General features: G+C 38.8%; 1 protein-coding gene and 1 long non-coding RNA gene across 19 annotated transcripts; one reads left to right on the forward strand and one right to left on the reverse strand.

The window, feature by feature from the left end:
- Window positions 1–1042: 1042 nt before the first annotated feature.
- On the reverse strand, window positions 1043–269507 carry PAM (peptidylglycine alpha-amidating monooxygenase). 17 transcript variants are annotated; one of them, XM_054715025.1, is made up of 27 exons: window positions 269484–269507; window positions 223572–223665; window positions 145393–145866; window positions 144313–144433; window positions 114886–114943; window positions 102717–102804; window positions 92389–92474; window positions 90975–91058; window positions 67084–67132; window positions 65570–65637; window positions 63978–64058; window positions 63617–63693; window positions 63167–63270; window positions 56522–56706; window positions 55423–55488; window positions 42994–43317; window positions 34385–34514; window positions 25069–25185; window positions 22632–22704; window positions 21529–21739; window positions 20914–21114; window positions 18798–18913; window positions 11971–12070; window positions 9902–9955; window positions 5406–5609; window positions 2506–2559; window positions 1043–1845 (listed from the first exon to the last, which is right to left on the reverse strand). In XM_054715025.1, exons 3-27 carry the CDS (start codon window positions 145479–145481, stop codon window positions 1664–1666), a joined length of 2922 nt encoding a protein of 973 aa, XP_054571000.1. In that variant the 5' UTR covers window positions 145482–145866; window positions 223572–223665; window positions 269484–269507; the 3' UTR covers window positions 1043–1663. The 17 variants fall into 17 exon arrangements, with proteins under 17 accessions (XP_054571000.1, XP_054571002.1, XP_054570999.1 ...); XM_054715027.1 differs by lacking the exon at window positions 269484–269507 and adding an exon at window positions 269124–269298 and having other exon boundaries at window positions 223597–223665; XM_054715024.1 differs by lacking the exon at window positions 269484–269507 and adding an exon at window positions 269124–269298.
- Window positions 269508–337220: 67713 nt separating this feature from the next.
- LOC129148711 (uncharacterized) lies at window positions 337221–384074 on the forward strand. 2 transcript variants are annotated; one of them, XR_008555672.1, is made up of 4 exons: window positions 337221–337286; window positions 338302–338364; window positions 346997–347166; window positions 383752–384074. It is a non-coding gene; the product is annotated as an uncharacterized LOC129148711 (long non-coding RNA). The 2 variants fall into 2 exon arrangements; XR_008555671.1 differs by lacking the exons at window positions 346997–347166; window positions 383752–384074 and adding an exon at window positions 352857–352919.
- The last annotated feature ends 93775 nt before the right edge of the window (window positions 384075–477849 follow it).

Below are 477849 nucleotides of genomic sequence, written 5' to 3' on the forward strand. Positions count from 1 at the left end.
AGTTTCTACTTGGGGAAGGCACCCAAGTTACATTTTAATAAGGGGAAGTAAACATATAGTAAGTGATAATTTCAATCAGATCCTCTTTGGTGTCAATTATGAAGGAAAATAAATCTATGTTAAGTTAGATTTTCTATAGAATATAGGTGAAAGTTATATATTTTACAAAGTAGCATGAATTGTCTTCATGATTAGTCCAGTCCAGCAATTTTCAACCAGTGTTCCTCACGTGTGCTGCAAGAATTTTTAAAACATGCAATAACTGACTCCTGCCTCAGGGCCATGGACCTCTTTCTCCCTCAGATTGTCAAATAAAAAACTGGTAATAGCCAACACAATAGCTGTCTGGCGTGAATGAATAAAAATTAAACCTACCAGCTTGTCAGATGGGCAAAACATATATTTTTGGTATGCCGCATAATTTTAGTAATTAGCATATGTGTGCCATGATATGAAAAAGGTTGAAAATCACTGGTCTAGTCAATTAAATCACTAATATCCCAACTACTATAATGCCTGAATTAATAAGTTCTAGAGTCTGATTATCCTGAAAAGAACCATCATCAGCTTCTTACTAAATTGCATTGTTGGAACATGAAAAACATGTTTTTAAAATTAATTTGTAGTCACTTTAACAAAGGAATATTACTACGAATACATGGGAATTTGAGTAAATTTTTTTTTGAACGAAAACTATTAGTAACCTACACTGGGATTCACGTGCCTTTGTAATTTGAGATGCGGTTTTCCTCTTAGCTCTGATCACCTTTTATTAAAGTATTTACTTTCTGATTGATAGACAGGCAAAAGCTCTCTTTGGATTTTAAAAGAGAGTCTGGTTTTACACATGTATGTAAACTGTTAGGCTGGCTTTTAGTTTATATTGGATACATAACAAAATACCTTTTTAATTTTAATACAACATTTCTTTGGCCTGAAGACATTGAAAAGGTTTCACGATATCTGTGGTTTGTGTAATTTACACAAAAGTTGTATATAAAACTCTGAAATATGCAAACATTGCAAAATACACTCTGACAGCTAATGCTCTGAAAACACTTTATTACACAAGTTACATTCAGATTCTGAAAATAGTGTTCTAACAGTGGAACCATCTAAAAATAAGACATCCCAAAAACACACCAACTGAAGAAGAAAATTTAAAAAACGAATTTAAATAGAGACTTTTTTTCTTTCCCTTGTTGCAATATAATGCTAGTGATTTTAAAAAAATAGGAGATTTAGCAGCTTTGTCATCAGGCTGAGAATGCTGAACAGGAAAGGCACCAAAGAAAGACAGTGGCAATGGAAGCGCTATTGGGAAAATACTGTGTTCAAGCAGAGTGGGCTTATTTACACCTACAGAAAAGTCTCAGAAATGTAAATGAGCAAGCCTTCCATCACAAATTAGTAGTGTGATGGAAGAAGAGGACAGTTTCTCTATTCTATGTCCATATATAAAGACCATGGCACTGTTATGTACTCTTAGGAAACTCCTCAACTAGAAACAGAGGCCAACTAAACCCAAATGAAGTAAATAAAATGTGTACAGTCCCGCACAGACTTGTACAGTTTACAATTAAACACACAAAACTCTAACGTGCTAAAGGGAAAAGAATTGGCATTCTTGGTACATCTCCTCAGCCGGACCAAAGCCGGGCGCTCAGGAGGAGGGCGGTGCGGGCGGGGGCAGCGGTGCCGAATACTCCTCTTCCGATTCACTCCCGTCGTCGTCATCTTTCTCTTGGTCACTGCCCTCGGTGCTCAGGCGGTCAAACCCTTTTCGACTGTAGCCTTTACGGCTCGCAAAGAAATTTCCAAGGTTTAAGCCTCCACTTCCCTTCCCTGAAGAAAGCAAATAACATAGAATTGAGATGAAGGTCACACAAATGACTCACAGTTTCTCTGCATAGTCTTACATGGTACAGTTGGAAGTTGGGGATGGGCACGGGTAGATATTAGCAAAAGAGAAACAAAAAAAGATGGACATACAGAGACACTTATCCTACAAAGTCAGATGGGTACTACACACGGTTATTGAAATACAGAAGGCACAAACAAAGCTCCCGGGGACTATGTGTTTCTGCAGGATTGTTTCAGATTCACTTTTCACCTCCCGCACCTTCCAGGCTCTGGGGAACTGGCATCCCACAAGCAGCTCTCCATTTCAGTGAGTTTATGAAAAGGTCATCTTCAGATGACAGGCACTGACGTGCCCACAGGAGTGACAGAAAATTTACTGAAGACAAAGTCAGATAAAAGGCAAGGGAGGAGAATTAGATAATACAGAATGGCAACGTGGAAAAAGAGACGGGAAATTCACCGCCATAGCCACACACTTCGGTTTATAGTTTGCATTCTGCGTTCAATGCTGGGGGATGCTATGCTGCACACAGGGGTTTCATTTCCAGAGAGGAAATACGAATTATCTCCTTGCTCTTTAAGAGACACGAGCTTGCTGACTTTGAACCAAATGTGAAGGATTTTAAAAGGTCACGGGCATACCTCTAAGTTTTCCCAGCACTCTTCCTGAACTTGACTCGAGTTTATGTTCAGAATCTGCTAGAAAAAGATGGCACATTTCAAAAGGAGCCCCAATCACCCTCCTCAATCCATGGGCTCAACTTTCAGTATAAATTCAGGAATTCATAAATAATTAACAAGGACTGGCTCTGGCCTGCATGCAATTCCAAAGGGGAAAAGGTAATATAGTATCGTGATGCACACAGGGCCACAGCTGGGTTCGATGCCTGCCTGCTCTCTCACACGCTGTGCAATCTCAATAAATTACTTCTCTGAGCTTCAGTTTTCTCCTCTGAGGAAAGAGGGGTCAATGACACTCTCTACCTACCTGTAAAGATTAGAGGCACACTGCACGTAATGTACTTAGAACAGTGCCTGGTAAGTATACAATAAGTGCTCAATAAATATTACTTTCCATGGGGACAAAATTAAATTACGAATTTTGTAAAAATCGGTAAGTTTTCATTATTACAATTTAGAAATATTTGTCTTAGGCTTTAGTCTTTTTTTGAAGAACAGTACATGCCCTGCTTGAGAAAGTTTGGGGCCCATGTACATCATTCCCCCATTATACGACCGAAGTGAAAGCAAAGGACCGGGAACCCTGAGCATTTTCAATCAGATGAGGTGACCCAAGTGTTCCCCATGGGGCTGCCCATCTCCATGAAAGATCAACTTCCTTTCTTTCTGGGGAGGCAGAACGCCAGCTGGACTTCATTTTTCTGTTTCTGTGTACCTCCCTGCACTCTACCTTGGCTTCCACCTCCGTAAGAGCTGTGCCAGGGAAGCAAGGCTTGCGGCTCTCCTATGAAATCTCTAGCCAGGGATGGAGGCAGCATTATGAAGAAAGCTAGCAGGCAGATAACAGAGGAGAGGTAGCATAGTGGGTGGGGAGGGGAATAGGGAAGAATGGAAGAAGAATCTAGTAGGACTGTTAGAAAGCCAACACATTGGACTGTAAGTTCTACAAGGGCGCAGGACAGCCCTGAGCTGGTTTTCCACCCCCTGAGCCTACTACAGTGTCTGATATGGAGCCAATACGCAATCAGGGTATGCTGAATAAACGGGGGGTCCTTTATGAGGGTTTCTAAAACCCTCACAGAGTGGTAAGATCTATCAAGAACAAATGTTGAGAAAATGTGAAGTTGATTTCCTTTTAGAACTAAATGTGCAATTAAAACTGCAATTTTTACTAAAGAAAATGTGATTGCACAATAGTAATTTCCTATGGTTCAACCTGGGTCTCTGCCTTCCCAACATGCATGTGTGGACTCAGCATTCTGTGACCGTGCCACGGCAGGGGAGGCCAGACTTTCTTGATTCTCCGGTATTCCTTCATCCAGTATTGTTTGCTTACCGATAGTACTGCTACCTGCCCAGTCCCCACATGCACCCGATACTCCTGCTAATTACCACTGCACTTAACACCCTTGCTAATCAATTTCATGTGTCATCTTTTTTTTTTTTTAATGTCATCTCTCTTTTGTGTGTCATCTATTCTGTAAGCTCCATTTATTTCTCCAATAATTATTTGTTGAAGCCCTAGTGCCAGGAACTGTTATTTGTCCTGGGGATACACCGATAAACAAGACAACTTAGCCAGATTCTTGTTCGTTTGAAGCTTCCACCTAACTCCATGAAGACGATGACTAAGTTTCTTTATCTTTGCCCCTGCTGACCGAGTTCCCTACCCATAAGAGGGGCTCAACAGAAGTGTGTTTTGGGAAGAGTTAACTGTTTTTGTGCAGGGCTTTACCGATTGCCTGTGAAGAGTAAAAGAAAGTCCGAGAAAGACTCCCTTTCACCACCTATTAAATTGAATCCTCTGGGTTTTGTTTCTGTGTCAGGGCTTTGCTGTGGGCACTGAGTTCCTGCCATGGCCGCTCTGGCCTGAAATAGAGTCAGATGCTGTCTCTTGATCAAATGCTGCCTCCCCCCCGAATCCATGGACTCCTTTCCAGACGGAGCTGTAGATTCTTACCTTAGGCCAGGGGACCCAGCCAAGGGACTCCTTCTGAGATGTGAGAATCACAGGCCGAATTGTTTGTTTGTTTGTTTGGATGTCCTAAAAGGAACTCAGCTCCTGGGTTCTGTACTATGATAATAATTCGATAAAATGCTGACTCCAGTTTTGGAACCTGCCTTGTATGGTCAGGAAAGGTGGACTGATGGCCTATTTTATGACTATTTAAAAACTACCAGATGGTTTGTTATAGAAACAGTTGGTTTCCTGAGACAGCTGAGGTTTAAGACAAGTATCTTTTTTGACTTCTTATGACTTTTTTTACTTTGTTATTCCTTAATTAAAAGCACTTACTAGGTACCAGGTACTGAGATAAATGCTTTCTGTACATTATTTCATTTATTCCTCACACAACCTGATTGAGTCTTTTATTCCAACTTTACAAATGAGGAAACTGTGGCCGAGAGAGATGAAGTAACTTGCCCAAGGTCAAGGAGCTAAGAGCAAGAGCCAGGACCAGCAGGTGGGGAGAAATACAACTCCCAAATAACAGCCCCACTATTTTGAGAACTGAGCCTGTTTCTAACAGCAGGGGTCTCCTCTGTCTGGACCCTGCAGCTAATGTACCCTGACTGCACTTGCTATACAGTATACATCAATTGGGCTTAAGCCAGTTGCTAAAAAGCAATATTAAAGGTTATATTTTAATCTAACCACCCAAATATCCAAATTTCTGAGGCTCCAGATACATTTTCTACTGTGATACTAACTATAGACAATATTTGGAACATAGACAGTAATGTCAAAAAAGGCAGAGAACACTTAAAAAAAAAAACACTGAAAAAAATCACAATGGAACTTTAAGGCCAAACACTCTTTCAAAAGTAGGCTCCAAGTTCAAGGGGCTCAGTTTACTTGCCTCCAAAGGCCCTTGATTTTTTCCACCGAATAAACATGGCAATGGCCAGCAGGACAACCACCGGAATAACCAGAAGGGTTGTAATGAGAACAACAGGCACTCCGGAGTCTGGCTCTTTGATCAGTTTCTGTTTCTCTTGTATCTTCTGCAATTCTGAGGAGGCGGGTTTGTTCTCCATTTTGGTGTCAACAACTGCCTCGGATTCTTCAGGGAGAGAAGAGTTCACAATATTCAACTGACCCAAAGATTCCAAAACCCTCCCACCACGCTTACCCAGGCAAATCAACAACGGCTCACAAAGAACTTGCTGAGTGCAGTGCACGTGGGTTCATGCTTCATTGTCTGAATCTATGAAGCTGGCAGCGCGTATTGTGATGGGCAATACCCACTGAATGGCTTTTCACCTTTAAATTGTTTTTTTGTTGTTCTATGTTTTATTTCCTCTTAGCTGGAATTCCACACCAAAAAATAGCCCCCTTTTGCATCTTTTCAAAGATAAAATGAACAGGCAGCATGGTGTAAGGGATGGAACTGGTGTGCAGGCTGGAGTCAAGAGGATCTGGCCTCTGACCCCTGGTGCCTGTGCAACTGGCTGTGAAACTTTGGGCAAGTTACTTAAGTGATCTGGGCCTTAGCAACCTCATCTGACACTGTGATGTAATATACCTTCTTTATAAAGCCGCTGGGTACAAATGTTACCATAAAGAAGTTGTTTAATAAGATTTTGTGTCCTTATATCTTTACGAATCTCTTTCATGTTCAATGAATTATTTGTACATTGTATGCACACATTTATCCTAGGATTAAAACATGGGAAGAGGAAGTGTGTCCTTTTCGGGGTCTTTTTTTACAGTTCCCAGCAAACTGTAAGTGCACACATATGCACTGTATATCCTTTTGAGGTTGATGAAAAGAACATACAATGATTTTGTGATATTGGCAGGTTTTAGGCAGATATCAGACCTAAAGTACTATTTGGGAAAATGACACAATGACACTATGTAAGCTGATGCAGGGATCTTAATAACAAGTGATTTAAAAGTGACTTGAGCCTTGAGACACTCTTGCCCTCAGATGTGTGTTGGTATAAAAACCCTACTGTGCCAAGTCTAGAAGATATAACCATGTTTGCCAAAACGCCCACAGTTTCCGGAACGTCAATTTCTTGTGATGCCCTTCTAACCTATGATACAGAATGAATCATATGGCCTTATGGACATTTTGATAAAATGGCAGGGATAGGTGGTTTAACATTGTCAGGAAAACCTTTGGTGAATGTTTAATATAGGTAGACACAGCTTAGTAGATACCTGGACACTTTTCCAAGGAAGCATTTCTCAAATTACTTAAGACACTGTAAACACAATTTTTGATATACACGAATGGCAGGTCCCAGCCTTTTGCTTAAATGTTCTGAGCCAGCCTCCTTCATGTCTCATTGATACCTATTGAGCACTTAAAGAGGTATCAGGCATTGTTCTCATTTAATCATCACACCAAGCCCATGAGTAGGCACTATTATTATCACTGTCTTACAGATGGCCTGTCATAGTCCTCACTTCCTTCCCTGCACTACGGTTAAGAGGAGACAATTATTTCTCTTCTTTTGTCAAATGAAGTGGCTCTCGAAACTTCAGTGGAGAGAAGGGATTGGTTCATAAATCTAGATGGTTCAAATTTAACCTTTCTAAGTCTCAGTTTCCATGAGGAATATAAATGTAACTTGTACTCTTCCTAACCACTGTTTTGTTTTCGTATTACTGTAGAAGAGGTATACAAGTTGTTCAATATTCAAGCTTATTCTATATTGAAGCAGGAAAATACATAAAACACAACAGGATTTTAAAAAATATATATAGGCCAAAGTTACAGGTTGGCAATCAAGAATTGGTTGCCTTGGAATAAAGGTTTATTTCTTTTTGAAGGTGACTGCAAACAGAGACATTACTTAGCAATTTCTACCTGCCATTAAGTATGGTGAGGCTATATCAACTATATCTAGGTTCTTTCATAAGGCAGGACTAGGGCTGGGCTACGCTATGGATAAAGTAAGTGACAGCCTAAAATAATCAGTTTAGCACTCAGAACATGTGCTGAGAATGAGGCAATAAACTTGCTAAAATATAAGATACATTCATTGCACTTCTGAAATTCCTCACCCCCGTTGGGGCACTGAGTGTCATCATCTTTTACTGTGCAGGGGAGCAGGGATAAAGGCTGTGCTTTTGGTGGGATACTGGCATATCTCTTTTATCCCTGGTAACTTTATTTGAAAAGTTAAATTCCTTTCCTGAGTTCCTTATCACCACAAATTCTTTTATCCCCACAACTCCCTGAGAACACAACACTGGTTCTGAAACTCTGCCCTGTGAACATTCACCGTTGGGATGAGTGTCATCCAAGGTGACTCGAATTTGGAAATTTACAATTAACATGTATGAACAAGTCTATTAAGTTTGGGATGGTGTTTCTCCCTCTCTTTTGTAAGGAGTGGTTTAAGTTTAGCTTCCTGATTTTGGTAAAAGACAAACTCTGGAGATCCAGCATGATTTATATTCCTTTTTGAAATAAGAAAGTAATCTTAAAAAAAAAAAAGGTTTAATGAGTGTCATATGGGTTCAAAAAAGAAAAGAACAACTTCATTTGAGTTTGGACATTCCTAACTATTAAAATGGGACCGTCATGACACAAAACTTCAATAAAATTTACTATTGGAACTGCTGCATTCTGCCACGGACCGGGAGGGTTTCCAAGCAGATGACTCAGTAGGCGGACTGAGGAGAGGCAAAACGAACTACAGGGAGGAGCTCAGTTCACCCCTCACTGGTCAGTGTGGTTGGGCTGTTCTCAACAGGCCAACCAGTACAACCTAGAGTTTGTGTGTGTGTGTGTGTGTGTGTGTGTGTGTGTGTGTGTGTGTGTGTCCTATTTAAACAGAGATGGTTTGAGGCCACTTTGAAATACCAGAGGATTCAGAGTAATCTACAGCCCTCTCCAACCTATAGTTCTTGGAATAATTTACGGTGAGTCAATTGGTAGTATTCATCTCTCCTCAGTGGTACAGGACTAGTGGGTAAGAGCCCAGGCTTTGGTGCCAAACAGACTGGTCAAATCCTAGCTTTGCCACTTACTATCATAGTAGTAATTCTTATCTTCACGTCTTTATATATAAAATGGAGATATTGCAATGATCACATTGTTGGTGTAAGGATTAAACTTGATAATTCTGTATAGCCCATTGTTTGTGCTCCATAAATGATAGCTATTAATAATAATATTATTCCCAGCATATCTTTATTCCAGAGCAAACAGAACTTATCAATAATTCTATATATAATGATAAAAATATAGGGGCCTGGGAACTTTGTCATCATATGACTATGGTATGAATGCCACTCAGTAGTGTCACATAGGTAGAATCACTACAAATGCCAAACAATTGCTACTTATTTATTTTATAATATTATCTTACCCCTTTCAACCTTGAGCCGGCTATATTTTCTTATCTGCCTACATAAACTCCCTAAACTCCCTCTTGGTTCTTGCTTCTTTTCATCTCTTTCCACCTGCTTTCATGAGAAAGGAAAACAAGTAAACCTAGGGTTAAGTCTGAATATCTAGGTGAGTCATTTGTAAAGCAACCAATAATGGAATCACTTTGCTACTTAAACATTAGAAGCATCTCTAGTGAGTTCTTAACTAGACACAATGATGTTCAAACCCTATAGATAGCAGACAATGTACAAATATAAACTGGTTCTAGGCAAGAGAGAAAATAACTTGACAGAGATTCCATATGAACCAAGTGGTTGCTTACCAGCAGCTTAATCTTATCTACCCATTCTTGATAATATATACCAATGTTATGCTTATCTGTATATATGTATATGTATGCACACACACACACACACACACACACACACACACACACTCCTTATAGGGTGTAGTCTCTTAAAGTCAGGCACAGTTTCATTTCCCTAAGACCTATTACAGTGATTTACACATAGATGGCTTTCAGTAAATGCTGGGGGGCTAAATTTTACTTAGAAACTTGGGGAGCAGCTCATCTTCTCAGGCTCTTACAATATTAACTCACCAAAGGTATTTTCCACTCCTTTAGATTAGAGCCTCTTAGGAAAAGGCCTTTCCAGTACTTTGAAAAGTATTTTTCTGCTTGTCTGAGGTTAACATACTTACAAGTTACTAATTTATTTTTTCCCTCCCTGAATGTTTCTGGCCCATTTTTAAAAATAGATTTCTTAATCACTTTTCATCACCTGAAATTAGTGAATTTGAACTTATTATTACTACTCCATTTATTAGAAAAAGCGATGATGCTAATGTATAGGTTTAAAGGTTCAGGATACAGCAGAAATGATTGATAATTTAACAGATTCTATTTTTAGCTTGATACTATTTTAAGGGCAATTAAGAGCCATAAAATAATTCAGCACAAACAGCCTTGGGATTCACAGTCAGAGAGGAACCTGACCAACCTTTGGTTTCCTGGACCTCAATGCCAGCCTTCTTAACGGACCGATGTTCCATTTCTGTAACACAGCAAAGAGACAGAGCATCATAACCCCCAAAAGGACAATGGAAAACTTAATTTTGATATTAATTTTGCTCAGTAGAAAATATTTCCTTAATTCATCAAATTCATTCTCATATTAGAAAAGAGTTTAATACCAATCACTAATTAGGTGCCAGGTCTGGGAATCCTGGATAAAATCTCCTAGGGGAAGTTGAAATATTTCTAAGGTCTTCATATTTAAAATGAGATTTTCCTTTTTGATTTCTGACATAGCAAGTCGTTCTGTTTTCATGTGACATCTCGGAGATAGCTAGTCCTGCCATGTCCATCAGTCTTCCAGCTGACATATATGGATGTGACTAGTTAAACCCTAGCATGCAGATACAAAGACACTTGTTTGGTCCCGGATGACAGTCTGATGGTCCCAAAGGTACTACTTTCCCGGTTTGTTATTTGGTTACATTCTGGACTATGCAGAGAACTTTTCTGTTTCGAAGCTGAAAGCTATACTGCAGTGCTTCTCAGACAGGAAATACATCAAAACCCCCGGGGAAGCCTTTCTAAAATGCACGCATTATCATTCCTCTTCTTTCTGTTGATCTCAAGTGGGGTGCGGCCATGTGTATTTTGAAAAACCCTCCCCCAGTGACTCAGATATACATCTCTGTTGAGTACTAACCATGAGGATGGTATGAAGAGCCTAAACTGGAATCTTAATGAGTTCAAGTAGCATATTCCTACCTGCCAAATGAAGATATTGGCTAGGTTTCTGAAAGTCTGTTCCACTTTGAAAGGTATTCATTTATTTCTTTATTCTGAAAAAACCTGGGCTCAGACATGCACTTGGGAATTATCCATCTCTCTTTGCTCTCCTGTCTGCCCACACCTTCTGGTTCCTCTTGAGAAGGCAGGTGGTGGGAGCCGCACTTGCAAGGGGGATGGGAAGCTGCTGCTGGAGGGGAGCAGTTCTGGGCACCGCGGTGCACTCAGCCCTAACTGGGGCGTTATTACAAAACCAGCACAGGTTACTCAAAGGATAATTCTGAAGACAGCAGTTATCAAATCTACGTGGGGTCCAAGACCTGTATGCTACCTAATTTCTTAGTTATCGCTTGTTTTTCCCCTTCTTATAATTTGCATTTTTCCCTGTTTTAGTTAGCATTTCCTATCTCCATCAAGTCCATGTTTCCTTATTATTTCTCTATCGAAAGCTGCCTGTTGCAGCTCTGATACCACAGATTTATCATTCTCAGTTCTTCTCCCTAATTCTACCTTCTCCTACTGTTTAGACCCTACCATATTTTAAAAGGATTTCTGGACACTGAGGTTTGTGGCTTACTAAGCATCTCGCGCTCTTTAATTTAGAAAGCTTACGTTTTTTTTAGTCTGATATCAGAGGCTAGGTTAGTATACTTTCTACTTAGAAATAACGTCCAAATTGCAATCAGAACCCCCCGTCCCAATACTCCCTTCTTGATCCTGATAAGAGAAACTCTTCTGTCCCATACATACTTTTGAGCTACATGAAAACATAGCAGTGCAGAATTTTGAGTAAGCTGAAGCCTAAAGGAAAAATGCAGAGCGCCTCCTATTTGGAATGATGTGTGTCTGACACTGATGCTGGCGTTCCTAGATGCTCGGCAGCCGCGGAGAGCTGAAGAGTCACTTGGGGAGTGATGCCTGTGTGGAAACTAGTCAGCCCATCTGCCTTGCCAAAGCCATCTCCCTCCCTCTGGAGAGGAGTTGGAATTAACATTGGCTTTCAGTGTAGCAGACATTACTTCAGGCATCAAGAATTTCCTGTGGAATATCTGTGGAAACAGGGGGATAACTGCCAGCAAAAAAAAAAGTCTCTTTCCACTTAAGAAATTTAATTTAATTCCTGAAATGAATACCAAACAACTACCACCTACACCTTGATTTCCCGCTCCTATCAATAAAAAGAGAAAGAAATGCATTTTTTTTTCACATGTTTTTTTAAGCAATAAAACTGAGGGGAACATATGCACCATAATATTGCTAAAACCATACTTTCAGTGGTGATGAACTTCCACACGGTGTTGGTGTGAGCGTCTCCAACGTACACAGTCCCGTCTTCAGCGGCAGCAATATCATGAGGCATGTCAAAGTGCTGCCCAAACAAGAAGCACACATTAGGGTGGCAAGCCCGTACTCGGATTCTCCATAAACAGGCAAAAAAACCACAAAACCACCCAACAAAACAATGAGCATATTACTCAAACCAAAAAACAAAACAAAACAAAAACAAAAAAACCACAAGCAAAAACAAAACCAATAATTCCCATCAAAGCAACTCTAGGCCAAAGAGAGTCCCTCATTCATTCTCTGGGCCCTGACTCTGCCAGGCACACCCCTGTACGTTAGGAAACACTAAGAGACCCTTACCACTGACTTTCAAGTCTTTAAAAGAGTTAACATTTACAAGCAGAATTTCTTTTTACAGTGTTGATTACTTGGTGTTGCAATATCTACCCATTTATTTATATTTATTTTAATAACTATCAAATTTGCCTGTTTAAATCTATACAAGTCAAAAAGACCAGGTATTAAATTTTGGCTATTATCCTGATCAAATTATCATGTGCTACCTTAAAAACTACTTATACATCACTGTTTAGAGAAGTCATTTCAAAGATTCAGTACATTCAGATTCTTTCTTTTTAAATATGTTCTTACTGATTTTTTTATTTTTATTTTTTATTTTATTGATTTTTTACAGAGAGGAAAGGAGAGGGACAGAGAGCCAGAAACATCGATGAGAGAGAAACATCGACCAGCTGCCTCTTGCACACCCCCTACCGGGGATGTGCCCGCAACCAATGTACATGCCCTTGACCGGAATCGAACCTGGGACCCTTCAGTCCGCAAACCGACGCTCTATCCACTGAGCCAAACTGGTTTCGGCCTTACTGATTTTTTGAGAGAGAGAGAGAGAGAGAAAGAGAGAGAGAGAGAGAGAGATATCAGTTGCCTCCTGTAAGCCTCCTACTGGGGATTGAGCCCGAAGCCCGGGCATTTGCCCAGACCAGGAATTGAACCAGTGACCTTTTGGTGTATGGGACAATGCTCAACCAACTGAGCCACACCAGCCAGGGTGAGATCTAAAATGTGTACCAGGAGAGAGGCAACAGTGTAGGGTTTTATACTCTGAAGCCCAGTGTTTACAATATCTTTAGTCAACAAAGGAGTGTGGAGTGTTACCTCCAGTACCTTCTCAGCTTTGGTATCTACTTAGCTACTCGGTGTTTCACTATGTCTTTCTTCATGACATATTTCCATTTCAATCATCACGATCTCAGTCCGAGGACACAGGAGACAGGGGAGCACTTTGTAGAAACCACACTTTCAGTTGGACCCAGGGTCACCACCCAGTTCCTAGAAGAGCAGCCTTAAAACATGCGCGGCAGCCATTTCCCTCTGCCTGCTGAGGCCTGCGAAGGTTCCATGTGGCTGCCAGTTGGCAGGACGTGGAGGATGCTTTCGCCTTTGGGGCCAGCCAGGCCTGCCTGAGGGCACAGCTCTCAAATATAGGGCCTGTGAGTATGAACAGGAGCATTATCCCGCCGGTGGGCTTATCAATCAGCATCTGCCCACTTTAGTTTGCTGAGTACAATGGCACTAATGAGGCAAATTGCAGTGCTCAGTTCACTTTAGGACAGAATACACGCTTTGGAGATACTATTGTGCTTTAAAATTCAGCAACAATTTGTCACAATGAAAAGAAAAATGAGACGGCAGTGCCAAGGAGGCTCAATCCTTCATACTACCAAATGAGCTGTGACAAATGTGCATGAGGACAGAGAGCCAGAAATCAAAACGCTGCCTTGCTGAAGCCTCGCAAGCCTGTCATTAAATGTTCATCTTTATTTTGGGTTCAGCTAATGGGTGGCAACCGACTTGCAAATTATAGGCAGTTCCTCTTCTATACCAAAATATGGTCTTAAAAAAATGGCTGTGCAAAACATATGGTTGTAAAGTGCTCCATATTTTCTGGTAGAAACTATTATAATGGGGGGGGGAGCGATAAGGGTGAGAGGGGATATGTGAGCTGTTCATCACTGAATCACACATTATGTCATCAGTTCAAGGCAACAATAACGGTAAGCCTCTATCTGGTTCTCACACTGACACAGGGAGCCAAGAGTTCTGTTAGAAATATTTTGGGGCCACAGGAGGAGTTCAGGGGAGGCGTAGGGGGCGGGGCCTCGGGATCTATATTACTACTGCAATCAGAAGCACTGAGGTGCTTTTTTTTAAAATATATTTTATTGATTTTTTACAGAGAGGAAGAGAGAGGGATAGAGAGTTAGAAACATCGATCAGAGAGAAACATCGATCAGCTGCATCTTGCACACCCCCTACTGGGGATGTGCCCGCAACCAAGGTACATGCCCTTGACCGGAATCGAACCTGGGACCCTTGAGTCAGCAGGCCGATGTGCTATCCACTGAGCCAAACCGGTTTCGGCTGAGGTGCTTTTTAATGAACTAGTCTATTGTTCTGCATTATTTGAAAGAGAAAATTATGTTGTGAGCTTTCAGACTTCAGAGTTTAAGAGATTCAAAGGTCTTCTGACTTAGGCTTTGTAAACTCTTCTTTTGAGGTTCTCCGCCCCAGAGAAATAAAATAGGAGAAGAGAATGACAGCATCCTCCTGGGCCACCCGGTGACAAAGCCCAGGACAACCTGCGCCCTCAACATCTGTTATTCTGCCTTAAATACTCATAAGGACTTTGTGTTCTCTATAACATAACTTGTTTGCTATAACACAAATAATATTGAAACTTACTTAATGTTAAGTAAAACAATTCTCTAAGAAGTTGCACCAAGTTCATGTTGAGGTTGAAAACATCCCTTGGCAGGCCAATGTGTGCCTCAGAGGAGTAAGAGGTGAATCACAGTCCCAAAGACCTGGGTTTGAGGTTCAGGTATGCTTCTGACTATGTAGCTTTGGATAAGTAATTTAACCTATGGGATCCTTTTAGCTCAATTATTATTAAATATTAAAATTTTAATCTCTATCATTTAGCTCAGAGAAATAACACAAATCTGGGTCTACTGGAGTTTTTTGTCATTATTATTGGTGTTTTGCATGGAGGGGTGGGGATCACTTCCCTCCTTTTCCACATGGGCTGCCTTTCATAAGAGAGAAGGAAAAAAAAAAGTAAGAAAGACAGCCTGAAGAGTGTGTGTGAAAGCAGACAATAAGGACCATAAGTCTTTCCTCTGATTATTGTGTGTGTGTGTGTGTGTGTGTGTGTGTGTGTGTGTGTGTGTAGAATTTGGGGGACAACTATGTGCCTTGCCCTTATAGCTTTTTGACACCATTTGACAGAACCATCTTATATATTGTCCTCTGTCTCAGCTTCCCTGCATAGACATAAAGATGAAGATCAAACGCTGGAGACAAAAACTTCTCTGGAGAATGTAACAGTAGAAGAGGGAGAATCGAAACACACGAGGAGACAAGTAATGGATGGGCACAAACAGAGGCGCACACACATTACGTAAAACTTGACTTCTGACTTGAAGGAAGAATATCTTCTTATATAGGAATCAATACACCTCATTATTTCCTTCACCCACACTTAATCTTTGTGATGACAACTTAATTAGGTGACAATTCAGAGAGGTTCATGAACTGATTTTTCAGTTTACTGAGTCAACACAGAACCAATTCTATATTCTGGTGTAATATCAAGTCTTGTTTATTGAAAGAAAAAGCAAATTTCACCTTGGAGTTAGACTCTCTTTTCAGGTTTGCTGTGCTGATCCATATACAGTGACTCATTCATCACCAAATGTCTGATGAATGCTGGTGTTTGGGCACAATGCTTTCTGAAATTTTAATTCAGGGCTGTTCACATTTTTGTGAGAGTAAGGTTCATTTAGAATCTAATTTCTTGCTTAGCATTTAGTTTTGATTTCAGGATGCATATTTGAATTAAAAGTTAATAGCTGGTCAATACAGAAAAATCAAGGCAAAATATTGCAAAATGAAGACCTAAAAGAAAGTTAATGTTCTCACTCTATTAGTAGGTAAGAGAAATTTAGCTCAAAGTGGCAAAACGATGAAGATGGGATAACCAATAAGGATCTGAAACACCAATGAAATAAAATATGTTATCAATGTAATTAATTTCCTTCTGAAGAGCTATTATGATTTGATATTTGATTACTTATTGCTTTTCAGGTGAAATACGTCCATGAAAACTTTTATTTATTACATATGAACCAGAGGCCCGGTGCACGAAATTCGTGCACGGAGGGGGATTCTCCCTCAGCCCAGCCTGTACCCTCTCCAATCTGGGACCCCTCAAGGGATGTCCGACTGCCCGTTTAGGCCCGATCCAAGGGCCTAAACGGGCAGTCGGACATCCCTCTCACAATCCAGGACTGCTGGCTCCCAACTGCTTGCTTGCCTGCCTGCCTTCCTGATTGCCCCTAACCGCTTCTGCCTGCCAGCCTGTTCACCCCCTAACCACTCTGCTGCCAGCCTGTTTGCCCCCAACTTCCCTCCTCTGCCGGCCTGGTTACCCCTAACTGCCCTATCCTGCAGGGTTGATCACCTCCAACTGCCCTCCCTTGCAGGCCGGGTGCCTCCCAACTGCCCTCTCCTGCTGGCCATCTTGTGGTGGCCATCTTGTGTCCACATGGGGGCAGGATCTTTGACCACATGGGGCAGCTATATTGTTTGCTGCAGTGATGATCAATCTGCATAGTACTCTTTTATTAGATAGGATAGAGGTCTGGTACAGGGGTGGGGGCCAGCTGGTTTGCCCTGAAGGGTGTCCCTGATCAGGGTGGGGTTCCCTTGGGGCGTGGGGCAGCCTGAGCGAGGGGCCTGTGGTGGTTTGCAGGCGGGCCACGCCCCCTGGCGATGCAAGCAGAGGCTCTGGTATCTGGAATTTATTTTCCTTCTACAATTGAAACTTTGTAGCCTGGAGCAGAGCCAAGCCTGGGGTTCCCTCCGAGGCCCGCAGCCATTTGTGTTGGGGTTATAATTGAAACTTTGTGGCCTTAAGCGGGTGGGCCCGGCTAGGGTGTGCGGAAAGCTTTGCTTCCCCTGTTGCCGGCGGCAACCCTGGCCTGCTCTCTCAAGCTCCATTCTGCCGCCATTTGTTTGAATTTGTTTACCTTCTATAATTGAAACTTTGTAGCTTGAGTGGAGGCTTAAGCCTGCAACGGCTGGCAGAAAGCTTGGCTTCCTCTGTTACCTAGGAAACCTTGCTCTCTGTGGCTGTAGCCATCTTGGTTTGGGTTAATTTGCATACACGCTCTGATTGGATGGTGGGCGTGGCTTGTGGGCGTGTCGGTGGTATGGTCAATTTGCATATTTGTCTATTATTAGATTAGATATGAACCAGAGGCCCGGTGCCTGAAATTTGTGCATGGGTATGGTTCTTAGGCCTGGCCGGCAATCAGGGCTGATTTGTTGGGCTACTGGCAGGGCGATCAGGGTCACCCCCCTCCCCCCCATGGCACTGCCTTGACTGTTCTGGGGCCTGTGGGCTGGGGCAGCTCCTACATTGAGCGTCTGCCCCCTAGTGGTCAGTGTGACCAGTCGTTCCACCGGTCATTCCACCAATCGATCGATTTGCACATTAGGCTTTTATTATATAGGATAGAAACCCACACAGGGAACTTGTACTGGAACCTTTAGTTCAGATCCAGTTTGCTTCCAATCAGATTCTGTAGCTCTTGTTAAAACTCCATTTGAGTGAGAGGGCATGTCCTATTTTGTTTATCATCATATCCTTAGTGTATAGGATAATGCCTAACACAGATTAGGCACTGAATAAATATCTCGAGAATGAATTCTGATAAACCCCAGACTAGCTGTCAGTATTCTAACAGGCACATTTCTAAAATATCGAGGCATTTTAAAGTATTTTTTTAATCTAGCAAAGTTGATATCTTAAAGAATACTATAAGCATTATGAGTATAGAGATGCAATTTGCCAGGTGGCTTAGGATACCTGTATTTTGATCCAAATAAGCCCAATAAATCTTTACATGTTTTAAAAAATAAATCTATATATGTTTTAAAAGTTCAGCCAGCAGCATTTTAGCAGGCTGGATTTTCTAAAACTGAGGTACCAGCAGTATATTCGGGCAGTGTGTGTGAACATTCTGATCATTCTGGTCATATGCAGAGAAAGTAAACTGAGAAAGCAGTGGGCACACTGGGCCACAGTTCCCGTGTTTGTAAAAGACACTGTTAGAGTAAATAGTGGTAAGCCCTTTGTGAAGCCAAAACTAGCCTTTCGTCTCTTACGTAGGCCAAGTCTTTAGGACTTGAATGAATTCCAGGAACTGCTATTTTCAAGTCTTGTTGCTCAGTGTAGTCATAGTATTAAAAAAGCAAACAAGGTTTCTGTTGAATCTAAGAGAACTATTAAAGTACAGTTTAACATACTGTGATATCTTCTCTACTAGGATGAAACCAGAAAAGCCTAATTTTTTTGGTATTCTAACTACAGTAAATTTAAACCTGCCACTGTATGCAGAGTCTATTAACAACCTTAGTTCTGCATTCAGTGTTAATTTGCAGCTGAAGAAATTGATCAGAATACAGGACATTTATTCTAAATAAAACATTGTATTGGAACGTGTCCAACCTACCTAAGAAAGTGATTACATCTCCTTCAAGTTTTTCACCTTTTGCACTCGGATGTCGAGTGTGACTCGACACAGTTAGCATTAGAATAAAGGAATCGAGAAAAAAGCAAGCGAGTACAAAGGGTTAAGAGATTATTCAAGTATAAATTGAATGCTAGGGTTTGCATTTTAATACTCTCACATAAAAATTAATTTTCTCTCATTATATGTGAATACCTTGCGCACTGGCTTGAAGATGTCTATAATTTCCCCACTGGAAAAGTTCATCACAAATCCTTGTACTGGTTCTTGATCCCCAAAGTGAGGCTTCCCATTCACCACAAAGAGCAAACCTGTGACAAGATATTCCATTAACTATTCTTTACAATATGGATAAGACTGGCCTTCAAAGACATGTATGTACATTTACACAAACAATAAATATTGGGTCAATCTGGTCCCTACAACTGGCAACCAAAGTAGAAAATAAAACACTTAGCAAATGTCTTCTTCTGAGTAATAATAAGATCAGGTTATGAGAATAAGCTCCTTGTAATAGGAAAATCAGAAAAAGCTAGGCCTGTTCTACTTAGGAAGTCAGTGGAAATCAGGAATACATACATAATATATATAGATATAGATATAAATGTAGATATTGATATAGAGATAGATGTAGATGTAAATATAGATATATGACATAAAAATATAGGTATAGACACATAGAGATATCACAGGCATCCTAAATAGGTATTGGGAAGAGTCAGGTTATTTAAGCAAATCATTTTAGAGTATCAGATCTTTAAAAAATTATATAATATCTGCTATAGTTAAGAGAAGAATTAGAGGAAAATATGCTAAGGACATAAGTTATAGTATAGGGAGAAGAATGGTTTGAAAATGTGAGATGCATATTTCAGATTACCAAAGATATATATTTTTCATAATTTAAAAAATTAAACCATTTTATTTTTATTAATTCAATGAATACTCTCTTTAGGAAAATTTTATTTCTTAGTATAGTAGTGTTTATCCAAAATAATAGAAATTATGATGTCTTGGTTAAGTAAGTACTTCAGATGATGAAAATTACATTTTCAAAGAATTAAAATATACACAACACTAAACCACTATTGAAGATATTTTTATCTTCCTTTAAGGATTTCAGAATAGGGTTCTTTAGCATATCACAGTAAAAAAATCAACATTGTGAAAATCAAATACTATTGTGCAATATTGTAAAGAGAATTCCAATTGTAATACATGTCATCTTTGGTTTAAATTCTGTTTTTAATCAGATTTCCTCTCATCTTCTCTCCTGATGCTTTTTCTCTTCACATTTGATTTGTTTTTATTCACTAGGAACTTGATCACCCTCTTTATTAGGTCAATGGTCTTGCCAAATTTATTCTTTAACCATGAGGTAAAAATAAAAATGAGACTATCTCTTGTAAGGATATTAATGATATTAATATCACTTTTTATTATTTATTATTTATTCTGTGGGGAAGCCAAACTAGCTCCTTACCCAGCCACCTGCATCCCTTTATTTCATGTCCTAAATAAACTGGAGGCTGCTTGGGGAGATAGTAGCCATAAGCAACTTTAAAGGCATAAAAATATAAATATTATAGTAATAGCTATAAATAGCAATGCTACTTTAATATAGATATATTTAATAAAACTTATGGCAAAATTATATGCACATTTTAGAAATTAAATATCCTTTCAAAATGTTCAGTAAGTATTCATTATTTAAAGAAATATTATGCTAAGTTATCTTGTAGTATGAATCAAGTGGATCTTATTTTATGAGTGTAGATAATTTTTTCTGGTTTTCCTCAAGTCAAGAAAATCTGTTTTGCAAATGAGAAAAAATTTCCAAATTTTACTGGTCATTCCTCCTGGCATTTAGACATAAGCCTCACTTTACATATTTATCTTTATTAAAAAAATTGGTCACCCCTTTTAAAAGTATGTCAGAGGTATTTTGAATACTGATTTTATCAGGCATATATCATCTGTTGATGATGTGAGAATCCATAATATTAATTATTTACTAACTAGAGCAGATGATCATAATCAAGGAAAAATAAAAATCAATATTTGGGAAAACATTTTTAACCCATTACAAACAGTAAAATCTTTGAGTTCTTCATTATTTTCATATAAAACTCCAGTTGAAACTGATTTACAATGAACTAACAGTTTAAAAATTATTTTAAGATCTAATATATAAGGTATCTTCAATCCTTTAAGAAAAAAATTATAAAAAGAGCATGTGAAGCTAAGACAAATACTTTTTAAGAATGGAGTGTAGTATGACAAAACACAAAAATAAATTAAGGTAAAATACCTGGTATATATGAAATTGCAAATACATTTCTTCCAAATGATGCATGCTTAATCTCTCGCACAAATTCTTTGGTGTCAGTTTTAAAACACTGGATCCGACCATTTTCCCTGTCTGCCACACATAATTGACCCAAATGAGGCACAAGGGCCAAGCTGTGAGGAACGGTAAACTGGCCTGGTGCGGGATTGCTCCCTGAAGATTCTACAAAACACAGAGAAACCTCAGGTATATAATTTGTAATAGCACCAAAAGTCTGACTCTACAGTTTTGTTTTCCAGATTCATGACAGTAAACCATTAAATATCTGGAACCAGGGGGAAATAGGGTAAAGCAGTTTATACATTTATTCCATTAATATCTCTTACCCACAAACACATTAGATATTTACTCTCTATTTGGATAAAATCTGGGAGTAGAAGTATTCTTTTTCCTCTTATAAGGTGTGTAGGGGTGTGTGTGTGTGTGTTCGCACGTGCGCACACGCCAGGTAGATGCATATAGAGGCCCTGTTTCTCTACTACAGGGGACAATGGCATCCTAAAGGACGTGAGGGGTACCAAGCTCCTGTTCCTAGTGATACTGGCTAGGAATTACAATTAGAGTCTTAGTGGGTACCTTCTCCCCACTGTGTGATGAACGTCCCACTTGGAGAAAACTGCACAATCCGACTGTTGCAGTAACCGTCTGACACATAGATGGCTCCGGTGTCCGGATCCACGGCCACATCGGTGGGTTGACAGAAGTGATTCTGGTCACTGCCTGGTTGCATGCTCCTTCCCAGGATTAGCAGGGGGCCTGCCTTGCTGTTTGGATCCAGTTTGAACACCTTTTTCAAAAGGAACAAAAGCCTCACTGCATGGTTATCACTGACACACACCCACGTGGCTAAGAACACTTGCACAGGCAATTAGAGTGTAAGCTCCCAGAGACTTACTTAAAACAAGATACTTTTTAAGAACTGGAGATCATCTGGTCCGATTCCTTCATTAGATAAGGGAGGACGATAGAGATTAATTGGTTTGCTCAAGGTCAGCCAGGTAATTATTAGTGAATGAAGACTAGTACAAGGATGTCCTGTTCCATCCACACCTATTCCATGCACTCATCTTTCCTTAGCTAACAATGCTCTCCAGACAATACATGAGCAATAAACGTTTACCGAGATAATGTTTGAAGACCCTGGTAGCTATGTCTTCTGAGTTCTAGCATTTCCACCTCTGCCCCCCTAGTTTCTCTAGTTCTTTGCTGCCTACTCTAAAAACAGGTATCAAATGTGAATTCTGCTTCTAAGGGAAAAACTTATGACTATTCTGTGATTGAAATATAACTTCTTTTAAAAAGGACAGAATTTTAATGTTTAATACATAAACATGAATGTACCATAGACCTAGTCTTCAATTTAGTGAAGATGAGGAAAAGAAAATAGAAAGCACAAGGAATGAAATAGAACTAAAACCTGAGGACAGAGAAAAGCAAAGAAAATATGGAAGCAAAAAAGGAGGCTGGCACTAAGGTTCCTGCCAATTCAAAGGAGAGAGGTGACTTGATCATTTACGAGTAGCTTTTCCTCGCACTAACTTCTAAGAGAAATATTTGAGATGGGGCTGCTCCTTATAAACTAACTGGGTCACAGGAATGATGCAGGTAAGGCAGAGCGTTTTGAAAGCAATACTTCATGATCTTCTATTTGAATAACTGCCAAATGGAAGATAAATTACCTGATGCAGAGCCACATCAGTGACCCAGTAATTTCCATCTTTATCCACACTCAAGCCATGTGGCAAGTAAAACCTGCAAAATAAGAATAACTGTCTTAAATATATATTAATTTCCAAAGCATGTGTACAATGAATGTTTTGGTAATTAACCAATAAAGACAATATAAATTAATAAATTGATAAATGTATACCAGCATTACAATAGAAAAGACCAAAATGAATTGTTATATGAAAATACTTGTTATAAAAAGAGATATCCTTATGACAAATCTTAAGCAATAATCATTTAAAATTTTATATAAAATTACAAATATTTATTGTAAAGCATGGTATGTTCAATTTAAAAACAATTTCTCATGATCTCACTCATTTGTGGAATATAATGAACAACATAAACTGATGAACAAAAACAGATCCAGAAACAGAGAAGCATCGATCAGACCATCAAACCTTAGAGGGAAGGTAGGGGAGGGTGGGGAGAGATCAACCAAAGGACTTGTATGCATGCATATAAGCAAAACCAAGGGACACAGACATCAGGGGGGTGAGGGCATGAGTGTGGTGGGGAGTGGGGGGGAGAAATGGAGGGATAAGGACACATATGTAATGCCTTAATCAATAAAGAAAAAAAATTTAAAAAACAAGTTCTAAGATCATACATATTAACCTCTTAGAAATGTGCATAAACAAATTTGTCTAGAGAAATAGAAATTGATTTATATAGTTTGAATCATTTAAATACACTGCAAGATAATATAATTCTATAGGAATATAGGACATCAATATATGACTCAAAAGCTTTAAGAGTGCCTACTAAAGACAGTAAGACCCAAAGAAAACAACTTCCAGCAGACTTGGGCTGTGCCCATCCAAGCAAAGTCAAGTGGTGTGCCGGATAACCATTTAAGAAGGTGAATCTATTTAACAATCAATTGGGATGATCTGGGTAAGCGAATTATAAACTAATGTAGGTCAAAACTCACAGGCTGAAGGAACTTGGACAGAATTAACAAACACATGGACAATATCTTACTATGGTGTGGTCCAAAGACATCGGACAATCTCCAAGCTATGTTCGTCGGCGTCTGGCCTTAGCATCATTGCTGGCACTACACATTTTTTTTTTTCACGAGCCAAGGCTGAGATATTAATTCACTGAACTAGATCTCTGTTTTGGTGACTGAATGTAAGAGTTATGATATGATTTTTACATAACACGCCACTATTAGCCAACTCCATTTAGCAGCCATTGCTCTGCCCTCCTCTTTAATTCCTTTCTGGAATGAGAATGCTCCTGGTTAATGGGCGGGGCATCAAGGAGACAGGTTCAGACGCACTGAGTGGTGGAGCTGGTATTAGAATTCGTTCCCTGACTCACAATCTTAGAATCCTATAAAAATCTAATTATTGCCATCTCCATAAGCAGCTGCATTCAAAAGAGGGAGCTCCCTGCCTTTCAAAGAAGCTGGCTCTCCCTGTGCCCAAGCAGATGGAGAGGGAACAGTTCCTGAAGATGCCAGGTTCAAATGGTTGAGGACACTCTGTAAGCAGGTGACCTTTCTTTCCATGACCATAAAGTGTCAGCCAACTTTTTTTTTTTTTGGCTGCCAAATCCCATCCAGGAATAAGATCAAATAATGAGTGGCTTTCAATGCCAAATTACCTATGCATACTGAGGAAAGATAAAAAGGACATTTGTTCAGTCTTCACTTTGAGATGGAAAGACAAATGCCTTCTTTCTTAACAGTATTTACTTGATGAGTTTGGTTATATAACTTTTCTGCTGAATAATTTTTTAAAAAATCTTCAGATGTAGCTGAGCACAACTCCATTAGCTATGTGTATCCATGGCTCTCCCAAGCCTGACTACCAATTAGAATCACCTGGGGAATTTTACAAGTATTTTGATGTCCAGGCCTCATCCCAGACTATAGGTGAATCTAATTTTTTTAAGTTTCCGGGTGATTTTAATATTCAGTCAGGGTTTAGAATATGCTACTTAGAAATTGAAAGATGAGATGGCCCAATTAGTCACCTGCTTTTTTGTTGTTAATCCTCATCCGAGGATATTTTTCCCCATTGATTTTTAGAGAGAGTGGAAGGTAAGGGGAGAGACACACAGAGAGAAACATCGATGTGAGAGAAGCACATCGATTGGTGCCTCCCACAGGCTCCCCAAATGGGGCCAGAGATCAAGCCTGCAACCGAGGTATGTGAGTGTCCTTCACCGGAATCGAACCCACAACCCTTCAGTCTGAGGGCTGACACTCTAACCACTGAGCAAAACTGGGTAGGACAGCCTCCTGCTTTCTTGAGCTATGCTTTCTCACCACCGCTATACAACATACTCTTCCCAAGACCAGACCCAGTGATGCACTTTGTACCCAGTACCCTATGCAGTACATGCCTTAGTAACAACATAAACACTTCAACTCACAGATTTTTCCCACTGGATTGGAGAACTGCAGCAGTATTTGGATCGATGACAAGAATAGTGTCTTCTTCAATTGGCCCAAGTCCTCTTTGCTGGTAAACAAACTTGCTGTCAAACGAGCTTTAAAAAAGATTAGAATAATAAATAAATAAACCAAGTCAAAGAACTTGAGAATGCAGACTATTTACTTGAGATTCTAAATACAGAGTAAAAAGAAGAGCTCAGATGTATCTGACTTCACTCTGTCCTGGACGGTTCAGCACCCTGGATTATACACACAGCAGCAGCCTGCAGAACTGTGCCACTCAGAATGGCCACGGAGCAGCATGGGAGCTACTGGAGATGCAAAGTCTCAGGTCCCAGTGAATCTGAATGTGCAGCTTCACACCATCCCCACATGACTCATAGGCACGAGAGTTTGAGGAACACTACCTGTAACTCTTAAAGTAACTAATATTTTTTAAAAGGTCCTCAAAATATTTTAATAGTTACTTTATTTCAAATTACAAAAGAAAGCATAACTTACTTTAATTTTCTCTGTGATGATAAAGGAAGTATAAATGATAGCAGGAAGGGTAGTGATAAAAAATGGGTTGCTATTGTACTAGCCATAGATACAACATACAAATCATATGAAAAAAATCTGAATGACATCAAATATTTATGGAGACATATTGGTACTTTGGAAAACCAACAACTAGACTGCTCAAATCTGCATGCAGTACAGCTGTTGATCAGTTGGTTGGTATTTTTATGGAACTTATGTAGAGTCCCAGTAGAACAAAAATTTCAAAATATAATCTGTTGCCATTAAGAATATACATCACACAATTAGGTGAGCATCTTGACTATTATAGTCTTTTGGGTATATTTTTCCTGAAAGATAACAATAAGTCCCTGAGGTAGTTCTTATTAATGACCCATTCAATTGAGTACAAAATATTGATTCAGCTTTGTCAACCTAAAACTGAAGTAATACTGGTTACATATGTCATTATGTGTAGTTAAAACCACACAACAATATGCAGAAAAAATATACATAGGTTTATGAAGTGGAAGTGACATCACCAACAGAGCAGATTTTATAAGATATTCATGGGATCATTATTAAATTGAAACGTGACATTTTATTCGTAGTGCACAAGGTGTTATTAAATCAGGAAAGTCTGGTAAAGGGCAAACATGAACTCTCTCTCTTTTACTACTGTGAGATACCAAAGAGTTTACGCTATATCTGAAAGTATTTTCAATATGAATTTTTATACTACAGACATCATAACTAATTTTCTAGAGAACAAAGGTACCAGGTTCAGTTATCAATGATGTTTTCTTCCCAACCTGACCATGAGATTGGATATCAGTTCAGCATAGTTGAGACTCGCAGTATGCTGTAAGTTTCACATTCGTGTGTAATAGGACGAAGTCTCTTCATTTATTGTCTCTTATAGTGTAAGTCTTATGTTCTTCATTATTTAGAAATATTCCAGTGCTTTGCAATGGCACAGTGGCAATCTAACTTATGTGAGAATTATGCTTTCCCTGACTATAAGAAAAGTCTGGTTTCCCTTTTTCTTAAATTGAAATTTTTAGATAATTGTAGACTCACATGCAGTTGTAAGAAATAATACAGAGTGATTCCTTGTACATTTTACCCAGTTTTCCCAAGCGTAGCATTTTGTACAACTATAGTACAATATCATAACCACGATACTGATACTGATAAAATCCACTGGTTATATTTAGATTTCCCTCTTATATTCCCTAATTGTTTTTTATTCTTGCAGTTTATTTGCTTGGGCATGGACTATACTAGTATATTACTAGTCCCCACATAGGAGTTAGTAATATGGAAAGTTGCCATATCTTCATAAATCTTACCAAGTGCTATCACTGAACATGTAGACAGTGATCTGACCCACTGCTGGCTGGTAGTAATAGTGCAGTCCAACTGTATATCCCGATAAACCGGGAGCGGATCAAACCTCAGCATACCTAATGTCACCTCTTATTTGTAAAATGAAAAACTGAACAAGAAGCCTAATATTTTTACTTGCTCGTGATTTCCTCAAGAAATGGGCTGCAATAATTCTGGAAGATAACTGCCCCCTTGGTTTGTCCTGTCATTCACTTAAATATTCACCATCAGTCCTAAATCTCTGGTCCTAGGGTCCTACTATTTTAGGAAATGACATTCGTACAACTTATAGATCGGGAGAAAGTACAAAGGAGACCCCCTCCCCCAGGAATAGATACTGAACTCTAACTTAAAATTATTTTTATAGTTCCAGCTTATTTCTCCAGCACTCAAATATTTCAAAATGTAAACTTTAACTCACTGGAAGCCATGTCTCTCAGAGTCAAGAACATGAAATGTTGAACTTGTCAGTCAGATGGAATGAAACTGTTGTAGCTGATATATAGGTAGGGGAAAAAACATCCTTTATCAATGGCACTGTTCTGTACTGCCCACAAATGTAGGAAAAAAATGTATCAAGTCATTGATGCTTTGCTGTCATAAACACAATTTGTGTGTGGGCATCTCTACTCATAATCTAGAAATGTCAAATTTCTAGTGGTGGTAATATATAGTAGCTAACTCATATGAGGATCATTCCCTTTCATTTCATTATTCACTTGTTAGTGGTGGTATAGTAAATTGTGAAATAGCAAATGAAGGAACCAAGAAAAAAATAAGTAACAAAACTAAATAAGCTACCGAATAAATAAATCAGGTATTTTAAATAAAAAATTGGATACACAGAAAATATCAGATCTCAGTTTATCAAAGTATCTTTCTCAGTAGCATATCACAATGTAACAACAATTTAGTTTGTGTGCTTTTTTAAGACTCTTGGTTATCATAAATTACCCTCCTGTCATTAGTGTGTACAGAGGGCATTTTATGTGATGCTTTAGACTAGCCACTTTTCCTACAGTATATAGCCTTATGATTATTATTCACGGTATTACTATCATTCTGCTATATCCATTAAAGGATCTCAGTGATTAGACAAGTTCTTGAATTTACTGTTTAGAGAATCTGTTCATTTAAAGACCACCTCTCAAAACAGAGAAAAAAATACAAAGTAAATATGACAAAACAAAAAACAAAGATGACATCCTACTTATATTAGCATCATTTAAATATATCAATTTACTTCAGAAACGTAAAAAGCAAATAATAAAATTCTAGAATTCTTAGGATGATTACAGCTTTAAAGAAATTAACCACAATATCTCTCTCTCTCTCTCTCTCACTCTCTCTCTCTCACACACACACACACACAATCTGCCCAATAAACTAGTTTATAAACTCTGTTGTAATTCACAGAAAGGTAACCTTTGAATAGCTCACAAATGGATGTCAAACTACAAGAGCTGGCTACAGGGTTGCTATAGCAAAGTGCTTATTTGGTGTTCTAAAGCAGCTAGCCCGGGTTATATGTTGCAGAGAAGTCTTTATTTCAACCACATTTAACTTTTTACAGGATATAATAATACCCTGCACATTTCACCGTGCCTGGAGCGCTGCTGATCTTTGTTTGCTTCTTAAGAAAAAGCACTCAGCTGAAAAGACTGAACTGTGGCCTGTGGGCCGGAATTCATCAGTTCTTTATTTTTAGCAGTTTGAATCCACCACTAATGATTTTGCACATTAGCAGCTAATCAAACAGTTTAGATAAGGCCGGGAAGAAATGCTCTGCTGTGGTCATACAGAGAAAGAACTAGAGTAAGGAGAAAATAAACTTCTGTGCCATCAATCCAAATTAAGGGAAACAAAATAAATAATAGCAACTGAAGAGAGAAATAAAATATAATGTTGTAATTATATAAATTAAGAAGCTGGGGAAAGAGCCATAGGTTTTCAAGTGAGAATTTAAATGGAAATGTATCCTCAATGTTAGGAAAGCAAAGACATACCATACAAAGGCTAGAGGTTTTAAATGGAGTAAATTTAATACTATGTTAAAAACACTTACTTCTGAATATATACACATGGCAAAAACCCCCTGTGAGGAGAGAATGTGGGCAGAGAAAGAAACCAGCGTGAGTATTCGGTGCCCTGATGGAGCTAGCAGGAGAGATGTCACAGGCAGGAATGAAAAAAAAAACAAAGGACGAGGTATCAGGGCACTGGGCTCTGGTCCGTTAGGGTGGGCACTTGGGGATGAGTCACTTAGCACTGGTTTTTGTTACTCAACGGAGTAAGGCGCTTATTAAAGGCCTTATTTTTTGGACTAGGGAACTTGAGAGTTAGCGAGTTCAAATGTCTTGATGCAGGTCTCAAGGCTAGGAAATGATAACCAAGATTCAAACCCAGGTCTCCTGTCTTTAAAGAAGAAAAAAAGTGGTCTTCTCTTACTGGGAATGTACTCTATTAAATTTAATGTAAATGTGGGAGACACGGAAGAAGTTACCTAACCAAGAAGAATGAGAGGAATGGGTGTAAAACTGGAAGCAAGTAGCTAGAGGACAATGGGAAATGGCAATCTGCCAGAGAAGGGTGGGAAATGGAAACGTTGTTGTAGATTCCTTACAATTTTCTCTCAGATAGTAAGGTACTAAGGTACCGCTCAGTCACTTTGAGTTCTGTTTTCCAGGCACAATTAATTCTTAAGGTATGAAAGAATTTGCAGATGTAGATGCAGAACCTCAAGCTGGTATCTTAAATGAGTCACCAGAAAACTAGTGAGGCAAATCTTGAACTGAGTTTCCTGCCAGTTAGGAAGCAGATAGATTTCTGAAATAACTGATCTTGTCAAAATTCTATAAAGCATTGATGAAGAGAAGGACTGAGAGCTATCTGGGGGGGCAAGTGGAAGAAGATTCCCAGAAGACTACATCTCTAAGAACATTTGTTTAACCAACCATTCGACTATTCAGATTTTATAAACAACATTTATGAAGATATGACAGGCATGCTCATCCAACAGATCTAATACAAACAAGGCTGGGAGGGATAGCTCACTCTCTGGTTAATTAAGAATAAAATGATATCTGAAAACTGAAACAGTGCTAAATCTACTAAGGTGAAATGTAACTGGAATAAAGTCTTGCATTTAAAAAACACTCTATGAGTATAAATTTCCAGTAAAAACTCGAGCACAGTTTATAAAACATATTTGGAGATCTTAGCATATTATGAGTCCAACACAAGGCAACAAGGTGGTGATATTCTTGCTGAAGAAAAGTCAATACAATCGTTTATACTAATAGATACCCAGAATACACGTCAAGGAAAGTAACTGTATTGCTGAGCAGATACGACGTGAGGTGTTGTGGCCACTTCTCAACCAAACCCTTTAAGAGGCTGGGAAACCAGAGCACTTTCAGATGAAAGTATCATGTCAGCATCAAGACTGGGTGAGGGCCTGCGGGTATTTAGTCTGCAGAAGATAAGGCTGTCTTCAAATAGGCAAATAACTGCCCTGGGTAAATGGGAGGAAATTCATTCTGCATCAGGCTGTCATGAGATGGAGTTAGGGACTCAGATTTGAGATTAACATAATGAAGACCTTTATGACATCTGGATGAGTCCCATAATTGAAGAGTAAGTCTCATCTCTAGGGAATTTCTTGGCACTGAAGTAATTCTAGCACTGGCTGACTGTAGATGATTTTGTAAAGAGATGTCTGCATTAGGCAGGGAGGAGCTGGAGATGAACTATTCATGGTATTACTACAATTCTGGTGGATATGTGCCATTCTGGGTGCCCAATGTCTACTGCACTATTTTGTGCTAATGAAACCTCATTTTTCCTTTAGTTGACCCAATATTTTGAACTTCTCTCTCAGCCCATTATTTTTCGATGATGTCAACTCTACTCTCACATTCCAGGAATAGAACAACAACAACAAAAAAAACACACCTGAAGCTAAGCCAAAGAGTGGATTTCATTCCTCTGCTCACAAAGACTGGTTCAGGGATGGGGGGGACATGGCCTCAGTCAGACTGAAGAATGCTAAAAGACTCAATTTAAGAATTTTTCTATTGAGTTATCAGGGACATAGACTTCACTGTAACTAGTATGATAATGGATTCTCAGGGCCTAAGAAAAGAGCCAATTAGGAGAAAGTGTGTTAAAAAACGGATCCCATTGATACTGTGTGGGCCATCATACCCTTGAAGTTTTCATTTATGCAAACTAATAAATTTCTTCTTTTCCTAAGCTACTGTGTGTTGGGTGTTCTCACTTAATGGTAAAAGAAAGACTCGCAAGTGATACAACTCCCGAGATCTCTTTCAACTCCATGTGAATAAATGAAGGAAGCAAATTTTAATAAATAAAGGAAGCAAATTTTAATACCTAAAAATTAGGGGTAAAACACATGGTTAGGTTTAGTTGGTATGTGATGTGAGTCCCGCACAGTAGAACTTTGACCATAGCTGGATAAATAAAAGAAAGGCCAAGAAGTGAGTCTTTGACAGTGGGGGTGATTTTAAGACAGAAACCCAGGAACAGCTGTTACTGAGCCAGGAGCTACCCAGCTCCTACTGGGAAGCATTTAAACATTAAAGAGCTCTAGCTGCCATGCTGCCCTAACACCAGGGCAGACAAGAGGCTCTTTAAAATTTCATTACACCCTGCTGGTAATAGGTATTTCCTATTTTAGCTGGAAGAAGCTTCTTAAAGTAGCCATATTGAAGTAAGAGACAGAGAGGAAGGAAAACAGAAATCAAATTGAGAAAGGGAGTGACAAACATCTTTCAGGATGTTAACTGGCTTATTATTATTATTACTAGATGCCCAGTGCACAAAATTCATGCACTGGTAGGGTCCGTAGCGGCTGGCAGTGGCTACCGGGTACTCCTTCCCTTCCCCTGGCCGGTCCCACCCCTGGTCAAACTCCCGGGAGAACTCCCGCTTGAAGGGATAATTTGCATACTACGCTTTTATTATATAGGATTTTGGTTGCTATGTTTATTCAGCATGGTTAAGTAGAAGAGTAAGAGCTGATCAGGGATATTGGGTAAGAATGAAGAGTAATAGTACAGACAGATGGTGTGATGATGTCAAAGGAGCTTTGGGTAACAAGTATAATTAGAGATTATTATTAAGTCCAAGCATTGTCTGATACTTAAAGAATAACCTTCTAAAAACTGGGGGACAGAGAGTGTATAGAGTACTTAGCTTTGGTTGAAAGCAAGCCTTGGCCTTATGGAACCTACAATTTTGTGAACATGAGCAATGTCAGGATAGGAAAGACTCCAAGAAAAATTAATGTAGGATTTATCACTACTCTATCCAAGCAGTGGTAGCAATAAGAATGCAATTTCCACACCATCTTAAATTTCCATTGTCTCTCACCAGCCCATCATAAATTCTACAGGAAAGTGCTTTTTTCTTTGTACAGTTCTTGGATACTTAACAAGGGAGAAGAAAAACTATGTACTCCATTTTATTTTATATAATGTGACTTGTGTATGCAGGATGGGTGATCATGTGTAACTGTTCAAAGAACAGAGCTCACAAATCCTAATCTATTTTTCTAAAAAAAGAACGTAACAATGAACAGAGCAATCCACTTCTAATTCCCCTCATGAATGATAAAGCAGACAGTTGCTGAAAGCAGAGAGCTGAGAGCTGGAAGAGCATTTCCTCACAAGCACGGCTGCAAAGGGTGCTAGAGGCCAACTGGCAATACAGGAGAGGCGGAAGGAACGAGGGAGAACAAGGATTCTCACACCTGAAAGGTAGAGATGAAGAAGAAAGGAGAAACAGAGATGCAATGAATTGAACCAGCACATTTGCTCTGAAGAAGTCTAGCGTTTTAAACACCACCACTTTGTTGGTGCCATGTATGAGGGTAAAGACACCAGGGCTTAGGCAATGACACTGGAATTGCTTTACACGTGACACTGGGTATCCAGATGAAAGCTAGATGCCAGGAAAAAGCAGTTTTTCAGTTAGAACCATATGTCACAGAAAATGTTCTTACGTGGTTCTTGTTTCAGAGTCTAGTGTCATCTCCTGCCCAGAGCTGCCTTTTACTGACTCCCTTTTTGTAATAAGCTAGTCCAGCCTCTGCTGTTTACTTGGAATAAATATAACATTAAAATGGAAAACTGGGCTTTGTCCTACTCAACTTTAGCCAGCTGAGACAGCATCAATGGGAGGAAATGATGCCGTAATTTTCTTCTCTGACAAAATGAGGCTAGAAATCCATGCAGAAAACTTGGCAATATTCATTAAAATGAAGAATATGCTACAATGAATAGTAATAGTTTGCCTTTAAAAGCACATGTTAAAATACCATTAGATGTTCAATACTGACTAAGACGATGTACGAGAGATGCATGAATAGGAATATTGAGTTCGATTGTTTCCTTTGAACTCTGAAGTGATCTCTTTCTCCAATCCCATTTTCAAGTGTGACAACTGGAAAGGACAATTAAACAGGAACAAAGCGACCAATCTACTCTGAAATGCTGATTGCATTCCACCTTCAACTGCACAAAGAAAGCTATCGACATGTGTCTGTGACACAGCAGGTTTAGCATGAGGGTAATCAACATCTCTGAAAACGAGGGAAAAGAACCATCGAAGTACTCATGTGGATCCTCAATGTTCCGGACCCTACAGATGTATTCTTGAAAGGAGAAGACTGATCCACTTAATTGATAAGATATCTTAAAATGTACCTTCTGATGTAAATGTGTGATAAAACAAATTAATAAATGGATATTCATTACTCAGGAAATTTAAAATAACCAGCTAAATTTTGGAGCAATCTTTTAAAAAAATTATGTAAATGTGTTTATAACCCTGTAACAGGCAGCATCTCAAAATGGGTACTGATTATTTCTACGCCGGTGGTGGCCAAACTGCTCCAGCCACAGTCCCTAGAGGCTGCTTGCTATCACTGCGGAGGAGCAGTCCGAGGGAATGGGCAAGTCCAGTGGCCTTAGAACAGGCTGCACCCAGTATCAGGAAATAACAAAGTGCTGTATTATAGTCAAAGAGTAACTTTTCACACACTTCCTTTGAAGTCTTAGAATTCCTCAGCCTATTTCTTAACTGCTTTCAGGATTATTCTCCTTAGAAATGTGAAGGTAAGCTTAAAGGGAGCAAAACATGGTAGATAGGCAGAATCACATTGTTATTGCCTTCTTTTTATAAACTAGTTGAAAAAACCACTACTTTGTTTTAAAATGCACTGGTACTTGTCATACAATAAAAGAACAAATATATTTTGCTCACACAAATCAAGTTCAAAAAGAACCTTGAACGTTCTCTCAGCACTATTCTTAGTGTAATGACAAGTGATGCATGCTCTTTTTATTTTATTTTACTCTTTGAAGGAAAAATATTACTTACTTTCCATCCCAGACATGGTCACCTCTGTGGAAAATCACCAGGTTATTCTTAGGGTCCACTGCCACCCCCGAAACCTGGCCTGGTAACAAGTATACTCCAGGCCAATCCAGTGCCTCTTCTACATGGAAGTCTACAAAACAAATCCGTACATTTAGTGTAAACAAGAAAGCTAGTACAGCCTCATGAAGATTCACATTGGTTATAAGAAACTCATGCAGTAACATCACTCGGTGCAAAGAAAAAAATAAATCAAGCCGTGCTCTACAGGATATACCACATGCACATGCCAGGTAGCCTCTGGAGCTATGAATCAGGTAAGCGACTGTGAACTGCTCGGGAATTACATGGTCTCTTTTCCTGTTGATACGAGGCCTATAAAACCTGCTTACCCTTAAATCAGTAAGAACAAATATGAGACCGCCTTCTTCTTAATAAGATTCTTATTTTAATTAGTATCTTTGGAAAATGTGGCCACATGGATGGCATCATTTTAATATAAAGCTTTTAAATGTTGTAAATAAATGCCAAACATGGCCAATTAAGCATCCCTTTCTCTCTCTCAACTCTTGTGTACATTCTGATGTTCAATATACACCAGACCCTACAATAAGCTATCCCTGTACAAGGAACTATATAAGATGCCAATTTCATTTTTTCCTAATTTCAGTGTTCCTATGAAAAATGGGAGTGGGGAGACATCCTCTTTCACTGCTTATATTTCACTGCTTCCTAACCTAAGAAAAAGGAAAAATCACAGAAACTCTGTGACTGAATGACTTCCAAGCCATTCTTTATTTCTGACCAGAATACATTTATAGAGAATAGCTTGGTTCATTTGTGGTAATCCCTTTACAGACATTCGAGTAAAGAGGTATGATGTGTGGAGTAGCTACGCTAAGGATATATAGTTACGAAGGTGCTATGAAATCTGTTGTATCAGTGTCAATATTTCTTCCCCTCCAAAATGCTTCAACAGAGATGCTGAGAGGTAGAAAAGAAGCAATTCCAGTCTCATTTATCCTGCCCACCCTCTGGAGGACGTAGCAACACTGCAAAATCTCAAAGAAGCATTAAAGACGAGGAAGAAAGGGAGGCACAGGGCTTCCATAACTAGCTTCTGGGAACTTGAGAGGACGCCAGTGTGAGAACAAACACTTTAAAATAATTCTCTTGACTATAAAAAATAGTACTTTTTCACTTAAAATATTTTACCTTTGCACACTTACCATTTTTCTTTCAAAAAAATTAACAACGCATAGCACAATCAATAGGATGTTAAAGCAGTTCTGCCTACAAGCTTTGTTGAAGCATCTTTAACAAACATCCCCTTAGTGTGCCGTGTAGGTGAGGCATTATGCTAGATTCCGGGAACACACACACACAAACAAACCCCACCAGAAATAAAACATCGTTTTTGGCCTTGAGGAACGACAAAATTAGAAACAAAAGAAAGCAAACATGTATGGCACAACATAGGGCAGGGAATGTGGGAGAGAGAGGGTCTATAAACCTTCCTGAGGCAGGTCAGGGAGAGGGGAGGGTTAAGGTCAGGCCTGAGAGGTTTCCCAGAAGAAGAAACATTTGTGCTTGCACTTAAAGGTAAGTGGGAGGTTCACTGAGTATAGAAGTGGGGGGAGATCATTTAGATCGGAAAGATCAAAAGAGAGGATGCTTATAACTGCAGAATGTGTTTCAAGTTCTTTATGTAACAGGGAAAGAATGCTTGTGTACCTCAGGTGGGAATCCGGAAGTAGGAGGCAGATGAACAGACCCAGAGATCTAGGTTAGACTGGAAAATGTGTTGTAGACAACATGAAGGAATATGGATTTAAAAATGAATGCATCTGTAGTTCTGAGCTGTGGTGTCTTGCTCTATACTATGATTAATTTTGAGGCATGCTGCAAGTACCTTACCAGTAGCAGTAAAGCACAGAGTTTGGGAATAATTTGCTTTTGAAATATGTTAGCGCACACGAGAATGTCATTCTCACTCACGTGTGCTTTGATATGCCCTCTTGAGTTGGGGAGAAGGGGGGCAGAGTTACAGCTGGCATTTCTAAATTTGTAAACAGTTCTGGGCACAGCAGTGGATGTGAAAGGGGCTGCTCAGATGAATAGCATTCATCATTTATCACGCTTGTCATAATAGGAAGAAAGGACACAAATTGCTGCTACAGGCGGTTGGGAGCCGCTGAAGGTTTTTAAGCATGGAGTGACATGATTAAAACCGTGTTTATGAAAGTAAACTATGGAAATAGGGCATAAGCATAATAATTAGAGATGTCTAGATGGATCAACAGATGGATAAATCATTCCCCAAAGAAAATGTTTTAAATTATTTTAAAGGTGCTTGAATTTCAGGTTGTACTTCATTCATTCTCATCTCAGTTACAGCGTGTCTGTTTGGGGGTCATGATTCTGTACTCATTCGCCATCTCCTGAGGATACTGGATAGGCTCCAAGAAAACCTCGAACCTCACGACAATATACATGTTTAGTTGCTTTAGTCAGATTTTTGAAGCCCAGAGTACGACAAAACTAGATGGAATTTCTCGAGGGCAGGGATCATGTCTTATTCACTGTTTATTCACCAAGGCTTGCATGGGGCCTAGCCTACCACAATGGCCTAATAAGTGCACGAACCTGAATGCGATGCTGGTCTTTCTTGCTTATTATGTTTTCAACTAGCGTTTAAGCAGCCTTATAATTAACTTGTACTACCCTTTTTTTACCCCTGGCACTACGCTAGAGACATTGTGAAGCGACTCAGTAATAAAGGCTAATTGGTGAATTATTTTCATTAAATACAATAAATAGATATTATGGTTCCTGGAACCTTCCTAGTCAGTGGTTCACCAGCTGGTACTGGAAGCGAGGTGCTCATGAAGGTGCAGAGATACTAATTCTGATAGAAAATACGCAATGTCCAAATTAGTACATGGTTCTGGGATCAAATGTAATTTTTTTTTTATTGTTGTTATCCTTCACCTGAGGATTTTTTCCACTGATTTTTTAGAGAGAGGAAGGGAGGGAAGGATAGAGAAAGAGAGAGATGTGAGTGAGACACATTGATTGACTGCCTCCTGCACATGTCCTAATGGGGGCAGGTAATTGCCCTTGACCAGGAATTGAACCTGAGACCCTTCAGTGTCCAAGCCAATGTTTGGCCACTGAGCCATACTGGCCAGGGCTCAAATATGATTTTAATAAAATATTGGAAGTGTTGTGTAAAGAACTTTAACCTAGCTATGAATGATCCCAATAATCACTGACCTTAGATTGATAAGTGCTTGAAAGTCTACAAAAATCATTGACTAATGGGTTGCTAACAAACTATTTTGTCACATATAAGAATCTTTTTTGGTTGGAAATTTTCAAGAAGGAAATTTCAAGTAGAAAACTCAGTGTAAATATGTACACATTTATTTAAAAATATATGCTTTTGGTGAATTTTCAAAACCTAAGTTGCCATCTGAGGAAATATGTAAGAGGTCTAACACCGAGCAAATTGGCTCCTTTAGTACTGAGTCACTGCGAAGGAGAACTGTTTTGTACATGGCAAGAATGTTTGTAGAAATTATATTAAATTTCATTAAAAATATAATTGTACATTTATTAAGATTACCTACTCAAGACCTCAAAATATTCAGGATCTAGGTCTCTGAGTTAACTAGAAATTCTATAATAAAGGAAAACTGTTCTCATCTGTGAACATTAGCTCAGTTAATTGATGTTTTTGCTTCCAGTGTCACCATCTTTTAAATTATTAGGTAGTTAAAGGCTATTTGCTTCAAAATTAAATGATCAAGAATCAAGGCAATAATTTACGACCAGTGGTATGTGTATATGGAATTAATACAGATGTTTTCCCAATCCCAGCCCACCTCTACATGAGAATCATAGAAGGCCAGAACATACTGGCTCATCCCAGATAATTTTCTTATTTCTTAGAAAAGAAACCGTGGGCTTGAGCCAGACTTCAGGCATCAATGTTAAGGATGGTTATTTTCTATTAATAATAATGATTTCTCTAATGAAGAAAAATCTCAAATCCTTATTAAAGAAACTGTATGATAAAATATATTTGGGTTCTAACTTAAACTTAACATTAACAATCACAGAGAAGTTAAAATTTTGAATTCAGACTCCTCTTAGCTTTTATTTAAGAAGTGATTCAGTACATGATTAATTAATTCTGTAGACTTACAGTTTTAATTTGAAAATTAAATACACATTTCTTACACATGACCTTGGGAAGCTATTCCCAACTCCAAGAGTCTGCTGCTCTAAATTCGGATGTCAAAGAATAGGATCATTTCAGAAGAACCCTTGCGTTTATTATAAATAAAGGTAAATGTGCAGCCTCATATTCCACCATGAATTTAGAAAAAAGTTACTACTTTCAGAAAAAAATTAAACATTACTATTAAAATTGTATTAATAAATCACTAAAAGGATTAATGAATTACACCTTTCCAAGAAAAGATTAATGTTAATGATCAATGTTGCTTTCATATGAAATTATTAATGAGCATTTAAAAGGTCATTCATTTATCTGTTACATAAGGACTAAAGGAATTAGATAACGTTCAGAAAAAAATATAATTTCCAACCCAGAACTATGACCTAACCTGAGCATAACTAGGCTCTTCATATTTAATCTTATGGAAAGGATCCTGATGAAATTATTGGAAGACCACAATAAGAACAAAGGGAAGTGGTTGTATTTTCTACACTTGCAAATTCTCCTCTAGTGAGGAGAAGATACATTATTTTGGTCAGGGATTGTTATTCATCCGAGGTGCAGGAATAACTATAATTAACTAAAAGCATAGGGAAAATATTTACCTATGTCAAAAAGAAAACAAGAACTAATTATAATGTTTCATTTAATGGGAGTGAAGTGAGGAAGAGAGTTAAGACATAAGGGTTCAAAGCATTAGCAGAATTTATTTTCTTTTTAAATAAGAAAATTAGATCAGCATTTTGCAAATGAGATCATCTTGGTCAATTTGTTTGGATAGTGATTGAGAAAGCATGACCAAAGGTAATATACAACTACAGTTATTATGATCATAGATGAGATAATGGGATGATTGGAAAAAGGCAGTCATCTTCTTATCTATCTATCCATTATTATCTTTATTTTATTGTGAGGAGAATAACAAAATTATTAAAAAACAAGACTTGGAGCAAGTCTGCCTGACTTTAAATCTTGGTTCCTTGATCTATCTCCTTTCAATGCCTCAGTTTCTTTCTCTCTACATGAATTTATAAATACCATTCTTGTTATGAGGATGAAATGAGTTAATGCATCTAAAACACTTAGCTTGGCTCAGAGTAAGGGCTATGTATGTGCTTGTGTTTATTATTCTCTTCCCTTCCAGCGATTAAAAAATCAGCCAAATGAATGCCTCATTTTACTCTAGAAATACTTCAGATTTGAACCTAGAGGTAAGCATAAGGCTGAAATATGTTAAAAAGTTGGACTCTTGAGTTAAGTAAAACTTGTCCGCAGAAATTAAATTCAATCTAAGTGTATCATAGAATACTTAAAGACTCTGAGTTCCCTTATCTGATGGAAAGCATCACACAAATACAGATTATTTTTAGATGCATCCAGTGGTGTGTAATACATGCTGAATCAGGCTTCCATGTGCTAGCAAATAGTAGTGCAATCAAATTTGCCAGAGAGAATAGCTACTGTGGTTTTTAATGCATTGTTCAATGAATCTAGATTCCAGAAGGCAACTAGAATAAAGACAGCTAACATTTTGTTTCTATTCTATTAATGCTGTCTCAATATAGATATCAAACTAATGATGGAAATCAAAATAATGTTAGGCGTAAAAAGGAGTGCATTTGCTTCTCACTTTACCAAGTTGAATATTTTCACACTGTGCATCAAATATCACAGGCAAATATCAAGGCAGATCAATATAAGTAATCAGAGATTTGAAGAGCCATAAACCCCATTATGATAGAAATCTGTCAAATCATAATTTATCAAATTAGAGTGCCAGACTTTGCAGCTTTCCTACACATTGCAAGAAAATTCTCTCAAAAGATGCTGCTTAAGTTAAAGTAATTACTATTTAGTTCTACTGCATTGGTGTTTAAATTTTTGAAATTTTCATCCAACATGACATTAATGGTAGCAATAATAATCATAATTGTTGTTAACGTATTACAACAATTATTAAATGTTTTCTATGTGCCAGAAACTGTTCAAAGCACTTTCCATGTATTATTTCCTAGGGACCACAGATAAATGGTGTTGCCAGGATTCAAAGCCAGGCTGTCAGCCTCGAGTCTGAAGTGTTCTATGTATATCATACTACCTCCATGGAGTGGTTTTCAATTTTTTGTTTAGACAAATGGAGAGCTACTTGGGCGTGAGGGTGGGAGGAAGCTGTAGTGTGTGCTCCTGTGCATATGTGGCGGGAAGGCTGCAGCTACTTCCTGCTTGAGGCATCCTCTATCCAACAACAGTTGGAAAGCCTATCTGGGCTAGCTGAGCCTGTCAGGAGATTTCTAATACTGCTTCACAACTGTTGGGAGGAGAGTTTTCAGAATAGACTCTGAACCACCAAAGGTCATGAAGACAAGACTTTTAAAAAGAGGGGTTTTGTGATGGCTGCGTTCTTAGAGACACATTGGAGGCACTTAACCATCTTGTTCCTTGGAACGCCAAGGACTTTCTCAGCTCTGCAAAGCTGGAAGATGTCAGTCTACCTTGCTTTTCATGAATCGTGGTGCTCACTGACACTCAACCCATAATGAGGTGGAAAGCTCAACTTTAAAGGCATTTGCCAGGGTCTGGAACCAAGTGAAATTCACACCAACTGGAAGGTCCACAAAATGGTGCTGCCTTTGAAACATTCAGGTAGTTCTGAGCCTAGCATATTGCATTTCCAAAATCTGGGAGGGTCAATGAATCTGAAGTGCTGCTTCTGAAAATGCCCTGGTATTGGGCTGTGCTAGCACCCCAAACTGGGGATATGAGTGGTAGTCTCAGCTTCTGAGTATGAAGAGATTTGGAAAGTAAATGTATTTTGGGGATTTTAAGCACTTTTTTCTTAGGAAAACAGAGAAGGTTTCAGGAATGTAATGTCTTAAGTCAAACTATGGTTTTTTCATTGACACTTACAATGCCTATAAGTGATGATGATGTTTTTTCAAAATGAAGAGTAACAAGCAAACACAAGTCCTGGAATAAAACAGGCTGGACTCTAATGTTTAATACTTAAATAGAACTGTATTCTAACCCGAGGCCCTTTTGCCTTTTATTTTTATGTTGTTTGGACTACAACTTATTGTCCTTAATACAGAGGTTCAGACAGATACCCCAGTCTATTCATGAAATGGAGAGGGACATACACTGCCGATTTCTAGGTATCATACTCAGGAGATGCAATTCACGGTTCTTTGGTAGGATTTGAGAATCTAGGTTTTTCAGAAGCATCCTAGATTCTGATGCAAGGGAGTGTAGGGACCACCTCTTGAGAAACACAGTTTTATTCAATAAATTTAGAATCCGTTAGAGCAGAGCTAATGTTTAAATAGGAAGAGGTAAAACATCTGGGTTCCAGTTAACATCTCATAGACACCATTAGGCCAGTCCCAAGGGACAATGCTCGAAACTTCTGTGTCAGAAAAAACACACAAACCCGCATGCTAATTTTTTTCAATTATAAATACAAATCAGCTGGGTGTTGAATAATTTATGACTTCCTGCAAAGCTGTATTGAAAACATCAAGCTGGCAGCCAGCGCCATTCCAGCCCACGCACAGGAAGATGCCATGCACGGCCATCGGTTACTTTTTGGAGATGATCTCCACATGCTGTATTATCTGGCTTTCCACATTAGCAAGTAACACGAAACACAATCAATATCACAGAGGCCACAACACAATTAAAGACAAAGAAGAGGCATCCATCGCTTGCTGGTACAGAAACCTGAAGGGAATAAGCTATTGTCCTCTAATTATGGCAGCCAATCATGGTTAGAAATAAAGATAAATCTGATAGTTACTCCCTGAATGGAGGTCCTTTCAGAAATAACTACTTGACTTACCAATTAAGGTAGTAATTAATGATGGAACTTAAGGACTCAACGTCATAAGCATAGTTACAATGTACAAATCAATTGGATGAGAAGTAAACGATTCCTTTGAGAGGAAGGTAAATACCTTAATAGAAGGTAGTGTGTTATAAGTATTTCATACACTGGAGTTTACGTACCATGTTTTTGAATTTTCAGTTTCTTTCCATGGAACAAAATGGAGAATGTTGATATAATTAAGAATTTGTTACCATGAATTTTATATGCTACCATCCCCAACACGATCCAAGTATTTCTGGTCCTGGTAATTCTGGCTCACCAGTTGAATGGAAACTGAATTTACGTAGTATTGGACCAAAACACAAAGAAATACCCCTCAAACCAATGTGATATCCGATAACCCAAATCTGATTAACACTTTTTCTAATAATAAGTCCTTTTTATTGATGAATTTTTTCACCATTAATTGTTATTCCCTTCAGATTTTGCTACTGTGCATTGCAGCATTTCACATTTTATTCTTCGAAAAAGCCCTAAACGCACCTCCTGTGTGTTCTGATTCCCAGGTGCCTTCACCAGGTAGGGGCTGCAGTACTGAGGAAACTCTGCTCTCTGCTGGCCTCAGAGTAGATTCTAGTCTGTGAAACTTGTGAATTCTGTCTCTGACAAGAATAGCATTGCCCCTCTCCTCATGCTCTGCACTCTCTCTTGCATCAGATCGACCAAGGTCCTTCTTTTGGACTACATTTGCAATCTCTGCTACCAGGTCTGACTCTGATTCTGCCTTTTCTGTAGGATTGTATTTATGCACATGAACAACATCTTCCCTTTCTCCTAGCAGCTTGGAAAGCAGTGAATAGAAATCACCTGTGAAAAAAAGAGAAGAGATAAGGGGTGGAGGGTTGATAAAATTCCAAAGTTTACAAAATTTTGTGTCTTAAAAATAAGTGAAAGAGAAGGTTGCTCTCAAACTTTCAAGCATGGAGGGGAAAAAAAAAAGATGATCTTCCAGAAAATGAAAAAATAATATGCTTCACATTTCATTTTATACACCACCTATTTCTTTCTGTTATCTCAGGAGCCAACCATACTGGAAAATCTCTATTAGCATTTTAGTAGAAACAAAATAATGCATATATGATTGTATAGTGCTTGCATTTTTCAATAAATGGTTTTCACAGTATAGTTGGATTGATTTGGAAGTTAAGAGTCCACCAGATTTCTAAAAGAAAATATTATCAACAGCTATATCAGAAAACAGTTATCTTTACCTACAAAGCCTTTGAGGTTGTCTTTAAAATCCTATTAAAGTATAATCCACAAGAAATTAAATGTATATTTTTGAACAGTTGCTATAAAACACAAAAAATCTAACAGATATGAATCAGCTTGGCAATTGGAAAACCCGTTATATTGTGCTACTATAAGTAACTCTATTATTGACTTTAAACAATAAGCGAACAAATTCCAGAAAAATAATTTTGTGAGAAAAGAATACTTTTTAAATCAGTTTCAAAAAAAAAGAGAGAAGATGTTAACAAACTAATATAATTGGAATGATTCCACACTAAAATGTATTCCATGTCTTCCAATGCTAAAAAGTAAACTTGGATAGGATAATCTACTTCCATAAAAATAAATTATTTATAAAAGATTATGACAGATATAAAACATGCCATGGAGAGTTCAGGAGTATTTTAATCCTCATCATTTACATGTATGGCTTCAAATCCATTTACAACAGCTGTGTGAATGGGAAACATATGTATGTTCTCAATAGAAACACAAATCTGGTTTCCTAAGCCAAACCCAAAGGTAACCTATAGCTCCTCCTTTTCCTTACTCTAAGTACTGCTAATAAAATTACTAATACGATGGAGTCCTATTGCTTATTTTAATTACATTTCCAACAACATCAGGTAACATTTGTAAAATCTTTCTTATGGTCATTAGGAAATGAAAATGATGACTGATTTAGCCATGGTATATTTCACTAAAGAATATGTTATTAAGAAACTGGTATAAGGAGGATATGAAATCTTTCCAAAATGATGCTAAGAGACCCTGTCATGTTTACAAATATTCTTGGGTTAATGATTCCAAGTAGGTTTTCAATTCTTGCCCATGAAAGCAGCTTATCCCAGGTGAAATCTTCAATCAGAAAATAATTAGCAGTTAATAGGGCCAATCTCAGTAGAATGAACAAAGCAAATTACAACTCAACCAAATCTGTTAGGCCACAGTGGCATTCTGCCTCATAAAAGAGAAATTAATCCATCACTACTAAATTCTCCTGCCCCAAACACTACAGATGAAGAGTTCAACATGCTGTTATACAGTGAAACATTTTACATAGAAAATAAAATACAAGATTATTTCAGGGACAGAGAAACAATATAATTTTAAAACTTGAATCAATGCCATTAGGCTAATATTGATGGAGGGACACAGACTCAGAACTATGCATACATTCAGATTTGTCAGTAAAAACCTAAAATCTGTGGTAATATACCAAATACAGAGCACTCAGTTCCTCTGAAATTATCACTTACAATGATCACTGGGTTAGGACAACAAACATTTAACAATGTAACAGGCTTGGTGGCAGACAGTCTTGTGAGAACAGAGCTTCAGAGAGGCATCTCGATAAACAGCTGCTGCATGGGACAGAGACCACTAGATGGCTATCTCTTACATTCTTATACACAAACCAGAAAGGGTTTTCCCCTCTTCTGGTGTACAATATATATAAAATCTTGTCATTTAACCATTTTTATTAGTCATATCATGATCCCGATTTAGGGAATATACCTAACCTTGAGTGTAACGGATGGAGTAGAATATAAACGAAGGAAGCTTTGTGGTCTCTACCATAATCTCATCTCTCAATATTCCTTTCTTTCTTTCCATACACAAAGGACTTTCAGTTCCATCAACTCTCATATGGTGCTTCTTCTTCCTGGGACATTCTTTTTCTAGTAACCAACTCTCTGCTCAACCTTCAGCTATTATGTAGGCATCACTTATACCCAGGAAACCTTCCTTGACAATCAAATAAGGGGTCTCTATCATGTGCACCTACAGCACTCTGGTTTTCCCCTGTATTGTTATTGCCCAATATCTGGTCTATATTTCACACCTGTGTTTGAATCCAACTTTGATGCTTAGTAGCTATTCTGTGCCTTTAAGCAAGTTATTTAACCTTACAAAGATAATGACAACTATCTTTAACCCTTTGCACTTGGATGTCGAGTGTGACTCGACATGGTTAGCAGTAGAAAAAAGGAATCAAAAAAAGCAAGCGAGTGCAAAGGGTTAAGAATTGTTTTTTAGATTTATAAAAGATCGTTAATGTAATATGCCCAGCCCAATGTATATCATAAAACAGATACTACTAAATTATCCTACCTAATAAAAGAGTAATATGCAAATTGACCATACATCTGCTACAAAGATGGCGGCCGCCATAGCACCAGGGTGGGACGCTAGTGTCCCACTCACAGACCGCAGAGGGAGGAAGGGCTGCCCGTGCCCCTGGCCCAGCAGACAGAAGCCCAGCTGACAGAAAGCGGGCGGTGGGCCGGGGATGAGCTCTGAGCCGCCGCAGCATGACTTGGGACACGCCAAGTGCACAGACGCTGGGCCGGGGAGTGATGCTGTGCAGCTTGGGACATGCCTCCGGACAAGCAGACAGAAGCCCAGCTGACAGAAAGCGGGGCCGCAGTGCGGCTTGGGGCATGCCCCCAGCCCAGTGGACAGAAGCCCTGCGGACACAATGCAGGGGGTCCTCTGTGCATGAGCTGCAGAGGAAACACCTTTTCTGAAGGCTCATTGGCTAACCTCCCTGTAAGCTGCCTCTCACAGTGTTCTTGGTAACTTGAGTAATAAGAATCCAAGAAGGCGTTCTAAGGTTTTTCCACCACACTCCTGGAGGAAAAACTAAGGTGTGCTGCTGGAGGGCTAAGAAATGTCATAACCTGCCCTAGCCAGTTTGGCTCAGTGAATAGAGCCTTGGTCTGCCCACCACAGGGTCCAGGTTCGATTCTGATCAAGGGCATGTACCTAGGTTGCAGGCTCCTCCCTGGTCAGGGCCCAGGTCAGGGCTCATGCAGGAGGCAACCAATCGAAGTGTCCCTCTCACATTGATGTTTCTCTCTGTCTTTCCCGCTCTCTTCCAAGCTCTGTAAAAATCAATGGAAACATATCCTCAGGTGAGGATAAAAAAGAAAGAAAGAAAAGAAATGTCATATCCTATGAAAGACACATCTTGAAAGTGCCTAAAGAAAGCTGTCATTTTTTTCATGGTGAAGGGACTGGAGTTCGTGTTGATGAAAACACCTTGGCGGCTGTGACAGTGGCAGCAGCAGCAGGGTGATGGGGCTGGCACTTTTCCCTGATCAGCCCAGTCACCTCCCGCAGAGGAAGGCCAGACTGCGGCTTAGGCCCGCTCCCCATCAGTAGGACATCTCCTGAGGGCTCCCAGTCTGTCAGAGGGGACGGGCTTGGCTGAAGGACCTTCCCCCAACCCAAGTGCATGAATTTCGTGCACCGGGCCTCTAGTCCTACCTAATAAAAGAGTAATATGCAAATCGACCATACCTTCGCTACACCCACAAGCCACGCCCACTAGCCAATCAGAGCGAGTATGCAAATAAACCCAACCAAGATGGCTACAGCCACAGAGAGCAAGGTTTCCCAGGCAAAGGAGGAAGTCAAGCTTTCCGCCTGCCCTTGCTGGCCTAAGCCTCCACTCAAGCTACAAAGTTTCAATTATAGAAGGTAAACAAATCCAAACAGAAATGGCGGCAGCCACAGAGCTGGAGAGAGCAGGCCAGGGTTGCCCCCGGCAATGGAGGAAGCCAAGCTTTCCACCTGCCCTGGCCGGCCTAGGCCTCCACTCCAGGCTACAAAGATTCAATTATAGAAGGTGAATTAACCCCAACAGAAATGGCTGCCGGCCACGGAGCGATCAGGAGGCTTGGTTCTGCTCCAGGCTACAAAGTTTTAATTGTAGAAGGTAAATAAATTCCAGATACCAGGGCCTCTGCTTGGGTCGCCAGGGGGCGTGGCTGGCCTGCAAACCACCACAGGCCCCTTGCTCAGGCCTCCCCATGCCCCAAGGGAACCCCCATCCTGATCCGGATGGGCAAACCAGCTGGCCCCCACCCGTGCACCAGGCCTCTAATCCTATCTAATAAAAGAGTAATATGCAGATTGACCATCACTCCAACACACAATTTGGCTGCCCCCATGCGGTCAAAGATCCTGCCCCCATATGGACACAAGATGGCCACCACAAGATGGCCAGCAGGGGAGGGCAGTTGGAGGCGATCAACCCTGCAGGGGAGGGCAGTTAGGGTTGACAAGGCCAGCAGAGGAGGGAAGTTGGGGGCAAACAGGCTGGCAGGGGAGCAGTTAGGCATCAATCAGGCTGGCAGTGGAATGGTTAGGGGGTGATCAGGCTGGCAGGCAGAAGCGGTTAGGGGCAATCAGGAAGGCAGGCAGGCGAGCATTTGGGAGCCAGCAGTCCTGGATTGTGAGAGGGATGTCCAGGTAGGATCGGGCCTAAACGGGCAGTCGGACATCCCTTGAGGGGTCCTAGATTGGAGAGGGTGTAGGCTGGGCTGAGGGACACCCCCCCTCTGTGTATGAATTTCATGCACCGGGCCTCTAGTAGCTATTATAATTACCAGTGAAAGATATAAACTATAGTTGCAACAGGCATCTGCTTCAATCTATTACTTATCTAAAATTAAGTAATTTGACTGAGTGGGTTTGGTATTTGGAAAACACGATTGTGGTAGTCAGGAAAAGGAATGCAGCATAGTTAGTCACAAGAGAATCTAAAACACTACCAGTTCAACTCCAAGTTTGTAAGTTGTCTGCTTGCAATACTATGTCATGCCTCAAAAGGCATTTTTTTCTGTTTAGTAAAGATCATACCCTATTCCCCACCATTAGCATGGAAATTCCTCTGGTTTACTTTTAGGAATATGGTGAGATCAAACTAAAAACTAAAAACACTGAAAAAATTGGCCCATGAGTTTGTTTTGTTTTAAATAAATGCTTTGAGATTATTGGATGAAAAAAATATGTATCACCACTTTTAGACAGCATAAAATCTTAACTGTGACAGGCATTTTTATTTTTAAAATGACCAAGAACCTCTTGGTAATCTTTCAGAATATAAACTCCCATTTTCCCACATATATCACCAGTATTTCATTACCTAAAACAAGCAGCCCTTGTTACGGCTAATTGTTCTGTGACTTCTCTGGGACAAGGAAAGTAAGTGCATGCTCATCAGCAGTTTAACCACTGACAAGTATGCCAACTAGCCAAACTGAGAGGGAAATGAGGAATGAAAAAATAAAAGCACTTCTTTTTAGATTTGAATGTTTTGCTTTTTGACCCAGTCATGGCTGGTTAAGGTCTATTTGGGTTATTGATGTTTACTTATTACTAATCCACAACATTTATCCTGCTAGCCTTAGAGAAATAAAACGCATGACCACGGTGACCCGCTTAGGGATCAAAAATAAAGTGAACATATTTTCCTCTTACAGGACTCATCTGATTGAAAAACTATAAAAAATGACATTTTATAAAAAAAAAAGAAAAAGAAAAAAGAAAATGAGACATATTTTCTAAAAGGAGAAATTAGAAGATAATGGCTTTTGCAACTACCCCTCACACAGATCTGTATCGGAAAGCCCAACCACGTGATAAATGATCATTCACATCTGCCTATTCTGTTATTAGGAAACTTAGCTTCCCAGAGCCTTGGGGGGTATTTAGAATGGTGTTTGATAGATGAGTTCAATAAATAAAGACTTTGAGCTGCTCATAAATCATAGCAAACTGATAAATTTTTAGTGAATGGCAATACAAACGAGAATTGTATCTTCCTTAAAACATCAAAGTGGTATTGGGAGTGCTCAAAATTAGCTAAGAAGATGCTGCTAAAGTCATTTGTACTTTATTAAGAAAAGAAGGGAGTATCCTATTTTGAAAAGAGTAAAGAAATATAAATTTTAGCTACTAAGCCTAGCCTTTGTTTCACTGTTCTCATAGTTTACCAACTATTACTTTAATAAGCTTTTACAGTAAACTATTGTCATTTTAACTTGCAGCCTTGTTCCCTTAATTTGATAAAACATGCCAATGATAAATTCATTTTTGTGAGCATAAAATCACTGTGAAATTACTCTGTTTCACAGAAGGGGTCTGAAGACCTTTAACTATCTGGGATCATGAAGTGTTTTCCCTCTACAAATTGTATTTTGTCATAGTATCCCTGCCTTGGGAATATAGTAGCTCACGATGACCTTTGAGTAGAAAGATTGATTATATGTGGGCACAAAGACTACAATGAGAAGAGTTTGGAGCAAAGTGAATAAAACATGTTAAAGGCCCTTTCTGCAGAAAAAGAAATGCTGTCCAGAGTGTAATGTACATTTACAAGGACACACTGGTTTTATAGAATTTGACTTTCAATTTTGCCTTGAGTTTTTTCCAATATATTGAATCTTCCCAACACAACTGACATAAATTTCAATCCTACAGCTATACTCTGAATTTTAAAGGAGAGGAACACTCAAATCCAGAACTCTTAAATGTAGCTGGCTAGCCTTTTAGTTTCAGCCCATATTCCTTGCCTAAACAATGTTGATACAAAGCTCATATATAAGGAACCATAATGGGAAAAAAAAACATAAAGGGAATGTACAAAGCATGCTTTAGTTTTCTGAAAGTGTTAGCCATTAACACATAAGTAAGGGACAAGTGTGTGAGTGTCTGCTCTGGAAAACTTCAACACTGTCATCTTATTCTGTACAGTCTCCTAGGATTCATTTCCTGCACCCAGAATCACTGTCTAATTGGGTTTTATTGTTTAGCTTATTGTACTTATTACATACATAAATAATTCTTCAATTACAATGCTTTAAAAGATGAGGACATTTCAGTTTGTTTTGAATATTTATTAGTGTTGTTTTGCCGGCAGGCAGGCAGGCAGGCATAATCAAGTCATTCACAGAAAAGCTCACCTATAGGCAAATAGGCTATTTTCAAAACAGTTCAGGCAGGGATATTATACAGCCATTAAAAAGTGTGCTTGCCAACCTGCTGAATGGGAGAAGATATTTGCTCTTGACACACAGAAAAGGAGTTAATATCCAAAATTTATAAAGAACTCATATGATTCAACACCAAGAAACAAACAATCTAATTAAAAAATGGGCAGAGGACCTGAATTGACACAAAGAGGACATACAGATGGCAGCAGACACATGAAAAGATGCTCAATGTCACTAATAAGGGAAATGCAAATTAGAACCCCAATGAGATATCAACACACACCAGTCCAAATGCCAGCAAGTGTTGGTAAGGATGTGGAGAAAGGGAACCTTCATGAACTGTTGGTGGGAATACAGATTGGTGCAGCCACTATAGGAAAATAGTATGCAGGGTCCTCAAAAAAAATAAATGAAATGCCTTATGACTCACCAATTCTACTTCTGAGTATATATCTAAAGAAACCCAAAACACTAATTCAAAAAACTATATGCATCCCAATGTTCATTGCAGTGTTTTTTATAATAGCCAAGATATGGAAGCAACCAAGTGTCCATCAATAGACGAGTGAATGAAAAACTGGTGGTATATATATATATACAATGGAATATTACTTGAACATAAAAAAGAATGAAATCTTACCATTTGCAACAGCATGGATGGATGTAGAGGATATTGTGCTAAGTGAAATAAGTCAGTTAGAGAAAGACAATTATCATATGATTTCACTTACATGTGGAATCTAAAGAACAATATAAACAAACAAACAAAACAGAAACAGACTCATACATACAGAGAACAGACCGATGGTTGCTAGAGGGGAGAGCTGGGGAAATGGATAAAAAGGTGAAGGGATTAAGAAGTAAAAATTGGTAGTTATAGAATAGTCATGAGGATATAAAGTACAGCATAGGAAATATAGACAATAATATTGTAATAACTATGCATGGTGCCAGGTGGTTACTGGAAATATCATGGGGAACATTTATAAAGTATATGATTGTCTAACTAATATGCTGTACACTTGAAGCTAACACAAAATAATATTGAAGGTAAACTGTAATTGAAAAATAAAATTAATAAAAATTAATTTAAAAAATTGTGTTTGCCAATAATTTTTACAGTAGGAGAAATATTCAAGAAATAATACTGTTAAAAAGAAGATAAAACTATGCATATATTTAAATACTGTTAAATAATGTGCATATATGGATAATACATATTTTACACACAGATATACATATATATCCTTATTTCTAGGAATTATGTATGATTTTTATTTGCTTCTTCATACTTTCTTATAATTTCTGCATCTTCTATAATGAATATTATTTCTAAAATCAGTCAAGCAGTATTTTTAAAAGACTTAATTAAAGCCTTATTAAAATGTTTTCCATGTTGCATGATCCAGACATCCTGACAGGTAGAGCTGTATCATATAATAAGGTCATCCAGTGTCTTCACGATTACATCTTTTGAGACAGAGTCTGAGATACAATTGCCTTACCCCAATTTTGGTCTAGAAGGCGCAAGTAAGACAAGGATGCTGCAGAAAGCTAATGTGTTGTGAGCAAGCACAGGCTGAGCTACATAGATTTGCACAACTCAGATATTTCTTTCAAACTCTAATTTGCAATCAGGATTAATATTCTGGCAAAAAAATTAATAGCTAGCAATTTTAGTGATAAGAATTTCAAAGAAAATAAAATACTTAGATTGCTCCTGGGGAAACAGAGTATTAGATCAACCTGTGTTATTTAAATAGATCGCTGGTTTACTTTGAATTTTTTTCCCTCCTTGTTAGAGGTACCTAAAAGTTCCTGCCAATTTGAGGCACAGTTACATTTCTTGTTTTCAGCTTATGAAATATGAGTATTTCTCTTTTTTACTACCTTAATAAAGGTTGTGCCTTCTTTCCAACATAATGCTTATTATATACCTTCACTTTTATTCCTTCTATCTGCTTTCCAATGTTTTAAAATACAAAGCAAAAAAAAAAAATACTGTTTGTCTTATTCATGTAGAACTATATCTAATATTAAGGCACTGATTGATGGGTACAGTGCCTGCCTTGGAGTGTATGTCCTCTGATGTCTCAGATCTTTTCCTTCCTGCACCTCAACTGTTCTTTTTTCCAATGAGGGTTTGACACCTTCTGTGTAACCAACATAGATGCTGTTGTTTAGCTTGTGGCTAAGACAACTGAAATAACTCAGGGCTTTTATTTATTGGGGATTTTAAAATATTTAAATAATCAATACAACTTGGAAGAGTACTTAGAACATACATTATTTTGGCCTGAACACCAAAAAAAGGCAAAGGGTTAAGTTGAGGGCTTACTTTAAAAATCTGCATACATGGCAAAATTTATATGAATAATTAGAACCCTTCTATTAGCTATTCGGTCAATTTAACTCCTGAGGAAATGAATGCAAATAGACATTTGTGCAAACAAACATCACCGGGAAGCACTGGATACTCTCTTGGTAATAAGTAGATTTGCCCTGTGTATTGCAAGGAGATAGATTGATCTCATTAGACTATGGACTATGGTGTATAAATACATATCTGGTATATTTCTATACTTCTCTTTCAATTCTAGACCAGTGGTCCCTAAAGACCAGTAGAATAATACACAGGCTACATGGGTCACTGAAATGACTTTTGGTGAGATATTTGTTTTCACAAAATCTAGGAGGTGATATTCTGATGGACCCACTAATTTCAATATATGAATACCACAGCCTATTTTCTTCAGTATGAAAATTGAGTCAGAATAATGTTTTCTTACTTCCAAAGTAAAATCACTTCATAGAATTTTTATTCATAAATAGAAACAGTTACCACAGGAAAATAATTTCTTATGTGTTCATGTAATTCTTTTCTGGAACCAAGAAGACTTTGGGTATATTTAAACTTCTTAATACTATATATGTGCTATCAAACACAAAGGGGTAAATAAATGAATGGCAAAGTATAAAAATGTTTTAAAGGATTTGGTTTGCAGGCATATGATACTCCCTAAATCCTATTATTTAGAAATAACAGGTTAAATCTAAAAATTAATGTTCCTCTAGCAGATCTCTGTGTTTCTAATCTTTCAGAGGTTTCAATGTTCCCTTTGATCAACTCAACTAACTTCAGAAAGAAAACATAGTCTAGCCTCAATGTCCATAGGAATTTACCATTTTATAGGATGTATCTTCTAAATGGTAGCCTCATTACAAACTGTACTACATATGTTGGTATTTGGAAATGTAATCTAAGATGACTTCAATTATTTCAAAAGCATACATTTCAAACATGTGCAGTGTCAAAATAATTCCTTTTAAGTCTGATTAAACTTCAGTACAAATATAGTTAATACTGTTAATTCTACTTTATTTGGGCTGCAATTACTGATTTCCTTACAAATATACACACAGAGTTGATAAATTTAGCTATTTAAAATTATATTCAATAGTTTAGTATAATCCTATATAATAAAAGGCTAAAATGCAAATTGACCAAACAGCGGAACAAACGGTTGCTATGAGGCGCACTGACCACCAGGGGGCAGACACTCAATGCAGGAGCTGCCCCCTGATAGTCAGTGCACTCCCACAGGGGGAGCACCGCTCAGCCAGAAGCCAAGGAATGGGCCTAAGCCATCAATTGAACATCCCCCGAGGACCCCAGGACTGTGAGAGGGCACAGGCTGGGCTGAGGACCTACCCCCCCAAGTGCACGAATTTTGTGCACTGGGCCTCTAGTTTAGTATAAACTACTATAAAATCATCTATTTTTTTTATTCGACATAAAAGTAGAAACAATTTTGAGATAGTTAAGATTTGGAAACAGAGGTAAGTTGTATTTTTTAAGGCCACTTGTTAGAATGGGATGTTATTGAATATACTCCACATAATTTAAAATCTTTTATATTTATAGTTTACCCTATACCCCTTTCAAAGTGTTTTTTTTTTTTTTCATTTCAAAAGTCTGGATTCTTTAATTTTGCAAATACTACTAGTGCAAGAGTGATAGTTTTTATTTAATAGAATACATTTTGAAAAATTCCAATAGTGGTTTACAAAATCCAAAGAGTCAGAGATTTCTAAATGTTGATAATAGAAAAATCCTATCTATTTCCTGTACACTTTATGTTGCCATTGGAAGTGTTTGCATTAACACTAAACTAATGTTTTAAAATACATAATATCTAGGCCCCAAACAACTTGATAACATTCTTCAACACCTACCAGAAAGTACTAACTTCCAAACAACTGGCAATAAACCAAGATTCCGGAGAGCAATTTCTCAGTGCCAGCATATGCAGTATTTAACATACAAGTATCAAATATTCCACTTCAAATAAGTAGAACCCAGGAAGAATGATGCCTTAACTCATCAGAGGGCAACTTAACACAAAACTACAAATGCATAAAACAAGAATCCTTCCTACCTTACTGAAGGCAGAGAAGAAAGACTTAAGAGAGTCAAGAGGTGGGTTTAATTCTTAATTTCTTTTTTCTTGAACCTCAAATATAGTTAATGAACACATCATACTAAATATATAGGAATTTAAATGGTAAAAGTTATTAGATTTCAAAAGCAGACCTCTAATTGTTTCTAATGATTATATTTGCATCATATATAAAAGTTACAATATTAAATAAATGAAAACAAAGACAGAAAAATCTAATGGGACTAAATTACACTAATGAATTTTACTTGCAATGCATCCAGTAAGTGCAACAATTGACCATTTTCTCATAAATTACGCATTACATGAAAACAGCAATATACAATGTTGGAGGCTGATAAAGACGTAAAATACTTCAATAACTTTAGAATGTGGTTGCCTATTTGGATAATGAACATTTTTATAGGTTTAGCTACAGAAATAAGCGTACATACCCTGTTCTAACACTTCTTCTTGTTTTGGCTGCTGAAGTAAAGAAGTCTTATCTTTGTTCTCTGTTTCTGTAAAGGATCAAAGAAACTGAGCATAAATCTGTAGTATATATTACATGCTCTAAGTAGTTTATTGGAAATATGCCACCAACATAAAAATATTATTCAGGGTCTTGTGTTTCATTAAAGCAACAGTATTATGAATTTACATGTAGAAGTACTCTAATTCACCCAGAAAAACTAAGGTAACCACCAGTAACTTAATAACTGGGTCTACTACCCTTTCAGTCATATATAAATGATACAAAATTTTATACATGCAATAATAAAACTGCCCATATTTATTTTTTAACGAAATTTTGTAATATTTTAAGATTTTAAGGCACATTCTTTAAATATATCAGGATCTTAATAAATGACCTGATTGCTATGTTAACTTCTTTCATAAATTTCCACCAGAAATTATAAGTTTCTCTGGTATTTTAAGAACAAACTTGCAAAACTCAGTAAAGTCTCAGCATACTGCATTTAATAAAACAGGGTATAGGTTTTGAAATTTTAATCTAAAAAATGACCATCAATATGACTGTTTTGCAATAATTCTGAGAATGAGACCAAAAAGGCCAAGACTAGTAATGCTTCATAAATCAAGAATTGTTCTGTGCTTGACAAGGCCCATTAAACAGATGATTGAGGGTATGACTGGAAACGATAACCATTTTCATTGGCAAACTCTAGCACTCTTTAGAACATGGTATATAAATTCATAAATTGCGTAAGTCATTACTGGCGATGGGTGGAATGAAGTGGGGAAACTAGAAAGTACAATTTAAGTAAAGAAAAATCTAAAACAATGGAATCAATCCCCAAACTAATATCTTGCATCACTAGTTGAGATTTTTCACTTTAACTGTTTTGATTGGGGCATGTCAGGAGGGAAGGAAGGATTTAGAAGAAGGAAAAGAGGGAGTCAGATTATGGGAATACATGTGATTGTTTGAGAGAGAAGAATGATTTTAAAAATTAATCATCTAGTCAAATGAAACGCATAAGGCAATAGAAAATACAAAACCATATGTTACTTTAAATGAACCAATTTTACCTTTGTGATGTCCATGCATCATAACCATATCAGACTTCACAGGAATTGGAATATTGGCCTCTGGTGGTATGTTTCTGAACATATCCGGAGCTACATTCTGTGTACAGGTCATGAAGGAAACTGCATGCTTGGCTTCCATGTAATACATAATGTATAAGTTGCACATTTCATCATTAGATGTGCCACTGCGGGCAGAAAAAACAGACACAACAAATCAGCCAGTCACATAAAACACCTTCTAATGCAAGAAAAATGCAACCAGTAAATCTGCCAGAAATGGATTCAAAGGTGAAAATATTGTGCATTTATTTTATGGCTTTCATTAAAAGCCATCCCAGTTTTCAGCACCAAAAGCACATTGTCAAAGGCAGAGTTCCACTTAACAACCGAGTACCCATTTGCAGTCACTCCATGGATATCACCAAATACCGCACATGGAAATAGCACTGGAGAAGCAGTGAGATAACTGTCTTTCCTCTTCTAAAGCCTTTTATTCTTTAGTCTTTCTTCCATTTGCTAAAATTCGGATTGGGCAAAGTACTTCGCTCATGGAAAAATCTTAATTATTTACTACGTAACAGTAAAATCCAGAACACTTAAATGTCGTATATTATTTACAAGTCTTTAAAAATGACTTTTTCCATTTAACCCTGAGAGTCCGGGAAGTTGTTTTTTTGTTTTGTTTTATTTTTTTTTAAATTTCTTTATTGATTAAGGTATCACATATTTGTCCTCATCCCCCCATTCCCATCCCAAACCCCTCCCCACACATGCCCCCACCCTCCTGTTGTCCTTAACCGCTGGTTAGGCTCATATGCTTGCACACAAGTCCTTTGGTTGATCTCTCCCCTTTACCTTCACCCTCCCTACCCCTCCCTCTGAGGCCCGACAGTCTGATCCATGCCTCCTTGTTTCTGGGTCTGTTCTTGTTCATCAGTCTATGTTGTTCATTATTTCCCCTAGATGAGTGAGATCATGTGCTATTAGAAATACACTTATAAGAACCGCAAATGAGACAAGCAATAATGGTTATGGTGACAGGCAAATGAATCAGTCTGTAGTGAGTTTCTTTCTGAGCCAACAGTTCTTTTGAGACCCAATTTCAATGTCCAACAGTTCCTTATGTGTACATGTCAGCACTGACATTACAGTTGTGGATGGTGGACAAATGGTGCTGCAGGTTGCCCAGGACCAAACCAGAGAGAGTCGGGAAGTTGTTTTTGCTTACTGCGTCCTTCTCCCTTGTGGTCAGGTAAATCATGAATCATGTGTTGATACTAAGACATCATAATTGTGTCCCTGATATCTGACGTGGCACCTTGGCGTCGACAGCAGAGAAAAATGGGGCCTCGGATGATAGAAAAGGAAATCAGCCCTAATATCTTCGAAGGGCTCGGACCTGAATGGGATCTGCTATGCAACTGAGTGACTCGCTGTTACAAACAGATGTTGCAACAGGGAGATGGGCATTTCCAAGAAACAGTTCCCAGCAATATAAATAATGCCTAGTGGTTTAGAAAACATGTATTTTTTCTTCCTAGGTTCACATGGGTTACTATGTATTTCTTTCTCTTCACTATTATTAGGAAGGAATTATTTACACCTCCACAAAACTTGTATATACCAAGGCAGGTTGGGCACAGGAATAGTCCATGAACTCTGACAACGTTTAGCAAGCCTATGCTAATAAACGAGTTACACGGTGGACTGTTCGCAGGACAGAAATGCGTCACTGTTGATTTTTCCAGCCATGTCATGCAGCACTCACTTCCTCTCCATAGCAACAGTAATGTCATCAGCAAGGGGAAGAAAAAAAAAATCTTTTCCAAACAGGGATGTGGTTTCTCTCAGCTCTGAAAATTGAGAACCCCTGAAAGGCCACAGGCATGAGCCCCTGCCCTTGGGAAGCTCTGTTGATGCTTCAAAAATAATTTGGCTTTTCACTCTCTGAATCTGATACCTGTAAATGTACTTGTCCCTCCTGTGGAATGTAAGCAAATGTTGAAGTGCAACCCCAAACAAACACCTGTTCCCCACACATATCTTCAGGTGTCAAAACACCATTCCTAAGAGTTACATTTTAACAGCCTTGGAGGTGGTTAGAAAATTGTGTGCTCTACAAGGAATAGCTGGTGCTAAAGTAATAAATCAGAGCCTCCCACCATAATGCCCTCCCTCCCCTGCTCAAAATGAGGAAAAATGTTCAGATCAAGAGAGAGAAATGATGGAAAAGAATTTTAAATTGTGGTTCCTGCTTAGAAAACCTTGAGTTATCTAGCAGACAAGGAAAGCAAAATAATCATATAAGCTTCTCCAATTAATGAGAGAAAAAAAATTAATAACTATATAATAATAAATAAACTTGCAGCTGATCTATGGACAGATCCATCCATATTTTTTCTGCTTGGGAATACCATGCCCATGTTTGCTCTAAACATGTGATTTAGTGATACAGCCTTATCTACTCATCAATGTAGTTCATTTAAGGTACTGATTTCTATTCAAAATAGAGTTGACCAAATAATTTAAGAATCTTTGCTATTACAAAGAAAATTTCATTAAAGAGCTGAAAAGAAAGTAATATTTTATTCCTTTCCATCTGTAATTAAACTTTTAGTCAAGCTAACTTTGAGCTCTTATCTGAAACGATTATATCCTAAACATGTGTGGATTCCAATCATTTTTAATGCTAGAGTTTGCCTATTTTATTTCACATTCATCATTCTTTCACTCAAAAAAAGACAGCAACCCCCAAACCTGACTTTAGCCAGAGAAATTGCTTTCAGTATTCCTACAGGAGAATTCTGACACCCCAGCCCTTATTTTCCATAGAGAACAATTCTGTAATTCAACTCTGTGAATCTGAATAACTATTAACATGAGAAAATATGGAGGGAGACTGTGTTCACACATCTGCCCTGACTCCACTGAATGGCCTTTTAAATATTCCCTAACGCTAGTGTGATTCTCTAAATGATGATTGCGGGCATCACTTATATTCCAAAATTACAGTGTGGATTCCTTTCACCTTCTTGCATAATAAAGGGCTTTGGGGATAACTACTTCTTTATGCCAGCTAGTTTAAATCTGACAAAGGGTGGCGAGCCTGGACATGGCCTTCAATAAATATTTGTTAAATGAAGAAAGAATGAATAATCTATCTTAATAAATGTTTACAAATTACTATGGCATAAACTGTTAGCCCTGATATATACTATACTGCCAAGTCAGGTCAATTTTGCAAACTCAACTGATCTATGGCATTTAAAAAAATATTTCTATTATCTATCTATCTATCTATCTATCTATCTATCATCTAGCTACCATCTATCTAGTATCTAATTGACTGATCCATCCATCCAGGTACATGAGAGTTTCTATAAAAAGTAATTATTTCATATTATAATGATATATAATAGATATTTAAGTACAAAGTATTCTGAAATGCACCATTTAAAAACTCCTAGATAGTACTGTACATATACCTTGACTATGTCTCAGACAGTGACACTCCTCTTTGATGATTTACCCATTCCTAGCCCCTGTCCCTTACTAGTATACTCAACAGATGTGAGGCTTAAAAATAATCAATGATGGGTACTACTAATTTGGGAAAGAAACTGGAACATTTTAAAGAAGTTATTTTACAAAACTTTTGTTTCCTAAGATGTTTCATGGTGGCTTTAAACTTATACATTAAGGAGTTATTGATCATATAACTATCTTTGCATATAATGCATTTTTAATGACTAAAGTGTTGTGCTTGGTATCTGTGCATATTCACTAGACATTCTTATATATACATGAAATGACTAGTTCCACATGAATAATATGATTAACAAAACTGACCAATTCTTAAGAATTAATTTTAAATTTTAGCATATAAACTTTTAGGCAAATTAGCTCACTTAGCTTAATTGGCTGACAAATTCTTTTTTTTGCTTGTTTAAACTTGACTAAACATTCAAAATAAATTTAGGGGTTAGGTTAAATATAAAATATGTAATGCACTCAGGTGTAGAATATTGTTTCCTCATAGGTTAATTAATACTATGCTGTCAGTTTATACATTGGTACAATTTTGTCTAGGAGATACTATTCATATTTACTAATTTAAAAGAAATATAATATACCTGGATTAAAAATGTTACCATTAAGTATATTTATTGATCTGTCTTGTCTTAAACCCACCTATTTTTAAATGGTTTTATTTTGAGATAAATTCCAGGAATGGAAAATCAGTCCTTATTTTTTAAAGTGTTTTTTTTTTTTTTTTTTGTTTTTTTTTTTTTAGTTAACTATGATTGTTCTAACTAAGCAACATTTTCTCCAATCCTAAAATGTCCAGTTGAGATTAGCTTGGACTGGGTGGAAGAATCACTCAACTGTAAATCTTCCTAGTAGGCCACTGATGATACAATTTTCCTTTAAAACCTAGTTTCCAGATGGCTGCAGCATAAGGGTAAACACCTGAAGTTGATACTTCGCCCAGTGCATGGAGGGGGTATCTACTGACCCCAGACTACCTTTGGATACGTGGCGTTTGTGCTACTAGTAAGTTGGCTTCATGTTCAGGACTCTAACACATGGGTTGGGGGTAGAAGGGAAGGGAAAAGGGGGAGAGGAGAATTACAGAGTATCATTTAATTTAATAGACATCATAAAATACTAGTTTTCTTTTTTTACTGGTTACATTCTCACTGTGATTCCATAGTAGCCTATGGTAGTGGTATCCATTACTTTACACAACAGAACACTGCTGCTATTACCTTTCTAACACTAAAAAGCATAGTAAGTGCTATAGGAACGTTAGGCATTATTATGAGAATTTTATTCATATGTACATTTATTCAAACTTGTCTTACTAGTTTATTAGTATCATTCCACTGGAAGAAAATTGCTTCTTTAATATAAATTAAATATTCAGATTATGGACTTGCTCAATAACTTAATTTCCTGTAATTTCTTTGTTCCATTTATCTTACAAAATGGCATTTCCTTTGGCCCACATGATATTTACAAGAAGACAGATTAGCATAGTCATTTTAGGATATTATTTTAAAGCAAAATGCACATTATAAAAAAGACAGAATTATTCTTAACTCATGGAACTGCGAGAGGCCTGCAGAGATCACTTCGTTCTCTCATCGTGGTATACAAGGCATTAGCATTAATTTCTGTGGTTAATACTGCCTCACCGAGGATACTCAATGAGTAGAATCTGACCAAAATTACAAGATCCCCCACCCCACCACCAAATTATAAACGGACGCCCAAGCAAGACATTCTACTAACTCCACACTTAAACTTGCAGACTAACACATAGAATGTGTTGAATGGGTTATTTTTACTACTTGGTGTACCTATTACAAAGGTTGATAAAATAACCAGTGGCATTTAAGTAAAGCTCCTGGGCTCTACAGTAACATAAATCAGAGAACAACTGATCACTATCTTCTGAATTATATTACTTCACATATTTAAAGGCTGTTAAGAGGTGAATTGTCAGACTCCTTACATCTAATTATGTCTGTTTTGTCAACTCTTTTCTTACCATTACCATTCCATGTAATTCAATCATGTTATTGCTTTCCTCAAGTCTCCCAAATTTATCAAATTTATCCAAAAGTAGAGGTGTTGGAAGCTCCTTGTTTAATATATAAATTAATAATTTAAAAATTTACTTTTAGCCCTAAAATTGGTGCTTAGTGATATATAAAAACTCTTTTAGAGTAACTAAAAAAAAATGCTACTCCACCATCTCAGGTGTCTTTTTCTTTTACGTGTATCGGTACTTTTTTCTTTTCCCCTGACAACTGACACCTAGTACTGTCATAGAGAATCATCTTCAGTGCATCTCATGCTTGTTTTCAGATGTCTACTTTCTCTAAGTTCTCACTGATCCAAAGATAAATGCTTTAATTCCTGCTTCCAGGTGGCATCAATAAATATTTTATAACTTAGTTTAACATGGAAGGGTGGCTCCTTGTTTTTCTTTTCTAACAAAAAATATGAAAAGGGCCTTTAACCTTCATTTTTAATTTTGGCAAAAATTTTTGAAAGAGTTCACAGTGCCTTGAAATTTTAGTTAGTGTTATAAAATATACTTATTTCAAGGAGGCTCAGTATTTTGAAAATTATTTGATAGTCTGACATTCTCTTTTGCAAAGTGCTGAGTATTATTATTCTCATTTGGTATAATAAACTGCAAACATTAAATATATGGAAGTTTTGACAGGAAGAAAAAAATCATGGTTGTGAGTAATTGGTATGCACTAACCAAGTGCGGAAACCATATATTTGCCTAAGTTTGAACAGGGCAAAATGACACTTGAGGGGGCAAAAATTCATAATCATTATATTTTTCTTTAAGATGAGTAATATAAACTCGGTGGTAACCGTACTAATGTAGAGGCTTGATATTGAAGGTCTTGAATAAGCAGGAAGAAATGAAGCATAAAAAAACAACAACCATGTTCTAGAGTTTATCCAAATCAATCAGTTCTAGAATGATACAATGCTATAGTTTGTTGTAGTTGTTCATTATAAAAAATAACGCAATTCATTCACAAAGGTAACTGTCACCTATAATCATGCCTTGTCCCAATAAAAGCTTTTTAAACAGTGAAATCTGCAGAATCATACCCAATGTGTGTGGCTTCTGTCCTTCCTTCACCAGTGAATACACATCTTGCTGCTAATATGTCACCGAAACTTACATCTACTGGGTGCTCCACGGGGTAGAAAGCCTGCCAAGAATCAAACATGAAGATTCATTAAAATTACCAATAAAGTCCAGAAACACTTGCTTTAATAACATGAAACTTGGAGCATCCTGGGTAGAAAGTATGAAGAGACACACCTTCACCCCACCTCCACGCCCCCCACCAGCACCACCATGCTGAGAAATATTAAGAGAACTGATAAGAACACCACCAAGTTCAAAGTTGTATAAAACTAAGTTATACACAATAAAGGTAGATTTAGAGATGTTTAGAGTCTAGAGAAATTCACAAGGGTCCTATGAGAGCTTTTAAAATTGCTATCTGCTGCTTACTATTTTTTGTCTTCAAAATTAAACCAGATTCTACACACCTGTGGCAGTTGGGGGCTCTGGCGTCCAACCAGCGCCCACTGTCCATTTCTTACTCTGTATCCACTTACTACCTTACCTGAAATGAACACAAATTATAATTATATAATAGAATAAGGTATTAGAAAAATAAAATCATCATTTGCTTTCTTAACTCAAAATAAAATCTAGATATTTTCAGAACTCCAAATGCAAGGTGTTTTAATGAAAACTGAATGATGAAAAGTCATACAGAATTTCAAAATATTGAGCAAAATCACTTTCACTGAAACAGATTTAATGTCAATTTGCATTTTATATTTTTAGTATTAGCAAGCACAATGGTAAATATTTATAATTTAACAGGTAGTTTAATGTTCTTACCTAAATGATGAGTGTGAACTCTATAGGCAAAGACATGCATTGGATAATTATTATAATGACATGAAATGTCAGAATTCACCACTGTTAGAAATAAAAACAAAGAAAAAAGTCACCATTCAACTCTAAAAGTATGTACAAGATATTCACAAGCTGCTAGGCATGGGGCTTTTCTTATGAAGTAAACACACTCGCATATACAGCAGACACTAAGCACTCATTATGTAACAGCCACTTTACTAAGATGAGTTCAAATCCCTTTGTCTTCACATTTTATAACATTCATAAACAAAATGACTAGGGCCAAATCAAAATATCTTATCAATGAAAATAATGGCTTAGTTTGTTACCTTTATCATGAAATTTACACAGTTGAAAGGCTTAAACATTGTTTTTTTGAATTCATTTTATTTTATTATTTTTTATCCTCACTCGAGGATATGTTTATTTATTTATAGAGAGAGGAAGGGAAAAAGAGATAGAGAGACACAGAGAGAGAGAGAGAGAGACAGACAGACAGACAGACAGAGAGAGATCATGTGAAAGAGAAATATTGATCAGTTGTCTCCCATATAAGCCCCGACCAGGAATCGAACCCACAACCTAGGTATGTGACTTAACTGGGAATCGAATGTGACCTTTTAGTGTACACAATGATCCAATCAACTGAGCCACCCTCCAGGGCTGTTTCTTTTATTTTTAAAACAGAAGAAATTTTGAAAATTTGATTGCAAACACCTAAGACATCTAGATTCATAGTTCCTAATGAGAAGGGGCCATTCTATATACTTTTCCTTCCTTAGAGTCTAATGCATAGTAGCTATTCAATAAACGCCTTTATATTAAGCAAGTGAACAGTTACAATGGGACCGTATTTGTCATTAACTTTAAAAGATTCCCAGTAAATCAAATGAAAAATATTTAATATGGCACTTTCCTCAGAAGATCAGACAAAATGATAAATAATATTTTACTTATTCCAGTAGTTTTTTTGTAAATTTAGAGGAGAATCAGCTATTATCCCCATTTTATAGATGGGGAAATAAACCCAATACTGTATATCTAAGTTCAATGAACTTGGACAGGGTTTTCTTAGGAGCAGCTTTTAACTTTAATGCAGAGATGTTTTTCCTGATATCAGTGGAGTCACTTGGCATGAATTAATTAAATAATAATAAATAAAGCACTTTTCAAAGCAAAAAAAAAAAGCTTGCTAGTTTCTTGATTTTTGAACATAATATTCTTTGCAGTAGTTTATTACACAGTATTTTATGAAATTTATTTTTGGCATCTAAAAAATAGGTGATTGATTTCTAAAATACTAGTACTCAAGATTTGTTCTTTAATTTATATAACCCATTACCTACCTAGCGCCTCAATGCTGAACATCTCAATAAAATAATGGAAAACAATAAACTACTGTGTTAGACTCATGTAAAAATCTATTTTTAATCCAAGGGTAATAAAGAATTGATTTATTTTTCAGGGACTTAAAAGTACCGGTCATTTCAAAAGTTTATAAAAAGTATACACTAACTCCACTCCTATAGATTAGGTAATGAGGTAATAGTAAATACTAAAAGGCCATTACTCACCTTTCTCTCCTGCTGGTATAACAGTGTCAACAGACATCATAAGGTACATGCCAGCAATTAAGGGCTGTCTGCAGAAAACAGTAATATTTATTTCATCTACTTGAAAAGTCAAAACTATTGCCTTGGAAAAATAATGTACACTTCAATATATTAGTCTATAAAATATAATTCATGTGAAAATTAAAACAAGATAATATTTTAAAAAGGTAGAATTTTTTTCTGAAAAATAACGTATTTTCTTGGGCAAATAGCTTAATACACATATTTATGGCGTGGTGAATGTAGCACCATTTAAATGGGCAGCATTTAAATGGCTCCTGAGATGGTTGATTGTGTCAATGTGGCTAGGTTTAGTGACCAGCTGTTTGGTCAAATACTAGTTTGGATATTGCTGTGAAGGTATTTTTAGATATGATTAATATTTAAATCACTGACTATGAGTAAAGCAGATTACCATCCACAATGTGGGTATGTCTCTTAAGAGAAGAGACTGAGGTCCCATGAAAAGAAGGATTTCTACCTCCAGACTGCCTTTGAACCCAAGATGGCAAAACTGACTCTTGCCAGAATTTCCAGCCTGCCAGACAGCCTTTCAGATTTAGGACTTGCCAGTTCCCAAAATTGTGTGAACTAAGTTCCTTAAAGTAAATCAATCTCAATCTCTCTCATGTATATGTAAAGAACTTACAAGCATATATGCATAACCCATGGACACAGATAACAGTGTGGTGAAGGCGGGGGCGGGGGCGGGGGTCAATGGGGAAAAAGAAGAACATCTGTAATACTTTTAACAATAAAGACACATTAAAAAACACACCATTATTTTGGTTCATTTTCTCTGAAAAACACTGACTAATATACCTCCCAATGATTCCCAGCTTTCATATTCATGCCCCTGTCTAATCCTCTTCCCTTGAGTTTAGGTTGACCTAGTAACTGAACCCAGTAATTAGTTATTTCTAACAGAATATGGCAAAAGTGATTTCGTGGGTTGTTTTTTTTTCCCCCACAGGAGTCAGACTATGAAGATTTGTGGTCAACTGTTTTCTTTACCTATCAGACATTCATTATTTAGTAACTTATGAGATTAGGCTATGAAAAACACTCAGCCTGCCACCCTGCTCTCTCCCTTGCTGGCTGTGATGGAAGCCAGCTGCCACGTTGTTGTGAGTTGCCCTGTTTAGAGTCAACATCGCAAGGAAATGAGAAAGTGCCCTAGCCAACAGCCAGAGAAGAACTGAATCCTGTAACAGCCAAGTGAGTGATTTTTGAAGTGGCTCCTCCCAGTCCAGCCCCAGATGAGTGATATACTGACCAAGAGTGAGACCACCAGCCACAATTAAGATGTGCCCAGATTCTTGATCCACAGGAAACAATAAGTAATTGTTGCTTTAAGCCACTAAATTGAGGGTAATTTGTTGACAACAGATAACTAAACACAGTGGATTTCCCCCTTTCATGCTCTCAAAGATCTCAAAAGCTGTCACTCAGCTAAGATAACTAGAAGTACTTACGGCAGGCGTGTGAGATGTAAGGACACACCAGAACAGTCCTTGTGATTATCTGAAACACACATACAAAATACACATCCTAAATATGAAAACATGCAAAACAAATCTCAAAATAAAACATTTTAAAAGATTATAACTCAATACTAACAAAAACTATGTTTCATTTGTATAGTGCTTAACAATTTGCAGAGTATTTTCATATTCATGAATTCATTCAAAGTATCATTTCAAGCACGCTGTGATTTTTTCTTGGCTTATCAAACTGACCAGTTATCTGCTCGCCTGCAGACATACTAGATACTAGGAAGCTGTTGCTGCTCGCTGTGTTGTTGAAATATCCAGAAAAGTTGTTCTATGGGATTCTAAACAGCTACTTTTTCTTCTTTAAAAAATAGAAACCACATGGAATCTCCTTGTTCGGTTCCTAAGACTTGATCATCCCCATATTCTAAACAGAAACCTACTCATTCTTATTACATCCTAACTTCAGTGGAAAGCCTCCAAGTATCTCTTTATCTTTGCCAAGGACATTTCAGAAACCTCTTACAAATCCTCCCTCTTCTATCTTCCATTGCCTTCCCCAAGTAGAAATTAGGTAAAAACTTAAGTCATTCATCCAAGTCCTTATCTGTGATGAACTTGCTGATGTCTCACAAGAGACCACGAATAGTAACTCATAGTTATTCATTCTATTTCTGTCCATGCTAAATTCCTTCTACTTTGCATTTCATTCTAAGACATTATAAAACTTTATATCTCGATGTTGAGAATTGATTTTAATAGAAATAACTATTGCATTGTGTACATGTGTAAAATTGACAGATTTATGCTAGAAACGAAGAAGTGTGCTAATAAATAACACCAGATGGAGTAGTTTCTTTAAGGTAATTTTTTTTTTCTTCAGCTGTAATCTCATGAAAAAAACAAAGGAGCTTCATAGAGATATATATATAACAGTTAACAAGATATGCATTTTGATTTATCATAGACAAAGTTTAGAAAGTATAACAAACCATATTTAATACTTTGCTAATAAAATATAAAGGAAATTTCTCTGTACAGAAGATTATTAAGCTTGATCTTATCTTAATAAAGGTGGTTCAGAAATAAACTTATGACAAATACTTTATATTTAATACACTGTTTGTTATTGTTGTTTTTATCATTTTACAAAGGAATATCTATCCAAGCTAAACCAATTTCAGTAGGGTGCTATTTTCAAAATAATTTCAGTGGTGAACTTTAAAGAGATTGGAAAATAACTAATAGTAGCAATGAAAAACAACCACTGTTTTATCTCATTTTTGCCTATGTTTTTAAATATAGAAAGAATAAATGAGTACTGTTCTTTAATTTATTAAAAGAAACATTTTATGTTTGAGAACAGATTTCCTAAATGTACTGCATGAGATTTACTAAATTTGCCGAGTTTGTACTACTTTCAAAATGACTTCACCCAGAATTATTTAAGTAATTCCACTGACCAAATGAGAATGGTGGAAAAAATACCATTCATTCATATTAAATGAATTCTAAACTATAGAGCCTCACCTAATTAGCTTAGTAGATTTCAGGGGAAACATTTCTCATGTGTAAAAAAACATCATACCTATCTTAAAAGGTTACTTTGAGAAATGGCAGTCATCCATCTAAATAATATTTATTGAGCAATCGTGATATTCAAGCCCTGCCTTATACACTGTGGATACAGTGAAAATCAACATATTCAAGTTTCCTGCCCTCATGGTATTATCCTCTAACAGGAGTGGAGCCAGAGGGAAATAGGGTAGGAATAGGAAAAAACAAAACCCAAATATATAAACCAGATAATGTCACACAGTCAACTCAACAAGGTAGGAGATCGTGGGGTAGCCGTTTTATCTACTGTGGTCCAAGAAGGACGGAGTGGCCATGAGGCTGGCAATTATCTAGCAACACAGAGCAAGTTAAAAGTCTGTTTTATTCTCTGTCCGTAAAGAAGCCATTGGAAGAGTTTAAGCAGTAGAGTGATGGACCCTGTAAGGTGTTCACCTAGCACAGTACCTGGCACTTGTTAATTCCTGGATGTTGGGTTTGTAATTTTTTTATTTTAATTAATACCAGGAAAGAGTTTGTTCCTTGTCCAATGTTTATCCAAGCAGAAGGGTAAAAGTGCAATGAGAATTGTCACTTGGTTTTACATTACATCTTTGCATTGAATGAATCAAGTGAATCACATTTTGATAATCAACTTGGTTGATATTTGTCCCATGACTTAAAAAAATTAAATGGAGCCGAAACCGGTTTGGCTCAGTGGATAGAGCGTCGGTCTGCGGACTGAAGGGTCCCAGGTTCGATTCCGGTCAAGGGCAAGTACATTGGTTGCGGGCGCATCCCTGGTAGGGGGTGTGCAGAAGGCAGCTGGTCGATGTTTCTCTCTCATTGATGTTTCTAGCTCTCTTTCCCTCTCCCTTCCTCTCTGTAAAAAATCAATAAAATATATTTTTTAAAAAATTAAATGGAAAAAACTAATAAGTAAATCAACACATTTCAAGAACTATTAAAGAAGTTTATCAATGAAGTTGAAACATGTCTCCAAATTAAGAGCAGCAGGAATGTTACTATTGCCAGAAGCAGTGCATCTTCCTGTTAGATAATGTTTTTATTAGAATTGTTTAAATTGAGAGCTTTTTACTCAGAAAAAGAATAGCCACTGCTATATAATTGTTGTCTACTTGATTCCTTCTTTAAAGGTAAGTCACAGTCTCACCACTCACTCCACTGCAAAGACGTAAGTTTTCTTTTGACCCTACATGTTTATCAACAACATGTCATATCCTATAAGAAAGTCAAGTATATCACACAATAACAAAATGGCTAAAAACTAAAGTAATAATATGATGCAATCAACAAAATTTTTTGAGAAAAATATACTGAACATCTGACTTACATATTTTATAACATAATGACTTTAGGAAAAACTGGATTTTAGAGGCTCTGAGTTTTGTCCAATAAAATGGAAATCTTATATGGATAGAGGGATGTTGAATATAAAGACCCAAAGTGAAAATTTTGCCTTTTTACAAAACAACAACAACAACCAGAAAACAAAATACACAGAAGGAAAATTAGTGAAGAGATATACTTTTAAAACCAAACTAGAGTTTCTAAGTCATGGCTGAAGGAATTTATAGCAAATTTATCTGGCCAGTTTGATGCTGTGTGTGTGGATGAATAAAACTCTGCTGTGTGTGTGGGTGCATGTGTGAATAAGCTGTATTTATTGTGGTTTAAATTATGAATAATATTTTATCATTATTGTTATTTAACCATAGGGTGAGAGAATTACAATTCTAACTGTGTGACTTTAAGAAATTCTGTTATTTGGTAATGGATATATACACATTTAAGTGATATTTTAGTTGAACAAAATTCTAGATGTTATCTCAAAGTAAACACTTATGAAGCATATTTGCATATGTTTTTGACATTATTAGAGTCAACTGCTATTCATATAGTGATTATTTCAAAATCAATTTTATTATTGCAAATGATTGTGATCTTTTCTAGTACAACTTTCTACAGTTTGACCAAAAGGGCTCATATGCTTGCATATACACAGTGGGAAGTCTCAGTGGGAGCAACTTAAACTCCCTCAAACAAGGTGGTCTGGGTCGGAAGGGCTCCTGGATACATAGCTAGCTATTCCTATAGCAAGCGCAGCTTGGGAGGGAGGCATATTTCAGCCTAGTGTTTGGTGTGAAGATTCTGACCTTCTAACTCCAATGTGATCCTTGCACAGTGAAGCATTATTATTTCCATAACCTCTATACTGATCTTACTTCTGGTGAACTCAGAAACTTCAGCAAGTTTTGCATATTTTACCAATGATTTCCAGTGCGCTCTGACTTTATCTGCCCTTCTATTGTAACACAGTGCTTTAGCCACAAGATATGAAGCCTCGTAAGAATTCATTCATTTCCATTCACTAGGCTATACATGAAATCTGTCTGACATGCATAATCATAAAAATGAATGACTAAATATGTCTATTTTAACTAAATACATCAGTGCTAGTATTTTATCACATAAGATGAAAAAACAAAATCAGAACTGAGATAGTTTAGAAATATACAAAGAATGAACTCAGAATATCAATATCATATGCTGGCTGAAAAGGGTAGTTGAAAGGACTGATTCTGTGACTAAAACGAAAGTAAATAAGAGAAAAGAGAGGAGGTAGATGAAAAAGTTAATGCAGGGCAGAAGACCACAGAAATGGATTTCCATAGCTTACAAAAAGATGGGAAATGGTCTGAAGTTATAGAATTAAATTTCTCTGAATGAAATGTAGACTAGGACGTGGAGTACTCCCTTTATTTATATTTCAATATAGATATTGTACAATATATAAGAATTATTGCATGGAAAATTTAGAATCTGTGTATTTTAATCACAAACAATTACTGGACCACAGTACCTTGTAAGATCATCATCAGATTTCAAATAGGTCCTTATTGAGTTACTTTATCTAAAATGCATAGAATCTAGAAGGCTATCTATTTGATAATTAATAGATGTGTACTCATAATCAATATTGATACCACTAAGAAATTTCAGTCTATAAATGAAATAATCTATGTAAAGAATACAGCACTCTATTTGGAGCACAGAAAAAAAATCCAATAAATTTTAGTTATTAATACCATTATTCTTTTTATTGGTAGATTAAAAAAATTTCAACACATGGATAGTTTACTTTAAAATTATATTTCAGTCATAGGTCTGGAATTTCTTTAATTGAAGAAACCAAAGCACATCAATTTCTCCAACTAATAGCATAGGAATAGAAGAAAGGGGAGAGCAACCTGGGAATTCTAAATGAGTAAAGAGATGGTTAAAAAAAGAAATTAGAATTGAAGTGGTATATTAAAGAAATTGCAAAAAATAGATATTCTCAAAATGGGAACAGAAATGCTGATTCAGAAAAGTCTGAACTAGGTCGAAACAGAACAGAGTCACCAGTGAGATAAAGACATTTTTAGTAAGAGACCATTATGCTAAATGAAATAACCCGTCATAGAAAGACAAGTACCATATGATTTCACTCACATGTGGAATCTAGTGAACAAAATGAACTAACAAGCAAAATAAAGACAAGACTCATAGATAGAGAGCAGGATGACAGCTGTTAGAGGGGTATGGGGGCTTGGGTGGGTTGGGGTTGAGGGATTGGACCAAAAAAAGAAAAAAAGAAACCTCATGGACACAGACAACAGTGTGGTGATTGCTGGGGGGGGGGGGGGGGGGAGAGGTAGAAGAGGGCATTGGGGGGGATAAATGGTGACATATGGAGACTTGACTTGGGGTGATGAATACACAATACAGTCTACAGATGTTGTGTTGTGGAATTGTGCACCTAAGCCTGTATAATTTAGTTTTAACCAGTGTTACTACAATAAACTGATTAAAAAGGGTGAAAAAAGAAATAACCCCATGGTCTGGCTAAATCGAAATTCTTGGGTTCGGAACAACAGGACTGTGAAGAAGTTGATAATGTATTGTTTTGAGGTCCTTCCCTTGACCAGACACAAGATAGTCTGCTGCTTTCTGAGTTCTGGGCTAGAAGTCAGTTCAACAGGATTCTATGTTTGAAGGAAAGAGGGTGAGGCCATTTTTATATTGATGGCAAAGTTGTTTTCATCTGTATTTATTCACTTATCCTACACAACTGTCATCGTGCAAAAACTGTGACAGCTCTTCTTCCCAGGCAGCTTCATTTACCTTATTTTAGTTTTCTTATTCCAACATAAAAGCATTCTCTCCTTCACGGGATTGGGTGACAGGCTCACTCTCTCGCCAAGGTACGCTGGTGAATACTTGACTTTTAGCTATTAATGTTCTGTACTTACAAAGGATGGAACCCGAGACATCCCTGTTAAAGAATATTTCATGATTGCTGTTCTCCTTCAGTAAGACATAGTTTCAGCCTACTGGATTTCAAGATATGGAGATAGAAATTTCATTCACTAGATAGGTATCAGATGACATTAGAAGGCATATTTCATTATATTCCATTATAATGACATATGTATGTACTAGTAGCTTTTGCAATGGTGAAGATGCTAACACTGTAAAACTTAAAAGAATCATTTTTAAAAAAAGAAATGTAAAATAAAGTCTGGTAATGCCTTAGAAGCATATCACAGCATAGGGTAATACCTCTGTACTGGTAGTTGAGTGGTAAGACTTCTAAGGAGTAGTCTGATAATGAAAGAAACAAGTATTTCCAGACACTGGATGACACTTGAAAATAGCATTCAATCAGAATCTAATCTCCAGAAAGATGAACACTGATGACCGCTCTCACAAGGGGCTCCACTTGCTTTTTTTTTTTTTTTTTTTTTTAAGAAATTGCTCTCCTCTGCTCAGACAGAGATGAATACACAAAGCAACGTATTTATCAAACATACAGACTCACAGAATTTCAAAATTGAAAGCGATACTGGCTATAATGGAGTTCAACTCTTACGCTTTCTAAATAGGAAAAAAAAGTGATTACAGAGATTTAGAGCGTGAGCCAAAGTAATTCAGCTAACTGGTGACACCCGGGGTATCAAAACTAATTCTCCAGTGTAAACATTTAGTCAACATTATTTATTTAAGAAGAAAAAAAGAGTTGCATGTATTAGAGACTTCCAAAGCATTTTAGCTTTGAAATATCCTTAAGCTAAGATAAAGGAATTAAACCAAATGGATAAGTAACCAGTGGTACTCAAGACATCCATTTAAGCAGGAAGTTCATTTTTCTTAATGGAAGGTGGATGCATGGAATATGAGGTTATCCATTCCAAACTATTTAGCCTGCTTTTGTAATAAGAGCGTATAGTTCCTGCTTGGATTGGTAGCTAAGTAGTTCAGGAAGTATGTGGGATAATGCATGATAATAACCCATTACCTCTCAGGTCCTTAGAAGTCTGTTGGTGTCTCCTAATCTTCCCCTCTAGAGATAGCCCTCTATACTTCATGAGCTCATCTTTTCCTGGTTGTTTCCTGCTTCAATAAAAGGATAGGCTAACCATCGATCCTGAGGGAACCTATGTAGTGTTATGAACTATATCCCACTAATTGGAAAGAGAGTTGTAGAGTGGATTTCAATTCACTGCTCTCTCCTAGGAAGGTACAGGTAAAGGATAAAGTACACCCATTACCTACTGCCCCAACCACAGTGTTGGATAATGAATCCCTTCCTTATGGAAGTCCAGAGAAAGCATGCCTGGAACCACTGCCAAGTCTTATGAAAAACAAAGAGGTAAACATCTCTGATAATAAAAACGTATTCTAGCAACTGTGTAAGCAAATAGTTCTAAACGGTATTGTACCCTTCCACCTTCTCAGTGTCCTGAACGTAATTTAAAAGCTGCCTTCCTGACTTTCTCCCTGTCTTGAACAAACAAAAATGAATCAAGTATATCTTAGCACACACCAATAATTTTGCAATAATATATGCACACAGATATTGTAATAACTACATGAATATTCAGCTGGCTTAATATTTACCTTATGGTTCTTTGTTCTAAATTCACAAAAATCAGTGAATGGGATAGATGATGTTTTCCTAATATTAAATCATGGCTCCCAAGGTGACCAAGAATAGGAGATTACTTGGGGATTCATTTCTAAAGTCTGGGAAAATTTCATATAATCAAAAGGACTTGGAAAACCCCTTAGGAGAGAGTCGAGTGAGGAGCCAACAAAGCCAGTTTCCTGAGCACTGGAACAGACTGCTGTCAGGTGTGCTGGCTGGGCCATGTTGTTAAGAACAAGTTATTTCTGTAGAATTGGACCGTGTTTCTACATAGAGAGCTCATTTCTGTACATCTGAAACCCGGCAGCAGCAGAGAGATGGGCACAAGCACGAGAAGCAAATAGGAAACAGCAGAGGGAACAGCTGACCGGGTTCTTTCTGTGTTCGCTCTGGGCACAGGCACATTACACGGAACCCTGGGTTTAAGAAAGCAAAGACGCAGCTCCTTTATTGCTTCTTGGTACCACCTGGATTTTAAGTGCAGGTCCTGAAGCCATTTGATAGCACTCAGTAAAAAGATGATCCTCTATAGTAACCAGAAAATGCATATATTGAAGTCTTTCATTGGAGTTTCTTCAAAACAAAATCCAAGTCACCACATTTCTCGGAGGGAATGAATGGATCCCTGAAAGCATACTCTCAGAATATCAGGACTCCTCCGTTACAGATACACTGACGTAGAGTAGTCTCCATTCAAAAAAGCACAAACACCTTATGCTGTCAGGACAAATGCGTATCTGCTTGGCAAAGGTACCTGAAACAGGGGCACTGTTAATACACGACACAAACAGCACAGGTTTCCTGGAGGCTTCTGAAAGCTGACTTAGCAGACAAGCTTCAGTGCTAAATAAACCAGCACCATGAAAAAAATCCTTCAAAAAAGAATTCCTTTTGAAGCTGTCACTGCAGTGAGCTAGCCTCTTTTGATTTTGTATTCCCTGCGATGGGACTAGAAATTACTAGCTCCCATTTGTCCTGTGGCAAGGAAGGGAGAATGCATTTACCCATCCTGCAAGACGATGACTCTCACAATGATGGTCTCTGCTGTTTCCAAGAGAGATCAAACGGAAGGCAGGCAGGCAGGCAGGCAGGCCCGCCAACGTGCTTTTATGAGCACTCTGTGTGTGGAGGATGTTACAGCACGACTAATGTCAGAGCACGTTCCTGTTTCCATATTTTATGAATGCAAAAAAAAAAAAATCTACAGCAAAAGCTTAGGATGTACAGTTTTTCCCCTCAGAATTATGAACCTGTTTCAGAATCATACTTCTAAGGAAGTAAAATTAAAAGACTAAACCACGAGTAAATACACTGCTCTTAAAAACATGGCACTGAAGTTTTAAATTATTGATAGGTTTTTGAACTTTTTTTTGAATCATAATATATAGAAAAATGTACAAATCAGAAGGTACAGCTACAGGAATTTTAAAAAAACAAACACATCCTTGTAAGCAGCTCCCAGATCAAGCATCAAAAGCCCTCCACTTGTGTCCTGAGGCATTAAATTTTGAATCTTTACGTTTAGGTACAGACAATATTTAACTTCTTCCTGAAGGAGTTGTCTTTTGGCTAAAACCAGGCACATTTAACCAGCTTGTCCACTAGCTTCATGAGCTTTGGTTGGATAATTTTAAATAATATACTTAACAAATATTTTTAATTTCCCATCTCTCAGTGAAAAGTCCTATCGACCAGTTTTTACTTCTGTATCTATCTATCTATCTATCTATCTATCTATCTATCTATCTATCTATCTATCTATCTATTTCAGAGAGGAAGGGAAAGGGAGAGAGAGAGATAGAAACACCAATGATGAGAGAGAATCATCGATTGGCTGCCTCCTGCATGCCCCCTACTGGGGGTCGAGCCTGCAATCCTGGGCATGCGCCCTTGACTAGAATCAAACCCAGGACCCTTTGGTCCACAGGCTGACGCTCTATCCACTAAGCCAAACCAGCCAGGGCTATATCTCTATTTTTAATATATATATTCATTTTAAAATGATAATCTAAAGTTTCTTTTGCATTATTCCAATTATTGTCTGTTCTTTCCACTAAGGGCAGAATGTACCTGTAAAAATGTAGGAATGAAAAGAGTTTAGAGCTTTGATCAAATATAGATTTAAATTTAATTTGAGATATAAAGCCTAAAAACATATTTCTCACATAAAATCCTCAAATCCTCTATTATGAATTTTTGAATCATTTTAAGAGTAATATATATGATTTACCTTCTTCACAGCCTTTCAAATTCTCAACTATTTTGTGCAACATTTTCTCCCTCTTTTATTTAACTTGCATCTCTAAAAGCTCAGGAGTGATAAATAGAGGATACCTAGGGGCAACACCATTCCGTTTTGTTTTGAAAATAGTAAGTTTATCTTCTGCAAAAGCTGTAACTTAACTGGAATACGATTTTTGAAAGTCAACCTAAGATCAATGGCCACATTTTCAACCCAATTATCTTCAACAACTTAAAATACTATTGTGTATTGTGTTTAATTTTCCAATGAAAAAAAATCCAAAGCATATAATTTACATATAATTATGCATTCGTGCATCCTTGGTATTAATTAGGGAACACACTTTGAACATTATAGCTCATATATTTGTTTTAACATTAATTTGCAGTCTTTCAATATATTTATGTTGTAGTGTGATACGAGGATTCATAAAGTAACACTTATAAAGCAATTCTGAGCTGAAAAGTCATATAAAATGCTAGGTATCATTACTCTACTGGTATTAATGGAAAAACACTGAAACCCCCAGGTGAGCCACATTATCTCTTAAAATTCCCTCAGATATTAAGCAAGGCTTATACTGTAAGATAAAGGTTCAGTGTAGAAGGGCTTATGGGTACTAATTAGATTTCTCTTTCCTTTCAGTTATTAGTAATTATTAGTAGTTGGTGCACTATAGTTAAGTTTGCTATGTAAGCATAAGGAATACTTGTGAAGAAATGGGGTTAGAAAAGTGTGAGGGAGAAGAAATATCCCTGTAAGACGTGAAAGTTTTCAAAGTTGGAAAAAGGAGAATCCTATATAATAAAAGGCTAATATGTAAATCAACTGAATGGTGGATCGACCAGTCACTATGATGCGCACTGACCACCAGGGGGCAGACGCTCAACGCAGGGCTGTCCCCTGGTAGTCAGTGTGCTCCCACAGGGGGAGCACCACTCAACCAGAAGCTGGGCTCACGGCTGGCAAGCACAGCGGGAGTGGAGGGAGCCTCTCCTGCTTCCACGGCAGTCGGACATCCCCCAAAGGCTCCCAGACTTTGAGAGGGCGCAGGCTGGGCTGAGACCCCCACCCCCCCCCCCCCCGTCCCCCCAAGTGCACAAATTTCATGCGCCGGGCCTCTAGTTAATATATAAAGAAAAGAAATGGAGAGCAAGGTGAAGGGTTTCCAAATTGGATGACGAAAAGAATAATGTTCCTGTTGGCAGAAATAGGGAGAGTAGAGGGTATCTTCCAGGCCCAAAAAAGGTTGAATTTTATCTTTCTAACATATTATTTTGTAAATTTCATTCAGTGTTATCTCAATGGTTTTCAGCAAATGCTTTTTTGGTCATGTATTTATTTAGGGTATCTTTTCCATATTACAAGTAAGTCAATCAACTGCCATAAAAAGGAATTAATAGTAAATAGGAAATGGAATGTGCAAATCCTAGCATTTTTCTCTAACGACTTCCATCTTTTACTGGAGTTCCTACAATACATATGTAACATGCCAGGCAATGAGGGGAGCAGGGAGGGACAGGGTGAGGGGTAGGAAAGCAGATGGAGTATGTGTGGAGTATGTGTGTGTGGGGGGGGGGGCAGGGAAAGCCATAGATAGTGCTGCTAGTGGTCTAAACTAGATTTCACAGAAATTTGATTGCATCTCCTAATTTTTATGAGAAAATGGACTAGTAACTTGATTTTTCCTCTCAATTTCTTTTGGTGAAAAGTGAAATGTTGTCTGCTATTAATTTAAATAGCATTAGTTACTTGATGATTGTGTAGTCCTGACCAGCTTCAAAATAGGAGTTAATTATGAATGATTTAATAAGCATGAGTTACCAAGGGGTAAATGAAGGCAAAGTATAAGGCTTTCTCAAAAAGCCATAAAGTCTAAAAAAATGAAATGGTATTAGGAAAATTTTTCCCTAAAAACTCATCATTTAAGCGAAATATTATATTATTCAATGTTAAGTTGTTTTAAAAACACATTTTAAAGGATAAAAACATTCTGAATATATTCTTTAAAAAGAATACTGTAGTGCTTTGCATATCTTCTCATAACCAAATGAGTAAAAATATAATTCCTGATATTTAATGACCATATTTAGGTATTAAAATAAACAGGTGTCCCATGGAAGGCATGAGAATAAGGATCATTAGATTTCCATACCAAAGATGATTTGCAAAGTTGAAATGCAGGGAGCTAGAGAATCAGGGCACTCTTATTTATGTGAAGAGAGTGGCAAGAGCAAAAGAATACTTCAACATAATAAGCTCCTTTTGGATCATTTGAGAGGTACAGAATGGTTCTAAAATCATTCCCACGACTCACATCAAGCTGCTTGTGTATAATGAAGGTTAGAGAAGAACATGAAGAACATCCAATTACAATTCTTCTAAAATCAGTGGGATTATCAAGCAACCTGATTTAGAAATATCCTTATATGATAAGGGAAGTGGATTACTTCATACATCAGAATGAAAAGGCATAAATGAGATAAGGTAAACGACTCCAGTCTTTATTCATATTTATTCTATTGGGCATGAATAAATCCATTCCTCTCCGTTCCCAGTGGTTCAAATGACTTCCAGAAACACTGACTCCATCACTTGTTCTATATTGTTAGGACATGAACTTTGGCACATATACGAACTAGAAATCCAACACAAATTAAATTCGTTTAGTTTTTAATAGCATTTGTCTAGTAACTATACCACCTTAGGCAAGTCATTTAACCTTTCTAAGCATCGATTTCCATTCTGTAAAATAGAGGGGCCAGGCTAATCCCTTCCAGTTGGGTTCTCGTGCAATCAGCCTGAAGACTCAATCTCTGGTGCTATAAAAACCAGTGCTTTAAAAACCAATTAGCTACGACACCTAAGATCTATAGTTTTTACTCTTTTCTTTTCGGGAGAAAATAAAAGAAACATTGCTTTCTTTCCAAAATGTCTTTTCAGCCATGTTCCTATCTTTCCCCTATATTTGGAAGGGCCTACGAGGCTATGGAATTTCATGCACCTCAATGTTACCTTCTTGCCAATCATTTAATCTCAAAGTTGGTCTGGTGGTTTCTGCTTTTCATTTTCTAGTCCCTGTCACCCATACATTCCACTTAAAAAGAAAAAAATTGGAAAAAAAGAAGGGATATAATATTATTTTTGCTCATTCTTCAAAAAGGGTTATCAAGCATAAGTGTAAAAAAGAACATTTGCACACCTATATAAAGGGAGGGGGGTGTCCAAGAAAGTCATATATGCATTGTAAGTGACTTCTACTATTACAGCATGTTAAAACCCAAAGACCAAATTTTGTGAAAAAGAATAAAAATAAACTCTTCTTCACATCTCTAAGTAAAATAAAGTGCTAGAATAACCAGATAGCAATTAAATACATTTTCTTATTTCAAAGCTCCCCCTTTCTTGAGAGAATTGAGATTTAATTTTACTTATTTTGATAAATGCAAATGATTCTGCTCCTATCTCAAGCCTCAGGAGACTGCCCTGACACACCTGTACCAAAGGGGAGAAATACAGAAGTAACTTCAGTGCTTACTAGGACAATTTGAGCTGCAGTTGTCAAACTTTGGTTTGCATAAAAATCAACTGGGGAGCTTGTTAAAATTTCAGAATCCTGGGCTCAGCAGTGTGCATGGCTCTCTGAAAAATATGCCTATGTGTATAGATACATTTATTATATTTTTATTAATATAATTTTTAAAATAAAATATGTAATGCTCTTTATTATAAATTACATATAAACAATTAAATATCACAGCATTAAAAAAAACCCTCTTTTGCTATGGTTGGTATTGATGAGTGAGTGGTTAAGACAGAAATGTTTGTGGATATTCTTGTTTATTGAAATCACAAAGACATGTTGGAAGTGCATTTGCTCATCACTGATGTGAGCAGAATCCTTGCTGTATTGGATAACAATTTCTAAATGCTAGAAGAGCATTTCCTCAAATTTTTGGCTATTCAGAATAATCTGTATTATTGACATCTTTTCCCTTTCTTAAATCTAAACAACCAACAAAATAGTTTATCAAGCACTGATCTGTAGCATTTGCCAATTCCCATGGTGTCATTTTCCCCACCCTAATGGATTTCAAGCTATCAATGTGACATCACTGAACACTGGGCTGGGAAGAGATGAGCAGTTAGCACATCATTTTATAATATTTTCACAATAGAGACACAATAAATGTAAATACCCTCAAGAAGATAGAAAATAGTAAAATGTAGTAAAATAACTGGATGTTGATTTTTGAGTATTCATTGCCTTTATTTTTAATGATGGCTATAATGAACAATCAGCTCAGTGTGGTGACTGCGAGATGTAGGGGATGGGTAGAAGTGGGAGAGGGTATATGGAGGATAGATGGTGATGGAAATATAATAAAATAAAATGAAGTATAATAAAATAAAGGGGGAAAAACAATCAGTTAATAAAGTTTCTGAAAATTATAATTGGCTCCTGTGAGTCAATATGAGGCAGCTCCAGTACACCACTACCCAGACTCTCTTATTGTGCATCTAATTCAGTAGGTCTGGTTGCAACCAGCAGTTGTCCTTTTAAAACGCACCTCAGGGAGATTCTGGTGCAGGCAGTTCTCAGGTTAGAGTTTGAGAAATCCTGACCTAGACTATGTACTTTTGAGGTAATTCTACTCAGACCTTCCAATTAATTCAAATCCTTTAATGAAATAAAAGGAGTATCTCTGTTTAAGCAAACACTGGGCAAACATTTTCAAGTATGAAAACATCTGGTACAGGTAAGAATATGGGTCTCATTTATTCACTTTAGATTGTAAATTGGAAAAACCGTTTTGTCGTGTTTGGTGGAATCTGTTCAAGTTTAAATGCTCCATGACCCAAAAATCTCATTTCTAGAAATCTACCTTGCAGTGGCAATACATAGTTACCTAAAACATTTCTAATGTTAACATTCATTGCAACATTACTTGTGATAGCAAAAACCCAGGACTTAAACATCTTTAATAGAAAACAGGATCTATAAATTATGGTACATCTGTACAACAGAATACTAGGCAACTGTTAAAAATAATGAAAAAGCTTTACATGTGCTGCCTTAGAAATAAGTCCAGGGTACAGTAAATTAAAAACAACAGCAGGTGCAGATCTGTGGAGAGTTTGGTCTTATCTTTGTCCAAAAAAAGAAAAAACGTTCCTATATGTATGTCTGAGGTTTCTGTGTGTATAGAGAAATGTTGGGATAAGCCTATGAAAAACTGGCAGACATAAATGGTAGTTATTTGGAGGTGGGGATGGGTTGAAAAGGGAAATAGGACTGAAGAGATAAAATTCACATACCATACAATTCACCTCTTTAAAGTGTACATACAATTCAATGGTTTTTACTATCTACACAGACATGTGCAACCATCACCTCATCTTATAGATTTTTTAAATTGTAAGGCAGTATGAGTGATATTTTACTTTTACTATTTTCTCAAAAGATGCAAAATAAAGTTTGAGAGACTATTTTAATGGGAAAATATTTCAATTTATCCAGAGTCCTCCAACCTGTGTTAGTATTTTAACTGATATGTCATGTATCAAGGAATAGTTTTCTTTGTTCTAATACTAGAACTATTTGCAATTCTGAAAGCTGAAAAGCCTAAAGTTTTTTCATAATAAAGTTTGACAGAAAAATCTGATCTAAATGAATGTAGTGCTACTTATGGTCTATTTATCTATGATAGTGTAACTATTTGAACATTTTGCTATCGGTGAATATTAGTGTATTTGATCAGAGATGGTGCCTCAGACCCTCAATGTAATATATAAATTATGTACTTGAGTATTTTCAAAAAGGTTGTAAGGTCTTAATACTAAACAACATCTGGTCCAAAGTATTTAAATAAAAGTTTGTTTGTACTGCTTATAAAGGGCCAAAGTATTTAAATAAAAGTTTGTACCGCTTATAAAGGGCCAAAGTATTTAAATAAAAGTTTGTACCGCTTATAAAGGGCCAAAGCATTTAAATAAAAGTTTGTACTGCTTATAAAGGGCTATTAGCGAAATAGGAAGTGGGCGTTGGGGAGGGAAGAAAGCAGACTTGCTGAATGGCACAGGCACCCTATGAATGGTCTTGGGAGAGAAAAGGGAAACAGGTTAAAGTGCACCCTTCCTGGAACCACATGTCTATATTTATTGAGGATGCGGCTTGTTAAAGCAGGTGGCTGTCCCTGGTGTTGTGAATGTGGAAACATGGTGTGTGCCCTAGAATAAAAAAGATTAGGCATGCTGGACCATGTGCATGCCAGGGCCCCACTCAGGGCAGGCCAGGCTGAGTGCAGGCTGAGTTCGAGAAAGGTGCCATCCATGCCTCCCAGGGTAGAGACTCAATGGCTTTCAGGCACCTCCCTGGGGGTGGGGAAGCTTTAACAACACCCTCCATATCTGTAATTTCAAAGGAAATTCTTAGGTATGAAAAGTAATCCAGAATGCTTGAAAATACAAGGGTTTAAGCACCCTGATGCAGAGTATCTCTCACTTTGCAGAGGAGTGAGAAAAAGCAGCTTGTCTATCTCACTGGAAAGCATGCAGGGGGAAGCTGCTAGGACAGATTTAGAAAGGACAACAGTGAGAGCAATGGGGAGCAATCTTCCGAGGTTTCCCGCTATCTCAGCAATCAGGTAGCAAGGAGTCAAGAGCGCTCTAATGCTTACACGGGAGTCACAGGAGTCTGCTTTATCCTGGAATGAAATAATTTTAAATGTAGCTGCCCTGCCACTGATCTACGCTCCACCTTCTTAAAAAATGCATTAGCAAGGGATTTCTCCTGGGCTCACAATTTCGAAGCTTTTCCAATAGTTTCCTGGCGGTCGTCTTGTAAGGCAGAGATGCAGGGGAATTAGGATTCCTCTGGAGTCCTGCTTTGCCTCCTGCCTGCCACTGTTTCCAGTCCCTTGGGTTCCCCTACTACTCCTTCAGCCGCGGTGTGACAGGAACTCCCGCTGTGTGTATGTGCACATGAGAGTGGAGTGTGTGTGCCTGAATGCAGGTTTTGTGTCCAGTAACACGCACCTGTTTGGGCCTAAACTACAGAGAAGCCATGATGAAACAGCACAGAGAGGGCAACGAGAATTCAAATCTGAAAGTCACCAAGGCCAGGCACTAGTGTTCCAAGATTTCATTATTCAAAAAATTCCCTTTAAGGGCTTCAATTCAGACTCTGCTTTTTTAAAATTTACAAACAATGGTAAATATAGCTACCTAGATTTTGCATCTAACACATCAATTTAGAACAAGGGAGAAGGAGGCCAATAGGAAATCCATCCGGCAACAGGGAATCTCTCCACTCGGGGTGGTCTTGCCTGCTTTCAACCCCCTCCCCCACTGTACTGAGAGTGTACTGGCTCATGTGATTACAGTTATTGTTTTATTTGTTCCCATTTGCTCCCATTGGACAGTGAGCTACAGAAGGCGGAATCTCTTCTTAGTCATCTTTGCCTCTTTCCATGAAGTGCTCTGTTTGAATTAAGATGAATTGAAGTGGTAGCTTGACAACAGAGGAAGCTATAGAAAATCTAGAAAAGCAGATAGAAAAAGGCAGCAAGCCCAGTAACATGGAAAAACTCTACTCTTAAAATTTTGAGGGAAATCGTTGTGCGTAGTTGATATTCAGAATGATATCCCAAAACTATGAAGAGAAGGGGTCCTGGGGTAAGGAGTACAGTTAATTTTTGGCTCTATGTTGGACACAGCTGTAAGCATTTAAAATATACCAACTATTTTAATTTCATAAAGCATATGCTAATTTAGGAAAGATTTATGCCCAAATATTTTAAAATTAGAGTATTTAAACAGTTAAAACCTCACCTTTCTGGAAAACTTGACTACTGAAAATGATTCGTTGTTTAAGGGTTCTAATTAGAATTTCATGTGATTTATACTAACACTAGAGGCCTGGTGCATGAAATTTGTGCACGGGAGGGGGGGTGTCCCTCAGCCCAGCCTGCACCCTCTCCAATCTGGCACCCCTTGAGGGATGTCCCGGTAGGATCGGGCCTAAACGGGCAGTTGGACATCCCTCTCACAATACAGGATTGCTGGCTCCCAACTGCTCGCCTGCCTGCCAGCCTGATCACCCCCTAACCACTCCTCTGCCAGCCTTATCGATGCCTAACTGCTCCCCTGCCAGCCTGATTGCCCCTAACTGCCCTCCCCTGCCAGCCTGGTCACCCCTAACTGTCCTCCCCTGCAGGCCTGTTTGCACCCAACTTCCCTCCCCTGCAGGCCTGGTCTCCCCCAACTGCCCTTTCCTGCAGGTCCAGTCGCCCCCAACTTCCCTCCTCTGCTGGCCTGGTCACCCCTAACTGCCCTCCCCTGTAGGCATGATCGCCCCCAACTGCCCTCCCTTGCAAGCCTGGTCCCTCCCAACTGCCCTACCCTGCTGGCCTGATTGCCCACAACTGCCCTCCCTTTCAGGCCTGGTCCCTCCCAACTGCCCTCCCCTGCTGGCCATCTTGTGGCAGCCATCTTGTGTCCACATGGGGGCAGCCATTTTTGACCACATGGGGGCGGCCATCTTGTGTGTTGGCGTGATGGTCAATTTGCATATTACTCTTTTATTAGATAGGACTAGAGGCCCAGTGCACAAATTCATATATGGGTGGGGTCCCTAGGCCTGGCCAGCTATCAAGGCCGATTGGGGCCATCTCGCCCAGTCCCGATCAGGGCCTGCCAGCTGGGGGGAGGGATGGGGGAGGGCCTTGGGGAGGTTGGCCAGCTGCAGGAGGTAGGCTGTGGGAACACACTGACTACCAGGGTGCAGCTCCTGCTTTGAGCATATGCCCCCTGGTGGTCAGTGCATGTCATAGAGACTGGTTGACCGGTTGTTCTGGTCGTTCAGTCATAATGGTCGCTTAGGCTTTTATATATATAGATAACCCCAGGAATTTGGAGATGAAACTTCTTAGAACTCACATAAAGGAGAGTTGAAAACAATCCCCAATTATCATTCCTCTCATTTAAAATATAAATACTAAACACCCAATCTTAAGGGAAATAAATCTTATAGCTATGTACTCCTAGGAACATGTTAAAATTTATGTGCGTGTGTTTGTGTATGTGTGGTCTGTATCCTTCAGAAGGAACACCAGTTAGTTTTCCTATGCATGACCGAGGCTTATGGATAGTAAGCAGCATGGACATTTTGCCAACCCAAAGAGAGTCAGAGCCTATGCACACAGGAATTTTAAGAACATCAGTTCCAACCAGATTTCTGGTTTGAGAATGAGTTACTGTTGGAGACCAGTAAGCTAATGCCAGGCACTCTGGAAAGGAGAGGCCAAGAGTTTTCTTAAGATTTCCCTGGGCCAAACATCCTGAAGAAATGTGGAAAATTTTTGCAGCAATCTCAGAATTGTCACTTTGGAAGAAGATTATTGAAAAAACATAGAAAGAAAAAAAGGATGAAGAGGAAACTCTAGCTCCCACTATTCTAATCTCCTTAAGTACAGGGACTTATCTTGTAGTTTCTTTGTTTAACTGAACTACAAATAACAAAACTGCTGTGGAGAACAGGACACACAGATGAAAACCGGGAAACTTCTCCGGCAATGTGACAGACGTGAACACGGTTCTGTCTAAGCATGATGAGAAATTACAATACCCTTAAAAAGTAACCAATATACTCTTCATATTATGGGCAACTATGCATTTCGGGAGAATTTATGTCCGCTTAAGTATTTCACAGGGACTATAATGACACTAGTTAACATTTATTTAGTACTTACCAGGTATCTTTATAAGAACCATTATGATCCCACATTATAGAGGAGGTGAGCAGGGAGGTTTGGAAACTTGGTGAGGATAACAAAACCAGCAAGTGTCATTGCCAGGCCATCTGGTTCAATCACCTAACCCCTGCACTATGCTATTGCCTATATGGGACTCTCATTTCTAATTAGATTACATTCTGTTTTCCACAGAATATTAATTTATAGAAAGCCTGCATTTAAAAAAAGAACTCATGTTGGCCTTCCAGGGCCCCAGGCCTGGCTCACTGTGGCCTCCTGGAGCCCCGGTCCTTTCTTCGTACAGCCAGTAGTAATATTTCCATGCCCTCAAGACTAGGACTGAAGTAGAAATCTGACTGGGTTACTGCTTGGCTAATAAACTCTCTGAGTGCCTTCAGAATCAGGTCTGAACAAGAATCTTTATGGTCTGGTCCCCACCTTTCACCTCTCTTCTCATTCCTTGCCACTTCCCCCTTTGCGTTTCACAGTGACGCCAAATGACCACCAGTTCCTCGAGGACATGAGGCTTTTCACTCTCCTGCGTCTACGCAGTGCCTTTACCTTTGTCTGGATTCTGTCTTCTCCTTCCCCTGTCAACAGGGGGCTCCTGATCACTGTTTCAAATCCTTGCTCTGGTTCCATCCTCTAAGACGCCTTTCACAGACGACGGGCCCCTTCCCTTCCGGGCAGACCCGTCCACTGCCTTTCCACAGCCTCCAGACCTGGAATGCATTTCTACAACTGCCTATAAACTCTAGTTTTGTTGTTCTTTCCCTTGCTGGAATATACTCAACGCCCAGGGGCAGGAAGATTAGTATACCCAGCACAGGTCTGACACTCCGACTGACATGGCATTTAATAAAGTTGGCTGCTTATAAATGATGTTTTTACAGCTTCACATTCTGTGCAATTTCCCAAACAAACAAAAAACCAAACAAAACAAACATTGCATGTTATCCCACAGAACTCACACCCAATTTTTTCCTACTAAATAGAGATCATACCCAGTTGGCTTCAGGTTATATTCTCCCTGATACTTGACCACAGTCCAACAAATTTTAGAAGCAATTTTACCTTCACTATTGGTGCTTCATTAAATAAAAGTCCTAGGCATGTACCTTGTCTAAAACCTTCCCTGTGTGGAAAAAGGCTCATACTCTTATGCAAAATACTCCCCCCTTTTCAGAAGAGTGCAGTAATTTCCACATAGCCTTAGTCTGTTTCTGATGCACAATTTATGTCATCATCAATAGTTTTAACAACATTAAGTTCAAATCTTCACTGATACTAATATGATTATAAATGGGTGTATAGTACATATATAACACCTATGATGTATTTTTAATCATTAGAAGATATGATGATATAATTAATTTCCACTTCTAGGTGCCTTCTGAGGGCAAGCGTATGATCACAGTGTAGAAACTTTTAAGAGTACAAGTCACTCCTTACATAAATCAAATCAGGCATATAGAGATTTACATGAGCTCTTCTGTCAGGAGAACCGGGGAGAGAATGCAATACACTCACTGGCAGGTACTGAGGGACTTAGCATAGTGCTTCTACTTGTGGAATTTAAAAATATGATGTTAAAACATTCTGAAGGGGAAAAAAATCCACACAATCCTGTCTTTCATGTTTATTGACTGTTCCCTATTCTTCCTTGTTCTTTATAATCCTTGCAAACATACAAGCATACATATAGTTTTATGTAGTATATTTAAAACTTTATGCTTAGCTATTTTTGTTGTTATAACATTTATTTAACTAGTCCCCTATTAAGGGATATTTGTTAACTTCTGGTTTTTCATATTAATAGTTAATGGTGCATAAATAACTGTGGGTAGGTAGATCATTTTTTTAAAAAAAGAAAAAAAAACTCTTTCTTTAGGATAAAAGCCTAGAGCAAGATTTTAATGTTCTGTGTAAAATGTATATAATATACTAAAATTGCATTTCAAAACACTGCACTAATTTATAAAGCTCCCCAAACTCTTCCAGATTCATCCAAACCCTGGCAGTCCTAGGTTTTAGAATTCAATCTCCACTCACCCCTAATTTAATAAATGTAAAATGATCTCTCATTGTTTTAGTGAGATTTGACATTTTCCCATGTGTTTATTTACTATTCTAAGACATGCATCACTTAAGGCACAAGATAACACCTAATACAACTGAGTGAGTTACATGAATGAAAATTGTTTATATTTTCATTATATTACAATAAGGTCTATGAATTACAGCACCAGTAATCTTTCTACCTCATACCTTCTTTCACAAAAATGACTCTCGAAAAAGTGAAACAAAAAATTAATATAAAAGTTTCACATCAATCTTTTATATATATTTACATAGTAACTATCAATACTTTTTAATTACCCCTAGATTAAACAAATTACAAATTCCTTTTAAAAAAAAACATTGTTGAGACTATTAGAGATGTCCCATTTCCCCCCACTTTGCCCACCTCCACCCAACCTTCCCCTTCCCTCCCCTGGCCTTCACCACACTGTTGTCTGTGTCAACACAGGCTATGCATGTATGTTCTTTGGCTAATCTCTTCACCTTCTTTTTTCCAGTCCTCCCACCCCCTCTGACCTCTGTCAGTCTGTTCCAGGTATCCATGCCTCTGTTTCTATTTTGTTCATCAGTTTATTTTATTCATTGGAGTCCACATATTAGTAAGATCATATGGTATTTGTCTTTCTCTGACTGGCTTATTTCGCTTAGCATAATAATCTCCAGGCCCAAATTCCTCATCAGTAATAAATTAATTTACATTGAATTATTGCAGCAATATATTTTAAGAAATAGTATATATCATCCATTTCCCCAGAGCATCAATGCAATACCTGTTAGGACTACAAAGCTAAGAGGAATTAGATTGAAAAGGAAAGTCTAGGGGTTCTATAAAGGGATAAAGAGCAGGGAGCGGGGAGCATGTGTGGATATGCTAGTTGTGTGGTCAGGGAAAGCCTTCTTTGCCTTTTTAGAAAAATTACAGTATTGTCAATGCTTTGGAAGTCAGAACTCTGATGCCAACATAGTTAATTTTTAGAGCACATAATTTCTGTCTTTGTTCCTTAAACACAAACATTAATTATTCCTTTGTTTTCAACAAAACCTTGTCTTAGCACTACAGTTAACAATGTAAGATTAGGTTCTGTTCCCAAAATGAAAAGCTAATTATATATAACTCAAAGCATGTTTTAATATGAAAACAAGTTTTATTTGGAAGCTGGATTCATGGGCTGGTCCTCGGGAGCTTGCTTAATTGATGATACATCTAATTGAAGTACTAATTGTAATTTTTCAATGACATAAAAGTATTCTTTCCAACATCTTTTCCCAGAGGAAGATACATTTATTGTCCCCATCCTGGATGCTGAGAATCTGTGGAACGTCTCAGCTAAGGCCCCAGAGGACATTAGTAGGCGTAGATGGACATGTACTTCTAGACTTAGATGTGGGACAGAAAGCTAATATGTCTGGAGAGGGAAATATATCCGGTTAGTTAATAGAAATATAATGTTAAAATAGAGAACTTGGAGAAATATGGGTAAGTCAGCAAGACGGTACGAAAACTGACAAGCCAAGGAGAAGACGGCTCAATGTTTACACTCCCATGAACAAAGGAGAGTGCACCTAGAATTCAGCTGAAGTTTAACTAAATACTGCAGAAGAAATAACAAGCACCAGTCCCGGTTGCCTTGGGAACAGGGACCCTTCCTCATGTTAATGATTCTATAACAAGAAAAGGAGCATTTAAATGAAGTGCATAGTAATCATGGGTAGAGCAGCAGGAGCCTAGGGTAGTGCTCAGCAGTGGGTGTCTAAGGGGTGGGTGGTTTTTGCAGGAATACAGTGGTCAATGGCTGAGTTCATTAAGTGGAATGTGTGGATTATAGATAAAGCACTGACATGAGCCTGAGGGTTTGAGAACCTCCCTGGTATTGCAAAACTTGCTGATGCTCCCAAGGGCTTGCTTACAGAATTAAATAATTTACTAGTCCCTACACTCTCTGACCATGCTGCTTGGAAGGAATCTCCTAATGGAGGCCGGTAGATAAAATAATACGTTGAAAAGCCAAAGCACCCTAAAGTCAGCGTAGAAGAAAGCACAGTGGGATGCATAAGACAATACGCCCTTCAAAAGAAAAGTCATTTCCCCCCATTGGCCCAAATGAAAAGAAACAAAGGCAGTTGTTTCCTAGTGGGCCCAGAGGGTGTGGTCAAGTCTTCCTTTTATTAAGTGGATAATAGTTAGTATATATATTTTAAACAGCACAGTCGTGAAAGTTGTGCTTAGTTCCAATATTTCAAAACTTACCTCGAAATGCACTAATGTCCCCATAGTGTACTTGTAGTACAAAGTATTTACTTCCAGTCTCTCCTCCAACTCTGAATCCAACACCTAAAGATTTATAAAAATGTGATAAATTAATATTTTAGAAATGGAAGCCTAAAATGGAGCTAACCTCAGGTTACTGATCTGTGAAATCCAAAGGGAAATAAAATAGCATATCACATATGAAACTGTAATATGAAAATGAAAATAAACTAGGCATTTTCTGATAATTTCTAATATAACCTATCAATCCTTCTCAAAGCTCTGATAGAATTCTGTGCATAGTTTCCTCCTCAGAACCAGGGTAACCACCTACACTTTAAGAGGACAATTTGCTCATTTTGGAAAAAACAGAATAAAGCAAAACAAAATTATTTTCTTGATTATGCAAGACATTTTACTTTGTATATATTCATATTCATTTTTATTTGCTGACTGAATATAGGAGCCTCTCAGAGAAATTACTTTTCTTTCCATATGAAAACAGGTATCTGCAAAAATGTTAGTGAGGAAACTGTTACCAACTAGATTAAAAACTCCAGTATGCCAATAAATTTTTGGACTCTGAAGGGTTCCTAATAGTCTTACTATTAATAGAGTTTGCTAGTAAGCTAAAAATTATCTACTGAGAAAATATTGATAGGTGGAGAAATATTTTTCTTTCTGCTCTACTCATGGGTCTTTAAAATGTCAACAAATAAATGACAGACCCCCTTATTAATTTCCAAACTTGCTTGGTGGTGGCTGCCTGGCAAAGTATAGAGCGGATTCTGAAGCAAAGCAAAACAGACGTCAGTTAGAGCTGACAGGAGTTACTGAGGCAGGAGAGGGCTATGTACTTACCAAGCCCCCTTCTACGCCCCCACCCCCTGCTCCCGCCCCCTATTCTGTAATGGAATGGTGTATTTGCTTTGATATTAAGAAACATTCAGGTAATAAAAGAGAGTCTGATAATTCACTCACACATTGGAAGCCATAAACAGTTAGAGGTGAAGTCAGAAAGCCAGTGAGGTTTGGCATCCTCCTAAATACCCAGGTTCCAGGACTATAAAAAAAAATCTGTTTGCTGAAGCAGCAGTTTATTTCATTCCTGCCTGTCCTGGCCTCTGAACCTCTCCTGCTGTCCAGAACCACTGTGCCCGAGGCCAAAGGTGTCTTGAGGTGAACTTGGTTGTTTTCTAGCTAAACTGTCCTGTGGGCAAATTACAGGGAGAAAGAGTAACTCCCTAAATGAAATCTTTTCAATACAAAGCAAGCCATACCGGTACTTTCTTAGTGTGGAACTGCAGAACGGAACATTGTCAACAACTGTTGGAAAGGACATATAATAAAAAGTACTTTGGAATCAGAAATCAAGCAGCTTAATGTAAAACTGTCCAAGAGGCCCCAGATGTACCTTTGGGGAGTCTGGTAGGGGGAGCATTTCTTGCCCAGGCATACAGGATGTTGGCTTTGTCTGTACAGGTTCCTTCATCACAAAACCTGAAAGAAAGGAAAAGTAGCTATAAATAAAGATTCAAATAGTAAAATGCATAAATCACTCACTGTGATGGGGGGGATAAGAGAAAATGTTACAAAACAAAGTAAAATACTACATCAATATATTTTCATTGTAGTCAGATCAGCCTTAAGATCCTAATAAAGACTGAAGCAAAGAATATTTTCAATGTGAAAAAAAGCACATGCAAAAGGAGATTTTTTGTTTGTTTGTTTGTTGCCTAATGTAAAACAATCCTGTGCGGTAGCTATACAATTTCTAATTCAGTATGTTCATATGTGGAATGTACATGAAGTAATCAGGTAGAAAAAATAAGCATCACATAGAGAGTCTGAATAAACCAAAGTTAACGCAGAGGGAATTGAGAAGTGGGCTAAAAGGAACGTCACACCTTTCCCTTTGGGGATCAATGTTATCAGTAAGTCTTTGGCTGTTGCAACAAACAGTTACACAGTGCCTTCGCTCATTAGGGTGAACAACACAAGCATAGCCCACTTAAAGGGTTCAAGAACCCTTGGACTTCTTTAAAGTTTATGAACATTGGTGGTGTCACAAGTTGTTTCATGTTGTGCAAATCACTGTATCTTAGTGAGCCTCAGTTTTCTCTCTTGTAAGATAGATATTTACACTTACCTCACAAGAGTTATCCACCAAATGAGATGTATATGAAAGCACTTTATAAACCTCAAAGCATAATACCAGGGTAATGCATTACTTAACAAAACATTCACGTTATCTGATGATTCACTTTTGAGAGGCAGGGCTGGATGGTGAAAGGAGCACAGGCAGAAAGAGGTGAATCCCAGAACCTCCCTTACCAGCTGTGTATCTTGAGCAGGTCTATCGGCAGAGACGGCCCGTACGGAAACCTCTCTGGAAGGGCTGCGATGCTGATGTGTGTAAGGCGCCGGGTACAGTAACTAGCACACTGGCACCTTCGTTGGTAGAGCCAATTTCATAAACGGTAAGCTGACTCAAACCACATAAGCCCCCACCCCCATTACACTATTTCTCCTAATGTGTTCTGTTATAGAATTGGATTTGTTCAAAACCACCATTAGGTGACATTTTTATGCTGCTTTTATAAATCTATGTTTTGAGAAATTAGCACCAAGCAGAGTCAGAATCAGGAGTTTAGGCAGATCTGAAAGATCTGAGGACAATCAAGGACAAGGTCAAACATAGCTTCTTGGGCAGAAGGCGGGCTCACAGAGAAGAAAATGTTTACTGCCCCTGACCATGAGGGGAAGAAAGGGCAGACCCTGGTGACTCCCTAAAGAGGTCAGAAACCAAGGCAAGAAGCCGGAGAACAGCCAGGGCACAATCAAGAAAACCATTGGTGAGAAGTACCTTCCTACTCAGAGGAAGGGACTCCTAACCTGATTCTTGCTTGTAGCCAGAAATGGGGTGAGATAGGCAGTGAGTGCAGACAACTGCTACCTGTCTGAATGAAGGGTGAGGGGCCAGGAACCAGGAGCTCCCCACAGGTTATGTACAGCAACTATTCTTGCTTCTGTACGTCAGGCTGCAGAAAGAAACTGGGTAATGTGCCATGTAAAACACATCCACCGGTGGGTCCTTACTGTTCACTGTCAAGAACGATGTACTTATGGTGAAGGATCATTACCTTACCGTGTGAGACACGCATTGGAGCAAACGTCCGGGACGTCCTTGTGCCAAGTGTGCTGAAAGGCTGAGGGCCCTGGACAGTGCCCAAAGCACTTGGCCTCAGGCTACAATGACTTAAAAATGGAGATTGTCTGATGTGATGAACTTTGTATCTCACTGCTGTCAGCTACTGAAACTTAAAGATCTGCGTGACAATTTTTATAGCTTTCAACAAAGACCATGAATGTACAGTGCCTAACATCACTGTGACGACAGTCTTAGTTTAAACAAGATAATTATTTCCTCTCCTATGGAAGTCGATTCAGTGCGTGACTAGTAAGAACCAGAACGAAACAGTGAAATACAATCGAGAGAACTGGTTCAGTAAATTTTTCTCAGTGACATATCTGATTATGTCACTCGCTGGCACAAAATCTTTCAAATGCTTCCCAAGAATCACAAAATCCAAACATGGTAGCATAAGGCCTTTCATGATCTGGGACCTTGTTATAGCTCCAGGAAAAATAAAAGCTTATTCGTCATGCCAAGTGGCTGCCAGTGTCTAATCCCTCTCTTCCCCACTGTTCCTTTGCCTGGAGAACACCTTCCCAGCTCTCTGCCCGAGAAACTTGTGCTTCTCATCTTCTCCTTCAAGATTCCGCTCATGTCTTCCTCCTCGGGGAGCTTTCTCTGACCCCCACCCCATCCAACTCCCATTCGTTAACCACAGCATTCACCCTACGAATCAGCGTATTTATCTCCTCCTCAACCAGGCTGTGCACACTGAAGTTTGGGGTCATATCTTTTACCCTGCACTCCCAAAACTTACAACCCTGCCTGGCATTTAGTAAATATTCAAGAAATGCTTGGCGATCTTAACTGCAAAGTACAATGTTAACTTTTCATATACAAATACTTAAAGAATTGAATTGGCCTAAATTTTATTGTACTGTCAAGTATAAAAATATTTTTTTAAGTTTAGTTAAGAAGTTTTAACAAAAATATTACATAACAACAAATTCGAATTATTGCTTGCCTGGTATTTGGTACAAACAAGCTTAAGTTCATTCTCACAAGAATATTGCAAGTAGGTTGTACTTTACAGCGGAATAAGCTCAGAGAGGTTAGGTAACTGCCAAAGGTCACACAGTGGAGCCATGATTCCAGCCTCTGGCTGTCACGCTTCCTTCTGCCTCAGTTTGTGAGAAGGACTTGCAGGCAGAGAAAGGTACTGTCTGAAGATAAGCTTTGATGACTACTGTCATCTCTGCACTACATTGCAAGTTGTGCATGCAACTTCTAAAACCAAATCCTACATCAGTTCTTCTGACTTATCCGTTCTGGTAAAAGAGCTTCAAAAGCAAACTTTGGTTTGCTTTTCAAAATCCCGTTTTATGATTTTTTTTAAAGAATGTACTAAACTCAAGACTGAGCAAAGAATGATTCACTGGAGGGAGCTGGGATGTTGAAACGAGTCCTAAAAAACTAATGAGTGAGAGGACTAAGGGAGAGGAGATACAAGAGGCCGAGAGCAATGGATTCTATAGTGGACGACACAAGAGTGGCAAAGAGCGTTGGGCTTCAATCCCTGCACCTTCTCATTTTCAGATTTCCATTTCCCATTTTAAATAAAAATAGCATCTTATTTTCTCCACATAAAAGGAATGACAGGATGAAGTGGATATTGTATATTTTGGCTTTCCAAAAAGGGTCTTAACCAAAATAGAATTTTTACTATCCTTATTTATTTATTAATATATTTTTATTGATTTCTGAGAGGAAGGAAGAGGGAGAGAGAGATTGAAACATCAATGATGAGAATCATGGATTGGCTGCCTCCTGCATGCCCCAGCCAGCAACCTGGGCAAGTGCCCTGACAGGGAATCGACCCGTGACCTCCTGGTTTGTAGGTTGGCGCTCAACCACTGAGCCACACCATCTTGGCACTCTCCTTATTAATAAGAGTCTGAAGGTTAGGAAGCAATGTAACCAACCCTTGATCAATGGCTGTTGTAATTTCAGGCCTCATCAACCAGGCTCCTTATTCTTTCAGCAGCTTCTCCTAAAGGCTCCTCCAGATTAAGCCAATTAATTGTGAAAAGATTCACATAGCTCCCTTGCGGTTTCCTAGTATTCACTGCAAAAATGATGAGAATTAACATTTGAAAATAAAACCATTCCGGATTCCTGAACCTTTACTGTAGAACCTTTTCACCTCTAATCCATGGGGAGACCATTCAGATGGCATGAATATTTTTAGACTATGCCAAGAACTGAAAAGTGCTAGCCTGTCATTTTAAATTATCCAAATAAAGCACAACTGACTGTTAAAAAGTACTCTCTGGTTGTAGCTGTTAAAGGCTATTTAAAATCCAAGGTTACTCAGGGAAGATCAGAAATGATAACTCATTTTTTCTTTTGGCTAAAAAAGTTTTTAAAGAAAAACCTGTCAGGCCCTCAAGTTAATAAGTCTCTGCCTTCTCTTCCAATTTTAATGCATTAAGCCTCTAACAGAACCACAGGAAAATGAATCCAAAGTTAGAATGTTTCTTTAAGAAACACAACATAAAATCAATCAATGGCATATGTGGAATATCTTTACCTTTCAAAACTGCATCCAGTGAGTCACGTATTCAAATTTCATTAACTGTTTTATAAAACCACAGAACATAATTTCCCATTCAGACAAACCCTATGTGAATTTCAATGCAATGTGTATCCATTAACATAGTATCAGGATATTTAATGGGAAAGCTAAACAAGAGCATTGATGTATCAGCAGCAGCCTGATAAACAGTGCCACAATATCCACAACCCTCCATGAGACTAGAGAAGCAATAAAGTCCATCTGAGCAGTGTGTCTGTTTTGTCCATGCCGAACTCTCAGTGCCTAACAAAGTGTTTGCACATAGTGCAATGTTTTATTAATGAATATTTTATTAATAAATGAATAAGGATAATAACTACCACTTATTCAGTACTCCTATGTGCCAGGCACTGTGCCAAGCACATTATTTACATCCCCTTATTTTTCATAATGGCCCAACTAGGCAGGATTAATATCCCCATTTTACAAATGAGGAAGCAGTCCAATACAGGTTAAATAATATGAGTAATATTTATTACAACTATCAAGGAGTAGAACTGAGATTTGAACCAAAGATGTTCTGCTTTTGAAGTTCTGGTTCTATGTTAAATGTTAGATGTGAGAGTACTGTGCTATAATATTGCTATTTTGTTTAACATAAATACTCGTCTTCTGAGGCAAAAAAAAATGTTCAAAATTACATAATGTTTGTTTCTATTGAAACTGTCAAAATGGTTACATCCATGACATTCTATTCTCTTAAAGTTGGCACCAGTCTACTAGGAATTAGTCAGTTGCTATAAACTCTTATCAACACCTCTAGTCCAGGCACCTAAAAATTAGCCAAGAAATATGATCACTGGTGACTAGGAGTTAGAACAAGATGCCAAGTGTATTGTAGTGATCTTTTATACTCTCCTGCTATGCAATATAATATGAATATATTATAATATTCAAGTAGAATAAGGAAATGAATACAATTAATGTTAGTCTATAAAAATGTATGTCTAAACTCAGCTACTATACTCAAAGACACACTTTACAGTGTTTAGAACAAGGAAAAGGGTAGATTTTGGAGACTATATTATTTCTGTTTAAACTGACAAGGATGTTATGTATATTTAACTTTAGAAGTTGGTTATGGAAGAAAATAAGAGGGGATTGCAGAAGGCACAATGTGAATCTTACTGCATAGTGTACAGAAGGCAAGTAGCTGGATACAGAGTGGATGCATAAAGGCAGCAAATATCATGTTCAACCAAAGGATCATTGTCATCATGAGGGAGGCAAGGAACTTTTAACAACATTAACCGACAAAAGAGTCATTTAAATGAGTAACCAAGCAGGGTGTTTCACATACATGCTTCTCTCTATATATATATATTTACGTATATGTTTTAGCTATTTTCTCTTTCCCTTCATCAGCATCTGTAACTCTGTGGAGATAGTGGCATTTAAAAAGACACAGCAGGTGGTTAATAAATAGAAGCAATGGAAAGGGATTTACGCTAAAGCTTCATAGGATGGTGAAGCACTACTGCTTTAGCTGGAGAATGTTTCCAAGTTAGAACAGCTAGAAACAGCCTCATTTAATCAGCTGGGATTCTTCTTCTCAAAAAAGATCAAACAACCTATAGGAGCCATATTTCATTTGTAAAGAGTACTTGGTCATGATAAGCGTCATTAGGAATAGTTTCCAAATCAAATATTAACTGCTAGGATTAAATATAATTTCAGCTCTGCATAGAAGATCACGCCAAAGTACAAAGCAGGATACATAAGAGGCCCGTTCACTTTAATCATGGAATATTATGAACACAATCCTGGGGTGGACAGTCATAAATTGCTTTAAGCCTTAAGTGCTTTACTCAGCAGAATAAAGGTACAGAAGCCTGTAGGATCTCACACTACAAAAAGCCAAAGGACTCCAGGATTACCCCACATGCCAAAGCAATTTGTATGAAGAAAATACCAGGCTTTTCAAATCCTGGAGCTCTTTGTAGTTAACCATTCATTTAAAAAAAATTTTTATCGTAGGAGTAAAAAAAAGTAGAGAAAGTTTTCATAAAATAGATAAATGCAATATTTCGATTTCCAAGATTTCCTAAAATTTGCTATTTTTTTTTTAGTGGAGAGCAGTAATAAAATTTTTACATCTAAATGATTCCATTTTCACCACCTCATTTCCTTACTGACCTTTAAAAGCCCCAAAGAGCATCTGCTCACCTATGGCTCCTATGTAGCCAACAGATCTGAGGAACTTAGAATGCTCTGCTTTGAATGAAGTCTGCAAGCTCAAATAAAGTCCAACAAGTCATGCGATAGCTATGCTTGCTCCAAGCTTGGTGCTATTACTTTCCATTGGTCTCGAGATGTTTTCATTGTTTCTTTTCAAAGCCTGAGGAAGAAGGTGTGTGGGGTGCATCTGACAGGCACTCTTGCTGCCTTCTCTGGGCCAGGAGAGCTGCTGCTTTTCCACCAGCTGGTCCTGATTTGCATCCTCGAGAGATATGTAAATTCGGGATTGAGCACCAGGCCCACTCTAACCATAAAGGGACCACCCTACAGTATATTAAAAGGTTCACATCAATGTGTGCAATTTAAATGCACATGCATATAATTAACTAGACACATTACCAGTGTGAGCTGCTAATTTGGAATGAGACACAAAAGACTGGAATATGTGCAGAGGAAAAAAAAACTTTAAAATTAAAATGACTACATAATGAAAACTGCTTCATGCTGTGTCTACTATTTTCATGTAAACTTAATATAACTGTAAATATATTTTAATGAACAGTAGAAAGAGGCAATTACAAAGAGCAAAGGAGGGCACTGTAGTGGTGAAACATCATCAGAATAGCTCTTTGCCTCGATATTAAAAGTGCTGTTTGAAGACAGGGGATGAATTATAACTTCATAATTTCAGGGAAGATGTTTTATTTTATTAGAGACTCAGACCTATTTGCCAACCTGCTGGCAATGAAAATAGAGCAGTCAAGTGAACACAGGGAAACCCTATCTAACCAACAGTGAAGAGAGGAAATCCTAGCTTGATGTTTTAGTATTAAAATATCCCAATATTAGCTTTTCCTTCTTTCACTAAAACATCCTTACTTTTCCATAAAGACTTCTCTAGAGTGTGAATAGGTTTTTGATATTCTGAAGCATCAAAGAACCATTATAGTTATAATAACCAAAAATATAGGTGAAATTTGGAAATCTTTTAAGTACTGTGGGTATCTTAGAGCAACTGAAAATTAGATTTGCATCTGTAAAATGAGTGTGATAAATTCCACAACTTAGATACTTTAGATAAATAATGCAGGGCTTCAGACAGTGATAGATTTTGGTGCTTGTATTATAATTCAGGTGGGACAGATAAGAGGCTAAGCAGCTGGAAAACATCCGCTGTCTGTTCCGGGGCTGAGCCTGTGCAGTGTTGGGGGTAGGGAACCAAGGATATACTTGTGAAGCAACTGAAAAGTTCATCCCATAAAATATCCTCAGAGCTCTAATTCTTTCAAGACCAATGAATTTTGCTAATATTGGGGGGGTGGGGGGGGAATCTATCCCATCTTTCAATCGAGAGTATAGCTGGGTTGCGGAAGTCAGTCACCAGAAACAGTTTTACTTAATGCATATCTCCCAGTTTTCATATTGAACAGACAATGTATATATCCTACTTTTAAATGTCAGATGAACACTTTGGGCTTGGTTAAGAGGAGATGAATAACAGCATCGATTACTGTCCTTGTTTTATGGTTACAGAGTCAATTATAACAAGCCTATTGATTAAGTTGAAATACGGGCTGCCAGACAGATTTTTAAAATCTATTTAAAATGCTATGGGTATAATGTCATTAAGAATTCTAATTACTTAATGATGCAACCCAATGGCAAAATGCAGTTAGACGGCCTGCTTGAAGTGATTCAACCACTGCAAACATCTCCAACTCCCGATAATGATGCCTTTCAATCTGACTCAACCTTTGCATGCAACTTATATGCATAGAACTATGGAATTTTATAGATAAATGATCTAGTGAGAGTATCTTGATAAAATAAAAAACCAGGGCCAAACCACATGCGACAGGTAACATGCCCAGGGAATCCAGCCAGTGAGTTCATTACTCTTTCTACTATGCTGCCTTGTCAGTAATAATTTTAGCAAAATAGTATGTGTGTAGCAATTACGTTACTCAAAATTACTGTTTTCACTTTCATTTACAATTTGCTTTGAGTTCTCTTTCCTCAACTTAGAAGTCCTGTGGATGGACTTAATATCAAAATAGTATATTTAAGACTATGAATAAATACTTTAAAATAGCCAAAATAATGTGTTGGCTCTGATATTCCCTTAACATGAGAACACTGAGCTAGGCTTAGTTCATTTATATATTTTTCCTTAATAATCAGAACCATAATAACGTGTAAGTGACGTTTTACTTTTTCACTCTTTCTCTTCAATCAGGGTGAAGCTAAAGCAGATTCTTCAAGTTCACATCCCTTCTAGCTATTTTTAACCATTTTAATCCAAAGGTAAATTTAAGGTAAATTTTTCTAATTTCAGAAAAATTATTAAAAAAAAACATAAAAACCAAAGGATGTAATTGGTTAAATCAGATTCAGAAATTCTGTCAGAGAATAATCTTTTAATTCCAACATTTTATTTACAAAAACCTACTGGAGAGCAAAAACTGGAATGTTGATATCAAAGGATATTAACTGTGATTTGCTGACTCCATTTTTGCATAAATTCAGTCACGTGAGAGAGGTTCCTATGTGATATGCCCCTTTCATCAAATACTCAAGCCTATTAACAAATGCTTTGATGTTACTTGGTCCATGGAGATTTCCACTAATTCCCCTGTGCTTTTAACAGTTCCAAATACATATAACAATTGTTTATTATAAAACTGACCAGAAAGCAGTTGCTGCAGGCCTCGAGTCAGCCTAATGCACACGAGGATGCGCAGAGCAGGGTCTATCAACCTACGTGATCATGCAGCAACAGGACCAGAGAACAGACCCCTTCCCAGTGCAAAGGAAGACACACTAGTCACTCTGCGCTGTTAAATATGTAACAGGGTTCTGACTATTAGTGCAAAATGTGAGGCTTAAAGTGCACAGCTATTTTCAAAGTTCACTGATCTTCTTACCACCGAAGAACAAAATGAAAGGGAAGATCTCAAGTCATAATTATGCTGTAAGCTTCTGGGGGTAGAAAACATATCTATTTATCTTAGAACCTCCCACAGCATCTGCTGCAGTTCTGACATATAACAAGCATTTAATAGATGTTTATTGATTGTTCATGACATGGTATTAAGGCTCACCACAGTGATTAAAATAAATTCTAAAACTGCAACAGTTACTTGAATAAATAAGACACAGTGTGGTGAAACAGAAGTAACTGGATTTGGAACCGGACAACCTAAGGTTCAATCCTGGTCTGACACTAACTGGCTGCGTTATCTTGAGCAGGTTACTGAATCTCTGAGCTTCCAGCTCCTTGTCTGAAAAGGGAGGGTGATAATACCTGCTTTGCAGAGATGTTAGGGTAAAATGAAATGGTGTCTGGAATAAAAAAGTGCTCAATGAATACAGCCAGGGTGCTGTCTTCATGAACGTAAAAAAAATAAAATAAAATAAACACCAGAGTACCCATTATCTAAATTTTTAGTCTTTCTTTTCAAGCTGCATGCATCCTGACACACACTCTCTGTGACAACAGACATATCTTTATTAAGTCAATGTCAAAGACCGATGGATGTGCTCCAGAGCAGAGGAAATAACTGTGATGAGCAAAACATGAGCACGAAAAACACACACACACACACACAAAAACAAAACAAAAACAAAAAACATGAGCACGACTTGATGCAAAAGAACAAAGTTCTTTTTTAAAGAAGAAAATATTCTGCCTATTTATTAATCAATTGTAGAATACTTGCACAGATGCACTCTGTACTTATTAAAAACACACATTTTCTACACCCCTTTCTACTATGAGCCCATTATTCCTTACCAGTAACTTCCAGTGGACGAAGGCATGTTGCATCCAAAAAGTAACATATGATGGACAGTATCCATGCTGGCACGAGGTTTGAAGTCAACTGTTAAGAGAAAATAATACATGAATATGAATGCAAGTTACACTTCCTTGTACAAATGTCACAAGAGACTATTCAACGGTTCAAACAGCTGTATAACAAAGATGTTTTGATGCTCTTAGGATAGAATGCCCTCACTGTATAAGTTGTCTCATTCCTTAAGATGAGCACGATTTGATCATTTAATTTAGTACGATAGTAAACTATTACCTAACAAAAAGAAAATAATGAGTTAGTAGGCTGAAACTACACATACACCCACATATACTTTTAAATGGAAGGCCCCTTTTAAAGTGAAGAGAGCATTATGTGGGTATAAATGAAAGCCCCAGGCTATGGATTTACAATATATTTCATCCAGATATCAGCAGAATACTGAATGCCATAAAACACACAGCACCACACGGCACGAAACAGAAACCACAGTGAGCGGTCAAACATGAGCAAAAGGATTCATAATGCAGTACAAGCTTATTACCATCTTAAAATTACAGAAGTCACTGGGATATAATCTGGAGAAACAATTTACTAGAAAAGTGGAAAATATATCTTTATAAAAATACATAAATGACTGTCCAGGATGAGTGCTATGCACTTGTTAAAGGGATACTGAAACTTATTCAATGTCCTTTCTCTTTTTCTCCTAATAATAGTGGTTGAAAAACATTAAAATAAAGAAAAATCAGTTCAGAGGAAAAGCAAAGAAAGAAATCAAAGCTAAGTATACTATTATGCATGATCAATATTGAGCACAAGCTCTCTTTCCTGGGTTGGGTTTGGCTCATCTCCTTTAGTCTGCATTCAAACTGCTGTCTTATGAGGTAGTTTACAAGTCACCTTTACACAGAAAAATGCTAAATAGCCTCAAATGATCTTAATTCTCAAGTATGTATAAAACGGTATCTTTTAGCTCTTTTTGTCTGGTTGATAAAATTAATAAAGCATCTTTTGCTGCTAAAATATGTATCTGAGACACACATATTTATAAAATAAAAAATGTTCTACTATAGCACCATGACTTGCAAAGTGTGGTTGATCAGAAAACACAGGCTACCTACTAGGAGACATCTTGACTTACAACTTTCAGGGAAAATAAAAAGCTTTTCATTTATTGTGCTGGAAAGAATAATTTAAAGTCTAAAAAAAAACCCCACACATTCATTTTAAAAAACTAACAGGAGAAGGCTGGAAAATGGACTTCATATAACCTGAGGCTTTGTTTTCTATTACAAAAGAACACAGTAAGCCTAGGAGATTAAAGAAGATATTTGGAAGGAAAGAATCAATTGGCAGTTACAACAGTTCACAAACCATAGAAAATCATATTGTTACCAAGCCTTAGTTTGTTAGCAAGAGAAATAGAAAGAAGAAGAGGGATTCTATCTTCACAAACTCTCAAGCTGAGGGCAGGCTCTGCTTCCTTTCTCCCATAATCCTCTCGCGATCATCCCTGGCAGAAGGAAAACTGAAAAAGTCCCGAGGTGGGCTTTTTGTCTCTGTCTTTTTATTTTGGTACTAGAGACCCAGTGCATGAAATTCGTGCACGGGTACGGTCCCTAGGCCTGGCCTGGGATCCGGGCCATCTTCCCCGGCTGCTGGCAGCCGGCTCTGTCCCCTGCTCTACCCAACCCCAATTCCCCGTGCGCCATCGGGCAATCGGGGCCTGTGGGCTGGGGGCAGCTCCTGCATTGAGCGTCTGCCCCCCGGTGGTCAGTGCGCATCATAGCGACCAGTCATTCCACTGTTCGGTCAATTTGCATATTACCCTTTTATTATATAGGATGTGCCTCAGTGTTATGGGGATTACTTTGAGCTAAAGGCAACTGAGACCCTGCAGGCTCAAAGAACTTTCTGACCCCCTCCCTTAACTATCTAGATCAATTTAAATTAGGAACCTGGCCCATGATGAGAGTCATCACCATAAATGACTTTTTACCTTTGTATATGGCAGGGCAAACTAATAACTGCTGAACATGTGGTTTCCCTGCAATTACCTTCTGAAGCCCCAAGCTGCATTACCTCATCCCTAGCTCAGAACATCTTATATACCCATATTTCCCTTCTGTCTTTGAACCTCTCACGAATATAAGGTCTCTGACTCTACATATGTAATTAAATATGGTCATTTTGTCTTGTTAATCTCTCTCATGCCTATTTAATTATTAGATCACTGAGAGCAGAGGGCAGTTCTTCCTCCCCCACGGAAACAGATCGATATCTTTAAGTGGTAGTAAAAGAAAATTCCTTAGAGTTCCCTTTCATAAACACTCTCGCTAACTCATACATTCTTTCAAAAACTCAAGATCTAATTTAAATGCTAAGTAAATTATTAGTACAGAGTGAAAACAGGCACCCAACCAACTTTTTCATATCCTAACGGAAGAGTATATTGACGTATTTGCATTGTTACAGCTCAAAATACAATTTATTGCAATTGAAAAATACCTCCAGCAAAAAGAATGTCATATCAAAATGTAAATCTAAAACAAACAGTAGATACATAAAATAAAGCAGGACTGGGACAATTTCATCGAAGGGGTCAACTGGGAAAAGACTGGCTGACAGGTTCATTTCCTGGGTTTCTCCACTCCTATGTATATGCCTGGCTGTGCCAATCCAGACCCCACCCCTCGTCAACAACAGTGAGGACCACTGAGTAGGCTGGAGCTTTCAACACCACACAAGACAGAATATGGAAAGATATTTTAAAAGCACATCTTATAAGAAATTCCCTCTTCTTTCTTTTTCTCCCATCATCCACCAAAGAAATAAAGGATCCAAGGGGAAGAGCACTAGAGGCTAATAATGAAGACAACTGCACTTACGTGTGTGACTCTGACAGGCAGAATAAACAAAGGCAGCCTCGGGATGGGGACAAACAGGCATAAACACAGCCTTGTGAGCATGCTATATCTGATAAGATTAAATGTGCCACCGACTCTTCTAACTCAATAATAAGATGACAGTTGCTAAAGTGGAAATGGTACTTCAGTCTCAATGGCTGTTCACAGTTCAGATTGCCTGAGGCAGAATATCAGGGAAAATTTTATAGGCAAATGAGTGTGACTAAGTCCTGGGACCCAAATTCTCCTGAAGGACTAAAACTCCAGAAATAGTGCCTCATGCATATTAATTAAAGGAAATATGATGACACACAGTGCACAGGTTGAAAGATTTCTCAAAGGATAATGCCATGTGAAATGAAAGACTTGAAAGTATGTGTGTGGGAGACATATTGAGCAAGGAGATAACTGGGTCTATTTTCTGGAGTTCTAAGCAAAATTTGTTGTAACTGTATGAGGTTGTTGGGGATTTATGGCCTCTTTTAGCTAACATCAGACTACAATCAGGGCCATAAAATACACTAAGAATGTGAACTAAGACAGAATTTCATTTAACTCTTGGCTTTCTATTTTTCCTTTCCAAGAAGATATCCGGATCTTCATGTCAACATTTGACATATCTGCCAGACCCAGGACGTGGAAAGACTTCGAAGAACACAGATAGCCAAGTGGAGGAATGAGCGATTAAGGAGACATCCATGTACATACAACCAATCCTAAATTACTGTTGATAATGTGGAACACCCTCTTTAGCTAAAAGTACGCAGTAGGGGAATCCTATCTAATGAAAGAGTAGTATGCAAATTGACTGTCACCCAAACACACAAGATGGCTGCCCCCATGTGGTCAAAGATCCTGCCCCCATGTGGACACAAGATGGCCACCACAAGATGGCCAGCAGGGGAGGGCAATTGGGAGAGATCAGACCAGCAGGGAGGGCAGTTGTGGGCGATCAGGCCAGCAGTGGAGGGCTGTTGGGAGGGACCAGGCCTGCAAAGGAGGGCAGTTGGCGGCAATCAAGCCTGCAGGGGAGGGCAGTTAGGGGCGACCAGGCCGGCAGAGGAGGGAAGTTGGGGGTGACCAGACCTGCAGGGAAGGGCAGGTGAGGGGCACACAGGCCTGCAGGAGACAGCAGTTGGGGGGGACCCAGACCTGCAGGGGCGGGCAGTTAGGGGTGACCAGGCCTGCAGGGGAGGACAGTTAGGGGCAAACAGGCTGGCAGGGGAGTGGTTAGGGGGTGATCAGGCTGGCATGCAGAAGCGGTTAGGGGCAATCAGGAAGGCAGGCAGGCGAGCAGTTGGGAGCCAGCAGTCCTGGATTGTGAGAGGGATGTCCGACTGCCTTCTAAGGGTCCCAGATTGGAGAGGGTGGAGGCTGAGCTGAGAGACACCCGCCCCCCATGCACGAACTTCGTGCACCGGGCCTCTAGTATTATATATAGGCTTTGATAATTAACCTATGGAATAAAAAAGAACTGATTTGCAGATGCAAGTTTGGATCTCCAGAACTTAGGCCTTCTAGAATTGCTGTGTGATATATCATTAGAGATAACTGTTGTTAACTCTATTTCTTTTTTCCTCCAAGTGGGGAACATATTATACACAATAAAAAGTTTATTTTGCATACTGTGGGTATTTTTCCATGTTACTAAACAATTTCCATCAATAGTACTTTACCCTTGGTTTTGTGCATCAGTAGTACCTTGTTCAAAATACAGGTGCCCAGCGTCAATGCTAGATCAACCTTGCCCCTTTCTTCATCAATATTTCATTCAAATCTCCCGAGGTCATTACAGGCAAGTGCATCTTTGAAAAGTTTCACAGATGAATAACAGGGGACTCTGACTACAATCAACCTTTTTAGTGCCTGAATATACTATATAGTGTGAGCATACTAAAAATCCAGTTAATTCATCTTAGTTAACTTGGACTGCCTTGCTCTTTTACGTGCATAGGACAAATAGTAAAAACAAGGTTTCTTTCAAAATAAATATATAAAAAGGTTTCTGAAGGCAAAAGTTAGTTGATCCTTTAGAGTTGTTTCAATATTGAGAGAATAGAGAGGTGTAAGGTTTAAGAAACAATAATGTGAGGAAATTGTCATAATGAAAAAAATTACAAGCAGGCCTCCGAATTTTAGTATCACTCACATCAATATGTCTTTATTTCCAAAAAATACATATTATACTTCAAAAACCATTCATAGGAAGTGAGGATAATGCTCTAAATTGTAACTGAAGTGTAGGATATGATCAGCCTTAATGTGTGTCATCTTGCAGTTGAGCCAAAAGGTTCAGAAAAATGTAAAGCTCACAGCAATACTGCCCATTGGGCAGCATGTTAAAAACCCACAGCAATGGCGGATTATATGATCTTCTACCAGCTCCCTGTGTATCCATAAAGCAATTCGACACAAGCAGAAAGACCTTTGGCTTGAACATTTTAATCAGAAAATTTAAAAGAGAAATGGTCATTAACTCTCACTAGCATGGACAATAACACACAATTCAGAAAGCATCCTTAACGTGTTTTACAAGGACTTTAAGCTACTGTTGCCAAATTATCCAAGAAATAAGATACCTGAGCAAGTCCTACAAATTGAACACAAACTAAAAATTAAATAAAATAACCCTTACTTCCAAATAAAGGAATTTTAGCCCATGAGAGGGAAGGGACAGGAGTGGGCTGGAAGAGGTTAATGGGGGGAAAAGGAGGACCTATGCAATACTTTCAACAATAATGATTAAAATAATAATAAAAAATAAAACAGAACTCCTACTAATTTTTAAAAAATGAATTTTAGCACAAAAAGAATAAAACTTCTAGATGATATACCTTTTAAAACTGAATTTCTTGGCATATGCCAGAACCAAGGAAATAATCAATAAATACCCTGTCAGCCAGGCTATGCAAGATGAAACAGCAGAAGCTCTATTAAGCTCAGTTTTTGTGACGTCACTCCTATAACAGTCCCCTATTACTTTACCCCAGAACTGAATCCATATCCTCCCTCTTGCCTTTCCAGGTCATGCATGATACTGCACCAGTCGGCTAGCCCACCACGTTTCTAACATGACTGCTGCCAACCTGCATTCGGCACTCACATCAGGCAGCCCATCTCACTTAACAGCCAGAATCACTAACATTTACTGAGGGCTTACCCTGTGCCAGGCTCATTTACTTCTCACAACAACCACAGGAGCAGGTCTCTTTTCCCTCCCACAAATGAGCCTGAGGAGAGAGAGGCCCAGGAACTTGTCCTCGGCCATGCAGCTAGCAAGGAGCACACTCTTGTCTGGCGTGCTCCTCCATTGCTCAGACCATTGGCCGCGGGAATATTCTCCTCCCCTCTGCAGACCTTCCCCGAGCCAGATCAAATCTTGCCTATCTCTCTCATGAAATTTTCTCTGACTAGAAAAATTCATACTGATCTTTAGAGAAGTTGCCCCCCCTCCCCCATGAAATAGCTGAATCGGCTACTTCAGCATCAAAGCACCACAAACCCTTGCCACTGAAGGACGTTTACACAGCAATTCCGATCCAAACCCGGCTTTCTGAATTGAACTGACCATTTTACTGGGGGTGGGATGATGGTGGCATTTTGATATTACTGCATTAAAAAAACTATGTCCACATGTTATATATGTGGTGACAGAGTAATTGCATGAGGATGGGGACTTACACACACACACACACATACACACACACACACACACACATATGGATATAATTGACATATAACATTATAATTGCTTTAGGTGTACAACATTATTATTTGATATTTGTATATATTGTAAAATCATCACCAAGATAAGTCTAGTTAACATCCACCAGTTATGTTTGATAATCTCTACCTGTATCTAATTAAAGACTTTCCTACATCTCAGCTATATAAAATACAATAAAATGATTCCTACTCCTCTCCCCTCCCTTTTTTATTACTTGAGAAAACCCTGAGGTTTGTTGAGGGTCATGTTGGAAATATGGGCATTTGGGTGACCTAAGGATGGAGGACATTTAAGAAATACTCTGAAACAAGGTCCATAGCAGCAGCTTTTCCTTCATGATATGACCAAGCAAATTAGGGTTTGTCCATTCATCAGAGACCCTAGAATAGAGTATCTTATTTGTGCTATCTCAGCTCTCTCCACGTAGCTTTCACTATGGAACTAGAACAGCTTCCTAGGGTGCCTGCTGGAAGGGACCCAATGGTCATGTGGGAGACAGAGACTACATTATTCATTCTGAGGAAAATCCTAGGTGGAAGCCAAAAGGTGACAGAGTGATTTTATGAGGATGGGGATTTACACAGACACACAAACACACACACATGCACACACATACTTTTATTTACTGCTGTCAAAGCCATAAAATGTGGATATATGAGTATTATAACTGTGCCAGACCTTGATCTTTATAGTCACACTATGTACTAACCCATGAACATGATCAAAATTAGGTTGTCCCTGAAGGTTTTGAAGCATCTCAGCATCACCTTAATGTGTGCTTTGTTTAAGAAAGGCCACATTTGGAAATAGTCAAGTATAAGTGTGCAATTCTGCAATAGAAATTGTTCTACATTCAAGAGAGAAGCCCAAGAAAACAAAAAGCAACGGATCATTAGATTAATTTCATCTGTTTCTAAATTCCATGGCTTCTATCTCATTTGTATAGTGCATTTTGATAGATAGGGACCTGCCATCATTCACTAAGGAAAAGACACATTTATTTACTGGTCATCCATGTGAAGGAAAGCAAGTGGATGACGATGACAGTCAAATTTCTTGGCTGAATGGGCTGCTGTCAGAGCCAATTCCTCTGAGTGTCTGTAAAACACCTTTTAGACAGCCTCACAGTTCAGTGGTCAAATGCAGATTTTATCAGACCTTCACCCACCCAGATTCTGGGATTTCTTAGGAAAACAATAAACAAAAGCAATGCTCTAGGGAGAGCTATGATTTTGTTCAAAGTATACAAATTATACTTATCTTCATTCTAGTATTTCCTCAAACACCCACTTTAATTCACACTTAATAATTCAACACAGACAAATGAACACATCAAATGTTGCGTATGCTCATATGTAAATGTGACAGGTATATGCACATATAAATTCCATGACAACTGTGATGGTGTTTTCTCAAAATTAAGAAGTATGTTTATCTAAAAAGAATTACCTAATTAGTCACACAAGCATAAAGCCCAATTTATGATTTTTTTCAAATGCAACTTTGGTTTTTAATACCATCTTTTTAAAAAATATATATTTTTATTGATTTCAGAGAGGAATGGAGAGGGAGAGAGAGAAAGAAACATCAATGATGAGAGAGAATCTTTGATCAGCTGCCTCCTGCATGCACCACACTGGGGATCGAGCCCACAATCAAGGTATGTGCTCTTGACCAGAATCGAACATGGGACCCTTCCGTCCACAGGCCAACACTCTATCCACTGAGCCAAACTGGCCAGGGCTTTAACATCATCTTAATAAGCTATCTGAATTGTACTCTTCCTTTTGTGATTCCCCCCCCCCCCCCGCCAGAAATCTGAAAAGCAAAAGGAGAAAGTCCTTCTCCTACGCCCTGACATGTGTAGTCATGCCTTCCAGAATTCTGTCAGGCTGGGGTTTCCTTAAATTTGTGTCATACCTCACATCCCCGTTAACTGGCACACAGCAGAATTTATGAACAAGTGGCTTTTCTTAAAAAACACATATTTCCTTACATTCAAACAAGAATATAATTTAAGGCAAAAAGGTAAATTGGCTACTCTTTGATATGTTGCCTTAGAAAATGGCCAAACAAAACACTTGTTCAGTGTTCACTCATGTATTATGCAAACAATTACTGAGTCCCTACACACCCTGTGGCACATGTCCTACTGGCATTCAAGCATTTTAAAGGCATAAATAATAAAAGAAGAAAGTATAAAGCAATAAAAGTGACTTAAGAAATGAATAAACCAAGTATTATAGGTCTTTACAAGTCTTCATTTCCAATGAATAAGGCACCCTGCAACCTAGAATTTAGGACAACCCACAAAAAGGCTTCATTCATGAAAAAGCCTTGGTTACCACTACTGAACTTTCACTTTGGGAGTCTGGAAAAGTTATGTATGATCACTCTCCCAACATACAATCTAAACATGCAAGCCCTTTTCCTTTTGCCAATCTTTAAAATTTCACGTGTATTGAAAGAATAAGATGGTTCTTATTCTTTCACTAGTAGCCCACTTGCAGGAAGAATCCTGCAAGTGGCCGCTGCGGCCGCGTGTGCTGCCACTGCCGCTGCTGCTGTTGCGGCCACAGCGCCTGCACCCGTGAGCTGCTGCCGACTGCCCTGCCCCGCCCCGCCCCGCCCGGGCTTTCCCTCTGGCAGCCACCTTGCTTTCCGCTTTTCCTCCCTCTTCCTTCTAAGTTGTCTTCAGTCTTCACTCCTCCCTCCCTCAGCGTATGCAAATTAACCGCCATCTTTGTTGGATAATTTGCATACTCGCCCTGATTGGCTGGTGGGCGTGGCTTGGGCATAGCGAAGGTGCGGTCAATTTGCATATTACTAGTTTATTAGGTAGGATGAGGTTTACTTACTTGTGGGCAAAACTGACCGGAGTGTTCCCAGTAGGGAGTGAAGGTAAGGGAATGAAAGAATAATTGTATTTGATGTGAGGAAGAAAGAGATGTGCTATTACTGTATTTCAGTTCCATCTATCCACTTGATAACTTCTTTTCTTTCTTTCCTGTACCACTACCCTTGCACCCAAACCTGTTAGGATTTAAATGGCATACAAGTAGGGTAGCCAGCAAAAAGCTTGGGCATGTTCCTTAACCTCTCTGACTCTGTTTCCTCTTCGGTAAAATGGCTTAAAAATACAGTGTCTGGCAGGCTATCAGTAAACAATGGCTAGTGGTGGGCTGATTATATGAACACAGATTCCATACAAACTATTGTCCTAACACCCAACTAAATCAAGAACGCTGATGTTCCTGTCTCTGTTTCTCTAACTCTAAAATGGGACTAACTTCAGGGTCATCCTAAGAATTAATGAGATAACATATACAACATTTTCTTATATAAATAATTTGTGGTACTTCTCTTTGGTTTTCTATTTTAGGTGCCTACACATAAATTTCTGTGGTTGCTGGATTATGCAAATAAGGGTAATCAGAAATCACCTGGGGATAGTACATTAAAGGACTTACATTGAAAATGAAACTATTTTGAAAAAGAGACAAAATCTTTACTATTCATACAATCCTCCCAGCCATAAAGAGAAGAAATACTAAAATCACTTATTAATCGTATAAGATCCTTTAAGGACCTTAGAACTGGGAACAGTTTAATCTTAGAAGAGAGTTGCCTGAGAAAATGCAGGAATGTTTAGTTCCCTGGTTCTACTATAGCCCTTTATGTGTCTCCCGTGAATATTTTTCTTGACTGAATATATTCACTTGTACTTTTCAACTTTAAATTATGTAAAAGCAAACACATTTATATTAAGAGAGCCGTAACACATTCCAGGATATATATTTATAGTCCTTATAGTCCCCAGCTCTGAAATCATATACCACCACTAACCTCCAGAAACAAACCAGTAACCAGTATTAATGTGAGACCTGTAGTCCTGTTGTGAAACATGACCTTCATGTTAACACAGATGTGCAGAGTGGCCTTCGTTCAAAGCAAGTGTGAAACAGGAGGAAACAAGACTATCTCTGAACTCGCACAGAGAAAACATAAAATTAGTAAGGAAAAAACGTTCATGTAAAATTCCTTTTATGAGTAACTAGAGGCCCGATGCATGAAATTCGTGCAAGGGGCTTGGCCCTCACAGCCGTGGCAGCTGCCTCGGCCCTCGCAGCTGTGGCTTCGTCTGGAAGGTCATCTGGAAGAACCTCCGGAAGGTCATTCAGCTGCTCGGTCTAATTAGCATATTACACTTTTATTATTATAGATTGTTATTTTCTTCTAGACTGCCAAATACGTGGCTATGAAATTGAGGAGATTTTTAATGCTGACATTTTAATTATTTATACCTAAATCACATTTGGTGTTCCTCAGCATTCTACAATTAGGAATCTAAATTATTTTTCTGTCTCTAGAGTTAAAGTTCAGGATCTGGGAACACTGTCCTAACATTTTTTCTTGGTGATGTTTAATTATTATACAGAGTAACAACAATCAGGCAATGGTCAACTTCCTTCAACTTTCCAAGATCTGATTTTCATCTTTAGCTGTTAACCATGGAGGATATTCTGTTTAGAGAGTTTGTTATAGGTGTATTTTCTGTTGTGATCACCACCAAAGTATGTCGGGGGAAAATAAAGGCACATTGCTCTGGCCTTACAGGTCTACAGTGCATATTCCCATGGGGAGCACCTCATGGAAATTCATCCTCAGCTGGCTCCAAGGCTACTGTACACATTGTACAATCCAAATAATAGCTGCTTCAGACAGCCCACTTGAAGATTAGTTTCAAGGGACCGAAGTACAACTCTCATTATCATCACTTTCTCTCCAAAATCAACACTTCAAACCAGGAAAGTGAAGTAGGAGGAAAAAGCAAATCCATGAATAATTTGCCAATCACACATCTTCCCTAAACAGTTAAGAGTCTGCCATAAGGCAGGTCTAAATTAAAACAACCTAGATGAAAACAGATGGCGCTTTGTCATTTTTCTATCTGATTTGAAGATCCAGTTAGGGAAGGGCTTGTCATTTACAAGTCCTCTTATTCTGTAATACAGACAACAAGAACAACATTGCTTCTGTCCTCCCACCATCCCTCCTTCTCTTCTTTCAGTCTCTCCTTCCTTCCTTTCTATCCATTTACCTGTCTAACAGGTAAAATATTACATCCTCCAATGTTGATTCTAAGTGCATTCGATTTACAGCATGACCCAGCAAGTAAATAAACAGTCTGTTGAGTGAAGCAGAATTAAGCATCCAGCCACAGACAGAAAGTCAATACAATACAAATGGGACCACATGGTATTGGCAGCCATTGACATCTGCATGCAACTGCTTAACTACTATTACTCATGCATCTCTCCAGATACAGTTTGTAATCCTATCTCTCAGTGGCTCTCGCTAGTTGGTTTCCACATTAGGCATGATAAATGCATTTTAGAAACTGACAGTAAAAGATTAATACACTCATAACCATCAAAGAGGACCTTTCACTGATTTCAAAGAGCTTGCCCTCCCTTCAACTGCCAACCACTACCCCATCCAATTATTACTTACTCACGAAGGCTTCCTCATCCATTGGCAAACGCATTGACATGCAGAAGTATGTATCAGACTATTAAAGAAAGAAAGACAAAATTCAAATTAAATTGCTGCTAGTCAGTAAGAAATAATAACTAGTCAAAGCATAGGCTACACGACAGGTGAAGTTGCCTGCCGCACACTAGGTGCCAGGTTCGTGAAGGGGCTAATTGTAGAACTTAGGTAGTCTAAACGTTTTTCTAAGACTCTTCAAATCCTATTTATAAAACCAATTATCATGAGCAATATTTCTAGTATGTCACAGTTAAAAGGCAACATTTTAGATGCTTATATGAAGAGTGATACAATTTATTAATGCATCTGATTTTAAAATGGTAGAAAATTGGTTCTGAACATATTTGCTCTTTGAAAAATTAAGGATTTAATGTCCTGATTCACTTTACAGTTGTCCAAATGTTAAATAGAAAAGTACAATGAGTAAAGGTTGGTGTTAAAATATATTATATTTGGTTGTTCTTTCTTATTTTAAATATTTTATGTAGTTTTTTAAAGAAATCAACATTAATTCAATTATTCTTTCTTTTCTAGTTATTGGTCTTTTATCTAAATGGCTACTTTTGTGCTATCAAATATATTAACATCAAGAATTTTTAGTGATAAAAATTGCAATTTAAGGAGAATGAGCTTCTTTTGATCTATGCATTCCTCTTCTTTAACGGAAATCCATATTCAGTGAAGTATGTGCTATGGTTGATAATACACCAAATACAAATAGAGACAATTCATTTAATAATTCATACTTCATGGATTATCACTGCACTGTGCTGGATCAAGAGACTACACAACATGAATAGAGATCAGTTGGGTTTCTCTAAACCTACTGGTTAGCACCAAAAGATTGCAGAATTGTACCTCTTATTTTATTTCTGTGTTGGGATTCAAGGACGTTCAAATACACATCAAGCAAGTATATTATAATTTGAAAAATTATAGAAATATGACTCAGTCTTCATTTCTACTTTTGTATATGCCATTTTGTTTCTCAATTGAGCAAACTGTTTCATTCCTTAAAAGACTTCATAATTATTTCAATTCACTCTTATTTTGCTAAGAAAGAAATGTACTGGGAAATGTTGAAGTTTCACAGTAAGGAGGTTAAGCCACTGTGTATCTAAAACCCACGAAATATACTGGCAAAGTAATGTTCAAAGATCTCACAATCATGTACAAGATGGCTCATAAATATTTTCCAACCTCTGAGTTACTAATTTACAAAATATTCCTACTCTGTTCTAACAAAAAAAAACACACACAAAAAAAGAATAAGCTCAAGATTCTTTTCTATTTGCTCATCCTCGGCCATGAGTAAATCACCATTGCAAGATATTTAGTGGCTAATTGTTACCAGCTGCTATTGTTACCATTACTATTTCTAGCGAACAGTTATTGAATGCTTATCATGTGCCAGGCATGGTTCTCAATGTTTTATTTGTATTATATCATTTAATAAATAAAGCAATCCAAATGACAGATAAGCAGTATTATGAACTCTACTGTAAAGATACTAAGAATGACAACATTAATTGAGAGCATAGTATGTGCCACTACTGTTCTAAGCACTTTACATGCATTAATTCTTTTATTCCTTAAAACACAATCTTATGATATAGGTAATATTGTTATCCCCATTTTAGAGATGAGGAAACTGAGGTAAACCAAAGTTAAGTAACTTTAATTTGTTCTAACCAAAACCTGACAATAGGCAGACAGGCTTCTGAACACCCTTCTTATTAGTGCAGTTACTTAAGGAAGCTGGCAACTAATCTTTTCTCTGTCTCTTTGAGATCTAAAGCTTTTACCACCTGGAACTGTCTTCTCACACTCAACGAAGTACTTCTGCTCTGATTCTCAGCCACTGAATGCCTTGCTCTAACTTACATCACTGCTTCCTCTCATAAACATAGAAGTTTGTTATTCCTCTGGTTAAGTGCCAAGTCACATGGACCAATTACCCCATCACCCCTCAGTCCCTATCTCTTAACACTCCCAGCCTTTAAAAGGTCTCCTGTCTTTTGTGTCAGCAAAGTGGAGTTCAGTTCACATTTCTTCCCTATTGCAATAGTTAACATTGAAGAAGTCTGCCTTTACCATTTTACTGTCCACCTAGTTTACTTTGACACTAACAAGTGCAGGAGCTGGGATCTGAACATCAGCAGTCTGACTAATAATGCATTACAGATCATTCAAAGCACTGTGAACAATTACTGACTTAAAGGCAAATATAAAAAGAGTAAATTTAAAGTAGCAAACTATATATTTCTAAAAAGAAAGGATCCAAAGGTTGCAATGTAATGCAAATCAAATAGAGGTTGTTTTAAATTTGGACTAATAGATTTTGGTTTTATTTTATCTTTGATTTTATTATAAGCCACCTCAAGTTGTTTTTGGAATAGACAAGTTATATCCATAAATAGAAATATGAAATTCAGCAAGTGGGTTCTCTCACACTGATGTTTTTCTCTCTCTCTCTCCAATTCTTCCTTTCTCTCTAACTCTCCCTTTCTCAAATCAATAAACACATATCCTCAGGTGAGAAAAAGAATAAGAAGAAGAGATAAAGGAGATACTCTGCAGAATAACTAGTCTGCAAAATTATTTTGTAAGAGCAAAGTCTAAATTAGGCATTGCATCAATGGTCTACCATATACCATTATGCTCTGATTGAGGATTTTACTCATGAGCCATTTTTCAAGATAAAGAATAATTCTGTTAGAAGAAAAAGAAGTAAAACTTTTTTTTTAAAAAAAAGTACATTAAAGATACGGTGTGGCCCAGTTGGTGTGGCTCAGTGGTTGAGCATTGACCTATAAACAAGGAGGTTATAGTTCGATTCCCAGTCAGGGCACATGCCTGGGTTGCAGGCTCCATCCCTGGTGGGGGTGTGTTGAAGGCAGTTGATGAATGATTCTCTCTCATCATTGATGTTTCTATCTCTCCCTCTCCCTTCCTCTCTGAAATAAAAATATATTTTAAAAAATACAGTGTGTATCAAATCAATAATTAGCCTTCAGCTGAAAGCTCTGAAGATCACAGTTCAATAGAACAGGGACTAGCTAAAGGTATTTAATTCTTTTTTCTGAAACTGTAAAAAGTACCAGTAATTTTGGTCTGGAGTAATCTAGTTCCAGAGTTTGGTTTCCAGAATTAGGTTGAGAGCTCAAGATCCAGGAGCTCAAGATCCATGTAAAAAAGATACACCCCGAAGGGTCATTTACGTGGCACAACTGGAGAAGCCTACTCTTAAAGATGCTGCAGGGCCAAGTTCTGTCTGTCTCCCTCAGACTGGCTGAGTATGAGTGAGCACTCTTTTTTTTTGTTCACTTTCTTCTCCCAATTGTTCCCTGAATGGTCTAACAGGCACTGCAGCTTTTTTCTTTTTTACAGAAATGGGAACTAATTCACAGAAATGTTTTTGATCTACCTAAGGCCACCCAGGTAGGTAGTGTATAAAAGTATTTGAGTTTATGCCTTCATGACTATTACAGATAATTATGTATCTTTTTTGCCACTAATTTTTTTTAATTTTTCAATTACAGTTGATATTCAATATTATATTACTTTCAAGTTTTAAACTAGTTACATTGTGATTCTGGAGAGTCTTTCTACCTTCATACCTCTGTTTTTGTAATATGAGACTAAATCCTATATTTTAAATAAAATTTAAGGTTCTTCATAAGTAAATGAACAACTATATTTTTAATAGGATGTGTAACTTGAAGAAGAATGGATAGGACAATGGCCTTTCCCAAACTATTACAAGCTCATCAATACAGATTTATTTCTTTAGCATGTCACCATGAATAGTGCTTTAAGTTTAAATTTCATGCTGTAAGCAGTTGGTTTAAGAATTTACGACTATAATAATGTGTTATCACATAGTTAACTACCACCAACCCTGGGAATGAGAAACACACACACACACACACACACACACACACACACACACACACACACACGCACTAAAGCCTCCTGAGGCAACAATATTAAGAAAAGCAGAATGATGCATTTCTCAAAGTAATAAAATCATCACATCACTAATATGTGCAAGTAACCAGTTGTGTTTTTCTTTTTTTGCAAGATGAACACCAGTAACAATATTTAACAATGCCCAGATCAGGTAAATATGACCCCACAACTTCTGTCATTCAACAAGATAAAAAGATTCAAATGATTTAAACATACGATTGGTACTTAGCATATGATAAGAGGGAGAACCCTGATTGTGCCTCCTACTACAATCTAGAATATTTCTTTCATAATTATTTCCCATGTTAATGCCACCATGTAGGTATTACTGACACTCATTTAAAGATGGAAAAACTTAAGTTCAAGAAGACAAATAAATTGTTTGTGATTTTTAAAAATTTCTGGAAACGGATGAAATGGAATTTGAACCCAGTTCACTACAGCACTTCTCTTTCCACTATGGGAAGACAGATATTAAAAAAGGGGAAGAGGCGGGCAGAGAATAATCAAAGAAATTATATGTATGTATGCATAATCCATGGACACAGACAATAGTGTGGTGAAGGCCTGGGGTGGGGTAAGAGCCAGGTGGGGGTGGGGGACAATGGGGGGAAAATAGGGGACGCTGTAATACTCTCAATAATAAATATAAAAAATTTAAAAAGGCTATTTTCAAGCCCCTTTAATATTTGAAAAGAAAATGTCAGTTCTTAGGCACAATGTTAGTTGTTTACTTGATTAATGGGAGAAATAAAGGAATCAAAGATGTATAAAATTTAATGAGAAGTTTTTGTTCAAGTCCTCAAAATTTCCAATAGCACTTGCAAATATTTCATGAAAGCTTGTCAACGAAGTGCAAAAAGCCAGACTAGAGCCACAGCTATCTAATTCTGTCACTATTTTGATACTGCAAAGTAAAGCTATTTGAAAACATATACATAACTCAGATCAATGTTTCTCTCTATCACATCCTGAAGACACAAAAACAGCACCTTCTGCCCATTATAGTAGTTCCTTCGTTCGAACACACTGTCCTAGAAAGGATGCTTCTATAATTCACCCCAAACTACCACTACAACCTTTCACAATTTTCCATATATCATCATCACGAACCCTATTTTCCTCTCTCTGGGAAGAACACTGTAGTTGAGCTCGGTACCAGGGGACTGTCTATAAAATACTGTAGATTCAAACTGCTAGCATAATGCTCAGCGGCACAGACAGGGAGGCATATCCTGTGAATGTACACAGCCAGTCTCCGGTGCTGTCTGCTGTGGCACATCAGCCAAATCTAATCGAGAGGGACATGATATCGCTGACGCCTCTTTACTGCTGCTGTTGGGAATGATCCTGAAAAAGCACTTTTTTTTTTTCCCTGACAAAAGAAGATAGTGTGCTAGAAATGAAAACAAATGTGCCTAGTAATAAAGAACTCCTACTATATTCTATTATTACCAATTTTAAGCTGAGTTCTCAATGCAGACAGTACCAGTAAGACCTTGTTTACGTTACTTAAGAAAAGAGTTCTCTTTATTTTGATTTAGTCATTTGGGAGACGACAGAGATACAGTGGTTTCTATGGAATAAGTAGTTAATAACACAACTGCCTATTTAAATCAATACGGGACAAACAAAACCATCTGTATACTATTACATGGGAAAACTGTTCACATGAAACCAGTAATTTCTGTTTGGGGAAACCAGAGGTACCATTCAGATGCTAGTGCTGAACACTATGATCTGATCCTGACTGGATAATATCCTCACTGCCCTTTTATTGTTCAGGCTTAAAGAATCCCTACGGACCACCTTCCTTACAGAGACTGCTCAATGTGGTGACACAAATAGGTGTATAGATAGACAACATGATCCTTTGGCTTATTTTGCGGCTATTTGCAAATTGGTTGTAACCCATAGAGATATCACATTGTGTACAGTATGGTCTCTGGTAACTTTTCTCTTGTTAGCTAACCAGAGCAGTGGAACCATCTCATGGTGGCAACTGTGACTTTGTGCCTGTTCGAAATGGGTAGTTACCTCTCTACTAACCCAGGTCATGCACATTTTAAATCCAATCCAGAAAAACTGTGAAGGATCCATGAAGCCCTACACATGTTCACATACTCACTCTGGGTTAAATTACGTAAGTTCTCTAAAGAACTGGTGGAAATCTCCGGGACAGACTGTTGTGGTTCTTGCCAGACCAACAAGACAAAAGTACAGAAAGTGTTCAGTCCTCTTTGACAAGAAGGAAAGTTATATTGAAAGGAAGAAAACAATTGGAAAATCATTGGTTTTTTTTTAAGTTTTCTTTGAATTGATCCAGATAGAAGATAAAATCAAATTGCTATTTCCCAAGGTAATTTTAGTACATGCCTCTCAAGCTTATACTGACTCATGGTCTTTGTACTTTCAGCCTTATCCTAGTGTGAATGAATTAGAACAAAGGAAAACTATACCAAAGTATAGATGATTTTCTGTAGCAAAGAACTCAGGTTTAAAAAATTTACCATCTCTGAAACCAGAGCTGAAGGTACTTACAGATTTTCTTTTGTTAAGTCTTTTGTTAAGTCTTTCTCTTACCATATAAATTAAAAAATATGTTGTCCATTTTTTATATTTATTAGGCTCTGGAAGAAATAGTTACAGTGAAGATTTGATGTTAAATCCTTCCTAAGTGACTATAAAAGAGCATTCTCCAAAGTGCTCTATTCTTGTCCTTACCATTAAGCTAAGCTCCATTCCCAACAACTTTTTGGATGTTTATCCTAACCTACAATGCAACCTTGTTATAAAAATGTCTGCTGGCACCCTAAGCATTTAGAATAATATCTGGCACATACTGGGAGCTCTATAAATATCTGTTGAATTTTGCATGAATCACCTTCTTCCTTTGGTGGCAATAAACTCGGTTTAAGAAAGGCTGAACTGAAACCTGTGTTATAGATGCTGCCTAATTAGGGTTTTACACAGCGTCCCTTTTTCATAAGAATTTTATCCTTCAGTTGATTCATCCCAGAATCCCATTTGCATTTTTAAACTATAATCGCATCGTGGCTGATGATGACAAGATGCTCCATGCCAAGTAGCTGAAATGGGAGCCGCTTTCCTGGCAAGGGCTCTTCTTTGGGAATCACCAATGCGTACTAGGCAAATGATGAAGAAAAAATATTTTGGTGAGGGAACACCTCTGTCTTAGAGCTCTCACTCAATTTCATTTCAGAGGAAACCAGGAGCATACTGATAATCCTATATAATAAAAGCCTAATATGCTAAGTGGCTGGTGGGCCGTTAAACCAATCAAAGCGTAATATGCTAATGATATGCTACCACTCAACTGCTTGCTATGACGTGCACTGACCTCCAGGGGGCAGACAGTTGACTGGTTGACCAGTCACTATGACGTGCACTAACTACCAGGGGGCAGATGCTCTGAACGATAGGTTAGTTTCCTGCTGGGGTCTGGCCAATCGGGACTGAGCAACAGAGGCTGGACATGCCCTGGAGCCATCCCACAGTCTCTCCCCGGCTGGCCCACCTCCTGTGACCCCTTGGGGGATGTCGGAGAGCTGGTTTCAGCCCAATCCTGCAGGCCAGGCTGAGGGACCCCACTGGTGCACGAGTTTGTGCACCGGGCCTCTAGTGGTCTATAATTGATTACCAAGGCACAGCAGGGGGTAACAGTGGTGGGATCCTCCTTGGCTCCCTGGTTATAGGGGGAGTTACGTGAAGGGAAGTGTACTGTTCTGAACAGGGAGTTGCTGACAATCTATGCTACTCACCTCCCCTAAGCTTAAGCCAGTGGTTGATGCTTTTCACCAAGTTTCCCTAAATGTGGAAACTGTCAATTTTCTGAACCTTGTGTCAACAGTCACTAGCCACACCTATGTTCCTCTCCTTTAGCACAGCTGACAGGAAAGGAACTATATTTATCAATCTGTTCAGCAGGCCTAACCATCTTGAGGGAAATAAGAGAGGGAAAGCTAATTCAATTCTAGGTAAAATGAAGACAATTGCGACTTCTGCAAAATGATACTTTTTCTTTAAAAGAAGAGGTACAACAGGCATGGAGTACTTCTGTTTAATGATGAAGTCACACATTTGGTTAACTATGGTGAAGGGCAGGATCATTCTGCTTCTCTTCACCTCCCTCACAGTGATTCCATTACCACTTATTTCCCTCAGACTTGCAACTCATAAAGAAAACATTATAGCAGGTTTGCATCCTTTGCCTTGAACTTCTAAGAGGCACTTTAAATTCAATACAAAAATATTCTTTGGACCCCTCTTTGCTTTTCCTCTGCAGGTCATAAACATCTGTCTCACAATAGGCGTCACAACAAAGCTCCTTGTTTGCTAGTCTGTCTCCTGCTATTGGCCTGTGTTTTAAAGGCTGAAGCCTTGATTTATTCTTGTTTGTATTCCCAAAGATCACCTGGCATAAGAACTGGGTATGCAGTGCATGTTGGTTGAATTGGTCTGTTGAATTCTCTCATGCTACATGACTAATAACCTTTCATAAAGGGCCTATTCCTCCTAAAATAGCTCCAGAGCATTGAGTCACTTTTTCCTTTAAGGACTTTATTTATGCTTTTTAAAAGGCTATCAAACCAAGTTTACCCCACTGTAATTTTCCAGCTTCCATCGAAAGACAAATATTCATAATTCAAAGAAAGGAACGACTCTACAAAGGTTGTCTTTTCTTTGTATTTTAACTCCCAGGGGTAGATACTTGTCATGTAGTTAATGGGGTTTTTGTAATAATGAACCAAATAGCTTTAGAATTGCAAATGCCCACTTCTCAGACATGTTTTTTACTTGTCATCAGTTCATTTTACATTGTAAACATAAATACTGCGCTTCCGTGCGTATTGTCCTCCTTTAAGCCAAATTGGAAAATTCCTAATACTAAGTGAAAAAGTAAATTTAATGCTTTAAAATTTGCTTTATTTTCTTATTTTTCTGAAAGCTATATACACATACAACCTAAGTACAACAAAACTAAATAATCTTAAATTATCCTATCTAATAAAAGAGTAATATGCAGATTGACCATCACTCCAACACACAATATGTCTGCCCCCATGTGGTCAAAGATCTTGCCCCCATGTGGACACAAGATGGCCACCACAAGATGGCCAGCAGGGGAGGGCAGTTGGGAGGCACCAGGCCTGCAAGGGAGGGCAGTTGAGAGGGACCAGGCCTGCAGGGGAGGGCAGTTGGGGGCAATCAAGCCTACAGGGGAGGGCAGTTAGGGGTGACCAGGCTGGCAGAGGAGGGAAGTTGGGGGTGACCGGGCCTGCAGGGAAGGGCAGTTGGGTGGGACCTAGGCCTACAGGGGAGAGCAGTTGGGGGGGACCAGGCCTGAAGAGGAGGGCAGTTAGGGGCAAACACACTGGCAGGGGAGCAATTAGGCATCAACCAGGCGGGCAGGGGAGTGGTTAGGGGGTGATCAGGCTGGCAGACAGAAGTGGTTAGGGGCAATCAGGAAGACAGGCAGGCGAGCAGTTGGGAGCCAGCAGTCCTGGATTGTGAGAGAGATGTCCGACTGCCCGTTTAGGCCCGATCCCACCAGGATCGGGCCTAAACGGGCAGTCGGACATCCCTCGAGGAGTCCCAGATTGGAGAGGGTGCAGGCTGGCCTGAGGGACACCCTCCACCCCCGCTGTGCACGAATTTCGTGCACTGGGACTCTACTCATTATATAATTAGCTTTCTATAGTCGGTGACCCCTAGTAGGCATTATAAGAAAACTTGACCTTTTATTTCCAGCAGTACCTCTGCAGAGGCCAAAGGAGAATATCCAGCATGTAGAGAACTTCCCTGCTTTTATACTCCTGCTTTGACATTTAAAAATCAATAATAATAAAAGCATAATATGCTAATTAGACTGGACGTCCTTCTGTCCTTCCGGACGAAGCTGGGGCTGCGAGGGAAGCCTGGGTCCCGGGTGCCAGAGGGAAGCCGGTGTCAGCAGCTGGGGGAAGGAAGGCCTACTCTTGCACAATTTTCATGCACCGGGCCTCTAGTATTTAAATAATGATAAAATGGAAGCCTCCAAAAGAGAAAGTGACCCTAGGCTTCTCTTAGCATCTGAGAGGCCCTGAGCAGAGAAGCTGAGTCTCTATGCAGGAGGGGAAGAATCAGATAAACAAAGGTAACAGGAAGATCCCCAGAGCTGAAAACTCCATTTGAACAAAACCCAGAGATGGAAGCAAGCATGGTGAGGCAGAGGCAGAGTGGTGACTGGACTAACGGGCACAGAGGTGACACTTCAGGGAGTTCTGAGAAAGGAAACTGAGTAGGCTGAATAAAGCCAGGAAAAGAAAGGGATTGGGAGATGAAAATTTAGATATGGCTAGTGACTGAAGTGGGAGGGGCATGAAATGATGAGGGTAGTCCTTTAGGAAGAACACTTGGAGGGAACTGAGAATGAGCAATGAGGATGCAATGGGAGGAAGTCAATGGAGTCTGGAAACAAATCAGGAGGTGTCACTACCCATTGGGGTTAAGTCTGTAACAGGAGAGGAGCAGTGGAAATCCAGCCAGCCAGCCAGCCACTGGTCTCATATATCTAACGATCCCACAAATATACACCGAGTCCACTATTGCCAGGTCCTGGACTAGACAGGGGCACACAATGGTGAGCAGAAACAGATGTTTCCTGCCCTCACATGGTCTGACGAGGAAACAGAGGCACGATTTGAGTAAGGACATGAACAAATGTAAAGTTGTCGTTGTAAAGGGTACCCTGAAAAGAGGCATGAGGTGCTATGAGACCTATGACAGCTCTCTGAAAGGTGGGGGTGGGAGGGAGAAGGAGGGGGGGTGGGAGGTGGTCCAGAAAAGCTCCTCTGAGAAAATGATGCTCAGGGTGAGGTCTGGAAGCTGGGAAGACATTACCCAGTGCAGACAGGGAGGGTGAGCAAGAACACAGCAGGGGCAAAGACTCGGCAGGCAGTGTAGGAAGCACAGGGAATGAAGAGAGGAAAAGGAACAAATTTGAAAGACATTTCAAAGGATGAAGTAAAAAGATTACAGACACCTAGAATTTAAACCATTAAGGAGGTAGACAGTTTAATGTGGTTCCAACCATTTTAACCAAGGATATAAGATGTTTAAGTGCCTAATCAACCTGTATTTGCTAATGTGCTTTGTGCCTTGACCAAAGAACCCAACCAATAAATATTTAATCTACACAAATATTTATTAGGCCCTGTGCAAGGCACTGGGAATATCGCCTTAACTAGACAATCTATACTACATCACATGGATCATCAGCAAACTTGCTTTCCTACATATACTCAAGAGCAGAGGAGCTAGGCATAGATTCATGAATGATCAATCAATCAATGAATATTCACTGAGTACCTTCTATGTAAAGACATTATACAAAACACTCTGTAAATAGTATCTTGTCTGCAGCACAGGCAGGAGCTGGCTTCTTTTAAATATAGATGTTTGTTTGCTCAGTATGAGCCTGAACTGACAAAAATATGCACAAGGAAGAATACGATGCAGTCACTGGTTTCAGAGACCCTTCAGTGTGAAAGATTTAAAACATGACAATGAATCACTGAACGCACAATACAACAGGTCCGTAAGAGTGATGCAAATTATCATGGCCTTCAGACCAAATCAGTTTCAGGCAATCTGGTAGGTTCACAGGGAAAGGGAACCATACTCTGTAAGTTAATGAATGGGGTCTGATTTCAGAAAGTGAAGATGCAGGGCAAATACATTTTAACAGACAGAATAATGTCAGGAGATTCAACAGCATCTAGGAATAAAAGGTGCAGTGTGGTAGAAAATGGGGGGATTCAGGTAGGAGATGCAGAGAATAGAACTTAAAGCAGCACTGATGGGGACCATAGGGTAAAGAATTTAAAAACCATTTTATATTATGGAGTGGTTAGGACAACAGAAAAACAATATAGAGACTATGTGTTTTAAACTTCTTTGACCGCATTACAGTCACCTTCTTAATGCCTGCATTTACCAGGCTGCCAATCTATTTTCTTTCTTACATTTACTGTGTCTGCCTTCAAAGTTTGAGGCAAGTAGTTTAAACAATAAAATTTCTGTGAATACTGCCTTAGTATTTATGGAAAATACATTAAGGACAAAAAACTAAATACTTTAACATGTCCAATATGGAGAAGCTAAATATTATAACTAATATATAACATCAATTGCAGAAATAGCGAGGTAAACAGAGAATTTCCATTTTTTATAAAAGCAAAATGATACTCATTTGGAAGCAAATGATTTAACCATAGTTCAGTATAGCATACCATACAAAATAATTTTTATTTCCATAAATGGTGAAGGCTAAAATATTTTAGTGGTATTTTCCTGCTTGTATTTAATTTGATGTCAGTTTTTGTTAAGAGTTTTGGATTCTATTTCCAAATTAAAACATTTAAAAATAATCAATTAAGCTTTTTCAGTTATATATAAAATTATTTTAAAAAGGGATGAGAGCATTAACTGTGTGCACATCTGAGATCTATGAAAGGAAATATTCCAATCTCTCAGAAACATCATTTGCTCTTTGTAAATTGATGTTGCCATGGCAAATGTTTTCATTTAGTACTGCATTAGCTGAGGGTGGGAGGATGACACAATGTACTCATTATTTTTAGATGCCTTCCTCTTTAAAAATGCTCTCAGGTTTGTTGGGTGGGGTGACTTTTGCACACTAAGACACAGCTATTCCTTTAATGTACATGTCAGATTTGTCCCTTTAGACTTGATTAAGTAGAATATATTATCTGTGAAAAGCAATCTGTGCCTTGAAAAAATGTGTTCTGCATTTTTGCTTAAAGAATGCAACATGAATGCCGTATGGTTCCTAATGCTCCTTTTGAATAGGGTTATTGAAATATTAATTCAGTTTTGGAAGATTATATGTTTCTAGGAGCTTATCCATTTCACTCAGTTTGTCCAACTAGTTAGCATATAGTTGTTCATAATATTTTCTTACAATCCTTTGTATTTCCAAGTCGTCAGTTCTTAGTTCTCTTTCATTTCTGATTTTATTTTGGGTGGTCTCTAGTTTTCTTGAAGAGCCTGGTTAAAGGTTTGCCAATCTTGTTTATCTTTTCAAAAAAAGCAGCTCTTTGGTTTAATTGATATTTTGTATTGTTTTCTTTTAGACTCTATATCACTTATTTCTATTCTGATCTTTATTATTTCCTTTCTTCCACTCATTTTGGGCTTTTTTGTTGTTCTTTCTCTAGTTACTTTCGCATTGTTTATTTGAGATTTTTCCTGTTTCTTAAGGTAGGCCGGCAATGCTATGAATTTTCCTCTCAGGACTACTTTCGCTGTGTTCCACAAATTTTTTTTTTCCTTCTCATTTTCATTTGTTTCAAGGCATCTTTTTATTTCTTCCTTGATCACATAGTTAACCCATTCATTGTTTGATAACATGTTATTTAGCCTCCATGTTTTTGTGTGTTTTTCAGTTTATTTCCTTGTGATTGATTTCTAGTTTCATACCATTATGGTCAGAGAAGATGCTTGATATGATTTCAATCTTCTTAAATATCTGAGTCTTGTTTTATGTTCTAATAGGCAGTCTATCCTAAAAAATGTTCCCTGTGCACTTGAAAAGAGTATATATTCTGCTGCTTTGTGGTGAATGCTCTGAAAATATTAACTAAATCCATCTAATCTAGTGTGTCATTTCTATAAACATACAATCTTAAAAAACTGAAACAGGCAGAATCAGAGAATCTGAATAGACAAATTACAATTAATGAAGTTGAAGCAGTAATCAAAACTCTCCCAACAAACAAAAGTCCTGTACTGAATGGCTTCATAGGCAAATTTTACCAAACATTCAAAGAAGAACTAAAACCTGTCTATCTCAAACTATTCTAAAAAATTTAAGAGGGACTTCCAAGCTCATTTGTAAAGCCAACATTATCATAATTATGAAACCAGATAAAGACAACCCGAAAAAAGAAAATTATAAGCCAATATTCCTGACTAACATAGATGCTAAAGTCCTCAACAAAATATTAGCAAACAGATTCAGCAATACATTAAAGAGATCATACACCATGATCAAGTGGGATTTATTTTGGGGATGCAAGGTTGATACAATATCTACAAATCAATAAATGTAATACACTACATAAACAAAATGAAGAAAAAAATCACATGACCATATCGATAGATGCAGAAAAAGCATTTGATAAAATCCATCTATTTATGATGAAAACTATCAGCAAAGTGGGAATAGCTCAACAAAATAAAGGCCATAAATGACAATGGGCAAATACTAAAAGCTTTTTCCTTATGATTGGGAAAAAGACCGGAGTGTCTGTTTTCACCACACTTACTCAACATACTACTGGAAATCCTAGCCATACCAATCAGACAAAAAGAAGAAATAAAAGGCATCTAAATTGGAAAGAAATAAGCAAAATTGCCATTATTTGCAGATGACATGACACTATATAGAGAGAACCAACCCTAAAGATTCTACCAAAAAATTACTAGAACTGATCAATGAATTCAGTAAAGCAGCAGGATATAAAACTTAATATTCAGACATCAGTTGCATTTATATGCACCACTAATGAACTATTAGAAAGGGAAACTAACAATTCCATTTATAATTGCATAAAAATAAAACACCTAGGAAAATAAATTTAACCAAGAATGTAAAAGACCTGTACTCGGAAAATTAAAAGACACTGACTAAACAAACTGAAGAAGATACAAATAAGTGGAAGCATATTCTGTGTTCATGGAGAGGAAGAATTAACATCATTAAAATGCCCAAACTACCCAAAGCAATCTATAGATTCAGTGCAATTGCTATCAAGATACCAATGGGGCCCGGCCAGTGTGACTCAGTGGTTAAGCGTCAAACTATGAACCAGGAGATCAAGGTTCGATTCCCAGTCAGGTACATGCCCAGGTTGTAGGCCCCATTCCCAGTAGAGGGCATGCAGGAGGCAGCTGATCAATGATTCCCCCTCATCACTGATGTTTCTATCTCTCTCTCCCTCTTCCTTCCTCTCTCTGAAATCAATAAAAATATATATTAAAAAAAGAAAAAGATACCAAATGGGACCCACCTGGTATTGCTCAATGGTTGAGCATCAACCTATGAACCAGGAGGTCAAGGTTTGATTCCCAGTCAGGGCAAATGCCCGGAGTTGTGGGCTCAATTCCCTGTGGGAGGCATGCAGGAGGCAGTCAGTCAATTATTTTCTCTCATCATTGATGTTTCTCTCTCTCCCTCTTCTTTCCTTTCTGAAAAAGAAAAGAAAAAAATCTTACACACACACACACACACGTATATATAATATGCTAATGAGGTATTTCACAGAATTAGAATAATCCAAAAATTTACATGGAACCACAAAAGATCCCAAATAGCAACAGAAATCTTGAGAAAGAAGAACAAAATTGGAGGAATTATGCTACCTTATATCAAACTATACCACAAGGCAACAGTAATCAAAACAACATGGTACTAGCATAAAAACAGATATAAAGATCAGAATAGAAGAGAGAGCCCAAAAATATACCCACACTTTTATAATCAATTAACACTTGACACAAGAGGCAAAAACATATAATGGGGTAAAGATAGTCTATTAAATAAATGATGTTGGGAAAATTAGACAGATATATGTAAAAAATAAAACTAGACCACCTTCTTATACCACACACAAGAATAAACTCAAAATGGATTAAAGACTTAAATGTTAGACTCGAAACCATAAAAATCCTACAAGAAACCATAGGTGGCAAAATCGCAGGCATTTTTTGTCGCAATATTTTTTCTGATATATCTCCTGAGGCAAGGGGAAGAAAAGAAAAAATAAACAAATGGGACTACATCAAAGCAAAAAGTTTTTGCACAGAAGAGTATAAACCATCAAAAAATGAAAAGACAACCCAATAAAAGGAAGAACATATCTGCCAAAGATATATCTGGTAAGGGGTTAATATCCAAAATTTGTAAAGAACTTATAAAACTCAATACTAACAAAACAAACAATCTAATTTAAAAAAAATAGGCAAAAGCTCTGAATAACATTTCTCCAAAGAGGACATACAGATGGCCAACAGACGAATGAAAAGATGCTCAACATCAATAATCACCAGAGAAATGCAAATTAAAACCATAATGAGATATCACCTCACACCTGTCAGAATGGCCATCATCAATAAATCAATAAAAATAAATAAATAAATCAACAAACAAGTGTTAGTGAGGATGTGGAGAAAAGGAAACCTCGTGCAGTGTTGGTGGGAATGCAGATTGGTGCAGCCATTGTGGAAAGCAGTATGGAGTTACTTCAAAAAACTAAAAATGGAACTGCCTTATGACCCAGTGATTCCACTTCAGGAAATATATTCAAAGAAACCCAAAACACTAATTCAAAAGAATATATGCACCCCTCTCTTCATAGCAGTGTTATTTATAATAGCCAATATTTGGAAGCATCTTAAGTGCCCATCAGTAAATGAGTGGAAACAAAGATTTGGTACATTTACACAATGGAATACTACTCGGCCATAAAAAAGAAATTTTACCTTTTGTGACAATATGGATGGACCTGAAGAGTATTATGCTAAGTGAAATAATTCAGTCAGAGAAAGACAAGTATCACATGATTTCACTTATACATGGAATGGAATGAACAAACTAAACTAACAACATAGAAACACACTCTTGATAGAGAACAGATGGACAGCTGTCAGAGTGGAGGAGGGTTGGAGGCTGAGTGAAAAAGGTGAAGGGATTAAACAACAAAACAACAACTATAAAAATAGACAACAGCACCGTGATTACCAGAGGGAAAGGGGTAGGTGGCAGGGGTATAAAAGGGTGTAGGGGGGATAAATGGTGATGGAAGGAGATTTTTATTTAGGGTTGTGAATACAATACAATATACAGATGATGCATTATAGAATTATACACCTGAAACTTACATAATATTATTAAATAATGTCACCCCAATAAATTCAATAAAAGAAAAACACACCCAAAAAAGAAATATTAATTCAGATTACATATATCTGAAAATAAGTAAAACAAAGAGGACTTCTGTGATGGCTGATGAGTGCAAAAGGAAACACTTTTTACTAATGTGGAAAGATAAGCATGATTGCCTTCCATAAATATTTTCAGACTGACTAATGGAAGAATGACCTCCTGCAAATCTAGCTCTACTTGTTTTTAAACATGTACTAAATTTCCTAAATTCTTTAATTAATCAGGACCTCTTAATAGCACTGTTGCAAAGTAGAGGAATAGTACTTAAAAATTTATTAGAGGCATTTTGTGAAAAACCCCTCTAGAGATTTCTAGAACATTAAGGGTTTATACCAGAAAGGTAGACAATCCTTTGTGTTGGCACTCTTTTTATTAGTGATACTGCTTATTTCTTTATTAATTTTTAAACATCCTATATAATAAAAGCCTAATATGCTATGTGTCTGGTCGTCTGGTTGGCCATTCAACCAATCAAAGCGAAGTATGCTAATGATAGGCTAAGGCCACTCAACTACTTGCTATGACGAGCACTGACCACCAGGGGGCAAATCTCCGACCAGTAAGTTAGCTTGCTGCTGGGGTGGGGCCAATAGGGACTGAGCGAGAAGGGCCAGACACACCCTGGAGCCCTCCCCCGGTCCCTTCCCAGCTGGCCAACCTCCCACATCCCTCCCCAGCCCTGATCATGCACCAGTGGGGTCCCTCGGCTTGGCCTGCACCCTCTTGCAATCTGGAACCCCTCGTGGGATGCTGGAGAGCCAGTTTCGGCTTCATCTGGCAGGCCAGGCCGAGGGACCCTACTGGTGCATGAATTCATGCACTGGGCCTCTAGTCTACACTAATAAAAGAGAAACATGCAAATTGATCATACCTCCACTATGCCCACAAGCCATGACAACCAGCCAATCAGGAGCGAGTATGCAAATTAACCCAACTACTAAGATGGCTGCGGCCATGGAGCGAGCAGGAGGCTTGGGTTTCCCTGGCAATAGAGGAAGCCAAGCTTCCCACCCACTCTGGCTGGCCCTGGCCTCCGCTCAAGGCTACAAAGTTTCAATTATAGAAGATAAATAAATCCCAACAAAAATGGTGGCAGCCACAGAGCTGGAGAGAGCAGGAAGCTTGAATTGCCCTTGGCGATGGAGGAAGCCAAGCTTCCCACAGCCCTGGCCTGCCCTGACCTCTGCTCAAGGCTACAAAGTTTCAATTATAGAAGATAAAAAAAATCCCAGATACCAGGGCCTCTGCTTGGGTCGCTGCGGGGCGTGGCCGGCCTGCAAACCACCACAGGCCCCTCGCCCAGGCTGCCCCACGCCCCAAGGGAATCCCCACCCTGATCCGGGACACCTGTCAGAGCAAACCAACTGGCCCCCACCCATGCACCAGGCCTCTATCCTACCTAATAAAAAAGTAATATGCAAATTGACTGTCACTCCAACACACAAGATGGCTGCCCCCATGTGGTCAAAGATGGCTGCCCCCATGTGAACACAAGATGGTCGCCACAAGATGGCCAGCAGGGGAGGGCACTTGGGAGGGGCCAGGCCTGCAAGGGAGGGGGTTGGGGGCAATCAAGCCTGCAGGGGAGGGCAGTTAGGGGTGACCACGCCAGCAGAGGAGGGAAGTTGGGGGTGACCGGGCCTGCAGGGAGGGGCAGTTGGGGGCCACACAGGCCTGCAGGGGAGGGCAGTTAGGGGTGACCAGGCCTGCAGGGGAGGGCAGTTAGGGGCAATCAGGCTGGCAGGGGAGCAGTTAGGCATCAATCAGGCTGGCAGGGGAGTGGTTAGGGGGTGATCAGGCTGGCAGGCAGAAGTGGTTAGGGGCAATCAGGAAGGCAGGCAGGCAAGCAGTTGGGAGCTAGCAGTCCTGGATTGTGAGAGGGATGTCCGACTGCCCATTTAGGCCCAATCCTGGTAGGGGATATCCCTTGAGGGGTCCCAGATTGGAGAGGATGCAGGCTGGGCTGAGGGATACACACCCCCGTGCACGAATTTTGTTCACTGGGGCTCTAGTTATAAAATAATAGGTGATCTCTTTAATGCTAAAACAACTTACATATATTGACCAAAATTGTCATCCTGCTCTATTGCTACCTCTCCAGGGGACTAATGTTTACAGCTTAATATGCCTCCTTTCAAGTTCCGTTATGCCCAAACAAAAATATATAACCAAAGAGTCATACATGTATACAAATTTTGCTATTATTTATTTTTATTAAGATGGGATCACACTCCAAACATGACTCTTCAGTTTGCTGCTATCAATTAATACACAATGACAATACTTCTAAGGCAAGACATGTAGACCTGCTCAATCTTTCACTTATTACATACTATTCTATAGGATAATCTCCCACAATTTTAAGGATATGAGTAGTTTTACTTTAGAAGACAATTCCAGATAACTTTTCTTAAGAGCTTATGGCACTGCATCCTCTCACTGATACATGAGACTATAGCTTTTCATCCTCAAAAGCTCTGTATTTTATAGCTCTTTTTAATTTTTTTGCCAAATTAGCGGGTGAAAAAACATGCTATATTTTTTCTTTAATTTTAATTTATATGATTATCAACAAGGTTGAACTTTTTTCATTCTGTTAATTTAACGTTAATACTCATTTGCTTTTCTTTTGGGTTGCTTCTCAGTCTGTGGGACCTCTTTATATACATGGTATATTAGTTCCTTTTCTGTCATGTGTTCTTGGTTAAATAATCTCATCTTTAAGAGTTTGTGTGTGTGTGTGTGCATACACATATAAAATCTTTTTACCTTTCCAGTCTCTTCTATAGTTAGTGGTCTGTTCAGTTCTTACTAGTAGGTCAATTTGGATGGCTAAGTATTTTCTAGAAAATTACCCATTTCCGCAGGATTATAAAATGTATTGACATAGAGTTACATATAATAGTGTCTAAAATTTTGTCTTTACACTTTCTAATAATTAATCATGCATACTTTTTGTACTTTCTTATCCATAGTTAGGCTTGTCATGAATTTATCCATTTTAATGGATGTTTCAAAGAAACAGTTTCTTATTTTGCTTATACTTCTTGTTTTTTATCCTATTAATTTCATCTTTTATTTTTAGTCTTCCTTTTCATTGACTTAATTGCTCTTTTCCTCATTTACTAAGTTGAATGTTTATATAAATTTACTTTTATTATAGTTTTCATTAAAAAATAATTTTAGGCTTTCAATTTTTCTCTGAGTACTGCTTTTGATGGATCTCATGGGTTTTGTTTGGAAGTATTTTCCTTATCAGTACTCTCTAGATAATTTATAATTTCAATTTTTGTTTTTTGCTTATCTCAGAAGTTGTGCAGAAGAATTATCCTTAATTTCCTTGACATCTCTTCATAGTCTATTTCTAGTTTTATTGGGTTGTTATCAGAGGACAAGATTTATAATATTCTATTGTAGTAAAATGAAGTTCTGTAATGTCTAGTTTTGTGATTTTAATAAATGTTCTATATGCATTCAAAAAGAATATATATTCTCTTCCTAAAATTTAAAATTTTATATCTACATAGATATTAAATTATATTTACTATACATTATTCTGTTGATTGATATAGTCACATGCTTTATATACATCCCTTTTGGAGTTTATTTGATATACCAAGTATCCATAATTATATTTTAACCAACTTCACTTTGAATTTTTGTTTCACATGTTGGGCAGATGAAGAAACTGAAGCTCACTAAGGTTTACGTATCTTGCCTACGATTTTGTAGCCAACAAGTGGTAGAACTAGAGTTATGAACTGCTTTGTAAATATAATGACTGATAAGAGAAATGAGGGATGAGAGACACAGGAGTGAGAAAAGATTGCAGGAAAAAAAGGGTTTGGGAAATTGTTATAAAGTTTGTGGTTTTAAATGGGGTACAGGAAGCTCTTGAAGGGGTACAGAAGGGTGATGTGATCTGACTTCTGTATTTATCAGATCCCTGCAGCTGCTGCATAGAGTACAGACTCTAGGGATGTAAGGGTACAAGGGAGACAGTTAGGAAAGCTACTGTAATAATCCAGGAAAGCGAGGACGGTGCTTGGGCCAGGGAAGGAAAGATGAGTATGCGGAGAAAAGACTGGATTCTGGATATATTTGGAGGGTAGAAACAACAGGATTTGCTGGCATATTGTTTATGGGGTATGAGAAAGAGGAGCCAAGAATCCCTCCAGTATATCTGGCCTAGAGGAACTATAACTGAGGAATTACCATTTACTGAGACGGAGAAGTCTGAAATACAATATTCCCAAACAGAAAACCCTTGTTTATGACCATTTACTTATGAAAACCAAATAGGTAACAAGGAACAAAGTGCTGTTAACCTTTCATTGGTATTTTTATTCTCTATGTTTTATAAGTCAGAAGACAGTTTGTGAGCGGCCAAAGGTTAAATCCATTTATTAGCGTAAATGGCATATGCAATGGTTTCGATCAAGGATCAGGGAACTGCAGCCTGTGGGTGGCTGCTGTTTCAGTAAATGAAGTTTTTTATTGGAACACAGCCAACTCGTTCATTTACATACTGTCTATGGCTGCTTTCTAACTGCAGTGGTTACAACTGGGACCATATGGCTCTCAAGCCAAAAATATTTACTATCTGACATTTTAAGAAATAATTTGCTAATCTCTGGCTTAGATTTAGACAGGGACAATCAAAATTGTGTTGAACTAAACCAGGTTGATTGCAAGGTATCTTTTAACAGCCTGATGATCAGGAATATTGTACCAGAATTCATTAGTGGTATTTCTTTCTGGACATACAGTAAAAAAAGGATTTAGGATGGAGCCTAATTTTTATTTTGGTTGTTTAACAAAAGAAAGCTTTTATTTTACAACATATGTGTAATAAAAACATGTATGAATGTGTACATATCCTTCACATTTAAAGCCATAAACATCATGCGTACATAAAAAAATATATAGTAACATTCTCTGGGAAACACATAAGCCATTAACAGATTGGCAGCACAGACTATCAAATGAGCATAGGTTTCAGATTCAAATAAATCTGTATTTAAATCCCTGTTCCTTTATTTACTGGCTATTTGGCTATGGACAGATTATTTAATCTCCTTGAGTTTCAATTCTTTATAATAAATGGGAATAATAGTACCTTGAACAGTTTTTATGAAAATTAATGAGAATGCTTATAAAGTGCCTCATACAGTAGTGATACATAATGAGCACTCATTAAACATAATTTCTCCTTTACAAATTTACTAGGAAAAAACAAACAGAAAAGAACTCTAAATCTTATTGAGAAAAGAGGTGATCATAAAGAGTCTCTTATAGTGTAGGTACTTTTTCTAATATTCTCTTAAATTTCATATTATTCAAAAATATCAAAAATTAATTGAAAATAAAGTCTTTTTATGTTTCAGATTTTAATAAACAAAGGTCCATGTATATTTGCAGTTCTGAACCCAGGTGACATGTTTGGATTATTCTCACAGAGGACAACACTGTTAATAGTTCAATCATATCTTTCTGAAGTGAACACTAAATAGGTTTTAGTAAAAATAAAGAGGAATTATGGTAATTTAAACTTAAACAATAGGCATTGAGCTACATGCAACTTTAACCTGCTGTTTATAAGCTTCATTTAACATTTTTTGTTTTCTATTAAATTTGTAGCATTGAGCCTCACTGATGAAGCAAGGGGAGAATTATACAAATAAATACAAATTGAGAATTTGACTGACACTAATCCTGAGCTTTCAAATTAGAAAGTGGAAAAACCAATTTCATGTGAGACAGATAAGTAAACAAAACAAGAGCCTGGAGACTGTCCTTTCTAATAATCAGCTTCTCCATTGGTAAAATAGATAAAGTTACTTCCTCGGGTTGTGGAAAGGCCAGGGTATATAGCATTTTAATCTCTTTTGTTGCTCTTCTTCCAAACTTTGGAATTTTAGAATACGCATTGCCTAAGTCTTTCTAAATAAAAAGCAAATGCTGGTCCAGAATTAGGATATTCCTCGATTTTCTTCCTTAAATAACAAGATCACCATGCTACTTTTGTTTTTTGGGGAAGGGAGACAAAACTAAGAATGGAGAAAAAGAAACACTAAAAGCCATGAGTCATGCTCATATTTAGACAATGACTTAATGCACTCAGGGTCTAATTTTTTCTAAGCAACCAAAACGCACTGGTGCAGGACTGGCTACTGGAGCCGCCGCTCGTTCACACTCATGGCCTCACAGTTTTTAACATTTCCGAACAGCTCCTCTCAACCAAATGGCCTTGTGTCAGAAAGCAAAAGAAAGGGAGAGATAGAAACATCCTACTGGGGATGGAGCCCACAGTTTGGTATGTGCCCTAGGGAACTGAACCGTGACCTCCTGGTTCATAGCTCGACACTCAACCACTAAGCCACACTTGCTGGGCAGCATCATTTTTTTAATGCAAGTATTATTATATACTAGTAACTAAAGAGAAGGAAACAAGAAAATCAGAACCTTCAAAGAACTAAAAATTATTCCAGTAAAGCATCACTTTTTTCTGGAGTCCTTGCTAAATGTTGTCCTGAATTTTAAGCACTGACTGGGGCTATTTCCACCCCCCCACTAATGATAGGATTAAAATATCTAGATTCAACAGATAATAATTTCCACAAAATCAGCCAGAAGCCTAACTTCTGTTCAACTAAGTGAATGGACATGAAAAAGTTAACTTAATCAATGTTCTGATTTTGAGAAAAATTAAGGTACCACAGCAATTATGCACTTAACTTGTATATTACCTCTTTGATAAACATATTCTGAGCAAATACTGGTTTTAAGTGATGTTATGATTATGCCTTGACATTTTAAAATTTATTTCTTAAATGAGTGCTGTTAAAAAAACAACCCTGTAAGTGTTAGGTTCTTATTACATGATGATATGTATACACTACTGAGGCAAGGGGAATCTCTTTCCTCTTCTGTTAGAAAATGAAAATGTTAAAATATATTAGTAAACACTTTCTAATTAATGTTCACTTTTAAGAAAAAAAAAAACAAAGATAAACACTGGGAAACTTTTGAAAAAATTGTGTAGGAGTATTTTGTTCATTCTGGTTTTATTTCAGTGACTACATTCTTTCATATTATTTTAAAATAAGTGGTAACTTAAGACTAATCACAGGCTTTTCAACTTGCTGCTCTGGGTTATCTGATGTGATCTTTAAACTCAGAATTGTTCCATTTCCTGGGGTTCCTGGCGATAGATTTGTATGCTCATAAACACAGAGAAGGCTGCTTTATGATTTCAAAGCGTGATCTGTGACTCTTTAAAAAACAAATAAAGAACAAACAAGTGTATGCATGCATATTAGCATAACCAATGGACACAGACACTGGGAAGTTGGGGGCTTGCCTGGGGTGGGATTAGCTGGAGGGAGGGGACAATTGGGGGAAAAGGAGACATATGTAAAACTTTAGACAAAAAAAAAAAAGAGGAGGGGGAGAACAAATAAGAATTTGCAAGACATTTAGAAAGGAAAAAGTAGACTCCTCCACAGTTTTCACACTTCTCCCAAATAAGACAGGAACATGACTACACTGATGACTATAAAAAATGGAAAAAAAAAACACACTCAATTACATGATTTCAAGTTATTATGTTCAAAGAAAATATTTAATTTAATATTTAATTTGTAAAATCATATCATTTTCAAATCGGTTTGCATTTATAAGTCCATAAGCCAAGAATACAGAGTATCTAAGTTGAACAAGTAAGAGATAAATAAAATACTATATAAACCTAGGATATGAAGGGACTTACATTAGAAAAGAGTAATTTTTTAAGAAGGTTAATGTACAAAGTCCTCAGCAACATGAGGAAATCCAGGCTAATTTCAAACTGTTATAAAAAAATTAAGGCTTCATACCGATGAAACTGCTTTTGATAAGTTCTCTTCTAAGGAGTATAAAAGATATATAAGAACTTGGAGAAAAACATCCATTCTCAGTGTTCTTTGATTCTCTGATCATAAGGGATATTTAATGGAAATAACTACCTAAAAATAAGCTCACTGAAAGATTTACTTCCTTGCTTACTTTCTCCAGGTTTCCCTTGTCCAGGTTCGTTTTATTTTTGTGTTTTTTTCAGGTTCGTATTTTCTATTTGGCTACATTTCCTCTCCTTCAGAATTATTACAATGCCTTACTTTCTCCATGAAGTCATTACTGAAAGCTTAAGGGTTGGCAATTTCTTTCTCATCTTAAGGCTCATTCACATTTTCCTCAACACATATCATAAAAATAATGAGTGCACATTTTCCGAGAACTTACCATGTGAAGGGCAACTGGAACGTGCACTGGTCTTACCTTGCTTAGACCCCAGAATAATCCTGGATAGATACTACTATTACCCTGTCTATGGATGAAAGAGCAGGACTAGCAGGTTAAGAAACATAGCTGACCCCTGGCCGGGTGGCTCAGTGGATTGGCGCATCATCCTATACACCAAAAGGTTGCAGCTTTGGTCCCTGGTCAGGGCACATACCTAGGTTGCAGGTTCTATCCCCAGTCTGGGCCCATATAAAAGGCAACTGATCCATGTTTCTCTCTCTCCCTTCCTCTCTCTCTAAAATCAATAAAAACATATCCTCAGGTGAGGATTTTTTTTAAAAAAGAAGGAAACATACCTGTGTTGACATATCAAGAGCTGGGACAAGAATGCTGTCAGCCCGGCCCCAAAGCCTACATTCTAACCCACTAGATGTTGCTTAGATTTAGACAATAAATCTTATGTAAAGTCCTGGTAATTATGCCATATTTTATTTAAAAACCAACCCCTTATGGAATATTTAACACATCAAACTGATGATAACACCTTACTATGACCATCAACTGGCAGTTTATCAAATTGTTAGGTTTATTGATAATAGAGTTGGTGACAGCAAAAGCCCACAGGGTCCTTAGTGAGAAAGGAATCACATGAGGAAGAAAAGTGCTAAAAGAAGAGTGGAGATACCACCACTTCGAGGCACTGCTGGATATGAAGCCAGTGCCATTAGACAACAGATTCTACCCAGGGCTACTTCAAAGCTGCTTTTTCTTCTCCCTAATCTTCCCAGACCCTGAAAAGAACACTGATCAATGAGAAATTTATGAAAGAAGATAAAAATTCTAAATTTCAAGTCAGGGAAGAAAAAGAGTAAGCTCACTTTGATTATAAAATTGGTATTACAATTGATAATAAACTACTTTCCCCGGACTCTCTGGAGCTAGTTTAACGGGAGCAAATTTTAAAGCCTGCTCTGAAGTTTACGGAATAGCAGAATGGACTGCAACTCAGAGAGGCCTGACACGACTGGATATTCTTTGGTAAAACATTAATCTAGAACATTAATCATCAGTTAAAAATTAGTTAGCTGTTCTATCTATATTATAGGTGAGGTTCTCTCTGCCTCTATTCTACATCTGCTGTTTCTCTATCCAAGGCTACCTAACAATCTCAAGCTTCCCAAGGAAAGGGCTTACCCAAGATTCACTGGTGTATCTTTCATTCTTGCCAAATCTTAAGGTGTTCGTTATTATAAAATCTATTGAATGAACACATCTCTTAATCAATTTGGTGTGCCTCTATTACCAACTCAAGTTCTGGTTCTCAGTCTTTCCTTTCTTTTAATTTTGTTGTTTTTCTTGATCTTCTGCCGTTAAAAACAACGTTTTAACTCCTCAATGCTTTCCTTGTTTTTATGATTTCCTTACTCCTCTCTTCCTGATATAATTTTTAACTGTTCTGTTCTTCACATTATAGTTATTCTTGATTTCTTTTTCCTTTTATTTTTGTTCTTGATCATTCTATTCTCTTCTATTTCTTTTCTTTTGGCCTACTCTTCTTATTCCCTTCCATCTTTTATTTCTTTCCTCTAGTACTTTATTTTTCTTTCCTTGCTTTTTTTTTTAATCTCCTTTCCTCTTAAGGATCTGTGTTAAATTTAGTTTCACCTGCATGTTAAGAAAATAATACTTTCTTCATCAAAAGTACTCATACAATTAAAGCACCGTGTCTTCGTTACCAAGCACTCCAAGTTCAGGAGGAAAGGGATATGGGGTTTCTTTGTCCACTTCCTTCTGAGTATGCTCAATAAGAAGTATAACTACCATTTCTCATGAAGGTTACAAGATATAATCTATATGTCAACCAAATCAAGTCAGTAAGTACTCGTGGCATACGGTCAGTAGAGGGTGATGGGGGAAGTGTCAGAAACTTTAAACAGCCTGCTCTGAGCTGATCAGACAAAACAAGTGAATCACTTATCCAGGTAGGTAGTTTCAGTTGCAAGTCAGAGAAAAACCCAACTGGACCTGGTTGAAACAAGAAAGGCTAACATAGGTGCAAATTCCCTAAGTAGCATTGCCACCAAGAACCTATATTCTTTCAGTCTCTCTGCATTGCCTTCTACAGTATTCGTTTTATTCTAGGCATGGCTCCGCACATGAACTCAGCCAATCCTAGGACTGGCTCACATACAACAGAAAAATCGATTCCCAGCAAATGTCCTAAGATTTGATTGGACTCGTCTTGATCAGACACCTTCTTCTGAACCAATCACTGTGAAAGGGGAGGTGGGTGGCAACAATCTGCTAATGCTAGTTCATGTGCCCCACTTCTGGGTCCTGGACAGACAACTCCTGGGAACCACATAGTCTCAAGAGAAGGAGCAACGTAGAATTTTATGTTGGGAAGGGAACTAGCACATTTCTACTGCATGAGGCAAAGCTGAATGCAGATAGTACAAAATGACAAGCCTGTAATTTACTAAATATATATTCTTTTTCCATGGAGTTATTTTGATAATTACTAGTATAAGATTATAGTAATAATGAGTAAACACATTTTACTTTATGAAAATGGTGCTCCTCTACATTTTTTTTTTTTTTACAATGAATTCCTCTAGGAACTCTTTCTGAGAATATTGACCCCAACACAATTACTTCTTGTGACTGTTACATAATTTAAATGTTCTTACTATAAAATAATGAGAAGAAAAAATAACAGAATAATGAACCACATGACTATTTAAGAAAATAATGATATTCTTGGGAGGGAAAAAGGTGCAAAAGATTACAGTGGTTTAAGAAAAAGTAATATAAAGTCAGTTAAGCAAATATAGGAGGAAAATCTCTTAAAAATGAGAAAAGACAAGAAGAAGCACACTTCACAAGTGAGCAACTGTCAATCACTCCTATTCCCAATTTCATTACAGCTCTTCTGACTAAATATTAAATAAAGACCGTATGGAATTAAAGGCCAGAACATTAATAACTGAACATACAGAAGAGTCATCTGGCTGGTCATCTAAGTATGGGCAGGGGTTAAGGGGGTGAGGGTAATTTTCAGAGTAGTAAAAGAAGTCAATTATAGATCGTGAGATCGTATACAGGTATTCAAATAAATGAATGTCAATCCTTAGTTCCCCCAAAGAGGACTATGTATATTTTCTTGAGCTTCTGAATGTCAACTTCAAAGGAATTCTCCCCAGTAAGGAGAAGACTTTTATTTTCCCAGTATTTAAAAAGACAAGAAAAATAGAATTTTATCTGCAACAGTGAGTCATCAGCCACTGCAGTTCCGTAACATGCAGGTCTCTCCCTGTTGCTGCAGCCCTTAGAAAGGAGAGGACTATCTTTTAATGACACAAATAAATCCCTGCACTGCCTGCTTGCAAAGCATAATTAATTCTGGCCTTTTCATGCTTAATGAAACACCTTAAACACATGAGAGAAGTGAGTTTGAGCTTCTTGTGTATACTTAAAACAGGAAAAGCCCTCGCCACAACCTAGTTCTACTCAAAATGCTATATGTGACGCTTGTATGAGTTCTGCAATCATTTCTTCACAATACATCTCTTAAAACAAGCAAATTGTGCTACAGAACACTTACAATCCACCACCTGTATGAACAATTCTCTTAACTTTTAAAGTGTGAAATATTTTATTTTTCAGATTCTTGGCAGTAAACACATGACTTTGGCCCTTAACTTGTGGCTGCGATAGAAGGGTATTTAAACAAAGCAGACTCTGAGATGTAGCTGCTCAATATCATTTCCTTTTATTAGAATAATTTTTCATACTTTAATACATACTACATGTTGCAGTACAGAGGCTATTCTTCCACTGAGAATTTCAAAACGTAAATTTTCAAGGTTCCGTTTCCAAACACAACTAACAATATGAGTAAAATTTTTGAAAAAAAAATTTAACTGAAATATTTACCTTGAAAGATGTACTCCTCTCTATAATAGTCAATTATTCTAGCCCTGAAGAGTCTTGAAAGCAAATGCCTCTTTTTAAAGAAGTTACTACTGCTGTAAATGCAGTTTCTTCGCTTTAATTATAAATTGTACATAGAACAATTGAATAATAAAATATAGAATTCCCCTCACCTGTTTAGGTGTAACCCCAGGCATTCGAATATCCAATGCAAAATCAGATGAATCGATAGGAGTTACTGGTCGGGTGGTACCAAGACATTCATTGGAAAATGATCTGGTAGTTTCTTTAAACCTTAAAAAAAAAAGTAATTTCAATATCTTTGAACATAATGGAATTTTAACTTGACATGAGAAAGAAAAAATAAAGGGATTCTATGACTGTAAAATTAAAGATTATTGATTTAGACCTGATGAAAAGATGTGATAACTACATAATATTCTAAAACATTCTCAGAATTGGACTTTATAGTCCATGAGCAACATATGTCTAACTTGTAAACAAAATATAATCAAAGCCAACAAGCAGGTTACATTTAAAACTCAATTCAATAAAAACTTGTCAAGTTATTTGTTTCTAGTTAATGAAAATACAGTATTAATTAGAAATTATCACAGACCTGACAATTTTCTAATGGAAGAAATATTTAACATTTCCGTGAGTATTTTATGAGTGCCCAGTATTACTAGTCAGAAACAAAAACCAACAATAATAATGCTAGGAGGCACAATAGGAGGGGGGGGGGGCTGCGATGTGAATTACAAATGTATAAGTGCATAAATATTTAATTATGGTAATTATGAGGAGTGTGTATACAGCTCAGTGTCTTCTCCTGAGCTATTACAGCCCACGATCTGATTCTCCCCATCACTTACCTGTATTGATATTTTATTCTCCCAGCTATTCTAAAAGAAGGCATTCAAGTCCGAAACGCCTAGATGTAGTTTCTGAAATATCTCCCCAAGAGGGAGCGATTTGTATTGGAAATCACAACTTCTAATTGAAGTTTGGAAAGCCAGTGCAGCTTGGCTTACACCACAGAGGGGTTTTGTGTGTGTGTTTTTTTTCCTGTAAAGGGCACTTCACAAGAAGTTACTGTGCTAAAATTCCAAGTCGGCTCAGCAAAGTAAAGCAGCCTTGCCTCTTGCTCCGACACGCAGGTCCCTAAAAGTGATCGCAATTTCCCACAGCATGCACAGACGCCACCCCAACAACATCCCGCCTGCTCAGACAACAACGGCACACACACCCACCTCTTAAAGACAGAAAGTGGGCTTCGGAGACCCAGGCAGCTGCTGTGAAACACGAGGAGGAGAACCAGCAGGCTCCGAACGCCAGCCATGTCCGCGCCGCTCCGGCCCCGCCGGGAGCCCGGGCAGCGCAGCGCGGGCTGGGGCCGCGGTGGGCAGCGGCCGCTACTTCATGGCCGGGGCGCGGCGGGCGTCCTGCTGCGGCCACGCACCACCCGCCTGCCCTGCGAGAGCGGCGAGCAGGACCCGGCGAGGTGTCTGGATCCCTAGCCTCACGCAGAAACCCGTGGGAAGGCGGTACTTTTGTCCGGTCCGCAAGCGGAAGCTTTCCTCCTTCTAGAGCTGCTTTTTTCTTTTCCTTTTTTTCTTTGCTTTTTACCCTGGTGCTGGAGCTAGACTTGCGGGTCCCTTATCACTGGGGAACGACAGGGACTGTGAGGGATATCACACAAACCCGCGTCAGTCATCATTCAGGACCTGCAAAAATAGAAGCAGATAATGGATGACTAACACATTACAGCATTTGTCCTCAGCAAATCCCAGCTGAGGTTCTTTAATACATTCGCAGTTTCACAAGCTTGAGCCCAAGCCTGGGGAAAATGCTGGTCAGTGGATCTCCCTCCCCCGCAACGGCCCCCAAGATTTCACAAAGCCCCAGTGGTCTCTCTCTGTTTGGCTCTTTCTTCCCACCTCACACCCACTCTCTCTTTTCCTCCTGACTTTTTCCCCCCCTTTTCTCTCTCATCCATCCCACTCTCGGTATTTCTCCTGACTTACTATATCATTCCCTTCTATCATCAAAAATGCACTTAATACTCTGCTGAATATAAACAAACTTATTTACGCAAATGACAGGCTAAGGGCAAAAGAAAGGGGGCGCTAAGAGAAGCAGAGACAAAGCACTTGGATACAACAGTAATCAGATGGAAAAAGATGTTGAACACAAAGGCATGTTTATGTATATGTACCCCAGAGCTACAGATCTGAGGAAGAGTACCCCCTGCCAAGAATGAGCACCACAGAAGCAATCAGTGAAGTTCCCAGGATTATTTCAAAGACAACCAAAAGTCTTACAGTTAACATGATATATGAAATACAAATGCCTATTGAATAATTATGCATCTAATATACAAAGTAATAATTACTTATAACGTAGGCCTCCCAAAACATATTCTTCCCTGAATAAAGTTTGGAAATTTACAGTGTAATGCGCGCAGAAACAACAGGGAGAATCTCAGCTGGCCTCCAAATGAATTTATCTACAAAGGGTATGATTAAGAACTTAGCATGAATATAAAAAGAGGCCATGCAGAACTGGTGCAGCATCTCAACATTTTATGAAGAGAATCAACTAAGCTAAAATCTAAAATATGCATGTTTTGATATTACTGTTGTCCTGAACATATTTCAGACTATGTGTCAGGTTTGTAAATTGTGGTCAGAAGGCATTGTTTTCAAATCATTCACAACATAAAAATACCATAAAGATTTCTTAAAGTTTAATTTTAATCACTGATCATAAACATAGTTTGGGAAACCTCAAATCCAATGGCCAGATGAATAACATCAGTAAGATCACATAGAAGTGCTCCGCAATAATACATGAGCCTCTACACTATCCTCAGGAAATCACAAGATAGTGAAGCTAATCTAAAAAACAAACAAACAAAAAACCCCAAAACTAAAACAAAAAAAGCACAAACTAAAATTAAACGTGAAGACTTCATGGTCAAAGCTTTCTAGACAAAACACGAGAGAATATCCAGCCAACCCGAAGATGCTTGGGGCTGGCTCAGCAGCACCCAAGGACCACTGCTAATTTACATAAGCAATGATATTTTTAAAAGACTGATGATATTTGTTTGAACTTTCTCTTTGGCTTGCTGTTTGAACTTTCAGGGAAAAAAAGAAAAGAAAAAGAAAAAAACAAACAAAGAACTTCAGCTTTGTCCCAGACCCTGGGTAAAGGAAAGAACTCCTTAAAGGGGAATAGAAACAATTGGCCTGAAGGCTATGCCAGCAACAAAGTAAAATCCTGTCTGATGACAATACTTAACATTCCCTGAAGTTCTTGTTTTTTAAATATATGTGGAGTAGGGGTTATATTTTATTACTTCATGCAGAACAGGATTCAAGGACAGTCTTTCCAGTTGGCAGGGAAATGTGGTATTATACAAACACTTGAAAACAAATTTAGTATTGAAATTCTTTAACAGGAACACATCTTAAGTACTAGCCTTTGAAAAAAAAATTCCACTTATCTCTGATTGATTTTATTACCTTTGATGTGCCAAAGCACCCACTAAAAGAAAAGGGAACTGAAGTTGTGGGTGGAAGCAAAGCTGATATTTGCAGCCATGAACGAAACACAAGGTCTTATAGGCGTGAAAGCCAATTATGCTTCTTGGTACTTGATGCCTTATAAATGAGAGACAAAATACAAATCATCAGATGAAAAAAATCATGTCTAATCATTTCATTAGTTATTTTATAATTCCTGATAATTTTTAAACATATAATATTCAAAACAATTTAGTAGTCTTCAGATTTAGCATTTTAAAAATTCAAATATATTTCTTTGAAATAATTTATTCCCTCATATATAATTCCATATTCTGTATAAAATATTGTAATATGTTGGGGTTTAATAAAATGAATAAGACTAAAAGAGAATATAGCCTATTATGGGAGATGAGGACTTGACAAAATGAATATAAGGTATGTTTACAATGTTATAAAACCAGTACTGTAAAACGGATTCAGGGAATTTTGAGGTAGGAAAGATCATTTTAACCTGCAAGAGGAGGGTAAGAAAGAACAGAAAGGTAAAGCAGTCTTCAGCGGAAGAGGTGACTACTGAGGGGTGTTTGGAGGGTGGTTGGGTTTCCACTGTAGGAGATGGACGTGGGCCTTCCTAGTGCAGAAAAGGGCAGGGGCACAGGAGTCCAGGTGGGACCAGAGGATGTGTTTAAAAAATAAGTAATGCAATATAGGTTCTGCCTCCTAGACTCCAGCTGTAGATCCAGGTTGACTATTTTATTTGTAATACAAAGCAAATATTCTGTTTACCGACCCATAAATTCTTAGTAAGAACAATTTACAGTTTATACCTGTACGGATATTAATTCCAGGAGCAGTACTATTACATAGGGCAGTCAAGCCTAGTATAAAGGACCATAAAGCTAATTTGGCTTTTACAAAGTAAGCAGTCCATTCCTTTCAATTTTCATTTGAAGAAAAGAAAAAAGAAAAGAAAAGAAAAGAAAAGAAAAGAAAAGAAAAGAAAAGAAAAGAAAAGAAAAGAAACCCCTAAAGAGTTGAATTTTGTAATTGGTCAAAGAATCAAATAAATATATTGATCATTCATTGATTTATTTATTTATTCAGCAAAAGAGAACCAGGATAGCTTAGTGGCTCAGAGCTTGTAAACCAAAGAAAAACTACACCTGGACTCCTGGCTCCACCATTGACGAGCCTTGTGAAACTACTGAGTATCCAGCCTCTCTTTGATTCAGTTTCCTCAACTGCAAAGTGGAAATAATCACAGGGTTGTTACAAGGAATAAATTAATTCAGATTCTTAGAAGAGTTCCAGACACATAATAAATATATGCTATTACTATTGTTGCAACACATATTTATTGAGTACCTCAGACTATCTTAATGCTGGGGATGGTAATAATTGAAACAGATCAAGTTCCCACTCTTTCCAGTGGGAGAAAAACAAATGAAAGTAACTACCAAATATAAATTTCATTTTATTTTAAGGAGGTTCTATGTGGTTTCCTACAATGACTTATGATTAAACTGATTAAAGGGTACATAACCATTCACATAGCAATTTGATTCCAGGGATTTATTCTTGGGCAAAAATTGAACAAGAGTATAAACATGTTGATAAGGATATTTACTAACACGGTTTATAATAACCAAGAACTGGAATCCATTTAAATGCCCATCAATGAAAGACTGGTAAAAGAAGTTATTTTGAATACTATACATCCCTTTAAAAACATTTTTAAAAATATTCTATATTTTTCCTTTTTGCTACTTTTAAAACATTTTTCAACAATCTCAAACTTACAGAAAGTGGAGAACTTTTTTCTTTGTCTGAGAGTGAACTGCTGGTCTGATGATGCCTCGTCACTTCTGAATACTTTAGTGTGTATTTTCTAAAGTACATCTCACTAAATAACCACAATACAGCCACCAAAATAAAAATATGCAGATTGACACATTACTATCATCTAATCATCAGTCTCCAAACTTTGCCAACTATCCCTATAAAATCCCTTATATCAAAAGAACCCAGAATCAAGCATTGCATGTAAAGTCCCCATGTCTCCAGTCTCCTTCATTGCAGGACAGTTTCTTAGTCTGTCTTTAACTTGTATGACCTTGATTCTATTAAAGACTTCAGGCCAACTTTTGTTCAGAATGCCTCTTAATTAGTGTTTGTTTTCCGTTTCATCAGGACTACATTCAGGCTGTACATCCCTGGCAGGAACATCTCACTACATCTGTATCAGTGTCCAACCCTGCATATTAAGTTATTCCAAAACTTAGTAGCTGAAAACCATAAACATTATTTTGCATGCTTTATGTGCAAAATGGTTGTTCTCTAATGAGGCTGGTTCTCTAATGAGGGTGGTTCTCTAATGAGGGTGCAATGAAGATGTTGGCAGGGCTATAATCATCTGAAGGTTTGACTGGGGCTAGAGGATTTGCTTGCAAAGTGACTCACTCATATGGCTGGCAAGTGAGTGGTGGTGAGTGGCAGAAACAACACCTCCTCACTATGGGCCCTTCTATCTAGGACAGCTTGAGTGTCCTTACAATATGGCAGCTGGCTCCCCCAAGAGTGAGCAATGTTTCCTAGGACCTAACATCAGAAGTCACATAATTTCTGGTTATCCAGGTCAAGGCTACTCAGTGTGGACAATACTTAGCCAAGGGCATGAATACTAGGACACAAGGATCATCTTGGAAGCTGGCTACCATAGCATCATATCAGGTGGTACAACTTTGATTTGTCTCATTACTAATGATATAATTTTGATCATTTGATTAAGGTGGTATATTACAGACATTTCCACTATAAAGTTACTAGAAGCCCGATGCACAAAGATTCATGCTAGAATGGGTTTTCCTTTCCCTGGCTGCGGCACCGCCTTTCCACTCGGGCCCAGCCCCTTTCTGCTCAGGCCCCGGAGCCGCCTCTATCTGCTCCAGTCCCGCCTTCCCACACTGCCCAGAGGCCCTGAGAGAACGGGGGTGGGGCAGAATGCCTGTGTCATCGCCATGGTGATGACGAAAGCATCCCCCCCCCCGTCACTCGGCGCCTGTGTATGCAAATTAACCGCCATCTTTGTTGGGTTAATTTGCATATCACTCCTGATTGGCTGGTGGCGTAGTGGAGGTATGGTCAATTTTCATGTTTGTCTATTATTAGGTAAGATCATTTTCCCTTTGTAATTAATATCTTTAGGGAGAGAGGTTATTTTTGACATTTTAAATACTCTATTTCTTATCAAACTGTTATTCATTTATTTATTATATCCTAATGGGCTCATGTTTTTTATTTTATTCAAAGGGTTTTGATCTGTTACTAACTTTATTTACATTACTTACATTGATACTCAAATTGTCTCAGTTGTGGTTCTTTTTAGCTAGCTTTGGTTCCTTTTCACATGTCTCATCATCCTTTGAGCACTTGCTTGCTTTTCGCTCCCTCTCTCATCTGGCCTCAAAACCCTGACCGAGGTTTTTCTCTCCTACTTGGCTGCTGACACACACGGATACACTCTTTATTCTGTTTGGACTGTGACACCCTCTTCCAAGCCACTAGCCCCACCACATTGATGCCTCCTTACCCGAGGTGGACTCGGTACCCCAGGCCAGGTCACTGCTTAAAGGCCTACCTTGCTCCACCCCACATAACAGCTTTAGATCTAAATTGTTTAGAAAGAGAAAAGAAAGACATTAATTTTTAAAAGTGAAATTATAGAACAGTATACACACATATTTAAAAATTGAAAGTAATATAACCTAATTGTATTTCTAATGGTTTTATATGGGGACAACTGGGGAAAAGGGAGGACTTTTACTTCCTATTTATACTAGAGGCCCGGTGCACGGATTTGTGCACATTGAAAAGAAATTAATTAGAAGTTGGCGGGCAGGGCAGGACTGGGCAAGACGGGCTGGACACGCCTTGGAGCCAACCTCCCACAGTCCCTCCCCAGCTGGCCACACCTGGGGCAGCGCCGGGGCTCAAAGGGCATCTGCAGAGTGAATGGAGTCCCTCCGGCAGGTGGGGCTCCTCAGCCTGGCCTGTGAGGATCAGGCCAAAACTGGCAGTCCAACATCCCCCAAAGGGGTTACGGAGTGCGAGAGGGCACTCTGCAAAGTTGCTGTTGCTCAGCAGCTTCTGCATTGAGGGCCTGCCCCCTGGCAGTCAGTGCACGTCATACCTACTGGCCAGTTGGCCAGTCACTTAGCCTTTTATATATATAGACTAGAGGGTCGGTGCACTAAATTCGTAACGGGGGCGGGGGGGTCCTCCTCAGCCCAGCCTGCACCCTCTCCAATCCAGGATCCCTCTCACAATCCTGAACCGCTGGCTCCTAATCGCTCACCTGCCTGCCTGCCTGGTCACCCCTAACTGCCCCCTTTAATGGCCTGATCACCCCTCACTGCCTCTGCATGCCAGCCTGATCACCCCTAACTGCCGCCCCTACTGGCCAGGTTGCCCCTAACTGCCCCCCACTGCCAGCCAGGTCGCCCCCAACTGCCCCCTCCCTGCTTGCCTAGTCGCTCCTAACTATCCCCCTGCCGGCCTGGTCACCCCTAACTGCCCCCCGCCCCGCCATCCAGCTTGCCCCCAACTACCCTCCTTTGCCAGCCTGGTCGCCCCTAACTGCCCCCCGCACCGGCCTGGTTGCCCCCAGCTCCCCCCGCCCCGACTGGCCTAGTCACACCTCACTGCCCCCCCCGTCAGCCTAATTGCCCCAACTGCCCGCCCTGCCGACCTGGTTACCCCTCGCAGCCTGCTTGTTCAGTTGTTTGGTCATCCCTTGGGCTGGCCCTGGGCGGCTGGGGGCTGAGGGGACTAGGGGACTCCGGAGGCAGGCGCGAGGCGCGACCGGATGCCTGCTGCCCCAGCAGGGCTGAGAGGACTGGGTGTTGCCATCTTGTGGCTGTGGGTACCACCATCTTTGAGGGCATGGCAGTTAATTAGCATATTCCCTCCTTATTGGCTGTGGGCATCTCCATCTTTGTGAGGGTGTGACAGTCAATTAGCATATTCCCTCTTTATTAGATAGGATGCTTTTGCAGTCTTTTAACTTTCAAAAGCTTGTATTATTTTTGTAACCAGAAGAAAATAGGATTTTATACATATTATATACATATATGTGTACATTTAAAAATATTTTATCAAATGTGACTCTACAGATTTCAATTTACATGTAATGTCTTGTGATGTTTTGAAAAAATAAATAATTATTTTTTTGCTTGACAAGAACTTTAAAAACTAAATTTTATGATGCTTGTGTAGCTGTAATGCAGGGTTTTTTAAGCTCAGCACTAGAAACATTTTGCACTGCATAATTCTTTGCTATAGGGGACTATCCTGTGTATTATAGACTGTTTAGCAGATCTCTGGACTCTACCCACTAGCTTCCAGTTGCACTCCCTTCAGCTGTGACAACCAAAAATGTCTCGACCATACTTTGCCAAATGTCTTCCGGAAGGTAAAATCACCCTGGTTGAGTGCCATTGTCGTAATATTGTTCAATAAGATGAAGCTTAATTTGTAAGTCAAATGTGATGTAATTCCCTTCAAATACATGTAATGAGACATAAATCTCCTAAAATAGTTTGCAAATATGGAACTTCTAAAGAATGGGGGAAAATCATTATAGCAAGTAACATGTATTGACTATATGCCAGGCATTGACTTTATGCACATTATCTCACCGAGCTCTTATGACTTTTTTTTAAATGTTCACCTGAGGATATATTTTTATTGATTCTAGAGAGAGAGGAAGGGAAAGAGAGAGAGAGCAGGAGAGAAACATCAATCAGTTGCCTCTCATACATGCCCCAACCACAGATCAAACCCACAACCTAGGTATGTGCCTTGGCCAGCAATTGAACCTGCAACCTGTTTGGTGTATAGGATGCACCAAACAAATGAGCCACCTGGCCAGGATAGGTTCTTTTGACTTTATTTTCCCATTTTACAGAGGAGGGATTTAAGGTTTAGAAAATTTAGGTAATTTTCTCTGGTTACAATGCAGTAGAGCAAGGATTCAAATACTGGCTTGCAGACTCCAGAAGCTATCTTTTCAACTCAGATTCTTCAACACAGAACAGGCTCAGTACATTGACAATGGTTATTTTTATCAAGTACAACAAAAGGCAAATCCCCTGAATATGATCATATTGTAAAATAATTGCCAACGTTTATTACGCAATTACGACCAAGGACTGTATACGGATTAGCTGATCTGAATCCTGACAAAACTGTATGACATTTGTACCATCATCATTCCCATTTTACTGAAGAGGAAACTGGACACAGAGGGACTTGGTAACTTGCCCAGGGTATATAGCCAGGATATAAACACAGGCAATCTGATGTCTAATAGTTAATAGTTAAACCCTTTCGCTATTCAGCTATAAATTAATGGTCTTTTTTTTTTTTTCATTCACATATTAGGAAGCATGAACATTTCCTCTACAACCTTACCAACATTACTCATTTAGATAACTCAAAAAGAACAAATGGAAGACCTATGACTAGGGTCTAAATCTGATCAAAAACAAGGTCTAGTTTGGCTTGCCAGAACTGTCCTCCCCAACTCCTTCCGATTTTGAAATCTGAGTAAACGTTTCAAAATGAAAATTTCACATAAAAACCAAGATTTCCAGTGTCTCTTGAAGAGTTGTGAAACGTGGCATCACCAGACCTCCATTTCCATATGGCAACCATTAGCTGAGCACACGTCCTCCTCCTGAGACAGGGCCCGCACTCTGCGGAGCACCGCGGTCCCCACCGCTCCGTGTGCGCCCAGATCCTGAAGCCCAGAGCAGGTATTTGAACTGCCACTCAGCACTAAGGCACAGTTGTCAGTCTGTTCATTTGTTTTTGTTTATACACGTGGCCATCTTTTCTTATTAACATTATTAGGTGTACCCTAAGATCATCTGTGTTGTGATCCCAGAGTTATAACCTTCTTTATGTGAGGTCAACTTCACTATGTGTATAGCATAGAGTTGGCCACACTCGGATACACTAAGTTGTTGCTTCTTTTCTTTCAAGGCTCTGTTCATCTTCATTAGCAAGGCACACCAAACTGAATGGCAGTTTTTGCACATGGATTTGTTTAGACGGCAATTTTTGACCTTTTCCATCTCATGGCGCACATAAACTAATTACTAAATTCTGTGGCACACCAAAAAAAAAAAAATACATTTTTTGCCGATCTGATAAAAAAAAAAAATAGGTATAGTTTTGATTCATTCACACGGGACTATTGTTGTGTTGGCTGTTCCCATTTGTTTATGTGACAATCTAATGGAAAGAGATCAGTGCCCCTGACTAAATAGTCAGGTATTGCATATTTTACAAATTCTTGGGTCACACAGTTGAAAATCTCTGGTTTAGACTTAATCCCTTTTAACATGCAGACAATTTGAAGTGTCCTTCCCTTGCAAGTCAAAATTGGTTAGGTATCTATTAGAATATATATGTTAAAAAAAATCTCAGGGGTAACATTCAGCATATGATTCTACTGCAAAAAAAACCACACAAAACAAACAAAAAACAAACAAACAAACAAAAAAAACAAACACCAACTTGCCAAAAGTAACAAATTTTATTTATTTATTTACTTATTTTTGTCTCCATGGTCAGTAAGTAGCAGATGCCCTTTAAATATGTCTATTAGTCATCAAATCACTGAGTCCTGTAAATACTTCCATGGGGGGAAAAACAAGAGACATTATTCTTAATTAAATTTCTCAACTTGGGCTAATACAAATGTTACTTCATAACACATGTATCTAAATTCAGTGCTGGCATATTTTAATGTGAGACAGAACAGATCCCTGTGTTCCAATCGGCACAAATCTTTAGTTCTAAGGACTGCACTGGGAAGTTCTCAGGAGACTGGTGTACTGCCAGGAAATCATTAACCATTACTGATGACATCAGAGAGTGAGAACGGTTCCTTTGTATGCTGCTCATTTGCCCACTGGGTATCTTATTTATTTATAAGCTAAGAACGTCACATAGACTTTAGTTTCAGAAAAAGAGCACAAAGCACTTCTGTAGTTACCACCTGTCCTTTAAAAAGTCTTCTTGAGTGTGTGCATGTGTGTGTGGCGGGAGGTTCGGGGGTTGAGGGGGTGGGAGACAGGCCATTAGCCTTGTCCTGCAGTAATTTAGCAAGGTGAAGTCCCCAGTGATTTCTGTCCCAGCTCATGGACGAGTCAGTGATAAGGGCCTAAACTTCTAGGCTATCAGCACAATATGCCACTTCAAAAATTAAGAAGCTCTTGCTCTTCCTCTCTGAAGTTTTTGAGAAACTATTTTGAAACTAATACCCAAGACCTAACTAAATTTCAAATATCTGGGTTGTTTTTTCAATGAAGTCTGAATCCTGGGATGACCCACTGATTTAGGTACTGAAAGATCTTTTGCATTACCTTTGTAGAGCTTCCTCTGTGGGTCTCTGCATTATTATTTTCTTCTATTTTTAAGAGGAAGTTAGTGTAGAACTAGGGAGGGTGGGAGAGTAGTGCCAGACTCTGGGCTTAGATGGATGAGGTCTGAATGTGGGGATCTGCCTTTCCTTCTGCCTTTCTTGCAGTTAATCAACACATTTTTAATGAGCTGTCCTCTTTTACAGGAGTTTTTTTATTTTTTTTTATTTTATTGATTTTTTACAGAGAGGAAGAGGGAGGGATAGAGAGTTAGAAACATCGATGAGAGAGAAACATCGATCAGCTGCCTCTTGCACACCCCCTACTGGGGATGTGCCCGCAACCAAGGTACATGCCCTTGACCGGAATCGAACCTGGGACCCTTGAGTCCGAAGGCTGACGCTCTATCCATTGAGCCAAACCAGTTTCGGCTAGCAGGAGTTTTTTTCCTGTTTATGATTCCACATCCTTGAGCATAGTTATTCCCAAAGCATTTTAATACATACTTTGTTAAATGCCTCTTAGTGACTTCAGAGGCAGGAGCTGTGAACTATACAGAAAACCTGGTTCAGATCCAGAACATGCAATTACAAAATAAGTATTCTTTTTCTTGATAAGTAAAAATCCTACAGGAAATGTCTACATTTTCACTCAAAAATAACACTGAACTTGTGTGTGTGTGTTTTCTTGTGCTACTCCCACAGAACTATTTCCTCCCATAGCAGAATCATATTTTCAAGTGATATTTATGTTTCCCATTTCAAATATTCAAATCCTTACAATAAAATGCCCATAAACATACCCCTTTCTATTATAAAAGTTTTGCTATCCTTTCTGTTAAGTCTCTCAGCTGTATAATTACAGTACTTAAAGTGAAATCCTATATAATAAAGAGGTAATATGCAAATTAACCCTCACACCCTCACAAGATGGCTGCCTACAACCAGGCCAGCAGGGGGGTTAGTGAGGGACAACCAAATGACTGAACAGCAGGCTGTGTGGGGCAACCAGGCCGGCAGGGGGGGGGGGGCGTGTGAGGGGCAACCAGGCCAGCGGGGGGGAGGGGCAGTTGGGGGTGACCAGGCCGGCAGTGGGGGGGGCAGTTAGGAGTGACCAGGCTGGCAGGGAGGGGGCAGTTGGGGGCAACCTGGCCAGCAGCAGGGGGCAGTTAAGGGTGACCAGGCCAGCAGGGGGGCAGTTAGGGGCAATCAGGCCGACATGCAGAGGCAGTGAGGGATGATCAGGCCAGCGGGGGGGGGAGGGGGCATTTAGGGGCAACCGGGCAGGCAGTCAGGTGAGCATTTAGGAGCCAGCAGTCCAGGATTGTGAGAGGGATGTCCGACTGCCGGTTATCCCCCAAGGGGTCCCGGATTGGAGAGGGTGATGGTTGGGCTGAGGGGACCCCCCCCTCTGTGCACAAATTTCATGCACCGGGCTTCTAGTCTACAATAATATAACACTTTATATAATTGAGAAACTTATAGGAATTTTTCCTTAAGATCATGAAAAAACTGTCAAAACATTCTCTAATTTATATAATTCTGCTCAATTGAGTTTACAGTAACATAGAGGGATCCTATGAAATACACACTACACATTGCCCCCCTCATTCCATCTCAACTATATAATGTCAAAGCCATTAACAAAGCAACATAGTTGCTTAAAAACACTTTAATGTTTTTTATTTTAGGGTACAGAAGCTACAATAAAACTTAACTTAATCATAAAAAGACCATTTGAATTTTTAAGTATGCAATTCTCGATTGAAAGAAGCACAATGTGCTGCAGTCGTTTATATTCAGATATTTTAAATTCTGGTCTATAGTAGTAATAAAAGTTTTCTTTGATTGGTGTCCCCAAACTCCCCATGAACTGTCAATGAAGAGTTTCATAATTTTCTTCTGGCTGAAGAAGATCAAAGCATTCTTATGTTTGCTAAAACTCTTTGACACTGGTGCACAAACAGGTGTCGAGTTTATTTCACTGCTACTAAACTGTTTCTTGCTATCCAGAGTTTAGGGAGAAGTGGTTCATTTTAACAAAGTGCTTACAGACTGGCTTGCTCTTCCCCAATTTTTAATTTTCTTTACAAGGTGACCTATAGTGATTTGTGCTAGACCATGGAACTGAAAGTGAGAGCTGAGGAAACCATGAGACCCATGATCCTGTAGGCTAGAGAACACACTGGACACAGCCCAGGGGTGTCGCTGCCTGGCTGACTTTATTTGCCTTTTCTCTCCATTTTTGAAGTTCTATGCCCTAACCTTGAGTTCAAGCATAACTAAAAGTTGAGTTTTTAAGTCACAGAAAAATGTGAAATCGCCCAATTGTTTTTGCCAATTTTAAGCAAGATGAAGAAGCCTACAGGCAGTACAGTACGAAGAATTGATTTCCATCTTTGAAGTATGAAAATCCCTTTTTAAAATCATAACATTTCATGTTCCTGTACACTGTATACAAATACTACTAATAATGAAAATGATATTTAACATTACTGAGTATTTGCTATATGTCAGGCAGCATTTTAAATACTTTCAATTCTTAAATACTTTTAAATACTTTTTAATTCTCACAATAGCCTATGAGCAATAATGCTATCCCCACTTTACAGATTAGAAAATAGAGGCACAGAGAGGTTAAGGAACTTGCTTGACATTGGCGGATTTTAGCAGTAGGAGCTATTAACCTGCAAGTTACACTTGATGGAAGCTATACATCTAGAACATGTTTATTAAGAAAATATGTAAAAGATAAATAACTATTATTGATTTAGTAACACTTTAAATGAATCTATATTTTATTCCATATATAACTGAAATCAATAGTACACATAACTGCAAGACATGTTTCCCATCACACAATGCCCACTTCCTGCCAGTGACTCAGACTCCACGTCCAATCTCCCTCCTCCAGCTCATTCTGAGCCAACACATGGTGTAACATGCAGTGCAGACTTGCACTTGAAACCAGAAATCATGGTTCTAAGCCCCATTATAGTCTTCACTTGACATTTCTGAGTCTTGGTTTCCTCCTGTATAAACAGGAAATATTGATAAATGCACTACCATGGGGCGAGAAACAAAATAATCTGAGGAGATATAAATTCTTGTTAGGGTTTCCTATTCAGCTTTCTTGTAACCTCATAAAAACTTCCTTTCTTTAACATGACCTTTTCTCCTTTCATTCCTTTTGCTTCAAACTGGCCTGATCCAGCACTCAGACTGACCTGTCTCCTTCTCCCTTGCACATCCACCTCTTTAATCATCAAGCCCTCAGGACAATGAGGTTCTGATCAGCATCAAATAATTTTAGGAACAAAACCTGTCTGAAGTCCCCGGAGGCAAAGTTTAGATCAAACTAAAGATAACATCTAGGCCTCAGTTGTATTTCTGCTCCAGGCCCAGAAAAGCTTAGAAAGGAGACAAAGTAACACCATGGCTGACATTAGGAGCAGATGCCCTGATCAACTACTCCATCCTAGCACTTAACAATCAGTAGAGACCACGACCCTGACCATGACCCTAACTCCCTTAATCACCATGATTAATTCTTTTTCCCCCTGGAAGCCTTCAGGGAGCCAGGTCTTTAAGCATGAGGTCACTTGTGACTCCAGAAGTGAGCCACTTCCTGAAAAGTTTTCCCGTTCTTGTCTTACTGGGCTTTGATGCATGCAGGGGATCCCTTTTGTCCATTAACATTCTCAATAGATAAGTTTTAACATATTTCTTTTATTTTTCTAATTTTTCACTGTTCATTCTTATATCTCACCTTTGAGTAGTTTCAGAGTACCACAACGTCTTCAGATGGCAGACACTGAATCACTGAGTTGGGGGGGTAAGGGGAGAAGGGAAATAGGGCTAAAAGATTAAAAAAATCCAAATTTAAACACTCTTCCTAATGCTAAAAATAAGAGAAAAAACAGTAACTCCACCATTCAGCAAACATGTAACTAAAATCTTAACCTAAATCATTTGAGATGTGCTCTAGTAATTGTGAAAAACAATTTATATTTCAAGGAAATTACCAGTGTTATGTTTAGATTATTAGGGAACATTTATTGGATACTGGCACTGACAGGTACCAATGTCCTGGCTTCAAATTCATTTGCATGACTTAAACTATATAGAGGCAGGCTTGTGGAACCAACTGCACACAAAAATCAGTGGTGGAGGTAGATAACCTAAAACCAGTTAGATATTTTCTAGGAACAAATAAATATAAAATAGTAGAGCCAACTAGGTACCTGGGATTTAAATGAGACAAATAGCTTCTTATTAGTAATACCTGCCTAATTCTTTATAGGAATACTGACATAAAAATGTAACATAATTGCTAAAACCTTTAAAAATTGAAATGTGCTATGTGACTACTAAGTATTACACAAGTACTAAATGCTATATGAGTAATAAGTTTACAACTATTTACTTGATTCTATTTAATTGAATATTTATTCCTAAATAGAAGAATTATGTGAATTACCTGCTGGAAGATGGTTCTTTTGAAATGAAAGTTTTCTCAGCTTTTCAAATGCAATTTTAAAAGGCCATATATATGCACAAATTTTATTTTTTTTTAATGTTTCCCAAGATAATGAATTTCTATTATCTTAAGGTTAACTCTCAAATGATAAAAATATCATGCCGATAAAAAAAACTTAGATCATACCACTAACTCATGACAATGTAAAACTGATAAAGCAAACAATTTCCTTCTAGTCCAGTAATTCCACTTATCTCTTTTTAAATGGCATATTCCTAAAGACTGCATAAAAATAGAAAACAAATAGAAAAAATAGGAACTTAAGCTATTATTTATACTACTAGAGGCCCAGTGCACGAAATTTGTGCACTCAGGGGGGGGGGCCCTCAACCCAGCCTGTACCCTCTTGCAGCCCGGGAGCCCTCGGGGGCAGTCCGACTGCCAGCTTAGGCCTGCAGGGAGCGGGCCTATGTCAGCAGTTGGACATTTTTAGCACTGCCATGGAGGCAGGAGAGGCTCCCACCACTGCCGCTGTGCTTGCCAGTCATGAGCCTGGCTTCTGGCTGAGCGATGCTTCCCTTGTGGGAGCGCACTGACCACCAGGAGGCAGCTCCTGCATTGAGCATTTGCCCTCTGGTGGTCAGTGTGTGTCATAGCAAATGGTCATTCTGCTGTTGGGCTGAAACCGGCTCGCCAACATCCCCCACCAGTGCAAGATCGGGGCTGGGGAGGGACACGGGAGGTTAGCCAGCCGGGGAGGGACTGCGGGAGGGCACCAGGGCATGTCCAGCCCGTATCGCTGTCCCGATGGCTGGACCCCAGCAGCAAGCTAATCTACTGGTCAGAGCATCTGCCCCCTGGTGGTCAGTGCACATCATAGTGAGTGGTTGAGTGGCCTTAGCATATTATTAGCTTACTAGTGGCCCAGTGCACAAAATTTGTACACAGTGGGGGAGGGGTCCCTCAGCCCGGCCTGCACCCTCTCCAATCTGGGACCCCTCGGGAATGTCTGACTGATGGCCAGTAAGTACAACACAGATGAGTAAGAGCCTATAATCTGATAAATAAAATTATTGGGAGGTACTGTTTTGAGGTATTATTACATATTCCCACACATTCTCCTTTGTTTTCTCTTTTTCCTCTCTCCAAGATAAGTAGCTGGTTCTGCCTTTATTGCTAATGGAGAAAGATTCAACAGAACATTCTGGATGGTGGCTACCTGGGTGTAGACATAGGTGACATTTATTGAGCTGTACAATTGAGATTTCTGTATTTTACCTGGCATTTGGCTCTTGTGTTTGCATAAACATAAGCAGTGGCTTCTAACCCACAGGTTAGAATCATTCAGGGACACTTAAAATTTACTGTTGGCTGGATACTCTCCAAATCAGCAAAATCAGAATCTATGGAAATTAAATAGAATTGGAACACTAATTTCTGAAGGGGTAGACTTGTTGTTTGGAATATTTTACACACACACACACACACACACTCCTCAAGTAATTCCCATGAACAGCTATCATTGAAAATCAACCCCAAGGGAATTTAGAGTCCTTGTAAGGAGGCAGAAGAATTCAGGCACAATAAATAGACAATTGTGTTGCTAGACACAGCAGGAAATGTACACAGCAGGAAATGTACGCCTTCCCTCATGCCCTACAGCAGCCTAAAAAGCCTTGCGCTACCCACCTGGACTCTCCGGGCCTCCATCTGAACGGGACTTTTCCTGCAGGGCCTGGCGCTGCCTGTCCCGCCTCCTGGGTCCCCTATGGACCTGGACCCCTCATTTGGGGCCTGGTGCTGCCCGCCCCGCCTCCCCCAACCCCCGATGGACCTGGACCCCACATTTGGGTCCTCAAGCTGCCTGCCCCACCTCCTCAGGCCCCCTATGAAATGGGATTTTTCGGGCAGGGACTGGAGCTGCTCACCCCGCCTCCCCGGGCCTCCGACTGGACCTGGACCCTCAGTTGGGGCCTGGTGCTGCCTAACCTGACTCCCTGGGCCCCTTTGAAACAGGACTTGGCAGGGCAGGGACTGGAGCTGCCCACCCCACCTCCCCTGGCACCCCATGGACTGGGACCCCTCGGTTGGGGCCTGGCGCTGCCCGCCCCTACTCCCCAGGCCCCAATGAAACAGGACTTTGCGGGCAGGCCCTGGCGCTGCTCGTCCCGCCTCCCTGGGCCCCCGATGGAACGGGACTTTATGGGCGGGGCCTGGGGCTGCCCACCCTGCCTCCCCCGACCCCCGATGGACTGGGACCCGTGGTTAGGGCCTCGTGCTGGTTGGGTCCACAATCGGGGCTTTGGTCAGCGCCCGCCGCTGGCGGCGGGCGCTGACCAAAGCCCCGCCTGCCCTAGTCTGCAATTCGGGCTTGGGTTAGCGCCCGCCAGTGGCAGCAGGCGCTGACCTAAGCCCCGCCCCACCCTGCCCGCCGTCTCTGCTGCAGTTGCAGCCGCAGTGGCCTCGTGCGCAGCCACCGCTGCCACCGGCCTGGCACGGCGCCGCCGCTGCCGCCCGCCCCGCCCCGCCTGCGCTTTCCCTCAGGCAGCCACCTTGCCTTCCGCTTTTCCTCCCTCTTCCTTCTTAGTTGTTTTTAGTCTTCACTCCTCCCTCCCTCAGCATATGCAAATTAACCACCATCTTGGTTGGGTTAATTTGCATACTCGCCATGATTGGCTGGTGGGCATGGCTTGGGTGTAGCGAAGGTGCGGTCAATTTGCATATTACTCTATTATTAGGTAGGATTACATTTTGATTGGTTGAACGGCTGACCGGCTGACCAGACACTTAGTATATTAGGCTTTTATTATATAGTATAGAATTAATAAGGATACAATAGTTATAGGTTTAGAGTGATTATATTTATTGTTACTTTAAAATACATTAAGGGCATAGTCAAATTCTTTAAAATTGACAAAATAAGACTATAAAATAATCAATGGATCTCATAATCAGTCATGAGGTATATCAAAATGTACTTAAAAGAAACTGAACATTTTATCATTCAATATGATTTTCAGAAAAATTTATGTCTCTATCAATGCATTTAAAATTAATGGCCCATGCTTGACCGGCAGGTCATTTCCACTATCATAATGGCCAGCAAATGACCACTTTGTTAATTCAGGGATGGATACCAACTGGGAAGGCAACTTCTAGATTGGTGATGGTGGTATACATCTAGGAAAATACTGTACCCATACTGCTCTTTATGCAGGGTAGAATTTGTATTTTATTTCATGTTATCTTCCTCTATGATTAAAGAGAAGATAAACTGAATGACAGGAATCAAAGAATAATATTGTTAAATATAAATGGAGTTAATTCAAATATAATATACTTTAATTATTCTATCAATTAGGTTAAGGTAAAAAAAAAAAGGAGTGAATTTATTCTTCCATAGATAATAACATAGCACTAATGTGCTGTCTTTGTCTTGAACTGAAGGCCACAGAGTTGTTTTAAGATACTAAAAAATAATATTAATTGTTTCATTCTGATTAAGCAAAATTAACATTTTGGATGGCCTACTTCATTCCTTGTTCCTGACACTTGGTTATTGTCTCTTTATCTTTTCATAAAATACCGAAAAATTTATTGCTATCAAAAGAGGTCAACATCTTTTATCACTAAGTTTTATCTTAAGGAAATGTTATTTTTAAAATCAGAAAAATGAATGGATTAAGCAGTATTAATTTGCCTAAAAGAAAATAAAACTGATAAATTTTCCCTTTCATTTTGATATTTAAATCACTATTGGTGTAACACTGTAATGAGATAAAGGTTCATTAAGACAGCCTTTGTTATGTAAAAACAAAACACACTAGAGGGGAAATTCTTTACTGAACTACAGTAATCCTCCAAGGATATAGCAAATGAGACATCATTAAAATATTTAAGTTTAATTATTCAACATGTTCCAATACAAAATCAAAATACATATGCACACACCTAAAGATTTCCTCCACTCCTGAAACTCTCTAAATTTTCCTTCTAAGAACATTAATAAAATTATATATCATTTTAGAAATAGGAAATACATGTTTAAAAATGATTTTTTAAATCAAAGCAGTATATACACATAGTTAAAAGTCAAATAGTACTAAAATCTTACAATGAAATAGCAGTCCTCTGCCCAAATACCCCAATTCCTACTTCACAGCAGCAATCTCTGCCACCCTTTTAGCAGACTATTCTGGCATTTATCTTTATTTTTCCAAATGTGTTGATGTTCTAATTTACAGATTCACAGTTCTATTCATTATCTACTGACTTTTTACTTTGGAAGATGAGAATTTAACTCTCTTGTATTTCCCCCCCCCCCCCCCCCCGTTCCCGCCCCTTCCCATCCTACCAGCTTTCCAATAGACATCTCACAATTTTTAGTAAAACCTATATTTAAATTATTAAAATTATATAAATATTGTTTTCCATTGAGCCAAGTAAGTGTACTATGATTGTTACATTTCTTGTACACTATTTTTTTTTTTTTTTTGCTAGAATTCAGGAAATACAGCATGGTTCCTGAGCCATGTTTGAATAACTTTATTTTAACTTCATCCTTCATTGTATTTGGCTATATATAGATTTACAAGATGACAATCATTTCTTCTAAGAACTTTAAAGGTTTTACTCCTCTATATTATTTCTTATATAGTCAGATGCCATTCTGATTTTTCATAATTTATCTGTGATCTTTCTCAATATCTCTCCTCCTTCACTCTCACTCTGGAAGTTCTTAAAATTTTCTCTTAGTCTCCTGTTCTAAATGTTTACTGATATGCACTGATATGATTCTTTTCTCATTCATTCTCCTTGGCATCTCATTTATCTTGCTATGCTGTTTTAAGGTGGAGACTTATGAACTACTCTATTGATAAATATTCTTATATCTTCCCTTGATAATTTCTTTTCTTCAATTACCTCAGTTCTTTTTTTAGAACTCCTATATTTGGAGTTCTTTCTAGTGTCTCTCTGTTTTGTTTTCATCCGTTAGATATTTCCTCAACTTTACCTTTCAACTTTTTTTTTCTAGTTTCAGCTCTTTCTATTTTCTATTCCTCTCTACATTGTTTTTTCCAGCTGAGATCCTTTTTCTTCCGCCCCCCCCCCCTTTTTGAGTCCTCTCTTTCAAGTCCGATACCTCCCTAAGTCCCCTTTTACCCCAGAGCTTTTCAATTAACTAGAGAAGAAGCCACCCCTCTCCTGAACCAGTGACATGTGCTGCCAGTGTTCTGAGAGGAAGGCAGGGGAAGGAGGCCAAAGTGAGCTCACACTCATCCCTGGTTTGAGCCCCCTACTGCATCCCTACTTTCCATGATACTGCTGCCAGCAAGGCTCAAAGCTTCTGTGTTGTTTTTGAAGCCAATCAGCTTGTTTCTCGTGGGTCTTGCCTCTCAGGGCACACAGTTGAAGAAGCTACTACTATTAGTAAATCTGTTATTAGTCCTCTACTTTCCACTTCCCAAATATGTCATACTTGGCTGTGGAAGCTCTCCTATGCTTTTTATCTTTGCAGGTTTATAACTTTTAAGATTCCTTTTCTAACCTTTTAGAGGGATTTGGGGAGGTAAAGGAGAAAATCATGTACGCAATCTGCCCAGTTGAACGTGAAGTCCCAGAAGTATAATTTTAAAGGAGATTATCTGGAGATTGTTTAGTTCCCTCATTTAATAGACTGAGGAAAGAAACAAAGGTAGGTTAAGTGCTCTGCTCAAAGTTCCTTCTCTACGTTCAGAACAGAACCAGGGACAAAATGTATCCTGTCTCTTTGTCCAGACTTTCTTCAACTCCCAATGTAACGTCTTCATAAGAAAAGCATTTTGTTGACCTTCTGGATGAGGGATAAACAATATACCACTGAACCTTTCATAAATTACATGATTTAAAGAGAAAACTAATAACAAGGGGAGCATACGTTGAGTGCTGCATGTAAAAAATAGTAAGCACCCAGATGTTGAGAGAAGGGGAGATCCCTGAGAGTAGGACAATTTCCAAAGGCTCTGTGAAGCAGCTGAGATTTGCATTTGATCTTGTGACAGGCACTCCAGGTAAAGGGTGAACAAGGGCAGTGTTTTGGCGGAAGGCTTATGTCGGGAGTAGTAAGGGAATGGGTGCTTCACAGACTTTCACTGAGGCCACTTCCATGGAAGGTAGAATCCACTCCTACAACACGTCCCTTTCTCATCCTGCATTCTGACAAACGCCCAGGACACACTAACCACCAGGGTCACTGTTTGCTCTTCTGGACTCTCCATCTGTACCGGACAATAGGATTTTATTGACTCTGTCATTTGTATTGTGAAATCAATGGGTAATTTTTCATGTTTTATATAGTTATATATCTGATGGCTGTTTTCAAACTACATACCTTGCTACAGCTTCAATAGTTCTCTATATAACTATAATTATAGGACAAAAATATGGCTAAGTGGGCCAGGTCAAAGGTACAGTCTTAAAAATACAACTGAAAAACACCAAAAGCATCCAAAACTTTCTATTTATCTTTCTTCCTATGTCACATTTCAAAAGAAATCTGAGAGCAAGAAGAAACACTTCTCATTAACCAATGCCATGGACTACACCACCTTGCAGAATTACAAAGTCACTATTTTGCACAGCTTTATTCATTTCCATACAATATTTTTGTTCCCAGAAGGTAGGAATCTATCCTATTAATTGAATGACAATAGGTACACTTGGATATTTGTCTAACTGTCTAAAATGTTAAAAAACACACACAAATCAATGTAAATCCCAATGTAACTTATGATAGCCGATAAATACAGAAGGGACAGAAAATTAACAAAAGACTTAATTAGAAGCTAATTTACTTATATCTACTCTGAATGCAATAACTGTTTTCTCGAAAATACTGTGTACGTTAATGACTTTTATTTTATAAAAACGTGTGTAGATGCCTATCCCAAACGGAAACTATTTTAAGAAAACTGTTTCCTAAACTAAATGGCTAAAAATAGAACCGAAAAAGAAAATTCTCATTCATAAAAGTGCTAAATGTCTTTAGTGTAGCATCTATACCATTAATAAATTTCACAAACAGCAATAATTTTCACAAAAGCTCACAGTGCTAATTCTCAGCTTTGGGGTTTTGGAAGATACACATTTGTGCTCAAGAACAATAACTTATAATAAGGGCCTTCCTCTTTCTGCCCTATTAAGATTCCTGCGGCTAGCTATTACTAGGCTTACTTTTCTTAACTATTTCCGTTATTGCACACTTCCACAAGGAGTAACTGGCTTTTTGGTAAAATCTTTAGACATGGCTTTGCTGTACTACAAATGCCATGTATACAAAGAGGGTGCTTGGCAAAATAAATAAGCAATAGACCAGGAACAAAACAATCAGTACAATAATCTAGTATATTGGGATAGTATGTTAATCTCAATAGTAATAAACTGGTTGTTGGCCAACTGTGGCTAATTCAATTACATGGCCTGATGATAATGAAGTCAAAAGGGTATATCCTTACTCTTGCCCTCTCCTTCACCTTCTGTGTCAATGTTCTGCCTTCAAAACATACATATGCACATAATGTGGACCTGCTAAATTTATCATGGCTAGTGCCTATAAATCTAAACACCACCAAAACATGAGCCCTGGCCCACAAGAGGAATTTAACAGGAGCATGTGCCCAGATCAGACAGGGATCAATCTATCACCACTTCTAGAAAAACACAGTGGTGCACACCTATTGTGCATCACTAGCTACCAACTGTGAATACAGTGGGCATCAACATTCCACAGGAGCTCTGTGGTCCCTTCTAGTTAGGCTCTACAATTTTGATTCTGTGGTTCCAGCCAAACAAAGCTCTAGTAATTTATATATGTGTCATGGTAACAAGATATAAATTACACAACAGGGCTGGCAGAATAATATTATTACAGAATAATAATGACTCTCATTTCTTGAGCACTGACTGTACGATGGTGCTCTGCTTCTTCCTTTTCACTGCTATATTCCTAGCATCTAGAACAATGCTTGACAAATAACAAGTGATCAGAAATACTTGTTGAATAAATGAATGATGAGTGTTATAGTGACTCACAACAATCCCATAAGCTAGGTTTTATTATCACCCTATGGTATAAGTGAGAAAACTGATGCATATGAGGTAAAGTGACATGCTCCAGGTTACTTAGCTATTAAATAGAAAAGTCAGTATTTGAAGCCAAGTTCTATAAAATGCCAGGGCCTGCCCATTAACACCCCCTGACTCCCCACTTCCTTGCACACACTACCTCTCACAGTGGTAGGGCAGCACAGAGAACACCTCTCTTCTCCTTCCCAAATGGAAGTAAGCTCTTCCTCCTACTGCTCTGAAGTACCAGGACACTTTATTTGTATTGCCCTTGGGATTCTGATCAATTCCTTCTTCGTTTTATTGAAAGGTAGGGGAACAACCATTTATTAAACACTTATCACGTCCCAAGCACCATGTAGGTACTTTCAGGAATGTTCCCTTATTCATAGTTCATCACAATCAACTGGGTAGGCATTTTCTTTTAACCTCCATTTAATGAGTGAAGAAAATGAGAGTGAGATCTCTTGTCAGTTATTTCCCAAACTTACCCAATAACAAGAATCTGGAAGGGGGAGAGTTGCTTGATATAATAGCAGGCCATACTCCAAATCTTTTGACTTAGAATGTTGAGGCAAAGAGCCTAGCTTTGTCTGACTCCCAAACTAAGTGCTAGTCCTTTAGGGCAGGGATCACATGTCAGCATCTTTTTTCTCTTCACTGCATATACTAGGCCCAAGCTGTGTCTCATCTTTCTAAAGCACAACAGTCTATAAGGTACATTCACATTCTTCCCCCAGATAATCATAAGTAGCAAGCATAAGAGGTATCACTAACCTCTTGTAGATGGAAAAAGTAATGCACAACCAAGCTGTATGGCTCCTAGTTAAAGAGAAAAAGGAGAAAAAGAAGGTAATGGAGAGAGAGAAAGGGAACATATTTGAAAAATTTAAAAAAAATTACCCAATTCTTCTCTTTGGGTAAGAAATCATGCTTATATTATTCTGCAAATTCCAGGATGAAGCAAGAGGTTTGTCAAGAGGATCATGCAAGATATTTGCAATAGGTTCCTCAAAAAAACAATATTTTTCATTGGCAATAATCAATAAAATCATTATCATGTTTTTATTCCCTATTACAGAACTGGTTCTGTAAGATAAATTCTCAAAATAGGGCATCATGGAAGAATTTAAAGAATGTGGTATGTATTTAAAGAAAAAAAAACCCTCTATAATTCTCAGATCGATTTTAGCTTTAATTGAGTTTCTTTAGGATATTCCCAGTTAAATAAGTTTTCCTAGAAAAAATTTGCCCCTTATCATCTAAAGCACTCTCGCTGGAATAGTCTTAGGAAGTAGTTGAGCTGAATGATATTAACCTAAATGTAATTTTACTATCTTTAGCTCACTCCTGTAGATAAATTTGCACAGCAGAAGGGATTTAAAAATCTTTCTTTTACAATTTATTCCAATTTTTTCTTCCCAAATAAACAAAGAGTTAAGTCCCCTGAACCAACCAACAACAACAAAAAAGATTTTATTATAATCCCAGTGAGAGCATGTCTAGTGAAAAAAAGTGAACTTGCTCTTCTTACTTGGCATGAAACTGTGAGAGGAAAAACAACCCTGAAATTTGGAGAATTTCTCAATATGAAGTGAGATGTTATGCCTAAAGTCTGAATACCTTGTACTCTTTGAGTAAAGATTAAGTGAAACTGTGCATTTAGAAGCACAGTAAAGAGAGGGACTAGGGAGAAAGCAGAAGGGTCATCTACTTCCAGGTAGTCAAATCAGACAGTAGCACCAAACATGCACTTTCAACCTTGAACGGTACTCCCCAGCTGTGCTAACTGACCACTTGACTTAACTGGGCCAATCCAGATATCACTCCCTCAGAACTTGAAATTGTGAAAATGAGATGTTAGTTGAGTTGAAAATACATCCAGAGCCAGGGCCAAGTTGACAGGGTAAGCCAACGTGAAGCCGAGAGCAAGCTGACATGACAAAAGAGTACAGAAGGCAGAATATCACTTTGTATATCAAAAGAGAATGAAACAGAGAAGAGTGATAGAAATCAGACAACACCTGGGAGCAACCATGGTTCCTGACTGTCCTCTTCGATCCCCAGTGACCTAATATATTTCCTGTCCTAGAGGGGAATGCCCATGATGTGGCCTGCTCTTTCATTTATATAAACATTTTTATTTGCGATAATCTGAGTGGGTTTCTATTCCTTGAAACCAAACAGCCTTGACTAAGACAGGTAGCTTCACAAAGTACCTATCTGAGCTAAGCAGCAGGTGTTCACCAGGTGGCCAGTGGAGAATGAACATCTCCAAAAGAGGAAGAGCCTCTAGGTCAACCTTGAGGCAGGAGAGAGCAAATCCAGTTCTAAGAACTACGAGTAGTAGGTACAGACAGAGCATGAGAAACATGGTAAGGTGAAGGAGTCGGGGGGTAAAGACTGAAAAGACAGCCAGGAGCCAATGCAGGAAGGACCTCGTGATACTTGCCAAGGTAGTTAGTCTTTATCCTGTAATGGATGGGATCAGAGGTGTGTTATAGAAGATCATTCTGGCCCAAGATGTGAAGGCTAAAGTGGAGGAGGTTGGGGCAAGATTGGAGGCAGAAGACTAGTGAGAAAAAGAATTCTTCAAGGGTACCTTTGTATGTCATTATTACTTCCACCATCAGGGACTATTTATTCTAAGGGAGGAGGGAAAAGAAAAGAGCATTAACTTGGTCCTAAGAAGAAAATCAGCACAACCCCCTGTGAAATAACCCTCTGTAGGTTGGCCAGTGGTGTAAGTTGCATAGGATTGCACCCTTCAGGCCTATGTTTTAAAGAAACTTCTAGAAACCCAAGGGGTTGGTGACCCATGAGCACCACCAAAAGTGCCTTAGTATCTATAAAATACAGATCACAAAAGAAACTCACACTTGGAAATACCACACAATTTCACACTTCATTTTCCTAGTTCTCAAAGTCATTTATTAATTTCCCATCAAAACATAAAGCCACATCAAGGTTTAGTTACCTCAGAAGCATGGCACCTTTCATAAAGCCTGATAAAAGCTTTAATAATTAAAGACTGACTTTGAAAGAAGGGCACCTAAAATTCTTTGGCTCAATGTTTTTGTGCAGTTCAGTAATACAAACGGAAAACATGAGTATCCCTGAATAAATGGAAGCTATGGATGTCTGATCCTAATTAGTTTAGATAACAGGGCAAATCAAATCCCCAGATATTTAAAAGGATGGAAATGGAGCTGTCAGGTTTGATGACAGGCTAGGCTGTGGACACAATAAACTTCCCATCTTATCAGTAATTTCTCTTACATATGAATGTAGGAAGTAGACATTACACTGACAAAAAACAGCTGAGTGCAAAGCACCTCTTTAATATTATGCTTTGACTTGAGTTTGTCTCTTCCCACACTTAAAATGCCTGTCAACTGTCCAATTATGGATGGATCCCATGCTTAAACTACACCCTGACAATGGTCACCTTCCTCTCTCATTCCATGTGCCACTGGAGTGCGGTATGCTAACCACATCTGAAACACTGTTTGTTGTGTAAGGTATTCTTTAAGTGACTTTAATTGCCAACAGCCAACATAGAGATTCCTTTTATTCTTACTGTGCAGTGAGTAATCCACCAATAATAGCTTTAGCATCACCTGGAAGCTTATTAGAAACAAGAGGCCCGGTGCACAGATTTGTGCACCAGTGGGGTCCCTGGGCCTGGCCTGTGGGGATGGGGCCAAAACCGGCTCTCTGACATCCCTGAGGGGTCCCGGATAGCGAGAGGGCAGTTCTTGGGTGACACACCCTGGAATTGGGCTCCCTCCTCTCTGGTTCAGGGTGCGTCACCCAAGAATTGCAGCTGCCAAGTCACCGCAGCTCAGCAGCTCCTGTGCTGAACGTCTGCTCCCTGGTGGTCAGTGTGCGTCACAGCTACCAGTTGGAGCATCTGCCCCCTGGTGTCATATCTACCAGTTGGATAGTTGAACAGTCAAACGGTAGCTTAGGCTTTTATATATATAGATAGTCCCAGGCCCCACCCAAGGCTGATTGCAATCTGCATCTTATCAAGAGCTCCAGGCGATCTTATGATATTTGAGAAGCACTGCCAGACATTTTTGGAAAACACAGTTGAGGAGAGTTAGACCAAAACCTAAGATCTGATCTCAATATTCTTTGCTAGTTGGAAGAAATGCCTTCCAAGTCCTGCATGTAAAAACGACTGCTATTTACATTGAGCGGGACTTTCCAGGAAGATGGTATGTGCTGTGGAGACACAGACAAACCTTAAAGCCAGAGAGCTCTGAGTTTAAATCTAAGCACTGCTACTCATATGCAGTGAGACCCTGGGCAAGTTACTTACCCACAGTGTTGAGTCTTTTGTCCCTTTTCCCTGAAGTTGAAGGGACCTTTAGTTTTTTGTTTGCTCTTATTTTGTGTGCTTTTTAGATCATTGCAGCTCATATGCAGTTAGAAGAAATAATAGAGATCCCATAAACCTTTCTCCTGGTTTCCCTCTATGACAACATCTTGCACTAGTACAATAGCACAAGAAGGAAATCTGTTCTCCATCCCTTATGTTTGCCATTTCAAGAATGTTACATCAACAGAATCATACAGCGGGGATTCTCCTGAGATTGGCTTTTTCACTCAGCATAAGTGCCTTGAGATCCATCCAAGTTGTTGCATGTATCATTAGCTCATTCCTTTTTTACTGCTGAGTCCTATTTCATGGTAGAGATGTACCACCGTGCAACTGTTCACCTTTTGAAGGACATTTTGATTGTTTCCAGTTTTGGGCTTTTACAAATAATGCTGCTATAAACAGGCATATACAGGATTCTGTGTGAACATAAATTTCTATTTATCTGGGACAAATGTTCAAGAATGGAATTGCTGGGTTATATGGCCATTTTGTGAGAAACTGCCACACTCTTTTCCAGAGTGGCCTATGCCATTCAGATTCCCAATAGCAACATATATGAGTGATTCAGTTCTCCAGACACTTGACATCATTTGGTGTTAATACTTACTCAATCAAAACAATTACAAATGTGAGAAAAAGCAAACAATGCACAGGCTGTCGCTATTTATAATTTTAGCTTGTATGATAGGTATGTACTATGGTAGTGATATCTCACTGAGCTTTTAATTTGCATTTCCCTAGTGGGTAATGATGTTGAGCATCTTTTCATGTGCTTATTTGCCATCTGTATGTCTTTTTCAGCGTAATGTCTATTCATGTATTTTGTCCATTTTGTAATTTTTTTTTTTACTGTTGAATTTTGAGAGTTTGTTATATATTCTAGAAACAAGGCCTTTGTCCGATATGTGGATTGCAAAGATTTCTTTCAGTCTGTAGCTTGTTTTTTTATCCTCTTCACAGGGTCTTTTGTGGAGCAAAAGTTTTTGGTTATGATGAGGTGAAATTTATTGATTTTTTGTTTTGTTATGGATGTGCTTTTAGTGTCAAGTCTAAGAACTTTTCATCTAGCCCTAGATTCTGAGGATTTCCTTCAATTTTTTTTTTCTAAAAGTTTTATAACCTTATGTCTTACATTTAACTCTGATACACTTTGAGTTAATTTTTTGTATAAGCTGTGAATGTTCATTTGCTTGTGCCATCAATTTTGACCTGCACACTCAACTTAATAGAACTTTGCAAGAAAAAAAAAATCAGAGTCATTACACTAAATGTACATATTAAATGTAAGAAACCACAGTTCTAGAAACATTCAAATGTTTCACCATGTCCAGGATCATATCTGCTGATGCATTTGCTCACAAGTTAGCAATCCCTGATGCTATAGTGGTTTCTTTAGAATATCAGCCCGAGGGTAGAACATTGTTCAACAATACCACTGACCAAGCTGTAATAATTCGTTTTCACATGGTGTTACATTGACTTGCTTCTTAGGACTATTGATGAATTTTTTTATCCTCCTCCTTTATAATAGCCCCTGATGGTGGAATAAGAATGTTTCTAGATTCTGAAACTACCCAAATCCTAATATTATTGTGCATAGCCAATGGAGAAGTTATGTCTGTCTCAAAGTTTGCTCATAAAAGTCACTCAAAACAACCTGTATATTAATTGTTCGCTTCTTCTCACATTTATAACTGTATTGATTCAGTAAATAATGCAATGACTCATTACATTTTTGTTGTTTAAGACGTAAGAAAACATGCCAGTACTCAGAATGTTGTAAAAAACTACCTCATACAACACGCTGTATATCAATTCCATTTCTTTAAATAAAGTAACTTCTGTTAACAATGTTGCATGTATTCTTCAGTCTATTTTCCATGCATTTATATGTACAATAAGTCCTCACTTAACTTCCTTAATAGGTTTTGTGACTATAAGTAAAATGCAGTACAATAAAACCAATTTTGCCATAGGCTAATTGATATAAACAAAAATTAAGTTCCTTGGGCATCTCATTGATCAAAATGACATTGAACATACCAATGTTGAACAAAACAATGTTATTCAAGAACTTGCTGTATGTGGATGACATTTACCTAAATTTAGGTTGTATTTTGTAAAATCAAATGATTAAGATATTTTCTCTTGTGCTGGTCTCTCACTTTTAAGTCCTTCCCCCACCTTGAGATTACCTGAATCATGGTTTCATTTTTTGCAAATAACTATTGAATCCATCTGTAATACATTTTTGTGTATGGCATGGAATAGGAATCAATTCTTATTTTTCACAAATAATTACCCAATTTTGAGTATGGCTATATTAAATCCTATGTTGATAGTCCTGACAGATTCTTTGTATCTATAAAAATGTAAATATATTTTCCAGATACTTATTCGGTTTCACTGATTTACTATTCTTTTTTTTGGGGGGGGGGGGTCAGATTTTAACTTTATAATGAATACCTTTAGACATCTGACAAGTCAAGTTTTCCTTGCTTTATTTGTCAATATTTTAATGGCTGTAATTATCTCTAGCTTATTTTTTAAGACAAATAAATGAATCTATATTTTCGAGTTCAAAAAAACCCCAACAGTCCTAGTGAGATTCTGATTATGACCAAATTTATAAATATTACAGAGTGCTCTGTATTTTTGCAACTATTCATTTATGTCCCTTGGCAAAGTTATAAAATATAGATTGAGAGAAATTATTGAGAATGCTCTCTAACCTTACTTAAAACACTAAATTTCATGCCTCTCTCTTTTAACCTTTAAAGCTCTTTAGGTCTTTATGTACAGACAACAAAACCACCACAATATTCAAAAACAAAGAAATCACAGATGCATATGTTCTAGTAACTACTTAGTTTGATTTTTTTAAATAATAAGAAAATAATTATCCTTATGCTACAAAGTAGAGAAACAACAGGCTCTCTGTGTATATATTTGGAGGCATTTGAGAGTGAGCAGGTGGAGATGGTAGAAAAAGCCAAGCTCGATTTTGAGTCCTAGAACATATAAATAAACAGTGTGTTATTACTCCACCTGCAGAGGACAACTGCTGTAAGAAATGCAAAAATATTTAATCTGGAAAATGAGATGGTATTAACCCAGCAGTTATGCTAAAGACAACTGTTAGCATGAGTTGCCTGAAAAAATTAGGAAACTTCACTCTAAACAACTGAATTTTAATGAAGCTTATTATGGGTGTTTACTATTCCCAATGACAAATTGCCTTAAAATAAAAACAGCTCGATGACACACTATTCCTACACTGAAAGAGACAAGGTAAAATTAAATAGAGTATGTTTGTTCTACTCTTCCAACAATTAAACTGGATTAATTATTAAGTGAAAATATCCACCGGTGACAGAGACCACTAGCGTTACACTATCCCTTTTCCTTTTCTGCCTTCATTAACAAGAACCCAAATTTTTAGCTGGCCATATTGCTGCTCAATTAAAGGACGATGTATCCCAGCTTCAGCTGCAGATAGGTAAAGCCACGTGGCAAAGCTCTGTGTGTGCCTCCTTGGCTCCCTCTCTCCTGCTGGCTAAGGGGACATGTGATGGCTGGAGGTTTAACAACTACTGGACCATGAGGACAGGGATTATATCATAAAGATGAAAGAGGGGTGAGCTGGAAGGAGTCTGGGTCCCTGATGATATATGGGAAAACCATACCATCATCTTATCTCCAAAGGAAATAAATCTCTTTCATTTGTGATATAAATTAACTTATATCTTATTGAAGATATTTTCATTTGTTTTGTTAGATGCACCTGAACCCAATACCAAATTGATTGATTCTCTTCAATGGTTATAGACCTTTTTTATTTTCTATTTCTTCTTGAGTTCTATTGAAATATTTTCCCAAGACTGTGTACATTGGGACAGTTTCATTGATTATTTCCATGAAATAAAAAGAGCAGTGAGTTTAAAGGGTCTTGTTTAATCTCCCAGTTCCATCATTTACCAGGCATTGTGTTCCAGGCAAGCCTACATAGACTCTGAATCTGCTTCCTCATTTATTAACCAGACATAATAAGTCCTAGCTCAAAGAGCTCTTGGGAGTATACTTAATTGTTTGATAGTGTACTACAAGCACTATAGACTATAGGACATTATACTCTTACTAGAGGCCCGGTGCACGAAATTCGTGCACGGAGGGGGGTTGTCCCTCAGCCCAGCCTGTACCCTCTCCAATCTGGGACCCCTCAAGGGATGTCCGACTGCCCGTTTAGGCCCGATCCCTGGGATCGGGCCTAAACGGGCAGTCGGACATCCCTCTCACAATCCAGGACTGCTGGCTCCCAACTGCTTGCCTGCCTGCCTTCCTGATTGCCCCTAACCGCTTGTGCCTGCCAGCCTGATCACCCCATAACCACTCTGCTGCCAGCCTGTTTGCACCCAACTTCCCTCCTCTGCCGGCCTGGTCACCCCTAACTGCCCTCTCCTGCAGGGTTGATCACCTCCAACTGCCCTCCCTTGCAGGCCGGGTGCCTCCCAACTGCCCTCTCCTGCTGGCCATCTTGTGGTGGCCATCCTGTGTCCACATGGGGGCAGGACAGCTGGTTTGCCCTGAAGGGTGTCCCTGATCAGGGTGGGGTACCCTTGGGGCGTGGGTTGGCCTGAGTGAGGGGCCTGTGGTGGTTTGCAGGCAGGCCACGCCCCCTGGCAACGCAAGCGGAGGCCCTGGTATCTGGAATTTATTTTCCTTCTACAATTGAAACTTTGTAGCCTGGAGCGGAGCCAAGCCTGGGGCTCCCTCCGAGGCCGCAGCCATTTGTGTTGGGGTTATAATTGAAACTTTGTTGCCTTAAGCGGGTGGGCCTGGCCAGGGAGTGTGGAAAGCTTTGCTTCCCCTGTTGCCGGCGGCAACCCTGGCCTGCTCTCTCAAGCTCCATTCTGCCGCCATTTGTTTGAATTTGTTTACCTTCTATAATTGAAACTTTGTAGCTTGAGTGGAAGCTTAGGCCTGCAAAGGCTGGCAAAAAGCTTGGCTTCCTCTGTTACCTAGGAAACCTTGCTCTCTGTGGCTGTAGCCATCTTGGTTTGGGTTAATTTGCATACTCGCTCTGATTGGATGGTGGGCGTGGCTTGTGGGTGTGTCGGAGGTATGGTCAATTTGCATATTTGTCTATTATTATATAGGATAAAACATTACTCTAAAACACAAATAAATAATAATTATGCTATTCCACCACTAAAGCCTTTGGCTATGGGGTAGGAATTCAAATTGCAGATTCTTGGAGGTGGAAGGTCAAGTAGTTTAAGAATCTGTCATTACCCACCTCTACAGACCACCCAAAGGACCAAATATCCACTACATCACGATGTAGCCCTCTCCGTCTTTGGAGAGCTGTCCTACTTAAAAGTTCTTTATGCTGAGCCACAAGATCCTACTCCCCACAGCCCAATTTGGTCTACTTTTTTATTTTCTTGGAAAAAAATCAAGTTTTTGCTATAACAACCTTAAAATATTTAAAGTCAATTATAATCTTCTTGCCAATAATGAAAAGAATTTGGAATTAAGACAGGTGGTTGTGCTACGTGAGGACTGCTATTCTTATAAAAGAGACCCTGGAGAGCTCCCTCGCCCTTCCTCCATGTGAAGGTGCAATGTGAAGATGGCAATCTATGAATCAGGAAGAGGGTTCTCACCAGAAACCAAATCTGCTGGGGCTTGATCTTGGACTTCCCAGCTTCCAGAATTGTGAGGAATAAATTTCTGTTTTTTATAAGCCACCCTGGGCCTATGGTATTCTACTATAGCAACCCAACTGAACTCAGGCAAGAGGATTATGAGCTATTCTGCACTTCATTCAGAGGTGCCTCTAAAGCCATACAAGGTGTTCTGAAATTGATATATAGTATAGTGAATCCCCTTTGTTTTCTTTTCAAAGGGGAGATTCTCATTCCTCAGTTCCATCTATAAATTAATGAAGAACTGTATTACAGTTAGAGTCACACAGAAATCAAGAAGCATATTAAATCTAGATAAAACATGGGATACGTTGCCAGATTATAATGGTAACATTTGACTGAGACTCATAGGTGGTCAGGGAGTGAGCACAGTGGACATCAGCAGATGTTCCCACTTAGATGAAAGAGCTGCGGCTAAGCAGCCACAAGGAGGCAAATGTGGTTGAGCCAAGGTGGGGCAGGTCAGGCAGGTAATGGAGAATGAATATGTAGGGCTTTAAGGTCACTGCAAGGACTGTGGCTTGTGCTCTGTGTCAAATGGAGAGTCACTGCAGAGTCTGAGAAGAATGACATGATTGGATTTCCATTTCAAAAGGATCACCTTGGCTCCTTTATTGAGAATGAACTGAGGAAAACAGAGGAGCAAGGGTATGAGCAAAAAAAATTATTATTTTCTGATGTAATTCAGGTGGTTCTGTCCAGGGTGGTTGAAATAATAAGTGCAGTAGTCACCCCTTATCCATCAGGGATATATTCCAAGACCCCCAGCAAATCCCTGAACCTGTGAATAGCACCAAACCCTATATATTCTGTTTTTTTCCTATACATAAAGTTTAACTTAAACATTAGGCAAAGTAAGAAATTCACAACAATAATAAAACACAACAACTACAACAATACACCATAATAAAAGTTATGTGAATGTGGTCTTTTTCTCTTTAATAATGGATCTGATAACATAGGTGGCTACTAAGTGAGTAAGAGGCAGGTAGAATATACAGCGTGGATGTGCTAGAAAGTGATGATTCAGTCGCAGGTGGGACAGAGCAGGATGGTTTGAGATTTCATCATGCTACTCAGAACAGTGCATAATTTATAACTTATGAAATATTTTATTTCTGGAATTTTCCATTTAATATTTTTGGATTAGGTTGGCAGTGGGTAACTGAAACCATGGCTAAGGTTAAGGGGAGAGACTACTGTGGTTGGATTCTGGATATATTTTGAAGGTAGAGAAAATAGAACACCCTAATGGATTGTGTGTGAGATGCAAGAGACCTAAATTAGAAGAAATCTCAACCAGGAAAAGTAAAGAAGAGACAAGAAACAAATAAATGGGGTTGTAAGAGACCTAGGGAGAGATCTGGGAAAAAATACTGATGAGTTCCTGTTCTTCACCTCAGCTAGTGATAATAAAAACCATGACCCTTTAACACATTGAAGAATATACCCCAACAAGAAAACAGAACACTTCATTCAGAGGTGCCTCTGGAGCCAGACAAGGTGTTCCGAAATTGATATATAGTATAGTGAATCCCTCTGGGTTTCTTTTCAAAATGTAAAGAAGAGGAAAAGACAAAAATGCAGTAATAAAATACAGTGCAAACCTTGAAGATTGATATCATCCAAACTACGGGCTAAAGATATTCTGTACGGTGATATCTTTTACAATAGCATCTGTGTTTTATAGGTCAAAATAAAGACGACCTGTTCTGGCTTACACCATATTTAATGTCCCCTGTGTCTTGGAATGCCAGAACATCTCTCTTTGTGAACTGTCACATCTCTGCTGATGGCAGCTTTGTCCTGGCAGCAATGATTATTAAGCAGAGCCACTACAAAGCATAAAAGTGAACAAGGAGGGCACCAGAGAACAAAAATCAAGAATGAAGCGGGGGCGCTAATATTAAATCTGATAGGGAAAATGTGTAGTACACTCTTTAATTATAATAAATACCTATATTTAAAGGTGACAGTTTTTTTTCTCTTTTTTTTAAAGATATATGTAGACTTATGTAGGGCTAATTTAATTTTCCTTCATTTATTCTCTCTTTTCCAGTAATCTAATTGCATATTGTTATACTATGCCAACAGCTCTCCCAGGAGAAGAGGAAAGAAAAACAATACACAAAACGGCAGAAACCGGCACCCATCTGCTCCTTTATCACTGGCACCATTTCAATGATGTTTATAATTCTTTTTACAGTAATGAAGTATCTGCTCAGTGGTTAATAATTCAAAATACAGTAAAACTAAACCAAACAAATGGTCCCAATGTAAGAAATCAGCATAAGAAATAGGTTTGGACATAATGCAGTAGCTGTCAGAAGGAAGAAAAGCAACATGTTTTATGGGCAGAGCACCGAGGTGTAGATTAAAAGATCTAGTGTCTAGTCAAGAATGGCAGTGGGCATTTTTTTTCTTCTGAAAAAATCTGATTACATTACTGTTAAATCATTTGTTTGATGTCTTATTAATCGAAAATTGCCTTCTAGGAGCTACCTTCTACCCCGCTATTTCAACAACTGGTAGTTCTGTTGGATCTGTTACATCATCATGAAAGATGGATTTCATCGGTGTCAATCCAAGAATCTCTTCTCCACCTCATCTACCCAAATCTCCTTAACTTTTCACCTTAAGCCTCTGCATTTCAAAGACAGAAAGAAGGATGCTTCCCACAGCTTATTCACCAAATGCATCAACTGGCACAATTACTTACATATATACTTTTACTTCCAGCCACTAAATATATTTCAAATGCACCAGGATTAGAAATAACTCTCACATACAGAGGGTTTAACTCTTTACAATAATAAATCCCTGAAATTCTGGGGCAGAGAAATAATGATGCTACATGGAATCCTTGAATATAAACTTTGAAAACAACTGGGACTGGATTTGATAGAAAGTAAATGAAATTTCACATGGAGAGGACTTCTAGCAAGGTTCTCTCTCTTGACCTGGGTGGTGGTTCCATAGGAGTTTATAGCTATTCTTTAAACCATCTGAGCACTAGACATGCATCTGTATGTATGACAGACAGCTGGCCCTACATATCCACAGGTTTTGCATCCACAGATTTAATCAACTGCTGATCAAAAATGTTAGGGGACAAAATCCCAGAAACTTCCAAAAAACAAAAATTGATTTTGCCATGTACCAAGCCCTACAGTGAGTCCTTATGCATGAAATGATGGTAGGCATATCTTGCTGTAGCCTGTACGCAAATATAGGCTACGTGCAAATACTACTCCATTTGATGTAAGGACTTTAGCATCGCAAATGTTGGTATCCGTGGGGGTCCTGGGATCAATCCTCTGTGGATACCGAGACATAACTGTATGCCACATTTAAAAAGTAATAAAATTTTCTTTACAAATCTTTTAGGAATTTAAATACTTAGGTGTACTTCTAATGAGATTCAGGGAGCTGGAGGTGGTATTTCAAGGTACGTTTCAGTCTCTGATTCTATATTTATTACGTATTAGTCAATCCATCACTGTCAACTCTCCATATTAAAAAATATTTCAAGGTGAAAAATCAGAAACTCCGTCTTAATCAAAATTTTAAAGCAAGAATTAAAGACATTCATGATATATGTGTTATCACTCAGGAATGTGACTATGATAAGAAACTGCAAATTTGCCCTCTCTGCCCTATTTTCTTCCTATTTTATTTACTGATGATGAACAGAAACTCATTATGAACGAACTATCCCCTTTGAACTCACAATAAATTAAAAACAAAACAAAAGCAGACATCAACCTTCAGAGTACAATTACAATAATGCTACATTTCTCTTTTAAATAATAAAAATTATCATGCGAGTAAAGCCTTAAGAGTTTAAATAAATTTCTCTGCCATACATGAAGAAAACAAAATGTAAGAAAATTATCAAATTATAACCATGTCTTTTCTTCCCTTATTTCCATTATATTTCGCTGAATTTATCTGTTTACTGCCTTGTAATTAGCACTTTAGAAGGAACTGTGTAAAAATGTTCTTAAATGTTTCTCTTTTCACACACACACACACAAATAAAGTGAAGTATTTATGTTGCTTATATTCTTTCCCCTTTTTGAGAGTAATTCATGTCCAAAGAACATAATGGCCATTCTTTAAGACTGGTATAATTAAAAAGAGTGAAATCATATGTAGACTTTAAAAGACATTACCAGCAATAGTGAAAAATGCCATAATATTTAAAGACAATCGCTGGTAATCTGTAAATGGGTGATACTTTTTATAAAAGCAAATGGAAAAATGGCAAAGAGTTTTAAAACTGTAAGAATGAACTCAAAGGTGACGGAAGAAATTAAATTAAAAATAAATAAATATGAAGAATGAACTGCCCTAACCGGTTTGGCTCAATGGATAGAGTGTCAGCCTGCAGACTCAAGGGTCCCAGGTTCGATTCCAGTCAAGGGCATGTACCTTGATTGTGGGCACATCACCAGTAGGGGGTGTGCAGGAGGCAGCTGATGGATGTTTCTCTATCATCGATGTTTCTAACTCTCTCTCCCTCTCCCTTCCTCTCTGTAAAAAATCAATAAAATATATATTTTTTAAAAAGAATGAACTCACTATCATCAATTTCTTTCCATCTTAGGAGTGGGCAAATAAATAAAAGCATGTGTAATCAAATATTCAAAATATAATTTGTTTTTAAATGTTGTTTTAAAATGTTTAATTTTTTTCCATGAAAAATTATAAATACCTATACTGATTCCTATAAATGGGTGGTGACATCACCCACATAAAATATTTCTTCAGGCCCTGGCATTTTTCTCAAGTGTTACAGTATAATTTAAGGTAAGCCACATAATGGATTGTATTATAATGAATCATAGATCTTCAAATGACTTATCTAATTTCACTTTACAGTCTAAAAGCACATACATAACCATGTTGTTTCTCTACATGTCTCTATGTTTCTTCCTATTAATTCTAAATGTGGTTCAGCAATCGGCTCTCTTTGCTTGAAAAAAATCTAAGTAGTAAAAAACAGGAAACATTATTAATGTAACTTTTACATTTCATTTAATTGACAAGAGTGCATAGTTACTTAAATTAACCCGTTACATTACATTTCATGATTTCCTTAAATCACTTGGGTATTAGAAAGTAGAGGAGTGCATTTGTGGGTCAAAATTATCATAAGAGCAAGCATTATAAGATTAAACAATTTATTAATTTGGTTTACAATACAACACAGTTATTGAAATGTATTTGCTTCAGACACTGTGTTAGCCTCTGGAACAACAAAGATGACTAGAAATGATGCTTACCTGGCTTTTATTGGAGCAGGTGAGGTTGGCATTTTGGAAAGAGATGGAAAGCAAATATTGCAAGGCCTATATTAAAAGCAAATACAACATGTGTGGTATGAAGAGGAAGGAGCAAGGGGCAGTGAAAGGCTCAACAAAGTCTCCTAAAATACATAATAATTAGTGACTTCTCAATAGGAAGTAAGAAAGTGTAGGCATATTAGGAATGTCAGTCCATCTGCTGTCTGGTATATCCCTGGAGACAAAGAAGAATATAGTGTGCCATTGGCTTCAACTATGGGTAGATAGGGGCTGTGAAGGCACCAGGCTGGTATGAATCTGTAGGCTACAGGGAAGGGGAAAATAAGCACAAGAAGGAAGATATGGCTGGCTCTCTCTTATCATTCAGATTTCAGCTTCCCTGCCAGGTGAGTGGCCTTCCCTCACTCCCCAATACCGTACTGAACAGGTCTCTCACTACTCTCTGTCTTGGCCTACTCATAGTGAATTTTTTCATTTGTTTTAAGTTGTTTATCGTTCACCTTCCTCACAAGATGATAATTTTCAAAAGAGCAGGGAACTGCATTTCTAGCCCCTAGAACAATACCTGGTATACAGTAGGCACTTGATAATATTGCTCAGTGGTGAAATTAGATCAACAAGGAAAAAGAAAGATCCAGAGACAGAGAAACATCCATCAGACCATTAAACCTCAGAGGGAAGATAGGGGAGGGTGGGGATAAGGGGGAGAGATCAACCAAAGGACTTGTATGCATGCATATAAGCCTAACCAATGGACACAGACAACAGGGTGGGGGGTGTGAGGGCATGAGGAGGGATTAGGGGGGCTATGGGGGGATAAGGACACATATGTAACACCGTAATCAATAAAGAAATTAAAAAAAAACCAATAAAATAACAAAAAAAAGAAAAAGAAGAAAGGAAAAAGAGAAAAGGTAAAGAATAGTCCACATAAAAAAAAAAAAAGACAGGAATAGTGCACTATAAAGCACTGTCTCAGATCAGAGGTCAGCCAGGGTACCAATCCCTCAGTCCCAGAAACCATTCCCTACCAAAAAGTTCAAAAAGAACATTTCAAAAGGACTATGCTTACCACATATTCTACATACTGTAAAAGCTTGTCAGATTGGAAGGCAGAACATTGATTGCATTTTACACATACTGCTACCTCAACAAAAAGTGAAAAAAGATATATTTTAATGGTGATATTATAATTGAAAGCTTATTCAAGTAAGTAGGTTTTTCAACATAAAATATTAATCTGGTCAATAATCATATTTGTAAGAAAGAAATGGAGTATTATTGTGTGAGCCATAAGTTCAAGTTCCTATCCTGAGTACTTAAATATTTTTTACAAACATCACTATATTAATCTGCCTTTTTTGCATTTTACTGCTGTTACTGTTCAAAAATTCAATCTCCTAAACAAATGGCAATTCAAGAACACATTCAAATTCCAGTGATATATTATTCCTGTGACTACAGAGGTATATTTGCCCATTCAGTCTTTTTTTTTTTTCATTCAATAGCTGTTATATATCTCTGAATACAAAATACACACTCTGCTTTCTCAACTACTATAACAGACAGCAATTTCTACAATCCCTCATCCTTTCTCTGAAAACACTTAAAATATACTTAAATTTAAATTAAATCACACAGGAAAGTTATTTATGCTATTTTGTCATAACTTGAATATTTTATTTTATTCAATGTATCTTGTAGGTTAAAAGTAAAATGTCATGAGCCTCATTATTTAAGTTCCATATAGGAAAAGTACCGTTGCCTGAAATATTTTGACATATACAAGACAGCACTGCACCTAGTATTATTGCCCTGCAAGATTTAAATATCTTTTGGTATTATAGCTCCCCTGCATTAGGAGGGGTTCTTCCAGTTTTAATACACTTTTTTCTATTTAATTTTTAGATACATGAATCCAGCAAAGGGGGAAAAATGAACTTCTAAGGAGAAACTCATAAATGCTCTTGTAATATAAACAATTTCTTCTGAACAATTTACAGATTCAGTTCCAATAACAATGAAGTCTTTTTCAGCTTGACAACCCAGCTACCACAAATGATGGCTATACTCTTTAATGAGTCAGCAGTTGAGTAAATTTCTTTAAGTGATCCCAAATCCCAACCTCCAGAATAGATGGTTCCTGGTTATTGCTTAGTTTGTACATACTCAGTGAAGACAACATACACACTCCTGAAAAGGGAAGAGACCGGCTACATGACTCTGGGCACGTCCCATAAACCTGGAAACTACCAGCCACTAAATAGGCTATGTGAGGGTTAGGTGTGGCAATACATGTAAGAATGTCCTGAAAACTATAAAAAGCCATATACTGGTACATGCAAGATTCCTATTATTACTAGTAATGACTAAAAAAGTGCAACATGTCACTGATTTATCTTTTTTCCCTTCCATGTAAGATTTGAACCACAATGGGGGAAAGTGCAGAGACTGAAGATAAACCAAATGGCCCCTTTGCACTGGGCCTCATTTACAATACACACAGCATTAAACTCACAGTAAGCAGACAGACACCATCTCCTCATGCCCAGGTTGTCATAATTGCTTCCTAACCCGTCTCCCTGTTTGTGCCTTTGCCACCTTATAATCTGTTCTCCGTCTGCAGCAATCATAATGAGCCTTTAAAAATAAAGCTGTTCATATCACTCCTCTGCTTAATACCCCTCCACAGCTTCTCATCTCCGTCGGAGCAAAAGCCTAAGTCCCTAGGCTGGCAAGCAAGGCCCTACAAGGGCAGCCTCTCTGCCCCGCCCCACCTCCTCCACCCTCTCCCCTGCGGAAGGTACTCTAGTGGCCTCCTTGCTCTTCTTTGCACAGGCGTGCCCCAACTCCAAGTCTTTGCACTTGCTGTTTCCGCTGCCTGGATAGTCTCATCCCATGTATCCATGTGGTTTCCTCTCTCATTCACCTTCAAGCCTCCGCTCAACTGTCACCTTATTGCAAGCCTACCCATACTCCTGGCATCCCCAGCCCTTTTCCTACTCCAAAATAGTTCCTTACAGTATGACCTACTTTACTTTATTGCATTGCCTAATTTCTGACTGTGAGCCCTATGAGAGTGGGGATTTGGGTATGCTTTGCTCACTATTGTACCCCCAATGCCTAGGGCACTGGCCGACACATAGCAGCACATAAGTAAATTTGTTAAATTAACAGATAAGCAAATTTCACATCACATACATGTGTGAGCGACCTGTAAACTACAACACAGGGAGGAGCAAAAGTAGGTTTACAGTTGTGAGTATGCAAAACACAACTCATTTCTTCTATTATTTACTTATTAATTATTGTATTATTTTCCATACAAACCACTGTAAAGCTGCTTTTGCCCCACCCAGTATTCTAACAAGCTCTGTTGAACTCAGGTTAAGCTAAAAGAAGAGGGAACATGATCTCACTCATATGTGGAATCTAATGAACAAAATAAGCTGAACAAAATAGATCCAGAGACATAGAAGCATGGAACAGACTATCAAATCTCAGAGGGACGGAGTGGGTGGGTCGGGGGGGGGGGGGGGGAGTGAAAGAGATCAATCAAAGAACTTGTATGCACGTATGCATAACCCATGGACACAGACAATAGGGTGGTGAAGGCCTGGGGTGGGAGCCTGGGGAGGGCTAGAAGGGGTCAATGGGGGAAAACGGGAAATATTTTTTAAAAAGAGAAATATTACACAAATAATCACAAAACAAAATAAACTAATCATGTGCTTAGTGTATCAGTAAACTGGCATGGCTTGGCCAGAGTAGCTCAGTGTTTGAGTGTTAACCTATGAACCAGGAGGTCACCATTCAATTTCTGGTCAGGGCACATGCCGGGGGTTGTGGGCTTGGTCCCCAGTAGGGGGCATGCAGGAGGCAGCCAATCAATGATTCTCTCTCATTACTGTTTCTATCTCTCCTCCCTTCATCTCTGAAATCAATAAAAAATCTCTATATAATAAAAGCCTAAGCAACTGTTACAGCAGAATGACCACGACCAGTTGCTATGATGCACAGTGACCACCAGGGGGCAGACACTCAATGTAGGAGCTGCCCCCTGGTGGTCAGTGCGTTCCCACAGGGGGAGCACTGCTCAGCCAGAACCCAGGCTCACAGCTGGTGAGCACAGAGGCAGTGGTGGGAGCCTCTCCCGTCTCCGTGTCAACGAGAGCGAGCAGGTGGGCGGTAAGGAGCGAGGGGTCCTGGACTGTGAGAGGGCGCAGGCTGGGCTGAGGCCCCTCACCCCCTGCCGCCAGAGCACAAATTTTGTGCACTGGGCCTCTAGTATTAAAAAATAAAAATAAACTGGCATGACATTCAGGAGAGTTCCAATATATTCATAAAATTTTTTGTTTAACCAAATATCACTGTAGCATTAAAGAACACATTTCAAATCCATCTTTTTAAGAAACAAAAGATGGGAACCATTTAATGCCAAACATATTCAATAATTAAATTAATTATATATGCCTTTGATTCTACTCAATATGAAATCAAGATTGCCACAAAAACAAATATGAGATTCCAGTACCTCTGCATTTTGCTCCCACAATCACATAAAAGTAAAGTTGTATTTTGGCCATTACACTGTATTAGCTTATTGATCAATCACAAATAGCTCAATGTAGGATGTTTTCTCAGGAAATGTGGGCTCCTAGGAACAGGAGTGGGGAACCCACCATCCTTCACCTGGGTAAGTCTGGGCTTCACGCATCTGGAATGTGAAGAAACCAATCTCCAGCTGCCTTTCAAGTACTGAAGGCAAATGAATCTAATATATTAAAAAACAACAACAACGTCTTCTAGGAAATTAATATCTTGCAAATAAGATCTGGCAAAATGTTAAGCTCATTAAGACCTGGTATCAAACATACTTTCATGCCATTTTATCTCAGTGGCCATAACAAAACAGAAAAGTGCAGTTGTCATTCGTATAGTGTTTGATCCCCACAATGTGTTCCTTCCTTTCCCTAATATTCTGTGGCTCTGATGACCTTTATGTAACAAGTTTGGTACTTGAACTGTTTCTTGTATATCCATATTGTTTCAACATAAGAGCTCCTTAAAGGCAGAAACCCTCAATTAATAAATACTCAATTTGATGAGGATAAATCCCTGTTTATAACATCATCTAAGAAAAACAAGCAAACATGGCTTATAAACAACTAGAGGCCTGGTGCACAAAAATTCATACACTGGAGGGGGTGTCCCTCAGCCCGGCCTGCCCCCTCACAGTCTGGGAGCCCTCAGGGGCAGGAGGCAACCTGGCGATCAGGGGAAGGCGACGCCCCCATCACACCTCTGCTGCTGCCACTGCCGGCAGCACCAGCCTTGGCCGGCCCTGGTTACCTGAGCCTCAGGCGGCCCTGGGCGGCTGGGCAGCCACCATCCGAGGCTTGCCTGCACCTCAGGCTCGCCCTGGGTGGCTGGGAGGCTGAGGGACTCTGGAGATAGGTGTGGAGCAGCCGGGCCCACCTGGGGGTGGGCCCGGCCTTGCCACACACCTACTGCTCCAGCGGGGCTGAGGGGACTGGGCGCCACCATCTTGTGGCTGTGGGGGCCGCCATCTTTGAGGGTGGGGACAGTCAATTAGCATATTCCCTCCTTATTGGCTGTGGGCGTCGCCATCTTTTGTAATGGCATGAGGGTCAATTAGCATACTCCCTCTTTATTAGATAGGATGGGAAGCAGAGCTGATAAAAATGGTATATTTACCTCTACCTTTCCTCAACATAAATGACTGGAGGAAGGTGCAGTCTGTGTATACAAGGGAGAGAGAGGTAAAGAGAGGAAGAGAGAGACGAGTTCCTATAAAAAATGATGATACTATAACAGAGTACCAAAAAATTCATTTAGCACCTTAAAGTATTTTAAAAATTGTACCACATTAGCACAGCAGTAAACTTTTTCTAGTTAAAATGAATACTGCATGGGGAAAGAATTATCATTATTGTTAGATATTTACAGTGTGCCAAGAAGGATACCCAGGGAAATGCACAAACTACACCCATTGGGCTTAAAAACTACATGAAATATAGCTGTATTGTGCCTAACATCATAATAAAAACAATTACTCTTAGCTATGGATAAATATATTTCTATTCCACACACATGGATATATGCATGTTGTGACAATTACCCATAAATAATTCAAGCTAATTCCCCAAGATTTAATCCATGTTGAAATGTGTCCTTTAAAAAGCGGATAGCATACTTGGCAGAAAAGCTCAGTAATGAAGGGTCATACTTTGAAAATATGCATATGAAGCTACATTTCTCTTTTCTGCATTTTGAAACATGAATAATAAGCATGGTATTTTTAACAAGGTAATTTTCACTTTCTTTGCATATAATAAAAATGTCAGAATCTTAACCCTTTATGCCTACATAATGGATTACAAGGTTTAAAAAGTGTAATCAATATAAAAGTTTCCATGAGGTTTATAATAAAAGGACTAGGATAAATGAGATTAGAAACCCAAAGAACAGGGTCTAATTCAGGCTCTGCCACAAACTAGCTATGTGACCTTGATCTAATGACCTTGAAGAATGTCAAATCTATGTCTTTCAAGTAGTAAAAATCCCAGTGGACCAGAGCTCACATAGAACTTGAAAATTATCTATCTCTGGACTAGTAGCTACTGTTCTGAACTTAGTATTATGCACTATGAATTGAGAGCCTTGGCTTCTGAGTTACCTCACAACCCTAAGACTCTCAGGTAACCAAAAAAGCTAAGTCAAAGGGCTAACAAGTGATGAAGACATTGTTCCTGTAAAATTTGTGAGACTCCTTTCTGTCGTCCATTTGTTTTTCAAAGTAAAATGTTCAATATGTCATGTACAATATTCTTAATTAATAGTAGACAAGTATTATTCAGCAACATACTAGTAGACAGTGTACTAGGGGAAAGAGGCATGAGCCACATTCTTGGCAACTTGAACATTTGATGGTGTCAAATCACCCGTTAGGATGCTACCTACGATTACTTAACTTCTTATGAACATGAATTCTGATTTCTAATATTATCAAATTTCCAATAGAGACCTCTACCACCCAAAGTTAATGATCAGCACTTTCTAGGATATCTTCTCACCAGAGGAATTTCAGATAATAGTCATGGAGAAGAACAGATAAGAAGTATGCGCACTATACCTTAAAAACAAAACATGAAAAAGTCAATAAACAATGATGAAAGTGACCCAACAACCCATTTCAGTGGTGAGGTGCCATGCACTGTATAAAGTACTGAGATATATACAGCATAGTGACAAATTAAGCCACAACCCAACAAATATTATAGTTTTTCCACAGAAAAATCTAGCCAAATGGTAGAAAGTCTCACTCTAATGATTTCAATCTTCTTATAGTGAAAGACAACAAAAAGATACAAAGGAAGATTATGTTACTCTTACATGAGTAAATAGGAATGCAAATATAGATATAAATAGTTCTAGGCAGAGGTAACATTCAAAATATTAAACAACTGGTGCTATATAAGTACTGATCAATCGGAATGAATACTAGCCATAAATATGGTCATACCAGCACATGCCAACCAAATATAAGCCCTGGTTACAGACAGTAATAATTACCAAGTAGACTAAGAGAAATTTATTGATTTTTGAGAGAGAGAGAGAGAGAGAGAGAGAGAGAGAGAGAGAGAGAGAGAGAGATTGAGATTGAACCCGTGACCCTTTGGTGCATGGGATGATGCTCCAAATAACTGAGTCAAACCGGCCAGAATAGATTGAGAGAAAATTATAGAATATTGACCCAATACCAGGGCCCAGAAACAGGAACTAAATAAATTTCTTTCTAGATTCTGAGATTTCTAAAGGCAGTACAACATACAGCCTATATAAATTTGGATAAGAGACAAGGTATATTCAGGATTACAGTTGGCCCTTGAACAATATGGGTTTGAACAGTGTGGGTCCAATAATACCCAATTTTTTTTCAATAAATACTGTAAATCTATTTTTCTTCCTTACAAACTTATAAAATAAAAGCCTAATATGCTAAGTGTCCAGTCATCGTTCAACCAATCAAAGTGTATTATGCTAATGCTATGCCAAGGCCACTCAACCACTTTCTATGACATGCACTGACCTCCAGAGGGCAGACAGTCAACCAGTCGCTATGATATGCACTGACCATCAGGAGGCAGACACTCTGACTGGTAGGTTAGCTTGCTGCTGGAGTCTGGCTAATCTGGACTGAGCGAGACATGCTGAACACACCCTGGAGCCCTCCTGTGGTCCCTCACCAGCTGGCCAACCTCCCACATTCCTCCCAGGCCCCGATTATCCCTTGGCCTGGCTGCACCCTCTCGCAATCCGGGACCCGTTGGGGGATGTTGGAGAGCCTGTTTTGGCCCGATCCTACACGCCAGGCTGAGGGACCCCACTGGTGCACAAATTCATGCACCAGGCCTTTAGTTTTCTTAATAATTTTATTTTCTCTAACTTACTTTATGGTAAGAATATTATATATAATACATATAACATATCTATTAATCAACTATTTATGTTATCAGTAAGGCTCATGGTCAATAGCAGGCTATAGTTAAGATTTTCAAGAATCAAAATTTATATGTAGATTTTTGATTGCACAGGGTGGGGGTGGGGATCGGTGCCCCTAACCTGTGCATTGTTCAAGGATGGGCTCTATTTCTCACAACTACCATTTTCTAAAATAAAAAAGCTCCTATCTGCTGATTTTTGGCTCTTTTATTTAAAGACTACATGTTAAAGATCCAAAGGGGGTACTTATCTATATGAAAACATATAGTCCCAAATTTAGCAATTTTAAATTGTTAATTATAACTTTTTAAAGCTTAGCCTAAACAAATAAAATGAATTTTTTTCTAAATTGGCATATCTAGAAAACATTTTGTATATTATGACTTTTAGCCAAAATCTCTACTTCCCAACCTCTATCACAAGGGTTTTACTGTTATATCAGAAATAGCTTACTTTAGCTGGGTAAGTGTGGCTTGATGGTTAAGCATCGCCCCATGAACCAGGAGGTCACAGTTCGATTCCAGTCAGGGCACATGTCTGGATTGCGGGCTCAATCCCCAGTAGAGGGTGTGCAGGAGGCAGCTGATCTATTATTGTCTCTCATCATTGATGTTTCTATCTCTCTCTCCTTCTTCCTTCCTCTCGCTGAAATCAATAAATAAATTAAATAACTTTATGAGGTAGGAACTTCTTATCTGCAAATGCTATTGATTAAGTCATGTATTTTTAGCCTTGGCTGAGAGCCATATCATACCACCTTAGAGATTATGCAGTTTCATTGCTTTTTGTTTGTTTTGTTTTTAATAGAAAGCAATGACCAATGATTAAATAAATGATCAAGGCCACAGCTGATATCAGCACATATTTGATTTCAAAGCCAAACCCAAACTCAAACATTTACATTTTCATTTCCATCTATGAACTAGGGAATTAAACTTATTGAGCATCTTCTACATGCCAGACATTATCAGATGCAATTCAATCTCATGTAACCCTCAGCACTGCCCTATATGTATATTCCTAGCCCATTTTATAGATGAGAAAACAGAAGCTCAGAGAGGTTAAGTAACTTATTCTAGGCAATAAGAGAATGAGTAGTAACTTGGGGATGTGATGTCAAACTCAGTGTTCCCTAGGGTAAACCTTGTGGTTTCCACTGAACAGATACAACCAGGAGCCATCAAGATGAGGTAAATGTACATATAGTCAATATAATACATCCAAGAAAAAAAAGAAATGAAGAGATCATTTTAGAAAAAATTGAGAACAGTTCCAAAAGAAAAAAATAAATACAGTAAATACCAGTTTTACCATGCTATATTTGTTTTCCTCTAAATTAATGTAGCTCAAGAGTAGTTTTTATATTAAACTCTTAGTGATCTTCAAAAGATACTATTGCTGAAACCGGTTTGACTCAGTGGATAGAGCGTCGGCCTGCGGACTCAAGGGTCCCAGGTTCGATTCCGGTCAAGGGCATGTACCTTGGTTGCGGGCACATCCCCAGTAGGGGGTGTGCAAGAGGCAGCTGATCGATGTTTCTCTCTCAACGATGTTTCTAACTTTCTATCCCTCTTTCTTCCTCTCTGTAAAAAAATCAATAAAATATATATTTTTTAAAAAGATACTATAATTTATATTTCACATTCCATTGGAATACTAGTGATAAAAAATGTGCTTCACAAAAATAAATTGGGATATTTCAAGTATATAGACATTTTGTAAAAGCAATATTTACTTATAATTTAGTCATTAATCATATTAGGATATAATTTAAAAAATGAATAAAATATTTGAATATGATCAGGAATCTGTCATGAAACATCTTTACTAAGATTTTTATCTTGTCTCATTTTCTAAGGATCGTAATGTCTCAAATGTCTATATTGTTCCTCCAAGGAAGTAACAGATGGCTGTTGAAAGAGAATAGAAAAGAGAAGAACCAAATAGTTCCTTGAATTTTATTCCTTTTATAATGAATTCTAACCAAACTAACTGGTTCAGAACATTTTTAATTACCAAGTGATATGCTTAAACTAAAAATAGTAGTATATCTTAGTATACATATTTTTTTAAGAAGTAAAAATTAAGGACAGTAAATTTTCCACACATGGTTGACTTGGCTTATAAAAGCATCTATACATCACTGTATTCTAAATTTGGGTTACACATTCCTTTAGTGATGCCATCATTGAAGAACAAATATGATTAGCAACTGATTTTAACTCTCTCTTAGACTACTTTCTGTTAAAATCTTTGAGTTTCCTCATCCAGCAAATAAAAAGAGGTCTGAGGTCTGCGCTTTCCATCCCAAGACTGCCAAGTTAGATAATAAAACTTGTCAAAGAGCACAGCATTACTAGCCAGAACATTTAGAAACAAATTTGTGTCCTTAAGGTTGCCATCCCAACAAAATGCTAATCCCATTACCTTAAGAAAGGTTTGAGGTAGACTCTCTAAATGAATTGCAAGAGGTTGGCAATCCCTGGTCCATTTCAAATGCAGCTCAGTGTCCTCCAATGCTTTTTTCCTCTCAAATTAAAAAAACCCCCACAAAAACCTAGATCAGTGATGGCGAACCTATGACACGCGTGTCAGCACTGACAGGCGTAGCCATTTCTGATGACACGCGGCCGCTGAGGCGGCTGCATGCCGAGGATGAAACATTTGCTGCTCGTGAGGATGAAACATTTGCGAAATAATGTTTTTTCCTCAAAGTAACTTTCCTCAAAGTTATGCTCAGTTTTTTGGCTAAGTTTGACACACCAAGCTCAAAAGGTTGCCCATCACTGACCTAGATATATAGATTCATACCAGCTTCTCTTGTTTTACACTAAATCCACCAACAAAACAATTTAAATTGTTATTAATTATGGAAAACTATAATCAATTAAAGAGTTCTAGAGATCCATTCCTCCTCAAGTCCCTTGTGTCAGAAAGCTAAAACATTACTTATAGAGGGGGCATTACCCATTTAGGAAGAAAACTTCTCATTCTACATAAATACTAAGCTTAAAAATTATGCCGAAACCAGTTTGGCTCAGTGGATAGAGCGTCAGTCTGCGGACTGAAGGGTCCCGGGTTCGATTCCGGTCAAGGGCATGTACATTGGTTGCGGGGACATCCCCAGTGGGGGGTGTGCAGGAGGTGGCTGGTCGATGTTTCTCTCTCATCGATGTTTCTAGCTCTCTATCCCTCTCCCTTCCTCTCTGTAAAAAATCAATAAAATATATTTAAAAAAAATATTCTTATTTATAAGACAGTGTGTGGAGTAACAAGATTTCAGGTAAAAGTAAATACATATTGAAATAGACATTAATAACTTTAAACAAAATTAAATTTTATTGCATTATTTTAAATCTCCAGATGACAATACATTTGTAGAGATTAAGTAAAAATAGTGTTAAAACAACAACTATCATTTTTGAGGTCTTACTCTGTAACAATCAGTTTGTAAACACTGTATTCTTATCCTTATTTTAAGTTGTGAAAAACAATAATTTATTGGGTTAAGAAATTTACCCAAGATTACAATGCCAAAAAATGATACAGCCAGAATTCAAAATCAAGTCTAACAATGCACAAATCACTTTCATAAACAATCTCATTTCTTTCTCATATACTCTAACTCTAGAAAGTAGTATCATTTCTCTCATACTTTTATTAGCTGTGGTAAAATTGAGACTCAAAGAGATTCCATGACTTGGCTAACTTCACACAGACTGATGACTCCACATTAAATGGTCTTTCCAGCATTAAATGTCCAGCTGACATTAAAACCTGGCATTCAATATTAAATCTCACACACAAACAGTACACGGCCTGGCTCATATAAGATTGTCCGTGATTCTCTTCTGAGTCATTCTCCTGAACTATTAAGAATATATTTGATTTCAGTAATATTTCATCTCTTACCCATAGCCTAGATCTAAAATTTTGCAATGTTGAAGGGAAGATAGCAGTGTTATAGCATCTAAAATTGCCTGTATTAGGGAGTTCCATTACCCAAGGATTCTTCTCCCAAGTTCTCTAAGGAAATGTTTGATTTTAAAAATAAAACTATTAGCCATTTAATTCATGTATTTGGAATGGCTTAAAATAGACTCGTTCCTTTTTCTGTTAATCTAACAGAACAGGCTGCTGTGTTACAGGCCAGGCGCCTGCAGGGCTCTCACAGAGGATCAAGGCTGACGTAGAAAAGGCTCTTCCTCTCCAGCTGCTGAGTCTCTGGGATCCTCAGAAGCCTCTCATCAAACCAGTACCTATATCAATAGTGGGCGATTTCCTGACAAGCCTAATTTGGCATCTAGACACAGGTTTAGACCTAGCAATAATATGCTAACTACATGGATTATAGCACAAATGTTTATTTAGAGTGAGTCTTTATTCCAAAGAGCTTACATTTCTTAATTAAAAAAGCAAAGGTCAATAGAGCTGATGAATTTTTAAGTGACTTACTTCTACTGTCATAAAACTAATTATGAAACATGTCACCTGTATTTAATACTGCTTTGAAGCCTTCTTTTCCTCACTGGAAAAAATAAAATTAGCTTGTATTAAGCAGAAAGCATAAAAACTCACAAATACAGTGGCTATAGCAAAATAATAAACTAAATAACAGGGACAGTAACCACATGCCAGCTATCACACTTATTCCCTTAATAATTAATTGTACCCAGCTTTTTAATGTTGTAAGTGTTGGGAAATATTTAAGGACAAAAACTTGGAGATTCTATATTTAGTGTGAAGGAGTTTAAATACACAATTATTTATCCCTGGGACTATTACAAATGACAACTTCCATTTGTACAGAAAATAAGATAAAACAATGCAACTATAAAGTTTTGGCTGGATTCATTATAAAATTCTACACTCCACAGGTTTATAAAAATGTTATATGAGTAAATGCTACAGATTTAGAAATGCTTGTGGAAACCTTATCCCGTGGAATATCTATTTGGTTTCATATAACTACTGTGCTCACGAACACTTGTCTCTTATGTTCCTGAATATTTATGAATAACATGGTCTTTAACTCAACAGCGTTTTTCCTGGCACAGCTCTTCTTCCAGATGCAGCATCAAGTATGGTCTTGAATTAAGGATCAAGTAGCATCCTTAATGCTGCTTCCCTACACCATCTGCTAGTTTTGTGGGTTTTTAATAAATTAAATGTTATCTTAAATGTTTCCATTTCCAGTGTTCCTAACAACAATGAAGTAAAAATGTTAACTTACTGCTTAGTAAACTAGAACATACAAAGAAAAGATAAAATAATGTAAGTGTAAGTATTTTTTTTCCCCTAAGTAGAGAACTGGGGAAAACTGCTTCCTTTTTCATGGTCAGACTCTATTTGAGATAGTTCCCCTTCTGTGACTGCACCATCACAAGTTCGGACTCTGCTGTGTGACATTGGGTCTATTAACAGTTAGCCTGTCAGCATGGGATCTAAGGGTTTATAGTAAATTTAAACTCAGAACCAGTAGAAGTTAGAGCATGAGCTGGGGTCATTTTAAGTTTATTTCCTTATGTCCATTCTTGGGAGGAAAAATGCCCAGGGGAAAAGAGAGGATCCAAACGCTGATTCTTAGTCAAGCACGCTAAGATTACTTGGTCTTAATTGCTCTCACTGATTGTAGTTTGGCATCTGCTCCAGGGTTCCTTCCAGGAATCAAGTCACAGATGCAAGAGAGCCTGAACCACCCAGTTGTTAAGTCTTTCATGTCTATTTCCCACACCAACTTCTGCATGATGGTCACACTCAAAACATTTTAAGGAGAAAAGAATTATTTTAAGTTTTGACTTAAACATTTTTAAAAATTGGAGTATCACATACCATTAATTCCTATTTATGTTTTGAAAAAAATAGTTTTTCATTGTCTTGTAACTCTCTTCCCTGAACTTTAGTAAGATTTTATAGCAATTTGTTACTATCCCAACTCAGTGTTGTGAAATAAACATTGTTATGTTAGTCTTCTGTAACAGCTCCTGATAGTTTGAAAACCCTCTGCTGTGGTGACAACATTTATAAATGTAAGGGATCTAACTCTGAAGTAGCTAACGCTTTATCTTTATATTTTCTCTCTCTTGATGACTCTACATACTTCATTCATTCATCCTCTTCCCCCACCAAAATTTTCTATTCCAAAGAAATAACTTTTGAGAAGTTTTTGGTTCTCAATAATGTACAATAAATTCTGTAATTTAACCTCTATCACATCCATTTGGAAAAGCTTAAATATTCATAATTCAGAAATTATGGGAGGTTGGCAGTGGGAAAACTTCTGTGTTATCCTCAAATTACATTCCACACCCAGCCACTGTGTTTTATGGCTGTGCTAAGAGGAGTTTAACAAACGAAATGTAAACATGGGTAACATGCTGCAGTCTCTGCACCCTGCTGCTGGCGTTTAGAATTTAATAACCCGGGAACCTTAAAAAAGGAGGCGATGCAGGGCTCCCTTCAGAGAAGCGTTGTGTGGTGTTCATGCCCAGCTGGGGATTCATTCACCTTGGGGACTGGATTCCCACTGAACTATACCAGGAAGAATCAAAATTTTGAAATTTGTACAAAGTACCTTAGAAACATGTTTGTCTCTTCATGAAAGTTTTCAAATCCCATCCTTGTATCCCTACAACTTCAGACACTGACACTGTCCATAACCTATTCCTGCTCTATTAAAAAAAAACGCTTAGATGAACTACTTTTTAGAGATCAAGATCAAGTCGCATTAAACTTCTTGGGCAGTTTGGAGTTGGCTCTCCTGGGAGCCAGGGCTATCATCACGGGAGTGACAGCTCTCACATCCTCTCCCCTCCCCCGCGCCTGAGCATGTGAGACCAGTTTAAATTTATCGGCTGGGGAATGGGAAGCGAGGAGCAGCCTTCTGAACCACACCCTGGTCACATCCGGGGCTTGCGTCCCTTGTCCACCTCAGTTTTATTCGCCACACCCCACGTACCGACGCCGGTGCCACCATTCCACCCTCTGTTGTTACCCTCACTCTCTAGGGTCAGTGCTGCCTTCTGGGTTTGGGAAACAAGTTATATTGAGCATGGACTTTCAGAGCTTAGGGGACTGAGGTAAAAGGAGACCAAAAATAACCAATATTAAATCAGCATGGCCCAGAATTCACACCAGCAAAAATCTAGACTGCCCAACTCTGTGAAAGAAATTGGGATAGTGTGGATTGGGAGCGCCACGAGCATGCCGGACATGGCTGCCCTCCCTCCTCTGTGCTTCTTTCCATGCTCAGTACTCGTCGTTCAAGCTGAGCATTATTCCAGCTTCTTTCATCTACTCCCTCTCCTTCAATCTTTCCACCTTGTTTAATGCAAGACATTTTAATCATATTATCTTCTAGCACTGATGTCCTCTGACACAGCAGATTACCCATTGCCAACAACTTTTTTTTTTTTTTTTAGTTTTAGACTGAACAAAAGAATCACTTTCAAGCAGCTATTTGCAGTGAAATAATAGTTTAAGATTTTAACCAAAGGTAAGAATTTAAATTAAGAATACAAGGAAGTATGTTAAAGAAACAGTCGGAAGTATACAAACACAACATCTGTCTATAGAAAAGGGGTGGGAGTAGATGGAAGTACATTTAATTAGTTACACACATAAAGTTGTAGCATAATAGTGACATGAACTCAACAGTTCTGTAGAACTAATATTTATGGAGTGTTAACTATGTGCCAAGAACTGTCGAGATGTGTGAGCCTCCTACAGTAACTGCCAGATTTAGAAAAGAAAGAAAGTAGGGAGGGCCCTTTGAAGAAGTAGCAACAGCTAATTTTTTTTAAAAGGATAAAAAGTGTACTGCAATTTTAAGATGACCAGAAGAAAAGAAAAAAAAATTAAATGGTCTCATAGATATTTCAAGAAATAAAAATAGTGAAGGGAAGCAAAGTAACAGTTTATCATACACAGGGTCTGTTATTGGGCTGTCTCAGACCACCTTCCTAATGTAGCTCACGAGTCTAGAATCTGTAGTCCTTACTTGGAGTTTGCTATTTGGAACTTCCACACTGATTGGAGATTCAATTTTTAGCATGCCTCATTACATTACTTAACCTTTTTTCCTTTGCTGTGTGTTTGAATGAAATGCGTATCTTTAATACATAATTCAGGGATTTCTAACAAATTATACACCTGTGTCAGCACCATGTCAGTAGGCAACTTCCACTGCAATCAATCCCCACACCCTATTCTTGTTTCTTTCACTATATATAAGTTTTCCTTGTATTTAACTTTTTATACATATTTTAATATACAATTTTCATGTCTGCTCAGATAGACTGTTAGCTCCTTATACCACCAACTTTTTTTTCAGAGCTGGCAGGGACACACTAGAACTTTTAGCCCAGATCCCTCATATTACTCACAAGGAAACCAAGAATCAGACAGAGCAGGACAGAGTGAAACTGGGACTAAGACAAAGGAACTCACATTCCCTTGGGACTGTGAGCGTTCTGCCATGTTTTAAGCAAGAGATTTGCTTTTCTACATCCTAGTCCAGGTGCTCAGCAATCTCTTTTAACTGGAAAAACAATTAATAAAATGAAACTTCCTTTCCACTAAGAAGTATTTTCTTCACGCTGTCTCTAGGGTACCCATCCGCCTTTAGACACAGATAGAGCGGTATAAACAGGGATAAGGCGGAGGGGCCCAGGGACAACCATGGCAGGGAGTCTGTGTGCTGGGGGTGGGAGAAGGGGGGGCAGAGGGATGCCTGTAACAAACAGTCTCCTCCCTGCCCAGTCTCTCCTGACTACAGTTGCCCTTCTCAGCTCCTCTTCCCTTAATTTCTCATCGTGAGGTGCTCTTCTCGGTCTCCTCTGCTCCCCTTTCCCTGGGATTAAATCCAGAGCGGGTGGGATGGGGGAAATTCATTCCACACTCAGGGCAGTTCTAGGAGCTGGGTGGGCTCAAATGGCACTACAGTAATACAGTAATCTGGCATCCTGCCTGGAGTAACCCCAATCCCGATACTGGATTAGCTGGGTCATTTTAGGCAATTTCCTCATTTGCAAAATATGGTAACAATAATAGTACTTTTCTCATATGGTTGCTGTGAGAATGAAATGAGAAAAGTACACAGAAAAGTGTCTGGCATGCAGTAAGTACTCAATAAATGCTGACTGTCTGCAAATGTACACGCTATAGAAAATGTTGCCTCAATAGAGGCGGCACAGAAAGAAGAAACAGGTTGGGAAAGAAGACAGCGCATGTTTCAGCAGGGGAACCTGAGGGAGGGAGTGGATGTTCACCCAGTGCGGGCCCCTCTTATCCCTTCTCTGAACTTGCACAGTGCTTTGTTTATGGTACTTATCCCAGCCTGTTGCATCGAAACGATTACATCCTTCCCCTCATGAGAATGTAGGCTCCCAGGGATAAATGTTTACTACATAAACTAAAACACATTTTAAATAACCAGTTATTCTTTTCTTTCTTCCTTCTCCCACCCCTTACCTTGAAAATTTCCAAGCCTGAATAGAGGTGATTATATATTCAAACATAATGAGAGGTTAATTCAAAGCTTATCTGTAAAGGTTTCTGGTAATTGATAATAAATTTCTATACAGTCATAATTATTTCCCTTCCTTTCTGTTGGTTCACCTCCAAATGCATTGTGTTTTTCACTCCAACTGTGAAGAGGTTAGGTTTACAAATTTAAACATCAACTTCTTGCCAAAGTCCAAAAGTCACTGTTGCCCATCAGTGAGCCTCCACAGGAACCATAAGTAATGAGTGTATTCCAGGGTTTTTCAGGATGTTTTTCTATCTAATTCTTTTATACTTTGCTCTAACATTCTGTGAGCAATAGTCTAATTCATTCAGTTTCCCCCATAAGTACTACATAGCATGTTTTTCATCTTGGCAACCATAATTACTTATCCATTTGGACAGAAAAGGGAAACTCAAATCAGTTTACCATTATTTAATTATGTATAGCATTCGTGTTATTATGTATAATACATGTGTATTCTTTACAAATCCAGACTATATGTTTGCGAAAGCAAACATCTCAAAATATAGCTCTAGGACAATAAATAATTATCTTTTTCATCTCCTTTTTAAAGATGTCATTTTTTCTGTGCTTCCAATGTCTTTTTTTTTCTTTATTGATTAAGATATTACATATGTGTCCTTATCCCCCCATTGCCCCCCCACCTCCCCCACTCATGCCCTCACCCCCCCCTGTTGTCTGTGTCCATTGGTTAGGCTTATATGCATGCATACAAGTCCTTGGGTTGATCTCTCTCCCTTACCCCTGCCCTCCCCTATCTTCCCTCTGAGGTCTTAAATGTATGTTTTTCGACATAATAATCAACTCACATTCAATTATCTGCATCAAAATTTGATGAACATAAATTTCAATCCATTTCTTATCCTAATGTTTAAATAAAGAAGTATCATTTATCATAATCTATTTCTAACAGTTATAAATATACAATAATTTTTAGATTAGCATATTCTTCTAAAGTGTTGTAGTGTTGTAAGAGGCAGCATACTCAAGTATTTTTACTTGTAACAAGTGCTGGCACTAATGGTTCAAAACATAGGACCCCAATTTGAAATCATCTCTAACAACGTCGCTAAAAACAAAATGCCCCATCCACTCAACTTATTTAGAAACAAACTTTTTAAGATGTAGTGATTTCAGAATGCTGTAAATATTTCAGTCAAAGAAAAGGAGTGGTGGACTTCAAAAAAATTTATTAATGAATATTTCTGTAAGTTGCAAACCAACTGTCATGAAAACCCTTATATATTATGTGCAAAATTTCAGAGCTTCAGAAAGAGTAATATACTCTATTTAAACTGGCTCGATTGATGATCAGGAAATTCCGCTGCAACCACCCTCTCCAAGCTGAGTGGAGGCAGATGGTGCTGATGTGTTCAGCTGAGGGAAGTGTTGATCACAGAGAATCTGCCAATCAAACACTTGGGAAAGAAATGAGCTCCATCTGTGTTTTAATTACTACAGCAAAACCATCCAGTGTAATTGCCAGAGCTGCACATTTTCATAGAGTACAAGAGACATAACACGTACTTTCTTTCATAAATGAAAGTAAAAACTGCCACATACAGTACTGGCAAAAAATAGAGCACTGTCAATTAAGAACGAAATCTAGTGACAGTACAAATATCCTCTCAAAAATATTTCTATTTATTTCTATTTTACCGGAGCTTCATCTGTTATACACTTTCTTTAAGGCAATTCTAATGTACATGAGAGTCATATATGTATAAAGTAAAGAGAAAAGATCTGAAAATTATTATCCATAAATTTTGGACAACTAACAGTAATCCTACTAAAATGCAATTAAATGAGAAAATTTACAAATGTACATATTTATATTTTATATATTTGTTAATATATTCTTATAAAACTTCATTTTATTAAAAGAAATACCAGAACTTGCAGAAATTTTCTAACAAGTGACATACTTCATTTTTCTCCCAAATGATGTCAGGTTGTTTTGCTGTTGTCCTATCTTGTTTTCTGTTTGCTATTATTTTTATAAGTGAATTTGTTCTGGGACTCACCTTATTTCATTCTGGTGAACAGAATATGTGAAAGTGCAGATATAACTTAAAGTCGGCACTTCTACCCAGGAGGGTGGGTTTCAGGAGCTCTCTGTAACTAGACCGTGCAAGCAGAAAGGATTGCAGGGAGGGATCACAGGGGAAGAGCTCTCCTCTGTCTCTCCATTTTTGTATTCTCTCAACTCAGACTTCTCTTCGATCCCTCACTAGCACTAAATATTCGGTATCAAAGATTAGAGAGTAAGTTCAGTGATTCATAGCAATCTCAGTGTATCAGTTATGTTTTGAAATTTGACAAGGGCTATGAGCACACACAAATATTGACAATGAAAGTATTTCTAAACTCTTAATGTGCACCATAACAAAATGTATTCATTCATCAATAAGCACTTATCAAGTGCTTATTACATGTTGAGAGTTGAAGTACAAAGATGAACAAAGATGCTACCTTAAATGATCTCAGATCAGTCTAGCTAAGTGGCCAATGCCATAAATAACTGAATGTAAAACAAAGACACATATAATAAGATGTATGAACAAGGGACATGACTGGTGGCAGAGAGGAGGGAAAAATTAATCTTGTTAGGATTCCAGGTAACATTCAGAGAGCTAACTGGGCTTTCATTGGAACAGTAAGGCAGAGGGGAAGAACATACCAGATAGAAAGTGGCATGCGGACAGGCAGGGACACTTCATAATGCTTTCTCATGCCTACTTAACTCTTGGGAATGGTGATCGATAAGGCCAAATGCTACCAAGAGGTTATTTGGAATAAGGTCTGAAAGGGCACATTATATTTAGCCATTTAATAATTTTTGATGACTTTTTACAGATTAGTTCCAGGTATGAAGCAGGTTGAAATGAATTAATAAGCAGTGAAGGGGGTAGCAGTTTGAGTGAATGATAAGTGAAGTAGGTACAGTTTGGCAGTGAACAGAGAGAGAAAAGAGGGAGGAGGGGAGGCAGGAGAGGGAGTAGGAGGAATAGGGAAAGGGAGATGGGTGATTTAGGTTTAAGATTTGAGCATGTTAAAATGTGACAGAAATGGTTGCTATTAGTGATACTGTACAAGTTTGGTTTATTTTTATAATTAATTGAAGAATTATGTTTCTTTTTACATTGAATAATCAGAAAGTTTGTACAATCATATAGAAAATACTTAACTTCAGCTAAAATAACCCAGTTTATTTTTTCTTATCCAAATTATCCTCCACACTTAATGCTGCCTACCGTCTCATAATTTTATTTCTCATTTATAGCCCCAGAATACAAGACAGTCAGTGCATGCTACCTCTCCGTCACATTGGCAAAGACTTGGTCTTGTGTTGAGACTTTTCAGATTTACTCTGGAATTCAGATATCAACTCATTTTCAGATTTCTATAAATATGGATAATTCAAAATTGAGTGCATTAAGAGAAACACTCTCAAAATGTTCTAAAAACACAAAACTTGAAATAGGTCTCACCATTATAACCCTAAAATCATCACCATTTTATAATTATCAGAACCTTGATCCTCAATTAAATGCTACCTCATCCATCAGGGTTCCTAGGTAACCAATCTAATACTGACAATGAAACTTATCAATAGCTGGTCACCTTTCCTTTCCTTTCCTTATATTTTACTTTAAATTTTTATAAGACTAGAAATCACATCACCCACCCTTTTCCATGCTCCAACAAACTGTAATTCCTTTGTAAAGAAAATATGTTCTACATATAAAAAGTTATTTATTAGACCCAGTGACTAAATCAGCAGTAGAATAAAATACATTGTACTGTTATATTGCTACATTAAAGGTTTATTTCCCCACACAAGTAAATGTACATATTACTTGATAATTTTATCATTGCAGCTAATAGTTCTATTAAATAAAATGATGAGGAGGCAGCTATAATCCATTAGAGTAATGAATAAAAGTTTCAGAAAATAATAGATTCTTTACATGGGAGAGAGAGGGATTTTAAATTAATAATTTTTTAAAAAAGAAAACCCTGGTGAGTGACAGACATGTGAAAGTAAATTCTTCGACATTTATAACCCTTAGGAACTAAAAAATGACTCAAGACTACCAAAAGTCAACCAAAATTAACTATTTTATACTTTATTAAAAACAATCAAGAAATATCACATAAGATTTCATAATCTGCTATACAGGTACTCTATCCTGTCAATGTTCAGGCCAAAAAACTTTGGAGTCATCCTCAGTTCTTTCACATCCCAATCCATCAGCGAAACCTCTCCCCTCTACCTTCAGAATATATTCAGAACCTGCTCTCTTGTCTCCATTGCTCCCTGGTCCCTATCACTTCCTACAGGCGTGAAGCAAAGACCTGAGGATGTGAAAGCCTGCAGATACCTGGAGGAAGAGACTGCGGCTGGGGAAGAGCAAATATAAAGACCCAAAGTGGGAAACATGTTTGGCTTATGATAGGGAGAATGCAGAAATAAAGTCCAAGGGATAGACAGGCACCAGCTTTTGTAGGACTTGACTTTTACTCTGAATAAGAGAAGAAGCCATTGGAGGTTTTTGAGAAGAAGAGAGACATGATCTGACATGTTTTCAAAGAACCACTTTGCCACTATTTTGAGATTAGGCTGCAGAAGCATTAAGGCTAGAGGCTGTTGCAAGCGCTAAACAAGAGCTAATGATGACTTGGACCTGAGGGGGAGAAGTGGAGGTGTAAAGTGGTCATGTTCTGGATATATTTTAAAGGTAGCACCAACAGGATATGGATGGAGTATAAGAGGTAGAGAAGAGGAAAGGATAACCCCAAGACTTTTAACATGAAAAACTAGAACAGTGCTGTACAATAGGAATATAATATGAGCCATACACATAATTTTTAATTTCCATGTAGTCACATTTAAAAAACTAAAAGGCCAAAGATGAAGTCAATGTTTAAATTACTCTTATTTAGCCCAATAAACAAAATATTATTTCAACAAGTAATCAATATAAAAATTATTAATGAGATATTTTACATTTTTTAACTAAATCATTTAAATCTGGTGTGTATTTTACATTTACAGCACATCTTAATTTGGACTAGTCACACTGAGTGCTCAACAGTCACATATGCTTAGTGGCTATCATACTGGGATAGTATAAAACCAGAATAATGAAGGGATTGTATTCTTTCTTTTTTGTAATGGGAATACTAGTCATAGTTTATATAATGGTAGTAAGTCATGGAAGCAATTCAATGTTTACTAATCTAATAAGAGTAGTTAATAAATTATGGTATAACCAAGTAGCTACTAAATGCTAGGTTTCCAAAAAATACTTAAGGGTATATAAAACATGTTCAGGAAATGTTGGGGGTGGTAGGGTGAAAGAAAACAGTATACACAAAATGACATTAACAGTGGTGGTAAAAAATAAACATCCTCATCCACATGAGCTTAGAAAGACATATACCAAAATGTTTCCATTGATTATTTCTGGGATAACTGAGAGGAAAGATTGTAGAAAGAGCAAGTTCAGCACAGGAAGATGACCAGTAGTCTGGGACACATTATGTTTAGGGTGCCTATTAGATGCACCTCAAGTTGTCTACAGTTCAAGAGAGAAGCTCAGAAAGCAATATGAGTTTGGAAACTGTCCGTGTACAGATGGGATTTAAAGCCAAGAGACTGCGTTTGATCACTGCGAGAGTGAGTTTCAACAGAGACGAAACCAGGAGCAAGGACTGCATCCTCGGATATTTCAACCTTTAGAGTCAGTAAGGTGATGAAGACCCAGCAAACAACATAACAATAAGGGGGTGAAGAGCAAGTTAAGCTGGAGGAAAACCAGAAGAACGTGGTAGGAGTAGAGAATGATCAATTGTTTCAAATGATACAGAAAGTCAATTCCGAGGAGGACTGAGAGGTGACCACAGCAATGACCTGACAGCCACTCATGATTCTAACGTGAGCAGTTTTGGTGGAGAGGTGGGTCCTGAAAGGAATGGGTTCAGGACAGACCAGGAAGAATTGTACTGCAGACAAAAGCATGGACCGCTCTTGAGCACTTTTGTTGTAAACGGGGACAAAGAGATAGGTGTGTCTGTATCCGTGTGGTATCATACTCCTTGTATTCTCATCTCTCCCCTTAAAATGTAAGTTCCTCGAAGCAGGGGATGCCTTAATTCTCTGAGCCAATATCGCTTTTGTGGCAAAGAATTAAAAATGTGTGTCTAGCAGTAACATAGTGATTTTGCAAGGCTGGCAGACTGACTTCTGAGGTAAACTACTGGATTAACGTGAGAGTTAATTCATGATTCAGATCAATAGGCAAAAACCTCAACTCAGAGTAAACACTTCTGAAAAGTAACTGCAATCTGATAATTACTGGCTGTCAAGAAGCTTAAGTATAAATTTCTGGATAACTTAGTGAAAGCTTTCATCAAGAATGACCTTTTTTCTTTTTCCCAAATCTCAAGGTTAAAAACCACTAACTCCTACATTTCTTTGACTTAAGATGAAAAAAATCTTCAGGCAGATAACAAGTGAGATATCTGTTATAACACTTAAAACCAAATCAATACAAGAGATTGTGACAATGAAAATACACTGACCAGAAAAATCAATTATTCTTCAATTTTCAACATTTTACTAAATCTGTACAAATTTCAAGCTACTGTTTCTGCACAGTCTTTCAACAATGGTTAAACCTAACTGGAAAAGACTCATAGAGCTAACATATTAGTAGGAAATTCTAGATAATTATCAAGTCTACTTTATGGTGATTCTTGGCATAAGAACATCTTGCCCTTTAAGTTCCATTTATAAAGCACAAGTTGTTTCTAAAGATTATGTAGGGATTTTACTTTAAAAGTTTAGCAGTCAAGAATAAGTAATGATGGCCAGATAATGGGCAGGACAGAGAAATAGTTGCAGTGATTAAAAAAGAAAAAAAGTGTAAGGTTTTGAGGTTTTTTTAAACCTGGGAATTAACTAGTTGAAAAGGATAAACTGGTAAGTTAGTGGAGAAGTTTCAATTTGCAAATATGGCGATCTATTTTGCTCACCAAAAAATGCCTGATAAAACACAATATAATTCGGCTGGTACTGCTTCTTTACCTTGTCCTATAGACTTAACAGGACTCCCAATTTCCACACAATCGCAGTGTTGTTTCAGTTTATTTTTTGATTTCCAATTGTATCTTCAATTTCTTCTCTCTATAACCAGCTGTGCCCCTTCCCTCTGCCTGCTCTCTCCTTTAATGTTACCTAACTTCTACCCATCGAAAGGAAATACTGCTGACTGTACAATCAAAGGTCTGCAGGGGGAGTAAATGGGGGGGGGGGGGGCAAAGGCCTCAGTGTGGAGCATGGTGCTTTACACTCAGTAGGCACTCAATAAACAGGAGCTGGGTTGCTTACAATAAATGTTATCTGGAGCCTAAAAGGAAGATGGAAACGAGTAAAGAGAAGGACTAGGATAGGAATCACTTACAGAGTAACTCTGTGTATGTGAGTGTATGCACGCTGCATGTTTGTGTGTGTATGAGAAAGAAAGAAAAAGATATTTATGAGAGCACACAAGAGAAAGAAATATTAACTTTAAAGTCAGGCGAATGGGACTAAGAGAGGTGGGGGGATAAAAAACTTAACAGGATAAGAGGTCTGCATCAAGAAAACACATCAGGCCCTACCTGGCTCAGTGGATAGAGCATTGGCCTGCTGACTGAAGGGTCCTGGGTTTGATCCCGTCAAGGAGGCTCGATCCCCAGTATGGGGCAGACAGGAAGCAGCAATCAATGATTCTCTCTCATCACTGATCTCTCTCTCTCTCTCTCTCTCTCTCTCTCTCTCTCTCTCTCTCTCTCCCCCCCCTCCGCCCCTTCCTCTCTGAAATCAATAAAAATATATTAAAAAGAAAACACATCAGTTCATTCAGAATTTTAGGATAAATTTACTTTTCAGTTGAATGCAAATAAAATGAATTTGCCACTTGGTTAAAATTACCATGAAAATAAAACAGTAATTGTTATTCAATGATAAGAACATTTTGTGTTCTTATATATAGTTCTGCTCTTAGATGAAACTCCTTGAAATCTGAGGTTACATTGTCCTTTGATTAATTCTGCATTGTGCTTAGTGCACTGTCAGGTACATGAGGGCATTCGATAGTAATTACTAAGATTGCATTTTGATTGAAGACTGACCTTTGCCAGTAAGGAAAACAATGCAGCATGACTCCTGCCATATTCTAATATTCCAATCGGTGAGTCATATTCTTGTGTCACTTTCTCTCCCAGGACTCGGGAAATTTTTTAGCTTAAATTAGTGGTATGTATGTGTTATTGGGAGGTTTGAATTTATAAACATCTTTTGGTTGTTGAGCTCATTCCCTTAGTTAGGAATATTGAAGGCTGACTAATGGTCCCTAATTGCACTCACCCCCACCCCCACCCCCCGGCCCCCTCTCCTGTACTCTGTCATAGAGAAAAAACATAGATTTTCCAGCATGGCTATGGCTCTAGCCCCAACATAGGCTTAGGATTTTTGTAAAGTCATCTATGATAGATAGTAAGCCCCAGGCCTGGGCACAGTCCTCTCTTATCTTTCCCATCTCCTGGACGGTCCTACAAAGCAGTGGTCACAGCAACTATCCCTCAGAAGATGGCAAGCATCTGCCCCCATGCCCTCATACCCTTCAAGGTATTTCTGCTTGATCTTGACCTTTCTTCTGCATAACTGATCTAGGCCACAGATTTTGCTTGCAGAACAGGTACCCTTTATTTAAATTAATCATCACTCAAATGAAACAGGATGTAACAATTCAGTATTAAAATGAAAATTCTGCATACAATTTTAAAACCTGTTTAAAGGTGTTTGGTTTCTATTTAATTACAATTAGCACTTGAGATGGCTACCTTAGAGACATTAAGAGTGCGGGGGGGGGGGGTAGGGGGAATTGGTCCACTTACAGAATCTCATTTCCATATTAGAAACTCTCGCAGAAATAGGGGCACTCCACAAAACAATTTTGTTCATAATTTCAATAATTGTTTTTTAAAACAATTATTAAAGTCAAATTAAAGCAACAATTAAGTTAAAGGAAATCAACTGATTGCAAGGTCAGTGAGGAAATGAGTAGAGTCTCTCAGTGGTTCTTAGGTTGCAGATCCTCTAGAGCAGGAAGGTGGGATTACCGCCTAGTTCCTTCACTGACTTGCCATTGCTTTACTTCCATTCCAGGAAAATCCCCCTAGACCTAAAGTCTCTGAGCTAGCTTCCAAAACAGTCAATTAGAAATCATAAGAGTCTTTGAAGTTTTTGATTTTGAAATCTCCTTCCATCTTATCAAATACCATTGACCAAATACCATTCAGAACCTCAAAACTCTCTTCTGTCCATTAGCTCCTTTATCTCTGATCTCTCTCAAAGATAAACTTTTAAGATAATTTTTAACAAAGTTAAAGGATCAGTAAAGCAACTGAGGCAGTTTAAGATGATTTAAAGATGAAACAGTCTCTTCTATCACAGAGAAAGCAGATGCTTGGTGAAGTTTTTTCTCTCTTGCTCTCTCTCTTTCTCTTTTTTAAGGAAACAAAGATTTGATCTCTACTCACTCTAATTTACCATAGCTGGGGAAATTCAGTATTAAAATGAAAATTCTGCATACATTTTAAAACCTATTTAAAGGTGTTTGATTTCTATTTATTTATATTAGCACTTGAAATGGTAACTTACTATTGAAAAATAAAAGAAACTGAACACCAAAGTGAGTTTAATATATGCATAAAGAAACTCTTTCAGACTGTCAAATTTCAGGGGGAAAGTTAGGGAGAGGTGGGGGAGATAAGAGATCAATCAAAGGACTTGTATGCATGCATATAAGCATAACCAACGGATGCAAAACTCTGGGGGGTGAGGGCATATATGGGAGTGGGGTGGGGGGTGGCAATGGTAAGATATGTACACATATAATACCTTAATAAAAAAGGTTGAAAAAAAAAAGAAACTCTTTCAACTAAATTACGTTTTTATTTATAGAGATGTTTTCTATAGATGCACAGCTATTTTATCATTTAGCAAATTGTGTAACTAGCCGCTTTAATTTTGACTTCATTGTCAAGTAACCTTTTTTTTTAATGATAGTATTTTGATTGACAAATAAATCCCATGGTGGCATAAAATCAGATTTTGCTTTTATCTAGAATCCTAAGGTTGTTGTAGTCCTTTAGTACCAAAAAGAAACAATCTTAAAATAATTACTTCTTACAAAGGAAGGTGCCTTCCACAAACCCTTGTCTTCTAAGTCAAGGTCCTACAGCACTGTTCAGCTGTCCTCCAGAAAATAATTCTAAAAATAAAAAGGAATACCAGCAGGAAAGCAGCTGGTTTTCCTTCCACCTCCTTTACTTGAGAGAAGCACAGCAAAATGCAATGTTAGGCTTCCTGTCCAAAAGTAATATACTAAAGTAGTTCCTCTTCTGCGTCTTTCGCCACTAGTGTTTAGCAAAGAAGGTTTAGAACCTACTACTAGGAATAAATTATCTTATACTTAGTGTGGATGGACCCATGTACCATGAAGTGGCTCAAATTTATGGTAAACACAGGATGTGAACAATAACAGAAACTATTTTTGCAGCTGTTGGCCTCAAGTCTAGCATTACTGATTATGATAATATATTGTGCTTTACTAGGGAACCATGTAGGGCATACCTGCCAGATTCATCAGCTGAGTCTTGAGACTCATATGGCTTAAATCCAGATGTGTGAACGACAGTGTTATTCAAAACTCAGGGTTACTAGATCTCACATTTGGGTCTCTAGTGGCCCAGCCATTACCCTTCAGTTTCTAAAGAAACCCAGGCTCATTCACATAGGAGTTAACTAATAGAATTTGTGCAATCCCAAATCAGTTTTGTTTAATTAACTTCATCTGATCTCAGTGTCGCACTAAAAATATTAAACTGAGAATAGTGTCACTTTATAAGGCTCACATCTGTACCTCAGAGTTTTAAATGTTTGGGCTGGAAAAACATTTCTTTCTAATCTGATTTTCCTTCATTAACTCTCTTGAGGCATCTTAATATCCTTGGGGAAGATTGCATCCATCCAATTAGGTCAAAATTTCATGGTCTCAGTTGGCAATCACCAGTGTAAGCTATAGTTGTCAGTAAAAATATATGACTTCTGAATTCAATATTGACGGACTCGGCCATACGTTTTGCAATCTTTCTGTGGTGGGCAGAATGATGATCCCCAAAGATGTCTGTGTTCTAATCCCCAAAGCATGTGAATATGTTACTTTACATAACAGAAATAACTTTGCAGATGTGATTAAAAATTAAAGACTTTAACATGGGAAGATTATTCTGGGTTATCCAGATGGGCCCCATCTAATCACCCCAGTCCTTTAATGTGGGGAACCTTTCCCAGCTGTGCAGAATCAGAGATGGCTGAATGAGGATTTGGTCTGTACTTCCTAGCTGTGAAGATTAAGGAGGGTGGCCATGAGCCAAGGAATGCAGGTGGCCCATAAAAGCTGGAAAAGACAAGACAATGGATTGTCCCCTAGAGCCTCCAGAAAGAAATGTAGGCCTGCTGACACCTTGACTTTGTAGTTCATTGAGATCTGTGTCTGACTTTTAACCAACAGAGCTCTAAGATAATAAATTTGTATTCCTTACACAACCAAGTTTGCAAGTCATTTGTTATAGCAACAAAAGAAAACTAATACACTTTCCTAGCTATTATACTGTTTTAATCACTTCTTTTGTGGGAGAAGTTGCCTAGGAAAAAAAGTACTCAATTCCAACTAGTGAGTGTACTGCCATTCAAATGAAAAACCCTCCTGTGAGTGTGGGCTTCCAGTTCCCTGACCTGGCGCTGCCGTTAAATGAACATAGAAACTGGGCAAAGTGCCTGGTCCGTATGGCTCAGTGGTTGAGCATCGGCCCATGAACCAGGAGATCATGGTTCGATTCCTAGTCAGGGCACATGCCTAGGTTGTGGGCTCAATCCCCAGTGGGGGGTGTGCAGGAGGCAGCCAATCAATGTTTCTCTCTCATCGATGTTTCTATCTCTCTATCCCTCTCTTTTCTCTCTCTAAAATCAATAAAATATATATATTTTTAAAAAGAAACTGGGCAAAGCACATAACCAATTTCTCACAGCTTGAGTTTCTCTCCTATCATTGGACAAAATATTTATTTCCAGGACCATGTTCCCATTCAGCTTCCTCTAATTCTTTTGGGTGCTGGTTTGTTTTAACTTATCATCTGCAGAGAGTCAAAGTGATCCTTTTTCTGTCATATTTATATTTCTTCGTCTCATGCTTTACCAAGTCTACAGACCTGGCATTTTATATTTCAGCAGGAATAAGTTTAAATATCTGTAAAAGTTAAAACATTCTTATTATGACATAAAAATAAAATGAAAATTCTGCTAAACCAGTTTTTAAAACCACCCTGACTAAAACTGCTTGGAAACATTTTCTGACTAAAGCATGAAGAAAACTGTCATCTCTATAGAGCACTCGATATAAAATGCTACTTGTATCGTTCAAGTTGGCAGGAGAATACTTGCATGACTATCTTAAGGGTTCAAAGCTGCATAAGTATTTTTTTATTGTAGAGTTAGCTACTTAGATTAAATTATATCACCAAAAACATTAATACAACAAAGAGCAAAGCCCTGATATAATATATCCTGAAATGTACTAGTCTTCTTTTCAATATAAACATTCTGAAAGTGTTTCAATAAAAGGGTTTTAAAAATATGGAAACAGTTTATACAGATTTAATTTCTTTACTATTTGACCCACCATGACCTAAATTAGGTAGTATCATAAGTTATCTCTACTTTTTAGGAATTTGTTTTAATAGCAATTTTTCAAACAAAAAAACAGGATTAAGTCTGAATTTAGAAAAAAAAAAATTAAAAGTCAAAGCATTTTAGCATGCTTTCAGAGTAGAAAGGAAGTCACTAAATATACATTTATGATATTTAAGATAGAGATATCCTCACATATCAGAAACTAAATTGAAAATTTTAACCTATTTTTGCACTCTCACAGCTGTATTTCTCAGTGATTCTTTATAGCAAGGGGAATGAAGAGGATAACCAGTCCACTAATACAATCCCACACAAAAAGCAAGGGAAAGTTAGACAGCAGGGGATATTCTGGAAGACTCCAAAAATAAAATGCCAGTTTCAATCGATGTCCCTCTAGAAATGGACAGTCTAAACCGTTTACCAACATCTCAAAAAAAGCCATCTGTCTCTCTCCAACACAGAATAAAGGTGAAGTACATAAAGACATGAGAGAGCTCTGCACCCCATCCACGACATTCTCATTCTTTTTTTTCTTGCAAGGCTATCCGTTGATTAATTAGAAACTGCCTTTACCTACCTCCTCCATTTAGACACAGTATTACATTCTTCGAAGGATATACTGAAAGAGTCCCCTGGGGATCAAGAAGAAGGAATCATGCATGACTAACATATGAACAGAACTCTCAGAATGGAGAGATTCAGAAGCTGGTAGGAAGAAACCCGTCTCTGTGCCTCATTCATTGTCTCTTTCTGAGGCATACTGAGTGAAACAACTGAAACAGAAGACTAACTATTCAAGGGAAATATTTGTCCATGGCTCTTTTATTTGAATGTTATATAAGTGATTCTACAGCATTCTTCCCATAAAGCTGAACCCAGTTGGTTTATCCTTAAGAAGCCTTGCTATATTGTATGGAAAACTTTCATGAAGCACTAATTTCATTTATCACAAGATAGGGGCATTATTTCCGTTATCAAGTTGTGAGATATTTTCACAAACATTAAAAGTATAAAATAAGTATGCAACCATGGTTATCAATATACTTTCTACTTCATATGTCGCCCCATAACTAAATCTTTGTTCTACAGTGAAAGTTTTAATTTCTCTAACATAAAGATTCACATCCTAACTTGGCCCTTCTTTCTAATAATATCTGCCACTATCATCTTAGACCTTTGAAATGTTAATATTGCTTAAGCTGGATAAAACTTATAAAGTATCAACCAAAAAATGTAATTCACACACTTGAAATATAGCCCCATTTGTGCTGTGACACCAGTCAAAATACTTTAAGAAATTTACATAATTCAAATATTAAAAATTAAAAGCTCAATCTTGTTTGCTATTGCTGCCAACCAGGGAGGGTAGCAGGCACTACATTGTGCATTCACAGTTATTTTTGTCTGTCCCACGTGTGCAAGCGCACACACACACACACACACACATACACATACACATACACACACACAAAGTATAAACTGTGACTATTCTAGAAAATTGGCTTGAAATGCTCCAAAACATTATGATTTCAGGCAGTAGCATATCTTGGAAAGCATGAAACCATTCATACACCTAAAACAGAATAATAGAGGCGTTTAGTAATTCTCTGATATGCAAAAGAAGGCACTTACCCTCCATTTCTAGGGACGTCTGAAATCGCACTGGAAACCCAGCAACGAGAGAGGGGCTTTATTGCAGGGTGAATCATCCCCACGTAGATGCTCTGAACAACCCCTGTATGCATACTGACATCATCAGGAGAGACTTGGAGGCAGAGGATACTATGGTAACCAAGCAATGTGCTGGGAGACAGAGCCTTTAATTGCTTTAACAACTTCCTGGGGCTGGAGCTACCAGGCTTGGATTTGCTAAGTAGGAAACGAAGGTTGTCACAGAGCGCTGAGTGTGACACAGAGCAAGGGACTCAATGAATTCTGAATCTATTCATTGCGATGTGACTTTTTAATGACAAATGTCATTACATGAATCCATTAGCAATATTCCTCTCACAGCTGAAACTCTGATGAAGTCACAGGTCAATAAATAATGCTCACAGGTAGCAATAGTATAAGTATTCATAGATGGTTTTCTCATTTAACAAACATTAATATTATTGTATTAAAAACATCCTTTTCCTTGAGGTTGAATACTTGATTCCCCCTGAAAAGAAAGCTCACATCTGTGCCTTCAGAGGTCAGTGTGCTGATAACAATGAAAACTGATTCTCTCTATTTACTTCTCCAGGAGGTGGCAGCTGCCGGGTCCATTTATCTCCAAGCTCCAGTAAAGCCCTGCCAATACATCACTTATCCAGAAAACACCTCCAGCAAAATGCCTAATTATGACACTCTAGATAAAATCAGAGGAAATCTGCCATCTTACTGCTACACAGTCTTCTTGATTAAGTCTCTTCTATCACAGCAGAATTACTTCTACTTCTAATAACCCCTAAGCTACACACAATTTAAATCTTCCCTTTGAACTATTTGTCCTGCCCTGCTTCTGTCACCTACATTCATGGGAATACAACCCCCTCTTAAAAATACCAGGTTTAAAGTAATTGCTTAAAATAACAATGCTTCAACATCAAATTGAGTCTCCAATGATATATCATGCTTATTTGATCAGATGCAATGCTTTCATAAGTATATAATTTATTACCTGTACTATGCAAACTATTGTTTTCTTCTCCATGAATATTGGATTGACATGTTTTCAAACAATACCATGGTCTAACTTTTCTGCTGCAAATACTGTAATTGTAAAGATAAGCAAGTAACTTGGCAGATCCTCTTTAAGACAGTCATAACAATAAAATATGAAGGCTGTCATTCGGTACTGTCTACTTAGATCTAAGCTATTTCAAAGAAACTATTATTATTTCTACTTCGATTTAGATGAAGCTAAGCCCGCCTTTAATGTTTCCCTTGTGATAAAAAAAAAAGCATACAAGTGAATTGCAATAATACTGCTTACAAAAATAGTCAAATGGAATAAAACAGCCCCACTATACAATGTGGAAAACTACACAGAATTTAAACCTGTTTGAAAATTTGGAGGGAGAATTCTGAAAGAATAGTAAAGTCTGCCCTCACAAAACCCACAATAATTGGTTTCCCTTAACTTATGTAAAGTGAAAAAGCTTTACAACGAAAACGGAACTATTCCTCTATCTACTCACTTGATTTTCCTGAGACCCTGAGTTTGAGAAGCAAAACATGCAAATTTTATCATATCTAAGTGAAAATGATACATATACAAAATCTGCCATGATACAAATGAAAATAATCTATACACACACACACACACACACACACACACACATCATATAATATGACTCAATTTTTAAAATAAATATATTTGTTTATTTAAATATGTATTGAAAAAAATGTCTAGAAGATACACACCCAATAGCTAGGGGTATTTACTTCTGGCCGTTTCAATAAAATATTGAGAGAGTCCTCCAATTTTTATGTTGTATATTTTTAAACTTTTAAGTTTTTTTTAACCATTGGATATGAATCACTATTTAATTTGAAAAATGGAAATTCATTTCAATGTGTTTTAAACTTGCAATCCTGGTTTACCTCCTCTCAGAAAAGAATAAGGACTAGATCCTAACATACTAGCCAGACTATTTCAAGGTGTCTCAGACAACTTACTAGGGAGATGATCCACCTGTCTAAACAGAATTAAGATGGGTAAAGCAAACAAAGGTTATCTATGTAACACAGACCAAAAAGAGACAGGTGTATCGACTTTTTCAGAGATGGATGGTCATAAAGAAACAGTCCAACAGTAAAGCTGGTTTGTTAGCTTTTCTTTCAAAGGTACTGATTTAAGAAGAACCTGCCCCAAAATAAGACCAAACCAAGAGGCCTCTGACCACTACAGAAGCTGAAGGGAATAGGGAAGATCACCAGCAGGAGTAGAAATCAAGTGCCAGTGAGACAAACGGCCCCAGGTGGCCAGACTAAGTGTCCAGTTAAAGAGGCTTGCTTCAGAAAAAGCAAGGGCCTAATTTCCCCCATATCCATTTCCTAATTCTAAGCTTCCTTTTGTTTTTATTCTCTCTTCATCTACAAAAACAGCTCACGATGTCATGTTCTCATCAGTACTCTATTTCCTCTTGACACTCCAACTAAATTTTCTGATCCGCGCAACCTCACCACTTTCTCAGAGATCATAAACTCTTTCTTAGGTGGATAACTTCTTACAAAAGTCACCACCTCCTTTCCTTGGATTCCTAAGGACAGCACAGAGAGGCTTTGTGAAGTGCATATCCACATTAGGCCACTCAGCACCGCGCTGGGAGCAGGCACAAAATCTACCCAGTAACAGCACTAGATCCACCAAGCCCTGACATATTTCCCCTGGATAACTGTATACCCCCTGTATCTGTCCTAAACTTCAGAAAATCTACCTATTTCCTAGTGGATCCCAAGGCTTCAATGACATCTAAATAATATTATAATTTCTCAAACTGAAAGAAAACAAAAGCTAGAAGGTGGAAATAGTCTTTCACGGGGGAAAAACATAGCACATTTCCCAAAGACATACCCCTTGACTGTCAAGGTATTATAAATCTCATCAACTCCCATGCAACTACCTTAATCCTTAAATTGAAACTTGGGGTTCACCAAGGTCCTGAGCTTAACTTGTTTCTTAAACAAAAGTGAAATCATGTTGGCAAGTGCCAATTCAGAAGCAAATGGGGATTAAAGTGCTACCTCTGAGGGGTTATTTGGCCAGGATTTCTAAAGCCTTGACCAGTCAGTGGCCAGCCTGCCTCCTCTCCCAAATCACCTTTCTGATGATAAGGCCAAACAGCCTTCATCCTAAGCTGGTTTTGCCTCACAATTTATGTTGAACTTCCTTCTAGTCCAGATGAGCAACATTCTTGGCTCCTCTGGTCTTGATACAACACGTTTCCTAATTCCAGTGAAGCATATAAGTACTGAAAAAAAATCAGTGGTATATGGGATTTTATGATTAGCATTTGGGTTTAAATTTGTTAATTAAAACAAATGCATATTAATTTGATGAAAAAGTATGACAGAACTTCCAATGGCAAAAAGTTCTAACTCTCCATCACCCTTAAACCCAGTCTGTGGCCAAATTTCACTGATCTGTCACCTCTTTGTTCCAGTCCCAGGCTGTCCCCTCCAGCTTAGATCTGCTCCAGTCATCTCATGACGCTCTGGTCTCCTGACTGCAGTGCCTCACTCCTTTAACCATTCTATGTATCACTTTGTCCTTGACGAACTTCACAACCATTGCCCTACCAGGTTACTACGAAACTCCCAAATCCCCAAAGGCTCCCCCTGTGGTCACTGAGTCAAGTGCAGATTTCACAGCTTCAACAGAAGCCCATCTTTGTCACTCTGGGCACCTGGAGCTACAGCCAATGAGACAATCTGATGCTCGAATATGTCTCTGTATTTTCCCTCCCCCAGGCCTTTGCTCTAACTGCTTCCTCCTCCTGTAATCCCACACATACCTACCCATTCCCCCCATCACATTCCTTCTGTCTCTCCTTCCCACCAATCTAAACCCTAACCAACTCTTTTAAGACCCATCTCTTCCATCAGGAATGGGTTCCTCCTCGGAAATTCCAGTGTTCTCTACCTTACAAATTGCATTTAAAACATTCTATTGCCTATTATCATGCATCTTATCTTCCTACTCATTTTAACCTTCTGAGAAGTAGAGACAAAGTCTATATCTCCTTCTTATTCTCCATATAGCAACATACCTTACATTTGGCATTCACTTTGATAAATATTTATCGAATAAATGAACAAAAATGTTATGTCCTAATTATATTCATTTTACAAAGTATTTTAGATTATTCCACTTGGTCTTTGAAACAACTTAATGTGGTTGAAATGAAAATAAACAGAGACTCAAAATAATGCTGTAATTGCATTTGTGTCACATAGCTTTTAGGCTCCCTGATTCCCCAATACATTCCTCACCTAGACATCTAGTGCTAATGACAGCTAGAAAGGAGGTGCCCTCATATTCCCTCACAGTGAATCCACTGAAGAACTAAAGCCAAAATTGCCTTAATTCTTTCTCTCTTACCATTGACCCATGGCATACTCATTCACCATAACATTTTCAAGTCAACTGACAAGGCTTGGGAGGAATACCTGTTGTTGCCCTTTTCTTTTCCCTGTATCTAGCTAATGATATCCTAGAGAAGGCTGCCTCCTTGGCTCCTGCCCACCTTCTCAGAGTAACTAATACTCTGGGCAAATCCCTAACTTTTCTAAATGCCAATTCCTAATTTTCAAAAAGAGAAGAACAATACCTAATATTGTAGTTATGAAGACAAAGATAATGCATGAAGTACTGGCACATCACAAGCCCTTAAAACAGTAATTAAAATTATGATAATGAACAAAACCAGAGAATGGGATTACACCACCTTCCTGAAAGGCTTCATCAGTATTCTGGAAGAGTGTGGTAATTGGGTAATGAAGAAGCAGAAGCTGGCCAATAAGGGCCTTTAAGAACTTGAATAATCATGTGTGTGTGGAGGGGGGGGCGGGGGGGTAGATTTTTTTTGCTGTTTAAAATGAGGGTGTTGCCGAAGCCGGTTTGGCTCAGTGGATAGAGCGTCAGTCTGCGGACTGAAAGGTCCCAGGTTCGATTTCGGTCAAGGGCATGTACATTGGTTGCGGGCACATCCCCGGTAGGGAGTGTGCAGGAGGCAGCTGATTGATGTTTCTCTCTCATCGTTGTTTCTAGCTCTCTATCCCTCTCCCTTCCTCTCTGTAAAAAAATCAATAAAATATATATTTAAATAAATAAATAAATAAATAAAAAATAAATAAATAAATAAATAAAATGAGGGTGTTGGTCCTTTCCAGTTTAACATTTCCATGTGCTATGAAGCACCTAGTAGCAATTTTCTCCCGCACAAATATTTGCCCTCTTCTGCAACCAAGCCCAGCAGAGTGACCAACGTGTGGGTACTTCACTCAGTTCAGACTATAATAGACTGAAATTATTCAAAGTTTTATCCTTAAATAATTTTAATTTTGCTTTCATTTAAGAATCCAGGACTAGATCATCCTTATACTACTCGGAACTCACCCACAAGTCAATTAACTTTGATGTTTTCCCAAAACTAAACATGGATTATAAAGCCTTCAATGTTTTTAATCTAAAAGTCAAAGGTATTATAGATGATAGCTTACTCTAATGCCAAAAACTTATTTCAACATTTCATGATTCTAATTTTGATTACAATTCCCAGAGGAAGCGCTGGATTAAGTTCTAATATACTTTTCTAAAGAAGCCAGTTTTAGATAAGTTCCCATTTTAGTCTCTCAATTAGTGGAACTTTAAAATACCTTTTCCCTAGGACACAAAGAAAGAACTTAGAGTGAAATGTAGAGCATTTGTGTGAATCTAAGCATAGACATTGTTTTCATGAGATAAAAGGAAGCATAAAAAGGGTTAAAGATGCTGCCGACAGTCTGAGAGGACCAACAGAGCCGAAAGGGTCTGACAGCAGGATGTGGGTTATAATGCTTCTGAATGAAATCCTTTTGTGCAAGGGCACTGCAAAGGGCATCCATGCAGCACTGTGTGTGTTTGGATTTAAATTAATCAAGTCAGTTCCACAATGCTACGATTCCTTCTCTTTAACTGGTTAAGGCAGGCTTACTGGCAGTTCCCAAATGATGTCAATAGCTTCTAAAAGGTCAAATGCAATGAAGCACACCAAATGTCCTGGAGTAAAAAGTGCCAATAACTTCTCCCTCTATAATCTGCTGGGTGTAACTTATTATGCGGTTGATTATCCCATTTTAATCAACTGCCCTGGTTTTCTTCTTTCCATTTCCCCACAAAAGTTAACACATATTTATACATTTTATGATACACATGACAAACTGTTTTATTCTGCAGCATGCCTGGCTAAAAACAACATAAATGGTCCCACTGCAGCACTGGGGGTGGGGGATGGGATGGGAAAGGTATGGAGGTAGAAATATTCTAGTCAATAGGGGCCAAGTACAACCAAAGCATCATCTGTGTTATTAACATAAACTCACAAAAGAAAGCTGAAGCTATAATCAATGGTAATGTCAAGTAACAAATGCTCGGAAACAGCATATATATAAAAAGGAAGAAACCAAGTCAGGTGGAAAATTTCATTTGAGTTCAAAATCATGAATTCTAGGCCTTTGGGAGCTTCTTTAAAACCCAGTGTTTGTTTTTCCCAGGCAGTGAGGGTTCAAATGCATTCTTGTAAAATATTAACCATGGGTGTCTTGGGCACTGAGTCAAAAGGAAAAAGGAAGGGAGATAAGTCAAGTGTACTAGAGTATGAAGTAATCAGGACCAGCTCTTCTCTGACAATGCTAGACAAACAATAATTGCCAGCCCAGGGACTCAACGAAAGTTACAAGCACTCAACACAGCCCCCGCCCTCCTATCAATGTCCCTAATCTTCAACTGCATTGTTGCACAGGTTTTTAGAGCCCAGCATTGGGTCTACATCTCAACTCTGTCACTTCCAATGCCCATGATCTTGGGCAAGCTACTATACCTCTCTGGGCCTCACTTTGGTCACCTATAAAAATATGGAAATAAATAATCATACCTCTGAAGATTGGTAAGCCACTCACAGTTTCAGGTCTTTGGAGTACAGTGTTGAACAAGCCACACAAGGCCACTGCTCTCAGGGAGCCTGCATTCTGGGTTGGGAGATAAGAAAAGTAAACAATTAAATAAATAACATAATTTTATATATGTGGAAAAGGGTTCTAAAGAAACATATCATAGGATGATGAGATAAGAAACTGACTGGATGGGAGAGTGACTTAATACAGTTGTCAGAAAAAAACCTCAGGAGGGTGAGGGCATGAGTGTGGGGGGTGGGGGCAAAGGGGAGATAAGGACACATATGTAATACCTTAATCAATAAAGAAAAAAATAAAATAAGAAATGACATTTGAATAAGGAAAAGAAGCAAGATGCATAAAATAAAAGGACAGAGCCTTCCAGGCATAGAATCAGCAAGAACAAAAGTCGGAGACAGAAATAAACTTAGAATGCTCAAGGAACATAAGAAGTCCAGTGCGGCTAAAGGATAGTGAACAGTGAGCAGTAAGTTTAGGCACCTGTTAGACAATTAAGTGAAGGAGACAAATGATCAACGAATTAATGAATGGGGCCTGGGTTAGATGATGAAACTGGACATATAAATTTTGGGGTCAGCTACTTAACACAAATCTCTGTAAGGCACCTAGCATGGTACCTGAACACTATGATTATTGATAACTAATCTCTGCATTCCCTCTTTTACAAGTAACTGGGTAGATATTTGCATTATGGAGACTGTTAGCAAAATAGAAAGAGAAAAGACAGGTAGAGTTGCATTACCTCAGGGATAACAAATATGTTTCACATTGACTGCCAATTCTGCAAAATAGTAGGAACTTCCTGGTGTTCTGAGTTGAGCAGGATTCTAAGGCCAAGCAAGAGCCTGTGTGATGATCTGTTCCATTATATGCAAAATATATAAATGGTAATAGATTTCCAAGGCTCTGAAATTGGCAGTTTTTGATCACTATAATTTCTTCATATTTAGTAATTATTTCATATAATGATATGATTAGATGCCATTACTATCCCTATTTTCTTTTTTTAAATAAATCTTTATCATTCAGATTATTACAATTGTTCCTCTTTTCCCCCCATAGCTCCCCTGCACCCGGTTCCCACCCCAACCTCTGCCTTTACCCGCCCCCACTGTCCTCATCCATAGGTATACAATTTTTGTCCAGTCTCTTCCCACACCCCCCACACCAGTTTCCCCCCGAGAATTGTCAGTCCACTCCCTTTCTATGCCCCTGATTCTATTATATTCACCAGTTTATTCTATTAATCAGATTTTTTATTCACTTGATTTTTAGATTCACTTGTTGATAGGTATATATTAGTTATTCATAATTTTTATCTTTACCTTTTTCTTCTTCTTCCTCTTCTTAAAGAATACCGTTCAGCATTTCATATAATACTGGTTTGGTGGTGATGAACTCCTTTAGCTTTTTCTTATCTGTGAAGCTCTTTATCTGCACTTCAATTCTGAATGATAGCTTTGCTGGGTAGAGTAATCTTGGTTGTAGGTTCTTGCTGTTCATCACTTTGAATATTTCTTGCCAATCCCATCTGGCCTGCATAGTTTCTGTTGAGAAATCAGCTGACAATCGTATGGGTACTCCCTTGTAGGTAACTGTTTTTCTCTTGCTGCTTTTAAGATTCTCTCTTTGTCTTTTGCCCTTGGCATTTTAATTATGATGTGTCTTGGTGTGGTCCTCTTTGGATTGCTTTTGTTTGGGGTTCTCTGCAATTCCTGGACTTGTAAGTCTATTTCTTTCACCAGGTGGGGAAGTTTTCTGTCATTATTTCTTCAAATAGGTTTTCAGTATCTTGCTCTCTCTCTTCTTCTGTCATCCCCATAATTCTGATGTTGGTACACTTGAAGTTGTCCCAGAGGCTCCTTACACTATCTTCATATTTTTGGATTCTTTTTTCTTTTTGCTTTTCCGGTTGGGTGTTTTTTGCTTCTTTATATTTCAAATCTTTGACTTGATTCTTGCGATCCTCTAGTCTGCTGTTGGATCTCTTTATATTATTTTTTATTTCAGTCAGTGTATGCTTAATTTCTAGTTGGTCCTTTTTCATATCCTCGAGGGTCTCACTAAATTTATCGGCCTTTTCTAGAAAATTCTTGAAAAACCTTATAACTGTGGTTTTGGACTCTATATCCAGTTGTTTGCTTTCCTCCATGTCTTTCATTTGTGACATGTTTCTTTGTCTCCGCATTTTGGCTGCTTCCCTGAGTTGATAGAGTGGCTTTGTGTGCTAGGTGTCCTGTAGGGCCCAGTGGCTCAGCCTTCCCAGTTACCTGAGGTGGACACTCTTGGTACACCCCTTTGTGGGCTGTGTGCACAGTCTTGTTGTAGTTAAGCCTTGATTGTTGTTGGTATCACTGGGGGGAATCAACTTCCAGGCCAACTGGCTGTGAGGATCAGCTGTGTCTACGCTGGGAGAACTTCTGTGCTGGAGACACCCTTATGATACAAGACTTGCTTCAGTGGGGCTTTGGTGCTCACTGAGTCTGCCCCCTGAGTGTGTCCCTTATGGATCTGAGGAGTTGTAATCTGGATGGTCCTACTCTGACCCCTAGGTACACTGGCTCTTGGATCTCCAAAGAGGTGCTAATTTAGCCTCTGCCTGAGGCCACCCAGCAGGAGCTATGGAGAGATCTGAAGATTCCTCTTCTTTGTTTGGGTTTTTGAGGTGCCCAGATGAGGCCCAGCTATGAAGCAATGCAAGCTGCTGTGGGGCCTTGGGCCTTCTTTTGGATGTTCTGGGTCTCACTGACTCAGCTGCAGTTTGTTAGGTAAGTTTAGGTTTCAAAGGACCATTCATATGCAAAAGCCTCTGTGCTCAGCTTGGATGGGGCGGAGTCTCAGGGCGGAGCAAACAGCAATGGCTTTCTGACAGCCCTGCCTTAAGAGGCCCCTGGGTCTCAGTGTCCCACGGTAATCGCTGCAAGCACCTCTGAGAGAAAGCTGCCCTCAAGTTCCGCCCGATGCCCGACAGTCCAGTTTCTCCCTGTATGAGTCTGGGTCCCCAGAGTCTCACCTGGAACTGGAGTTCAGAGCAGTCGGGAGCTTTTGTCTCCCTCCCGATTGAGAAAGCCAGCTGTGTACTCAGTTGCCAGCCCTCTCTGTGCGCGCACCTCCATACCTCTGCACTTCCGCAGCTCCTCTGAGTCTCAGTGTGCTTTTCTCTTTCCTTCTAGTTGTAGAATTTCCACTCAGCCAGCCTTCCTGTGGTTCTGGATGATGTCCATTTTGTCTTTTAGTTGTAGTTTTGAAATTATTGTGTGAGGCAGCAGTTCAGGTGTTTACCTATGCTGCCATCTTGGTTTCTCCCCCACTATCCCTATTTTCTAATTAAGAAATGTGAGGCTCAGAAAAAATAATTCACATGCCCAAAGTGACCAGCCTTCAAACAGTTAAAATCTGGTCTCCCTAACTCTTTTTTTAAAAAATATATATATTTTATTGATTTTTTTTACAGAGAGGAAGGGAGAAGGATAGAGAGTTAGAAACATCAATGAGAGAGAAACATCGATCAGCTGCCTCCTGCACACCTCCTACTGGGGGTGTGCCCGCAACCAAGGTACATGCCCTTGACTGGAATCGAACCCAGGACCTTTCAGTCCGCAGGCCAACGATCTATCCACTGAGCCAAACCGGCTAGGGCTGGTATCTCTAACTCTTGAGATCATGATCTTACCCACTGTGATTTGTACATGCACATTTGTACATGCATATTTGTAAATATCTGTGTTTTCCGATGGTCTTAGGCTCTACAGCAGCGGTTCTCAACCTGTGGGTCACGACCCACAGGTTGAGAACCGCTAGCAGGGTCATCTAAGACCATCGGAAAACACAGATATTTACATTACAATTCATAACAGTAGCAAAATTAGTTATGAAGTAGCAACGAAAATAATTTTAGGGTTGGGGGTCACCACAACATGAGGAACTGTATTAAAGGGTCACGGCATTAGAAAGGTTGAGAACCACTGCTCTAACTGTACTTTAAGAGTCTTTCCAGCTGAGCCTAGTTAGAGCCTAGTATCTGGTTCCAGTATGGAATGTCTTATACAATCATCAGTCTCATTCTGGCATATTCTCTGGTTTCTAAATTCACATGTTACCTTCTGAAGAAAGCACCCAGGCACAATTATTTTCTGTGTTGATGATAATGGAAAACATCCTAATTTTTAAAATGCCAAATCCTATTTGATGTACAGATTAGGTAATCTTTAAGCAGGATGACTTAATTTTAGCAACTGTCAGTATTGTTTAGCAATCACCTACATATTCTTCATCCTACCTTATTCTTCAACAGATAGATTCTCATAGAGCTGCATTTAAAAACACAAACATACACACTTTGTTAAATTAAGTTACTGCCACTGCTATTATTGTTACCTTACCCACAAAAAGCAGATTCATACACTTTGACTAAAGAATAGGAATTCAGTCTTAAGGAATAAGAATTCTAAGGATTGTAGGGCAATGAGAAGTAAAAATCCTGTACAGATTACAGACTAACCACAACATAGGCATCAAGGGTAAACTATATTTAACCCTGAATTGCCTTGTCCTTTCTCTCCACCCCATGCTGTTTTTCCCCACCTATTTTCTGTGAGAGGGCTTCATAACAGAGCGGGGGGGGGGGGGGAGGGGGGGGGGGAAGAAGTATGCCATATAATGCATTGATTTGATTCCAGCAAACTAACCAGAATTTGAATTTTTATTAGCAAAAGCCATATGCAAAAGCAATAATACACTATACTTATCAGAGTGGTTAGTTTTATTCATGAACCCATGCTGAGTTAAAAAAAGAAAAATGACAAAAAAACTAACTTCAAAGCATTGCTGAGAGATGATTAACTCTTTAGCCACAAATGAGAGTGCACACACTCCTTTGATGTGTGAGAATTTTTAGTGCCTAAATTTAAAGAAAGGATATCTACAATACAAGTTTAACCATTTTAAAAAATCCAATGATACACTTCTTTTGCATCTAGAAAACCAGTAATTACCTGAGGGAATAAACAAAATTGGAATTCAGCCTCAGAAATTAAACCTTAAATGCAAAGCACACATACAATATTCCTCCCTCATATACAGTTCAGTGGCAAAATGCCAGCTCTAAAATATTCAGTACAGAAAATATAACTCTTTCCATTGTCATTTTTTCAGAGTACTTTGGGCTCAATCAAGCTGCATACACATCTTCATCTCAAAAATTCAACTACACTTAAATTGAAGTGTAATTCAGTACACAAACTATGCAACACATTATTGCAAAGACTACAGTTGTATAAGTGCTTGTGCCAATACTTAACTTGAAATAAATGTTGACAATGATCTAAAATTGCTTGTATGCATGAATATAAGCCTAACCAATGGACACAGACAACAGGGGGGTGAGGGCATGAGGGGGGAGAGGAAGGGGGGGTAATGGGGGAATAAGGACACATATGTAACACCATAATCAGTAAGAAATTTAAAAATAAAATAAAATTGCTAATCTTGTAGCCCTGAATAAACTCTATCATTTATAGAGTATATGTCATGGTCTATTTTTACACAAAAAATTGAGAATTATTATTGAGTATGTATAATTCTTAAAGGTTGTGTGAAAATAGGCCATGAAATATATGGTATAAATTTCAAGAGAAAATGGAAATTCTTAAGAAAAAAAGTGTGTAGATTAAAATATGTGATTTTTCAGGGCAATGGCCCAAAGACATGGGAGAGATGAAAGGTTAATATCATGCACTTAAGATGGCTTTTAACATGAAAATATATCAGATCCATTATTTGCTAAAATACTTGTATTTACCAATCTAAATATATTTAAATATTATTAAGACCTAAATGCATAACATTATAATTTTCTCTTCTTTTACCAATCTGACACATCTATATCAATAACTACTTGGAAAAATATGCAAGGCAATCTCAAAAAGAATTACTGTGTTTCATTATGAAAGATGAAAATGCAATTAAAAAAATATTTTGTCTGACATTCAGGTCTATATGCTGGTGCTTCAGGTCAAAAACTATTAGCCACCTGCTTAAAATACATACAAGAAAATAAAATGTCCCTCAAAATTATTTTGCATACAGTATTCTCAAAATGAGTGAGGTTACCTTTTAAGTGGTTAAAAACATGATACCTCAAAAAGGAAATACACTCATCATGCCAGAAATTAATTTATAAATAAGATTTAATGATGGTCATATAATTTAGACCATTCATATTGGATAAAGAAAGCACCATGTCTACTATGAGAGAAATTAATACACAAAAGAACCAACCAGCTCAACACTATATGTATATTGTTGTCTCCTGTTCCAATAAAAGTAACAAATTCAATATGATTCCTAGGATTCTTAGGACATTCTCTCTTACCATTCAGAAGTCTTCTGGGGACTGACCAAGCAGTGCTTTTGTATCTTTAAGACATTCTATAAGTGTATTTTCATAGAAAAAGCAAAACACCAGCCCCCAAAGAATCCACAAATCTGTCCTGTTTAATAACATTTTGACACTTGACAATGAAACATATGGCTCTCAATCATTACTATATTAATAGGTTCTATCAGTAATTATTAGATAATTGGTCACTCAGCACTTTATACAGCCAGGTACTAACCTAAGTGCTTGATACATCTTAATGCATTGAAACCTCACAACAACTTTATGGTGTAGGCCAGTGGTCGGCAAACTCATTAGTCAACAGAGCCAAATATCAACAGTACAACGATTGAAATTTCTTTTGAGAGCCAAATTTTTTAAACTTAAACTTCTTCTAACACCACTTCTTCAAAATAGACTCGCCCAGGCCGTGGTGTTTTGTGGAAGAGCCACACTCAAGGGGCCAAAGAGCCGCATGTGGCTCGCGAGCCGCAGTTTGCCGACCACTGGTGTAGGCAATAGCCTATTGCCATTTTACAAGTAAGGAAATCAAGGCACAGAGAGGTTAAATAATTTGTTCATAGTTAAACAGATAGCAGGTAGCTACATTTCAATGAGGGAAGCAGAGTTTATAGAATGTGAGGTCCTCTAATGTGATGGGCAAGCAAGGGAAAGAAAATGGAGGCAGAAGTACAAAGAGACTCAAATGAAAGAATGAAATAGAGAAAAATGCTTTCTCTTTCACTATTGTCTCTAATCTTATCTGGCTGATTGCGGTGTGCTTAATAAAGGAAAAGAACTGTAACCAGGTTTGCGAGAACAAAGATGACTCCCACCTTAGGACACCAGGAAGCTCACAATTTCTTGCCTTACCTAAAAGATTGATTCTGCTGTGTGGCCCTGAAAATACCCCATCTCAATGCCCAGGCTCCGAGATGAAATCTGATGGGTAAATACACATTTTGGTACAGTGTCAGATTCATGGGCTGTGTAGACACAGGTGGGTGGGTGTATGAGGGTCCTAGACTATTCCCCCATGAACCTGGCTCCAGCATGGTTGAAGGGCTGCCATAAAGAGGATGAGGTTCCCAGGTGGTTCGCTCCACAGGTTTCATCTCTCCTGGTGTTGCCCTCACTGACTTGATCCAACTTAAACTTGCTTGTAAAAAAATCTTAATCTGGCTCCCCAATATAAATGTCCAGTGTCCCTTACAGGGGCCCTAATCTAAAATCTATCAGCAGATCATGGGGGCGGGGGAGTGTTGACGCCGTTGGGTTTTGGGGTTTTCTTTGATTATTTAATAAAAAGACATTTCTCCTTTAAGCACAGTATTGCAGGCTTCTAAATCTTCAAGTATACATTAAACAAAATAACTCTTGGTTAATAAAATATGAATGCAAGCAAAATGCTCCTGTCAAAGTGGAGAATCTAAAATATTTCAGGAACCACAAAACCCCCTCTGATAATAAGGTTGGAAAACATCCCTTTTTCCACACCCAAAACAAAGGAAATTGGATCCCTGCTTTAACTGGAGACTGTTGCTATTTGTTTTGTGGATAAAGGCCAAATTATGCATATTTTTGTGACTTCAGTAAAGAATCAAGGTCAATCACCAGATATTCTCCCACTCCAACAACACGGCAGCAACATGAATACAGATGTTCCTTATCTTTTTCACGGTGATTTTTAAAAACTAGTTTTTCCTCTCAGAGCAGCTAAGATTCCTTTGTCAAAAGGGTACCCATTAAGAAAATCACTTAGCTAATAAGCAAGGAAATTAGCTAGCAAGTCTGATACAAAACAGACAGTAACAACACTAACAGCAATCTGTACACACAAATTAAGGCAGTAAAGAGTTGTATGATAAGTACTTTGAAACTGTTCCTGGAAATCAAAATCTCAGCATCACTACTTTTAGGGGTCAGACAACAATTTTACATTTTTCTTCTTGTCTCACTTGGTTCCCACAAAAATCTCAATAATAGTTTTAGAGTTTTATCTAAGGATGTGCAGAAAAAGATAGCGGCAGAAAGAGAAATAAGAAAAAGAATCAGGCCAGAGTAACTCATCTCCCTTTCCAACCAATTTTCTCTTTCTTCTTTCATTTGGCAATGTTTGGAGGAACCATCTAACACTTGTTTAATTTTGAGAAAAGCCTCATAACCTAAGTAAACAACACAATGGAAATAGGACTTTTGAATCTCATGAAAGATGATGCCAGAGGAGTGAGAGGGGAAGAGGCAAGAGGAGGGGGGAGAGGGATAAACATGGATTTGCTGTTCCACTTATTTATGCATTCATTGGTTGATTCTCGTATGTCCCTTCACCAGAGATCGAACCTGCATCCTTGGCTTATTGGGACGACACTCCAACCAACTGAGCTACCCAAGCAGGGCAGAAGATGTCAGATTATGAAGCACCTGGTTAGAATGCTTCAAGCAAAAATTTCATATGTGAATTTTCATAGTTACATATTACATGCTCAATAGATATATATTTTTACAGATGGTAACCTTTAATTTATTCACATAATTTTTATAGAAAATAACTAACCAAATTGTAAATTTCATATTTAATCAAAGTCTTCAGTTTTCTACAAAAATTTATTTTTCTTAGAAGGCTATATTTAAAAATCATACAGATTAGGAAGAATCTGCTAATTGTATAAAATTAGGTACATGGATACGTTCAATGAATTTTTTAAAAAATTAAAAAATGTCCATTTGTTAAACCAAAAATTCTTAGGTAAATATAAAACAATATATTCAATATGTTTCACATTTTGCTGATTTAAAACTTCTAAATTCTAAATGTAAGAATAATCTGCTTTAACTTTAATCACTTCACAAAACTGATAAATTAATTCTGTACATAAATCTAGGATTAAAGTGTTGCTCTAATTACTTAATGCATTTAATGTTTTCAAAATTTTTTAAAAAATCTTTTACTAGTTCAGATTTTTAAATGAGAAAGGATATTACTATAACACTGCTGAGCTTTAAAATAAAGCCAGTACTTTCCATACATAATATACTTAAAATACTGAACTTAACCAACAGCTCTTCTAATTAAAGATTTTCCAATAGTTTCAAAAATTTAAAAATTTCCATTTATAAGTTTTGATTTCATTTGAAGTATTCCTAGATACTTCTGACTTAACTTATATGGATATTTAAATATATATCTATTTGTTTCTTCTAGGAATTTAAAAAACAAAGAATCAGGTGTTCTACAAAAATTCATAAATTTATAAAAGGTCTCTTACGTAATTTTTAAAGTAGGACTAATATAGTATTTTATTGTAAAAAGAAAAGAACGTATTCTATTCCTATGAAGATTAAGACTTCTGACCTTGAGGCCAAAGGGGAGATGTTTAGAGAGAGAAAAAAGTTATTCCCATGTTTGATTAATACTAAACTCCAGTTGGCAGTACTCTTAGCTTATTTGCTACCCAAGACCTGTGTGTTATTTTTTTCTAAGATGGCTACAGAAAGCACATATCCTGCTCATGACCAAATTGTTAGTGTGAGATTATCATAAACTTCAAAAACTGTGAAGCTGTATTCTGAAGAATAAAGCAATGACAATTATATGTACAAATTCTTGACAAAATTATGGTTTGTAGGGTTCCTTTACATAGGGAGCACCTCTAATATACCGGGGTGGGGAAAAGTAGGTTTACAGTATGAGTAACTGAAAGTTTATTCTTATATTTTCATTTATTAACTAGAGGCCCAGTGCATGGATTCGTGTACTGGTGGGGTCCCTAGGCCTGGCCTGCGCTCTCTTGCAATCCAGGACCCCTCGGGGGATATCAGAGGCCTGATCCCCACAGGCCAGGCCAAGGGACCCCACCAGTGTACGCCTCTAGTATGCATATAAGATCTTTCCTTAATCTCTTTCCGCCCTCCTCCCTCCCCCTTTCCCTCTGAGATTCATCAGTCTGTTCCATGATTCCATGCCTGTGCATTGAGTGTCTGCCCCTGGTGGTCACTGCGCATCATAGCTACCGGATGGTCAGATGGTCAGCTGGTTGGCTGGTTGCTTAGGCTTTTATATATATATAGATTCTTTTTTAAAAATATATATTTTATTGATTTTTTACAGCAAGAAAGAGAGAGGGATAGAGAGTTAGAAACATCGATGAGAGAGAAACATCGATCAGCCTCCTGCACACCTCCTACTGGGGATGTGCCCGCAACCAAGGTACATGCCCTTGACCGGAATCAAACCTGGAACCTTTCAGTCCGCAGGCCGACGCTCTTTCCACTGAGCCAAACCAGTTAGGGCTAGATTCTTGTATTATTTATTTGCATTACAACTGTAAACTTACTTTTGCCCACTCCTGTATTTAGGAGATTTCAAATTACAAAAATTAAGCTTGCCATTAACTTTTATGTTAGTGCACTGTTCCCATTCCTGTCAGTGGAAAATGGGTGAGCACGTGTCATGTAGAAAACTTAAGGAAACTGCACACCAAGAGTTCCTAATACAAAGAGACTTCTACAGTCAATTGCTTGATAAACAGATAAAGAAAAAGGCTTGTGCAGCTGCCAAGCATCTTTTATACAAATACATTCATCTCCTGGAACTTGGTATTTGTTTTGAAAGTAACCTTACAGTCTTTTCACATGCCCTTTATCACTACTGAATTGGAGAGCAATCTATGACAATAAATATTTAATATACCTTTAATATTTTTCTCAATATTATGATTTAGGCATTATTTTTGTCACTCCCATCCCATCCAACATATACATAAAACCACATATATATATACATCAATGTTATACTTCAGATATCTGAAGTGAGTTTCCTAAATTCCATTCATACCATGTTCAAATATAAATGATAACCCCAAAGCAAAATGGCTCTATTTTTCATTCATGAAGAAAACAGTTGGAGAGCTGCTCAAATACTCTGCCTGTGAGAAACACAATTCTACTTAATAGTCAATTTATTATTATCTTCCTTATTAGCATGGGTACAACTTCTCTTAATGTTTGCATATTGCCTTAGTAAAAATGTCAATTACTGTTGTGTTTCAAAAATACTTGACACAGACCCAAATGAAAATGTTCATTATAACTATACTACCCTTCAAGAAACTCCTACAATCCTATATAATAAAAGGGTAATATGCAAATTGATCCTAACAGTGGAATAACCAGGAATGACCAGTCACTATGACATGCACTAAACATCAGGGGACAGGCACTCAATGCAGGAGCTGACCCCTAGTGGTCAGTGCGCTCCCACAGGGGGAGCTCTGCTCAGCCACAAGCTGGGCTGATGGCTATGAGCACAGCGGTGGTGGCAGGAGCCTCTCCCATCTCCTCAGGAGCGCTAAGGATGTCTGACTGACGGCTTAGGCAGGGTGTGGGCCTAAGCCAGCAGTCAGACATCCCCCAAGGGCTCCCAGGATGCCAGAGGGATGTCTGACTGCCAGCTTAGGCCTGATCCCCCAGGGAGCGGGCCTAAGCAAGCAGGTGAACATTCCCTGAGGGGTCCCAGACTACAAGAGGGCACAGGCCAGGCTGAGCAACACCCCCCCCGCCGCCGAGTGCACGAATTTTTGTGCACTGGGCCTCTAGTCTATATATATAAAACCCTAATATGCAAATATTGAATGGCAGAACAACCAAACAACCAAACAACCGAACAACTGGTCGCTATGATGTGCGCTGACCACCAGGGGGCATTTACGGAACATGGTGGGCGTCGGCAGCAGGCGGCAGAACGTGGAATATGGCAGGCATAGGCAGTAGCAGGATGGTGGAGCAGGTGAGCAGGGGTGCCAGACCAAGGTGGGGCACCGGTTGCTGTCATCGGGGTGAGCCTGTGGTGGTTACTGAAAATTCTTTGCTCCCATGTGCTGCGGTCCCACTGGGCACCTGCTGCCGGAGCCAGAGTTGCCACTCGCTTCCACTGCTGGCACCCAGCACCGGCCCCGATCGTTCACCTCCCCCAACTCCTGAGGGGTGATCAGGGCAGCAGCTGCTGTTCGCACCTGCTGACAGCCCCAGCCCCATTCGCACCCGCTGCTGGCGCTGGCCCCAATCACTCCGCGCCGTCAGCGGGTGCAAGCGGGGCCGTTGCCATCAGTGTGTGGGAGTGGCGGCGCTGGGAGCAGGGCTGTCGGCAGACAGGGGACTAGGGCGGGGGCGGGGCCTGCAGTGGGAGGGGTCAGGCGGGGGTACGGAGGATGGGCCGAGACCTACCCCTGTGCCCATTGCACACAGCCTTACGGCCCACAGTTCCTTTCAAGGTGCATGAATTTGTGCACTGGTCCCCTAGTGTCATCAATAAAACCCTAGAAACAAGCTTTCTGAAGTTATCTAGTATATCATAAAACTGAATGCTTTACAATTAAATAACAGGGTAAGTTTTTTCTCACCTGGTGTTGAAGGAAATGAATTTACCATATCTACCTTGTATTCAGAAACAAACCTCATATAAAGTCGTAATTTATCTAAAAGGGGCTTTTTAAAAAAAAATTCTCTTTATTATTTTTCTTGGCAACATTTGGCAAAACTATGACAACAGAAAAATCCATTGGAGAAAAAGTACAGCAGGTCCTTGAATGAAGTCTTTTTGTTAAAATGTTAAGAAGCAAAAAATAAATAAAAATTTGGTTCCAGGCTGGGGCAACTGTCTATGTGGAAATACATGTTCTCCCCATGTCTGCATAGATTTTCTCTGGGTCCTCTGGTTTCCTCCCATATCAAAGCCATGACCCTCAGGTAAACCAGCGTGTCAACGCTATCCCATTCTGAGTGAGGGTGGTGTGCCTGTAAGTGTGCCCTGTGACGGAAAGGCATCCCGTCCTGGGTGGGTGCTCACCTTGTGCTCTGAGCTGCTGGCACAGGCTCTGGCTACACTGTGACCATGAACTGAAATAAGCAGGTTGGTCAAGAATTCTCTTATTTTTACTCATCTTTTTAAATGTATGTATAGCTCATATTTATTCCAATGTTTAATATTAGAAGGGTTTGGGGTCTTTATATGGAAGTTTGGTGGTGCTTTTGTGACCAGAAATATGCTATATGAACTTACTCTTGTTTATATCAATTAGCTTATGGCAAAATTGGTTTTGTTAAATGTTATTTCACTTAAAGCTGCAGTTTCCAAGGGCAGTTGCAAAAGAAACAACACACAATCAGGTTAATATCTTTAACGCATAAATCAGTCTTGCAATAAAAAAGAGAAACACATCAGATTAACCTTGAAATGCATATGCTCAAAGGGTCTCTCACCCCACCTCTTAGATCTATTCCCAGGATAACAGTCAAATCACCCTAATGAGAATTAGAGGATTGAGAATTAAAGGATGGAATATTTTCTGGGCTAGACCAAATGTTAGACGACAAAATAAGTTGCAACAATTTTTTTTTCTAACAAATTTTAGAAGACTGAAATTATATTAAGCATCTCTGATCACAATGGTATGAAACCAGAAATCAATAGGAAAACTAAAAAACACACAAACACAAGCTAAATAACATACTACTAAATAATAAATGGGTTAAAAACAAGGTCAAGTAAGAAATAAAAAAATACCTTAAGACATATAAAAATGAAAACCCAATAACCCCAAATCTATGAGACATGGTCAAAGCAGTTTTAAGAGAGAAATGCATAGCAATACAGGCCTACCTAAAGAAATAAGAAAAATATGAAGTTAAACAACCTAACTCTAAATCTCAAACCTAAAGGAACTAGAAGGAGGCAAGAATACAGAATGGGGTAAAGACAGTCTCTTCAATAAATGGTGTTGGGAAAACTGGACATATGCACGCAAAGGAATGAAACTGGATCACTTTCTTACCTAATATACAACAATAAAGTCAAACTGGATTAAAGACTTAAATGTAAGATCTGAAACTATGAAACTCCTACTAAAAAACATAGGCAATAAACTTTTTGATATCACTCTTAGTAATTTTTTTGGAGATATCTCCTTGGGAAAGGGAAACAAAAGAAAAATAAACAAATTAGACTACATCAAACCAAAAAGGTTTTGCACAGCAAAGGAAACCATTAACAAAATGAAAAGACAACCTACTGAATGGGAGAATATATTGGCCAATAATATATCAGGTAAGGGGTCAATATCCAAAATATAAAAGGGACTCGTGCAACTTAACACCAAAAAACAACAACAATAATCCAATTAAAAGATGGGCAGAGGAACTGAAGAGACATTTTTCCAAAGAGGACGTACATATGGTCTATAGACATATGAAAAGATGCTCACCAGGGAAATTCAAATTAAAACCACAAGATATCACCTCAGATCTGTCAGAATGGCTATTATCAATAAGTCAATAAACAAGTGTTGGGGAGGATATGAAGAAAAGGGAACCCACATACAATGTTGTAAATTGGTGCAGCCACAATGGAAAACAGTATGGAGGTTCCTAAAAAAATTAAGTGTTCATTGATCGATGAAGAAAGATGTGATACATATATACAACTGAATATTACTCAGCCATAATAAAGAATGAAATCTTGCCATTTGCAACAACATAAATGGACTTAGAGGGTATTATGCTTGGTAAAGTAAGTCAGACACAAAAAGACAAAAACATATTTCATTTACATTTGGAATCTAAAAAACAAAATAAATTAAAAAAAAAAAAACAACAGAAAAAATTCATAGTTACAGAGAACATTTTGATAGTTGCCAGATGAGAGAGTAAGTGAAAAAAGGGAAGGGATTAAGATGGTACTAGAATTATAGGAATGTTCACTTTGTAAGTTATTAAATGTTTAATCACTATGTTGTACACCTAAAACTAATATAATATTATATGTTACTGTAATTGAAAATTTTTTAATATTTAAAGAAAGAGTCAAGAGACTTCAATGAAGCTACTATTATCTATCTTATATAATAATCCTATGTAATAAAAAGGTAATATGCAAATTGACTATCACTCTAACACATCCTATATAATAAACAGGTAATATGCAAACTGACCATAACTCCAATACACAAGATGGCCGACCCATATGGTCAAAGATGACTGCCCCCATGTGGATACAAGATGGCTGCCACAAGATGGCCAGCAGGGGAGGGCAGTTGGGAGGGACCAGGCCTGCAAGAGAGGGTAGTTGTGGGCAATCAGGCCTGCAGGGGAAGGCAGTTGGGGGGCACCAGGCCTGCAGGGGAGAGCAGTTGGGAGGGACCAGGCCTGCAGAGGAGGGCAGTTGAGGGCAACCAGGACTGCAGGGGAGGGCAGTTGGGGGCAACCAGGCCTTCAGAGGAGGGCAGTTGGGGGCAACCAGGCCTGCAGGGGAGGGCAGTTGGGGGGGTCCAGGCCTGCAGGGGAGAGCAGTTGGGATGGACCAGGCCTGCAGAGGAGGGCAGTTGAGGGCAACCAGGCCTGCAGGGGAGGGCAGTTAGGGGCGACCAGGCTGGCAGGGGAGTGGTTAGGGTGTGATCAGGGTGGCAGGCAGAAGCAGTTAGGGGCAATCAGGCAGACAGGCAGGCGAGCGGTTGAGAGCCAGCAGTCCTGGATTGTGAGAGAGATGCCCGACTGCCTGGTGGGATCGGGCCTAAATGGGCAGTCGGGCATCCCTCGAGGGGTCCCAGATTGGAGATGGTGCAGGCGACTGAATGACCCAACGACCAGTCAACCAGTTGCTATGATGCGCACTGACCACTGGGGCAGACGCTCAATGCAGGAGCTGCCCCCTGGTGGCCAGTGAGCTCCCACAGCCAACCTCCCACAGCCCCTCCCCCCTTGGCCAACTGGCCCAATGGCCCCGATTAGGGTGGCCAACCTCCTGCGGCCCCTCTCCCCAGCCAGCCAACCTCCCGTGGCCCTAATTGGCGCCTAGGCCAAGGGACCCCATCTGTGCATGAATTCGTGCACCGTGTCTCTAATAGTAAAATATGCACCAGGATGGCCACAAGACCCACTGTGATCTTTCTATCTCTATAAAATGGGGATAATAGCACTATTGATTCTAGAGGTAATCTTTCAGGCAAATAAATGTCCATTTCTTAAAATATTATTATTGTTTTATATTAACAATGAAAATTTATGGCATGTTTTATAATAACTAAGATACATTAATTCCCATAATCTAGTATATTGTACATTCTATTTTTTAAATCCTCACCCAAGGATATGTTTATTGATTTGGAAAGAAGGGATGGAGAGAGAGAAAGAGAGAAAGGGAGATGAGAGAAACATGGATCAGCTGCCTCCTATACCCATCCTGACTAGGGTCCAAACCAGCAACACTGATATATGCCTTGATTGGAAATGGAACCACAACCTTTTATATGTATGGGACAACACTCCAACCAACTGAGTCACCTGGTTAGGGCGCATACTGTTTTTACTGTTTGTATTTTAAAGGTTTCATTTTCTACCTGTTCTGTGAGCTTTAAGTAGGCTTAACGAGTTACAGTTAAGGTTATTATTGTGCACATGAAGCTATGACTATAATTTCCTGAATAAACAAATATCAATCAACAAATATTTAATGAGCATCTTCCATGCTTCAAGAATTATGTCAAGCACTGAAAAATATTTTTAAATATGGGCAAATTATTCCCAAGATCATATACAAGGAAATGAAATTGTATTTTCACAAAATTTAGGCTACTTATGACTACTGAATATTTATGAATATGAATAATTGGCTAACCCTTATATTTATCTTTTTCTCTAATTGGAAGCATTTTATTACTTTATAATACCATTTTAGTACATTTTTCTTTTATTGTAGTAAAATAAACAAATGGTTACCTTTTTAGCCATTTTTAGGTGTGCAATTCAGTTGCATTAAGTACCTTCACATTAATGTGCAACCAACACCACCACCATCCATCTCCAGAACTTTTCATCTTCCCAAACTGAAAATACCCATTAAACAATCATTCCCCATTCTCTACCCCTACCGACTCAACCTTTGGCAACCACTATTCTATTTTCTGTATCTATGAATTTGATCACTTTTAGGTAACTCATGTAAGTGAAATCATGCAATATTTGTCCTTGGTGTCTGGCTTATTTCACTTAGCATAATGTCTTCACAATTCATCCATGTTGTAGCATATGTCAGAATTTCAATCCTTTTTAATACCGAGTGATATTCCATTATATGTGTATACCACATTTTATTTATCCATCCATCCATTAATGGACATGTGGTTATTTCCATCTTTTGGCTATTATGAAAAGCACTACTATCAACACTGGTGTACAAATATCTCTTCAAATCTCTGTTTTCAAATCTTTTGAGAATATACACAGAAGTGAAATGGATGGATAAGTTTTTCTTTTAAAAATTCTATCTTTCATTTTCATTTCCCTAATAGCTAGTCAAGTTGAGCATCTTTACATGTATCTGTTGGCTGTTTGTATGTCTTCTTGGGAGAAGTGTCTGTTCAGGTCCTCTGTCCACTATGAAAAACAGTATGAAGATTCCCCCCAAAATTAAGAATGATCCAACAACCCCCTCTTGTGGGTATTTACAAAAAAAATGGAAAGCATTTATTAACAAAGATATGTGCACCCCTATGTACATTGTTGCATTATTCATGGTAGCCAAGACATGGAAACAACCAAAGTGTCCTTCAATAGGTGATTGAAGAAAAAAGTTATGTTACATATATACAATTGAATATTAGTCATAAGAAAAGATGAAATACAACCTGGATGGATTTTGAGAATATCATGCTAAGTGAAATAAATCAGACGAGAAAGTTAACCCTTTGCACTCGCTTGCTTTTTTCTCGATTCCTTTATTCTACTCGGGATTTAATTTTTTAAATACCCCAGATTTTACAAAGCGCGGCAGTAGAATAAAAAACTGGAGTTTCTTTTCATACAAACTTATTTATTTGGATTTTTTTATATTTCAAATTATTGATACATTCAAAGAGTATAAAAAGAGCTGCTACCGATGCTAACCGTGTTGAGTCACACTTGACATCCGAGTGCAAAAGGTTAAGCATTGTATGATTTCACTCATTTGTGGGATATAAAACTTAAAGTAACAAATGAGCAAACAAGAAAAAGAAACAAAACTCATAGACATAGACAACAGTATGGTAGTTACCAGAGGGTGGGGGGAGAGGGAGGAAAAGATAAAGGGGGTCATATATATAGGATGGAAGATTATATGACTTTGAGTGGGGGGCACACAATACAATATACAGATTACATATCACAGAAATGTGCTCTTAAAACCATATAATTATTGAATGTCACCCCAATACATTTAATTAAAAATTCCAACTTTCAATAAACCTGTCTTTTGATTTTTTAAAAATCAATATCAAATTCAGTCTCTAGACTGAATTTTTAATAGCAAAAGTTATTTTATTCCTTTTTACCGTATGCTTTAAAAACCAAGTTAAAATAAATGTACTTTTCATACCTGTGACTTAAAGGTTTGTCTCCTGATAATGCCAGTGTTAGCCAACTTTTCTCTAGCAAAGTGCATCACTCTTTGGTAATGTCATCTATACTAATAAAAGGGTAATATGCTAATTAGACTGGATAGACCAGACATTTTCCGGGCATCATTCCGATGTCCTTCCTGACAAAGCCGGGGTCTGGGCAGCGCCGCCCGGGGTCCCAGGTGCCTGCGGTTAGCCAGAGGGAGGGAATCCCATGTCCTGGGTGCCTGTGGCTGGCTGGAGGAGGGAAGCCTGGGTCCCGGGTGCGGGGGCTGAGACAGGCAGTTAGGGGTGATCAGACAGGCAGACAAGCAGTTAGGGGCAATCAGGCAGGCAGGAGAGTGGTTAGGGGTGATCAGGCAGGCAGGCAGGCTGAGTGGTTAGGAGCCAGCAGTCCCAGATTGCGAGAGGAATGTCTGACTGCTGGTTTTGGCCTGTGGGATCGGGCCTAAACTGACAGTCGGACATCCCTCGAGGGGTCCTGGATTGTGGAGGGTGCAGGCTGGGCTAAGGGACCCTCCTCCCCCCACCCCCCTACCCCTCTCATGCAGGAATTTCATGCACCAGGCCTCTAGTCTATATATAATCTTTGTTTTCTGACATCTTCTAGCCACTGCCCTTGAGTGTCGACCATTAGGACACTTAACCACCAAACCATTCTGTTCTTGTAGCTGATATGTTCCCCTTCAACTATTAACACATTCTTATCTCCCACTTCTAGATAACACATACATATTTTAATAAATGACACCAGATTGCTCACAATTTTGCTGTTAAACTAATAGTTACTTAATGGGAACTGAGTTTAAGAATTTCAGGCAAAAGGGATAAGAATAAAACAGTATGCTTCAAATAAAATTATAACCCTCCCTCAACACAATATTTAATTTCATACTATCATAAAAATCAGATGTAACATAATTGACCCATAATACAGATATTACCATTACCGTTACTCAGTGGTGTTACAAAAGGATTCCACTATATTTTTTAAAATTAATGTGAGGATTCTACTCATATTAACATATAAGTAGTTTTTTTAAATTATATAAATTTAAGTAAGGTATTTCATTGCTGTTGTTAGTGGAAATATAATCTAGAGAGACAAACATCACCATTTTGAATTCCTAACTGAATTACTGACCACTTGAGAAACTTAGTTTCTATAAAAAAGAAAGTTATTATGCCTTGCATACAATCCATAACTTTAAGACACCAGTGGCATGATGAAGTAAAGACCATAATAATTCACTGCCACCTTCATCAAAGTTAGTGAGTTATGGAGTATATGCAGAATAATTACCCTTCAATAGAGCATGTGGGCAGTTTCTTTATAATAAATTTTTATCTTTACTACATAAATTGTCACATTTTGTTAACAAACAATTTAAAGCAGGCTGAATTATGTGATTAAATTATAAAAGAAAATTACTTCAAAACTGTTCATTTCTCAGCCAAGACATCCAATATAGAATTTCTGTTACTAGGGCCCAGTGATTGGTACTGAAGTCAATGGGAGTTGTGGAAGTACAAGTTAACTGCAATTGGGACTTTCCTCAAGTATTTTTTACAATGAGGAAGAGCAAAATATGTTTCATAGATATGATACGATTTTATTTCTTAAAACTAAAGCTAATTAATCTATTTTGCCAAATCTGTCAAAGAATGACAGAACCCTTAAATATCTGTAATATATGTACCATTTAATAAATCCCAACTCATGCACTCACTGTCCATGCTTAATCATGACTTAGAGAACTCCCAATTCCTTAGATGGGGAGCTATAAATAAATACTGGAAATACCCAATATTGCTTGAGAATATCCAACATTCATTTTTACCTCTGTAAAGCCTTATGTATTTCTATTCATTCACTAAGGAGTACACCTCTAAAAGAGTTACTGGCTCCGCAAGTATCATAAAATATGGATTTCCTTGCTGAGCGTTGCACAATAGCTCCCTTCCAGGAGTAAAGCTGACTGGGGTCTTGTCCAGGATGAGTTTAAGCACGTAGAATACACAGTGGCATGCTTTCAATACCTTTTTCTGGGCCCAGGAAGTTTGTCCCAACCGTGGGTCATTCTCAGAACACAAGAACTCCAAGTAGGACAGGATAGTGTTAGCTATATTTAGAACCTCCCTGGACATATGCCCAAATTACAAGAGCTCTGTGGGTCTGACAGATCCTAGACATACAAATACCCAGAACTACATCTATTTCTTAATTTCCAGCTCCCCACTACCACTGAAATAGAATGAAAAACATGGATTATAAAACTATTTTGAGGAAGATAAGCAGAATGTTAAAGTTGAAGCATTTCTCCCTGGCCTTTACACCAGCATAATGATTTCTAAACTAAGGGAAGATCTGAAGTGAAGTTCAGATCATAATAATTGAGGAGTGGTGATGAACGGCCTTCATTTACAAATCTCAGATGGAAGAATAAGATCATTTTCTGCTTTCAGAGGTGCTACCTCCTTCTCATTGCCCTTTAAGGGTCAAATCGAACAGTGGTGAATTATCATTATTATTACTAATTATAATCACACTTTGCTTGGTAGCTTTCTTTTATATAACTTTTGATGTAGAAATTGTTATGATATATTCTTGACCTTTATGCTATGGCTCAAAAGTGGAATAATTTACTTATTCCTGTGTTCAGAGTAAATTATGATTTGCTACTGACTATGCTCAGAATGAAGATTAATTAAATAAGATTTAAAATGATAAAGAATTTAAATTCTAGTTCCTCCTGACCCCTACTTTGAGCTAAAAAATTTGCATGTGTGTAAATTTAAAGGTAAGTTTTTTAAGTTCTATATATTTAGAAATTATATTATGTATTTGATACATTTCTATATTTTCTTCATGAATGAGTTGGAATTTAATTCCTAGCAATTCTCTGGTGTATAATCATTCCCTTCAATGTTCAGGGTTCATAAACAGACATAAATAATATAAAAACTCAAACTGTTGATAGCAACAATCCAGAAAGTAAGACTAAATAGTGAGAAAACTGGATTTCTGTATTAAAAACAAGCTTACATTTTATGATTGCTAATTAAATGCTGAGCATTTTTCAAAGTACTCTGACAAATATTAACTCGTTCAATTCTTATAAAAACCCTATAAAATGGGTATCATAAATTTAGCCATTTTGCCATTGAGGAACTCAAAGCAAAGAGAGTGTAAGTAAAATGTCCAATGCCATGTCTGCTGTAAGTAGGTGGTACTCTGTCTGGTTCCAGAAACCTACAGAATTGATCATGACACAAAACTGACTCCTCTATCAGCCACAATGAGCAATTTATTCTTGTTTTCCCATCTCCGTTTTTTTTTTCTCTGAAAATGAATGTGTTTGGTGTACATTTGACACAAAAATGGAATATTAAATTTGCAAAAAGTAACTCTTGTTACACTAAATTTTGCTAGCACATTGTACAGATTCATTAATTACTAAAAATAACTTCACATAAATGATCCAAATCGAAAAGATTACAGATTTGTTTAAAGCATATCATCTTTATCTCAATGTGAAAGGAAATGAACATGTTTTAAAATAAATTATTTAGTGCATATATATAATCATTTGAGTGATTTAAAAAATATGAATTTCATGGTGAGAACTCCCAAGTGCTACACCACAGTCACCTTTTGCTTTCAAAGTTCTAGAAACAAATTCTCAACTAGGCAAAACATCTCTTGGATGCTTAAGGACACATCATATTCAATATCTTTACCATTTTCCCAAGCTTACACTTTCTAAGGACATTTCTACCTTGTTTAATAACAACATCCTTTAATCACCCTGAAAGAAACTTCACACATTTTGTCTCTCTCCTTCAACCCAATCAATCAGCCACAAAACCCCACCAATTCTGTTTCTGAAATGTCTCCTGAACCCATCATCTCCCTTCATTTATATACACTGCTCTACTTCTTCGCCCCATCTTCTTACCCCCATGATCCTGTAAAGGTAACAGCTCTAACAAGCTGCCTTATCCTCTGTCTGTTCCTTATTCAATCAGTCCCCCACATATCTACCAGAGTTCTCTTCTAGAACACAAAGTTTTTAAAACTTTCAGCAGTATTCAATTGTTTATAGCAGAAGTTCCAAACCTTAAAGTGTATTAGATTCACACGGAGGGCTTGTTAAAACAAACACTGATTTCTGGGGTGATGTCCCCAACATTCTGATTCAACAGGCTGGGAATGGGACCTAAGGATCTGCATGTCCAGCCCGTTCTGAGGTGATGCTAATTACTGCGGGGTCAGTGACCACACTTTGGTTTCTCAATCAGTGCTGTGCACTAAAACTACTTGGGACCGTTTTATAAAATGCCCTGCTGAATCCTAAACCAATTACATGCAGGCACTGATTGCTTCTTTTTTATCTTAGAGGTGATTCTGATTTGTGGGCAGGATTATATACTTGAAAACTACTAAGAGGGTGGGGTTTAAGCGTTCTCACCACGCACACATACAAAAGGTAACAATATGAGGGGATTGAAATGTTAATTAGCTTGATTGTGATGATCACTGTATAATGCATAGGTAGCAAAACTTCACATTGTACACATTCAATATATACATTTTTTATTTGTCAACTATACCTCAATAAAGCTGGGAAAAAACACCACACAAATTTAGCCAAGTGTCCTTTATTTTTATTTGCAAAATCTGGCAAACCTACCAACATTTTCATTTCAAACTGGGTCCTACAAATTATGTAGCTGATCTTGACCATGAAAACAAATTTAAATATTCACTTCCTAAGGAAATGGATAAACTGAGTAATATATGACACCAGCTGAGCTCATCTGAATGCAAACTTTCTTTTTATTTGAGCATCTTTCTTTCCTGCCCTTGCACCTCCACTCCTCATAAATACACCCTGATGTACAACTTTCCCACCAAGTTTCCAGCTGCGAGAAGCTGTAAAAGTGGTGCTGCCAACTAGGAAATAAAAACACGTAAATGGACGTTCATCAGAGATTCTGCTACAATCAACAATATGGAGAATATAACAGAAAGAAAGAAAACTTTAGAAAGATTTTTCACAAAAGCACAATTTCTTTAAAAAATAATAAACTAAGTGAAAAAAGAAGCCATGGTACATTTTGCCTGTACCAATATCATTGGTAATAAATAAAATGAGAAAGTGAGAGAGAGAGAGTACTGGGAAGATAGAACTTAATTTATTCTGCCTTTTCTGCTACCTGGAACTTAAAAACCTAATATCGACTTTGGAAATATTTCTAAACCCTGTGATGCTATTTTAATTTTTAAACATTATGTTTGAAAGTTTTGCATCCACTTCTCAATAAATATAGATGTTTTCCTTCAAGTATCTTTTTGAAATAAGGGTGGGTTGTTGTTTTTTTTTGCTTCTTTTTTATAGCTGTCAATCAAATATATTGTTTGTGTCTACTTCAAACTCATTTTGCAATAAAGGATTTCAAAATCTTCTCTCTTTCTTCTGGGGTAATAACAAAGGGTGAAACAAACAAGGAAGATGACTTTTAGAATCCTTTCATTTCAGATCCTGGTTCCTTCCTGCTATGAACTTCATGCCAGAGTACTGCTTCCAATACAGACAAAGTGAAAGAAGCATTTATATCCTACAAAGAGCAAGTTCACCTTTGGTGTAAATGTTGGGAAACACTGGTTTCATCTTTGAATATATAATGTGCCCTGAAAATATTCAGATTTGAAATTCTCCCAACGTTTAGCTCCTAGGAATATCAGTTTTACAAGCAGGATATAACAGCAAGCTATCCTTAAGGCCTGAAGCAGGTAGACTGGAGCAGGTGGCTGACAAGAGGATGAACATGGGCAGCAGAAGGCTTGATCCCAGCTCAGCCACTTATGAATGCTATGACCTTGCACAGGTTTCTTAGGCTCTAGGTATCTCATCTACATTAGCGGGATGAATGATAATAACAGTACCTATTCTTTTTTCTTTCAATATTGTTATTGATTTCAGAGAGGAAGGAGAGAGAGAGAGAGAGAGATAGAAACATCAATGAAGAGAGAGAATCATTTGATCAGCTGCCTCCTGTTGGGAATCGAGCCTGCAACCCGGACATGTGCCCTGACCAGGAATGGAACTGTGACCTCTTGGTTCATGGTTGGACACTCAACCATTGAGCAACACTGGCCAGGCAACAGTGGCTATTCTTTAGGGCTGTTCTAAGCCTTAAAAGGTACAGTTCTAAGAACAATGCCTAGTCCATAAAAGCACCATGAAAATGCTGTTATTACATTAGCATAAAAATATTTCTGGGTTTGAATCTATGAAAGCAAGTTCCTGTATATAATACCTAACCTTCTCACTTATTTTTCCTGGCATGCATAATGGAGATCAAGGTTTTAAAGGAAAGTGTTATTTTTGTCTTTTATTTCTTATCAAGAGTCAGAGCTTGCAGAGAGCTAAAGCTATTTTAAAATAGAGCCTGGTTGACAGGCACTGTAATGTACAAAGAACAGTGTGGGAGACACCCAAGACAGGATTAACGTCCTGGTTCACAGTTAAGCTGTGACTGCAGTTTTCTCATCTGTAAAATACAAAGGTACCCATTGAATTTCTAATATTTCTTGCAGAGCTAAAATTCTGATTTTGTAACCTTTACCATTAATGTCGAACTTGTCAAAAATAAATTTGGTGAACTCCTACTTATCAAAGAGCTTTCTTGTGGCAGTTTTTCTTGAAGTTCTTGTATCAAAAAATTCATCATCCTGTACTATACATACTTCCCACCCCTCAGAGCCAGACAATTAAATAATGCCAACAGTAAAAGCTTCCATTACCAGCTAAGCCTGGCGGAAAAATTAATAATACCTATTAGTGCTGTATGCAATGCTTTTATCCATATTAACAAATATTATATTATACTAATGACAGATTAGTGCTTCTCAGGGCAGTGCTCCTCAACCTGGGCAATTTTACTTACTCCCCAGGAGACATTTGGCAATGTCTGGAGTCATTTTGGATCATCCCAACCAGGGGAGTGCACTTGTATCGAGTGGGTAGAAGCCGGAGATGCCGTTAAACATTCTCCAATACACAGGACAGCCCTGCACAACAAAGAATTCCCTGACCCCAAATGTTACAAGTGCTGAGGTTTTCCCTGAGGGCAGTACTGCCCCCTAGAGTAAGGTGACCAGATTTTAACATTGGTAAAGCAGGACACCATTGTTAAAAATCGGGACTGTCCCACCAAAAGCGGGACGTCTGGTCACCTTACCCTAGAGGGCCATTCGGAAATCTGGTAATTGGGGCTGGTGTGGGGAGAGGACTACTAGACTGGCGTGAGCAGACAGGGTTTCAGAGATACATCATGCAACATGCAATACAATCAGTCCTTCTTAATGAAATACTGGACCACATCCTACTCAACTTTCAAATGTTCCATGAACTACATAGGTCTTAAACCCGTTTATGATTATCTAAGCCTAGAACCCAATTACATTTTACATACAAAAGTGAAGAACTTCTTGAATGCTGTAAAAATTTCTAAGTTTAGAAAGTCAAATAGTGTAAATCAAAGTAACATGAAATTTTGTTTGATTTGAAACTTGCTAAGAATTGCTCATGATTCTGGAAAAATAACCAACAACAATGCCATCCGTGGACCACAGATATCCATCTGCAATTGTAGCCACCACATATAGTGTTTGGCTTCTGAATATTCTTCATTACTTTCCTATGTGATCATAAGTAAGCATTTACATATTAAAATGTTATCCTATCTAATAAGGAGGGAATATGCTAATTGACTGTCACACCCTCACAAATATGGTGGTACCCACAGCCAATAAGGAGAGAATATGCTAATTGACTGCCACACCCTCAAAGATGGTAGTGCCCACAGCCACAAGATGGCAGTGCCAAGTTCCCTCAACCTCGCTGGGACAGCAGGTATGCGGCACGGCCAGGCCCGCCTGCAGGCAGGTCCGGTCACTCCGCACCTGCCTCCGGAGTCCCCCAGTCCCCTCAGCCCCCCAGCCACCCAGGGCCGGCCTTAGGTGCAGGCAAGCTTCGGATGGCAGCTGCCCAGCCGTCCAGGGCAGGCCGAGGCTTGAGCTGCCAGCAGTGGCAGCAGCAGAGGTGTGATGGGGGCGTTGCCTTCCCCTGATTGCTGGGTCACCTCCTGTCCCTGAGGGCTCCCGGACTGTGAGAGGAGGCAGGCCAGGCTAAGGGACACCCTCCCACCACCACCAGTGCATAAATTTTCATGCACCGGGCCTCTAGTTTTATTATAAACTACTTGATTTTGCACTCTGCTCTTTTATATTATAGTTAGGGATTATATATTTTTAATTATACAGGTTAAATTATGTATGAATTTCATTTCATGGTAGTAAAAAAAGCACTACAAATCATATGCTATAAAAAAGAGGCATTGGATCCAATAGGGTTGAGAATCTGTACTTTACAGATTAGCTCATTTAACCCCTTCATTTTATGGAAGCCAAGGTCTTAGATTGCAAGCCCACTTGGTTTCCACAAAAGGTCCTTCTCTTCTATTCTGATCTTAGATCCGTGCTATCAACAGATCTCTGAGTACTAGGGGCTGCTTGATTCATATTCACACAAAGAATTCCCTCCAAACAAACAATGTAACCTGTACAGCATCAACATATAAAATATTATCATGAGAACCATGACAAGGACAAACTGAGAAAATTGTCATCACCAACCTATCGGAAAACTAAGCTTCATTCATTTGTTTGTCTATGCAATCTTCCGTGTAAAAACAAAGTGAATGAAAACGAGAATGACTCATTTCAGAGGTTTCTAATTTGGCAAGATTAAATCACCAGAGGTCTAGAATTTCCTCTGGAACAAAATGTCACAGGCCAGGCTTTGGGAGGAAACAATAACAATCATCTACTTGAGCAGTCCCACAACTCATTTTACCCATTCATATGGGGTCCAGTTTTCATTTCGCTCTAAATGCCAGGGAGACCAAATGACTGTTTTGATTACTGTGACTCCTTAATATGGTTTTGGGTAATATTACAATCTCCTTCCTGAAACCTTAATTTTCCCTCTTGTGTACCTGTGAAGCAAACATTAATTGAGTGCTTCTTGTTTAAAACATGGTACACAATGCTCTGGGGAACTGTGAAATAGAAGACAAACCGTCTGCCATTGACAGTGTTGCCACCTAAAAGAGGAGACAGAATATAAACATATAAACACAAGTACAGGGCAAAATCAAGGAGGCTGCAAAAGAGCAATATGCAAGTATTAAAGGGGAAGACAAATCAAATCTTAAAAAAAAAAAAAAAACTTGTGAGGAGCTGAGGAGCTGCAAGGCAATCTGCCTGAGTCTCTTTTTTAAGTTTTCTGTGATACATGCTTTCTCCTTTGAACTATTTCTATCTAGTGGCTGGGGTAGTGCAGGGGGTGGTCAGTGGGGATCCAAGAGGTGCTTAACCCAAAACAGCACAATACCATTCAAGTCTTAAGTCACAATTAACACACTTTTGTCTGCAGAAGAAATAACCACAGGTCTTTCAAGGGCAAATAGAAATGTGGCAGATAACCTTTCATTTTCAGCACCACAGAAGAAATAAACAGAACTATCCCATATTAATCTCTAATCTAGCAAAACAACTTTTCTCTCTTCAATTTTCACCTATAAAATTGGAGAGATAACTCTAATGACCTCTGTTCTGTAGGGCAAATTTTAAAAGTGGCTTAACCAATACACTTTCTATTTCCAAGGGACAATAAAAGACCTCCACAGAGCCCTGGGAATGAACAGCAACATTCCCTGTTCCACACATATGCAAATATAAATTACCTCTTAGACGAAAGGCAATTTTCAGAATGTGCATTTTACCCACAGATTACTTCTAGGAAGAAAAAGTCTCATTTGGGCTAGTTTTTAAATTTTATAGTAAAATCAGATTTCTCATCCTTAACTGAATTAGGTCACCATTTTCAAAAACCCTCACTTATATACTTGATTTTCCCCACCTTAAATTTTATTCATTTCATTAAAATTTATAGACTCTTGTTATGTTCCCCTGCTGTTTATGTTCTAAAAATCCCAGCCTGATGAAGTTTCAAATTCTAATGGAGACAGACAATAAGGGGGAAATATTTAAGTAAATTATATGTTAGGTAATAGTAAGTGATGTGGGAGAAAGTGAGTAGGGGTACAGGGATCAAGAATTAGAGGTGAAGCTTTGCAGTTTTAAATAGAGAAGTCAAGGTAGGTCTCAATAAGAAAGTGGCTTAGAGTCTATATCATTTCAATTTATATGTTGCTTCACTTTTTCCATTTCCATATTACTACTTCAATTGCTGCATGGTGATTTGAAAAAGAAATAATTTCAACTAAGATGAAGTTCCATGTAAATAGAGCAAGAAAGAAAAAAATGTCAAAAACACATACCACTAAATATGTAGGAATATCCCTAATATGATATGTGTGGGATACAAACAAAGAAAAACAACAAAATGTTTCTGAGAGCTAGTAATGCACTTATGCAACAATGGAAAATACATATTGTCACCCAGTATGAGAAAACTAAATACTGTAAAGATGCTATTGTCCCAAAATTAATTGATAAGTTTAATGCAATTCCATTAATAACCTCAAGGTAGCATAGAACTGAGTAGAATAATGCTGAAAGTCTTGTAACAGTGATTCTTAAATATGATGCATATCAGAATCCATTAGGGAGTTTTCTCAGAATACATATGGTTGTGTCCCACCTCAGTTTACTAAATTATAACTCACAAAGATTATGTATATTTTTACAAAGCTCCCCAGATGCACAATGCTGATGCATAACACTAGTTAAAAATCAATGATCTGAAATAACAAGTGAGAGAAAGCTAATTGATTAAAAAATGATTAGAATGTACAAGTTACAAGTCATTACTGCTATTTTCAAGCTCCAAAACTGAGATCAATGTGATACTTGAAGAACAGACATATCAATGGAGAATAAACTTATATACTTCCCAGGAATCGATGCCCTGATTCATATATGCTAAAGAAAATTCACAAACCAATGGAAAAGTAGACTGTTCTTTAACTTGTTTCAAGTGAGGAAGGGATCAAGTTTTAATTATGCCTTACACTTTACACACACACACACACACACACACACACACACACGCACACACACACACAACCAGGTAGGTTAAAAAACTAAAGAGAGAAGGAGAGGGGTACACGGAAATAGAGTGAAAAAGTGATTGAAAAATAAAATTTAGGTCATTTTTACTAGATCACTTGAAAGAAGTAAAAAGGAAAAACAGACATGACCCCACAAATTAAATCAGAATACGAACGGTGAGTAAACAGAGAGGTTACAATACAGTAAGCATAGTACAACTTCATTCTATGTTTATCAATACGTACATATTTATAAGAAAATTAGAGGTCTGTTGCATGGATTTGTGCACATTGAAAGGAAATTAATTAGAAGGTGGCCAGCGGGGTGGGACTGGGCGAGACGGGCTGGACACTCCCTGGAGCCAACCTCCCACTGTCCCTCCCTGGCCAGTGGCACCTGGGGCGGCGCCTGAGATCAAAGGGTGTCTGCAGAATGAGCAGGTCCCTCTGGCAGGTGGGGTCCCTCGGCCTGGGATGGGGCCGAAACCAGCAGTCCAACATCCCCTGAGGGGTCCCAGAGTGCGAGAGGGCACTCTGCAAAGTTGCTTTCCCTTGGCAGCTCCTGCGTTGAGCGTCTGCCCCGGGTAGTCAATGAGCATCATACCTATAGCTGACTATGGCTGATATTTTTTTCTCTTAGTTTGTGTTTTGTTCCTTGATGTTATGTAATGAATTTGTACCACATTTTAATTTTTAATTATCTATTTTCAAAGCTATTTAATTAATTTGTTCTACTGATTTTTTTTTCATATGATGGCAATTTGGGCACATAATGGGATAGGTTTAAAATTCTTCATGTGTTATAGTATTTTGTTCATCTTTAAAAAGTTTTCCATTAATATTGTTTCTTGTTAATTTTCAGCTGCCTGAAAACTGCTACTCTAGCAGATCATAATTATTTTTTAATATGTTTTTATTGATTTTACAGAGAGAAGAATGGAGAGAGAGAGAAAAACATCAATGTTTTCACAAATGCAATTTTAATTAGAGAAGTCAAAGTAGATTGTGGGATCGGGCCTAAACGGGCAGTCGGACATCCCTTGAGGGGTCCCATATTGGAGAGGGTACAGGCTGGGCTGAGGGACAACCCCCCTCCGTGCACGAATTTTGTGCACCAGGCCTCTAGTAAAAGTTAAAATAGAATAAAAATGTAGGTAAATATCTCACCTCAGATTGAGAATATTTTTATAAAAATAAAAACAATGAAATAATTATCTTCAATAATTGAAATACCAAAATAAAAAAAGATAATAGCTGTGTTTTTAAAAACAAAAAAACAAAAATAACCATATATAAAAACAGAAGGCAAAAAAACCAGAAAAGTGATTTGGAAAATATCTGAGAACGAGTTAATACATAAATAGGTATGGTAAAGAACAAATAATAGCTCAAAAGAACAACTAAAAATAATAAATGGCCAATAAACAACATGACAAACTGTACAACCTCAGTAGTAATTAAAGCAATAACAAGAGCTAAATCTACAAACTACTTCTCAATGTTATATGTTATACATCCAGTCTCTTATTTCATCTCCCACAACTATCTGAGATACAAAGAAAAATCTTTCCCTATTTTCCAGATGTCACAAACAGATCACATTCCAAGGGGAGGTAGTCTTACTTCAGAGCCACTGTCTTAATCACTGCACTATGCTGCCTCCACAAATAAAAGCCAAAAAGGGTCCCTGTTCACTCCACCCAGTGTCATCTAGGGCAGGCCTCAAACAAGGCACTCAAGTCAAAGCCCCACCACCCAGTTTTTGCATGGCCTACATACTAACAGTAAATGGTTTTTACAGTTTTTAATTATTGGAAAAAAATAAAAGAATAATATTTTGTCATGTGAAAATTATATGAATTTAAAATAAGTTTTATGTATTGTCTACAGCTGTTTTCATGCTGTAACAGCAGAGCTAAGTAGTTGCAATAGAGACTGAATGAAGCCTGCAGAGCCTAAAATATTTACCCCATTCATCCCCTCACAGAAAATATTTGCTTACTTCTGAAAGGGGATATGATAGGTTGGGCTCTCTTTCTACACTGGGACTGCAAATGGCAAATATAACATAAAGCAAGAACTTTATATCTACACTAGAGGCCCAGTGCACGAAATTCGTGGATGGGGGGGGGGAGGACAGGGGGTGTCCCTCACCCTGGCCTGCACCCTCTCACAATCTGGGATCACTGGCTCCTAACCACTCACCTGCCTGCCTGCCTAATTGCCCCTAACCAGTCAACTTGCCTGCCTGATCACCTCTAACTGCTAGCCTGCCTGCCTGATCGCCCCTAACCACTTGCCTGCCTGCCTGATCACCCCTAACTGCTCACCTACCTGCCTGATCTCCCCTAACCACTTGCCTGCCTGCCTGATTGCCCCAACTGCTTCTGCCTCACCCCCAGCTTTGTCTGGAAGGATGTCCACAACGACGTCTGGAAGATCTTTCATCTGTCTGGCCTAATTAGCATATTACGCTTTTATTATTATAGATACTTGTTAACCCAGTAATTTTAGTTTATCATAAAGAAATGTAAAATTCACAGAAATTTTTATGTAAAACATATTTTTGCAGCAGTGTGAACCCAGGAAATCTGACTCCAGGTTCAATGCTCAGGGACAGGACTAGGGATGAGGTCTACACTTAAATACTGATTCCAAAGGCAAAGAACAGCTTTTCAAATTTATCATGTAACAACCATTAAAATTGGTATTCCCAAAGTCCTATTATTCTGAACTATCAAATAACACCTTGAAATTATTACTACCGAGTTATATATTTATTGAAGAAGACCTCTTTTTGGTTAAACCATATTAAACCACTGATATTCAAATGTTCATGATAAATCATGAAATCAAAAGGTAGACAGATTAAACAAACTCCATCTTGAGTATGGATAAAATTAAATTTAAAGTTTACTTCAACAAAATAACACATCAATCACATAAATTAATGTAGTCACATGAATTTTATTGATTTTATAGTCTTGTTGGCATTTCATTTGTAAATTTGTCTTATTTTATAACTACACTAGTGCCCCAGTGCACGGATTCATGCACAGTGAAAGGAAATTAATTAGAAGGTGGCTGGCGGGTTTAGGGTTAGGGTGAGACTGGCCGGACATGCCCTGAAGCCAACCTCCCTTGATCCCTCCCCAGCCAGGAACACCTGGGAAGATGCCACGACTCGAAAGGCGTCTGTGGAGTGAGCAGGATCCCTCCGGCAGGTGGGCTCTCTCAGCCTGGCCTGTGGGGATCTGACCGAAACCAGCTCTCTGACATCCCCCAAGGGGTCCCAGATTTCAAGAGGGCAGTTCTCAGGTGATGTACCCCGGAATCGGACTCCCTCCTCTTTGGTTCCAGAGTGCGTCACCCGAGAACTGCCACTGCCAAGTCACTGCAGCTCGGCAGTTCCTGCGTTGGGCATCTGCTCCCTGGTTATCAGTGCGTGACATACCTACCGGCCGGTCGGCTGGTTGCTTAGCCTTTTTTACATATAGACAAGTGCTATAAACGAAGACATTTACTCCACATTAGAATGAATATGTGTGTGTGTGTGTGTGTGTGTGTGTGTGTGTATAAAATAACTGGGCATTATACATATATCTATATGTGTATTTGTATATATGTAACATCATGACAAACATATTAAGTCCAAGTAGAAGTGAGGATGTTTTCCTTTGAAAGGGGCTGATATATATTTCACTCGTTTGAGAACACTGTGTGTATCTCATGAACTGCATAAGCATCCTAGCACATAAATTTAAGAAAAAAAAATGGTTGCTATCTCCTTCTGCTCTATTCACAAACTTGCTTATTGATGGACAATACCAGTGTAAAACCATCATGCTGAGGATGATTGCAAAAGGAAGACCATTTCCCCATACCTTCACATTCCAAACAAAGTGAATTTTGTGGTTTTCAAGTTTTGGTAAAATGGGGCTACTGGTTTATACTGAAGATTTAAAGAAAGCATTAGAAATATTCTAGGTAAGGTATCCAACATTTAATAATAATAAACCTAATGTTTAGATACTAAGCATTTAGCCATGTGGCCAGGCATTTGGTATGCATTTTACATGCATAAAACATTTTATATGCATCACCTCAAAGAATAATGACAACCACCACAGTATATGAAACAGGTACCAGCATATTCTGTTTGAAAGATGATCAAGCTAAGGCACTGAGAGGTTCAGGTTTGGTAGCTAGTAAGAGGCCGAGCCAAGAACTGACCCAACTGTCCAACGCCAGGAAGCTAGTTTTCTTCTCTACATAAAACTACCTCAATAAATAGAAGCGATTATTATGATACTGATGTCCACATTTTACAGAATGAGAACACATAAACATTTCTTTTAAACCCAGTCACAGACCTTCTAGTGAACCACAGCCTGCAAGGGGGCCTCTGAGCCACGCGGGTCATAAACTTTTCCAGAATTCCTATTTTTCAATTGGCATTAGGCTTCTCTATAAAATCTGGAGCATACAGTGTAACTTTGTTCTTGAAAGGCTTCAAAATTCTAGCTGACAGCAGTGTAAACATCAATTTCCTTTTCTCAGGATGCTAAAGGGTCACTCCCCGCCCTCGTCTTTCCTCCCTTTGTGTTTCTGAGTTGAAAACTCTGAAAGAAGCCACTGGAGGCATAGGTACACAGTGCTTATGGGAAGGAGCCAAAAATATGGTCACCACCAAGTTTGTTGTTCAGATTTAAAAATGCTTCGTTAACATTACAAAGTTGATGAGTTTAAATCCCAGAAGGGTTATGCTTTAAAAAGTAAAACTACTTTCTTCCCATCTTCTGTTTCCCCTATTAAGAGTGTAGCACTAACAAAGATTTCCAATTTCATTACGACCTGGCAAATGGGTTTATTTTCATTTTTAAATGGCATCTGAAATGGTAATTAAAATAGAACTCTAATATTTAGAAATGAAAAAAAAAATAATTGGGTGATATAGTTCCAAACCACCCTTAGAACTTATCCCCCTCAAATTGAGCACCAGTAGTTCCCTCTTATCTGTGGGGGATACATTCCAAAGCCCCAGAAGATGCCTAAACTGAGGATAATAATGAATGCTTTATACAGTATGCTTTTTCCTATGCATACATTCCTATGATAAAGTTTAAGTTACCAGGTAGGCACAATAAGAGTTTAATAATAACTAAAAAGAAAATGGAACAATTATAGCAATATACTGTAATAAAATATATATATATATATATATATATATATATATATATATATATATATATATATATGGTCTCTCTCTCAAAATGCCTTACTGGACAGTACTCACCCTTCTTGTGATATGAGATACAGTGCCTGATGAGATTAAGTGAAGTGAGTGACATAAGCATTGTGACAAAGGGTTAGGCTACTATAAGTGATACTGTTCTCATAATCTGGTTATTATTAACAAGAAAGGACTAAAGAGGAGACTAGATAAAGTAGACAAGCCATTTACACAGCTTTGCCAGGAACCTGCAGCTAACATTCTCCAAGTCTGTTCCCCACAGATCACTGGGGGAAAGGACTGGACAATAGACACATGCTGAGTAAGGTCTGGGTGATGTGGTAAGGTGCTTATTTGTCAGTCACACCTGGGAACAAGTCAGTGGCCACTGAAGAGTGAATATTTAAACTCCTGGACAAAGGAGCACTCTCTTGGCTCTCTCTCTCTTGCAGCTTGTCCCTGGCCCCTGGCCACTTTACTAGGTAAAGGGGTAAAGGTCAAGCAGTAAATTTTTCACACAAAAAAAAAGTCCACATAAAGGTTATATGAATAAGCACGTGGGTTGCATATTTTTTCCATTCACATCAGTACAATAACTGAACATGCTATTAAAATTTGGAAGAAAAATTATTGGGTGTTAATTGCTTCTCTTGATTGGCCCTCTCTGCTCTAATTTAAACCATTTAAATTAACAGGACTTGCAAAACTCCAAAATAAATATGTATGAACATTTAGAATTTCATACAAATGTTTTTATATCTCAGGGAAAATATAAGGAATTCATTTTACCAATTAGATATGTAAGAGCAAGTTTTCTGTATGACATAGGGCAAAATAAGTGAAATACTTGGTAAAAAATATCTCACTAATTTACCTCTACAAATCATTCTAGTAGCACAGTGCTTGTGATTATCCCTTCTAGTATTTGTATTGAATCAGGGTGCTACAGGCTGAATTCTGTGCCTTAAAAAGACGTTAAAGTTTTAACTTCTAGTACCTGTGAATATGACCTTATTTGGAAATAGGATCTCTGCATATAAACAAATTAAGATTAGGCCATTAGGATGGGCTGCAATCCAATGACTCTCTTCTTATAAAAAGGAAGAAGCCACAGAGACACAGAGGAAAGGCAGTGTGAAGACCCAGAAAGAATGTCACCCACAAGCCAAAACGCCTGGAGCTAAGAAGAGGAATGGCACAAACGTGCCCTCACAGCCCTCGGAGGGAACTGTGACAAAAAGAAAATTTGTGTTGTTTAAGCCATCCAGATTGTGGTATTTTGTTACTGCGGCCCTGGAAACTAATACACATGCTGTGCATTGAGTTGTCCCAAGCTCACATGGCATGGCTAAAAGCTCAAGAAGCCTCGCAGAATTCCTGCAGCACATGTGTGATTCCATGCTGTATGAATTAGTGTGAAAAACCTGCAGTTTAGAGGAGGATGTAAAATACAATGTCTTGCATGTGTTGAAAACATGTTCTCTGGGCTTTACTTCATTCATTTCTTAACTACACCATCAATGAAATAGGGGATACTTATAATCATCTTACTGACAAGGACAGAGAGTTGAATATTTTGGCCAATGCATACATATACACATGGCAGAGCTAGTATTGGTGCCAAATCTCTTCTAGGAAGAAAGTATGCAATCATAAATATTTTAACTTGGAACAACAGTGGCTCTTTACAGTAGTGCCTTTTCAAGTGACTCAGGAAGAAAATAATTATAGCCCATCAACTGATCCAGTGATCAAGGTAGGATGGAATAAATTGGAAAAAAAAACAACCAACAACTGGTAGACAAGGTTAACTCATAGCTTGTGAACCTGGCCTTGAAGAAAGAGATAGAAGTAGACTAACAGGCAGGAAAGAGGCACCAAGGTGATAAATGTAACACCTAGGTGATGAATGTAACACCAAGGAGAAAAACAGTAAATTATCTAGAAGGCCTATACAGAATTGGAGGAAGGCCTTCAACTGACTGATTGGAGAAGTTCAGTGAGGTTTGTATTGGGAAATGCAGTTAATATAAGGAAAGGGCCCTTCCATCTGTGATGATCAAAAGGTCATCACAGACCCGCTGGACTCGGAGTTATCACTGTCAGTTCTTCAGCAGGGTGCCATGTGATGAAAGAAGCTGTTCCAGCTGCAGCGTTAAAAATAGTGTAGTGGCAGAAGCAACCTGAGACTGCGGTTGGTGCAGTATGTGGTTAGGACTAAAGAGAATATAATGAATCTCTTTAGATGCTTTAAGCTTCAACTACTGGCAAGGCATCCTTGACACCTGTCCTTCCTCCCTCCTTTCCATATTTGCAGGTATAGTGGCCTTCTTGGTATTCTTTGAGGGTGAGGTGTCCTTTTCCAGCCTCAAGACCTTGCACTTGTTCCCTCTCCCCCTCCTTCATTTGGGTCTTTGCTGAAATACCACTTCTTCAGAAAGGTCTTTCTTAACTACCCTGGAGAAGAGGACACTCCTCTGTCGTTCTCCATTCCCTCCTCAGGTTTCGTTTTCTTTATAGGACTTACTTTTATCTAAACTGGAAAAGAATGGGACCAAGAGAGTCTGTTTCATTAAAGAACTAGACAAGCACCAGTTCAAACAATTTGCTAAAACTATATAGTTATGAGTTAGGTAATGACAGCAACTAGGTGAAAGGTTACATTTACATATCCTATTAACAACTCCTTGACTCATCAGTCTCCCTGGGAACATCTATCTACGCAAGGAAACCATTCAAACTTTCCTATTTGGCACTTCACTTTATAAAAATTCTCCAAAAAGTCCTTCGTCCCCTGGAAAATGCTTTAAAGACATTTCACTGTGGTTGATTAGGCATACAGTAATAGCTAAGTGAGGCAAGGGCCATGGAGGAAAGGGCCTATTATAGAAAGAACTCACTTTGCTCCTGATTAAAGTCACTCATGTGCAACTTGAGGAAATCTACACACTGAAGAATTCTGAGCACCACAGGAAATCATGGGTTAAAGGCCGAGGCCGAATCTGTAACCTTCATTGTTAATGTTTTAATCACCTAACACTGGAATCTATGCTCTAGTGGGGGCTCATTCTAAGTTCTCTGGAAGAAAGAGCTTACTAGTTTTTGTTTGTTTGTTTGTTTGTTTCTCTCAGGCTTCTTTTAAAATAAGATGTAACACTGACATGCATGAAAAGCAATCGAGTATCATTTGCTTTCATTTGAACCCATCAGTGACTCATGCAATAAACAGCAAGGCTCCTGCGTTTGTTTCTGAGGTCACACCAACAATTTCCACTGCATACTCCAGTTTTACTGGAGCCAGTTTTCCAAAGCAGATTTACTACACCCTGCCTGAGGAAGGACTGCATGAAACCGGTGAAAATTCTGATCTTCAGAAATACAACAGACAATGATTATTTCCAATTTCATGCTGTTTGTATGAGGAGAATGGAGGCACAAGGAAAGAACTGTGCCAAACAAAATTGAAAGAAAACACTGAAAGCAGGCTGAACAACTGAAGTTACCAGATTTGGTTGGGGGAACAGGAGAGGGGAGACTGTAGGGGGGATGACCAACCTTTTTCACCCCTACAGAAATAAAATATTAAAATTCACAATTTAAAAAAAAAGACATTTACCAAAGCAGCACTGAAGCACTAAATGGAGTGAAACCTCACTAATGAGAAATGTATGCAAGGGACTCTACATTGGTCCAGACACTAACAGCACAAGAGTCAGAATTTACTGAAATTGAAGAAGTATCTGTAGACGTTTCTTGATGCAATTAGTAGTGCAAACAAGAAGTATATGTTTAACCTACACAAGTTTTCTTTAAACACCATAGAATCCACCAGTTACATGCAAACAATCATCCTGCTACTTGGAAATTAACATATCTCTTTACAAAAGTTCCCCTCAAAGACTTCTAAAAGGTAGCAGCGTTAGCAGGGTCTGGGTTATGTATGTTAGCACTCAAAAATAATAAATTCAACTTTCAAACTATCCTAAAATTCAGATTTTTAAAAACCTCTAATTAGTCTTCATGCAAATAAACTTTTACCGCACTAGAAATAAGTACTATTTTAAAGCAAATTTCTTTGGCACAGGTAAATATAATTCTTAATATCTTAAGTTTTCGTTAAAGCTCTTTCAGCCACGGAAATAGACGGCTGTAGTACAATTCTTTAATAAGGGCCTCTGCCTTCGTTTAAAAAAATCTCTACCTCCATCTTTTATTTTACTTATGTTAAAACTACTGACTAAGCAGTCAACCTCACATTCAATGCAGGTAAAATATATATATATAAAAGCCTCTCTATATATAAAAGCCTAAGCGACCGTCGCAACTGAAACAACCAAATGGATGACCAAACAGGCTGTGTGGGGCGACCAGGCCGGCAGGGGGTTAGTGAGGGATGACCAAATGACTGAACAAGCAGGCTGCGTGAGGTGACCAGGTCGGCAGGAGAGTTAATGAGGGCCAACCAAACGACTGAGCAGCGGGCTGTGTGGGGCAACCAGGCTGGCAGGGGGGTTAGTGAGGGACGACCAAACGACTGAACAGCAGGCTGCGCGGGGCAATCAGGCTGGCAGGGGGGGCAGTTGAGGGCAACCAGGCTGGCAGGATGGGGCAATGAGGGACCACCAGGCCAGCAGAGGGGGGCAGTTGGGGGCGACCAGGCCAGCATGGGGGGCAGTTGGGGGTGACCAGGCCAGAAGGGGGGGGCAGTTAGGGGCAATCAGGCAGGTAGGCAGGTGAGCAGTTAGGAGCCAGTGGTCCCGGACTGTGAGAGGGATATCTGACTGAGGGATGTCCGACTGCCGGCAGTCGGACATCCCCCGAGGGGTCCTGGATTGGAGAGGGTGCAGGCTGGGCTGAAGCCCCCCCCCCCCCATGCATGAATTTTGTGCACCGGGCCTCTAGTAAAAAAATAATAAATAAACTGCCCTCTGTGGCTGCAGCTGCTATTGGCTGGGCCTATAAAATGACAGAAATAATGACAGAAACAATGTTGTGCTTTCACTTCCCAGTACTTGTGGTCTATGCCCTCCCCAAAATGAGCTTCCCCCTTGTGGCAGGGAAATGGACCTGCTGCTGTTACTGTTTCTTGGCACTGTCCTGCACCTCTACTGTGTCATTTAAAATTGTGCTTTCCAGTACGCCTTTTTTTTTCTTTTTTCTTTTTGAGCCCAGTTCCTTCTTGTCTCGAGGCTGACCTCTTGCACTCCCTGAACAGGAGCCATTTGGAAATCGTGTTGCTGCCCTCCCTCCTTTCTGTGAGTTCCGGCGGCACAGCTGGGCTGCAGCAGGCCCTGCGTGGGTGCTGCTGGACTGGTCCTGCTCCAGGATCACGCTGTGAATGTGTCGCTCTTGTCCTTTTATGTTAAGCATGGCTGGTAGATGAGCTGAAGACAGTGTTCAGAAGTTCAAGCTCCTTTGGGCACAGATCCTAATCTCAGTCACACATGATTTTGAGGAAAGCCATATATATGTAGAACTTCTGTTTCCACATGGCCCCAGTCTGCTTAGTCTCCAAACTGACACTGTAGATGCTTTTCTACTCCCCACCCCCCAACAGGCCTGAACTAAATACTGTACTTGTTATCCAAACTGAAATATTTCCTTTACATAAAGAAACTCCTGTGAACCTAACACGAAAATAAGCATCCTTTTTATGGTGTCTAAATCAACCACCTCGACTCACCCAAGAATACACGAGAAAATCTAAACCTTTGTTCAGCAACATCTGATAGAACTTTCTGCAATGATGGCCATGTTCTATAACTGCTTTGCCACTACAGTAGCCACTAGCCACACATGGCTATTAAGTACATGCAATGCAGCTAAGGTGACTGAGGAATGAACATTTTCTATTTTAATTAATTTACACTTAGACATTGTGGCTGGTGGCTGTAAAGGATATTAGAGTTTACCCTACTTGCAAGTGAACAAATAAGCATGCCACAGCTTCATGGATGCTGGGAGAAGGCATGTAATTCCTGGGGCGGAGACAAAGGACTACATTACTCACAGAAATAGTAGCAGGAGTATTAGCATAGTTGTGCCAGTTCTCTGAAGCCTAATTCCCATAGTATGAGGTGAAGAAGGGTAGGTGACACCTACACACTAAATGATTTGCATTACAGAAGGGGAACCTAGCTTAAGAGTACCCAAATCTTTTACACTAGACAGGAAGCCTACTTGCCCTTTGCTCCAGAGGAAAAACTACCTCTATTTTCCAAGGTTGTCTGCTATGTACCAGTAAGTGTCCTTGAATAGACAGTTTAGAACGAAAGCAGTCAGTGCCTCTGCAATGCCTCTGCTCACAGAAACCTGAGTGATTAATGGAGAATTACCTCCAACAGTGGAGGCATCATACACGTCTCCGAAACCCACCCGTCTCTCCCTATCCTGCTCAAATACCTGGCTTTTAGTCATATTTATTTCTTGCTCAGACCATTACAATAGTTTCCTAAATGGTTGTCACCACAGTCTGTTCCCAGGCATTCTATTCTCCATACAGTAGCCAGAATGTTCCCTGTAAACACAAATCTCATCATGTCACTCTTGTTTCAGTCTTTGGTGTCACCCGTTGCTTTCAGGATTAACCCAACTCTCCTCAGCCGGCTCCACAGGCCCTGAATGACAGAGCTCTGCCCATACCTGTGGGCACTTCCCTTGCCTCCCCTTCTAAGATGCATCCTTTTAGCCACATGAGACCTTTTTCATTTCCTTAAAGGTAGAGGTCATAAAGTGGTAGCCCTGGGTTGAATTCCAACTACAAATTGGCTCAGACAATCATTTAAAACGCATTTGGGCCATTTCACACTTTAGGAGATTTCACTTTTATAAAAAATGAATTTTAAGCTCTTCTTTAGAAATCATGGCATCTGAAGATACCTGGCCTGCAACCGAACCTGACAATACTTGGCTGGAACTGAGTATCTACTGTTCCGTTAGACAAAGCCTGGGTTCTCCAGGTTGCCACACTGCTCTCTCCTAAGGCCATTTATTTATTCTTCTACGTTATTTACCTGACTCCCATCCTAATGTATCATGCTCGGTTCCCCTTGGTCTGGAACACTTTCCATTCTCCAACTTCTTCACCTGCTGTCACTTATTCTTCAAGTCTGAGTGTATTCATGGGAAGTTTTCTCTGACTACCACCAACCCTAATTAGGATGACATGATGCACCACATGACAGCCATCCATCCAGGGGCCTATCACCCCATCCCACCTGTCTTGAGTGGTTCTCTGCTTTACCCCCTCATGGAACAAAGCACATAAGATTGCAATTTTCTGTTCTCTCCCCAGACTTCCAGATCATAAGAGAGTGACTCTGTCTTGTACACCACTTATACTAGTACATAGAAAGAGGCCCAATACACATAGGAGGAGCTCAATAAACACTTGTTGAATAAAGAAATTAAACAAAAGTTAGCTGAGGAATTGACAATTCAAAATATTTCAGATCTGTGTGTTTATGTTTTTATGTATTTTTTTTTAATTTGGACATTTAAAATGTCATCTCCCCACCTTCAAGAAACTGAAATAACTACTTGAGTAGTAAACACATAATAAGCAACCAGCAATATGTAAGCACTTGATATCAATTAGTTCATTTAATCATTACAACAGTCCACTGAGCTAAGTATGTCTATTATTTCCATTTTGGATATGAGGAAACTGAAGACTAGGGAGGTTAAAAGTAACTTATGCGGGGTTATATGACTAGTAAATGCCTGGGCAGAACTCCAACCTAGCTCATCAGAACCTGAAGCCAAAATTTTTAGTCATATACTTTAATAAATGTGAGATTTTAAATGTAGCCTGGATAAAAGACCACATATAAAAGGAGAAACTATAGAACTATTTACTAGGCAATTGAAATTATAGTTCCACTCTTGACACTAACTAGCTAGCTGTTCAACCTTAGATAAGATGGTCTTATTCTCAAATCAGTACAGTAACTTGTAGAAGATAAAGACGACTGAAACTTCTCTCAAGAGACTTCAGAGTACATGACACTACCACCTACCTTATGCAGAGCCCTTTTTTAAAGCTATTTGTATGTGCTTTTAACAATTAACTTTTACTGGCTAAAGGAGTTACAGGGGTGAAGAAAGTTCTTATACATGAAAGAAGCTTTCTGGCTTAATATTCTTATGATACCAAACCACACGGTTTTCAAGGCAGTGACAGGATCTTTAATCTCATTTCACAAAGAGGAAAACAAAGATTCAGAGCAATAGGCCAAGTGTAATGTTAACTTCACATTCCTCATGCTGTCCCTCAAAGTGCCTTGTTTCACTGTGTGAGCTGAATCAAAGTTCTCAAAGCCCAGTACTGTATATAATAAAGACTAAGCAATTCTACACATATCCAACAGATGGAGGGATTCTTCAAATAAGCAGAAAAAAAATCAGAGATGTCATTGAGTTACAACACATACAACCTAATCCGGTTAACCTTTTCCAGGTGGAATTCATGCCCATCCCTTGCGCCAAGCCAGATTTTATTTTTAACAGCTAAAAACAAAAAACTCTCAGTAAGAATCTTTTAAGTCAAATTTCCAGAGTCAATCCAGGGCCCGTCAGCCCATTAGGGTTCAAGTTTCAACTTACTGAAAATATTACATTCAATCTCTATTTTTTTCTATGCATTATAACATAATTTCATTTTTCAAGGAGTGGAGAAAAAATTGCACCCATAAATTGACTTATTAACTTAAGTTAGAATTGCAATTTCTACAGCTTTCAACATTTGTTACCAAATCATACATGGATGAATGTTCTTCTGAGCTTTCATTTTAAAAATAAAGATTTTATTTCCAAGTATGCCTCCCATTTTAAGTAGGAGCATTTGAAATTTCATTTCAGAAAACACGAGCTTAGCTAAACGTATTATTAGTTCACTCTATTAAGTAGATTCACTAAATAATTATCTGACAGGGCCTTCAATAATATATTCTTCCCATCATTCTACTTGCCACATGTAGTCATTAGAATATACTTAATGTCATAAAAATATGAAATAAAAATATTAGTCTCTAAGTTGGATTGGCAGTCCCTTTAGACTTTGAGTAAGGAAGATATCAGTTTTCTAGATTTATCTTTAAAAGTGCAACACTGCACAACACAGGAACTCATGAACTGTCTATTAAATCAGGAGTTCGTGAAAGGACTTAACTATTTAATATCAAGTCTAAAGCTGACTTCATTAGTCCACTTACTAAAGCCGACTTTATTAGTCCACTTTCTTCATAAAATAATTAGAATAGTGCTAAGAACGCTTGTGCCTGTGATTTTAAGTTGAAAATTTTACAAATGATAGGGCACGTGTTGGTTGTTTGAGCTAAATAGCTGAGGTTTACAAAAATCAAGGTCTACTTCCTGAGTTGTTTAAAATTAAAAGCAAATACCAATTTGCACTTAAAATGGAAAAGAGATAGTAAAGATTGGTAAACACCTAAAGCAAACACCTAATAAGTTTATTTCCAAAGACTGGGGCCAATATTGATCTGCTATTTGAATTCCTGTAACCATAGAAAGATGCAAGGTCCAGCTGTGAACACAGAATTAGGTGGGGAATAGATGATTTCAATACTAATGACCAGATCCAGAAACAGGAGTCTTTTATCCCAACAAAGCTACTGACCAAATCAGGTAGAGACATCTCTTAGAAGGATCGGACCTCAGAGGATTAGAACACAGGACCTGCCGTCAGGCAACTTGAGAAGACCAGAGACGGCGGTCAAAACAAAATCAAGTACTAAGATCCTTAATTCATTCCACTGGGATGGTTGGTTACAACCACCCTCAGCATGGGCAGAGCAGGCGCGCCTTTTGCAGCCAAGAACACAGAGGGGCCAAAAGGCCATACTAATGGGAAGGAGACTGAAACAGGGCAGAAATCCCTCTTTAACTCCAAGCGGCGGATACTTTCCATCCTGCCTCTGCGATCACCCTTGGCCGGCGCATTCCACTCCAAGGCTGGCAAAAGGGCAGGAAGGAGAGCAGAGCTGGCAAGACCGGAGGTGAGGAGGACCGGAGGGGTGAGTCACCCCTCGCGAACTGGTCGAGGCCGAGCTGGTGGCGACAGGGATGAGGGAGAGGTTTGGGGAGCGCGAGGAAGGCTCGGTCCCCGCGACCCTCCCTGGCCGCGGCGCTGGATTCCCCGCGACCCGAGCAGCCCGGGAGGAAATCCACAACCGCCTCTGGCGCCGGGCACCGTGGGAGCGGAGGTGGCAGGATCCCCGTCCCGGCCCCGCAGCTGCCCAACTTGCTGAACCCCCTTCCGCGTCCCCACCCTCACCCTTAGCCCTGCCCGCCCCGCGGCGGCGACACCCACCTGCGCGGCCGCGGGCACTGGCTCAGCCGGGACGGAAGCCCGAGCCTGCGGGCGGCGGGCGGCGGAGCGGGGCGCGGCGGGCGGAGTTAGTTGGAGGCTCGGGCTCCAGGGCGGGGACAGGCTGAGCACGCGGCGCTCCCTCCTCCCGGCGCGCGCGGCCCAACCCCGTCCGCCGCTCGCCCCGGACTCCCCGGGACAGCTCCCCGGCCCTCCCCCGGGAGGCGCCGCGGCGCCCCAGCCCGCCCCGCGCTCGGCGCCAGCGCTCCGCCCCTGCCACCCGGCGCGGTGGCCGCGGGGCTGGGAACGAGGTCCCCGCGGTCACCTCCCAGTCGCTGGCGGCTTCCCGGGGTTTGGACTCACGTGCGCGCAGGAGGTGGCCGGGAGCTGGAACTCTCGCCCGGGAGCCCCAGGGGAGGGGGTGGAGGCCGGGCCTGAGAGTCTGGCTCCCTGTGCTCCGCCCCGGTCCCACGTCCCGAAATGTAGCCCTGCGAGGCGGCCACGCCGGCTGCCCGGGGAGAGGCCGGAGAAAACGCCGACTCTCCCTCTGCCCAGCGCGGGTGGGAGGACATTTCCCGTCCCGGGTTGGGGACTCCGGCAAAGAGGGTGTGCAGAACTGCCAGGCGGGGCGCCGGGGTTGAATCTGTGAAAAGGGGACACGTCCATTCACAGACTCACCCCGCCGGGCCCCTGGATTCAGGCCACTTGGCTCAGGTGTTCTTAGGGCTTCCTTGCTGGCACCCCTGGCCTGGGGGACCCTTCCTGACCCCTGACCTAGCTTGTCTTCCCACCTCTGCCTGCACCATCCCTTTTTTTCCCTAAAACCTTTTTATTTTAAGTCGGCACTCGACCGCTTCTCCCCTAAACTGCAGACAAGAAACCCAGAAGCCAACTCCCTCCCCGCCTCATCCCAAAGCAGGAGAAAACCGGGATCTGGCAAGTTCCAACCGTGAGGTTTTTATACCCAAATGGCTTAAAGCGGTGTTACTGACCCCACACACAAATGGATATACATTTACTTCGAGGGTAGGTGTTTGTCACTGCCTTTAACCCCCTGCTTGAGTGTGCTCACCGCGCCTTTTCCTCTCCAACTCCACCTGCCTTTCTTGTCCCCAAGTCTCACCCTCCTTTCTCCCAACCTCTCCCACCCCAGCTCCTAGCAGGAATCCTTAGCACAGGGCCTCGGCGCCGCCTCCTCCTGGGGTCTTCCAGTGGGGGTGGGGCCGGGAGCAGGCTGGGAGGAGGGACGCTGAAGAAGATGAGGAAGAAGCCAGTGGACTGAGGGCAAGGAAGGAAAGGGGAACCTAATGAGTACGCGGGAGAAAGGCTGTAATTAGGAGACAAGACCCTCCAGCCTTAAGGGAACTCTCAGAAAGAAAAATTTCTCTGTAGGGAAACCACCTTTGCTTGCATGGTTGGATGGCCTCCCAACAGAATTCCCAGCAAGCAGCGGAGAATCGTGGATAAACTTCGGGACCTAGAGCATGCCTTCACCTGCCCCACTTCCCAAACTCAATTCCAAGGAAGGCTGATGACCTCCAAGCTCTTGGCCAATGATGATAAATTCATTCTGGGAAGTGATGGTCACTGACAGGATGCAAGGAAACAGCTGGGTCAGTTTACATCTCACAGGCTATTCTACTTTAGTCATCCCCCAAGGCCGCTCGCAAGCCACATGCGGCTCTTTGGCCCCTTGAGTGTGGCTCTTCCACAAAATACCACAGCCTGGGCGAGTCTATTTTGAAGAAGTGGCCTTAGAAGAAGTTTAAGTTTAAAAAATTTGGCTCTCAAAAGAAATTTCAATCGTTGTACTGTTGATATTTGGCTCTGTTGACTAATGAGTTTGCCGACCACTGCCCTAAGGCCTTTATTCCTCCCTCCTGACCTGGGTTAACTGAGGCAAACACTTGGGACCCTCCCTTAAATAAGAAGTCACTTTTGGTGAGAGGAGAAGCAGATGGGGAGGGACAGGAGTATGAAGGCTGTGGTGATGGTTATTTTTAAGCTCTATTCCGTGCATTTCTATGTCAAGATAATTTTCCCGTTCTGTGGGTGACCACATGTTTGCCTTAAAATGTGGGAGAATGGCTGGGAGAACACTTCAGTGTTACCTGATGGCAACCTTCTCTCATAACTTCAAGGTCCTGATGGGCACAGCCACAGCTTCATCTGCACTGACAGAGAGAGAGCAAGTGTGTTTGCAGAAGCCACCACCAAGCCCAGATGTGACGTCACAGCCGCAGGGCATTCCAGGCTGTGTGTAGTCCAGCTACTGAGCACACAAGCTCAACGTGGACTTATGGAATGGAGCCAACCACGCCCACTCTGCTGCTGAGAAGACTGCTTTCTCCTGGCCTCAGGGCTCTGCTTCACCTGAGGTTGGCTCCGCACTCTAGCTCTGTCATTACAAAACCAGTCCTCAGTGTCCCAGTTTTACTTTTGTTACAGACTACCTCCGATTTCATTGTAAAATCTCCTTTTGTCCCCGTCTTTCCTCTAGTGCACAAAAAGCTAAGCCATTGCAAGTTCAAGAGGCTAGAAGAGACCTGCCTACATAGTGTCTCCTTTTCTTCTCATTAAAAGAAAAATCATCTCTAAAATGGAACCTTATTAAACTGAAATTCTTTCTGGATATGGCAATCCCTCTATTAGTTAGCTTAATGATACAATCGTGTTGCAAAACGTGTCCAGTCAGCTGATAGGGATAAAGGTTCCAGTTCCCCCCTCTCAGGAAAACTTATTGGAGCCAAAACGAATAGGAGGATTTATTTACTGGCAGCAGAATTGGTCTCAGGCAGTGTTACAGAGTAGATGGAGATGGACATGCCTCCATAGCCTTCCTTTTTATTTTATTTTTTAACATAGTTTTATTGATTTCAGAAAGGAAGGGAGAGGGAGCGAGAGATAGAAACATCAATGATGAGAGAGAATCACTGATCAGCTGCCTCCTGCACACCCCCCACACTGGGGATGGAGCCTGCAACCTCGACATGTGCCCTGACCTGGAATGAAATCAATACCTCCTGGTTCATAGGTCAGTGCTCAACCACGGAGCCACACAAGCCCGGCAGTCCTTCCCTTTTCTCAATTTACCTTTGCAGCAGCCTTGTCCACCTAATATTGCAAGTTCTCCAAGCCAATCCACCTCACACAAAAGTGTTAGGGACTGCAGATGCTGTTGCCTGCTAGTGTTTGTCTTGGAAAAGAGTGACATTTTTGAGAAGGAAAGGATGATCGATGGAGAATCTTTCCTAAACTTCTTATTTTTAGACCTTTTTAGTCGCTATTTTATTGTAAAGATGGTTCTAATGGACATAACTTATCCTGGCTAACTTGCAGAATGCGCAGGCCTACAGGCTTCTCTAGAAAGAAATAAAAGTGCATCCTTTCTCATTCTTCAGCATTTCAAATAAGATCTAAGAGTACCCAACGTTGATTGAGAACAGAAAGTTACATACAAGTAGTAGAATACGTTTCAAATTGGTTATATCAGACAGTCCAATTTGCTTAAGAATATTCAGAAAAATAAGAAAATATTAATTTCAGTTTATAAGTCATCAAAAAGTACCTATGGGCAACATAATCAATAATCCTATTTATGTTCGTTCTAATATATGTTTGTTCTTTCACAAATAAATTTTCCTTTGAAATATAGACATCTGTTGTGGAGTCAATTATCTTGCACAGCATGTGCTATAAAGGCACATAAAAGAAATAATATACTACATTGCTTATTTGAAAGTAATCAGAAATACTCAGCTCCACACTGCCATGTCTTTAATTTCATGGTATTAAGAAAAAACTATAGGAGTATGAAACAGCAAACCCTTTGCTACTGGAGTACTAATTCAATTGCCTATTATGATATATGTGGAAGGAAAAAGTTTCCTCAATAACTGGCTGAAACACTATGGGACTATTTTCTTGTCTTCCTCTACTAACCCCTGTAGAGAAAATGTGAACATGAAATTTCCTTTGAAAACAAACGGATCACCACACTCTGATCAGCTCCACGGGTGTGCAGAAGAACAAGGCTAGAAATGGCATTCCAAAGACATAAATTATCATTTAAATGAGGCTAGACTCTAAGAAAATTTATGCACCAAATAGACCTCAAGAATTGAAAAGTGCAATAAGAGATAGTTAGGCCAAGTCAAACTTCCTTGATGTAATGCAAATGTGAAACCTCTTTCCGTCTCTTTTTTCAGGCAAGCTCCCATTCTCCCCTTTCACTGCATGATGCACACATAAATAAAATACCAAAATATTTTGCAGAGAGCTCTGCCAGATTAAGTATACAGAGCCTTCTTGAAAACCTCATATTACTTTCTCTTGTGACTCTAAAATAGGCTTTAAAAAAACTCTTAAGAGGAATATTTTAATAGCTTCCCAGAGAGTAGAATGCATTATCATTATGGTACAAAGGGCATCATTCATTTTTAATTCTTGGCTCCACAGGTGTTCCTGCCCAGACTGTGGTTGACACTTAGAGGGCCTAATTATGATACATACATCCCACATCACCTAGGAATTGTTCCTTCTAGTTTCACACACTCCCTTTATTCAGAGGAGAAAAATACATTTCAATCTAGTGGCTAGACAGTGATTCTCAATCCTGACTGCAGGATTAAAATCACCTGGGCAGCTTTACAATCCTAAGCTTCAACCCTGCCTCAGACCAAACAATCAAGACTCCCTGGGTGTGGGGCCTGAGAATAGGTGTTCATTTAATTCCCTCAGTGTTTTTCTATGTGCAATCAGGGTAGCCTTTGGTAGAGTATAAACATCAAATTTAGAAAAACATTATTTTTTAACTAGAAGCCCGGTGCATGAATTTGTGCATGGGTGGAGTCCAGCTGGCCCGCCCCAATTGGGGTGGGGGGCCGATGAGGGGTGGGCCTGGCCAGGGGGAGGGGCTGCAGACAGTTGGCCAGCTGGTCCTGCCCCCTGGTTGAACTCCCAGTCGAACTCCCTGTCAAGGGGACAATTTGCATATTAGCCTTTTATTATGTAGGATACACTCCTCTTTGATGTGAACTGATACTCTTATTAGGTGCAGGGGTTTTTTTTTTATACCTTTTTTTTAAATCAAGAAAGTTGTTCATTTGGTTTAACAAGGTAAGTTTTCTCTACCTCGCTTTCTGGCTAAGACAGCAAGGCTGGCTCACAGTGACAGTCCATGGCCTACTCTTATTCTGTTGGATTTGTTACTGGAATCAAAGCCATAGATCCATGTAGGGAAATGAACTTGGGGAAGAGTGAATCTTATAAATCTTAAAATCGAAAAAGTAATCCCCTGGAGCTATTAAACCATTATCCAATTTAGCAGTTAAAAAAGAGGTACATGCTATAATTAATTCATTCTATAAAGTCCAAGATCTAGAAACAAAATAATTTCAAGGACAACCAGGATCATCAATTTTATATATTCAGTGCTAATGAAAAACCAAATATTTGACTCTGAAAAAAGGAATTTTAAATACTGCTGGCAATTCACATAAGTAGTTATACTTTGAATATGCTTGTAGGATGAAAATAATTTAACGCCCCCAAATAATACATGATGGGTTTTTTCTATATATATCATTATGCTATAAGCCATAAAAACTTTCCCCATGCAAAATTTAGTATGATGGGATAAGGAGAGAGGTGAAATAGGGGGGTATAAGAAGGAAATCCATTGATAGGAAATGGATATATTGGAGGACCTGAATAGGCTAATAGCATTTGACTGGACAGTAGAGATTACAAGGTCAAGTAAAACCTAAGTAAACAATGCATTTCTTCACTGCCTTATTGAAGAGGTTACTAGCAATGTAAGAAGTTGGTATGGCACTAAAGGGGAAGAAATCACAGCAAAGTCCTACTGTTAAGTAGTAGAAGCACTAAAACTTCTAGAAATGCTATCTAAAAGAAAAAGTAAATAACTGTGGCTAAACCTTAAAAAAAAAAAAAAAGTTGTTGGTATGGCAAAGGTGAAGGCTAGCATAGCTCCTGAATGTGGAAATCAATGTCTCCAACACTGCTCACAAGCTTTTTAAAAAATCTTCACCTGAGGATATGTTTTAATTGATTTTTTTCTTTCTTTCTTTCTTTCTTTCTTTCTTTTTTTTTTTTTTTTTTTTAAAAAAAAAGAGAAACAGGAAGGGAGGGAGAGGGAGAAAGAGATATGGGAGAGTAATATCTATCAGCTGCCGCCCCGACCAGGAATCGAACCTTTAATGTAGGTATGTGCCCTGACCTGGAATGGAACCCACAACCTTTGGATGTAAGGGATGATGCTCCAACCAACTGAGCCACGCAGCCAGGGCACAAGCTCTAATTTTTTTAAAAATAAGAAACTCGCGGTTTGATTCCTCATTGGGGCATGTATGGGAGGCAGCCAATGAGTGTTTCTCACAACAACCTGTTGGGTTTTTTCTCTTTCTCTCCCTTCCTCTCTTTAAAATAAAAACCAACTGAGGAACAAGAACAGAACCAGAAACAAGGAGGCATCGATCGGACTATCGGGCCTCAGAGGGAGGATAGGGGAGGGTGGGGGGAGGGGGAGAGTTCAACCAAAGGACTTGTGTGCATGCATATGAGCCTATCCAACGGTTAAGTTCAACAGGGGGTTGGGGCATGCGTGGGGAGGGGGGTGGGATGGGAATGGGGGGATGAGGACAAATATGTGACGCCTTAATCAATAAAGAAATTTAAAAAAAAATTAAAACCAGAAGAAGAAATTCAGTTAATCTCTTGCCTAATAGACTAACTTCCTAACAAATAGTGGGAACCCCACATTTTTTCCAAGTGAAAGATGTGCAAGGACTTGTTAATACATGTAAATATTAGGGCTGGTAGGTTCTTTGATAAGTCTTGAGTGTATGGTCTCAATTATATTTTCAAAGATACCTTCTACAGTAGTACCTCCTCTGTGGTTTTTGCTCTCTGTGGCGTTAGTTGCCTTCGGCTAGCTGCAGTCTGAAGATCTTCAAGGGAAAATTCCAGGAATAACAATTCTTAAGTTTTCCACGGCCGGCTGTTCTAAGAAGGGGGATGAAGTCTCGCGGTAGCTGGCGCGGTGTCTGGCGGGGCAGCTGATGCGAGTCCGGCCCATCCGGGTCAGCACGTGCTCCACGGCCGTCCGTCACTTAGCAACCGCCCGGGGCAGCAGGCCCACTGTGGGTATCCGCACTGCTTGTGCTCGAGTAGCCGCCCTTATTTTACTAAATTATGGCTCTAAAACACAGGCGTAGAGGTGCTGGCAATTCAGAAAGAGAAACTGTAACGTGTTTCTTCCCTTTAGTGAAAAGGTGAAAGTTTTCCACTTAATAATAATAATAAATCGAACGCTGAGGTTGTTAAGGTCTATGGTAAGAACGAATCTTCTCTTCATGAACCTGTGAAGGAAAATAAATAAATAAGACATCCATGCTAGTTTTGCTGTTGCACCTCATACTTCCAAAGTTGCCTGCACGCTGCGCGGTAAGCGCCTTAGTTAAGATGGAGAAGGTGTTGTATTTGTGGGCGGGAAGACAGGAACAGAGAATGTGTTTCCATTAACGAACAGTGTTTTATGCTGGAAAACATTCGGACGCTACGAAGACTTCCGCAGGGGATCCCGAAAGAAGAGACGCCAAGCTATTAACTGCAAGTAGCGGATGGTTACAGAGAGATTCGGGGGTAGCTTTGAGCTGAAAACTATAATAATTACTAGAGTGCCTGCATCTCCTGATGAAGCCCCTGGCACGTTCCCAGCGGAGTGGGAGAAGCTGAGTAAGGAGGCTACGTCCAAAGCAAGTCTTCGGTGGCCATGAAACTTGGCTCTTCCGGGGTAAGATGCCCAACAGAATGTACCCTCGCAAAATGCAAAGGAGGCACCAGGGCATCAGACACGGAGGGACAGATTAACTCTGGAACTTTGTGACAGTGCTACAGGGCGTATGATAAAGCCAGGGTAGTGTACAGGGCAAAGGACCCAGAGGCTCTCAAAAACAAAATTTATCTGCCCATGTTCTGGCAACATAATCAGAAAGCCTGGATGACAGCCATCATGTTTATGGAATGGTTCCAGCTATGCATCACAAGAAGAAGAAGGGTGAGTACAGTGCCATAAGATATTTTGAAAGCGAGAGAGGGAGAGAGAGACCACGTTCACATAACTTTTATCACAGTATATTGCTACAATTACTCTATTTTATTATTAGCTATTGTTATTCATCTCTTACTGTGCCTAATTTATAAATTAAACTTTATCACAGATATGTATGTATAGAGAAAAACCACTATATGTGTGTGTGTGTGTATGTGTGTGTAAATATATAAATATATAAATTATAAATATATAAATATATATATATATATATATAAATTTCAGTCCTATCTGTGGTTTAAGACATCCACTGGGGGTCTTAGAACATATCCCCCTTGGATAAGGGGAGGACTACTGTACTACTATGGATTTTCCAAAATAAGCATGTAATACATTATTGTTGGAAAAATGATTAGTGTTATTTTCAAAAGGCATAATCTACAACAACCTTTGCCATATCATTCTGTTTCTTTTCAGTGACTTGAAAATGGAAAATGAAGCATATTTCCTCACAAATAGTTTTCTTTCTCGTCATATTTGTAATTTCTTTTCACTTTGCAGCTGTAGATTTGAGTCTCTATTTTAGGTTCTTAGTGGGATGGCATTGGAGATTTGGTTTCAACAAGAAAAATCCCCAGATGTATAAAGAATAAAAATAGATTTTCCAGTTATATTTAGCAGTAAAGAAAAACCACATAAGGGTGTTGAATATTTTTGTTTTTATCATGAATAGAAAATAGTATTTTCAAAGTAGCCTATAGGAAGTCAGAATACCTGATTCTTATTATAATGCATTTACGGCTAATGAGTTGTGTGGCATACACATCATTTCTCCTTTCTAAGTCTTAGTTTTTCCAATACTCAGTGAGGGGTTGGCCTAGATGACTGCAAGTTTCTTTTAAAAATAACGAGATTATTCTATGAAAAAATGCAAAAATTAATGCAAGGAAGTGCTTTGAGATTAGACCCCTGTGTTTCTGAATATTGATGGCTACAAGGAAAAATATTTTAAAATGCCAGCAATTTCTTGATGCTTGAGCACCAGGCACTCTGCTGTGACCTTTTGTAAGAGGGTTTTGTGCTAGGTGCATGCAAAAGTGGGCATTTTTACTCTCCTGAAATAAAGGGCTGAACCTCATCAGGAAACAGCACCTGAGACATTGAATGCCTGAATACCTAGAGCAGGTATGGAGGAATTGGTCAAAGTGTACTCTGGTCAATGGCAGAGTATTGGTACCAGCAGCAGAGCAGAGAGAGATGATCCGTAGGAAGATTGTTGTGTAGGGATATGAGTAATGGACTCTCTGCGCAGCAGTCATGAATATCCAAGTTTAAAGTTCCCTGTCTGCATTGTGTTCATTTTCTCAATCCCATACTGGCTTTGCTGAGTTTCGGAGACTAAGGGAAGGGTGTGGGTCAATGCTTAGAGAAGAGCTGTGAGAGACATCTGCAACATCTGCAGCAGTGGGGGAATGATGCTGTGACCTACAGAGCAGCCCAGGTAAGCAGTGCTGAGGGTGAGGCAAGGGGGCAGCAGCTGGACTGATTTGTGGGACCTGTAATGGGCCTCGAATGCCTGGGAAGTGGAACATGATAAAAGGCAGCCCTTCCTGTCAATCCAGTTTGAATATACTATATGATGAAGAAAGGAAGATAAAAAGGGAATGACTTAGATTCCTGGATCCCAATCCGTTTGTGTGTGTGTGTGTGTGTGTGTGTGTGTGTGTGTGTGTGTGTGTGTTTCTCACATGCTGTAGTTCACTCATTTCATTATTCTATCTGAACAGGCTACAATGTACTATATTCTTAATGAATATTTGCAAGCTTTCTGGGATTTTACTGATATGAATAATACTGAGCAAACATTCATACACATGTTTCCTGGTGCATATTTGAGAGTTTCTTTGGGGACTATGTGAAGGAGCAGAATTGCTGGGCCATGGAGTATGTGCCTGTGGAGCTTTATGAATTGATGCCATTGTTTCCTAAGGTGGTTGCAATAATTTCATCCTTAGTGTTGTTTCTGCCTCTAGTTTTTCTCTAAATTAATCTGTGCTGTCCACTACCATTAGTCTGGTCTTCCTAAAATGCTACTTTCAGTATATGTTTTCCTCATATCCTGAGTGCTAATTTTACACAGGAACCTACTACAGTGTGGAGAAACAGAGTTTTGGCATCCAAAATATGCATTTTGGGGGCTATTAATTATTTTAAGCTGGTTATTTTTCAGAAAGGAAAAGATTCAAGAAGAGCCTTCTACTTCCCCCTTAATTGCCTAAAAGAATTCAGATAGAAAAACCTGCTGAAAGGGAGCTATCATCTTAGCATAATATGAACTAAGTATGGCAGACAGGGAGTAACCTAGCAAAGTCTATTTGTTAGGCTTCCCTCTCTGTCCCATTGTTTCTGGGTGGCCTGGCAAGAATTTGTTTACCAAATGTTTACTCTTTCATATACTTGTGAATTGCCTACTTTCCCTTTGAAATCCCAGACCTTTCCTTCCTCTCCTTAATCCAGATGGCATTTAGAACTCACCTAACTGATTTGTCCTCATTCCCATATTCTTTCTTTTTTTTTAAGTCCTCACCTAAGAATATGTTTTCATTGATTTTTTAGAGATAGAGGAAGAGAGAGAGAGAGAGAGAGAGAGAGAGAGAGAGAGAGAGAGAGAGAGAGAGAGAAAGAGAGAAAGAGAAATATCAATGTGAGAGAGAAACATCAATCAGTTGCCTCCTATATGCACCACAACTGGGGTTTGAACCTGCAACCTAGGTATGTGCCCTTACTGATAATGGAACCTACAACATTTTGGTGTGTGAGACAATGCTCCAAACAACTGAGTCACCTGGCCAGGGCCTCAGGTCACATATTCTTACAGAGCTTCCATATGTACATACGTAATAAATTTGGGTGTGTTTTTTTTTTCTGTCAATCTGTCTCATGTCAATTTGATTATTAGATCAACCAGAAGAACTTAGAAGGGTAGAACTAAAATTATTTTTCTCCCCCCACAATAGCAACTTATTATCTACATCAACAAATCCAAACTCTTTTGACATCTTTTTGAGGGTTTTCATATTTACCTTTCTCAGTGAAAACTTTTATCCTAAATAGGTTGAATTTTGTAGTCTTTACCCCTTGAATGCATGTTCTCTTTGCCTCTGAGCTTTTGCACCTAAAACTTCCCTGCCCAGAATCTATCCCTTTCCTCTCTGCTTTCTAAGTGCTACCTATTCTTCCAAGTCTGTTGATGTCTTCCTTTTCTATGATTTCTCCCCTGGCTATTTCCATTTGCATTCTCCGAAATCTCCTAGCAGTAAGAGTATGTTATTCAGTCATTTATTAAAACACAGTTTGGAGGTTCATATTATTAATTGTTATGTATGCAAGGAGAAAAGGCCAGGGTTTAAGGAGTTGCTTTCAGAACAATACGCCCACCAGTTATGCATCATTCATCAAGCAGAGGCTGGACCACAATTTATCATGAGTGCTGGAGGGAATCGAGGGTTAACTGCTGAGTTGGACCTGATCATCACCATTGTCCCTTTCAACATACGATTTGATGTGTCTGAGTCTTGCCATGAGAGATCTGATATGGAGAGACCTCTACAGTCTGATCCCAACCTTCCTTTCCTCTTTTATCTCTCACCAGGCACTAACAGGACCCTTTGCTGGTCCATTTGGTCTTCTTTTTATCTTCCAAACTCAGTCTTCCTAACTGTTGCCAAATCTCTGTTTGGGCACCTCTCTATGGACCTCATCACTCCATCCCACTGAGCTAAATGCTCTCCATCTTTCTAGAACTGGTTAGAAAGCCTTTTCAGGCCATCTTAGCTTATATGACTCTCTTCTCTCAAAGAATTTTTGGTGCTGCCTTATAACTATTGTTTTATGTGTAAACATCAAAATCAGGAACCATAACTTAAACTTAGGTGAGCACAGTGTCTTGAACAGGGATATTATTCAAAGGCTAGCTCTTGATTGACAAATGATGGATACTGCAGAAATAACTCTGATTCTGGTTTCTATTTTGGTTTTATAGATGGATGATACAGTTTGCATTCAAAGATTGTATTTCCTATGCTGGGTTTACTTACATCAGCAAGATTTATGCTTGAATTCTTAACTGGAATACTGCTTTGTGATGGCTATTTTTTTTTCTTTTTTTCTTTTTATTTTTTACTTTGCCAGTTTACAAGTATTAAATACAGAATGAAAATTAGGATTTGGGACACATGTAATCCAAAGATGTTGTGAGACTTCTATGTGTATTCACAGTAGGGATACTTGGCATCTGTGATATTTCAATATGATATAGAACCCGTATTTTTTTACCCAATCTTTAAGCTTTTTAAACATTTTCTATTGTTGTTTTCTTGTGTTAGATTGAAGAAAGACCTGCTACTGATTCAAGGCAGTTTGACCTAGGATTACTGAAAAGATTGTATCTTAGTTTTCAAACCTTAGTATTTTTTGATACAAATTTTCTTTTAAGCCTAGCCTCATTTAAATGCTAATTTCTCCTTCATGCAGCAAGTTTCTTGTTCTACTCTATATACCCTCAGAGCTGACCTGAGTGTGGAGATTCCATTCACTTCAAAGGAAACTTTATGCTTGGATCCTCTCCACAGGGGTGCTCAGACTAGCACAAGAAATGATCTCTATTATAGCTTTCCCCCCATCCCCTGCCCGCCCCTGCATTTGTAAGGAAAATAAAATAAAAAGAAATGCATTTATTCTAAGAATTGAATCAGTACTGCATACTGAAGCATTCATACACTATTGCTAGTTCACAGTCCTAATGATCCTTTTCAGAAACACTGGGACATTAAAGGTATGTGGGAATAGTAGAATACATTCGTGTACCTATTACTTTCAAACAAATAATATACTATGTTATTACTCTCATGTGCATATGTTGGAAATGGTCTCATGACTACATTATAGATAGACACACTTTACATGCAAAAATATTATTACCTTAATATAGAGTAGCTAGCTATTAAATGTCTAATAGATGTTCTTTCTATGGTTTGTATATTTAAATTAATCCTTTTTTTCATCTGCTATCTTAGATCTTAAATTCTTTTCTGTTTTCTTTTGTTTGTTTGTTTTTTGAGGGGGGAGCCTTACAACATGGATGATCTAGAGCTCATCAAATTGAATATAGGAAATTATTATTTAAATTTTCAATACTCTTGATATTCAAAATTAAGAGGCTCTTTTGTTAGTGTAATATTCATAATTAAGAACGTTTTTCCCAATATGGATAACTTAAGATTGTTCAAGTATAACTAATTTGAATTGGAAAAAATAGTAATTAATATTACTATCTGTTAATCTTTTCCTTAAAATTTATAAGCTACTTTCACATCCATTACTTCATTGGAAACCCACAAAAAAATTTTAAAAATAAAATTAATTTTATGATTTCCCTTTATTCATGAGGGATCTTAGGACTAGATATATCAAAATCTCACCTAGGGGCTTATAGAGCTGGAAGGGAATGAAGCTGGAATTCCAAAGATGATTTTGTTTCTTCTAACCCCAAACTCTTGACTATATGCTGCTGCCTGTGAATGGTTGATGGGCCATTCAAAGGAGGTTTTGAATCTTGCTGTTTATTCTAATAGCTACTTATGTAACTAAAAGACTCTCTTTCCCTGTGTTTTAGGTTAAGTGGCATGTTTTATTATGTGTGTGTGTGTGTGTGTGTGTGTGTGTGTGTGTGTGTATATATATATCCTATCTAATAATATACAAATATGCAAATTGACCATACCTCCGACACACCCACAAGCCACGCCCACCATCCAATCAGAGCGAGTATGCAAATTAACCAAAACCAAGATGGCTACAGCCACAGAGAGCAAGGTTTCCTAGGTAATAGAGGAAGCCAAGCTTTCTGCCAGCCGTTGCAGGCCTAAGCCTCCACTCAAGCTACAAAGTTTCAATTATAGAAGGTAAACAAATTCAAACAAATGGCGGCAGAATGGAGCTTGAGAGAGCAGGCCAGGGTTGCCACCGGCAATAGGGGAAGCAAAGCTTTCCACACACCGTGGCTGGGCCCAGCTGCTTAAGGCAACAAAGTTTCAATTATAACCCCAACACAAATGGCTGCCGGCCTCGGCCTCGGAGGGAGCCCCAGGCTTGGCTCCACTCCAGGCTACAAAGTTTCAATTGTAGAAGGAAAATAAATTCCAGATACCAGGGCCTCCGCTTGGGTTGACAGGGGGCGTGGCCAGGCTGCAAACCACCATAGGCCCCTCACTCAGGCCGCCCCACACCCCAAGGGAACCCCCACCTGATCCGGGATGCCCTTCAGGGCAAACCAGCTGGCCCCCACCCCTATACCAGGCCTCTATCCTATCTAATAAAAGAGTAATATGCAGATTGATCATCACTGCAACACACAATATAGCTGCCCCCATGTGGTCAAAGATCCTGCCCCCATGTGGACACAAGATGGCCACCACAAGATGGCCAGCAGGAGAAGGCAGTTGGGAGGCACCCGGCCTGCAAGGGAGGGCAGTTGGGAGGCACCCTGCCTGCAAGGGATGGCAGTTGGAGGTGATCAACCCTGCAGGAGAGGGCAGTTAGGGGTGACCAGGCCGGCAGAGGAGGGAAGTTGGGGGCAAACAGGCTAGCAGCGCAGTGGTTAGGGGGTGATCAGGCTGGCAGGCAGAAGGGAATTCCAAAGATGATTTTGTGCACCGGGCCTCTAGTGTATATATATATATATATATATATATATATATATATATATATATATATACTAGAGGCCCGGTGCACGAAATTCGTGCACGGAGAGGGGTTGTCCCTCAGCCCAGCCTGTACCCTCTCCAATATGGGACCCCTTGAGGGATGTCCAACTGCCCGTTTAGGCCCGATCCCAGTGGGTCGGGCCTAAACGGGCAGTCGGACATCCCTCTCACAATCCAGGACTGCTGGCTCCCAACTGCTTGCCTGCCTGCTTTCCTGATTGCCCCTAACCACTTCTGCTTGCCAGCCTGATCACCCCCTAACCACTGCGCTGCTAGCCTGTTTGCCCCCAACTTCCCTCCTCTGCCGGCCTGGTCACCCCTAACTGCCCTCTCCTGCAGGGTTGATCACCTCCAACTGCCATCCCTTGCAGAGTTTATTTTATTCTTTAATAAACTCTGTGTGTGTGTGTGTGTGTGTGTGTATATATGTATATATATATACACACACACACACACACACACACACACACAGAGTTTATTAAAGAATAAAATCTAATACACAGAGTGTTGTCTACTGTCAGTTAATCTATAACAAAAATATAAACTATATTAGATGTTTGGGTAATAATTCCAAAGGGGTATTGTTATAGCTTTTTTTCCTTTCTCTACTGGGATAATCTGGTTTAACTGATTCTTATAAAGTAATTATAAAGTAAAGCCCACATTTTTATAATGAATTTATCATCTGATTCATCTGAATAATAAAAATACCATCCCCTATGGACTTATATGGAAGTTTGAAATAAAAAAGAACTCAGGGTTTCCATAATGACTTATGAATATTATTTTTTAAATTACAGTTGATAGTCAATATTTTATTATTTTCAGGTGTGCAGCATCATGGTAAGACAGTTATATAATTTATGAAATAATCCTCTTCAATAAGTCTAGAACACCCCTAACACCATACATAGTTATTACAATATTATTGACTATATTTCCTACACTGTTCCTTGTATCCCAGAGATTATTTTGTAACTGCCATTTTGTATTTCTTTTTCATTTTTGAATATGTTTTAATTGATTTTTAGAGATAGAGAGGAAGGGAGAGGGATAGAGAGATAGAGATATTGATGAGCGATAACATCATTGATCGGCTGCCTCCTGCAGGCCCCCTACTGGGGATGGAGCCCGCAACCTGCAACCCAGGCTTGTGCCTTGACTGGTAATTGAACGGGTGACCTCTTGGTTTCTGGGTTGATGCTCAACTGCTGAGCCACACAGGCCAGGCATTTTGTATTTCTTAATCCCTTCATCTTTTTCACTCATCTCACCAGACCCTCCCATCTGGCAACAATCAGTTTGTTCTCTATAAGTTTGTTTCTGTTTTGTGTCTTCATTTATTTTGATTTTTAGATTCCACATATAAGTGAAATTATATGGTTTTCTTTCTCTGTCTATTTCACTTAGCATAATGCCTTCTAGGTCCATTCATGTTGTCTCAAATGGTAAGATTTTATCTTTTTAAATGACTGAGTAATATTCCATTGTATGTACTACTTCTTTATCCAATCATTTATCCATGGACACTGGTTGCTTCCATACCTTGGCCATTGTAAATAATGCTGCAATGGAACATAGGGGTGCATATATCTATATTTAATTAGTGTTTTGGATTTCTTCAGATACATACCCAAAAGTAGTCATATAATAGTATTATTTTTAATTTTTTGAGGACCCTCCACACTGTTTTCCATTGTGGCTACACCAATCTGCATTTACACCAACAGTGCTCAAAGGTTTCCTTTTCTTCACATTCTCACCAACACTTGTTGTTTGTTGATTTATTAATGATAGCCATTCTGACAGGTGTGAGGTGATATCTCATTGTATTTTTAATTTGCATTTCCGTGGTGATTAGTGATGTTGAGCATCATTTTATATGTCTACTAGAGGCCAGGTGCACGAAATTCGTGCATGGGTGTGGTCCCTAGGCCTGGCCGGTGATTGAAGCACGAGCATTTGGTGTGGAAGGGCAGATCCCAGCTGACCTCTGGGCCCTGGGCAGCACCTGGGCCCCTGGGCCCCCTGAGCAGCCCTCTCTGCCTGAGTCATTGGGCGGCCGCCCGGCTCCCTCAGTACCTGGGCACCAGGCAGCGGCCCTGCTCCCATCCGCCTTGGCCTGGTGCCACCTGCTCACCTGCTCCACCGTCCTGCCCGGGTCCTGCTCTAATCGGGGCCCACTGGGACCAGCAGCACCTCCACTGCCGTCCACTGCCAGCATTGTGTCGCTGACACCACCATAGTCAACACTTCCCCCTGGTGGTTAGCGCACATCATAGCAAGCGGTCGAACTCCCAGTCAAGAGGCAATTTGCATATTAGGCTTTTATTATATAGGATTGGCCATCTATCCTCTTTAGAGAAATGTTTATTCATGTCCTCTGCCATTTTTTTATTTGAATTGCTTGTCTTTTGGTATAAAGTGGTCTAGTTTCTCTCTCTGTTTCTTTTTTTTTTTAATATGTTTTTATTGATTTTACAGAGAGGAAGGAAGAGGGACAGAGACTTAGAAACATTGATGAGAGAGAAATATCGATCATCTGTCTCCTGCATGCCCCCCACTGGGGATTGAACCCACATCCAAGGTACATGCTCTTGACCAGAATTGAACCCAGGACCCTTCAGTCTGTGGGCCAACGCTCTATCCACTGAGACAAACCAGTTAGGGCTTCTTTTCTTTCTTTTTTTATTTTTATTTTGCATGTGTCTGTCCAGGTTTTCCAAAACCATTTATTGAACAGACTATCTTTACCCCAGTATATATTCTTGCCTCCTTTTCATAGATTAATTGACCCTATAGGCATGGATTTATTTCTGGGTTCTCTATTTTGTTCCATTGATCTATGTATCTGTTTTTATGCCAGTACCAAGCTGTTTTGATTATTATAGCCTTGTAGTATAGCTCGGTATAGTACAAGTTTGTTCTTCTTTCTCAAGATTATTTTGACTAATCTTGGTCTTTTGTGGTTTTATGTAAATTTTAGGATTATTTATTTCAGTTCTATGAAACCTGGGGTTGCTTCTCTTACCCTGTGAGGGGGTCCATGAAGTCATGACTACTATCCTATCTAATAAAGAGGGAATATGCTAGTGACCATCACACCTTCACAAAGATGGTGGTGCCCACAGCCAATAAGGATGGAATATGCTAATTGACTGCCACACCCTCAAAGATGGCCATTGGTATTTTGATAGGGATTGCAATGAATCTATAGATTGCTTTAGGTAGTATTCACATTTTAACAGCTAATTCTTCCTATCCGTGAGCATAGTATATCCCTCCATTTATTTGTATCTTCTGTTTCTTTCTTCAATGTCTTATAGTTTTCTGAGTACAGGTCTTTATCTCCTTGGCTAAATTTATTTCTAAGCATTTTATTCCTTTTGATGCAATTGTAAATGAGATTAAAAAAATTTTCTCTTTCTGATTGGTGTATAAAAATACAGTCAATTTCTGAATATTAATTTTGAATCCTGCTACTTTACTGAATTCATGTAACAGTTCTAATAGTTTTTCAGTGTAATTTTTAGGGTTCTCTATAGTATCATGTCATTTGCAAATAATGACAGTTTTACTTCTTTTTCATTTCAGATGCCTGAATATCTCTGTTTTGTATCCATACTATGTGTATTTCTTTATTTGCATCTGACTTTATATCCTAGACCTCAAACTAGAACTATTGTTTTTCATGGTTTAGTCAGTATGAAATAAGGTGCATTAATTAATTTGTGGGTGAATCATTTATCTTTGTAAATAATGTTGCAATGAATATAGGACTGAATATATCTTTTTGAATTAGTGTTTTGGATTTCTTTATCTAAAATACTAGTTCTTTCCATTCATTCATCCATTCATTCTTTATACAACAATTATCAGTTGGAAACCCACTATGTGCTAGTTTTAGTTCTAGTAGCCTGAAAACACTAGTTTAGGAGCAAATTATTTATTCTAACAGAGCGGTTACTATTAAAAATGTGGTCCCTTGAAACCTGGGCTTGCTTCTCTTACCCTGTGAAGGGGTCCATGAAGTCATGACTACTATCCTATCTAATAAAGAGGGAATATGCTAAGTGACCATCACACCCTCACTAAGATGGCGCGCCCACAGCCAATAAGGATGGAGTATGCTAATTGACTGTCACACCCTCAAAGATGGCAGTGCCCACAGCCACAAGATGGCGATGCCCAGTCCCCTCAGCCCCGCCGGGGCGGCAGGCACATGGCATGGCTGGACCTGCCCCCAGGCAGGTCAGGCCACTCCACGTGCCTGCCTCCTGAATCCCCCAATTCCCTCAGCCCCCCAGCCTCCCAGGACCAGCCCAAGGTGTAGTCAAGCCTTGGATGGCGGCTTCCCAGCCACCCAGGGCTGCTCAAGGCTCAGGTAACTAGGGCTGGTTGAGGCTTGTGCTGCTGGCAGTGGCAGCAGCAGAGGTGTGATGAGGGTGTCGCCTTCCCCTGGTCACTGGGTCACCTCCTGCCCCTGAGGGCTCCCAGACTATGAAAGGGTGCAGGCCAGGCTGAGGGACCCTCCCCCCCTTCAGTACATGAATTTTCATGCACTGGGCCTCTAGTTTTAATACTAATATTAAGACATTATTTGTCCATTTCAATGTGTTATCTGCAGTATTGGTGCAAAAGAAATGATGGGTAAATTTGCTGGCATGAAATTATATTAATAATCATTGTCTTGCCCTGGCTGGGTGGGTTGGTTGATTGGAGTGTCAATCAGTATGTTGGGGGTTCAATTCCCTGTCACAACACATGCCTAGGTTTCCAGTTTCATCTCTGATCTGGGCAAGTACATGAGGCAGCGGATTGGTGTTTCTCTCTCACATTGATTTTTTTTTTTCCTCTCTCTTTTCCCTTCTTCTTTCTCTAAAAATAAGTGAAAGCATATCCTCGGATGAGGGTTAAAAAAGAGAAAATAATAGCCCAGCCAGTGTGGCTCAGTAGTTGAGTATTGACCTATGAACCAGAAGGTCACAGTTCAATTCCTGGTCAGGGCACATGCCAGGGTTTCAGGCTCAATCCCCAGTAGGGGGTGTGCAGGAGGCAGCCAATCAATGATTCTCATCATTGATTTTTCAGTCTCTGTCCCTCTCCCTTCTTCTCTGAAATCAATATAAATATATTTAAAAATGATAATCATTGTTTTTTTCATGGCCATCCACTCATATTAAAAAAAAATGTAATGCCATCTTTACTTAAGAATGTCATAGATGTGGCAGTAAAAATAACTTTATTACACTTGATACTTGAATACCTTTTTTAATGTTCTTTGTGACCAAATAAAAAGTACTTCTACCAAATGAAGTACTTCTGCATACTCAGTATTGTCATGAGGAATAACATTTATTTAATTTTTGGAATTGTGTGCTAAAATAGCTGCTTTTTCCATGTAATACCATTTTTACTTGAAAAAACTTACTGGCAGAGAAAAGTGTAGTTATTTAGACTTAGTATTTGGAGATATTTTCTAGAAAATGGAACAATGTGAGCCTGTGATTTCAAGGAAAATAACCATATTTGTTGCCAATGATAAATTCCAAAATTTGAAACAAAAATTAGTTTTGGAAAACTTGTATTTGCCAATGCTTAAAGATTTTTCTTAAAGATAATTGATGGTATTGACAAATGTAATTTTCATACTGTGTAACATTTGGGAAATTGGCATAACTCAGAGAACCAATATTTTTCAAATGACCACTCCTGATGATAGTAGGTCATTCTTGGGTAAAAGATTCATTTATAATATAAGATAAATCAGTTGATTTTAATGTGAAGGGTTGTTGTGTGGAATGCCTTATAAATGTTGATTAGATCCTGTTAACTAATTGTGCTGTTGAATTTTTCCCTATTCACATTGATTATTTTTATCTAGTTGTTTTATTAATTGTTGAAAGAGGGGTGTTGAAGTCTCCAAGTATCATTGTGTCTATTTCTCCAGCAACATTTCTTTTTTTCTGACTGCTCTACATCCTTCCCACATCTGTAAGCCCATAAATTATTCTATTTTATGCCAGTGTTAGTTGCATTTCTACTACTGAACAATAAATTTGATTTAAGTCCTAGATTGTAGAGAAGGTCCAATCAGTCATTCCACGATAACATTATTTCTCAAACTAGGGTCTACAGATATATTTTTAGCATGTTCAGAAAACTATATACAGATTTAAAAATGTTTGTTTTTATTTCAATTCTAACTTAAAATAATTAATGTAATCATAGTCTGGTTGAATAATGGTGTTTGTAATTAGAAAGCAAGCTCTGGTACCTTACTGCCTGGGTTTAAATCCTGGCTATCTATCTATCTATCTATCTATCATTTTTTTGAATTCAGAGAGGAAGGGAGAGGGAGAGAGAGATGAAAACATCAATGATGAGAGAATCAATGATCGGCTGCCTTCTGCACACCTCACAATGAGGATTGAACCCACAACCTGGGCATATGCCCTGACCGGGAATTGAACTGTGACCTCCTGGTTCATAGGTTGATGCTCAAGAGCTGAGCCACGCCAGCTGAGCTGGCAGTAGCTTTTGTAACTTACTCTAGTCTTTGCTTGCCCGTGTTCTTATCTGTAAAATGAGAAAATGATAGTACCATCTCATAAGTTTAGTATGAATATTAAAGAGTTGATGTGTTGAGATCTTAGAAAATTGTCTGCCATATAGTAAATGCTCAATAATGCTCTCTTTTTATTACATAAATAATATTTTTGAGCCAAAAGGGCATCTAATGTTAGATATACTATAGGTTTTGCTTTTGCTGTGGTTTGAATAGAGGAATATGGTAGAAGAGATGAGTTATTTTACACATGTACAATATGAGGTGTGCATAAGAATGTTCAAAGCAGCACTGTTTGTCATATATTCACACAATAGAATATTATACAATAGATAAAATGAATGAAGTGCTATATCATGCCACAGTAGGATATGGATGGATATTAGCAATCCTATATAATAAAGATCTAATATGCTAATTAGACCGAACAGCAGAATGACCATCTGGACAACATTCCAGATGAAGCTGGGGCTGCGAGGGCTGAGCCCCTTGCATGAATTCATGCATTGGGCCTCTAATATAATAATAAAGAAAAAATAAGTCTCCAAATATTGTATATCATATGTCTTCTTTTATGGTTAAAAACAATAAAAATAAATAATACATTTTTTAGAAATATGTAAACCTGTTAAGACATATATAAAACTATGCATATGAAATACATACCCTTTTTGAAAGCAAAAGGGATGGTAAATACAGACTTTAGAATGATAGTTGCCATTGGTGTGAATAGGAGGGCTGTATTGTTAGAGTATATTATTGTCAAGATCCTAAACTTTATTTTGAATGGTGGGTTACTGTCATTTATAACATTGTGAACATTAACTAGATAACTTAATAAAAGAGGACCATGAATATATTAATGATGACAATGTGTGATGAGCCAAAGATTATGATTTATTCAATTTTGTGCACCTGAGTTTCAGCAAGAGAGAGAGAGAGAGAGAGAGAGAGAGAGAGAGAAGAGAGAGAGAGAGAGAGGAAGAGAGGTTATTCATGGCACATGATGGCACAAACATGTTGACAAACCTTGTTACTAGAGCAGTGAGTATGATATTCATGTTAGAAGGGACATTTTGTTTCAGCAAAAATCATCGGTTACATTAAGTCAATGTTAAGAATTTTTATTTTTTGTTTATATTTACTTCATAATTTAAAATTTCAATTTAATAGTTGTCTAAGTACTTATACAATGGAATTTCCACCTTGTTTTTAGTTTACACGTATATTATTTTGGAGATAATTTAAGTGATCATTGGAGAGTCCAAGAAATTATTTTTACTTCAAAAGGATTCTGTTCTTTAAGAAACACTGCACTGTAATCTCAATGGTCCCTTTCTTAAATTCCTTTATTTCAGAGATGCTCAAAATGAAATCCAAGGATGGCTTAGGGATGCTGAGATGCTTTTAGGGTTATACCACACAAAGTGTAAAAGACTCCACAATCATTGATGTTAAACATTAAAACGACACTTATTTGCCTTCATTACTCTCCCTCGTAAGTGTACAGTAGAATTTTCCAGGATCTATATGATGTGTGATATCACAAGAGATTAACTGTAGAAGAAGATAAGAGAAGTCAGAATCTACATTTAATTCTGGCTATTAAGTCAGACATTAGATTTGCCAACACGTAAATAATGACATTCTTTTCATTATATTTTTTCACCGTGGTTAGCATAGGCTATTTTTTCATAAATGCAATATTAATGTGACACATGTAATGAGTTTGTGATTTTTTAATGAACAAATAAATATTTTTAAATCTCTCATTTTTAATACTATAAATATCCATTATTCACATAAACAAGAGCTCTTTGGGGTCCTCAATAATTTTTAAGATTATTAAGGGATACAGAGATTCCAAAACTGTTGAGAACTGCTGCTTTAACCTATCTTCTCTTATTTCTATATTCTTACTAGGACTATACCGAAATACATAAGACATGAACTACTGTCATGTCTCACTATGATGAGCAGCTATGAAATTATACATAACTAGGGGGAGCAGGGTAAGCACAGAAGATTGTCAAGGTGACAAGCTCATGAGAGGACTTTGAGGCAGACTCCTGATTGAGAGAAGTAGGTGAGCAGGTATACACTATTGGATAGAGAGATGTTAAAATCTATGGAATTTTTGGAATAATAAACCCATAATTATCACATGAATGACATAAAAGAACACCAAAGACATCAGGTGAGGGGGAAACAAGAGGATGTGGTAGTGAGCCTCTGCCCTCCACTGGGCAAGTCAGCAGGTTTTACATGGCCTGGCCTGGCCTGCTGCGTGGTGTCTGGTGGAGGGGCTCTGGTCAGTTTGCTTAGAGGCCCAGGACTTTGGAAGCAGGATGGCATTTTTGTTTAAAATATGTGAAAGTGTACACATACACATACACACACAAGGATGCCTAGATCTTTGTTAGATACATACACACTTCCCATAGGCTCCTAGAAAAAACTGCCTTTTTAACTTTACTAGTTAATCCCTATTTCAATATTTGATGAAAAATACAATGTCTGCTTCTTGGTTTTGTTTGTTTGTTTGTTTGTTTGTTTTTTGATGGGAGCAATTCATGTCATTTCAGTGAGAAGGGCCATATTTTAGATGTTAATAAAAGTTTTTCAAACTTTCCTTAAATGCCATGGAGACATGTATGTGAATAATAAACTCAGCAAGGGACACATTTAAAAAGAAATGTGTACCATGTGTGGAAAATTGGATAATGAAACCTGAAAGCTTTTTATTTCATGACACTAGTTAGCAACTTCATCATTCCATGTTCAGCTTTTTGGTTTTTCAACTTTATATCCTCAGAAAAGATAGACATCATTCATTTTATGAAGACTTGGAATATTTTTACACCCATGCACCATTCTTCATGTAACTGACAAATTACTTCTAACTCAGACATTTTGAAAAGAAATTCTGCTCCCTTAGGTACTTTGCCAGTAAACTCGTCACCTTTATCATGTTTTTGGTAGCTGTATCACATGGATATTTGTTTTAAGCACATAAACACCAACCATATAACAATATATGACAGGATATCTGAGGCATGGCATGTGCAAAGCTTGAACTTTTCTCTATCCTTAACTGAGGCTGTCAATCTGTTTAGTTTGGTATCTTAGAAGGAATGTGCCAATGTTGATCTTTTTTCTCTTGCTCTTCTGGGGTATGCAATTACTGAAATTATCTCATTTCAACAGAAGATACCGCTGGCAACAAAAAAGCATAAAAAATCTTCAAAAATCTCTTTTGAGGATGGAAATTATCCCATAAATTCCTGCAGGCTTAAGAACACTTCATGATATTTTCTCTTGCAATCCCTCACCCTTACCAGCCCACTTCCCCCCAACCTACCCCTCAATTCTCATTGCTTCTAATAAAAAGAGAATCCCGTTGAGATCCAGACTGTCTATCCATCAGGGCAGAGTTCTCTTAAATTGATGTGCTGAGCCATTAGTATTAAGAAGAGGAGCAAATTGTTTTAAAAGTTAATAGAGCACAAACCATATAAATTCAAAAGTAGTGTTTGGGATTTCTGTAGTCTATTGCATTTTTGTTTCTGCACAAGTAAGGCACTGCAGAAAAAACTGAGTGGTGTTGAATGAGCTAGAGGATACAATACTTCTCATCTCTTTATCATAAACAATTGGAACAATTCTTTTGTTCTGTGCAGTAGCTAATAAGGTAGTATTCACAATTCTAGTTTTTCTTTATAATGCACTCAAAGGAAAAGCAAAAACAATTATATGGAAGCAATTTGGGGAATGGGAAGGTATTTAAAAAACATTTAATATTGAATTATAATTGCTCATCCAATAAAATGCTTTACTTTCTGCCTCTTGCTTATATATATTTTGATAATCTAGTTTCATAACCTCAATTTAAGTGGATTGTCTTGATAGCTACTGTCTTGATATTATTCTCTTCCCTAATTATTTGAGAAAAGAAAAACGCTTTCATTTAGACAGACAGTTCAATAGGTCTTGGAATCTTTATTTTCAAGGATTACTGAGAACTTCATCAACAACTTGTTCCTGCCTGGGTCCAATATTTTCATGTTTTGTTCATCGAAAATGTGGATCTTCTTTTACTTTTATTAAGACAATTCAAGTTTATTTTGTATTAGTCAACATTGTGAGGCATTAAGCAAGAATGCCGTATTAGAGATAATTCATTTCAAAGACAGCTCTAAACTAACATAAGAGCTTGAAAAGCAAAGTACCATGGATAGCACTACTGTTTACTGATAATGTTAAATATAATGGTGACTTGTTATGGTTACATATTCTGCTGAACCAGAAACATGTTAGCAATAACTTGGTTTTGGACAAATGTGTGTGTGTGTGTGTGTGTGTGTGTGTGTGTGTGTGTGTGTGTGTGTGTGTGATGAAAATGTAAGTGGCCTTTCATGGTCTCTTAAGTTTATATTCATTAATTATTTTTTTACAAAAGTAATTTACCATATCCTGATATTCTAAATAAATCAAAACTATGTTTTGCCCTACCCGGTTTGGCTCAGTGGATAGAATGTCAGCCCACAGACTGAAGAGTCTTGGGTTTGATTTCAGCCAAGAGCACGTTTCTCAGTTGCAGGCTTGATCCCCGGCCCTGGAAGGGGCACGTGCAGGAGGCAACCAATCTATGTGTCTCTCTCACATAGGTGTTTCTCTCTCTCTCTCTCTCAAAAAAAAAAAAATCAATGGAAACATATCCTCGGGTAAGGATTAAACAAGCAAACAAACTCCCCACTATGCCCTTTCCTGCAAATTGTATTGGTTGAGGTCTCAGATTTAAAGTGGGCTTTTTTATATACTTTGTTTTTAAAGTTCAATTTTCTCTTTCTTTGGGAATATATTGAACGATAAAACTTATCTTGCTTTAAATGGAAGAGCCAATTCAATTCCAATGGCAACCAACATTTATGTAGTGCTTATAAGTAAAAGGGATTGCTGTGGGGCTTGTATAGGGGACAAGGGCAAGAGCACTGGAATTAGATGCCTACACATAAAGCCTGCCTCCATCCTTACTCTCCGTGTCAATTAACCAATTGAGATATAAGTGTGATTAAAAAAACCACTGAATTTAAAAGTAAGATAAAAGTTTTATATCTTATCGTTTCTATTATGTATTTTACTTTTCATAAAATTTCTGAGGCAGTGCTATGGACTGTGAGCATAGCTGGGAATAAAAAGACATAGAAAAAAATCAGAAAACAATAGCCTACTTTACAATTCCTATGTGGTCTCCCTTACTAATCGGATAGCAGGAGTTTGTTGACCATGTATAGGCTACTGCTAACCTTAGGAGCAGATTTTGGAAGCAAGCCCGACTTCATTTTTCAGAGATTCAGAGCTGTCTATAGCACCTTGTAGGACTTGAAACTGCCATTATTTATTCATTCACTCTATGTTCTGAAGGCACAAACATTTTGAAGCAAAGCCTATTAAAATGAGACCATCTTGGTAAAGAACAACCTGGGTATGAGGAAGAACTACATGTTTATTTTCCAACTCTGATATAGAGCCAATCCCTTTGTACAGAGAGGGAGGGAGGGAGGGGAGGAGGGAGGGAAGAAGAAGGAGAAAGAGGAGGAGGAGGAGGAGGAGGAGGAAGAGGAGGGGGAGGAAGGTGGGTGCTGGTGAAGAGTAGAATCAAAGGTGAATTTTCTTCACATTTTTTCTTAGGATTGGGAAATACTAAGGTTGTCTTAAAATTATTTTGCTAACATAAGAAAGCCAACAAGCATATCCTTCAGTACACACTGTTAAATTCTCCATTTGATTTATTTTTGCATCTTAAAAGTCATTCTTTTGTAGAAAAAAATATTCTTAATGAAGGAAAAGAACACAGTGCTTCTACTTTATATATAAAGAAACAACATAACTGAAAATTAGGACTAATACAAAAGGTATAATTTAACCCAATTACATAGTAATATTCATGCAGAGTCTTATGCTTTTAGAGAGTCAGTGGCTAAAGCTGATTTTTTTTCAAAGAATGGCATCATCTCTATTTTAATGCTGTCAGGTATGCATCATTTCCCCCTCCCAATATTTTATTATAAAATGTGTTTTTTTTTTAAATAGGAAAGTTGAAAGAAAAAGTGTATAGCGAACATTCAGACCTACTTTCTACATTCTGTAATTGACATGTTACTATTGTTGCTTTATTATATACCTACTCATCTGCCTAACTTTCTGTCCATCTGTCACTTTATTTTTATTTAGGTCTACATCTTATATTTTTTATTTTTAATATATTTTATTGATTTCAGAGAGGAATGGAGAGGGAGAGAGAGATAGAAACATCAATGATGAGAGAGAATCATTGATCAGCTGCCTCCTGCATGCCCCACACTGGGGATCGAGCCCACAACCCAGGCATGTGCCCTGGGATATTATGTCTAGGAATCAAACTGTGACCTCCTTGTTCATAGGTTGATGCTCAACCACTGAACCAGCCTGGCTGAGTGAGGTCTACATCTTTTAAAAAATAGGATAGAATTACTAGTATGTGCATATATTTTGAGACCAACTAGAAGGATTGAAAAAATATTTTGTATTTTTCAGAGGTTGTTTCTTAGAGAGGATTGTGTTAGTTTCCTATTGTTGCTGTAAAAAAAAAATGGCATAAACCTACAGGCTTAAAACAACGCAAATTTATTCATCTTATAGTTCTGGAGTTTGGAAATCTGAATTGGGTCTTGTAGTCTACAGCCATACCACCCTGAACGAGTCTGATCTTGTCTGAAATGGGTTTTATAGGCTAAAATCAAGATGTCAGCAGAGCTACATTCCTTCTGGAAACTTTAGAGGAAAATTGGTCCCCTTGTTTTTACACCTTCATTCCTTAGCCCATGGCCCCTTCCTTCACCTTCAAAGTACATTACTCCAACCTTTTAGTCTCACATTAAATCTTCTCTACTTCTAATCCTCCTGCCTCCCTCTTATAAAAGAGCCTTGTGATTACATTGGCTCCACCAAGATAAACCAGGATAATCTCCCTATTTCAAGATTCTTAATTTAATCACACCTGCAAAATCCCTTTTGTCATGTAAATTAACACAATCACAGATTCTACAGATCAGAATATTTACATATTTAAGAAGCCATTCAGTTCATCAAAGGATATTGTGTTGTGGTCTTTACTGTGTGTTTTGCTATTAGCACCCCTTAATACTAGGGGGAAAATGTATGCTGAGTTTAATTGTTTCCCTTTTGGCACATTCTATGAAATAAGTAATGCCCCCTTATGAAGAGCTCTTACCATATGAGACAATGAACGCATCAGTAATCTACCATTCTTCATGATCACAAAGATGCACTGTTATTTTATGCACAACAAAATAAGAAAACACAGCCAATTAAGCTGATTCACCACCTAATGTAAGATGCATATAAGCCTAACCAATGGACACAGATAACAGGGGAGTGAGGGCATGAGTGGGGAGGTTGGGGCGTAATGGGTGGATAAGGACACATATGTAATACCTTAATCAATAAAGAAATTAAAAAAAATGCATTCTGATTTGATACATGTTAAAATGTGATAAAATGTGTCTTAAAACAAATAAAATACTCAAAATAGTGGTTTCATTGGATTACCTGGCACAGAAATGGCCCAGGAAGTTCTTTTCTTTTCCATTAACAGTAGGATTATTACAAAGTTCCACCTGGAGGTGGGAAAATCTGGCTCTGTTAAAATGCAGTATTGGAAGAAATACCCCAAGTGATTTAGTGCTTGCAACTAAATGTATGCACATTTCCACTTTAAGTTATATTTAGCGGTTTCCTTTATTCCAGTACTCTGGATACTAAAAGTAAAAATACTAGTCCTGCTAAGACTGCATCTTTTGAAGATGAACCTATTATTTTGTACCTTCCAGTGATAAAATGATGGAGCAATCATCTATAGCATGAATTAGATACCTAAAGGGCACTGAAGTAATTAAGTTACATTATTTAACTGGAGCTTCCAGATCTCTGAGTTGACAGTTACTTCATAGCCAGGATGGATAGAAATGGAACAGAAACACAATTTTCTTTAAATTAAAAAAAAAAAAAAGGCAAACAGGCTGCATCTTGACTGTCCTTATCTGCATTCCATGTTTATCGTCTCAGGAGCAATTCTTCCAGCATGCAGCCCAAGCCCTTGTGTTTTCATTATTTTCTGCCAGCAATCTCTCTCTCTTTCCTGGGAGAAACATCTAAAGTTAATAAAGAGATAAAAAACTATTTTCTTCCAGCTGTGTTTTTGTTCGTGTTTTTTTCTTCCAGATTTTTCAATATTCAATTAGGAAAGGGCAAAAGTTGCAGACCACCTTACCGGAACACTGGTTATATTATTCTGATCCCCCCTCCCATAATGGTATTTTTCAACTTGGATTTTGAAATTTTATATTGTTCAATGAGGCTATGAAATAATGATATGCTTCTGAATTCCAGAAAAACTTGGAACAACAACAACAACAAAAAAAGATTCTCATTTCTCAGAGCTCTGCACTGTGGAGAGCTCCCCTGTGTTCAGGAATATGTTTCTTCAAATTATTCTTGTCAGGGAGTACAGTTTAAGCCTTAAACTTCCCTGCCTATTGCAGTGGATAGCATGATTGAAACGATGCTCTCATGAGGAAAAACTATCTGAAAAGGTAGCCTGACCAAGAGGAAGAAGAATCATGGAATGTTTAAGCTAGCAAGAGCTGTAGACTTGATCTGGTTCCAAATTCTGAATTTTACAGATTAAGAAGTCGCATCAGAACTGGTGCTATAGGTAATTCCGTGTGTGTGTGTGTGTGTGTGTGTGTGTGTCTGTGTGTGTGAATTCTCACATATTTACTGTATAATTTCTTTTAGGTTTTGAATATGCAGAACTAAGCTAATTTGTAACTCTAAATTAAGACTGTTACCTGGAATTCAAGCTACCAGACATACTGAAACAGGGTTTGCTTATTTAGTTTGCACTTTTAAGAGGACAGGGTGTGCTGAGAGCTGTATGCAGCAGAGTTGAAAGCACTTATTCTTTGGAGTTGATATACAAATAACTCCAATGAAAAAATGATTTTTCTTTCTCCCTCAATTTATTTAGGCATGAGACTAAAAAATGTATTTGGTCTGTGGGGCTTTATGGTTTCAAAAGTAAATATCCTTCTTCTTACTAAAAATCAAAATATATTTCCAAGGGCTTCGACTTTTGGGTCCAAGAAGTTCAGAACCTGAGCAAAAGGTACCTGGGCAGATGAAGTCCTTCTTGGGTCCAGGATAATGTGTTGGTGACCCCTGGTACTTTCTCTTTTGATGGTGGAAATTCCTAGGAATTTTCTCTTACATTGTAAGGGTATGACATAAACAACTTGAGATAGTAGATTGAGAATCTTTTTTTCAAACCCAAGAGAAGTATCTACTAAAACTGTTGCCTCTCTGCAATAAATGGGACCATAATATTTTCATGTGAGTCACATTCCCAGAGTGCATCCTGCATACAGGCTACCCTGTAGCCAATAGAGGCCAAAGTATCGCATCTTCAAATTCCTAGCAAGAAGTTTAATTCTGTATCTTTCTCTCCTAGTCAAGAAACCACACTGGATATTAAGTGCATGAGAATGTTGGGGGAAAACATTGGCTCTACTATAATTTATTTGTAAATACCATTCATAAGTTTTCATATTTTATTATAAAGAATGGTTTGTATCTGATAGAGCAATAGGTTTCAGAGTATTATGGCTGAGAAGAGCTTTGGGGCAGCATTCACGAATTTGATCATGAAACAGGTTAGGAATGCAAACAACAGATTTCATTTTTCCTTTATTGATCTTATTTTTACAATAACTAACGTGGTTATATATATTACTTAAAGTCAAAATTATAGCCCTAGCCAGTTTGGCTCAGTGGATAGAGCGTCAGCCTGCCGACTGAAGGGTTCCAGGTTCGATTCTGGTCAAGGGCATAGGCATATGCCCGGGGTTGCGGGATCGATCCCCTGTAGGGGGCATGCAGGAGGTAGCTGATCAGTGATTCCCTCTCATCATTGATGTTTCTATCTTTCTCTCCCTTCTGCTCTGAAATCAATAAATATATATTTTAAAAAAATAAGTAAATAGTAAAGTCAAAATTATATAAAAGGATATACACTGACAAGTCTCAATCTTGCATCTGTTCTCATTAACCCTTCCCCTTTCTTATCCTTTTTGGTAGGTTCTTACTTGTGTTTCTTCATATAAATACAAACATACACTAATATATATTCTTACTTTATACTTTTCACAAATGAAAGCTACTATATTTATTGTTCTACACAAGTTGTTTTTTTTTTTAATTTAGCAATCCTCATGAACTCTGTGTCATATACTGTAGTAATATATCACTACATGGAATATACAGGGTGGGACAAAAGTAGGTTTATAGATGTACCTAAAACAGATTATTGTATTTATTAATTATTATAGTATTTTCCATACAAACAACTGTAAACCTACTTTTGTCTCACCATGTAGATGTTTCTCCTTTTCCTTTTCTTCCTCCTTAATATTGTAATTATTATTATAATTACTGATAGTGCTTTTCAAAATTTTGTTCAAGAATTTTCTTCTCTTGGAAGTTGTTACTCAGAAGCCTCTATTGACAATGATTTTGCTTTCTGGAATCCAAGTCTAATTGAAGAAAGAGATAAGAGAATGAATCTTTCTTTTAATGTGTGAAAAATACTAGCTTATAGGTAATCCATGCCTTGCTAAGGCCAGCAGTATGTCTGGCACATTGTAGGTGTTCAAGAAATATCTGTGGAAGGAGTGTTCACAAATTGGGTACTACAATAATACATGTCAAACGAGTATAATATACTTAAAATTACATGAATTTAATTATATTTCTATTTAATTTCCATGAGAGTAAGATGTACTAGTATTGGGCTTTATTACTTTGTTTCATTCAAGTGTTTCTGGGGGATATGTTAGAGACAGTTTAAACCAGGCGTCCTCAAACTACGGCCCGCGGGCCACATGCGGGTGTTTTTGCCATTTTGTGTTTTTTTACTTCAAAATAAGATATGTGCAGTGTGCATAGGAATTTGTTCATAGTTTTTTTTTTTAAACTATAGTCCGGCCCTCCAACGGTCTGAGGGACAGTGAACTGGCCCCCTGTTTAAAAAGTTTGAGGACCCCTGGTGTAAACTGTTATTTTCTCTCATTTTGTTGAATTAAAAACATTCTATTCACTGGAATTAGAACATTTGAGTTTATAATAAATGATGACAGGAACTTTTTAAATATCAGTTCTTAAAGAATTTCTTTAGCCCAGGAATTAGTGTCAAAATTCATTAATTGTGTAATTTGTTAGATCAATAAATTTTATATTTTCTTGAGTGAATGGCATTTCTTCTCCCCCTCACCATATCCTATATATTCATCTACTTTCCATGTCACTAGTTCAAGAACACAAAAGGCTCTCTACAGCCAAGGCTGTCAGAATAGCTCATCAAGAGCCTCTCAGGAAAACCAAATAAACTGGAACAGGAAAAAAAGGGGCAGAGATATAAATGCTCTAAAGCTGTCTAAATTTCTCTTTAAGCCCTAAGGTTTATTTTCATGTCCATGAAATAGCATGAATAGAAAAATACGGTTTTCTGACCATTGCCTTATTGTTGATTTACATTTACCAACACTAGGAAGCATAATCTATGTTTGCTAATTTACCTTTGAAGTATAAATCACGCAGTATTTTCACGGTAGAAGTCATACAGTTTAGAGTAACAAGAAAATCGCATCAGCATTTCATCTTTATAATGAACAACTGGGGTTTATTATTCCATTGACCTATGGAGACCCTTCAGAAAATTAATGTACTGTACTGCATGTGTTATATACTAGCCTTGACATCTGTAAATATTCTGAAAAATTACTCAGTTAGCTGTATTGTCTAATAGATTTAGCAATAACAGTAATCCTTTTAGCAAATATTTGTTAATAATGGCTAAATATTTGTTTAAATATTTGTTAAATGTGTATGTAATTTGTGTATAGTGGTATCTATCTGAAAGAAAAATTAAACCAATAATATTTCTGTAATAAGTTATTACATCTCTAGTTTCTGGTATGCATGAAGCAATTCCTATCTTCCTTCATCTCTAAGATTTCACTAAATATCTTGGCCCAGAACTAAAATCAAACATGATGCCTAGCACTATATAATTTTTAATGCTGGACTGCAGTTCAGAAACAAACTAGATGCTTGGCTTGAGGTTCAAATGGTAGCTTTCTTTCTGAGACTTAACATGATGAATCATATAATTTGTCCAAATTGAGGAGACCAATATGGCAAGAAAAGTGAGCTCTCTTCCTTAACTTTTTTTCAAGTAGCCTTAACAAATTATTTTTATGTTAAGAAATATTCAAAATTAGAGACAAAATGGAGTTATGTGGTATCTTAAGTCAAATCTTTAGTAATTCCAAAGTTTATGATATAGTCATGTTGCTTTAGAATTTATAATAATCATCATCTAATTAATTGAGAGCCCAGACACCACCTTTCAGTGACTGTCATTTGGCAGAAATTTAGCTTTTTTTTTTCTTTTCTCACAACAGTACATCAAAGGAGAGAATACTGTATCCCACAGGTGAGGCAATGAGCTCCTTGGTGGCAGGGACATATTTTCCCTTTCTTTTGAAAGTTAAAATGTTTCATGGTTTCAGCCAAATTTCTCCAGGGCTCTGTACATCATGTACATTCAATAAATAACCTGCATGTAGTTGATCTGAGCACAGGAGATAAAATTTATGGAGTCTATTTCCTATAATCAATTCTTACTATAAACATGGGAGATATTGGGATATTCTTATAAAAACCTATTTTTTCTGCTCTTTTTCTAAGGAATTTTTGCAAATTTCTGTTTGTGATCACTAAAGCTATACTTACATGTTCAGCATGTAAGCAGAAACATTAAATAATTGTTCTGGGTGTAACTTTTCCTTACACTACCAGCAGTCTGGATTGGCAAAATCAGTGGAGACTTGGTATTTCCCACATTCATGGTGCTATTAGTCCAACTCAGAGTTTCTTAATACTGGAACTATTGACAATTGGGCCCATATAATTCTTTGCTGTGGGGAAATGTCTTGTGCATTATAACATGTTTATCAGTATCCCTGGCCTTTGCCCAATGGGTGCCAGCAGCATTATTTCAGTTGTGATAATAAAAAATGTCTCCAGACATTACCTTGTGTCCTGAAGGTAAAATTACCCCCAATGCGATGAGGAAGAACATGTTGGGAGACTCTCACTAACAACTATCTCACAAGATGGTTATAAGGATGAAATAAAATGTCTGTTTTTCTGTTTGGTAAAGCACATAGCACAGGTCTGGCACATAATACATGTTTAGTAAATACTAATAGCATGCCAATTGTAGCCCTATCCTTTCATTGTGATTGTGCCTCCTGTACGGTTTAGTTTTTTCTTCAAAGAGAATAGTAAAAACAAATCCAAGGCATTGTTTTTGAAATTTCATTCTGATTATGTGTGCAAGGAGGAAGCACAGTTTTAGAAACTCTGTCCTGGTTTCAAGTCTTCCTTATCCCAACCTTCATTGTGTCAGTTAGAATATAGGAACAAGAAAACAAAAGGAATTCTACTTTTAATAAAATTAACTGTTATCTCATTACATCGAACATTAAAACAGAAAAAAACCCCAATAATTTCAAAAATTAAGAGTAGGGAGATTACTTGGTGTGCCTCCATGCAGGCGGGCATCACCTGTGGACCAGGCGGGCATCTGGTCCCAGGTGTTGCAGCCACTCCTGTGCTCAGGTACAGCTGTCCACATCAGCCAACTTGAGAGGATCACACTGTAGTGTTCACTTAGTGAGAGATGGCTCACATATTAGAAGTGTAGACACAGTGGGAGTTAAAAAAAGGACTATTACTGCATTTTTTTCTAACTGCTGATAAGTTTATTATAAAATGAATTTTCATAGGTAGCTTTCTTTGCTTTGTTTCCTGGACTTTGATAGTTTTTTCTACCTCCACCCCACCCCCCTTCTGTCAAGCATAGAAGACAAGGAAAGGCCAAGACCAAACCCTGACTGATTTGGCAGGCTAAGAGACAATAAGCCACTTTTAGATTTAGAGACTTAGCCTAGCTAGTGTTTCTCAGTGGTTACTGCATTGGCCTGTGCACCAAATGGTCGAGGGTTCGATTCCCAGTCAAGGGCATGTACCTGAGTTGCAGGTTCAATCCCCAACCCTGGTTGAGGTGGGTACAGGAGGCAACCAATCGATGTGTCTCTCTCACATTGATGTTTCTCTCTCCCTCCCTCCCTCCCTCCCTCCCTCCCTCCCTCCCTCCCTCCCTCTTCCCTCAGTTCCTTTCATTCTCTCTAAAAAGTCAATGGAAAAAATATCATCAGGTGAGGATCAATAACAAAAGTAAAGAAAAGCTTTACATAGTTTATTACTTACATAGACTACAAAAGGAAAAGTAACTAAAGATGCCATCTGTCAGGTCTTATTCCAACACACCTAAAGGGTTGCTACCAAAACCAAAGAGATTGAATAACTGCAGTGTTCGTGGTGGGCCACCCTATTGCTGAGCAGCCATGGTATGTTACACCTAAGTAGTTTCACAATCTGCCACTGTACCCTGAAGGGCATGGAGCAGAAATCCTTATACTTCATCATAGGTGATGAGAAGCTGTCTCATGACAGCCGCCTAGGGGAGATGAAAGGATGGTGGGAAATGGCCCCAAGGTTGTATCTCAACAATCTCCTACTTGCCTATTTTCTGGGAGGATCACCAGGCCATGACTCAGAGGAGCCAAGGTTCAAGCTTCTGCCCCTGTGGAAAGTTGCTGTACACCATGGAGCAGCCATTCCCCTACATTTCCTATTCTTTTGCTCCAAACCGTTTCCCACTATCTATTAGGAGGTTTTATAGTATCCTTCTTTCTTTATACATACACACAATTGAACAGTATTCTTAGTCTGTAATGTGAGCTGTGGGTATAAATTTTTACCATCAAAATTTGGATGGAAAAAATTTCACAGTATTTCATTTTTCAAAAACAAATTATACCTGACTAGAAAGGCCCCATTCTTCAGGTATATGTAGAAAGTCGATCTCAGTCATTAATGTGCCTCCCTTTTCTTCAGGGTCATGCTAAAACATGAGGGTTTGAATCAATCCCAAAGAGGACAGAGGATATTCTCAACTTTGCTCTCCACTGGTCCGTGTGGATACCCTCACTGTCTAAGCCTCCATGGCCAGTGTTTGCGTCTTGACCTGTCCTACTTGCACATGAGGTTGTCAGTTTCAGCGTAGTTTGCAGCTTCTCTGAGGGATTAAGGTGGATATTCAACCATTCTTCAGGGCCCTGCTAACTACCTGGGTGCAACCTCTGCTATTTCCCTAAGCCCATCAAAACATCCCCCCTCACATCTTTCTCTTCTGCAACTTCCTCCCCACTTCTCTCTCTTCATGAGTTAATCAACACAATTGCTCCTGAATAGGCTTTTAGGAACACCTTGCTCTCTTTTTAGGAATAACTGTTAATGAACTACAAGCTAAAACTAGTAAGTATTCTTGCTAACTCACCCTGTTAAACATATTCAATCATCAACAGATGACATGGAGCAGGAATGACATACTTACCGAGCTGACCTCATCCTTAGAGCTCCTGATGTTTTCCAGCATTTGCTAAATAGATGCGCATTTCTAGAGCCCAAAACTCATTATGATGTCATTTTTAGAGGTATGCCAATGACTCATGGAAATATTTAGTCCACTGTTTTTATCTCCAGATTTTCCACTCTTCTCCTACTACTTAATAAGAAAATATCTATTATGACATTTTAAAGCAAGGCCTTGCCTTAATTTATTCTTATTTGCTAATTTGTATCAGTTCAGTGGTTACACTATTTAGTTATATTCATGCTGAGAGTTGGGTTAATATAATTATGGGATAATAGCTGGGATTGAGATGATGGATAACTGTATAAGGACAGCCTTCTCAAGTGTGTGTATAGATACAGGCAGGACTTTCAAATTAAAATATGTATACATTTCAACTTATAGAGTGGTGGCCAAGAACCAAGAATGAGGAGACAAAAAAAGACCAAGGCCAAAAACAATATACTTGTGAGTGTGGAGAGGTCTAGGAACAAATTCCTGCCAGATGCCAGGCTGGCCTTTCTGGATCTTGCTCAGCAGCTTTCACTGAGGGCTGCAGACAGTTTCAGACCACCTAGTTCCTGGGATAATACTGGCTAAGCCTGTTACTGTATACTTCTGCTAACTCACCCTGTTAAATATATTCAACATTTAACAGGGTGTTTCTCACAAGTGGGGGTTTGGAATATATCTTGCTTCTGTAAACTGGAGGTCCCTGAGATGAGCCTCTAGGTATCTGCCTGATTACCATATTGCAGTTTTCTTCTCAGCCTACACTGTGATATACTTAGCTCATCAGATACCCTGCTTGCATTACAAATACCCAACTGGAACAGAGCCCTAACACCAGCTCACTTATTTGAGGCCTGGATGTCTTGGCAGTCTTTTAATACTCTTGCTTCCTGCACATTTGGTTACTGGTTTAGATCTTTCTCTCAAACAGAATTGCCACCCACAGCCTAGAAACTCCTGTCTTCTATGTCACCTGCCTGTTAGGTGTTAGTTCTGGTCTGGTTGGAGCCAGAGTTCGCTCTGATACTTTGAAAACCATGGTTCAGAGCACTGGTCACTCTTTGAATCATGAATCATGAACCCTGGTCTTCCCTGCACCCACGTCTTAACTCCCTTTCCCCAGAAGCCATTATTAACTGAAGTCCTAGCATGCCTCTTGGCTAAGCCCATAAAGACCATGTCCCAATGATTCACTATCTGGCTACTTACCATCCTACCTGTACAATTTGTCCCAGGTACACATACAAATTTTATTCAGAATTCTTCAGCCAGTCCTCTAAACAAACCTAAATTCAGGAATCATACCAACAGGATCAACCTGTTTCAGTTTGTGCAGAAGTAGAGAGTTTCGAATAAAAATAAGTATTTGCTGTTCACCAAAGCTCCCATCATAAACACTTTTTTAAAAGAGATTATTTGAGGGGGAGATTTTAAAATACTGTCCATGCTGAGATAATTCATTTTTTTCTCACCGTAGAGAAAGGTAAAGAAAGATCAGGACAAGGACAAGGCTTGTGATTCTCAGCTTCCTCCCACACTCCCCTTAAGACACAAACAATCTAAAGACCTAGGAATCATCTCCATCATGCAGCCGCAGATTTAAACTACTGCTCTGAAGTGACTCCAGTGCTTGCGGGAACTCTAAGCCACGAAGACATCAGTTAGGGCTTTTAGAGATACAGGTTTTGTTTTAAGGACATTAGGATTCTCAGTTGCATATGTGTTCTGACTAAGTTAACTGTTTAATTTTCACCAGGTTTGGCTGGTACAGATGTTTCCCTTATACTGGCAGCGTCACCACCAGTTAACAAAGTGTCTTAGCTCATGAATCTCTCCTACCACTCACACTGACAAGTTGGAGAGGAAAAGGCTGCCTGCAGATGGTGTTTCAAGTGTGTACAGTGCAGTGGGTTCCAAACACATGGAGGCTCTGTTTGGGTTGCCAAAACTCACTGTGCTCTCACACATAGTAGAATGCATCTGATAAAAAGAGACCAATTTACAAGCAGTGTTTTATGATTAGAGGGGAAAATATTGGCTCTCTTGGCTAAGGGGCAAATTTAAACTGAGTCCTATGGAGGAGGAGAAGAAGAAAGAGTTCCTAATTTTAAAGAAGCCGCTTGTCCCAGATCCTCATTGGTACAGGCAATCTTGGTGGTGTGGCTGTGTCAGGTCACAAGTAACTGTGATTGTGGACAATGGCAACAAAGGCCTTTGTAATTGCACTGGTTCCTGCAGGCTTTAACTCTCTGCAGGCTTCTAATTAGTCACAACTATTGTTCCCTCATCACCTGCAAAAGGATAAATGTTAACTTCCCTGTTGAGTGAGGGACTCAAAGTTAGAACACAGATTTATATAACATGGACCACAATTTGTATCAAAGACTTGTTTTGAGAAAGGACTATGATGAATTCTGGGGATGTCTAGGCAAGCAGAAATTTAAGGTTGGAGGACAAACACATATTCCTGGTTTCTCTGTAAGGGTGAGAGCTCCTCAGATATATTCCTTGTGTTTAGCACAGTGCCTCATTTATAGTAGGTACACAATAAATGTTTGACTGCATAATTAAAGGAGTGAATGGCATCACCTAGCACAGGGTTTGACACTGAATTTAGAACACATGAATTTTACCTTTCTTCACTAATATTCTCTTTGAGAATACATCTGTGAAAGTAAAATTGCAAACTTTTAGAATGAGGAGGAATGAAATGACCATTCAGACTCATTCTCTTATTTTAGGGATTATAACGATGATATTTATCGTGCTAGGCATTGAGTTTAGGGCTTGTCTCATTTAACCCTCACAGCTACTATAAATAGGTGCTAGCCCATTTTATAGATAAAGAAATTGAGGCATAGAAAGGTCATTCATCTAGTAAATGAGGAAGCCAGAAATAAACCCAGGTCTTCCGTCTCTATCTTCCTCATGTACTACTTTGGCTGTTACTCAACTCAAAGAGGTTAAATGACAGACCCAAGGCTGGCACAGTCTGGGTCTCAAACTTTGTCTCCTGATTTCCTATCTCATTGCTTTGTCTCCTACCACAACCACAACCCAAATCAGAGAGATAACTGGTGAACTGGTGGTGGTATTGTGATGCATAAGTTAGGATGTTGTCAGCAGCAAGTAATTAGAAATTCGGAATCAGGTGGCTTAAACAATAAATAAAATGTATTATTCTCAAAGCAAGCAGCCCCAAGTTTGGGTGGTGTTGCAAAATAATCTGAGTACACCAACACTCTTAATTTACTGTACTAAACATTTATTAGTAAGCAAGTCAATAAAAAGAGTTCACATAATCTGTTGTCTAGGCTTCAGGAAGTCCCAGCTCCCCACCTTTTAGCACCTCAGAGCACATCAAGTATGAAAGGGTCACGGAAGGCAGTCACTGCGATTCCTGACTCAAGATTCTGCTGTCTTTATAGCTGGTTGTAAGAAACCAGAATTCTAGATTCCATAGCTAGCAACTATCTTGTTTAGGAATTTAGCCTGTGGCAAAATTCCAAGGAATACAGGCTCTGACCTTGCTAGATTCCTATTCTCTATTCATGCCAGAATAGAAATTGTCTATAAAATAATTTTAGCTAATCCACATAACTTCAATACCTTTAATTTCACCAGTGAGAAGCCAGTTTTAACATTCATCACACTTGTCAACTGGCTGCTATTTTTATCACTAACAGCCCTTTTCTGATATTTAGTATGCTAATTTGCAAAGTGTAGGTTATTAAGTAAGACACAGGTAACAGAAGTGCTTGTAATAAGCCCTTCTGGAGTACAGACATCCGGATGAGAATGCCAGCAGATTATTCCCGAATTCTTAATTGCCATGCTCATTGACCACTCCTGGACAGGGAATCTTTTATTAGAATATTTAAGGGCAGTGTTCATCTTTATTTGACCCTTCATCCTGTCTTCTCCCCTAGTCCAGCTCTTTTTGTTCCTTTGTTGGTTGATTTGTCTTTGCTATTGCTATAGTTTCATTCACTGAGTCTTCTGTTAATATCCTAAACGTTTTGAATTGGGAGAAGAAAGTTACAGTTTTAAAGAGCATTTCTAGCTTTGATAGCTAACCTAGAGTTATTGCAGGATCCCTCATGAATTTTCATCCTGGTGCATGCTGTTTATCATGTTAAATCTGATATGCATTCTTCAGGGAATGTTCCTGATTTGAGAACATAGAGGCTGAAGAAAAAAGACTTGCCATGGCATTATAATCACTAAACCATCCTTTAAAAATGCTGTTGGAAGGTCATTTGCTTCCCTTCCATGTCCAGCTAGAATCTCACTCAAAACAAGTGCTTTGACATTTTTTCAAAAAGTGATGTTTGATGTTTCAAACAATCACCTCCAACTTCTTCTTCTCCCCCTGGCTAGTCTTAAGATGAAAGAAATTGCAATGTGTTTTAATATCAGACTAGAGAGCTTGTGTCAGAGGATAAGGGCATATTCACTAAATATTTACTCTTCCAATATCTTTAGAGAAAAGAAGGTGGACAGGGTACAAGTTAAAAATGGGTTTTCTAGAAATAACAGAAAATGAACCTTGTACAGATTATAGAATTGGTTTTTAAAAGTTTAGGATTATTTAATGCAAAAAAGTAACAGGTCTAGTTGGCAAGCGTTCAGTATTAAGAAGAATTATTTGTAAGATACAGTCAGGGAAATAAAGGTAGATATTGTGGATGTCTTTTTTTACTTTCATTTTATGTCTCATTCAGAGTTTGTGAGTAGAAAACAAAAATAACATTTTTAAAAGTCTAAATATATTATAAATTGTATCTTAACATTCACACCTTGTAGGAGATTGTCATTTTAACTTCATCATACAATAATACTTTTCCATGATGCATTTATTTTCTTTCCTTATGAGGTCATTCTTTACCCATGGTCCAAGCTTCCACCCCATCCACTTAAACACACAAAACAGATACACAAATACAAACCTGCTCCCCTTCTGTGTTATCTATCTTCATAATGTTATCACCATTCTTTTAAGTTCCTAGTCTTGAAAATGCTTTTTATCTCTTTCTCTTTCAATTTTCATACCCAATTATCACAAGTCCAATGGATTCTGCTCCAAAACATTTCTTGCTTTAATTTCTCATCTTTTTCTTTTATTACTTCCTTCATTTCCACTAATATTACACTCAGAATTTTTCCATAAACTCCCAGTCAGATTCCTTGCCTCTGGCTTGTTTCCTCCAATCTATCTTTCACAACTACTACCAGACATACTTCCTACAATGCAACTTTATACTTGAAGATTTCTTCAGTTGCCACTCTTTGACTGAAGAATTTTAACCCCCCTCTGTGGCATACATATTCTATTTACCAACTACATTTACAACCTCATCTCCTTTTATAATTCCTTCAAACATTCTAGTCTCAAGCCACTAGTAACTACTTTTACCCTCTTTGCCTTCCTTCACTTACTGTTAACACTTGTCCCCATGATTTCTCATGTCAAGGTGCTTCCCATCTTTCAAGGTGTAGTTCAGGTGTTGCTTCTTCCTCTTTTGCCAGGGCTGACCAGCAGACCATGAGCAATGGATGAATGATTACTCTGACACACATTTCTGTGAAAGAGATGGGCTAAGGGACTGCCTGGCTAAAGGAACCAGACAGTCCCATTTGCCTGCCTCTTTAGGCTTTTATTGTAACAACAGCTTGAACTAAAATTAACTATTAGATACTATCAGCAGAGTAAGCACCCTTGAGAAGACACATGCATCTACAGTGTCTTTTAAGCAAGGACGTCTAAAGAATAAACATAAAGATTCCAACAAAACACCCGGGGGCTCAGACTTGTTTGGAAAAGTCAAGGCAGGTTCTGCCGCCTTTGGCAAGGCCTCTGACCTTTTGGAGAATGCTCCTTACAGACTTTCCAACCAAGTCCCGTGCTTCCCCACACTCTTTAATAACTTCCTATCCCTCTTTAATAACTTCTATAGATCCCCTCCCCTCCAATAACTTTATCAGTATTTTTATAGTGCTTATCATTCTCTATTTTGAGTTGTAGTTGGTTATGAATGTTTTTTTATTTCTTTTTTTAAAATATATTTTTATTGATTTCAGAAAGGAAGAGAGAGATAGAAACATGAATGCTGAAAGAGAATCATTGATTGGCTGCCTCTTGCATGTCTCCCAGTGGGGATCGAGCCCACAACCCAGGCATGTGCCTTCCTGGCTCCTAGATAGATGCTCAACCACTGAACACCCTAGTTGGACTATGGATGTTTTTTTAAATCAGTCAAACACTGTACCTAACACAGTGTTTCACAAATAGCTTGGTTGTTGCATTGGGTTGAATTTGGAAGCTAACACTACATTCTATTAGCTTATTTAATGCAGAACCCAATAGAATGTAGTCTGTTAATTTCCATAGAGCCCCAGGATTAGGGGAAAGCCCAATGCAGAATAAAAGTCATAGCATTTCTCCTAAACCCTGCTGTGATTTTCTTGCATAATGACAAGAACACCTTTAATACCCTATTCTAATTTTCTCTTTCCCCTCCAATATGCTTTCTACATTTCCTAAGCTAACTTTCTTACCTGAGTTCCCTTCATCAATATTTTATGATTTCTATCTCCCTATGCTTATTTGTGTACCTATTTCTATGCTGGGGTGAACAACTTTGACTTTTGCCTTCCCAGTATCATTCTCCTTTCATCTGCTAATGGAAACTGGTTTTTCTAGGAGGAGGATTAGCATTGGGAATAAGCACATGACCTAGAATCATATTCTAGCTCCATGGCTACAATGAAAGTCTTGGGCATAATTTGATGGGCAAGCGTCCAATGAAACTCTAACATGGTAATATGACTTTGATGATTGGAATAGAAAAGTTCTCTTTTGATGGGAATGCTAATGTGATAGGAACTAAGCCTGGAGCTATGGTTGATTTTCTCTAGTTCCCCTGGAAGAGCTGACCTGAATGAAACCATCACAGAGGAAAGCAGACCCCAAAAATGGAGAGAGATGAAATGCTGAGGGCACCATATGAGTACTAGGATCTTGATTTCAGTTTATACAAGACAAATTTCCATTTGATTAAGCTTGTTGGAGGTGGCTTTTCTTCCTGAGTAGATAATAGTCCCTACTCATACATATACCAAAGAAAGGGTTCCTCTCCAAGGCTACTCTTAGCCTTTCTCTTTTCCATTAATCTTGTAAAATCCCCAAGCCTCTTTGAAAGATGTCAAAATAGGGTATTAATGATACCTTCATTTTATATGGCTTTTCTGAGTGGCAAACAAATGTAAAATGCTTGAAATGGTATCTAGTATATTATACCATGTTAATGTTAAATGCTGTCATCATCATCATCATCATCATCATCATCATCATCATCATTTTTGTCATAATGATTAGATCACATAACTGGAGTCTTAAATCCACTGAAACTCAATTTCTAGAAACATTTATTTGTCCAGGATATCATCTTTTGGCATTTTCTACATTATTCTTTTTCTGAACAACTTTCTGTATGTTTGGTAGAGCATCTTATTTTTAAAAAATATAAGGATTGTGCCTATCAGCTCTGTTCTTGAGAGATACATACCAAAAATGATCATACCACAAAATTCCATTTGTGACTATCATTGACCCATAATATTTGTACTGTGAATTAGTATATCACTTTAATGTAGCTGAGAAGACTATTTCTTTCATTTTTTTGGTACTCTATTAATAGGGCAGAATATTGGCCTCTAGATTTTTAATCCAAGAAATGAGTAATTGTCTCTTAAGACATTTCAGTATTATCTTCATTGTAGTACAGCTTTGTTTTGATTTGGAATTAGGTTCCCTGTGTTCTAGTTTTTTCTCTGACATTAATTAACTAAGTAACTCTAAGCAGCCATGGAATCTATCTTCCACTTTCCTCATCTGTAAAATGAAGTTTACACTCTACATTCCATGTGCATTCCAACTTGAAAATTCTCTAAATTCCTTTCAAGTGAAAGTTTATCATGAACACATTTTAGAAGCATTGTTATCCACAAGAAGAAGGACGGAAGAGGGAAGCACTAAAATTCTTCCTTCAAATATGCAGATGATATTCAATTTGTAAGATTTAATTGGAAGAAATAAAGTGGAATAGTGGATACAATGCAAAAGAACTTAGATCAATTTAAAGTGAGAGCTTAAAGGTGGAAAGTTCAGTTCAATCTAGTAAAAACAGTGCTAATTAAAGTGAGAGCTAAGACCAAATTGGGAAAAAAAGGGTGATGAACTATACAATCCTACAGCACAGCAATTAGGAAAAGGGTTTGGTGAGTAGGACAGAGGTCACTGAAATTATCATTTTGTGCTAGAGGAAGGTGAAGGAGGCACATTTACTTCTACCAAGAATTACGGCTTGCATTGATTAGGCACCACACACTTGTCCAGAATTGGTAAGAGCTCCGAGACAGACGAGAGTTTTTGCTTGACTCTCCCTTCTGAGGTGCACCCAGGCCATATATAGTAACTAGGCAGCCATTCACAGTCAGAGCTCTTTTTCCCAAATGAAAACTTGGATAAACACACAAGAGATTTATTTCTTTGGGGTCCATGTTAATTAAATGCAGTCAAAGTGAAATAAATTCCCTCTCAAAGTGACAAGCTTGCTGCCTATCAAAAGAGCTACAACAATTAATTCAAAACATTTTTCCCCCTACTGGGCTACCTGTAGCCAGCAGTTTACTAGATGGATAGATAGATAGATTTATATTTATATAAGTAGCTATAGATAGATATAAATGTATAGACATTTATAGATACATATTTCTATGTGCTGAATTGTGTCCTCTCAAAATTCATATGTTGAGGTTCTAACCCCCATTATGACTGTTAGGATATAGGGATTTAGAGAGGAGGTGTAATTAAGGTAAAATGAGGTCATAAGGGTGGGGCTCTAATCTGAAAGACTGGCATCCTTATAAGAAGAAGAAGAGACATCAGAGATTGATCTCTCAATACACATATAGATAAGATGCCACATGAGGACACAATGAGAAGGCAGCTGTAAGTAAGCCAGGAGGAGAGCTCTCATCAGAAACCAGCCATGAAGGCACCTTGATCTTGGATTTCTAGCTTCCAGAACTCTAAGAAAATAAATGTTGTTTAAGTCACCCAGTCTATAGTATCTTATTATGGCAGCCCAAGAGGACTAATTATCTATCTATGCAGCTGTCTAGCTACATTTTCTTATATAATTGAAAGCTTTACTCAACCCATTCTCTTTGCCTATTCTCTTCCCAGTTTTTCTATATTTATAACCTCACAGTGGCTTGTAACTGTACACTAATTTTTAATTCTGAAATGGGGAACACAGGTCCCAAAAGAGTATTCTATAATTCAGTGTGCTGTCACTATGGTGAGTAGTTCTCAACTTAATGGCTAATATTAGAATCACCCAAGAAGCTTTTCAAGCTTTAAAACAACACACTCTCTTTGAGGTTTTATCAGAAGCTTCAGAAGAGAAATTGGATATGAGTTGTTTGAAATAATTCACCTGCTAGTGTGAGCCCAGGATGCCCTTTCTCCTTTCTCCTTTCTCCTCTAATTCCAGGAGAAGAATAACTTACCAGGCTGTTTGAACTCCTATATCATAATGTGAGAGTTTATTATGTGTCAATTAAATATATGTTCTATCTCCCAAATCAAATTTCTTGAGTTTAGGTTTACAGTTTCAATTTTTATATTTCTAGTACCTAGCCCAATGCTTTAGAAGGTATAGTAATCTCTTGGGTGTGGAACAAACTCTTTAGGCTTGTTCTGGCATTACCTATTCCAGGGAGCCAACAGAATTATACTGGATCAAGAGGATTATCAGTGAGTGCCACTCGTGCTAGACAGTGATTTCTAGATTAGGCGTATTCTTATGTCACCTGATTATTCATCTACTGTCAGTTCATTGTTTTTAGTTGAACACATCTCCCCACATTTTCCTAGCAGGCACGTTGTATCTTGGGCCAAAAGAGAGCACATTGTAGTACATCTTAATTGATGTTGACACCTCACTTCAAGTTTGTTATATTACCAGTCTTCAGTCTTTCAAAATCCAAGGGTTTCATTCCAACCACTAGGTAATTTGACTCTCTTACTTGCTTGGAACAACAACTAGCTCTTTATCTGACTTGTTTTTATTGTTGAGTTGGCCAGTCAATCTTAATTACATTCAGCTGCCTGGCTCCTTCTAGGTTTTTATGTTACAAGGTCTAAAATTAGAAATCTAAATAGACCCTAAGAAATAAAAAATAGCAAATCTGGGAAATTAGAAGCAATGTAGATGAATCCTCTTGGAATAAAAGTGAAGAAAATAGAGAATGAATAGCTCATGGCATGAAAAAATGAGAGTGAAGGACATTATAGAAAAGGAAAATAATGGAACTGATTTTCACTTTTTTGAGTCAATTCCAATATTAACTTAAACAGAAGTTGCCATTTAGAAAGCTAAAATTATCTGTAAGTACATTTTCCCTCCCATAAGTCATGGTAATCGTACAGTTTGGGCAAGCCATTTTGATCGTATCAATATAGAAAGAAATTGCATTATAAGAAGAGGTCTGTCTAAATTTATTAGAAGCAGTTTTAAAAAATATAGGTTCACTGTAAATATTTAAAGATACAGGCTGTAATAGAAATGGCTAAATCTCTAATATGTTGCTTTTACTTACCGGCATTATAAGCACATATTTTTGAGTGATTACACAATGATCACTGCAATAGCTAAGTACTTGAGAAGTATTTTAATATTGTTACTGAAGTTAAATAAGTATAAATGAAATGTATAAAATACAAAAAGTCAAATAACTCCAGATGAGGTTCCATTATTTCCAATCATAAGTAATGTACTCTGTACTAAAACAGCTAAACAAAAGAAAATGAGAACTCCTTACAATTACAATGAACATATACTCTACACAGAAACTATAAAGCTCTGATAAAAACAAGCACAGCCCTAACTGGTTTGGCTCGGTGGATGGAGCGTCGGCCTGCTGACTGAAAGGTCCCGGGTTCGATTCCAGTCAGGAGCATGTACCTTGGTTGCGGGCACGTCCCCCGTGGGAGGTGTGCAGGAGGCAGCTGATCGATGTTTCTAGCTCTCTATCCCTCTCCCTTCCTCTCTGTGGAAAATCAATAAAATATATTTAAAAAAAAACAAAAAACAAACAAACAAAAAACAATCACAATAGTATAGAATATTTTAAGATAGCTAAACCACATGTGAGTTTATTACCGGGTGTACCAGTTAATAATGTGGATTTTTTTCAATATATATGGAGTTACACATATGTTGATATATATGCGATTTGTGATGTATGCTATTTTGTTGTATTTACAGCAAGCTTCAAAACTTCATATGTCAAATTTTCTGAAGGTGTTAACATATATATTTTTACGCTTAAAAATGTCGAATTTCATGCCAAAAAAAAGAGCATTTGCGGGAAGTTTTAATTCATTACTTTATTTTGAAGAAAAGTGCTGCTGAATACTTCGGGAAGCTTATAGTGAACATGCTCCATTTCAAGATAGTAGTGAACACTGGTTTAAATGCTTTAAAAGTAATGATTTCGGTGTGAAAGACAAAGAATGTCCAGGTGAACCGAAAAAGTTAGAAGACCAACAACTACAAGCATTATTGGATGAAGATGTGTGTCAAAGTCAAAAACAACTTGCAGAAAAATTAAACATTGCTAAGCAAACAATTTCCAACTGTTTACAAGCAATGGGAAAAATTTTAAAGGAAGGAAAATGGGTGCCACATCAACTGAACGAAAGACAAATGGAAAACCGAAAAGTCATCAGTAAAATGTTGCTTCACCGGCACGAAAGAAATTTTTTTTTTTGCATCGAATTGTGACTGGCGATGAAAAGTGGATTTATTTTGAGAATCTCAAATGCACAAAATCATGGGTCGATCCAGGTCAACCATCAACATTGACTGCAAGGCCAAATCTCTTCAGAAAGAAGACAATGCTCTGCGTTTGGTGGGATCAAGAAGGTGTGGTGTATTATGAGCTTCTAAAACCAGGTGAAACTGTTAATGCTGATCAGTACTGACAACAAATAATCAATTTGAACCACGCTTTGATCATGAAATGACCAGAATGTGCCAGAAGACACAGCAAAGTAATTTTGCTTAATGATAACGCACCATCATACACTTCAAAACCAGTTAAAGACACGTTAAAAGATCTTTCCTGGGAAGTATTAACCCACCGGCTATATTCACCAGACCTTGCTCCTTCACGTTACCACTTGTTCCGATAGATGGCACACACATTTTCTGAGCAGCACTTCAAAACATACAAAGAAGTGGAAAATTGGGTCTCTGAATTGTTTGCCTCAAAACAAGAAAAGTTCTATTGGGACGGTATCCACAAATCACCTGAAAGATGGGGGAAATGTGATGGACATTACTTTGAATAAAGCACTTTTGATGTTTCTAGCAATGGACATTACTTTGAATAAAGCACTTTTTATGTTTCTCTTGAAATTATCATGTTTTCTTTGATTACAAAATCTGCATTATTAACCGGTACACATGGTATTTGTCTATCATACCTCTCTTTGGAGGACCAGCTCTTCCCACCTTTGTAAAACTTCTCCCCTTCTTTCCCACGCTCCCATTCCAACTATCACTCCATAGTCTGAATTGGAGCTTTCTTTCTTCCTACCTGACATTGCCTCTGGCTTTAGTGATGAGTGTGAGACCAATACTTCAATTGTCCATCTTAGAGAGGTTTCATACTAAGATGGGTATGAGAAAGAGTCAAGAATTGTGAAAAGAAATTTTCTTTTTTTAAAATGGTGAATCTGGGATGAGCTGAACCCAAAACTTGCTGCCAAAATTAAGTCTCAGTATGGAAAGACCTTAATGCCCTAGAACTGTGGTCGGCAAACTGCGGCTCGCGAGCCACATGCAGCTCTTTGGCCCCTTGAGTGTGGCTCTTCCACAAAATATCACGGCCTGGGCGAGTCTATTTTGAAGAAGTGGCGTTAGAAGAAGTTTAAGTATAAAATATTTGGCTCTCAAAAGAAATTTCAATCGTTGTACTGTTGATAATTGGCTCTGTTGACTAATGAGTTTGCCGACCACTGCCCTAGAAGAAATTAAGCAGTGGCTAACCTACAGGAGAAAACAAACCAAACAGAGATCAGAAGAGAGAGCAAAAGAGTCCCAAAAATATGTGTTCTATGTTCTAGCTGCCCTTGCCCTTTCCTTTGTTATGATGTCTCTGTTTCTGCCAAGTAAATGCAAAATGAGTTTCTTCACTTGAAATAGAGTCCTGAACTTCGATATAGAAATGGTATAAGTGAGTGTGTGTGTTTGTGTGTGTGTGTGTGTGTGTGTGTGTGTTTGTGTACAATTAAATTCTCCCAAATGGGAGAATGATTGATTAATGCAAGTCTAGTCTCTTTACTTCCTTGACATTTTCAATAAAATTTTAAACAATCAAGGGATTGCTGAGAAGAAGAAACAGAGAAACCTAGCCATACAGAATTAAAATGGCTATAAATAAGTACCTCTCAATAATAACCCTAAATGTAAATGGATTAAATGTTCCAATCAAAAGGTATAGGGTAGCTGAATGGATACAAAAACATGACCCAACTAAATGCTGTCTACAAGAGACCCACCTCAAAACAAAAGACACACACAGGATGAAAGTGAAGGGATGGAAAAAAAATTTTCCATGCAAATGGAAAAGAAAAAAAAAAAAGGAGTACCAATACTCACATCAGACAAAAGAGACTTTAAAAGCATCGTGCTAAGCAAAATAAGCAAGTCAGAGAAAGATAAATATCATATGATCTCACTTATTTGTGGAATATAATGAACAACATAAACTGATGAACAAAAATAGAGCCAGAGGGGGGAAAATATTCTAGAATATAATAGAAGTAATCCTGTTATTTGCAGATTTTTAATATTTCTGACAACTTTTGTGATATCATACTATGTTAGTACAGTTTTGGTAATATTATTATACTTAACATCCTTTTATCCTTAAAATATTTATGTATAGTGCATGTAATATATGTAAGATCATTTTTCTTGAATAATTGGTGTTTATTGCATGTAAAATTATCATCCTATATAATAAAGAGATAATATGCAAATTAACCCTCATGCCATCACAAGATGGCTCACAGCCTCACCAGGCCAGCAGGGGGGTTAGTGAGGGACGACCAAACAACTGAACAGCAGGATGCATGGGGCGACCATGCCATCAGGAGGTTAGTGAGGGACAACCAAACGACTGAACAAGTAGGCTGCATGGGGCGACCAGGCCGGCAGGGGGATTAGTGAGGGACGACCAAACAACTGAACAGCAGGCTGTGTGGGACAACCAGGCCAGCAGGGAAGCTGTGAGGGGCGACTAGGCCGGCAGGGGGAGCAGTTGGTGGTGACCAGGCCAGCAGGGGGGGGGTAGTTGGGGTGACCAGGCCGGCAAGGGGGGGCAGTAAGGGATGACCAGGCCGACGGAGGGGAGGCAGTTAGGAGTGACCAGGCCAGCAGGGAGGAGGCAGTTGGGGGCGACCTGGCCGGCAGCGAGGGGCAGTTGGGGGCGACCTGGCCGGCAGCTAGGGGCAGTTAGGGGCAACCAGGCCAGCAGGGGGGCAGTTAGGGGCAATCAGGCCAGCATGCAGAGGCAGTGAGGGGCGATCAGGCTGGCATGCAGAGGCAGGCAGTGAGGGGCGATCAGGCCAGCAAGGGGAGGCAGTTAAGGGTGACCAGGCAGACAGGCAGGTGAGCAATTAGGAACCAGCAGTCCAGGATTGTGAGAGGGATGTCCGACTCCCGGCAGTTGGACATCCCCCAAGGAGTCCCGGATTGGAGAGGGTGCAGGCTGGGCTGAGGGAACCCCTCCCCTCCATGCATGAATTTTGTGCACCGGGCCTCTAGTATTTAAAATAAAAAAAGTGGTGGTACATATAAAAAAAAATCTGTTGTATAAAGAAGTCCAGTATAAGATGTGTGATAACAAAATATTTTTTTCTTTTCCAAAAACAGAGTTCCAATCTTTAGTCAATGACCCACTTATCCAAAGTCTAAAAATAACAAGATAACTTGCATGAAAACTATGTTCTTTATAATGGAATTTTATTTATCTCTATTTTCATAGAATAATTGATAGAAAGTTTTTTCTTATTTCCCCTGCTGCCATCCTGAAAATGTTCCTTCCAGTTTACATAAATGAAAGTCTCATAGATAAGATCTGAAGCAGGTCTTGACCCCTCACTTGCCCATCTTTATAATAGCTCTTTGAGTGCATGACCTGTTGTGCATGAGAGCAAGGACTGTCTGTGTATTTTTAATTTGTGTAGCCATAGACCCTAATACACTGGGCTATGTCTTTGTACTATGTACTAGTAATTAGTGAAACATACTTGTTAAATGAATAAATGAATGGAAGATTGGCAGATGCCAGATACTAATTTTCTCTTTAAAAATATTTTAAATTCTCTCATCCTACTGCCTTTAACTGCATTTGTAATTCCTTCATTAGGAGGCACATTTACTATACAGTTTATAGATGGTACAAATAGACACTTTCTTTGCTGCTTTCTCCTTGCTATAAAAACAAACAAAACCAAAAACAGAAAAACAAGGAGAGAAAAAGAAAGAGAGAAGAAAGATAAAGGAAAAAGAAAAGCTGTGCTCTGCACTGTGGGTTATTTACAGTCGCTGTCAGCTGGAAGAAGACAGAATGTCCTGGGATTGATGGACTGGTGAAAGCTGGTGCCAGATGTTGACTACAACAGGTTCATAATAAAACACCCTTTGTGGTTTTCCCTCAGAATTCTAAATATATTTGGAAATAAGGGAAACATCTGCTTGATATTTCTTTCATTCACAGACTGCTATATCTTTTTGAACTGATTTTTAAAAATTGGGGGCCTTATTTTTGTGGCATTCTAGGTAGTACTTCATCTAAATGTTCTTCACAGCAAAATTCTATCATGTTTTGATACCATTTCACTTACTAAATGGCTACATCATTCCTTACATTCCTGCCCATCTGTCCTTTGGTTCAGAGCAAAGTCACATATGCTTAATAAAACTGGAACAACCCTACTTATTGTGATTTCAAGATTGTAAAGTTGCCCTGCAACCAGAGTCACCACGTGGTGGGCACTCGTTTCCTACTGCCTGGCCTGTGGCAGTCTTGGCTGGGGCAGCCTGTGACACAGTTCTTGCTGGCTAGTTAAGGCTTTATATGAGAAACATGGGAAAAGTAATATATTTTGAATCAGTGGCTTCATCATGGTCCCAGCACTGCTCCCTAGGCAAGCACCATGACCTGACCTGCAAAAGTTGAGTAGTTTCTCTCTCAGTCTATGCTGTTTTGAAATCTCTAAAGGAGACCATATGAATAGAAATCTCTAAAGGAGACCATATGAAGTTAGCAGGAACTTCTAGTGGTATATGAGCTCCATTTGTCCAATGGAATAAATAGATAAATGGAGATTTTTCTCAGAATTCATAGTGCACAGACAAGTGTGAAAGTGTGAGTCACTGGTCCCTCGTGGATGGCAGTACTGTAGCAGGTGCAGACTGAGTCTGGCTGGAGTGGGAGCAAAAGGGTAAAAGGACTCATGGTGAGAAGAAACGGGCTTCATTGTTCCTAACAGAGGAAACCCTGATGCTTTTCTTGTATTTCCAAGACAATTAATATTCTCATAATCTCCAAATCCAATGCTAGACTCCCTTTCTTTAGCTTTGCTGAAATGTGTTACATGTGATCAAGAAAGCCCTGTTTAGAACAAATTTTAAACCACAAATTGGAGCATAATGAAATGAATGTTGAATTGTGGGAGGTATGTACTGTTTCAAGTCAATAGTTCTTTTTTATTTTATTTTAGAGAGGGGAAGACACACACACACACACACACACACACACACACACACACACATTGATTTTGTTCCATTTATTTATGCATTCATTGTATCAAACCCACAACCTTGGCATATCGGATGACACTCTAACCAACTGAGGTTCCTGTCCAGGGTCTCAAGTCATTAGTTCTTAACCTAAAGATAATGTGGGAAAGTATGGGGCATTTCAAAGTTAGTAGAAAGGAGTCTATATCCGTGGAGGTAAGTCTATGAGCAATGAAAACAGCCTAAAGTGGCCTCCTTAAGATTTTTTAATCCTTCCATTTTCCCATTTTTTAGTAGAGACCACTACAAAATCTTTGTGTCAGATTCATTGGCCCCCAACCAGGGATCCTTGAGCTAAAACCTACCACTGGGAATGAGAGGCAAGGGGTTGGTGCACAGAATTTCTAGCAATTGGGCTTTGCCAAACTTAAATAAATGTGGGGCAGAGCTGTGACGGGCAGGCAGGTAGGGCTCAGGGCACGGATTCTCTCACACTTCAGCATTGGAAGTCTGAGTAATTGGCTATCATTATGTAGATGATAGGAGCTATAGACGGGTTAAGGAGTAAAATGGTCAGATCTCCCTCAAGCTCCATTATGGAGAATGTAGATGAGATAGGGACTAGATTTATCACCCTTTTATCAACCAATATCCTTTGCAGAAGCTTTTCATTAACTTATTATTTCTTCCTTTCTTGTCTTTCCCTGACTTTTGTTCCTATAATCCAATGGGGATATCAGAATTTAATAACCAAGTGTAGTAACTTATGATAGCTTCTGCCCCTTCTATTCTTTTTTTTAATCTTTCTTCTGTATGTTTAATCTGATTTACTCAAACTTCCATTTTATAGCTGTGTCTGAGTGAGTTTCATTCTCTGACTAGCCCTGGAGACCTGGCTTATGTAAACAGGGGTCCTGGGCTCTACCAGATACTCTGTTGGAATTCTCCCAGAAGTGGAATAAGAATCCCCAAATCCCAAATCTGAAAAATTGTCTTTATTGTTTGCAGCCAATACAAGAAAAATATTGGAGCCAAAGAACTTAGGAGAATAATGTAAGGAGATAAGAAAGAGCATCTGCTCTTCATAAACAGAAAGCTTGTATTCCCTGGAGTGGAGAGGGTGAAGTGGGCGGATTTATACATAAAGCTCACAGCGCGTAAAGCTCAAAGTTAGCTTCTGGGTTGTCTTTCTTAATTACACTAGGGGCACATATGAAAACCCATTCCCCTTGCACAGTTCAGTTCTGCATGGTGGAGCAGGGATTCTCAAGGGGCATAAAGGACACCATCAAGACCAGCTCTGGGCCTTTTCAAACAGAGTTTTGTGGACACACTACCACTGTCCCCCTCTCCCCCATTGAATGTTACTGCCAAAGTGAGTTACAAACAATTGCTGATAGTTGTGTCACATCCTTTAGGTGCATCTGCTAAATAAAAGGATGAGAATTACTATGGACATCCTCTTATATGTGTGCAGTGCTGTGCAGGAAAACACCAGAAACTGGGCATGATTTTGCAAAGCTGGCAGCCACAATTTTCCCAGTTCCCCACTGTCAGTTGTGTGGGTGTGTGTTTTTTTGTTTGTTTGTTTGTTTGTTTGTTTGTTTTGTGGCAAAGAAGTAGAAACTTACAGTATGTCATAAATCAAACACTGCTCTGTTACTTCAACTAGTTTCTAAAAGGCAAGGACTATGTCTTATTTATCTTTTTATGCCACTGCCTTGCACAGTGCCTGGTAAGAACAATCGCCCAACAAATGTGCTGCAAGATGAATGAGAAATGATCTTGGAAGGGTGGAAGCAAAGCAAGCAAAGGTTTTATAAACTTCTAATTATTTTAAACACTGCATTTTCCTACCAAAATATTTGAAAATGGGCCTTTCATACATTAAGCATTTGGCTTATTTGGTAATTATTATTCTGCTACCTCACACTTAGAAAACCTAGCATTATGAATAAAACTAATTTGAGGTCTCTAAAGCAGCTGTTGATTTTCAAATTCTTTTCTTCCCGACAAAAAATAATGCCCTCTAGGGAATATTTTTCTCCTTGTTTTTTAAAAAAATTATCTTGATGAAGTAAACAACAATAATTTGACAGTGAAAACATTTAAATCATGTACTTTAGTGCAATTCCCAGAGCTAGAGAAGACAGGTCACTGTGATTGAAGCAATGGATTGAATCTCTGCTGCCAGATGGCGGTTGAAATATAATGGGCTTACAGCCGTCAACCACAGCTAGAGGTCTACACGCAAAGGGTAAGCCTCTCAGTGATGGAAAATGGAAAGCTGGGTGGTTACTTAAAATTCTTGCATTGTTCTTAGTGGCTTATAAGGCTCAGGGGTAATTTCAGTCATGCAAGTTCTGTTTAGGATAATATTTGTAATGGAGCTGAATAAATGTACTGCTTGCATCCTGGTATTATTGCTATTTTCCATGTGTGCTGTGTGTTTGAAATACAAACACAACTCTGAAATCAGAAAAATCAGAACCAGCATCATATTTCTCAATCTATAATGTTTACATGATTTTGCTCTAATTGTTTTTGAAAAAGACACCATCAGTAGGAAATGGCTTCTCACATCCCTAAAGTTTTTAAGCATCATGGGATTTCAAAAAGTTCTCTAGTACCTGATTTGATTTTCCTTCTTGTGCTGTATCCTACAATTGGTTCAGAACAAAAAATACTTGGAATTTCCTGCTCCTTGTCCGAGTAGCGCTGAAATAATATAATACTTGGTAGAAAGAAGCTGTTCTCCATGTTTCCATGGCTTCTGTTAGAGAATGCATCTGGATCCGTTCAACCATGTTCAGTGTTTTTAAATGCCAAATGAGGGCTTCAGAAGAGCCCCTTGAGGAAGCGAGATGACATTTGCCATGCTCTGCTAATATCAACTCAGGAAGAAGAATATATCTGGCAACACATTTATCCTGATAAACATGATGATAGGGAAAATTTTTGTTTAAGCATTGGCAGCATGTGTTTACTGCTACATCTGTATACAGGCTGTCAGGTCGCATAAAACAGGCCGTAACAGAAGACAGTTACAGGGAATAGGTTATGTAATGAGATCAAGCCAATGAAAGTCTGGCATCCAGCTGTAATTTTACTAATAGTGTGGAGAGTCTTCCTATCCAACCAAAACAAGGATTTTTTTGGGGGGGTCTTTTTGGTCACTGTTCATGAAATTATATTGTGATCCCCTTCAGAAGTTCAATGAGCCAATAGAAAGAAGAATAAATTGCATAAAAATGGGAGGGAAAGGAGAAAGACCTTGGGCTACAGAATTTATGGCTGGAGAACTCAACATTGTATGTAGGTAAATTTCTTAAATGAAAAAGGATCACAGAGACTTGAGCCATTCAGAAACAAATAGGCAGTCTAAGTTTATGATGTTCACAAAGTCCTATTGTATTGTAATTCTCATTCCCACAAATATAGGACACTAGTGTTTAGAACGGCCTGAAAAATCATTCCAATGGGGGAGATACCAAATTACTAAAGCAGAGATTCCCTTAGTGTAAATTAGTAGGTTTTCAATCACGTTAGTTTCACAATTTGACACTATTAAGGCTAATTTATAGATGCCTACTGGCACAGCTACCATTAAGAATCTATCAGTATTTCCACTATAAATTTTATTTTTCAGGGGTTAATCACTTGGTCATAAAAATTCACTGCAGGCTGAAATCAAGTCTTGAAGGGAAATCTTTTCCTTAATCCCAAAAGAAGAGTTTGCTCATGTTTCTGAGACTGAGATAGAGACCAGAAAAGGTAGAATATGTACAAGCTTTCATTCCTGAAAATTTAGCATCAATCCTGGTGCTGTCAGATGTGGTGCTATGCACTGGTGTTTTATTAGCTTGTTGCCTTGCTTTTTCTTCTTCTGCCTTCTCCTCTACCTCTCCCCCACCTTTTCCTCCTGCTCTTCCCCGCCCCTTTTTTCTGTATTGTGGAAGTTGATCCTTCTATGATCAATATATAGACTTTGCTCAGTGGAAAAATAGCAAGGAAGTCAGAGTTGTACTTACATTCATCAGAAAATAAGCTCTGGGCTTCTTTCCCTTCTGACTTCTTGTAATCTTTTCAGCATTGAAATGTCTAACAGAAACATTATAAAGTTACTTTGGTAATTTAGGAAAGCTGTAAGCTCTTACCTTGTGGCTAAGTGAGGAAACTGATTTAGCATCTCACAACTTTTTGATGAACCAGCAAAATATTTATAAACTTTCCCTATGTTTATGAGATTCATAGTAACGACCAAGGAGTGCCATATTAATACAGTCAGTGAGACTAGCAAGGAATTAAACAATTCTACATTTTCTCTTCGCTTGAGATCTTTTAGATCTAGCTTAATTTCTTACAGGGCCTAACTCTCTGGGCATATTCTGAAAGTCAAGGGCTAGCCTACTTTTGGACCAAACTAATTTTTCTGTGGTTATACATTACTGAAAGTTCATCTTCTCTTTTCCAGGTGGGGGAGGGGGGAGCAGTCAACCTATCACTTATTGTAGACCACTGGACTATTCTAAATGTTGTAGAGCTACTTTCCATGCAGGCTTAAAAGACAATGAGTAGCCGAAACCGGTTTGGCTCAGTGGATAGAGCGATGGCCTGCGGACTCAAGGGTCCCAGGTTCGATTCCGGTCAAGGGCATGTACCTTGGTTGCGGGCACATCCCCAGTAGGGGGTGTGCAAGAGGCAGCTGAGAGTTAGAGTTTCTAACTCTCTATCCCTCTCTCTTCCTCTCTGTAAAAAATCAATAAAATATATATAAAAAAAAAAAAAAGACAATGAGTAGAAGGAGAGGGGACGCACTCAGATTTAACTGTGAGAAATCAGGGCAGGATAATGCCAACCATTTTGTACTGTTTTGGTGAATTTGGTAGGAGAATTAAGAAATTGCTGACATACTGATTTTTAGAAGCATAAACTTTCTCAGTTCCAACCTCAATGGAACCCTCAGTTCCATTGGTGTGCATAAAATTTTGACCTGTGTATTCCTACCATCTCCTCCTTCTAGTTCCTGATCCTGACTGATGAGTTTCATTTTTCTTCCTATCTGATGCTGCCATGCCTGATGTTGCTCCCCTAGACACTTTTCTAGCTCACCTGGCAAGCTCCTGCAAGTTCAATGAGAGAACTGATGTGCCCTGCTGCCCCCTACTGGTGATCAAAGACTATTGGGCCTTCTAGACAGACTTCAAATTAAAAAAGTAAATTTTATTACTGTAAAATTCCTGGTTTTGTTTTTTAACTGCTTATTTTGACTGTTTTCCTTCATAAATTTATGAGGAATTTCTTGCGTTCTTTCGATATTTTTTCTAAAATTAGCATAACATTACTGAAAAGTCAAAGCAAAGTGTTCTACTAGAAATTTGCAAATATTTTTCTTTCTTTGAACACTGAAACCAAATCATTTATTTCTTATGGCTTTGCATGTAGTTCTTTCTCTAAAGACATACAGATTAGATCTGAATATTGCTTCTTTAAAACAGGTTTATTTTTTATGTATTTATTTTTTTGTTTTAATGATGTATTAGTCTGTTTGGGTTGCTTTAACAAAATATCCTGGATGAATTACTTAAACACAGAAATTTATTAACTCACTTCTAGAGTTTGGAAGTCCCAGAGTAGGTCTGGCATGGTAGTTTTCTGGTGAGGCTTCTTTTCCTGGCTTTTAGAGGCTGCCTTATGAGAGAGAGAGAGAGAGAGAGAGAGAGAGAGAGAGAGAGAGAGAGAGGAAGAGGACACACTCTGGTGTCTCTTCTTCTTTGAATAAGGGTACCAGCTCTATTGGGTTAGGACTCCACTGTTATGACCTCATTTAACCTCTATCACCTCCTCACAGGCCCCATCTCCAAATGTAGTCCCACAGAGGGTTAGGGCTTCGACATATAAATGTGGATTTGGGGCGGGGGGGGGGGGACACAAAAATGAAAAATGCTGACATGTGGATTTTACAACTGATTTTCAATTAAGAAATCAAATTAGTTTTTTTAAAAAAATCATATATCGTTGGCTAAGAATAAATTGGAATGAGTTTGGTATTAGAATGATAATGACTAGGGTAAGAGGAAGAATATTTTACTTCAAGGAAGGCATGTTCAATACCATTTAAGGAGCCTGGCCACAGTCAGAGAGGACACTTACCACCTACAATAAATGTTATTGTTTAATATTCCCTGAGTATCCATAGAGTGCTGGTTCAGAATACACATGACACAGTCTTTGTTCTTTGGAAGTCTGCAATCAAAGACTGTAAATACACAAGCCTGACAGCTTGGTGCTTTCAGAATTTGCTTAAATCACCTGCTATTTTCCCACCATGCTACTGCTCCTAGCTAAAGCAGTGGGTTATTGTCTTGGGCTGAAGTGTGCCACAAAGGGTCATTGATGTTTGGCTTTAAAACAAAACAAAACTCTTCCTCCGTTAGTTTCTGTTTTTCGGTTGGCTGCTGGGTGGGTCCAGAATAATTTCAGAAAGTCAGTGGAGCCCCTAATTATTCCAGAGGACAAGGGGTTGGAAACACTGATTGGGTTGAAAACCTTGATGTTTAACACTATTTGTGACTTCTCTGTAAGTTCCACTCAGTAGTTCATTTATTCCTCCAACCGTGGGGAAACCAGGCCTGAAAAGACTAATTTATAGCACTGATTTACGAATGTAAAAGACACTCACAGCTCTACCTACCAACAACACCTGTGGACAGAGCCTATCACACATGCTTCTAATTATACCATTTCTGATCAGATAAATGCCCTGGGCTGATGATCAGAAGTAATAGAAAATATCACCATCATCAACATAAGTTTACAACCTAAACTGACTTAACACCATCAGGCAAAAGGTTGTTTTGAACTAACTAGCAAAATAGATATAGACTCATAGATAGAGAGCAGGCAGACAGTTCTGGTTGGGGTTGGGGAGGGTCTTGGGATTGAGCAGTGAATGGAGGTGGAAGAGTATGGAGGGATATATGGTGATGGGAAAAAATTAAAGAGGAAAAGTCATTGTGACTAAATCATATCTCCTTTTGCAGGATCTGGTCTGAAGAAAAAATTGTGTAGTTGAAATTTGTCTGAGGCTTTGTCTCACATTTCAAAATCATTTTCCTCTCTTTGCTTTTCGGACCCTCTCCCCAGCCTCTGTTCCTATATTTCCCTTGTGCTCCCACTTCTACTCCCCCGAACCCCCATCATCAAAGGAGAGTGTCTCTTATCAGTCATGTAAAACCTGGTATGAATTTAAGTTGTGGTGTTATCTTTCTCTCAGGGAATTAAATTTTTGTATTTATCTATAATTCTAGAATAAATGCCTTTGTCTCCTGTAAATGAAGCTTCAGGCATGAGCATAGCAAAGAGAAGTGTTTTTGAAGTTCAGGGGACTTACTGTTGCTAATGAAATTATTGAGAAGATTGGTATCTAAATTGTAAGAGTATCTCTAAGTTAGTGATTTATGTAAAATGCAATGTCAAGATTACAATTAAGGGACATATTACTAAAGTATTTTGGCGATGGGAAAATGAAGTTAACATTTATTGGGTATCTATAACATGCCAGGCTGTGTGCCAGGCATCCTCACATTTCTTTAGCTCATTTAAAGCTGCTGGCAATTCTGTAAACTCTTCACCGCATTTTACCATTGAGGAAACAAAGTTCTGGAGGTTAAGTGTCACAAGTGTCCTGCAGCTAGCAAATGATGGAGCCATGCCTCTCTGGCTTCAGAGTTCATTATCTTGGTGCAGGGAAGATAAAAGTTGTCAGAGTACATGACATTTGAACATGTGATTTAGTTTGCTCTATTATAACTGTGCTTTAAATGTTTTTGAATTAAACTCCTTTAATCACAGAAGGACATGTACTTTGCACCGTATCACCTTGCTGATTTTCAGTGTGCAGAGCCTAAATGAATTGGCTTCAGAAAAAAATTTTCAATTCATTTCTGTGATTAGAAACTGTCAGTGTAAGCAGAGGGTGAGGCTATAATGCAGAAATTGCATGGTTATTCAAGAACTACCTCATACACATTGATATATGTTACTCTCCAACTAACTTCTGGATGTAAGTATTTCTGCACTAATTGAAAGTAAGCTAGCCAAAGTCAACCCATACAATCACATGGGTAGAGTAATCATATATCTTGAGCCAAAAATTTGGACTTATCTATCTACCAACTAGTTGAAATTATGACTGTCCCATTATGTTAGGATATTAAGGCTTATAGAGCATAATTTTGTGTGTATTCTCAATTAACTGTAGCTATAGATTTATTTGAGAATATAGTTTTAATTTACTGAACGCATCTGCCCACTTTTAGATTTTATTGAAAAATAAAGAGAAAATTATGTGGTAAATAGAAATGATTACTTTACTATCAATTTGCAGAGTAAAAACTGACTTAATTACTTATTTGCCAACCTTGTTTTCTTAAGAAATAGACCATTTTTGAACTCTCAACAGTAATAATGCCTAAGCACTATCATGAAGGGAATTAACATACAGCCCTGGCCCGTGTTCTCACTGGTTAGAGCATCAGCCTGCAGTGCACTGAAGGGTCATGGGTTTGATTCCTGATCAAGGGCACATACCTGGGTTGCAGGTTCCATGCCGACCCTGATCGAGGCGAGTTTGGGAAGCAACCAATCAATGTGTCTCTCTCACTCACCTCTCTTTCTCCCCCCACCCCCCTCTTTCTCTCTTTCTCTCTCTCTGTCTCTCCCGCTCCCTCCCTTCCACTCTCTCTAAAAATAAACTGAAAAAATATCCTCTGGTGAAGATTAACAAAACAAACAAGCACACACAAGAAAACAAATCTTGCTGAGGTCAACAAATACACTGACTCGTTTTTTGAATCAAAGTCATCTATATGAAACAAGGCCTATTTGAAATCTCATTTTTGTGCTAGAAAGCCCATTTTATATATCAATTTTTAAAAAACAGCCCTGGCCCTGACATGAAATATAACATGTCATTGGTTTTCCAAACTCTTTAAGAAGTTACATTAAGTCAATGAGAATAATAACAATAAAGCTCACCAACTTAATATATTTTCTTTAGGTTTATGCTATAGGGGACATTATTGATTAACTTATTTCTCAGAAATATGAATCTACAAAAACAATGAAAAGTATGTTTTTAACTATAATTATTCCATCTAATAGGATAATACAGACTCTTTGTTTTGCCTATTTTCTCTCTGGGTACCTGCCCTTGAATAATCCTCTTTGCTTATAATGATCATGACCAGAGATTAGATAAGAAAAGGAAAAAAATATAAGAATTTTCTCAGGGCTTGATCCATCTTTACATATAATGATGGTGGAGAAACAAATTGAAACAGGTATATAATGTAGACTTGGATATTCTAAGGGCTCATCTATTTATACTACTTATATTTTCAACTTGGTATAAATGAAATTGAGGCTCTGACAACATAATTTATAAAATTGATTCATGCCACTAAAATGTTGGTTCCATTAAAATGTATTTTTAAAATGTTATGACAAAATATTCTGCCATTTAAAAACAAGACTTAGACTTAATTGGAAGTACCCAGGTCACTTTAAAGAGAATCTTTAGTTAGTGAATAATTTCTGGCAGTTTACTTACAAAGTGACTCTTGCAGTCCTGGGCCACAATACTCATGTGTGGACCACTGAGACATCTTATTACAAAATGCATAATAAAGTTTTTAAAAAGGAAGAGAGAAAAATGTGAAAGACCTTTGTCAAGTATAAAGGAGAAAGTGGTGAAAGTGGAGTATAGCTTTTTTGTTTGTTTGCTCATGAGATTGAATATTTTTCATACTTTTTTAGTAATTTTATTTTCAATTAAATATAGTGCTTTATCTTTAGTACATATTATTTACCTAGTTTTTACTGATCATGTATTATATGTAAAGTAGGGTGCCAATGTTCTGGAGAGGGGGCAGTGGAGAAATTTTTAATGAAATGGCAAGTCTCTTAAAGCCATGAACTTGGGTGGGGGACAGAAGGAAAAGAATCGGGGGGGTGAGGGGGCGCTGTTAAATGCAAACACTCAAAGCAGCTAGCCTCAAGGTTCTAAACAGAAGCACTGGTGAACTCACACACCTCCTTTGAATTCTGTCCCAGTGGTCAATGTAGGAGAATTAGCTATGAGTCTGGGGGCAGAAGAGCAGACCAGATGGACTATCCAAGAAATCCTCAGTAAATGCTTTATAACATGTATACCTGCTGGCACATGAGTTAAAAATGAGTAGACACTTTAGGTTTGACTTCTTATGAGATAAAGCAGTGTTCTGTTCAGGAGGCCCTGTCAAGGGCTCACTTAGGGCTCCTGCCTTCATTTGGGATATGTGTTCACACTGGATTCTCCTAGGGCCACTGGCTTGGGGTCTGTCCATTTTAGCGAAAACAAGTTTTGTGTTGAGTACAGGAGACGTTTTACCCTCCCTCTGGGCTTTGACAGTGTGCCCAGGCTTCAGCAGGGTCAATCAAGTTTAGTTACTTTTCTGTAGTCTTTGATTAATGAGCGAGACCATTCATCCTATTCAAGACCATGTTAGTGACTTTCTCAAGGGCTCTCAACTGGAGAAGTCAGCAGATGGCTTGGAAATACCCACCTGCTGTTTGCAGTTGGTAGGAGGCTCGTTAGGCTGGTTCTTCCAGAAATCTCATGTGGATGAGTGTGCATTTTCAAAACCCCTTTGCTCTTGGGCCAACTATCAAATGGTTGATTGGCTTAAATGAGATATTTTGCAGTTTCCCTCTCTGAGGTAAAACCGGACACTTATATAAATCCAGAGATAATTATATTATAGGCTTAGTAGTGATAATGTGGACATGATACTTGGTACATCTGTGAAAACATGGAACTTAATTCATCTAACAATCATTCTCTGAATTAAGAATTGGATGGTGGAGAGAGTATTTAGATTCTTTTCCTGGACCTATCATTTATTTATTGCCAGGGTGATTCTGGGCTTTACAATGAACCAGTCTGAATTATAGTTTCCTTTAATCTGATAAATAAGGATTAAAAACAGCAAGCCAGCATACTTCACTGGGTTATCATGTGGATCTAAGAAGACTGCATAAATGAAATAATTTACAAACTATAAACTAATACAGATGTGTAGACATCGCCAGCAGGTAGTACGTACAGATCATATACTGTGGTCCTGACACAGCTCCACGTGCTTTGGAAGATGCAAAGTAGACAAAAGGTGTGACTCCTGCCCTCAACTTTGTATGGTCCAGAAAATTGAGAGCAGCACAAGACAGCTAATTCATGGTCTAAGGGGGCTGCTGTAAAAGTACCATCAGAATTTAGAGGAGAATGAGATGAGTGAGGGTTAATGTACAGACTGACATTATGGAAGAGGTAGGCATTGAGTTGCAATTTGAAGAAGGGAAATGGGGGAATTGAGTGGACTGATGTTAAAAGGAGCTCAAAAGGATTTAAAATCTGAAATTCAACCCCTTTCCAAAAATGTTCTCCATCTACTATATTCACTGTTAAACTTCTTATGTTAAACCCCTTCAAAACCCTAGGAACTCTTCTTTGACTATACCTAAGGCTGCTGATCTCTCTCTCTCCCCTAGTGGTCCCTATCCTTGAAAAATACACATTTATGTTCTTTAAGTATCTCATTGTGTCATAACAGTAGTCTGAGTATCATTTTTGAAGAGACAGACCTTCTAGTCTGTTTTACTGCTTACTGGCTCTCTGACTATGGGCAACTCATTTACCCTTTACCATTTGAGCAAAGCCTGAGGTTTTGTTAGCTGGAAATAGTAATAAAAATATTCTGAGCATTAAATAAGGAATGGTGTTTCAATGAGTCCTGCATATAATGAACACCTCAGAAACAACATCCTTAATTTTTAAGCATCTATTGCTTGCATTCCATGGTGTAGAGCTCTCATTATGCTTTTCTTTAGATACTAGCACCTACTGTGGGGCCAGACACATAGGAGGCACCTGATAAAAATTTGAACTAAAATGAACATTCAAGATGGAGAAAGCATTTCAGGAAATGGCAGTAGCAAAGATATGGAAATAGAAATAGAGATAATATGTGGGAATAATAATTGGTATGGGAGTAGAAAGAGAGAAGTAATTATATCATTCCTCTAATCTCATCAGAGGTAAGATTTATGTAGGGCGATAAATTATGCTGGATGGATTGGTGGGGCACAATTAGAGGAGGGCCAAGCCCAGGAGTTTAGATTTGATGTGGTGGGTAATAGGGAGTCATAGTATTTTGAGAAGGAGTGACATGATAAAAATGATGAGTAAATCAATTAAGACTTTCATGGGCCAATAAGCAAATTATTTTTAGAATAATAGTTACATCACTATGATCATTAATGACTGTAACTTGATGCCTTCTTACTTGATTGTAAGAGGAACAAGTCAACATATTTCTCTTTATTCCAAGTTTGTAAAGAAAAAATGCTTTCGGCATTATTTTTCATATTAGATGTGGCTGTGTGCTGAAAACTCCTTTAAATCAGTGAATGCACTCCCTTCTGAAGACGTTGAAGGGTGTCTTAACGATAATGATTAATGACTTTAAAATGCCCATAAATCTTTGAGGAATGAACAAACCACTATTAAAACCATATGGTGCCCTCATTCTTTGCATGGAACTTCCACAAAAGTCACTAGGAGTTCAGTGGAATGATGAAGGGGAGCATATGGCACTAGATCTGAACTAAATTAATAACAGTATGAAAACGCAGTTAAATAGTGATAATCCCCCTTGTTATCCAGATTTTTTCTTTTTAGACAACCTCGTAGTGTATAGTTCAGTATCAAAAGACATTTGTTAAATAGGGAGAACCAACATGTAAGGAGAAACCATGTGGCATATCTTTTGAAACAAGCTGAAGAAGCAGCAACTTGGAGATTCCTTGCTCAGGACTGCCATGGAGTCATTTAGAGTTCAAAAAAGAGCCTAAACCTGCGTATGCTTTAGGCACTCCATCTGGCTCTGTCCCACATTGTTGCCATAGTCACCCATCTCCTAGCAACAAGGAACAGCATTTTCGTGTCTCTAAAGTGACAAAGCATCTGAGTACAAAATAAATGTAGTCACAATAGACTAATAATCTGAGAGGTTATCTCGTGGTTAAGCTCACTGTGAAGATCTATATGAATCTTTGGTTTCATGATCCTATCTCTCCTGTGATGGGTTTTGATTAAAAAAAAAATACTTGGCTCAAATTGAAGCAGTCCAACAGCTTGCTATTGAATGTAAAGACTACAATATTATTACATAGAACACAATAAAGGGATATTTTATTTTTAAAAGTGGAAAACACTATTATCCCTTTGAATAATGTGTCCATCATTACCTAGTCTGGGTAGAATGGACTGGGGTGGAAAAACTCTGGCCTTGGGTCTTGGAAGAAGGAATATTCCATCCTAATACATTCAGGCTCAAAATATTCCATTAGTAGCCTTCGTGATGAGCAATGAGTCTCATTTGAGGTCACTAATCAGAAGCAGTAAAGAAGCCTAAATAAAGATAAAAGCAAATGGCTATATGCGTCATGCTTGTCCTTGAGGCAAAGTGGAAAACAAACTATGTGGCACTTTTTAGAGGATCTTTAGCTGTTTATTTCTAAGTATTTGTACCATATTTTCAAATAATCATTATTTAAATATTCTGCCAAAAGAAATCCATTTAGATACTAGCCTTGTTTTCTAAAAATGCCATAGCCTTGAATCCTGGTAAACCTTGCTATTATACTGAGCTGTATGCATAAAATGAGAACTCAAGTTTAGATATCCCCAGAGATATTAATAACAAAGTAATCAATGCCAGTTTTCTTTTTAAAATGACATTTTGTGTGTTATTTACTGGTTCCATCAGCTACATTTCATGACTCACTTTTCCTTTAGAAATAAGAATATATATATATGTCATGGTTTGAATTATGCTTTCCTGATTTTGTATCAGGACCTGTGCATTTGGTAAATGTCAATGAAAGATGCACACCATGGGAAGTAGATTCAAGAATGTCATGGAGAGATTTCACTTGAGGGGAAGTAGAGCATCTAAACAATGTCTCCAAGATGAAATAATCCTCACACCTAGGCAGGCCATTATGATGCATTTACACATTACATGCAAAGCAGAGTTTAGCTGTGCTAACTGCTTTGTGAAAGGAAAATCCTCCTGAAATTAAATAACCAAAGGAGATAGGTGAGTGCTGATTTTGTGAAATAAACAGTGATTGAGAAAGAAGAAAAACCAGCAGGACTCAGCGTGAAGCAAATTAATTCATGTTGGAGATTTACTCTCCTGAAGAAACTAAATTGCCCACTCCCTAATCAGTACAGTTCTTGGCATGCCTTTCTTTCTCTTGCTTTCTAAATTTGTTTCATGTTAGAGCCCCTTGAGTTTTTACTCACTGTTTTTTAAATTATAGTCTGTAGCTCCATTTCTTTGTGTGGTTCTGTGAAGTTCGGCACTCCATCAGGTCCTTTACCATTTCTTTGTTTTGGAGAAGAAAATTCTTTTCCAATCATCTCATTTGTTTATTTCATTTGCCTGTGCTCGAGAGTAGAATATCAGGAGACACCATGGCTACTGCATCTCTCCTGCATTATACTGATTTAATGGCTCAAGGGATAAGCATGTTTTTATTACAGTAATTTGGAATCAGTGAAAGAAACTACATCTGAGAGTCCTTTCACAGTATACGGCTGCTCAATGTGAATACAGATTGCTGGGTTCTTTCCCTATTCTTCTCATCCTCTAGCAAAGGAAAAGAAAAGGCACAAACTGGTGTTCTTCCAGTTAATTCTGCACACAGAGAGAGATGTCAGCACACATTAAAACTGAAACCACATTTGAGAAGACACGCAGAACTTTGCAAATGCCACTGTTGTTTGCAGAGCTTTGAGCTGGAGGGGGTATCATATGTTTTTCAATCTGTTTTTTACTCCTTTTCTGTCTTAAAATAAACCATGAAATTCTTGTTCTTGGCCTTAGAATATGAGTGATGCCATCAATCTGTTGCGAATCATTTGCTAAATTATTCCAGTGATGAATGTCTCTTCCTTCCTGTAATAACTGTTTAGGTGTCGCTTTTGCCTAATGGAAGCCATTGTGTCTCTTGGAGGGCTGACAGGGAAGGGAGGGCAGCTGTGTGGCACAAGCACAGGATGATGATCAGAGCTTGTAAGCTTTTACTTGAATCCTATCTCCTTTACAGGCACAGTTGGCTGGTGGGAAAATTCCATTGGCATTGCCAGCATTCCAACCCTGATATCAAATGGTGAGATCAGATTTCTAAAAGTAAGGTATTGGAACATGGTCATGCTTTAGACTTGAAGCCAATATCACACTTCTCTCTGCAAGTTATGTATATGAAAGTAGTTTTTGTCATGATTAACGTGTCCAGGCAGTTTTCTTCTCCTAACATGTCTGATTTGCAGAAAGGGATAGGTGTGGTATTAATACCTTTGGAGCATTTATTATAGTTTCTTGAAACCATCAGAAGACAAAGGGGCTAACCTGAATATCTAAACAGCTGAGTTACTGCCAAATATTCAAAGTACTTAAAGGCAAGTGTGAGATTTCTTTTTGACTCTCAGTAAAATTGAGTCGGTTGTTGCTACTGTGGTTTGAAGGTGTTTTAATATTTTAAAAGATTATCCTCCTAGCATGGATGGGGCGAGGCATCTTTTGAGAAATGACTGAGGAGTGGGTGAAATAAAAAATTTAAGTCAAAAAGGACTTGGCCAGCTTTTGGTCATGTCCAGCCTTTGGTCTTTGGAAGCCAGTTCCTTCCATGTTGAAAATAACCTCACATTGGAAATAGAGCTTGAAGTAAGATCAAAAAGAGTACTGGCTTCCAAAGAGGAAGAGAGAGAAAATTTCCAGGGCTTGGTTGTAAGGCTGTTAAGATACTTGTGTCTGGGATCTATGACACAAGAACCCTAATGAAACCACACCAGATACTGGCTAGAACAAAAGGTAAAGGGTAGAATGAGTCTACTAATTTAGTTAGAGTAAGTTAGGAGCTATAACAATAAAAGTCCAAAATTTCAATGGTTAACACAATAGAAATTTATTTCTCCTTCTCATAATAGTCCAATGCAGGTGTTTCAAGTAAGCAAGAGTTTCCTAAATATAATAATTGAGAGACTCAAGCTTCCTTCATTTCATGACTCTATCACTAGTAAGGACCTCAGAATTTTCAGTTAGTGAAAGATTTTTTTTTTTTATATCATGGAGACAGTACACTTACTTTTTCTGCTCTTTGGCCCGGAAGTCATCTTCTGTTTACATTCCATTGGCAGGAAGTAGATACACAGCCTCATCAGATGCAAAAAGAGATGAAAAATATTGCCCAGTAAAAATCCAACACTATCAAAGGGAAGCCTGAATTTTAGTGAGTAGCAGCTTGCAAATAGGTTTTGGGATAGTTGGCAGGGGAAGAACTCTTTGGGTCTCACCTGGGAAAGTGATTTATTACAAACTAGAGGCCTGGTACATGAAATTCATGCACACAGAGGCAGTAGGAGCGGGGGCGGGGGAGGGGGACGGGAGTGGGGGGGTGAGTCCCTCAGCCTGGCCTGCGTCCTCTCTCAATCCAGGACCCCTCAGGGGATGTTAGGCATAAACCGGCAGTTGGGCATCCCTCTTGCAATCTGGGATGCTGCATGCACCAGTGACCATATTTTTCATACAGGTGAAAGGCATCTTGCTGTTGTATGGGCAGCTACATTTTTTTTGCCCTGATTATATAAAAAGCAGTAGATAACATGATCCTTCTGAGGCAGTAGTACCATTTTCCCCATCTTATGGGTGGAAAAACTGAAGCAGAGGGAAGTTAAGTAATTGGCTTTGTCACATAGTTTTAAGTGTCAGAATCAGGGCTGACCACAAAATGTGCAAGCCAGAGTCCATGCATGTCATCGCTGCATCATCCTGGTTTTTCAGTGTTAGAGTAGCCTTGCCAGGTTTTAATTTTTAAATCTAGGAGACTGTTCCCAATATATAGGGTAGGGTCCCTAGGCCTGGCCGGCAATCAGGGCCATCTGTGGGGCAACCAGCGGGCAGGGTGATAGGGCGGTTCCCGCTGGCACCTGTCTTGGCTGGCAGCCTGGTGCCACCCGCTGGTCGACCCTGCCCCCGCTGCTGCCGCTGGTTGCCTCCCTCTGCAGGATGACCGGCAGGTGGGGCCATCGGGAGGTCCCTGCTGGCACCTGCCTTGACTGGCGACCTGGTGCTGCCCACTGGCTGGCCCCACCCCCTGATCACCGCTGCCACCACTGGTCTCCTCCCTCTTGGGGTGCAGCCACTCAACAATGCATTGAGCATCTGCCCCCTGGTGGTCAGTGCATCCTACATTGAGCGTCTGTCCCCTGGTGGTCAGTGCGCATCATAGCAACTGGTCGTTCTATAGGTCCTTCTGCCATTTGGTCGATTTGCATATTAAGGTTTTATTATATAGGATGTGTGAAGAGCAAGGGCAAGGATAAAACATGCTAGTAATCTTGTAGGCAGATGGAATAAATTAGTTCTATTCTAGAAGAAAATATGAGTCAGATTCTAGAAAAGATTAGTGATTTTATAAGAATCTTCAGCAGTACAAATACAAAATATGATGAAGCAAAAACTAAATAGCTAGATCAAACATTACCAGAAAGGTTTTGGGGAGGAGGGTTGAAGGGAATATATAAATTTATGAGATGGAAATTTGTGACCTTTGGCAGGGTAGTTTAAAAAGGGAAAGATTTCAAATGATATCTGGCTTGGAGTACTTGAAGCAGCTTCCCCATATTTCTTCTGCTCAGTATTATTAGAGACCCAGAGAAAAGTAGAATTTACTACTTAAAGTTATGATTATCAGAAAAGCTAATGTAAAAATCTGGGATATGTTTTTACCAAATATGAGAAAGCTAGAGCTGGATTGAGAAAAAAATAGCTAGGTCACACAAATATTTTACCTCTTATCCTCCAAAAAAATTGTTCAGGTACCCCTCAAATATATGAATTCTGCTTTTTAAGGTGGCTCAAATGCTTGTCCCTGCTTTGTCTTTTCTTCCGGAAAGAGACAGAGGAACTAGGACTACACGTTGGATCCTGATTGATAAAGAAAAGTGGAGTATAGAAAGGAAAAGCTTTGGTATCAATCCATACTGGATGCGTTTAGTTTTTATTTTTAGAGAGGGAGAGATTTTTGGCAAGTGCTGTCACAGCCTTTTGAAAAATATACATATTTTTATTGATTTCAGATAGGAAGGAAGAGGGAGCAAGAGATAGAAACATCAGTGATGAGAGAGAATCATTGATTGGCTGCCTCCTGCATACCCCCTGTTGGGGATCGAGCCTGAAACCTGGGCATGTACCCTGACTGGGAATCAACCATGATCTCCTGGTTCATAGGTCGAGGCTCAACCACTGAGCCACACCAGCCAGGCTGATGTTTTTGTTGTTGTTTAAGTTTATTAAATCAGAAAACCAATCCAGGGAGGTGGTAGAAAATTCCTATAGTATAGGAGAGCTGCACTATGGGAATGCCCAAGAGGCACTGAGATTGAGCTAATGCACATCAAAATGCTTTTCTACTGTAGACCTTAGAAGAGAAGGCAGCCAGTATCTGTAGTTTCCTAGCAAGTAGATAGTGAGCCTGGGTAAAGGTCTCTTTCTTAAAATGTGAAAAGGAGGAGTATGGGGCGATAGATAGGTTGAATAATTAGAGTAGAATTTCTGGGTTATTGGTTATGCCTATGCATACATGTCCATCTGGAGTAAATATCACCAACCAGTTTCCCAAAGAAGTTGTACTCCTACTAGCAGTGTATGAGAATTACAATTGCTCTACATTCTTGCCAACTTTTGGTTTTTTCTGTGTTTTTTGTTTTAGCCATTCTGTAGGATGCATAGTTTTAATATCATTGTACTATTAATTTGCTTTCCCATGATGACCGATGAAGTAGGGCATGTTTGATGAATTAATGGGCTATCTCTAAGAGACCAAGGAGGCAGCAGGGAGAATATTTCATCCAGAAGTAAATTCAAACTATTTAAGAACCAGTAAGACATAGAATGCAATCAGAACACTGGCCTAGAGTGATGAAGTAAGGTCCTGCAAGTCCTGACTATGCCATATGCTAACTCCTAATTGCTGGAATATTGCCAGGTTTGAGGGATCCTGGAGGAGGGCCTAAGTTGGGGAAGTGAGAGCAGGCACTCAGGAACACAGTACAGAGGTTGTATGCAACCCATGAAGACTGTTTCTGTATTTAATTAACTGTGTGACCATAGTGGTATATACTAGCTGAATATCAGTTGTATCTCATTCTAAGGGAAGAAAGAATCACACTTACAAGACTAGTCATATAGAGGATGAAGGGAGAACAATATTTATTATAGCATAGTAATTAGGTCAGTGCGTCTGAATATAGGACAGAGAGGTTTGGGGTAAAAACTGAGGGATTATAATAAAAAACAGAAAGAAATTTTTACTATTTTACTAAAAACTCTCTGAGGCATTGAGGTAGAAGAATCATGATTTTGACATACACTTTATAATAGGCAAAAGGAGATTATTTATTCCCAGTTTTGCTTTGATATCTTGGAACCATTACTTTAGGTTCCAATAGGAGATGCTGGTTCTCAGTGAATAATGGATGAAGCAGAATAGAAAAAAAAATCATATACACTCTGTTATAGCTCAATACACTTACTCTTGAATACACATGAGCAACTCCTCATGACTCAGAAGTAATAACATGTAGATTTATCAGAGGACTTCACAGGTAGAGCAGAGAGTCAAGGGTACATTTACTTGTTCTTTTTATTATTGTGGTAAAAATGCATAATATAAAATCTAACCATTGTTAACTGTATAGTTCAGTGGTATTATAATATATTTGCATTGTCATGCAAACCATTGTCACCCTTCATTTCAAGAACTTTTTCATCTTCCCAAACTGAAGGGCCAATAGAAAATTAAGTATGAAAATGAACATTTATTCAGAATGATAAATCACAGAAAGTTATAATAAAAAACCCAGCTAATAAATCCCACAAATATTTTCTTTGGTCTATGATTTTGGCTACTACTTGGATACTTTCCTTTTGATAAATTTGGTTTTTGGTATTCTCAGTAATTCTTAAAAAATAGTAAAGGAAATCTGAAGTTAAGGAATACAAAAGAGCAAGTCAAATGTACTCAGAATTGGTGCTATGTTGTAAGAGGCTACAATATATATAGAAAAAAATATAGGCAGGAGCTTGGTCATAGAAACACTTGTTTCCTTGGGGCATTTTGTTGCCTTGGTAGTGTTTTTGTATGTCCTTTCATCTGGAACCTCTGGTCTTCATCAGAATAGTGCATTATATATACTATGAGGTGATCTAGTGTATTTGCATTAATAAAACACATGACTTTACATACAACTATACTTGTTTTTTTGTAGTAGTGTTTCAGGTTTGTGCCCTGCAAACTCAGAAATCTTTGCTGGGACTGATGGGCATACCCTGAGCGATGGATGAATAGATTACTCTGACACATGTTTCTGAAAGAGAAGGCTAAGGGGCTGTTTTGCTTTAGGAGCAAGCAGCCTCCATTGCCTGCCTCCTTAGGCTTTTATTGTAACAACAGCTTGAACTAAAATTAACCTCTGGATACAATCAGCAGGGTAAGTATCCTTGAGAGAGCACATGCTTCTACAAGGTCTGGTCTTAAAGACTAAACATTCAAAACATTCGGGGGCTTGGACTTGTTTGGAAAAGTGAAGGTAGGGGCTGCTGCCTTTGGCAAGGTCCCCCCACTGGCCCCCGTCCTTTTGGAGAATCCTCCTTAAAGGCTTTCCAACCCCACAAGAAATCTCAATAAATTCTCTTTTGGACCAGTCCATAAGAATGTGCATTTATAATTGCATTTGTTATATGATTGAGGAGAAAACTTCAGTTTTGATCAGTCTATTGATGAGAATTGGTTCCTGTTATTACAATTTTATATGTCTGATGATTAGAAGAATTTTTCATAGACTAGTTTCTGGCTCTGGATTGTCAAACCTTATTTCTTCATTACTCATATACTTATTCAAATGAAACCTTTGGACCTATACCTTTCTGCAGATGAGTCATCCTTTGGCCATTACTGGAAGCCATTTCTGCACCAGGATAATTAGTAATGCACAAACCTATGTGTATATAGAAGTCACTGGGAGCCACACTAAACCTATAGTAAATGAATTTTCATCTCGAATTTACCTTGGCTGGGATTCACAATGCTCGTGGCTACTACAGTGCCACCAAACATATACGATGGTATGATGGAAAGGAGGTTGGAGCGGAAAGGGACAATGGTCTTAATTGGTTGCAGTTTAAAAAAATGTATTTTGCACATTTTCAAATACAAAGAATCACACAAATTCCTCTTTAAAACCTCTCAGGCCCACGAAAAGTGGGCACAATTTTTAGAGCCCAAACCTTATCAGAAGCTCTTAGTGGGGACAGAGTGAGTGTGCTCACATAAAAGTATGCTGCTGCTGAGGAAAAGATTGCAATAATTTTCCTCCTTTGGATTTCAATTGTAGGCTGACTTGACTAGTGTGATGAAATCTCCCACCATCTTGCTCTGTCTCACCTGGTACTGAATTATCCCTTTGTTCACTGTACCACACTGTATAGGCTACCCACCTGTTAGGCACTTAGCATCCATCTTGGTTACCAGATCAACTGCTGAGGTATTGCAGTGCTTGTGTTCAAGTAGCCCTTATTTTACGTAATAATAGCCCCAAAGCACAGAGTAAAAATAATGCTGGCAATTTGGATATGCCAAAGAGAAGGCACTTTGTGCTTCCTTTAGGTGAAAATGTGAGTAGTGTACAAGAAGTTATTTTGAAAGAGAGAAACCACAGTCATACAACTTTTATTATAGTGCATTGTTATAATTATTCTATTTTATTATTAGTTAATATTGTTAATGCTTACTGTGCCTAATTTATAAATTAAACTTTATCATAGGTATGTATGTATAGGAAAACATAGTATGTATAGGGTTCAGTATCATCTATTCATGTTTTCAAGCATCTAATGGGCTCTTAGACTGTATGCCCCATAGATAAGGGGAAGCTAGTGTATTTAGGTGGGAGCATGCCACTGGAATCTGCAGAGTGTCTGGTGTTAACAGTCAGTAGTATTTGAACTCAGCTCATGTTTTGGGAGTTTTTACACAGTTAATCTGTAACTTTGCTCTATGATTATAGAGCAGCTACTGCCTCAGGAAAGGGCCAATATATACATAACTACTATTCACTCTACCATTTTTGTCCCTACCCACATATTACTTAAATTATAGCATAACAATTCTTATAGAAGCAAACTTAGAATGTAAGGGTAGAAAAGTTAGGTCCTTTTTCTTCCTGGTTCTTTCAAACAGTCTTTCAGAGAATAGTGTTGAAATCATTCTGTTAAAACTTCTTATTCTCCCTGTTACAGGAAAAGCTGTCTCATAGCAGGATCATACTAGTATAGCAAAGGCTGATTCAGGAAGACTTTACATACTATTTATATACTGCTGTTCAGAGGTCAGGAAGGTAGTAGGAAAAAGTATCTTCTTCTTTTAACCTTGTACCTAATCCCCATACTTTAAAATGTAAAATAGCCCAGTTGGTGTGGCTCAATGGTCGACCTATGAACCAGGAGGTCATGGCTTGATTACCAGTGAGGGCACATGCCCTGGTTGTAAGCTCATTCCCCAATATGGGGCATGCAGGAGACAGCTGATCATCTCTCTCTCTCTCTCTCTGTCTCTCTCTTTCCCTCTCCATTCCTTTCTGAAATTAATAAAAATATACATTTTTTTAAAAAGTGTAAAATAACGGTCCAAATACTCATTAGAAATTTTGCAAATATATCATGATTTTTAAAAGTCTTGGGTTTATTAAAGGTCTTTTTCTAATAAAATATAATCACAGAGAAGATATTAGATTATGATTGAAAGGTAGGTAAATCAGGATTACCTTTAACCTTTATGTGTAGGTTAAATAATAGAAAACTAAAGTATAGTTGCATGATATTCCAGAATCATATACTTAAGAAATTTATGAATTATAAAATTGTTATTAAAATTAATTTATATATCATTAAAATTTAAAATTATTAATGTAAACTAAAATAATTTATCAATTATGAATTAAGAAAATGTGCTTTTAGAAACATATTCAACTCATCCCATTTTACAGATCAAGAGGTATTTGGGCACTGCTTCATTAATTAACTAATGGATTAATTCAGCAAACTTTAAGATCAGCCAGTTTTAAACCAATTCTTCTCTGTCCACTATAGTTATTGAGGAAAATACACTAGTTTTGTTCAATGGCAAAGCAAAGGGAGGAGTGTTTGCTCTCAAGTCTGTATAAGTGGAATAGCAAAGAGAAGAGTAAACCAGAGTTCTGTCTCATTCCCTGTGCGCTTATCCATAATCAAGTTAAAATGCAAAGTGCTGTTGCACTCAGATCTTTAGCGGGGGCCCTGTCTGGGTAGCTCAGTTGGTTAGCATGTCCGGATACGCTGAGGTTGAGGGTTCTATCCCTGGTCAGGGCACATATAAGAATCAACCAATGAATGCAAAAATAGGTGGAACAACAAATCAGTGTTTCTCTTGCTCTCCAAAAATAAATTTTAAAAAATCTTTAGCAGAAGATCTAGGCTATAGGCTCCATTCTTTCCTCTTTCACTATCTCCCACCAAAATTCTCCTACTCTACTTTCCCCACTAACCCCAAGGAGTTTGAATTCTGATATGAGTCAAGCACATTCGTTTGTTAAGGAGGAGGAAAGAGGTTAAATGCTCCCTTTTCTTCAGATCCCCTTTTCATCTGGGTCTCTTGAATGATCTTTTCTTTTGTATCTTTTCTCTCTCTTCCTTCCCATGAGGTGCAGTCAGATGGCACATTGCTGCTCTGCCTTGGGACCTTCCCTCTCCCCCAGCTCTCCCCCCTCGCCTCACATTGGGAGACCACCCACTGGGAGCCTCAGTAGAACCAGAGGAGGAGACCAAATAGAGGCACCAAAGTTCCCCTGGGCTTGCCAAGACACAAGATAACTCAGAGGTTTGGTGCTATAGTCTTAGCTGGTAATTAAGAATTCATTTGTCTCAAGCATTTGCATGCAAAGGTTTCTCAACCATCCATGGCGCTGGATTTGGGATAAGAGGCTACATGTCTCCCTTTATTAGAGACACAGCTAATCCTAGGCAGGTATATTGTGTTAGCCTTGGCATCTTCTTTTTGTGGCTAATAGCCACTTTGGTGACCAATATTCTCAGGGTCTCTTCTTCTCAGTTCATTAAGACCATTTTTTAGATTATAGTCTGGTAATTTACAAACTCTGAGTATTAATAGATAAGGCCATTTATTTCCCATTCAGAAGTTTTTGCAATAGATAATGGTTTAAAATTCTTGATTATTTTGAAATTTGTGTAATACACAAAATAACAACTTTTAGGATTTTATATATCTGCAACTATTGTATAGGAGGAGTTTTGGAGTATCATCTTACTTCACAGAAGTCTCCTCAGCCCTCGGTAGGGCTGAAGGGTGGAGACTTGGCTGCTGATACCCCAGAGCATGTAAAACACTTTGTTGCTCAGTGCACAGGGCAGTATCCTGTGTAGGTGAGAATTTAATAAAGCTGTATGAAGCTCGAAGGAAGTTAGCGAACCTACCACCTACCTTCATCAGGCATTCCATGCTGCTTGCAAACAATATTACTGAGTAAAATTCTCACCACTTACCAATGACTTTGTGATGAAAGCACATTGCAGCAAGCTGGAAACAAATACTTTACTTTCCTCCCCGTGGTTATTTGGTAACAAACTGCAGAAGCTTATTCATATTGTGGAAATTACTTAAGCTCTAAATGCATTATGGTCCTGTTCTTTGGGTTCACCAGAAAATCCCTCGTCTTTTAGGATACCTAGCCTGTGTTGGAACCTTTATTTTCTCTATAAAATGATGCTTTTTTCCCCCAGCAACCCTGCAGTATTAGTTGTTAAGAATGACTCCATTTGGAATATTGTTTAAAATGTTGCAATCTGTCTAAAATCAGGACAATTTTCGGCCAAAATGTGAGGGCAGCCTGGCCACAACATCTGTTACTCCTTTGATGGCCAGGATTGATTTAACCAATTTTAGTTTAGGTAACTCTTCCTAAATGTACCCTAGAATTACTTCAAGTTGTGGGTTTCATGATCAGTGAAAATGGAATTAATTTTCTCTACATAATGGCTCATTGGAGGATGACCTTTGTGTGGAAAAGAGCATAAAGAACATGAACCCAGATATGGATATTTATTTGTTGTTGTTTTAATGGGCCATATCCCTTCTCTACATGGCCTTGGCAGGGTTTGGTAATGTTGGCTCATTAGCTCTACATCTACTTGCAGAAGCTTGTCAGTCAACTCCATAAAGTTATCAGCTCCCAGGCAGGGCTCCCTGCCAGGTACAACAGTTCCATTTATCCACAGTGCAGCCGGTCTATGGTGTTCGATTGTGGGCATTCTGGTAACTGATGGTGAACTGACAGCAAATGTCTGGCAGTGTAGAAGTGAGGCAGGCACTTACAGAATCCGGGGATTGGAGAAGAGGGATAGTTTGGGATAAGAAAGACCTCAAGGGGAATTTTTTAAGTGAGTCTTACATAAGGTGACCAGATCGTCCCGCTTTTGGCGGGACAGTCCCGATTTTTAACAATTTGTCCCGCGTCCCACGGCATTTTAAAAAAGTCCCTATTAATCTTTCCAAAAATAGGGACTTTTTTAAAATGCCGTGGGATGCGGGACAAATTGTTAAAAATCGGTTTTGTCCCGCCAAAAGCGGGATGATCAGGTCACCTTAGTCTTACAGAAAGCTCATTGATTGATTGATTCACTCATTCGTCCATTCAGTCACTAAATAAATATTTCTCATGTGCCTCCTATGTGTTAGCCTCTTGAGAAGTATCTATATATATAAAAGGCTAATATGCCAAGTGTCCGACCATCCAACTGGTCGCTATGACGCGAACTGACCACCAGGGGCAGACACTCAATGCAAGAGCTGCTGAGCTGCAGTGACTTGGCAGCAGCGGTTCTCTGGTGACGCACCCCGAAACCAGAGAGGAGGGAGCCTGATTCCTCATGGGGCCATGCAATTCCACCTTTGGCTGTGGGTATGTTTCTGCTGGGGCACTGTCAGCCCCAAATCTGGTTTACTGCACACTTGCATTTGCATTCCACACCCTGTACGACAGCAACTTTGCAGAGTGCCCTCTCGCACTCCGGGACCCCTCGGGGGATGTCAGAGAGCCAGTTTTGGCTCAATCTTGCAGGCCAGGCCAAGGGACCCCACCTGCCTGAGTGAGGCAGTTGCCTTTAGAGCCATGGCGCCACCCCAGGTGGGACCGGTAAGGGAGGGACTGCAGGAGGTTGGCTCTAGGGCGTGTCCAGCCCAGCCCACCAGTCCTGCCCTGCCAGCCACCTTCTAATTAATTTCCTTTCACTGTGCATAAATCCATACACCAGGTCACTACTTATGTATGAACCCTCATTCTTTTGTGGCTTCATTCTGAATTGAGAACCCAGCTTTTCTATAACATTGTCCAGGATTAAAATTTATAACCCATTTCCAAAACACTAATGGATTTAAAGCTGGAATTAAGCATGAGGTATTAGTTTTTCAGCTATGCTTCCACACTTTCTTAGTCTTGATTTTCTTCTTCCAACTAACATGTGGATGATTGTATATCTCAACTCTACATTCTCATTGCTTGCAGTAAACTATAGATGACTGTGTGTGTGTGTGGTGGGGAGAAGGTGTTTAAAAGTTATGATGATGACAGGTATGGGAGAAAATTCAAATGATTAAGTTTATATTTAACACAGTTGAAATGACTTGGATATTGTAGGAAATATTTCTGCTCTCAGCTTTACTTCTAGGTGAAAAGTAAATGTATCTTGGGTACAGGTGAGGTAATTGCTTTATAAAATCATGGTATTGCTCTGTGCCTTGTAGCATTCAGAGATATGATATGCTTTAGTAAGCTGAAATTGTTAAGAAAACTGTTACAGGAATCCAAAATCTTGGCACTTGGAATCAGATAATCACAGTGGTTTGAAGAAAAGATAAGTCAATAAAAGGATGATTAGAATGGTTTAAAACGTATGCTTGCTGTTTGCAGATCTTCCAACTGTTTGAGCTTGTTTCTAGCCCCATCACATGCCCTTGCCCCTTCATAAATTCTGGTCTCACTGTCTACTGGGAAAAGGGTAGTATTGATGTGTACATAAGTGTAGCATGATGTACTAATAAAAGCTTTCAAATATACATCAGTTTTGCTCTAGGTCTTTTGAGGGGCCTAGCAATTTTAAGTCCCCAGGCATATGTGACTGAGTTTATTCACTATGTGGAGGATATGTGAGGTTCTTTGAGACCTCAGCAAGACACTTACCATACTGTTGAAGGTCTCCAGCCTCATGCGTGAATGCATTTAATTGAATGGGAGAGGAGGCTTCAATTAAAATGACTGGCATTTGAGTGAAAGTTGCCTAAAATAAGAATAGGGGATGGAGGGGGTTGTGGTAAACCAGAACAGTGCATCTCAAATTATCTGTTTGGATTTAATAGAGATACAGTTAGCTCGCCAAATGGCATAAAAGTTTCTTAAAGCTGAAGCTCAATTTCTGTAGTTAACTAGTTGCAGACCAATAACATTTCACGAACTGACACCGGTTTGTGGGTGAAACTTAGAAAGGGCTAAGGATATTAAAATTCAAAAGTTTTAAAAATATGTACTGACCAGATAAAGTCTACCTACAGGCAAAATATGACCTGTGGTTGTGACATCTGGATTAGATAATGACTGGGAACTTTTAATTTCTTACATTTCATCATTTTGTCAGTTTTTCCTACATTGTGTAAGCCTGGCCTAAGACTCTTAATATTTAATTTCCCTTATGATCTAGATTCAACGCCTCATGCCACTCCAGACTAATTCTGTATTTTTAAATAATTCATTTGACTTCTCATGTAAGTTTTCCTTTCTTGTAAAATCTGAAAGTACAATGACATAAAATTTTAACTTACTGGCATTTATTTATTTAGCCATTCACATAGAAACATTTCTTTAGGAAATCCCTTTCAATGGAATCTTGACTTCTTACGTTCAGTGCGGTGGATAGAACTATACTGTGTAAATTTAGGTCATCATTTCTAATATAATCTAGTAATGTCTTCAGGGACTGTTATGTAGGGCTGATTGTTAGTTGCCTTCACAGAAAATAGCCTCCGACCACTTCCTTTATATCAACTAAAGATTTTGAATTTTTGTCTTCGAGGCAGTAAGTAAGGAGCCATTGAAAAATTTTAAACAGAACCATGAGAGAATCAGATTTATATTTTAGAAAAGGTCTTTCGGGCAGCCATTTAGAGCATGGGCTTTTAAGGAGTTAAGAGGTTAGATACTGTAAGAAATAAAGCATTAAGATACTTCGGCCACAGTCTACAATTTATACATGTCTGCACTGCATATAATCTATATAGTTCAGAAATAACAGGTAAAAGAAAAGAATTGAAAAATTCCACCTATTCAAGTGTTATAAAACACTTGAAGCAATTTAGTAATAGTAGTTATATTCATTGTATCCAACTTAAATAATCAGGTTAGAAAATGTACTTATCCTACTCTCCTTTCAGATTTTAAGAAACAGAGATGTTTACATGAGAAGTTAAACAAATTTCTATGAAGCACAGAATGAGTGGCATTCGAATCTTGCACTCTGTTGAAGCAAACCAGGCAAAATATGAAAGATTACTAAGGTACTAAGAAGTGGAAGTGGAAAGGAGAGAATGGATTTGAGGGTTTGAGAACCACTAAAGAGGTAGAATCACTAGGATTCACTTTTCAATTGGATGTGAGGGTTGAAGGACAGAAAAATGTCAAGGACACCCCCTGGCTTGGGCAAATCCTATATACCATATTTTCCGGTGTATAAGATGACTGGGCGTATAGAAGATTTTCCTGGGTTAAAAAGTCATCTTATACGCTGAAAAATATGGTAATAAAATCCTATATAATAAAAGGCTACTATGCAAATCGACTGAATGGCAGAATGACTGGTCGCTATGACATGCACTGACCACCAGGGGGCAGATGCTCAATGCAGGAGCTGCCCCCTGGTGGTCAGTGTGCTCCCACAGGGGGAGTGCCACTCAGCTAGAAGCTGGGCTCAAGGCTGGCGAGCGCAGCAGAGGTGGCGGGAGCCTCTCCTGCCTCCGCTGCAGCGCTGAGGATGAGCCTAAGCCAGAAGCGGGCCTAAGCCGTCAGTTGGACATCCCCTGAGGGCTCCTGGACTGCGAGAGGGTGCAGTCTGGGCTGAGGGGACCCTTCCACCCCTCCAGTGTACAAATCTCGTGCACCGGGCCTCTAGTAGGTATATAATATTGCCCAATAGGAAGAAAAGGATGGAAAGAGAAGAAACTGATATTAGGAGGAATAGTGAAGATGAGATAATAATTCAGGACATGTTGAGTTGGAGGTCCCTGTTGGACACTGCAGTAAGCATATCCTAGGAGCAGTAAGATAGTATGTAGATATAGAACTAAGGAAAGAAAGCTGAACTGGAAGGTAATTTTAGGAATTGTTAACATCTAGTGATGGTCACAGCCATAAATTTGGATGAAATCACTTCTCTTATGAGTATGCGTGTAAAAAGCAGAAGGTCAAGAATGCAATGCTGAGGAACATAAATGATAATCTTTTTCAGAAAGGCCATGTGGTATAGAAGAGATAGATCTGTTGGAGCTGAGCTTTTCCTCTACTAGTTTGGGTGAGTTTCTTAACCACTCAGTCTCAGTTTCTCATCTATTAATGAGGGTAAGTAATGTCTACCCTTAAGAGAGTTAAAACAGTTATAAGGATAATTAAAATAATGAAATGTTCCTATGCCAGTGCCTAGGATATGTAGCTATCATTAGCATCTTCATCATTATCATCACTACTAATCAAGATTGCTAGAACTAGGACAAAAGCTTCTGAGTGAAGACAAATATACTATCAAGTAGAAACTTGTGGGTTTTGGTGTTTCAATGTTGAAGTATACCTTTTGTATACTCAGAAAGCTTTTTTTTTTTAAAATATATTTTATTGATTTTTTACAAAGAGGAAGAGAGAGGGACAGAGAGCTAGAAACATCGATGAGAGAGAAACATCGATCAGCTGCCTCTTGCACAACCCCTACTGGGGATGTGCCCGCAACCAAGGTACATGCCCTTGACCGGAATCGAACCCGGGACCTTTGAGTCCGCAGACCGATGCTCTATCCACTGAGCCAAACCGGTTTCGGCCAGAAAGCTTTTTTGATCATTACTATTTTCCAACTACTTTAGGATAGTTAAAAATAACTGGAAATATATTATTACAACACCTTCATTTACATACTTTACATGGATGTCATAAAAACAGTGTGTCAAATATTGGGCAAAAAAGACAAGTAATTTACTACAGTCATAGGACAAGTATTATCTCTATCAAAGACAATAAATTATTATCTCTATGTAGAATAAAAAGGAAAGTGCAAGATGTATATTGTTTGACTTCCTTTTCTTGGCAAGTTAGGAGATGCCCCTCCTTACCACCAATATTCCTTTCCTTCTATGTTTACCATATTAATGAACAAATATTGATCCATCATTCTGTCAGGCATACAAGCAAGAAAACTTAGACTCATCCTAGTACAGATTATCAAGAAAAAGAAACTTCTGAAGAATTTGAGAACAGCCTCCTGAACAAAATGATGGCATTATTTCTGGTCATGACTCATGTGAACCTTGTGAATTTGTGGCTGAACACATAAACCATGACTCAGTTTTGAGGTAGACAGCATTCCTCTTCCCTACCCTCACCTTTTAGTCAGTCTGAGACTTTGTGAGCCTGTCACTCGTGTCCCTGGAAAAGAAAATTAGGCAAAGTTTGCAGTTGCTTCTATCATATTAAGACAAAGGCTAGTGGACATACTATTATATAATTCACTGAAAAGAAAAGTTCTGGGACAAATTACTAGGCTTATCAATCAAAATAAATATATCTCACTTGAGGCAAGAGTTTAGGATATTTCCCTATAGAAGACACCGGTTTTATATTGATAAGAGGCATTATTCACAAACCTAATAAAGTCACTACTCACAAACCAGCAGGTGTGGTAACCTGACAGCTAAAAGGCAAGCAAAAATGTGCAAGGTCAGCACGTTCTGGGGACACATGGGCACTTCAGAGGGTAAGTCATTCACTTTCATTTGTAAGAGGGAGGATGGCTTATGAATGTTTTAGCACTTTAGTAATCTGACTTGAGTGGTTAAGTCATGCAGATTTGCTAATTATTAGAGAATAGTTGAAAAACTTGTTGAAGGTTCAGAGTTATCCTTCAACAAGTTTTTCTAACCACAAAGTTGGTTATAAAATAAGACCTTCAGGAAGATTAATTGAACTGGGGTTATTCTGCCTGAAGCAGAAAAGCTAGTGAGAAATTTAATAACTGTCTATTTCTATCTTCATTGCTTTTACTGGTTAAAAGAGCAATATATGCTTGTATTAAAAAAAAATTGAAGTGATAAGAAATGTGTATGCGCAGAGTGAAGAATCACTATTATTTCCCCAGCAACTATATACAGGGTGTCTCCCAAAAATGCATACACACTTTAACACCTAGTAGCTAAATTTTAAAAATGAAATGTATTTTAATAAACACCGCCTTTATAATTATTCAGTGTGTATATACATTTTTGGAACTTTGGGACACCCTATATATAATACATATTTTTTCATCCACACATTTCACCATGCCCATATCAATATATTAATAAGGCTTTTCACTTTAATAATAATATTCAAGTCCAACATTTCTCAGATTGGTGAGGGAAAAGAAGAAAAGAGAAAAAAAAAGCTGTTACAAACACTTCAGAGCTGGAGAAAATAGTAAAATTTTGATGAATATTTTTCTCTATGACCAAATACAGTTTGGGGTACAGTGAGGAAGAAAATGCCTCTAAGAATATAGAGAATGGAGATCACTTGCCCATTATCTACATTCCCATCCTTCAGTGTTGGGTGAAAGGGTAGAGTTCACACCAACCTGAAGATCCCAAGTCACATGATGGTTCCTGTGGCAGATGTTTGGTTGCCTTATCCATACATGTTCCCAACCTTCATCTCTATTGGTCACCTTCTGGAGGCTGGAAACCCATATACTTCCTTTGGCTAGAGGTGACCGAAAAGATGTATTTTTAAGTCTGCTGATGAAAGGGTTAAATGAACTTTGTACAAAATGCTTTTCCTCTTCTTCCTACCTTAAACACAGCATGGTATGAAACTGTAGCCATCCTGAAGCCTGACAGAGAGCCAGAAGACAGGAAGAGCCTGGACCCTGACAGCATTTTTGAGCAGTATTAGCAGTGACAGAACCACGTAACTCTGGTGTTGGGGTTGTGGAAAAATAACCTACATTTGTTTAAACCACTGTCAATTGAGATTTGTTTCTGGTAGCTGAAAGTATCACTAACTGACACAATGTCAAAGCCATTTCTAATATCTGCTTGGGTAATACTGGTGGATAGAAGCCCAGTGTCAATATCTTTAGGGATTAGAATCAAGTTTCTTATAGGCCCAAGAAGAAATATATGAAACAAAATCTATAGTTCCAAATTAGAGACCTGTTAGGGAGTGATGGCAATTCTTTTCTTGGATATCCTGCTATCTCAGGACATATATCAGAGACAGAATTCTCTTAGTGCTATGTATGAATGTCTATCAGAGATGCAAGGGACAGTGTTTGCCTAGGGAACCAGATTAGCACCCACTCTGGAGGCAGAAAGTGTTAGGTTGGACCTCACATCAAAAGTTACTATTTCTTAAAAAAGTAGTTCGAATGGACTTTAAATGGAAGAATTTTTGGCTTTTGTTCATATTATGAGTCATTATAGCAAAGTAGTTTTAAAAATATACTATGAGGTTAAATTGCCTGGAGGTTTACTCCAGCATATCTCAGCTATGAGTCCTGGATGAACTAACCTCTTTGCACCTCTGTTTCCTCACATGCAAGGTGAGCAGAATAATAGTGCCCACTTCATAGGATTTTCACAAGGATTAAATGAAATTATATATATATATATATATATATATATATATATATATATATATATATATAAAAATTTCATTTAATATATATATATAAAATTTCATCCTTGTGATTAAATGAAATTATATATATGAAATGAAATTATATGATTAATCCTGAAATTATATATATATAATTTCATTTAATCCTTGTGAAAATCCTATGAAGGATTTTTAAATCCTATATATATATATTCCTTAGAAATGCATGATTTTCCATAAGTGGTGGGTCTACAGACAAGACTGTTGTTTTTTAGCATGTTGCCTGTCACATGAAAAAATGCCCAATAATGTAAGATATTATTATTTAATTTATTCTTCCCAGATTTTCTGTACAGTATTTTTGGAAGCCATAAATAGAAAAATTTTAAATCATACCAAGAATATTTTTACTGGAGTGCTCTTCTTGAATTTTTGCGTTAAGCTTAATGAATACTTTTATAGATTATTGCTCCTGCCCTATCTTCATAGATATCTTTAATCTTTTAAAATATATCTACAAAATAGTTTAGAATATATTCTGGAAAGCTTTCTACTTAAGACAATTCAAGCTGAATTAGCTGTAGCAGTGCCTCCTTGCCCAAGGGCTTAGCCACAGGTACTCTGTGGACAGCCAATAAATAGGACAGCCATGTGATTTATTGTCCAAATGGGGTCATTTCTGATAGAGAGAGGGAGTGCTAGTAATAAAGAACCAAGACAACAGAAATAAACCTGGTTATAGGTCCCTAAAGATTCCCTCCTTTCAGATACTAGTGTTTCAGGGACTCTCCCCAAGCTCTGCCCACCCACCCCTTACAGGTCCTTCCATTAGCTTCCAGGTTTTGAAGGACAGATTTATTTTGTCTGGGTTCAGGGAGTCTCAGAATGGAACCATTTGGGAGGAAGCAGAAGCAAACTTCTTCATAAGGCATAAGAATGAATGTCTTTCCTAGAAAAGGGTATAACAAAACAGCTACATTTACATATTGAGACAGACCAGTGAGCCAGGACAAATGGAATAGGGAAACTAAGACATAGTTAAACAAAATGACCAAACTATTTACAGCAGATACAGAAGGTCCACTCTGTAGAAATAACATCCAGGCCTCAGTTGTATTTCAGCTCCAGACCCAGAAAAGCAGCAAAACAGGTGGTCAACACCAGGACCATCTGCAATGATAATGACCCCCTGTGCTCACATTGACCAATTAGTGAAGACCAGGACTCTGAAGGAACACACCTAGAAAACTGATGAATATTCTGTTGAAACACTCCCCTGAGAGCTCCCCTCAGGTTCTCTTCAGAGAAAGAGAAAAAGCCTCAAGACAAAGGACCAAGCTCATGTTCTTCTGGGGAGCAGTTCTCACCATTCCCTTTCCCCTCTTCTTCCCTCACTTCTTCCCCCACAAGCATGCATCTCCTACACCCTAAAGGACTCCATTAGTCTTGCAACTAAGGGAGCAATGGGCAGTGGCAGCTGGTCCCAGGCTAACCCTTCAACTGATCCCAAGGCCCTCTTTTCTCTCACTTCCCAGAGAACTAGGGCAGCCCAGTATAGGCTCTCCTGTTGCTTCTTCTATGCTAAGCCCTTTCTTGTTTTACTTCCTAGCTTTAATAAATAGTCCCTTATAGTCATCTGGATGCGTGTTGTGAAATTTTTCCTGCAGGAAGTCAAGATCTCACACACTGTACTGGCTGGTCCTAGGCAGGCCCCCCCCAAGGGTCAGGTTCCTTTTCCAGTAACAATTGTAACATTTTTCTTTGTAAACTTTTCAAAGTGTTGTCTTTTAGGTCCACATTGTGAGGACTTCTTGAACCTGTCAGTCAATTTGGGTTACTATAACAAACTAGTGGCCCAGTGCATGAAATTCATGCACGGAGGGGTGTTCCCTCAACCCAGCCTGCACCCTCTCCAATCGGGGACCCTTTGGGGGATGTCTGACTGCCGGGGGATGTCCCATAGGGATCAGGCCTAAACCAGCAGTCAGACATCCCTCTTGTAATCTGGGTACGCTGGTTCCTAACTGCTCACCTGCCTGCCTGATCACCTCTAACTGCCTCTGCCTGCCTGCCTGCCTGATTGCCCCTAACCTCTCTTCCTGCCTTGCCTGATTGCCCCTAACTGCCCTCCCCTGCCGGCCTGATATCGCCCCCAACTTCCCTCCCCTGCTGGCCTGACCTCGCCCCCAATGGCCCTCCCCTGCTGGCCTGATTTTGCCCCTAACTGTTCTTCCCTGCCGGCCTGCTCACCCCTAACTGCCTCTGCCTGCCTGATTGCCCTGACTGCCTTTCCCTGCTGGCCTGAACTCTCATCATTTATGTCTAGTTTCTTATAACATTACTAGAGGCCAGGTGCATGAAATTTGTGCACTTGGGGGGTGTCCATCAGCCCAGCCTGTACCCTCTCTAATCTGGGACCCTTTGGGGGATGTCTGACTGTCAGTTTAGGCCGGCAGGGATTGGGCCTAAACCAGCAGTCAGAGATCCCTCTCACAATCAGGGACTGCTGGCTCCTAACCACTCAGCTGCCTGCCTGCCTGATTGCCCCTGACCACTTCTGCCTACCAGCCTGATCACCCCCTAACTGCTCCCCTGCTGGCCTGATTAACACCTAACTGCTCCCCTGCTGGCCTGATCGCCCCCAACTGCTCTCCCCTGCCGGCCTGATCTCTCCCCCAACTGCCCTCACCTGCAAGCCTGGTCCCCCCCAACTGCCCTCCCTTGCCAACCTGGTAGCTCCCAACTGCCCTCCCCTGCCGGCCTGATCGCCCCCAACTGCCCCCCTCTGCCTGCCTGATCTTGCCCCAACTGCCCTTCCCTGCCGGCCTGATCTCCCCTAACTGCCTCTGCCTCCCTGATCACCCCTAATTGCCCTCCCCTGCCAGCCTGATCTTGCCATCAACTGCCCTCCCCAGTTGGCCAATTTGGTTCTGATTGGTCAGTTTCTATGCCAGTCAGTGTCAAAAGCTCCACCTCCTAGGCAGCCAACTGGCTCCTCATAGTTCACCCAGATTTGGTTCTGATTGGTTGGTTTCTATGCTAGTCAGCATCTCTGGGCCTATCTCCGGGCCTGATCAGAGAGGCAGGGCTGATCAGTAGCCCCCTCAGAGGCCCAGAAAGAAACAGAGGCACGGCTGCTGGCGAAGCCCAGAGAGAAAGAGAGAGGCAACGGCTGATCAATAGCTGCCACGGAGGCTGCAGATCAGACCCTGCTTCTCTCTTTGGGCCTCTCTCCGGGCCTGATCTGCAATCCCCTCAGTAGTCAGTGCTGGGTTGCCACACCCGCACTGGCGGCAGTCAGTGCTGGGTCATCATGGCAACCCAGCACTGACTGCAGGACTGACTTATGGTGTTTGGTTGAGCCTTCAGTCAGTCGTTATGGACCCTCGGTTTTTATATATTAGGATACTGTAAACTTGGTGACTTAAACAACAAACATTATTCCTCACAGTTCTGCAGGCTGGGAACTCCAAAGTCAAGGTCCTGATAATTTCTGTATCTGGTGAGCGCCCTCTTCTTGGTTTGAAAATGACCATCCTATTCTCCTTGAATCCTTACAGGGTGGGGTTTGAAGGGGATGGAGAGAGCGAGCAAGAGAGTGAGAGAGAGAGAAGGTTCTCTTGTGTATCCTATCTAATAAAAGAGTAATATGCAAATTGACCATACCTCCACTACACCCACCAGCCACGCCCACCAGCCAATCAGGAGCAAATATGCAAATAAACCCAACCAAGATGGCTGTGGCCACAGAGAGCAGGAGGGAGGCTTGGGTTTCCCTGGCAATGGAGAAAGCCAAGCTTTCCGAATGCCCTTGCCTGCCTAGGCCTCAACTCAAGGCTACAAAGTTTCAATGATAGAAGATAAATAAATCCAAACAGAAATGGCTGCCACCACAGAGCAAGCAGGAGGCTTGCCTCCGCTCCAGGCTACAAAGTTTCAATTATGAAGATAAATAAATCCCAGATACCAGGGCCTCCGCTTGGGTCGCCGGGCGGCGTGGCTGGCCTGCAAACCACCATAGGCTCCTTGCTCAGGCTGCCCCACACCCCAAGGGAACCCCCACCCTGATCCGGAACACCTTTCAGGGCAAACCAGCTGGCCCCCACCCATGCACCAGGCCTCTATCCTATCTAATTAAAGAGTAATATGCAGATTGACCATCACTCCAACACACAAGATGGCTGCCCCCATGTGGTCAAAGATTCTGCCCCCTTGTGGACACAAGATGGCCGGCACAAGATGGCCAGCAGGGGAGGGCAGTTGGGAGGGACCAGGCCTGCAGGGGAGGGCAGTTAGGGATGACCAGGCTGGTAGAGGAGGGAAGTTGGGGGTGACTGGGCCTGCAAGGGAGGGCAGTTAGGGGTGACCAAGACTGTAGGGGACGGCAGTTAGGGGCAAACAGGCTGGCAGGGGAGCAGTTAGGCATCAATCAGGCTGGCAGGGGAGTGGTTAGGGGGTGATCAGGATGGCAGGCAGAAGCGGTTAGGGGCAATCAGGAAGGTAGGCAGGCGAGCAGTTGGGAGCCAGCAGTCCTGGACTGTGAGAGTGCTTTCCGACTGCCTGTTTAGGCCCGATCCCACTGGGCAGTCGGACACCCCTCGAGGGGTCCCAGATTGGAGAGGATGCAGGCTGGGCTGAGGGGCCCTCCCCCTCCGTGCATGAATTTTGTGCACCAGGCCTCTAGTTTATTATAAAGGCACTAATTCTATTCTTGAGGACTCCATCCTCATGACTTGGGGGTTAGGATTTCAACATAAAAATTGTGAGGGCACACAAATATTCAGTCCAAAACACTGACTTTATTTACTTCCTAACTATTCTGTACACAAACCCCTTATTGCAGCCAAAATTTTTCTTTATTATTCTGAAAACATGCTGCTTGGATTTCTACCTCTAACCTTGAATATACCTCTCCCATATAAGAAGTTATTTCATAAAATTTATATATACTAATAAAAGGGTAATATGCTAATTAGACCAGGTCGACCGGCCATCTTCCAGATGTCCGACTTCCTTCCGGATAAAGCCATGGTGGTAGGGGCTGAGGCAGAGGCAGTTGGGGGAGACTAGGCCAGCAGGGGAGGGCAGATGGGGGCAATCAGGCCAATACGGGTGGGCAGTTGGAGGCAACCAGGCCAGCAGGGGAGGGCAGTTGAGGGCGACCAGGCTGGCAGAGGAGGGCTGTTGTGGGTGAGCAGGCCAGCAGGGGAGGGCCCTGGGGGTGACCAGGCCTACAGGGAAGGGCAGTTGGGGCCATTAGGCAGGCAGGCAGGTGAGTGGTTTGGAGCCAGTGGACCTGGATTATGAGAGGGATGTCCAACTGCCGGTTTAGGTGGCCTAAACCGGCAGTTGGACATTCCCCAAGGGGTCCCAGATTGGAGAGGGTGCAGGCTGGGCTGAGGGACACCCCTCTCAAGTGCACAAATTTCATGCACCGGGCCTCTAGTATATTTATAGGACTAAATACAATGACATTACTCATCATTAAAATCATATAACATAGCAACATAAGATTCCTCCAAATGACAAAAATAGAATGAGTGCTTGATCTCCCACATTAAATCAACCCTGCTTGCCAGTGCGGCTCAGTGGTTGAGCATAAATCTATGAAACAAGAGGTCACGGTTCGATTCCCAGTCAGGGCACATGCCCAGGTTGTGGGCTCCATCCCCAGTGTGGGGTGTGCAGTAGGCAGACAACCAATGATTCTCTCTCATCATTGATATTTCTATCCCTCTCTCCCTCTCCCATCCTCTCTGAAAGCAATAAAAAACCCCACAAACTTTTAAAACAACTGTAACATATAATTTCCTAAGTTTTTTGAGCAATTAGGTTTATGATCCTGCAACTATAAACAGGTAGTTTATAGTTGCAGGATCTCCTTTCTCCTTATAGAGGATTACATTTCTGAAATTTTTGATGTGGTCTTTATGTTAGAATTTATTATTAAGAGGCAAAAGTAAAGATTAAACTATATGATTTGTTATTATTATTGAAATAATGAGTAGAAAGTGATAAAATGTAGTTGGTGTGACTGTGCCCCATTAAGAGTATTCAGCATGATGATATGTATTTATATATCTACCAGGTTAGCCTCACCCCTTTAACTTTTGACTTGGTCCTCACATCCATTCATGTGGAACTGAAGCCCTGGAGGTTTAAAACCGACTTACAGTGGGCAGGAAAGCTCTCGTGACTTTGTAGCTTCACAGAGTGATGAATACTACATGGCAGTATTTAATAATTTGTTGAATGTGGAAGTTGAGTTGAAAATGTAGAAAAGGTTTACCTCCTTAATCTCTAGTTGCAGGATTAAGTTAAAAAAATCTATATTTAAAAGTGGTTTTACAGACTACTTACAGCATTAACAAAATGCTCAATGTATAATTTCTTACAGGCCTCTACCTAATGATTTAGTTACTACTAATTTATTTCAACCCTTGTCATTAACTCTGTACCATTTCAGATTTACTCAAAATTTTATTATGATCAGGTGTTCAATTTCAGAACATTTCCCCCTCCATCTATTAAGATGAACATATGGTTTCTCTTCTTTAATCTGTTCAATTGCAATACTAGGTTTTCTAATTCAAGCCATTCTTGCATTTGTGGAATAAATCTAATGTAGTCACAAGTATTTTTTTTTTTATATCACTTGCTAATGTTTTAGTATCAGTGATTATAAATGAAATTATCTCATAACTTTCATTCCTGTACTGTCCTTGTCTGGGTTTTTGTTTTCTTTTTTTTTTTTTTTTTTTAATTTCTTTATTGATTAAGGTGTCACATATTTGTCCTCATCCCCCCATTCCCATCCCACACCCCTCCCCACGGATGCCCCAACCCCCTGTTGAACTTAACCATTGGATAGGCTCATATGCATGCACACAAGTCCTTTGGTTGATCTCTCCCCGCTCCCCCCAACCTCCCCTATCCGCCCTCTGAGGCCCGCTAGTCCGATCGATGCCTCCTTGTTTCTGGTTCTTTTCTTGTTCATCAGTCTATGTTGTTCATCATTTCCCCTAGATGAGCGAGATCATGTGTCCCTAGAGATATACTTATAAGAACTGAATGTGAGACGAGCAATAATAGTTATGCTGACAGGCAAATGAATCAGTCTGTAGTGAGTTTCTTTCTGGACCAACAGTTCTTTAGAGACCCAATTTCAATGTCCACCAGTTCCTTATGTGTACATGTCAGCACTGACCCCTCAGCTCTGGATGGTGGACAAATGGTGGTAACGTAGGTCCAACTCCCTCTGGTTTGGTCTCGGCCTGACCCAGGGGCAAGGCTTCACCCGGACTCAGGGGCATGTGGCCTCACCCAGACCCAGGGGCGCGTGGCCTCACCCGGACCCGGGACCCAGCCTCACCCGGATTCAGGGACACATGGCCTCACCTGGACCCAGGGGTGCGTGGCCTCTCACAGACCCAGGGGCGCGTGGCCTCACCCGGACCTAGGTGCGCGAGGCCTCACCCGGATCCAGGGACACATGGCCTCACCTGGACCCAGGGGTGCGTGGCCTCTCACAGACCCAGGGGCGCGTGGCCTCACCCGGACCTAGGTGTGCGAGGCCTCACCCGGATCCGGGGACACATGGCCTCACCCAGACCCAGGGGCGCGTGGCCTCTCCCAGACCCAGGGGCGCGTGGCCTCACCCAGACCTAGGTGCGCGAGGCCTCACCCGGATCCAGGGATACATGGCCTCTCCCAGACCCAGGGGCGCGTGGCCTCACCCGGACCCGGGACCCAGCCTCACCCAGATTCAGGGACACATGGCCTCACCTGGACCCAGGGGTGCATGGCCTCTCACAGACCCAGGGGCGCGTGGCCTCACCCGGGCCTAGGTGCGCGAGGCCTCACCCGGATCCAGGGACACATGGCCTCACCCGGACCCGGGGACGCGTGGCCTCTCCCAGACCCAGGGGCGCGTGGCCTCACCCGGACCTAGGTGCGCGAGGCCTCACCCGGATCCAGGGACACATGGCCTCACCTGGACCCAGGGGTGCGTGGCCTCTCACAGACCCAGGGGCGCGTGGCCTCACCCGGACCTAGGTGTGCGAGGCCTCACCCGGATCCGGGGACACATGGCCTCACCTGGACCCAGGGGTGCATGGCCTCTCCCAGACCCAGGGGCGCGTGGCCTCACCCAGACCTGGGTGCGCGAGGCCTCACCCGGATCCAGGGACACATGGCCTCACCTGGACCCGGGGGCGCATGGCCTCTCCCAGACCCAGGGGCGCGTGGCCTCACCCGGACCTAGGTGCGCGAGGCCTCACCCGGATCCAGGGACACATGGCCTCACCTGGACCCAGGGGCACGTGGCCTCTCCCAGACCCAGGGGCGCGTGGCCTCACCCGGATCCGGGGACACATGGCCTCACCTGGACCCAGGGACGCGTGGCCTCTCCCAGACCCAGGGGCGCGTGGCCTCACCCAGACCTAGGTGCGCGAGGCCTCACCCGGATCCAGGGACACATGGACTCACCCGGTCCCAGGGGCGCGTGGCCTCTCCCAGACCCAGGGGCGCATGGCCTCACCCGGACCTAGGTGCGTGAGGCCTCACCCGGATCCAGGGACACATGGCCTCTCCCAGACCCAGGGGCGCGTGGCCTCACCCGGATCCGGGACCCAGCCTCACCCGGATTCAGGGACATATGGCCTCTCCTGGACCCAGGGGTGCGTGGCCTCTCACAGACCCAGGGGCGCGTGGCCTCACCTGGGCATAGGTGCGCGAGGCCTCACCCGGATCCAGGGACACATGGCCTCACCCGGTCCCAGGGGCGCGTGGCCTCTCCCAGACCCAGGGGCGCATGGCCTCACCCGGACCTAGGTGCGCGAGGCCTCACCCGGATCCAGGGACACATGGCCTCACCTGGACCCGGGGGCGCGTGGCCTCTCCCAGACCCAGGGGCGCGTGGCCTGACCCGGACCCGGGACCCAGCCTCACCTGGATCCAGGGACACATGGCCTCACCTGGACCCAGGGTTGCGTGGCCTCTCCCAGACCCAGGGGCGTGTGGCCTCACCCGGACCCGGGACCCAGCCTCACCCGGATCCAGGGCTTGTCTGGGTTTTTATTCATCATTGATTCTTCTCCAGGCATTTGCACTGGTTTAGTGGTAGTTTTAGCACCTCCTGGCCTTTACTTGCTCCTGGCCCTCTTTTTCTCTGACTCCCTTGTGGTTTAAAAGAAAAAAATAGTGGTATTTTTTCCTTGGCTTCCTGCCACCTCTTCCTTTTTCTTTTGGTATTTCCCTACCCCAACAAATAATTGGTTGAATTTGTAGTATGAAAGGGTCAGATATGCTGGAAAAGTTAATTCCGAAGATCTTTCCAACATAAGAACTTAATTCTCAAATCATTCAGGAGAAGCTCCTTCAAGAAATAAGATGATTAGCTTGATGTTTAATTGCAGAATTTATCCTTTCTTCATGAAAAGAAAATGTATTGCTTATTTAAGAGCAGAAATAAAGTTATGTTTGTCATTCTAAAAAATATAATGTTTGTAAAAGAGAGTTCAAGAACTAGGATTAAGGAGGTTACAATTGTCTTCAAAGTAGAAATAGTTATTAAAATGTATGCCTTATAAGCAAATGGTTTGTAAAAAAATTAGACATTAACTTTTGCAAAGCTGAGAAGACAAGGTTAAGATGAAGGCTTGATCCATCTTCCAAGTGTTAAGAGATATCCCTTTATCATTTTTAAAAGAAAATTGGTGATATTCTTATAGGGCAGTAGGTACAAACAGTTTAAAAAATAGGTGTGAGAGACAGCTGTTACGAGATGAATGCATGATGGTTGAGTTATGAACATCAGCGAGGGCTCTCCATGTCTCAATTAAACACCTCACTAAACCTGTTGGCAGATCTTGAGCCACTTCATCACAGGCTCTTCCTCTCCTTCGTAATCCCAGCAAATGACACCCTGCTTATCCTCAAGAGGTGTGAGAGAGGTCTGGGAGGGCCCCATGCTGTGTGCTCCCCATGTGAGGAATGGCATGTGAGGATGAGCTACGGAAATGAGCAAGTTTGGAGCATGCTGGGTCAAGTGCATGCAGCACATACACAAAATACTTTCTTAGATAAGAATGAAACATGCTGCAAATGTGTGGAACAGGAAGCAGGGTGAGCTTTTGCTCCAGCGATCAACAGAACATATTACTAGATATTTTTGTCAGGAGAATATTAAACATTCCAGACCCCTAAACACTTAGCCAATTGATATCAGTTAATGACACTGGTGGTAATTTTAGTGGCATGACATGATAAGTTAGGCAGACCAGCAATTCATTTCTCTTGGACCACAACAAAGCCTTACATGGTTATAATTTCTCTTTACATTTACCATGACCCAGGGTTTAACAGCACTTATTCTCATTTTCTTAAGTATCAGCCATCCAAATGTTAACACCCTGGTAATAGAAAGAAAATAGTTCTTAAGAATTACAAGGTTATGCAATTTAATCTGCCAAATATAAAGTAAGTGGATGCTGAATACTGCTGTGGTCTCTAAAGCATAGAAATTCTGAATAGCATTTTTTACTGTTGCTGTAGTCAAGGAAAATATAGTTTCCGTGGTAACTATCCAATTAAGTATTAATATGTGACAGTATATTGAATATGATATAATGTAGTTTATATGTTTAATTGTTCATTTTAAAAAGTGTATCTGTCTTATCCATAAACTGTAAGCTCCTGGAGGGCAGGAGAAAGATTGTATTTTATTCATCACAGGGTCTAGCAATAAACAGATGCTCAATAAATGTTAATTGAATTAGTGAATGAAGCATTACCAGATCCCTTTTTAAATAAATTAACATGAGTACTTACTACATGTTAGGCTATACAAACCTTATTTCATCTATTCCTAATGGTTACTGTAAATCTGGGTACTTTTATTATTTCTAATTGAGGGAGAGAAGATAAGGAAGTCTGGAGGGGCAAGTAATATGTCTAATGTTATAGCTAGTGAGAGTTGCAGTCAGGATTTGAACTCAGGTCTTCCTAACTTCATAGTTAGAGCTGACATTTCCAATTAAAATAAACACTTCATAAAAACATATTTTTGATAAAATGGTTGTGTTTTATTAATCAAAAGAAAGATTTAGAAACAGTACTTCTTGTACAAATGCAAAGCAAAAATGAAATTTGGACTAATGGTTCTTGGGAGCTTGGTACTTTTACTATACTATGGCCTTTAGATATTGAACATATTTAGTTACATAGTTGTTATTGTTCTCTATAAAACAAATTTGGAAGAAGAACCTGCTGATTTAAAGTATGAGCCTAGAAGGAGGGCTAAGTCAGAGCTCTCCTGACCTTTTCAAAATGGTCTGGAAACACTAGACTGCAGGATGAGTCATCGGGGGAATGGGGGTGGGTACCCACCCACTGTATTTTATTAACAGGAAATTTGAAATTCTGGATGACCGAGGATTAAAAGGGAGGAATGAGAATTCTTCAGACTTGAATTCCTGTGTGATTTAGGCTTCTGAGCTTTAGTGATTTCTCCCAGGAAGACAAAGATGGCAAGGACTGGTCAAAGTAGGAATAAATACTGCTTTGTTTGGTTTTCCTCTGAAGCATACTGAGAGAGAAGGATTCAAGTGCAAGTGGTTTATTCAAGGTCATCCCAGGAAACAGCAGCAGGAAAGTGGGCAAGTTAGGCAGGAAAGGAAATGAGACCAATAAAGAATTTATTATCAGGGGGATAAGGACACATATGTAATACCTTAAGAAATAAAGAAAATAAAAGAATTTACTATCAAGCAAATGATTACTGTAGTTAAACTGGGCTTGTGTCCTGGGGAAATGGGGGACTCTGGGAAGCCTTTTAAGAGTTGCACCTGAAATTATTCCACCTGAAAGGCAAGGAAGCTGGGGTGTTCCATTCACCAATCTCTCTTTGGTCTCTGGTTGATAGCTACATCTGAGATAAATACAGGCAGTCCTCAGGTTATGTTGGACTCGAGGTATGTCGTTTTGTGGTTAAGTCGCCATCTCCCATCCTATCTAATAAAGAGGGAATATGCTAATTGAACATCACTCCATCACAAAGATGGCTGCACCCACAGCTGAGGCCAAGTTCCTGTAAGGAGCCTTAACAAGCAATCAGCAGGGACCTGAGGCTACACCCTCCCCCGCCCCCGAGGGGCTTGACAGGGGACCTCAGGCTGCATCCCCCAACTGCAGGGCTTGACAGGGGACCTCAGGCCACGCCCCCCATCTGGCAGGGCTTGACAGGGGACCTGAGGCCAAGCCCCCTGCCCCGGCACCAGGCCAGAGGACCTGAGGCCATGCCCCTCGTCTGGCAGGACTTGACGGGGGACCTCAAGGTGTGCTTCCCATCCTGGTGCTGGGCTCGGGGACCTCAGGCTGCTCCCCCTGTCCCAGCGCCAGGCCGGGGGACCTCAGGCCGCGCCCTCCACCAGGTGGGGCTTGACAGGGGACCTCAGACCGCACCCCCCGCCCCAGCACCAGGCCAGGGGACCTGAGGCTGTGCCCCCCTGTCTGGCTGGGCTTGACAGGGGACTTCAGGCCGTGCCCCCCACCCAGCGGGGCTTGATGGGGGACCTCAAGGTGCACCCCCAGTGCTGGGTTGGGGGAACTCAGGCCACGCCCCCACCCCCACCCCCGCCCAGTGGGGCTTGACAGGGGACCTGAGGCTGTGCCTGCCCCCTCCTGGCGGGGCTTGATGGGGGACCTCAGGCCATGTCCCCCACCTGGTGGGGCTTGACGGCGGATCTCAAGGCATGCTCCCCACCCCGGTCTGGGCTGGGGGACCTCAAGCCATGCCCCTGGTCCTGGCGCTGGGCCAGGGGACCTGAGGCTATGCCCCCTGACTGGCGGGGGTTGACAAGGGTGGGACTGGCCGGGTCTGGATCTAGCCCAATTGGGGGGGGCAGCCGGGTCTGGGTCTCATGCGATTATGAGGTGCATGTGGGTGGGCAGGGACTTGACTCTGGGTCCCGTGGTGCGCCTCAGATTCTGACAGGAGGAAGGTTTTCATATACATTTTACTAATTTTCTTTCATCTCTGACACTTCTATTATAGAGAAAGGGCAAATAGCAATATTAAATTATTTCCTCTAATTAATCCCCTTTTAATGTGCACAAATTTCGTGCACAGGGCCACTAGTTTATTTATTAAAAAAAAGTTTCATCATTTCGATTTATGTACAAATGTGCTTTATGTTTTTTATCATTTATTTACCACAAGTAAAGGTCAGGAATTGTTATCCTTCTTTTAAATTTTTTTTTACTGTTTCACTTCATTACTGCTGTGTATGTGCTCCATGTGAGTGACGTAGGTGCTTATGTAAGTGGGTTCTGACTTGCGGTGAAAATCACGTGACATTACGCCGAAGGAACGGATCTCTTGGATCTCCGATGTAACCCGAGGACTGCCTGTAATTGGCACTTCCAGCTTGCCTGGAATGGACCAAATTTTCTTTTATAACCAGAGTGATAGGTGTTTTTCGTTAGTAGCCATGGGTGTAGAGAAGTGTGTGCTGAGGGAATATGGTATTACATATCTCAGTACCAGCTACAGGTAGGGAGGTAATAGTCTACATGTTCCCCTATGGCGTCTTTGTTTACACTAGCCCTACTTCCTGGAAGGCCTTTCCTTTTTATCTGTACAGGCCTCTATACTCTGCAAATTCAAGCCTTAGCACAAATGCCATCTTCTCCAGAAAGTCTTTCCTGATATGTTCAAGCAAAAATCATTTTTTACTACCTTGTCTCATCATTGTTTGCATAATCAATATCAGTGTATTATTCTTATCCCCCTATTAGACTGTATCCTTTACATGCCTTTTTCATGACAGAAGTTCAAAATATGTGGAGTTTTTGAATGATAAAGGGGAGGAAATATATCTCTTCACCTATAACACCAAATTAGTAATGTTAAACATCTTTGTATTATTTATACATGGATAATGAATGATTTTTAAGAGGTACAAATTAAATAAAAATAATTTCTTATGCCATGTAGCACATCTATAAATGTTGTTGCTGACAAGTTAAACAGGAATGTGTAAAAAGCCATTGCAAACTCTAACAGTTGGATGTATCTCAAGGCCTATAAATACCTATCTCAAGGCCTATAAATACCTAAAGAGGACTGTTGAAGACTGAAGAATGGTTTTAATAGTACATAGTGTTCCATGTAGATTATATAAACATATGGTTTTAAAACTACAAAATTGAAATCTTATTTGTAGTTCTCTACCCACTGGATCTTAGCTAATTCTTTCTTTTCAAACCACTTGAAAAGAAACAAATGAAAATATATAACATGAATGAGTTTTTATATTTTTAATCTCATGTATTTTTTAATAGAAAAAAATTCTTTCTTTGAATCATCATGGGTAATATTTATTCTGATGATAAATATGTTTTCAACATAATTAATATCCTATAATTTCAGAGTGGAGAAGCAATATTGGATTTCACATATTAAAATAGTTTGATTTTCCATTTCTTTAAAATGTATTTGAAATGTGGACATTCTTATGGATTTCTGTCTCCACAGTCTATATTCCAAGAACAGTACATATTTTGGATCCAAATAGTGTTTCATTTCTTTTTTTAAAAAGTTTGGAAGGCAAATAAAGTGGAATTTTTGGGCATCCCTCTGAACTGTAAAAAATAGAGTTAACAAACTGAATAAATATCCCTAGACTCTTGAGATCTTCTGTAGACTTAGAATTCTTGTGTGTTAGGGAAATTTTTTATATAGGGGACCTACTTATAGAGAAGAAAAAATGTTTTCTTTCTATAATCTTCCACACCTCCTGTTTTTTTTGTAAATAAGATTTGAAAACATACAGCTTGATTAAATGATCTAATTTGAAAATTTAAAAATGAACACAAAAAAGGAAATCTCTATATTTCCAAATAGAATTAACTCTTGGCATAGGGATACACCTGAAAGGAACCAATTTTAGTCCATATCTCAAGATGAGCCAGTTCAAAAGTAGTATTACATTTTAGCAGACTAAATAACAAGAAAATGGCCTGTCCTGAAAAAAAAAAAAAAAGTGTGTTTTTAAAGATAGATTGGTAAACCGGGCTATCATGATGTGCATTTAACTATTACCCAGCAGTCATTTCTCTTGCCCTTCACACTCCAAAATGGAAGTAGACAGAGGGAGGAGTATCACTTCCTGAGACCTCCATATTTCTCTCCTCTTTGGCACACATTGATTGACAGCCCCTCATGTCTCATTTCCCTCCATTTGGTTTATATATACAAGATGACTGTTTTTTGGGCTACATGAGTGGGTATGTTAGTTTGGTAGAATTGATGAGCCTTGACCACATAAAAACTGTATTACAATGATAGAAACACAATCGTTTTCAAATCCAGTAATTTTACAACCAATTAAAAGACTCTACAGATAAAATATAATGTATTTTATCAAACCAAAAAAAATCAATGATTCATATGAAAGCATGTCCTTCTTTTGTTGTTCTTTTAAGTTCCATCTTAGGAGAATGGCCCAACAGCCAAGGGTACATTTGAAAAGCAAATACTCTATAACATTTTTATTACATGGTTTAGGTGTCTTTCCTTTCCCTAGTGTAGCATTTTGATAATTAGTTGCTTGCTTTCTGAAATTTAGATTTCAAATCACTCTTTAAATGTAGCTAGGAGAAAATTTAAGTTAAAATGATAAACGTGGCATCTCACATACACTAATTAAATTGTCTTATGAAAGATGACTTGCATATTTATCTGTTTAATATGTTTCATCAAAACTGTTGCAGTGATATGTAATTTTAATGTAAAATAGCCCTCTTTGCAGGGAATTGAGCCTGCTGCTGGATTTTTAAATTTTCAGTGTCTGTTGTCATAGCAACCAGAATGGATTCTAGTACCCACTGTGTTCAACATAAATTAATTTAAAGACATAGCATTTGAAACAGTTTAGTCAATTTTAAGTTCTTGTCTGGCTAGGCATCAGATTTCAATGCTGTTTCATATTAAAAATGTTATTAAAATGTGTTTGTTTTATGCTAATTAGACTTATTTATAGGATTCAGTACCTTAAATGTGATTTAAGAAAAATGTGGGAAAACTAGTTCCTGAATTGTTTGTGAGATGTAAGCTTCTAGTAATGTAAAGATTATTTCATTTATTAAAATACTGGAATGTTACTGCTAGTTTTACCCAAATACCCTGGCTTGATGTTACCTAAATAAATCCTCATTTTGCATGCTTTCATCAAAGATCCCTCAGGTCTGTATTCTGATATCATCTGAGGAGAAGGAAGATGGCTATGTTCTGCCACTCTTTATGCTTAATCAGTCCCTATTACCTGGAGGAAACATGGATTTTCTCATTAAATGATTATAATCAGCTTTAAAATATTTTTATATAACCTTTGGGGCATTTGGTTTTCCAGATAGACACAGTTAAGAGACCAAAGAAAAATTAATATATATAGCTATTTTGGTGAAGTTCAAACTTGTTCTGCTTTCTTTTTTTGACATAGGCAATTTTGACAGCTATATGTACTATATTTTTTCAGTAGATATTTTATTTTTTCATACTGTTATTATAAAAACAAACATGGAGGTAGACTGTACATTGTAATAAATGTCAAAGCTTAAGGAAGAGAGAAGCTCTGATGTTTTTCACAATAATATAATATCAATTTATTATAGAAAAAGATTTCTAATATTTCTTAATAGTTCCAGTTTGTCCAGTAAAAGGCATTATAGCTCATTTCTGAAGAATAACTTTTTCATAGTGCTATTTAGCTTTATGTCATGCTCTTAAGATCAAAGGAAATATTGTGGCTACTATGTAAAAATTAAACACACATGTAAAGATTTTTTTTTCCCCGTTCTTTTCAGAGAAAAGTGGTTTTCTCTGAAATGGTTTCATCTCTTCTGAACCAACTAATGCCAACATGAAGTCATTTGAACCGTAATCCTTCACTTTCAGATTTCAGGAGCACCACCTTCATATTTCTTCTGAAATTAGAAAGAACCCTGTACATTAAATATTTAGAACTTTGTTGTACACCTAAAACTCAGCTGCCACATTAGCCTCAGGTTTATACGCGTGAATTGTTTTCTACCTTGCTATACTGATATAAACTAGGACAGGACACTTAAGGAAAGATGGGAATCTGTTACAGCCCTTGAGTGACTCATCGATGTCCACCAGACAGTGTCATTAATAAACCAGCAGAGACAACACATCCGAAATTCACTGCTCCTGAGGGGATTTGTTCTGTGAGAAAGACATATAAAATAAAAATATGAAGTCTGAAAACTTTCCTGTTTGAATTAAATCCCATGTAAGCCTATCTCTAGAGGACTCTACCACCAATTATTATGCTAAATCTTCTTTTGTCAATGACCATGAGTAAATTTGGAAATTTATCACTACATTAAAATTGAGAACACATTTTTAAAAAGAAGAGCCAGAATTCCTTAAATAATAAACACATACTTGGGAATTAAAAACAATCATAATGTGTCATAACTTGACTCTTAATTCAAGGCTTGATATGAATTCTATATGATACAGTTTATAACAACTCAGAGGAGGTAATAGTCAATGCTGGAGAAAAGAATCTACTAGAAACTTTCTGAGCTGAGATACTAGTTTTTCCAAATTATTCTTACTTCCATCCTGAGAAGCTTAAATTTGATATAGTGACATAGATTCAGGGAGTTGGGAAAAACAGCAGTCACTTTCATAAAGTATCACCAGGCTTGTGAGCAGAGCCACACCCTTCCCTACTCTGAGCATCCAATGCTAACAAACTCTGAAATGCAAGGGATTTCAAGACTCACATGATTATTAAAATTATCCCCAAATGGATTTATATCTTACAGTTTTGCCCATATGGCATAGTCATACATAAAATAAATTATGGAGTAATAGTTATGTTTTGAAAAGTATTTCTCTGTCTCTCTCTGTCTCTTTTTCTCTACATCTATCTCTATCTCTGTCTCTGTCTCTATCTCCATCTCTCTCAATCCTATTCAGCTTCAGCAGTACAAATGTCTGGGGAGAGACCAGAATTTGCTGGAAAAGGAAAGCAAGGGCAGAGAATAAAGAGTTTCTGTTTCACCAAACAAGATTATAAAGTAGCACAATAGCCAGGCGATTATTTTAAGACAGGATTTCCATTTTCTTTATCTCCCTCCTGCTCGTAATAGCTTGGGTATTATGATTGTAGGACTCTGTTTATAACATTCTTCTGTAGAATAAAGACATTTCTTCTTTGCCTTAGACAATGAAACCACCAGATGGTTCTTAATGACAGAGCGAGGAGGATATAGACCACAGGAAGTACAGATACCTTTCCTCGCCTGGGAATTTTGTTATAGGTCTCAGAGAAAGCAAAAAGTATTTTCTCTCTCCAAGCTAAAGTCCAGAGTGTGTGAGATAAGTCAGAGAGTACCAGTAGGTTTGGGAATGGAGCAGGTAGAAACAGATTTGGGACAGGTGAGGTTTCATCTTACTCCCAATTTAGGACTCTGAAAAGTGGTCACCTCTCTGATGGTACCTGTGTTATCTTGGAAGCTAAGCCACTTTGGTGAGACTGATCCGTGGTCAAAAAGGAGACATGAGGCTCAGGATTCCAGTGTGGAATTAATGCAGAATTAAGCCAGCAAGGCTATTATAGCAGCAGAAGCCAAGGTGGAACCAAAGGACTAGAGGCTGGAAGAAGAGTGTGGCAGGAATGAGAGCTGAGAGGAGGCCCAATTAGCCTCTGTTCTACTCATGACAGATCTGAGTTCTACTAAACACAAGTTTGAGTTTAGCTTAGAAGGGGCAACTGCATTCAGGTAGACAGGGACATAATCCCAGAGAGGAGAGAACTTGGGCCTGAGAAGCCTCATCCTTCTCTTCTTCTACAAAGTCAGCCACTTGCTCCTAACAGACATCTAGGCATCACTTTGGGAAAAGAAACTGAGGAAATGAAGAATGTTTGTGAAATGGGGCATTTTTATCTAGGAAAGATTTGATACTGCTACTTAAGAACTACTTAGATTTTTCAGATTGTACTGAGTTTAAAACTGAAGTGAAACTTCTCTCTCTCTCTCTCTTTCTGTTTAACTCTTCTCCCCCTAGCCCATTTCTCTCTCTGTCTTTCTCCCTGTTTGACTCATTCTCCCTCATCTCTTTCTTTCTGGGACTCCAATTACTGTGTCCCAACTTCATGGAAGTTTTGTTCATTATTTTTTCAATCATGCTTCCCTCTGCACTTCAGTATGGATGATTTCTTTTTACTCTCTTCAAATTCACTTATCCTTTCTTCTCTTATATCTAATCTACTATGAATGTCATCCATTGCATTTATTTATTTGTTTGTTTGTTTGTTTGTTTATTTATTTATTTATTTATTTCCACACTATTCTGAAATTTCCTACCATTTCACCTATTATATCCAATGTTTTCTACAGATTCTTTAACATTAATTATGGTTATTTTAAAGTTGCCTACTAATTCTAACATCTGGTTTGTCTTTGTGTAGCAATTATTTCTTTCCTCCTGACTATGGGTCACATTTTTCAGTTTGTTCAGATGTCTGTTCACATTAATTTCATGCTGAATATTGTATTGATATACTAAAGAGACTCTGGACTCGGTTATCTTCCTCTGAATTGTTTTTTCATTGCTATCAGGCAGTTAAATTGTTGATAAATTCCTTAGTCCTGTTTTGTAGTTTTTAATTCTAAAGTGTAGTTCTTTTGGAACTCTAGTGAACATTCTGATGTATTTATCAAGCCACTCTAACTTGGCAAAACTCTAATTCTAAAATCTAACTCCCTTGTAGGATGCATTCTCTGAATTCTCAGTTAACAGTTGATTTCCCTCAACACCATACCAATCTGCAGTTTGAGTCAAAGATTTGAGTGAGCTGTACATAGATTTGTGGGTTTTCTCTTCTGTAGCTCTCTCTTCTTTCCTGAACTTCCCAATCTCAATTTCTAGCCAATTAGGCAGCCCCAATTTTCTCTGACTCCTCCCAAGCTAATAATATTTTGCTTGAATTGTGTCTAACCTGGGCTAAGCACTATTAGGAAAAAAGCATCTAAGTACAGATTTTCTACCAATGTGGTTCCCTTGGTTCAAAGATGGAATCTCCTTTAGTTTATGTTGATTTTGTCACTCCTCCACACCTTCAAACAGTAGTTCTTTTCCCCAGAGTTTCTAATTGTTACCAGCAGGAGGGCTACTTTACCAATATTAAAAGCCAGAATTCCTAAAGTTGGAATGAGCTGCGGTATAGAGGCCAAGAAGGTTGGAAATATAACTAGAAGCTTAATCATGCATGGTTTTTCAGGCCTTGGCAAGGAAGTTAAAGTTTATTCTAAGCATTATATAGGCATTAGATAATTTTAAGGAGTTATTCAATCTTATTTAAAGATACAATAGTAGTTCTACATGAAAATATGGTAAATAATAGTATCGGTAGTTCTATATGGAAGTAGATGGCAAATAGTATTGGATATAGCTGATTGAATATATATTTATAAAATGACTAGGGCAGTAATAGGTGCCAACATAAAATGTCATTGTGGGGAATAATATTGATGACTTACTCACCAAGTAAGGTTGCTTACCAATTGACTTATTGGAAAATAAAAAAGGGGTAGCTATGGCTTTAAAAACTAAGATTCTTCTGATATTTGAAATGCAATGCTTCATTCATTCTTTTATTGAGCACTTCCTAGCTACTCTTCTAGATACTAGGGATGTAACACTAAATTAATACATTCTTTGGAGAAACACACATCTATGTGGTTTTGACATTTCATCTTTAACTTACGTCAAATAAAGTCAGGGACTTACTTTCTCAATGAGACTTGGTAAATGGATTTTACGAGAGGACAAATTCTAACCCTAAATTACAGGGGGGAGGGAAACAACACATAGTGGAATGAACCCTTCAAAGCATGAATACAGTATGGTAATAATAATTACTTTTAATTTGCATTCCAATCTTACTAAATTAATGACCATTTTTATGTCACCAAAGATGCTTTCTGACAGCATGGCTACTTCACATTTTTTCCTGGCACAATGATGAGCTAGGGTTGTAGTTTATCTGTTAATGTTTTAATCTCACTAAGGAAACTGTAAAAATGATTTAAATTAGGAAGAAATCCTTCAATCAGTTCCAGAATTAAACCATGTGCCTCCTGAGGAAATTCTCTGAGGTTTTGTGTGTGTGTGAGTAGGGCAGCTCAAAAGCCAGCAGCAAATAATAAAACTAAAAGAAATATTTACAGATCCATTGCATGCAAATCTGTTCACTAGATTTGTCAAGGAATCCTACTTAACTTTTTCATTTCAGGGCTTTTGGCTCAATTCTGAATAAATAGTGCACATTCATGTGGGAGCAATGAGGATGAACTGTAACATCTGGTATGACTTTAAAAATAACTTCTTAGTTATATAACTGAGATTTCACCAAAGATCAATGAGATTTTTTAAGTCTGAGACCTAACATTGGGTAGCATGAAATAGTTCTTTGGGAGGCTGTTGATTCATGTAGCACTGCTATTTTGAAAGAAAAACTTTCCTACCCAAGAAGCAGATGTTAACAAACCAGGGCCCTAGAGTCATAACTCTAGGTTACTGAGATCCAAGTTTGTGTTCTCAGCTTCATTTACAATCATTAAAAGCCTTTTACTTTTAATTACTTCCTTATTGATCTCATACTGCACATTTCTTATAGCCTATACAAAACGTCAACTTAAGTGGAGTGGGCAGAACTACATTCAGGATTCACAATGATGCTAGCTAGCCTGCTTAGTTATATCCCAGAATGGTACCTACTGATTCGGATTCACTGTTTGTGGATGACAATGTGATTCATGCTGTTGAATGTTTCTGAAATAAAAACCACTTTATTGCTTTAGCAGCTAAGCCCTGTGCTGCTTTTGAAATATATTGTAGCACGTCTTTAGCTTTTCAGCTCTGGAGAGCTGTGGAACATGTTGAGATCAGAACTTATTTGTGGCCCATCTAAAAAAAAATATTCACCTGGGTTCTCCTTTAAACTTTCATTGGGAGGTTTTTTTCTTTAACAAGAAATATGTCTGTAAGTAGAAAGAACTTCTTTATGAATTCTGAGCTTTTACAGGTCACAATAAATGCCCCACCATCTCTGATAAGTAGGAGCTTTGAAAATACAGGGATGGGGGAAAGTAGGTTTACAGGTATATTGTATTAATAGTACAACAATTAATAAACACTGCAAGGATAAACTGTTCCACGTACTCACGACTGTAAACCTACTTTTCCTCACCCCTGAATTAGATTTTAAAGCCCAGAGCATAGTAAATCCTCATACAGTACTTTTTTAGAAAGCATGAATAGGATTAAAAAGTGTGTGCTCACACTCATTTCTTGACAATTATAAGAAACTTCTGACTTACCCCCTATTCTTATGATCACCTTTCCAATTTTCTAATCTCAATGAATGATATAGGAACTTGCTGCTCCCATTAAGTGAGTGAATCTGAGGTTCAAGGAAAATGAAATTACTAGAACTGATGTGTATTTTAAAAGAAATATTTGTAAAGGCCTACCTGAATATGCCATCAGAAAGAAAGAAAGAAAAAGGGGAGGAACACATATTTTGAAGGCTGTAGTAATACCCAGAACATATTTACGGTCTGTCATCTCATCATCTGGCCATTAGCAGTTGCTGTAGATGTCATGGTTGTTTTTCATAATTCTGGTCTCTTTTGAGTTCTAAGAAAATAATTTATGTATTCTAATTGACCATCTTTGCCTTATTTCTTTGAATTATGCAAATTTTAGTCATTCCTATATTCCCAAATAATGAAATTACTGTGCTAATAAAAACACACTGTATATACTTAAACCATGAGCTCTACTATTATGTTCTACAAGAAACACACTTGCTTTCCTAAATCAGATGAAATGTAATAAAGTTGTTTTTTCATGGAGAAAGAAATAAGGCCTTAAAATTTTTTAGAGAAGCATTATGCAGTGTGGACAAGAATAGGGCAGGGAATCAAGAAAATGGGTTTGATAAAATACCAACAAGAGTAAACTTAGAAAACTTTCCCTCCTATGTTAGTTGAATATGTACAAACATTTCAATAGACATCAAATAATACTAGTTTACTTTCTGCTTATGTATTATACCCCTAATGTCTGCACAGCAGTCTGCTGGAGGAACACAGACACAGTTAAAACTAGAATCCATAATGTAACATCCAAGCCAGTGCCCAAATTTACATTTGCATTATATTCTCCAGGTGACTGGCTGTGACTTGGCAGATTTCCTCCAAGTTCTCTTAGAACCTTGACAGTGGTTAAATGATGGAATATACTAGTATCTGTTAGCCATCTATGAAGCTAACTTTGAACTTACTGTAATGGAATTTAACAGCTAGGAAATGATTTGCCATAGCTTTGCTCTTAAATTGTACGTGAGAGTTGAGATTCTCCATGCTGACCCAATCCCAGTCTTTGTGTGGCCTTCTCTTTATTCAGAGTAGAGTATCTTCTTGCTTGATTTCTTTCAAGATTACCTGATACCTGCTCTCAAAGCAGCCCTCCCAGCCTTCCAAATCTATATTCTACATTCCTGATGCGTGCAAGGCTTCCTGAGTTGTTTTGAATCCATTGCTATCACTTTGTGCCTTTATGGAAAGAAAAATTAGAGACATAGTGAATTCTTTGCATTTTATTGCTTTTATATTTTCTCTTTCTGTAGAAAATATGCCATATTATCAAATAGAATGCAATACAATTTACAAAGTCAAACAAACCCAGCATATTCACATATGGTAATTCCTTTCTGAATACTTCTACCCTTCAGTTTATAACAGGGTGTTCTGGTTGAATAGTGCTGAGACTCATCAATGCTATTTGTGTGCAGTTTGACAAACTCTATCTCACATCCCAGAGGTAATTTTTTTTTCTTTGTACTCTGTGTAACCAAAGCCTTCTTAGCTGTCATAGAATCTTTTGGGATGCTATCGGCCTCTTGAGAGAAATGATCTGTCAGGGTAGGCTAGACTTAGCAGCAAGCCCTTATAGGGCTTGACTCATCACATCAAGAATGTTAGCAGCACCTGTATGCATAGAGATGGCAAGAGAAGAGGATAAATGTGAAAGAACTGTATTATTAGGGTCTCTAGCCCCAGTGCTCCTGTGCTATAAAGAGGAGCCCCAGGAATGAGAAATAGTGAAGGGAAATGCTTTTAAAGTAGTACCTCTCACACTTTAGCTAGCAGGAGAATCACCCGAAGAGTTCCTTAAAACAGAATTCTGAGATTCTGATTGGTACATTTAATGTTTAGAATATGACCAGAGATTATGAGTTTTAATAAGCTCCCAGTTCATCCATCTGATGCTACAAATCTGTGGACCACACTTTGCTCTGAGACAGTGACTAAAATTTCAGTGAGCATTTAATCAACTAGGGTGTATTAAATCACAGATTTCTGGGCTCAGTCCCCAAGGATTCTGACTCAGTACATCTGGGTCCAACAATCTGCATTTTTAAGAAGTTCCCAGGTCATGCTGCTGCTGCTGCTGCTGCTCCCAGGACCACACTTTAAGAACCACAGCTTGAAAGCATGGAGGTAAAGGAAGAGTCAACAACACTGTGCAGGGAGCTCAAGGCGTCTATCAGTAGGGTCTTTGGGGCATAGCCAATCTGTAGACAGGCTGATGTGCTCTAAGCAGCAGTGATGTTAATGTTCTAGCAGTCCATAGGATTACTGGAGACACTTGGAGACATGTTGCATTTTGTCCAAAACAAGTTATTTTTAAATATATTTATTGATTTCAGAGAGGAAGAGAGGGAGGGAGGAAGGGAGGGAGGGAGAGAGAGAGAAACATCAGTGATAAAAGAGAATCATTGATTGGCTGCCTCCTGTATATCCCACACTGGGGATCAAGCCCACAACCCAGGCATGTGCCCTGACCAGGACAAACTCTTACCTTACTTAGGCCCTATGAGTAAAGAAAAAGAAGGAAGGCATTTGGCTGTGATATTTTAATAATAGTTATACTTAAAATGCCTCCAAAGAACCCCATTTTCCTTATTTTTGAAGTGGAATACTTAACTCTTTTTACCAAAATGTCAAATCTGAAGGGTTTTTAGCATCTCAAGAGAATTACTCTCACAATACTTCAAAGTAAATCTCTTAGTGGTAACCTATTCGCATGCATTTCAGTTCAACCTCAGACATGAATATCCCAAAGGGAGCTCTGTACCACATTCCTCCATTGGAATAAAACCTCTCTCTGTGACAAGAATATTCTCAACAGGAGGCTGGGAGTTTGCCCATCATGGGGATGCTTGATCAGAATCACATGGTGGGAAAATGTCACACACTGTTCTGCTACTCCGACATGGCTTCTTAGGTGAGAGTCTCTTTTCTTCCCCAACTCCCTTCCCTCACACCCTGAGAATTCTAGCCAACCTTAATCATAATAATGTGTAAGATTCCTTAGAGATGTTGGGATATTAAAAAGGTAATTACTGGAGTTAAGCCTGATGAATTAAGATTATGTTCATAGATTCCATCCACTGAGAGTTTTCATCAAGTCTTTCCCATAGGCCATGCATTTTCCTCTTGTGGGGAGCTTGGGGAAACGGTTAAGTAGTTCCTCCTTGCAAGAAATAATGCAAAGTGTATATATGTCTTGTCAATTGTGGGTCATCTTTCCATATATGAAGAACACACATATCATTATCAATACTCTATAGAGGAAGACACAATTATAATTGGATTCCATATGTAAAAATCTTTCAGGATACAGAGAGAATATGGCAACTGTTTTCATGAGTCAGTGATGAAATTTTTTTTTCCCAAACTGGGCCTCTTCCTGCTAAGTCAAGATTTGAAATTTGGTAACTAAGAGCTAATATTCTGCTTCCAAAGCATGCCTGGGAAATGATTGCTTGAATCAAGGACATTGCTATTAAAGTGATGACAATCCTGCCTTTTGGTTCATTAGCTTTTTGGAAGGTAATGAATTTGAAAAACAGCACATTGAACCTCTTTTTAATGATCCAAAATGCAGAAGATAAATTTTAAGAATTAATCAATGAGAAGATTGAGCAATGTTCAATAAAACTGATATGATTTGCATTGTAAAACACAGCTTGGTTTAGTTCAACAAACATTTATTAAATGCATATTGTATTCCAGGTACTGGTGATACAAAGATGAATTAAACATTGTTCCTGTTTTCAGTTAATCCCATTTAAGTGATGCGATATGAACAAATAATACATGCAGAAATAGGAGGTAAAATGTGGTAGTGGGCAACCATGGACTTTGAGATCAGACAGGCCTTTATTATAATCCTGGGTTTTGCTTTAATTTTGTGGCTTAAATAAGCTACTTTACTCTTCCTAAATAATCTTTGTTTTATCATCTCTGGAACAAAATATGCATTTAACAAATAGAAGGTCATAATAATATCTACGTATAAGGTACTAAGGTAATATAGCAGAGAGAATGATTTTGAGGGACTGATCAGGGAAGGCTTCAAAGAGGAAGTTGTGCCTTCAAAGTGTTTTGATATATAAATAGGAATTTGCCAGATAGATGCCATTTGTGAAAGGGTTCCACGTACAGGAAGTAGCACTTTCAAAGGCATAGGTGGTGAGAAATTTAAGAACTGATAACAGTTTATGATGTTTATTGCATTCATTATTTGTGGAAAGTAATTGGAGATGGGGCTAGAGAAGAGGCAGGGTCCGGTTCCTCATCATAGCCTGTGCTCTGATAAGTTTGGACTTGATCCTTTAGGTCAGAGATTGAAGATGTTCTTTTTGTTAATGAGTTTTCTCTTTCAGTTTTGCTTTAATTTTGTTTATGTCATTTAAGGTTTAAAAACAGGGATATTTCACTTAAAATCCAGATTTTTTTTTTCTGACTTCTCTTGGAAACTTGCCATAATGAATATGCATTAGCTCATGGCAACAACTGGTTGGAGCTGAGTAGAGTCTGCTCCTCCAGGGGTGCTTATGCTCTCTTGATGGGCAATAAGGAAACTATGGAAGGTTTTGTTTTATTTGGTTTGGTTAGAAATACTGAATGATTTTAGGTTTGTTAGAAAAAAACATAGCTATGCATGGGTATTATTAAGTGGGTTGGTTATGTGGTGATATTTGTCATTGGGCTGTCCTTGTCCATCCCTGCTGCAGTTGAGGGAGAAGAGGCCAGAAACTGAGAAAGGTTGATTAGATAAGACATTATCTAAGGCTATGTTAATGGATTTGTAATGTTATTCAGACTGGTAAGGTTAAAAACAAAAGCCAAATGAGGTTAAATATTACTCTAGGAGTGAGAATATGAATGTCCTTTGTAGACTCAATAACTGTTATTTGTTGGAGAACAACCCCTGAAGGATAAAACCTCTGATTTTATTTTATTTTTTAAAGACCTCTTAAGAAAAATAAAATGATGTTGCAATACAAAGTGGGCAATTAATCTCCCTGTCCTTTCTCTCCTCTTCTCCTCAGAACTAGAAATTCCTGTCCTCATTACCATCAGTAGAAGTGGACAAGGAGAAAACAGCTATGACTGACTCACAACTCAAACCTAGCAACCCATAAAGATTTCCAAGTCCCATCAAGAGGTTAGAGACCTGGTACTAGTAACTGCTGGGGGAAGGTCCAGTATTCAAGAATGGAGGAAGAAGAGGGACTAAAATTTGTAAGCACAAGGGAAGCAAGAAGAGAGTACAGGAGGAAGGGAGAAGAGGAAGTCCATGGGGAGACACTCTGCCTTTGGAGTGGAGATATGCTGAAGGTCTAGGAAGGGACTTTCAAGAATGGGGATTAGATAAAATAGAATGCAAAGCCACCCAAAGTCCACCTTGACTCCACTCTGTCACTCTATACAATTTGTACTTTATCTTTGAAGCCTAAAATAACGACCAGTTTAGATCTTTTTTGGGGTCCCATGCATTTGGGTCAGAAGGAAGAGAAAATACTACCCTAGACCCTGGAATGGCAGGCATCTTCACCTTTCCAATGGGAGACTGGGAAGCAAAAGGAGCCACTTATGGACTGCACACAGCTGGAGAAGGAGGCAGAGTATTTCTCTGACTATCTCCCTACCCCCTAAAAGTCCCCCTCCATGGGGTGAAGACAAAGGCACCTGGGTTACAGGTAGATGTATCATTGGGTTCAAAGTGAATTGGGATATGCATTTACAAAAATTGGGGATGGGGGAGTGGTGGAATGAGTTAGAAGATTTTTTGAATAGTTTGAAGGAAGAAGAGGACCTCAACTAAAGTTTGGGAGTAGGAATAGAAAGGAGACAGCTCCATGGCATCCCATGTCTCTAGGGCTTTTCATATTCCTCTTGATCCATCTGTACTGTATTGCCCTCACTCCTTTATCCTTTCAAAATCAAAGCTACCTCCACTATGAAGATTTCCATAAGAAGATTCAGATATTTCTTCTTATATGTAAACTTTCTACCTTATAAATAATTTTAACAAGAAGGTGTTTTGTTGAAACCTTGTCTGCCTGCTCACCAGAATATAAGTTTCTTAAATCTAGGGCACAGTGTCTTTGAGACCTATAATCACCTATATCAATGTGTCATAGTTATTGGGACTAAGAACAAAGACCACCTGTGTCAACATGAGTTAGTATTTTGTTCCAGGAAACATTTGCTCAAAAAAGATAAGACTATAAACCAATAAATAGTTTCACTATTTGTGTCAGGTAATTTCTGCAAATCAATTTATCTGAGACAGCAGTCTGCTCACCTAGGCAAACAGCTTACTTATCAAACAGCTCACTTATCCCTCATCTCACTATGATGACCAACCCTAAACTAGTATGTCATTACCATTGCTCTATCCCAATCAGTTTTCTGCTTTGAAAGACCCTTGTTAAAACACTGAGCCTAGACTCTCAACTCCTATAAATATTCTGTCTTCTGTGACATTGCTAAGACTCTTTCTAAGTGCTATTCTCCCTTACTACAGAAAAGACATTGTCTGATGGTTATATTTTGGGTATTCAACATCCTTCAGTCTAAATCCATTCAAGATTAACATGCAGTAGTGCTCAATAATTATTTGTTGAAAGAGGTACTTCAGAGAGAAAATCAATATGACATGTTGCTTTGATTAGATGGGGCAGATGAGGAAAGAATCAGGGATGCTTCCAAAGTACTAAGTGTTGTCTTGGCCGGTTTGGCTCAGTGGATACAGTGTCAGCCTGTAGACTGAAGGGTTCCAGGTTCGATTCCAGTCAAGGGCATATGCCTGGGTTGCAGGCTCAATCCCAGTTGGGGGTGTGCAAAATGCAGCCAATCAATGATTCTCATCATTGATGTTTCTATCTCTCTCTCCCTCTCCCTTCCTCTCTGAAATCAATAAAAATATATTTTTTAAAAACACACACAAAAAAAACAACAAAGTACTAAGTGTTAACTTGTGCCATCACTTAAGATGGCAAAATCACAAGAGTGGATTTTCAGTAAGAAGATAGTAATTTCAATTCTAGACATGTTCAGTTTGAGATTCCTGGGACATGAAAAAAGAGATATCTAATTTTATGCTCAGTGATGAAAGGAACCAGATATAAGATTTGTCAGGGAAAGTGGGAACTTCTCTTTTTTAAATCAGTGGTTTTCAAAATATGGTCTTCAGACCAACAACATCAACAACTCCTGGGAATTGTTTTTGGAAATGAAAATTGGTGGGCTTCATACCAGAACCACTGTATTAAAAACTCTATGGATGGGGCTCAGCAATCTATGTTTTAATAAGTTTACCAGGTGATCTGATACACCATAACATTTGAGAACCTTTGTCTTAGAGATTAATCAGAACTACCAAGGTCTAAGGCAATATGTTACACAAACTTCTGATGCTATACTTGTTAAGGCATGCTAGGTTCCTGAGCCTAGGTTCCTCATCTGTAAGATGGGAATACTAATAGTATCTAACTCATTGAGTGATGATTAAATGAGTTTATATATAAAATATATATTAACTATGAAAAATGTATTGATATATTATCTATGTCAAATGTGTATATTATATATTATCTATATCAAAATATGTTATGTGCATAAAATAGTCAATATATATAAAATGCTTAAATATATAATAAGTTTTCTGCTCTAAAAACCCTTTAATTCTTTAGAAAGTCACTGCTCTCTTATCTGGTTAATTATTTCCTTCCTTACAAGTTCACCTCAAACTTCTCATCTGTCAAAAGCTTCTATAGGTTAGCCATAGCATTAATTATCTTACATTGCTTTGCCCAGATATTCAATAAATTTATTAGTTGAATGAATGCATACTCCAGTCCTCATTTCCTTATTTCTTCTCTGAGCTTTATAGCTTTTATTATCAGTACCTTTTATTTTAGCACGAAATTATCCATTGTTGTATTTATGCTTTGCTTCCTGATTACATTACAGGCTCTTGGAGGGGAAGTATTGTGCCTTACTTATCTTGTCCACCTACACAGTACCTGGTACAGTGTTGACAACATAAAGGAAATTCAATAATAATCTGTGGAAACAACAGCAACAACAACAAAAGGAACAATTTATTTTGGTCTCAAATCCATTTACCATACTAAGCTTTTGCAATTTCTTTAAAATTTTTTTTTCTTATAGTTTTAGCAGTTTCTTATTTCCTCCCCCCTCCCCATCATAACAATTTCAAAATCTTAAAGCTCTACTACTTTCTCCCAAATGTCACAAGATGAAAAGAACTGGTATTATTTTCCTAGTTCTGATGACAATCAGAATGCTCTTATTACTTTGATCCTCCATATCAACCTCAGAAATTCAGTCTAATATCCCTCAAATTATTTCTTGAGTCAAAGCTAGGGTATTACGAATAACCTGTTACTCTTAAACCAGAATAGTGCTGTGCCATCTTTATCTCTCTAGAAATACATCCGTTAAGACTAAGATGTGATGTTACTTATCCTTTATGTAGTTTCATTTTCACCAGTAGCTTCCTTCAGCTTACTGCTTTGTGTAGCCCTCAGTTGAAATTCTGCTGCCATGAAGGATTAAAAACGTCCCTACTTATATAGGTCTGAAGCTCCTTTAAACAATTTTTTAAAGTTTAATGTATATAATTTAAAAAATGCAAACTTTGGAAGCAGATAGATCTGAGATAAAAAAAATTTTAGCTCTGTTGCTAATTGCTGTATGGTCTTGAGCAAGCTACTCAACAGGTCTGAGTCTATTTACTCATCTGTAAGCAGGAATGGAAATATTTACCTTGTGGTGTTATGTGAGGAGATTAAATAAAATAAGCTATGCATTATACTCACATAGAAGGTTTTCAATAAAATGGTGGATATGACTACAAAACAAAGGAAGAGAGAAAAGTATTGTAAATATCAGAAATAGAGGCTACTCAGAGTCTGCACATTGTCATTATCTATAAAATATAATCTCTGGTATTGTGGACATTAGTTCTGTTCTAAAATTCTGTTTAAATTCTGTTCAAGAATGACGCCATCAAATTGCAAATCACTTTACTGATTTTCAAATAAGATCTTCTAGTAAATTATGTAACTGAAAGGTCGCTCTTACATAGTGCAAATCTGCCATACTTCTACCCTAAAATCTCTGTTCACTGGTTACCTGTAACTAAGTAGATGAGGAATTTTCCTAACCCTTATACAGAGGCTGGCTGCAGCCAACAGACTATTCACTAAGCCCATCTAAACAACTCCTCTAGGAAACTTTGAGTGACCTTCCTCTAGGGTCTTTCAGAAATAGTTCTTCTCCCAAAGGGATCTTCTAATTTTTTTTTTTAATAAAACTCTAGCAGGAACAGTGAGACAATGAAAATCCAATGACAAGTTGTTGTTGTTTTTTCTTCAGAAGAAGAACATATAGCATTCAAGAAGAAAACAGAAAAGCATTTCTAGGTAGACACGATCCAGGTGGTTCTGGGTGGCTGAGACACTTCTGAAGAGCTATTTGGAGATAAGAACATAGGGAAATACAAATATGCCATGTGGTTTGCAAGGATTCCCGCCCCTCCCCTTACAAAGTATGTGGAATAAAATTCCTGATTAATATTCTGAATCCAGTTGTAAGTATCAATGACTCACACATGAGAATAGCTACTGTCATTCTTTCCCTCCTCCATCATCTCCTGCAGGGCCCAGAGCTACCTTGGGACTCACCATGGGGGAAATGGCATTCTTAGAGAACTTGGGGTTCAGAAGTAGAGTCCCAAAAGACCTAGGGCAGGTTTACAGAACTCAACTTCAAAGAAGCTCTCGCATCTAGCCAGAGGGCAGAGCTGGCTGCAGGCCTTCTTCACATTTCTTATTCACATTGCCAAATAGAGCTTCATTTATATTAATAAGTTTTCTATATTTTAAAAGGCAAATCTCTCTACGGGGTCTAGAAACTTAAGTCATTCACATATGGACATAAATTACTTATTTGAATTCAATTAGTTACTACTGTCTGCTAGTTTACATTATGAAACCTATCACAAATGTGATAGATTGAATAAAAGAGAAAACCATTGACACCTATAAATAATGGTTAATTAAATTATATCTAAATATACTTTGTGCTATAATTAATTTTCATTCTCTATTTCTCCTATGGAGAAAAGTGGAGTATTTTTCATTCTTGTATAAACATGAGACCCATGTTTTATGACTATAGAGAAATATGTGTGGAGTCAGAAATAGTCAGAATGTTCTCACTATTCAAATTTGTCTTTGATTTATAAATATCCCCCTCCTGGCATTTGTGCTTCCTAGTTATTTTGGTGTTCTTTCCCTGTCATTGTCTCCATTTTTTTTTGTCTCATCAACCTTTTCAATATCTTGAAAACTTTGTCTATATTTACTTCTACTTCCTCTCCACATACACTTTAAAATCTTTGTAATTCCCTCACCCCCCTGGTGTCTGTGTCCATTGGTTAGGCTTATATGCGTGCAATGAGGGCATGAGTTGGGGGGGGGGGGGCAATGGGGGAATAAGGACACATATGTAATACCTTAATCAATAAAGAAAAAATCTTTGTAATCTAAATTTTATCCCCACAGCTATAGCTAATGTACGTCTTTCAAAGCAAAAAGGTGCACTCCAATTAGTCATATTTGAAGGCCTCCTCTATGTTGTCATTCACTCAATTTCACAGCAAAATTGAATTATCTCTTCTTACACTTTTGATTTAGTTTTTCTCCCATTTTTATTTCAGTTTTTAAAAATGTCTTTATTGATTTTAGAGAGAGAGAAAAACACAAAACATCTATTGGCTTCTCCTGCACACCTCATACTGACTATGGAGCCTGCAACCTGGACATGTGCCCTGGCTGGGAATCAAACTGGTGACCTCTTGGTGCATGGGACAATGCTCAATCCACTGAACAACACTGGCTGGGCTCTCCAGTCTTTTAGAACACCTGATTTATTCACTTCTTTTCTAATGCCTACAGTTCAAAAAGTAAAAATTTCTTCAAGATTCTTCCATAGCTTAAACCAGTGATTCTCAGCCTTGGCTATACATTAGAACCACCTGGGAAAGCTTTAAATACTAATGATGCCTGTGTCCCAATCCCAGAGGTTCTAATTTAGATGTTCTGGGGCAGTGGTCAGCAAACTCAGTCAACAGAGCCAATTATCAACAGTACAACGATTGAATTTCTTTTGAGAGCCAAATTTTTTAAACTTAAACTTCTAACACCACTTCTTCAAAATAGACTCGCCCAGGCCGTGGTATTTTGTGGAAGAGCCACACTCAAGGGGCCAAAGAGCCGCATGTGGCTTGCGAGCCGCAGTTTGCCGACCACGGTTCTGGGTTATAGTCTGAGTAGTGGGAGTTTTTATTTAGAGTTCCCCAGGCAATTCTAATATCTACCAGGACTGAGAACTGCCTTAAACTGTAAATCAGATTTCAGGGGAGACTGTTATTTTCTTTGAGACTCAAAATTGTCTCAAGCTCCCATCCCATGAGAAGGCCCAGGTGATCTTTAAGATAACTCTGAATCCTGAGAGCTGACATTCTCATGGACCCTTCTGGTTCCAAGTTCCTAACCTCCTGAACATTTGTTACCACTTGCATCTCAGTTCCTAAACCAACTGATTCTATTGCCTCTGCTCTACACAAGTCCAGATGTATGGTAGAACTCAGCCTTTGTTCCTTGTTATCTCTCTGAACCATACACTGAAGACAGTTTTATGGTGGCAGACATCACTGAAGGTTTGGGTTAAAGTAAGTGTTTGGAGTCAATGTAAGGGGTTTTAAAACAGAGACATGGCAATTTCTACATAGACTCTAAGTTTTGTCCATATATCTGAGTCTTTTCTTTTCACACCTTAGTTATCCTCATATTGTTATGTTAAGTAGTTTGGATTTCTATCCCTTTGGCATCTCTTAGCAGCAGTCTTCTCTTACCAGTGTCTTAAAATGGAATTGGGGTAGTATGTAGATTAATTTTTCTTCTCATGTAAATTACATCTCTTCTTGCTTCTTCCCTTATCCCTACCCTCCTTAGGACACGGATGTCCCTACATTCAATTCTGATTTTAATATAAAAACCTTTTTCATCTTACCATACATGGCTTTGGTTATCAGTTACTGTGTTAGGCAAAAATCCTAAAGGTGTCCCCTCAAGATTCCTGTCTTCTGGTTACTCAAATACTTATGTAAGTACTACTGTGAAGGAAGTTTGTAGGTGTAATTAAAGCTATGAACCTTAAAATAGGGAGATTATACTGGATTATCCACATAAATCCAATCGAATTACATGAGCTCTGCAAAAGAGAGGTCAATAGAATAGAAAGTCTTGCTAAAGACCCAAGAAATATGAAGGATCTTGATGTGTGATAAAGACATTGCAGTGACACACTGGACGTGTAGCCCAGGTAGCATAGTAAAGGTCTGATTTGCTTACTCACTATAATTTCACCCCAAATTATAGCAAAAATCTATACTAATAAAAGCCTAGGTGGTCCTCACGTGCGACATCATCACAAGATGGCCGCCACAAGATGGCTGCCACAAATATGGCCACCACAAGTTGGCCGCCACAAAATGGCCACCACAAGATGGCCACCACAAGATGGCTGTACACACAGTGGAGGCGGGGCCCGGCAGCCGCTCCGCACAGTGAGGCCTGGGGGTCCCGCAGCTCCATGCAGTGCACCTGGTCCTGGCGTCTCCGCCACCTCGCCTGGAGGAGGCCGATTGGGCTGGCAGGGAAGGGCAGTTGGGGGTGATCAGGCCATCATGGGAGCCATCAGGGGGCGATCAGGCTGGCAGGCAGAAGTGGTTAGTGGCAATCAGGCAGGCAGGCAGGCAAGCGGTTAGGAGCCAGCGGACCCGGATTGTGAGAGGGATGTCCGACTGCCAGTTTTGTGGGATCGGGCCTAAACCAGCAGTCAGACATTCCCTGAAGGTTCCCAGATTGAAGAGGGTTCAGGCCGGGCTGAGGGTTCAGGCCGGGCGGAGGGACACCCCTCCTGTGCACGAATTTCATGCACCAGGCCTCAAGTAGAATATAAAAAGGAGGGGCTGACTTACTTGGCTGTAGTCACTTGGGCTAGAAGGTTCTAAAAGCCTTCATTCACAAGCCTGGGGTTTTATTATGTGGCTTTTTCTTTTCTTTTCACATGATGTCTTATCATTCATTAATGTAGCCCAGTGATTTTCCACAGGTGTGTCTCAAGAATTTTTAAAACATCCAATACCTAACTATTTAGTAAGGGGCACTGACCTCCTTTTCCTTAGATTGTAAAAAAAAAAAAGACAACAGCCAACACAATAGCCATTTGGTATGAATGAACCAAAATTATACCTATTTTTTTGTTAGATTGGCAAAATTATAATGTATTTTTTGGTGTGCTGCAGAATTTTAGTAATTTGTTTATGTATGCCAGGAGAAGAAAAAGATTGAAAATCGCTGGTCTAGCCCATGCTTCTTTAAAGCATGGTGGCTGTTTTCCTTGAGAAAATAGAGATGCCACGCCTCTTAAAGGGCTGGAACTAGCAGAGTCATTTCTGCTTCAGCCTATTGGTCAAACAAGGCACAGGGCTGACCCTGATTCATAGGGAAGAAACATAGACTCACTCTCTTCCCAACAGGAACAGTGTTATTGTAAAAAGCATGTTGGATGGGAGATAGTGTGTGGTCATCTTTAAAAAAACAATCTAAAAGAATAGTACTAAACAAACATCATAAAGAAAAAACTAGTGAACTAGAGGAATTAACCCAGAAATCACATGAAAAAAATAAAATGAAAGGGCAGTTAAGAGAATAGATTGATAGGAAGAATAGAGTTGAGTGAATTACAAAGAAGCAATATTTGGTGAGATAGCTACTAAGAATTTTCCAAAACTAAAGAAATAATAAGTTATCAGGTCAAAGTAACTCTGGATTACAAGCAAAATAAATAATAATATATCTGTACCTAGAAATACTATAATCAAACTGCAAAATATCAGAGAAAAAATGTATTTATGTCTATCAGAGAGTTTTTCTATAATGGAATGAGGTGTTAAACTTAGACTGATAAATTCCAGAATGTAATGGAGTTTTTTCAGGTATCTAGAGAAAATACTCTTTAATCTAGAATTTTATATCTAACTAAGCTATAAATTAAGAATGCTGACAAATATCACATTTTCACTCTTTGTAAGCCTTAAAGGATTTTGGATCCACAGATTCCAGTTAATGTTGCAAGACAAAAAATGAACTGAGAGTGAGAATACAAGAAAAATTGAAAAGCACAAAAAATGATATGTTGGGTAAATTTAATTATCTTATCTAATAAAAGAGGAATATGCAAATTGACCATCACTCCAACACACAAGATGGCTGCCCCCATGTGGTCAAAGATGGCTGCCCCCATGTAGACACAATATGGCTGCCACAAGATGGCCAGCAGGGGAGGGCAGTTGGGAGGGATCAGGCCTGCAAGTAAGGGCAGTTGGGGGGTACCCAGGTCTGCAGTGGAGAGCAGTTGGGGGGGACCAGGCCTGCAGGGGAGGGCAGTTGGGGGTGACCAGGCCTTCAGGAGAGGGCAGTTAGGGGTGACCAGGCCTTCAGGAGAGGGCAGTTAGGGGCAATCAGGCTGGCAGGGGAACAGTTAGGCATCAATCAGGCTGGCAGGGGAGTGGTTAGGGGGTGATCAGGCTGGCAGGCAGAAGCGGTTAGGGGCAATCAGGAAGGCAGGCAGGCGAGCAATTGGGAACCAGCAGTCCTCTCAAATCCCTGGATTGTGAGAGGGATGTCTGACTGCCCGTTTAGGCTGGATCCTGGGATCGTGCCTAAACAGGCAGTCAGACATCCCTTGAGGGGTCCCAGATTGGAGAGGGTGCAGGTTGGGCTGAGGGACACACACCCCATGTACGAATTTCATGCACCGGGCCTCTAGTGTATATTATAAATAACTATATAGTTTGTTTGTTTTAAAATTGTTGATACTAACATTTTAAACAAAATAATAAGATAGGGGTGGTGATATAAAAGACTGCCAAGGTTCTTGTCATTGTCAGGAGGAGAATCAAAATATGCAATAACTAGAGATTGTTAGTACAATTTATAGGTAATTACATATGTTAAAATTTAAGATCTAAGGTAAAGAAATAAAAGAACAAAGTTTTGTGTAGAAAGTATAGAATACTTTATCAAATAAACCAAAAGCAAAGGATTAAAAAGAAAATAAGCAGGCAAGTTACAGAAAACAAAGATGTCAGAAATAAGTCCAAATATATTTGAAGTCACAATAATATAAATGGATTAAATTAATCTCTTAAAGAATGGTGGTCACTTAGATTTTTTTAAAGTCTAGCTATATGCTACTTACAAATAAAAAGACATGTAGCAATATGGAAATATAATTTAAAGCAAAAATCATGAATAGAGATAGTGGCTTTCTATAATAATAAAATGAACATTGGTGACAGATTAAGGAGGTGGGATAAAGTCAAACGGTGGGAAACCCCTGGGATTGGATAAAAAGTAAAATGATGGACACATACTTAGGTGGGTACAGGAACAATTGACATGATAATGAAGGAATTTGATGCATCTGTCCATCACCAATGAATTTCATGTAGCCCACCTATGTCCCTCCTTTGATGGCAATGTATAAATACAGATGTAACCCGCCATTCTTTGGAGCATTATCTCAATTCATTGAGGTTCTGCTTCCCGGCATATGTCGACAGTTTGGCTCAAATAAACTCACTAAAATTCTTAAAAAAAAAAAAAAAAAATGAACAGCCCATCAAGAAGACATAATAATCATAAATGTTCTTTCATTACATCATAGCCTCAAGATATATAAAACACAAATTAACAGAATTGGAAGAACAATTGGATAGGTCCACAATCATAATGAGATATTTAAAGAGATCAGAAAGGGTAACTTCTGATGTGGCAGACTAAAAATTAATAATGGTATATAGCAGAACTTTTGTACACCCCATGGGTAACAGGTGTGTTAAGATGCTGGCTTCCTCACTGTTGTGATTGCTGGGGCACCTGGAATAGCCATTCACTCCCTACATTTTTGAGCTGCCTAAAACATTTATAAAACTGATCATGTTCCAGACCAAACTGGTGAGCAAAGATTAAAAAAGAAGACATAATATCTAGCATAGGGAAATGGAGCCAGAAAATTAGTACATTCATACATACATCTAGGTTTTTAAGTTGCTGTAAACACTTTGCACTATAATTTGGCAATGTTTTTTAAAAGCCTTGGAATTTTGCATATATTTTGATTCAGCAATAACAATACTAGAAAGTTTTGTTAAGAATATAGTTACACAAATGAGCAAACATGTATGCATAAGGATGTTCATCATAGTGTTATATGTAACAGTAAACAATTGAAAATAACCTAAATCTTCAAATATATGGAATTAGTGAAAATATATGCAATTATTTGACAGAATAACATGTGATATCAAAAGAGAGATAGAAATGAGCCAGCAAATATTTGGTGTTTATAGCACAACTTCCCTACCCTGGACTTGTGAAGACATTCCCCTCCTCCTCCTCCTCCTCCTCCTCCTCCTCCTCCTCCTCCTCCTCCTCCTCCTCCTCCTCCTCCTTCATCTTTCTAATTTACCTTTATTATTGAAGGTATTACAGATGTCTCCCTTTTCCCCCCATTAGTCCCTTCTAGTCATGGACTGCCCCAGACCCCCTGCCCCAGACCTTTACCACACTATTGTCTGTCTAGTGGGTGGGTGGGTGGGCAGAGATTAACCAAAGAATTTATATGCATATAGGCATATGGAGACATTTGTAAATGGATCGAAGCATTCCTTCTCACTGAGATCATGGTTTCCGAATCCTCTTAATATCAAGCTCTTTGCAGCTATAATCAGGATCAGAAATAAAAGGAAACATGAAACGTATGAGCCATACCTATTGTAGAGGAACAGCTAATGACATAGAAAAAATGTTCATTATTCGTTGTTAAGGGGCAAAGGAGATTATTAAGGAGAATACACTGATGATTACATTTTCTTTAAAGAGCATTCATGCTTACATATGTATAGATAAAAATGTTGAATGTTAAAGTAATTATTTTCAGGTGATAGAATTGTATGTGATTTTTATCTTCTTTTATTTTCCACAGTTGAAGGTATATTACTTTTGAAGTGAGAAAAATTAGAATGATTTTTAGTCATTTTCTTTAAGCCCCTGCATCTAAGAGTCCTTCCTCATATTGAATCAATTTCTCCCTTGACTTCCTTAGATGTCTGAGCCTCTTTTATCCCACTTATCAGATCTGACCTTTGTAATCTGTGTGTGTGTGTGTGTGTCTTTCTCCTTGCTCTGGAGTGTAGTGACTCTTATTATTCAGCACAAGTGGATTGCTTTTAATAGGTGCTAGGACACACTCTGTTGAATTGAATGGAACTAACTTTTGGAACACACTTTCACCTAAGTCAGGTAGCAATAATGCCATACACCCTAAGCTCAAGTACAAAGTTAGTAATTGGAAACTGATTCCAAGTGGCTATGGACATTTGAAAGAAAAGTAACTGGCTTGTCAGGCTCAGTGGACCTCTCCAGTCTCCGTCAAGTTTTCCTCCTACAACATTGTCATTTTGTGCAAACAAAGGCAGATATTTTATTTCTACTGTGTGGTATTTGATAGGATAAATATTTAGGCAGTAATTTTCCAGTTTTCTGTATTAAGCTGAGGCACAGTTCATTTTTCAGAGATTTGTGAAGACAGCAGAGTTAGACTGTTTTCACCTCTGAACTCTGAAGGCTATGGTGTTATTGTTAAAAAAGGCCAAGCTGAAATAATTTCTCCACAGGTCAGAATACTCAGTGACCTGAAAAAGCAGTTCCCCGCTCTGATGCCTTTGTCTGTATCTTCAGGACTAATTTCTGTGGAAGGCACATGAAAGAGGAAGTAATCTAAAGTCAGGATCAGAAGTGGAGGGGGAGAGAGGAACTTCTGGGACCCACTTATTGAAATGGAGAATATGAGAAGCTAATCTAGGCCTGAATAAAGGCAGTGGAGCTGAAGAATAGAAATATTTCCAGGAGAATTAAACAAAATGTTATTATCAGCTATTTTTTTCTTTAAGTTCAGGTTTACACAACAACAAATTATCATGTGGGAGTCCATCTTACTCATTCCTTTGCTTTTCTATTTATTGGTCATTACCAAACCGTTTCAGGAAAGACAAAGTGCCTTCTTTTCAATGCTTTTTTAAAGAAAGAAAGTGAATAACCTTTCTTGATAAATTATTCCAAAGTTGAGCAACACATGCCTTAAACAGAGGACATTACATATATAAATAACTGACAGTAACATTGACGAGTATGCCCTTTTGTTCTATGTTTAATAGCTATGGGGACTAGTGGCTCTCAGTATTGTAAAACTTTATATATGTGAAAACAGGTACCAGAGTTATACTTTTTTAGAGATACCAGTAGAAGATTTAAACGTACTTAAAGTTTATTTCCATCTTTCCAATTACTTATAGGTGGTTAAAGTGGTCATTTAGGTGGCAAAATCATAAGTCCATATTCATGTGTAATCTTATGTATAGGGAATAGGATGAACGCATCTATGCAAATATAGTAACAACATTGTAACAAAAATTTCCACATTCTCTTCCCCATGATAAATAACCTAGCACATTTTTTCTTCAGAAGTCTTCATTTTAAAATCTTTACATGAGATTTTAGAGCTGGACAGGAATAATATAATAATCTAGACTTATAGTTTTCCAAGAGAAAAAAACTAGAAGACTAGAAAGTTTTAGTTAGTTAAAGAGCTAGTATAGAACACAAGACTCCTGATCTGTAGCCTGGGCTTTTCATACCATGTCATTACACTGCTCTGCCTCTTCTGCTATACTTAGACTTTTCATATATATACTAGAGCCCTGGTGCACGGATTCGTGCACCGGTGGGGTCCCTCAGCCTGGCCGGTGGAGATCAGGCTGAAACCAGCTCTCTGACATCCCCTGAGGGGTCCCGGATTGCAAGAGGTCACCAGCCAGGCCGGGGACTCCACTGGTGCACAAATCCATGCACCAGGCCTCTAGTCTATCTATATAAAACCCTAATATTCAAATCGACTGAATGGCTGGTTGGCAGAGGGCGGGGCCAGTGAGCAGGTGGCACCAGGCCAGCCAAGGTGGGTGCCAGCGAGGAACCCCCGATCACCCCACCAGTTGCCCCAGAGATGGGCCCTGATCGCCGGCCAGGTCTAGGGACCCTACCCTATATATTAGGAACAATCTCTTAGATTTAAAAATTAACCTTTTGCACTCGGATGTTGAGTGTGACTCGACACGGTTAGCATCGGTAGCAGCTCTTTGAATGTATCAATAATTTGAAATATTAAAAAATCCAAATAAATAAGTTTGTATGAAAAGAAACTCCAGTTTTTTATTCTACTGCCACACTTTGTAAAATCTGGGGTATTTAAAAAATTAAATCCCGAGTAGAATAAAGGAATCGATGAAAAAGCAAGCGAGTGCAAAGGGTTAAAACCTGGCAAGGCTACTCTAACACTGAAAAACAGGATGATGCAGCAATGACATGCATGGACACTGCCTTGCACATTTTGAGGTCAGCCCTAATTCTGACACTTATAACTATGTGACAAAGCCAATTAATTACTTAACTTCCCTCTGCTTCAGTTTTTCCACCCATAAGATGGGGAAAATGGTACTACTGCCTCAGAAGGATCATGTTATGTACTACTTTTTATAATCAGGGCAAAAAAATGTAGCTGCCCATACAACAGCAAGATGCTTTTTACCTGTATGAAAAGTATTGTCACTGTTGCATGCAGCGTCCCAGATTGCGAGAGGGATGTCCGACTGCCAGGTTAGGCCCATAATCCGGCAGTCGGACATCCCCTGAGGGGTCCCAGATTGTGAGAGGGCACAGGCTGGGCTGAGGAACCCCCTCCACCCCCGTGCACGAATTTTGTGCACTGGTCCTCCAATATGCATATAAGATCTTTGGTTAATCCCTTCCTGCCCTTCCTTCTTCCTTCTGAGATTCATCAGTCTCTTCCATGTTTGCATGCCTGTGGTTTCCACTCCTGCGCTGAGCATCTGCCCCCTGGTGGTCAGTGTGCGTCATAGCTACCGGTCTGACAATCAAATGGTTGGCGGGTTGGCTGGTTGCTTAGGCATATATATATATATATATATATATATATATATATAGCTATACCAGGGCCCAAGGTAGTGGTACTCTCAGTGTTGTTCACGAACCTGTTTTGATCCATGAATATTTGTCACTGGTCCATGATGAGATAAGTAAATAAACTGAAAGTAAACATTTAGAAATTTTTATAAGCAATTTGACAGAGTAATTTATGTCTGTTGAATGTAATAAGCAATAGTTTAGACTTGTGTTTTCTGTATCTGGTCTTGTAATTTCATTTACCTAGTAATTAATTTTTATAGTACTGATGGATTGAGAATCACTGGTTTAAGTAGGGCACTAAGTTTTCGTAACAATTGACAAGACGTGAACAGAACAAAATGCTTATAAATCTACTAGAGGCCTGGTGCATGAAAATTCATGCACTGGAGGGGAGGGTCCCTCAGCCCGGCCTGCCTTTTCTCATAGTCCGGGAGCCCTCGGGCAGGAGGCGAACCAGTGATCAGGGGAAGGCGATGCCTCCATCACACCTCTGCTGCTGCCACTGCCGGCAGTGCAAGCCTTAACCAGCCCTGGTTACCTGAGCCTTGAGTGGCCCTGGGCAGCTGGGCAGACGCCATCTGAGGTTTGCCTGTGCCTCGGGCCGGCCCTGGGCAGCTGTGCAGCCACCATCCAAGGCTTGCCTGTGCCTTGGGCATCGCTGGGCAGCCACCATCCAAGGCTTGCCTGCACCTCGGGCTGGCCCTGGGTGACTGGGCAGCTGCCATCCAAGGCTTGCCTGTGCCTCAGGCTGGCCCTGGATGCCACCATCTTGTGACTATGGGCACCGCCATCTTTGAGGGCGGGGCAGTCAGTTAGCATATTCCTTCCTTATTGGCTGTGGGCGCCACCATCTTTGTGAGGGCATGATAGTCAATTAGTATATTCCCTCTTTATTAGATAGGATAAAAGTAATTAATCTTAGTATTTATATTGTGGCGGGAACTGATACTTTGGGTAGTGGAAAAGCTGAAGAACAGTAAGTGATGACACATTTTCATGGTACTGCCCTAACTACTCTCCAGTTTCTGAAGTTCTTTTGCATATGTGAATTTTTTTTTTGCCTGGGTCAACCAATCTTTTTAAACTTCATAGCACATAGGACAGTTATTATACACTATGACTCTAATACATTTTTTCACAATATTTTTTATACACAGTCAAGTCCATCCTCTTTTTTCTTAATTTGAATTTTCTCCTTAAGTATTCAAGTATTTGCCCTACTTACCTAGTCAAGTTCATTCTAATCACTAGTCAAATTCATCATGATTGTAAAAGGTCTAATTTAGTCCTCTGGGCTTTCTTCTAGATTCAGTAAGTATAATTGTCTACCATTATCCAAGTCAAAGGAAAATACAAGGATGTTGGATACAGTATCACAATGAAATATTCCTGAGTCTGCCCTAGCCGGTTTGGCTCAGTGGATAGAGCTTCAGTCTGCGGACTCAAGGGTCCCAGGTTCGATTCCGGTCAAGGGCATGTACCTTGGTTGTGCGCACATCCCCAGTGGGGGTGTGTGCAGGAGGCAGCTGATCAATGTTTCTCTCTCATTGATGTTTCTAACTCTCTATCCCTCTCCCTTCCTCTCTGTAAAAAAATCAATAAAATATATTTTTTTTAAAAAAGAAATATTCCTGAGTCATTCCTCCAGAGTTGATAACAATCTGTTGATAAATACTCTCTCAGACACTCCAAACACTATATAATGCAATAAAGATAGAATGCTAACAACCTCAACTACCTGATCCAGCTTAAACCTGACAGTGCAAAAGAACCTCTGTGAGCAGTGAATAAGAACTATCATAAAAGCTGCACATTGTTTTAATACCAGCTTGGAGTGTAAAGTTGTTTGTAGGTTCAGGTTGGTAACTGTTGCTTTTCTTTGCATTCTGAATAGCCTACTCAAACACCTCTTATGTCACGTCTATTCTAAGACCTTCATTCTCAGTGCACTGACAGGGCCTTGTATCCTTGTATGTATTTTCTATGGCTCCTATAAAACTTTGTGGTACTTTTTGTGTACACGTCTGCCTGTCGGCTCTTTCCAATGAACAGATAGAAGGTAAGGACTATGTTTTATGTATCTTTGTATCTTTAGCACCTTGTACATAATAAGTGTTCCACAGTATTGAAGGAAAGAATAAACAGTTATCTGATTTTGCCATCAGTTCTTTTGAAGTATGAAAATACCCATGCATCCCAGTTATCTTACTTTTCCTTAGTCATAAAATTCACATACAACCTTAGTGCTTCTACCTATCAGCAGGTTACAGTTTCTGGTTGCAAACAAGAATCCAACAGGAAGTATAAAAGAGGCTGAAGTAGAAGGTATTTGTGTCAAGAATAAAATGTATGCCTACATTCCTGTCTCTGGTGCCATTGCATTAATCTCCCTGCCCCAATGTCTGACTCTTACCTGACTTGACGGGAGGATAACTGATTGGCCCTTCCCTCCAGTGAGATGAGGCACATCCCTTCCCGTCCTGTCTCCTACAGACTATCTCATGTCCGCATGCACTGGCTTCTTCTTAACCCTTACTTGGAATATCTGCCCATGTAAATGATTAAGTATGAAATATGAATATTAAGTATGAAATATTAAATTTATAGCAAGACCATACTTTTCATTAGGCTTCTTATACAGTGGAAATATAGAAGAGCAATGTGTAATCCTTGTTCTTGAGAAACTCACAATTTAGTGGGGAAAATAGATGAGCTAATAAATTATTAAATGACCTTGAGCTATCATTAATTGAACAGTCTCTCTGCCAAGTCTTTTATAATCTCATTTACTTTTCTTTAGATGATACTATTATTATTCCAATTTCACAGATAAGGGGAATGAATCTATGGAAGATTGTGTAAATTGCCCAAGATCTCATTACCTGTAGGAAACAGAATGAAGATTTAAATTTAAGGTGTTTGAATACCAAGTCTGTACAGGTAACTGTGCCATAATGCTTTTATATGGACATTTGGGTCCTTTCCTCAGCTTCTTCCCTATCTTATCTGGAAAATTCGTCAGGGGAGAAGAGTAGACCCCATTTCTAAATTATGTCTGATAAAAATGATAGGTATTATAGCTGTATTATACGTGTGAGCTTATTTCTTATAATATTGATGGGAAAAGTCCGGCATAATCTTAAGTACATTTGTAAGTGATTAAAATCTATGGCTCTGCCCTAATGTAGTGGGGCTGTTACCTTAGCATAGATTAAATTATTATTTTAAAATTTATTATTTAAGGAAACAAGCAGGTTAATACCCATTGCCTTGCCCTCTATAAGGATCTTACAAATCAATTTGGCCTTGATTTCCTCTCAGTGCACTGACAGGGCCTTGTACATATTCTTTCCAGCTAAACTAATAAGTTTTTGTTCCAATTACCCAATTTTTTCCTTTCTGAAATGGAATCACCTTTGTTGTCTCCTGAAAACTGTAGAATCTTGTTCAGATTCTCAAAACCAGCAGCTAGTTGACCCATAAAGACCCTGATAATTTCATAAACACCTCATTGTGAAAGTAATCAGGCACTTCAGACTTGAACCATTTAATTTATTCTCAGGTATCCTCCTACTGTGGCTTGATTTCTTGCCCTTCCAACTTCTGTGAGGTCTGTTCTGTTGCCAATTACAGTTTACTTTACTAACATGATTTTGGAGTGCTCATAATATCAAATTGCCATTGCACCATAGCAAACGCTTGTACATAGTGTTCCACAGTATTGAAGGAAAGAATAAACAGTTATCCGATTTTGCCTTTGATTGTGCCCCCTCTGTCTTTCCTACAGTAAGAAATGAATCATATTGAGCTAGAGTCATGTTTTCCCATAATATAGCAAAACCTCATCTTTCTTATTCTGCAAGTGACTGACACTTACTAAGGAGTGGAAAATGTCTTTTCTACTTTATGTATTAATTTTGCTATGATACTTTTCTCCCCATAAAAACAAAACAGAAACCTTGTAATATGTTGGAAAAATTAGGTATTAGTAACTCACTAGTGAATGGATGTGTGGGTGAGTGATTGATGTGAATTTTTGTTTCATTTTTATTTTAATTACTTTCTGCAATATTTGAAACTATATACTTGTCTTGATCATTTCACTAGCCAAGGAGAAGCAACAGTCAATTCATTTTATTGAAAAGGAACAACACATTGAATTTTGCCAAATGCTTTATTGTTAACTAGTGGCCCGATGCACGAATGAAGATTCATGCAAGAACGGGCCTTCGTTCCCCTGGCTGCCGGCACAGCCTTCGCTCTGGCCGGAACCGCCTTTCCACTCCAGCCCGGAGCTGCCTTTCTGCCTTCCCACACAGCCCAGAGGCCAGGAGCGGCTGGGGTGGTGCGGAACGCCACCATCCCCAGCTGCTCTGCACCTGTGTATGCAAATTAACCCAACATCTTTGTTGGGTTAATTTGCATACTCACTCCTGATTGGCTGGTGGGCGTCGTGAAGGTACAGTCAATTAGCATGTTACTCTCTTATTAGGTAGATGCTACAATTAGTTTTTCCTATTTCCATTGGGATTTAAATATTTAGAAGTATGCTATTTATATGTTAAGCAAACAAAGCAGCTGAATATTTCTTGAGAATTTTGTAACAAGAAAGATTTCTGCATCAGAGACCTTTATTTTATCATCTTGGTTTACTCACTCATACAACACAGTGTGGTGCATTAGCCAGGGTTCTCTGGAGAAACAGAACCAATAGGATGTGTGCATATACATAAAGAGATTTATTTTAAGGAATTAGCTCCCATGATTGTGGAGGCTGGCAAGTCCCAATTCTGCAGGGCCGCCTGGCAGGCTGGAGACTCAGGGAAGAGTTGATGATGTAGCTCTACTCCAAAAGCAGTCTGCCCTTCTTCCTTGAGAGACCTCAGTTTTTTATCTGAAGACCTTCAATTAATTCTATTAGGCTTATCCATGTTGTAAATAATAATTAGCATTACTCTATGTCTACTGATTTCAGTGTTAACCACATATGAAAAATACTTTCATAGCAACGTCTAGACTGGCATATGCCCAAACATCAGCTCCATTAAAATGGGTTGGAGATTACTAATTGCTCCACTCTGTTTTTGCTACCAGATAGCTATTTGCCTATGAATGATGGATGGTGATTTACAGTGAAATAAATCCAAGTGATAACTTACCTACTAGATATTCTGCTCCCAACACTGTTTTGTATCAAGAAATTTACTAATACAAGTGCCAGACTCTGAGTTCATCTGCCTTTCATCACGTGCCATGACTTCAAATGCAGGTAGAACCCTGGCCATTCAAAGAACAGCTTAGAAAGGAGAGTTAAGCACTGACCTCCAGCCTTCTGAGTCCTTTGATAGGTTTCTGGCATTTGCTTCTTGCTCTCTCACCTTTCATGCTGAAGCTTTTATCTCCTTTGAAGATTTGTCCTAAGAGCAGACACAGAGAGACATTTCCATAAATCTGGTTCTGCCAATTGCTCCTTCACATTTGGGGTACCATTAACTTTGGGAATACACCCATGCCATTACTGCACAAAGAACGATCAGCTCAGTTCTTCCTTTCTCATTCTGCAGCATGTCCTCTGTGGGGAAAAGCATAAAAGCTCGCTGCCTCATCCTGAGGGAGGATGCTGTATTCTCCCTTCCCTGCGTGAACCTGACAGGGGCATGCTTCAGTGGCACAGCTTTGACCCAGGGTTGCAGAACTGGATAAAACAAGTCAGAGCACCTTGTGAAAGTCCTCCTGGAGATGTCTCTTTCAAGACAATGCACGAACTTTAAAATTTTATATAAAGGAAAAACTTTGGGCTTAAAAAGACACGATTTTGAATCTCATCCCAAAACTTGCTAGCTGTATAAAAATTGACAAGTCTCTTTTTTGAATCTCCTTATAAAATGAGAATAAAATGGTTTACCCGCAGGCTGCTGTGGAAAAAAATAATGAGATGGTATATGTGCAAAGATCCTGGCTCCAAAAAGCTGCTCAATAAATGTTAATCCTGTTGTGTTCGTAGTAGGCGCCTGATAGAGGCCAGACATTGTGCTAAGTGCTTCCAGATACCATCTCATTTAATCCCCCAGCCATCTGGTGAAAGAGATCTTGTTCATTCCCATAAATCTAATGAGGAAAGGAAAGCTGGAAGAATCAGATAACTTGCCCAAGTCACCCAACAGTAAGTGTAAATCCTGGGATTTGAATTCATATGACAACATACTTTCCTTTAGCACGTATGGGCTTTGAATTTGAAATACAAGTTAAAGGCCATGAAAAAGAATAGATTGGAGCTCTACTGGACTCCTGCCCTTGTGTCCAGGGGACCTGACACTTCTATTACTTGACACTTTTTACTTGTTACCTTACAATTCCCCAAGAGTCATTAGAATATAAGCTTCTGAAGAATCATTTTTATTCTTTATTATTACTATTTTAATGTATCAAACACAGTGCCTGGAATATGGTAGAACTTAAATAAAAGATTTGTGAACAGTTAACGATTTCATGTGTAGGCTGGGGGTAAAGAATTGGGAATTGCATGGAGGGAGAAGGGCCCACAATTGCTCAAGAGACGAAGAATGGAGTATGACTCTGGGTTCAAACATGACTGTCCTGGAATTAGTAAGAATTTACAAGAGTTCTGGACTACTGGGTCATTCCAAAGTTTCCTTAAACTAGGAGTTAGCCTGGAATCTGAAGCCCAAATCTGAGGCAGACCTTATGATAATTTGGGCTTCTTTGACATTCCTTATCAAACTAGCACTGATTTCACGATGTTAATGTCTCTTCAGGTTTCCATGGTGTAAGTCAGTCCCATGCCTGTATGCCTTATACAAGTTGTGGAGATGCACTCATAATTGCAGTTCTTTCAGAGTTAAAGGGAAATAATAGATAAAGTGATTTATAGGGAATGTTGCTTCTCTTTAAATTCCATTGCAGGAGGGCATCTGTAGAACTAGGAAAAGACATAATAACGTTTCAAAATGCTGAAAGAAAACTTCATGGGAACTTTATCAAGGGTTTTGCCTAAGAAAAGAGGGCTTTTCTCTTGGACATTGATTCTGGACATTTTTATCTTCTTTCTTTTTGAGGCATCTTATGATCTCTGTTCAATAAAGGAGAAAAAAAAACAACAGAGAGTGAGCTGTTCTCAACAGCTAGAGACATACCTTATGGGCAGATTTGAAAGAAGAAGAAGGTGTGACTGAAATGAAAAGCTGGAAGCAGCCCACTAGATAATGAAAAGAAAGAGAATATGGATTAATAATTCCACCCAACTTTTTATTTATTTATTTAAATATATTTTATTGATTTTTTACAGAGAGGAAGGGAGAGGAGATAGAGAGTTAGAAACATTGATGAGAGAGAAACATCGATCAGCTGCCTCCTGCACACCTCCTACTGGGGATGTGCCGCAACCCAGGTACATGCCCTTGACCGGAATCGAACCTAGGACCTTTCCGTCCACAGGCCGACGCTCTATCCACTGAGCCAAACCAGTTAGGGCCCAACTTTTTTTTTTTTTTTTTAAAGAGGATTTTCAGATATGATTTATGTTTTTTGGTAGACACTAACCCTCATAGTTTCTGCTTTTTGAAATACTGTTCTGATATAGGAATTGAACACAAATTTTAAGCTAATTTCTTCTAAAGTACTCACATTTTTTACTTAATTTTTAAAAAATTGCTACTTCCTAATGTGCCATACTCTTATTAGATTACAATTTCTCAGTAAATATATTTTTTAAAATATATTTTTTTTATTGATTTAAGAGAGAAGGGGAGCAGGAGAGAGAGATAGAAACATCTGCCTCCTGCATGTTCCCTACCCCAGATCAAGCTTGCAATGCAGGCCTATGCCCTGACTGGGAATTGAACCATGACTTCCTGGTTCATAGGTTGATGCTCAGTCACTGAGCCACACTGGCAGAGCAGTACATGGGTTTTTGAAAGTTAGACCTCTCAGAGATCCAAGATGGTGGTGTGGATAAACACCTGGGCTGCTGCCATCCACAACAATTTCCAAAACTACAACTAAAAGACAGAACGTCTATCACCCAGAACCATGGGAAAGCTGGCTGAACAGAACCTCTACAACTAGACCAAAAGAGATGGGAGCAATCAGGGCACAAACGCTGAAAAACTGAGGTACAGGGGAGCACACACGTGATACGAGCTGGCGGCGGAGCCCAGCTGGAGGCGGGCATTGCTTTCTTCAATCTGAAGAGAGACAAGCCCCCAATCTCTCTGAAATTTAGTTTCTGGGGTGAGACTGGGCTGTCTGCCATCGGGTCAGAGAGTGAGGGTGGCTTACTAGCAGAGCTGCGTGGAGGTAGAATTGTTGGCTGCACCGGGGTGTGGGGACACGGTTGCAGGCACGCAGTTGGAGGCGGCTCACTGCCAACCATCGCTGTTTGCCATGCCCTAGCCTAGTGATGCCCTGAGACTCCGCCCCGCACAATCTACAAACACACCCAAGCTCTTAGCAGCGGCTTTTGCATATGAATGGTCTTCTCTATTGCAGTTTAAACTAGTAAACTTGCAACCCGGTACAAACAGCTCCAAAGCCTCCAAGCTCCAAACAGGGAGGAGAGGTTGGCAGTTCTCGCTGTAGCTCCTGCAGGGTGGCCTCAGACAGCAGCTGAACTGCACCCCATTGGAGATCCAGAAGCCCGTATACCTAGAGGTCAGTGTGAGACACCAGATTTCAACTCCTCACATCCATAAGTGACACACTCAGGAGGCGGACTCAGTGAGCACCAAAGCCCCACTCAAACAAGCCCTGTACCACAAGCGTGTCTCCAGCACAGCAGTGCTTCCATTATAGACACAGCGGGTCCTCACAGCCAATTGGCCTGGAGGTCAATTCCTCCCAGTGTACCAACAGCAATCAAGGCTTAACTGCACCAAGACTTTGCACTCAGTCCACAAAGGGGTGTACCAAGAGCGACCACCTAGGGTGATTGGGGAAGCTGAGCTACCGGCCCCTATAGGTCACTGACCACACAAAGCCACTCCATCAACACAGGGAGGCAGCCAAAATGTGGAGACACCAAAGCATGTCATGAATAGGAAAGTAAACTACTGGACAACACAGTGTTCAGAAACACATTTATAAGGTTACTCAAGAATCTTCTAAAAACCGCTGAGAAACTTGAAGAGACCTTAAGGACCTTAATGAGAATACAAAAAAAATGGAAAAGGATCAGTCAGAAATTAAGCATACACTGTCTGAAATAAAGAATATACAGAAACTCAACTGTAGATCACCGTACCCAAAGAGTCAAACTAAAGATCTGGAATATGAGGAAGCAAAAAACACGCAACCAGAGAGGCGGAAAGAAAGAAGAATCCAAAAGTGTGAGGATAGTGTAAGGAGCCTCTGGGATGGCTTTAAGCGTACCAACATTCGAATTTTTGGGGTGCCAGAAGAAGAGAGAGAGCAAGATACTGAAAACCTATTTGAAGAAATAATGACAGAAAACTTCCCCCACCTGGTGAAAGAAATAGACTTACAAGACCATGAAGCGCACAGAACCCCGAACAACAGGAATCCAAAGAGGACCACACCAAGACACATCATAATTAAAATGCCAAGGGCAAAAGACAAAGAGAGAATCTTACAAGCAGCAAGAGAAAAACTGTTAGTTACCTAAAAGGGAGTCCCCATACGACTGTCAGCTGATTTCTCAACAGAAACTATGCAGGCCAGACGGGAGTGGCAAGAAATATTCAAAGTGATGAACAGCAAGAACTTACAACCAAGATTACTCTACCCAGCAAAGCTATCCTTCAGAATTGAAGGTTGGACGAAGAGATTCACAGACAAGAAAAAGCTAAAGGAGTTCATCATCACCAAACCAGGATTACATGAAATGCTGAAGGGTATTCTTTAAGAAGAGGAAGAAGAAAAAAAAGGTAAAGGTAAAAATTATGAACAACAAAAAGACATCAAATACATACCTACCAACAAGTGAATCTAAAAATCAAATGAATAAAAAATCTGAAGAACAGAATGGACTGGTGAATATAATAGAATCAGGGACATAGAAAGGGAGGGGATGGACAATTCTCAGGGGGAAGGGGGTCTGAGGGGTGCAGGAAGAGATTGGACAAAAATCTTATACCTATGGATGAAGACAGTGGCAGGGGGTAAGGGCATGGGGTGGGGTGGGGAATCAGGTGGAGGGGAGCTATGGGGGGGAAAAAAAGAGGAACACCAGTAATAATCTGAACAATAAAGATTTATTATAAAAAAAAGTTAGACCTCTCCTTAGATGAACATGTTAACAAATTATGCTTGTAAGTTCTAGGGTTTCTTAGAAAACAAGTGTATTTTAGTTCTCTTTAATATTCATAAGACTTAGAATTTTAGAAAGAAGGTGGGATAGTGTCAGTGGAATAAAAAACAAACACAGAAATATTATCTAATTTAGTAATAAGATACCTTGTGTTCTAGTTAAGATCCTATATGAATAACTCATCTCAATTTCAATCCACACTTAAAAAACTGATACATAGGAAAGTATTCTTGAGTCTGAATTTTATAACAAATATTCCCAGGTTCCTCTACCTTCATTTCCCACCAGCTCAAGCAGTTATACATATTTGTGGTATTAGAGTTTTTGTTCCCATTATTTAAAACAACCTGCAGGGTATTTACATATGTTGCAATTATAACCATGAATGTAGGTCTATTGTATCAGGAGGGATTATCATTGTCTGATGTCTCAGAAAACAAAATAGAAAACTAAACAAAAAAGTATGTCCATTCTATTTTGAATGTCATGATTAGATATAGGGAGGATAAGTGAGGTAATAAGGAAGCTCTTTGAGCTCTGAGCAGGACAGATGCTCCAGTACAGTCAAGACAGCAATATTATTAATTACCTTTATTCATTTTCAAACCATTTGTTTCCAAACATGAGCACTTGTGGCCCAATCCTCCTCTCTCAGTGTCCCCCATTGTGTCTCTTATACACATTTAATCTTTCGCTGGTTTCAAAAGAAGCAACATCTTGTTGCTGAAAAAAAGGAAAAACATTAGTCCATTTCTTTGATCATTCTTTTGCTTGAGTCAAGATTCTTCACTCCCATATTAAACTATTTTGAGTATAATCTGTTGTAGGTATTAGTATAGTTTATTTTTTTTTAACTTAAAAAAACTAAATAATGCCATCTAGTGGTGAAAATAAATACATTAATAATGATATTTCTAAAATGTTTAAATTACCTTTTGCATTGTAATAGCTTTATTACTGTAATAATTTTTAATGAGTTGACTGAGATCACTGGGAAGTAAAATGAAGATTTTATACATCAGGTAGCAATAAATAGTTTGGGATATATCTAGCCATTTCCAATTATACAATGACAAAATTCCCAATTCTAAAGTCCCTTTCCATATAAAGAGTGGTGAGAAATTGAGAGAATTGTGTAAAGCCTTGGGGCTGGTTCTCATCTTAAGTAGCTAGGAGTGGTAATTTCCTGGTATCTGATGTTCTCATTTTCTCTGTGGTCACATAAATAAAATAAGATCCATCCATGAAATCCCGGCTGCTCTTGTGGGTAATGGACCAACTGCCTGAAGAGCTAGGATGCTCTTATTGATTCCCTCTAAACTTTGCTCACTGCTGGAATCCGGTTATGTCTGAAACCCAGGGGGTAGACTTTTGCAAGGTTTTGTTTTGTTTTTTATTATTTGCATGCAAATCTGAGGAGCCTGCTGTGTGAACCCGATGGGGATGAAACTGGAGACCAGTGTAAATTAAAGACTATATTTTACTAATCTATTCTGTCCTTTAAAAACTAAGGTATGCCCTAAGAGAAAATTTATCAAAGTTAGAAATGTCTCTAGGCTACAAACTTCATTCTTCTGTCTTTTGATTTCACTGAAAATTGGCTTTTTCTAGGAGGATAGGGAATAGGTCTAGCACAAAGACCATGTTCAATAAATGTTAGTAGAAGTAAATCAAAATGAAGAATCTTTCTTCCCTCGCAGCCCACACAATAGGAGATTTCAACCAAAATGAAATTGCTAATATGCCAATCTACCACATCACTCCCTTGCTTAAAAATCCTTAAATGGCTTCATAATCAAGTTCAAACTCGTTACAAAGTCATTCACAACTGGGTCCTGGGCACATTTCTTTCTTTATCTCCTCTCACTTCTCACTCCCCTACTTACTTCTGTGCCCTACTACAAATGCATATCCATGTGCATGCATGTGCATGTACACACACACACACACACATACACACACACACACACACACACTTTGAGTAGATCTACTCATGCAAGACTACTTGCTGATCCCCAAGGCTTTTGGTAAGCAAATGCTTGGTATAAACCTTTTCTTATGTTTCTCATGTGGACAGCAGTGTTTTAGTCTCTATGCTCAGAGAACCTCATAACTACACTCTAATATAACACTGTTAAAATTGTTTTCATGGTCATCTTCATTATATCATGTTTCTCAAGATTAGTAATTGTGTTCTAATTTCTAAAATATTTTTTACCGTTTCAGTCATAATTGACCCAATTAAGTGCTTATTACTTAAGATGGTAGAATTCAAGCTCCAATATCCAATCTCCTCCACTATTTAATAGAGGCCTAACTAATTCCAACTTCTCCATAGCTACCCAGGTAGGGATGACCATGCAATTAAGTTCTTATGAATAAGATGTGACTGGACAAGTTTTGACATTACATAGTACACACCATAAAATTTATTCTATATCATAAAGATGTCATCAAGATCATAGACTCTATTCAATTGATTAAATATATTTATGTGAAGAAGTATCAAGCATTCTAACCTAGTTTAACTTCTTATCTGCAGAACATCTCTAAATCAGTACTTAACATTGTTTGTGACAAAGGTTTCCTTAGAAACTCTATTTCCCCTCAGGACTCCCAGGTAATGAGGTTAACTTTTTAAGAATATATATACATTTTTATTGATTTCAGAGTGGAAGCGAGAAGGAGAGAGAGATAGAAACATCAATGATGGGAGAGAATCATTGATGGGCTGCCTCCTGCATGTTCCACACTGGGAATCGAGCCTGCAACCCAGGCATGTGCCCTGACAGGGAATTAAACCGTGACCTCCAGGTTCATAGGTTGATGCTCAATCACTGAGCCATGCTGGCCAGACAAGAGGTTAACTTTTGTGGTTCATTGCTTGTGTATTTCTAAGCCATTTATACACAGTGGAATTTTTTCAAAGTAATAGTACTCATGAGTGCTAAAAATTCTTTATAAAATGTCAATTATTCTAACAGTTATTCTAATTTCTAGACTCATAATTACTTAGCTTCTAAATGCCATGTTTTAATGTTTTAATATTAACTCTTTAAATATGACAATTATTTTGCTTCCCCAACTGTATTGCTCATAAATTAATTAATAGGCAAAACCCCCCCACAAAACACGAAAAACCTTGAAAGCATCAATGCCCCGTGATAAAGTAATTTTAACCTTTTATTCTTGAAACGTAAGTTAAATAATATTATAAAAAATAATGTAAAATATCTCAGTGATAATTATTTTAATATTTATAATATGTTTAAATGATAATATTTTATATATGTTAAATTTAAAGATATATTATTAAATTTATTTTATACTTATTCCTTTTAAACTTTACAAAAATGGATACTAAACAATTAAATTTACATGTGTGGCTCACATTATATAAACAATGCTGACCCAGAACTTACAGAAAAACTTAGGATGACTGAAGAGTAAAATAAACTCTCATAATTTTAAAAGTACGCATTTTTAATATTTTGTAGGGTAGGAAAACCTTCTAGAGAATAGAAAATAATGAATATAAATTATGAATATGCACATACTGTTGAGCAAATATATAATTTCTATTCTTGTTGACAAAATGTGAGTTCTTAAAAGAATCACTGCATATGTGGGATTAATTATTAGATACTAATAGTTTCTTATTCTCCATACTTAATTTTAAGGGAGCTTAGAGAAGCATGCAAAGAGTTGGTTGGATTCTTTCTTTTTTAAAAATGTATTATGTTTTTTACTCAAGTAAATCTAAATATATACAAATGTATGAACATTGTAGATATAATTGAAATAAAAATTTTATTTTATCTATTTCCAAAGGCTTCATGCTATGAAATTTCTTATGGTGAAAATATAAAAAAAAAAAAAAAATTTGCCTTCTTATTCATTTGGTACATCATTATATCAAAATTGATATCTGCAAATTTGGGATGATGGTTGAAATGAAAGCTCTTCAAGGGTTCCCACCAAATGACATTCTTCTTCCCACCAAATGACTGATAATTTAATTTATGTTAATTTTTATTTTTAGTTTAAATGTACTAATAAGTGCCTAAAATGAATAGTAATGCACTTTTCTTTCTAAATGAAAGCAAAAGTCTGAAGAACTTAATGAATTTAATACACATTTTATATTTCAGTAATATCACAATAAATTTGGCCTATGTGTTGTCAGTATGTCATTTTTGAAATAGAAAGATAACTGTTAGGATATGAAAGCATGGGCTCAAACTCCAAAATAGCTCAGCTTACTAAGTCAATATGAAAGCAGTATTTCTAGCTGCCTGTTCAAACTTCATGGTTGCAAAATTATTAACCTATTACAGATGAACAGAAATTTAACAGCCATTAGTTTTTAATCATTCTGTGTACCGTGACCTTTGGTGCATAGATAACTAGATCATGCAGTGTATTTTATTTAAGAACTAGAGGCCCGGTGCACGAAATTCATGCACAGGGAGTGTGTCCCTCAGCCCAGCCTACACCCTCTCCAATCTGGGACCCCTCAAGGGATGTCCGACTGCCCGTCGGACATCCCTCTCACAATCCAGGACTGCTGGCTCCCAACTGCTCGCCTGTCTGCCTTCCTGATTGCCCCTAACTGCTTCTGCCTGCCAGCCTGATCACCCCCTAACCCAGTGATGGGCAACCTTTTGAGCTTAGTGTGTCAAACTTTGCCAAAAAACTGAGCATAACTCGGGTAGTGTGTCACTTTGAGGAAAAAACTAACTACAAGACTCTAGTCGCAAATGTTTCATCCTCAGGAGCAGCAAATGTTTCATCCTCGGCATGCGGCCGCGTGTCATCAGAAATGGCTACGCGTGTCAGTGTTGACACGTGTGTCATAGGTTCACTAACACTGCCCTAACCACTCCCCTGCCAGCCTGATTGATGCCTAAATGCTCCTCTGCCAGCCTGATTGCCCCTAACTGCCCTCCCCTTTAGGCCTGGTCACCCCTAACTGCCCTCCCTTGCCAGCCTGGTCCCCCTAACTGCCCTTCCCTGCAGGCCCGGTCACCCCAACTTCCCTCCTCTGCCGGCCTGGTCACCCCTAACTGCCCTCCCCTGCAGGCTTGATCGCCCCCAACTGCCCTCCCTTGCTGACCTGGTCCCTCCCAACTGCCCTCCCCTGCTGGCCTGATCACCTACAACTGCCCTCCCTTGCAGGCCTGGTCCCCTCCCAAATGCCCTCCTCTTCTGGCCATCTTGTGGTGGCCATCTTGTGTCCACATGGGGCAGCCAGCTTGTGTGTTGGAGTGATGGTCAATTTGCATATTACTCTTTTACTAGAGGCCCAGTGCACGAAATTCGTGCACGGGGGGGCGGGTGGAGGGATGTCCCTCAGGCCAGCCTGCACCCTCTCCAATCTGGGATCCCTCTCACAATCCAGGACTGCTGGCTCCCAACTGCTTGCCTGCCTGCCTTTTTGATTGCCCCTAACCGCTTCTGCCTGCCAGCTTGATCACCCCCTAACCACTCCCCTGCCAGCCTGATTGATGCCTAACTGCTCCCCTACCAGCGTGTTTGCCCCTAACTGCCCTCTCCTTTAGGCCTGGTCACCCCTAACTGCCCTCCCCTGTAGGCCTTGCCCCCCCCCCCCAAATGCCCTTCCCTGCAGGCCCGGTCACCCCCAACTTCCCTCCTCTGCTTGCCTGGTCACCCCTAACTGCCCTCCCCTGCAGGCTTGATTGCCCCCAACTGCCCTCCTTTGCAGGCCTGGTCCCTCCCAACTGCCCTCCCCTGCTGGCCATCTTGTGCCAGCCATCTTGTGTCCACATGGGGGCAGGATCTTTGACCACATGGGGACAGCCATCTTGTGTGTTGGAGTGATGGTCAATCTGCATATTACTCTTTTATTAGATAGGATAGAGGCCTGGTGCATGGGTGGGGGCCAGCTGGTTTGTCCTGAAGGGTATCCCTGATCAGGGTGGGGGTTCCCTTGTGGTGTGGGGCGGCCTGGGTGAAGGGCCTGTGGTGGTTTGCAGGCTGACCATGCCCCCCAGCGACCCAAGCAGAGGCCCTGGTATCTGGGATTTATGTATCTTCTACAATTGAAACTTTGTATCCTTGAGAGGAGGCCAGGGCAGGCCAGGGTGGGTGGAAAGCTTGGCTTCCTCCATCGCCAGGGAAACCCAAGCCTCCTGCTCGCTTCGTGGCCACAGCCATTTTTGTTGGGATTTATTTATCTTCTAGAATTGAAACTTTGTAGCCTTGAGAGGAGGCCAGGACAGGCCAGGCTGGGCGGGAAGTTTGGCTTCTTGCATCGCCAGGGGCAACCCAAGCCTCCTGCTCTCTCCAGCTCCATGGCTGCTGCCATTTTTGTTGGAATTTATTTATCTTCTATAATTGAAACTTTGTAGCCTTGAGTGGAGTCCAGGGCTGGCCAGGGTGTGTGGGAAGCTTGGCTTCCTCCATTGCCAGGGAAACCCAAGCCTCCTGCTCACTTCGTGGCCACAGCCATCTTGGTTGGGTTAATCTGCATACTCGCTCCTGATTGGCTGGTGGGTGTGGGTTGTGGGTGTAGCGGAGGTACAGTCAATTTGCATATTACTCTTTTATTAGATAGGATTTAACAATAGACTCATAACACAGTGTATACTTGATACATTAACAGGTCCTTGCTGTCAAATGCTTTCTTTTGCATTTGTTATTTTAAAAGAACAATATGTGTATTATGCAAGATTTTTTACTATATTTCAGTTTTTATAATTAAAATTTTATTTATTTATTTTTAAATTTATTTTTGTTAATCCTCACCTGAGGATATTTTTCCATTGATTTTTAGAGAGAGTGGAAGGGAGAGGGAGAGACAGAGAGAAATATTGATGTGAAAGAGACACATCGATTGGTTGCCTCATGCACTCATCCCAACCAGGGCTGGGGAACCTGCATCCAAGGTATGTGCCTTGACTGGAATCGAACTCTGGACCCTTTAGTCAGTGGGCCAATGCTCTATCCACTGAGCCAAACCAGCTAGGGCAAAATTTTATATTTTTAGTCAGTCAACACAGAGACTGTATTGAGAAAAATCCTATATAATAAAGCCTAATATGCTAAGTGTCTGGTTGTCTGTTCAACCAATCAAAGCATAATATGCTAATGATATGCTAAGGCCACTCAACTGCTCAATTTGACGTTCACTGACCACCAGGGAGCAGACGCTCTGACTGGTAGGTTAGCTTGCTGCTGGGGTCCAGCCGACATGCCCTGGAGCCCTCCCGCGATCCCTCCCCAGCTGGTCAACCTCCTGTATCTCTCCCTGGTCCCGATAGTGCACTGGTGGGGTCCCTCAGCCTGGCCTGTGCCCTCTCACAATCCAGGCCCCCCGGGGGATGTTGGAGAGCCGCTTTCAGCCCAACGGTGGAACAACCAGTTGCTATGACATGCACTGACCACTAGGATGTTTGACTGATGGCTTAGGCCCGCTCCCTATAGGACCGGGCCTAAGCCATCAGTCGGACATCCCCTGAAGGCTCCCAGACTGGAAGAGGGCACAGGCTGGGCTGAGGGGCCCCTCTCCCCAGTGCATGAATTTCATGCAATAGGCCTCTAGTATAATATTAAATTATTTAGATTTGTCTTAGGTCATTTGTTTTAGATCATCTATCTAGACACTGGTAAAGAGTGACAACAAGAATAGCTTTTGCAAAGTTCTAATTACATTGCAAACAAGTTACTTCTAGAATTTTACATGTTTTCATTATGGGAAATTGAGTAACAGTAAAAGGATAATACAGGAATCCCTGTATTATTTCTTACAATTGCATGTAAACTTAAACTTATCTCAAAATAAAAAAATAATTAAACTTCAAAAAATATCCTGCAAATAAATTACATCTAGAAAATTTTTACTTTAGAAAATTAACTTTCATTTGTAATGCTAACAGCAAGTCACCCAGGTAAAACATACATGGTGTCAAAACAAGCCAAAGGAAAATCATTTGGGCAAAAAAATGAAAAAGGATCGCAAATCAAATTCATAGAAAATGTTCCTTTATTAACTTTTGGTCGAGAGTGTGTTTGTATGTTTTCAGAGAACAGCTCCGAGACATGTGGATTCCTGCGATAGAAGGGAATTGACAGGAGTGCTCCAGCCATGAAGTCAGGGGAGAGACAGTCCAGAGATGGAAGACGCTGACAATGCCTTGCCATACTAGCAGTCAGCAGATGTGCGTCACTGCAGATTGCCCAGGACCAAACCGGAGAGGGTCGGACCTGCAATACCGCCGTTTGTCCACCATCCAGAACTGAAGTATCATTGCTGTTATGAACACATTAACAACTGTTGGACATAGAAACCGGGACTCAAAAGAACTGTTGGCCCAGAAAGAAACTCACTACAGACTGACTCATTTGCCTCTCAGCATAACCATTATTGCTTGCCTCATTTTCGGTTCCTATAAGTGTATTCCTAGTATCACATGAGCTCACTCATCTAGGGGAAAAGATGAACAACATAGACTGAAGAACAAGAACAGCATCCATCAGACTGTCAGACCTCAGAGGGAAAGTAGGGGAGGGTGGGGACAAGGGAGATAGATCAACCAAAGGACTTGTGTGCTTGCATATGAGCCTAACCAATGATCACGGACAACAGGGGGAGGGGGGCTTGTGTGTGGGGGGGATTGGGAAGGGAACGGGGGGAGGGGGTTGAGGACAAATATGTGATACCTTAATCAATAAAATAATTAAACTTAACAGTAATAAGAGAGTTCCATAAGATAAAATACAAAATCAACAAAGAAAAACCAATAACTTGTTCATCTCAGAATTAACTAATTAGAAAATAAAAGAAATATCTTATTTATAATAGCATCAGCAACAGTAAAATGGTATGAAAGAAATATAATAAATAATGTTTCATATTGAGAACTTGAGAATATAAAGCTTTGCTAATAGAATTAAGACACAAATAAATAGATGTATGATAATTATAAAGAATAAAAGACTATTTTATAAGTCTTCTCCAAGTTAAGTTATGAATTCAATATGATTCCAATAAAAATAATCCAAAATGATAAACTGTTAGAAAAAATTAGTCTTCCTAAATACCAAAAGGTATACTGAAAGAAAGTAGAATAAAATGGACCACATTCTGAGAATTATTTATTTTAAAGGCACAGGTACATATAAATTAATATCTGAATCTATAAAATAATATGACAGAAGGCCAAAACATTGATCAGATAAATAAATTTAAATAAAAATATAAAATTATCTCCAGGAAGAAAAGATAGCTATAAAACAGATTGAGAACTGAGATTTTTGGCATGAGAGAAAGCATATCTATGTTAGAAGTTAATAAATCTAGAATTTAAACTGGAAGTATCAGCATGTCCTGTTGAGATTTATTTTTGTTAAAAAAAATTTTTTAGCTCTGTCCACTGTAACCTTGTAGAAACAATGACCAGCTCAGTAAAAATACACTTTTCAAGCACACAGATTATGGTTTCTAAATACAGTTTTCCACCAAAATGAAACAGAATTTCTGAAAGAAATGGTAGACTCTAAGTCTGAGTCAGGAAATATACAAGTTGATTTTAATCTTCCTATTACTAGAAACCAAAAATGATATGATAGACTAATCTGGTCATGCCTAAAAAGCTAAAGAGATTATATGAATAGGTTTCCACTGGTCAAAGAAGGCACAGTAATGAACTTAAACACATTAAATATATATTTATACATTATTGTTGATTAATATGTTATTAGTTAATTAATATATTACCTACAGTGACAATTTTCTAGACAGTTAGGAAATACCATTCAGTTTATGCCTCAATGTTTCTGTATCTTTCATAGCACTTAAATTGTCCTTCTAGTTATAATTGAGAGTTACAGAATCCTTTTTAGTGAGAAGTGAAATATTTAATAATTTATTTCAGTAATCTATAACCTGCAATTGTCCTTCAGCCAGAAACAAACTGCTTCTCAAATAGGGTCTTACTATCTTTCTGCATTCAGTATACTTGAATTGTTTTCCCATGTAATTTTGTAGAACTGTGCAAGACAGGCACACAGAACTCTTAATGTCTTTGTGCATGCATATAATATAATTTGAATAATGTGATATCTAAACAAGCACCCTCCAGGTGGTGCTAGAGCATTGTGCATGAGTAGCAGCCAAGTTAGGGACTATTGCAGTAAAATGCCAGATAGATAGCTATGTACTCAAATCTTTAATAATGAAGAGGGAATTGACTCAAGGATGTACCATTATTTGAAAATTAATTTCAGCCTGTAATAACCATAAAAAGATTGCCATAAGCCCGGCAAAATTCCCTAAAATTTCAGAACTAATAGGGTTCTCTTTAGAAGAGTAATTTAGAACATAAACGAGAATCTGATCAAGATTTTCCTAATTTGTTAAATAAACACGTGCCTCAGAATTTCTGAAATATTTGGGAAATGTATATTCTTTGAAAATCCTGGTATCTTAAAAATGAAAAGCTACCAAAATAGGATAACTAACATTGTGATATACTTTTCAGGCTTATATTAATCAAATGCAGACTTTTAACAGAAATACAACTTCTTGACTATGCATATAAAAACTTCTTTGGTTTTGAATGGCAAAAGGCTACATCTGAGGCCCTTTGTGGACTGTGAAGCCCAGTGGTAGTCCTCAGCATGTACTTCCCCAGGAAGCTCAGGACCCAGGTTTACACTCTATTTCTGCTGTTTATTCAGAATATGTCAATGAGCAAGAGGCCCAGTCTTTTGCATTCAATTGCTGTAACAGTGAACTTAGAATAAAATACTTGACATGCTTGAAAGGAGCTGCATCGTATGACCTCTTTCACTTAATGTATAATGTACAATCATTCTTCCACGAAGACCCTTGGTTCTGCCCCTTTAGAGAACTTTCAGGCTGGGTGTGGACTCTCATTATCGTAGTTTGTCCCTCTCAAAGAGAGGACTGTGTTTTTTACACTCAGTGTCTCCCGAAAATCTTCAGGGAAATCTGACTCTTCAGTATCTTGAGTCTGAAGAAAGGGCCCTACACACTTGCCATTTCTACTCTGGTTTCCATCCAAATGCCTATGCTTGAGAAAAAGAGATAGGCCATTCCAATTAGCAAGTGATATTTTTTAAAACTCATATTCTAGGGGGGATAAGGACAAATATATAATACCTTAATCAGTAAAGAAATTTAAAAAAATAAAATAATAAAACTTGTATTCTAGTAATAATTATTTTATGATTTAAAATAACAATACTGTCTAATAAAGAGGGAATATCCTAATTGACCATCACTCCGTCACAAAGATGGCTGCACCCACAGCTGAGGCCAAGTTCCCATAAGGAGCTTTAATGAGCAATCAGCAGGGACCTGAGGCTACACCCTCCCCCGCCCCCATGGGGCTTGACAGGGGACCTCAGTCTGTGCCTCCCACCCAGCAGGGCTTGACAGGGGCCCTCAGACCGCACCCCCCGCCCCAGTGCCAGGCCAGGGGACCTGAAGCCATGCCCCCCCGCCCGGCAGGGCTTGACAGGGGACCTCAAGGTGTGCTTCCTGTCCTGGTGCTGGGCTAGGGGACCTCAGGCTGCTCCCCCCGGCTCAGTGCCAGGTCAGGGGACCTCAGGCTGCACCCCCCACCAGGTGGGGCTTGACAGGGGACTTCAGTCCACGCCCCCCACCCTGGCACCAGGCTGGGGGACCTCAGACCGCACCCCGCGCCCGGCAGGGCTTGACAGGGGACCTCAGGCATGTGCCCCCCGCTCCAGCACTGGGCCAGGGGACCTGAGGCTGCGCCCCCTTGCTTGGCTGGGCTTGACAGGGGACCACAGGCCGTGCCCCCCACCCAGCAGGACTTGACAGGGGACCTCAAGGTGCACCCCCAGTGCTGGGTCGTGGGAACTCAGGCCACGCCCCCACCCAGTGGGGCTTGATGGAGGACCTCAAGGCATGCCCCCACCCTGGTCTGGGCTGGGGGACCTCAGGCCACGCCCCCCCCCATCCTGGTGCTGGGCCAGGGGACCTGAAGCTATGTACTGCTGGGCTTGACAAGGGTGGGAATGGCCAGGTCTGGATCTAGCCCAATGGGGGAGGCGGGGCAGCCGGGTCTGGGTCTCACGCGATTTTGAGGTGCATGTGGGTGGGTGAGGACTTGATTCTGGGTCCCATGGTGAGCCCCAGACTCTGACAGGAGGAAGGTTTTCATATACATTTTACTAATTTTCTTTCATCTCTGACATTTCTATTATAGAGAAAGGCAAATAGCAATATTAAATTATTTCCTATAATTAATCCCCTTTTAATGTGCATGAATTTTGTGCACTGGGTCACTAGGAGGATAATAATATTTCAACAATATGCCTGGCTGGCGTGGCTCAGTGGTTGAGTGTTGACCTGTAAACCAAGAGGTCATAGTTAGATTCCCAGTCAGGGCACATGCCCAGGTTCTGGGCTGGATCCCCAGTGTGGGGCATACAGGAGGCAGCTTATCAATGATTTTCTCTCATCATTGATGTTTCTATCTAGCTCTCCCTCTCCTTTTCTCTCTGAAACCAATAAAAATATATTGAAAAACATTTCAATAATATTATTTAATTGATGTTTCAAGAAGAAAAGGTTAAAATTACTTTATCACAAAGCGTGGATGCTTTCAAATTTTTTTGTTTTGTTTTTCTGTTAACCCATTTATGAGCAACATAATTATGGAAGCCAAGTAATTGTCATACTTAAAGAGTTAATATTAAAACATGGCATTTAGAATAAACATAATTATAAGTCTAAAAATTAGTAGAATAGCTGACATTTTATAAAGAATTTTTAGCAACCATGACTATTATTACTTTAAAAATTTTCCACTGTGTATAAAGCATTTATAAATATACAAGCAATGAACCATAAAAGTTAGCCTCATTAGTTGGAAGTCCCTTTGGCCAATCATTTCCTGAGGGGAAACAGTTTCTAAGGACACTATGGAAGCCTTTGTTACAAACAATTATTAAGTACTGATTTAGAGGTGTTCTGCAGATAAGAAGCTAAACTAGGTTAGAATGCTTGATATATCTTTCACAAATATATATTTAATCAATTAGATACAATCTATGATCTTGATGACATTTTTCTAATCTAGAATAAATTTTAGGGTGCGCACTACATAATATCAAAACTTTGGGTGAAAAATGTTTGTTTTGGCTTCTTTTAATTTACCAGGATATTAAGACACAGTGGAAAGTATAGCAATTCTTGTTTTGTTTAAGTAACCCTAGAATGTCTATAACATGACAAAATTCAAGTTCTATTCCCAATGAAGAAGGTAGGACTTATATATAGTGCTCTACCTCCTAAAAAAAAAAATAGATATTTTTAAGTTGTTATTTTATTCTTAATTAGTTTTTTAATGACAAGGAGCATTATTTACAATAAAATGCAATTGCTACAATGAATAAAGTTAAGGCTAAATCTTTGGGTATATTCATAATAATTTCCTTGGAATAAATTTTAGAAGCATAACTATGGATATTTTAATCAATGAATACTACTGGATGAAGCACGCACCTAAAAATTTAGTCATTTTATGTTTTCTATTGTATGATATAACCATTTTCCTGGACAAATGGTGGCATTTTTGGACATATTTATTTGTACCTGGATAATATATAAAAGATAAATAATGAAGCTTAAAAGGAGATAAAATATTTTTTATTATTAATAATATATTGCCATTGGGGAAAAGAGATGTGTTGAAGAGTATACAATGCATTCAGAGGATGTGCTTTATGACTAGAAGGAATTTATATGAAGCTGAAAGGGAGAAGAAAATCACACATTTTAATAGATCTGTATTATGTTACATCCATAGGCAAAGAAATAGTAGTAACCTTTTCTTTGTTTTATGTTGCTACACGAGTACCTTTTAATGGGTGAAATAAACTCTGCTAAATATTGGAAGCATAAAATATTGAAAAGCAGAGATATTTGCTATTGCTTCAGAGTTATGAAAATGAAGAAACTTTTTCAGTGGTTGGTATCTGGTTCTATATGAGGGAAATAAACTATATATGAGACTATAAGTACTGAGTTGTGTTAATGTGAAGAGAATAGCAAAATTAGTGTATTTAATTCTCAGCTATAAAGCTCTGTTATAGACTGAGTTTTAGTTTGATTTACTTTCCTAGAATATACTTACCTTTAATTATTCAGAGCTTAATGTTGATAAACTAGAAAATCTTTCTTATTATCTTACTTTGATGTAAATCGGCACTTACCCAATTTTTCAATTCTTATTTCATTGAAATAAGTATAGGAATTGCATTATGTGAGGCAGTAAAAAGAACACAGGGGTTTTGAATCAGAAATACCTGAGGTCATTGATACTCTGCTTTCTTCCAGTATTTTTTCCTTTTGTCTTGGATAGTTTTGATTGCTATGTATTCTAGTTCACTTATCTTACTTCTGAAGTATTTAAACTGCTATTAATTCCTTCCAGTTAACTTTCATGGTCAATTGTAGGACTAAACTCACTTGTTTTCCTTTTCTCAGAGATCACATTTCTATGTTGCCTGTAGTCCAATGTCTGAAAATCCCTTAATATATATTTATCTAGTTTTCTAGTTGTTTATGGTGAAAGGTAATTAAGTTTCTGTTACTTCATCAGTAACAGAAGATGATATCTTAATTCAATATTTTTGTGCCATTACCTGAAATAGATTATTTTTTAAAATATATTTTAATTGGTTGTAAAGAAGAAGGTAGAGGGAGAGAGAGATAGAAACATCAATGATGAGAGAGAATCATTAATCAGCTACCTCCTGCATGCCCCACACTGGATCAAGCCTGCAACTCGTGCATATGCCCTGACTGGGAATTGAACTCTGACCTCCGGATTCATAGGTCGACACTCAACCACAGAGCCACACTGGCCAGGCTATTTTTTTAATTTTTAATTTAAGTTAATTGGGGTGACATTTGGTTAATAAAATTATCTAGGTCTCAAGTGTGCACTTATATGATATATCATCTGCCTATTGCATTGTGTGCCCACCACCCAAAGGCAAATCTTCTCCATCACCATATATTTGACCCCCTCAATCCTTTAATACCCCTCACTCCCTTCCCTCTTATAATCACAATACTATTTCTGTGTTAATGAGTTTTTGTTTGTTTATTTTTCTTATCTGTTCATTTGTTGCTTTCACTCTTATATTCCATACTAGAGGCCCAGTGCATAAAATTCGTGCACTTGGCGGGGAGGGGTGGTCCCTCGTCCAGGCCTGCACCCTCTCGCAGTCCAGGAGCCCTCACAGAATGTCTGACTGATGGCTTAGGCCCACTCAGCGGTTAGTGGGCCTAAGCTGGCAGGCGGACATCCTTAGCTCTGCCACAGAGGTGGGAGAGGCTCCTGCTACCGCCGCTGCACTTGCCAGCTGTGTACCCGGCTTCTGGCTGAGCAGCACTCCCCCTGTGGGAGTGCACTGACTACCAAGGGGCAGCTCCTGCATTGAGTGTCTACCCTCTCGTGGTCAGTGTGCGTCATAGTGACTGGTCGTTCAATCGTTCAGTCTATTTGCATAATAGCCTTTTATTATATAGGATATGAATGAAATCATATGGTTCTTTTTTTAATAAATTTTTATTGTTTGGATTATTACAGTTGTTCCTCTTTTTCCCCCATAGCTCCCCTCCACCGGTTCCCACCCCACCCTCTGCCCTTACCCCCTCCCACTGTCCTCATCCATAGGTATATGATTTTTGTCCAGTCTCTTCCCACACCCCCACACCCCTTTCACCCAAGAATTGTCAGTCCACTCCCTTACTATGCCCCTGATCCTATTATATTCACCAGTTTATTCTGTTCATCAGACTTTTTATTCACTTTATTTTTAGATTCACTTGTTGATAGATATGTATTTGTTGTCGCTTTATTGTTCATAATTTTTATCTTTACCTTTTTCTTCTTCTTCCTCTTCTTAAAGAATACCCTTCAGCATTGCATATAATACTGGTTTGGTGGTGATGAACTCCTTGAGCTTTTTTCTTATCTGTGAAGCTCTTTACCTGACCTTCAATTCTGAATGATAGCTTTGCTGGGTAGAGTAATCTTGGTTGTAGGTTGTTGCTATTCATCACTTTGAATATTTCTTGCCACTCCCTTCTGGCCTGCATAGTTTTTGTTGAGAAATCAGCTGACAGTCGTATGGGTGCTCCCTTGTAGGTAACTAACTGTTTTTCTCTTGCTGCTTTTAAGATTCTCTCTTTGTCTTTTGCCCTTGGCATTTTAATTATGATGTGTCTTGGTGTGGTCCTCTTTGGATTCCTTTTGTTTGGGGTTCTCTGGGCTTCCTGAACTTGTAAGTCTACTTCTTTCACCAGGTAGGGGAAATTTTCTGTCATTATTTCTTCAAATAGGTTTTCAATATCTTGCTCTCTCTCTTTTTCTAGCACCCCCATAATTCAGATGTTGGTATGCTTGAAGTTGTCCCAGAGGCTCCTTACACTATCTTCATATTTTTGGATTCTATTTTCTTTTTGCTTTTCCGGTTGGGTGTTTTTTGCTTCTTCATATTTCAAATCTTTGACTTGATTCTTGGGATACTCTAGTCTACTGTTGGATCTCTGTATATTATTCTTTATTTCAGTCAGTGTATGCTTAATTTCTAGTTGGTCCTTTTTCATATCCTTGAGGGTCTCACTGAATTTATCGGCTTTTTCTAGAAAATTCTTGAAAAACCTTATAACCTGGTTTTGAACTGTATATCCAGTAGTTTGCTTTCTTCCATTTCTTTCATTTGTGACCTGTTTCTTTGTCTCCGTATTTTGGCTGCTTCCCTGTGTTGATAGAGTGGTTTTGTGTGCTAGGTGTCCTATAGGGCCCAGTGGGTCAGCCTCCCTAATTGCCTGAGGTGGACACTCTTGGTGCACCCCTTTGTGGGCTTTATGCACAGTCTTGTTGTAGTTAACCCTTGATTGTTGTTGGTATCACTGGGAGGAATTGACCTCCAGGCCAATTGGCTGTGATGATCAGTTGTGTCTATGATGGGAGAACTTCTGTGTTGGAGACACCCTTGTGGGGCAAGACTTGCTTCAGTGGGGCTTTGGTGCTCACTGAGTCTGCCCCCTGAGTGTCTCTTATGGATCTGAAGAGTTGTAGTCTGGATGGTCTCTCTCTGACCACTGGGTACACTGGCTCTTGGTTCTCCAAGGAGAGAGTCCACCCAGCAGGAGCTACAGAGAGATCTGCAGATTTCTTCTCTTTGTTTGGGGTTTGGAGGTGCCCAGATGAGGCCCAGCTGTGAAGCAAAGCAAGCTGCTGTCAAGCCTTGGGTCCTCTTTTGGAGGCTCTGGGGCTCTTTGACCCAGCTGCAGTATGTTAGGTTTCAGATTGCAAAGGGCCAGGACATTCATATACAAAAGCCTCTGCACACAGCTTGGGTGGGGTTGTAAATTGGGTGGGGCGGGGTCTCAGGGAATCACCAGGGTGGAGCAAACAGCAATGACTGACCGTCAGCCCTGCCTGGAAGAGGTCCCGTGTCTCTGTCTCCTGCGACACTGTGCAGGAACAATGATCACTGCAGGCACCTCTGAGAGAAAGCCACCCTCGAGTTCCGCCTGGTGCCAGACAGTCCAGTTTCTCCCTGTATGAGTCTGGGTCCCCAGAGTCTTGCCCAGACTGGAGTTCAGAGCAGTTGGGAGCTTGTGTCTCCCTCCCAATTGAAAAAGACAACAGTGTACTCAGTTACCAGCCCTTTCCGCCCGCGCACCTCCGTACCTCTGCACTTCACTTCTGCACCTCCACTCCTCCTCCGAGTCTCAGGGTGCTTTTCTCTTTCCTTCTAGTTGTATAATTACCACTCAGCCAGCATTCCCGTAGTTCTGGATGATACCCGTTTTGTCTTTTAGTTGTAGTTTTGAAGTGGTTGTGGGACGACAGCAAGTTCAGGTGTTTACCTATGCCACCATCTTGGTTTCTCTGAAATCACATGGTTCTTAACTTTTTCTGTGATTTATTTCACTTAGCATGATATTCTCAAGATCTACCCATGATATTGCAAATGTCAATATTTCATCTTTTCTTATGGCTGAGTAGTATTTCATTGTATTTATGTATCACATCTTCTTTATGCAATTATCTGTTGACTTCAAGACATGTTCCCATGTCTTGGCCATCATGAATAATGCTGCAATAAGCATAGGGGTGCATATATCTTTGAAAATAAATGTTTTCAGAAATTTCAGGCAGATACCCAGAAGAGGGCTTGCTGGGTCATATGGTAACTCTATTCTTAATTTTTTTAGGAACCTCCATAGTGTTTCTATATTTGTACCAATTTATAGTCCAATAAGCAGTGAATGGGGGTTCTTTCTCTCCACAACCTCTCCAATACTGGTTATTACTTGCCATTCTAACAGGTGTGTGATGGTATCTCATTGTAGTTTTGATTTGCATTACCCTAATAGCTAGTGAAGTTGAATATCTTTACATATATCTGTTGGCCATTTGTATGCCTTCTTGGGAGAAGTGTCTGTTCAGGTCCTCTGCCTATTTTTGAATTGGATTGTTTGTTTGGTGTTGTGTTCTTTTTGTATTTTAGAAATTAACCCCTTTGTTTGCAAATATCTTCTCCCCTTTTTGTTTTGTTGGCATTATCTTTTGCTGTGCAGAAAGAAGCTTTTTAGATTGATAAAGTCCCATTCATTCATTTTTGCCTTTACTTCCCTTGCCTTTGGGGTCAAAATCCTAAGACCAAGGTCCATAAGTTTAGTACCCATGTTTTCTTCTATGTAATTTACTGTTTTAGGTCTTATATTTAGGTCTTTAATCCATTTTGAGTTAATTTTTATATATGGGATAAACAATAGCCTAGATTCATTCTTTTGCATGTTGCTTTTCCATTTTCTCAGCACCATTTATTGAAGAGCCTGAAAGAGATTTCTAATGCTTACTTTAAAAAATTTATCTTTATTGTTGAAAGTGTACAGATCTCCTCTTTTCCCCTCATTGACCCCTTCTAGCCTGCCCCCATACCTCTGCCCCCGGCATTTCCTACACTATTGTCTGTGTCCATGGGTTATGCATATATGCCTATAAGTTCCTTTGTAATGCTTACATTTTTATAAAAAACTAGAGGCCCAGTGCATGAAAATTCATGCAATGGACAGGGGGTGGGGGGTGGGTCCCTCAGCCCGGCCTGCCTCCTCTCACAGTCTGGGAGCCCTCAGTCGTTGGAGGCGACCTGGCAATCAGGGGAAGGCAACACCCCCATCACACCTCTGCTGCTGCCACTGCCGGCAGTGCAAGCCTCAGCCAGCCCTGGTGACCTGAGCCTCAGGCCGGCCCTGGGCAGCTGGGCAGCCACCATCAGCAGCTTGCCTGAACCTTGGGCTGACCCTGGGTGGCTGGGCAGCCACCATTGAGGCTTGCCTGTGCCTCAGGCTGGCCCTGGGTGGCTGGGCAGCTGCCACCCGAGGCTTGCCTGAGCCTCAGTCAGTGGGGGGTGCAGGAGGACCCGAGGCCCCTGGCGGGGCTGAGGGGACTCTGGCGGCAGGCATGCGAAGCAGTCGGCCCCAGCTGAGGAATGGAGGATACTCTCAAGGACATGAGGTATAACTTCCAATTTGTTGGACACCACATTCAGGCTTCAGCTTTGGGGGAGAGAGGAAGAGAGGGATGGGCAGCTCATTGGAGGAGCCTGGGCAAGCTGTCAGTCAGTGGGGGTTGCAGGAGGACCCAAGGCCCCCGGCAGGGCTGAGGGGACTCCGGCGGCAGGCATGCGGAGCAGCCAGCCCTGCCACTACTGTGGGCACCGCCATCTTATGAGGGCATGATGGTCAATTTGTATATTACCTCTTTTTCTTTTTAAATTTAATAAATCTTTATTGTTCAGATTATTACAATTGTTTCTCCTTTTTTCCTCCCATATCTCCCCACCACCCGGTTCCCACCCCCTTCTGCCCTTACCTCCCCCCCGCCGCTGTCCTTATCCATAGGTGTATGATTTTTGTCTAGTCTCTTCCTGTACCCCCCACACAGACACCCCTTCCCCCCCTGAGAATTATCAATCCACTCCCATTCTATGCCTCTGATTCTATTATGTTCACCAGTTTATTCTGTTCCTCAGATTTTTAATTCACTTGACTTTTAGATTCACTTATTGATAGATATGTATTTGTTGTTCATAATTTTTGTCTTTACTTTTTTCTTCTTTTTCCTCTTTTTAAAGAATACCTTTCAGCATTTCATATAAGACTGGTTTGGTGGTGATGAACTCCTTTAGCTTTTTCTTATCTGTGAAGCTCTTTATCTGCTCTTCAATTCTGAATGATAACTTTGCTGGGTAGAGTAATCTTGGTTGTAGGTTGTTGCTATTCATCACTTTGAATATTTCTTGCCACTCCCGTCTGGCCTACATAGTTTCTGATGAGAAATCAGCTGATAATCATATGCTTGCTCCCTTATAGGTAACTAACTGTTTTTCTCTTGCTGCTTGTAAGATTCTCTCTTTGTCTTTTGCCCTTGGCATTTTAATTATGATGTGTCTTGATGTGATCCTCTTTGGATTCCTTTTGTTTGGGGTTCTATGTGCTTCCTAGACTTGTAAGTCTCTTTCTTTCATCAGGTGGGGGAAGTTTTCGGTCATTATTTCTTCAAATAGGTTTTCAGCGTCTTGCTCTCTCTCTTCTTCTGGCACCCCTATAATTCTGATGTTGGTATGCTTGAAGTTGTCCCAGAGGCTTCTTATACTATCTTCAACTTTCTGAATTCTCTTCTCTTCTTGCTTCTCTGGAGGAGTGTCCTTGGCCTCTTTGTATTCCACATCTTTGAGTTGATTCTTGCATTCCTCTAGTCTGCTGTTAGGTCTCTATAATATTTTTTATTTCAGTCAGTGTATGTTTAATTTCTAGTTGGTCCTTTTTCATATCCTCGAGGGTCTTGCTCATATCCTCGAGGGTCTCATTAAATTTATCAGCCTTTTCTAGGAAATTCTTGAAAAACTTTATAACCGTGGTTTTGAACTCTATGTCCATTCGTTTGTTCTCCTTCATTTCTTTCATTTGGGATCTGTTTCCTTGCCTCCTCATTTTCTCTGCTTCCCTGAGTTGGTTGGGTAGCTTTGTGTACTAGGTGTCCTATTGGTTCAACAGGTCAGCCTCCCAGTTACCTGAGGTGGACACTCTTGGTGTACCCTTTGTGGACTGTGTGTACAGCCTTGTTGTAGTTAAGTCTTGATTGTTGTTGGTATCACTGGGAGGAATTGACCTCCAGGCTAATTGGCTGTGAGGACCTGCTGTGTCTATAATGGAAGAATTGCTGTGCTGGAGACACAGTAGGGCTTTGGTGCTCACTGAGTCTGCCTCTTGAATGTGTCCCTTATGAGAGTGGTTGAAATCTGGTGTCGTCTCACACCGACCACTAGATACACTAGTGTCTGGATCTCCAATGGGGTGCAGGTCAGCTACTGTCTGAGGCCCCCCAGCAGGTGCTACAGCAAGAACTACAGTTTTCTCCTCTTTGCTTGGGCGGTTTTGGAGCAGTCTGACTGGAGCTGCAGTTAATTTGGTTAAGCTGCCACAGAACAGGCCATTTATATGCAAAAGCCGCTGTGTGGAGCCTGGGCGGGTTTGTAGAATGTGCGGGGCGGGGTCTCAGGGCTGGGCGGGGTCTCTGGGCGTCACTAGGCTAGGGCGTGGCAGACGGTGATGGCTGCCGTCAGCCGTCTCTGCCTTTCCGTGTTTCCAAGTCCCCGTGTCCTGCACTCCAGCACAGTAAACACTGATTGCTGGGTGCACCTCTGCAAAAAGTCACTCTCACTTTCCAACCCAATGGCCGAGAGTCCAGCTTCTCCCCGTAGGTGTCTGGGTCCCCCACGTGTCCCCAGAAACTGGATTTCAGAGTGATCGGGAGCTTGTCTCCCTTCGGGTTGAAGAAAAGCCACACTCCCAGTTGCCCGCCACCAGCCTGATTCGAATTTGTGCTCCTTTTTCTTGTTAGTTGTAAATCTACCACTCAGCCAGTTTTCCCATGGTTCTGGGTGGTAGATGTTTTGTCTTTTAGTTGTATTTTTGAAATTGTTGTGCGAGGTGGCAGTTTAGTTGTTTAACTTTGCCGCCATCTTGGTTCCCCTCCCTATTACCTCTTTATTATATAAAATTACACTATGATTGGTTGAACGGCTTACCGGCTGACTGGACACTTAGCATATTAGGCTTTTATTATGTAGGATAAGATTTATTTGTCTCTATAAGCAGTCAACATATTATGCTTCAGCTAATTGTCTGGTACATACAAAATAAAAATGCTGTATATGAGAGATTTTTCTGTTTAAACCATTCTTTCTTATAAACTCCCTTTCCAAAATATTCTTAGTGGTTATTTATTTATTTATTTATTTTAAGTGTTTGCTTTTTTATTCATACTTTTTTAAAAAAGTATTGTTTAAAGTATTAACAATAGTAGTACATATGTCTCCTTTTTCTCCCATTGACCTTCCCCTGGCCTCCCCCACCCCCTGACACATGCCCTCACCCCCCTAGTGTCTGTGTCCATTGGTTATGCTTATATGCAAGTCCTTTGGTTTATCACTTACCCCCACCCCTCCCCTGCCTTCCTGCTGAAGTTTGACAGTCTGTTCAATGCTTCCTTGTCTCTGTATCTATTTTTGTTCATCAGTTTATGATGTTCATTATATTCCACAAATGAGTGGGATCATGTAATATTTATCTTTCTCTGACTAGCTTATTTCATTTAACATAATGCTCTCCAGTTCCATCCATGCTGTTGCAAATGGTAAGAATTCATTCTTTTTTACAGCAGTGTAGTATTCCATTGTGTAGATGTACCACAGTTTTCTAATCCATTCATCTGCTGATGGGCACTTAGGCTGTTTCCAAATCTTAGCTATTATAAATTGTGCTGCTGTGAACATAGGGGTACATATGTGGGATTACTGGGTCAAATGGGAGTTCCATTTTTAATTTTTTGAGGTAATGCCATACTGTTTTCCACAGTGGCTGCACCAGTCTGCATTCCCACCAGCAGTGCAAGAGGGTTCCTTTTTCTTCGCATCCTCGCCAACACTTGTCATTTGTTGATTTGTTGATGATAGCCATTCTGACAGGTGTGAGATGGTATCTCATTGTTGTTTTGATTTGCATCTCTTGGATGATTAATGACTTTGAGCATGTCTCTTGGCCTTCTGTATGTCCTCTTACGAAAAGTGTCTATTGAGGTTTTTGGCCCATTTTTTGATTGGATTGTTTATCTTCCTTTTGTTAAGTTGTATGAGTTCCCTGTGAATTTTGAAGATTAAACCTTTATCGGAGATAACATTGGCAAATGTGTTCTCCCTGCAATGGGCTATCTTGTTGTTTTGTTGATGGTTTATTTTGCTGTGCAGAAGCTTTTTATTTTGAGGTAGTCCCATTTGTTTATTTTCTCCTTAGTTTCCATTGCCCTAGGAGCTGTATCAGTAAAGATATTGCTATGACAAATGTCTGCTGTTTTGTTGCCTATGGCTCCTTCTAAGATTTTTATGATTTCCCATCTTATGTTTATCCATTTTGAGTTTATTTTTGTGTACGGTGTAAGTTGGTGGTCTAGTTTCATTTTTTTGCATGTATCTGTCCAATTTTCCCAACACCATTTATTGAAGGGACAGTCTTGACTTCATTGTATGTTCTTATTGTTTCCAGTTTAGTCTCTAATCCTTTTCCTCCTGCTATTTTCTGTCTAAGAAGTAAAGTCATAGATAATCAAGACACTTCCTTAAAAATACAATAATTGCCCTAGCTGGCTTGGCTCAGTGGATAGAGCATTGGACTGCGGACTGAAGGGTCTCGGGTTCAATTCCAGTCAAGGGCACATGCCCAGGCTGCGGCTCGATCCCCAGTAGGGGACGCGCAGGAGGCAGCCGATCAATGATTCTCTTTCATCACTGATGTTTCTAACTCTCCCATCTCTCTCTCTCTCTCTCTCTCTCTCTCTCTCTCTCTCTCTCTCTCTCTCTCTCATATATATATAATTGTCAATTTGAGACAGACTTCTCATGGGTACTATGGTTGCAAGTCATGATAAATACACACACTTACATCTTCTAGAATAGTAGGTTGCTTGATTCACACATTTATCCTAATAGCAATAATTGTGGCCAGCTGGGGTTGATGCAATTCTAATCAATCTTTAAAGGGACTGATAAAACCAAATCAATATATAGATGATTTACTGCTTCCCTGGTGCTCTTAGATACTCCTCCAGTTCCTAGATCATAATACATACTCTTTTAGAATATTATACTGGATGACCAAGGTAATTGGTATTTTTAATTAGTTCGTGTGTTAAAATATTTAGCTCTGTTTCTCTTTTTTTATTGTTATGTGGGCATATGTGTGCATATGCAATGGTGCAGATAATTTCCCCCCCAAAATTGACAAGTGAATTATTAAATGTTTCTCTTTAATGTAGTTAATTATTTAAAAGTATGCATTTCCATATGTTCTTGTTATGATATTCTGGTGGGCCTGATGCAGATAAAGATTTCCTAGAATATATTTCTTTCTTTTTATTAAATCTACATCCCGAAGGATTTGAGGTATAAGAGTATGTTAGATACTGCCTTTTTAAAAGCACTGAGCTTGTCATTGGTTTATTTTTTCTTTCTTACGAAAGAATACATGAAAAAAAATGCATTAGTTCTACTAGTATTTGTTAAGTGCTTGCTATGTTTTAGGAACTGCTTTATATACTGGAAGTTAGCAATGAATGAAAGGCAATGTTTTTACTCTCATAGAGCTTACATTCTTTTGGCAGGAGACGGAAAAGGAAAAATACTCAAGTAAGCAAGCACATGAACAAATAAGACATTAAAGTAGCAATAAGGACCCTAATACAAAATAAAATAGGGTGATATGTCAAAGTAACTTCTTTAGAAGGTAAACACTGGTTACAGAAGTGAAAATTAAACTCAAATTTTAGAAGTCATGTCTGTGAGGTTAGATGATGAAACTGCTAGTGCAAAGCCCCCAAGGCAGGTGTATTTCAGGAACAAAAATCTTGTCCCTTCCCGCAAGCAAAAAGGAGAGAAAATAAAAAAGTTATTGTGGCTGGGTGGAACAGTGTGAGACAACTGGTGAATGCAGGGGCCATAACACATAAGGCTTTGAAATATATCTCCCAAAATGCTCTTCTGGATAATTGTACAATTTAGAAAACACTATTTTTAGGATATGTTAGTGTGAAGCTTTGTTCCATAAATGATTTATGGATACTATTTTCTTCTTATGGTGCATTTTCTTGGGTTGTTAATCTACATCCAATTTTGAATGTCTGGAAACTCAGTGACCCGATGAACACACTTATATATCTTTCTCTGTCACTTCTTGGCTCATTTACACCTGTCAAAAGATGGTGCACACCTTACTGGTACTTGCTATCCTAATCGCCTTTCCCACTGGGTTGAAAGGGTTGTGACGAGCAACACCAGTTCTTTAACCTATATTCAGAGTTTGGCTCTTGTACTTTTAAGTGCATAGCTGGCTAGTTTCTATGCATATTAAACATGCCCATGTGCAATTTTAAGCTTCAAAAGAACTGAAAAGTTTTGGTCTAACTTCCCTTAATGTTGCTGCCATAATGTCAAGTATGAAGAAGTTTTTTAATTGTAGCTGATGATGAAAAGCAGTGATGGTCAAAATTCTAAGTGTAACATCAGCTGTAAATGGTTCTATAGTAAGAAAGTGTTTCTTTTCCAGAACAACTATGAATGGAGGAAATGGAACATATTTTTGTGTCCATCTGTTTGTGGAACAGCCTAGAAAAATATTTTTAAATGATTTGAGAACTAGTTGCTAGGTCTCTTCCGCAATGTTTGATAAACATATTTCATAATTTGGCAGGCATTTAGAACACTTTGAATGCAGTTGGCTTAAATCGCTCATTTATATTGGTTCTAGACTATTCAAATATCATTCAAAAGAGTGACATTCTATACCTGCATGCATATTTCATAACCCCTGTTGTTATTATAAAATAACAAACTGCCACACACAGACAGACCCATATGAGTTATTTGCACTTTCATGCTATGAAGTCTGTGATAATTTTTCTTCCTCTCAGCTGACAAAAAAGATAACTTTGTACTGTTAATGGAACAATTAAATAGATAAGTGAAATTAGAATATTTGAAAGGAATGTCACCTTCTGGATAAAACAATTAATGAGGCTTTCACAAAATCTCCAGTTCATCAGTATTCAAGAATGAACAAAAAAACCCTAAAAAAATGAATCTCTCATTTTCAGTTTCCAAAAGGTAAACATTGCCTCAAGAAAATGTAGTTAAAGTTTTACAAGGGCAATAATGTTTCTAAGAGGAAGTCAGTCTCCTCCTTGGTATTTCAGCACAAATGTGAAAGCTCACAGTCTGGCTCTGTCAAGATGCCTCATTTGTAAAACTTCTTTTCCTCCTCTGAACAGAAGTGGGGGGGGGGAAGTGCTTTCAAAATAATTATCTGTGAAGGATCCAAAAATGTCGTTATGAGGATTTTTATTTAACTTTTGAGATCACCACTCATAGCTGTAATTTGTCAAGTGTTTGTTCCCCAAAATATTTCATCACCTTTCTCAGAACTTTGTTAACTTTCTTTAGTGTTAAGAGCAATTTTATGTGAAAACAATTGGCTGAAACTCTAGATCTAGTTTATCCAAGGAAGAGAAAAGCAAAGAATATTTGTTGATTTCCTACTGAATTAAGCATGATCAACAAGATAATATTCCTACCATCAATAGTTTTATTATGTATTGAGGGTTTGGAGCATTTAAAAGAAAAATGCAATGCAATCAATCTTGCATCTGTGTGGTGCATTCAGAGGGAAGGATTCCTGAAGGAAAATAATAGTTAAGCTGAGTTCTGAATGATACATAGGAATTGCCAGAAAAGGGGTGGGGAAGTTGAAAGGACTGGTGTCTCAGGTAAGGAGACCAGCATATACAAAGACCTGTGGTTGAGAGAACCTGGTGCATTCTGTGAATGAGAGTAGTTCAAAATGACTCTATCATCAATTTCATTTTGTTAAGAATGGTGTCTTAGTCAGTTCAGGCTACTATAACAAAATGCAATAGACCGGGTGGCTTAAACAATAGATATTTGTTTCTCATAGTTCTGGAGAACAAGAAGTATAAGATTAAGGTGCCAGCAAATTTAGTTCCTACTGAGGACTGTCTTCCTGGCTTGCAAATATTTTCCTTCTCATTTTATCCTCATATGGCAAAGAAAGGAAACTCTGGTGTCTGTCCTCTTCTTCGCAAAGCATTAAATCCATCATAGGGAATTAATCTAAACCTAAAATTACCCAAAGGCCCCACCTACAATTATCATCACATTGTGGGTTAGAACTGCAACATGTGAATTTTGGGGGGAAGCAATCAGTCCATACCAAACAGGATTTTTCATAGTGGAATCAAAACATATTCATGTATTAATTATTGTTACATTATTTATTAATTGTTCTTAATAATAGTGTCACATTCAAATCCTTTGTAATTTTTAACTCAAAGACTATTGTTCAACAATCCTAACATATAAAAACCCAGGGTCTGTAACATCCAAAACAACTGAAGGCTAGATCGACAGGAAGTCAGTCCTGCAGTAAGTACTGGGTTGCCATGGCGACCCAGCACTGACTGCCCCAGCTGCGGGCGCGGTGACCCAGCACTGACTGCCAAGAGGGCTGCAAATCAGGCCTGGAGAGAGGCCTAGAGAGAGAGGCAGGGTCTGATCCGTAGCCTTCATGGCAGCTGTTAATCAGCCCTTGCCTCTCTCTTTCTATCCGGGCCTAGCCAGCAATAGCACCTCTGTTTCTCTGGGCCTCCACCTGGGCTGTTGATCAGCCCGGCCTCTCTGATCAGGCCCAGGGATAGGGCCGGAGAATCTGACTGGCAGAGAAACTGACCAATCAGAACCTAATCTGGGTGAACTGTGAAGGCAGAACCTAAGGTGGGGGCTGAGGAGGGTTTTTAAGGGCAACAGCTGTTTGGTGTAAGGTGTAAGAAAGCGGTTCAATTTTTTAATGACCAGTTTGGCAGTATAGTGCATATGGCTGGCTATCAGTCCAGATATAGGGATTATGTATTTTTGTCTGCCAAGAACATCTCCTCCTGCTGAAAAACTGAAAAAGGCTCCCCCTCCACCCCATTTAAGCAATCCTATCCTATATAATCTATCTATACTAATAAAAGGGTAATATGCTAATTAGACCGGGTCGACTGGCCATCTTCTGGACGTCTGACTTCCTTCCGGACAAAGCCATGATGGTGGGGGCAGAGTCAGTTAGGGGCGATCAGGCCAGCAGGGGAGGGCGGTTGGGGGCGAGATCAGGCTGGCAGGGGAGGGAAGTTGGGGGTAAGATCAGGCCAGCAGAGGAGAACAGTTAGGGGCAAGCAGGCCAGCAGGGAAGGGCAGTTGGGGGCAAGATCAGGCCAGCAGGGGAGGACAGTTAGGGGCAAGCAGACCAGCAGGGGAGGGCAGTTGGGGGCGAGATCAGGCCAGCAGGGGAGGGTAGTTGGGGGCGAGATCAGGCCGGCAGGGAGGGCAATTAGGGGCAATCAGGCAGGCAGGCAGAGAGGTTGGGGCAATTAGGCAGGCAGGCAGAGGCGGTTAAGGGTGATCAGGCAGGCAGGCAAGTGAGAGGTTAAAAGCCAGTGGTCCCAGATTGTGAAAGGGATGTCCGACGCCGGTTTAGGCCTGATCCCTGTGGATTCGGGCCTAAACTGGTGGTCAGACATCCCCCAAGGTGTCCCTGATTGGAGAGGGTGCAGGCTGGGCTGAGGGAAACCTCCCCCCCGGCCCCCCCTCACTGCCCCCCGTGCACAAATTTTGTTCACTGGGCCACTAGTAGTATATAAATGAGAGGAGTTAGTTGGTTTTTAGCTTCTATACTTGAAAGAGAGCATAGAAAATCCTATTAGAGGTTGCCTTCAAGAAAATTTAAGGAAAATATCTGTTGTTTGCAATTGAATTGATTCTGGCTTTGTGAATTGATTGAAATCACAAACTTGGTTTTTAAAGGCCTCAACATTTTATGAGAAGGCAAGAATTAATAATTGCTATTCTATTTAGATGTTTGAAAGTTGTAATTGTAGGGTTGATGAATCAATCAATGTTATTTTTAATAAGATCTCGCCCTTCTGCTAATTTCCCTTTTATTCCATATGTATGTCTAGATAAACACACACTTTCTCTTATATATTTCAGTTAGAAAATATTGTGTTGAAATGTGAATGAAGTTATTTTCCTTCCAAATTCCTGCACCAGTTATATTCTCTGTTCTTTTATACCTTATAGTTCTTGGTGCTTCCCAATCACGTACTATCCTTTGTCATCAAATCATGCCATTTCTTCTACCTAGAATGCATTTGAAAGCTAGTGCATTCAAAAGGCTTCACAGGTGAGCCCTAGCCAGTTTGGCTCAGTGGATAGAGCATTGGCCTGTGGCTGAAGGGTTCTGGGTTTGATTCTGGTCAAGGGCACATGCCTGAGTTGCAGGTGCGATCCCCAGTTGGGGGTGTACAGGAGGCAGTCGATCAATGATTCTCTATCATTATTGATGTTTCTATCTCTCTCTCTCTCCCTTCCTCTCTGAAAGCAATAAAAATGTATTTTTTAAAAAAAGGCTTCACTGGTGGAACATGCAGGAAGTGGTGTCTTGGTGCTTTGACCTCTCCGTCACCCTCAGAATGTAGTCTAAATACTTCTTTCATGGAGTTTTTACTCATGATGTAAGTTTGTGTATATTTGCTGTGTCCAATTAAATGCTCTTGGATGAGAAGGTTAATTTCTGCTTTGTGTAATATACAGTATTCTAGAGGCCCAGTGCATGGATTCGTGCACCGGTGGGGTCCTTCGGCCTGACCTGTTCCCTCTCACAATCCAGGACCCCTTGGGGAATGTCAGAGGCCTGATGCACGGATTTGGCCCAATCCCCGCAGGCCAGGCCGAGGGACCCCACTGGTGCATGAATCAGTGCACTGGGCCTCTAGTATAGAGAGTTATATGATGAAAACTCCTCCTCCTCCTTCCACTCAATTCCTGTCTAGATAGGTTGAAAGCACTATTAATTTTTTTGCTACTTTTGCAGAAAAATTGTATGCATATAGGGGTGGCAAAAGTAGGTTTACAGTTGTGAGTATACAAAACATAGGATTTATTCTTGTATTATTATTCATTACTGTATTATTTATTTACTAGATGCCCGGTGCATAAAAATTCATGCACGGGGGGTGGGGGGAGCCACTCAGCCCAGCCTGCACCCTCTCTAATCTGGGACCCCTAGAAGGATGTCCGACTGCCCGTTTAGGTGGGCAGTTGGACATCCCTCTCACAATCCAAGACTGCTGGCTCCCAACTGCTCACCTGCCTGCCTACCTGATTGCCCCTAACTGCTTCTGCCTTCCAGCCTGATCACCCCCTAACCACGCCCTTGCCAGCCTAATCAATGCTTAACCACTTCCCTGCCAGCCTGATCGATGCCTAACTGCTCCCCTGCTGGCCCGATTGCCCCTAACTGCCCTCCTCTGCCAGTCTGGTCGCCACTAACTGTCCTCCTCTGCAGGCCTTGTCGCCCCCAACTGCCCTCCCCTGCTGGCCCAGTAACCCCTAACTGCCCTCCCCTGCCAGCCTGGTTGCCCCTAACTGCCCTCCCTTGCCAGGCTGGTCACCCCCCAACTGTCCTCCCCTGCTGGCCATCTTGTGGTGGCCATCTTGTCTCCACATGGGGGTGGCCATCTTTGACCACATGGGGGTGGCCATCTTTGACCACATGGGGGCGGCCATCTTGTGTGTTGGAGTGATGGTCAATTTGCATATTACTCTTTTATTAGATAGGATACTACAACTGTAAGCCTACTTTTGCCCACCCCACATAGAAGTTAAAACATGTATCTAATTCCCCTATTTCTTCAGCACTTTGCTTTTCATTTTAACAACATATTCAGAAAACTTTCCCACATAACATATAAAAATTATAACTAACATTTATTTAGTGTTTATTGTGTGCAAGATTTTGTTCTCAGTGTTTTATATGTATTAACTTATTTAATTATTACAATAATCCTAAAAAGTAAGTACTATTGTTATCCCCCCGCCCTTTACAAAGAAAATACTGAGACACCAAGAATTTAAGTAAACCTCCCAAGATCACATGGCTGTTAAGTAGCACAACTCGATGTTAGAATACTAATAGTCTGGCTTGATGGTTCATGTTTTTATCCACTATGATACACTTACCTTTGTAGAGATTCCTTATTCTTGTTTACAGAAGAGGACTAAATTAAATATTGGATATTTAACAGCTGCCTTTCAAATGCTCGTTATGTGCTAGGCACAGGGCTAGTCACATTGAATGAATGCAGGATGCATAATTCATATGGTATTCTCTGAATGTATCAGCCCAGGAATTGTGTGATGTGGTTATCCTTGGAAACACCTTTCAATAACTCATAATGAAATGAGGTATAGATTGGTAATTTCCCCAAGATTATATACAGTACTAGTAAATGGTAAATTTTGGAATTAAACACTAATCTACCTGACATCAATACCTCATGCTCTTGTGTATCTGCTTGTGTGTATGATTTAACAAACTAACTTTTAAAAATAAATGGCTTTATTTAAAAAAAGAAAACCGCCGAACCGCTACACTAAATTGCTTCAATTGCTTTCAGGCTTCAAATCTTTAGTTAAGAAAAAAGGTGTCTTTTAGGTTGTGATATTGTAGAAGAAAATGTGGTGCCATCTCTGTCGAGGTCTCTTTAGGATGATCCTATAGATTCTCTGCAAATACCTCTTTTCCTGTCTAGCACTCACTCCCAAACTTGCTTTATCGTTTCATTCAATATTTCAGTCCTAAGAGGAGACTCAGGGAAGCTCAGTTCGGTAAGTTAAATGTTGAGTGTAAGATATGGTTGATTCAGTCAATTTGCTTTTCAGACCACACTCCACACTCAGAAAGAAAGTGCAAGAGATACGATGACAAATGTAACTTAGAATTAAAAAATAATTCTTTCCCAGTCTGATTCAACTCTGTGTTTGAGGTGAACTTTGCCTTGGGTTACATTTGTGGGGCTCACCATTCTGGAAATAGATGGAATTTTTGGAAGTGCCTCAACAGCCTTTTCAACTTCCCCTTCAACCTTTGAAAGGGAGTAGTCTTTGGGGGGGAAAATGAGCAGATGGAGCCTAAAGCAGTTGCCAAATTTCTATAACAATGCTATTACTTGACTGTGTCATCTGCTGGAGCATCTGTCAGGAGGTAGAGTTATGCTTCTGTGTGTCTCTCCTTTGACAATTAATCACACCTCACCTCCATTTCACACTGCTCAGCATGTTGTCTTTTGCAAAACCTGGTGCCAAAAGATTTCAGTGACTGACATAATTTAAGAAAGATACTACCACAATAGCATTATTGTGAGTCCTATGAGACAAAGAAAGACTTCACTGGAAGAGAAGCTGACATTTGTTTGGTTACTGCTGACAAGAAGACTATGTAGAGTTAGTCACTTATCTCAGGGGAATTAAAATCTGTGATGACATCTCAGTAGAGAAAAAAAACACACACTAATATGCTATGAAAACTCCATATCATTCTCTTCCATCATTCTGACTTATTTCCTGTCAGCTTATATTCAAATGTGTATATATAGTGAAGGAAATCCATCATTTATTCTGCCATGTGTCATTATTATCACATGAGATGCCTGTGTCAGAGATCAAGTGTTCAAATACAACACTATTTGTAATATTGTCTGGATCAATTAAGACAGTGATATATATGCCTATGACTCTGCTTTAGCCAAAACGATGAAAGAAATGACAGGAGACATGCTCTACCTTAGAGCACTCATAGTCATAACAATAAAACCATTAATCATGATGTAGACATAGTCTGTTCAAGTAGAATATTGTAAGACTTTTCAGGGATAGAATTAATAACTCCATTTCATAGGTAAAAAACAGGTTATGTTTTGTACACTAGGCTACTAACAATTCATATGGCATTCTGGATACAATATCAATGACCCCCAACCTCTTTAGCCAAAGTCATGAAATTTTATTTTATTTTTCTTTTATTTTGTTCATCAGTTTATTTTGTTCATTAGACTCCACATATGAGAAATCATGTGATACTTATCTTTCTCCGACTGGCTTATTTCACTTAGCATAACACTCTCCAGGTCCATCCATGCTGTTGCAAATGGTTAAAGCAAAGTCATGAAATTTTAAATGTTTCTCCTCAGCACTGGTCCAGTGCTATATATGGATTAAGCTAAGCCAATGAGCTCTCCATCCTACATCAGAATTAGAAACTCACGTGCTGTCCCAGGGGCTGGGGCAAGGCAGAGTATCCAGTTTTATTTTTCTTTTTCTCTTTGCCAAACCCTGTCTTTCTGTTGTTGTTTCTTACTGTTGTTTTGTTTGTGTGTTTGAGAGGAAGTTTATTTTCTTGAGCTGATTTTGAAACAGGGAGGATATTTATGGGAAAAGAAAACAAGAGCAGAAGCTGTCCATGGAAAATATATGAAAGTTCAGTAAGAAAGGTGAGCGTCTGTGATATTTGAACCAAGACTGCTCCCTCTTTTCCTCCCTCCCAGCTCGAGGTGGAGATTGTCCTCCTGACTGCTACAGCCAAGAACATAGTTTCCCTTCTGGCCCCAGCTCCTAGCAGGGTTTTCTTCCCTGCTCAAGAAGGATATGAGAGCTTCTCACCATGCCCCTAGGCTAAGTGTCAGGGGATTGCTGAGAGGTGGGACTCCTTCCACACAATCTCTGTTTATGGAATGGAGACTACTTTGGGTGTCAAGCACGGAAAATACTGGGATCCTGACTGTATTTGCCACAGCTCCGGAGAGTGTGGTTTCCTGTCAGGAGAGAGAAGCTGAAAGGGACTTGGCTGCTGCCCCCTCTACTGAGTGTTCAGCTTCTAGAATAGGCTGGTCATGCAGAGAGAAGCCTGCCATTCTCACCACTCACTGTCTGGGGGGAGAATCAGGCCATAACATAGCTCCTAATCTCTCCCCAAAGGAAGTGACTTTCTTTGTACGAAGTTCAAGTCTAAGCAATCTGAAGAATAGTGGAGTTTGTGGTGAAAGGGAATTGGGAGGAGATTCTTGGATTTAATGAAGATATAACTTGGACTGTAGGCTGACAAGTTTGCATGAGAGAACTGAGAAAAAGATAACTGGGAGAAGTCTTCCCGAGATTAGAGCAATTATCAAACACTGACCACAGAATCTATTTCTTCAAAAAAGCCACCGTTTGTTTGGACCAGTTTGTAGAACAATATAGGCATGCCTTATTTTATAGTATTCTGCTTTATTGTGCTTCACAGATATTATATATATATATATATATATATATATATATATATATATTCTTTACAACTTGAAGACAGGATCATTCACCAACAAAAAGATTATGATGCTTTTTATTGCAATATGCTGCTTTATTGTGGTGGTCTGAAACCTAACCTGCAATATCTCAAAGATATTGCCCATATATGCCTCAGAGTATTGCTGAAAACAATAGAGCGATCAGCTGGCAATTAATGGAGCTTAATAGCTGGGTGTGGTCAGTGAAAGAGAGGAAGAGAGCCTTCATCCAAGGGTAACTACTAGTACAGTGACTTCTTGAAGAGCAACACCAGAGGTTTCACATTGTGTGTGTGTCGGGTGCAAGGGGAACAGACTACACTAAAATAATCCAACCAGTCACAGAACAAATAAAAAAACAAGTGACAATAACAGCCCTGGAAGGAGAGTAACCAGTATCCAGAGTTTCTGCACTATATTATCTAAAATTTTCATTTTCCAAAAAAAGTTTACAAGGTATGCAAAAAAACCAGCAAAAGAGAAAAGCACAAACAAACAACAGAAACTGTGAGAGTCCAGATTTCACATACGGTTTTTCACATATACTTTTCAGTTTCACAATTACCATTTGGTGTTTGTTTGTTTTTTAATCATTTATTTCTCCTTATTAATATTCTCTGTTTGAGAGAACCTTGTCATCATACCTCCCTTTACCTCTTTAATCAGGCTTTTCTTTAGTTTTGGGAACGTATTTGTAATGGCTGCTTTGAAGTCTTTTATGTGAATCTGATATCTCTGATGCTCTAGGCATTCTTCTCAAAATACAGAGGCAAGAGGAAGACAGATTACCCTAATTAGATTATGGCCAGAACTCACAGACATGCTAGCATTCTGTTACTTTATAGCTATGAGCCTACTTTATAGTCTAGTTTTATTTCTCTATGGAGCTAAAGTCTACAATTCTACTATAATTCCCAACATCAAATTCACTCAATAGTATTTTCATGTTCCGTTACATTGTTGAAGCTTTTCTGTCAACTTCTCTTCTTGGCTACTTCATAGGCTACAAACTCAGAATTTTCTCACTACATGAATTAAATATGAGCTTTCACTGAATATGTTTTAAAAAGTGCCAACAAAGCATGATTTTTTTCAGATATACTGGATGTCATTCCTCTAGGAAACACAAGCTTGGTTACTCCAAATGAAATACAGGAAGATTTCTATAAAATATATTTAAAATTGAGATTTATTTTATTTATAAATACCAGTGGCCCAGTGCACAAAGTTCATGCACATTAAAAGGGAGTTAATTAGAGAAAATATTTTAATATTGCTATTTGCCCTTTTTCTATAGTAGAAGTGTCAGAGATGAAAGAAAATTAGTAAAATGTATATGAAAATCTCCCTCCTGTCAGAGTCTGGGGTGCGCCACGGGACCTAGAGTCAAGTCCCCACCCACCACCCGCACGCGCTTCGAAAATGCAGGAGGCCCAGATCCGGCCAGCACCACCCCCGTCAAGCCCCGCCAGACGGGGGGTGCAGCCTCAGGTCCTCTGGCCTGGCGCCGGGGTTGGGGGGCATGGCCTGAGGTCCCCCATCAACCCCCACGGGGAAGGGGGGGCGCGGCCTGAGGTCCCCTGTCAAGCCCCATGGGGCGAGGGGTGAGGCCTGAGATCCCTCAACCTGGCCAGGTGCCATGTAGCCTCAGGTCCCTGCTGTTCGGTCGTGACATTACAGTGTCCAGGCTAATTTGCATATTCCTCTATTATATAGATGGATTAAGCTAAAATACTAAAATTAGAACTAAATATATTTATGTAACTTCCAAGTAGATGATGATATGTTTATCTGAAATATTATGAGAAAGCAATTATGATTATGAACAGGTGAAGAACTTTGGCAGATTTTGTAAAAGTCTGTCAACACGCAAATCTTAACTTTTGTTTCTCTGTCACTACTATATTTTAAAGATGTGCATGGATACTTTCTAATAAAAGTGATTTTTATTTTAGAGGCTCAAAGACTGATAGGGATGATAAAAGGACTTGTATGCATGCATATAAGCATAACCAATGGACACAGACAGTAGGGGGTTGAGGGCATATGCTGGGGGTGGGAGTGGCCGGGGAGAGGTCAATGGGGAAAAAAGGAGACTTTTATAATACTTAAACAGTAAAGAATTAAATTAAAAAACAACAACAAAATTTTTACATTGGCATACATAGTACAAAAATAAGTGGTAAAATTATTGTAAAATGAAATGGACAGAATAAATATTCAATTTAATTTTCCATCGATGAGAATTTCACAATAAAACCAGTTCACTTTGTATTATAGAAGTGCTTATTGGATCTATTCATCCTCACATAAAGCAACTGAACCCAAGTTACCAAATAGTTATTTGCAGGGAGACTTTTTAAAATGCTTCAAAATATTTTTTTGGCTTTACAATATGGATAAAGGGGGAAAAATTCAGAAACTATTTTCTAAAGTAGATAAATGATACAAATGTTAGTGTGATGCCATCCGTGCACTTCAGTTTTATATAGCAAGTTGTTCAAACTGTCAATTTATTCTTGGTGGGTTAGCAAAAAATATTACATGAATTTATTTTAGGATGTAAGCATATTTACATACTTAGTTTTGAAAATTCCAGTGTTCTTTTCCCTGTGACAGTCAAGACTGGGGCTTACCTATAAGCAAGATGTTTCAGCATGCTCCATTGTTTGCTTTTATAAATATGCAGATAAGTGCAGTCTTGAAAAAAATATTCCCATTCCTACCCCTTTTCAACTATACACATTTCAAGCTACTATGGGCTTTAATAATCTACTCACTTGATAAAGGAAAATTATCACTTGTTATACTATAAATGTGAGTGGCTGCCATGAATTAGCTTACATAAGAGTGAGCTGAACCTCAGCAGTGTAGTCTCTGGGAAACCCTTGCAGAATGATAGCCATTCTGGTCTGAGCAGTAAGTTCCTATTCTTTGACCTTGGATTGAAATTCCCTTTAGCATACGTAACATGTTGCTATTGCAGCATATTTTTACATCAACCCTTCTTTATGTTCCCATTTAAACTTCAAAAAAGCCCTGTGGTTGACATTGTATCTGATTTACAGATGTGTTCAGCTGTGGAGCTGCAAGAAGAACCTGGTTCTTGAAATTGGCAATAAGCTCTTAGTACTGCCACTCCCCTGTGGTGTTAGATTCTACTAATTTAAGTAGACTACTAGGAAATTTTACTACAGGTAAACTTGGAATTTCATCACCACACTTATGTCACTGCTAGAGGCCTGGTGCATGAAATTCGTGCACGGGTAGGGTCCCTAGACCTGGCCGGCAATCAGGGCCAATCTGTGGGGCGACCAGTGGGATGATCAGGGGGCCCCCGCTGGCACCCTCCTTGGCTGGCCTGGAGCCTGCAGGCTGGGGGCAGCTCCTGCATTGAGCGTCTGTCCCTTGGTAGTCAGTACGCATCATAGCAACTGGTTGTTCTGCTGGTCGTTCTGCCATTTGGTCAATTTGCATATTAGGCTTTTATTGTATAGGACTAGAGGTCTAATGCACGAAATTTGTGCAAGGGGCTCAGCCCTCACAGTCATGCGGCTTGCCTCAGCCCTCACAGCCCCGGCTTCATCCGGAAGGTCATTCAGCTGTCTGGTCTAATTAGCATATAACGCTTTTATTATTATAGATAGGCCACTATTGTCCTAAAGGCTAATGCGTACCATTGCTCACGTACCAGGCTACTTGAGTGTAACCAGGTCATGTTTACTCATGGAAATGCTGCTGGAATCTTCCTACACTGAAACAATTTCAGCTTCAGTTTTAAGGGAGGTTGTCAACTCCTTATAGCACTGTTGAAGATGTAATTAGCAGCTGTGATGATATTCTTCGGTGACAGGTTAACTGAATATTAAAATGTTCAACATTAAGAAACAAAACCCAATAATAATTAAACAAAGTATTTGAACAGTAAAATCAGCATTTTTAAGTGTATATTCAATGAATCTTGACAAATGTTTATAACCTTATAATCACTACTAAAAATAAGATATGGAATACTTGATTCTCTCCAAAAGATTACCAACAATGCTTTGCATTTAGTTTATTCTCTCCATTCCCAGTCCTGGGCAACTACTGATCCACTTTCAGTTTTCATAATTTTTCCTTTTCAAGAATATCATATGAATGGAGTCATAGAATATGTAGCTTTCTGTGTCAGAATTCTCTGACTCAACTTCTTATACTTAAAAGATTCATATTGTTGCATATTATCAGTAGTTCATTACTTTGTATTACTAAGTACTATTCCATTGTATGGATGTACCTAGTTTATTCATCCATTCACCAGTTAATAGGTTGTTTTCAGTTTTGGTGAATATAAATAAAGCTGCAATGAACATTTATATACTGCCATGTGTTTCCATTTATCTTGGATAAATGGAAAGGTGTGAAGTTGCTAGGTGGTAATATAAAGAACTTTCACAACTCAATATTAAGAAAATAAGCAACCAAATAAATACTGGGCAAAAAAATGTGAATAAGCATTTTAGTAAGGAAGATATACAAAATGTGAGCATATAAAATTAATACATGTAAAGATGTTCAACATCTTTATGGGAGTCTCCAACCAGGAGGCTCAATTAGTTGGAGCATCGTCCATACACCAAAAATGGTTGTAGGTTTGATTTCCAATGAGGGCACACACCTAGGTTGCAGTTTCAATCTCTGATCTGGGCATGTACAGGAGGGAAACTAATCAATGTTTTTCTCTCACATCAATGTTTCTCTCCCTCTCCCCCCTTCTCTCTCTCTCTAAAATCAATAAACATATCTTCTTCAAATGAGGATTAAAAAAATGAAATTCAATATCATTAGTTATTAAGGAAATGCAAATTGAAACTACAAGATAGTACTATACAGCTACTAGAATAACTAAAATAAGTGTGGCCAAATACTAATAAGAATACTGAACAACTGAAACTTTTATATGTTGTTGGAGAGAATGCAAAATGGTAGAGCTACTTTGAAAAATAGTTTGACTCTTTCTTATAAAATTAAATGTACACTCTCCCCGTCAATTTTCCTACAATTATTTTAAGCAAATGGCTCCACCTAGTGTATATATGGAAAGGAATGCCTACAAAATCTAAATTTACAATTGATTTAGAAGAATTGCAGCATGTCCATTTTTAACCTATTTTTTTACACATTCATATTTTATTTTGAATTTTATTTCTGTGTAGTAGTTTATGAGCTCAAGGTTTTAAAAAATCCCAAAGAATAATCAAATGTATAAAATAAAATCTTTCCACATACTTTTTCTTTTTTAAAAAAAAAATTGCATGGCCTGGCCGGCATGGCTCAGTGGTTGAGTGTTGACCTATGAACTAGGAGATCACAGTTCGATTCCTGGTTGGGGCACATGACTGGGTTGCAGGCTGGATCCCCAGTGTGGGGCGTGCAGTGATTCTCTCTCATCATTGATGTTTCTATCTTTCTCTCTCTCCCATCCTCTCTGAAATCAATTAAAAATATAGCACAAATATATATATTATTGTGGTAAAATATAAAGAATATAAAATGTACCATTTGAGCCATTTTTAAGTGTACAGTCCAGTAGCATTAAGTACATTCACATTGTTGTGTAACCATCGCCACTATCCATTTCCAGAATTTTTCATCATTTCAAGCTAAACCTGTAACCATTAAACATTAACTCCCCAGGCCCTAGTTACCTCTATTCTACTTTCTATCTCTATGAATCTGAAAAATTATATTTTCCAGATTTATTGAGATATAATTGACATATAATATTATGTAAGTTTAAGGTGTAAATGCGTTGATTTATATACTTACATATTGCAAAATAATTACCACCAAAATATTAGCTAACACCTTCATCACATGATATAACCACTTTTTTCTTATGCCACATAGTATTTTCTTAATAGAAGAAAGAGTAAGGGAGGAAAATGCTATATAATCTTGGGTAAATCCCAGACATAGAATAATTAAAGAAAAACAAGCTTGTTTGCTAAAGGAAAACTGATAACTTGGAATAAAGTACTAAGCAAACAAGAAACTCCTATGCTTCTACATTAAAGAAATTAATTTTTAATACGAGTAGCAGTTTTATTAGTATATAAAATGACTATATAGGGAGATGGTTATATAGTTCTCGATTTTACTAGATTATTCATTAATGTTTTTTATTTATCCTTTAAATTTTAATTCAGAATTTAACATGTGCCAGACACAATACTAGGCCCACCAGATACAATGATAAATATAAGGCATAGTGCCTATTTTCTAAAAGTTCATGTATTCTGGGACTGAAAGTAACAACACATAAAAATAACAACAACAAATTAAATAAAAAGCATGAAAAATAAAACCACATTCTACAAACAGTGGTATAATTGTAGATACATGGATTCTCAAAAGTACTTACTGCCCTAGCCTATTTGGCTCAGTGGATAGAGCCTTGGCCTGTGTACTGAAGAATCCCAGATTCAATTCTGCTCAGGGCACATGCCTGGGTTGCGGGCTCAATCCCCAGTAGGGGGCATGCAGGAGGCAGCCAGTCAATGATTCTCTCTAATCATTGATGTTTCTATCTCTCTCTCCTTCTCCCTTCCTCTCTGAAATCAATAAAAATATACATATATTTTTAAAGTACTTACTATAAGAAGCTAAATGTAATTGAAGTGTAAAAAATATGTTTTTAAAGGCTTTAAATTTTTCTAAACTAGCAATCTTAAGAACTAGAAATATATTACTTCAAGTACTTTAAAAATCCATCTAATGAAAACTTCTTCAATTCAATGAATAAAGAATATTTTCTTAAATGGCCAGATGCATTCAATTACACATATAAGACAGATATATGTGGATAGTAGAGAACATCAGGGAATTTGTTCAGAATGCTATTTTTTTTTTTATGTTTGTGCAATTAAAAGTACATTCTAGATGGCATTTATCTTTAAAAAATTCAATACATTCATTATTCTACTAGAGGCCGGATGCATGAAAATCGTGCAAGAGTTGACCTTCCTTCCCCCGGCTGCCGGCACCAGCTTCCCTCTGGCACCCAGGATCCTGGCTTCCCTCTGGCTGCCTGCAGGCACCCAGGACCCAGGCTTCCCTCACAGCCCTGACTTTGTCCAGAAGGTTGTCCTGAAGGACACCAGGTCTAATTAGCATATTATGCTTTTATTATTATAGATACTCTATACCAAAGATTTTAAAAATATCTAATCCTATATAATAAAGAGGTAATATGTAAATTGACTGTCACACCCTTACACAAAGATGGCTAGCAGGGAGGGCAATTGTGGGCAATCAGGCCATCAGGGGAGGGCAGTTGGGAGAAATCAGGCCAGCAGGGGAGCAGTTAGGCATCGATCAGGCTGGCAGGCAGAAGCGGTTAGGGGCTATTAGGCAGGCAGGTAGGCGAGCAGTTGGGAGCCAGAAGTCCCAGATTGTGAGAGGGATGTCTGACTGGCAGTTTATCGGGCCTAAACCGGAAGTCGGACATCCCCCAAGGGGTCCCAGATTGGAGAGGGTGCACGAATTTCATGCACCAGGCCTCTAGTAGGCTTTATAAATGGGATTAAATACTTTCTGATAGAAACAGGACACAAAATTCCCTCATATTAATACAGGACTTCAGAGAGAAACAATAGTGTAAGCCTTTAGAATGCCATTCTTGCCTTTGGGCATGCTCTCATCAGTGGCCAGCTGTTCTATTGTTTTTCTAAGACTTGCTGCAACCAGGAACTATTTTTATTCTCAGTTTAGAATGGTCATCCCAGATGGTTGGAAAGCTTCATGCTTCTCATGTCTCCTGGCAGCATGGGCGCCTGAAGAGCAGTACCAGCCGCGATCATGATATCATTCCCACTGTGGCCATGAGAATTCAAGATGTTTCTCATCTTATTTAAAAATGGATTGTTTAAATTATTGACTATATTGCCTATGTTTAATTTTACAGACTATACTAAGTACCTAGAACATATTAAAAATGTTAACTTAAAGAATATTTCTTTTCTATAGTATGTCAATTTACATAATAAATTACTCAGTGCAGTTTTAATTCAAGTCTTAAAATAGCTTTAAAAATTATGCAATTCTAAGGTTTTAGATAATAATTCTATAATCTACTAATAGAAGAAACTTTTCATGTATATTTAGTTATAAATTACAGAAGATTTTAACCACAAATGTTTACCCTATTGTATATAAGAATTTGTGTTCATTTTGTGGTAAAAATACTCTATGAAAACAATATATAGACTCTAATAGGCTATAGACCCAACCTGTGTGGCTACATTGGTTATCTCTGTTCTTAGGAACTGTGGCTTAGATGTAGCTATATCCTGTTTCAACTCTTCTAATGGAAAGGAGTTTGTAACCTAATGAATTTATGTTTGACAAATTTTCTTCCCCAAAGGAAGTCAGTGTATATTTCATTACAACCCCCTTACAACATTCTGGTAATGTAAGAGGCAAAACTTGCTTTCCACAACTTAAAAATGAGGAAACTCATGTCGGTTGAAGTTAAGTGGTTTAACAGAAGTCTTCTATTTAGAGGAATAGGTCTGACTCTCTTACCTCTATTTCCTTTCTATTCACTCAAACTGCATTCTTCGCAAAATATAGATCCATAGCAGTCTCTATTTTGCGTCTTTAGTCTCAGAGTTTCTGATAATTTAAATTCTGCAAGTCAATGTGCAATAAAGATGATGCTGTTTAAGAGATTGAGTTTTCTTCACCTGTTTTATAAAGCAGTGTTTTGGAAGTAATCAGCATCTTCCTAAAGTTTTAAATTGAAATTTATCTTGACACATATGACTTTTTATTTTATTTATGTCTGCTTGGTCATTAAAATTTTCATCTGCCTTTTCCTACCAGTGACAGAAGAAAGGCATCATCCTAAATGGTTTAGTAGGACAATTCTATATTTAACACACATGCAGTCATTCTATGGGAGTTCTTAGTCTAATTGCTGAAAGTGCCTTTTAATAATTTCTATCTCATTTTAAAAAATTTTATTGCAATGAATAACTGAGTGACTACTACTTCAAAACTATTTAAATATTGTAAGTGTGACATTGTTATTAAATTTGGTCTATTATACTCCAGAACTTAAAATACAGGCAACCCTAGGGTATAATATTATGTGTTCAGTTTCAGACCACTATAATAAAGGGAATATACAATAAAGTGAGTCACGTGAACTTTTTGGTTTCCCAGTGCATATAAAATTTATTTTTGCCCTCTATCATACTCTATTAAGTATACAATAGCATTATGTCTTAAAGTGTACATACCTTAATTTAAAAATACTTTATTGCTAAAAAATGCTAACCATCATTTGAGCTTTCTGTGAGTCATAATCTTCTTGTTGGTAGGCTTTGCTCTTGTAACATCAAAGTTCACTGGCCACAGATCACCATAACAAATATAATAATAATAATGAAAAAGTTTGAAATATTGTGAAAATTGCCAAAATGTGACACAGAGACACAAAGTGAACAAATGCTGTTGAAAAGATGATGCCTACAGAATTTCTTGATGCAAGGTTGACATAAATCTTCAATTTGTGTAAAAAAACCACAATATCTGCAAAATGCAATAAAAGGAAGCACAGTAATAGAGTTGTCTTTAGCTTTAGACTTTTTTCCTCACTGTTATTTGACATTGATCTTGGTACTGCCCAAATACTGTTTCATGAAACATGAAGTCTTTGTGCCAAAATTCAACAAGAGTTTATGGGGTACCAAAGCATTTAAGTGATCCCTACGAACATGGGTGAAGTGCTTAGATTAAGCAATTTTAATAACTTTATCTAGATACATGTAGTTCTGATTTGATTATTTTTAAGCAAAATTGTCAATCAGTTCAATCAAACAACCAATTAGTTCAAACTTACAATCAGGAAATCTCTGTCTATTTTTAAAATGAATTAATGATTTGTCTGGCAATTGATAGGTTATTTTCAAGAAAAGAGCTACTAGGTGTACCAGCTAGTAATGCGGATTTTTTTCAATAGATGGAGTTACACATATGTTGATATATATGCGATTTGATATGTATGCTATTTTGTTTATTGACAGCAAACTTCAAAACTTCATAAGTCAAATTTGCTGAAGGTGTTAACATCATAGATATTTTTATACTTAAAAATGTCAAATTTCGTGTCAAAAAAAAGCATTTGCAGGAAGTTTTAATTCATTACTTTATTTTGAGGAAAAGTGCTGCTGAAAGTTATCATATACTTCGGGAAGCTTATGGTGAACATGCTCCATCACAAGATACTTGTGAACGCTAGTTTAAACGCTTTAAAAATGATGATTTTGATGTAAAAGACAAAGAACATCCAGGTCAACCAAAAAAGTTTGAAGACCAACAATTACAAGCATTATTGAATGAAGATGCGTGTCAAACTCAAAAACAACTTGCAGAAAGATTAAACGTTGCTCAGCAAACAATTTCTGATCATTTACAAGCAATGGGAAAGATTTTAAAGGAAGGAAAATGGGTACCACATCAACTGAACGAAAGACAAATGGAAAACTGAAAAGTCATCAGTAAAATGTTGCTTCACCGGCACGAAAAAAAGCCCTTTTTGCATCGAATTGTGACTGGCGATGAAAAGTGGATTTATTTTGATAATCCCAAATGCACAAAATCATGGGTTGATGCAGGTCAACCATCAACATTGACTGCAAGGCCAAATCTCTTCAGAAAGAAGACAATGCTCTGCGTTTGGTGGGATCAGGAAGGTGTGGTGTATTATGAGCTTCTAAAACCAGGTGAAACTGTTAATATTGATCGGTACTGACAACAAATAATCAATTTGAACCACGCTTTGATCATGAATGACCAGAATGTTCCAGAAGACACGGCAAAGTAATTTTGCTTCATGATAATGCATCATCACACACTTCAAAACCAGTTAAAGACACGTTAAAAAGATCTTGCCTGGGAAGTATTAACCCACCCGCCGTATTCACCAGACCTTGCTCCTTCAGATTACCACTTGTTCTGATCGATGGCACACGCACTTTCTGAGCAGCACTTCAAAACATACAAAGTGGAAAATTGGGTCTCTGAATGGTTTGCCTCAAAACAAGAAAAGTTCTATTGGGACAGTATCCACAAATTACCTGAAAGATGGGGGAAATGTGTATGTAGCTAGCGATGTATATTACTTTGAATAAAGCACTTTTGATGTTTCTCTTGAAATTATTGTGTGTTCTTTGATTACAAAATCCACCATTATTAATTAACTGGTACACCTAGTAAATTGGGTTTTGTGTATAAGTGCAAACTCAATAGTCAGAACTCAAATTGTCATTAATTCAGTTAAATCAGATTTGTAGAGGCATATACAGTGTTTTATTTTCCTTAATGTTGTCTCTTTCCATCAGCTGTTGTTTATCTTTCCTTCGTGGATTGTGGATTTTAGTTTTTTATTGGACTCACAACAATCACCTTAATTTACAGACGATGCACTTGTGCAAAGAGCTCAGGTTCTAGGTGGTGAGTGACAAGTGGCAGATATGGAAGTTATATTTCAGAAACAGCTGGTTAAATTCTCCAAGGTACATTTTAATTTAAGGGATATTAAAAATATGCACTTGTTGTGGTTTTATTTTTGCTTTCGCCTGTGATATTCTGGGCAGTCCCCCGCCCCCCGATTCATGATACCTACTTCAGCTTTATCTCTTCTTTTTATCCCAGTAAGTCAGATCAAATTGAATATGTCAATGAATTCAAAAGTTTTAGTCTGTGTATCTCACCGTAATTTCCTATACGTCCTTCTTAGCTGCTGTGCTACATAAAGACCTTTGTTTTGCTTTTTGCAGTAAAAATAAATAAATAAATAAATAACTACCTCAAAATTTATTCCCTTGAGGCACACTTTGCAGTATAATGAAAATTATAAAATGCAAGAGAACTTAGTAAAATCTCATATAATTCTCTTCTCAGTCCTAGTGAGAAACAGTAACCATTCCTTAAATTCATTTTGCTCCCATCAGCATACCTGTGACAGATTAAAGAGGACATATGCTAATCTTTAAGTTCCACAGTTTGCTTAAATAATTCATTACAAGGCAAAATCTTTTTTAGATTAGGACATAATATCTAAACTATCTAAAATAACTCATAGTGGCTGCTCAGTAAACATTCTTTTTTTTTTTTTTAATTGAGTTCAGCAAGGAAGGAAGAGGGAGAGAGAGATAGAAACATCAATGATGAGATATAATCATTGACTGGCTACCTCCCCACTGGGGACCAAGCCCACAACCAGGCATGTGCCCTTTCCAGAATCAAATTGTGATCTCCAGGTTCATAGGTCAGTGCTCAACCACTGGACTACACTGGCCGGGCTCAGTAAATATTCTTAATGATCTTGTTTTGAAAATGAGCTGGGCAGCCCCTGTTGGCCTGTTGTTTTCCTTGCCCAGGAGACAGCCTGGCAAACTCAGGGCAGTTAATCAGTTTGCTCAGCCCTTTGTGTCCCTTCTTCTGGGAGATAATTCACATCCCATCTCTCCACAGTGCTAACCAATGGAGTAAGACATACATGCAGTAATGCAGTAAGGCATACAACTACAGTCAGGTAGGGAGGTTTGCCTGTGTCAGTCTGGCTGCATTTGTTCCCACTAGAGAACCCAGAAGGGGGAACGTGCCAGGTGGCTCTCTTCATTCTTCCTCAGGTTGAGTTTTAGGGAGCTTAAATTTTCCCCTGCTGCAACTGAGACTAACTGGTTCCCTCCGCCCCTTCTCCCCTGAGCATAATGCAGTTCTATCTAATCTGACTTAAGGATTTCATGGAAACGAGAAGACCTAGAAGTTATGAAAGGAGCTAAGCAGAAGAAGAAAGTACTGAAGAATTTAGTTTTTAAGCAAAACAAAACCAAACACCTTCAGAGACAGACAACAAAAACACTAAGGTAGCAACTGGTTACTTTAAACAGGACAAAGTAGGGCACACCAAGGACAAAATTAGGAACTACAGGAAACTTGTTAAACACTGAGGATAATATACATATTTTATTTATAATTCGCAAAATTAAGGACATAAACGTTGTTCCTAAAACTTTTCCAAGATAGTTACCCTTTACTGATGAAGCTAAAATATCATTGATGACTTTGCTGAAGAATTTGGTATCTCTACCATATTTAAGGATACGAATTGTATTAGGAGTCACTAAGTTCTAAGGGATAAAAGCACAAATCAAACTATCTAAGGAAAATAAATACAAAAGATTCACTGGCACACATTACTGGGATTGAAGAAATATGTCTCAGGTGTGCAAGATTTAAATAGTCTAATCAAATTCTTTCTGTCTACATTCCTGCTTCTACTTGTGTGTCGGTTTTATTGTAGAGATAGTTTCTTTTTCTAAATCAGGGAGGCAGATTGCTGTTAGCTCAGATTTACATCCTGCCAGGTAGAACCTTCCTGGAAAACGTCTTAATGTCTCTAGATCAGTTTCAGTGAAGATTCTTATTGCTCCTGTTTGAGTCATGTGACCAGCCCTGGGCCAGCCTTGGTCATGGGCCACTCTGAAGCAGGGAAAGAGTGCTAGATGAGATAGTCCAAACCAGAACACATGAGAGAAAACTGTGTAGTTACCACAGAAAAGAGAAAGAATACTAGACAGGCAAACCAGCAATATTCCCTACTGTAGTGATATTCTTAATTGGGTATGGTGACAAAGATCATTTATGAGCATTGATTTTTTTTTAAAAAAAAAGGCTACTTTATTGGCAAAACACCATAGAAATGTATTTTATAAGTGTAGGTAAAATAGATAGTACAGCCTAATTATTAATGCCTCTCCTGTTCATGTTCAAACTTCATTACATTTTAGGTAGTTCAAAAATAAAAACTGCCCTGCTGGGTGTGGCTCGGTGATTGAGTGTCAACCCAGGAACCAGAGGTGGCAGGTTCAGTTCCCTTTGGGGGACATGCCTGGGTTTCTGGCTTGATCCCCAAAGGGGGCCATGCAGGAGGCAGCAAATCAATGATTCTCTCTCATCATTGATGTTTCTATCTTTCCCTCTCTCCCTCTCCCTTCCTCTCTGAAATCAATAACAAATATATTTTTAAAAATAACAAATAAAATCTACCTCAATGTGACCAATTAGACTTACAAATCTTATAGGCAAATGGCACTGAAGGAATGGTATTGTAATTGCAATGGTCTTGGGTGGCAGAAATGTATAATAAAGTTGTCGTAACAGAAGTTTAATGGTTCTGATTGATGTTCACTGTAGAAAACAAAATGCTGACATGAAGCTGATGATAGCTGTCAGGTTGCACAAAATGAAGGTAATTCCTCAGAGCAGCAAGTCTCCTTTAAAATTTATTTGTGGCTAACTTAAAACAAATAAATAAGTATTAAATAAAAGCATTTTATTTTAAAAATGGATTTTTAAAGCCTGTGGTTTTATCTGTATACTAGAGGCCCTGGATGGGGTGTCCCTCAGCCCAGCCTGCCCCCTCTCATAGTCTGGGAGCCCTCCGGGGTGGGAGGCAACCTGGCGATCAGGGGAAGGCGATGCCCCATCACACCTCTGCTGCTACCACTGCCGGCAAACCCTGGTTACCTGAGCCTCAGGTGGCCCTGGGCGGCTGGGGAGCTGAGGGGACTGGGGGATTCTCGAGGCAGGCGCTCGGCAAGGCTGGACTCGCCTGGGGGCCTGTCTGGCCTTGCCGTGTGCTTGCCACCCCGGCAGGCCTAAAGGGACTGGGCGCTGCCATCTTTGAGGGTGGGGCAGTCAATTAGCATATTCCCTCCTTATTGGCTGTGGGCGCCACCATCTTTGAGGGCAGTGCAGTCAATTAGCATATTCCCTCCTTATTAGATAGGATAGATAGATCTCATTTATCTTCCAAGTATAAATATTATAACTTTAATTATATAATATTTATGAAATACATTGAGCAAACCTCTTCAAAGAAGATTTGGTACCTAGATCATCTCAATTAATACAGGAACCTCAGAGTACTGTTATCTTTAACTACATTTGAGGAAATCCCTGAAAACATTGTATAGAACTGATAAATAATGGAGTTAAAATAGATTGTCTACATTCATGTTTTTAATCACTATAATATATTACCTCTCATTCAAAGATTCTTAAGTGAATGTATTAATGATTACTGAGAATCAACCCTAATACTCTGCCATGACTGAGTGAAAAAAATGTTAAAATTAGAAAGAAACTGAAATGGATATTAGTTCACTTAAAAAGAAGACAGAAAAAATAGCCCTTTCATATGTTATGAATATAATATTAATTAGTCAAAATCTTTAGGATAATGTGAGGCTATTTTTGTAGAGCAAGACACGTGTTTCTTTTTTATTTTTTAATTCTTTTTCCCCATTGACCTCTCCCCAGCCACCCCCAACCCCCAACACATGCCCTCACCCCCCTAGTGTCTATGTCCATTAGTTATGCTTATATGCATGCATACAAGTCCTTTGGTTGATCTCTTACCCCACCCCCTCCCTGCCTTCCCTCTGTTTGATGCTTCTCTGTCTCTGGATCTGTTTTTGTTCATCTGTTTATGTTGTTCATTGTAGCCCATAAATGAGTGAGATCATGTGATATTTATCTTTCTCTGACTGGCTTATTTCACTTAGCATAATGCTCTCCAGTTCCATCCATGCTGTTGCAAATGGTAAGAGTTTTTTTCTTTTTTATAGCAGTGTAGTATTCCATTGTGTAGATGTACCAACATTTTTTAATCCTAGATGTACCCTAAGATGGGCACTTAGGCTGTTTCCAAATCTTAGCTATGGTAAATTGTGCTGCTATGAACATTGGGGGTGCATATGTCCTTTCTGATTGGTGTTTCTAGCTTCTTGGGATATATTCCTAGAAATGGGATTACTGAGTCAAATGGGAGTTCCATTTTTCATTTTTTGATGAAACTCCATACTGTTCTCCACAGTGGCTGCACCAGTCTTTGTTCCCACCAGCAGTGCATGAGGGTTCCTTCTTCTCCACATCCTTGCCAGCACTTGTGATTTGTTGATTTGTTGACGATAGCCATTCTGACAGGTGTAACATTGTCATTTTGATTTGCATATCTCAGATGATCAGTGACTTTGAGCATGTTTTCATATATCTCTTGGCCTTCTGTATGTCTACTTTTGAAAAGTAAGACACATGTTTCTGGGAGAAAATTTTTATCTACTAGAAGCATAGCATTTGATTTAAGCACACACACACACACACACACACACACACACACACCACTCTAGTATGTGCTGTCGATTCAATATATACATTTAATATTTAATTTTTTTCTTGAGGCAAGAGTCAAGTGTATGGTAACCTACATGAATTTATCTTTTCTTTCACCAAATGTCACTTACTGCTTGTCCTTTGATATTTCAGGAACAATGCCATCTAACAGTGCTGCTGAATCAGTGTCTGCTTTGGTTGAATACTTAGCTGTTTTTATGAGGTGTGACACATAGCTATCTGTCACCTGGCAATATGTGGTTACTTCTGCCGGAATATCACTGACTTTCAAAACAAACACTTGAAATAGATTGACTAATAATAGATTCTAGAGAGTGGAAGTAAAGAAGAGATAATGGATTAATGCAAAACAAAGCAAAACAAAAACTATTAAAACTAATGATAGTCTCTGCAGAAGCAGAATTTCTGTCCAAAAGGTAATGAGCTTTAGACCTCAAATATCAGAAGAGTCACCATGTTTCAATATCCAGGAAAACCTTTTTCTATGTTCATTTAAAAGCTATCTTTATGAACATTGTACATTTGCACTCCCATTGGTAATGGATGAGAGTGGAAAGCTACAGAATTCTCAGCACATAACAGCTCTCTCCAGACTTCTGCACTAAGATGTGAACAAACTTTGGGACAACTTCTTGCAACAGTGATGACTGTGATGACCCCAGGCCCAGGAGAATTTACTGTTTTTCTAGCCAACGCCTGATGTTATAGGCCTCTGACCTCTCTTTTTCACAGCATTTACCAAAAAGGGCTTATAATTGTGAATCCTTCCTCTGTCCCTTTGAGATATAAATGTATTGCTTACAACTTAGAAATGTCTTTCTCAAGAAACTGAAAGGGATGCTTTTGAAATGTAATCTCCAGGATAGAGCTTCTGTCTCCCAGTCTCTGTGGAAGGATTGAATCCAAACAACTATAATTGACAACTAGCAGACACAGTTGTGTTAGGGGCAGAAATATAATATTGGGGACTAGTTATTAGTTATAAGAAATAAAATGAGAATTATTAATCATGAAAAATAAATAAATAAAAGCTATCTTTATGAAATTCCAACTTAATCTTAATTAAAAGATCGTTATTCATCCTAATTTGTTGGCCCCTCTCTAGATAATACTAGATGTTCATATTTTTATCTGAGCTCTTCAATTACCTTGTGAATCAGTCATTTAAATATATTATTCACTATCAAGAGCTGCATTGCCTTTCCTTTATTCTTTAAATAAATTGCTCTATTTTGATTCTTTATCTATAATGATAAAAGCATAATATACTAATTAGACCAGACGTCCTTCCAGATGACCTTCCAGATGAAGCTGCGGCAGCAGGGGCTGAGGCAGAGGCGCTGCCATGGCAGGTGGGGGCTTCTGCCTCGGTGGCTGCTGGCCACTGCTGCGGGTGGGCAGAGGCCGAGGCAGCCACAGCAGTGGCAGGGGCAAAGCCCCTTGCACAAATTTCATGCATCAGGCCTCTGGTATTATATATTTTGTGATAAATTACAAATGAGTAGTAGCACAAGAAAATTTTATTTTACTTAAAGTTAGGTCTTTTTTCTATCATCTTCTTAATATTAGGACTTTAGAATCGTGCTATAAACCATTATCTTGTTAAAACTTCTCAACATTTAAGGTCTTTTCAATCTGTTCACTTCACATAGATGTGCAGAAATAAGAGAGACCCATGGAGAATTATCTTCCAATACTCAGGGCATCTTTTCCACATATGTAATACCTTAATCAATAAAGAAAAAAAAAAGGCTAGAAATTTATCCCTTCTCCTCCCAATTCATATATTGAGGTCCTAATGCCTCAGACCTCAGAATATGATCTTATTTGCAAAGAGAGTTGTTGCAGATGTAATTAGTTAAGATGAGGTCAAACTGCAGTAGATGGGCCCCTAATCCAATGAGACTGCAGCCATTATAAATATGGGAAATTTGGACACAGACGTGCACAAAGGGAACACCATGTGAAAATGAAGTCAGAGATTGCTCTGAGGCTTCAACAGCCAAAGAATGGCAAAGATGGCAGCAATCCACCAGAAGTTAGGGGAGAGCCATAGTATATATTCTCTCTCACAACCTTCAGACACATGGATCTTGAACTTCTAGTTTCCAAAACTGTGAGACAATATATTTCTGTTGCTTTAGCCACTAAGTTTGTGGTATTTTTTAATAGCAGCTCTAGGAAACTAACATAGACTCACACAGACTTTTAGAAGACCTGATCCTACCATGCAGTGACACTTGAGGGGAATCTGAAAGCCATTCTACAATCTGAGCTCATATCAGCCCCCGCAATTTAGGTGGTATGGGTGAATCCTCAAACTCAGCAAGAGGTATACCTAAAACTCAACAGCAAAAAAGAATATCACTGATCTCAAAGGGCATTTCTAATGCTAGGATGTTAGTGCTGAAACAACTCTTCAGACCTGAACTATCAATGTTACTGACATGCCTATCCTGAATTCTGGACCAAGTTTTCTTTGCTCTCGGCAATTGTAAAACTCAGTCTGCCACAATTCTGCCTACATCTTCCTTTGGTCTACAGCACAGTTTCTAAGCCTTGCCTTGTCCTACCATCACCCCATCTCAATAGTGAGAGATGTAGCCTGGGTTCTAGTGATCTGCACATGGGAAAGAATGCACATGGTAGAAAACTGACAAGGTGAGAACAGAGCTACCTTTTTCCTTCACAAAAGAACAACGGTTACTAAAGCACAAGCTCATGTGTGATGTACCCTGAGTGTCCAAGTTAAAGAACTTGAACAAGAAGTTCCCTGCCTCTAGAGCAGTGGTTCTCAACCTTCCTAATGCCGCGACCCTTTAATACAGTTCCTCATGTTGTGGTGACCCCCAACCATAAAATTATTTTCGTTGCTACTTCATAACTGTAATTTTGCTCCTGGTATGAATCGTAATGTAAACATCTGTGTTTTCCGATGGTCTTAGGTGACCCCTGACAGCGGTTCTCAACCTATGGGTCACGACCCCTTTCACAGGGGTCGCCTAAGACCATCAGAAAACACAGATATTTACATTACGATTCATAACAGGAGCAAAATTACAGTTATTAAGTAGCAACGAAAATAGTTTTATGGTTGGGGGTCACCACAACATGAGGAACTGTATTAAAGGGTCGTGGCATTAGGAAGGTTGAGAACCACTGTTCTAGAATAATAATAGCATCTTACATCCAACTTTTTGTGTTTTTTACCCCACCAGGCACTGACCCTTATAATGACCGCCATTCTCATCATCTACTGAATACCTACAGTGTGTTTGTACTGTAGTAGGTCTTAATATACTTAATTTTAATTCATATGCAGTATGAGGTCAGGCATTATTCTTCACATTTTATTGATAAGGATACTGAGGCTCAGAGCTGTTAAATATTTACAGTGGCAGAGCAGAAATTTTGACTGACAAGATTAATGCACTGATAATCTAGGATGTAATTATAAACATAAAAATACCAAAAGGAAAAAAATGTTAAAAATTATATAAACAATAGAAGTCTCTATTTGCATTTCTATAGTCAAAGAGATTTATTGCCCTAGGGAACACACTAGTGACCATTAGTATCTCAAATGTGAAAGTAACAGAATAATAAGACAGATTCTCTCTATATACAATGTACTAAACTTTTTTTTTTATAAATATATTTTATTGATTTTTCACAGAGAGGAAGAGAGAGGGATGAAGAGTTAGAAACATCGATGATAGAGAAACATCGATCAGCTGCCTCTTGCACAACCCCCACTGGGGATGTGCCCGCAACCAAGGCACATGCCCTTGACCGGAATCGAACCTGGGACCTTTCAGTACACAGGCCGATGCTCTATCCACTGAGCCAAACCAGTTTCGGCATGTACTAAACTTTTAATGACACTGTTTTCCCACTTTAGGCTCAAAAAGTCCTGTTTTATTTTCTCTCACCCTATCACCCATCTCCCAAGCATGAGCATGGCCTGAAATGCCATGACAAACATGGGCAGAGTATACAAGCAATACCTTCCATTGTGTGGTTCACAGCATTGCTGTACATTTCCTCCCATTATTCCAGACAAGTAGGTCTTAGGCCTTTACCGAAACTATAAGAACTGATTTCTAGCCCCCAAATTGCACAAGCCTGTTGAAATAATATAGAAATGCAATAGCCTGGCTAGATCTACTGTCCTTGAGACTGAGAAAATGGAGTTTCCTGAAGCTCGTAAGCTTAATATTACTTGCAGTAAGATGATTTCCCCAGAGATGCTGTTTTGCTATGGACTACCCTAGATTTATGACACCATTCCCAGCAAGATTCTGGATTCGTTCTACCGAAACCCTTTTATAAATTCATGAAACAGAACACAGAAAATTAACAAAGGGATGAATCAGAAGATCACAATACCAAAAGCCAACTTATTTTGTATTGTCATGCAGGAAAAACAATTACTCTCAATGGGAACTTAGTTTAATTTACTACTAAAATATTCAACTCTGAAGATTATTGAAACTTTGAAGGGATTATTTCTGAAGTAGTTCATTAAAAAATGTGTTGGTCCTGGTGGGTTTGGCTCAGTGGATAGAACATCGGCCTGCAGACTGAAGCGTCCCAGGTTTGATTCCGGTCAAGGGCACGTATCCTGGTTGCAGGCTCAATCCCTGACACTGACCGAGGCACATGCGGGAGGCAACCAATCGATGTGTCTATCTCACATCAGTGTTTCTCTCTCTGTGTCTCTCCCTCTCCCTTCCACTCTCTCTAAAATGGAAAAATATCCTCTGGAGAGTTTTAACAACAACAATTTGTAATTATATATGTGTGTGTATATATAATGTTTATACAGTATATACTAATGTAAGTAAAATGGTCATTCCTTATCTGAGAGAAACAAATGGTAAGGAGCCAATCCATTCCTTTTCTTGTGAGTAAAAGAGGGGGAAAATTTCCTCTTTTATTTTAAATAATATAAATTCAGGGATTTATATTTTCCAAAGACTCTAATTGCACTTAAAATTTTGTTTGCTCTTAAGACAATATGATAAGTGAGATCTTAGAGCAAGAACTGGAAAAAAGAAGATGATTTGTATTCATGCTTTTCTTCCTAACAGTTTCTTTCTTGTGCAGACAGAGAGGAACAGTAAATAAATATTCTAGCAAGTCAAAAAACTGTAGGGACTGAATATTATTACCAAAGGATAATACTAGATAAACTGAGAAAATTAAATGAAATGACATAACCTCCCTCTGGTTATAAGTGTCTATGAATTAAATAAATATTAAATACATAGTATTAGACATTTTGTATAAATAATTTTTGAGATAAGTTGTAATTTCCTTTATTTCTCACTTACCATTAATTTTCCTCCCTAATTTCTTTACTAATAATGCAATTTCAAAGCAAAATGTTGTGTGTGTGTGTGTGTGTGTGTGTGTGTATTTGCATTCAGAGTATGCATAAGAACTATACAAGATAGTGCCTAAGAATGTGGGCTTCAGACACAACTTGGATGTGAATCCTGGCTGAGCCAACTGGTAAGTTTGTGACCTTGAACAAGTGATGTCACATCTCTTTGTCCAAATATTCTCACATGTAAAATAGATTAATAGTATTACATGGTGTTGTTCTAAGGATAAAATGACTCAATATGGTGGCCTAAACTGGGTACATTAACACTTTGAAGGGTATGTGTGCCGCGCTGGCACGGCCAAGGGTGAACCTGAGTTGGGGCAGCTGAAAGGCTTACAAAAGATAGGCAAGAGAATGAAAGCTGGGTCTTGGTGGGACACTGCTTCCTCATGGAGAGACAGCGCCATGGACTATAAGCCGTGTCTTTATTTCATAGCCAGATGCTATGAGGCAAAGTAAGGGCGTGGTCAAGGTGTTTACAACATTCTCGTGGGTTTCGATCCTACTCAACTACATGCACCTGAACTCTATCATGCCTACATCACTCAAGCATGTGGGGCCACGTGTTCGGACCATAGGTTCAAGCTTACATCTACAGCCTCTGGCTACAATTGTGCTGGGAGGGCTCTGCCCTCCAAACTGGGATTTGCACTCGGCCACGAGAGGACTGTGCCCTCTCAGTAATTCGAGGCTTGAACCTGTCCAAACACTGTAGCCGTGCCCCACAGGTATGGACAGTTTTAAGGGAATCACTTTTCAGATCCTAAGCACACACGTACTCTGCCTGAGCACTTGAGGCTGGAAAAGGGTCATGTCAGAGGAGTCATGCCTGTTTTCCTCTCTCTTTTCACTACTGTTCTTTTCCACATTCTAAAATAAGGTATACCTTCTGTCCATCCAGGAGCTTACTGTGCTGCTTTCATTTAATACAGTTGTCGGCAAACACATTAGTCAACAGAGCCAAATATCAGCAGTACAACGATTGAAATTTCTTTTGCGAGCCAAACTTTTTAAACTTAAACTTCTTCTAATGCCACTTCTTCCAAATAGACTCGCCCAGGCCGTGGTATTTTGTGGAAGAGCCACACTCAAGGGGCCAAAGAGCCTCATGTGGCTTGCGAGCCGCAGTTTGCCGACCACGGATTTAATATATAAATCCTCCAGCGTCTCATAAAGTGACTACCATATTTTACGGCGTATAAGATGACTTTTTAACCCAGGAAAATCTTCTATATGCCCAGTTGTCTTATACGCCGGAAAATACGGTAAATGAAATAGTGTTGTTACTGTTCAGATAGTGAGTGACATTAATGAGTAAAATTTTTTTTTTTTTTGCAAGTCTGGTGATTTTCAGTTCTTTGCTTTCAACAAAATGAAGGAGGACCTAATTGAGTTTTCAGCTGATAGGTCATTAGAAATAATTAGGGATGATAAGAACAGAGGTATCTTCCATTCTTATCTACCTCTGCATGTGAACAAGTTTCTTAGCTTGTTATGTATGCTTTATGACTTAGCCCTAGAAGGCAGGAGCCATCACTCTGGCTATAGTCACAAGGACCCATAATCAGGGGAAAACATAGATCCCAACTCTTGATGGAGAGCTGTCATTGTCACATTGTTGGGTGGAATGTATTATTGCAACCATCATTGAAAAATATAAAATACCACATATTATGACAGATAAAATCCTACAAGTTTTTTTTCTATTTAGTAATGAAGTCATATCTCTGAAGTTAGTTTCCTTTTAGAAAGAAAATCCCCATTTTTCTCCCTTTCTGGAACCCTTAGGGAGGAAGGGAAGTTTCTGGTCCTGGATTCTGGGCAGGAGAGTCGTGCTGACGGACACTCACATGTACAGGAGCTAGATCTAAGGTTGCAGAGGATTGAGATATTCCCAAACACTTACATTAGAATAGTTTGGGTAGGGGGTCCTGGGAGTAGTTATAGAAGTGTCCAACTTTGAGATTTTCTTTGGTAATTCTGCCTTTTGATATCCCCAAAACTTTGGTAGAAAATTGGTTTATGTTACATTACATTGGTGTTTTTTTTCTTTGTGTTAGGATGAACAACTGATTTGTCTAGGACTTTCTGGTTTCAGTACTTAAAGTCCCATGTTGCAGGAAGCCCCTCAGATGGTGGCAAACTGGAATAGTTGGTCCCTCTGGCTAGTGTCTGTGCCTGAGGTTAATTGTTGGGGGTGAAGCGGAACAGCCGGAGGAAAGCTGGTCTCATGTCAGTTAGTGGCAACCTTCAGAAGAGGTGTGCCATGTCCTCATTACTTGAATCAGGCACAATTCAGGCAGCAATAAAATGCTAAGAAAAAGAATCTAAATCTTGGAACTAAATCTTAGAACTAAAAGTAACTAAATCTTAGAACTAAGCAGGTACCCTTTCAGTTTCACATTAGGGATTGTCTAGCTGGTCCACAGAGATATTATCTGAGTTTCCAGGGGTGAATACCCTTGTTTGACTTGCTTTTCGTAAGGATTGGGATATTTCATATCTCTGTAAAGGTAGTTATTAATTATAGAAGCTGGTTCACATGATTGTTTTCTGATAGTAATATAAATGAATTTTGTCTGAGAGATGAAATGATTTCTGCCCTGCAAAAACAATGAACCCTGGAGGTTACAGTATTATTGCCCCGAAGGATATTAATTAGTATTGTATTTAAATTAGCATTCTTTTTGAAATGCTAGTCTGTCTTGCTGGTTTCCTTATTAATGGGGTGAATAACTTTCTTTGAGTGAGCAATGTTTTTATTTTTGAAAATAATGCTTTGCCATTAAAGGTTTGTAGGATGCCTTAATATTCCTCAGAAACATCCTAGTAATTCCTGAGGGAATGAACCTAGTAAACGCCTGGGTTTCCAACATCCCCTCTCCCTCCCTGGGTTGGGGAGACAATGAATGTGATGAAGAGATTGGGTGTTCCTAGAAGAGGAAGTCTTTCTGGCCCGCCTCCATCTTCACTGCCAATCCCCTCAGGCCTTCTCCCTACTCTCCCCTGCTGAAGAGCCCCTCCTTTCAGGCAATGGATTCTACCAATGCAGTGAGGTCGGGGGAAGTGCAAGTTCTTCCAAACACTCAGACCAAAACCTCTATCAGTCAAACCTTTCTCTGACCAAGATGATCCACTTAAAGCTTAATTATACCGCATTATGATCCCAAAGGAGTCTTGGTTGCTTTCCTCAGCTTCACCGAGGATGCTTTTCTAGGAAGGAGTTGGAGATAGAATCAGATTCAGGATCAAACTATACATGCACATATATGTATGCATGTGTATTGTATATATTGTCAGGGCCCTGACAGTGAAACAGAAACCAGAGGCCTCTCTACAAATGTGTTTGTTTTTAAGAAGTGAATGCCAGGAATTGGTTAAATAGGTGGTGGAAAGGCTGAGAAACCAGACATAGCACAGTGAGGCACTCCAGCTATGAGCAGCAGCAGGCAGCTGCTCCACTCTTATGGCTGCAGAGAAAGAAGGGGAGGGCAGTATTCCTGAAGTTCATGGGCTGGTATTAAAAGGCAGACATTGGAATCATGGGGCTGATGCAGCTGTTGGCAGAGAAACTGCCAAGGCAGATAGAGAAGAAAAGAAATAGTCTGGTTTCTTCCTTCTCACCTTCCCACTGGCCAAACCTATCAGGGAACAGATGACTACAAAGCCTAGTCCTGTGAAGAGAACAGAGCAGCAGAAGGGGGAGAAGGAAATGGGATAATACTGGTGCACTGTGTAGTGGGACCCTGAAGAGGTCAATAGAGGCTAATTTTCTGTTTCTTCCAATTTTCAGTTTCATTGGCCTTTAGATTCCTTATCTTGCTACTAGGAAATGTAAAGAAAAGTGTTTTTATTATTTGCTCCAGGACCTTGAGTCAGGTCAAAAACTTTCCAAGAATACAAAGGGTTCTTCTGAATTTCTTGAAATTACCTGTATTTGAAGATAGTTAACTTGGTCAAGCTAAGTAAAGGTCACTCTCTCAACTTCTGCATTTTACTTTAATACTTTTTTTACTCTCTCTTTTGCTTGGTCTCCCAAAGATATTCTTTCTTTAGTTATGACTCATTTCTACACCCCTCAGAAATAGAGACATTTTACCATTGATTCCACTTCCTCTAATTCAATTGCTGTTCCGTTTGGCACGTACACATGGAAACTACTGGGTTTTGTGGTAATACTAATTACTCCCCCTTTTGCCTTATAGTTGTGCATAGATTTAAAAGTAGATATGGGAGTGAGGTAAGGAGCAAATATCAATTGTATTGCCAGAAAAGCTAGATCAAAGAGCACAACAGAAACTAGAAGGTGAAATACACTCCTTGCTTTTTTCCACTGAATCAAACTTACATGTTGTCATAGATAGAGTGAACAGATAACTGCAGGCCAGGGTCCTATATGATCAGTGTCTTCTCTACACTTTCACAACTTGATAAATCAAATTGGAGGACATTCAAATAATAAGGTACAGAGAGTGACCAGAAGTTAGCCCCAATGTTCTTTTCTGGACAATATAGGAGAAGGTCTCTCTGTAAAAATGAGAGAAGAAAGTTAATGGATGTTCCCACCAGTCAAATTACTTCCTACATAAAATGTCAATCAATCTACCAAAACTTAATTATGGGCCAGGTTAGCCCCATTGGTTATCAATTTGTATAAAATCAATCCCTGCCTTAAAAACTTATAAATCAGATGTCCCTTTATAAAACAAATTTAAAATCCTGATTAAAAGAGTTTAAATTTAAAAAAATCTTTAAAGCTTTACAATTATATTATGCAATGTTATAAAAGTTGACACAATATATTAACTAATCAACAAATGACAAGTGCTGATGAGGATGTGGAGAAAAGGGAACCCTAGTGCACTGCTGGTGGGAATGCAGACTGACACAGTCATGGAAAACAGTATGGAGTTTCCTCAAAAAAATTAAATATGGAACTGCCATTTGACCCAGTGATCCCATTTCTAGGAATACTTGTATATCCTAAAAAACCAAAACACCAATTAGAAAGAATGTATGCATCCCTATGTTCATAGCAGCACAATTTATAATAGCTAAGATCTAGAAATAGCCCAAGTGCCCATCAGTGGGTGAATGGATAAAAAAAGCTGTGGTACATTTACACCATTGAATACTATGCAGCAGTAAAAAAGAAGGATCTCTTACCCTTTGAGACAGCATAGAGGGAATTGGAGAGTATTATGCTAAGCAAAATAAACCAGTCAGAGAAAGACAAGTATCACATGATCTCACTCATATGTGGAATCTAATGAACAAAATAAACTGATAAACAAAATAGATCCAGAGACATAGAAGCATGGAACAGACCATAGAATCTCAGAGGGAAGGTGGGTGTGGGTGGGAAGAGATCAACCAAAGAACTTGTATACATATATGCATAACCCATGGACACAGACAATAGGGTGGGGCGGGCTAGGAGCGGTCATTGGGGGGAAAAGAAAAACATATATAATACTTTCAACAATAAAGATTTAATTTTTATAAAAGTTAACACAATATAAGAAAAATATACTGTTGTATACTGAATATAATCAATAACTCCAGTTCAACTTTCAGAGTACCAGAAGCATGATTAGGAACATTAAAGCATTTTGTGGTTGAAAATAATTGCAAGTATTTTCCTGAAAGGAAAGGTGTGTAACAATGTAACAGCATGTGAAGTCTATTTTAAGTCTAAATCCATTTCTTTTAAATATAATATTTTAAAAAGTGAAAGTATATGTCCACTAGATGGCAGCAAATAAAATCTTTTAACAGTTCTGCTGAAGGAGAAGAGAAAGGAAGTCCTTGCTGGCAGTTAAGTCTTCAGGGGGAGCTAGGAAATTAGACAGAGACCAGGACTTGCAAAATGCAGTGGTAAATCAGATAAATCATCATCCAAATTATGATTACAGACTATCTCTATTGGTCTCCTAAAGTTAAACTCTTTCAACACCAATTCCTTTGGACCTATATGCTCTAAGATAATACCACAGACAAACTGATCCAACAGTAACTGTCCACAGTCTTACAAGTTCTGAAAATACAATCACTGACTGTGACAGAGACTGGCCTAAATTACAAATTCTTATCAATATTTTCCAAGACCATCCCGTGGTTAACTCTAGCACCCCAACCCTTTATAGTAACCTTCCCTATGTCCCTTCTTTGGTATTCATTCTCTCTTGAGTTAGACTTGTAGAGTTGTTCCTGATGATATCAGCTGATGAGCTTTAAGACACCAATGAAACATGATATTTTTAAGCTTATCAAGGAGTTATTTTCATAATTGCATATAATATTGAAATAAATTTATTTCAGGTACTATAAGTCAAATGTGACCAGTGCATCAAATATACATACTGACAAAGACTCTCTCCTCCTTGACTAAACTTTATTTTTTTAAATCCTTATCCAATGATGTTTTCCCATTGATATTTAGGGAGAGTGGAAGAGAGAGGCAAAGACAGAAAGAAATATCAATGTGACTGAAACGAGCCTGACCAGAGCCCTGTTGGGAGGAGCTTGCAACCAAGGTACTTGCTCTTGACTGGAATTGAACCCAGGACCCTTCATCCACAGGCCGACACTCTATCCACTAAGCCAAACTGGCTGTGGCCTTGACTAAACTTTAAATGAGCTCCCTGAGCCCTCTTTTCAATAGTGTAAGCCAATCTTAGCAATGAACCTTGCTAAGTCATCACCCTTAGTATCTGATCAAGTTCCTCATTCTCCCCTTTGATGTATAAGTTGTTGGCCTATCTTTAGCAAGAATCCTGTTAGCAAGAATTTCTCTACTCTTGATGTCTATTCTTAGTAATTTTTCATCTACAGCATAGATGGAACTGGAGAGCATTATGCTAAGTGAAATAAGCCAGTCAGAGAAAGATAAATATCACATGATCTCACTCATTTGTGGAATATAATGAGCAACATAAACTGATGAACAAAAATAGATCCAGAGACAGAGAAACATCAATCAGAACGTCAAACCTCAGGGAAGGTAGGGGATGTTGGGGGTAAGGGGAGAGATCAACCAAAGGACTTGTATGCATGCATATAAGCCTAACCAATGGACAATGGACACAGACAACAGGAGGGTGGGGCATGAGCGGGAGTGCGGGTGGGGGATAATAAGGGGATGAGGACATATATGTAATACCTTAATCAATAAAGAAAATTTTAAAAAAGTTGTCAGTTAGGGAGTCATTCCTGAGCATCTACATATTGTTTATCTTTTATTCCAACTCCTTCCCTTTCAAAGCAGTTTATTATCTGTAAAGGTATTTCAGGAAGCCCTAAAACTCATTGTGACAGCTTTTAGCTTTCTTTCTAAGTGTTTTAAGCCTTATCTCTATTGTGCCTTACAGCAAACATTGATTTAGGTTGTTTTGCTTCTTGAAAACATTATTACTTACTTAAATTCTACTGGTTCACTAAGGATAATCTCAATGTTGTTCTTTCTATATAGCCTTTTGTGAGAACATCTGCAAATATATTTCCCTCCTCAATTTATTCAATTTCTACCCATTGGTTGAGGGATTAACTTGTAGAAGGCTACACAGAGAATGTACTTTTTTAATATAAAAGTTTATTATTCTAATAAGTTGATAAATAATTATCTTTTTTGAGTATCTACTATATTCCAGGAACTGTGCTAGACACTTTTACTATATTACTTGTAATCCTCACAATACCTTTCAAATAGTTTATTATTATCCTTATTTTACAAATGAGGAACTAAGGGTCAGAACATGTAAAAGACTTACCCCAGATCACATAATAACTAAGCAGAAGAGCTGGATCCAAACTCTATGTTTTATTCACTCTACAGGATGCTTCCTTCATGCTCCCCTCATTTTATTTTCCTCTGGTTTTAAAATTATTTAGCATTTCATTTATCCAGTGGGTTAGACTTCTAATCTCAATAAATTAATCTCAGTATACTTTCCTCATGGGATGCCAAAAAACAAAGTTAAATAAAAAGCCTGTAATCATTGAAAAAAAGTAGTACTTATAGCACCCTCATTTAAAATATTTTTTTGCAGTAGGTTGCAGTCATTTTCGCCTAGAACTTGCAGATCTTGCTTTTTTGGTGTGGAATATGTAATGCTTGACAACATAATTACAGGAGGCAGAATATTAGAAACTGTAGCAAAAGTAACTACTCTCAAGCAGTGAGGAAGCAAGCATAATTTACCAGTCCAGGTAAGCAAACAAGGGCCATTTACTAAAGGCACACAGTTCTATATCCCTTATTGTTGAGGTCATCCCCATATTAAACTACATTAATGTATAGCATTATGTTGTTTATCTACTTTATTGACTTATTTGTTAAAGAGAGTTGCATGAATTATCCTCCATAAGTTACTTTAGTGAGTAGTTCTTCCTACATACATGTTTAGCTGAAATTGATATTATGTGGAGGGTATTTAACAGGATCTCTTACACATTTATTGTTTAATTAAAACGGATATATCAATATTTCTAAAGCTCTTTGAATCTATAGAAGTATAGATATTAAAATCACTTTGTGTTTTCTAGAAGTTAACAAGTGACTATTATGTAAAATTTCAATATAGGCATTGAAATATAGCTACCAATTGAAACACTCCCTGATAAGTTTGATCTGTCTTTTAGGAAAATACTCTACATATGATCTTCAATTCATTATTATCAGGGCAAAAACTGAAAACAAGCCAATACCATCAATATGGAAGTGGTTAAATAAATTAGAGTTAATTCATTCAATGGAATTCAATACAGACATTGTTTCTTCATATAAAAATAGCCCACATGGATTGCTGAATATGATGTTAGCTAAGGTTAAACGTGCAAGGCAAACAAAGATCCACTATTTCTTTTTTAAATATTTAGACTGCAATTCTTATGGCTGGATGGCAACATCCTGTATTATATAAGAAAAACCCTGTGGTGAGACATTTCTCCACTTGAATAAATACTAATATTTAAAAAGACACAACTAACTTATTAAATTTGGCTTTAAAAACAAATTTATTATAGAAATGGGAAAACATAATTTTATAGTAAGATGTAAAAAATATGGAGGCACACTCTCCCTCCTGGAGCACTTCATATGCCATGCCTTTCCCTTCCCCTCTTCTTCTCTCTCAGGGTCCCCAGGGGACTTGCAACCAGGGTAGCAGTGGGTAGTGGCAGCTTATCTCTGGCTAACCCCTGAACCTGTCCCCAAGGTCCCCTTTTCTCAGGCTTCTCGGTGAGCCAAAGCAACCCAGCCTAGGATCTCCTGTTGCTTCTTCTACCTTAAGCCCTTCCTTGTTTCACAGTCCTCAGCTTTAATAAACATATTCTTAAAATATATATATATATATATATATATATATATATATATATATCACCAAGGCATCAGTGAAGTAATTAATAGCTAAAAGAATTATTATTAATTCTGTGATTTAACAAATTTTAGCCCCCAAATAACATATATTTAACTTTTTAGAACTGATAGGAACTTCTGTAATTAATTGCATACTCCGTTATGATAGCCACCATATGGCTACAAATGTGGCTATTGTGTGCTTGAAATGTGAACAGACCAGTGAATCTGAAACAATGAGTAAAATGTTAAATATCCACTATGATGATTGATAGAGAGTAAGTACACAACAAATTGCATTTTCTTTTTCATTTCCTCTTTTTTTTCAATTTTAAAAATCCAACAAGTTATCCTAGATTCTAGAAATGGAGACATACACTAACAAAGCAGTTTACCATCTAGGATCTTAGTGTTGTAAATAATGAACTCTATTTTAAACTAGAAATGCAAACATTGGAGAAAAGAACTGTGGTTATTTTGTTGATATATTTTTTTATTTTTAAATGTAAATTATTTACAGTTTTTATTTTAAAATTTACTTTATTTTAAATAAAAATTATATTTTTGTATTTTTAATTCATTTTCATTTATATTATCACCTTCATAACAACCATATGAAATAGGGTAGGGAGAACCTCCATTTTATAAATAAGGATTCTTGAGTTGAAAGAGTTTAAGTGAATTGCCCAAGACATTTAGTTAATAAACTAGAGGACCGTTGCACGAAGATTCATGCAATAGGCCTTCCTTCCCCTGGCTGCCGACAATGGTTTTCCTCCGTCACCCAGGACCCAGGCCTTCACTCCGGCTGCAGCAGAGAAGCAAGCCTCTTCAGTCTTCAGTCTTCAGTCGTCTTCAGTCTTTAGTCTTCTTCAGTCTTTAGTTTTCAGTCTTCAGTCTTCTTCAGTCTTTAGTCTTCAGTCTTCAGTCTTCACTCTGTGCCTGTGTATGCAAATTAACCCACCATATTTGGTGGGTTAATTTACATACTAACTCCTGATTGGCTGGTGGGCATTGCGGAGGTATGGTCAATTTGCATAGTTCTCTCTTGTTAGTGTTGATAGAGAGGTAAATCTTGAGCTTGGTCTCAGATTACAAAGGTGGTACATTTTGTATTTATAATAACTACTTCCTACTAGGTTAAATATATTATTTGAATACAATGTGTATATTTAGTTGAAGCACATATTATCTTTATTTAAAGATTTTGACATTTATTTACTATTATGTAATCCAGTTCAAGATTTGAAGGGGATGAAGAACAGACTGTTTTGCTTTTTAAATGTTTCTTTTAACTAGTTTTAAATTTATAAAAGTTACACTTAATTTATTATGCAATAAAAGTTGTGAAAAAAATTACACAGAAACATGAAATAGACTTTTGCCCAAATGTACAATTCTCTGTACTAACTCATGAACAGGTTTCCTTTTTTTTTTTTAACTTATGTTTGTAAGCCAAGACTCTATAATAAAAATATGCTCTTAATCTTAGAGAAAGTGCTTCCAAATCACTACTTAAAAATCCTTCTCTCTCAAGAGAAACCAGTTTTACTTGCATGGTAACTACTGTTAATGTTCTGTTTGAGTGGCCCTAACTGGTGATATTTATTTTTATAATTTACCATTGAGAAATAGAACAAATAAAATGGAGTCACTGTGGTCAAGCTACTAAATTGTTAACTTCAAGTGAGTTGAGACATAAGGAAATGATTATCTTTGTTTTAACTGACTCTGGGAACTTAAACCTTGAAACTTTTCAATCCTGCATCAATACTTGGATGTGCATCAGTATGTGTGTGTTAATGCCTGGACATAGATCAGAATTCCAGTTAAACATCTGAATGACCTCAATAAGAAATGTTCCATTATCTAGGCCATCAGACATCTGGTGAATACTTATCTTAGACCACCAATCCAGGGGCTGTGAATACAGAACTGATTCTTCTCAAGAATGTTCTTTTACTATAAAATTCTCAGATTTTTCTTTTTCCTTTGGAACACTCTCAGTATTGCTTAGGTGTGTTTCTAGTTTGCAAACCCTAAGACCCTCGAATAAATCTTTGTCCTTTATTTATAGCCATAGTGTCCTGACTCTTTTTGAGTATGTTCAATCAACATCATTATGACACATTTGAAATCACAGAATAGTTTTTTGGAATCAAATGCAAAATATCAGGAAATGATCAGATATTACATGAAAAAAAAAGAAGTGCAAAAATATCTTAATTCAAAACTGTAATTCTACAACTTTGAAAAAGTTATGAAGGATGGAAAATAAAATGGTATTTATTCTCAAAATAAGGAAAGAAGAGAAAGGTCTAACTAGTTTATCTAAAAACTCATTGAAACAAGAATGAGATCTTTGTGTTTAAATTTTAGTTTAGCCCGGCCAGCGTGGCTCAATGGTTGAGTGTCAACCTATGAACCAGGAGGTCATGGTTTGATTCCCAGACAGAGCACATGCCTGGGTTGCAGTCTCAATCCCCAGTTTGGGGTGTGCAGGAGGCAGCCAATCAATGATTCTCTTTAATCATTGATGTTTCTATCCCTTTCCCTTCCTCTCTGAAATCAATAAAAATATATATTTTTTAAAAAATTGTTGAATTCTATTGAAGAATTCACTTTTGTGACTAGCCTATGTCTATGCTATTTCTTTTGTTAGAGAGAGAAAGGGAAAAGCTCCTTAACAAATATCTACCTGGGAATTTCTATATAATAAAGATAAGTTTGACATCTCTTAAAGTAATCTGCACAGCCACTGAATTCTTCTTGATCTTCTGGAGCTTAATGGCTAGAGCACCCTCCAAAGATTATTATTGTCAAATGAAAAATTATCCTGAAAAGGCAGAGGGAAGAAGAAAGGGAAGGAAAGAGGGAGGGAAATTTGGCAGCATCTTGGAATCACTGGGGAATTTTAAAAATCATAATTCTTGGATCTCACAAACCAGAGATTCTGAATTAATTGAGCTGGCATGTGACCTGGTATTGAGATTTTAATAAGCATCAAAAATATTTTAAATATGAAATGAAGGTTATGTAGTTATAGTTTATCTGGTGAACTAAAGGAGACTGTAGAATTGTTGGAAATTTACTAAGGTTTATAAGGTCCCAATAAATTATGAGCCAACAAAATATTTAGTATATCATTAATATTCATTAGTAAATATTCCCAATACATGCAATGGATCAAGAAAAGATGAAATCAAAGGCCAAATTGGCAGTCAGTATTTCACCAGTAATGTTTGTCAAAAGTGAGCTTCCACTTATGATTTACTTTGTA

This window comes from Eptesicus fuscus, chromosome 4 (assembly GCF_027574615.1).
Source record: "Eptesicus fuscus isolate TK198812 chromosome 4, DD_ASM_mEF_20220401, whole genome shotgun sequence".
NCBI lineage: Eukaryota > Metazoa > Chordata > Mammalia > Chiroptera > Vespertilionidae > Eptesicus > Eptesicus fuscus.

Coding starts and splice junctions, on each gene's coding strand:
- PAM (XM_054715025.1), bottom strand. CDS start 145,481: ATGGCTGGCGTTCGGAGCCTGCTGGTTCTCCTCCTCGTGTTTCACAGC. Junction 114,944..144,312: donor CTGGGGTTACACCTAAACAG/GTGAGGGGAATT, acceptor TTTCTTTAATAG/TCTGATACATACTTCTGCAT. Junction 63,694..63,977: donor AGTTCACACTCATCATTTAG/GTAAGAACATTA, acceptor TGTTCATTTCAG/GTAAGGTAGTAAGTGGATAC.